General features: G+C 43.8%; 2 protein-coding genes, 2 long non-coding RNA genes and 1 pseudogene across 7 annotated transcripts; 2 read left to right on the top strand and 3 right to left on the bottom strand.

The window, feature by feature from the left end:
• Nucleotides 1–26,905: 26,905 nt before the first annotated feature.
• LOC121499325 lies at nt 26,906–60,191 on the bottom strand. The gene is made up of 3 exons (XR_005990094.1): nt 60,084–60,191; nt 52,652–52,712; nt 26,906–27,252 (listed from the first exon to the last, which is right to left on the bottom strand). It is a non-coding gene; the product is annotated as an uncharacterized LOC121499325 (long non-coding RNA).
• On the top strand, nt 49,322–55,974 carry LOC121499324. Its single transcript, XR_005990093.1, has 3 exons — nt 49,322–49,443; nt 51,393–51,660; nt 54,776–55,974. It is a non-coding gene; the product is annotated as an uncharacterized LOC121499324 (long non-coding RNA).
• A 94-nt stretch (nt 60,192–60,285) lies between the features above and the next one.
• DTNBP1 (dystrobrevin binding protein 1) lies at nt 60,286–189,075 on the top strand. 2 transcript variants are annotated; one of them, XM_041770265.1, is made up of 10 exons: nt 60,286–60,487; nt 70,940–70,993; nt 71,946–71,996; nt 80,740–80,800; nt 93,555–93,687; nt 106,513–106,645; nt 129,051–129,073; nt 180,633–180,788; nt 187,587–187,730; nt 188,718–189,075. In XM_041770265.1, the coding sequence occupies exons 1-10, from the start codon at nt 60,432–60,434 to the stop codon at nt 188,930–188,932; spliced, it is 1,026 nt and encodes a 341-aa protein (XP_041626199.1). In that variant the 5' UTR covers nt 60,286–60,431; the 3' UTR covers nt 188,933–189,075. The 2 variants fall into 2 exon arrangements, with proteins under 2 accessions (XP_041626199.1, XP_041626200.1); XM_041770266.1 differs by lacking the exons at nt 60,286–60,487; nt 80,740–80,800.
• Nucleotides 189,076–189,573: 498 nt separating this feature from the next.
• JARID2 (jumonji and AT-rich interaction domain containing 2) lies at nt 189,574–447,923 on the bottom strand. Of its 3 annotated transcripts, XM_041770261.1 has the most exons (18): nt 447,342–447,923; nt 325,754–325,889; nt 292,553–292,694; nt 254,206–254,375; nt 238,162–238,338; nt 217,150–217,385; nt 210,330–211,404; nt 206,915–207,417; nt 203,787–203,879; nt 202,016–202,134; nt 201,858–201,928; nt 200,398–200,512; nt 198,128–198,233; nt 197,154–197,336; nt 196,612–196,742; nt 196,134–196,317; nt 194,418–194,525; nt 189,574–191,530 (listed from the first exon to the last, which is right to left on the bottom strand). In XM_041770261.1, exons 1-18 carry the CDS (start codon nt 447,384–447,386, stop codon nt 191,348–191,350), a joined length of 3,777 nt encoding a protein of 1,258 aa, XP_041626195.1. In that variant the 5' UTR covers nt 447,387–447,923; the 3' UTR covers nt 189,574–191,347. The 3 variants fall into 3 exon arrangements, with proteins under 3 accessions (XP_041626195.1, XP_041626196.1, XP_041626197.1); XM_041770262.1 differs by lacking the exons at nt 325,754–325,889; nt 447,342–447,923 and adding an exon at nt 301,826–302,014; XM_041770263.1 differs by lacking the exons at nt 292,553–292,694; nt 447,342–447,923 and having other exon boundaries at nt 325,754–325,878.
• A 72,594-nt stretch (nt 447,924–520,517) lies between these two features.
• LOC121501096 lies at nt 520,518–520,742 on the bottom strand (annotated as a pseudogene).
• Between the last annotated feature and the right edge of the window lie 55,974 nt (nt 520,743–576,716).

Below are 576,716 nucleotides of genomic sequence, written 5' to 3' on the forward strand. Positions count from 1 at the left end.
GCAGTATCACAAGATATCCCTATTTCCCACCACCCACTGCACCTCTAAGAGCTCTCAGCCATTGGAAAAGGTGAAAATGCATTGGGACATCATAGCATGGCACTGAAATCACCTCCTGGAAGAGTCTGAGAGTTTCATTACTTAACTTTCTGGATTTATTAGTTGTTTTCCTTTTGTCATTTCATTGCTCTAAGCTTTGCTCTGCCAGTTTATTTCCAATGAATTACTCCCAACTTGGGTCATGTGGCAGACCCACTGGTGTAAGGAGACAACTGATCAACAGTGGGTCTTGGGGCTGGACTACAAGTACACCAAGCTTAAAGTGCCCCTTATTTTGGATTCCTAAAGGGGACCTTGAAGAATACTCTCTTACAATGAAGAAAATACTTCGTTGTAATTAGTTGGTTCGTTACTGTGTTCCCCAAAGATGTAGTGACAAATATCAGGATATTTAATCTGAATTAAACCCCATTGTTTTAATTGGCCCAGCAGAATTGGCCTATTTTGTCAACTTATTCATCCGACAATTCCTTCTCTCAGTCTTCAAATTAAGACCCCCCGCTTGACAAGCAATTGCTTGCCAAGCCTTCTGCCTTTTACATGTGTGACTTACAGCTTATATGTCTGTTTAGCTTAATACTAACTGTACCAGGTATTGAACTAAAAACTTGACATGTTCCTCTTTGCCACATCCCTAGTTACTGTTATTATCCTGACTTAACAAATGAGGAATCTGCACTCAGCCCAAGGACATGCAATTTAAGAAGCACAGTTGGGATTTAAATCCGGGCATAACATCATGGTTCGGGGGCTTTCAACTTGTAGGGCTTCTGAAACTTTTTTGAGACTACCTCTCTGGTAGTCTGATGAAACATATGGACCCCTTCTCAGAATAATGTTTTTAAACTTAAAAAAGAGAAAGGAAGAGACAGATTTTAAAGGAAGCCATACTGAACTATAATTATCAAAATAAAATATTTTTCATACAGTAATTTTATTTTTTTTACAGTAATTTTATTAACACATTAAATAGCAACATGTAGAGGCAGATTTAATTACTTAAATTGTGCAATGATCACGGGTGTGAACAATATTTTGAGATAGCTGCAACAACCATAATGTGTTATAAAAGTATCACAGATTTCTATTGGTGACAAGTACTCCAAAAACTCCTGAGGATTGTTTCCTATACTCACAACTGAAGGAAATGCTAAATGTTTCCTTAGAGGCTACTTAAAATAAAGATGTCATTTTCTTTCTTTTTTAAAAAGATTTTATTTATTTATTCATGAGAGACACACAGAGAGAGGCAGAGACACAGGCAGAGGGAGAAGCAGGCTCCTTGCAGAGAGCCCAATGGGACTCCATCTCAGTACTCCAGGATCACACCCTAGGCCGAAGGCAGATGCTCAACCGCTGAGCCACTCAGGCTTCCCAAAGATGTCATTTTTCCTCACTTTAAGTCTGTGGGCTCCCTGAAATCTCTCCATAGACCACACTGGAGTCTGTGGATTCCAAGTTAGGAACTCATAGAAATAGGCTGACTCTTAAAAATAATTTAACACCTTTGTCTCTGCATTATCTTCCATTCATTCAATATACATTTGTTGAGCACCTAGTATATACGAGGCATTGTGCTAAGTACTGGGTATACAAGCTTTGAATAAGATATTGTGCCTATCCCTATTCCCTACTAAGATAAACTGTGTTAAACTGACAATACACATAACAATATGGTACCAAGATGTAAACAAATTATTGTGGATGTGCTTGTTTGGGATTTCTAAGTATAAACTATAGTCTGTTCTTTCCCTCTGGCTAAGCAGTCTAAAATAGACTTTGACAATTATGTTACTTTTCTCTCTCATTTCTCATAAATACCTTCCACTATGCACCCTTGCTAAATTTGGGGATTTTCCAATTAGTTGCTCTATTAGGGTCTGATTACCTAAAAACAGAAGATATTTCATGTGGGGAATTGGTCATGCAGATTATGGAAAAATTGAAAAGACAATAGAGAATAGTGAGGCAACTGAGAGATTAGAGAAGGTAACCCTTAACTCTGTGTTGGCTGGAGGAACAAAGGAAGGAGGTCATGTTACCAGAGCCCAGAGACTGGCATAGCCCACAGTCTATCTATAGCTCTCGCTGTACAGATAAAAGTTGGGGAAAAGCAAGGGATGGTCCAAAGGCAAACATGCCCAAGATCATCATAGTTGCATTTGTTCTGACAGGGAGTGCCTGGAAGTATCCAGTCCCTTCTCCTAGATATATGACTTTTGTTAAATTGACTGAGACCTATATTCAGAGGTCTCCATAAGTATTAGCAAAGCACCAGACTGTGGCTTTTCTTCTTTGGATCTATAAGAGGATTTCTGAAGCTTGTCAGTGCCTGTGAATTCTCCTTTTACTCTAGAACCTTAGCTACTACTACCTTTTTTGAATATCTGAAATAACCCACTATGGGGCAAGGTTCTCTTATGTTCTATACCTAAAGGATGTGTTCTCAACAGGGGTGATCTCACTCCCACGAGGGCAAAATCTGATTCTTGGAGGAAGGCAAAGGAATGGGTGAAAAACCTTAGATTTTACAATGCTTTTGGATCCTCCAAAGTTCAACTCCACCTGACAACATCTTATTCCTTAGCATTTAATTTCTCTTATCAAGGAGAAATTTAATTTTAAACATTCGATCATTGATTTTTTTTTCTTCTCAGAGGGCAATAATGAAAAGCAGGGGAGGATAGCAAAACATTGCCCCAAAAGAGGAAGAGTACTAGGATGGAGCCCAGTGTCTGGCTCCTTGCTCAGCAGGGAGTCTGCTTCACCCTCCCTCTCCATAAGCCGCTCCCTCTCCTTATGCTCTCCCACCCTCCCCCCTTCTCTTTCTCAAATAATAGATAAATTATTTTTTTTAATAGAAGAAACTAGAAAGAAATAATGAAGGAATTAAAGGGGGGGAAGAAGTTTATGAAAATAAAAATCAAACGCAAAACCCAAGTAAATCCAAAAGTTAGTTCTTTGAAAAGAATGACAAACACTTCTAAAACTGTAGATAAAAGAGAAATAATTTATAAGTGAATACTACATACAACTCTATGGCAAACATTTTAAAACCTGGAAAAAATAAATAATTTTCTAGCAAATTTGGGAAACTTAAGAAGAAGAAAGCTTGAATAAACCAGTTACTATAACAGATATTGGAAAGTAATTAGAGTCTACCGCTGGACAAAATACCAGAACCAGATGGCTTCACAGCTGAGTTTTATCTAACCTCTAAAGAACAAATTATTCCAATGTTATTTAAAATATTCCAATCATTGGAAAAAGATGAAACTCCAATTTACTTTATAAAGATAGGATAACTTTCATACCAAATCCAGAATAAAATTTTGGATCAATCTCAGATGTTATAGAAATTTATAAGTTCTGAATAAAACTTAAACAAAATCCAGCAACATGTCAAAGAAATAATGCATTATAAAAAAGCAGAGCAAATTTTTTAAAAACTTGAGAATAATAAAGCAGAACTTACATAAAGTGCAAATGAGTTCCAGGAATATTGCTAATATAATCTATTAAATGAGCAACTGGGGGGGGGGGATCAGATGTTAAAGGTCTCCTGATGAAATCTATTGCTTAACCTTTATTAAAAAATCAAAGTAAGATTTCTCTGCCTGCTAGAGCCTGGCACCTCTGCCTGTAGGATTAAAAGCAGCCAAAATGCAAGACAAAAACTATTAATTTGCCAGTCTCTTTTTGAAAGGGGTGGCACTCATGAACAGTTCTGATGGTACATTGGGGTAAAGGCTAATAATTCTTTGTTAATTCATAGATCATTTACTAAAAACCTAATGTGTGCTAAATGCAGAGCTAGGTACTAAGGAAACAAAGATAAAAAATATGACCACAAAAAAAGTAAGACTGAAATAGAAGGAAATGACTTACATATAATAAAGACTAACAAAAAATAAAACTGAAGACTATTATAAACAACAAAACACTGTAGCAATTTCTATTAAAGTCAGAAACTAGACTGCTATATCATTGCCATTTTTATTTAACATTGTCTTGGAAGTTTTAACAGTTGAAATAAGAGTAAAAAGTGAAATAACTGATGTAAACGTTGCAAAAGAAGAGGTAGAAGTAGAATATCCAAGAGATCCTGTTACAAAAGTAAAAATTATTTGACTTAAGAGCTCTAGGCAAAGTGGCTGAATAAAAGATAGGTGTACAAAGAAATAATTGTATCCCATAAATAAGCCTAAAAATGAATATGAAAGAAGTTCCTTTCACAATAGTGATAAATGTTACAAAATGCTTAGGAATAAATAGTAATTTTAAAAAGCAGAGCATAGGAAATTACAAATGTCTTAATGAAGGATACAAACTAAAATCTTCACAAACGGAATATTTGGATATAAACACAAATCATGAGTTTGGATAGAAAAGAATGTAATATCACAAAAATCTCAATCCCCCTAAACTAATATATAAATTTAATGAAACTCCATTCCACTGAGAGTTCTTTCATGGCACAAGGAAGAAGACGATAAAAGGAGAACTGAACAAATGATTTTAGAGTTTATACCAGTGGGTAAGTATCCAAGAATAACCAAGAAAAGTATGAAAAATAAGATTAACGAAGGGCACCAGGGAGACATGCTTCAACAGTTAAAATAACACACCATTATGTGCTTTGATAAAATGTTATTGGCATAGGATAGACATCAAAATGCAATAGCATAGACAATCCAGTTACATATGAGAATCATTTTATTATAAAGATAGTATTTTCATGTAAGTGGGCAAAGAGTGAGTTACTTTATTAAGTGATATAGTTATAGATATGGTGGTGATATAGTTATCTGACTGAAAGAAAATAAAATTGGACCTTCATCTTATACAATATATAGAAAGAAATTCCAGGTGACTAAAAGACTAAAATGTCTTTAATTAAGAAAAGAATACATAAAAATATTTGAGAGACAACATGGGGACAAGACTAGAAAAATAGACATGAACAAAATAGACATTTTATCATATATAAATTTAAAAGTTTTATAGCTAAAAATATAAAGTCAATAATAAGTTTGGAAAAATAATTGCAATGCAGACAACATATAGGTGTTAATATACAAAAATCTCTTTCAAGTTGATAGAAATTTTAAAAATTAGGCAAAGGATACAAAAGACCATTCATAAGAAGGTAAATTCAAATGGTCAACATTTGAAAGATGTTCCAACATATGGAAAGATGAAACTCACTAACTATTGAGAAAATGCAAATTAAAGTAATAGTAAGATTTCATTTTACACCAAACAGAATGACAAATATTTTCAAGTATTATGACACCAATTGCTGGCAAAAATGCCATGAAAAGTGTGAACTTTTGAAATGTTTCAACCTTTTGAGAAAGCATCTGACAATATCTATTGCATTTAAATACACAGAAGCACACCCCTTTGAATATTTAAAGAGGAGAAAACAGAAAACCACATATTTAACGATAAAACACTGAGAGGATTCTCTTTGATATTAAGAAAAAATGAGAAGAATTTCTAATAATACTTGTTTAACTTAGCATTATAATAGGTCCTAGCCGAAGTAGTAAGACATGTAAAATAAGAAAAAGTTAGAATTGTCAGAGAAGATTGACATTATTTATAGATAACAAAATTGTAGGTCTAGAAAAGTTGAAAGAATCCACAGAGAAATTACAGAAATTAGGGAGTTTATATCCTTGATACAAGGCAAATATATAATCACATTTCTAAATACAAGCCACCAAATAGAAAATAAACAATTTTTATTGTATTTATAATAGCATCAAAAATACCAGATGTCAAGGAATAATCTATCAGAAAATATGCAAGATCATTATGGAGAAAACTATAAAAATATTGAGAGAACTTAAAAATTGCACAAATGAAAAAAAAAATTGCACAAATGGAGAGACATACTATTTTCATGGATTAGAATACTCATGCCAATTTTCTCCTGTTCAATAGATTTAGTGTGATTGCCATCAAAATTCCAAAAAATATTTTTTTCATGGAACTTGGCAAGTTGGTTCTAAAATTTATTTTAAATACAAGAATAGTATAATAGTATTTGGCAAGAGTAATTAAAACCCTCCTGAAGAACAGGGTGAGAGCTCTACCAGATATTATAAATTTTTATAAACTCATAAATACTGAGAGATTATAGTACTGGCATAGAGATAGATAGACTAGTGGAATAGAAGAGAGAGCCTGGAAACAGGCTTATGCACTATAACTCATTATTAAGTTATAAGTTTTTTCCTCAAAAGAAGAATTGTTATTTGTCTAGAGGGATGTGACTTTGTTTAAAACCCAAGGGTCTTGGGATCCCTGGGTGGCGCAGCGGTTTGGCGCCTGCCTTTGGCCCAGGGCGCGATCCTGGAGACCCGGGATCGAATCCCACATCAGGCTCCCGGTGCATGGAGCCTGCTTCTCCCTCCGCCTGTGTCTCTGCCTCTCTCTCTCTCTCTCTGTGACTATCATAAATAAGTAAAAATTAAAAAATAAATAAATAAATAAATAAATAAATAAAACCCAAGGGTCCTCCACAGTAATTCTCCTAACAGATTTTCCAAAAAATCCGTCCAAAAAACCCATAACTATATTTTCCACCACAAGCACCTTGAGCATCACTGGATCTTCTAGTCATAAGGGTCAAAGGAGAAAATTGCCTGTAACGATGTCTAGACAGGTTGGAGAAATTTGTTCTGGACCTCAGTCAAAGCCACTGCCTTTCCAGTCACCCAATAAATGAGTCAGACAGCACATTTCATCAGTTAGACATTGTATTAGGGATAAGAAATCAAACCCCAATAACCAATTAGGGTTATTTTTGTCACATGCCAAGAAGTATGGAGGTAAACAGCCCAGGGCTTGTGCAGTGGCTACCTAATATCAAGGGTATTACAGGATCCTTTGATATTTTTGCCCACCATCCTTCATTTGTGATTTGTGCACATTTTTATTGCCTTATGGTAGCAGTCACAGATTGTCTACCAAAGCTCCAGATAGGAAGAAGGAAGGAAAGAGAAAGGGGTGGTATTTTCCTGAGAAATCTTGAGCTTATACCACACTAGCCACACTCTGAGACTTGGTGACTTCTAGCTACAAGTTGTCTGAATATTTTTAACTGAACACATTAGAGTTCTATTAAAAAGAAGAAATCCATATTGGTAGACAATTATTAGTGTCTGCCTCAGCATCCAAATGTGGTACATATGATTTCCAAAATTAAAAAAACGTATAAAGCCTTGTACCTCTCTTTCTTAATGGTAAGAATAGCAATGCACAGATACCTGTCTTTGATTTTGTGGGAAAATATCCCAACATTCCCCAGTTCCCCAACCCTCTCTGTTTCACACACACACATGCACACACCTGGAACTTTATAAGATAAGCCCATAATTATATGTGATTTATTCTTCACCTTCAGACACATGATTTACCAAGGCATCGATGCTGCATGCTATTCCTGGAAACAGGTTCCAACTTTATCAGTATGATGTCGTTACTATAGTGAGCCAGTTCCATATTCTGTGGACAAACCCAGAGAATTGGCATGACCCTGAGGCACTGTGGTGATGAAAGAGCATTGCTGACCCCAACAAATGAAAACACTCCTTCTGATGGCTCTTTCTTACAGGCCTGGGGGGGCGGGGGGAAAGCAAGATACTCAGTGGGAATTCAAGATTCAGGATAATCTGAGTAAACCAGGTTAGACTACAACTGCTGGTCTTGGGCTCAACACAGCCTGGGTGGCTCAGTGGTTTAGCGCCTGCCTTCAGCCCAGGGCATGATCCTGGAGACCTGGGATTGAGTCCCATGTCAGGCTCCCGGCATGGAGCCTGCTTCTCCCTCTGCCTGTGTCTCTGCTTCTCTCTCTCTGTGTGTGTATGTGTATTTGTGTGTGTGTGTGTGTGTGTGTGTGTGTGTATCGTGAATAAATAAATAAAATCTTTAAAAAAAAAAAAACCTAATGAGAATGACTATTCATTCAGATGTAGCTTCAACTCTTTGAACTTGGTTTAATTATTAAACAGTAAACAATAGTGTAAAAGAAGAAAATAAATGTTTGTCAAGTTATATGTATGTATACCAAGACAACTTCAATAGTCCTCATGGATAAGGATTCTGATCTGCCATCTTATACTGCTTTTGTTCTTGAAGAGGCATAGAGGAATCTGTCAGTATTCAAGGGTCCTTCACATCACTATGTAAGGAAATTCTTATATTCAACAATTAGGTAATTGGGTTTTCTCAAGAGTTCAATGCAGCAGAAGTGCCTGGGTGGATAAGTCGGTTAATCATCCGACTCTTGATTTATGGCTCAGGTCATGATCTCAGGGTCATAAGATGGAGCCCCAAGTGAGGCTCCACACTTAACCTGGAGTCTGTTTGTCCCTCTCCCCCAAAATCCCTGCTTGCATGTGTACTCTCTCTCTCTCAAATAAATAAATAAAATCTTAAAAAAAATGCTCAATGCAACATACCTTGGCCATGGTCTCAATGAATCATCTAAATCTTCCCACTGAAATTCTTCATGCCCACTCCCCCCCAGTCAATGTTAGCTTTCTCTTAAGAAACCAGCTTCAGGGATGGCTGGATGATTCAACCGATTATGTATCTGCCTTCAGCTCAGGTCATGATCTCAGGGTCCTGGGATCAAGCCTCGCATTGAGCTCCCTGTTCAGTGGGGAGTCTGCTTCTCCCCCTCCCTCTGCAGCTCTCCCTGCTTGTGCTCTCTCTCACTCTCACAAATAAAATCTTTAAAAAAAGAAAAGGAAAAAGAAACTAGCATAGGGTTTGAAGTTAACTCTTCTTTTTCTTTTTTACACCTTCATTTTTCCCCCGTGCTTTTATTTAAGCTCCAACTGGTTAACATACAGTGCAATATTCATTTCAGGTGTAGAATTTAGTGACTCATCACTTCCATACAACACCCAGTGCTCATCTCAAGTGCTCTCCTTAATACTCATCACCTATTTAACCCAACCCTCTGTCTACCTCCCCTCCAGTAACCCTTCAGTTTGTTCTCTATAGTGAATTCAACTCTTTTTAGTTCAATAATTTTCAGGGTGAACTGTACGTTTGATATTTGGCTTTATGCATACTTAAGCAGCAAGTGATAAGAAATTCTTTTAACAAAGGCACAGAAGCCTCAGGTTTTCAGCATGTGCTTTGAACTGAGAATTTGGGAATTTGAGCATGTCTTTCTTTTTATTTAAGCTATAAATTATCATTAGAAGAAGCCATCTCATCCCATAGTCCTTGAATTCCCTGTGACCTTCACACTATTCAATAGTATTGATCTCTCAGTTCCCTGAAGCTTTGCCTTCGATGGCAATTCAGTCCAGATACACACAGATGATGATCTGATTAACTGCTTCACCAGATCACGACAAGAACCCTTAACAACACCAGCTGGATTTTCACTGCCTTCAGCCTCAACCAAGCCAGATGACACTTCCATATTTCCACATGCATCCCATATTTCTCTAGGGCTGTGTGGTTTGCAGCCTCTCCCTTCCAATTTCTGGCTCATTCACAGTTCTTAGTTGCAAAGGCTAGAAACCAACTCTGTCAGATTGAAAGAGAAAATGAATTTATTAAAGGGTATTATGTGGCTTACAGAACTTCTGGGAAGGCTGCCGAGTTAAGTTTGTGGTGAGGGAGCCAGGAAGAGTACTCTGAGAAGGGACACGGTGACTTACAGAGGCAAATAGGACCTGGGGCCCCACTACCCCTTCTAGCACTGTTTCCCCAGAAGCTTGATCATTCTACCATCTCTGACCCTGAGACACACTAGAGTTTGTTATGACTTCATCTCAGGCTAGTTCTCATACCTGACTCTAGAAGGAGAGACCCAGAAAGCAAATATCTGGCATTTTAATTTCTATAGTGGAAAGTCTGCTCTTTCATGGACACAGGTGGGCACATCTAAACATAGGAAAGGGTTTCAGATACTGAACAACCAAAAAGAAGAACAAATGTTCACTTTACCTTCTAATCAACCAAAAGAGGGAGGATTATTCCAGCCTCTTGCTCTTCTTCATAGGGGAGACAAGATCATGGCCAGCAAGAAGACAAATATGGCACACGACCTGGAGGGCACTGAAGCACGTTTGTAACTGTGCCTATTTCCTGAGTCTCACAATGAATTATATCTTGAAGTCCCCCTCTCCCCCACCCCAGTTGGTGTCAGTAGCGAAATCACCTCCCTTCTTCACTAGGGATTTGTCATGACACCAGAGCTTGCTTGGCTGCTTTCCTCCCTTTGGGTTCCATCCAGTGCTGACCTACTAACTATTAGCTTTCACATTGATTTTTTTTTTTACCACCACCTTGTTTTCTCTATATTCACAAGGACATAAAGATTCACATTCTGTGAGGAAGGAACCTAGCAAGAAAGGGTGATTGGTGATTAGAAAAATGTAACTGCTCAGAGCCTTGACAGAAATATCCAATGCTTAAAGCACCTGAAAAAAAAAAAACTAAGCAAAAAACCCCCAAAACTCCAAGGAACTCCCCTTGCACTTGGAATAAGCCCAGACTCCTAGCCATGCTGGGTCTATGGGGCCCTACAAGATTGGGTCCCACCTTTCACACTGACCTCATCTTCTACTACATGTCTACACTTGCTATGATCCACCCCTTTCAACCTTCTTTCTGTTCCTTGAACAGGCCAAGTTCACTCCCCCCTAAGTGTTTGCACTTGATGTTCCCTATTCTTCATAGTCTTCTCCATGGCTGGCTTCTCATAGAGGGTATCCCTAAGCACTCTGTGTGAAATAGGCACTCCCTTTCCAGTTACTCCATCTGATCACTCATATTTCCACCATGTTGTGTACTTACCACACCTCTCTCCCCGAAGAGCACATGCTGTCAGAGCAAGGACCTTGTCAATCTTGTCCATTGCTCTGTCCCCAGCAGACCACAGAGTGCCTGCACATGGTAAGCTGTCAGGAAAGGTTGAATGTATGAATTGAAGCACAAACAAAGGAATGGCAAAGCCCAAATTGATAGCAAGAGCAACTGTGGGCACATCAGTGGATCAGGGTATTTAGTCCAGATCTCCAAGGTATGCTAGGACATCCGAGATTTTCACATTTTCTACAGATCTTTCTCCCCCTTTATGAGTCTTGTCAGAAAGTAGAAAGGAAAAATGAAGCGTCTTGAGTCCTGCCCAGAAGCATCACATCGACATTATGGCATTTAGAACTGGGACACCCGGGTTTGGCCATCGTTTAAAAAGACAGTCTTTTCCAGTAGGAGGAAAGCACTTGCCTCCTCTGTAACCTCATTACAAAGGGAGGTAACTCGGGACAGTCTCATTCTGGCCTTCCCTATGTAGTCAGAGATGACAGGATCTGCCCTCCTATCTGGTTGTGTGAAAACAACAATGTGCTCGGTCTCACTACACTTCAGGACTAGCAGCAAATAGGACGAGCTACAAATCAGCTGCTTCTCTTGTCAATGCAGCAATAGCATTGGCAACTTTCACTTTATCTCAGTACTCTGAAGCTATTTATACACTGGCATAGGAAAACATATTATTTGCAGAAATGCCTCCCAGATCCTATGTCATTTATACAGAGACAGAAGATGTTTGCAAAGAACCATATTTCTGTAGTATTTTTGCGACAAAGACTGTACAGCACACTGATCTGCCAGGTTGTGTGGGTGTAAAAACAGCCCCCATTAACTAATCTTCAGTTCTACTTTGGCTGTTTAAATATCTATTCAAGTTTTTCAGTCTGCCCATATTTAGATTTTGGGTTTGACTCATGATCAATTTGCAAGCTTCAAGAGTACAATAGAGTGCCTAGGGGTTCCTGTCTCCATCCTCTCTTCCTCTCTAAGGGTTTTATTGGAATTGCACCAACGTCAGTGCTTTTTGGAGGTCCTTACTCTGGATAATCTGGAAGCGTGCAACTGGTTTCGTTGCCATAGGCTCCTGTGTTCGTTCAGGTCCTTCTAGAAGCAGATGCCAAGACAGGATTTGAGGTGCAAGACATTTATCAAGGGAAATGCCAATAAGGGGGGAAGGGGAAGGGGCTGTAGGCAGTGGAGGGAGCTAGGAATGATGAGACCGGAGTAGTAAATGGGCCTGGGTAGACAATCTCAGTCTACAGCCCTGTTCTAAGAATTTATTAGCCAGGTTGACAGAAAGAAAGTCTTTGAGCCAGAGTCGCCTATCACAGGAGTCCCCCATCTTGCAGGAATAGGTCTGCATAAGCAACCCAGTCGTATTCAGTCACTGGCCGGTGGCAGCCCCTGGGGAGCTTGGACTCACACAAGTGTCCAAGGAAACTGCCATCTATCTACACTCTGCTCCCTGCAGCAAGAGATCTGAGTGATGCATTCTCATGCCCACCACAGCTCCCATCCAGTGTTCTTTTAAAAAGTGAAAGGCAATGGCTTTTTTTTATTTTTATAAATTTATTTTTTATTGGTGTTCAATTTGCCAATATATATAGAATAACACCCAGTGCTCATCCTGTCAAGTGCCCACCTCAGTGCCTGTCACCCAGTCACCCCCATCCCCCGCCCACCTCCCCTTCCACCACCCCTAATTCATTTCCCAGAGTTAGGAGTGAAATAAGTTAATTGGAGAAGGACAAACATTATATGGTCTCATTCATTTGGGGAATATAAAAAATAGTGAAAGGGAATAAAGGGGAAAGGAGAAAAAAATAAGTGGGAAATATCAGAAAGGGAGACAGAACATGAAAGACTCTTAACTCTGGCAATGGCTTTTAAATTGTTTTCTTTTAAAGCTCTGGGGTCCTAAAGTGGGCCATCAGTCCACACGGGGAGGAAGAACAGAGGCCAAGAATCACTGTAGAGACCCTTCACCTTCTTCATCCAGAGAGGCACTTTTTTTTTTTAAGATTTCTTTATTGGGGGGCCTGGGTGGCTCAGTGGTTGAGAGTCTGCCTTTAGCTCGGGTTGTGATCCCGGGATCGAGTCCCACATCGGGCTCCCCGCAGGGAGCCTGCCTCTCCCTCTAGGTCTCTGCCTTTCTCTGTGTGTCTCTCATGAATAAATAAATACAATCTTTTAAAAAGAAAAGATTTATTTATTTGAAAGGGAGAGCACAAGTAGAAGGAACAGAGGGAAAAGGAAAGTCACACAGACTCCAAACTGAACACAGAGCCTGACATGTGGCTCCATCTCACAACCCTGACATCAGGACCTGAGCCAAAACCAAGAGTCAGAGGCTTAACTGACTAAGCCACCCAGGTGGCCCCAGAGAGGCTTCTTCACTGTTGTGGTTACATTGAGGGTTCTGCATCAGACTTCTTTTAGGGGTAAAATCGTTCAACTGTCTTCTGAATAGTTGCAGAATAGTTAAAGGAAAACCACTGGTGGAGAGATTCTTTTTAGAACGCAAACCCTTCATTTGTGGGTCACTAGAGGGAAAAAAAGATATTTTCTGACTGATGCTTATTTTTCCCTGCACAACTGTGGCTTTCTGAATGCTGTTCCATGTGCCTGCCATGCCTCACTCCCTCTTATATACCTAGAAAAGTCCTTGTCCTTCATCACCGCTCTCAGGCTTTCCCTGACATCCGCAGGCACACAAAGCCGTTCCTGCCACTGTGTCCCCATGGTGCTTTGTATCTTGATTACAGCATTTGTCACATTTTTATAATTTGTTTACATGTTTGTATCCTCCAAATTGTAAGATCTTTGTATTTTATTCTTTCTCTAAAGAAAAAACATTGGCATTATTCCATAAAAGTACATGTCGGTAAATTCTCCTATTTAACAACCGTGACTAATACTCCTAGCTGGTTAAGAAAAAGCCATGTACTTCCTAAATAACTTTGAATTTCCACTATATGCTTTTAGAAGGAATAAAACTCTGACCAAAGCAAAGCAGCAAACCAAAAGTTGGCCTTCAAAGGGTGGCTCTAAGCTAATTATCAACATGGGGTCATTTGCATTACATCTTTGTGAGAGCCACGAAAAGCAAATACAAGAAAATTTTACCTGTAATTCATTTATCCATTCATTCCACAAATAGTGACTGAGAACCCATTGTGTGCCAGGCAATGCTCCAGGTGCCTGGGTGACTCATTGGTTGAGCATCTGCCTTTGGCTCAGGTCATGACCCTGGGATCCTGGGATAGAGTCCCACATGGGGTTCCCCACAGAAAGCCTGCTTCTTCCTCTGCCTGTGTCTCTGTATCTCTATGTGTCTCTCATGAATAAATAAAATTTAAAAATCTTTATAAAAAACAAAACAGTGAAGTAATAGGGAGTGACAGAGAGGTACTCAAGGTTGAGTGATCAGGAAAGGAGCTTTCCATAATTTGTTAGGACCTGGAAGACATGCAAAGCTCTAGAGCTGTGGCATCTCTGGCAGAGAACAGCTAGCAGGAAGGCCTCAAGATGGAAACACACCAAAGCCAGAGCAGTAAGACTTTGGTGAGCAGGGCAAGGAATGGTAGAAATTGTCAGAGAGGCAGGCAGGAGTGTCAGTTATGCAGAGCTTTGTAGAACAGCATAAGGATTTTAGATTTTTTTTCCCCATAGGTAAAAGGAAGTCATTGGAAGATTATAAGCAGGCAAATGGTATAATCTGATTTATATTTTTAAACAATCACTGTGGATGCTGTGTATACAATGGATTGTAGTGGGTTAGGAATAGAAATTAGACTAGCCGGGAGTGATTAAAGTCCAGACAGGAGTAATAGGGATTTGGATTAGAGTATAGCAGTACAGTGCAATGTTAAAATATACAAGTAAATACTCTATATGGACACAAGTGCACACGCAGAAAAACATACACATCATAGTTAAAGCAAAAAAAAAAAAAAAAGTTAATTCTGTGACCTCAGAACTCTGTGCTGTCATCCCAATTATGCTCTTGCAAGAAACAAGCAAAGCACAGCTTGTAAACCTATTGCTAGCCCTGCTCTCTGCTCTCTCTTCTCTAATTATTAAGGGAAATGATTAAACTGAGCAGAAAGGGTAGGAATTTCTGTTTGAGGGTCTGGAAGGATACAGGTTCTAGAAACACCGAGTCTGATCTGTAAGGCTGCTTTTCATTTTTTATTGTCCAGGTCTGCATTCGTGAATTCAAGGTGATATATAGTTGAAACCCCTGAGCAAATGCACCAGTTATAATATTCTGACTGGATTAATAAGGGGGAGGGGCCTTGGCATTTAATTATTTGACCATCTGTTCTACTAAATCATCTCTTACCTTGATGAGGCACAGGTTCTTAATTGAGCTCCCTCTCTCCAGTGTAAACCATATTGTCTCCAGAGTGCTTAGAGCTAACAGACAACTCCGTGTTGCTCCCCTGATCTATAAAACCTTCCAGAGCTCTCACCACCCACAGAATGAAGTCTCAGCCCCTTCCATGCATCGAGGGCCATCTGTATCTCTTGCTTTCTAAGCTCTGGCCCCTGTGCTCACTGCACCTCCTGCTTGACCAACACTGAGGAAGGGAGACCTGCTCTTCACATGTGGTGACTTTGCTTGTGATGTTTCTGTGTCTACACAGTCAACCCTTTCTTCTTCTTCTTCTTCTTCTTCTTCTTCTTCTTCTTCTTCTTCTTCTTCTTCTTCTTCTTCTTCTTCTTCTTCTTCTTCTTTTTTAAGGTTTTATTTATTTATTTGACAGAGAGAGTGAGAGAGCACTAGCAAGGGGAGCGGCAGGCACAGGGAGAGGGAGAAGCAAACTCCCCACTGAGCAGGGAGCCTAATGCGGGCCTCAATCCCAAGAGCCCAGGATCATGACCTGAGCCAAAGGCAGACACTTAACCAACTGAGCCACCCAGGTGCCCACAGTCAACCTTTCCTTACATATGTGTCCACTGAGCCTCAGCTCAGGCTTCACCCTCTTAACAAAGTCTCCTGGCATCCTTCTGGGCTGTAGTAAATGCTCCTTTGTATCCTTAAAGCAATGGTTCTTAAAGTGTGGCCCATGGAACCCTAGAGGAGGGGGAGTTCCCTAAATTATCATGGGGGAAGCTACAAGGTCAAAACAAACTTCATAATTATACTACGATGTTATTTGCCTTTTCTACTGTGTTGACATCATTGCAAAAACAATGATGAATAAAACTGCCAGCATCTTAACACACATCAAAGCAATGACACCAAATTATACTAGTAGTCACTCTTCTAGTGTGGGGTCACTCTTCCTCACACATACTGACAAAAACAAGAAAGAAAGTCATGGAATCAAGCCTCACATCAGGCTCCCTGCTCAGCGGGCAGCCTGCTTCTCCCTCTGCCTCTGCCCCTCCCCACTGCTTGTGCTTTCTCTCTCTCGCTCTATCTCTCAGTCAGATAAATAAATAAAATATTTAAAAAGGGGACGAGGCACCTGGGTGGCTCAGTGGTTGAGCGTCTCTTCAGCTTAGGTCATGATCCTGGGGTCCTGGGATCGAGTCCCACATGAGGCCCCTGCGTGGAGCCTACTTCTCCCTCTGCCTGTGTCTCTGCCCCTCTCCTTGTGTCTCTCATGAATAAATACATAAAATCTTTAAAAAAAAAAAAAAGAGGAAGAAAGAAAAAAGAAAAGACCAGTGCCCTTAATGATGTCCTTGGTGAAGCAGTAAAAATTAACTAATTTTATTAAATGTTGGGCACCTGAGTGGCTCAGTGGTTGAGTGTCTGCCTTCGGCCCAGGGCATGATCCTGGAGTCCCAGGATCAAGTCCCACATCTGGCTCCCTGCATAGAGCCTGCTTCCCCCTCTGTCTGTGGCTCTGCCTCTCTCTCTCTCTCTCTCTCTCTCTCTGTCTCCCATGAATAAATAAGTAAAATATTTTTTTAAAAAGGTCAATTCTTAAATACACAATTTTTTTATATTCTACATGATGAAATGAGAAATACAAATAAAGCACTTTGGCTGCATACCAAGCTACAGTGGTTGTTACAAGAATCACCTAAACTTGAGTTGCAAGCTGAGCTAGCCGGGTTTCTTTCTGTTGTTGTTTTTTTTTGTTTTGTTTTGTTTTGTTTTTTTAATAGAACACCATTTTTATCTGAAAAAGTGACTGACAGACAAACTGGGATAATTCAAGCTTGGGCATTTGGCAGACACTTTTTGAAAAAGGAACCAAGTGAGCATGTCACTTCAAGGAAAACAACTGGAAGTATTTGTTGCCAGTGATAAAATTTGAGCTTTCCAGCAAAAATGAGGATTTTTGGAAAGCTTGTATCTGCCACTGTAAACTTGACAGCTTCCCAGTACTTAGAGACATTTCTGAGATTGGTGCAGATATTAATGAATGTGTTTTTAAAATATATTGTATAATAAAGTGTGGAAACATTTGGAAGATCTGCATGATTCAGTGAACCAATATTTTCCAAATGACCAATGCATGATGTTATAAAGTCATGTGTGGGTTAAATCCATCCACACTATTAAATAATCAATGTGTTTTAATGTAACAAAATATAAAATGTTTATTGCTATCATCCAAAATTGAATTATAGAATCAGTGCAATCCCGATCAAAATCCCGACAGGCTTTATTTTCTTTAAAAAACTTGGCAGGCTAATTCTAAAATGTATATGGAAATGCAAAGAAACCAGAGTAGCCAAAGCAATTTGGCAAAGAAGTTGAAAAAATTTCTACCTGACTTCAAGACTTACTATTTATCTACACTAATCAAGAGAATTTGGTAGTGGTACAGAAACAGACATACAGAACAATACAACAGAGATGCTAGAAATAATTCTACACAATGTGGCCAATATACTTTTTATAAAAATGCCAAGACAATTCAATGGGGGTAAAGGTAACCTCTTCTGCAGATGATTCTAGAACAAATGGATAGTCATTTTAAAAAGAGGCAGGGAGGCTCAATCTTTATCTCATAATATATACAAAAATTAACTCAAACTGCATCATTGTCTTAAATATAGGAGTAAAAACTATAAAACTTTTAAAGGAATGCATAGAATTTAGTGACTCTGGGTTTGGCAAAGATTTCTTTTAAAAAGCACAGACTAGGGATCCCTGGGTGGCGCAACGGTTTGGAGCCTGCTTTTGGCCCAGGGCGCGATCCTGGAGACCCGGGATCGAATCCCACGTCGGGCTCCCGGTGCATGAAGCCTGCTTCTCCCTCTGCCTGTGTCTCTGCTTCTCTCTCTGTCTCTCTCTCTCTCTCTCTCTGACTAAGCTACAGCCAATCAATTAAAAAAAAAAAAAAGCACAGACTATATACACACTGGAATATTACTCAGCCATCAAAAAGAATAAAATCTCACTATTTGCAATGACATGGATGAAACTAGAGTGTATTATGCCAAGCAAAATAAGTCAGTCAGAGAAAGACAAATACCATATGATTTCACTCATACGTGGAATTTAACAAACAAAACAGATGAACATAGGAGAAGGAAAGGAAAAATAAAATGAAATAAAAAACAGACAGGGAGACAAACCATAAAAGATTCTTAACTATAGGAAACAAACTGAGGGTTGCTGGAGAGGAGATGGGTGGTGTATGGGGTAACTGGGTGATGGGCATTAAGGAGGGCATGTGACACAATGAGCATTGGATATTATATGCAACTGATGAATCACTAAATTCTATCTCTGAAACTAGTAATACACTAATGTTAATTAAATTGAATTGAAATTAAAAAATAAAGCATTCACATTATGAAAAAAGCACAAACTATAAAAAATCAATAAATCAAAATTTAAAACTTTTGCTCTCAAATGCCAAGAATATGGAAAGTAAGCCATAGCTTGCGAGAAAATATTTGCAAAACATGTATTTGACAAGGCTGATATTTAGAATTGATAAATAGCTCTTACAACAATAAAAAGACAAGTTACCGAATAAATAAAGGGGGGGCAAATGACTTGCACAGACACATCACCAAAAAAGATCCATGAAAGGGAAATAATACATGAAAAGATGCTCAACATAATTGGTCATTACAGAAATGAAAATTAAAACCACAATGAGATATCACTACACATCCAGTAGAATGGCCAAAATTTAAAAGTCAACAATACCACTCATTGGAACTCTCAGAAATGCTGATGGAGATGTTAAAAGGTACAGCCACTGTGGCAAACAGTTTGACAGTTTTATAAAAAGTTTAACATATACTGTATGACCCAGCCATCCCACTTCTAGGTATTTTCCCAAGAGAAATGAAAGTGTATGTCCACTTGAACTTACATCTTCATAGCAGACTTACTTATAATAGCCAAAATCTTATGGTGGGAAGGGTGAACAATTATATGCCTATCAACTGTCCTATCAATTGATTTCAAACCTTCAGAAATAGAAGCTGGAGTAGTTCAGTTGAAAATCCTAAAATTTTACAGTTGAAAATCCTAAATTCAAGATTTTTTCAGAAGCAGAGATTGATGTTCACCTTGTTGCTCTAGCAGAAAGAGACTAAATATTGTAGTTAGTTTGCCAAATCCATGACTCCACTTGTGGGTGTGTTTAGTAACAACAGACTAACATCATGGAGGCCCCTGGATTGAAAAAGGAAACTCTCCCACTCCTCCTGCCACTGTGAAGTGGTTAGTACTCTGTATAAATAAAAACAGTGCTTTTGGGGGGGAAAAGGGATAAACAAATCGTATCATATTCAAACGATGAAATGCTATTCAGAAATAAAAAAGAACAAACTCTTGATACATTATAAAAAATGGGCACATTTCAAACATAATTATGTGAGTAAAAGAAGCAAGTCAAAAAAGAATATGTACTTTATAATTCCATTTAGATACAATTTTAGACTTGCACTGTCAAATGTCTAGCCACTAACCACATATGGCTATTGAGTACTTAAAATGGGATTAGTTCAGGGATGCCTGGGTGGCTCAGTGGTTGAGCGTCTGTCTTTAACTCAGGCCCTGATCCCAGGGTCCTGGGCTCAAGTCCTACATCAGGCTCCCTATAAGGAGCCAGCTTCTCCCTCTGCCTGTGTCTCTGCCCCTCTCTATGTGTCTACCTCTATGTGTCTCTTATGAATAGATAAATAAAATATTTTTTAAAAAAAGAAATGTGATTAGTTCAAATTGAGTGGGATGCTGCAAGTGTAAAATACATACCAGATTTTGAAGACTTAATATGAAAAAAGAGAATGTAAGATATCTGTCCTAGTCCATTTGGGCTGCCTAATAAAAATACCAACCACAGACTGGGTGGATTATAAATAATAGGAATTTATTTCTCACACTTCTAAAAACTAGTAAGTCCAGGATCAGGGTGGCAGCAGATTTGGTGTCTGGAGAAGGCCTGTGTCCTGGCTCATAGACGATCATCTTCTCATACCTGAATGTATCCATATGTCAAAACCCATTAAATTGTACATTACAAATATGTGTGACTTATTATTATATGTCAGTTATATCTTAACATATCTGTAAAAAAATAAGTTTATTGCTATGTTTTCAGATTGAACATTACAAACAAGAAAGTATCACTTTAAAAAAATTATCTTTTCAGATTGAACATTACAAACAAGAAAGTATCACTTTAAAAAATTATCTTTTCCTGAGTTTTTATGTAATAGTAAAGAAGAATATCCACAATTATTTGAAAAATGTTAAAATACTCTACCCATTTCAAATTATATATCTATACATAAATGTGGAGGGGAGTAAAAATTGGGTACCTTTAAAATGGGCTCAAACATAAGCCACCATCAAATGAATACAGAGTGTCATACACATAAAATATTATGTGTGAACCTAATGGTAACCACAAATCAAATAAATAACCTAAACATACACCTAGAGGAGCTAGAACAAGAAAAATCAACAAAGCCCAAAGCCATAGAAGGAAAGAAGTAATAAAGATTAGAGGAGAAATAAATGAAATAGAGACTAAAACAACAATAGAAAAGATCAATGAAACCAAGAGCTGGTTCTTTGAAGAAATCAATAAAATGGATAAACCTAATTTAGCCAGATTTATCAAGAAAGAAAGAGAGATGACTCAAATAAATAAAACAGAAATAAAGGAGCAGAAATAACAACACCATAGAAATACAAAGGATTGGGGATCCCCGGGTGGCTCAGCGGTTTAGCGCCTGCCTTCGGCCCAGGGCATGATCCTGGGAGCCCAGGATCCCAGGATCGAGTCCCATGTCGGGCTCCCTGCATGGAACCTGCTTCTCCCTCTGCCTGTGTCTCTGCCTCTCTCTCTCTCTTTCTGTGTCTCTCAGGAATAAATAAATAAAATCTTTAAAAAAAGAAATACAAAGAATTATAAGAGCATATTATGAAAAATGATATGCCAATAAATTGAACAACCTAGAAGAAACAGATAGACTGATGTAACCTTCTAAACATGTAACCTTCTAAAACTGAATTAGGAAGAAATAGAAAATTTGAGCAGACTGATTGCTAGCAATAAAATTGAATCAGTAATCAAAAAACTCCCAACAGAAAGAAGGCTTGGATCAAATAGCTTCACCGGTGAATTCTACCAAACAGTTAAAGAAGGGTTAGGACCTATTCTTCTCAAATAATTCCAAAAAATAGAAGAGGAAAGATAGCTTCCCAATTCATTCTACAAGGTCAGCGTTACCCTGATACCAAAACCAGACAAAGACACTACAAAAAAATGAAAGCTACAGGGCAGTATCTCTGATGAACACGGATGCAAATCATCAACAAAATATTAGCAAATGACATACAACAATACACCAGAAAATCATTCACCGTGATCAAATGGAATTTATTCCAGGGACACAAGGGTAGTTCAATATTCACAAATCAACATGCTACATCATGTTAACAAGAGAAAGGATAAAAACCATATATCATTGCAATAGATGCAGAAAAAGCATTCGACAAAGTACAACTGCCATTCACTTTTAAAAGAACCCAAAACTCTGCAACAGTGTAGGTTTAGATGGAACATACATCAGCATAACAAGGTCATGAAAAACCCACAGCTAATATCATACTTAATGACAAAAAAAAGACAACTTTTCCTCTTAGATCAGGAACAAGACAAAGGTGTCCACTCTCACCACTTTTATTCAACATACAATTAATTGGGAGTCCTAGCCACAGCAGTCAGACAAGAAAAAGAAATAAAAGGCATCCAAATTGGTAAGAAGAAAATAAAACTTTCCTATTTGCAGATGATGTGATATTATATATAGAAAACCCTAAATACTCCACCAAAAAACTACTAGAGCTGACAAACGAATTCAGTAAAGTCACAGGGTACAAAATTAATATACCACAATCTGTTGCATTTCCATGTATTAAAAATGAAATAGCAGAAAGAGAAATTAACAAAACAATCCCATTTACAATTGCAACAAAAAGAATAGAATACCTAGGGATAAACTTAACTAAGGAGGTGAAAGACCTGCATTCTGGAAACTATAAAACATTGCTGAACGAAATTGAACATGACACAAACCAATGGAAAGATATTCCATGCTCACAGGTTAGAAAGAACCAATGTTGTTTAAAAAGTCTATAGTACCAAAAGAAATCTACAGGTTTCATGCAATCCCTATTAAAATACCAACGACATTTTTCACAGAACTAGAACAAATAGTCCTAAAATTTGTATAGAACCATAAAAGATGCCAAATGGTCAAAGCAATCTTGGGAAAGAAGAACAAAGCTAGACGTATCACAATCCCAGATTTCAACATATACCAAAAAGCTGTAGTAATCAAAATAGTATGGTACTGACTCAAAATAAATATATAGATCAACAGAACAGAATAGAGGGCCCAGAAATAAACCCACACGTATATTATCAAGTAATCTATGACAAAGGAGGCAAGAATATATATAATGAGAAAAGAAACAATCTCTTAAACAAATTGTCCTGGGAAAACTGGACAGCTACACGCAAAAAGAATGAAACGAACACTTTCTTACACCATACACAAAAGTAAACTCAAAATGGATTAAAGACCTAAATGTGAGACCTCAAACCATAAAACCTTTTCTGAAATACATAAGCGATAGTTTCTTTAACATCAGCCATGGAAACATTTTTCTAGATATGTCTCCACTGGCAAAAGAAACAAAAGCAAAAATAAATTATTGGACTATACCAAAATAAAAAGCTTCTGCATAGCAAACGAAACCATCAACAGAATGGTAAGGCAACCTACTGAGAGGAAGAAGATATTTGCAAATTATATATCTGTTAAAGGGCTAATATCCAAAATACATAAACAATTATACAACTCAACACACAAAACCCCACAAATAATCTGATTAAAAATGGGCAGAGAACCTGAACATTTTTTTCCAGAGAAGACACATAAATGGCCGACAGACACATGAAAAGATGCTTAACATCACCAATCATCAGGGAATTGCAAATTAAAACCACAGTGAGATATCACTGTACACCTGTCAGAATGGCTAAAATCAAAAAGACAAGAAATGACAAGTATTGGGAAGGATGTGGAGAAAAAGAAACCCTTGTGTACTGTTGATGAGAATGCAAATTGGTGCAGCTACTGTGGAAAACAGTATGAATGTGCCTCAGAAAATTAAAAATAAGACTACCATATGATCCCATAATTCCACTATTGAATATTTACCCAAAGAAAGCAAAAACACTAATTCAAAAAGATATATTCCCCCTATGTTTATTGCAGCATTATTTGCAATAGCAAGATATGGAAGCAACCCCAGTTCCATTGATAAATGAATGGATAAAGAAGATATAGTATATATTTACAATGGAATATTACTCAGCTGTAAAAAGAATGAGATGTTGCCGTTTGCAACAATGTGCATAGACCTAGAAGGTATAATGGTAAGTGAAATAACTCAGTTAGAGAAAGACAAATACCATATGACTTCAGTCATATGCGGGGTTTAAGAAACAAAAAGAAGAAAAAAAAGATACGAACAAATAAAACCAAATTTAAATACAGAGAACAAACTGAGGGTTACTGGAGGAGAGGTGGGTAGGGGGATGGGTGAAAGAGGTGAAGGGAGTTAAGAATGTACTTATTGTGATGAACACTGAGTAATATATAGATAACACTGTTGAATTGTTATACATCTGAAATTAATATAACATTGTGTTAGTTTTTTTAAAGATTTTATTTATTCACAAGAGACACAAAGACATAGGCAGAGGGAGAAGCAGGCTCCCTGTGGGGAGCCCCATGTGGGACTCGATCCTAGGACCCCAGGATCACACCCTGAGCCAAAGGCAGATGCTCAACCACTCAGCCACCCAGGCACTCCAACACTGTGTTAATTTTACTTCAAGTTATATATATTAGAAAAATGCTATTCCCACTTTAAACTATATATCTATGTGAGACTATTTTTTCATATACTTCACAAAAACAACATATCTCACCAGATTGAATGTGAGCCATATATGAGAATCCATCTGTCTTCTATTAAGCCAGGTATTGAAAAGATTTGCAAAATTTTAAAATTTTGCCACTCTTCTAATAAATATTTTACATTTTGGAAAATATAGTCAGTTATTTTTTTAATATTTTATTTACATTAACACATAATAGGTTTATTATTGCTTTGCATTGACTTAATAGATGCTCAAAATTTTTTCTGTTTAACTCTGTCTTAAAGATGGAGCCAATGAGACACAAACATAGTTTTTTTCAACATGCCATTGGAATCTTACAGAATGTTTGGATGCATTACATGATTTATAGGAATGGGAATTTCTAAAAGTTCTTTTGAAACCGAGAACTGAGCAACTCGAGAAAAAAAAAGTCAGAATTATTTAAACTTGGAGAATGGGTCTCACCAATGGGAGTTCAAACCTCAGAGGAGGGGCAGCTAAACAGATGATGCAGGTCCCTCAGTAACTTGGGAGAAGGTCCCCAGGGAGCTGGGAACCAGACGTGTGAGGAAGGGGGGCAGAGGGTCCCTGCTCATGGAGGCCAAGTGTATGACAACACTTAGAAAATTGGTAAACTGGAATCAATTGCTGCTGTGGTGAAGTAGCAGGCCCAAGGTGATCTGACAAAAAGCCAGGAAGCAAACAGGAAAGCAAGCCTCTCTTCCTTCTCTACCCTTGTAGTCTCCCTCTGGTGCCTCATAGGCAGAACCTAAAGGATCCAGCTGGGAAAGCAGAAAGTGGTTTGCAGCCACAGCATCATGGAGCAGAATAGATCAGAAGCATGAGTTTGAAGCTAAGAGACACCAGCTCACTACGTAACATAGTGCAAGCACTTGAATTCCAACGTTTTCATAAAATACTTCCCCTGATAAGCAGAAACTCACTTACATACAGATATATAGGTGATAGTAACATATATATTTCGTGGCTGCATCTGGCCTCCTCTCATGTTTATCCAAAAACATGATCCTTGCTTTACGTTTATGCTCCAAGTCCTTTGGAATCCCTCTCAGGGAGCATATTTGTCAAATAAACGCTTCATTAAATAAAAACAGCAAAGAATTGCATGCTGTTAGATTCAAACTTTAAAGTTTAGCAGAGCAAAATCTTGTCTGAAGAATTGACAGAAGTGTGGGTTATCTTTTCAGAAGGAATTTTAAGATGTTCACTCTTGGGGGTCCAAATTTAATGGTAGCTTAAAAATGATGATTATTGTGGGCCGTGATGTAAGATACAAGTGATTGATTCTGAAATGATCTTTTACCAATACTTGGGAAGAGAGCCCATGAACCCCATTATTCCATTATTCCATTTGAGTTTTATGTAAAGGAACAAGGAACAAAAAACTAATAGGGTCTGCACGTAGTTGATTTGATTAATCTCCAAATAAAACGCTCCAGAGGAGTAAAAATACAAGATGGGGCTTTTCCCTTCTCTAGACTCAGTAAGAATGTTAGACTACACTACAAATATGAATGTATCAATGCCAAAACTCAATAAGGTCATCATTTACTTAATGTGAGAGAGCCCTATTCTAGCTAAAAAGGCAAATACAGAGCCCCCTTGAAGCCCAAACAGAGCCCTGCCTGTGAAGGGTTCTCTGAGGGGGAGGCATGGTGCAAGCGTTTCCAGACCTCAGCCTGCAAGTCCCACCTCATACCTTTATATTAGGCTATGGACTTCCTGCTTTACCCTCTCCTTACCACAAAATTCTTAACAGAGAGAGAGAGACAGAGAGACAGAGAGAGAGAGAGAGAGAGAGAGAACGAGAGAGAGATCAATACCCAAATTCAGAAATTTAGAGCTCTTAAGGAATATAAATTCATCAATTAATGTTCTGTAAACATCTTCCTTTCTCAGTAAATTTACTTCAAAATAACGATGCTCTACTCAATGGCTATCACCAGAAAATGTCAGAGGGTTTGAAACACTTGGCTTCTCCTCCCTCTGTAATCAGCCAACTTCATTATGCTTTCTGCTTAATAATTATAGATCTTATTAACAGAGATGGGTTCAACAACATAAAAATAATAGGCATCACAAATTGCATGCTCTCCCAAGCGACTAGAGATTTGTACCATTTCATATACCAATATGAAAACGTGCCTTTTGTTTAACCCATGTGCTAGGGTTCCCTAAATATAGTGAAGTGATATGATTTAACAATAATGTAAGCTGCACAAATCCTCTTAGAGAAAATGCCTTTTTATCCCCGCTTAGGAACTGAAAATGATATACCCTACCTGTGCCCTGAGACTTCTTTCTCTTTGTACATGAGTCAATTAAAGTATAACAAATACAAAAATATGCCAACACCATGAAATTTTTAAAATATCTTTCTTTTTTTTTAGTATAATGACAATAGTGCTCATTGTAGAAAATCTGGAAAATAGAGAAAGGCATAAAAAGAAAACAAAAATCACTTACAATCCCACAATCTAAAAATTACCACTTATTAGTTTTTTGGTTTATTTATTCCAATATTTTTATAGATACAGATTTTACATCATTGAGATCATTTTGTACCACTTCATACTGCTTTCTTCATTTGTACCACTTCATACTGCTATCTTCATTTTACATAATTTCCTCTCATTTAACATAATGTTAACATAACATAAATGTGAGCATTTTTTCTTTTCATAGACATCTTAGTCAACATGCTTTTTATGGGTTTATCCTTCATAATATGACTGCACAATAATTTACCTTGTCATCCCCCTGTTGATCCACGTTTAGATAACTTGCTTTTTCAGCATTATCAGAAATACTTGATAAATACACATGCATATTTATTCTTAGACCCAGGCCTCTGAGGACGGGAAGATGGAGGCCCCTGTTGATTGAGGCCATGTCTCTGAGAGTCTTGAAGGAAACAGTCCTAGTAGAATTATAAGGTCAAAAAATATAAACATATTTAGAGCTCTTAACACATTCCAACAAACTGCTCTCCAGAAGATAGTCCCAATTTACACCCCACTAGAAGAGTTCCCACTTCACTGTATCTTTGGCAGCATTGGGTATTAACATTTTTTAAGGTGAAATGGTTTATCAATGGATTTTTGGTGAATTTGGACATTTTACTCCCAAGGCACTTTAACTCAATGCAAGAAGCATAAAAATAAATTTTTGTAGAATATTTCCTGCTAAACTGATAGAGCAAGTCCTCCTTTCAGTCAATGCTGAATACTTAAAAGAAAAATATTTCAGTTACCATTCTAAATTTGAAGGTTCTCTTCCTCTGGTTAAATAAATGAACTGTTTACTTAAAATTAAATCATGGCTTAAGGAAAAAACCTTTAGTTAAGGACAGTTGGGGTTTTTAAAAACTAGAAAGGGGGATCCCTAGGTGGCTCAGCGGTTTAGCGCCTCCCTTTGGCCCAGGGCATGATCCTGGAGTCCCGGGATCGAGTCCCACATCGGGCTCCCAGCATGGAGCCTGCTTCTCTCTCTGCCTGTGTCTCTGCCTCTCTCTCTCTCTATGGCTATCATAAATAAATAAATAAATAAATCTTAAAAAAAAATAAAAAATAAAAACTAGAAAGACTTCAATATATTAGGGTGTGTGGAAGTATACAACTGGAAATTTAAAAAGCAATTCAGAATTTTGCCAAAAATGTATTTCTCCACCCAGAGGAATAATTTTAATATCAGGGGTAAGACTACTGAGAATATACAATTAAGAAAAATACTTTGCTTTATGTATGTCCAGGGCAAATGATTGCCTGGTCCAATTGGAAGACTTTTCCTCATTGATCTGTGTGTCTCCCGTGCTCTGAGGCTAGTACTTAACATTAGCAGGGAATTGACGTTTTAACTGTTCTAGTTACAAACATCCTCTCCTGCACTCACAAATCTACTTCTTAAAGGGCTTTGGTTCCTTTCTTCAGAAGTATTTCAACCTCCAACATTATGAAAGTGTCAAGCCATGTCTTCAGAACTGAAAAACACGCTAATGAAAGAGAATTTAGGTAAGAACACAACAGCCAACAGAAGGTAACGTGGTTTCTGACCAAAGTTTACCCAGTGGGAACCCTGGCACACTCTTCTGGTTTCCACCCCACATGAACCTGAACAAATGAAATTTCCCAAGAACGTGCTACTGTTTGCTCTGTGCTCTCTACATATGTTATTTCTGAACCACACAACAATGCTGCCAATGTATTAATAAGGATTATTATTCCCATTCTATAGATGAAGAAACAAAAGGTGAGCTGGGGGGGCATCTGGGTTGCTCAGTAGTTGAGCGTCTGCCTTTGGCTCACGGTCGTGATCCCAGGGTCCTGGGATTGAGTCCTACATCAGGCTCCTAGAGAGAGCCTGCTTCTCCCACTGCCTATGTCCTGTTTCTCTCTCTGTGTCTCCTGTGAATAAATAAAATATTTAAAAATAAATTTAAAAAATAAAGGTAGCTGGGCTAAAGTAGGATGAGAACCTATGCCTCTGTCATTCCAGAATCTAGGCTAGCCTTTGTTTTATTTTTAATAATATATAGCATACGTATGAAGAGCTCATAGAAACATATGACACCAAAAAAAATAAAATAACCACCCTTGCACCACTGTCAGTTTACCTCTACCTAAGAAGCCCCTTTATCCCACTTCTCAGGATATCTCCCCCACCTCTCCTGAACTTGCTTTCTTTTCTTTATAATTTTCTTTATATGTTTGAATCCCTAAACACTGTATTTTTAAGTTTTGCCTGTTTTGTATTAAATCTGTATGGAAATCATGAATAATGTCTAAGAAAAATTTCTTTGTCATGGATTAATCACAGACCTCTCACTATAGTCCTAGACTTTTAAAACTAAAGTAGAGGAACACCTGGTGGCTCAGTGGTTGACTGTCTGCCTTCTGCTCAGGTCGTGATCCCGGGATCCTGGGTTCGAGTCCCACATCAGGTTCCCTGCGAGGAGGCTGCTTCTCCCTCCACCTATGTCTCTGCCTCTGTGTGTGTGTGTCTCATGAATAAGTAAATTTTAAAATCTTTAAAATAAAATGAAATAAAACCAAAGTAGAAGGCCTAAATTCATAGTTTTAAGGTAGGCTTGCCAGATTTAGCCAATAAAGGTATAAATAACATTTCATCATGTATATCCTATACAATTCTGGTGACACACTTAATACTTAAAAAACATTTGTGCTTTATCTGAAGTTCAAATGTAACTGGGCATCTTGTATCCTATCTGACAACTCTTTTAAGGAGACTTATTACATCAATCTCCGTACCTGAATGCCAAGCGCTGGCCCTGGAGGGTAATCCGTGTGCTTCGAGTGACCCCCACAACACAGTGATGGAAACTACATGGATTCTAAACTTGGAAGATGCAGGTTCTAATTTCTGTTAGCTCTTGGTTATGTGGTCTTGGACAAGTAGCTTAAACTTCCTGAGCTTTGGTTTGCTCATCTTCAAAATAGGGATCACCAGAGACTTCCTCGAAAAAGCTAAATCGATTGCTGACGACTAGACTTAGAAACCAAAAAATAATAGTACATGAACTTTCCTTAGACATAGGCGGGGACAAATACAAATCCCTGACAATCCAAATGTTTGCCTCTGAGTTGCAGAACCAGAGACAGAGTGTGGGAAGGGGTAGAGCAGGAAATGCTCCTTTTTAAGATAAGCTCTCTAGTGGCATTTCATGTTTTCCACATCAATTTACTTTGGAAAATGTTCAATTGTTAAAATAGATTTTGAATGAGGAGCCTTCCTCCCCAACCCTGAGATTGAGTTTTAAAATAAATAAAATGGGGACAGATAGTCATAATGCCTCCCTCACAGAGCTAAGGGTAAAATGAGAACATGCAGAAAAGAATTCTAAGGAGGGGCACCTGCCTTTAGCTCCTAGGACCCTGGGATCATGACCCGCATCAGGCTCCCCGCATGGAGCCCGCTTCTCCCTCTGCCTTTGTCTCTGCCTCTCTCTGTGTGTGCTCATGAATAAATAAATAAAATCTTTTTAAAAAAAAAACTTAAAAAAATTCTAAGGAAATGCCCAAGTGCACATGATGCTCATCATTCTAGGTAAGCAAAGCACATGGTATCACCGTGCTGTTGTCTCTGACAAAATTGACAGCAGGAAAGTTTCCCGCAGCATTTTTCAGTGGGTCACCCAACCTTGACGAGCCAGCGTCTGCTTAGTCTTTTCTAGTTCAACGCTCCTAAAGGACTTTATAATTTTCATGCCAATGATGAATTCAAGTGACACAATTTGATCCCCAAAAAGGAAAACCCTTCCCGGGCTCCCGGTGCAGGGTGGCGTCTCGGAAAGGACAAGGTGCCCCTCCCCGGGCTTGTCTCTGAAGTAAGGTGGATGGGGGCAGCCGGGTGGCTCAGCGGTTAGCGCCGCCTGCAGCCCGGGCCGTGACCCTGGAGACCCAGGATCGAGGCCCGCGTCGGGCTCCCTGCGTGCAGCCTGCTTCTCCCTCTGCCTGTGTCTCTGCCTCTCTGTGTGCGTCTCTCATGAATAAATAAATGAAATATTTTTTAAAAAGAAATGAAATAAGGTGGATGTGCGCCCCCCTGCGCCCCCCTCCGGGGCGGACCGGACTGCAGGAGCCCCGCGCCGAGCGCAGCCGCTGCGGGCCCGCGGGGAGCTGGGCGAGGGCCCGGCGCGCGGCCGGGAGAGCGCGGCCCAGGCTCCGCGCTGCCCTCTAGCGGCCGCGGGCGCTAGTGACGCTTGGCCCACGCTCGTTGCCCGCGGACCCAGAACCTGGAGGCCCGAATCCAGAGAGCACCCTCTAGGGACAGAGACACCTGAGAAACAGCGCAGGTGGCACGTGCTGTTGAGATGCGGGTCAGAGCCTGGCTTCCCAGCTGAAGGCGGCGCTGAGCCACCGGGCCTGCCCAGCATCTGCCTTCGGCTCAGGTCATGATGTCCCGGGGTGCCAGGATGTGCCACTCATGAATAAATAAATAAAATATTTTAAAAAAATAAGAGGGCAGCCCGGTGGCTCAGCGGTTTAGCGCCACCTTCAGCCCAGGGCGTGATCCTGGGGACTGGGGATCAAGTCCCACGTCGGGCTCCCTGCATGGAGCCTGCTTCTCCTTCTACCTGTGTCTCTGCCTCTCTCTCTCTCTCTCATGATTTAATAAATAAAATCTTTGAAAATAAAAAATAAAAAAATAAATAAGAAGCCGACTTTCATTCAGAGACTCGTTGTTGTTGTTGTTCTACCAAAATTTGGGGGCTTTATGAAATGCTGATAACACTAAATGGTGAATTTCTTTTAACATCCGAGGTCAACTCTCAAATGCCTTAGAAATTTTTACCCATCTGTTACATCTCTCCTTCTAGGCATCGCTGCCTTTCAAATCATAATCACAGTTATTTTCAATTAGAGTGGATGTCTAAAGTCATCCAGTCTTGAGGAAAAGAAGGTATGTTACCAATTTGAGACCTAGGCAGGGTAAGCAGTCTGGCAATTCAGTACCTTGTGCATAGCAGGAAGTCAGAGGGGAATGCTGAAAAGAATGAAGGTCATGGGTGGCAGGATAGGACCTGGAATCCAGGTGTTCAGTCATTGAATACAATGTCCTTTACACCACACCAGGATTACAAGATTTCTGATAAGATACATGAGGATCTGCTTGATTGAAGAGCTGCTAGGTTTTCCTAGGAAAGGGTTGGGCTGGGGCATGGAATAGCAGAACAGCCCAATGGGGACAGTGTTTGTCATGCTAAGCAAGCCTTGGGAGTCTCTTTAGAGAAGATCAGACCGGACCAGGGGGAGTTTGGGACGGTTGTTGGTGCTCTCACTGGCTTTCCCACCTGGCTGGCATATGACTGAGATGAGGGGGTGGGGAGGAAGGCTTGTGTGCTGCAGAGAGAAAACAGGGAAATAAAAGCCTATGACAGAATGGAAGGTTCTATACCATAGAGGGACCTAGGGAGGGAGCCTTGAAACTAGCTGTGAAGTCAAACACATGAGGCTCCCAGAGTAAACAGATGCCCAGAGAACAGGGAAGTACTGGATAATCCAGCATCGCTAATGCAAAATCCAAGCAATGTGTCAAAATGACCTTTTAAAAGTTCTGCAAGGGACCCCTGGGTGGCTCAGTGGTTGAGCATCTGCCTTTGGCTCAGGGCGTGATTCTGGGGTCCTAGGATTGAGTCCTGCATCAGGCTTTCCATAGGGAGCCTGCTTCACCCTCTGCCTGTGTCTCTGCTTCTCTCTCTCTGTGTCTCTCATGAATTAAAAAATTAAAAAATAATTCTGTAAATTTAAACTTTGATGACCTCTGTTTTAGGGTTCCAGAAAAACTGTTTTCAAAAATGTATTTAATGATGTTGATGAGGACATGGAGAAATTGGACCCCTCCTGCATTGCAGATTGGAATATAAATGATGCAGTCCCCATGGAGATTAATGTATCAGTTCCTCAAAAAGTTAAATATAGCATCACTACATAATTTAGCAATTCCACTCGGAGGTATCTACCCCAAAGAATTGAAGAACAATACTCCTAGCAGCACAATAGCCAAAAGAAACAACTCAAATGTCTGCCAACGGATAAACGGATAAACACACTGTGGTATATCCATGTAATGGAATATTAGCCCTAAAAAGAAATGAAGTACTGACCCATGCTACATTGCGGATGAACCTCAAAACTACTATGCTAAGTGAAAGAAGCCAGACACAAGGTCATATATCACGTGATTCCACTTATATGAAAGAGCCAAAATAAGTAAAATCCTTAGCAACAGAGAGCAGATTAGTGGTTGCTAGGGGCTGGGGACAATGGAAAATGGGGAGGAGACTGCTTCACAGATACAAGCTATGCATTTAGGGTGATGATGATGTTTTAGGACCAGATGTCATGGTTGCACAACATTGTGAATGTACTTAATGCTATCGAATTGTGCCTAATGGTAAATGGTAAATTTTATGTGACTTTTACCTCAATGAAAAATGAGATTAAAAAAAAAAGAAGTTTAAAAATACATTTAATGACCAGTCACTTTAGTTACTAGTGAAGGAGTGAAAGAGATGATGAGAAGAATATTGCAATGTACATAACTGCCGTGTGTTCCTCTTGAGATTAAATAATCAAATTTTAAAGGGTTCTTTTTTTTTTCAACTGGTTGTATTTAAATCACTACCCAATGTTAATAATTTTGTGATCACTTCTGCAGTTCACTTTCATGAGATGACTATCATTGTGCAAATAACATTAGGATGAAAGCAAATGAGGATTTCTTGACTCCATGTGCTATAGTTGAGTTACCATAGTTAATAAAATTTACTGACTCCACAATAGTAGAGAGAAAGAAGTTAGAATTGGTTAAAAATGAAAATCATTAAGCTCTTCAGAAATGAGTGTGTCATTGAACTTTTTATTTCACTGATTCTAAGATGCATTTTTTTTTCACAGCTGAAACTGAGCTGCCTCTTACTGTGCCTGAAGCCAGGTGGCTGTCATCATGTAGCTGTCATTGCCTCCACTTGTATAGCAAAAATTGCTAACAGGGCCTCAGAACATTCTTTTTTTAATTATTTTTCAGGTTTTATTTTTTTTATTCAAGTATAATTAATGTACAGTGTTATATTAGTTTCAGGTGTACAATATAATGATATAACAATTCTATGCATTTCTCGGTGCTCATCACAATAAGTGTACCCTTAATCCCTTTGATCTATTTCACCCATCCACCCCAAACTCCCCTCTGGCAACCATCAGTTTATTCTCTGTATTTAAGAGTCTGATTTGTTTGTCTCTTTTTTCTTTGTTTCTTTTGTTTCTTAAATTCTACATATGAGGGAAATCATATGGTATTTGCCTTTCTCTGACTGGCTTGTTTCACTTAGCCTAATACTCCCTAGGTCCATCCATGTTGTTGCAAATGGCAACATCTCATTCCATCTTATGGCTGAATAAATTGCACTGTAAATATACACCACATCTTCTCTATCCGTTCATTTATTGATGGACACTTGGGCTGTTTGCATATCTTGGCTATTGTATTGTAAATAAAGTGCAAAAAACATATCATTTGCAAATATCTTCTCCCATTCAGTAGGTTGCCTTGTCATTTTGTTGAAGGTTTCCCTCACTATGGTAAAGCTTTTTATTTTGGCATAGTCCCAAGAGTTTATTTTTGCTTGTGTTTCTCTTGCCAGTGGAGACATATCTAGAAAAATGTTTCCAGGACTGATGTCAAAGAAATTACTGCCTATGCTTTCTTCTAGGACTCTTATGGTTTCAGGTCTCATATTAGGTCTTTAATCCATTTTGAGTTTACTTTTGTGCATGGTGTAAGAAAGTGAACCAGTTTCATTCTTTTGTGTGTATTCTTTTCCCAGCACCATTTATTGAAGAGACAGTCTTTTTTCCATTGTATATCTTTGCCTCCTTGGTTGAAGATTAACTGACCATATAAGAGTGGGTTTATTTCTAGGCTTTCTATTCTGTTCTATTGATCTACATGTCTTATTTTTTGTGCCAGTACCATACTGTTTTGATTATTACAGCTTTTTGGTATATCTTGAAATCTGGGATTGTGATACCTCCATCTTTGTTCTTCTTTCCCAAGATTGCTTTGGCTAGGTCTTCTGTGGTTCCACACAAATTTTAGGAATCTTTGTTCTACTTCTGTGAAAATTGTTGCTGGTATTTTGATAGAGATTGCATTAAATCTGTAGGATGCTTTTGGTACTATGGACATTTTATCAGTATTGGTTCTTATATTTTCTATCTCTTTGTTGAAAGTCTCACTAAAATCCTCCACTCTTTTCTGAGGTCCAGTAAGCATTACATTGAATTCTTTGTGACCATTACTTTGAATTCTTTATCAGGCATATTGCTTATCTCCATTTCATTTAGCTCTTTTGCTGTTGTTTTTTCCTATTCTTTCATCTCAAACATATCCCTCTGTCTCCTGATTTTGTCTAACTCTCTGTGTTTGTCTATGTATTAGGAGTCATTTACATCTCCTGATCTTGAAAGTAGGGCCCCATGAAGAAGGGATCTGTGATGCTTTGTATAGCACAATGTCTCCTGTTCGCCAGAACTGGGGGTTTCAAGGGTGTCTTCTGTGTGGCTACTGCACTCTGCTATTGTGGCTGAGCTGTTTGCCTTTAGCCCAGTCAGCTTCAATGGCCCACTTTGTCTGTTATGGGCCCGATTTGGTCCATGGCTGTTAAGGAGCCAGTCTGGGGCCCCCATGGGCTTGTCATTGGGTAGTGTTGGCAGATGTCTGACCTCAGCCATGGGCCAGAACTGAAGTTTTCCCTATCTGCTGCGTGCTGTCCCTGCCTTGTCCTCTGAGAGGCTTTTGTTGGTGGGTGGGGACTTCAATCAGACCAGATGCCCTGCCCTTGGTCTATCTGCTGGGGCTGCAGTCACAAAGGTCAGCAGAGGGTCACCTGGATAGCTCAGCAGTTGAGCGTCTGCCTTCAGCCCAGGGCATGATCCTGCTTCCTGCATAGAGCCTGCTTTTCCCTCTGCCTCTGCATATGTCTCTGCCTCTCTCTCTCTCTCTCTCTCTCATGAATAAATAAATAAAATCTTTTTAAAAAAAAAAAAACAATGGTCAGCAGAGCACTGACAGAGGGTTTGGCTGCTGGAGCTGCAGTCAACGTGTGTGTGTGTGTGTGTGTGTGTGCGTGTGTGTCTGTTTGTGTGTGTTTGTTTTCCCCTATCCCCAGAGCAGAAGTCACTTTGTAGTGGCACACAGTTCCTTCTGGGGCTGCTTACAGGATGAGAGGTGATTTCAAACTGCTGCTGCTATGCTGTATCTATGTGGGGTTGTTCATTATGCTATCCTTTTAAGGGTGGGGACTCAGTTTCCTATGACCCTATGGCTCTCCCAGAGCCAAGCCCCTGATTTTTGAAGTAGCCAGAGTTAAGCCCTGCCAGTTGTAAAAAAACTTACAAAATTAAGCTCCACTGGTTTTTGAAGCCAAATGTGATGGGGACTCATCTTCTCGAGACGGGTCCTCCAGTCTGGGGTGTCTGCTGTGGGCTCTGTTCCTCTGCTTCTCCATGCCTGTGGTGTCCCTCCATTTGTAGTTAGCCTCACCAAAAGTTTGGTTCCCAACTGTGTCTCTACCCTTCCTGCCCTTTTATTGATGTGACCTTCTCTCATGATTAACTCTGGAGATTCTGATGCACCTGCTATCTCGGGATCCTCCTAGTCTACCATCTTCAGAACATTCTTGATCAAAAGCATGGATATTAATGATTCAGTATCAAAAAATGATTCCAAAGAGTTGAATTCTGAATATGAAAAATTTTTAGAAATGCTTAACCAATTCATTCCAATTCTGTTTTCCTTTTCATATTGTACAGACATGCCACAAAATATCTTTGTTGAATAAGTTTTTAAAAGTTCTTGCAATGAGTGTAAAATAAAACTTTTAAGTGATAAAAAAGCACTTTGTTACCATTTGACAGAATTTTTTCTGCCTCCATAGAGCATAAAATAATGATGTGTTATATATTCAGTGATAATTAAATGTGATAATCAGTTTATATAAAAATCTTAAACATGTACATTATTTTAGAAAATTATCCATAGCTCCAAATATTAACACTAGTGAACCTTCCTTTTTTTTTCTCTTTTTTTAGAGAGAGGAGAAGAGATGAGGAGAGATAATCCTAAGTAGGCTCCATGTCCAGTGCAGAGCACAACACAGGGCTCAATCTCACAACCCTGAGATCATACCTGAGCTGAAATCAAGAGTCAGATACTTAACTGACTGAGCTACCCAGGTGCCCCTACTGCACTTTATTATTTACAACTAAACATATTTTAATTCAGTATAATTTACCTTCTTCAATAAATGTTAACTGAAAATCTGGAGAAAAAAAAACTCTATTAGGTACAATGTAGAGTATCAAGATAAATGAGATGGCCCCAGTCTCCAAAGAATTTACAATCTAGTGGATAATGGATATTACCACTTTGGTATGTTTCATTCATTTATTCATTCAAAAATATTTACCAAGGCATCTACCTTGCCTGGCTTTCTATCCTCTGCTGTCTTGCATCTCCCTCTACCATACCCATCCGACTTGGGAGCACCTCTTTAATGAATCATTTGCACATGAATCCTTGCCTCAGGGTCTGCTGCTGGGGCATCCAACCTAAGACAAACACAGAAATGGTATTTGAAGCTAGAAGTCTAGATAAGCAATAAGATACCAAGAGACCAGGTGCTCATGATTACTGTCTATATTTAATGTTTTAAAGATTCAAGTGTTACTTTGTTTTTGGAACCAAGGCAATTCTGAATGTTTCCAAATGCATTTGACTCTGAACAACATGGTTTTGAACTGCAAAGATCCACTTATACACAGATATTTTATGTATATAAATATAATACAGTTGTGTAAATATATTTTCCTTATTGTCTTTTTCTTTAAGATTTTATTAATTTATTTATTTGAGAGAGAAAGAGAGAGTACGACCTGGGAGAGGTGCAGAGGGAGAAGCAGAGTCCCCACTGAGCAAGAAGCCCAATGTGGGGCTGAATCCCAGGACCCCAAGCCTGACCTGAACCAAAGATAGACACTTAACCAACTGAGCCACACAGCTACTCCATCTCTTCCTTATTTTCTTAGTAACATTTTATTGTCTCTATTTACTTTAAGAATATAGTATATGATACATATAATATACAAAATATTTATTAATTGACTGTCTATGTTCCTGGTAAGGCTTCTGTCAACAGTAGACTATTAGTAGAAAGTTTTGGGGGAAGTTATATGTGGATTTTTGACTACATGGGTGTTGATACCAAAACCTCTGCATTGTTCCAAGGTCAACCATATAAAGTCTACCCTTACATTGCTGAATTTATATAAGAAAAATTCAAGACTCAGCTGGAATAGGATTTCCTAACTAGGTCATCCCCTTGATATGACTACTGGATACAAATATAAAAATGAATAGAGTAGGGGCGCCTAACTGGCTCAGTTGGTAGAGCGTGGGACTCTTGATCTCAGGGTTGTGAGTTCATGCCCCATGTGGAGCCTACTTAAAAAATAATAATAAAATAAAGTCCTGAGTGCTCCCTTTGTATCAGAAAGGTATTTTGTGTCAGAATGGATTTTGTCCTCGCTGTACCTGGAGGTCATCGGCTCATCTCTCAAGATCAGCTCGATCTACCTCCTCTTGGAATCCTTGGCTGACCCCAAGAAAAGTCAGACACTCCTGCCACCGTGTGCCCTGTGCATTCCTGGCACATGATAGGTACTTGTAAAATATTCATTAGATATTCAGTGAATGACTATGATAGCACCTTATTCAATAACCTTTTTTTTTTTTTTTTACATGTTTAGCCCCCTCTCCAGACTCTGAACTCCCTGGAAGCAGAGGTTGTGTCTTGCTCTTCCAGCCAATGCTTGATCTGTGGCACTTTTTAAAAGTTTGTTGAATGAATGTATGAGGTTAGGGAACAGGATGGTGATGACAGAAAGCTAAGAGATGAAGTTTTGACATAAATTGAGGTCAAATCATAGAAGGTCTTAAATATCATTTGAAGGAGTTTGGACTTGTGTGGACATGGGGAGGCACTGAGAGTGAACGAGAAATTGATCTGTCTAGAGCTGTGTTTTATGAAGATAACTCCATCAGCAGAGCACACAATAGGCAGAAGTGGGGAGAGACGGGAAGCAAGGGGACTAGATAGAAAGTTTGCCTAAATGAGTGGTAGTAGAAAGGGATGAAGAAGGAGATGACTGGAAGGGAGAACCAGCTGTATCAGTTCTGACTTCCCATGGGAGATTCATTTGCCACCGGAGGCTGGGACATTTGCCACCGGAGGCTGCAATTTGCATAAACTCTCTCTAATGTTTCCTAAGAATTCTCCAGAGGCACATGAGTTTCCTAGTTAGGTAATTAAGAAATAGTTACATTCTCCAGAGAATAGCTAAATGCCCTAGATACTTTCTCCAATTCTGATTTAGTGAAAGGGTAAGATAGCTGTGCCAAAATTCCTTTTTGGTTAATTCTCACTAGTTTCAAAATAAATAACCATTGAACAACCACCCAATAACATCAATAACCTAAGCTTTTTCTAGAAATTTCACTCTATCAGCTCCTAGATTCTGGGCTTCCCCCTGCAGCTTTAATTACCAATACAATAGACAATGCTATGGGTTTATTTGTTCACTCAAAGTAAACAAAATGAAAAAAAAAAGAGAGAGAGAGAAAGAGGAACATATAAAAAGCTTAGACTGTATTACAAATTTTATACCAGAAGTCAGGAAATAGAGAACTTAAGATTCTCAAGGCACATGAATGTTAATTTATCTGTCCTGCATATGTTTTACAAGATGTTTCAAATTTAATCCTGAATCCAAACTAATCATCTGTAATGTGGGTGGGTTAGCACTAGTGTAATTTATCTTTTGATTTTTTTAAATTTCATGAACAATATTTATGAGTGACTGTTCTGTGTACTTCTAAACATTTATGAGGGCCCATTATATGCCAAGAACTATATTTTATATCCTTATGTACCTAAAACTTTAATCTTTGCAAAACTCCTGCAAGATGTCATATTATTATATCTTATTATATCTCTTTAATAGTTGAAGGAACAGACACAGAGTAGCTCAGTGACTTGCCTGAGGTCACACAGCTCATAGGCAATGGAGCCTGTTGGGAATTCAAATCTACTTGCCTCCAAGCCTCAGCACCATGCTGCTTGTCTCCAAGATTGAACCACACTGCAGATCAGCTCTAACATAGCAAAACAGTTCAAGGAAAACTTTGAAAACCTTCCTAAAATAGGCAAGTAGAATGAAAGCTGTCTTTCATGTGGCCTGTGGTCAAAGCAGAGAATAAGCCCCAGTACGGATAACAGTGGCAATGAACAAAAGAAACTGATTCCCAGCAAGAAAGAGTGTAGCAACTGCAAGGTATACACCAGCTTTAAAATCATTTTCTCTTTCTAATGTACTGCTTTCCCAGAAGGTTGTGGCCCTGTGTCAAATGTCACTGGATAATACAACTGTAACAATACTGCAGGCTGCTAGGCGCAGACTGTTCCTTTGGAAGTCTCATGCTTTATGAGTGTTTTCCCTCTGTGTGTCATGATACTTATTATTGTGTGGAACAATTTTCCAAAGCACTTAAAGGTAATTGATTGGTTATTAATATTTACAACAGCCCTACCAGTGGTTTGAAACTGAGTGCTGCCGTTTGTCTATCTGTCTCTGTCTCTTTTCTGATGCATAGAAAAGTCAAGGAGTCCCAAATGGATGCTGAAATTAAAAGCTGGTCTCTGGCTCCAAATATCATGTGATTTGTACACTTGAAGATTATCACTTAACTGGTTAATGTGAAAAAATAATAAGGATAGACGCCTTCCTTAAGACTGCAAAATAAAGATACTACCTGTATTTTTTTCTACCCCTGAAACTACGGAGGAAAGAATTGGTGGCTTCTTGTCCCATTATTATGTATGCCGGTGTGCCAGAGGGAGTGTCCCTCGTTGTGTCATTTGAACCTTCACGTGTGGTCAGTATTAGTACCTCCATCTCACAGGCAGTGAAACAGGATCTTAGATACATTAAAGAAATTGCCTAAAGTCGCTCATCTGGCAAACAATGGATCCAAGTTTCAAACCCAAGTTAAACGAGGCCCATGCTTGTCCCACCCTCTCAGCACGACATCTCTTACTTCTTTATTTTTAAATACTGATATCTGTCAGAAAAGTTTAGAGACAGGCATGAAAAAACACAAATAGTTAAAATTCACAGTTAGCTGCCAATTCTTATTTTAGTGTTTCTGTCAGAACTTTAATTAGAAAATCAGGATTGCTATGTAGTCAAATTGGCTGTTATGAAATCCTATGCTTCACCCTGGTGTAAGCTCTGCCGGAGGTGAATGCTGCCAAAAGGTGACCCTGACAACACACCAGGAATCCATTTCCATGCAATCAGGATTTACTTTTATATATGGACTCCTGTTTGAAGAATAAATTCAGATAATTATAATTTTACATTTTAAATAGTAAATTCACAATATCACTAAGAAGCAACATCAATGTGTGTTTTGTTTTTGTTTTTGTTTTTGGTCATGCAAGTTCAGGATGAATGTTTTGAATCATCATAACAGACTAAAGCTTCTCATTTCTTTCTCAAAGCATACTTTCATTATAATACAAATGTGACAGGAAAATGCTAAATGTCCCTTTTTAAAGGGAAATATATACACAGCTGATAAGGAAAGGTTAGTGAGTAACTACATATAAAAAAGGTAGGGAAAGGACATCCCCACCCCCCATAAGCCTCCTCCAGCCCTGGCCATCCTACTAAGGTGGCCCGATGCAGTTGCACCCTGGGACCCCATGCCCACTCCTACTCTAGCTCTAGCTAGCCTGTCAAAGCCACCAGGCACACACAGTCTAAACACGGGATGGTCTTATACAAGGCAATTCCTTCAAGACCATAAGTAGCTATTCTGCCTAATTCATAGAAACAAACACAGAAAGTCAAACAAAATGAAGAAACAGAGGAATATGTTCCAAACAAAAGAACAAGATAAAACCCCAGGAAAAAAAAAACCCTAATGAAATGGAGAGAACTAATTTAACTAATAAAGAGTTTAAAGTAATGGTCATAAAGATACTCAATGAATTCAGGAGAAAAATGGAGGAACATAGTGCAAACTTCAACAGAGTGCTAGAAAACCAAAGGAAAGAAACAACCAGGGCTAAAGAATACAATACCTGCAATGAAAAATACACTAGAGGGAATTAGCAGCAGATTAGAAGATGCAGAAGAACAGATGAGTGATCTGGAAGACAGGATAGTAGAAATCACCTAATCGGAAGAGCAAAAAGAAAAAAGAATAAAAAATATAAGGATAGTATAAAGGACCTCTGGGACAACATCAAGCATACTACCATTTGCATATATGGTCCCAAAAGGAGAAGAGAGGGGTGGGGCAGAAAATGTATTTAAATAAATATTGGCTGAAAAATTCCCTGACCTGGGGAAGAAAACAGACACCCATGTCTGGGAAACATAGAATGTCCCAAACAAGATGAATCAAAGAGATCCACACCAACACATATTATAATTAAAAGGGCAATCATTGGGGATCTCTGGGTGGCTCAGCGGTTCAGCACCTGCCTTTGGCCCAGGGCGTGATCCTGGAGTCCCAGGATCAAGTCCCGCCTCCTGGCATGGAGCCTGCTTCTCCCTCTGCCTGTGTCTCTGCCTCTCTCTCTCTCTATATATATATAGATATAGATATAGATATAGATAGATAGTTATAGATATAGATAGATATCATGAATAAAATCTTTTAAAAATAAGTAAATAATAAAAATTAAAAAGGGCAAACATTAAAGATAAAGAAAGAATTGTAAAGGCAGCAAGAGAAAAATGTGTGGAAAAGACCATAAGATTACCAACTGAGTTTTCAGCAAAAATTATCATTCAGAATTGAAGAAGAGAGAGAGTTTCCCAGACTACCAAAAACTAAAGGAGTTCATCACTACTAAACCAGACTTAGAAGAAATGTTAAAGAATCTTCTATAAGCAAAAATGAAAAGGCCATAACTGGAAATAAGAAAACATATCAAAGAAACAAAACTCACTGGTAAAAGCAAATGTACAGTACAGTAAAAGCAGTGGATGAGCCACTTAAAAAGCTAGTATAAAGGTTAAAAGACAAAAATACTAAAATCAACCATAACCACAATAAGTAGTTTAGGGATATATAAAATAAAAAGATATAAAATATGGCATCAAAAACATAGAACGTGGTAGGAGGAGGTGGAGTAAAAATGTAGTGGTTTTAGAATGCATTTAAACTTAAGCAACTATCAGCTTAGAATAAATTGCTATATACATAAAGCAATTTATGTGAACCCAGTGGTAACCATAAACCAAAAACCTACAGTAGATATATAAACAAATAAAAAGAAAGGAACCACAGAAACAACCAGAAAACAATTAGCAAAATGGCAATAAGTACATATCTATCAAAAATTACTTTATTTGTAAATGCCCCAAATGTTTCCATCAGAAGACATAGGGCGGTTAAATGAATAAATATACAAGACTCGCTTATATGCTGCCTACACGAAACTCACTTCAGGTCTGAATACACACCCAGACTAAAGTGAAGAGATGGAAAAAGATATTCCATACAAATGGAAGCAAAGAAAAGTTGGAATAATAATACCTGTATCAGACAAAAAAGACTTTAAAGCAGTAACTGTAAAAAAAAAAAAAAAAAAAGACAAAGAATGGCATTACAAAATGATAAAGGGATCGATCCAACAAGAGGAGTTAACAGTATTAAATATTTATGCACTCAACATAGGAGCACCTGAATATATAAAGCAAATATTGACAGAAATAAAGGGACAAATTGACAGTAATACAACAATAGTAAAGGACTTTAATACCTCACTTCTATCAACTAATAGGTCATCCAGACAGAAAACCAATAAGGAAACATTGGTCTTAAACAACCAAATAGATCAAATGGACTTAATAGATATATACAAAACAATGCATCCAAAAACTGCAGAAGACACATTTTTTTCTGAAGTGCGCATAGGACATTCTCCAGGATAGATCACATGTAAGGCTGTGACACAAGTTTCAATAAATTTAGGAAGACTGAAATCATTTGAAGCATGTTTTCTGACCACAATGGTATAAAACTTGAGATCAATTACAAGAAAAATGCTAAATACACATGAACACACAAACATGGAACCTAAATAACATGTCACTGAGCAACCAATGGGTCAGTGAAGAAATCAAAGAGAAAATTCAGAAAAATACCTTGAGACAAATGAAAATGGAAACACAACTTTCTAAAATCTATATATGGCAGTTCTAGGAGGGAACTCCAAAGCAATACAGAACCGGCCCGAGGAACATTAAAATACCAAATCCCAAATTTCTTGTCCCAAATAAACAATCTATCCTAATACCTAAAGAAACTAGAAAAAGAAGAGAAAATGAAGCCCAAAGTTAATAGAAGGAAGTAGATTGAAGACCACACAAATAAATGGGAAAGATCTGCTGTGCTCACAGATTGGAAGAATTGATACTGTTAAAATGTCCATACTATCCAAAGCAACCTACAGATTCAGCATAATCCCCATCAGCATACCAATGGCATTTAGTTATTGAGAAAGAAGAACAAAGCTGGCGGTATCAAGCTCAAGATCCCCAGTGACACTGCCATGATGTGAGGTAAAGTGGCTTCAGGAGCAGAAGGATGGACGATATTACAAAGTTAGTGTCAGGGAGCTGACTCTAGAAGGCTGAGGTGGAAAATCATGGACTTTGGAGTCAACAGACTGTATTTAAAGATCAGCTTTACGGCTTACTAATGTATGACCCTAAACAAGCTAGGTAACCTTTCTGAGTTTTAGTTCCTGGACCTATGAAACAAGGACAATAATCCATGCCTCCTGAGATTGTTGAGAGTATGAAATGAGATGATACACATTGTAACCCTAATTGAAGCCATAATGCATGTGGTCCAGTTTTGGAGGAGTGCCACAGTTAAAGCAACACACCAAATTTATGGGCTAAGTATCAATGAAGAGATATTCCAATTTTATTTGAGGTTCTCAACATTAAAAAGAATCCAATTCATAAACAATTAGAGTATTTCTCAGAGCTGTTTGTTTCCTTTATCATACCACCAAAGAATATTCTACATCCTTCCTCACTTTTTCTGTCATTCCCACCTTGCCCCCCACCTACCAGGTCCATCTCTCTCCCAGTCTTTGTTGCAAAGACTCTCTCTTCAACTCTAGTCTCCCCAATTCTCAGTTTCTCTGGCTAATGTGCATCACAAGCTTAGACTGTTCTGAGAAGGAAAGGCCAGTGATTTGTTTTAGGAGGTGGAGGTTGGCAGATAAGGAGGTTTAAATTGAACTGGAAATTACAATCTTTTTCCTTGTCAATATGGAAGGGTGATGTAGCAGAAAATCTGCCAACATTCCATGTTGATATTTTTCACCTCATGATATATGTTAAGACAATAGCACAGGGTCTGGCACAAAGTGAAATCTCAATATTTGTCAGTCCCTCTTTTTTTTTTTAAGATTTTATTTATTTATTCATGAGAGACACAGAGAGAGAGAGAGAGGCAGAGAGAGACACAGGCAGAGGGAGAAGCAGGCTCCATGGAGGGAGCCCGATGTGGGACTCGATCCTGGGACTCCAGGATCACTCTCCGGGCTGAAGGCAGCGCTAAACTGCTGAGCCACCTGGGCTGCCCAGTCCCAAGCAGGCTCCATGCCCAGCACGGAGGCCAACACAGGGCTCGATCTCATGACTGTGAGACCATGACCTGAGCCAAAATCGAGGATGGGATGCTAAACCAACTGAGCCATCCAGGCACCCCTAAAAAAATAATTTTTATCTCTCATGGTTCTGTGGTTAATTGAGCTCATGTGACCAGTCCTTACTTGGGATCTCTCATGTGATTGCAGTCACATGGCACCTGAGTCTGACATCATTTGAATGGACTGGTGTCTCAGCTGGGATGAGTTAAAGAGCTAACAGCAGGCTGGGTAACACAGACACTCTCCCTCTCCCTCTTTCTCTCCATATGGTCTATGTAACTGGCTTCCTCCTGGTATGGCAGTCTCAGGGTGGTCAGACCTCTTACACTGTGTCTGGCTTTTTCAGAGTGACAATTGAAGAGGCTTGGGTAGAAGCTTCAAGACTCCTTATGAAGTAGCCTCAGAATTTACAGCGGTAGCACTTCTGCAAGTTAAAAGCAGGTCCAAGGGGGCACCTGGGTGGCTCAGTTGAGTGTCTGCCTTTGGCTCAGGGCATGACCCTGGGGTCCTGGGATTGAGTCTCACATCAGGCTCCTCACAGGGAGCCTGCTTCTCCCTCTGCCTATATCTCTGCCTCTCTCTTTCTCTCTCTCTCATGAATAAATAAATAAAATCTTTCAAAAATATAAAATAATAACATAAAATAAAATAAAATAAAATAAAATAAAATAAAATAAAATAAAATAAAAGCAAGTCCAAGGACCAGCCCAGATTCAAGGGAGAAAACACATAAGGACATGAAAATAGGGATACGTAGTTGATTGGAGGCCATCTTTGGAGACCACCCATCATATAGCTCACCCATCTCATTCAAAACCATTCTCTCCCCATTTTGGAAATTTAGAATTTTTTAAAAAATAATTTATAGTTAATTTTTTAAAAACATTCATTTTTTATTAAGCATATTTATTTAAATAATCTCTACCACCCACTGGGGCTTGAACTCACGACTCCAAGATCAAGAGTCATATGTTCTTCTGACTGAGCCAGCTAGGTGCCCCTAATTTATAGTTAATTTTGGTGAAGAATGGAGAATTCGGGTCTGACAGCCTCCTACATTAAGCCAACAAAGTTGAGGATGAAAGCATCCAGTCTCTTCCTTCCTGGAGAGGCAGGGTAACCCTATAATCAGACTGCCTGAATGTGGCTCTTGACACTACTATCTCTTAGAGCTTGAGTCAGTTTGCACCCAGCATTTCCAAGAGAATCGTGTATCCCAGCATCAGCCTGTAACTGCAACAAGACACACCTGGCCAGAAATACCTTTGGCTTGCTCAGAAATTCCAGGCAGTTGACTGTAGTTTCAAAAGGTCCAAGTAATGTGCTTTGTAATGTGAATATACTGAATAAAGGGCAGGTTACTGGAAAGCCTGCATATAGACAGAGACTAATGAAACTTGCACTTACTCGGATTTGTGTCATCCCCAAAGCATCTTGTCTTTAGCTTCATGGGGAAATGATGCAAAACAGAACCTTATGTGGCCTTAACTTTTTCAGTTTCTTTTATTATACTGGTAGGAATTGAACTAACAGTGGATTCATTTGGGTGAACAAATAAAACCAAAGTTTTGCAAACAAATGCAATAAAATCTGATGAGTAATTCCAGGAAGCATGGCTGGCTGGAAATGGGTAGAATGTGAAGATACTGATTGCAAGATGGGTGGGAGAGGAGGGAAGACAGTCCTCATCGTTCATGGGGAAGAAGGCAAATTAGGCTTCACTGATCTTCTAACAAACACTTAGAAACCAAACAGAAGCACCATAAAGGCCCAAAGCCTTTCTAGGTTTGACTGTGGGATTGGGGTACTAGGATAAGTTTTGGGGTAGGAGTGAGCTCCTTCAGTGGAATCAGAAGTATGTTCTCCTTTTGAGATCTTGTCCTCGCTTTCCTGGTACAGATAGAGCAAGGGAGGGAGGCCAGAGCTGTCATCATGCAGGAGATTTTTTTGCCAGGCAACAGAAACCCATTTTGGCTATTCATCTGGAGGGATATTGGGGTATAGAAGGATTAATGGAGAAAGGCAGTTTCCAAATGGACAAGGCTCAGGCATCTCCAAAGACCTCAGTAGCAGGAATTACTAAAGGGTTTTATCTGGACATCCCCACTGGAAAGGATGAACCATTCCAGTCTTTTCATCACTAAGTTTAAAGAGGAAGATAGCAGTTAGCCTGGCAGGGGTGGTTTGCTGAGCCATTGGCTAGAGACAGGATGATCACCATGATTGAAAATCCCATTCAATACATCTAATAAGAGAGAGGTTGTCCTCCAAATGAGTGCTTTCACCCCAGGAAAGCTAAAGGATGATAGACTGCCCAAAGCAACATATATCTATTACAAAAGTCAGCATCAACATGCAAGAATCATGCCCCCAGTGGTGAAATGAATGGTCCTGGCTCAGTGAGATGGAATAATCAAGCACAGGGGGTAGAGGTGGACAGTTGTGTGCTGCTGTATTGCCAGAGGTGGCTTGTTTTGTCTCAAGAGGCTAGAAGTTGAAAAAGAAGGACAATTATAGTCTGAGGTAACCTTTCAGGAAAACAGATCTATTATTATCTTGTGCCCCATGTGACCCTCCAAACTCCAATAGCCAGTTGAAATCCCAAACACAGAAGCATTCTTTTACAAAGACCTAAGCATGTATGGGAAGGAAAAGGCTTCTAGAAAATCAAATGTTAGTTTGGACTAATTAATTGTTCACTTTTCTGTTAATCTTAGTGAGGGATCGGGGTTTGAGTAAAGAAGAGGAGAAGGAGGGGATCCCTGGGTGGCTCAGTGGTTGGGTGCCTGCCTTTGGCCCAGGGTGCAGTCCTGGAGTCCCAGGATCGAGTCGTGTGCCAGGCTTCCGGCATGGAGCCTGCTTCTCTCTCTGCCTGTGTCTCTGCCTCTCTATCTATCATGAATAAATTTTTAAAAATCTAAAAAAAAAAAAATCACACAGTGGTAAGCAAAAGTAAAAAGAGGAGGAGAAGGAGGTTTGGGTGCCTTTAAAGACGTTGGGGCTGACCCAGGTGAAGTGTACGGGTTTAGGGCAAATGAAGGTTCAGATCTCTAAGGGGGATCTGCAGTGGGGAAGGGCAATCAGGACTGGTGTTGGACCCCAGAAAGGGGGAAGGGCACTTCTTTCTCTCCCTCTGCATAGAGGATGTGGTTCCCATTCCTAGACTTAGAACTCAGGCGCCTGTTGCCCTGTGGCCATATTAAGGGTTAAACCACCTTCTGTGGAAAAGGCTTTGCTGCAAAGTCTCCACTTAGGACCTTGTAATTGAGGAAGAAATGCATCTTGGATTTCTAAGCACTGACTTACAAACTTTCTGAGCTCAGCTTTTTTCATAGATTGGGTGCTGGTCTCTAACATGTCATTTATACTCTGTGATTTTGTTGGTGGGATTTACTCTGAGCCATCCAGCCTGGGGAGTTCCATCATCGAGCAAACATTTATCTCTCACGCATGTAATTTGGCTAAGCCCTTAATGATGCACAATGGCTTTTATCATGTCTGCCTCGTGTCTTTATTTAGTCTGACTGATTAACTGGCTCAAATCCTGTCCCTGTGCGGAGTACAGATAAACAAGGGTTTAACAAACTCAAGGGTACCTTAGAGTCTCCTGGGAGGGCAATGAGAGACTTGGGGAGCTTTCTCAGAGTGCTGTGCAGAGGCAGGAGCACATCAGTGACCTTGACCAGAGGCTACAGGGGGAAAGAGAGGAGTCAGATTACCCAGATTGAACAGCAGAGGCGGGAGGGGGACCTCAGGCTCTCTGCAGAGGATTACACCCGTGTCCAGGTAAGTGGAATTTCTTTTCCCTTTCTCTTGGTCTGTCCTCCCACTCCCTGGCCTGCCCAGGAGAACCTAGTCCCACAAGAAGGAGGAAGAGCGAGATCGAGAACACAGATCAGTCCTCATCTCATCCATCTTCCTCTATAGGAGGGTCCACTGAGCCTAGGCCAGCCCTGCACTCCAGGAGGGCAGGAGTGGGGATGAAGCTTTACAGTGGACCGACCTGTGTGTGTGTGTGTGTGTGTGCCTGTGTGTGGGTGTGTGGATGTAGATTAAGAGTGCTGGAAATTGCAGTTTTGTGAAAAAATAAATACAAGACTGAGGTATTATTTTAACTGCTGGAACTTGAGTTTTCATTTCAGCAGGATATATTTAGCATAAATCATTGTAGTTTTGCATTTCTACTAAAAGTTGATAAGGCACATTATATGGAGATTGTTGGCAGGGAGCCTTTAATTAATACTTGTTTTCTTTTCCAAAAATAATGTTCCAAGGACACTTGCATCAGGTCAACTTTCCAAGGGAAAGTTGGCTAATTTTCCAGAACTTTTCAAAGGGTGAATAGAGCCCCCAGAGAGATTGTGCTATTCAGTGTTCACTAATCTGGGCAGTGAACACTGATGGGGAAGAGCAGTGGACTGGACACACACCCACCCCCCACGGTAGACATGAAGCCAAAGCATGGGTAGGATAAAGGCAAATTTATTGGCATTTAACCAAATTCTGATTGATTGAAATCACAGCTGACACCGTTCTTCACTTCCACTCCTATTTCAGCCCCTAGCTATTTTTAGGGCAAAGAACTCAAGACTTTACATCAGAGGTTAAATTTAGTGATGGATGTGAAATTGGGAGTTAATGGAAACTCTCTTCCCACTCGAACACATCATCAGGTTCGGGTCAAATGCACTTACCTCAAATGCAAAAAGCCATAAAGAAATGACAATAAAGAGAGGGGGGAAAAAAGGGCCAGTTTGAAGGCTGGATCTGATCCTTGGCTGAATTCCATTTGGCCTGTGGGATGAGCTCCCAGATCCGATTTGATTTAGGGCTGCAGTCGTGAAAATGCAATAAGGTATTACAAACATTTAGTGGTGATGCTGTCTATTGAAAGATGAAGACAGGATGGTTTATGGTCCCCTAAGAGTAGATAAGACACTTTAAAAAGAGAGAAGATAATCAGTATGGCCCATGTTTCCCAGATTGTGCCCCATAGGAGTACAAACTAGGAAGGGATGGGGACAGTAACACGTCCTGACCTACCACTCCCTCAAGGCTAGACTCCAAGATGCCAGGGTTCCCTGCTTCACCAGCCTGGAGTAAAATTATTATAGAAGTCAGCCTCCAGACTCACCTATCACTTGAATGGCCTTCTCTCTTGGTAGGGGCCCCTCTCCCATAATAAAACAAAGAACTCGGAGATTGTTCAAGGAGCTAGATCTGCTTTATCTTGGTGAAAGTCAAAATTCAGTTTCACCCCCACAAGGCTACAGGATGACTACTACTGGATACAGTTGGTTCCATGCTAAAAATCATTTGTGGGCTCCCAGTGAGATCATCTCTGACACTCAGGTCTCTGTTACACACACACTCACAGGCACAACCATCTCCCACCCACCCCTCCCCCTAAATTTTGCTGTGTCCAAAGTAGCCCTTTGCCAATAGAATTGGGGCCATGCTGTGGGCTCAAGTGACCAGCACAAACCTCTCTTCCCCAGCCTCCTCCCTCTCCCTTTCCAGCAGGATGATTTCCCCCTGGGTACCTCTAGGCTGCAGTCTTTTGCCACCTGACCTCCGTGAGACCACCTGACCCATTTGAGATATTTTATAATGTTGAATGACTCCCAAAGGGAAGAGATTAGGGTGCATCTGTCCTTTCAGGAGTCTGCATGGGCTCGATGCAAATCTGTGCACCTCTTCACCTATCCAAATGTCATATTCCACCCCCTTCTTAGGAGCAACTGATGCCTGTTTGCACGGATCTGCATAACTGTAAGGAGCTGCACTAATGATGCTTCCTGGAACACCTGCTCCTCGATGGCTTGCTGTCCCCACTATTTGGACCCTGCTCTGTACTTCTCCTAGTAAAACGATTACAAGATCCTTCAGAAGGGTAATCAACTCTTGAAAATCCTTTCTCAGAGAGTGTGAGCCAGGTGAAAGCCAGATGGGCTTTGGGACTATTTCCTGAGGCTGAGCGCTCCAGAAATGTTATTTCTACGGGTAAATATCAGCTCCATGTGACTACCCAGATCCCAATGCCATGTAGGTGACTCAGAATGCTGGTTGTCCCCCTGCAGCCATGTAGGCAGTGCCTTCATCCTCTGAGTTTGAGGAAGGGAAGCCGGTAATGACCTGGCGGTGACCTACTGTCTGTGACTAAAGGAGAAGCAGGGCATTTTGGTTTGGCCAATAGGATGGACAGATCCCCCAGCCTGAGCCTACCACCTCTCTTTCTTCACCTCTAGAGTCAAGGCTCAACACCCACCCACTCAGATCTTTGATTCACATTTACACTGGGAAGCCTCTTGTTCCCTTCAGGGAAGTCTCCTCCCACTGACCCTGAATCTCTGCAGCAGGATCCCAGACGGGGACCCTGTAACCCTCTCTGGCTCCCTTCCAAATGGCAGAGTGCAAAGGTACCTGGCATGGGCACGGTCTACCCCTCTGCTGTTCTGCTCCTATCACTGGTGGGCTCTCTGTCTTCTCTATTCCCTCTCTCTAGGGTCTTGCCAGTCTGGGAGGGGTTCCTCTGCATAACCAGAGCTAGCCTGGCTCAGCTCCCTCTCATGAGACCCTTAGCTCCATATAACCAGGTGCTTTTTAATCTTTTTTTTAAAAGATTTTATTTATTCATGAGAGACATAGGCAGAGGGAAGCAGGCTCCCTGTGGGGAGCCCAATGTGGGACTTGATCCCAGGGCCCTGGGATCACGCCCTGAACCAAAGGCAGATGCTCAACCACTGAGCCACCCAGGTGCCCCTAACCAGGTGCTATTTGTCAGGAGCTGGCCCTGGAAGACTGGGCCAAAAGTCCAGCCTCCCTAACCAAACACAAGCACCTTCCAGGAGTCTGTGGTGATGTACTTGCAATTAAACATCCCAGATGGGGCCCGATGATAGGCCTCGTTCTGTGACTTTTCCAAAGCAGAGTCTCAGCTGGTCATCCTTTGTCGGGGCTGTTACAGCCATATATAAAACACCAATCCCCTCACCTCTAGACAAGGAGCTCTTCATGGGTTGGTTGTTGCCTTCCTGTCCCTTATTTCCTCATCTCTAAAATGGCCAAAAAAAAAAAAAAAAAAAATTTGTGTAAAGTACTTAGAACCCTACCTGACACAAGTGAGCTCCCATTAAATAACAGCCATCATCATCAATAATAATAATTTAAGATAGTATCAGTACCATTACTAGGTCCTGGGCATGTAGCAGAATACCAACATAGGTGTGACCCCAACAGTTATTTGTTGAGTAGACAATGTTGCAGAAAACCATGAGGACATAGGGCTTCCTGGATGGAGGGATGAATTTTAGGGTGCCATGGGGAATTGGTAGATGGAATGTCCTCTTGTACTACCTCCCTGCCAGACCATCTTACTCTCTGCAACAACCCAGTGTTTCCCCTTCACTGCAGCCTCTGGGAGGGGAGTGGGGATGGGGCTCCTGCTCTGGTTTTTCCTCCTGTGATATTTCCTGTATTGAAGTTTCATGAAAAGTCCTTCATTGGCTTTCATTTTTTTCCTCAAAGCCGTGCTTCCGCACCAGGTACCACCAGGTAATGAGCGGCGCCTAGTTAGGAGTGGATAAGCATGGTCTCCTAAAAGGGGACTATGAGGGCGCTGTTTCTTAGACCTATTCAAGGGGGAAATAAGTCTATAATAGTTAAATTAGAGGCAATGTATCCAGTGTGTACCTGGTAATGTCTTTGCTCGTGTTGCTTCTATTCAGAGGTTTATATGCAGTAGACAAAGTTTTCAAACATTGCTTTTGTGACTGGGAATCTTTAAAATGGAGGGAAATAAAGTTCTCACGCACAAAAGTACTGGATTCCTCTGTTGTAACTCACGTATTATACAAATGGAAGTGAAAGATATATTTGTCACCTTAATAAACCATTTTAGGGGCACTTGGGTGGCTCAGATGGCTAAATGTCTGACTCTTGATTTTGGCTCAGGAGGTGATCTCAGGGTCTTGAGATCAGGCCTCATGTTAGGCTCTGAGCTCAGCAGGGAGTCTGCTTGGGATTCTCTCTCACTCTGCCCCTCCCCACACACGTGTGTGCCTGCATAATCCCTTTCTCTCTAAAAATGAATAAATAGGGACACCTGGGCAGCTTGGTTAAGCATCTGCCTTTGTCTCAGGTCATGATCCTGGGGTCCTAGGATGCAGCCCTGTGTTGGGCTCCCTGCTCAACAAGGAGTCTGCATCTCCCTCTCTATCTGCCTCTCCCCAGCTCATTCTCTCATGTCCTCAAATAAATAAAATCGGGGATCCCTGGGTGGTGCAGCGGTTTGGCGCCTGCCTTTGGCCCGGGGCGCCATCCTGGAGACCCGGGATTGAATCCCACATCGGTGCATGGAGCCTGCTTCTCCCTCTGCCTGTGTCTCTGCCTCTCTTTCTCTCTCTCTCTGTGACTATCATAAAAAAATAAATAAATAAAATCTTTTAAAAATAAAATAAAAAATTAAAATGAATAAATCTTTTTTTTAAAGATGTTATTCATCACCTAGAAAGCTTTTTAAACAGCACAAATGAGGACATGGAGCCTCAGACTGATGAAATCGGAGGGTTGAGATTGGGCCCGCGGAATAGCTATTTTTTAAATGCTCCTCCAGTGATTCTAAAGTGCAGCCAGGATTGAGAACCATCCATTTCGCTGCACTTAAAAGACTCTTTCTAGTTTCCTACTAGACTAAGTATCAGTTTCCACTGACATGGACAATTCCTGTGGATTGAGAGGAACTCTTTGCTCAGTAGAATCTGATATTTGCTTTTCTCTCCAATCCTTTTCAATTATTAGAACCTCCCCCACCCACCAGCCCTGGCTACAGTAAGCTGATCGTTAACCACAGGGAATAATTGTCTCAATCATTTTGTGTGTGTGCTCCTAATGCTTATTAAAGTTTCAATATGAATTAAATTCTCCCACCTGAAGAGACTTCTACTCTACCATGGCACAGAAGATATAATTTCTGAGAAATACTTTTTCTGGGGAAAACCATTTATTTATAGGAGGAGAGCATGTGGTCTCCTGTACTCTTGTAGAGTCCCTCCTCTTTGATGAATGGCTTCACTTGGTTGTTTAAGAATATTTCCTTCCTTTTTTTTTTTTTTTTTAGATTTTATTTATCTATTCATGAGAGACACAGGCAGAGGGAGAAGCTGGCTCTCTGCGGAGAGCCCGACGCGGGACTCGACCCCAGGACCCCAGAATCATGCCCTGAGCCAAAGGCAGATGCTCAACCACTGAGCCACCCGGTGATCCCAGATCCAAACACAGATGAACAAAAAAGAAGAGGTTTCCTACTCAAATGCACTATGCAGTATCTTTTTTTTTTTTTTCATCTGAGCAAAAAGATGAGATTGGGTGCCTGATTACATTGTATTACAGTGATACATTTTTGAAACATAAATAGATACAGCTGAGCTGCCTCTCCCCATTCCTTCATTTTGGTTCATGTTGAAAATATTCTTTCTGGCCCAACTTTGCCATACTGCATATCTCTCCAGACAGTACTTGCCTTCTTGGTCTCTTAGCTTCAGGCTTTCATGTCCTCCCTGTACCTAGTTTTTAAAATTCTTCAACGAGGATCTAACCTTTGCTTCTGCACGTTAGAATTTGCCTCCTCCACCTGTCTGGTTCCCGTCTCTGCTTTCATTTTCAAAATGCCAGGCTGATGTTACCTTTCCAGCTTCCCCACTTCACAAGAAACAGTTAAAGCTTTTCTTTCTTTCTTTTTTTTTTTTTAAAGATTTTATTTATTTATTCATGAAAGAGAGAGAGAGGCAGAGACACAGGCAGAGGGAGAAGCAGGCTGCATGCAAGGAGCCCAATGTGGGACTTGAACCTGGGAATCCAGGATCACACCCTGAGCCAAAGGCAGGCGCTCAACTGCTGAGCCACCCAGGCGTCCCCAGTTAAAGCTTTTCAATGATGTCTTCTGGAATCTTTATTTTTAAATATTTTTTAAAGATTTTATTTATTTATGAGAGAGAGAGAGAGGCAGAGACACAGGCAGAGGGAGAAACAGGCTCCATGCAGGGAGCCTGATGCGGGACTCGATCCCGGGACTCTAGGATCAGGCTCTGGGCCGAAGGCAGGCACTAAACCGCTGAGCCACCCAGGGATCCCTCTTCTGGCATCTTTAAACTCTTAAAGATGTCAAAAAGATTTACATCTCAGTTTGTAAAACAATTACAAATAAGTCAATATCAGCGCACTGTAGATGCCTTTATGAACCTAAGATTCCTGTAACCCACACGGCAATAGTGCCTTCAGTCGTTCAAAAGACCTCTGCCAATAAAGTGATATGAAATATTTTGGGTTCTATAGCTTCTTCTTTTTATAGCACCTTTCTCTTTGGTTCCAATTCCACCAGATTCTCATTTCTCACTGTCTAGGGTAAGAATCCATTGAGACAAGGAACCCCTTTCCTTGGCCAGTGTCCTTGAGCGCTGCTTCTCGCACATTAATATCCATCACCTGGGGATCTTGTTAAACTTTCAGACTCTGATTCAGTAGGTCTGGGTGGAGTTTAAGACTCTGCATTTGTTGCAAGCTTCCAGTTGTTGCTGATCCAGGGAAGCAATAGTCTAGGGGCCTTCCTTTTTTTTTTTTTAAGATTTATTTATTTATTTGTTCATAATAGACAGAGAGAGAGAGAGAGAGAGGCAGAGACACAGGCAGAGGGGGAGAAGCAGGTTCCATGCCAGGAGCCTGACGTGGGACTCGATTCCAGGACTCCAGGATTGTGCCCTGAGCCAAAGGCAGGTGCTAAACCGCTGAGCCACCCAGGGATCCTAGGGGCCTTCTTAAGCAGCTTTGGTGCCTGTCCCAAATGTTGATCACCAGAGCTTTCTCTGTGCTTTGCTGGTACCAAATCAACTCTCGACCAATTGCTGGATTAAGATTAGGCTGATAGGGCAGCTGGGGTTGCTCAGGGGTTTAGCACTGCCTTCAGCCCAGGGCGTGATCCTGGGGTCCTGGGATTGAGTCTCACATCGGGCTCCCTACATGTAGCTTGCTTCTCCCTCTGCCTGTGTCTCTGCCTCTCTCTCTGTGTCTCACATGAATAAATAAAATCTTTAAAAAATATTTTAAAAAGCTTTGTGGTAGTTGTTTTCATTTTGCCCATCAATCTTGTAGTTTCTGGCTAATTACCCTTACTTAGATCAACACAATGTATCATATGCTGTGAATCTCGGTCCTTAATCATCCCTACAAAGCGACTTGTGTGACAATAGTCATTTTCTCCCTACGTTCATTTCCTAAAATTTACTTTTTTTTCTTTATAACTGGCTTTTCTTACTAGCCCTTTTAAAACTTCCACTGATTTTGGATTTACCAGACATGATGGGATTAAAAAATGTTCATAAAACACCTCAAAGTGAGACACAAACATGCCACAGACCAAAAATGCAACGCTCAAAACAATAACGGTTGGGGACAACAAGTAAAGCTATTTCCTAGTGACCCGCAGAGTCTTTTGTTCTGATTTGGTGCTTTGTAGGAACCCATGAAACAATAAATAGATAATTTACGAGCAGAGGTATTTAATTGATTAAAATTTAAAAAGATTGATCGTTTCTCAGTAACTGTGGTTTCCAAATCTACCGGATACTGAGGCATCTGTCTCCATAGACCTGATCATTGGATCACTTACTCTGTACCAGGTACTATTTCTGGAAGGTTGGCAGAGGGCTCAGTGACAGCACCCCTCTCTCTTACTTGTCTGAACCAACCAAGAAATAAGGAAAGAGTATCAGCAAAAAGTGCCCAGAATATCACTTTCATTTCTGGTAAGGATGATGAAGCACACGGCTTATACAATATTTATGGGTAAGCAAAATTCCTGTTACTGAACCTCTGATTAAGATTTGCCTATGCAGTCACAGAAAGCACTGGGTCACCCCAGCCTCCTCACCTGGCAGCCAGTCCTTGGGAAATAGAGTGTTCTCTGCTGGAAATTTGCAGCCAAGATAAAGAAGAGAGGACGGGGCCAGGCTCCTTTGTCCCTAGCTCACTAACCAACATAGTCACTTCTCCTCTTCCAGGAAAGGCCTGGAGTGTTGTACTGTGGAGGAGCTTTCTCCACATGGGAGAAATTATGAAGAGGGGGAAGAGGTGTTCCTTCCCAGCCATAGGCCTCATGCTTTGTCTTATTTGATTCCTACAACAAAACAATCAGTATTGACTGAGTGTCGACTTTTGGTATTTTGTCCATCACATATCTTTGTACATGAATTTTGAATTTTTTAAATATTGCATCAAAATACTACTCATCTTGAATACTGAGCTTTTTGGGTCCTCTTAAATTTTGTACCTGAAGTGAATAAATACCTTGCCTGGCTCACCCCAGTCCCAACCCTGAATTTAAAATAAATGGTGTAAAAAACCAAATTACTAAACATCTTTTTCTTAATGAAACAATTATTAAATTATCATATAGTGATGTGTACTAAGTTGAGAAACAGGAAGTGATTTGTGGGTTACTTGAATAATCTGGGAAGACCTACTTAAGGGGATGATATTTAAGCTGAGATCTGAATGCCATGAAGAAGCCAGTAATGGGACATTTTGGAGAAAAGCCTGTGAAAAGGCCTCAAGGTGTAAGCGAACTTGGAATTTTCAAAGAACACACACATACAAGGTTACTAAGGCTTAAATGTCAAAGTCATGATAGGTGAGTAGTACAGTTGACCCTTGAACAACGGGTTGGGGGTACTGATTCCCTCAGTCAAAAATCTGCATATAACTTCTGACTTCTCCAAAATTTGGTGGATTAAATAATAGTAGATTAACACATATTTTGTATATGTATTATATACTGTATTCTTACAATACTACCTAATTTTTCTTTTTTTTTAAATTCTTTTTGGTATTTCTATGCTATGTGGTTCCTCTTCAAGTTTTTTCTAATCATTTCACATCTCCAAAATTTTTTCCAATGTATTTATTGAAAAAAAATCTGCACATAAGTGAATCCACATGTTGTTCAAGGGTCATCTGTACTTACTTTGGATAGGATATCAGGACGGGGTGAAATTTTAGGACTTTGTAAGCCAAGTAAGGAGTTTGAATTTTATTTTGAGGGCACAGGAAGCAAATGAAGGGTTTAAAAGTAGGAGAGCAACATGAGCTGATTGCTCTTTTAGATAATTCTCTGGCTGCCATGTCAAGGATAGATTGATTACAAGGGTGTAGATGCCAAGAGTAGAATCAGGGGACCTGTCGGTGTTCCTAGTGAAAGATGACAGTGCCTTAGACCAGGGTGATTATAGCGAAGACAGAGAAAGGGGAGCAGGTTCCAGGAATACTTTAGAAGCAGAGTGGTTTGGACCTGATGAGTTACTATAGGGATGAAGAAGAGAGGAAACAGGTGATTTCAGGTGGCTTAACTGGAGCAGCTTGGTGGATGGTGGGGGCCATTAACTGAAATGGAAAAAGACTGGGAGATGAGCAGGTCAGGAGATGAATACGCAATCAAGACTTCAATTTTGGGTATGTTGGCTTTAAGATGCCTACAGGTTACATGTTAAGCAAGCAACCGGTCTGAATTGAAGGGGCAAGCAGGAGGACAGGACTGAAGATAAGAGAGTTGGGCATCTGTGCCTTGATGGAATTTCCAGCAGAGAAGAGCACACGTGGAGAAGAGCGGGAGGCAGGCGACGGAGCCTTGGGAGCAGCTGCTGAAACAGGAGAGTGGAAAGAAAAGGAGAAGTATGATGTCCCTGAAGGCAAGAGAAGAACGTGTCTTAAAAGTGGTACAGGGTATGGCTTCCAGAGCCACTGAGAGATCAAGAAAAAAATCAGGGCAGATAAGTAACAAATGGCACTGCACCATGGAGGGCACTGGTGACCTGACCAAGGCGGCCTCCTTTGGTGTAAAGGGCATGGAAAGACTTACCGAGGTTGAAGTGGAAAGTGACGATGTTCAAATAGTTGATTATCATCCCCATTTTTTTTTTAAGATTTTATTTATTCATGAGAGACACAGAGAGAGGCAGAAACAGAGGCAGAGGGAGAAGCAGGCTCCCTGGGGGGCGCTGACTGCATCCCAGAAGGCGGGGACACGACCTGAGCCAAAGGCAGATGCTTACCCCTGAGCCACCCAGGCGCCCCATCCATCCCCACGTTGTGAATGAAGACCCCGAGGCTTGGGACGGTTAAGTGTCTCCTCCAGGGCAAAGCCGGTGGGGGCAGATCCCGGATGCCCTCCGTGAAACCGTTTGCTACACAGATGTGCAGGCCGCGCAAGGAATTTACCCAATTCTCTCGCAAACCCTGAAAACCGGTGCTGCCCTCGAAGAAGCCCCCCGCTGAAAGCCCTCGTTCACAATGGCCCTGCAGGTTTTCTAAATCATTATTATTTTTTTAGATCTTAAATTCAATTTGCCAACATGCATCTCCTAACACCCGGAGCTCACCTCAGCCGGTGCACTTTCGGCGTTAGAGAGAAAGCCAGAGCGACCCCGGCCGGGCCGGCGCAGCTGGAAGGGCCGCCCCCTTCCCGCCCCTTTCGCGCCCCTTTCCCGCCGCCGCCGCCGCCGCCGGGGCCCACTGCGGCTGCGCAGGCCTGGGCGCGGCGGGGGCGGGGCGCGGCGGGAACGCGGAAGGCGCTGCGGCGGCGGCGGGGGGCGCGGACGGGGAGGGGGCGGGGCCCGCCTTGAGTGAGCGGGGCGCGCGGGTGACAGGTGTCGGGCGGCCGAGGGCGACCCGGGGCCGCGGCGGGGGCGGCCTGAAGCCTCAGGGGACGAGACGCGGCGGCGGCGGCGATGCTGGAGACCCTGCGCGAGCGGCTGCTGAGCGTGCAGCAGGATTTCACCTCCGGGTGGGTATACGGGGGGGGGACACGGAAGGGACCCGGGGGCCGGGCCGGGCCCCCCGGACGCCGCCCCCCTCCTCCCTCCTCCCTCCTCCCTCCTCCCCGCACCTCGGTCCCGTCGCGGCCGAGGAGAGGAGCGAACTTTCCGGCTCTGAGGAACTTAGGTCCCGGCCTGGCCGCGCCGCCCGGTGCGCGGGGGACGCGCGGGCCCCTGTCCCGGCGGGGGGCGGCCGCGGGGGAGCGCGGGTCACGTGGCGGGCGGGCGCGCCCCCGACTTCCTGCGGCCGCGGAGCACCTGCCGGCGGGGCCCGGGGTCCTGCGGGGGGGGGGGCGGGGGCCGGGGGCCGCAGGTCGTGGGCCCGCGCGGACGGCCCCGCTCCCCCTCCCCACCCCTCCCGCTCTGCCCGGGGTTCGGCGCTTCGGTGGAGAAACTCTCGGGCCGGGCGAGCGGCCGAGCCCCAGCGACACTGCCGCGCCTGCCGGCGGCCCCACGCTCGGCTTGGAATCACCCGGGAGTCGTGGGCGACCCGCAGCCCCGGCTGCAGCCCCGGCCCGCGTAATCCGCCCGGGGCTGGAGCTCTTCCAGGAGGGCCGCAGCCCCGCGCCCGTCACCGCGCCGCCTGGGACTCCAGCGAGCCCGCGACCTGGGGCCCGCAGGCGGAGCGATGCGAGCGCCGGGGGTGGGGGGTGGGGTGGGTGGGGGTGGGGCGGGGGGTCTCATCTCCACCCCCAGCGACTGTGTTGTTTTGCAAGTTAGCTGCACGGTCTCGCCTCGGTTTCCACGACTGTACAGAGATGATAAAGATGGTACTTGCAGGGTTTGGAGGTTAATGCGTGAGCGCGTCAAATAACCCGCAGAACAGCAAGCGCGGTCGGTGTCCTCTGTTGTTACTACTTAGTGCTTAATTCGTTTGCATTTTCTTATTCATTTCTTTAGAAAAAGTGTCCCCTTCATAAAGAGTGCGTTAGCTTGTCATACAAATCCTTTGGAGAATTTTCTGAGTAAGGACATCTCCGTCAAACATCAAAGGGCTTTTTTTTTTTTTTTCTTTTCAGATTTTATTTATTCATTCATGAGAGACACACAGAGGGAGAGACACAGGCAGAGGGAGAAGCAGGCTCCATGCAGGGAGCCCAGTGGGGGGGGGGGGGGGAATTCCATCCCAGGACCTGGGATCATGACCTGCAGATGCTCAACCGCTGAGCCACCCAGGTGCCACTAGGGTTTTAAATTTTCAATGAGAAAGATGCTGGCTAAGATTTTATGGGACAAAAATGTTCACATGCATTGCCTTCTGAGTGCTGAGTATTTGGAGCAAATACTTGAGCGCTTACCACGTGTAAATCATTTTTGATACTTTCAGTTTGGAGTTCTTAAGGATAACTCTAGATGCTCCAGGAGTGCTTCATTTATGGGTTGTATGGGTTGGTTTTTGGTTTTGTTTGCATGCTTGCAATTTTTTTTTTTCCATTTAAATTGAAAAAGGAACTTCTGGGCAGCCCGGGTGGCTCGGCAGTTTAGCCCTGCCTTCAGTCCAGGGCATGATCCTGCACCCCCCCCCACTGCACCCCGCCCCCCCCAGATCGAGTCCCACATAGGGCTCCCTGCATGGAGCCTGCTTCTCTCTCTGCCTCTCTCTCTCTCTCTCTCTCTCTCTCATGAATAAATAAATAAAATCTTAAAAAGAAAAGAAAAAGGAAGTTCTTTTCAGGGTGTAAATTATTTAAGAATTTGGGTGGTATACTGGAATGGTTTGCCTGGAGCATGAGAGTAGTGGTATTAGGTAAACCCCCCCGGGTACACCCCTGTTATCATTACTTTCAACGAGTTGATGACCTAACAGCCTGGCTTCTGGTAGTTACTGTAACTCTAGGTTGTATGGGTGCTGCAGAAGCTGTTCATTCTCATGACTTTTGCTAAGGTTAAACTTAGCTAGGAATGTGAACTCTGGACTCAAACCATCATGGGAGATCTGGGTAACCTGAGTTTAGGGTTTAGTTAGGAAGGGGGTTAGAGGGATTAGGAAGGGGGTTTAGTTAGAACCCCTCGGGGAAATGACTAATTGACAGTGTGGTAGACTGGAGCCACTTGGGGATTAGACATCTTGAGAGGGCTTGCATTCCATTTAGGCACTTGTTTGGCTTCCTCCTGGAGGGATCACACTCAGCTGACTAGCTACTACTCTCCATCCAGATGGTCTCTTGTGCAGCTAACTGGAGGCTCGAAACTCTGCTACTCACTTTTGTCCAGTTCACAAATTCCTGTGTGACTCTTAACCAAGAAAGAATCCTCTTAATTCATTTTAGTAAACTCTTCCATATTCAGCTTGAGATCAACCTATTTGAACATTTTGTCCTGATGAGGCAAGATGAAATTAAGCACAGCGTCTGTGTATGTTGCATGAGGGCAGGGAGGGATTCAGAGGTGAAAATGATATGGCCCTCACCTCCCAAAACTATCAAATTGTACTTGACATACCTTTAGAATACTTGGTTTTCGTGCCTATAGAAACTGGAGCAACTGGTTTCTGAAATACTTCAGGAGCTTCCAGTGTTGGGTTGCCCAGGGGAATCAGTTAGAAGGAAGGCCTACTGGATCTCTGTGTTCCTCAGTGTTGCTCTTCACAGTCACCCAGAGCACCAGCATCTCAGAGCTTTTCTGCTCATTTTCAACTAATGAAAATTCACGTAACTGGACTTTCTTTTTTTTTAATATTTTTATTTATTTATTCATAGAGACAGGCAGAGACACAGGCAGAGGGAGAAGCAGGATCCATGCAGGGAACCCGATGTGGGACTCGATCCCAGGTCTCCAGGATCACACCCTGGGCTATAGGCAACGCTAAACCGCTGAGCCACCGGGGCTGCCCATAACTGGACTTTCAACACAGACTGATTTATTTATTTTTTATAGTAAAAGAGGATTAGTTTGATCAGTTCCCCAAGAAAATGTCACATCAGTGATAAAAGCATGTCTGATGAACACAATGAATTTCCTTCCACTTTCCACTCAGAAAACATGCTTCTTAAGATCACTTAAGGACAGTGGCCAGAGATGCTGGTGGTGTAAGTGGAAGGGGACTCTTAAGTTCTCCATGGACCTGGGGTCTCTTATAAATTTTTTTGAACAATTTATTTGAGAGCACAAGTGCATGAGGGGCTACAGAGGGAGAGGGACAAACAGACTTGCTGAGCAGGGAGCCCTGCTGAGATCATGACTTGAGCTGAAGGCAGGTGCTTAACAGGCTGACCCACCCCGGTGTCCCTTTGTAAATTTTTATTCATTATAACAGTTATGTCAAAATTGAGATAAACCTGGAAATTATATCATCTGACATAAGTGGGTAGCTGGCTGGCCCAAAGGACACAGGAGTGAGGTTCTGGGCCTCACTCTTCTCCCCTCACCTAAGTGAGGCCTAATTTCACTTAACTTACTCAAAACTGTTGGAGCCTTTTGGGAAGTTGACATAGAACATGCACTTTTTAGGGACAGACTTGAACTCTGAGGGAAACTTTGGGATATACTGAAGCACATACTTCAAATCCACTCTGGTCCTTTTGAGCGGTTCAGACCAAAAGCCTCAGGAATGAAGCAATGAGGCATGCAAAGCCTGCAGGGAATTGAAAATCAGATTTACTGAAGGTTTATAGCCTGCCTGTCACCGACTGGTGTTTCCTGTTTGTAATGCTCCGGGGTCTTGTGGGTAGGGATAGAAAACTTGTATTGTTGCAGCTAGGCAGTGGGTGTTTCTCCCCAGAGGCCACCACTGTCCCCAGCTTCACCCCTGCCCAGCAGACTCATTTCCTCTGCTGCCCTCCTTTAGTATCAAAACCTGGTCAAAGGAGAGGATCGAATAATCTAATTCATAGTATGGCAAAATGCCGACATTTTGCCTAAAATTTTGACCCTTCCATGATTACTCGCCTGTTTAATAAGCAGGAAAAAAAACCCTCAATATTCAACCCGACTTAATAACTATTTACTGAGTTCCTACTAAGTGTCAGACACCAGATGATGCGCTCAGAAAGTGCCCTTTTTCACGGAAGCTTTTTTTCATTTTATTAAAATGCAAACAGATTTAAGAGGCTTCTCCCTCAGTTTCCTTTACTAATTGGTGTCTATATCTTGAGCTGGATCCTGGGGCTGCAGAGTCATGGGCAATGGAAAGGGAAGTAGAGGGAACTGAACAGTAAAGATACAGATAGGTGATCTGTGTGTCTGTGAGCCCAGAGGGAGGCGTCCTTAATTCAGATGCATTTACAGAAGGCTGAAGGCTTCAAAGAGGAGGTGGCTTCTGTACTGGGCCTCCAAGAATGAGGAGGGATTGTAGCAGATTTGGGTGAGGACGTTTCCAAGACAAGCAGTTGTGGGAGCGGAAGCTGGAAGGGAAGTTTCGTGACTAAGAAGATCTTTAGTGCTTTGCTGAATGAATTCATTTGTCAAAATACTTAGCACTTTGTGACAAGTGCCATCCCAGGAGCCAGGATGTAGCAGAGAACCCGGCGGGCAGCAAATAGCGTCCCTGGGCTCTTTCTAGTGGCAGGAAGCAGAAGACCTCGAAGGTCAAAAAAACTGTCACCAACAGTACAGCAGGTTAAGGGAGTTGTGGGGGGGATGAGATGATTGCTACTTGATACAGAGAGGTCCTGGCTTATTTTTATGTTGACTGAGTCTTTGAAGGTTTTTGTGGAGGGAGCAGCGTGAGCCTGCCTGTATTTCTGGAAGAAATTTGAGAGGCCGTGTGATGGGAGGGCTGGAGATGTGGAATAGGGACGTTATTTGGGAGGCTCTAATTATGGGCCAGGGGAGAGATGATAAGACCGTGCTGGTGGTAGCCGTGTCACAAGGGAGTGGATGTGACAGGCGTGGGGTGGATTTGTAAACAGTTCGATGTAGGAAGGGAAAAAGGTGGAGAACTTAAGAATGTAGGAAGGGAAAAAGGTGGAGAAGTTAAGGATGTTGACTTTGAAGTATCTCAGATGATGTCATTTACAAACAAAAGCATTTCAGAATAGTTTTTTTTTTTTAATTTTTATTTATTTATGATAGTCACAGAGAGAGAGAGAGAGAGGCAGAGACACAGGCAGAGGGAGAAGCAGGCTCCATGCACCGAGAGCCCGACATGGGACTCGATCCCGGGTCTCCAGGATCGCGCCCTGGGCCAAAGGCAGGCGCCAAACCGCTGCGCCACCCAGGGATCCCTCAGAATAGTTTTGAAAGAGAAGCAGTTGACAGCGAATTTGTTGTACGAGGTGAACTTATGGCTTGACCTCCAAGAAGCAGTTGGAAATACAGGAAACTCTCTGGAGACAGGTCAGAACCAGTACGGTGTAGTTGTGGTTAATTAGGATAGAGGTAATCTAAATTCTTCTCCGTTTCCTGACTTTTTGCAACTTTGGTGTGACTCAGGCTCCACAGCTGAGGGTCATGTGTGCTTTGTTGTTTTTTTAAAAAGATTTATTTATTTATTTTAGAGTACCAGTGAGCTAGCGAGTACAGGGCGAGAGGGAGAAGGAGAATCTCAAGCAGGCTCTGCACTCAGCGGGGCTCTAGCTCATGACCCTGAGATCATGACCTGAGCCGAAATCAAGAGTCAGATGCTTAACTGAGTGCCCCCCCTAACCCTGCACCCTGGCGCCCGAGCCATGTGTACTTTTAAGTGTGAGGATGCTTTGTTTCCATGGTCTTGTTTTTAAAGAGAGGGGAAAAAATGATAAACTTTCATGGACAATAAATGGGATTTGGATTTGTAAGCAGAATTTAAGGTCAGAACAGGGAGACATGAGCACGGTTAAAAGAATTGAACCTTAATGACAAAATATGCTCTTTAATATGTTTTTGTGGTGTTTACAACAGTCATCGTGAGCTTTCATAATAGCTGATGAAGTTAGCTGAGTAGGAAATTGAAGCGCAAATGAATGCCATTAAGGTCACCCCGTGAGGTTGAGTCAGCTAGAGAAAGCACATTTTCTGCTTCTCATTCATTATAGTGCTCCGTATTATCATTCTGTTTATCTGCTTCTTTTTAAACTTGTTGTGGAGGCTGTTTTTGCTAATCACCTCCTTGTCTTAGGAGATTCTTCCATTTTAATATTCTCTCCAAGACCTAAAAAAATGTTATCATTTTTTGTTGTGCTTGTATCAAATCAAGGTAAGTCTTGGGAACAGTCTAAAAATAAACTTTTTTTGTGCTTGTATCAAATCAAGGTAAGTCTTTGGAACAATCTAAAAATAAACTGTTGAGGTGTTAGGACAAATTTGAGTTTTACTGTTTTGAACTTCAGTGTGTGTATTTGTTGATTTTGGTAGGTGATAACTGTCAGGTGCTCATCTGAGTCTAAATTGATACAGTCACACACAGCAGTCCTAATGTCTTCCTGGGGTTGTGTGGGAAGAAAACTGGGAACTGGGGAAGGAAGCCTTTTCCAGGAACTATGTACATAGTTTCTTAATTTTCTTGGTGGAGGTAATTCTTATACATTTGATGTGCATTAGCTGTGTTTACAGAATGCTGCCAAAGTCGTATTTGGAATTTTATTTAATTCCTGTGGCAAATAATTACGGTCAGTTTAATACCACCATTTTATGTTTGAGGAAACTGGGATATTACACCCAGATCAGTATTGCCTTCTTAGTGAGTCTTGACATTGTGGGATATTTTTTTAATTTTTTTATTTATTTATGATAGGCACACAGTGAGAGAGAGAGAAGCAGAGACATAGGCAGAGGGAGAAGCAGGCTCCATGCACCGGGAGCCCGACGTGGGATTCGATCCCGGGTCTCCAGGATCGCGCCCCGGGCCAAAGGCAGGCGCCAAACCGCTGCGCCACCCAGGGATCCCGACATTGTGGGATATTAAATGGCTTTTATTAGCGAGCTGTTTCCAGCACAGAATCACTGTGAGAAGTTTTAAGTAGAATTAGAACACGATAAAAACAGTATGCTACTTTTAGTTGAAATCCTAGGGATTTTGTTTTTGTTTTTGTTTATGTTTAAGATTTTATTAATTTACCCATGAGAAACAGAGAGAGGCAGAGACACAGGCAGAGGGAGAAGCAGGCTCCATGCAGGGAGCCTGATGTAGGACCTGATCCTGGGTTTCCAGGATCAGGCCCTGGGCTGAAGGTTACGCTAAACCGCTGAGCCCCCTGGGGTGCCCAAAATCCTAGATTTTGAATATGTATTTCAGCAAGGAACTTTTTTTTTTTTAAGATTTTAAAAATTTATTTATTCATAGAGACACACAAAGAGAGGCAGAGACCCAGGCAGAGGGAGAAGCAGGCTCCATGCAGGGAGCCTGACGTGGGACTTGATCCTGGGTCTCCAGGATCACACCCGGGGCTGCAGGCGGTGCTAAACTGCTGAGCCACCTGGGCTGCCCAACTTTTTGGGTTTTTTGTTACTTGTATACACACACACACACACACCTGATCTTATTTTTGTTTTCCAACTCAAAGTAAGAATAATAGTCCTTGTGACCCATTCTATGTTGCTCTCCTCAACCTTCTTCACTGTTTCTCGCCTCCTTCCAGCTACTTTGCTTTCTCCATCGGTTTCTGTTCTGAATTTTGGCACACGGATGATTTATGTGGAGAAGGTGTGATGAGAAAAGATGAAGTGCTGAAAGGCTGCGTTTATTACAAAAGTGTTTTTACAAAGCAAATATAAAAAATAGAATCACACAGCGAACCCCATATATTCATTATTCTGATTCAACAGTTGTCAACCATTGCCACATTTGCTTTGCCTCTCCCATAGGTATAAATCTCAGATCTATTATATCTCTCCTACATCAGTTTGCACTCCTAAAAAAAAAAAAAAAAAAAGAGAGACTTTACATAAATGCAATGCCAACATCATACTTAACAGAAGTAACACTGACTCTTTGATATTATCAGTTATCTAGTCCATAATCAAATTTCGTGGTTCCTAGAAATGTCTTTTTACAGTTGATTTGTTCAAATCCAGATCAAATAAGTTCCACACATTACATTTGGTTAAGGACCAAACTGAAAGCAGATGGTTATTAAGGAGCTGCATGGAGAAGCTCCCATTGACTGACCTTTCCAACAATTTTATTTTTAGCTGCCTCTGACATTCCTTCTTGCTCTTTTATTCTGAACTAATTTTTTCTTTTTCGGGGACGAGTTGTGGAGGAGCATAACAGATTTTATATATTACAATTGAGAAAGTAAAAGTTTATTTCAGAAATAAGTATTTAATGGGGCACCAGGGTGGCTCAGTCGGTTGAATGTCTGCCTTCATCTCCGGTCGTGAACCCCAGGGTCCCAGTACAAGTGCCCCACATCGGGCTCCCTGCTCAGTGGAGAGCGGGCTTCTCCCTCTCCTCTGCCTCTCTCCCGGTTCATGCTCCCACTTTTGCTCATTCTCTCTCAAATAAATAAATAAAATCTTAAAAAAAAAAAGTATTTGAAATACTAACCTCCATATTTGGCAGACCATATAATAAGAATGGTCCATAAAGAATCTTTTTTTTTTTTAAATTTATTTGTTTATGATAGTCACACAGAGAGAGAGAGAGAGAGAGGCAGAGACACAGGCAGAGGGAGAAGCAGGCTCCATGCACCGGGAGCCCGACATGGGATTCGATCCCGGGTCTCCAGGATCGTGCCCTGGGCCAAAGGCAGGCGCTAAACCACTGCACCACCCAGGGATCCCTCCATAAAGAATCTTAACAGTTCCCTTGCAGTATCCTTGTACACGTAACTATATGGAATTGTCCAGAGTCACTAAAAATAGTACTAAAATCAGTTTGAGTGTAACGTACTGCTGGGTATAACCAACCTAGTATAATTCTACCTGGATGTTACAACTAAGGGCCTTTCTCGACTTTTGGAGTGGAAGTGATAGAGCCTGATTGTTGAAATAACTTTTCCTAGTTGTTGTGTACTCTTAATTTAGACCAGATTTACTAGTTGCCAAGGTGAAGCTTGGAAATTTATATTGTTTCTCTAGGACAGTTCAGACTCTGTTAATACAACTCCCTTGACTCATCTGGAGAGAGATACACAAATGGGTCTTGTATTAAAGAAATTTCAGAGTCTTTTGAACAATGCAGAGAAGTTTATCACATTAGTATTTTTGTTTTTAAAAAACAACAGAGTAAAGATTTTTGTATGAAACTCATTCCAGTTTTGTTTTGTTTTGTTTTGTTTTTTATAAAAAGTCTCTTTTTGGTAGTGAGCCAGGCATTATGCACAAAAAAGATGGAGTCCTCTGCCCAGGCTTGCACATAGAGGTGCAGGCTTGGGGGTGTTCAAGGAGAGTCACCTGGTATTTTAGGCAGTTTCTGGCTGATAGCAGTCAAGCACCTTAAGGAAGGGCCCCCTATTTCTCCTTTTATCAAAGGCTTGTTAGAGGTGGTGGTGGTACAGTGGCCTATGTTTCAGACGCTATTTGGAAATGAAGATTTGTTAAAGTAACCACGTGAAGAACATTTACAGTGATATCTTATTTTACATGATAATGTCTCACAATATAGCACTCACTTTTTTGGCAACTTCTTATAATAGACTACCATATAATTAATTGGTACAGAGTCGACAGCCAAAAGAAGGTGAAAATGGGCCAGTGAAGTAAAAATAGATTAAACAAATCTATGAACTTCATATGATATATGTAGTGGAGCCTATTTAATTTTATTTTTCTGTGTATCTCTAGGCCATTTCTGTTTCTAGCCCAGTAATTTTAAAAAGCCAATAATAGGGAGTAGGCTGCTGTAGTTAAGTAGCTAGAAGCAGTAAGTTATCCCTGATAATCAAAACACCAGTGGTGTGGAGATGGGGAATTTACATTTAGAAAAGAATAGAAACAGGATCCCAAACAAACTCAAGTGACCATAGATTGATTTCAAGTTGGTAAATGAAAAGACATTCCTAGCTCAAAACGTCTGAGGAGATGATTATTTGGCCACAAAATTTAATCAGTGGTATTATTCATAAGAATGACCTGGAGTGAGCAGAAAATGTTCGATAGAATATAGCAAGTCCTCTTTAATGAAAAAGGTTTGTGATATATTTTAAGAAGCTTTTGATCAGTGCTAAAATTTCACAAAACGTTGGTAAAGAGCTTTGAGTGCCTGCTATCATTTCTATTTAATAAAATGTGGTGCTTAGATGTCTTTGTTATCTACCAAATTCACCTGTATGGACCACTTCTTTTTCTAATGATGCCAGGTAAATGACATTTCTCTAGTCCAATCTGATTTAGGAATTGTTTCTAAGGGATTGAGGCAAGAAAAAATATAAAGATGTTTTCTACAAATGTTTGGGGTATGTGATGTACAGTAAACACTCAATACTTGTCTGGAGAGGTGCTTAATTCTTGCTAAAATAATTAGCCCATCCAATCTAAAATTTTAAGAACTATGGAATTCATGATTGGAAAAAATCTCTTAAGCTGTAAAAATATGATATTTTATACTTGTTTAATTATAGGCTGAAGACTTTAAGTGACAAGTCAAGAGAAGCTAAAGTAAAAAGCAAACCAAGGTAAGCCTGTGCTAAGATTTAATTTACTGTGACTTAAATTTTATACAGCTTTCGGCTCTAGTTATAAAAGTACGGTTACTTTAGTGGATTTTACATCCGTTGAGTGCATTGACAAAACAATCTGATTATTTCTAAATTGTGTAACACTGGAAGATTTTCTGATAAAATTGTGAAATGGCTGAAGACATGGTGAGGTGTAGTTTTTTTCTAGGACAACCAGTGGTTATTATTTGATCACAGTTAATCATTTTGTATATTAAGCACAAAGTAAAAGTCCTGCATTATTGAGAAGCAGATTAATAATGAAATAGTACTTGGCGAGTGAGCCTGTGGAGCTGTGTTACATGTTTTATATAAAAACACCAGTGGTCGTTGTACAACTTTTTCTTTTCTTTCTTTCTTTTTTTTTTGAAGGAAAGCACGACCAAATTTCACTTTAAGCCTAGAGATTATGAGTTTTTTTTTTAAATATATTTTATTTATTTATTCATGACAGACACAGAGAGAGAGAGAGGCAGAGACACAGGCAGAGGGAGAAGCAGGCCTCATATAGGGAGCCCGATGTGGGACTTGATCCTGGGTCTCTCCAGGATCACACCCCCGACTGAAGGCGTCGCAGTGGCGCTAAACTGCTGGGCCACCGGGGCTGCCCGGGATTATGAGTTTTTAAAAACAATTCTTATTATCTAGCATTTTATCAAGGTATTCATCGTATTAAGTGCTAAAAATAATCTATAAGGCAGAGTGATGGATGACAGTAGTTTGCAGTATTTTCGTTGTGAAATAAAATAAGACATTTCTCTAAAAGTTTAGGTGAATTGTCATTAGTAACTTAAAAGTATTCCACATTACAACTGACAGTGTCAAAATTCTCATATTTTTTTTTTTTTTTAGTTGGCCTAAAGTGGAAGCAATTTTAATAAAATAAGTTTCTGTTTTTGTTTTTTGGCAGGACTGTTCCATGTTTGCCAAAGTACTCTGCTGGTCTAGAATTACTTAGCAGGTAAATGTTTGCATTTAAATAAAAAATTATGCTTCTGACTATTGTCTAAAAATATTTTATACTTTTATAGATAGAAACCTTAAAACAACTAAATTTTACCTAAACATAGTGACTAGAAATGATTAACTTCTTCATTTTCCTGAGGGGTTTTTACATTTCATTGATGAATGCAAAGGCTATTCATATTCAGACTTTGAGCAGATTGATCACTCTTGTATTTGCTAGTCAATACTTTATTATGTGTATTTATGTTTATGGTTTTTCTGTTGCAAGAAAATTGATTTTGGATTTAAGTCTTTGAATTCTCTTTGATTTTTAATTTTATACTGTTTTTTCTCTACTCCCCTCCTATTGGCATGCAGATCAATATTAAAATACATGATTTTCTTACATATGGCACCAAAAGCATAAGAAACAAAAGAAAAAAATAAATTGGACTTTATCAAAATTAAAAACCTCTGTATTTCATAGAACCCATCAAGAAAGTGAAACAGCAATCCACAGAATAGGAGAAAATATTTGCAAATCATTTACCTGCTGAGGGACTTGAATCTAAAATATATAAAGAACTTTTATAACTCAACAATAGAAAGACAACCCAATGAAGAATAGGCAAAGGATTTGAATAGATATTTCTCTAAAGAAGATATAAATAGCCAATAGTCAGATGAAAAGATGTTCACCATTTGTGGATGCTAATCAAGACCACAATTGAGATACCACTTCACACCCACTAGCATGGCAGTGATCAAAAAGACAGAAATAACAAGCATTGTTGAGGATGGGGAGAAATAGAGCCTTTTGCACACTGCTGGTAGGAATGTAAAATGGTGCAGCTGCTGTGGAAAACAGTTTGATAGTTTCTTAAAAAATTAAACATAGACCATGTAACCTGGCAGTTTCACACCAAGAGAAATGAAAACTTATGTCCACATAGAAACTTATGCACAAATGTGCATAGCAGTTTATCCATAAAGCAGAATTATTCATAATGGCCAAAAAGTGGAAACAACACAAATATTCATCTACCAATGAGCATATATTTTAGTGGCGGAAAGGAACAGAGTGCTGGGACATACTGTTCTCCATGTAGATGAAACCTAAAAACCAACACGAAGGTTATGTATTACATGATTCCTTTTACGTGAAATGTCCAGAATAGGCAAGTCCCTAGAGACAGATTAGTGGTTGCCAAGGATTGAGAGGGGAATGGGTATGGGTTTCTGTTTGGGGTGATGGAAATGATTTGGAATTAGATAGTAGCGATAGTTGTCCAACTCTGTGAGTGTACTAAAAACTGCTGAATTGTACACTTTAAAAGGGTGTGAATTACCTCAATATAGCTGTTATAAAAATATATAGTTTAAGTGTATGTTATATGTGCTTCTGAAGTTAATAATATGTTCATTCTTCTGAGCTGCATTTATGATGACAAAGTCACCTATGCCTACATTTTACTTTTTCTTTTTTAGCTCTTTACTGGATTTCTTTTTATGGTTGCTAAATCTGGAGATATTTTTTCTTGTTTGTAATGGAAAGTACTTAATTTGATACCAATTTCCTGCTTGGTTTTGTTGAGTGAAGAGCATAAGTGAACATGAAAGAAGGTATATAGTAAAAGTCGGTGGTGTACTGTTTACATTTTATCTCTTAAATAAATCTAGTGATTTAGTTGAATGAACTTCATTGAAAGATTTATATTAGATGTGTAGACTTTCACGTATGGTAGTTTTTTGAGACAGGATGCCTTGTGGGACATGAAAATTTACAACCATAGGAAGATGTCCATAGTATGCCATTCATTGCCTTGAAAAACTGTTTTTTCTTTTTGGAACTAATAGCAAGTGGAGGAAAGACCATTTTAAATACCAGATCTCTATATTATAATTTTTTTAATTGTTAAAAATTGTGATAAAATATCCATAACATGAAATTTACCATCTTAACCATTTTTAAGTGCAATTTAGTAGTGTTAAATACATTCACGTTGTTATGCAATCTCCAAAACTTTTCATCTTGCAAAAATGAAACTCTGTACCTATTAAACAACAACTTCTTCCCTACCTCTGGTGAACATCATTTCATTTTCTCTTTCTGTGAATTTGATTAGTCTAGGTGCCGCATATAAGTGAACTCAGAGGGATCCCTGGGTGGCGCAGTGGTTTGGCGCCTGCCTTTGGCCCAGGGCGCGATCCTGGAGACCCGGGATCGAATCCCACATCGGGCTCCCGGTGCATGGAGCCTGCTTCTCCCTCCGCCTGTGTCTCTGCCTCTCTCTCTCTCTCTGTGACTATCATAAATAAATAAAAATTAAAAAAAAAAAAATAAGTGAACTCAGATAGTATTTGTCTTTTTGTGACTGGCTTGTTTCACTTAGCATACTTTTTTTAATTCTAATGTAAACTTTTCTGTCCAAGCATATGTCAGAATTTTCTTTTTAAGGCTGATGAATGTTCCATTATAACTATCTACCACATTTTCCTTATCCTTTCATCTATCAGTGAATGCTTAGGTTGCTTCCACCTTTTGGCTTTTGTGAGTGATGCTACAGTGAACACGAGTGTGCAAATCTCTCTTCAGGACTCTCCTTTCAAATTTTTTGGATATGTACTCAGAATTGCTGGATCATATGATCATTATATTTTTAATTTTTTGAAGAACCCCTGTAGTATTTTACAGAGCAGCCACACCATTTTACATTTCCACCAACAGTGCGTGGCGATTCCCATTTATCCATATCCTCACCAAAAGGATTTTTTTTTAATAGCCATTCTAACTGATTTGAAGTAGTATCTCATTGTGGTTTTGATTTGTATTTCCTTAATTACTGATGGTGGTGAGCATCTTTGCATTTACTTTTATATATCTTTTAGAAAGAAGTCCTTTGCCCATTTTTGGATAGGGTAATTTTTTGTTGGTTGTTGACTATCCTTTCCCCATTGCATGGTCTTGGCACCCTTGTTGAAAATTATTTGACCATGTATGTGAGTATTTATTCTTGGGCTATTTCATTGGTCCATATATCTGCTTTTATTACAATAGCACACTGTTTTGATTATGATAGCTTTTTAGTAAGTTTTAAAATCAGAAAGTCTGAGTCCTCCAACTTTGTTTTTATCAGGGTGGTTTTGGCTATTCAGGGTCTCTTGAGATTTCCATATGAATTTTAGGATGGATTTTTCTTCTACAAAAAATGCCATTGGAATTTTGCCTAATTGCTCTGGCTAGATCTTCTAGTACTGTGTTGAATAGAATTAGCAAAAGCAGGCATCTTTGTCTTGTTTCTGATTCTTAGAGAAGTATGATGTTGGTTGTGGGTTTTTCCATATGTAGTTTTTATTATGTAGACATCATTTCCTTTTTTTTAAAAAAAGATTTTATTCATGAGAGACAGAGAGAGAGAGGGAGAGAGAGAGAGAGAGAGAGAGAGAGAGAGGCAGAGGCATAGGCAGAGGGAGAAGCAGGCTCCAAGCAGGGAGCCTGATGTGGGACTCAATCCCAAGACCTCGGGATCACGCCCTGGGCCGAAGGCAGGCGCTAAACCACTGAGCCACCCAGGCATCCCAACATAATTTCCTTTTATTCCTTGTTTTTTGAGTTTTTATCATAAGAGTGTGTTGACTTTTATTATGCTTTTTCAGCGTCATTTGAAATTATATATTTTTCCCCTTCATTTTGTTAATGTGGCATATTACATTGATTGGTTTTCATATCTAAAACCAATATTGAATTGTAGGGAAAAAATCCCAATAGGTCATGGTGTATAATCCTTTCAATATGCTGCTGAATTCAGTTTGCTAGTATTTTATTGAGGATATTTACATGAGTGTTCATAAAGGATATTGATTTGTAGTTTCTTGTAGTGTCTTTGGCTTATGTATCAGGGCAGTGCTGGCCTAGAATGAATTAGGGAGTATTCCTTCCTCTTCAGTTTTTTGGAAGAGTTTGAGATGGTTGTTTTTTGTTTGTTTGTTTTTTTGTTTTTTTTTTAATGTTTGGCAGAATCCATCAGGATCCAGGCTTTTCTTTTTGGGGAGGTTTTTTTGTTTGTTTGTTTTAAAGATTTTTATTCATTCATGAGAGACACAGGGAGGGAGAGAGGGAGAGGGAGAGAGAGAGAGAGAGAGAGAGAGGCAGAGACACAGGCTCCATGCAGGGAGCCTGACATGGGACTCCATCCCGGGTCTCAGGATCATGCCCTGGGCCAAAGGCGGTGCTAAACTGCTGAGCCACCTGGGCTGCCCCGGGGAGGTTTTGAGGTTTTTTGGTTTTTTTTTTTTGTTTTTTTTTTTTTAAATGTTTTACCAGTTTTATCTAGATATAATTGAGATATGTCATGGTATAAGTGTAAAATGTACTGTATAGTTGCTTGATTTACATGTGTTGTGAAATGATCACAATGAGCTAAATTAGCATCTATCATCTCATAGAGATAAAACAGAGCAAAAACAAATATTTCTTCCTGTGATGGTAATTCTTAACAGCTTTCATGTATGTCATACAGCAATGTTACTAAAGTCATCATGTTGTACAATACATTCCAAGTACTGATCTGGGAGTTTATACCTTTTCACCACCTTCCTCTAGCACCTTCTCCCTCTACTCTTTACCTTGATGACCACAGATCTGATCTCTTTTTCTGAGTTTGGATATATATATTTTTTTATTCCACATAAAAGTGAGATCACACAGTATTTATCTTTCTCTTTCTGATGTATTTCACCTAGCATAATACCCTTAGAGTCCATCCATATTGTCACAAATGGCAAGATTTCCTCATTATTTATGGTTGAATAATATTTCATTGTGTATGTTATATATCTATACACCATTCATTCATTAGTGGATACCTTGGTGGTTTCCATGTCTTGACTATTGTAAATAATGCTGCTATAAACATCAGGGTGCAGATATCTTTTTGAGTTAGTATTTTTCTTTTCCTGTTGAATACCTAGAAGTGGAATTGCTGGATTCTCCACTCTGTTTTCCATAGTGGCTATACCTTTTTATAGTCCCACCAGCAGTGCACTGAGGATTCCTTTTTCTCAACTCACCAGCCTTTGTTATATCTTTTTGATGATTGCCAATCTAACAAGTTGGAGGTGGTCGTTCATTGTAGTTTTGATTTGTATTTCCATGATAATTAGTAATGTTGAGCATTTTTTCATATACCTGTTAGCCATTCATGTATCTTTGGGAAAATATCTAGTGAGGTATCTTGCACATTTTAAAAATTGGATTATTTGGGAGTTTTTTTGGTATTGAGGTATATATGTTCCCTATATATTTTGGATATTAACCTTTTGTCAGATACATGGTTTGCAAATATTTTTTCCTATTCTGTAGGCTGTTTGTTCATTTTGCTATTTCTTTTGTGCTGCAGAAGCTTTTTAATTTGATGTAGTCCTACTACTTTTTGTTGCTTTTTCTTTAGGTGTCATATCCAAAAAATCATTGCCAAGATCCATGTCATGGAACTTTTTATCTATGTTTTCTTCTAGGAGTTTCATTGTTTCAGGTCTTACATTTAAGTCTTAATCCATTTGGACTTAATTTTTGTGAGAGGTGTAAGAAAGGGGTATAGTTCCATTATTTTGCATGTGAATATCCCTTTTCCCAGGACCATTTATTGAAGAGATTATCTTTTCCATTGAGTATTCTTGACTCCCTTATCAAATATTAGTTGACCACATATGCTTGGGGTTCTTTCTGGACTTTCTGTTCTGTTTCATTGATCTATTTGCTTTTATGCCAGTCCCATACTGTTCTGATTATTGTATCTCTATAGTGTAGCATGAGATCAGGAAATGTGATGCTTCACTCTTTGTTCTTGTTTCTTAGGATTGCTTTGGCTATTTGTGGACTATTTGTGGGTCTCTGGATGGCTATTTATACTTCTGTTAAAAAAAAAAAGCCTCTGGAATCTTGATAGGGATTGTGTTGAATCTATGGATAGTTTTTGGTAGTATTGACATTTTAACAATATTTTTAGTCCATGAACGTGGGATACCTTTCCATTTATTTTTGTCTTTGATTTCTTATATCATTGTCTTACAGCTTTCAGAGTAGAGATCTTTCCCCTTCTTGATTAAAGTGATTCCCGACTATCTTACTATTTTTGATGCTATTGTAAATGGGATCGTTTTGTTTTTTGGATAATTTATTGTTACTTTATAGAAATGTTACTGATTTTTGTATGTTAATTTTGTATCCTGCAACTTTATTGCTTTTGATTAGTTCCAATGGTTTTTTTTTTTTTTTTGGCAGAGTCTTTAGGATTTTCTATGTATAAAATTATGTCATGTGTAAGTAAAGACAATTCTACTTCTTCCTTTCCATTTCTGATGCCTTTTTTTTTTAAGTGTAGTGACTTCTTTTTTTTTTTATTTTTATTTATTTATGATAGTCACACAGAGAGAGAGAGAGAGGCAGAGACACAGGCAGAGGGAGAAGCAGGCTCCATGCACCGGGAGCCCGACGTGGGATTCGATCCCGGGTCTCCAGGATCACACCCTGGGCAAAGGCAGGCGCCAAACCACTGCGCCACCCAGGGATCCCCTCTGATGCCTTTTATTTCATTTTCTTGTCTAATTGTGCTGGCAAGGACTTCTGGTACCATGTTGAATAGGAGTGGTCAGATTGGACACCAGGAAAACTTTCAGCCTTTCACCATTGAGTATGGTGTTTGCTGTAAGTTTATATAGTAAGGCTTTTATTATGCTGAGTTATGTTCCATTTGTACTTAATTTGTTAAGATTTTTTTATCATGAGCAGATGTTGAATTTTGTCAGATGGCTTTTCTGCATCTATGGAGATGATCATCTGTTTTTTTTTTTTTCTATTAATGTGGTGTATCACATTGATTTGCAGGTGTTGAACGATCCTTTCATCCCAGATGTAAAGCCCACTTGATCATGGTGAATGATTCTTTTAATGTGCTGAATTCAACCTGCTAGTATTTTATTGAGAGTTTATGTATCCGTATTCATCATGAATATTGACCTTTAGTTTTCTTTTCTGATACTATCCTTTTCTGGCTTTGATTTTAGGGTACTGCTAGCCTCCTAAAATGAGTTTGGGAGTATTCCTTTCCCTTCAATTTTTTGAAAGAGTTTGAGAAGGATTGGTGTTATAATTCTTCTTGAAATGTTTAGTAAAATTCACCAGTGAAGCCATCTCATCCTGGGCTTTCCTTCATTGGGAGATTTTTTATTATTGATTCAATCTCCTTACTAGTAATTGCTATTCAGATTTTTCTGTTTCTTCCTAATTCCATTTTGGTAATCTAAATGTTTCTAAGAATTTTTCCATTTCTTCTAGTTGTCTAGTTTGTTGGTGTATAGTTGTTATAGTAGCTTTTTATGGCCTTTTGTATTTTTGTGGTGTCAATTATAATGTCTTCTTTTTCATTTACAATTTTCTGATTTGGGTCCTCTTTTTTTCTGTGATTAGTCTAGCTAAAGTTTTGTCAATCATGTTTATCTTCAAAGAATCAAATCTTAGTTTGGTTAATCTTTTTTGTTGTTTTCCTATTCTCTGTTTCATTTATTTCTTCTCCAATCTTTAGTATTTCCTTTCTTCTGCTAACTTTGACCTCAGGTTTTCTTTTTCTAGTTGTGTAAAGGTTGTTTATTTTGGATCTTTATTCTTAATGTAGGCATTTTTTTGAACTTCCTTTTTTAAAACTGTATTCTAAAAGTTTTGGTATGTTGTATTTCCATTTTCATTTGTTTCAAGATACATTTTTATTTCCTGTTTATTTTTATTTATTTATTTTTATTTTTATTTTTTTTAATTTCCTTTTTAATTTCTTCTTTGATTCACTGATTGTTCAGAAGTGAGATTTCAAACACTGCTCCGTAACCTACAGGCTTCATTCAGATTTCATCAGCTTTCCCACTAATGCCTTTATTTCCTGGGACCAGAATTCAGTGCAAAATCATAGGTTATATTTAGCCACTGTACTGCCTTCATCTCCATTAATCTAGAACAGTTCCTGAGTCTTTGTTTTTCATAACCTCAACACTTTTGAAGAGTACTATTATCTTGCAAAATGCCCCTCAATTTGGATTTACGTGCTATTTTTTCATGATTAAATTCAAGTCACTGTTTTTTTTCCCCCAAGAATACCAGAAGGGCAATGTTGTGTCCTTCTCAGACACATATTTATATGTTTCATTACTGTGGATCATGTGGAGGGAAGTGTCTGCTGCATTTCTACACTGTTATACTGTCTCCCCTTTTAATTTATGGGTATGTTGTGGGAAGATACTTCAAAACTGTGTAATAAACATGCTGTTTCTCTTCATCATTTCTCTCACTAATTTTAGCAATCATTAGAATTCTTGCCTGAAACAATTATTGTTGTGCTTACCAAGTGGTGATTTTTTATGTTTGTCATTTTTTTTTTTTTTTGCAATAATTAATTGGAATTCTACTACAGGAGAATTTCTCCTCTCCCTCCATTTATTTGTTCAATTGTTTATTTAAATCGCTGTGAGCTTGTGGATGTTTGTTTTATCCCCTGAGTTATAACCCTGTCACTACCATTATTTGTTGCTCAGGTTGTCCCAGGTTGAGCCACTGGAAACCCCTTCAGGTTTCTTCTGTGTCCTTGCGATGTGTCCCCATTATATTTGAGTTGTCTTTCTCTTAAGGCACCAGAGGATGTTCCAAGTTAATCTTTAGATGGTATTTTTTTTAATGTGTGGTTTGCATTTTGAATTATTTTTGCATATTTTAGGTATGAAGATACATGGGCTGCACTTCACAGAAGAGCCAAGGAATGTGCAAGTGCTGGAGAGGTAAAGAATTAGCTCATCTTAAACTTGTGGGAAGAATATCTTTTTGTGATGTTAAATGTTAGTATTTTGTTTTGTTTAGATTTTTATTTATTTGAGAGAGAGAGAGAGATGAGCAGGGGGGAAGGACAGAGGGAGAAGCATACTCCCCACTGAGCAGGGCATCCAATGCAAGGCTCCATCCCAGGATCCTGGTATCATGACCTGAGCTGAAGGCAGTGGCTCTACCAATTGAGCCACCCAGGTGCTCCAAATGCTGTTTTGTAAGGAATTACATTTGGGATTACATTAAAATGTTTTAAAGGATATCTGAAATTTAATTTAGTAGTTGATTATAAAACTCCCTAAATTACATTTTGGTAATTTCTCTAAGCCTAAGTTTAGTTAGGCTAAGAGACTTTGTGACTTTTATTCTCAAGTCATAAGTAAATATTTGGTTCATCTAGGTATAATGTTTTGAATTCGCGTCTGTTGCCTAAAGTCATTAATTTGCTTAACAAATAAATGTAAATGTTTCAGATGTCATCATCACTTCTCTTAGAAGAACAAATTATTTTCTAGCACTACATGAAGAGTGTATAATGAATAAAAGTGACCGGTAATTAAAAGTAGTTGGTACATGTACTGAAAGCTTTATTAGCTAAGATCAAATACTCTGTGCTATTGATGTCAATCAAACTTCTTTCTGAAAACATTTCTGTGATTCTTTTAATTAATTTAGACTGACTTTAGTTATCACTTACCTAAATTAGTGAAGGTGTAGCAGTTACACAGAACAGAGTAGTACATGTGATGAAAGTTAGACATTAGTGTTTCTCTTAGAAGTTACTGAAGAGGGAGAATGTAGGTTTCTGATTGTAAGGCAGATCAGGTACTTTGAAAAGCCTTGTAGCTACAGAACAGTTAAATGCTGGATAGATTTTTTAAAAATTATTTAATGCATTGGGTTCACAAAAACTAAGGGAGACCCTAAAGGGGGGAAAAAAGGAAGAAGAAGAAAACAAAAAAAGAACAGGGAACTGAAATCAGAGTAGCTTAAAAAAAAAAAGAAAAAAGAAAAAAACACAACCCATAGAAGCTGGGGTAAAATACTAAAATAAAAGCTTTCAAGATTTATGGAGAAAGGAGACTTTGTGGGGAACTGGATCTGAGACTTCTGCACAGAGCTCTTGGATCTCTGAAGTGGCTGCATCCCTCAGTGAAAGGTTAGAGTAGAAAAGAAAAGCTACCTGTCTGCAAAAGGAGGCGACATGAAAACTTCTCTGCCTTCAGAGAAGTTTTAGAATAAATGCAGCTTAGAATAAATGCAGTCCTCTTTCTGGATTTGTTACTATCGCCTTGGCCTCCTTTCAGTGTGGGGCTCCAATTTCTACTTCCTGCACGATCGAGGAACCACTGAAGTAAAAGTGAAAGGATCACGGGTGACTGTTCCTTGACACCCAACAGAAACAAACACAGCTTCTACATGGAGGGAACCGGATAAACCTGGGCCCCTTAGTGTTTCTGCAGACTAAGGATGTGAGATATTGCAGACTATTAAATAGGTATATGAAAAGTTTTTGAAAGCTTTTATAGAGATAAAAGATGGATTGAAAAATAAGTAAGGAATAAGACTTTATCAAACACGACTTTAGAAAGTCACATTAAAAACCCAAAGGGTGGGGATCCCTGGGTGGCGCAGCAGTTTAGCGTCTGCCTTTGGCCCAGGGCGCAATCCTGGAGACCCGGGATTGAATCCCACGTCGGGCTCCCAGGGCATGGAGCCTGCTTCTCCTCTGCCTGTGTCTCTGCCTCTCTCTCTCTCTCTCTGTGACTATCATAAATAAATTTTAAAAAAATTAAAAAAAAAAAACCAAAGGGTGTGCTTCAATAACACTTACATACAAACGAAGAAAGAATATAGTGTTGTAGAGGTCACTTAGAAGGGATCTCAGGTAAGAAAGTGGAAAATATGAAAGATGAGTTAATAGAGAATAGTTACAGAAGATCCTGAGGTTGAACCAAATGAAATTACCAGTATTAGACTAATTTTGATCTGGAAAGTTAGAGTTTCATATGGATCAACTTAACTAATAAACATTATGGGGGCACCTGAGTGGCTCAGTTTGTTAAGCATCTGCCTTTGGCGCAGGTCATCATCTTCAGGTCCTGGGATCAAGCCTCTGCTGAGCGGGGAGCCTCCTTCTCCCTCTCTCTGATCCTTCTCCCCACTTAGGACTGTCCTTGTGCATGCTCTGTCTCAAATAAATAAATAAAATCTTTAAAAAAAGAAACATTCTAGAAAATGAGGGAAAGACAATGTAGAAGATACATATGAAAGACAAAAATTATAAGGAAAAAAAACAATAAATCCATAATCAAAATGGGAGAGTTTTAATATATTCCTCTTAATTGAGAGGAAAAAAACAGATAAAATAAGTATGGATATAGGAAATTTAAATAATGTGATTAACAAAGTTGATTGGATGGACAAATGCAGACTACTCTCCCGACAAATATTGAAGCATATTTGGAACATGTAAACATTGACCATGTACTGAGGCATAAAGCAATCCTCACCAAGTTTCATATAAATGAAGTCATACAGAATATTCTCTGATCTCACTGCAAATGAAGCTGTAAGTAAGAGAAAACAATTTTGAAAATTCCATATGTTTGGAAGTAAAAAATATTATGAGTATTTATGATTCAAAGAAGGAAAGCATTGAAAATTTAAAATATACATATGAACTGTTGAATTTTCTCAAGTCACTTAGAGGGACTTAGAGGGACGTTTTATAGAGGAAAAAGATGGAGAGTGAGCTAATCTAACAAGTATTTGGAAAGAGAACAGAATAAACCTTAAAGAATGAAAGATGATAAAGATAAGTAAATGAAATAGAATATAAAATTACAGTAGAAGCTAAACAAAGTGAAGTATTCTGGGTTTTTAAAGTTTTATTTATTTTTTAGTAATCTCTATGCCTACCATGGGGCTTGAACTCACACCCCAAGATCAAGAGTTACATGCTCTCCCAACTGAGCCATACTCATTAATGAACATACTCATTAAACAGGTCTTAGAGAAGACTAATACAGTAGCTAAGTCTCTGGTGATATTGATCAAGAAACAATTTTAAGAATAGAAGGGAATAAAAAAAAGGGGGAATATAACCAGTTATTGCAGAGATTGAGAAGCTTAAGAGTTTATAAACAATTCTGACAAACTTGAAAAGTTAGATGAAATGCAAAAATCCTAGAAATTTTTCCCAAAATCAATTTTAGAAGCAGTTCTAATCCTAAGTAGTATTAAGGTCATTAAATAAATTGTGTTAGTGATTAAAAATTCTGCTAAGGAAGCAACGGCCCGCAGAGTTAGATTACTATCAAACTTCTGGAATCTACCATTTCAGTGTTAGACAAATTCTGGCAGCAAATGAAAAAAGTGGAAACTGTGAGGAGCTTATTTTATGAGATTAGGGGAGCTTTGATACTGAAACCCAACAAGGGAAGTATGAGAAAGTGACATTGAAGTCTAGTCTCATTCATGAATATAAATATAGAAATTATAAACAAAATAAAATCATCATCTCTCACTTAACTTCAGTTTCTGGAAATCAGATGTTCTATGCAAAAACTCGATCAAGGAGCCTGTTTCCCATATTCGAAATTGGAAAAGTTATAACGTGTTACATGTCAACCCCAAACCTTCAACCAGCTTGCTTAAATATATTTAAAACCAGCAAAATGTCTACACGAGGTTAGCAATCTGTTCAGATGTAAAGTGCTTAAGGCATAGTTTTCTGATTACCAAACCATGAACATACTCATTAAACAGTTGCTTATGTACAGTAATATGCACTGGCAATACACAAGGCCTGCATCTCCTTTATGGGTGTACTCCTCACGCTGTCTTGTGATTGTGATATGCTGACAATTGTTATAATATAATTTAAGAATCTTCTCACACATTGCTTTAGAATGTGTATCAATCTTAAATATAAAGTTTTCTTATTATAAGTGGTAGCCAGAACTTTGTATTGTTACGTATATGTCCTGTGAGTGCTAGAAGACAGAAGGCATTCCTCAGTGTGTGGTTGTGTGGCAAACCAAACACAGCAGCACATGAAAAACAAAATACTATATACCAGGTTTATTCCAGGAATAAAAGACTGACATTAGAGATCTTTTTTTTTTCCCCCTTGAGAGAGAGAAAAAGAGAGTAGTGGAGAAGAGGGGCAGAGGGAGGGAAGGAGTCTTAGGCTCCACACCCAGCATGGAGCCTGACTTGGGACTCAATCTCACTACCATGAGATCATGACCTGAGCCAAAATCAAGAGTTGGACACTACGCTGTGACTGAGCTGCCCCAACATTAGAGCTCTTTTAAATGCAGTTGACCACGTTTATGTATTAAAGGAGAAAAATATATGATCATCAGATGCAGAAAATACAATGAATGATTGTACAATATAATACAATCAAATGTAAAATTCAATAAAATTAAGCATCTAGTAAGGGTAAAATGATTTAGCAGGTTTTTGTAGAAGACCTGTTTGTCCTGATATCTGTCAAAACCTGCAGTATTTGACTTGTAGTGCATTGATTGCATATTCAAACATCTTGCTAAGTCCTCTTTTCTAATAACTTGTATTTGGGCATGGGAATTCATTTGTGTAAATGGTAGGATTTGTTTCTTTCCTCCTAATGTGTACAACTTCCATTTTTTTGTATCTTTTTACACTGGGTAGAACTTTCAGTATAATGTTGAGTAACAGATAAAGACCTTCATTCAAATTTTGGCTCCATCAGAGTTGAATGTGAAAGAGAAATTACATCTTTTGGGAAACAGTGGAAGACCTTTAAGACCTGAGGGTAGAGAAAGATTTACGGAAGGTATAAAAAGCACCAATCAAAAATGCTAACAGTTGTTTTCAGAGCTTGTTTGTTAAAACCATGAAAAAGTTAAGCAGTTAATAAAACAGAGGACACAAATGTTCAGAAAATCTGAACAGCATATACAAACCAATAAAAAGAGGGCAATAACTTACCCGATAACCCGATATGAAAGTGAGCAAAAGATATGGCCAGGCATTTTATAGAAGAAAATACAGGAGTGGCCAATAAGCATATGAAAGTGTGTTTCAAGGTGATTAATAATCAAAGAAATACAAGTTGAAACCACAAATTTATACTTGTTGGATTATCAGAAACTTAAGCCTCAAGCTTCTATGCAGATGGTCGTTATGAGCAGAGGACAATTTTGGTTTTTTCCTTGGAAGAAATGTGATGAGGAGCAGCTAGAACCAGGGAACATAAGGCCATTTCCACAATCGCATTAGAAAACGCACACTGGCATTATGCAGGTGTTGAGGTTGAAATCTCTCTCCAACAGTTCTCCTCCTGCGGCTGTCTCTAGAGCGTTGCATCTCAGGCTTTCCTCTGATAATGCTGGTGTGGCACATATTTCCTCTGATAATGCCGGCATGGTACTTATTACATAGTAAATAGATGAGGCTACTTGAAGTCAGAGGTAGCTAGGCTGGGGGAGGTCTGACTACCCCAAGTCCTATTGAGCCATTCTGAGATGAGAGCGGTACCTCAGATGCACCTGTAACTCATTTGTGAAACTTACACGTGTGCACCAGGAGATTTGTCCCAGAATGTTTGAGCAGGTTTTTTGAAACTTTAGGCAGTCACACAGTCCATCTACAGAATAAATTCATAAAATCAGATACCATACAGCAGTGAAAATTACTGAACTGCATCTATGTGAATCAGCATCGTGAGTCCCACGGTGTTCAGTAAAGACCGTATCCTGTAGAGGAGCTTTCACAAATAATTCTTTTGTTTGTAAGAAGTATTCTATAATCTATAGGAGAATTTCCTATAAGATATGTTGTTGGATTTATGCTACTTGGGGAGCTTAAATTTATTCATAGTTATTTTAAGACCCACATCTGATCAGAAGTGCCTCTGTTGCTTTCCAGAAATACAGTACTCAACTTTAAAAATGAAAATTTAGGTATACCTGGGTGGCACAGTTCGTTAAGTGTCCGACTCTTGGTTTTGGCTCAGGTTGTGATCTCAGGGTCCTGATGTCCAGCCCTGCCTTGGGCTCCACACACAGCATGAAATCTACTTAAGACTCTCTCCTCCTTCTGCCCCTCTCCCCCGCACGCATGTGGTGGCTTGAGCATGCTCATGCACTTACTTACACTCTCTCTTGCAAATCTTATCTTTTATTTTTATTTTTTAATTTAAATTCAATTAACATATAGTGTACTGTTAGTTTTAGAGGTAGAGTGAAGCGATTCATCAGCTGATTCATCAGGTGTATATAACACCCAGTGCTCATTACATCATGTGCCCTCATTGCCCATATCCAGTTACCCCATCCCCCCAACACCTCCAGTGACCCTCAGTTTGTTTCCTATGATTAAGAGTCTCTAATGGTTGGTCTCCTTCTCTCTGATTTCGTTGTATTTTTTCCTCCCTTCTCCTCTGCTCCTGTATTTTGTTTCCTAAACTCCACATATGAGTGAAATTGTGTGATAATTGTCTTTCTCTGATTTATTTCACTTAGTATGATACCCTCTAGTTCTATTCACCTCGTTGTAAATGGCAAGATTTCTTTTTTTTGATGGCTGAATAATATTCCATTTGTGTGTGTGTGTGTGTGTGTGTGTGTGTGTGTGTGTGTACCACATCTTCTTTATCCATTCATTTATCAGTGGACATCTGGGCTCTTTCCATAGTTTGGCTATTGTGGACATTGCTGCTATAAACATTGGGGTGCAGGTGCCCCTTTGGATCACTACATTTGTATGTATGGGGTAAATACCTAGTAGTGCAATTACTGGATCATAGGGTAGCTCTATTTTTGAGGAACCCCCATACTGTTTTACAGAGTGACTGTACCAGCCTGCATTCCTACCAACAATGTAAGAGGGTTCCCCTTTCTCCATATCCTTTCTGATAGCTGTCGTTTCCTGACTTGTTAATTTTAGCCATTTTGACCAGCGTGAGGTGGTATCTCATTGTGGTTTTGATTTGTATTTCTCTGATACTGAGTGATGAGCATCTTTTCATGTGTCTGTTTGCCATGTGTGGGCCTTTGGAGAAATGTCTGTTTATGTCTTCTGCCCATTTCTTGATTGGATTATTCTTTGGGTGTCAAGTTTGATAAGTTCTTTATAGATTTTGGATACTAGCCCTTTATCTGATTTATCATTTACAAATATCTTCTCCTGTTCTGTTGGTTGTCTTTTGGTTTTATCAACTGTTTCCTTTGCTGTGCAGAAACTTTTTATCTTGATGAAGTCCCAGTAATTCATTCTTGCCTTTGTTTTCTTTTTGGAGATGTGTTTGGCAAGAAGTTGCTGCAGCCGAGGTCACAGAGGCTGCTGCCTGTGTTCTCCTCTAGGATTTTGATGGATTCCTGTCTCAATGTGTAGGTCTTTCATCCGTTTTGAGTTTATCTTTGTGTATGATGTAAGAAAATAGTCCAGTTTCATTCTTCTGTATGTGGCTGTCCCATTTTCCCAACACCATTTGTTGAAAAGATTATCTTTTTTTCCATTGGATTTCTTTCCTATTTTGTCGATGATTAGTTGGCATAAGGTTGAGCGTCCATTTCTGGGTTCTGCATTCTGATCCATTGATCTGTGTGTCATCAAGTACCATACTGTCTTGATGATCACCGCTTTATAATAGAGCTTGAAGTCCGGCATTGTGATGCCACCAGCTTTGGTTTTCTTTTTCAATATTCCTTTGGTTATTTGGGGTCTTTTCTGGTACACATTTTAGGGTTATTTGTTCCAGTTCTGTGAAAAATGTTGATGGTATTTTGATAGGGATTGCATTAAATGTATAGATTGCTCTAGGTAGCATGGACATTTTAGTAATTTGTTTTTCCAATCCATGAACGTGGAACATTTTTTTCATTTTGTGTCTTTCTCAATTTTTTTCATGAGTGTTCTGTAATTTTCAGAGATCCTTTGCCTCTTTGGTTAGGTTTATCCCTAGGTATCTTATGGTTTTTGGTGTGATTGTAAGTGGGTTTAATTCCTTAATTTCTCTTTTTTCTTTCTCATTGTTAGTATGTAGAAATGCAGTTGATTTCACATTCTGCCACTTTGGTGAATTCCTGTATGAGTTTTAGGAATTTGGGGGTGGAATCTTTTGGGTTTCCACTTAGAATATCATGTCATCTGGGAAGAGTGAGCATTTGACTCCTTTGCTGATTTGGATGCCTTTTATTTCTTTTTGTTGTCTGATTGCTGAGGCTAGGACTTGTAGTGCAGTGTTGAACAACAGTGGTGAGAGTGGACATTCCTGTCATGTTCCTGACCTTAGGGGAAAAGCTCTGTTTTTTTTCCCTGTTGAAAATGATTATTTGCTGTGGGCTTTTCATATATGGCTTTCATGATATTGAGGTATGTTCCCTCTATCCCTACACTATGGAGAATTTTAATCAAGAAAGGATGCTATGCTTTGTCCAATGCTTTTTCTGGATCTATTGAGAGGATCATATGGTTCTCGTCTTTTCTTTTATTAACGTAGTGAATCACATTGGTTGATTTGCGGATGTTGAACCACCCTTGCAACCCAGGGATAAATTCCACTTGGTTGTGGTGAATAATCTTTTTAATATGCTATTGGATTCTATTGGCTAGTATCTTTAGAATTTTTGCATCCATATTCACCAAGGATTTTGGTCTGTAATTCTCCTTTTTGGTGGGGAGGTCTTTGCCTGGTTTGGGGATCAAGATAATGCTGGCCTCATAGAAAGAGTTTGGAAGTTTTCCTTCCATTTTTTAAAACAACTTCAGAAGAATAGGTATTAATTCTTTTTTAAATGTTTGGTAGAGCTCCTTTGGGAAGCCATCTGCCTGGACTCTTGTTTGTTGGGAGATTTTTGATTACTGTTTCAATTTCCTTGCTGGTTATGGATCTGTTTTTTTCTATTTCTATTTTAGTTTTGGTAGTTTATATATTTCTAGGAATGCATCCATTTCTTCCAGAGTCTCACAAATCTTTAAAAAAATGAAAATTTATTTTAAAGTGTTCTGATGTATTATTGAGATATACATAAATATTTAAAATGTATGTCTTTAAAAAAAAATAAAATGTATGTCTTTAATATACATAGTGTTAAATCTGTGGTGAATTAATTTTGTCAGACTGTGCTCGTGTTGTCTTTGGTGGCCTTTAACCAAACAACCTGCCAGGGCAAATATACTTAAGAACCTTTTGTTCTTTTTTGACAAATTATTTTATACTCATCTACTTTAAAGCTAAGTCTTACTACCTAGTCTTAAAATTCAGATGGTATTTTAGAAAATGAACAGTTGTGATCAATAGTAACTTTTAAGCTTTTTCTACAATTTTTTTTATAAGTTCTTTGATTTTTTTTTCTCCTCCCTAGCAACATATAAACAAATAGTTAATAATGACTTTAGGGGTTAGACTCTGAAGGCAGGTTTTTTGTTTTGTTTTTAAGATTTTATTTATTCATGAGAGACACAGAGAGAGAGAGGCAGAGACACAGGCAGAGGGAGAAACAGGCTCCATCCCGGGAGCCTAACTGGGATTCGATCCCCGGTTTCCAGGATCATGCCCTGGGCCAAACCTGGCGCTAAACCGCTGAGCCACCCGGGCTGCCCAACTGAGAACAGTTTTTAAAAGTTAGGCTTCCAGTACATTATTTGCTTTAATTACTATTATTGTGAAATATTTGCTTGCCTTTGAATTGAACTCTTAAGATTCATGGGTTAATACTTTGAAGTGTAAACTGGTTAAATGAGACATGCTTCACTGTTTTTCTGTTCCACCATTGCTCTCCTCTGGCTGTGGTAGAAAGTTCACTGAACTGTGTGTTGGAAATCCTAGTTTCTGCACTAGTACATTTGACCTTGGGCATGTACTTTATTTTCTCTGTTGTTAGTCATCTCATCTGTAAAATGCCATAACACCACTTACCCTGCTTACCAAATGAAATTGTTTGGACATCGCATGAAGTTATGTACCCTCAAAGCACTGACGTGTTGAGTTTCATATACAGTAGGGTCCCATTATTAGCTGTCTTATAAGTCATTGGTATCCTCCTTGTGTCTTCATGCCCCTAATTCAGTGTCCACCAGAAGGAATTTTGGTCTGAAGCACTGTGGGTTTGTCTTACTGCTTAAAAATGAAATAATGGTGTTTGACCCGGCTTTATTCAGAATTATTTATTTAGAGGCAGAAAAATTGGCCTTCTTGTGATAGATTGTTTCTTATTAAGTAAAGTTTAAATACAGTTTTTTAGAGTGTTTTCTTCTGCTAGCTTTTTATTTCTTCCTTTCATACACCCCTATAGCACAGTCCCTAGAACATGATCGAGGGCCTGGGCTCGAGTGTCAAATTCATGGGATCCATCTCAAGTCTGCTGTGGCCCTTGGGAAAGCGACATAACTTCATTACACCATAGAGTCTTCATCTGTAGAATAGAAGTGGTAAAAGTGTTTAGTTTATAAGGTTGCTCTGTGGCCTAAATGAGATAATACACATAAATTGCTTAGCACAGGGCTTGGCACATAGAAAATGCTCAAAATGTTTTTAGTAGTATTGCCTAATCATTGATAACAATTTCTGAGAATCCATTCAATCTCTCATTCTTTTAAAATGGCATTTTAGTATATTCTTATATTTTTTCTACATATGCTGCTTCTATCCTGTATTGAGAATATAATTTTCAATTTTGTGGAAGTCATGAACTAGATTGTAGGTTTAATATTTATGTTGCACTTTAGTTTTCAGTAAAAAATGGTTAAATAAAAAACTCGATTTTTCAAATTAACCTAATTAGGGTAGTTAAGATTTAACAGACTATAAAAAAACATATACCAGGAAAAATATATTATCCTCACGTCAGCCCTGTGATATAGGAATTATCTTTTCTAGAGTTTAAAAACAGAAGCTAAGAGAATTTGGGAGACCTGCTGCCAGGATATAAGCACCAAGTGGGCAAGATGTGTTTTGTTTCAGTCACCATTCCATCTCCATAGCATGAACAATGCCTGGCAGACAGGGTGGGGTGGTCAGTAGAAGTTTGTACAGATGAATTTTATGAATATAGATCCTTGTTTCAAACCTTAGTTTCCTTATTATTCATCACAACTAGATAAATTAGCATTGCTAAGCATTCTTAAAACTACTCCTAGGGATCTTTATAAAACTTGGTTGGCCATAGACATTTTTAAGCATACAAAATTAATGAGCAGTGCAGCTTGAGTAAAGCTTGGTGTCACCTCTCCAGCTCAGTGGAGACTTGTCCAGGAGAGATGATATGGTCTTCTCTCCAGGGTGGGCTGGAAAGCAGTGGGGACAAGGTAAGGAATCCAGGTGGCTTTTAACCTCTCTATCAGAGCTTAGTTCTTTTGTTTCTGTGTTGGGAATTTCTAGATTGTAAAAATGTAGAAACCAAAGCAGTCTAGTACCACATACAAATCATTTTACATCTATTTTTTTATATTTTTATTTCTCTAAAGTTCTTTGTCACTTTAGTGAGATGCAGTGCAAATTTGTGGTATTCAGGGGCCCCTGCGTACCTCAGTTGGTGACACATCTGACTCTTGATTTCAGCTCAGATCAGGATCTCAGGGTCCTGGGATCAAGCCCTGTGTGGGCTCTCTGCACGCAGCAGGGAGTCTGCTTATCCCTCTGCCTGCCCCCCATTCTTGCATGTACATGTGCATTGTCTCTCACACACTCCTCTCTCTCTCATAAATGAAATCTTTTTAAAAAAAAGTCTTAAAGAATTCGTCATATTCATGTTCTAACTCCTGAAAAATCTTAATCTTGAGATTAAGATTGCCTTTTTCTTAACTGCAAACTCTCATTTACAGCTAACATTCAAATGCAGTTTCTTCTGTTATATAATAAACTTTACAGTCTTTGTATTTACTGTACCACAGTGGTTATCTTTCACAATTCTTGCTTATCTTTGGTGGTGTTTTCAAAAGCTGACCTCTCCATGCTCCTTCTAAATCTTATTCTAAGACTTTTCCCTCCCACCGTGTTAAGACCCAAACAGAATTGTCTGGGAGAATCTGGTGTCTGTCTTTTTCTTCACAGTCTGCAGTGAAAGAAGTTAGAATTCTTTCAGGCCAGTCCAGTATGCCACAGCCCTGCTATGAGGAGCCCTTTACATCTGAATTCCTTCTTTGTGAACATAAATGCTTTTCTCCTGTTTTCTGGAATCCATCACTTGCTTCAAGTCCTTCCCATACAAGTACTATTTACCTTCCTTTATGCAGTGTGTTCCTGTTTATAAATTGAATCATATATATTCTAAATGCAGTCAGTAACTTTTCTGTTAAAAAAAATTCCTTTTGTAAAGCAAGTAATTACCTGGTAATTGTGGTTTGGGTTGTTTTTGTTTTCTTTTTGGTTGTTCATGTTGGGTTTTTGATGTATTTTTTCTAGATTTGGGTTTTCAAACACATGGTTTACTTAGAAACAGGGTATACTTAGAAGTGATTTCTAAGGTCATCTCTGAACTTTCTCCTCCCTGGGGTTAAGATGCAGAGACAAGCAGTAATTTGAGGTTTTCTGCACTGACTGTTAAGTTGGTGATTTTCTAAGAAAGAAGACAGTTCCAGTTTTCTTTAGAGGGTCCTGTTGTGGATACTCAGTAGAGGAGTTTAAAAGATAACAGTGAGTAACTCACATTATGCTGACTGTCATTTCCTCACGCCTGAAGTCTTTTACTTTACCCTTGCTCCTCTGTGTTGCAGCTGGTGGACAGCGAGGTGGTTATGCTTTCAGCACACTGGGAGAAGAAGAGGACAAGCCTAGTCGAGTTACAGGAGCAGCTCCAACAGCTTCCAGGCTTATTAGCAGATTTAGAATCCATGACAGCAAATCTGAGTAAGTTTTATCCGTACATTATTTTTAGGAATGAGAATAATTTTGGACAGGACTGGATAGAAATTGAAAGCCCTTTAAGAATACATTAAATTCTTGGTTAATATGATTTTTTGGGAAAGAGTGACTTAGGGTTAATTTCATGTTCTGATTAATAGAGGATTGGACAGGAAATAGTTTTAAAGTGTAGAAATTATTTCTAAAATATACCACTAACTGTTTCAGCTCAGGAAACATAATTTGTTGATTCTTAGAGTGACTCAGGGTTATGCGTATGACATTAGATCTCAGTTTAAAAGTATAAATATATAGGGGCGCCTGGGTGGCTAAGTCTGTTAAGCATCCGACTCTTGTTTTCAGCCGAGGTCTTGATCTCAGGGTTGTGAGTCTACTTTAAGAAAAAAAAAAAATGGTACAAATAAATAAAAAGGGGTTATAGTGACTTTGTTCTGGTTGTAGAATGTACTCTGGAAGTTAATTGCTTTAAAAATTAGGTTTGCTTAGAGCTTCATATCTTAAATTGGGGTTTTTTTCCCTTCCTTGAACTCTTGAGAGATGAAACAAATCCAGGTAAATGAGTGCCTGTTTGGCTAAATTTATAACTGTGGAAGTTCATATATATATATATATTTTTTAAGATTTCATTTATTTACTCATGAGAGACAGAGACAGACAGAGAGGCAGAGACACAGGCAGAAGGAGAAGCAAGGCTCCATGCAGGGAGCCCAACCAAGGGACTTGATCCCGGGTCTCCAGGATCATGCCCTGGACTGAAGGTGGCGCTAAACTGCTGAGCCACCTGCGCTGTGCTGCCCTATTATTGTTGTTTAATTGGATTGAATTATGCTGATATTCTTTATTTCTTGGGTTTATAGTCAAAAGATTACCTTTTATGTTTGATAGCACCACATGAGAGGACAATATTGTGGCTCACTCTTTTCTGACTAAACTTAAGATCTTACTTAAGTGTAAGTGGTAAGAGATACATGGGAGATAAACTTTCTGGGCTGGTAAACTGATCCAGTCATATAGGTAAGAAGCTATGGATCCCCTATCATCTCTTCTTATTTTTTAATACTACCCTTTTTAAGCAAAACAAAAATGATTTATAAAGCCAGTAATTAGTAAATCATAAAACATTTTTTTTGTGTGTAGATGAAATGGACCTGAGAGGTATTTGGAATGCTGTTGGTGATAACCGTAGCTAACATTTAAAACACGTCTTATATGTCAGAGACTGTCAGGTGCTTTACAAACATTATCTTTAATCCTCAAAAATCATCTTTAATCCTTTAATCCTTTAAAAGTAGCTATTATTATCCCATTTTACAGCTAAGGAAAGTAAGGCTTGGAGAGACTATGATTTGCTCAGGGTCACACAGTTAATAAGATGTGGATCCAGGATCCCAGTCTCAGTGGGGGATGAGACAGGATGACAGCTATATGCTCTTTTTTTAAAAAAATTTATTTTATTATTTATTTGAAAGAGGGAGCATGCCTGAGCAGGAGAGGTAGAGGCAGATTGATACTCTGTGCTGAGCTGGGAGCCCAATGTAGGGCTCGAACTCATGACCCTGAGATCACCACCCAAGCCAAAACCCAGTGTCAGACGTTTAACCAACTGTGCCACCCAGGCTCTCCTTGTGTATTCTTTTTTTTTAAAAAAAAAATATATTTTTTAAAGATTTATTTTATTTATTTATGATAGACATAGAGAGAAAGAGAGGCAGAGACACAGGAGGAGGGAGAAGCAGGCTCCATGCCAGGAGCCCGACGTGGGACTCGATCCCGGGACTCCAGGATCGCGCCCTGGGCCAAAGGCAGGCGCTAAACCACTGAGCCACCCAGGGATCCCCTAAAAAAATATTTTTAAAATTTATTTTAGAGCACGAGTGGAAGGGGCAGAGGGAGAGGGAGAGGGCCTCTCAAGCAGACTCCACACTGAGTGTGGAGCCTGACACAGGCCTCCATCTTAGGACACTGAGATCATGACCTGAGCCTAAATCAAGAGTCGGACACTTAACTGACTGAGCCCTCCAGGAGCCCCTCATGAACCATATTCTTAAAGCCCTGCCTATTAAAAGCATCTTCTGGTGTTGGTATTTTGTTATTCTGGAGGGTGGGGCATGAAAAAGAGATTCTGGGAGATTCTGGATGTTAAGAGAAATGTGAAATAGCTGTGGTTGCCCTCTGCCTCACCTTCCCTTTTGTGGGCATACTAATGATCTTTTCAAGCCTTTGATAGCTAACAAGAGAGCCTCTAAGACCTTTGGGATTTTCATTTAGCCACTTTCTTTTGGCTTACCTTCCTGCATCTGTGAGTCATTTGCTTTAAATTGGTTGTGTATCTTTCTTTCTTTTTTTTTTTTTTTAAGATTTTATTTATTTATGAGAGAGAGAGAGAGAGAGAGGAGACACAGGCAGAGGGAGAAGCAGGCTCCATGGAGGGAGCCTGATGTGGGACTCGATCCTGGGTCTCCAGGATCAGGCCCTGGGCTGAAGGTGGTGTTTAACGGCTGAACCACCCAGGCTGCCGGTTATGTATTTCTTTGCAGATAGGAAAACCTCCCTTTTTTCCCTAGCTGGGAGTAAACTTTGTTGATGGGTGTTCTTTGATACCACTTTACTGATCAAATGCATTTTGCTACAATTCTAATTATTCTCATGGTTAATTCTGCTTGGGAAATGCAGTTTATATAAGTCTTTCTTAAAATAGAATATACAAAAAAAAAAAAAAAGACATACAGGCATACCTCAGATACTGTGGATTTGGTTCTAGACCACTGTAATAAAACAGGTATTGCAGTAAAGTGAGTCAAATGAATTTTTTGGTTTCCCAGTGCATATAAAAGCTATGTTTACATTATACTGTAATCTATTAAGTGTGGCATATGTAGTAGTAGCATATGTCTAAAAAATAATGTATATCTTAATTAAAAATTACTTCATTGTTGGGGCACCCGAGTGGCACAGTCAGTTGGGTATTTGACTCTTGGTTTCAGCTCAGGTCAGGATCTCAGGGTCATGGGATTGAGTCCCGAGTTAGGCCCACTCTCGGTATGGAGTCTACTTGAGATTTTCTCTCCCATTCCCTCTGCCCTTCCTTCTAGTACTCTCACACTCATTATCTCTCTAACATAAATGAATCAATCTTTTAAAAAAAAGACTTCATTGCTAAACAGTGCTGTCATCTGAGCTTCCAGGGAGTTGCAGTCTTTCTGCTGGTGGAGGGTGTTGCCTCCGTTGTTGCTGGCTGCTGACGGGTCAGAGTGGCGATTGCTGAAGGTGGGGTGGCTGTGGCAAGCCCTTAAAATAAGAATGAGGTTTGCCTAATCAACTGACTGACTTTTATGGATGATTACTCTGTAGCTTGTGATGCTGTTTGATAACATTTTATCCATAGTAGAACTTCTTTCAGAATTGGAGTCAGTCCTCTCAAACCCTGCTGCTATTTGGTCAACTAAGTTTATATAATATTCTAAATCCTTCATTGTCATTCCAACAGTCTTCATGGGTCATCACCAGGAGAAGCTCCCATCTCAGGAAACCACTTTCTTTGCTCATCCATAACAAGCATCTCCTCCTGAGGTTTGATCATGGGATGGCAGCCATTCTGTCCCATCTTCAGGCTCTACTTCTAACTCTGATTTTCCAGCTCTTTCCACCACATCTGCAGTGACTTCCTCCACTGACGTCTTCAACCCCTCAAAGTCATCCATGAGGGTGGGAATCAACTTCTCCCAAACTCCTGTTCACATTACTATTTTGACCTGTTCCCATGAATCAGAAATGTTCTTAATGGAATCTAGAATGGTGAGTTCTTTCTGCAAGATTTGTAATCTGCTTTTCCCAGATGCACCAGAGGAATCAGTGTCTGTGGTAGCTATAGCCTTACGAAATGAATTTCATAAATAATAAGACTTGAAAGTTAAAATGACTGCTTGATCCATGGGCTACAAAATGGATGTTGTGTTAGCAGGCATGCAAACAGCATTCATCTCGGTGTTCTTCTCCATCAGAGCTCTTAGGTGACCAGGTGCATGGTCAGTGAGCAGTAGGTCTCAACACTGGGCTTAAAATATTCAGTCAGCCATGTTGTAACAGTTGTGTTGTCATCCAGGCTTTGTTTTGCATTTACAGAGCACAGGCAAGGTAGATCTAGCATCATTCTTAAGGGCTCTAGGATTTTCAGAATGGTAAATGAGCATTGGCTTCAACTTCAAGTCAGCAGCTGCATTAGCCCCTAACAAGAGCATCAGCCTGTGGCACAGTCAGTTGGGTATTGACTTCTCCTCTCCAGCTCTCAAAGTCCTGGATGGCATATTCTTCCAATAGAAGGCTGATTCATATGCATTGAAAATCTGTTGTTTAGTGCATCCACCTTGGTTAATCTTTTAGCTAGATCTTCTGGAGAATTTGCTCCTTCACCTTGTACTTTGTGCTGCAGAGATGGTTACTTTCCTTAAACCACATGAACTAACCTTTGCCAGCTTCAGACTTTTTCTGCTGTGGCTTCCTCACCTCTCAGCCTTCACAGAACTGAAGAGAGTCATGGCCTGGCTCTGGTTTAGGCTTTGGCTTGAGGAATGCTGTGGCTGGTTTGATTTTCTGTCCAGAACACTCAAACTTACTCCATGTTGGCAATAGGCCTGTTCTGTTTTATTGTCATTCATGGGTTCATTACAGTAGCACTTTTCATTTCCTTCAAGAACTTTCTCTTTACATTCACAACTTGGCTAACTACTTGGTGCAAGAGGCCTAGCTTTCAACCTGTCTCAGCTTTCAACATGTCTTCTCACCGAGCTTAATCATTTCTGGCTTTTGATTTAAAGTGAGAGATGTGTGACTCTTCCTTTCACTTAAACAGTTGGAGACCATTGTATATTATTAATTGGCCTCATTTCAATATTGTGTTTCTGGGGCTAGGGAGGCTCCAGGAGAGGGAGAGAGATGGGGGAATGGCCAGTTGGTATTGCAGTCAGAACACATACAGTATTCATCAGTTAAGCTCACTTTTACTGGTGTCGTTCATGGCATCCCAGAATGGTGACAATAGTAACATCAAAGATTACTGATCACTGTAGTAATAATAATAATAGTATTATAGTAATAGTAAGATAGTATAGTAATAAGATTGCTGTAGTGATAATAAAGTTTGAAATATTGCAAGAATTACCAAAATGTTGGGGCTCCTGGTGGCTCCGTTGGTTAAGCTTCTGCCTTTGGCTCAGGTCATGATCTCAGGGCCCTGGGATCGAGCCTTGCATCGGGCTCCCTACTCTGTGGGGAGTCTGCTTCTCCCTCTCCCTCTGCCTCTCCCTGCCCCTGGTCTTGCTCCCTCTCCCCCCAGTTAAATAAATATAGATGGATAGATAGATAGATAGATAAATATCTTTTTTAGAAAAAGGAATTACCAAAATGTGACACAGAGACCTCCACTGAGCCAAATGCTGTTGGGAAAAATGTCACCAATAAACTTGCTCCGTGCAGACTGGCCACAAACTTTGAATCTGTAAAAACCATATCTGCAAAGCACAATAAAACAAGGTATGCTTGTATTGAGCTCTTTTGAAGAGTTAATTCTGTTTGCTTAGAAGATACCTCTAAAGTCTAGGTGGTTTGCTTTTATATATATTTCCAGTCTGAATGGCCATTATCATTTGAAATATATGCTGCCTTTGATTTTAACTATATTGCTGTTATTAGTCTGATATTTATATTTAGTAATGAATAACTGTAGAAGAGATAGCTAGTCAGAACTGGAAATCCAAAGGCCTAGTATTTGTTGGCTTAGAGTAAGCCCCATAGAGAGGTGTTTTAAAATTGAGACTTCTAGATAAGCAACTTAAACACCTTGGAATGGATACTGATATTCTTTACAATAAGAAAATATTTTAAAGCCAATTTTGGTGGGGTAGGTTATAGGTTATATAAACATATATATCTATATCATTAAAGTATTTTCTGAATTCATTTTAAGGAGTTTATGTATCATTCCAAATGTTGGAACCAGTGTTTTTAAATGTTTGCTCATATACTACTGGATTCTTTTATTATTTAGTAGCCTCAAAATATCTCTTATGCCTGAATACTTTGATGTAACACACAAGATTTAAATAGTCAAGCAATAATTAGAAAAATCTTAAAAACTAGGAAGGTAGTACCTGACTTGTATATAGTCACAGGATTCCCTTAACTTCCTTGAACTTTGTGTGCTTTCCCTGTCAAATCTAATATCATATCCAATCAGTTCTTCCATCTTTTGGGCTGTGAGTTACTTTTAGTCTTGCTCTGCCCTCTGGAGTGTCTGCCCTTATTAAAGAGTAAAGGACTTACACGATGTGAGCGATTTGAACCTTTGATGATGCTTTTAGCTGCCTTATCCTGTGGCTTAATAAATATGACTCCTAATTACACGATCCCTCAGGAATTGTGAAGTAAGACTGGATAATCCCTACATTTTTTTTTTCAAATGGAGCAATCCATTCATCTTATATACGCCTGTGTAATAGATAATTACTGGTAGTTTAAAAAAGAAATGATGGAGATACGCTGGGAACTGGAGAAGTCTCACATCTGGGTTTGGATCCCAGTTCCACAACTTCCTGTGAGACCCCATACAGGCTTCTTGACTGCTCCAAGCTTTTTTTTTTATAGAAAGAGAATGAGAGTTCCTGCCTCAGAGGGTAGTTGGAGGGTTGAGATGACAAATTTAAGGATAGCACTCAGCTCAGTGCTTAGTACCTAATGAGACATCTGCTGTGTGCCATAGCCCTACAGGCACTATAGACTCTGGCACTGAACAAGACCTGATACCTGCCATCAAGATGCTGGTATTTTAGTGGAAGTCTCTCTAACCTTTGCAGATTTATTAAACCACTGTTCTGGGATCCCTGGGTGGCGCAGCGGTTTGGCACCTGCCTTTGGCCCAGGGCGCGATCCTGGAGACCCAGGATCGGGTCCCACATCAGGCTCCCGGTGCATGGAGCCTGCTTCTCCCTCTGCCTGTGTCTCTGCCTCTCTCTCTCTGTGACTATCATAAATAAATAAAAAAAAAATTAAACTAAACCACTGTTCTTTGACAGAAGGGTTTGGGTGGATGTTACACAATTTAGCTTGTCCTGTAAAAATCTGTAGAATGCAAAGCTACAACAGTAGATGAACAATGTAGTATTATGAACTTTCATAGATTGTGTATAAGGAGAAAAAAAATGGAATGTTGTCAACTGGATTCTGTACACATCCTTCTGAAATAACCATGCATTTTATCGTAAAACTGGTAAAATGTTCATTGAATTCTCTTGAACTTCCACTAGAGGGTAGCCTAACCCTATTCCTTTACTGGAGTTTAAACCGTCAAGGGCTCCTCAGTTTTTGCTCTTGCTTTAGTTTATTTTAAGTGACCTACTTTGAAAAGACTGTTCTCTTCACCCAGAACAGAAGAATCTGAATTCTTAGATAACAAAGTGCTGTTTAAGAGAGTGACAGCCATCTACTGGGTTTGTATCTTTCTTTTGATCTGACCTAACCTGATACATTGTTGTTTTGCTTTCTTTAAGAAATTTGAGAGAGCCCCTAGCTGACTGCCACAGCTACAAGTGTTTCATGAACTAGATTATTTTATTGTTTAGGTTACTTTCTGAGATTAAACCTTTGAGGCACATTAACTCTCTTTAGACACCTTTTCATGTGCCACACAGATCTTGTGTGTTCTATACTGGCATTTGCAAGTTAATGTACTTCTTAGAGTTCCTTATTACCACACCATCATTGCTATATTATCTTATTACACGGAAGGATAATGTAAGCATTTGAAGAATCTTTCAAGTCTTGTAGTACCTGGCCTCTGTGACCTCTAGATCTGCAACCAAAGATTTCTTTCTTCCTCGAGGCTAATTGTTGTGTTAGAAAAGCACTCATTAAGTATGAATAATTTTAGTGTGTTACTCCATTCTTCAAATGTGAGTGGTTACACCACAGACAATATGTATTTGAACCAAATGGCACAAAGAAAAATTCCAAACAGAATCGGTCTTCCTCTGGGATGGTCTTCTCACAAAGATTTGTGAATCTCTTCCTGCACAGCTGTCAGGCATTCCCACATGGCTTTTCACAATAAAATTCCACCTATCCTTCTCACTGATCACTAAATAAGACATGTGCTGTTGTTACAGCAAGCAAAATAGTCAAGTTTAAGCTTCTTGTGAAGGTACGTTTGTGTCCACAGAGGCCTGCTGGGATTTTACGTATGAGTGTTCTAAGTTTGGTTACCAGCTTACTCGTTTTGCAATTCATTTTGTAATGGGAAATGAGCAGGTTGTGACAGGGGCATTCAATTTCTGCCATTTAAATGCAATATAAAATATTCAGAGTATACGTCATATATATATATGCACATATATATACTTGTAATTATTTAAAGAGGTTTTTAAATAAAAAAGGGAAGAATATTTTTGTCAGTATAGGTCTTCTATATTTGATTACTGATTTCAAGCCAGTTAAGAGTTAAAATGGAAAATTTCCGTTGCTTCTAGTGCTGTAAAGGGGGCCCCACTGAAAAGGAGGCCTGGTCTGACATACTATCATGTCGCCTAATGTTTTCTAAGTTCTTTGCCCTTGTTCAATTTATCCTTTCACTAATTTTAACATAACCTCCCAGTATTAAAGTTAGATGAACATGAATCCTGCATTCACTTTTTTGGTTATTATTTGATGTTTTAGTGGGATGGAACCATTCTTAGTTGAATTCAGTAGACTAGGTGTTAGGGGATACAAAGATGCAAACATATAGTTACCCTTAAGACCCTTACTGATTGCTAAGAGAAAGGACAGTACACAAGATAGTTGTATATCAGTCAGAGTATAAGGTCTGTGTGAGGTTCAAAGGCGTGTGGATGCAGAGATGAGGAGGGAAGGCAGGCAAGCAGAGGCATTCCAGTGAGATTAAAAAAGTAGGTTGTGGCCCTGGGGTGAAGAGGTGAGATTTGTGAATAGTAAATTAAGGTGTTAAACTGGATTTTTAAAAAAGATTGGACTTAGTTGAAAGACAGTGCAAATCGGGTGAAAGGGCGGAGGGCAAGAGAATCAAGCAGACTCCCCACTGAGAGCCCGATGCAGGACTCAGTCTCAGGACCCTGAGATCATCACCTGAGTTGAAGGCAGATAGACGTTTAACCGACTGGGCCGCCCAGGCACTACCTAAACTGGTTTCTTAAAGTACTCAGGAGCCTTCAACTTTCTTTTTTCTTAAAGATTTTTATTTGTTCATGAGAGACACAGAGAGAGGCAGAGACATAGGCAGAGGGAGAAGCAGGTTCCATGCAGGGAGCCTGATGTGGGACTCAATCCCAGAACTCCAGGATCATGCGCCGAGTCAAAGGCAGACACTCAACCACTGAACCACCCAGGCGTCCCAGCCTTCAACTTTCTAAAGGAAGAGAACATAAATACAAATTTAGTGGTAGCAATAAAATGGCCACTTCCAAGCATTTTAGATCTGGATTTGCCACTCAGAAACACAACATGGTGCTGTCAGTCAATTTAGAAGGATGTACAGTTTGTTTCTTAATAATAGTTCCAGGTTGGTACTAAACCAGCCACATGTTTCACTTGGTCGCCATTTTATTAACACAAGAGTGAACTAGGGTGGCAAGTTTACTATGTATCTAGAAGAGAATTTCTCCCCATGAGACATTAATTGGCCTGCCTAGGTATCAAGTCACTTCATTCAAGTTCCTGGCCTCATTAGCTTTCTAGTCAACCAACAGAGCTAGTCTCTACATAGAGATTGCCCTCCAAATAAAAGTTAAAAAGGTAAATATAGATATATTTTATATGTATATGTATTCAAATATAGAACAATTGTTGATTCCATTACTTATTTTCTTTATAGCAGAATCATTTGAAATTTAATCCCCCTTACCTCTAAGGGATCTTTTTTTTTTTTTTTTAAGATTTTATTTATTCATTAGAGAGAGAGGCGCAGGTACACAGGCAGAGGGAGAAGCAGGCTCCATGCAGGGAGCCCAATGCAGGACTTGATCCTGGGTCTCCAGGATCAGGCCCTGGTCTGAAGGTGGCGCTAAACTGCTGAGCCACCCCGGCTGCCCTCCTATAAGGGATCTTAAGTCTAAGAACGTAGTTTTGAGTATAATGTATAGGTATATAAGTCTGCTAGAAAAAATGAAAATTTTATTGATATTTTGGTCTGTTAGATCCATAGGTATTTACAACATGATCATTTCTGGTCTGCAAAATTATTAGTTTTAAATGACTTATATATAGGCCACCAGGGTGGCTCAGTCGGTTGAGAGTCCAAGTCTTGGTTTTGGCCCAGATCACGATCTCAGAGTTGTGAGATTGAACTCTACACCAGACTCCGTGCTCAGTGGGGAGTCTACTTTCGATTCACTCCCTCTACCTCTCCATCTGCCTGACCCCATCCTCACTTGTGTGTGTGCCTCTCTCTCTCAAATAAATAAAATCTTTAAATAAGTAAATGACTTATGGAACTTAACTAATTTTTATACAGTTTTTTCCTCTGCATTTTTAATAGTCAATTATAAATTACTGTCAAGTGTTAAGTTAGGTGTATTTAGTATTTATACTTACATATACTTTGCCTTAGTGACCCTTTTGACAGCTTCACGAGATGTGAAGTTAGCCTTTTTTTTCACTGGCGAGATGTCTCACCTTATTGTAAGGGGCAGAGCTGGGTTTCCAAGCTTGTTCTTCAAAGCCCTCCTCCTAACCAGTCCCTGGTATGCTCAGGATAACAATGTAACACGCATGATAGTGCAGGAACCAAGTAGCTTAGAGTTAAATGGATTCCATATTAAATTTAATTATTCTAGTTCTTATCACTAATCAAAGTGAAATAGCCTTTTAAATAATCCTATTAGCTATGATCGCCTTTTAAGACCCTGTCAAGCTAGTTATAACAGAATGAGCTGAATATTGCTTCTTTAGGGCCAGTAGTAATAGTAGCTCCAAGACCGAGGCTCCTACTCGTTTTTCCATTTAATGTAATAACAAAACAAATAACGTAAACAGCAATGAATATAGTAACATCACATTACCTGTTTCCCCCACATAAACTCTTGGTGTACCATTCATGTCATTATTAAAAATCTTGGATTTCATTCTTCATGGACTGAAATTTGGATTTTGCTTCATGTTGGGCTTTCTGTAATCATATATATTAACAATTTTTTGTGGCTCTGAAGATAGGGTCATAACTCTTATAAACTGCATTGTCATCAACCCTTTACAGCCCTCTTGCTGGTTTACAGTGACCTATCAGTATATGTGAGTACCTGGAATGTCTTTGAAGAGGAGCGCCAAACTGTCATCACATTTTTACTTCTCAGTAAAATTTTACTTTCCCCCCAAATCCATGTCTGTAAGTCCTGGGGCCTACAAAATAGAAGAGGGAGCTTTTATAGATAGCATAGATTTTTAGTCAGATCTTTGGATCGAAGATTACCAACAGGCCAAAATTCGGATTTTAATAAACCTAAAACTGCAAGTTGAAATTTGAGGAATTTACTTCTCATCCAGATGCTACATAAGCTAATTTGGAGTCATGTGGAAATCTAGTGGGCACATGAAGGAATTAGACGTGCTGTAATTGTATTTAGCTATTTATGTGAAACCAGGACTGGAAAGCTCCAAAGGTAGTGTGCTCCTACTCTGCTGCCCCTTCCTTTCCCCACTGGGCAGCTGAGACTTCTAGATTTCGGGGTCAGTCTCTTACTGGACCTTTCCTTCATTTCCCTCGTCTTTGTTAGCTACCACTCATGAGTTTCCTGAGCACTGCATTCCTCACTTCGCCAGGCTGTGTTGTTAATTGAAATACATTTCTCCTCTACCTTAGGCTCTTTGAACCCAAGGACTGTCTTTTTCATCTTTGTATCCCAGTGTCTGGTACAGGTGGGATTTGGTAAATGGCCACAGTGCTGTTTGAGTCCTTTAAAATCTTTGATCTCTAAAACTTCTCAGTTGTTGGAGGAAACAACCAATCCTCACTTCTACAACTATTAAGTCTTGGTTCACTAGCACCCTACCAATTCAGAATTACCATAGTGTCAGAAGAACTGTTTTACTGATTCCCAACTGCCCTTCAGTACCTAGGTGACCCTTGACAAAGCACAGAATTAATTTCTGCAGGCTTTGGTCTTGAATCTTTCAAATAGAAGATTTGGCTGCATGATCTCCATGTTGCGGTAAAGCTGCCAAGCTCTGTGGTCTAGAGGCAAGTGCAGACCACAGTGGCATGGTGGGTAGTGCTGAGTCTCTTCCCCACCACCTCCAGTAACCTGTGCTTTCTGAGTATCTGTAGAGCTCTGCAGTGACTTCTGAAGACTGATGGTATCATTTGCCAAGGCAAAGTTTAGGCTCTGCTCAAGTACCTTGGAATCTCAAATTTTAAATTATATTTGGTATAATTTGTATTAATTCTCATTTGCTGTATTCTCATTTGAAAATTGATTATTCACGTGGTATATGGGATCATCAGGATATCCCATTAGATTAATCATGATGCTCTGTTTTTCATCATCCTGGTTAATAGAGTATTGAAAGTATTTTGGAAAATTACATCTTATAAATGTTTGAAATATAAAAATAAACTCAAGATCGTTTGAAGTACATTTTAAAGTTGGTCAGTGTATTTTATTTTGCCTCACGAAAGCTTAATAAAGAATATTAAATGCAAAATAGTTTCAACAGTTTAAACTTTTAACTTTCAGACTCTTTCTTTTCTCCATGGTCTAGAATTCTGATTTTCTGTTTGTTTGTTTGTATTTTTTGGACCTTATGTACATTCAGCTCATTTAGAGGCTAGCTTTGAGGAAGTGGAAAACCACCTGCTGAATTTGGAGGACTTATGTGGACAGTGTGAATTAGAAAGATACAAACATATGCAGTCCCAACAATTGGAAACTTACAAGAAAAATAAGAGGTAAGTTTGAAAAACTGGTCAACAGTATTCATTTTCCATGTCATTCTTTATAAGTTTGGGCCGATAAAAGTCAAAAGGTTGCAACATATAAAGCTCATTCATAAGCTTTCCAGAACATGACCATTATATACATATATATTTTGGTGCCACTGTCTGTTGCCGTTTCATGGAGATGAGTTCTGTAAAGCTGAGGCTAGGATAAAAGGTGGAAGGGAGCGAAACAACAGGCCAAGCTTTCCCAGAAAGCAGGAGCCCTGACCTAATTTTCTCCAGGTGGCATATCCTGAGCTGCTTTTTTGCCTCCTTTATCACTAGAGCAGGAAGAAAAGGAACCTGAGCCCAGGCTGGGGAAAGAGGCTCATGGGGTTCAAATCTCAATTTTGTCACATACTGGCTATGAGGCTTTAAGCAAGTTACTTGATCTCTCTTAGCCTCAATGTGTCTTGCTGATATGATAGTGAGGATAATAATATACTACCCATTTCATAGAGCTCTTGTGAGGATTAAATGAGATAAGAGTTATCAAGTGCAATAAGTGCTCTCCAAGTATCAGTCATAATCATGACTATTGTCATGGGGTGGATATGAACTGGACGCAGAAGAGAAGCCCAAGGGTGCCGGCTTGTGAAACCGACTGCAACATCCCAGCTCATGCAATGCCACCTCAGCAGGCTTGGAAGGTCCATGGGGGCCCATGGTAGCTGATGAGAGTGCCTGAGACAGTCTATTATCTGCTCCATGGAGAAGCAGGGAGTGGAGCTGTGAAGGGGGGTTATGATAGGTGTAAGAAAATGGAAGTCATGGGATTGGAGTCAAGCGTAATGCCTAAGAACAGATTTGGAGGGAGAGGAAGAAAGATTGGTTGGGCTGAGTACCCTATTGATTTTAAGATTATTGCTAAATTGAGTCGCTCTGGATCTCGGTTGTGGCAGTATAGGAGTGGGTTGTTGACATGGACAGGAAGTGCTGATCCCTGGCATACAGAAGGTAAAAAAAGGTGAGTATTGTACATTATCACATTGATGTCATAGTTTTCTAGAATAATGCCAAGGGATGGGGCGGAGATGAAACTGAGTATTAGGAAATTTTCAGTCAGATCTATGTGTTCCAAGGGCTGGGTCTTAAATGTTAATGAGCCATAAGAATCACATAGGTAGTGTTTAAAATGCAGACTCCTGAGCTCCATCATTGGACAGCCCCAAATCCCAAGTTAATTCTGATGGTTTTGCCATAGACAGGCATTCCAGGTGAGTCTGACATGGGCAGTTCAGGGAGAGACATTTTAAGAGAAGGCTGGTTGGGGGATGGGGGGTGTGGGTTGTGTGCAGGCTCTACATGGAAGAGCTTCAAAAGGAGCCCCAAGGGGGCTGAGGATAAAATTGTTCGCAGAAGTTTGTAAGTATATGAATTTTTCTGGAGGTGCGTTCTGTAAATTACATTTGCCTACAGAGATTACAGGAGGTTTGTGTGGCAGCATTAAGAATGGAGTTCTTTGTTTCCCAGGGTCAGGAGTTTCTCATGGTTTGTCTTTCTAACTCCTGACCCTGGGAAACAAAGGGTTGTAGAAGGGGAGGTGGGTGGGGGATAGAGTAACTGGGTTAACTGGCATTAAGGAGGGCATGTGATGTGATGAGCACCGGGTATTATACTATATGTTGGCACATTGAATTAAAAAAAAAAAAAAAAAGAATGGAGTCCTTGTCAAAGAAAGGACTTTTGAATGAGTGGATGAGCACTGGGACCCAGGGACTTTCAGACTGAATCAAGGAGTATGAGTGATGAAGAACTTTGCCTGGAACAAGAAGCAGAGTTAGAGATGGTTCAGCAGGTCTGCAATTTTAAATGAAAAAAATAGCTAGGTGTTATATGTTGGCAAACTGAATTTAAATTAAAAAAATATTTTGAAAAGGTAGGGAAATACTGTTGTGGAGGTGTTAATCATGTAAATAAGTTTGTTTATAATACAGTAAATTACAGGGAGCCTAGTAGGAGGGCTTAGAATTTTAAAGGAAATTTTTAAAGGAAATTAGGCAGCAAAAGTACAGGTCATGTGAACCCTAGAAGTTACACGGTTTCCTCATCTGTGAAATGGGGATAATAATAGGACCTTATAGAGTTATTTTAAGGATTCAGTTGGTAAAATGCTTAGAATAATGCTCAGCACACAGTGAATGCTTTGTCAAGTGGCCAGCAGTATGATTACTTATATAACTGAATCGATAGGTATACTATATTTGACCAGTTATGTTTTTTAGCTAAATACAAGAATTTATATGAATGTTGTGGTTTTTCTATCCATATACGTTAATATTGATTATTTGAAACATGGTATCAGATACTGTAGTATATAAAATTAAATTTCGGGTTTTCAAAAGCTAAGATGAACAGAGAGAAAAAAATAAAGATTTGGAACTATGAGGTTTTATATCATTCTTCATTTTCACCCAGTGACCTAAATAAATTTTAATTAATGCATTATAATTTATATGTCATAAAATGAAAATTAATTTTAGTGTTTGGAGAGCAGCATTGCCTGCAATTTAAGTTAAAGCCAAAATATACTGACAGGTCTTAATATGTTCCACATAATTGAATTGACAGAGTATTTGTCTTCTGAGAAGTAGAATTGTGTCATAGGAAAGACTGTATCCTTGGGGTCAGAAGACCCATGTCCTGGCTCTGTTGGTTACTAACTTGGGTGCAAGCCATTCATTTTCCTTTGTGTGTTATCCTGTTGTAAAGCTTTCCTTAATCTAGAACCTTCTTGACTAGCATTTGAAAGATTTCTCAACAAAAATTACTTTTTAAAAATAAACTGAGATGTGATAAACTTACTTGTTGGTAAGTGCTTGTTACTCTGAAATACATAAGAAAAAATAGCATGCGGATTGAGGACTCCAGTGTATATAATCAGTAGCTTGAAATCTATAGGTAAAACAATAGTAAATATTTCATTCTTTAACAGGCCAAATTTTTAAAAATTATAAAATTTACTTTCTATTTCTCAAGGACACTCTCAAGTTAATGTAAAATGTCATAACAGTTTTAAACTTAAGTGTTTTTGGTGAGAAATTTTAAAGGTGAGACATTTACCTTGTACTTTGATTGAATTTCCAAATCATCTACAAAAAAGAATTATGTATATGTAGATATGTGTTTGTTAATACTTAGAGCATCTTTATAAAATAAATCTTTATCGATAAATGCTGAAGTATTTTGCATCTACTTATCTAGTGAGATATTAGCCTTGTGATTTAAAGCCTTTTTTAAAAATCCTGAAATGATTATTATGGCTTTCATTCAAAATTATTAACAAACACAGTTTATTTTGGCTATTGTGGTAAGTCCTTGAAAACCTTAGCTTTCCCTTTTTGCCATTTTCTGCTTGTATGACCTTTTGCAAATGACCAGTCTTTGGCTTTCCTATCTGTAAAGTAGATATAATGGTACTTCCTTACAGGGTTATGGAAAATAAAAACGATTGTATTTTGTTTTTAAGGGTCAGATAAAAGCCAGGTATATTTAGCTCACAGAATCACTCATAATTCTCAGTTTTACTTAACTTCCTCAACAAAATAGTGAAAATATTGAATATGAAACATTGCCTAATACTATTTATAAGCTGTAATCTTTCTGAAGATTTTTAACCTGTTTTATTCGGCACAAAAAAAGATGAAGTCCTTTTTTTAAAGAAATCTTTTTGAAGCAATTTATGTAGCCAGGCTGTACTTACACACACATACACATGTATACATAAATATGGTTGGTTAATACTTCGTTATAGTATAAATAATTTGGATTGACAACATTGAGAAAGTGGTACACTTTTATTCAGTCAAATGTAAATTGAACAAAATTATCTTTAAAAAACCATGTATAGGTCGGACCCAGTGGCTCAGCAGTTGAGCGCCACCTTCAGTCCAGGGCATGATCCTGGAGTCCTGGGATCGAGTCCCACGTCAGGCTCCCTGTACGGGGCCAGATCCTCCCTCTGCCTGTGTCTCTGCCTCTCTCTCACTCTATCTCTCTGTCTCTCTCATGAATAAATAAATAAAATGTTTAAAAAATAAAAAAAAATAATTTAAGAAAGGCGTATAACATTATTCAGTAATGTTTTATTTACATTTTAAATTCTTTCTTGGTTACTTCTATTCAGTCTTAAGGTATCAAAATTGGTAACATGATAAAGGCTCATGTAATGGCGCCAAAATTGTTTTGATTGATATGAAAATTCCATATAACACAATGGGTTGAACACAGCCACTTACTTTCACTGTAACTCTATGAAAATGATAATAAAATACTTGTTTTTAAAGTTATAATTCAAAAGAACAGAAAGACCATAAGAGGAAATGGTAGTAGATAAGAGATGTTACCAACATTTTGGAGGTGTAAGATAGATGATGGGGGTATCCCTGGGTGGCGCAGTGGTTTGGCGCCTGCCTTTGGCCCAGGGCGCGATCCTGGAGACTCGGGATCGAATCCCACGTCGGGCTCCCGGTGCATGGAGCCTGCTTCTCCCTCTGCCTGTGTCTCTGCCTCTCTCTCTCTCTCTCACTGTGTGCCTATCATAAATAAATTAAATTAAAAAAAAAAAAAAGATAGATGATGGGTGGTAGCTGACAGCTGGGCAGAGAAGGTTGGAGAGGGGATCATACTTAGAGTCTACACACAGTTGAGGCCAGGTGGAGGTGCTGCCACCCTTGACCCTTTTGTTTTTTTCTTTTAAAGGTTTTATTTATTCATGAGACACAGAGAGAGGCAGAGACACAGGCAGAGGGAGAAGTAGGCTCCCTGCAGGGAGCCAATGTGAGACTAGATCCTAAAACTCTGGGATCTCTCCCTGAGCCGAGGGCAGATGCTCAACCACTCAGCGGCCCGGGCATCCCCATACTTGACCCTTAAACAGCATGGTGGTCAGGAGCACCAAACCCTACATAGTTGGAAACCTGTATATAACTTCCGACTCTTCCAGAATTTCTCCCAAGGCCTGCTGTTGACCCAGAAGCCTTACTGATAACATAAACAGTTGATTAACCATATTTTTGTATATGTATTATATGCTATATCCTTACAATAAAGTAGACTACAGAAAAATGTTACTAAGAAAATCATGAGAAAATAATTTACAGTACTATATTTATTGAAAAAAAAGTGCATGTAAGTGGATCCATGCCATTCAAACCTATGTTGTTTAATGGTTAACTGAATATTGAAAATGGGGGATGTTAAGTGAAAGTCGGCATATCAGACAGTAGGGCTGTTGCGGCCTCTTTCCTCACTGGCTCCCAGAACTCTAGCAGCCAGATGTACATCCCCTGTGCAGAATACTGGAAGGCTCATCTGAGAAATTCACCAGCCCAAGATAAAAGACCTGCCATATGGATGTTTGGGGGCATGGTCTGATGAAAAGCAGGTCTGCATCTTAGCACCCCCATGCTGAGCTCCACACTATATACGTGACTTCTAATCAGCTTTGTGGTGCTTGACTCTTAAATATGAATGGACAGCTGAGGAATAATATCCAATTGAAGAAAGCTTCCAAAGTGAAAGTGACCAAAATAAACAGAAAATATACAAATTAATAATTTTTTAAAAACACAGGAAGGAGAGACTGAGGGGAGAAGAAGCACAAAGAGACACTGTAATGAATAACCCCATATATACAAGGCCACCTCATAAGAGACCATTTTGCATTTATGAGACATGAACTGGATGCTGTGGAAAAGAATGAGACAAGAATGAGCTCTTAGAAATAAAATATATGATAGCAGAAGTAGTAAACTTCAACTGAAGCATTGGGAGATCATGTTTGGCCTCTATATAAGGAGCACAGAGATAAGGAAAGCTAAGAATGTTGAGAAAATTAGGGAATTCATTCCTAAGTCCCACATCGGACCATGAGAAGCTTCAGAAAGAGGGAAAAAAAGAGCAAATTTATTAAAGAACTAATACCAAATAAGTGTTCAGAACTGAATAATATGAACAGGTTTGAAAGGGCCCACCAAGTATCTGACAAAGTGAGTGGGGAAAGATCCATTGTCAATGCATAGTTTTAAAAATTTCACCACACTAGATATAGAGATCATAAAAGTCTTCAGAAAAATCTTAAGGATCAGGAATCAAAAGGAGCTTGAGCTTTTCAGCAGCACCTAGAACTAGAAAATGATTCTCGCTTTACATTTATGTAGCAGCATTTTCATCAAGTGGGAGGAAATTGTAATTTCCAGGCGTCCAGGGGCTCAGATTCTGTTCATGTGCACGTGTATCAGGAAACTGCAGGAGGATATACTCCACCGACAAGGGAGTAAACCAAGGAGAAGGAAGAACAGACACAGAAGAGACGTGAATTGCAGTGAGGATCCATCCAGTTTAGAAGAGAGACAACGGGAATGCCCAGGGGGATGCCAAAGAGAAGTTTGTAACAGGTCTGGTGAGGAATCAGAGTGAAGAAGGAAGTCCTTCTGGAGGATTCCTAGAGCAACGTTTCCAAGGAAAAAAAGTGAAACTAAGAGGTTGTCATACACTTGATCACACTGAAAGTTTTATAACCTCCAATGGCAGGTCTGATGATGAATTAGTGATAGGTGTGATGTTTTAAAAATGGGGTAAACAAGGCAACTGTTAACACTAAGGGAAAACATAGTTTTACAAGAAAATAAAACACCATATGACTCAGTCATAAACAGCATTAATATAACTCGGTAATAGCTAATGTGGCGTTAGGCCAGAATTGTGATATAGATGGTGGAGAAGCATGCTGTATTGCCAGGTATGAGGGAGGGATTTAAGGAAACTAATCCTGTGCTTCTACAGCAGATCAATATGTGGCATTTAAAATAGAAGAAAACGAGTAATTATCAGTGTTGGCATATTACTTGGAAATAATGGAGGTAACTACCAGAAGAAAAGCTGAAAGAATGGAGTGTGGCTTCTTGTGAGAAGCAGGACAGAAAGGTGCAGAGATCTCTGATCTTCATCATAAATAAACCCTGTGGGTACCATTTGACTTAAGGAATGCACATGCATTATTTTGATAAATACAAAAACCAAATTAAAAAACACTCTAGACTGAGAAGATTGCCACTGACAAAACATTCCATGATCAAATAAGTTCTAGAAACACTGTCCTGTGTTTACCTCACAGAGCTTTGTAGTACATGTCAGTGCAAAGTTCTGGGAATTCCTGTAGTAAAGGAATTTGACTCAGCATCTCATAGCTAGCTTGCTCACAAACCAATTTGTGTGTAATACACATTAAAATTCTGTAACTTGGTATTTTCTGTATTATATAACGCTGAGAAATTTTCACATATTGGTCCATCCCCCAAATTAAACTTATTATCTGATTCATGGGGAAGAGTTTCTTAAAAATAAACCTTCGTTAAACTATATAAACCTTCGTTTTTAACTAGATGCCCTACAATCTAAACTGATGGCTTTTCTTGCTCCTAAAGAAGATAATGCGTGGTAATAAAAGATTAGCTATATGGGGGAAAAGGTATTGAAAATGTCTACATGCTGGAGCGCCTGGCTGGCTCAGTTGGTTAAGTGTCTGATTTTTCTTTTTAATATATATTTATTTACGAGAGAGAGAGAACACAAGTGGGGAGAGGGAGAAGCAGACTCTGCTGAGCAGGGAGCTGGACACAGGGCTCTCAGTCCCAGAACCTTGGGATCATGACCTGAGCTGAAGGCAGATTACTTAAGCAACTGAGCCACCGAGGCACCCGTAGCACCCAACTCCTGATTTCAGCTCAGGTCATGGTCTCAAGGTTGTGCGATCAGGCCTCATGTCAGACTCTCCTTGGGATTTTCTGTCCCTCTTTCTCTGCCCCTCTCCCAGTGTACATGTATGCATGCACTCTTTCTCTCCAAAAAAAAAAAAAAAAATTATAAAAAATAAGTGTGCTATGTAACCTCCAACCTCCTTTATTTTATTTAAAAAATAAAAAAAAAAACAGGGATCCCTGGGTGGCGCAGCGGTTTGGCGCCTGCCTTTGGCCCAGGGCGTGATCCTGGAGACCCAGGATCGAATCCCACGTCGGGCTCCCGGTGCATGGAGCCTGCTTCTCCCTCTGTCTGTGTCTCTGCCTCTCTCTCTCTCTCTCTCTCTCTGTGACTATCATAAATAAATAAAAATTAAAAAAAAAAATAAAATAAAATAAAAAAATAAAAAAAAACTAAATGCATGCTCTGCAGATTTCCAGAAAATCTGGAGTAGACAGCTGGATGGGATGGGGAGAGTAAGGGATGAAGGGTAAAATTCTTATGTACCTCTTGTGCTAACAGTCTCTACAATAGGCTCCGAGGCATTTTCTAACTTAGCCTGTGGAGTGCAGGGCAGCGATGATTGGAGTTAAGGAGGAAACTGAGGAGCAGGAAATGACCTGTGTGGAGCCCAGCATCAGAGACAAGATCCCGGGATCCCTGGGTGGCGCAACGGTTTGGCGCCTGCCTTTGGCCCAGGGCGCGATCCTGGAGACCCGGGATCGAGTCCCACGTCGGGCTCCCGGTGCATGGAGCCTGCTTCTCCCTCTGCCTGTGTCTCTGCCTCTCTCTCTCTCTCTCTCTCTCTCTCTCTCTCTCTCTCTCTCTGTGACTATCATAAATAAATAAAAATTAAAAAAAATTTAAAAAAAAAAAAAAAAAGAGACAAGATCCCCAGTCTCCTCAAACTTGTCTTTTTTTTTTTTTTTCTTTTAAGGTAGAACAGAATCAGTCTAGGTGTTGATACCAATGCATCTGTAGTTGAGAATGGATATATGATATTTTGTCATACATCTGATGTGCGTTTCTAACACAGAAAATAGCTTCCTGCCCTCTATAAAAGAACAGGGCCTGTTCCCAGCAGTAATGGTGGTTTACTGTGGCAGTGATTCTCACCATGGGGAGAGAGAAACACACCACTTCAGAACATTCCTAGGGAAGATCCCCAGAGCTCTTATCTGCCCTTGAAAGATATTTGAATGAATCCAACCCAGGTATTTCTGCAATGAAGAAGGGCATCTAATGGGAGTTAATGAAAGTGACATTCAAGGAACTATATAGTTGTAGAGAGAAAACACCCATAAATAGCTTTTCTATCTAATAACTTCTGCATATAAAGTGATGTAACTATTACTGATACCTTTTATAGGCAGGGACAGACCTTGCCATGGTAAATAGTAAAACATCATATTGTGGACAGAATGTGGTTATAGGCAGAAGACAGGTATTGATACCAGTGCTAAGTTGTCAGATAATTAGCCATACACATCTAACTCATGGATTCCTTGCAGTAGGAAATAAACAGGTCGTCAGGTAAGAAGAGTTGAAGAGTTAATATTTTGTTTTTGTTTTCTTTTGTTTTTTATTTGGACATAATTGACAAGAGTTAGTATTTTGTACGGGAGCCAAAATAAAGAACTTAAAACCAATTACACATGTTTGTCTAACTAGCAGCTAAAAAAATGGACTTGGCAGTCAATTTACATCTTTAGTTATAGTGCTTGGGGAGTAATAGGTGACAAATGTGGAACAAAGTATAATTTTTTTTTTTAAAGATTTGTTTATTTTAGAACGAGCAGGAGGAGCAGAGGGAGAGAGGATCTCAAGCAGACTTTGCACTGAACACGGAGCCCTACATGGGGCCTGATCTCACCACCTGAGATCACGATCTGAGCTGAAACCCAAGAGTCGGACACCTAACCGAATGTGCCACCCAGGCACCCTTATAATAAAGCATAATTTTTTTTTATTAAAGATTTATTTATCCCTGAGAGAGACAGGGTGAGAGAGGCAGAGACCAAGGCAGGAGGAGAAGCAGGCTCCCTGCAGGGAGCCCATTGTGGGACTCAGTCCCAAATCCCGGGATCATGACCTGAGCCAAAGGCAGGCACCCAACTGCTGAGCCATCCAAGTATCCCTAAAGCATAATTTCTGATGATTATGTAGGATTTGAAGAAAATAAGACAGGGTAATGTTCTCATGGTGAGGCAGAGGGTAGCTACTGTGGCCAGGATGAGCAGGGAATGCTCTTCTGAGAAGGCACCCGAGAACTAGGACCTGAATTGGGAGTGAGGGCAGCTATGTAAGGATCTATGATTACACAGTTCTAAGCAGAAAGAACAATAGGGACAAAAACCCTGACCCCTGAGCTCTAGCTAAGTTTAAGAGAATAAAGATTCAGAGCTAAAAAGAACTGTAGGATCTCAGACTTCGAATGTTTTAATCTTTCCAGGGCCACCATTATGTTCCTTAGAATGCTTACTAAAACTCTTTCACAATAATTATCCTCAAAATCATACATAAGTGTGTATGTACCTTTATTAAAGTATCTCTTATTTCCAAATTTCTGGATCCTTTGTTTTCTTTAGCATGCAGCAGAGTGTCAGAATTTCTCTGAAAATAGCTCCATCTTGAAGAAGCAAGTGATTTTAGTACACTTAATTATAAATGACTCATAATTTTAACAATCTTCTGTCGGGCTTGTCTGCTCAGGGGTATACTAAACTCTAGAAACATTTTTCACTGATTCAGACTTTGAAACTTGGGTGTTATCTCCTAGAGACTCTGTTTTGTAGGTGGTTGTGTGGGGGTCACTGCTTCTGTTGGGATTTAGTGATTGTGCATAATTCAAGAAAGTTACTCCTTTTACTTTCTGTATTACATCTGATGCTAAGGAACTATGCTCTTCTGTTTGTGTTTTTTTGGTAACCTGTAGACTAAGTTTAAAAAATCTTTCAAGCTAAGTGTCAGAGATATATTTGAGACATGATAACACACCTGTAGTAGTATTTGACCAGTTTGCATTCTAGAGAATAATCTGCCAAGCTCCTGAGCTTCCGGAAATGACTGTCCAAACTAACCCAGACATGTAGAGGGCCATTGCATAGGTCTGGCCTGTACTTTCTGGAAATGGGGGATGCTAGTGGTGGGAGGCTTGGCAGGAGTGTAGCACACAGGCCGGGCCTTGCTGAGAATAGAACAGAGGAATCCATTGGCATTCTACAGGGTGAGGATGGTTCTGGAACCAGAAGAGAGGGTCCAGAGTACCTCATCCAAAGGAGATGTGCAGAAAGTCAATAACTAGCTTCTGAGGTTTTGCAGTGGAGTCTGGTTTGGATGCTGAATGGAAAGTGGATCAGGAGAACTTTTTCCTTAGGCATTGCTTTGACAAAAAGGGAGTGGATTTTGTATTTACCCAAGATGGAGTAACATGGTCCAGATTTACTTTCCCATCTGATAAAACAGAAAACCAAACAAAACAGTGCTTTTTAAGACCCTGGACAACAGGCAAAGAAGAGAAGTCTGTCCTTGAAGGACAGCAAACATGTGCGGTGACACAGTCCCAGAGAGGACTGCACAGAGAGAATCCCGGAAATCTGCCTAGGGTGCCCCTTGAATATCCAGCAGAGCACTGATAATGCATGTGAATAAACTCCTGGAGGCAGGAGGGAAAAAAACCCACAAAGGACTAGCTAACAGTTCCTGCTGTTAACACAGGGCCTGTTCTCAACAGCCAGACTGGAAAAACTTGTGATTCATGTGGCATTGGGAAGAGCACTCAGAAGTCTTCTCTCAGTAGGGGGTATAATTAGCCCCCAAATGTGTCCTGCTCCAGAGCTGTTTAACAAATCATGAAAGTAGGCATCGAAAGGACCAGATTGTTTCCAAGGAAATTAACTGTATCCCAAAACAAAGCTCAAGAACATTCGTAAAGAAACACAAATATCTAGCACCCAGTAAGGTAAATCACGATGTGTAGCATCTAATTAAAGATTACTCAGCAAACATGGAGATAACCAATCAAAAGCAGTTCAGAACTGATATGGATGTTAGAATTAGCAGGCAAGGGCATTAAAATAGCCAGTTATTGTAACAATTTACTTGGTAAGTTCCGAACTTGGTTATCTCCATGTTTGCTGAGTAATCTTTAATTAGAATATTTAGAGGCATGGAAGATGAAAAAAAGGCCCAGACCTGTCTCTCCATTTTTCTCCTTATTCTTCCTACTTCCCTATTAGATGCCAGTTTTAGATGGTTCCCAGGTGGTTAATTGATAGTAAATTATTGTATTTATTACACTATAATCATCACACCTGCTGAGCCAGTGACCTCTTGCTAGCAAGCTATGATTTTATGGGGTTCATGAATTTGTAATCAAATCTTACATTTTCTTTGAAAATGAAACCTAAGCTTATGAGTTGGCAAGGAATTCAACAAATTCTTATTCTGAAGTGTCAGAGAATAAATCTTGACAGTTTTAGACTTTATACATAGTCACAAGAACAGATGTAGCTAGAATATTTTAACAGGTTATTAGATACTTGGGTTGACAGTAAATATAGTTCAGGACTGATATTTAAGTTCTTCAAGCTTTATTTTGAACAACGAGTATCTGTTTGCCATCAACATTAAAAGCTCATGTTCTGTCTTGATTCTTTAAAAATAATATTTCTCTAATTGGTTTACAGTATTCTTTTCCTGAACTTTTTCTCCCAGTTGTACAAATGCAATTCTATATGTTGGAGCTTGTAAAGATGTTTTAAGAGAGATAATAAAAACTTAAATTTTATATTTGCAGTTGAGAGTGGTCAAGACTAAAAATACAGCAACCTTGAGAAAGGGTTTACTGAAATTCAGACAAATATGATTATCCTGGGTTTATGAAAAAAAAAAGGTAATCCTTTTTCTGATTGGTTGTAGCTTTTGCACTGTAACTTACAGAGTCTGTAATAACTTTCAGTGTTCTAGAATCAGTTTGCTAAATTCACAGTAATAATTTACATCTTATATGGCCCAGTACCACTTTGGAGTTTGTTATGTCTCCTCATCGGTTACTCTTTTTCAGAGATGTTTTCAAAAGTAGGAAACCGGTTATTTTAGTCTTCAGGTGATTGTGGCTAAAAGGGCCCTTTGCTTCTCTTACTTTTCTCGAGTTCTTGATGGATTATAGAGGTGGGACAAGCAGACACGTGCTTAGGAGCCTCCCCTATCTGCTCATTCTGTGGTCAGTGGCCAGAAAAATCAGGGCAAAGGCAGCAACCAGAAAGGGAGTGTTCCTCTTCTCTTCTGTACCCAAACCCTCTTGGGCTGTGCTCTCACATGGTTATATTGGCCCCATTTCTCTGTGATCTCTCTACCTGCCTTCTATCATTTCTAGTTTTCTTTCTGGCTCAGAGAATTGGCACTGCCGTCGTTTCAAAGGGCATTCAGTCATTAACTACTGGATTTCAAAGAGGTACATTCTCTTCCAAAGTGAGCAGTGTTTTCCTTATTCTCTGGAAGTTTCATGCCATGTTTTGTTTATGACAAACTCTTCTCCTTATGCTGATACCAGACAAGTGCATTACTGTCATATAAAATAACATATTACTTCAAGGAGGAGAAAATAGAACCTGATATTATAGCTCTCAAATATGAACTCAGATGAGAACTTATCATTTGATAGCAAGATTCTGTGCTTTTACATGGATTTAAAAAACAATGTATCCCCTAAAATTATAAACACTGGACTGACTTCAAGGAAAGTTAAAACACTATTTTACCTCATAAGCAAACTTTTAAAAAGATTTATTTATTCATTCAAATGAATGGACAAGATGCTTGGCATACTGGTTAAAGTATTAATAAAGAAGATTATATAAAGATTGTGTGACATGAAGATATTAATAGAGATACAACCCATGATGTACTTTGAATATTTTATTTGTATCTTTTTTTCCTTAGTTTCTTAGGAAGCCGCGTCCATTGACAAATCCTTATTAACCTGACTTATTAGAACTGTCCATTCTTGACTTCTACAACACTATCATCCCAAGTTTGCTTCTCTATCCTAGATTAGTTTTCAGTTTCAGGTGTTTAATGTTGGTATTCCCTGTTCTTGTTTATTGCCTCTTCCCATTCTGTATACCTTCCCCAGGTAGTCCCTCCAGCTCCTTGGTTCATCTACCATCTACGTGGTGACCGCAATCAAATCACTGTCTTCAGTTTAGATCTCTCTCTCTCTCTCTCTTTTTTTTTTTTTTTTTAAGATTTTATTTACTTATGAAAGAGAGAGAGGCACAGAGACACAGGCAGAGGGAGAAGCAGGCTCCATGCAGGGAGCCTGACGTGGGACTTAATCCTGGGTCTCCAGGATCAGGCCCCGGGCTGAAGGCGGTGCTAAACTGCTGAGCCACCTGAGCTGCCCTAGATCTCTCTTCTTGTCCACAGAATCAGCTGCCATCTGGACATCTCAACAGACATCTCAGGAGCAGCCTGTCCCAAATTATATTCCACTGAAGCACTTGACCTTTTCTTACCTCAACAAGGCATCGCCATCTACAGGTCTACCCACTGCACAGGCATGGGAGTTGTCATGATTTCTTTCCCCCTCTCCTGCCATCTTTCCTCAGTAGCCAGTCCAGTATTTCTTGAATCTGTTCTTGCCTTTCTGTTTTCGCTGATCCTTTCCAGCCCACATTTTGTGCAGCCTCAGGTATAGTGACAGGTTCCTCTTTAGTCTTCCTGTCTAAAATCGTGTCCCTCAGACCATTTATATTTCCATCATTTTTTTCTAATATACAGATTATACATACATACATTACATGTATGATACATGTAGTCATACAGATATGATTAAGACTTATCACCATCTTCAAGATAAAAACTAAGTTATGATGATTGTGTTAAGTAGGTAACAGGAGCATTTAATTAGCATTTACTATGTACCAGGCACTGTGCTTAAAAACTGTAGTCTGAATTAACTCAGAGAATTCTCATAATGATGAGGAGGTCTACTCTCCTTTTTATCAGCAAGGAAAATCAGACTATGGGAGTTGTAGAGCCAGGGAGTGGCAAAACTACACCAGACCAATGTCTCTCATGCTTTTAAGTCTGTTCATATTCTTTATATTAGCTCCACACAAAACTGTCCATACTCTGGGGTTGGATGCTGTGGAGTATGAAAACAATCTTGCTTCTCTCAGAGCTTTGATCACTTCAGCTCTCGTGACTGCTAATTATAAAAATGAGCAAGCAAGGCTTTTCTGTAGTGGTACCACGGGATCACAGATACGTTTGGACGTAGGATACATGATTTTCTTCCTTTAATCCACCTTCTACCTTATCAGCCATAGACTCCCTGTGCCTGTGGGGACATACAGTTTCAGGTGGTGTGGCATGGCTGTACAATGCCGAGAAACAACAGACCACTGCCTTGGCAATGATGGATGATAGATAGTTTGTTTAAGGAAACTGGAGGGCAGCCCCGGTGGCTCAGCCGTTTAGCGCCGCCTCCAGGCCAGGGCGTGATCCTGGAGACCGGGGATCGAGTCCCACGTGATCCTGGAGACCCAGGATCGAGTCCCACATCAGGCTCCCTGCATGAAGCCTGCTTCTCCCTCTGCCTGTGTCTCTGCCTCTCTCTTTCTCTCTCTGTGTCTCTAATAAATAAAATCTTTAAAAAAAAGTGTATAAAAAAAATAAGGAAACTGGATGGGCAATTTAAAAAATTGAATTAAAGAAATTAGTAATATGAAGGTATTAGAATTCTTGCACTTATTTTATAATTTAAAAATCAATTAGTTATCATGGGTTAGTCACTGAATACTTTTCAGTACATCCATGAGAATAAAGGTGTTTAACAGACTTTGAAACTGACAAGGTATTTTCAAGGGCATCCTGGGTCTTCACTTATTGTTCACATTAGTGATGGTGGCATTCGATTTTAGTTTCATGTTTCCTAAAAAGGAATGTGCTTTCATAGAGCTAAGTGGCTTTAGATGTTGCCCAACAATTTGGGAGTGTCTCTTTGACTATATATACACGTGACTTGTATCCAGTAGACTTGGTGGTTTACTTAGGTACTTTCTGGGGGGGCTGCAATATCTCAGGCCAGCCACGACTTGTATTTATGGAGGCTCTGTGCCCTTGAACTGCATTCTGGATGCCACAGATTGCACAGGCTTGGAGTCCGAGAGAGGCACAGATTTTATTCCCAGGCCTATCCCTTATTAACTGTGTAGCCTTTGATCCTCAAGCTCTGTTTTCTTCATTGTATATGTGTTACATAGTAAAAACTCAGTAAACATTCCTTATTCCTATCTCATCCTCCTTTATCCTGCTTCTTCAACCACCGCATCTCTCTTAAACTCCAATATATTTGCATGGAAAACAGTCCTAGGAAAGTAATTGTCTTGCAAGTTTTGGGGTAATTTAATCCATATGTAACTTAGTGCTGACACCAATCAGCTGATTTCCTAGACCTTCATTATCTTTTAGGGGGGCATTCTTTTTATTCCAAATATTTATTACCATATCATTCAGATTCTTTTCAACTTTAAATGCCAATATTCTGGGATCCTGTCATTTTATTACTTTTTAGGCCGTGCTTTCCCAAAGTAGATAAATAAATAAAATTGTGTTAATAGCATGGTGTATAAAGACTTCGTGCAGTTTTTACAATGAACTAGCTGCTTTTCAAGAGGTTTCGTTTTACAGGTAATGTTAAAAATATTCTGCAGCACATCCCCTGGGCAGGATCTATGTAAGGAATAAATAACAACAGGGATTTCTAATTCTTCCCAATCCACCCCAAACCCACCAAGCCTGTAAGGATACACATTTTCATGACTATAGGATGCTGAGAACAACAGACTTGATGATAATGAGTGGTAGGTGGGCCCTTTTGAAAGAGGTCTTGTGAGATCTTTCCTGTGAACAGGCCATCATGGTGACATTCTGTCTATCAGGCATAACAAAGGGACACCCTTCGAGTCTGTTCTAATCAAAAAGCACTGCTGAAAAAAAAATCCCCTAAATATTTTCAAATGTGAAGAAAAATGTTAGAGTTGACATTGTAGTTGGCATTTTGAATGTGGTAGCTTGCCACACAGAATTGTTGTGTTAGCTTTCTGTCATGGATTTGTCCTAGGGGATGCAGTTTAATATTTAGAGTGTGCTTCCATCTGTGAGATGATTGTATTTATGGAGATATTTATCCAGTGGTTCCAATCTGTTAAGTTTGCATCTGTGAGTCTGATTTAGTTGGTTTCTATACATATACAGATTTAATACATTTCCTGGATCATTCCACAGATTTATTAGTATGATGTTTTTGTTCTTTTTATTCTGCCCTTGTAACTCAACCCCTGTAGAGAAAATGATTAAATAGCACTTTCACCCTTTGGAAATATTATTAGATTTTGAGTCTGGTGTTATTTGTTGAATGTTTTAGTTTCAGGCTTCGTTATGCTGAATTTTGTAAAGGCATTTGCTGAACCGAGTAAATTTGAAAATATGGTAAAGCCTAAAAGAGTATTTCAGTTCTTTCCACTTATTTGATTGTAAGAAAATACAATTAAACCATGAAAAAGAAGAGACTCAAAATTTTGGAAATGAAAATGGCAAACAAGTTTTTATCAAATGAAATACTATGTGATCAGACTTTTTAATAAAGACTAAAGTTCTTTATGGGGATCCCTGGGTGGCGCAGCGGTTTAGCGCCTGCCTTTGGCCCAGGGCGCGATCCTGGAGACCCGGGATTGAGTCCCACGTCGGGCTCCCGGTGCATGGAGCCTGCTTCTCCCTCTGCCTGTGTCTCTGCCTCTCTCTCTCTCCCTCTCTCTGTATGACTATCATAAAAAAAAAAAAAAATTAAAAAAAAAAAAAGACTAAAGTTCTTTATAGTGACAGGAAGGGCTTTCTGGAAGAAGCACATCTTAGTCATTCCTTGATTTTCTGAATGTTGGTTGGGTCTGACTCTGCCCGTGTATGATCACGGTGGATGAGACATGATCTGTGCATGTCAGGAGCTCAGCAGTGTAATTGTAGAGGTGATGTCTGCGCAGAAATAACCACATCACAAGGCAAGCACATGAGGGTTTATAATAGTGATGGAGTTAAGCGTTACAGGAGTTTAGATGAGGGGAAACTGCCAGTTGAGTGTCAGGGATATCTTCATGGAAAAGATGAACTTGAAAATTGTTTTACACTGATCATTGTCATTTCCATTTCTAATAGGATCTGGAACATGACCAGAACTTAAAACACCTGCTGAACCTGTGCCTTTCATTTGGTTAGCTGAGAGTGACATAATGGTTAAGAGTAGAACATCTACCATGTCCTCAGGAAGTGCTACCCGTCATCCTTCAAAACTCAGTCCTGTCCTTGCTCCTCCAGAAAGCCTTTGTTACAAACCAAAGTGTCTGAGTTGCTCCCTCTTCTTTAGTCTTAGAGAAGCCTCACCCTATCATTGTCAGAGCATTCATTTGCAAGATCGATTTCTAATTGTCACTTTACTCCTCTGTCTCTCCTGCTGGAGTCCCTTGAGGTTAGGGGACATGCATATTCCACACCTAGCGTTATTCCTAGTGTGTAAGGCTCAGTAAATTTTTGTTAAATGAATGATTGGATACAACAAAGATTACATTCAGTATAAGAAAATGGATACAAGGTTGATAACAGTGATGATGGAGAGAAATGGATGAATTCAGGATATGTTTTGAGGTAGAAATGACAGGGTTTCTTGGTGTATTGGATATGAAGAATGAAGGAATGGATAAACCAAACTTGAGGAAGTTGGTAATGCTGTTAATTGACGTGCAGGGGACTGGAGGAAGAATAAGCTGTCTTGCAAATGCTGCTTGAGAAGCCTCCGCTGCTTGAGTAGAGCTATCAAACAGGCAGTTGCATGTGTGTGTTAGAGCTCAGAGAAGAGATCAAAATAGGAAATATAAATTGAGAAGGCAGCATATAGTTGGTATTTTAGGTTATGTAGCTGGATGAAATTGCTTTGTGAGAGAATGTAAGCAAAGGAGAGAGAGAGCGAGCCCCAAACCAGTCTTACCATGAGTGCTCCAGCCCAGTAGTCTGGAAGAGTTGGAGGGGCTAGCAAAAGAATCCAAGAAAGTAGGAAAAACTAGAGGAACTTTCTCAAGGAGTTGCCAGTTGGATCAAATGCTGCTGAGGGGGATCCCTGGGTGGCGCAGCAGTTTGGAGCCTGCCTTTGGCCCAGGGCGCGATCCTGGAGACCCGGGATCGAATCCCACGTCGGGCTCCCGGTGCATGGAGCCTGCTTCTCCCTCTGCCTGTGTGTCTGCCTCTTTCTCTCTCTGTGTGACTATCATAAATAAATAAATAAAAATAAAAAAAAATGCTGCTGAGGGATTCAGATGAAAAGTGAGAAGTGACTATTGCATTTGGCAACATGTGATTGTTGGTGACCTTGACTCTGCAGGGGTAGGGTCTGGAAGCCAAGTTGGAATCCCTTCCAGACTGCCTGGGAAGTCAGGAGTAGGAATCTGTAGGAGCTAGATTTTTAAGTAGCCTACGCAGGGGGTGGGCATCATGTCTTTCAGCATCACCAGATTATCTCATCAATTTCCATCCTGAACTCACGCACTGTTCCTCTTTCTGAGTGTTCTGTTATTAACAGACTAGCCTTCCTCCAGGGGTCCAGACTGGAACCTTCACAGTGAATGTACTCCTCTCTTTCCTCCGCTTATGCCCATGGGATCAGTTGCCAGGACTATCGAGAGTCTTCTCTGTGGCATTTTGCAAACTGGACTCCTGTTCATCGCCCTTGCCACTTATGTTGCTCTTCCCAGGCACTAATTAGCTCTTGTTCAAACTCCTCTGTAGTTTCCTGAGTACTCCTTGCTTTTATTCTCTCCCTTGTCAGTAGATCTATCCATCACAGCTAGAATGTTCTTCCTAAAGCACAGCTTTGCTCCTGCTGTTCTGCTAAAAATAAAACCAGATCCTTTTAGCCTGGCACTCAGAACCCTCTACCTTTTTAACCTTATCTCCCACACCTTTCTCTTCGTTCAGCCCACAGTTCTCAAGTGTTTGCTCTCTTGCCTCAATACATAACCTGCATCATCTGGCCTCCGTGCTTTCAGGCTCACTGTCGTGTCTGCTTGGCATGCCTGGCTATCTCTTCTCTTACGTCATGTGTACCTCCAGATGCTTATGACCCCTAATAAATGTGCAGTCCACCCTAGAAACTAGGGCTTTCAGTGCCACTGCTTTACTGTATCCATTCTCTCGAAGTTCCCTAACACTGATTTTCCTTTCAACCACAATTTTCCTTCCCTTCACTACCTCAGCCCATCTTCTTTTTTAGGAAGTGGGGACAGGAATGATTTCCTGTCAGGAAGGAAGTTTCTCAGAGATTTTATTAACAGTGTGGGTCATGATACTCTGTAAACAGAGGATGCAGACACCGAGTGCGTGGCGAGGCTTCTTCCTGTTTCCCGGTGGGCACCTTCCCACTGAGGTGACAGGGCAGCTTGGAGGTCGAGAGGTGAGCGTGCACCTCCTGATGAAAGGCAGCTTTCCTACATCAGGCAGCCACCTGGTGACAAAACAGACACTGGATGATTTGTCTGGCTTTTAGTTGTGGGGATTTAGGGGTGGGAGTGGGGCAAACGCCTCTGAAATTGTTACTCTCGAGTTCCAGCTTTTTAAAACACAAGGTGTCTTTTGGGAATTTTGCTAACTGTTACACATTCTTTTTTTTTTTTTAATTTTTTTTTTTTTTTTATGATAGTCACAGAGAGAGAGAGAGAGGGGCAGAGACATAGGCAGAGGGAGAAGCAGGCTCCATGCACGGGGAGCCCGACGTGGGATTCGATTCCGGGTCTCCAGGATCGCGCCCTGGGCCAAAGGCAGGCGCTAAACCACCGCGCCACCCAGGGATCCCAACTGTTACACATTCTAAAAGACAGGAAGCCAACCGCACTCTAGAGCTTCTAATCAGAAAAGAATCGCCCATTAGAATATGAAACAGAGGGCTCTATCTCTTTCACCCTTCTGGGGGCTTGGGGACTTGCTCACGTGAGGGCATCAGTAGGAAGCAAATGGAAGGTATCTTTGTAAGGTGTTCTCTTATGATCCATGTTGCCTCTCAGGTATTTCCAGTTTCACCCATTATTGGAGAATAAAGATTTAGGCATGTTTAACTTGTACCTAATTAATCTTTCAAGAATGAGGTGGAGACTGTTGGCTGAAGGGAAACAATTGCCTTTATTTTTATTTTTTTTTTTAAATATGGGATTGAAAATAACATTCTTTGTCTCAGTTAATGAACTACATTGCTGGAGCGTTGTAATGAGGAGTTGGTATTTCCAGAAAAGAGGAGTGAGGTGACCATCTGATTTTAGAGCCTTCCCTTGGCTGTGACAAGAGGATTACGTGTCTGGCCTTCCAGCGGGCAGCTTGCCCATCCCCTCCACCAGCTGTTAATTATAGTCAACTATTTTGGAACGTGAGGGGGTATTGTAATTAGTAGTGTGGAATACTGACTCTTGAATTCAAAATAGCCCTAGATCTTTAGTAAAACCTAGAGTGCAAATAAGAGATAAATGTCTCCTATTTTGAGTGGGATAACAAGCTTTTACTAAATAAATTGACCTCCTCAACATTACTTTTTATGAGTACTGATAATGAGGGGAAAATCAAGTTAGAAAATTAAGAAGGAAGACCTGAAAACAACTTGCTTTGACTTCTTTGTCAAAAATGTTTTGTTTTCTGATTGTTCATCTGTTTTCTGCTGCTCTACATTTCCCCCAGGAAACTGGGTATTTCAGGATCCTTAATTGACACTGACAAAATTACAAACCAGAGCATGTCCTGGAGGCTTGGCCCTTTTGTGTCAGGATGAGCTGTGGACCTCAGTCCTTTGATATGAGTTTCCTCTTTCACTTAAAAAAGGAAATAACTGTTTGTATTCTAGGTGATTTTTAACCAAAGATCTTAAAAATCTATTACTTAATGTTGAACAAATTGTTACGTGCTTTTATAAACTGATTCTTATATATACAGGATGGTTCGTTGCTGATATTAAAATGCTTTTTGGTTTTTTATAAGTGTTTCAATATTTTAATTGTTTAATTCTGGTAGAATTTTTTAAAAAACCATTAATAAAGTAATAGAAAAACTGAAAATAGTTTCTGTATACTAATTGTATTGGTAATTTCAGTAAAACATAAGTGAACATCCAGAAACACCACTCTGGGCTTTTAAAGTATATGCATTTTTATTATAATATAATCTAAGAGCACTTTCCATTGGGAATAGAGTATTTTAAAATTTGCATTTTCTTAACAGACAAAAAAAAAAAATCCCAGACCCTTAAATAGAATAACAAACCTGTGGTTGCCAGAGGGCAGAGGAGGGGGGGTGGGGGAAATAAAGGGGATGAAGACGTATAAATTTCTAGTTATAAAATAAATAAGTCATGGAGATGGAAAGTACTGCATAGGGAATATAGTCAATAATATTGTAATAATGTTGTTTGGTGACAGATGGTGATGACATTTATCATGATGAGCACTGAGCAATGTATAGAATTGTTGAATCGTGCACACCTGAATCTAATATAACACTGTATGTAATTATAACTCAAATAAATTTACATTTTCTCTTTTTTCTACAGGAAGGAACTCGAAACCTTCAAAGGTAATTTCATGTTTAATTCACTTTAAAGTAAATGATAGTTAATCAATGTCAGATGTTCTTCTCTCAATGATGAACTCATTCCTTTTTCTTTAAATCAGTTTACAGCAAAAAAAAAAAAGTTTGCTTAGTACTGTTTTTGTAAGTTTTATTTAATCAAGTGCTTTTGATAGCCTCAGTGTAACACATACACTGAGAGTTTCTGCTGATGAACATTATGAGTATGTTAGGGTGGCATAGTCCTAACTTTGAGGTTGTTGCGAATCCTAGTTTGAGAAGATTCTGGTTTCTCTTGTGCAAAGGCTGGGCCACATGGAGAGGACATGGTGACCAAGATAGAGATGTAACCCTGCAGTTGAGCCAGTGGTCACCTGAACTTCCAGAAGGTGTTCAGTGCTGGGTCCTGTCCTGCCACTGTGTTGTAACTTTGGAAAAGTCTCTTGCCTTTTCAGGCTCCATCTCTCCATCTATAACATGAGAAGCATTGTAAACTATATTCTGAGATCTCAAAGCACCCCACATTGCCTATTCATTTTAGGGAACTTCTGAAGGTGAGGCACTAGAAAAATAACTCGGGGTCATGCTGACCCTTATTGGCCATGGAGAAGCACTAGTGAAAAATAGAGAAAACCACAGACTTCCAGCAGTTCAAAGCCCGTCCAGCATGCTAGTTTTCAATTACTGATGAGCAATTAGCTAGTGAAGTCACTGTTCTCAGACTCATTTCAGTAACTAGGAAGGCTTTGAATTATTGCCTTTTATATTACACATTAAACTAGTTTTATGCTTCTTGTATTTCACATACAAGCTAGTATTGAGTAAGATTTACTGAGTAAAGATTTTCCAGTTTATCGTTTACAGTTGAATTGTTTAAGTGTATGGTCTCTTTGGATGTTTTAGAAAGATGACTAACCTAGATAAAAGGTATAAAGGCTATTCCTGCTGTGACTCTAATTGAACAGACTTATTTTGGCTGGATTTCTGTTTTAGTGACTACAGTTACAGTAAATGAGTGAGTTCGTGGCCAGTTTGTTGAGGGTAATGTTAAGTGATCACGTGATATAATGTGTTATTATTCCTGATCAATTTGTGCACCAGTATTCATGTACATTGTTTTCTGTCAGTGGTCGAAAGTAAGATTTGAAATGCTCATCCTGTTCTTTCCCCTCATTCTTTCTTTTCATTGGCTAGCAGCATCTTATATAACATTAGGAGAAGAAAAAAAGCAATCAAGTTAATACTGAGAGACAGGCAGGGACACAGATGATGCAAAATGTCAACTTCACTTCCATCTCAGTACTGAGGCCTTTTTTTTTTTTTCTTATTCTTTTTTCTTTTTTTTTGTATGACAGTATTCACAGCAAAAGAAAAGTTCAGCCATTTGCAAAAGGTTAGGTAGTGTTACATATTACCCAAGAGAATAATTCAATTTATGCCAACATATCTAATTTATACACACATGCCTAATTATGGTACAGCGTGTAACAACCCACCCATAGGCCAAGTAGAGCTCTCAAATTTGAACAAATTCTAAATTATTGCATCATATCAAAATTTTTAGTGCCAATATTCATTAAAAATTTTTTCCTCTTGAGTGTTTTGCTGATATTTCAAAAGTGTGAGTAGTAGCACATAATAGAGAACTCTTATGTGTAACTCTTCCTCTTCTTCATGAAGGAAAAAGGAAAGAAAGAAATCCTACAAATTGTAACAGTTTTTTACTGTTTGAAAGTTATCTTTGGTTTTCTCTTATAGATTACAGGAAAGCAAAAGATGTTATATCATCTAATTGTTTTAACTTAATTTTAAAAATATTCCACATATAAATCTAAAAATCACTCTTAAGATTTTTAAAATATAAGTCTAGAAATATGGTTGCCACTGGATTGGATATTGTTCTTACTTCCTTAATTCCTTACTTAACATTTAACATGGCTTTACTATGCAGACTCGTTCTTCTACCTTCACTTAAGTGCCTCACCAAATTAACTATCATTTTCATAAAATGTACTGACTGATACCCAGAGCATGCTAAGAACCCACGGCTGATAGGCTACTCACCAATACATCCAAATCCTTTGATTTCCCCTAGTTGCATTGAATGCTTATCCAGGGTGAGTTGTTTGCTCTTGGACACATTTATACTTAAACTTGTTATTATAATCTGCAGTTTAATTTAATATCAGAGAAAACAGTGAAACTTAAGTATTAATGAGAACTGCTTGTAAGAAAATTGAGTTGACAGCTTTGGAAGATTTGGTATATGTAAATAGATTCTAAAAATTGCTGCAAAACTTAAAATTTGGAATTAGAAAAGAATTGGGGAAAAATGATAAAAATCCTGAAAAGTTCTGTACATGGATTGTTTCACACATTTTAAATTCCTGTTCTGCTTTTAAAAATAGACTGGAAATTTTATTCATTCTAGAATGGGTAGCTTATGCAAGAATTTTCAGTGGACTTAATGCTAAAAAAGTTCATGAATAAAAGTATGGTTATATTTTATATTAAAGTGTATATGTGTTTTTAATGGATTCCTATATTAAGTGCTTTTTAAAAAATTAAAAGGATGCCTGGGTGGCTCAGTGGTTGAGCATCTGCCTTCAGCTCAGGTCGTGATCGCGGGGTCCTGGGATTGAATCCCATCTTAGGCTCCCCATGGGGAGCCTGCTTCTCCCTCTGCCTTTGTCTCTGCCTCTGTTTGTATTTCATCAATCAATAAATAAAGTCTTAAACAAAAATTAAATGCTGGGGGACCTGGGTGGTGCAATCAGTTAAGTATCTGATTCTTGGTTTTGGCTCAGGTTGTGATCTCAGGGTCATGAGTTTGAGCCCCACGTTGGACTCTGTGGTCAGTGTGGAGTCTGCTTGAGATTCTTTCTCCCTCTCCTTCTCTCCCTCCCACTCTGCTCTCTTTCTCTCTCTCTTAAATACATAAACAAATATTTTAAAAAATTAAGTGACCGACATGGGATCCAACTGTATTATATAAGAGGATGTCTCTTATAACTTCCTTAATGTAAAATTACCCAGCCATGTTAGAAATGTGACTGACCATGTGAAGACATGCCAGGATTTAGGAGTTATCTATCACAGTTGTGTAAAAGCAGCTAAGGCCAGCCTGATATGATGTGATTGTAATTATGGCTTAGCTCTGAAAGGCAAAGCCAATGAAGGACATCGGACCAGAGTCAAATGGAAGACCAAGACAATTTAGTGATAAGGAAGGACAGATGGGAGAAAATTTAAAGGAGTAGTTATCAGTGATAAAAGTAATGCTCAGAAGTTGAGCAGAATGGGGAAATCCCATTGGATTTGACATGAATAGATTGTCAAATTGGTGATCAGAAAGAGCTATTTGTAAAGGGAGAATCCAGATTGCAAATCAGAAGTGTATGAAAAATTAGCATACAGGGATGCCTGAGTGTCTCAGCAGTTGAGCATCTGCCTTTGGCTCAGGGCGTGATCTCGGGATCCAGGATCGAGTCCCGCGTTGGGCTCCCTGTGGGGAGCCTGCTTCTCCCTCTGCCTGTGTCTCTGCCTCTCTCTCTCTGTGTATCTCATGAATGAATAAATAAATCTTGAAAGAAAGAAAGAAAGAAAGAAAGAAAGAAAGAAAGAAAGAAAGAAAGAAAGAAAGAAAGAAAGAAAGAAAGAAAGAAAGAAAGAAAGAAAGAAAGAAAGAAAGAAAAAGAAATTAGCATGCAAAGGTGATGTGAACTCAGTATTTTTTCATGAATGAAAGGAAAGAAAGGAAAAAGTAACTTGAGATAGAATCAGGGTCAAGATCAGGTGAAAGGGTGAAATTGAGGATATTAACAAGTTGAGTAAGATCCTGGAGAAGATGGAAAGCAGTGTTATCCAGATGGATTATCCTTGGAAAGGATCCAGGGACATCTCTTTCCCTGAAATCTTAGAGAAGGGAAGATGCCTGGTAATACGGGAAAAAGTTGACATTGAGGGAAGAAACAATTTTTTTGAGAATCCATTTAGAATAAGATGGTCTGAATTTTTCAGGGCTGGGCTCAGAAGTAGAAATAAAAACTGAAACAAATATGCTTTAGTTAACACAGAGTTGGGAATTGGGAGGATGCTTAGAGTGGATCAGCAGTTTGGTCATCTTGGAAGCTAATGAGAGCATGGTTAAAATGCCTGGCCATGGAATTCAGGCTGGCAGGGAAGAGGCCCGACTAGACCAGTAAAATAAACAAGATAGGAGGCATGGGGGATGGTGTGTTACCGTAAAGATGGAGAACACGTGGTTGAGGTAGATCTTGTGGTCAAAGAAGGAATTTCAGTTTGAGATCTTAGAGGTGGAACAGTTCCCAATGGTGACGATGGCTAAATTTGAGTAAAAATAGAGGTTATCTGAATCAGAGAGTTCTGACACCATTGGAAGTCTCACTTGTTTGGATGACTATTGGATATGAACTATACATACTTCTGGCTTGGCGGCCCTTAGCATGCTATAAATCTGGATGTATGATAGATGGTAAACTTAGGTAGAGTTTGTTGACTCAAGACTTGGCTTAAGTCTTCAGCTGCCATTTGGCAGTACTTAAGGGATGGAGACTCAGGTAGGATCGTATAACTGCCCTCTGTCTTCAAGAAGCCAGAGCCCTGGGTAAAGCTTGTAGGATAAAAAGGCCAATACATACATTTGATATAATGTAAAATATATTATAAGAGAAATAAGCACAGTAAGGCAGGAATAATGGACTATTTAGAGAGAGCCAGTGGCAGTTGAGCTGGATCTAAATGAAGAGTGCTTACCAGGTCTAAAAGGGCAATAAGGACATTCCAAAAAGAGGAAAGAACAATTACAAAGATTCAGAGATATTTATTTTGAGAATACAAGTTAAGATTTAACTTCTTGTTCAACGAGGGAACTACAAATAATTTGCTAAAGCATATGGTGTGTGGGGCTGAAGTAGTGAGGGATGCAGTTGAGATGTAGGCAGGGAACTAATGATACACAGCCTCAAATGTCACACAAAGGAGTTTAGACTTTTTCTTTTGGGCCAGTGATCTCCAAGGAGGGATTGATTCTGCAGAATGACAGGAGTGGATAAGAAAACTGGAGCTTCCATTTGTTTCTTTTTTATGTCATCCTTTTAAATTTCAGTTTTGGAAAAAAAATTGAATTTTTATGTAGATTACATAATAAACTGTCACAAGAATTCATGTATATGATATATAAATATACAAATTTGGGTTACATGTTAAAGGTTTTTAACTCATGGTGGAGGTACCTGGTAAGGGAGTGTAGAGGAGGGCACGCTTGTAGCTGGTGGACACAGGTTATAGGAGTAGGAGAACACAAAGGGTCTTCATTAGGGTTGTAGAGTCAGATTTGCATTTTTTTTAATTTTTAATTTTTCAAAAGATTTTATTTATTCAAGAGAGACACAGAGAGAGGCAGAGACATAGGCAGAGGGTGAAACAGGCTCCACCCAGGGAGCCCAATGTGGGACTCGATCCCGGGACCCCAGGATTACGCCGTGGGCCGAAGCAGGCACTCAACTGAAGATTTAAATTGAAGGCAGTGATAGATTAGAGAGAAAGATACAGGAGCAAGGCTTTTATAACACGTGGGGTTTGTCTTCGACTTCTGGCTAGGACGTTTGCATAGGTTGTTTTGTTTTTTTTTTTTTCTCCACCAAGAAATGTGATATAGGTCAAAGCAGATTTGGGAGGGAATGGTAGTGAATTCGGCTGTTTTTTGGGAGGGAAGTGATGATAAAAAGTATCAGTTCTACAGGCAAGTTGCCCATAAGCTCACAAAAGTTTTCTGGTATCCAATAGATTAAGAAATGATTTTTGAAAACAATTTTATTGAGTCTGGATTTGTATACAATAAGGTTCATTCACCTTAAGTGTACAATCCAGTGATTTTTACTAAATTGATAGAATTGTACAGCCATCACCAAATCGAGTTTTACAGCATTTCCATCACACACAGTGATTCCTTTCTGCCGGTTTGTATTCAGTACTTGGCTTACCTCCTCAGTCCCAGGGCCATCAGTAATCAGTGTGTGTCTCTGTCAGTTGACCTTTTCCGGACATTTCATATAAATGCAGTCATACAATTTGTAGTCTTCTTGCATCTGGATTCTTTCACTTAGTTTAAAATTTTTGAGCTTCATCATGTTGTAATATTATTCTTTTTTAATGACTATCTTTTCCCCCATTGATTGCTTTGGTACATTTGCAGGAAAACAGTGGCCATAAATGTAAGAATTTATTTCTGGATTCTCCATTTTGTCCTTTTTGCCGGTACCACACTACCTTGATTACTGTAGCTTTGTGGTAAGTTTTGAAATTGGGAAGCATAAGATTTGCAACTTTGAACTTTTAAAAAATTGTTTAGGCTATTTTAGGTCAAAGTTCCATCTAAATTTTAGGATCATTTTGTCAGTTTCTTTTAAAAAAGGGTGCTGGGATTTGAATAGGGATTGTGTTGAATTTTTAGGTCAATTTGGTGAGAATTGTGGTCTTAATATTGGGTCTTCCAATCCAGGAACACGAACTGTGTCCCTATTTCTTTAGATTTTTTCCAATTCTTTTCTCAGCAGTGTTTTATTTTCCATATGTAAGTCTTGGGCTTTGTTAAATACAGCCCTAAATATTTGATTCTTGTTGAGTGAATTCTGTCCTGATCATATTAAATTTGAGGTGTCTTTGAGACATTACAGGTAGAAGTGTCCACTGTGCCATTGGACCTTAGGAGAAAGATCTGAGCTATATTTAAGAGTAGTCAGCCATAGGTGGGAGAGGAAGGCTTGGGTTTGGATGAAGTTGCTCACAGAGAAAAGCAGAATCCAGAAAAAGATGACCATGGATAGAAATCTAGGAAGCACTACCACTCACTGCATAGGCATAAGAAGAGGACTTCAGTTGACCCTTGGACAGCACAGGTGATAGGGGTGCTGACCCCCTGCAGGCTTGAACATCTGTGGAAAACTTTCAACTCCCCCCAAAACGTAACTACTGATAGCCTACTGTTGACCAGAAGCCTTACCAATAGCATAAATAGGCGATTAATACATACTTTGTAGGGTATGTGTATTATATATTGCTAAAGTAAGCTAGACAAAAGAAAATATTAAGAAAGTTATAAGGAAAATACATTTATAGTACTGTGCTAGAGTTATTGAAAAAAATCCACGCATAAGTGGATCCATGCCACTTCAAACCCATGTGGTTCAAGGGTCAGCTATAGTTGCTTATACTAGAGGCTGAGGACAGTCAGCCACAGACCTGAGGAGAAGACTGAACAGAGCATTTCCAGGAAACGTCAAGAAGTCGCATTGTACTGTCGCGGAGAGAGCGCAGAGAAAAGGGTCACTTGATACGGCCATTGGAAACTGGTTGGTGATGTTACTGGGAACTCTGTCAGCAGCAGCATGGGCCTTCCTATGTGAGGGCGGGAGTGGAAACTGGGCGGTGGAGGATCAGGGAACGCAGGAATGCTGTGCCTTGCTCACTGCTGTCACCTGGCACATGGCTTGGCACATTGGTAGCTACTGAATACCTGAATGAGTGAGAAGTAAATATGGTGCTTTCAAAAGTGAAAGCTCAGGAGGAAAGAAGAGAGGGTAGAGGAGAGGGTTAGGTTCAAAGGAGGAACCCTTTTTTAATTTGTGAGAAACTTGAATCTATGTGTATGAAAAAGGAAAAGAGGCTGGAGAGAGAGGGGGCTGCAGAGCTGTGACTCAAGCAGACCTGAGGGAGTGGGCTTCAGAGCATACGATTCTGAGGCAGGAAAAGACTGTTGGCAAGTGTTTGTCACTATTGGAATTGTGATGATTTAAGATACTTATTAAAAACACACAGCACAGTCTAAGCCACTGTTTAGTGTTGCTGAATTTGAAGGAAGCTTTAGGCTAAATTTATGTTAAAAATGAAGTGGGGGAAATTTAAAGTTACATGATATTTATGAAATGAACTATATTCTTAATCTTCATTTTTTTTTACTTTCCGATAGAGAGGTTTCTACTCTCTTTTGGTGTGTCATAAACACATCTTTGTGTCTAAGTGACAAAATCACAGGAATTTAGTATATTTTCACCCTCCACCCCCATTTTGAGCAGCATTTGGTATGGCCCCAGATCTGTGCATACATCTTTGCACACCAGAGCCCTGAGAGCTTGCATTTGGCTTTTATAGAGGCAGTAGATTCCGATACATGTCTGCTTAAACCATCAGCAGAAAACTAACAGGCTTCATACAGGCTCTTTGGAAAAACCTGCTTCTGGCTTCAGCCTTACTCCCTTTGTTCTACATCTCAGAAGATGCACATCAGGGGAGCTGCCTGGTAACTGGAGCTTTCACTTGACCAGCACTGAGCTTCTGTTTACTTGTTCACTTTTCACATCCATGTCATCTCCAGGACTCACCGAAAATAGTCAGAGGAATCCCTGTAGGTGGAACTTTATTATGTTTTTCCTTCACTGCTTTTCTTTATAATTTTTACCTCCATGCTTGAGTACATTGCAGTGTTTGCATGGTATACAGATGATATATTATTAAAAAGCAGAAATTAAATTTCAGTTTGATTTGAATCTTCAAGCAGTACATGCTAATGAAAGCGTTATTAGTTTCTTTATATTACCAAGTAATAATTACCAAACTAATACCTAAAACAAATAAATAAAAAAATGTTGCATGGAAATCTAGGACTTTGGATTTTAGAATATTGTGTCTCATCATCCATCAGGCGAAATGCACCAGACAGTCATCTAAATGGGGCAGCGTTTGTATTAAAAGATAAATATAAAATTCCAGGAAAGTAATGCCAGCTATTAGAATAATGAGTCCAGTTCTTATGGTACAGCTCCATAAAACTAATTCAGCATCCCTTGCTTCTAGTATGTTCATTTTCCAAGAAGCAGTTAATATAGTTAAATATGTGGGCCATAGCCAACTATGTAAAGTTAAAATTCATCCCATGCTACTATATAGATTTATCTAAAATGGCTGATTTTCCAAATGGATTTTGAAAATGTCATAATACTTCATACAGATTTTAAAAATTTGTATCATTTTCCTGATTATACAGAACTTCAGCGCACCTTGTACCACTTGTTGGCTAGAGGCCATGGTTTTAGTGATGTCTATAGGTGGCATTTTTATAAATATATATACAAAGATATTAAACTTGTGGAGTTTACTCTAAAAAATTCTACCTTAAAATTAATTGGTGGCTTTTTTTGATTGAGAAATCTATCCATGGAGAAAACCGACTAATTTTTAATAATTCTTGCATTTTTTAAAACTCCAAAATTATGGCTTTTAGGTGGCACCTCTTACGCCATGTTAATATATCATGCCTTGTCAGACAGCAGCCCACTTGTTTTCAAGGGGACAAAAATAAAAGAAGTATGTTTTGTCCCAGATATCTTACTCTATCATGAATTTTATATTTTTAGATTACAAATAAGGTACATCAGACTTGAGTTAAATGGAAAGTCCTTTCTTTTTCTCCCTCTCTCCTGTCCATGTTGTGTGCAGTATACCAAAACCCTTCAGGCTTTTTCAGCTTGGATAGAAATATTAACTGAAGCAAAATGGTAGCTCAAGAATTCATTATAAAATTGGAGCATTCATGGAATGAAATTCTAACGAGGTATTACCACATTCTTGTTTGTTATTTAACTGTTTAGGAATAAACTGGTAGGAAGGGGGGAAGTGAGAACTTTAGTGTTTATTTTTAAAGTATTTATTTATACAGACTCTGTAATAAATGGCATTTTCTTCCCTGAGTCATACTATCTTAATATAGTGGTTTTAAGAGTAAAGCTTTGAATATAGATATAATCTGGTGTTTAATTTTAAAACTTCAAATTATTCATTTAAGAAATTACTCTCTGAAAATCTTGACTTGTTGATGAATACTGGCAAGATTTTTAAGTATCTGCTCTTCCTTTTTTTCCCCCAAAACGTCAGTATGTTGAAATGTATAATCATTTTTAAAAACCAGGTTTATACCCTGTAACTTAGTATTTAAATAAAGTTACTATCTATGTCCTGTAGTTCAGAAATATTTATATCCTGTCTGCTAATTTTGGTTCTTAGTTTATTTTTTAAGACCTAGTTGATTCTTTATTGTAATCCCTTATCGTAAACTGCTGTACTGTGGCATAACCTAGGACTCTCGAAGATGATGTTTATATTCAAGGGGAACTGGAGTTCTAATAGCTTGTTTGAGTATTAAACTACACAAAAGTAGAGCCTTGAGTTTAGGTTGTGATGCTTAAATGTTACCTTTCTTAAATGTTACTTATACTGATTATATACCACTGTTATATAACCAATAATTATAGCAATAGTGTATTTTAGAACTGCATCAGGACAACTTTTTGTTGTATATCACATATGCTTGGTATCATGAATGACTACAGCTGTTCTGTTTCATTACCTTTCTACTGGAACACAGTATAAACTTGACAGCAAAAATTACACCTTTCAGAGAAGTAAATTCCAGTACCACACACAAAAAAAAGAGTTCTATGAAAATGTTACCTGTCAGGCTCAAAAAGAGATTTTACATGGAGCTGCATGATTCCATGTCAGTTTTTTGGAGGTTTGTGCCAAAAAACAATGCGTAGGCTCTTGTAGTAGAAACTGTTTCAAGGGATCCCTGGGTGGCGCAGCGGTTTGGCGCCTGCCTTTGGCCCAGGGCGCGATCCTGGAGACCCGGGATCAAATCCCACGTCAGGCTCCCACTGCATGGAGCCTGCTTCTCCCTCTGCCTGTGTCTCTGCCTCTCTCTCTCTCTCTCTACGTCAGGCTCCCACTGCATGGAGCCTGCTTCTCCCTCTGCCTGTGTCTCTGCCTCTCTCTCTGTATGACTATCAAAAATAAATTAAAAAAAAAAAAAAAAAAAAGAAACTGTTTCAAGTACCTTCTCAGAAGACTGGTAGCTGCCTAGTGTGACTTTTATAGACTTCGGGGCAGGGGAGAAGTCAGATGGCCCTCAGAGCCCTAAGGTTGTAATAAATAATAAATTAATAAATAAATAATAAATAAGCTCTAATAAATAAATAATTTATTTTAAATTAAAAAATCTCTCCTCCTTAGATATTCATCTGGCTTTTCTTGGGCAGATGTACCCATCCCATGAATAAAAGTCTATGAAATTTGGTCAGTGTGACTACTACATTGGGGAATAAAAGTGTTTACCCTAAGATAAAGGAAGTAACTTCAGAAACACTGTAACAATACCAAGGTGCTCACTTCACATTTCTCTTGTTCTGAAGGATGGAAGCCTAAGGATAAGAGAACAAAGAGGAGCCTAAGGTCCATTGGCAGGCTGGGTGCTCACTTTCAAGTCTCTAATTATAGTCTGGAAAACTATGAAAGAAGTAGATACAATGAAATTAAATGTCAGAAACTTACTAGGTGAGATTCACTCATAGTTCTGTTTACATTTAGTTTTAATTGAAAGTAAAAGCACTTGTAATGAAAATTGTCTCAGTAATTTCAAAAAATGGAAAAAAAAAAAGGAAATAGTATTTGAATATATGAGCCTGACATCAGAATTTGTTATGTTTTCATTTAATAAAATTAATGTGATACAGAATACCAGTTGTACTATTATAGGTTTAAGGGTATAATCCTATTATTTCTATTAAAATTATAGTAAAGAGAAGGAAATGATCAAGTATGCTAGCTTATCATAATATCACAGTAGCCCAATTAGTATGATAGTAACTAACCCATAAGATGAGAAAATGGAGACTCAGGTTGAACAAGTCACCCGACCAGTGAGCATCTCAGCAGGGATTTAAATCCAGGAATGTCTGTCCTCAAAACTGGTGTTTTTCTAACTTTACCACGATGATTCATGGGAAGCATAGAAAAGCAGACGGTAAAAATGAGACTAATTTTCTGTCCTATGGTTTCTTTCTTTATGTATTGTATTTATAGCTTGTCCTTTTGTCCCACTCTTTTTCTGTACCAGATCAACTTAAATTTACACACTTTAATAGCTAAGTAGCTTATGGATATTTCATCTTTAACTTCATTTTAACTGCTTATTGGTCTTGCTGAGTTGCTCTCCTTCAGTTATGCCTGTTTATTTTTATTTGTTTAAATCTTGTTTTGTTAACATAGAGTGCCATAATGGTTTCAGGAGTTGAATACAGTGATTCGTCACTTACACTCAACACCCAGTGCTCATCATTACAACTGCCCTCCTTAATGCCCACACCCAGCTACCCCATCTGCCACTTCCCTCCCTCCGTCAACCCTCAGTTCGTTCTCCATCTTTAAAAGTTTCATGTGGTTTGTTTCCCTCTCTCTTTTCTTTTCCCCTTTCCTGTATGTTCATGTTTTCTTTCTTAAATTCCACATGAGTGAGATCATATGGTATTTGTCTTTCTCTAACTGATTTCACTTAGAATGATACTCTGTAGCTCCATCCATATTCTTGCAGATGGCAAGATTTTCTTTTTGATGGCTGAGTAATATTTCATTGTGTATCTATACATCACATCTTCTTTATCCATTCATCAGTTGATGGACATCTGGGTCTCTCCATAGTTTATGCCTGACTGTTTTATTTATTTTTTAAAGATGTATTTGTTTATTTATTCATGATAGACACAGAGAAAGAGAGAGGCAGAGACACAGGCAGAGGGAGAAGCAGGCCCCATGCCAGGAGCCCGATGCAGGACCTGATCCTGAGACTCCAGGATCACTCCCTGGGCCAAAGGCAGGCGCTAAACTGCTGAGCCTCCCAGGGATCCATGCCTGACCATTTTAAAGACAAATACAAACAAAAGCCCAGTATAAGAAAGGGCGGGGGGCAGGGGGGCAAGCTGATGGATGCTACAGAACCCTGGAAAGATTCCTCTGAATTTGATTATGGATTGATGCTGAAAACAGCACTGAAAGAAAGACTTGTGAAGGCCTCCCAGTCCCTTCCTCACACTATACCTGGGTCTGATGTGAAAAATTGAGCTCTTCTTAAAAAATAGTCTTTGTACTTCAAATACTGATTTCTACCAAATAGTGTTAAAGGAATTTCAGACAGTGTCCCCTTTCTCTACTTCCGGAATCCTATCTTAGAAAAACTTTTTCAGGGGCAGCTGGGTCACTCCATTGGTTATCGTCTGCCTTCAGCTCACACCATGATCACGTCTTGGGATCGAGCCCTCACTGTGCTCCCTGCTCAGCAGGGAATCTGCTTCTCTCCCTCCCTCTCTCTCTTTTAAATAAATAAATAAAATCTTAAAGAAAAAAAAAAGAAAAAAACTTTTTTAGTCCTGTAATCCAGCATCCTATCTTGTGTAGAGTACCTTATTTTGGCAGTTCTGAGGATGTTTATCTAGAGTTGGTTGAGCCATCCTTATTCTCCATTGACTTTCCTGAGTTTCAGACTCATAGTTCCTTTACCTTTTTTCCGTAATGCCTGGTTGGAGATGCTGTGTTCTCCTGGTCACCCTTTTCCACACACACTGTGGTTTTCCATACCCCTTACAAAAATGGCATGTGAAACTGCCATCTTCCAGAAATGGTGACTAGTAACACAGCATTCACTTTTTCACCTGGTCAGTTCATGTTTAACCACAATGCCCATGTCTTTTTTTTTAGCAGTAAAGTGTCCCCATATTTTTATTTTTTTGAATGACTATAAAAACAAAATGCCAGGGATCCCTGGGTGGCGCAGCGGTTTGGCGCCTGCCTTTGGCCCAGGGCGCGATCCTGGAGACCCGGGATCGAATCCCACGTCGGGCTCCCGGTGCATGGAGCCTGCTTCTCCCTCTGCCTGTGTCTCTGCCTCTCTCTCTCTCTCTGTGACTATCATAAATAAATAAAAATTAAAAAAAATGCCTCTATTGTAGACAATTCACAAAAAGCCACCAAGAAAAAAATTGAATCACTAGTCAGGAGCAATCTCAAAAATTTTGGAGGACACACACACCCCTTCCTTGACTTATGTTGAGGGTTATGTCCTGACAAACCCATTGCAAATTAAAAATGTATTAATATTCCTAACCTACTAGATGTCATAGCTCAGTCTAGTCTACCTCAGACATGCTTAGAGCACTTATACTAGCCTACCTTTGGGCAGAAGCATCTAACCCAAAACCTCTGTGATACTAAAGTGTTGCATGTCTCATGTAGTTTACTGAATACTGCAGTGATTATGAACACAGAATGGTTGTACAGGTGCAGAGTGGTTGTCAGTGTGTGAGTTGTTCCTCCATGATTGTGTGGAGGGGATCATTTCATAGATCACTGGCTTGGGAAAAAAGTTAACATCGAGAACTCAAAGTATGGCTTCTACTGAATGCGTATCACTTTTGCAGCATCATAAGATTGAAAAGTTGTAAGTCAAACCATCACAAGTCGGGGACTGTGTACAGACACAGACATGTGCATATACATAGCTATATCCAACGTTGAGATGCCATATAAGCAATTTTGTTCCTTTTTCACATTATGAATATTGCTTCTTACCATTATGAGTTTTTAAAAAATAACCGTTTTCCTGTTGTTGGAAATTTAGGTAGTTGTCAATTTTATGCTGTATTTAGCACTGCTATGTATACATATATTTTTTTAAGATCTCATTTATTTATTCATGAGAGACACACAGAGAGAGACAGAGACACAGGCAGAGGGAGAAGCAGGCTCCATGCACGAAGCCTGATGTGGGACTCGATCTCAGGACCCCGGATCACGCCCTGAGCCAAAGGCAGATGCTCAACAGCTGAGCCACTCAGGTGACCCTATATTTTTTTCTTAGTCACATTTTTTTCAAGTCTAAAGGTATTACATTTTTTCAGTTCTTGGTGTCTGTTGACCGTTAGCTTTTTAGAAGGATTGTGCCAGTTTACAGTTTCATTAATAGTGTGTGTGACTGTACTGCTTCAAATACCCTCACTTGAGAATTTTTTTCTTTTTAATACAAGAAAAGTAATATGTGATTATTGATTGAAGTGCAGTGGTGAGATGAAATTTGATTTATTGGCCTTTCATTGTGAACTGTTTTGTTCATGTTTTTGGTCCCTTTCATGTGAGGTTCCTCATGTATTGATGTGAATGAGACTGTTACATGTTAAGGGTATCACATCGTTGTCCTGTTTATCGCAAACATCTTTCCCAGCGGGTTATTTGCCCTTTAGTTTTGTTTACTTCATTAATTATACACAGAAGTTTAGTTTTTTAATGTATTCAATAAATGAATGTTTTAAAATTGTGTTCTGCATTGCATTTATGCCTAAAAAGTTCTCTCCCAATCGTAATAAGTTATAAATTGTAATTTCTTCTAGTTTAAAAAAACTTTTTTTTTCTTCTAGTTTCTATCTAGCTAATTTTTATTTGCTAATTTTACTACTTAACCTGGAACATATTTTGATGGACAGCATGAAGCCCTCAGTTTTTTGCCCATTAAGGTCATTACTTTTTCTAGTCCTGGGGAATAATTCTGTGCAGTTCTCTACCCCTATAGTGGGCAGATCTTAATTGGTTAAATTAAACTCTGCCTGCGTGGTGCCTGAACCTGAGCAGCTGAATGTAGCTGGGGAAAAAAAAAAAAACAAAAACCCAGCCACCTCTCCCTGAGGCTGCACGTAGCACCCTGAGCACCTTGTGCATAGACTGGCCGTTCCTCACGCTCCTCTCTCAGACTGCTGACCTCTCATTTCTCCTCCTCACTCCTGATTGCTTTCTTCTGGTTTCATGGAGTAAGTAGAAGCCATGAGAAGGGCATTCAGGTGTGTTCCCTCCACTGGCCCTCCAGACCACCTGTGTCTGCTCACCTTCTGTCCCAACCCCACCCCACACCCCCTACGCCTGGGGACTGTCCCTGCTTCCAGAGCCACCCTCTCCTTTTGTGCACTACATCCTCTCTGCTCTCTCCTCCTTCAGGACTTTGGCAGTTTTCCCCCTCTCCTCCTGCATCATTAGTTTTTCCCTCCTGCTGAATCATTCCCAGTGATTATTCTCATTTCTCCGTAGTTTGCCATCTTGTTCTGTCTCCTTTGCCCTCAGCGTCCTTTCTGCCCACCCCTGCCATGGTGGAGTGCCCCTGGGCTCCGTCCTTGGACCTTTCTCTGGCCTCCTGTGGCCCCAGGGCTAGAAATGCCATCTAATGCTAATGACTTCCCAAGTAAATGCTCCTCTCCTGACCTCCCTGCTCAGTTATCCTCTGCGCCTGCAGCTCCCAGCTGGGGATCCCTAGGGCTGTGCTGGCAGGAGGCAGCTTACCCACAGCAGCTCCTCAGCCTACCACCCCCTCCCACCCCATGTCAGAAAATCATCCTGCCTTTTGTCCCAGGACCTAGGCCAGATGCAGCCAGAAAGTGCTGCTGGATTCCTCTCCTGCTGGCACACCTCACACGCAGTCCTCAGCCGTGCAGTCAGCTCTGCCCTTGCACTAGACTCCCTCTTCCTGTCTCGGCCACAGCCCCTGGTCCAGGCCACTCCCTGCTCCTGTTTCCACTGCTGCGGTGACCTCCTCAGCCACCCCCTGCTTCCACTTCACCCACCATCCAGGAGTTCACCTCCTCACCCAAGACATGCTCCTGGCTTCCTGTCACACCGAGAGTGCCATCTGAGCCCTTCTCAGGGTTTGCAAGGCCCTCCCCATACAGCCCCTAGCCTGCTTTCTGACCTCTTCTGCCTCCGCAGCCTGGGCTTCTCTTGCGGCCCACACTGCCCTTCCTCCAGGCAGCTGCTTGGCTCTTCCTTCCAGCTGCCTCCTCAAGGATCTCCTCTTAAATTGTGCAGTCTTCTCTCTCTCCCTTTACCTGGCTTCATTTTATTTATGACATATTATTATTAATTTTTTTATTTCAGTCGAAGTACAAACCTGACATACATTTCTCTGGCTTTTCTCTGCTTTAGCATGTCTGTAACAGTAATGGGTGCGGCACTGACCCCGTGTTTGTGGGCTGCATGGAGAACTGTGACAGCATTTTGCCTCCTTGTTTTCTGGCTCGGATGCCTTTCAGCTCTGTCTTCCAGACATTTCTGCAGCCCCCTCTCTGAAACTTCCCATCTTCCCCTGCCGCGAAGCCTTGGGTTCCCTGATCCCCAGTCACTCGAGCGTCATTTCCACAGTTTTACCAGCCCATGCAGAGTCAGTACTGTTATTAACTGATTTTCTTTAAATCATTTGGAAATTGTATTTTAAAAAATACAGTTGTTATAAATGGAAAATTAGTGTCTCTTGACACAAACAGAAAGTAATTGGAAAAGTAAATACATAACTGTTAACACCGTCCTATCCCGAGATGGTCTTGTCTACAACATTTTGGAAAACTGAGCCTCAGGATCACAGCTCCTTAACATGGTGGACAAAATTCTTCTTGAGAGCCCTGCTTGCCTCTCTAGCTTCATCACGTGTTCCTCTGTGTCTTGTACTTCTCGGTCCAGAAACATGTCATCATCTACTTCAGCCTTTGGTCGGGCTCTTCTCTGATCCATCTCTTCCCCCTCATGCCCTCATCTGACCGTTACACATTCATCTCTAGGTGGTGCTCAGTGCCACCTCCTCTGAGAAGGCCTCCTTGGAAGCAGCTTAGGTTGGTGCCCTTCCAGGGCACCCTTTCTGCTCCCATCGCACCCTTAGCTGCCCCTCGTCTAATTTACATTAAACTGTAGTGTTCAGCAGTGTTTTTCCCTGCAGGAGTAGACTGTGAAGTCCTTAAGCACAGGATCCTGTCACACCCATCCACATAGGCCCCACCCTTAGCCAGTGCCTGTCCATGAGGAAATGGCAAGTGGATGAACCCACCCCTGATGGGTGAGCCGTAAATGCAAATAGGACAGAATGGTAGGGCTTTTGGGGTTCCAAGTTTCAGAAGGAAGATTGGCCTGTTTCAGAAGATCCTGGAATGTTTTGCCCAGTGGAAGTAGACCAGGAAAGGAGGCAGGAGGCCGAGAGGCCGCCTGTCTGGAGTAGCTGCTGGAGAGAAGCGCCCAGCAAGGTGGCCGGTGCCTTAGTCCCATGTCAAAGCGCTGACTTGACTTCTGCAGACACTGTGTCCCTGCGGGTAGGAAGAGCAAGGTCTGGGCTCATAAAAGGGCATCCCTAGGGGGAGTATTACAATTAGCAGAAATGGGAGGTGTTAAATAGAGAAAGGGTGGGGAGAAGCGTGCACGGGAAGGGAAGACACTGGATTTGTGCCTGCAGGGAGCCGTGGAGATAGAAAAGACAGAGATGGGAGAGGACAGGGAAGAATTTGGAGAGAGGGCAGTGGTGCTGCGAAGCAAGCCTCCTGTGTATGTGTTAGTCACCCGGCCAAGTTGAAAATGACTTGCTTTTGCATTGAAGTTTTTGGGTGTAAGTTTCCCAAGTATCTGCAATGTACAGGACTGGAAGGGAAAAAAATTTTTTTTTAAAGTACTCCCCTAGGAAGCATGGGGCTTGCCTAAGAAAACGGGGTTGCCAAAAATTTTTTCCGCAGTGAAAAATTTAAAGGTATAGTACCTGCTGAGTTTATCTTGCACCAGACAGTTTTTTGAGAAGTGTTTCTCTCCTTAATCTGTGATAAAGTTCAAGAAAGCTTAAGTCACACTAAAGGCTGTTTTGCCAACAGGTCCCATAGCCTTGGTGGCGACTGTTCCCTCTCCTTCCCTCCCAGGGGCACTTTTTTAGCAGTGGCATTTTTGCCGCCAATTCTGCCGACTCTGATCTTTGTGTCTTTGCGAGACTGAATACCAGAAGCCAGTTACAACGTGAAATATTACCAGGAAATTAATGCGACACTGTGTGGTCTCTTGCCCGAGAGTAGTGACAAACATGTAGGGGATGAGTGGGTTATTTGGTTTTCTTTCCTTCCCTTTTCGTTTGCCTCATATGCAGCCTTTTCTGATTGCCTTCAGAGGAGTCTGTATTGTAGTATGTTCTAAAGAACAAGTGTGTTTTGTTTTTCCAGAACTGGGTAAGAAGGTTTATATTATTGTGTATTTTTTTTCAAATATTACACTGGAACAGCACAAAAAAGTATTTTAAAAAAGAGTTTGCATGAAAAACCGGAAGAAGATATACCTTTAAGTGGCAGTTTTGTGTAGAAAAAGAGTGAAAACATTACTATTTTCTGAAGTGACACTTACGCTAGACTGGCAAATACGACGTGCCTTGCATTCAGAGAACAGCAAAAAAAAAAAAAAAAGAGCAGAAAATTGTGATTATGTTTACGGAATAAATCTGTTTTCAGTTCTCTGTTAAAAATTAGTACATATTGGGGCAGCCGGGTGGCTCAGCGGTTGAGCACCACCTTCAGCCCAGGATGTGATCCTGAAGACCTGGAATTGAGTCCCATGTTGGGCTCCCTGCAGGAGCCTGCTTCTCCCTCTTCCTGTATCTCTGCCTCTCTCTCTCTCTCTCTCTCTCTCTCTCTCTCTCTCTGTGTCTCATGAATAAATAAATAAAATCATAAAAAACAATAGTACATACCATGCCATGGTGGAAAGCATAATGTTCAGATCAGAGTCCTCTTGCTCCTCTTTTAAGGTTGTATTGAACACTGTTAGGAAACTTGGTGACGCTTCATTGTGGGAGAGAAATATCACAGGTTCTTACCACTAACTAATAAATTGATTTGTGCTCTGTCATGCCCAGGTAATTCTTCAAAGAATCTCTTCCTTTGAATGGTTAAACACTTCTTTACCCTTCTCCTCCCCGCCGCAAACATTTGAGCATTTGGGTGGTGCTCTGGGTGCTGGAAGGTATTTATTTCCACGTGCATTGGAGAGTGACAGTAGATGGACGTCTAATAATTTTTGGTGAAAACCATATACTCAGAATGTACTGCAATTAATATATACAAGACTTTCCAAATCGTATGGATAATATACCCTGAGTCTTCCCTTTGGGTCTCAGAACCTTGACAGCTACTTCATGGTTGTACATCCTTCTCGTTAGAGTGCGTGGACTCTCTGCTTCAGTTACTTAACTTTCTCTGTCAAAGGGAGCTGCATTTTCTCCAGCACTCCCTCCCCCCACCTCCCCATGGCCGCCTTGGCTGAAATGGATCCATTTAGGAAATGCCTATGTTTACTTTTGTTGCATGCACTCTGTGGGATGCTAAGGGAGCAAAGATGACTATGGAAGAGCCATTAGTGCCTGTATCTCCAGCAGCTGCTGCAGCATCTGGCACACAGATAGCCTCAGTGACTGTTGAGGAAGGGACAGAGGGAATAAGTCATCCATTTATGCATCTACATTTCCTCCTTGTCACACTTTTTAAAATTTGTGATGATGCTGAGAATCTGCATGGGATTCCTGTTCTGTATATGTGCTCAGATTCTGGAGACGTGGGTGTCAGAAACAAGGTATCTTTGTATCTTTGCAATACTTAACCATCTGGATTTGTTGTCTTTCTGATAAAGACCTTTAGCAGTAGGTGCAGAGACTCTCCTTTATGTTTTAGCATAGTGCTAACAATCTATATTAACTACATGCAGCAGAAAAAATAAAGTTGACAGAGCGGCCTTTCTGTTTTTTCATTTTTAAGGATTTTCTAGAATATGGGGTGCCTGGGTGGCTCAGTTGGTTAAGCATCTGCCTTTGGCGCAGGTCATGATCCCAGTATCCTGGGATCTGGCCCTGTATCAAGGGTCCCAGCTCAGTGAGGAGCCTGTTTCTCCCTCTGCCCACTCATTCTCTCTCTCTCTCAAATAAATAATAAAATCTATTTTAAAAAATAGAGTTTTCCAGAGTTGACTCTTTACAATGGTTTATATAATAAGTTCATTAGAGTTGACTAGCCCCAGAAATTATATCGATTGGATAAATCATATTCCTGAGGTTATAAAATGACCTTTGGTTTAGTTTTGTTAATAAATATTATGCCTCACAAGTTTTCTGTATAATGATAAAGACGGAAAATAACAGCATCTACTTTTGTAAATTAATGTTGACTGTTTTAATTTTCCTAAATATGATATTAAAGACCAGACTATACAAATCACAGATGGGAAAAACAGGGTAGGTGTAAATAGTAACCTCGCTCCTATTTTAGGGGGTATACGAGACCTAATCCTTAAACCATCCCTTTTGGGTTAACCCAAGTATATGTGTGCCTCTTTGGCTGGTTAGCAGGTGAGTAAGAGCATGGAATCTGGACCAGACTAGGAATGCTGAAACCTTTGCTTGTCTACTCTCTGGGTATGTTGTGTAACCTGGCCGTGAGCCCCAGTTTCTTCTCCATTAAAATGAAGATGGTAATGGGACCGATATTCCTTGTATTGCTGTAAGGATTAACTGGTTGATAGGAGTAAAGGATTTGTAACCGTGCTCAGCATTTACATAAAAGTGCTGTATGTAAGAGTTAGCTGCTATTACTATAGAGATAGAGTGAACAGGTTAAGTGACTTAATGTGAGACATAAAGATACAGGAACAACAGAAAAATCAAGCCTAAACCTTCCTACGGTACAGAGCTGTTTCCTGTATATAATAAATATGGGTTAACAGGTGTCTGCCTGCTACAGTGATCAGAAGGAGAGCATCAGCAGTTCAGCACCCAGGCTGAGTTTAAATGGTCTGCATGTCCTTGGGCAAATGCCATAATCCTTGAATCTATCTGCTCATCTATAAAATAGGGATAATCGTAGTACCTACCTCATTGAGCTTTTGTGAGAACAAATGAAATAATAGCAATGCCAACCATATAATAAATACAGACCACCTAGTCAGCCCTTTGTGATTATGAATTCACACTATAATTCTTATTGATGGTACTCCTGACACTTCACTTTTTGATTAGCCATAGGCTGTCTCTTTCCTTAATGAAAACAGTGGTAAAATTCTGTAAATTAAGGCAGTATTCACATAAAAAGTTAATGGGCTGTTTTTATCATAAATATATCTTCAGGACTCAAACTTTAGTTTCAGAAATAGTTTATTAATGAACATTCAGTAGTAAGATTAAAGTAGGATATTAAAATAATTTTTGGGAAAATGTCTTAAAATTACAATATGTAAAATCTCAAAATATTTAGAATTTAAGAATGAGGTACAAACATTGAGATTTACAGATTGATTCTCTTTCTTCATTTATTTTGTACTAGCTCAGTCTAAGCAGAGGATGTAAAGTTGAGCAAGGCTGTCTTTCACATCTTGAAGCTCACAGTGCTGTTGGGAGACCATCAGTGAGTATGGTGTTAGAGGACCATAGGGTTGGCGTGAGCCAGTTCAGGCCAGTGAAGGGGGGGCGCCCAGAGAAAAGGTGTCAGGCATCCTTGCAATCATGTCACTAATCGTGTGGAATTCTGTGCGCCTGTCTTAAGTGAGTGTACAAGTCTCTTGAAAAAGATCCTGTGTGGCTATTGAGGCCACAGGAGCTGTGGTTACAATGAAACTAAGTGAGAGGGAGGGAGAATTCTTCATGGATCAGTGATTTTCACTCTTTACAGAGATTGTGGTGAGGTTTAATATGACAGGTAATACACCCTTCCAGTCTTTTAATTTAGATTGACAGTTCTTTGAATAAATATGAACTATGACTAGCTGAAATCTTTTCTTTGATCAGATAGGCAGTTAAAAGAATTATTCTGCTTCCTCTTCCCTGTGTGTTACAGAAGTTTTCAAACATGTACGAAAACAGAATGTGATGGAAGTCCGTGTCTCTACCCCCCAGTTTCAACAACCAGCATATGGCTGGTCTTGTTCCATCCCTTACCCCTGCCTGTTCCCTCCCTCACTCCATTTTTAAAGGCAAATGCCATGAAATATACTGTCTTCTATAAATATCTCAGTATGTACCTCTAAAAGATAAGATTTTTAAATATACCACCAGTGCCATTATTATATCTAAAATAATATAAATCCTTAATACCATTAAGATAGAAAGCTACTGTGATACTAGGTTTCTTAGATTAGATGAATTAGACATTAAGCCATTTGCCATATTTTTGTAATACCTAGTTTACTAATTTGTATTTTACTAAGTTTTTTGAATTGCTCTTTATTTTTGTATAATCCTGGTGGAAAACCTTGCCCTTTCTCCCTTCTAGATTCTTTGGCTGATCTAATAGTTACATTGACATAAGACAGATTATAGGAGAAAAACAAATTTGATCTTGTTACACATGGGAGCCCCATAAAAACACAAGACCCAAAGGTAGCGAGGCTGTTGAGGCTCAGGTGCCATCGGAACTAAGGAATGGGGTAGGGGCCTGGGGCTTCAAAGACGAAGGGGTTTACAGGGAGATAAAAAGGACACATGCTTAGTAACCAGTTGTAGGTGGATCTTTTCAGATATAAAAAATTACCTCTGGGGATGTCTGGGGTGTCAGTGGTTGAGCGTCTGCCTTTGGCTCAGGGCCTGATCCCAGGGTCCTGGGATCAATTCCTGCATCGGGCTCCCCAAGGGAACCTGCTTCTCCCTCTGCCTATGTTTCTGAGTCTCTCATGAATAAATAAATACAATCTTTAAAAAAATAATTACTTCTGGTGATAGGTCTTTGCTAGGCCAGGCCCCCTATCTGAATTCTCGTAGGCAGTTAAGGAACAGGGAAAAGCTTTTCCTGAGTCGTCGAGGTCTTGACTGCTTTCAGGTCAAAAGAGTCCACATGCCAAAGTGGCATATTTTAGGGTGGTATCTTCTGTCCCCTTCAGTATTGTCTAGTATGCAGTTAGCAAACTGCCTTAGTTCATGTTCCAGTGTTATTATTTTTTCAGAAACTGTTACCTTCTTAAAATGGAAGTCTATAAAAAGTTGTGAATTAGTTGGCTTATTTAAAGCACTCCCTGAAAGAACTAAGCCATCACCTCAGAAAGCAAAAGTGTTGCCCTTCCCAGGATGGTGTCCAGAGGCATTGAGGGTTTGACATATTGTCGTCCCAGGCCAACCTCTAACAAAACCGGGCAGCCCTGAACCTCTGCTAATAGAATTGTTCACCTTTATACCATGAAGGTTAGGAAATGCACCAAAACTGCCACGTGGCATGTGCACGAGGAGTTCGTGCTCTGAGCCTGAAGTTCCTACGAGAATGTCTAAAACAAAACATGTCGTTCGTTGGGGCCTGTGGTAGCCCCATGTGTGCCAAATGTGACCGTAACAGGATCAAGCATGCTTTCCTTGTGGAGCAGAAAATTGCTGTGAAAGTGTCGTAGGCACAGGCAGAGAGTCAGAAACCTAAATTTAAAAAAGGAAGCTTTTCTGAGTAATAATAAAAAAAAGTGTTTACTCCACAAACAGAGCCGCGTGTCTTATAGTTCTGCAAGAAGAGAAAAGAATTTAACTTTTGATTGCCAGTGAATACCCTGACTTAGAAGGTAGAGCTTCTCGGGCTTGCTCAGAAAGTCAGGAAGTTAGCAGGTATAAAAATAGGGCATTGTTACTGTACTTAGTTCATCGTCCTTACATACACTGACAAAATAACCATGCACTTCCAGGTTCCTGTTCTTTATCCTTCTTTTGTTCTCTCGGGCATTGAGGTTAGGCTGTTTCTGCAATTTCTATAACAGCTTTTCAAAAGTAGGCCATATATGTCCCATAAAAATTCTAGTAGAATCCCATTTGTTGTTTCAGGTTGCTTTAATGTGTTCCACTGTGAAGTACAGCCAAACACATGTTCGTCTTTGCATAGCAGACTGGTAATAACAACCTCTCTTTTCCACCTTAACTTTTTCAGCCTCTCTTGGCACAAATATGTTGTTGATTTTGTTTTAATTAATGTATTTTAGTTTATCTTAATTTGTTTCTGCTAACACTATGATTTTATTCTTCCCTCAGTGTTGCACTGAGTCTTCCTGTGAGAGTACAGGATGGAAACAAAGCAATTTAATCAGCCAGGCTTCTCAGACTAAGACAGACTTACGAAATTTGCAGGAGGGGAAAAACAGCCTTAATGTGAGTTCACACGTAAAATGGTGGAGGAATTGGATGGCCGTTGTAATCAGTTCAGAAAGTTTTGCAGGATTATGTTAAAACACATGCATTTCAGCAGCACTGCAGAGTTCTAGTCTGTGGGCTTCTGGTCAGGGCACAGAACTGCTTAGAGGGTTCTTCCAGAATGTCAGTAGGATGTGGGTGGCGTCAAGGGGAAGGGGCATTTTTTAATAGTGTCTGTAGCATGTCAAAGAAAAACATGAAACAGCCTGAAGAGAGCATCCTGTACAACACAATATATTCTTGAATAGAGCCCGTTCTTTTGCAGAGCAGTGATTTAAATCCTCTAGATTGTTCATTTAGTCTTTGAAAATAGGAAGTCTGTTTTCATAGGAGAGTCTTCTGGCAGAGTGTGAGTGTTAGGGGTGATGGTGCTTTGTTTCTTTTTAGCTCCTCCTGTATCAATTTCAGATTTTTAGTTTATTCTAAAAAATCATTAGTAAATAAGGAATGGATTCAGTAGGTCTCTAGGCCTGAGGAGATCACGATGCTAAAATGTGGTTTGATGAAACCGTGGGAAGGGTATAGGCATGTGAGTTTTATGTTCAGATTTTTAAATTAAGGGTTTAATTATTCAGATTTGAGTTATATATATGTTGTAAGTGTATTTGATGGAAAGTGAAAGTAGGGTCTTTGGAGATGACTGGGTGATTTGGCTTTCTGTTTCTATGTAAAGCCTCAAAGTAAAACCAGGCTATTTGCATACTGGTATCTGTAAAGGTTGCCTAGAGAAAACACAAGGTATTTATTTATTTATTTATTTCAAGGCTTTTAAAAGCGAATTTTTGCCATAATCACTGTTAATTCAACAAAGATTTGTGTTTGTCTAAGCCTTAGGGATTCAAAGTTGAAAAGATTCTTACCTTCAGGGAGCTGACAGTTTAGGAGGAAGAGAGAAAAAAATATAACGAAGTGTGGTGACTTTGATAAGAGCACAGCCGGGTGCTTTTGGAACCGAGGGAGTTTCCATATCATCTTGGGGCGGTCTGATGAAAGGAGCTTGGAAGACTTGAGGTGAATGGTCATTTTGTTTTGTAAACTTTAACAGAGGTTCATTTGTTGATTGCCCCACTGTGTGCCAGGCACTCAGCCAGTGAGTAGATGTACTTGTTAAAGAACAAAAATTCACTGGGACACCTGGGTGGCTCAGCGGTTGAGTGTAGGCCTTTGGCTCAGGGGGTGATCCCTGGGTCCAGGATCGAGTCCCACATCAGGCTCCCTGCATGGAGCCTGCTTCTCCCTGTGCCTGATGTGGGACTCGATCCCAGGACTCCAGGATCACACCCTGGGCCAAGGCAGGTGTCAAACCGCTGAGCCACCCAGGGATCCCTAAATAAATAAAATCTTAAAAAAATAATAAATTTCAATGGGTAAGCTTGAAGATCTAATTGGCTTTGTTAAGCGATTCAGGAATTGGGTAGCATCCCATCTAGCAAGTAAGGGAGGAACTCCAAAGAGTTTTACGAAATGGAAGGTTTTTATGAGAGGGAATGGAAGTTATTAGCAAAGGAAAAGAACGAATTGTTCAGACCAGGTCACTTCCATTCAGGGGGAAGGGCAGGAGAGCCTGTATAGATGACCTCATCTCCCTTTGGCAGATGGGGAGGGCTCACTTACAGATGACTTCATTGCTGCTGACTAGATAGTACCTGAGTGACCAGCGAGGAGGTTGAAACTACAATTAGATTGGGTATGAAGCCCCTGTTTGGGAACTCCATCTAAGTGACCCCGTTTGGGCCTGTGGTTTTCCTTTTTTTTTTTTTTTAAACAAATGGAAGGCAACAAAAGATTTTAAGTAGTGTATGGGAGGGGTGACATCTGATTTGTAACTTGAACAAATCACCCAAGTTGGGTATGTGGAAAAGGGACTGTTTTTGGTCTTTCGTCAGATATGTGGAAAACAGATGGGGAAAAAGGTGGGTAGAAGGCAGTATTACAGGGAATGTGACTTTGGACGAAGACAGCAGTGATGGAAAGAGGTAAACGTGGACTTGGGAGATATTCTGGAAGCAAAATCGATAGGGTTGAGAGTGATTAGATATTGGAGAGTGCTGCGCTTTGTCATCTTCACAGAAATGTGGAGACTCATTTCTGTTCTTTGGAACTGGCAACAAACATGTAAACTGTCAATGAACTTGAGAAGAGCATCTTCAGTGGATTGAAGGGGACGAAAACCATACCATACCTACCAGTCCTCACAGTGACCATAGTTTCCTTGTCCCTAGTGTATTGAATTTGAAAGATTTTAAATAATATTCCAAAATTACCCAGCAAGGAGGTGGTGAAGCAATGTTTGAACATTATCTTCTTGACTTCGGAGCCAGTGCTCTTTCTACCATGTAAGGCTGCCTCTTACACAAGAAGCAGAGTGCTTTAAGAGGACTCTGTATCTCCCCTCTTGGTGCCCAGTGTGCTGGACACTTGAGAGCAGGTGCTGGAGGGGAGCTGCATGTTCACTTGAAGTCTTGAGGTGTTTTTTTTTAAACATGTTAAGGTGTAATTTATATACGATAAAATTGGCCTTTTTTAAGTGTATAGTTCGATTTTTAGTAAATTTACAGAGTTGTGCAGCAGTCATCACTGATGTAGGAAATGTTGGGGTTCCGGAGCCAATGGCCAAGAAAGAATTATTGAGACAGTGCAAAAAGATAGTTTTATTAAAGCACAGAGACAGGACCCGTGGGCAGGGAGAGCTGCCCTGGGGTTTGGAGGGGTGACTAATTATGTATTTTGGGGTTGGGGACTGTTAAAGACAAAGGGAAGTTTACAAAAGGACTTTCAGAAGTTAGAAAAGACTGACAGGATCCTGGAGGCCTAACTTTTGTCCGGCTATGGTGGTTTTTCCCTCTAGCAAAGCATCAGCCGTAAGTCAGCTGGAAATTTCCAGAGGAATGCCGGACTCTGCCCACCTCATGTATTTGTCAGTGGGCTGTGGGTTATAAGGACATTTAATTTTACCTACATTTCCTTCTGCCTTTGTTCCCCACATCAATCACCACATCCAATTTTAGGACATTTCCATCAGCCCCAAAAGATCCCTTTCTGTCCATTGGCAGTCAGTGCCAGCTCCCAGCCCCAGACAACCACAAGCCGGTTTTCTGTCTCTTTATGGACAGTCCGTAAAATGGAATAACAATGAGCGTAGCCTTTTGTATTGAGCTTCTTTCACTTAATACAATGTCTTTGAGTTTCATCTGTGTTGTAGCGTGTATCAGTGCTTGCTGAATGGTATTTACGAATACACTGCATTTTTGCTCATCCATTCCCCAGTTGAAGGACAGTTGGATTGTTTTCAGTTTGGGGCTGTTATGAATAATAGTGCTGTAAACATTCATTTGCAAGTGTTTCTGTGGATACAGGTTTTCAGTTCTCTTGGGAAGGATGAGTCCTAGGAGTGGAATTGCTGAGTGGTATGATAAGTTTCCATTTAATTTTGTAAAAAAAACTATCTAGCTGTTTTCCATAGTGGCTTTCTCATTTTACACTCCCCTCAGTCATGGTGGGTTCTGGTTTTCCCTCATCCTTGCCAGCACTTCTGATCATCGGTCTATCTGAACAGAGCTGTTGCGGTGGCGGGTGGTGCAGTGGTGTCTCCTGCGATTTCAGTTTGGACCTGTCCACTGACTGATGATTTTGAGCATCTTTCCATGTATTTATTAGCTATTCGTGTATCTTCTTTGGTCAATTGACTATTGAAATATTTTGCTCATTTCTTAATTGGGATGTTGATTGAGTTGAAAGAGGTCTTTATATATTTTGGATACAAGTTCTTTATCGGATATATGATTTGCCAGTATTCGAGTTTTTAGTTTTTCATTTTCTTAAATGTTTAAGACATGAAAGATTTTAATTTTGATGAAGTCCGTTTGAACAACAACAACAACAAAATTTAATGAATTCTGCTTTTGTTGCCATATCCCAAGTACCTTTACCTAACCCAGGGCTGTGAGGCTTTTCTCCTAGAAGTTTCCTATTGAGGTTTTTTTTTTTGTTTTTTGTTTTGTTTTGTTTTTTAAAGATTTTATTTATTTATTCATAAGAGTCATAGAGAGGCAGAGACACAGGCAGAGGGAGAAGCAGGCTCCACGCAGGGAGCCCGACATGGGACTCTATCCCAGGTCTCCAGGATCACATCCTGGCCGAAGGCGGCGCTAAACGGCTGAGCCATCCGGGCTGCCCCCTATTGAGTTTTGTAATAGGTTTGGTGTCACTTAGTTATGGAGGGCCGAGAGTTCTGTGAGGAAGTTGTGCTTAAGCTGAGCTCTGAAAGCTGAAAAGGAGGCCAGAGGGGCAGAAAGAGATTCCCGCTAGAGGGGACAGCGAGTGCACAGCTCAAGGCTGCTGGGATTGTGTCAAGGCTGCTAAATAGAAGGAGGCCCTGAGAGCAGGGTGGAGTTGGTGCCGGTGGTGGTATCTGACTGGAGAGCTGACAGGATTTTGTAGGCTCCGGGAGGCGGTCCTCCTGTTGTAGAAAACCTACCTCCCTGCTTCAGAGCCAAAATGTAGCTCGAAGGCAGAGTCTGGAGTAAAGAGGAACAGTAGCTTTACTGCTTTGGTGGGCAGAGGGGGCTGCAGCCCTGTGGTCTTAACAATCTGCAGGTTCTCCCCCAGGAAGGCCTGAGGGGTTTTCTTAGGGAAATATAGGATCTAACCAGTTTTGTTAGAAATTGTATTCCTTCTACCATATATTTAGGGTGGTTCTGGGTTCCTGAAACAAAAGACTAAGAAGGGGAGGGAGGTTTGTGGAAGAGAGAGAAAAGGTGACCTTCAAATGGAGTTTTGCTGAAGCATTAAGGGAAGCCATTTTGATTTGTTCAACTTTAGACTTTTAAGTGGTTTCGCTCCCAGGAGCTGTTGGGTCATAGAGGGGGTGACATGATCAGATTTGCTTTGCAGGACGGTCACTCTGGCTGCTGTGCAGAAATGAATTGGGAAAGTGGCCAGTGTGGGTTTGCATTGACCAGGGCAGCTATTGACCTGTTAGTGAGAGATAATGGCGGCATGGACCCAGTGGGCAGGTGAGATGAGAGCGCCCCCTGGTGTTTGGGAGCCTGCCTGCCTCGAATTCTACTGTGTCTCACACTTCCCAGCCCAGAGCTTGTAACAGGGGGATGAGCCAGTGCCTGTGGCTGCACTCCCTTCCCAAGCACGCACCTCCTTTTGGTTGTGCTTACTGGATTTCCTTTTTCCAGGAGGAGATAGAGTTTGCTCCCAGCAGTTTCATTTAAACACCTTCACTGCTTTCCTCCCTCATGAGGCTTTGGGGAAAATTGAAAGCAAGTTACTCGTTCGTTCATGCATCCGTTCACAAAAAAAAAAAAAAAAAAGTACATGCTATATGCTAAACTCTGCTACACACATAGAACGGCAAGTCTCTTTATTGTGGGAAGGAATATGCTGGGTAAGTGTGGTTCATAATCTGGGGTAGCATAGGATTGACCCACCTGTCTTGTCAATCCGGGAAGTCATGGGGGAAAGGTAACCGAGTCTGGTGAATACAAGAGAACAAAAAAAGCAGCACAAACTGTGAGTTTGTAATCCACTAATTCAACAAAGGATGATTGCAAAACATTTTCAATGGCTACGGTATCAAGTTTAAATGCTGAGCTTTTGTTTTAGTTTTGAAACACAAAATGTGGAAGGAGCTTTTCTGTGATTTTTCTCTGAGTGTCCTCTGATTGACTCAGTGAATTAATAGAAGCAAATTACTATTTCTCAGAGGGATTATAGTAAATCTAATTCATTTTATCTTTCAAAACACAACAGAGAGAGCACTGGGATTTCTAGGCCAAGGGTGGTAAGTGTCTTGCTCAGAAAACTAGAATGTATTATTTTTACTGAGTGCTTTCCATTCTGTCTGTGAAATGGATACCTGAGAACATATTATTGCCCTTTTAATAGTTTTCTAAAGTATACAGAGAGAAAGGTTTCCCTTGATTGAAGTTACAGAGAAAAATAGGTAATGAAATGTTGCTCTGAAGAAAAGAAAATAGAACATGATGTTGAAATCCCTTTGCTGGGTCATTTTACTTTGTAATGTTCAAAATGGTAAATGCAGGTAAATTTTGAGTGTCGGGAGATTCTAGTAAATTGGAAAATATTTCATCTCTTGTGGCATACCCATAATCATAAATGGAAGAAATTAGGTTTAGGAAAGGAAGTGAGGGGAATGAAAAAGACAGAAGAAATTAATCAGACCTGTGAGCCTTTTTCTAAGGAACCTACATGCGTTTTTATAAGTAAATTTAAAAAACAGTAAAGTTGTCTAAGCCAAAAAGGGAAAGCTTACCTGTTGTCAGGAGCCTCGTCATTAGTCATTAATTACCTTGTGCACAAAGAATAAACAGAGTCGTTGGTGTGCAGCCAGGGGAAGATGGATAAAGGACACCAAAAGCCCTGACACTCTTCCCCCAGATGACTGACCAAATCACTTCTCTGGGCAATACTGTGCGCTTTCAGCTCCCCTGAGGTCGTTAAAACTGTGTATGTTGTATCATTCTCACATGATATGAAGTTTGTGTTTTAAGTGCTTTAAAATCTTGTCTCTCTATCCAGGGTCTTACTTTATATGTTAACATACTTAAAGGACACGCAAATATACGAAGGTCCCCATGGGTTAGTCTCCTAGAGTAAACTCAACTTGCTTTACTAGAATTTTTAGGCAGATTTTTTCATACAATGACAAGAGTGTGTGTGTGGGGTGGGGGGAGCTTTTTTCGTTTGCATGTTTGGTTTTTCTCTCCTGCTTATGATTATATACAAAAAGGGACAGTGATGACATGAAAATAATTGTGTTTTGGCTTAGACTAAACCTCTCTCTCGAGTGGGTGTTTCCTGAAGGCCGTGCCTTCTCTCACCCGTCTCATAATGAGTCATCTGTTCACTCATTTCACGATCACTGTTGAGCTCCTGCTTTGTGTCTACAATGGTAGAAGACCATGGAACACCCCAGGAAAACAGCTTATTTCTGTGGATTGGTGATGTGGGAAACAAAGGCAGAAGAAAAATTATTAAATTTCCTTCCTATTTACAGCCCATTGACAAGTCCTTGAAGCAGGCAGTGACTTTCCTCTGGGAGCTCAGCTGCCTCAATCAATGTTGACCCTTTGCTGAGGGCAAGAGGCAATCTTAGCCTGACCCCCAGGATCCTGTGGGTCTACTTAAAACATATAGAAATTCCTTTGGAAGTTCCATTTATCTCCACCCTCATCCCAAGATACATATTGGCAATCATCCCCAAGCATATGGCCCACAGATAGACATTTGAAGAGTCTCATGACTGAGTTTTTACTAAACAATAATAAATGACCTTTTCCTAACATTAGCTGGCCCCCTTAGGATCCTGGAAACCTCGTTTCCAAAATATCTGGGAGATTTGTTCTACCCCTAATCCCTTCCAATTTAAAAGTATAGAATCGCTACCACTCCCAACCCCGGCGCAGCTCTTTCTGCCCAAGGCTCCTGTCCCTGTGCTTTAATAAAAATGTCTTTCTGCCTCGAAGACATCACAAGAATTCTTTCTTGGTCCTCAGCTCCAGACCTCACCAGCATTCTAAAAACTACATCATGGGTTGGTGTGGGCAGGCCTTCATTCTAAGGAGTATTGACATTTTTGGAGCATTCGTGAAAAGGACATTGTCACATTACAGTTTTCAAAACACTGTGAATCTTATTTTAGGATTGTTAGCTCAGCTTATGCTATACTTTTCTTAAAACAAAAGGATCTTGTATATGAATTGCTGCCGTTTTAGTTGAGTACATACAAGGGGTTCCCATAATCTCTTGCATGTGTTGAACTTTTCACTGGATGGATAAATATCCTACAGGTTCAGTGCTGTTCTGAACGCTCCTTCCATCTCTCTGCTTACTTTCACTTGTCATCCTGAAGGAAAAGTTTATTGCTTCATTTTGTAAATAAGTATTTTTAGGGAGTGATTCACAGGCTGTATTTTGTTGATCATTTGGAAGTGATTTATTATTTTTTGGAATGCTATTTTTAATGCCTCCCAGATTTCTCAGCCGATCCCTCCCTCGTCCCTGGGTAATGGCATTTTTGTGTTACAGTGAATCTTGTTAAGCTCAGGTGTCTCTGGAAATGTACTGCACGGATTATATGGACCAGTTTGATGTCATTTCCTCTGCCCCCAGGCTCACTGTAGCCATCCATACTCCCACGTGTAGCCTTGAAGATTATGCATGTTTGTTCTTGACCCATATAGTGGCATGCCTGCATTTCCTGGCAGCCATGCTTTGTTTCCTGAGCTGCTGTGTGCTCTTTCTCCTCTGCATCACTGCATCTGGAACATCTGGCCTGCTGTGCCTACCTTAGGCAGCTTTGTGGTCAAGCCACCAGTTGAAAGCCTGCTACCTAGATCCGCTTGTGCAGCTGGTGTTCCCCTGCCCCTGGACATTTGGCATTTGGTGACTGATACCAGTTCACTTGTCAGACTTATGCTCGATAGGTTAGAGGTACAAAGCAGCCAATCCCAAAGTATAATGGAGGAAAAGCTTTATTCTCTACCCCTTAGGTTTAGTGCTTAGGGTGCTGGATAATAAACTGACAAAAGACAGTTTAACGGTAGAAGAAGCATAAGAATTTTATTTGATGTTAATAATTTAATTCTTTCAGGCACACAGTGGCCCTCCTAGAAAAGGAAGACCCGCAGCAGCCGTCAGACCTATGGGCTTATGTACCATTTTAACAGAGGGTGATAGTAAAGACCCAGACAAAGAGGGAGAGTTTGGGCGCCTGGGGGTGGTAAATTACAGGAAGGTCCGTAGGTGGGGGAGCCTAGCAGAAGGCGAAGGGTCCTTGGTAAGGTTTGCTACGCAGAGGCAAGTTGGTGCCTTCTCTGATGCTGAGTCATCCCCAGGGATTAGGACTCTTCCTCTTCCTGGTATGGGAGAAGGAAACACTTCACAAAGGAAAATGTATATCCTGGTTTCAGACAGAAAGGGGAAGGTTAAAGAGTTTTCCCTTTACATCTGCTGTTTCTCAGCTGTTCAGCTGAAAGTAATCTTGATGCCAAAGGGGCATGTTTCAGGGTGGGATATCATGATCCCCTTTAAAAGGCATAGTGTCTGCCCTCCAGGAACTTAGCATCTGGCCGAGTGACAGAGGGCATGCGTATGGTACAAGTAAAGAGGGATCTGTTACTGTGGGAGCCTGGAGGAAAGAGAGCCTGCGTCTTGCTGTGTGTGTCAGGGGATGGAGCCCCACAGGGTTGCTGGGTGCAGGGCTCTGAGCAAAGGGCAAGCGCAGTCAGGAAGCAGGGACAGAAGAAGGGAGCATGATTTGTTAGGAGTACCCCGGTTGGTCAGAAGCCATTTGTAATCGGGAAAGCAGTTTCTTAGGGATACTTCCTGAAGGATGCTTGAGTTTCTGAGCTGTTCTTACAGAAGTCGTCACTGCCCACAATGGAGTTGAAGAGCCAGGAGAAAACAGGAAGACAGAGGCTAAAATAATCTCTGAACACCGTTTCCAGTCAGGAGTAGCACATCCCTGACATTTCATATTTGTCTCTTTCATTTTCCGGCTCCTCTTTCTACTAGGCATTTACACCTTTGTGGCCAGAAGTCCCTTCCGAGGCCCCAAAGTGGCTCCCCTCTCCCCGTCCCTGTCTCCCTTTCTTCACATTCCTCTCTCTTTGTGCCTATGTCTCCCTCATCTATACAGCAGTTCATCTAAGGAGTATTAGGGAGAAAGCAACATGTGAAAATCTAATTCATGTTAACTTTTGGATGTCAGAATTTTCTCAAAGCTCCCAAACACCATACTCTACTTACTTAGAAGAGGTATGTTAAAACATAAATCTCAAATTGGTGAAATTTCAGGAAGGAGTACTAAGGGGGTGAGAGAATTGAGACTACACAGCAGGCTGCCCCCACATGTTGATAGCTCCCTTGCTAGTCCCTTCCTCATGCAACTTCTTCCTCTGCTTCTGGACTCATGGATCTACTCAGGGGCCATGTCCTGCCATCCTTGCTGGCTGCACCACCAGCCCTTTTGGGAAGCACACAAACCATCTCTCATCCCTGTCTTATTAGCTGGCAGTGAGGGCTCATGGCAGCCATTTATAAACTAATTTATTCATAAGTCACTCGCTCATAAGTTTTCAACAGCTTGCCATCAAAAGCGATAAATCCCCATCTCTAAAATGTTTTCTGGAAGTAGTCATATTTCCAACAGATATGATCAGCTTTCAGGCATTCTCAGATTTGACGGCTGCTGAACCTTTTAGAAGCAGAACATTTCCAACCTGGGGCTTGAGGACATTTATAAAGAGAGGCCCTTGCATCCAGAAGCATCTTGAGTTTTGTGTCCCGTGTGATAAAAAAGTATTTGTATTGAAAATATATGCAGTATTGTGTTTCCAATACGTGAAACTGTTGTGGGAAATACGATTCAGAGTCATTTTAAAAGTGCTGAGGAGTGCCTGGGTGGCTCAGTTGGTTAAGGATCCAATTCTTGATTTTGAGATCAGGTCATAATCCCAGGGTCATGAGATCAAGGTCCAGGTCAACGGGGAGCCTCCTTAATTAATATTGTTTCTCTCCTACTGCCCCTACCCCACTCCTGTACACACATGCACGTGCCTTCTCTCTTTAAAAAAAAAAAAGTACTACTGAATTCATAATAGATTTTTGTTGTCATGAATTTTCTCAGGGAGTTGTCAGTAAAAGAACACCTGCTCTTAAACTTGAAAAGGTTTGAAACCATTATTCTAGATTGCAATTTTTCGACTACTTAATTTGAAATTAGGCAATATGAATAAAAACATGTCTAAAGGTGATTGTTTCAAATATCACTGAGTATTGTTCAGTGATATTTAAAGTCTAAAGTGAGGCAGAATCAAGATGGTGGAGTAGGAAAATTCTCTGCTCACCGCCTGCCTCAGACACACCAGAATAACTACATGTGAACGACTTTGGCTGAGAATGACCTGAAAACTGGCAGAGCAGAGTTACAACTGAGGATGTAAAGAAAAAGCCACATCGAGACAGGTAGGAGAGACGGAGACACAGTCTAGTCAAGAACAGCACCTTGAACCCAGTGGCCCACAAGCAGGGAGTAACCCTCCTACAACCCCACAACTACAGAGGCCCTCCCTGAGGAATAGGGGGCCCAAGCCCCACACTAGGTTTCCCAGCCCAGGGGGTCCACCCACACAGCTGGGAAGACAAGTCCACACAACATCTGGCTTTGAAAATCAGCAGGGCTTACCTCTGGGAGAGATGGAGGCCTATGGGAAACTGAGACTTTAATCCTAAAGGCAGTGTGTTCAGTCTCCCTCACTTGAAGACCCAGTACAGAGGCGGCATTTTAAAATTTGCCTAGGTTACACGTGAAAGAGATTCATTGACTAGTTTTAGGGCATGTTCAGGAGGGGCAGAGATCTTTGGAACTTTCTCCAGGGATGGAAGTGCTGGCAGGTGCCATTATTCTTTTCACTCCCCTTGTATATGGCTGGACAGGTGCTTGTGCACACCATTTCTGACACTCTCCATCTACTGTGCTAGTGCTACATGCCCTGCCCTGGTGCTCCCCTATGGACTTTCCCTTCCCAGCCTGCCCACCTGGCCAGCACACCTCCCAAGGAGTTCTTGCCGCACCACACCGGTGGGTGGCTTCAGCTACCACCAACAGCCCACCCAAGTGGACGCCCTATACCACCACACCCCAGCAAGCAGCCTAATCCGTCCCAATCGGCCCCCACCCCAGGGGGCCAGCCACACACACTGAAAATTTGCAGCAGTTGCAGCTGACCTTGCAGAGACCGCACCAAGGGCCGCCTCCACATCCCAGCACACCCAGGCTTTGCAGACAGCTATGCCGGGAGACAGCATGCACATCAGCATATCTGTACCAATTGTAGCTTCACCACAACAGGTGTGGGCAAATGCAGCCCACACAGAGGACACGCCTGGAGCACCCAGGAGTGCAGATGACTGGTTGTACTACCAGGCTTCTCAGGACTCCTTCTACATAAAGCCATCCTTCTCGACTGAGAGACATAACTGACATACCTAACATGTAAAAACAAGCACAGAGAGGCAAAAGGAGGAAGACAGAGGAATGTGTTCCAAATGAAAGAACACGATGAAACCTCAAAAAAAGAGGTAAATTAAACACAGATAAGCAACCTACCATGTAAAGAGTTAAAAGTAATGGTCATAAAAATGCTCATCAAACTCAGGAGAAGAATGGATGAGCACAGTGTAAACTTCAACAAAGAGGTAAAAATTTTAAAAAGTACCATTCATGAATGCCTGGGTGGCTCAGTGGCTGAGTGCCAGCCTTCAGCTCAGAGCATGATCTCAGGGTCCTGGGATCGAGTCCTGAATTGGGCTCCCCACAGGGAGCCTGCTTCTTCCTCTGTGTGTGTCTCTGCCTCTCTCTCTTTCTCATGAATTTAAAAAAAAAAAAAAAAAGTACCATTCAGAGCTAAAGAACACAGTAAGTGAAATGAAAAATACACTATGAGAATCAACGGCAGAGCAGATGATACAGAAGAACAGGTCAGTGATTTGGAAGACACAGTAGTGGAAATCAACCAATTGGGACAGCAAAAATTAAGAATGAAAAATAGGATAGTTTAAGAGACCTCTGGGACAGCATCGTCCACATTAACACTTACATTATAGGGGTCCCAGAAGGAGGAGAGAGAGAGAGAGAAAGGGACAAAAAACCTGTTTGTAGAAGTAATAACTGAAACTATTTCCTATCTTGGTGAAGGAAACAGACACTCATGTCCAGGAAGTACAGAGAGTCCCAAATAAGATGAATCCAAAGACACTCATAGGAAGACATAATCAAAATGGCAAAAGTAAAAGGTGAGGAGAGAAATTTAAAACCAACAGAAGAGGGATACCTAGACGGCTCAATTGATTAAGCCTCCAATCTTGAACTCAGCTCAGGTCTTGATCTCAGAGTTGTGAGTGCAAGCCCCATGCTGGGCTCCACACTGGAGCCTACTTTAAAAAAAAGAAAAAACAAGAGGAAAAAATGATTGTTGCGTGTAAGGGAATCTAGCCACACAGCTATGAAGACAGATAATGATGAGCTGATTTCCAACAGAATTTTTGCAGGCATGAAGAGAATAGCATAATATATTCAAAGTGCTGAAAGAAAAAAACTTACAACCAAAATAACTCTACATGGCAAGGTTATCACTGGTATTTGAAGGAGAGATGGGGGTTTCCCAGACAAGCAAGACCTAAGGAATTCATCACCATTAAACTGGCCTTGCAACAAAGCTTAAAGGAACTTTATTTTTAATTTTTTATTTAAATTCCACTTAGTTAATATACAGTGTAATGTTAGTTTAGGTGTAAAATAGAGTGATTCACTTCCCTACATCACCTGGTACTCATCACAACAAATGCCCTCCTGAGTTTACCCCACCACCTTTTTAGTGTATTCCCCCACTCACCTCCCTTCTGGTAACCATCAGTTTGGTTTATAGTTCAGAGTCTATTTCTTGGTTTGCCTCTCTCTATTTTCCCTTTGCTTGTTTGTTTCGTTTCTTGAATTCTGCATATGAGTGAAATCATATGATGGTATTTGTCTTTTTCTGACTTATTTTGCTTAGTATAGTGCTGTCTAGCTCCATCCATGTTGTTGGAAATGGCAAGCATTCATTCTTTTTTTATGGCTGAGTAGTATTCCATTGTTTGTGTATATCCCATTTATAATTGCATCAAAAAGAATAAAATACCTAGGAATAATTAACCAAGGAGTGAAAAACCTGCTCTGAAAACTATAAGATATTAATGAAAGAAACTGAAAATAATACAAATAGATGGAGAGGTATACCATATTCATGGATTGGAAGATTTAATATTGTTAAAATGTTTGTACTACCCAAAGCCATCTAAAGAATCAGTGTGATCCTTAAGAAATACCAGTGGCATTTTTCACAGAATTATAACAGATAATCCTAAGATTTGTATGGAACCACAAAAGATGCCCAGTAGCCAAAGAGGTAGCTTAAGAAAGATCTAGCCACAACTGGGGTGCAATCCATATTTCTGCTAGCCAAATTGATGACAGTGAAGGTTGAAACAACAAAGGCTCTTTATGGACCAGGATCCCTTATGACAGATACTCCATAGAGCTGACACAGACAGACAAAGAATGATGCTGGTTATCAGTTGCTGTTTGGCTGTACCACACTGGTACATGTGTCTCTGGTTGGCAGAGATCTGAGTAAATATTCTCACTGGTCATAAAGTCAAGCTCCAGAGGCATAGAACAAGACAAAAGGAAAACTCCATCCAGTTCTTCTTAGATGCACATTAAGAGCTTTAGCGAAGCCTTAGGTCTCTCAGAACAAATACTGATTCCTAAGAAGGATGTGCCACTGGGTTGGGGACTGTGTGGTATTGTTGCAGTGCATGGAAATCTTTAGGTTGGTGGGTGGCCTAAGGGGCAAAAAAAAAAAAAAAAAAAAAAATTTTGTGACCAACTTACTCTATCACCAGAGTTTTTGAGTTAGGTAGTGAGCACTGTAATAGCTTTTAAGTGCTCAACTCATGCCCACCAGTTTTACAGCCTTGGCTTCTAAGATGTCCCTTAGCAACAGCCTTTACCTCATGTACACATTAACCCACAGCAATATTTGTCTGGATAGACACCAGCCTGGTGAGAACTATTAACTCACTGGTCTGTGAGGCCAGCTAGAACAACAGGCTTGTAGAGTCCTTGCCTGCATTCTACCCTATGGTTTTCCTCCTTGTGACAAACAACACAACAGATAGAGATAGACAGTGACCATCTCTGGGAGGAAAAGGATCAATAAAAACCAAGAGTATTTGTGATGAATCTTGACTAGAGTTGCTGTACGCAAGGATCCAGTTCTACACGTATTTTCTTCTGCTAATCCAAATTTAGGAAAGAAAGGGGTAGGGTGGAGAGGCTCTCACTTGCACCAGGCTCTGTAGGCAAAAACCCAGGAGACTGATGCAGTAAGAATTCTTACCTTTTGTTATACTTGTCAGGAGTCCCAGAATCTCTCAGCTGCCAGCAGCCTCGGAGCAAGCCGTGGCCAGCCAGTGAAGTTGGTGCTTTCATGGTCACCCTGTAGAGGTTGAACATTTTTCCTTATACCCACGAGATTCTTTGGTTACTCTAGACAGATTAATAGGAGAAAAACAAATTTAACTTTATACTACAGAGCCCCATAAAAATACAAGACCCAGAAAGCAAGTCAGACAGTTCGATCTTCTATGCCATGCTTAGCTAAGGATTGGTCTAGGGACCTGGTGTGCAAAAGGGGAGCAGGGCAGTTCACAGGACCTTTAGAGGAACAGATGTTTGGGACAGATGTTTGCCCTGCTAGTAAGGTTGAAGTGTTGGCATTCTGCTCGGTGTGTCCCTTTGTTTTGGAAATAAGAATGCTCCCTCCTTCCAGGTCTGGGTGAGGCGTCTGTGACCTGCAGTAGGGGAGTCACAGGAAAGGTCAGCGTGAAAGTCCTGCTGGTGCCATTTTCTCAGACTCCTTCAGCTTAAAATACTCAGGGTGCCAGGATGCTGTATTTTGCTGTAACATGTCTTGAACCCCATTGTTAGTCCCATATTTTTATGTCTCTTCTGCATCTTTGGCATACCTATCCTCTCTTGTGTCTCACTTTGCATATATGTATTTGTTCTTCTCAGTTTTATTTGGTTGAGTTTTGTCAATTAGTTTTAAAATGAACTGTGAATTTATATTGTTCACATGGATATCTCAATGGAGCTGATTGGAAAATCTCTCCATGTTCTTTCTGTTGTCTCTGAAAATGGAGACACCATAACTCACCCTGGGTTAGTTAGGTCTGGGGTTCAGGACCGAGAAGTGATCTAGTCACAGCATTTTTGTTTCCTGTGGTAGGAAGCCGCCAAGCCTCTGAACAGGGACTGGTAAGGGACTCCACCAAATAAGATTGGGGTGCTGCAGAGGGACTCCTGCCCCGAAGGTACTTGTCTCTCACTGATAAAGATGACCATAGGCCTTGCTTGTTTATGATTTTACATCTCGGCTGCTGCTGGGGATTTTCCTTTTTAGATGATACTCCAGGTAGTTTGAAGAGCATCAAGGAGAGGACGTTCCTGTCATTTCCATGAGGTGTGCCAGCTTCCCCATCTTATATTTTTTTTCTTTTCCATTAGATAAATGTTTGTACAAAGGAAAAATTTGAACAAAGTGGAGGTACAGATACAGTTCAGCTAAAGCAGTGTTTCTCAAAAGCCTTGTCCTAGGACCAGCAGCATCAGCATCTGGGAATTGGTTAGAAATGCAAATTCTCTGGCCCACCAATTACTGAATCTCAAGCTGTGGGCACAGGGCCCAGCGATCTCTGTGTTCACCAGCCCTCAAGTTGATTTTGATGCCACTAAAGGTTGAGAACCCCTGGCCTACTATCTTCATAACTCATTTGAATGAGCTCTGTAATAGTTGATTTTCACACTTAGATGCAAGCAGCTGGCTTATACGTCTTCTTTTTTGTTTTTTAAGGATTTTATTTATTTATTCATGAGAGACACAGAGAGAGAGAGAAGCAGAGACACAGGCAGAGGGAGAAGCAGCCTCCATGCAGGGAACCCGATGCGGGCCTCAGTCCTGGAATTCCAGGATCACGACCTGAGCTGAAGGCAGATGCTCAACTGCTGAGCCTCCCAGGCGCCCCTGGCTTATACTTCTTTTTATAGAGTTTTTCATGTAGTAACAAAAAAATGCCTTTAGAATTTGAAGGGATTCCTCTAAAGATCTAAGTTTCCCTCCTCCGCCCCAATAATTATTATCAAGTAGGTCAGTACCCTAAGTAAAATTAGGGAAATATCAGATTTGACTTAAAAATTCTAGGAAATGAGGGTATCATCCAAATTTTTATAACATAGAACTTTGACCCTGTGTGTGGTTTTTTTTTTTTTTCAGTCTTAGAAGAAAAAAAATTGGAAATCATCTAAAGAATTAGGGTATCATGATGTAAGCTTGATATTTTATCATTTTTATGTATTGTTTTTGTAAAAGGTAGCTTTTGTCAACAGATCACAGAATGATAGCACTTTCAAATGGCGTTGAACCACTCCCATAAACCGTGACTCATCTTATCCATTTAGTTGTTTATGGATTCCCCGCAGGAAGTACTGCAGGCTTGATGCTCCCTGCACCCATTTCAGGCCACAGTGCTCTCCCGGCATCCTTCCACCCTGAGCACATGAAGTTTGGACAGGTTAATAACTCACAGAGCCTCTGGCCACAGACTGACTGCTCTTCTCACTTCTCTCATTTATCTTAAGCTTTTTGGTCCTAATCATTGTTTAAGTAACAAAATGACAAAGAAAATGAATGCAAAAATACCACCAGGTTTTTGCTAATAGTTGAAGCTAATTTTCTTGAAATGTCATTGTCTTAAGTGAAAAGGTTCCAGATTTCTTATTGCCAATCTGGTTTTCACATAATTTTACCGAGAAGTACAGAAGATTTAGGATTACCGCTTCCCGCCCTAGTCAAAAGCAAGTAAAAATAGAACCATGGTATTCAAGAACTGGTGTAGCCTCCTTTTGGGTATGATCCAGCCCTGCCACCCCCCCCCTCCCCTGCCCCCTTTTTCACTGCTAGGAAGGCCCAGGCCCGGAGGGGGATGGATGGCGAGGCTTCCGGGCCCCCAGTAGTTGTGCAGAGGTCTTGGGAGCTGCCTTGTGCCTCCCAGAAAAGACTGAACAGCTGAGCATTTCTGCCTCACTGTTTTCAGCAAACCTTGTGCACTGTTTTGCTAATACTCTGGGTAGTGGTCATTTCCTTCAGGGCGGTTGATAGAAATTTTCAAATGTTCCAGAAGTTTAGATAGCAGACTAGTGTTTGTTTCCTGTGACATGGGTTTAGGAAACAGCTGCTCCAGGAGCTGCCCCGAAGGACCCAACTTTGGAAAGTCTCCTCAGGGGTTGCCGTGAGTGATTCGTTGTCCGAAAGAGTTGCTTTTTCTGGCGGTCTGCACAGCCTGCCATTATTTGAAACTACTATATTTTAGGTAAGGGGCATCCTTTCTTAACTGCATGTAAAAAAAAAAAGGACCATTTGGTTCTTGATAAATGTGTGTAAGGGGTGTGTGTGTGCATGTGTGTGTGGTGAGGAAAAGTTCTGTTAAAAAGTCATTTAACTTTCTTTAAAAATTTTCTTGACTTTACCATGCATGGAAAATTTTTTAAAAATACCAATTCTGAATAAGGAATAAGGTTTCTATACTGTAGAATTTTCATAGAAATAATGTATGGTTTATATTACTTATAAGTCTGTCTTGGCAACTAATTGTTGATGAAGGCTAGAAGAAAACTATTTAAAAAAAAAAAAACTATAGAAATGTGAGGTACAGAAGTTGAAATTTTTAAAAGGCACGTAAAAAAGCCCCAGTTCTGGGAAACCAGTAATTAAAGGTCTGTTTTTGTCTAAGACAATCTGTATTCATTTTTTTTTAAGGTGGGGGCAGGAGGTTAGGAGACTTTTAAACATGCCTTATTTTGAAAACTAATTCAAACTAGTGTGAGTATGCCTTATTTTGAAAAATAATTTACTGCTGACTAGTAAAAGAATTAGATGGGAGGATCCCTGGGTGGCGCTGCCTTTGGCCCAGGGCGTGATCCTGGAGACCCGGGATCGAATCCCACGTCGGGCTCCTGGTGCATGGAGCCTGCTTCTCCCTCTGCCTGTGTCTCTGCCCCCACCCTCTCTCTCTCTCTCTATGACTATCATAAAAAAAAAAAAAAAAAAAAGAATTAGATGGGATTTAAAACTGGAAAGAAGTCTTGTCTATTTCATCCTCATATAAGCCCTGAGTTTCTGAACAGAATTTTTCCAAAATTAAATATTACGTATTAACTCCAAATGTACAGAAGGATAAGTAGGGTAGGGGGGAGGAGGGAAAGAAGTATCTCAAGTAACTAAAAGTACCTTTAAAAAAATAACAATTATTAAAAATCAGAGGAAGTCCAGAGTTGTGCCTAACAGAAACATACTCTGTGGAGAAGGAGGAGGAAAGGACAGATTGCATGTATCACAGTCAGGTCTCACCATGCTGGTGCGAGGATGTGGAGGGATGAGGTCACTGATACGCTGATGGCGGGGCCACAATATAGAACCAGCCACTCTAGAGGAGAGTTTGAAAAAAAAAAAAAAAAGCACATACCTTATGACCCAGCAATTGTGTTCTTGGGCATTAATTTCAGAAACTACCTATTTTCATCCAAGAACTGGTACACAAATGTTCATAGCAGCTCTATTATACTAGTCAAATTTGGAAACAACAAACAATGAGTGGATGGTCAAACCGTGGTGCATCCATACCATGAAATTCTACTCAGCAATAGAAAGGAACAAAATATCCACACCTGCAACGGCTGGATGAATCCCAAGGAAATTATGCTGAGTGAAAAAAGCCAGTCCTCAAAGGATATATACTGTATGATTCCATTTGTGAAGTAATATAATTCATTTAGAGACCAGATTTCTGGTTGTGGGGAGGCAGGGAAGAAGGATGTGGTCACAGGAGGGTAACAAGAGGGGGCCTTGGGGGCTTGGTACAGCTGAGTACTTGATTTTGACTTGTTGCCCAAGACCATACATGGCATAAGACTGCATAGAGCTCCTCCCACAGCACATGCTCACATGCTCTAGTGGGGCTCGTACCAATGGAATTTATTTTGGGTTTGATGTAACACCATAATTGTGTGAGATGTTAGTTTAGGGTGGGTGTATGGGGTTGCCCTGTATGTTTCTTGATAATATCCCATGAACCTGTGACTATTTCAAAGTAAAAACTTCAACAACAACCATGTAAGTGATACCAAAAAAAAAGGACCTGATGTTGTAATTTTGTATAGTTCAGCCTAATAGGACATAAGAAAATCTGATGAATATACACCAAATGGTACCAGAGATCATCTATTCATGGTGACTTATGAGGGATTTTCAGCTTATTATTTGTGCCTTTTTTAGAATTAAAATCTATCCACAATGTACATGCATTATTCATGTACCCAGAAAGATTAAATAAATGCAGATAGTTAGAACCATGAAAAAAAAAAATAGTCCTAGTGTTTAAATTCTATCACATGGATGGAATTTAGTGTGGTCTTTTAGTGACCATGTGGTTTGACAGTCTGTCAACAGTTAAGTTTTTATCAAAAACCTGCTGGAAAGGCATTTGTTTTACTTTTTTTTTTTTTTTAAAGTAGGCTTCATGCCTAGTGTGGAGCCCAGTGCGGAGCCCCGTGCAGGGCTTGCATTCACAACCCTGAGATCATGACCTGAGCTGAGATCAGGAGACAGGTGCTTAACCAACTGAGCCTCCAGGCCCCCCTGCTTACCTGTTTGTGTTTAGAAGTGTACAGAGATTTCACACGGTCTGCCTGGATCTGGTCACAGGCACTTTACTATCACAGAATTCTTCCTCTCCAACCATGTAAAAACATCTGAATTGTAAATATCTTCTGGATTTTAAATTTATTCTTATTTTTGGATATTTAGCTTGAATGAAAAATGTTCTCTATCTTCAGTGTTCTATAGAGATTACCAGAATTTTTCTTATCTCTCATATGAAATTCCACTGTTTCTCCTCTAACATTTTTAGATTCGAGAGATTATCGTCAGCTCTACCAGGGACGTTTAGCCCGGTTTTCCTCACATCATCATGTCTTTCAACTCTTGAAGTCTTGGGGGCCATTTGCAGCTCTTCACACCTGACGGTCTCTGTACTCGCCAGCTCTGATAGGAGGCGCAGTTGGGGAGTGGTTTGAAACTGTTCCTAAAGTGAGCTTGATGGATTTTTTTTTTTTTTGTATGTGTATTTCATATGTCCTGTGCCACTCTTATGGCCCGTTAAAACATAAAATTGAGAACTGATTATACCATCTTCACTGGTCATGGGACCTTTTGTTGTTGTGAGAAATTATCCATTTGGAGTTAGTGGCGGCCAGCATGGAGCATGGACAAGACCAGGGTGCTGCAGACCAGGGTGGTAATGGAATGAAATGATCATTCCTGCCTTCTGGCCTCAAAGCTAGTGTGACTTTTTCAGGTTGGTCTTATCTTTTTTTCTTTTCTTTTCTTTTCTTTTCTTTTCTTTTCTTTTCTTTTCTTTTCTTTTCTTTTCTTCTTTTCTTTTCTTTTTTTTCTTTTCTTTCTTTCTTTTTTTCTTTTTTCTTTTCTTTCATTTCTTTTTCTTTTTTTATTTTCTTTCTTTTTTCTTCTTTCTTTTTCTTTTTTCTTTTTCTTTTCTTTCTTCCTTTTCTTTTTTCTTTTCTTTCTTTTTCTTTTTTCTTTCTTTTCTTTCTTTCTTTCTTTCTTTCTTTCTTTCTTTCTTTCTCTCTCTCTCTCTCTCTCTCTCTCTCTCTCTCTCCCTCTCTCTCCCCTTCCCTCCCTCTCCCTCCCTCCCTCCCTCCCTCATTCCTTCCTTCCTTCCTTCCTTCCTTCCTTCCTTCCTTCCTTCCTTCCTTCCTTCCTTCTTTCCCAGTTATATGTTGAAGCTCTTTATTGTTTATTTGTTTGAGAGAGAATGAGCAAGTGGGGAAAAGGGAGAAGCAGACTCCTTACTGAGCAGGGAGCCAATGTGGGGCTCCATCTCAGGACCCCGGGATCACAACCTGAGCAGAAGACACATGCTTAGCCAAATGAGCCACCCAGGGACCCTTGTTGAAGCTCTTTAAATCTTGTCTTGCTTTTCCAAGCATAATAAATGATGTCTTAAGTATGAACAAGGGGTCATTTTTCCTTGTAGAAAGTGTTCTGTAATTTATATTTTTCTGGAGTCATTCTAAACTTTGGACACTACTAAACCTCTGGATTTGAAATACTCCCTCCCATGGCCTTCCACCATTGCACCAGCCCCAGATGCAGCTGTTTCATGGGAAGAACTGACCTGACAATAGGATGAGCCACAACACTAGAACCTCAGGCCCGGGGGTGGGGGTGGGGGGGTGGGTAGGTTCGCCTTCTCTGCTGCTGAGCAGCACAGCTCTTAACATCTGCCCTATGCTGTTTCAGCATCACCCTGAGCTCAGGGCTGGTGAGGGTGGCCCTACTGCTGCTCCGTGTTTCTCGAGAAGCGGCCAGCTCGGGCACTGCAGCCCCTCTGAAGCTGACATAGGGCAGTCACAAGAATTTCCAGTAACTGCTGCATAACATGCTTTAAACTAACAACAGTGATTTTCTTCTTCTTCTTTAAGTCATCTTAAATTCCTTGACCTACCCCCCGCTTTTTTTTTGTTTTGTTCTGTTTTTTTTTGTTTTTTTTCCCCCCGCTTTTGTGAGGATTGAGACACGATTAGATTTAATTCCAATATAGAAAACCTAAGATAAAAAACCATAGGACTGCTAATTCGAAATAGGAGAGCATTGAAGCAGAAGTCTTGAGAAGAATGAAAGTTTTAAACTATACAACTATATCTATAGACGATCTTAATTCGGTTAAAACAGGTATTCTTTAGTGAAAACCCCTTTGATAATTTCTACCTTGATCTCTGTTTTTGAGCTACTTATTCTGGGATTATTTTTTTTTCAAAGATTAATTGAACTTCGCTTGAAATGTGTGAAGCATATTTAATCTGTTTTAGGGTTGACTTATTCTAATGCACTTGGCAGCCAGAAAGCATTTGAGCAGAGAGGTTGATGGCTGAAGTGAAACAAATGAGGAGACATCCTCTTCAGTCCCCTTCCTCCCCTCTTATGGGTCCACTCGATCCCATGCGGATTTAGTAAGGGCACTGAAAGGTGACTAATTCTGAAGTGCCTGAGTGGGGCTGAGAGAGCTGGGCTAATGCTCAGTGTCGTACGTGTCCTGGCTGGTGGTAATGTTTCACATTTCCTTGTTCATCATGCTCCTTTTCAAGAGTCCATTATTTCAAATAACGCTGGTAGGAGCCGTCAGCTCTTGGCCAGGGCTGTGTGCCTGGTGATTCACATCTATTACCTCATGGACTCCTGCCAACAGCTTTATGGAATAGGTGATTTTACCTTTCTCGTAGGAGAGGAGGGGGTTGACGCTCAGAGAGGTTAAGTGATGGCTAGTCCTAGATATGCCAGCGTGGTTTCTCTGGAAGTGGAGCCTGGGATGAGGATCATGCAGGTAGTTTCTGTGGGAGGCAATCCCAGAGAGCAGGAGTAAGGATGCAGAGAGTGAGCACAGGAGGAAAAGCCAAGACACGTATGTGTTACTAAGTCCGTGCTATAGCTGTGGTTCCCCCAGGAACCCCGAGAAGTGTTCAGAATGCCTCCTAGTGTTGTCCAACCACGGGATGGGAGACTGGAACATTGATACTCCGACGTCTGTCACCTGTTGGTTGAGAGCTGTGTGAATTCCCCAGAACTTCTGGGCTCTGCAGCTTGAGGTCCCCTGAGACCAAGACTGATTCCAAAACCTGCGCTCCTCCCAGACCATCTCCCTTTCAGCAAATCTATGAGACGAAGTAAGTCAGGGTGACATGGAAATGTAGAGAATGCCTGTAGTAATTATAATAACATGAATAGAAGGCACGTCATAAGTATGATATCTGTAATTATATGAATTTGGGAAGATTTCTGTTGGTGTAGTGTGGTTAATGCTAGTTTGCATTCCTTGCATGGATATAGTTTAGAATATGGGAAGAATGCCCAGAATATTCTAAGTACTGGAGACTATAACTGATTTGGGATTAAAAACGTACCCCATTATTGAGTTTTTAAGGTACATCATGCATACGGGATTATGCTGTTCTTGGTACTTGTGAAGTGTAGTGTTGGATAATGGAGGAGGTGGTGAGGACTAAGGCAGAGCACACTGGGCCTCAGACCATCGTTCAGGATAAGTTCCATGTATCTTTTGTTGTTAAAAATCACTTGAGAGGCCCCCCTGGGTGGCTCAGTTGGTTGGGCATCTAACTCTTGATCTCAGCTCACATCTTGATCTCAGGGTCGTGAGTTCCACACCAGGTGTGGAGCTTACTTTTTAAAAAAATTATTTGATAACACCCTAAGGGTTTTTTATTGATACGTAATTGACCTATAGCATTGTGGAAGTTTAATGAACATGAATTGCTGTACATGTTGGCTTGATGCAAGTATATATTGCAGTGTGGTTACACTGTAGCAGTTGGCAACACCTCCATCACCTCACAAAATTACATTTCTTTTTTTGTGGTGAGAACATTTAGGATCTAGTTTCTTAGCAACTTTGAAGTAAATAACATAGTACTGTTGGCTCTGACCACAGTATTTTACATTAGCTCTCTTCTAACTACAAGTTTGTACCCTCTGACCCACGTCTCCCATTTCCCCTACCACCCATCTCCGGTAACCACCATTCTACTTTCTGTTTCTACAAGTTTGGCTTTTTAAGATTCCACATCTAATAGCATATGGTATTTGTCTTTCTCTGTCTGACTTGTCTTGCTTAGCATTATGCCCTCGAGGCCTATCCATGTTGTCGCAAATAGCAGGATTTCCTTCTTCCTTATGAATGTGTCATATTCCATTGTTATGTGTATGCACACACACATGCACACGCACACCATATCCATTCATTCTTTCACAGACACCTAGGTTAGTCCCATATCTTGGTAATCATGAATAATGCTTGAGTGCAGAGATCCTTTCGATCTGCTGTTTTTGTTTTATTCATTTTATAACCCAGAAGTGAGAGTGCAGGATCATAGGGTAGCTCTACTTTTAATTTTTTGAGGAGCCTCCATCCTGGTCTCCACAGTGGCTGCACCAGTTTGCATCCCCACCACCAGTGCATGAGGGCCCCCTCTCTCCAAGTCCTTACCAGCACCTTTTATCTCCTATTTTCTCAGTGATGGCCACTCTTACAGGTGTGAGGTGGCCTCTCACATGGTTCTGACTTGCATGGCCCTGATGCCGAGTGATGTGGAGCATCTTTTCATGTGTCTGTTGATCATTTTGTGAATCTTATTTGGAAAAAAATCTTGATTCAGATTCTCTGTCCATTTTTTAATTGGATTTTTTTTTTTTAATTACTGAGTTACATGAGTTCTAATGTCCCAAAGATGTGCATTCTCCAGAGGTAAACTGTGGGGAATGATGTCTTTGGTGAAAGTATTTCTTAGGGCTTGGGGCCCTCAGTGTACTCCGACAGCGAAGTAGCCGAAGCATTCTGTTGTGCCAGACTCAGCCTCACGTGGGGTCTGCCACAGGATAGTTGTTGCAAACTGTCTACTTAAGGGAAAGAACTCAAGTTGTCATGTTTTGATTCTTCAGCCAGGCAGATTTGGGCAGGGGCTGGCAGTGGTGCGATTGATTTGGAATATTCCCATATTGCTGCTTAAGGGAGCAGCTCACACTTAGTGGTGTAAACAAACAGCGCGATGTATCAGGTCCAGTCTGTAGGTCAGACGTCAAGGCCCTGTGCCTCACAGGGCACATTGCTTTCTGGAGAGCCCAGAGAAGAACCCACTTCCAAGCACATTGAGGTTGTTGGTGGGGTCCTAGCCCCTGCACCTGTAGGACGAAGGCCCCAGGTTTCTGGCTGGTGGTCCATCTGGGACTGTTCTCAGTTCCTGGACACTGTGTTCCATGCCATGTGGCCCTTGCATCTTCAGAGCCAGCATGGGAGGATGGCCCTGTGTCACCTCCCTCTCGCTTCCCATCTCTTTCTCCAGAAGTACAGGCGCCTTTAAGAGCCTGGTCAGGTCAGGCTTGCCCAGATGACCTCTCCGCTTCAAGTCAGCTGTGCCACAGGGCATAACCTAATCATGGCAGTAAAATCAGTCCTGTTAACAGTGCGAGGTTTGCACAGGGTGTGTGTACCGGGAAGCCGGGGATCCTGGAGCCACCTTAGAAGTCGTCCCCCACCATGTGAAGTAGAGAAGACTCGAGAATTCATACCCCATGGCCCACATACATGGTGAAAGCTGGCACACACCTGAGCCAGATTGCATTGTCTGTATTCTCCATGCGTGCACTGAGGATGGCTAAGTCACTAGAAAGTGTTTATAGAATGGCAGATGTGGGGTTCTTGGCATGACAAGGCTGAGGCTGATTATCCCCGTTGTTCTTTCCTGGTATCACTGACTCAGCCCAAACTTGAAGCGACCTTGCTCACTTTAATCATAAAGTTCCTTCAACATCATTTCATTGACATTGCACATCAGGATTGGGTGAATATTTCTGTCCCAAATTCAGATGGGTAATGGGAGGCTCCAGGAGGCTGATGGACTTTAGCCAGGTTGCATGGCTGATGAGCCGCAGAGCCAAGGCCACACTCCTCGGATGCACCACAAGGGCTGCACGCGGGCGGGCTCTGAGCCTGCAGAGGTCAGAAAGCATCCTCTGTGGGTGCCGCCTGCCAGAAAGCCGGGGGCGGCAGCTACTCTGCTGTACCGTGTAAGCTGCAAAAGTCTCATCGCAGGGATGTGTAGGCCTCAGGACGAAGCACCGGGTTCCACTCGAGTTAGGGGACAGGTCAGCGGAGAGGCTGGTGTTGGCAGATGAACAGCTGTTCTGTACAGAGTGGGAGATGTGGGAAGTCAGTCCAGGCAGGGGGACCAGCATAGACAGGCACGGCGTGCCGGTGACAGGAAGAAGTGCCCCTCGCTGAGAGAGGGCAGGTTGCCTGCGGCCCAGTCGGGGCACGGGCACACGGGACACACTGGGCTTGGGGGGTACGTATTTATTCCCGTTTTCTGTCTGCGTCCCATTTCAAACCCTGACCCAGAGTGTTGTATTTCCTCAGCTGAACTCGATGCAGAGCACACCCAGAAAGCCCTGGAAATGGAGCACACCCAGCAAGCGAAGTTGAAAGAGCGGCAGAAGTTTTTTGAAGAAGCCTTTCAGCAAGACATGGAGCAGTACCTGTCCACAGGTTACCTGCAGATAGCGGAGAGGAGAGGCAAGTGGGGGCAACCGTGGCTGGCCGGGGGGGCGCAGTCCTCAGGAGTCCATTCTCGTCTCGGTCCCCAAAACTTGAAGTGGGTGCATCTTGCCACATTTGTCTTGTCAGGGTTTTTGCACCTTCCTGTAGTTGAGGTACTTAGAAAACCTAAAATATGTGTTTTTGTTTTTGTTTTTTAAGGGTAAAAAAAAAAAAAAAGAAAATGCAGCATTACCTTTAATTCTACAGAATAATGTCCGTTACTATGTTAGGGTGGTTCTTTCCAGTCTGAGGGTCTGTGGACCTAATTGGCATCACATGTACATACTTCTGGCTTGGTGTCTAGCTTAATGCCGCACGGGGATCCTTCCCAGGGTCCGTAAACATGCTTTTGAAGGGCAACGTCTTCAGCGCTGCATCCTCACCGTCAGGAGGTACACGGTGCTCCATTTAACCAGTTCCCTAGTTGGACAGGTCGATCCTTTACCTTTATAAGTGGTTGTGTGGTGAACATCTAGGTGCGTAACTGTTTGCATCTTGATGGTTCCTGAGAACAAAGGGAGCAGGGTCGGGGCCCCTCAGAAGGAGCACTCGGGGTGGCAGCTTCCATTCCCCTTGGGCAGGAGCAGCAGGTGGCTCAGGGTGCCCGGGGCGGGACAGAGAAGTGCCCAGGCCTTCCCTGCTCACCCGCATCCCTAAGACCCCCTTGTCCCCGGATGTGCCAGTACTCAGCCTTCATTCTCTCCCCAGGCCTGGGGTCCTCTGCCCCTCGCCACGGCCCCGATGTCCTTCCTGGTCCTTCCGTCCTGTGGCTTCCCCCAGGAGAGGTTAAAGAAATCAAAAAGTGAGAAAGGAAAATAATATAGAGAATACAGATTAGAAGTGGTATCTGAATGCCCCAGAATGCACCAGAGGATGCTGTGTGGCCAATGCTGCTTTTCTTACGGCGGCCGGACAGATTTGAACAACTGTCTCTGTGGACTTGGCTCTTTCCCTTTTGTACGCCAGTGACCCGAAGTCTGTCTTCATCTGGAAAAGTTGGGCTGCATACATGTGATATTCATTTTCCCCAGTGTTTGCTGCTGGTTATGCACTGAGTGACCCGTTTGCTGTGAGGATTTGGGTCCTGTCCTGGGCAGGGGTAAGGAGCTCGAGCTGCTGTGACAGGCCACACACGGGGCAGCTTAACCTGCAGGCTCTGGAGGCTCAAGTCCAAGATCACGGTACTGGCAGGTTTGGCTCACAGGGGAGCCCTCTTCCTGGCTTGCAGCTCACTGTGTCCCCACCTGGGCCATGAGAGGCACCCCCCCCACACACACACCGGGCCTGTCTTTCTAGAGGGGCTAATCCCAGTGGGGGGGCCCAGCCCTCCCCACCTCATCTCAGCCTGTTTGCTTCCCAGGGGCCCCACCACCAGACACTGTCACACTGGGGTCAGGGCTTCAGCAGGAATCAGGGGGACACAGACATTCAGGCCATAAGGGACATGCACATCCTGGCACAGTCGCACTTAATGAGCCACTGTAGCAGGAGAGCCTGTGTGTTGGGGGCAGCAAAGGGAGCAGGTCCCTCTCCGCATCTGTTCAGTAGGCGTTCCCTGGGCACCTGTGAGCACGCTGCACATTTTTAGGCCCAGAGGAACAAAGAGAAAAATGAAAGTGCCTCTTAAGTCGCCCTTGTTCTCATGGGGGGTGGGGGGAGGCGGGGGGTGAGCATGAAGACTCACTGAGCAGCGTGATGGGTGGAAGGAGCAGGATAGGTTCAGAGGTACCTCCTCCTGAGGACAGTAATCCCCTCGGGACAGGGACCCTCTGTGGCTAGCACAGGGACATGCACAGACAACTCCTATTGGGTAGAGGTCAATTAAATATTAAGGAATTGGATTTTTATGGTTTTGGACACCTGAAAAATAACCTCCCTTCAAATTTCAAAGAAGGGCTCATTTTTTTTTTAAGGTTAAAGAAAATGGAATCAGGCACACGTTGCCAATTTGTGTGGTTTTTGAAAGCACTGAAGAAGAAAATTGGAAGATTTGGGCTTTTTAGCTTTTCTGCTTCAGCTAGAGCTGGAAAGCCCTTCACAGATAACAAGTAGGCATCTCTCCACAGGGCTGTTCAGAGCCGGCCCGGGACTTCCCGGCCTGGCGAGCCCCACGTGACTTTTGCTGAGTATTCATCTCCAAGGATGAACACGGGGATGTTTAATGTAGAAAAATCAGTCAAAATAAAATCTCCATAGTGAACATGGTATTTTGGACTCCCTCCACGAAATCAGAAATAGCATTCTGAATTATTCTCACTGTCCAAAGCGTCATTTTTAATTAAGACAAAGGCATGGAAAGTTTTATCCAGAAAAGGGTAAAGGGACATCTGTGGCCACCCTGGATCAGGGTGAGGATGGAGAACCCATAGAGCACGGAGTGTCATGTGCTTGGAGGGGCATAAAGTCACCGCCAGATGTGCCAAGCAGCAGAGTGGGCCCGGGAGCCACCACGCGCCCAGCAGCGGTGAGGGGGGTGTCAGGGCAGGGGGGCCCGGTGCAGCCCTGACCCGGCTCCGTCTCCTGCCCGACACCATTAGGGCAGTTAGCAATGAGCAGATCACCAAGGAGATGCCCTGCTCCTTATCCCCATGTTCCCACAGGGTTCTCAGGCTGGGGGTGGGGGGCTGTCCTGGTGAACTAGCAGCTCAGCGAAGTCCAATCCTGGAGCCGGGGGCGCCCCCCCTGTGCCCTGAGACGCCCTCACTCAGCCCTTGGATGTTCCAGGATGGACCCAGTGCCGGGAAAGAGGAGGAGGTGCTGGGTGGGCTGGTGGTAAGATCAGCAAAGTTAGAAAAGATAGAATTAATAGATAAAAATACACCAAACTAAAATTTATAGAGTGTCCCCCCAGTGTGTGATCTTGAATGGAGTAGTAGTAGCTCAAAGTACCATCGCCAGCTTATGGGTGTGACTTTTAAAAACCCCAGTGAGAGTTTTATTTAGAACTTTGCAATTTACTATGACCCGTTACTGGCTTTCATTGAATTAGGAAGTATTTTAAAGAATCCAAAAAAAAGAACTGAAAATGTTTCCAGATTTAACATTTTAATATTTTACCATATTTGCTTCAGATATTGTAAAAAAAATGTCATGAAATATTCCAAACATACACAAAGGTATAAGGAATAATAGAAACACCCGTGTATACCGACCAGCCAGCTCAGGAACTGCGCACACCCCCCCGGCCCCCTGCACGCCGGATGGGCTCCCCCGCGGTGCCTGCGGTCCCAGCGGGCCTCCCGACCGTTGTCCGCGCCGGCACCTTTCAGCCTCAACTGTTCATTTTCACTCTTAAATAGATCGATTCAGTGAATATACTGAAATTTCTTCACTGTGTTGATGGGGGTTTTAATGGTTTCGCATTCTTTCTCATTAAAAACCCCACCGTAAGGGCGTTCTCGTGCGTCTCGGGGCTGCTCACACGCCGGCCCGGCCCGGGGGTTCCCATCCAGCAGGGCCACGGTGGGCCTGACGTGGCCTTGCCAAGCCGCTGCGGCCGCAGGGGCTCGGGCTCTGGCGGGCCGCCCCTGGAGGACCGCTTCCTCGGGGGGTCACAAGGACAGCGACCCCCGGGCCACTGGACGCGCTTCTCGTTCATCTGCTGGTTCTGTCCAGCTCCCGGCCCAGACGCCCGCGGGCGGTGGCCCAGCAGTGCGCGTGTTGTGACCCCGCCTCACCTCTGCCCACGCGGGAGAGCCCGAGCTCGCGCTTTGCCCATGGGGGTGACGCGAGCTCTTATTTCGGTTCTGATCAGCGTTTCCTTGACGCTCGGGGCCCTCCACCCGGGGCATTGGCCCTGCTGACGGGGAGCGAGGCGGTCCCCTCCACCCGCTCCTCGGCTCTGCCATCCTGGAGTGGCCTCGCTCGGTGCGTTTATTCTGTTGAGACCAGCGCGTCCTGTTGTGGCTCGTCCTGTGTCACCAGGGCTCCCTCCCTCCCTCCCTCCAAGGACGGAGCAGCTAAGCAGAGCGTAGCTACAACTGCGACTTACACGTCCTGCTGTGCTTCCTTCGGAAGCTTGCCGTGGGCTCCACTTCACACTTGGCTCTTAAATCCACCGCAGGTTCGCTTTTCTGCGGCTCGTGAGGGAGGCCCCCGCGTTCTTCCCCGCGGCCCCCCGCGTCTCGCTGCAGCCCCGGCGCGGCTCTCCGGGGCCTCTGCTCTGTCCCGTCCCCGTGCGTCCAGCCTGGAGCCCGGCGGCACCTGTGGCAGGGCCGCACGCCGGCAGGTTCCCTGGGTGGTTCACAGGGTTTGGGGTCTAACTTGACCATTTGGGCTCCGGGTCTCAGGATTCTTGTCTGAATAAGGCAGCCAAGGCGACGAACGGCTCGGGAGGGTAAAGTTCACTGTTAACAGAATGTTACAGGCTTTGACAAGTAATAGGTTTCTTGGGTTTTTCCAGTTTTCCATTACAATTTATTTGACTTGTAAACTGTTTAGAAGTGTTTTTAAATAACACGTGAAGGTGTTTGTAGCTACCCTTTGTTACTTTTTTGTGGTTTTGGAGAATGGGATTTTTTAAATTCAAGACAGAGTTCATCTTTCATGCGTACTTGAGAGCAAGATTCTAAACGTTAGGGTTCTGTGTGGACTCCCGGCACCTCAATAGCCCTTCTCACTAAATTTCATTATTTGATGATGTGATTGTCACAGAGGTACCTTAAGCCCTCGGTCCCCTCACGAGTATGGATTTGTTAGATCTTGTCTTTCTGCCGTTCGTTAAACAGCCACCAGGTAGGTGGTCTCGGGGACATTCTGGGTTGTCCTGGCAAACTGAGCCTCAGCACCACGCTCTACCTCAGGGGTTTTTGCCTTCTCATAAAGTCTGTTTTGTTTGTTTCTCATGTTTGTTTCTTGTCCATATGTTCCAGGAGCGTCTCCTACAAACAGAAAACAGCTAGATTTTTATCCCGTTAATTCAGTGTTATAACCTGGTACACCTGGCAAATCTGATTCATTCACATTTACGGAGAGGACTGGCGTCCCCGGCTTCATTACCGTCGTACTTGGTGCTAGTCCGACACTTTGAATCCAGTTTTCCCGTCTCACCTGTCCCACTCCTGCTGAGAATGGGACAGACAGGACAGGGGGCCTTCAAACCTGCAGTGAGAGCCAGGCCAGCAGCGGGAAAGGCCCCGCTGCCAGGCCTCCTCGTCCATAGAGCAGAACTCACTGGTTTCCCACCTCCTGGCACCTCCACGGGCGCCCGTGTGGCCTGGGGGTGCTGTGGCACGGTGACGCCGCAGGGTCCATACCCTGGCCCAGCCCGCGCTCACCGCATGGCTGCAGGGGGCCACCAAGGCTCTAGAAGCTTCCCCAGCTCATGGACAGAAAGGACATGGTGTCCTTGCACATGTCCGTGCCGGTGGGCCACGGTGCTACCCCCTTGGTGACCGGGCCCTCTCTCGCCATCCCCACTCCATCCCCGCCATCCCCGCTCCTTTCCCCGCTCCTTTCCCCCAGGCTCCCAGGACCCTCCCAGGACCCTCCGTGGGCCTGCCCTCCAGAGCCTGGTACCTGGGGCCCTGTGTCCCGAAGGCTGCAGCTCTGTGAGCGGCTGCTGGATGCTCAGTCTTAAATCCATTTAATGTCCTAAAACTTTAGAGATGACGTTTATCGCCTCGGTTTATCGCCTCTTAGAGCTGAGCTGCGGAGAGCTGAGCTGCCTAGGGCACCGTCTCCAGGCTTCTATTGTTACTGAAACGCTGCAGGCCTAGTGACTTCCTCCCTGCCTCCTCTGCCCTCCTCACCCCTCAGAGGGTCACTGCCCCCCCCTTCTCATCTTGGAGCCGTGACGTTGCGTTTTCCAGCTCTTTCTGTGCAGCCTGCTCGGTGTAGCTTGCGCACTTGAGCAGCCCTCACTGATCTTCAGATTAACTCCTGCCCCGAGTTCTGGAGTTTGGTGATGGAAATATTCACGTCTGGAAGTTTATTTGGTTTCTTCTCAAGTATTTGTTTTCAACCTGTTGTTTTTTGATTCCATCTTTTAAGTCCATTAAAATAGCCTTGGGGAGGGGGTGTTACACTGAGCGTGTTTCTGCTGACACCCCCCCACACACACTCCGTGAGCGAGCCCTGGACCAGCTCCATTGCTGTGTTTACGTTACTGGCATTACTGGAGAGTTACTGGGAGCCCCAGGGCTAAGGGTGTTTTGCATCCAGAATTAACGTGCTTCTGCTGGGCACCATCACGCCTGGGGTGATGAAGTCAATTGGCCTGTGGTTTTGGGGACCACAGAGAGGCTGGGGTAGAGGCTCCAGATGCAGGAGGCACCGCCCACCCCAGACCCAGGCTGACCCCCTCAAGGGGGTTGATTTTGGCCTGTGGCTGGTCGTTTTCTCTAACCTGTGCTTTAGCTGCAGGGACCCGGTGGTGCCACCCAGCTAGCCTGCAGCTGCCCAAACCTTGGCTGCTGTTTAGACCGAGAGGCCCCGAGGGCAAGGACAGTATCGACCATGACGATGGAGCCTGGGGCCCTCTGTGGGCAGGGAGGTCACGGACCACATGGCTGTGTGCAACGGCCCCTCCCAGCCACACCTGTCAGCACGCGGCTGGCAGTGAGCAGGGAAACTGCTACAAGGGTCCGAATGACACGGCCACCAGGGCTGGTGGTGTCAGAGTGCTGGACCGGGAGGGGTCCCTGTCCTGTTTTAGGAGGTTTCGAGGGGACGTACCTTACACACAGGGCGGACTGTGCTGGCCTGGCGCACCTGAAGCTCACCTTTTAGCGGCTTCTTGAAGTGTCCTTTCCTCTCCCACCCGTGTCTTCCCAGAGCCCATGGGCAGCATGTCGTCCATGGAGGTCAACATCGACATGCTGGAGCAGATGGACCTGATGGACATCTCTGACCAGGAGGCCCTGGACGTCTTCCTGAACTCTGGCGCTGAAGACAACACGGTGCCGTCTCTGGTCTCAGGTGGGGAGGACAGCTTGCACCAGCTCTACCACACCCCCCGCGTCCCTGCGGAGGGAAGATCTCCGAGGCCTGTGACTAGGCCGTGCGGGTCTTGCCGCTGCCGCGTTGCCGCACCCACGGGGCATCATGAGGCGGGCGCGCGGGAGGCTCGGTCACCAGGGCCCAGGCGGCTGCATTCAGGTTGTGAGCACCTCTTCCAGCTGGTTAGTCCCTGGGGCAGGGGCTCCCGCGTGGTTCGCCCTCCATCCCCCCCCCGCCCCCCAGCAGGTGTTACCTGGGCTCTGGCTCAGCCTGGGCTCCTAGTTCCAGAAATAGCTGCAGCCCTGTGGGCAGCTGGCCGCCACTCTCTGCCTTCCCCTCATTGGGCTTCCTGGCTGTGTCCCTCCTGAGCCCCACCCCTTACCTGGGTCAGGTGGGAGAGCCTGCCTGCCCCTCCACGTACAAACAACGGGGGGAGCCCTCTGGCAGCGCACTGCCCCCCCCACCAGCCATGGGGCCCCACCCCCGCAGTCGGACTCCAGCTTTCTTGCCTCCTTGAGGCAGTGCTCCCCTCTTGTCCCGGGGGTGCCGAGGCCCATGCACAGAAGGTGGGGACACGGGGAGCGGCACGAGCCCCTTCCCCAGAGGCAGGGACAGGCGCACAGTGACCCCACCATCTACAGGACTCAGACCTCCTTCTGGTTCCCATGACCTTGGAGAACTGCTAAAAGACCAGGGAGTTCTCTTAGGATTCCTCCCGAGGATCTAAAAGGATTCCTCCCGAGGATCTAAATATGTCCAGGTAGCCGAGGGGACACGGGACGTGCCCCTGAGAAATGCAGCATGTGCTTCGACACCGTGTGTCTGTCCCTGGCCCCCGTCGGGAGGTTTCTGGACCCGTCCCAGGGGCGGAGGGTCCGCGTGGGCCCCAGCTCCTCACTCTTGGAGGGACATCTTCAAGGGCGGTTCTCCGCTGTGGGACCCCATGGCATGGTCTTCACTCCGCAGGGCCCGGCTCGGGGGACAGTCGGCAGGAAATCACGCTCCGGGTTCCAGATCCCGCCGAATCGCAAGCTGAGCCACCTCCCTCGCCGTGTGCTTGCCCTGAGCTGGCCGCCCCGGCCCCTGGCGAGGGTGAGGCCCCCGTGGTCCAGTCTGACGAGGAGGGAGTCGAGGTGGACACTGCCCTCGCCACGCTACACAGCGACGACAGCGACTCGTAGGTCTGCGTGTCCGGGCAGGTGCGGCCGCATGGAATGTCACCGAGGAGGCAGGTGCTTTTGTGACAGGAGGCTCTTGGCTTTTACTCAGTTGCCAATAATGTGTGAGAAACTAAGACAGCCGACAATAAAGCTTGAGGACTTCATACTGAGCGAGTGCGAGGCCAGTTTGTGCGGAAGGGCTCCTAGATCGGCCCACTGGGCCGTGGGCCACACCGGAGCCCGTGTCAGGAGGCTCAGTGTGGCCTCCCTGCCTCGGCTCGGGGGATGGAAGCCCTTTGCAGACAGTAGATTGTGCTTCATCTAGAACACAGCCCGGTCAGCTTGGGTTTCCAGCTGCGGAGGTTGGAGTCCACAGTCCCCCAGGCGCCCCGACTCTCGGAGCGCACCCCCCGGGCCCAAGGAAGGAGCACTGGGCCCAGAGGGCGGGCGGCCCCTGGAGAAGTGCTTGGTGGACGGTGGCCATGAGGCTCTGCACCCGGGGCTGTGGCTGGGGGTCCAGACCACTGCCAGCGGCAGACGGGGAGCCAACTCCCGACGTGCCAGGAGTGGGGCTGTGGGGCCTGGCTGTGGGCTGGGAGCTTGGCCCGGTTATCAGAAAAGAAAGTTTGTCTCATTCACTCATCTTCCACAAGACAGACAAATAGCCAAAAAACTTTGTTTTTATTATTAAACCTTGTAGTACAAACCTGAAAAGTAAACAAAAAACTGGCAATAAACAACATGAAGTCTTCCCTCCCGCGGGAGGAGTGCAGAGCAGCGCTAATAAATTAAATGTCAAACTGTAAGCCATAGGCAGAAGTTTACTGTCAAAAAGAGGGAAAGTACACAGCAAGGCCATAAAAACCGGACAACCACATTGGAAAACACTTGACTCTGTTTATGTAATTGTTAAATATTCCAAAAACAGTTCAGTCTTCTGCAACAACAACCAACAAAGTGTATCACAGGACGCTCCTGACAGTCCCACTGGCAAGCTCAGTGCAACAGGGGTAGCTACGGGCTCGGTGGATCCAATTACGAAACAAAGAACAGCTTGTGAAAACAGTTCCCTTTTTTATTCCACACGTACTGTACACACAACCGGAGAAGGGCAACAGCTACTCCATTATTATTTTTGTTGTTGTTGTTCAGTGATGTAAGCAGCACTTATAAATGTTACAAGAAAAACCCTGTAAGCATCCAATCCACCCGATGAAGAAACGGAAACGTAAGGCTTTTTCTTCATCTTGTCTTCGCGCCCTCCCCACCCCCCACCAAGAAAAAGGCTCAAGTATTTAAAACAATTTACAGGCGTATGTACAAAAGGGATGGGATTCTTTTTTTTTTCTTTTTTTTCTTTTTGTTACAACATGGAGAGAAAAAATAGACAAGATGAGCGCAAATGCATTTTCACATTCAAAAAAGAACTGCAGACCTCCTAGTGGCTCTAAGTGTGACCGTCAACGAAACGAATTTAAAAGAAAGAAAGATTAATGCTGACTTGTGAAGGTGTAAAACAAGCGGTGAGATGGAGACGGAATGTTAGAAAGATTGCACATCTATGACAAAGAAGCACTTACGGCTTCGATCACTTTTTTTTTCCTTTTTTGTTTTTTTTTTTTTTCTCTTAAGGATGCTATTGAAGGGTTTTTGATAAAGTAGCCAACAGCACCAAAAAATAACAGAATGGATTTCCTAATGAAATCAGGCACAGGTGTCCCTCACGTGACCCCTCCAAGGCAGGCAGTCGTCTTCTCCCGCTCTCCTCTTTTCCAAAAACAGATGCATAGTGATGTGCTGGTAAAGAGAACCTCGGCGCTCCTCTTCCGCGTTTTGCCTCGGCTCTGCCTTCAGCTGCCGTGACCGCCCCAAGACACAGAATGGGGGTTCTCCGGTTTTTAAAATTACAAACTCGTTTTGCACATGACAGAAGAAAAGACAGCCAAAGTAAAGCCATTTCTTTTCAAGTTTTGTGGTGTGTGTGTGTCTCCTATCCCTTTTCCTCTCTAGAAAAATCTGCTCACATGACTTGATGGTTTTTAAAATTTGTTCTCCAAACTTCACCCTCTTCAAAAATGGGTTAAAAAGCCTTTTTTCCCCCAAGTTACCAAAGAAAACAAAACAAAAACAAAACAAAAAAAACCGAAAAGGCTTTTTTTCAGCCACAGGGGCGATACAAATTAATACAGCCCCTCAAGGGTTTTTAAAACAGTGAATATACGGCAGTTTCAAAAATCTGACTGCAGTATCTAGGTATTCTAAGTACAAAAAAAAGTTCAACAGTTTAATGCTAAAACAAAATTAGTTCTCTAAAACCAGAAGAAAATCTTCTTTAGAGCTAGTGCAAAGACAGCTTGTATCCTACAGCAAGTACTCCAAACTAGAATATAATAATTACAAAAAAATATATATCAATCGACACGGGTGTTGGCATCTTCACGACGAGCTCGAAGCACTTTTGGATGAACTGGAGGATGAAAGCCGGGATGGCGGCACGTCCACGGTCGCTCTCTTGCGGGGCCCTCTTTTTGGTGTAGGTTTACTGAGACAGTTCTCGATGCTGCCGTTCTTGCCAGATACTTTGCCACAGATCTGATTGACCAGACTGATGATCTGCTCCTGTTTCGGGTCAAAAGGAAGACCGTGAATCACCCGGATCAGCACCGTCCCAGGAGCACCCAAGGGAAGGCTTTGCAGGGGACCCGCTGGCGGCCTGCAGAGGTCCCCTCACTCACACCCCAAGTCGAAGGCTCTCGTCTCCCAGAGAAACGCCCGCAAGTCCGCACCTCCCCATGGCACCTCTGCGCCCCCACCCGTGGCTGCAGGAAGCCCTGAACTCCAGGAGGTGGGGGAGCCGCACACTCCACTCCCCGAGCCAGAGCCTGGAGCCAGAGCCAGCCAGGCGGGTCACCGCCCACAGCCCTTTCCCAGCACCCACCCCCACACCCCATGCCCCCACCCCATCCCCCCACCAGGGCCTGGCTCAGCACCAGGGCCTGGCTCAGCGCAGAGATGGAGCTCAGCTCCCCCCCCCCCCCCCCCCGCACCAGGTGTCTCGGAGGGAGACCCGGGGTTTGGGCTCTGGCCACTTGCTGCCCGCACGGTGACCAGCGCCTGAAGCTGTTGCAGCCCAGCCACCACCCTGACGCTGGAGCCTCCCCCTTCACCGGGTCGTGCCCAGCAACACACTCGTCTGCTCAGAAATACTTCCGGTGCTCCCTCCTCCTCGGCGTTGGGAGATGGCTCTCAAACATTCTCAAAATTCGGTCAAGGGAACCCTCAGCCACTGGCATCAAGGATGTTTTTGTAACGTCAACACAACTCTGAACCACCGAGTTTTACAAGAAACCACGGGGCAAAATCCCAAATTGGCACGTGGCCTGACCTGCACCTCATGAGCACCTCCCCTGGACGAGGGATGGAGGGGCCGTGGGGACTCGGGATAGGAGTGGCCAGCGCTGTACTCAAAGGCCCGGGCCTGCGGAGTCCCAGGTGGCCCCTCCAGCAACAGGGGTGGAGGTGTTAGAGGTGAAGGACGGAAGCATCTGGAGGAACAGGGTGGCACATTTATGAAGGCGCCGCCGCGCCACAGGCAAACTGCTTCCGGTCAGCCTGCTGCTGGAGGGCGAACAGCTGCTTAGCACCCACTGCAAGCGGCTGGTGCCCCCTGCCGCCCCCCTCTGTCCCCCCGGCTCCCTGGGATCCCCACACACGGACTCCCCACGACCTGTGGGCCTCACAAGCCATTTCAGAAACCCAAGCCAGAGTCAGCGAGTCCCTGGGTCACACACACTCGCTGTCAACCGGAGGGAGCGGTTCCGGATTCATTCACTAACATGAGGCCCGCGGCCAAGGAGGCGGCTTCTTGCGCCCTCCTCTTACCAAAACCGACTTGAGGTTAAGCGTCAGACGGCCCTATGGACTGGGTTCCGCCCAGTATTCCGGTGGCCCAGGACACCTGCCCACGCGCAGGTCCAGGCGGCTGGAGACCGAAGGACCCGTGTTGGAGCGCCTCCAAGTCCTGCGGGCCGAGCCCCCGTGCTGGCCGCTGAGCTCCACAACACCCCCCCCCGCCCCCCGCCACGCCGGGCTGTCCTGACTCTAGTTTGTCCGAACAGGTCAGGGATTCGCGGTTGAAGTGAAGCAGCAGGGAGGACAGTGCTAACCGGCCCTCACCCAACACGCGTGCATCTCTTTCTGCCAAAGGCTCACCTGCTCTGAGCCACAGCCTGAACCCCGGGAAGCAGGGCCCCCTGGTCCACCCCCCGGTTCTGCCAGGCCTCAGATGCGGGACAGCAGAGCAGTCCCCTCCCCCAGGACCAGCCACTGGGGACGTGGGGGGTGGAGGGGCTCGGGGCGCACGTGGCCTGCGGAAGGAGGACTGGTCTTCCAGGAGACAGCAGGAGGGCCTGGGGCCGGGAATGGTGAGCTGGGCCCTCAAGGGGCAGGGCCTTGCACTCCAGGAGGCCGCTGCGTGGAAGGTGGGTGCATGCGCCACGCACGGCAACCCAGCGGGTCACAAGCAACTGGCCCCAGAGGGCAGAGCCCCGGGGATCAAAGGAAGCCCCGTCCCCCGGGGGTCTGACCTGCTGTCCACAGGAGCGGCACAGGGCTGGCTTGGGATGGAGGCGGTGGCTTTCCCACAAGACACACGTGAGGCGCAGAACCAGGGGAAGGGACAAGGGTGTTTGTGTGGGGGGGAGACCATGAGAGGGGATTACAGGGGGCACGAGGGTGCAGGAGCGGCGAGAGCCGGCCGGCCCCGGCACTGGGCCCTGTGGAGTCAAATGCTGAAAGAGGCCTCCGGGCTTCTGCTCAGAAGCCTGCGTGAGGACAAGCAGGGCCTGGTCTCGTGTGCCCCGGGGACAGGGAGGCCCTCCGGGTGCTGGTGGCACCCATGCCCAGGCGCCCACAGAGCCCACCCCAACCTGGAGCCGGCCGGCACAGGGGCCCCAGATGTCAGCCCGGGTGCGGGAGTCTCACCGCACCCCCAGCCTCGGCTGGGGACCGGGGAAGGGCTGATTCATCTCCTGTCTCAGAGGCCCCGCGGGGCTTCAGGGGGAAGGTGCTCTGGCCCCAGCCCCGTCCCCCCACAGCAGGCGGCTCTGAGGCCCTACCCCCCAGCGCAGTCATGGCTGCTCGCGGACGGGCCAGGACCCGAGGGAGGGAGACGAGGCCCGGCTGTCCCCCAGGTCCGTCTGTCCCGTGGTGGGGGCGCAGGTCGGCACCCAGCCCTGGCGGCACCATCCCTTGTTTCCCAGGCCAGCCCCCGGGCCCTGGACACAGGTCCCTGGGACGCGGAGCCAGGGCGGCCACGGAAGCGGGGGCTGGGCTGCCGTGAACAGGAAGAGGAAACCCCCCATGACACAAGGTCCATCGAAGTAAAAGGCTTTTCTGGTCGGGGTTCGTGGGCTCCTCCAGCTCCGGCGGACACAGGCTGCCCCAGGCTCCGGCCGCAGCAGGCCCGCCGCACCGATGCAGGGCCTGGGGCGCGCCGCGGACTGACCTCGTCGTAGCGGTACATCAGCTTCAGGCCTCGGCAGGACTTCTGCTTCTCCACGTGGCGCAGGGCGCACTCCAGACAGAACACCACGTTCTCGTTCTCCTGCACGACCTGCGGGGACAGCGGGCCTGAGGGCCAGGGCAGAACACCCGCCAGGCGGGGGCCTCACGCCCCTGCGAGGTCCTGGGCTCCCGGGCCGAGGGGCGGCAGGCGGGCCGGGCTGTGCAGGGCCGCTGGTTTGCGGGGGGCCCTCGCCCCGCCCCCCAGTCCTGGCCTCCAGAGAAGGGAAGGCGCTGCCTCCACATGCGTCTCCAGACGCATGGGGTTGACGTGCGCGTCCAGAAAGACGTGGGGGCAACACCTGGCTGCCCCAACAAGCTGTAGGAGTGAGGAGCCAACACCGACGGGAGGAAACCCATCACCTTTTAAGGACACTCGGCTCTCACAGAAAGACACAAAACCCAGGAAACTAACAAAAATACCAGCCTGTTACTCATCCCAGCAACAGAAATCATAACATAACATCTGTTTTCTACCTGCAAGTTCAGGATGGGGATGGCTTGTGCCTTCTCACGACCGGTCAGGCTGGCGGGAAACGCCTGGGGACAGCTGCAGCCCCTGCCCCCCCCCCCCCCCCCCCCGTCTCCAGGACAGCCGAGAACAAGCCCCAGGAACAGGCCAGTGCCCCGCACAGGGTCGTGACCGCGCCTTCCAGACTCACGGTCCCCGCGGAGGGTCCCCATCCCGACACAGGCCTGCGGGGGCTTTTGCCAGTGCCGCTCACAGAACAGCTCTAAGATCGGGGGACATGCTAGTGACCTCCTTGCCTAGGAACGTGGCTCTCGATTTACCTTTTTAAAACTACCTCGGAAAACACACGCCGGGCAGAAGCAGCCACAGGCCGTCCTGGACTCGAGATTACATCATGAGGGGCCACAGGGCTCGAAACACCCTCGGGCTGAGATGCAGGGAACGTACCCACCTCCGCATCACGGCATCACCACGGCTCGGGCTCCACGCCCACAGCTGGGCCTAGGCACCCAGCACAACGCCTGTGTGGGCAGAGGGCGCCCACCGGCTCCCGCCCTGCCCTGACCGATGTGCTGAGGGGGAGGACGCGGAGCGCGGGGCGGCCGGCAGCTGCGGCCCCCACAGTGCCCGCTGCACAGAGAACGAGGCGGGGACGAAAAATAGACATTTGAGCCCAGGCTCTACTGAGTGCAGAGCAGAGACCTCAAGAGTCCCCATCTGTGTGCACGATGGGACCCCCGTGCCCCGCCCCGCTCACAGGTCCTCACCCCAGAATGTCAGAAGGGGGCCACATCTGGAGACAGGGCCTTTGGAGAGGCCACTGAGGTACACGGCGGCCCCAGGGCAGGCCTCGTCCCATCAGGACGCCGTCCTCACAAGAAGTCACGACAGCGGCACACGTGCCAGTCGAGGACGGAGCCTCTGAGAGCACCGCAGGCCAGCCCCGGCCCGGCCCCCAGGGCGGAGAGCCCCCTGCCGCCCGAGCTCCGGGTATGGACTTGGCCACAGCGTTGGCGGACGAACGCGGGTTCCCCCTCCTGCCGGCCTTCGGGCTTGACGGGCAGCAGCCACAGCAGCTGGGCCGGCCGGGCATGGGTGGAGGCGCCGCGCGAGCCCCGAGCCCCGACCCGTGGCCGCACCTGCTACGGGAGCACACGTGCCCCGCCAAGGCCCAGCCCCCAGGCTCACCATGGATAGGTAGCACAGGTGCTGGCAGACCTGACACCTCCTCTCCGACGTCTCCAACTGCAGCCACTTTCGAGGCTTTTTCTTGCCATCCGCCATGGCGCCATTGCTGTCGTGGCTGCCGTAGCGGGCGGACGAGTGGAGGCCGGCCTCGAACAGCTGCCGCCGCTGCCGCAGCTCCGTATCCCTGCGCACAGAGCGGGGCGGGTGTCGGGGCGGGACCGGGACATCGTGCGAGGCGGCGCTACAGCCCATCCACCCTGGGGCTCCTCCGACGCCCCGCACTCAGCCGACCCAGGGACGGGTGGCAGCAGGGGGGCGGCACCGCAGCGCCCGGAGACCGCCGCCCTCCTTCCCTCTGGAGGCTGCCCTCCTGCCTCCTCCCTGCAGGTCAGCACTTCTGACCTGGAGCCTCAGGCCTCCGGAGGGAGAGGGAAGGGGAGCCAAGCCCTTGCTCCCCCCAGAGGGGACCCCGTATTACCTGAGCTCATCCAGAAGGGCGGAGATGGTACTGAGAGTGGGGCCATTCTCCTTCTTCGCTTCCGCTTGTGCAATCTGGTAGAGTAACTTCTCCATGGAGAATGGCTTGGCTATATGGCGACGCTTCATTTCCTGGAAGGGGTGGTCGCGGGGCCTTATTAGGGCGGCTGTCTGCCCTCGTTTGGATGGTCGGGGCGGCGGGCTCCCTGAATTCCCAAACCCTGAATTCCACGTGGGTCCAAAGCAACTGAAAACCCTACAACCGTCCTGTCTGCCCGCTGGGAGGTCGGCACCAACAGCAGGAAAGCCCTCTGGAGTGGGCACACGCTTCCTGCCAGGGCACATTCCCCTTAACTCCTCGTGTGATGCCTTCCTGCTGCCGGGTACAGGTCACAGAACCCAGAACCTGTCAGATACTGACTCTCCCCTTCCCTAGAGAGACCCCTGCTGCCCGGGAGAGCCCTCGAAGGAGGTCCTGAAACTCCACGTTCCCTCCAAGCAGACCGGTGAGAGCTGCACTGGCATGCGCTGGCCCAGCCCTACCTTGGCCGTCTCGAAGCCCATACTTGTCCACTGGGTGGTGGCGAAGTGCACAGTCTCGGAGACGCTGTAGCCGCAGCACACTTTGGACACAAAGGAGCCCGGGAAGCAGACGACAAACTGGCCACTCTGCTGCACGGTCCTGTGCACCTTGATCCCTTCCTTGCACAGCACCTCCGGGGAGATCTAGGGGCACAGGCTGGGCTCAGGAGCACCCCTGGCTGTCGCCCCCTGACCACCGCCCACGGAGCCCCCCCCACCTCTGGGACAGCCCTGCGGCCACCCCAGGACACAGCCCATCCCCGGCAGGTGTGTCTGCACACACACCTGTTCTCCAGGGGGACCTTCAGGGCTTAAGAAGGGGCGTGCGTGCCAGGACCTAAATTTAATGTAAAGGTCTGGTTCTCCTTTAGGAAAGACACGTAATTCCCAAAAGAAGAACAAGGCTCTAAGTTGATCCTGGTGCAAGAGAGTCACAGTCACTGTGACTACACAGCCCGGTGCCCACATGGCACGGCAGGGTTGGCACGGGGTAAGTTCACCCCAACCAGGGGGCCACAGGGTGGCCTCAGAGCGCAGAACACAGCCCAAGGCCAGACTCCCAGGGACTTAGCAGGCCCAGGACTTCCCGCGAACAGTCAGAAGCCTTCACGTTCGCTCCTGTGGTGCTGAGCGCTCCCGGCCAGTGGGCCGGCCAGCCCGGCTCCCCACAGCTGGGTGCCCCAGGACACCCCATCCTCCACGTACAACACAGCAGGCCCTAAACGGAGGCCAAGGCCCCCAGGACGAGCCTTGAACCCTGTCATCTGAGGAGAGAGCTTCCCCAGTTTGACTTTCAGGACAGAGGACATTTCCCAGTGTCCTCTTTGCCTCTGAAGGGCAGGTGGGCACAGAGAGTGACTTTCTCCAACAGCCCCGAGTCCCGGCTCCACCCAGACGCTTGCCCCCGGGTCCGCAGCCGCAGCAGCAGGCCCTACCATGACGTTGCTCTCCAGCATCTGCAGCCCTGGGGTACCGTTGGCCTGCAGCAGCGTGTGCACCACGTCTTCGAGCTTGTTCTCCTCCTCAGCAGGAATGCAATACCTGGGACGTTGGGAAACACAGGCAGAGCAGAGCCTTGACAAGGACCCTCTGCCCAGGGAGCTTGTGCTGGGCGCCCCACACCCTCCCCCCAGGGAGACGACCAAGCCCAGGCCTGCAACTGCATCCCCCTGCGTGGTCCAATGGCAGCGGCAGCGGGCGACTCGCTCCTCTTGTGCAGAGCTGACCTACGTGCGAGCCAAAAACACCTTCACACCCAAACCAGACGTTTAGAGCGCCCAATGAATCAGAGGCACACACACACGTGCAAACTCCGCCAGCCTCTGCTAAGGGCTCTAAACCTGCGGGGACGTGCGGGTCCAGGCAGCTGATCCCCCTGGAGGGGCCTCACAGGACTCGGTGCACCCAGGACACGCAGGCCCCGGTGCACCGAGGGAGCCGTGGCCAGAGCCCAGCACCGTGAAGTGGGACGGGGCCAGGCCAAGGTGGGGACAGCGAGGAGCCTTCTGGCTGCACCGAGGAGCCGGCAGGGATGACGAGGGGAGGCTGGCGCTGTGGGCAGACCGTAGGAGGAGAGCCTGGGCCCGGCCCGTGTCGCGGGGAGCGCGGAGCTGTCGCCAGTGGCCCACGAGGGCCACACTCCTGGAGCGGCCTGACCAGGCCACAGGCCGACGAGGACATTGACCTCCAGTAAAAATCGAAGCCGCATGACAGCCAGGAGGCTCGTGTCACCAGTCACTGCCCACCCACAAAACCAGCTGCAAACTTCCACCTTCCCACAGGCCATCGGCGCGGTCGGCGGCAGGGAGATCGATACTCAGAGGCCAGACACTGGCCTCAGCTGCCGAGTACAGGGGCGGCCCGGCACCATAGTCACATTTCCTACACATGCTTATGTCACTTCAATGCCAGTGTATCCTGTCCTGATCTGTGCCCTAAATCCGGGGTTTCTAACCTAAAGGACAGGTTTCCAGAAAAACCACACGCCAAGTTGTCTGATCAGATCTCTTACTCATCAGTGGGGTTTCCAGGGATGTCTTCCAAAGGCTGACGTTTCCCCACCTCTAACTCAGGGTCGGGCAGGCGGGATGGACGCATGAGCCCGGCAGCTCACCCCCCACCCTGTGGAGTGGGGCTGGTGTGGAACTCCATGGAACCCCGTGGAACCCCAGGCCGTGCCAGGTGTTGCCACAGAAGCTTGTCCGCTGGGAACAGCAGGCCTGGCACGGCCCCAGGCCACCTGCTCAGCCTTCCTGGCCCAGCAGCCACTCACAGTCTCCTCCTTGATGCTAAGGACCCCCCTTCCTAGGTGGGGCAGCCCCCACGGGGGTCCCTCAGCCCTGGACCAGGCCTCTGCACTGAGCCCACATATGGCCCGAGGGCAGGGAAGTCATGATGCCCAGGCTGCTGCAGACACGGCCCCTCAACGGACAACATAAGTCGTAAGACTGTTGTTCTTTAATAACGGCTGCTCGCCCTGTCAGGACAGCAAATGCAGTTATGGGGGACGGATGAGGTGTTCCTGTCCCATCAGATGACAGGGCAGCCTGCTATCTGCTGTCATGTCCTATCTGCCACCAGGAAGGAAGGGCTGGGGGAGCCAGCTGCAGCCCAGGATGCACAAGGGCTGCCAGGTGAGGGTCCGAGGTGAGCACCCAGGCAGTAGCAGGAAAAACCCGGGTCTCTCCACAGCAGAGCCCCCCTCCCAGTGGCACCCAGTCTGCAGCATGGTGGGTCAGAGGACTGACTACATGGGACGCTGAAAATAATCCCACACGAGGCCCGAGAGGGACTGTTTACGCTGGGGGGGAGGGGGGATGGGGACACAGTGAGTACTACTGGCCACCTCTCTGCAACAACCTAAGGGTTCTCACCCTGACATGGTACAAAGTCCTAAGCCACCACCACCAAGTGATGCCCTAAAGGAAAAACCAAGGGTAAGCAGGCAGCTGGCAGAAGGAACAGAAACAGCGAGAAGCACCTGAGAAGATGCTCAACCCGGCTCACCGTGCCAACGCTGCAAGCCTCATACACCTCGCCACCTCCGGCGCTTCCCACAGAGCTAAGAAATCCTGGGAGCCCTGGGCCAAGCCATGTGGGCAAGGCCTGAGGGCGTTCCGCTGCCAAGGGAGGGGCGGCCTCAGGAACTCTCCAGAATCTTCGCCCACCTGTCCGCCCCCAGGCGCCCCGCGGCCAGTGTACTCACCAAATGCAGTCAGCACCAGTGTGTAAGTAGTCAATATAGGGAAGGTGGTTTTGGTCTCGAGACCAGCATGAGGTAGAAAAGACCATGCCAATGTTTAGCCAGGGAATTGTCACTCCTGCAGGGGGAGAGAAAGGCATTAGGAGGACGGCACCAGGGTGTGTGGGTGGGGGCGACGGGAAATCACTGCCTGCTTCCCACGCGGGGAGGACAGACGGACACAGGACTCGAGATCAGGGGACACAGGTGAGAAGACAGTACTGGCTCCCCCCTGCCTGCTTTGCAGGTAGGAAACCAAGGTTCCAAAAGAGTGCTGAACACCTCTCAGGGGCGCCTGGGGGCTGCAGCGTCTGCCTTCAGCTCAGGTCCTGATCCCGGGGTACTGGGATCGAGCCCCATGTTGGGCTCCTGCTCAGCAGAGAGCCTGCTGGAGATCCTCTCCCTCTGCTGCTCCCCCGAGCATAAATAAATAAATAAGATCTTTAAAAAAAAAAAAGACGCCCCTTAATCTGAGTTAAGTTGGGAAGCAAGATGGCACCAGGAGCAGGACCACGATGATCGCTATCAGCCACCAGCCCACGCCATAGCCGCTAAACCTCAGGACAGAGAACGGACCCGCCAACCTGGACCCGGGCGTGCGCTGGCCGAGGAAGCACAAAACCCTGCCGCGTGTGGGAGCCTTGGGGACTCAGCCGCCCCCATCGTGTGCAGGGCCCAGACCACCTTTCCCAGGGGACCAGCCCTCGGGGACCACGACGCCCAGAACACCTGCTATCCCTACCATCCTCCACAATCAAATGCCCTATGGCGTCGGGACATTAGCTTTGAAAACCAATTCAAGATGAGAAGCTGGCACCGAGCATCTCCCAGCACCTAGACTCTACCGTCTGGTTCGCCTTTCCACATGTTCACGGACGTCAACCGACCCAGATCTCGCTTTTTCTAAAGACCAATGTTTCCAATACACATGCTCTACACCATACCCTGTCCCGTCTAGTCACGTGGGCTGGTGCCTGCTGGGCCAGCTGCCCAAGGCACAGCCTCAGGACCCCAGAGACCGCAGCCACATCGGGGCACTAGGGCGCCATCAGTTGAGCATCCACCTCTCAGTTTCAGCTCAGGTCACGATCTCAGGGTCGTGGGATCAACCCCCATGTTGGACTCTGCACTCAGCAGGGAGTCTGCTTGGGGTTCTCTCCCCACCGACTCTGCTCCTCTTCTTTCTCTTAAAAACAAGAACAAACGGGCATTCCGGATGGCTCGGCGGTTTAGTGCCGCCTTCGGCCCAGGGCGTGATCCTGGGGAGCCAGGATCGAGTCTCACGTCGGGCTCCCTGCATGAAGCCTGCTTCTCCCTCTGCCTCGGTCTGTGCCTCTTTGTGTGTGCGTGTTTCTCATGAATAAATAAATAAAAATCTTTAAAAAAAAAAAAAAAGAACAAGACGGCGGCCAGAGCAGGCTTACCAGGTACAGCACCGAGGTGACGCAGGATGGATCCTGTGTTATTGGGGAGGACGGTGAGGTTCCATCCGTGCCTGCAGAGGAAAGCAGACGGGCATCACAGACTGGGAGGAAGGGCCCCATCTGGTCCCCAGAACGCAGACAAGAGCGTCCCACGTTACCTTGAAAACGGTTCTGACTTCCCCACAGGGAACCCGCTGCCGTGCGTATTCGTGTCGACCTTGCCGCAGTGCACGGCCACGTGGCAGTCCTTCTCTTCCACTAACCTCCAGTACTCTTGCTGTGGGGAGAGGAGACGCCCAGTTAGCAGCCACGCCGCACACATGCCACGGGGGTGCCCACATGCCATGGAGGGGCCCACCACACGACAGCCGCCGAGAGCCCCCAGCAGAGCACAGGGCAGGATGGCAAGGATCAGTCCCCTCGGGGGTCCGTCCCCAGAACCGAGGAGGGGCTCGAGCGGATTTCTGTACGCCTTGTTCACAGCAGCCCTGCTCACGAAAGCCACACATGAGAGCAGCCAGGGTTCTTGGGTGAACAAGATCCATACGACAGGGGGCCCAGCCTTCCAATGGAACAATGTTATTCACTCGTGCTTTTGCCCACGGACAAACCCTGAAGGCCTCACTCTCTGGGAAATAAGCCAATCACACAACAGGACAAGTGCCACATGGTTGCACGTATGTCAGCAGAGTCAGAGGGAACAAACGCTGGCAGTGGGGGGGTTAGTGTTCAACGGGCACAGGGAACAAGCTATATGTCCTTCGTGCCACACACGGGAGCAAGCCCAGTGGCCCCGGGCGACCCCACGGCACACTCCCTCCACCTCTTCACCCCACGGAGTCCCATCCCTTTCTGCTATCTCCCACAAAAGCCACAAGCACTCTGGAAGCCACGGTGACAGCCACATGTGTCCCAGATTCGGGGCCCAGTGGACAATGTGGCTGATGGGACATGGCTGGGGTGGGGACAGTGCAAAGCTGGGGCAGGGCAGGGGTCAGGCCATGGTGTGGTATTCAAAGGGGGCGCCCAGGGTAGGGAGCTGGGGAAGCCTGTGCAGATCAGAGACCTAAAGCCTAAGGGAAGCAGGACACTGGAGGCCAAAATGAGACAAGGCGTCCCCCTAATTGGGAAGCCTGAGCAGCAGGGTAGCCGCTCCTGCCCTGGGCTTGGAATGGGTGCGGCCCGAGGTGTGGCTCCACATGGCTGCGGGGAAGACGGGCGTCCTGGTTTGACCTGGCCTGTCCAGGGACTGTGCGCACGGCCCACCCCAGGAAGCAGCGCCCTCGTGGTCAGCACAGGCGAATCCAGGAGAGGTGGCACACGCTCCACGACCCGGAGCCACGGTGGGAATCCTGTCTGCCGGTGGCTGCCCAGGCCCGGCCACAGGAGCTCGGCTTCCCTCCCTGGCAGCTGGAAGCGCACCCGGGCCCAGCGGGGCACTGGCCGGTGGAGGCAAGCAACAGATCGGGTCCCTGTGCTGCAGCGGCCCTCCCAGAAACCCCCTCGTTGGTCTGGGCACAGAAGTGCTCCCTGTCCTTCCAACCTCACACGAACTCCGAGAACACAGTTGGCAGAAACACAAAAATGGCAATCTGCCAACCCCATTAAAAAATAGAGGAGAAAATGCACAACTGTGGTTTCCAGGGATTCCAAACATTCTCTTGCATAACACACGGACAGGGTGAGGAGTGGCCACTGGCAGGGGACGTGCCGGGAGCTCACTCCCGACTCTGCAGCTTGGGGACCCCGGCTCGGCCCCCAGGGGAGGCCGGGGAGGCGCGCCCTCCCCAGTATGTGCCCTCCGCCTCCGAACGAGTTCAGGTTTGGGCATAGCTGGTCCGCTGGGTGTCAGCCACCAACGACGACCCTGACCCCTCGGACCCAGCGCAGTGCCCTTCCCGCCCGGGGGCGTGGCCCCGACACACTCACCTCGATTTCAGCCGGGGCAGGCTCCTTGCTAAAGCACATGTTCATGATATTTCTTGCTGTTCGATAAAAAGTCGTTAAAGAAACAGACCTTCCCTGAAAAGAAAACAAAGACAAGAGAGTAAAGCGAAAGAAACCGAGCTGTGCCCCAACCCCAAACGAGGCCGCACCCTGTCTCTGCGCTTCCCCAGGACCATGGGCTGCTCTGCATCCTGAACTGACGTGAGCACAGAAGGCAGGAAAACGCTCTGGGGAGGCTCCTCGGTGCCGACCGAAGGACCCGCCGCCCTTGCAGCACCAGCAGCAGATGGGCCCGATCCAGCAGAAACGGGGCACACCCGGCTTTACGGGGAAGTGGGCAGAGACCCTTGGTTTTTACCCCACGTGCGCAGCAGGAGGGACGGAGGCAGGGGACAAAGCAACAGCATCCACACGGGTGGGGGCCCAGGCAGAGCCGGGGGCGTGCAGGTCAGAGCGTGGGCCCTCCACACCCCAAGTCCCCGGCCACCGGAAAGCCAGCCGGATGCGCAGCCTCCTCTGGTGGAGGGAAACCCACGCACTGGCCCGTCAGCCCTGCACACCTGGAGGGACAACACCCAGCACCCCGCCCTCCGCCTAGGGTATCTGCGACGACGTGCTCACACGATCCAACAGCTACCTTCTACTCTGGGAATTCCAGCTTTGGTCCCCGTTTTCACCTACCACTGAGGGGAGCTTTCATTTCACAGAGGTAAGCCCCATGATACTTGGGCTGTGCTTGGCCAAGCGCATCTGCCCCTTGATGGCAGAGATGTCCACTGAGCACCTACTGTATACCAGGCCTGGTTCTAGCGGCTGGACATGGAGCACTGCTCAAGCAGACAGTGTCTCTGGCCTGTGCAACGCAGCCCGGAGGCAGTTAGTGAGGGCCGTGAGCCAGAAGCAGAGTGACAGGAGCGGCAGCAGAGGGTGGCTTTCACCGGAGGCAGTCAGGGAACGTTGTCCTCATGAGGTGACCCTGGAGCACCCCCATAAAAAGTAATGGGCTTAGACCAGGTGGCGTGTCCTCCTTGCGTTTGGAAGGGCAGTCAAAGCAATCGGCACAGAATTTCTGGCATCTACTTTTGCTTCTCAGCACTGAAAGTGACCGCTTGGGGTTCTAACTAAGTGAAAGAGCTTCCACACATGGCCAAACTTCTCGACACATTGTTCGTTACACGGTAAGAACCTAACCACCAGAAGGGGCATGACTGACTCTGCCATCAACTAAAAGCAGAGCGCCTGGAATTCGGGAAGACACCCGGCACACGAGGGCCAATGCCCCCAAGGCCTGAAGGACCTCCAGAACCGCAAGCTCCCCTCCCAGGCCCTTGGCGTGCACACGCTGCTGCTGACCTCACCACAGCCAGGCTGCCGCCAGGGCCGAGCGCCACCAGGTTGTGATGAACCCGAATATGATCAATTACAGGACACGTTTCCACAAAAACTCTACTCAGATTTGCCTCATTCTCATAGAATTGTCCTTAAATAAAAAGCAACAGGGATGCCTGGGTGGCTCAGTGGTTGAGCATCTGCCTTCAGCTCAGGGCGTGATCCCCGGGTCCTGGGATCGAGTCCTACATCAGGCTCCTTGTGGGGACCCTGCTTCTCCCTCTGCCTGTGTCACTGCCCCTGTGTGTGTGTGTGTGTGTGTGTGTGTCTCATAAATAAACAAAATCTTAAAAATAAAGTTAGAGAAGTGAAAACTGTATTTCTTGAGTTGGCAGCTATTCAGTCACCGGACTTATCGAAGGCCTTCAATAGAAAAGAGCTTCTCGTGCAAGCATCCAGGAAACACTCAACACATGCTCCTGAATTTACTCTTTGCACCTTCTTTTCCCTTATCATAAAATACTGAGGTATATAAAGGTGCTGGCAGCCACTGCCCAGCCCCAGGGTCCCTGAGGGGCAGTGCCAGGCCATGACAACAGGGGACAGAGCACAGGAGATGGAGCCCTGCTGGGTCTAGCAGGGGAAGACCCTTTGTCTAAGCAAGCGGGCTTAGATCCTTCTAGAAAGGAGCACAGGAAATAGAGCCAAGAAGAAAAATAAGCGTGGCCAAGGGCAGCCGGAGCTGTGACTTCCCGTGTGCTCAGAAAGAGAGGACCGGGACCCAGAGGCAAGTCCAATTTCCCAGGCTTCTGTGTGGGAACGAGGCCCAGGTCAACTCCTCCAGGCAGGGACGGGGCCAGCGCTGGCCTGGAGGTGGTGACAGGGATGCGGGCAGTGTTGTGGGGGGGGGGAGCCTAACCCACGGCAGGCTGTGTACTGCCCCATGCGCTGCTGCCAGGCCAGGCTCCAGGTGGATGCGGCTCGCTGGGTGCAGGTCCTCCAAGGACACCCCCTCCCGGTAATCCCACTCCGGGGTCACTGGGGTGATTTCTGCAGACACCTCTAGCGAGGGTCACAGCAGGGCTCTGCTCACCATGCCGGGTGTCCTGCTCCCCCTGGGGGGTGGGCTGCCCCGAGGCAGGAGCTTCTGAGGACCAGGAGCACTGCACTGTGCCGTGGCAGTGCTGGGGAAGACCGTAGCCACGTTCCTGTGTCCCGCCTCCCCGCAGCCACACACTGGGGACACCCGCACCCATCACCGTGTCAGAAAGGACCGGGCACAGCCAGGCGCTGGGAAGCTGCTCAAACCCGGGCAAGGAGGCCAAGGAGGCAAGTGTTCCAAGCCCAGAGGATCTGGCTGCACTGGGCAGCTCCCTCTACCGGGACGGGCTGGGGTGCTCGGAGGGCCAGGCTCGGCCCAGGGGTACCTTGCACCCAAGCCAGTGCGTGCCTGCACGTGGGCACACACGCACCCAGGCACACACAGTTCGTCTCGTGCAAAGGAAGCCTGAGGCCTAGAGCCGGCCAGCGGCTCAGTGCAGTCACTGCTGGAAGGGGGCAGAGCTGCTGGACTGCCGCCATCAGGGGCCCCTGGCCTCCCGCCTGCCCAACAGCGACCCAGGAGACGGCTGCTCCCTGTTCAGGGCCGCAGACCTGGTGCTTCCAGCCAGGGAGCTCCACCCAGCGGCCAGCCCCCCCCACCCTGCCCCACCTAACAAACCCCCACCCCACCCCACCCTGCCCAGGGGCCAGCCTCCCTCCTGCCCCTATGGGGAACCCACCTTGTATATGCACTTGTGGAAGTCACTGAGGACGCCTTTGTCCTCCTCCTCCTCTCGCGCCACTTCCTTTTCCTGAGCAAAGAGTCGCCGCCGGCCTGTCTTGAGCTGGGCCGGGCCCACCTCTTTGAGCTTGGTGCGGAAGCCGTTCCTGTGGGCCACGCCGTTGATGAGGCCATTCTTGGGCTCGAAGCGGGGCAGGGGGTGGAACTTGTTGTAGTCGTGCTCCGTGTGGCCCTCCAGGGGCCCCTTCCGCTTCTCCAGGATCTCCTTCTCCATCAGCACCTCCTTCTCCAGCCGGCGGTGCTCCTCAGGAGACAGGGAGTCGTAGGAGAGCAGGTACTGGCAGTAGGCTTCCTGGAGCTTGGCCAGCCGGTCCTGGGCGGTTTTGGGGATGCGCAGCATGTCTGCTAGTTTGTTCCATTTTTTGAGGTCAGTCACTTGCTGCATGCCGCCCATCTCGTTAATCAGCCGGAAAAAGCAGGCCAGGTCGAGCTCGCAGCCTCCTGGGATGGTGAGGGGACAAAGCACAGGGACAGTCAGCCAAATGGACCACCAACGAGACCTCCCTCGTCTGACCGGCAAGTCCAGGGATGCCCACTGTGTGCCAGGTGGCTTCGGGCCCTCGAGGAGCTCAGCCTGCAGAGATGGGATGGGGACAGGCCAGGGCGCTAGGGAGGCAAAAGCCGGCAGTGGGACAGCGGAGCCACAGGGCCTGCCACCTAGGGTGGGACTCAGAGAAAGCGTCCCCAGGGAGTGGAGGTGTGAGTAGAGGCCACAACGGAAAAGGGGGAGGCCTTGCAGATCTGTGGGGATGGGCATCCCAGGGATCCCCCCAACCCCAAAAGGGGCAGCACAGACATGTGGTGCACCCCCACACACACCCCAGGAGGTGGGGGGAGCCAGAGGAGAGGCAGGGGCTCACCCCTGGAGATGGAGGCAGGGCCTGAGTGGTGCTGCCCCCTGCGAAAGCTATGACGTCAGAAACCAGATGTGTGCAGTATGTGACGTCTGTTCCCATCCTCCCCTACACACACACACACACACACACACACACACACACACACACACACACACAATAACTGGTTTTCAATCCCAGTGGATTTCCAGGGCAGGAGGCAGTACTGGAGAGGGCAAGCAGTCTGTCCCTCACCTGCCACCGCCCGCGCACACCAATGGGCCACTTACCTCAGAAGCTAGTGTTCCCCACACCCCTCGGTTAAATCAGAAAACTGTACTAACGCCCCTCCAAGTCACACACATCCAAACGCTCACAGAGTGACTCTACGTGGGCCTGGAGAGCAACCTCCCTCTACACAAGAAAAGGAAGAGCAAAATCTTCCAGAATAGCCGTCCACTGGCTACCAGGCAGTAGACACGTAACAACATGCGAGGGGGGTTAGGTCTTGCAGGGGGTGGGGACAGATGTATTCCCAAAGTGCGGGCAGCCGAGCCCTGGCGGCCTCTGATGGCCACCTGATAACAGCGTCACAGCACAGGGCGGGCTAGACACCACGGGCAGGACCCCGAGGGGTCTCAGGAGACCAGGGACACAGGTGCGGCAGCTTGATGGCATTAGCTCTGCTCGGTGAAACACCCTGGAGAGGAAGTTCACCTGCCCTGGGCCAGGAAAGGCCAAAGGTCGAGATCCCCTCACTCCCTCCAGGCCTCCAGCTCAAAAACCCAGATATCCGAGGTGGAAGGCCCATTGCCGCACTCGCAGAGGTGGACAGGGAGGCGAGTTGCCCCCGCCAGCCACAGCAGCTCCTGTCACAGGTGGATCAGGAAAGAGGCGATCCAGAGTTTTGTCTTTTTTCTTTGTAGCACCTGGATTGTGTAAGATGTACACTGCCTGGAAGCGCATCATGTTGTGGGCTCCTGCCCTGCACCCACTGGCCCATTCGCAGGGCTGCCAGGCTGCCAAGTGACGAACTGCCTCCCGCACCCCCTGCTCCCCAAGGGGCTGGGAGCAGACGCAGAGGCAGCCTCCGTCCTGGCAGATTCTGGAAAGCTGCTTCGGAGTGGTTAAGCCCCTTGCTCTGAGGAGCCCAAGCTCAGACCCACGGCCGGAGGCCTCTTCAGTCACAGGCTGGTCCAGCAAACCCCTCCCACTTCTACAGGTGATGACAAACAAGGCCTCACACTTCCGGCAGCAGGAGGAGTGTGAACACACACAGCATGGGGACACGTCCACGCAGCCTCCGGTGTTGCGTGAGAGGGTGCAGGTTAAGACAACCTACTCTGAAGAACAGTTACTGGCTCTCGCTGTGACGTCACCTGATTACCTCACCTGTCCCCAGAAGACCCACGGTCCTCTGGCAGGGTGGGTGGCAGCACCCAGACATCTCACCACAGCGGGGAGGGCCTGGTGCGGCTCCAGGCACACCCAGGGCACAGCCCACACACCTGCTCACAGCCCAGGTCCCACAGCCCCAAGCCATTCCTGACTGTGGACCCCAAACCAAGGGTTCTTTAAAATTAAGGGATTCCCACCCAGGTGTGAGTGTGGCAGGCACCTGCCGACAGAACAGACCTCCATCTTGCAGGGAGCCCAACCTTACTGCCAACTCCTGACACTTGGATGGCAGAAATGGCTCATCCCCCGCCTCTGCAAAGTCTGGGGCCTCTGAAATGCCCGTTTCACAGGCCTGGAGCTGAAACACGGAGCTGTGTGACCTTACCCAGCCATCCCCCAAGGAAGCCTGCACTCTGCAGGTCCCGCTCCTCCCGGACAGAGCCTGTGAGTCCTTGGGAAGCAGCAGCAGCAGCAGCAGCAGCAGGGGAAGAAGAGGGACACGGGAGCCTAGGAGGGCCTGTGTGTGGACTCTGCCTGCGGCCTGGCCCCCACATCTACAGGGATGTTCACTCACACGCCCAGATCCCCACCCCACCCCCCACCCCCGACGTGAGCTCTGCAGTGCTCCCCACACTCAGGAGAAAATTAAGCCCATCCCCTGATCTGTGGTCTCCGAAAGGGCCCCGTTGGTCACCAGAGAAAGTGACACGCAAGGAAAAATGAGGACACAGAAAGAAAACAGGTTGGCCTGTGTCACCCACATGTTCGAGTGCTGAAACCCTAAATCCCAGGGCCCCAGGCGGGGACTGTATCTGGAGGCAGGGTCTTTAAAAAGAAGATGTTAAAATGAAGGGTCAGGGTGGGTCCTCATGCAGTAGGACGGTCATTCTATGACAAGAGGAAGGAACACCAGGAGGGAAGCTCACGTGGGGCCAATAGGGCAGAGACCGGCACCCACACCCCAAGGCCCATAGGCCTCCAGAGAAACCACCCGCTCCAGGCTAGAAGCCGCCAACTAACCTCCCTTGCACCCCGCTTCCCATGGCCTCCTGCATGGGGCCACCCGGGGCCACGGCCCCATCATCCCTCGGGGCCCAAGGACAAGAGCGGCAAGAGCCTCACCTATGAGCGGGAGCTCGTCCATGGTGATGCCCTGAGATCTGAGGTGCTTCTTGATGCAGGCCAGCCGCTGCACGTTGGGGCCCCAGCGCCGGCCCAGCTTGTGGATGTGCTGAATCTGCGTGACAAACCGCATCTCGTCGTTGAGCTTGCACTCGGGCCGCCAGTCTGGAGGGGGGATCACCCTGCACATGCCGTACTTCTCCACCTGAGCGCGGACCGACTCGATGTAGACGAGCGGGTCGTGGAACTCCTTGGCGGACGGCCTGAGCACGGGGATCTCGTCCATGGCCGCCCAGCCGGCCCGGCCGCCCCCCTTCTCAGGCTTGGCGGCCGCCGCTGCCGCCGCCGCCGCCGCCGCCTCGTGGGGCTTGTGCAAGGGCTCCGATTGCGAGGTAGAACGATTTTCACAGGAGGCGCTGTCCGCCTTGCCGTGTGCTTGTCTGCCCGGCGCGTTCTTGCCGGCCGTGGCCCGCTTCGGCCGGTTCCTTTCCAGGCTCCGCTCGGGCACGTCCTTCTTCACGTGCCCGTTGAGCAGGGCCTTCTCCACCGGGGCGGGCGCCATCGGGGGGGCCGCTGCCGCCTTCCTGCCGGGCGCTTCGGCAGGGCCGGCCGTCCCTTTCATCTTCTTGGGTGGGGACTGCGGCTTCTCTGCCTGCTGTGCCTCTTCCAGTCTCCTCTTGGAGTTCCGCAGCCCCTCCCTCAGCTGCCGCCCCCCCACCTCCTTAGTGCATGACTTTGGGTTCAACCTGCCACTGACCTTGAGGCCATTGACGGCGTGCCCGGTGGACTTGGACGCCCCCCCGAGGGATAGCACCTGTTTGCGGGTTTTTGCATTGCTACTTTCAGTTTTCCCTGAGATTGTGTGGTTGACAGCGGAACTGGGCTTGTGGTGATTGGGTTTGGTTTCCTTGACCAGTTCTCTCTTGGCTTTGGTGTATGTGACAGTCCCCTTAGTCACCGTAGCAGTGTACTTCACAGTTTTGGACGGTGAAGGTCTGACTTCGCGCATCTTTTTGGCACTGGTTGCACTTGTACCCAGAGATGACATTCGAGTGACTCCATTTACCTTCGAAACCTGGGAGGCAGCAGGACAAGCAGAGGGAGGGACAAGAGAAGAATTAGTAGGACTTATGGGGAAGCAAACCGAGCCGGTCGCCTGCCCTCGCATAGAGGAGTCCCCGCCGAGAACTGAAGCCCGACAGACTCAGGTCTCAGAACCTTTGTGCAAGCACATGCCGCCCGCCCCCTATGCCCACAGCACAGTTTCCTTAGCATTCCTGTTAAAAGGCTCTTCCAGAAAATCAATGTTTCACGATGACGACCTGTCCACTCACCTGCCAGTCACCTGTCACAGGTTAAGGACATTTACAGTAGCAAACCGCTGCCCATTTAGGAGAAGCAAGGGGGATGCACACACATCCTCTGCCCTCCAAGAAAAGACAGGTCTGCCATTCTGTGTGCTCCACAGAACAGCATGCTCTGCCTGCAGAATTTTTAAATCCATGGGCTAAATAAGGAAGGCAACCAAAATACCATAGAAAGAAAAGAACAAGAGCACTCATGTGGCCCAGCTCCCATGCAGGTCACAGGGCAAGCCCGGGCACGTGGCTGCCAGCGGCTGGCATCTGCATATCCCATGGTCTTTGAGATTGGGCCCCGTGGAGCAGGGATGCATCCCTAGTTCTGCAGCCAAGCAAAATATGCCCTCCCTCTCCTGCACGAACGGTTCCTGTGTTCCCACCCTCCACAAACTCCACATTCAGCACTCCGGGAACAGTGTGAACCAAGCAGCCTCTCCGCACAGCTGGACTCGGTGGAAATTCTGTGACACACACGTCACCTGTGTCAGAGCGAAAGCAGAGACTGAGGGGCGGACACCAGAAATGTGTAATTTCCAGAAGACAAGGAAGGGCCCAGCCAGGAGCTGCTGCTGGGTGTCCTGCTCTAGGTGGACATCACGTCACAGCTCTGCCTGTGGTGGCCTCTGACAGGTTCTTCACAAGTTGGGCTTCAATTTCTCATCTGTGACATGAGCTCAAAACAGGGGACCACCACCTCCAAAAGACACCAAGTGGAACTTACACAATCCCAGGGTAAGGAATGATCGTGGCCACCTCTTCACCAGTAAACCCCACGAAGATGTGACTAGGAAGGAGAAGCATGTGCTCCCACATCAGGGAAGCTGACCGACCAGCTGCAGTCACACAAGGGTGCCTCATCCTGCCAGGCTGGGAGAGCGGAACCTAAAGCCAGCGCTCCCAGGCCCCCCCAGCGCTCCCATGGGCCTTGCCGCTGCGTCACCAGAGGAGTCAGGTTCCCCAGGACAGGGCCTGAGTCTGAGTGACCTGTGTACTACACTGAGGCCCAGCCCAGGAAAATGCTCTTGACCCGAATGGGGGGAAAACAAAAACAAAACCAGAACTTTCCCATCAGTATCCAAACCAGTACCCTCAGAACCCGCTGGAGGGCTTGTCAAAACAGATCACTGGGCCCCACCCCCTGGGGGTTTCTCATCCACTAGCTCTGGGATGGATCGAGACCTTGAGTTTCTAACAAGGCCCCCAGGTGATGCGGAGGCCGACTCAGGAACAGACTTTGGGAACCACTGAAGCAAACTATCGGTAGGAGATTCTGGAAATGGAGAAAGAAGTGTATTTCTTTAGGGATACCTGGGTGGCTCAGTGGTTGAGCATCTGCCTTTTATTTAGCTCAGGGCGCGTTCTGGGGGACCTGGGATTGAGTCGTGCATCAGGCTCCCTGCATGGAGCCTCCTCCCTCTGCCTGTGTCTCTGCCTCTATCTCTCATGAACAAATAAATATTTTTTTAAAAAACTGTATTTCTTTGATGCCACCAATCACATACAGTCCAATCAAAGCCCTAACTTTCTGGCACAAGGCACTGTTCCAGAAGCCAACCCCAGGGCGCCCAGGGAACCAGGTTTCCTTCCTGTGCGCCAGCCTGGAGGCCTGGCCTCAGTGAGGTGTCGGGCTCCACTGGGGGGCTGTAGGGCAGGACCAGGGGTTACAGCCAGATCCATCACTGCTCGACACCCCTACAGAGAAGCAGGACTGACCACACTGGCTAGGGGAGAGAGGTATCTGGAATAAAGAAAGGGAAATCGAAGCAAATCAACCAGCAGCCTGGCAACAATAAGTAAAAAATAGTCATACAACCTGGGGGTGGGGCAGACAAACTTCCCCCAGAGAGTACACTGATCTCAAATAGGAGGTAAAACGTGGGAAACACAGAGATCTCTAATGTTTCTTTTCTTTTTTTTCCCCAAATGCCTCCATTAACTAAACACAAAATGAACCATTTAGAAAAATAAAAATTGGGAAATCCTGATGTTGCTCAGAGAGATTTTTCCATCAAGACACAGAGGCCTCAGCGATCCAGGATCTTGAAAGCGGAAGACATGCACCCTTTAGGTCTCCCGGCCTTTGAGAGGGCAGCCTGTTCCTATCTCTTCACCCAGCCCAAATACTGCCGATTCCGCAGCCTGACCCCGCACCGCAGATTCTCATCTAGCTGGTGAAGGTGGGAGAATATTCTAACACTTCTGATGCCTCACTGCGCAGCCTCAGAGCACCCAGGGGAGACCAGAGAGCCAGAGAGAGATCTCTCAGACTCTCCCTCAATGAAGAAAGAGCGCAGGGCCCCTCAGTCCATCCATTCTGCCTTCTTGGGGGCACCTGGCGACCTCTCCCCCATGCTATGTCACAGGGAGGTAAACTTCAGCATGATGGAACTCTAAAGGACTATCACTGCCTTCAATGGCAAAAAAGAATCCCCCTTCTTGTTGGGTGCACCTGGGTGGCTCAGGGGTTGAGCATCTGCCTTTGGCCCAGGGCGTGATCCTGGGTCCTGGGATCAAGCCCCGCATCGGGCTCCCTGGAGGCAGCCTGCTTCTCCCTCTGCCTGTGTCTCTGCCTCTCTCTGTGTCTCATGTGAATGAAGGAACGAATGAATAAAATCCCCTTCTTGTTTACATATTTTCATAAACTTTAATACTGGTGGTTACTGCCAAGATGCACAGCCAACTGCCCGGCTCTACAAAAGAGTTAGTCTATTCCCTTCCTTCCTCACCATCCTTACAGTCCTCTTTGAGAGCAGCTGGCTACCCGAATTTTATGCACACACATCCACATCACAGGCTCAGAGACTAAATGCATCTCTCTTGGGACTCACCAGAACCATGAACTTGATTTCGAGAAGTAAATTGCAGAGACTAGAAAGGGCACATTTCACGCACTGAATTCCTTCTTCCCACCCCGTGCAGCCCATCTAGTACATGCCTGTGTCCTGCCTGCCAGCAGAGGTCATGATGCAACTGACCCGGCAGCCCAGCCCGGGAACCCATCTGTCCCACCAGCTGTGCCACGTGTCCTAAGGTAGGGACAAGACAGGATCAGGGACCTAGGGCCCATCTGTCTGCACACACAGTTGTCTTCAGCGGTCCGGTGCTCAACTGGTACCAAAGAAAACCAAGGAATGGAGGGAGGGTGTCGGTTTGCCTTGCCGCCAGAGATTCTCTGTCCCCTCAACCCACCACCTTATCAAAAAGGAGCAAATACTGAGTTTCAGCATAACAGAACGCCCAGGTCCCTCAGCCAGCTCCCAGGGCGGCGGGTCTGACATCATAGGGCCAGGCCCCGGGAAGTACTTACCCAGGGCATGTCACAGGTCACTTACTTCACTGGACGACTAACACGAAGGTAGCGAGGGGCAGATTCCCTGCTGTGCAATGCGCTTAAGCTGAGGAACTACAGCTCTGCAAGCTGTTCCTTCTCTCGGCTCTGACAGGGTTTTTTGCCTTTTCCTCCCCCACAACACACCTAGCTCTGGAGGGCCAGAGGGTGGGGTGGGCATCTGCAGCATGATCTTTGCCCACTGCCACCTATTCATCTGTAACTCTGGCTCCCCTGGGCACATGGCCACGAGGTGGTGGTTGGTGGCAGAGAAGCTCCTGGCTTCACAACCAGAAAGCCCACCGTCAGGCTCTGGGTTCCCACCAGAGGGAGCTGCTGAGCTGGGAGCCTGGGCCCATTCCTTCAGACCCCAGGAGAGCTGGGCTGGGGGTGCTCAGGAGAAACACTTGCTGAGCTGGGGAGAGCTCACCTAAACTCTAAAACTTGGATTGAAAAACAAAGAGCCTGGGATGAACAGAGCTGCACCAGGTAGACAGTGAACTATAGGAGGGAAGGCCTTCGTCAGAGAAAGGGGAAGACCCAAGTTAATAAGCACAGGATGCTCCCAACAAAAAAGGGAAAACGGGAGGGGGGCGGGGGAAGGAGTCCTCAACCTCTGAAAGCACCTGCTCCCACTACAGGCCACACCGCCAACACCTACAATCCCACCTACAAACAAGCACACAGCCCAGCACTGACCAATTCCCAAATAATGTGAAGTTGTGCTCTCTAGGAAAACGATGAGGTCTGTGTTTCAGGAAGAGTGTGCAATGTGTAAAATAGGCTGCAACTACTTGCTCGGTATCTCAAGAGAGCAAAGGATGAAGAAGTAGGATGTGAGGTTCCTGGAAACACCACTCTGAAGATGCTTGCCTCGTTTGCCCCACCCACCCAAAGAGCTGAATCGCTTTTAAAAGTTAAGGTTATGACTAATAATATATGTGTACACACACACCACCCTCCTGTGTGTATGCATACGAATACACACGTTCAGGGAGAAATCCCTGTCATCAAAAAAAAAGGCTGTTATGTAAAGAGCAGCTCCACAAAGGGAGGAAACCCACCAGGTTCCCACCATCTCATAGTTATTCTAAATAACACTGCCGCTCAGGAAAGCTCCTCAAATACTCACCTTGACTCAGTCTTTAAAGATTAGGGTCTCTGGTCTACTCTGGAGAAATCTTAGCTCTGGGTCATAACGCCCAGTGAGGAGAGCTCATCCAGGATCCCCGCGGCTCACTGACTTTAAAATGCATTGAGCACAGGAGCAGCGGGAGCAGCGGGATCCGCGGAATGGCACCGGCCCGGGGTACCCAACCCTTGACTGACTGCGTGCCAACAGGCACCTGCCTTTCTCCGCCCGCATCCACCGGGGGAGAAATCACGGTCTCAGGATACTAACAACACCAGCAGCTGACCCTGAGGCCATTCCTGAGCATTTTCCAAGAGGATCTGTGCTGTCTCCTGGGGATGGTGGTAGGAGCCGGGGCTGGAGAGCCAGGAACGCCTGACCTCAGGTGATCCTGAGGGCCAGGCTGCAATGTGATCTGCTAAGTGCCCCCCACCGCACCCCAGCACAGGGGCACTGCTTAGCAGTGCGGGTGCCCACACACATCTGCTTGTGAGTCCTGGCGGAGAGGCAAACCTGTCACATTAAGAACAGAGCAGTCTAGGACCGTCCCCAGACAGCACTAGGCAGCTTACGGGCCTGGTTTCAGGGTGAAGCTGCTCTGGGCTCAACCAGAGAAAACAACAGGTTGAGCCTCTAACTCATATAGTGCCCCAGACATGGGGGTGGAAGAGGCATAGTGAAGGAGGCAAGTTCTCTTTGCCCGGCTCCAATACATCCCCACACATGAGACCCTGGGGCATGCTCCAGGGATGCACCCAACCGCACCAACACACCAGCTGACCCAAGAGACCAGCTGACAGATGTTCACACACACGAACCCCTCTGTGCAAAGACAAGGTTCCCTCAGCATCCTACCTGTGAGCATCACCCTCCTGCTCTGTGAGCCCTCACATTATGGATTTCTTGAGGCTCCTACTCACACATCCCCTTCTGTTACGTTGGTGACAGGGGAGGTGGCATCTGGCAGGCGGGCACCATGTGGACCAGGGCGGGCTTTACCTGTTTCCGTAACTCCTGAGCCGACCGATGCAGAGGGGGGTGGTGGTGGTTAGCAGCGAGCCCCTTGGCCGAGGAACCCGTGGACGGGGCCGCTGGGGGGTGGGCCGCTGAAGCCTGTTCCCTCCGGCTGTCAGCCCGGTGATCGCTGTGCTTCTCCTTCCCCGGAGTGGCCTCTTTGCTTTTATGTTTCTGAACAGGTTCTTTCTCCCGTGATGACCTGCTGGAACCATTGAAAACTAGAAAGGAAGAAGAAAGAATGAGGTTATGACACTAGGTATGTTACCATAGAGCGCCTGATTATCTTCTGATGTCAAAGAAAAAGAAAACGTTCTGGACAGTCTTTGAGTCCCACACACGCTTAGAACAAACCCCAAGACAAAACACCACCTCCCTCCCGCCATAAAAACCAGGAATAAATCCAGGCCCAGAGATTTAAAAACAAACAAACAAACAAACAAACAAAAGAAGCCCCCGAAAAAACATTATAAGCATGTCCAAGTAGTTATTTGCTTTAAAACAGTTGAAAAATCTATTTTTAAAAATCGCTACCAAAACAAAACCAAAAAAACCCAGCAGCCCTCAGAATATCAATTATCATACCTTAAATAAAAAGAGAAATTAAAATGAAGACATGAACACAAACGGTTGCCATCCTGAGAACAGAACCACCCCACGTAGGAAGATACAGAAGATCTCAGATAAGATCATAGATGCTCAGATTTAAAGTTACGCATTCTGAGACTGAATATGTGCTGTCAGGAACACAGCTGTGGTCCCAGCCCCATTGGAGACCAGAGAAGCGAGAGAGAGAGAGAGACAGAGACAGAGACACAACACAGAGAGACAGAGACAGAGTGCACATCTGAGCTGGAGTCACCCTTCTATTCCAGAAGCCCTAACAGCACTAACAGCCATCACATTACATTGTCGACCACAAGCCAGGGGAGCCAGCTACAGCGGTGAAGCACACTCAGCCTTTGAATCCAAAGGGACAGGCTGGACGTGATCATCACACCCATTTTACAGATGAAGCCAGCAGGGTGGAGGAGGAGAGTGCTTGCCAGAGTCCTACTTGCCGGTGACCGTAGCACTGGCAGGCTGGCCTTGGCCTGCCTCCCAAGCCCACCGCCCCGGGCCCCCAGGTACAACGGGGACCAAGTACACGCCTGGTGCCAGCTACCTAGGCAATTCAGAAGAGGAGAGCAAGGCTCGCATTTGTGTCATCCACTTCAACTCTGTTCCTGTCGTGAGTTCCAACTTCTATGCAACAGCTGGGGCTTGCCATGCCAGACCCGTGGGTCCAGACCCCTCCACGGAATCCCTGAGCCTTCTACTGCCCCTGTGCCACAGGTCTCCCCTGCCCTCAAACCATCCCAGCGATGGTGGCAGGAAGTGAACCCTTGCATTTGTCCTTTGAGAAGGGCTCCTGGGGCATCTGCTGACAACGGGGAGTCTTACAGGCCAGTGCGATCACCAGTCACTGCCCTCCCTCTCCGGCTGGGCCTGCCCTGGCTGGGCTGTGCGGATTTCCAGGAGGATTTCCAGGAGGTGAATGCACCACTGGCCAGCAGCAGGAAGTCATTGCCTCCTCTGAGTGGAGGCCTCAAGCTGCTGGGGGAGGAAGCCACGCTCCCCTCCACCCACGGCCCGCTTCAGAGGGCTCAGAAACAAGAAGCCTCTCTTCTGAGGACAGCCACCTCCAGACATAAGCCCACACCTCCATCACCTCCGTCATGTCCTTTAAATTACTGTGATGCCTTGGAGGTTGCAAATATTTTCCTGTTATCTGTCATTTGCTTTTCCATCTGTTATGATGCTAAATCTGCTAACCCATTTTAACCCTTTAATTTTATGCTTAGAAAGCTCACCTGGTATTTTCAAATGCTAAGAGAGTCCTCTGCATTTCCTCCTGATTATCTTACACTGGCTTCTTCTGACCACTTGTTACTATGAGGTATGTGATATGAGAAGGATTTATATTTACATTTGCCTCGCCTGGAATGGCTGCAAACCTTGATCTCAGAAATTTCCTCCCAGGACCACTGACTACCTAGTTTTTTTGTTTGTTTGTTTGTTTGTGTTTGTTTTTTTAGTTTTGTTTTTTAAAGATTGTATTTATTAATGAGCGACAGAGAGAGAAGCAGGACACAGGCAGAGGGAGAAGCAGGCTCCCTATGGGGCGCCTGATGCAGGACTCAATCCCAGGACCCCGAGATCATGACCTGAGCCCAAGGCAGACATTCAACCACCAAGCCACCCAGGCGTTCCAGTGACTACCTCTTCTAAACAGATTTTCAATCCTGCGCAGTGAAAGACCAAAATATGGTGTGTGATCCGCCATGGTGTGACGTTCTGCTGGATACTCTTAGTTACAGGGAGAATGGAGAGCTTCAACTGGTTGGCATTTATTCTAAGTGTAAGTAACTGTGCTTTGTCAGAGCCCATCAATCACACCAAAGCTGGCAGTATCTGTGCTCACTTTCAAGACAAAAGCAGCATCCGTAAGAAGTCATACTTCAGGGTGATTAAAACTCAAGCTAAGGAACATGAATCTGGGCAATTCCTGACCACTCACCAATTTCCTAGAGAAGTGAGCACCACTCCCTTTATTGAAACAGCATGGAAGTTGGCTTCTTTGAGGTTTATTGTTTTGGCTTTGGGGAGGTGGGGGTAATCTCAATCAAATATTCCTTCCTGGGCAGCCCTGGTGGCTCAGCAGTTTAGCACCACCTTCAGCCCAGGGCCTGATCCTGGAGACCCAGGATCAAGTCCCACGTCAGGCTCCCTGCATGGAGCCTGCTTTTCCCTCTGCTTGTGTCTCTGCCTCCCTCTCTCTCTCTCTTTCATTAATAAATAAAATCGTTTAAAAAAAAAAACCCCACAAATATTCCTTCCTCCTCTGTGCTGTCACTGCCACAAAAGTACCACCAATTCTGTAATCACTTCCCTTCATTTGGTTAGAAAGATTTTGTCTTCAATGGGCCTGTCCCCTTGTGTATTGACAGTGTGTTACATAGCAGCTCAATTCCCAGCACTGTCTTTTTTTTCAACAGCATTGGTGTATCTGGTCCTCAGTGTTCTCGTCTGTAGCCTGGGGATAACGCACGTTTCCGCACCGAGGTTTGGGAGGCCTCCTGAGCGCACATTCAGAAGGATCAGCTCAGATTACTAAGGCATCAGACTATGTGGGCAAGACCTCTTCTTGCTTTCTATCTTCCCTACCCAGAGCAGCAAGAAGGGCTTCCATATGGGCAAGTGGCTGGCCTAAGCTGAAACCGGTTTCGTGGTAAAAAAAAAGATGTGCTGGGTAGCCTGGGTGGCTCAGCAGTTTAATGCCGCCTTCAGTCCAGGGTGTGATCCTGGAGACCTGGGATCAAGTCCCACATCAGGCTCCCTGCATGGAGCCTGCTCCCTCTGTCTCTGTCTCTCTCATGAAGAAATAAATAAAATCTTAAAAAAAAAAAAAAAAAGGTGCTGTGGATGCCCTGCCTGAGCAAGAAGAAACAAGCGCTGAAGACACACTTCGTATTCTCTACTGGTTTAATGAATGACCTGACCCCCGGGGGAACCAGAGACCCTTTCAGGGGGTCCCCTAGGTCAAAACTATTTTTGTAATTAGACCAAGATACTTATATGCCTTTCTCACTTAATGATATGAAAAGAAGATGGATGAGCATCAGTGAAAAGCTAATCAAAACCACCAAGAGACACCAACTACTTCACAACCACTAGGATGGCCCCCCTCATAGGACAGATAATGGGGAGTGTTGGTGAGGACTTGGGAGATATTCTAACCCTCATTTGTTGCTGGTGGGAATGTGTAAGATGTCGTGGCCACTTTGGGAAATGGGCCAGATTTTTGTCCAAAAGTGAAGCAGTTACCATATGACCCAGAAATTCCACTCCCTTGTATGTACACAAAAGAAATAAAAAATACGTCCACATTGGGGCACCTGGGTAGTTCCGTGGGTTGAGTGTTCAACTCTTGGTTTCTGCTCAGGTCATGATCTCAGGGTCATGAGATCTAGCACACTGTGGAGCTCTGTACTGGGCGTGGGGTCTGCTTAAGATTCTTTCTCTGCCTCTGCCCCCTCTACCTTCACCTGCTTTTTTTTTTTTTTTTTAAAGATTTTATTTATTTATTCAGGGGGGAGGGGGCAGAGACACAGGCAGAGGGAGAAGGGAGCCTGACGTGGAACTCAATCCCGGGTCCCCAGGATCCCGCCATGGGTGGCAAGCGGCGCTAAACCGCTGCGCCACTGGGGCTGCCCTCACCTGCTCTCTCTTAAAAACAAATGGGGCACCTGGGTGGCTCAGTTGTTGAATGTCTGCCTTCAGCTCTGGTCGTGATCCCAGGATCCTGGGATCAAGTCCCACATCAGCTGCCTTTTCCCTCAACCTCGTCTCTGCCTCTCTGTTTGTATCACTCATGAATAAATAAATTAAATATTTAAAAAACAAACACAAAAACCAGGGGGCAGGTGCCTTCAGTGCAGAAGCAGCAAACTATACTCCTAAGTAGTAGATACATCATTACCAATTATTAGCAGATAAAAAGGATGAACGAAGGAAAGAAAAGCCAGCTTTCATCTCAGGGATTGAGATAAAGCAGTACAAATTGTTAAAGGTACTAAATCCCAACCCTTGGGTGCACATGCTTTGTGTGACAAAATGCAGGTACACAGGAAGTACTTCTCCTGCATATCAAAGTAGATCATTTCTAGGGAAAGGCAACTTGTATGACGGTTTAGTTTGTAAAGCTAGCTGTTTTCTTCATGGAACACTGTTTTTATTTGAAAGAAGAACTGATGTAGTGATTTGTCCACTGTTTCCTCAAAGATGAATCCAGTCATCCTGTCGTGAAAAAGAACTAATAGTCTTTCCTGCCAGTGATGAAATTCGTGACTTCAGGCAAAAATTACAATTGTAGAAGAGCTTCATCTGCCACCCTCAGTTCCAGAGCCTCCCTCACGCTGGAAGCCTTCTCTGGTGAGGCCAGGAGATGCAGGATTGTTTCAAAGTGTTTAGTGAAAGGTGGTGACAACTGGAAGAGGTACTTGGTGAAACATTATTTTCAAATGATTGACACAAAATGTTACAAAGCTGTGCACAGGTAAGAGATCCATACAAAACCCAAGGTGAACTGATGGATTTTTTTTTTTAAGATTTTGTTAATTTATTCATGAGAGACACACAGAGAGAGGCAGAGACATAGGCAGAGGGAGAAACAGGCTCCCTGCAGGGGAGCCTGATGCAGAACTCAATCTCAGGACCCCTCTCCTCGCCCCCCTCCCGAAATCACACCCTGAGCTGAAGGCAGATGCTCAACCACTGACTCCCCCCATGCATCCCCAATTGATAATGTAACAGAGCGGGAAAACGTCACTGGACCAGTTCAGAGGGCTGTACCAACAGACCTTCAGGAAACTACCACTGCTTGAGTTTGAGTGTGATACCAAAGAGTAAAATCATCCACAAAAATTCCTCCCTTTTCCAACTATATTTTATCCTGAGACCGATTTTCTTCATATATGTCACTTGCAACTATGTACTGAAAGAGACAGCATACGAAAACAGACAGTAGGGCAGCCTAGGTGGCTCAGTGGTTTAGTGCCGCCTTGGGCCCAGGGTGTGATGCTGGAGACCCGGGATGGAGTCCCACATAGGGCTCCCTGCAGGAGCCTGCTTCTCCCTCTGCCTGTGTCTCTGCCTCTCTCTCTGTCACTCACGAATAAATAAAATCTTAAAAAAAAAACAAAAAAAAAAACCAAAAAACAGATAGTAGAGGAGTGCTGGGTGGCTCAGGGGATTAAGTGTCAGCGTTTGGCTCAGCGGTCCTGGGACTGAGCCCCACAGCCTGACTCCATGCTCAGCAAGGAGTCTACTTCTCCCTCTCCCTCAGCTCATGTACTCTGTTGAGAGGAGGGGAGGGGAGGGGAGGGGAGGGGAGGGGAGGAAAGAGGAGCAGCCTGACATCACTAGGCTGGAGCAGCTTTTCCATGGTTAGCTCTATCACAGTTCCCAGAGATTTGGCAGACTCTGCACTTACATCTCTATTCACGAACCCCCAAAATTCTCTGGCTCTGAGAAGAAGCTACCTATATAGGAGTCCAGAAATCATTTGCTATTTGAACTTGGGCTAGCCCCTGCACAAGCCTTTGTTCCCTATTTCCTACTTCATGGGGTTGCTTTGAGGAATCAATGAGAAAAGATTCACCTAGAAAGAGGCTAGTGGGCCATGAAGCACGCACTGGCCAAGTGTTGGCATGTACGGATCACCATACTCCTTCTGACAGAGTCGATGTCAGAGATGTAGCAGGACACCAGTGCTCACAGTTTCATACTACTCCTTTCCAAACAAACCATGGGGCAAGGCCAGTTACTAAAATGGGACTTCAAGGAAATCTGTTAAGAGCAGCACGGAGGTGAGCCAGTGAGAGCTTCCAGAGATCTGGAAAAAACCAGATCCTCCATCAACATTACCTGCACCTGGCCCAGCTCAGGTGCTAGCCTGATGCCCAGGAAGAGCTTTGGCCTCTGCCAGCATGGAACCCACTCCTCAGGGAAACCACGATGGAAGCCGTGGGGTACCACGATCACAAGGGGGAAAGCATGTACTATTATCATCAGCCAAACCGGTGCCTCGTGAACCACAGCACTGCTTTCTACCACAGACTGTTTTGATCCGATCGTCGGAAGAAGAGAAAGCTCTCAAAAATATAAAAATTAAAAACTGAATAAAATTAACATTGAATTGCAAACAAAGAGATAGCTTTCAAATGAATCCACTTTCTGTAACCACCTCGCTATTTTACAGCAGTGGTATACCCAAATGGCAAACACAGCCAAAAAGTCAAATCATGTGTTAAATGGGAAGAAAGGGGAGAAGGGGTGGGGAGGGTGGGGGTGTGATGGAGCCAGAGACAAGGTATATTTTGTCCTCAACAGCTCATTAATTTTAAGTGTCGTGGGAACCTGCCAGTTTTACCCTTCCAAGTAATTATCTTTTGTCTTAATTTGTAAGATTCTCGAGAAGGAGAAAGGAAAAAAAACATTCACTCTCACAGGGAAAGACTAAACCCTGTGAACATAAGAAACAGAGAGACACACACACACACACACACACACAGAGAGAGAGAGAGAGAGAGAGAGGAGGATGGAGGATGGAGGACTCTGCATGCTCTCTCCAATTAAAAGGAATAATTGGACCCGTTTCTTCAAGGAGAGAAAAAAAGCATTTATCACGGTGAACTGTATTAGGAAATTGTATTGTACTCAGATACAAATAGCTTTACATTAATGAACAGAGACAAATATATTGATTTGTATACACATACTCCGAAGGTTAAATGGCCTATAGACAAGTGTTTTCACACCACGGGAAGTAAAATCTTTACATCTAAAGGCTGATATTTTGATTTAGGGTCGCTTCGTGCCTGAGAAGCTCAGAGTTGCTCCCAAAAAGGGATGAAAAGGAAACTGGGCAAGGCAAGTTATTTTAGAAAACTCTCTCTGGCAATCCCACCATCGTCAATAAGGTGGAAAGAGCCACATTTTCCCAAGGAGGAGTTCGCGTTTATAGCTCCAGGGAGCTGGAACCTAAAGCCCTGCCCCGTAGAAGCTCAGCGCACACATCGGATGGTAAGGAGGTTCCTGGGGGAGGTCCATGAGACAGCCCATGAAAACCCTCCCCACATCTCTCTCTCTCATAGGGATGTGCTTTGCTTGGTTTTGATTTTTACTTCCCAGATCACCAAACACATCTGAGCCTCAATTCCCTGAACTACAAAACTAGCTGCCCCCTCTTATCTGCCCTCCAGGAATCGCTCAAGTATTTAAAATAAAGAATATAAACTGCTATGTGTACTTCAGAGGAAGGAGTCAGGCAGAGGAGGAGGCTGATCTTCAAAGCTCCTACTGTAAAGGTGATGCCCAGGAGCTGCATTTGAAGGCAGCAATGTCCATTGAACAGAGCGGGCAAGACCACCCGTGTGTCCACTCTGGCCCATCTCCATGCCTTCCCATAACCAGATGCCCCGACCTTGCTAGTGACTGTGTGCTAATGAAGGCACCTGAGCAGAACACCAGGCCACCATCCTGATGTTTTTCATGAGGGTACTAGGAGACAGAAGTCCCCACGTGGAGTCGGACAGAAGTTGTGGGATAGCATGAGCTGCCTTGGAGTCTGACCTAAACCAAGAGGGTTCTGAAGCCTTTGCTTTACTTGAGAGAGAGAGACGAACAACAGCCATCATGGGAAGCTGGGCTGCAACGTCTGCTGGCAGAGGCACCGACCCAGCAAAGGCGCTGGACCTACCCCAAAATTACGTAAAATGAGACCTGCTCCCTGTCCCACCCCCCAAAACAAATCAAAGAGACAAAAAGAGAATCACTGTAAATAAAGAAGAGTGTGTGACGGAGGGGAAAAGAGAAGCACGCCAAGCTTCTGATCTGGAGCCAGATATTTAAATGTAAGCTTCGTGTCATTACCAGGCGTCCCGACTTGGGGAAGACAGACTCCATCAATTGGCTGGCATTAAATCCTTGTTACTGTACAAAAGCTGCGCTTGCTCCCTGGAGCCAGTTCAACTTTGAGTCACTATTGTCTGAAAACAATGGAATGTCTGCCAACCTTGTGCCAACAGTTCAGGAGGGTTTTAATGCAGCATGTGTGCGTGCTGTAACCCCATTTGCCCTGGGCAGAAAGGGCTCCTTTAGCTTAGTGGCTGCAGTCACATGCTCCACCAGGGCAAGCAGAGGAGGTCAGCACATGTGCCATTAGAATCTCATGGCCACAGCTCACTCATGCCAGGAGCCAAGGCCAGGCCAGAAGAGCAGACAGGAAACCCACAGTGGGCTCTGGGCACCCAGAACCCCAGCATCACTGGAAACTTCCATGGGTTTACGTGGTGTTTGTGAAATTCCTACCACTTTGATTTTCATATATATGTATATATGAGGAGCATATGTATATATGAGGAGCATCTGCCTTTGGCTCAGATCAAGGTCCTGGGGTCCTGGGGTTCTGGGGTCCTAGGATCGAGCCCCGTATCCCCAGGTCCCTGCACTGGGCTCCACTTCTCCCTCTCCTTCTGCTACTCCCCCCCTCCTATAGCACTCTCTCACTCTCTCAAATAAATAAAATCTTTAAATAAATATATATGCATATTATATCTAACAGGAAAAAATTGATTAAAAAGGATTTTTAAGGCAAATTAAATTTTCTGTGTGAACTTACAAATTAAAGTCATAGAATATTTTTCTATAATCAAAACTTGGTTGCCACTGGTCCCAGGATCTAAACCTGTAAATAGTTATAAGCAACGATGTAAAGTAAGGGGGTCGGACAGATTTGCCATGTAAACGTGTTTCCTGCATATGCTGCTAGTAACTCCTGGTACTGAAGTTTAAACTGGCATAGGACCTTTATGAGAATATAAAGACCAGGGCAACAAAAAAAGACCATAAATCAGGATGAGTGGGTTCTGTCATTGAAAAATGGTTTCTTGCCCCGCTCGGCCCCCAAAGGAGCTGAGGACAGGATGAGACTAAGTACAACGATGACCGGCCTATGCCCACATCAGAGGGGCTCTGAGACATTTGCATTCCTGAATGTGCCAAAGCAGGGCCTGGGGAGGGACATCTGGGCAAACAGGCCTTATGGGATGGCAGGCAGTGGGTGGAGAGGGATTCCAGGCTTTATCACTCTCCAGAAAGAAGACAAGGAACGCAGAACAAATGAGTGCAGTGTTTTGAAGTCTGAGGTTTCAAAACAATTCTGCATTTAAGAGGATGAATTCTGAAAAGCTGACCACATCTGAAGTAAATTATAAGATTTCTGGCCCACCTCTGGATCTGAACAAGGATCTGAATACTCTGTTGAGTATTCACAGCACACTAGGAGAAACACACCCAGGAAATGTGCACAGGAGTTCATTTGGAAGGCTCTACCTCCCTGCCCACCCCCCTATACAAGCAGCTACACTAGCTATAGAACTGGTAGTTTTCAGAATAAAAAGATCACTACAAAAAAACTAAATATAGGAATATCTGCATTGTGATAAGGATTGCTTTCAAGGGTCTTCAAATAACTACCGAGGATCTGCTCCTACTGTGTCACAAACACCTCCACCCACCCTCCAGCCAGGAAACAAAGGACTGTCAAGAATCCTATGTGCACATTTTACAGCCTCTGGGAACAGCCCATCTTCCTGAATGAAGACTCCCCTAAAGAGAGGCCAGATGAAATTAAGTGAAAATATTAAATCCTGAGCAGTTTGGTGAAGAGCTCACCAATTCAATTTACAGTGTGTATGATATAAACACATCCCAGTCAATTTTGGACAACAAAGCTGATTAAAGATTCTGAAAATCTAATACAATATATTCATTTTTTCAGAACCACAGGGTGTTCCAATTCTTTAGAAGAGTCATGGGGTATGACGCCAGGAAGAGGACTGTGGCCAGCATCCACTTTTTAAGAACTCACCAAGCATCAGGCACGGTGCTAAGTGCATCTGTCACTCATTTGGTCATAACAGATTTTTGTTTATCTTTAATAAGCTATAATTCGCATATCGTGTAATTTGCCCATTTAAAGCATACCGACCAATCCAATGGATTTTTGTATATTCAGAGCCCTGCACTCCAATACCACAACACGAGTTTAAAATGTTGTCATCACCCCAAATTGAAACCCTACGCCCATCAGTGGCCACATCCCAACCTCCCCCTCTCCGACTCCAATTGAAAAAGCCACGTGTTATCAGCTATTTACAAATGGGAAAAGGGAGATTTTCAGGGGGTTAAATACCTGGCCCTCTGACAGCCAGTTAGGGAGGCATCTGAGCCAGAAGCTTGAGCCCTTCGGCTGTCACTGAAATCTGTAGAAGCCCTTCACCCTAGAGCGGAGCAGCTCTGCCATTACCAGGAAGAGGCGTCTCCACGCTAAGATAGGAGAGGCACCAGCCCACTGTCCTAAGTGTGTATGGGTCCCTGAGATCCTGCATGGAACACTGCACTTTTTCACCAGACACACACACACACACACACACACACCTCACAAAAATCTTTGAAAAAGGCACTCCTATTCTTCTTTAGAGATAAGAAAACAAAAACAAAGAAAGGTTGCAGCCCTATTGGGAGACAAGAGCCAGCAGGATGCTTGCAAACCACTATGCCAAGTGGCCCTAAATACAGAAGTGGACGGTGGTGAGCAACACATCCTTCAGCACACGTACCACTGCTCTTTAAAATACACTCTCAGCCCATTGTCCAACTTTTGGGGAAACTCACTTGCCTCCGACAGGAGGAAGGGGAAAAAAAATGAAGCTGCCAGAGGTGAAAAAGAGGTGAAGAGGATACCCCATGAAGAAAGCAGCATTTGTAGGTGGCAGAGCATCTCCTCCCTGCCCGCGGCTATGGTGAGAACCTGGGCCCCGCCTGCACACCCCCCGCCCTGCAGCGCCCAGACACCAAGAGGGTGGAATACACCTCCGAGGCAGAAATGTGGTAAACTCGTCCAAATGACTGCTTTTTGGCCCTCACACAACATGCCCCCGGTGTGAATCCAAAAGCAATTAAACCATTCCAGCTGGGAGTCCAATGACACGTTGTTTAAAAAGTCTTCTGAGAAATGTCCCTGTTCAGAAAGAGACAAGCGCGAAGAGGAATGATGCTCCGTGCTGTTCCTCCCGTTTTTCAAAAGGGCAAAAAAGCATGTGAAAAACATACCCTACGTGGCTCATGTGAGCAATGAACTTTCCCCAAGTTCCCCTCTGCAAAGGAGAAGGAGAACGCCTGGCCACAGTGACAGCGGGAGGAAAACTGACGCCAAATTCATTCCAAACGCATGTATTCATGCCTCTAGCCTACAGGGCTCATCCTGCTGGAAGAAAAATGACCAGTTAGGAGAACTTTTCAAAAACTAAACCATTTCAAGTATCAACTTGTAACATAAATATCCCCAGAGCAGTGTTTTGATGGTGTTGTTTTGTTTCCAGATAGGGATTACCTAAGGGCTCTCTGCTTAGGATCATGTGAGGTTCTGTATATGGAAGAGGATTCTGGACACTCTGAAGAGTTGGTGAACCAAAAGATGCCGAAGGCATCGTTACTGTGACCTGGAGTGTTAACCCAGGGCTGCAAACGCGCGTTATGCTGTCTGTCACTTCAGATGATGCATTTTAATAAACAAACGCATTGTCCATGAGGATGCTCAGCGGATTAGAAACGAGAACATGAGAGTTTGGGGTCATGTCTGCAAAACTGAACATCTGCCTAGGGACACCAGGCCCTTGCAGGAGACTGCTGGGGTCATGGCTATGTGCCCACGGAGGAGGGGCGTGGTCACAGGCCCAATCAGACACCAACAGCAGGATGGTGGTGTGTGGGGCCAGGTGTCATACCTTGCTTCCATGCCCTGAGCCACATGCCTGCTCCACAGGAAACCCCTTCTGCTTCACTCAGAGTCTGGGGGCAGCAGGGAGACAGTGTCCAACTTTTGGTGAGAAACAAGATAAAGCAGGACACTATCAGGAGTTTGGATTCTGGTTTCTTTGAACTTATGCAGCCCAAATAAAACTGTTCTCCTGGACACGTGGTCTAATCAGGGCTTTCGGCCAAACTACTTTAATAATAAAGTGCTAACATTCCACATTTTGTTTTCCATGCATTTACTTCCTCATGTGTGAGTGATGGTTATCCTCCTTGGGAAGGAAACCGGTGTTCCCAGACTTCCCACAGACCTCGACATCTCTGGCGCACAAAGGCAGGGAGACGCACCACTCTGACAACAGTACCCAGTCATGGAGAAGCAGGAACACGCAGCTTGCTTTCCACTTTTCTCATGTGAAAATAACGGTTTTGAGGACCTGCTTGACCACACAATAATGATGCCCTCATCCAGGCCCAAATTTGAGTTAGGGATCGTCACCAAGCTAAAGAGGTGATATCTTGGAAATGTCCATCCACCTGAACACATGGCAATGCCCACCAGCCATTATAAGAGATCCCAACGGTGACTATCCCTAGACATGAGACAGGTACACTACATTGTTCTTAATGCTGGGATAGAAATGAACAAACGAATGCTAACCTACTCTATCCTACTCATTTCATGGAAGAGGAAATTAAGAATTAGAGAAGTTAAATGTCTCCCTCAGGAACTCATTCTTGTAAAGAGGCACAACATGAAGCTCCTGGTGACTATTTGATGCTGATTGAGACCTTTGTAGGAACTGAACAGGAGAAAAAAAAAGAACAAACACATGATGGGCAATCTGCTTTTACAATATAATTCCAATTATGTAGAAATGGCTGGGTAAACTGTGCAATGCTGAATATTCCATTTTCAACGACCACTACATTTTACTTGGAACGCTTTTGGGTGAAGCTGGTGATGAGCTTCTAGTATTGCGAACTCCTTTCTCTACTGTGGAAAATTGTGCCTGCAGGAATATCTTCATATTCTCCTGCCTGAGGACAGACTCCCAATCATCACCAGGACTTGCTTTAATAAACTGCTGATGGCAGTTGGTTTCCTTATCACCTGCCTCCTTAATATGAGAGAGGATGGAGAATGGATAGGGTGAGGCAGCTCACCTAACCAGGTAATGAGAGAAAGGGAGGAGAGAGAGAGAGAGAGAGAGAAAGCCCCATGTTCCTCTACAACATTGGCTGAAACTGGCCTTCTCCAAAGAGGACTTCTCTTTTTTTTTTTCTTTTTACTTGTGGGCTCTTTCGACTTTTCTTTTTTTCAACAAAACCATTCATCTTCCTCTGGGTCACCTGAAATTAGAGGAGCATTGCTAACAGCACGTACCGTTCTGAGGCTGGCTTCAACTTCCTCCCTTTCACTGGCCTCACAGAAAAGCACTGCCACCCTTTAAGTTTTAATCATTTGGCTGCCAACGACATGAAAGCCAACTGAGCGGCAGCACGGGTGGAGACCAGAGCAGAGCTGTGTACCTCAGACAGCAGCTGGTGGGGCTGGCATTCAGATACTGCCTAACAGACAGGAGTCACCTCCATCATCACAACACAGACTGTGCATCACATAACATCAATGTTCCCCTCTCCCTGATGCAGAATCCTGTAGGGGGCTGGCAGCATTTCCAAAACCTCGACTCTTGGCTGTAATCTGCCTGCCACCTATGATGATAGTGTTAGGACCTCAGAACTTCCATGTCCTCTACCGTAAGCAAGACCACTCCCCGCCCCAACCCCTTCACAAGGATGCATGTACAGGAGATGGAGATAATGTAGGCAAACACGTCCTGGAACCTCTATAGTCTTCTTGTCATGCCTGGGAAACAGCCCTCAAATCACATCTTTACACAGAAATGCAGATGTGTGAGACCACCTACCAAAATGAGTCAGAGAAATCACCCACTAACTATGAACGTGGCTACATACACAGCTAACGAAGAACCTCCAGACCTCACTTGCTCCCCCTCTTCCAGATGAGGGCTCTGAGGCTAAAAAATGGTGAAGAAACTTGCTCAAAGAGAGGCAGCTAGCAAATGTTGCTGGCAGACCTGAAAGCCGAGCAGGTCACAGGCTGAAGCCTGGGCTTGGGAGCACTGTGCTTTCTCTCCTTCTGCTGCACCTACCACATCAACATGAAAGGTCAAAGGCTGACTTAACTCAGCTGGCATAAGTCAGGGTGACTCCAGAGTAGGAACTCAAGCTAATCCACTCACAGCCCTTCCCCAGGAGGATGCCCCATGGAGCATCACAGGCGGACAGCAAACGTACCTGCACACATTTCCGAATGCATCCATACTTCCACTGACAACAGGCCAGCTATCCCCTATCCCCGTGTGTCAACCATTTGCCTAATGCAACCTTTCCATTTCGATCCTGCGGCACCTAGATGAAAACCTCAGGCTCACATAAGCACTAGGTGAGCAATCTCTCAACGGGTCTCTTTTTATTTCTGCCTCCAAGCTGTGCACGACCTGTCCCTCAAAACGCTGTCCTGGTTTATCTTTCCAAACTTCAAATGTGATCACTGAATACCTGTGCCAAGGAAAGTGCTTAATTTCAGGAAGGTTGGGAAAGAGAGAGGCAGGGGGAGAAAGAAGGCCCGGCTGTCTGCATTAGAGGGCTCCCTGATGCTAAATCTCTGGTTCTGTTGTCTTTCTGTGTGACCTTACAAAAGATTTGGTGCTCAGATGCCAAGAAGGGAAAACAAAATTCACAAACCCCGTCAAACATATACCAGAAACTACAGAACATTACTTTGTAATAGAGTCCAAAGACTTGAGTACCTTGGCTGCTGGTACTGAACGGCCCCTTTCTATGGAGGATGTTTGAACCTGAATGTGAGGAAGGCATCTCAAAGTCATAATATAGATGGCACGGCCCAATAGGGAGACACCAGAAGAAACAGCAAAGGAGTGAGAAACACTAAGTGACAGGGAGGAGGGCATAGACAGACCAGACATTAAGCCTGTGTGATCAGAAAAACACACGCAGAAGAGCCTGAAATGTCGTAGTTTCTGATGGATTCTCCAAGGAGTGTCCCATACCATCAGCTCCTTGGGGGAAAGGTCCAGATTCCTTTTTCATCTCGGTTATCTTCCAAAAGCAAGGTCTTCTGCATGTTTTCTATGTGCGCGTAAGTTAAACTTATGTATGACACAAAAATTAACTCCATAAAATTCTGTAAGTGGTTAGTTAATAAGGCAAGATCTTGCCCTCAATAAGGCTAAGATTGTGTTTCAACATTTCCCCCGTGAAATGATTTCCAGAGCTCCCTTCCAAATCCTCCACAAATACAACATTTTCAGAAATAAGCAAACAAGATCTTTCTCTAACACTCACAGGCGTTCACATTTGCCAACAACTCACACCTAATTTTGCAGGAGATGTTACAGTGGAGATGATATAGTGGTACCTCTGGTTTGATGTGTCTGGCCTTCTGAACACCTCACCGTAGAATAACTTTGCTAACAACCATGTTTGTTTAGAATATAAAGGGTGTGGAAGGTGTCCAAGCCCATGGCAACAACAGTACCAACTCAGACACAATACAAATTCCTACTTTTCTATGGGGCTACCGAAGAGCAAGAGAACTGAGTTCCAGAGGGAAATGCCCACAGAGGATGAGTGACTGCTGTGGAAATGAGCACATCCCATACTGAGAGACCCCATGAATGAGGCCAGGGCTTCACACAACACTATGGCCCTGCAGGAGGGACTGCCATCTGGCAGACACCTACACACAAGGACAGATCACCTGGGCCCACAGTTCTCTCTCCAACATCTCTCCCCCATTGTTAGGTGGGTACAGAGCCTCATGGGTTCTCACTACAATGGGCTCTGGGACTCTACTGGAGTTGAAACCAAAGGCAAACCTTTGAAACTGCAGCTGATCCCTTCCCAGCTCAAAAACTGACATAATCACAAAGACAAAGGACTGGAGGTTGGGGGGACAAGTTGATCACGGAGGAAACTCAATCTAATGAACGCTGTAAGCCAACCACTTTGGGAGACTTCACAGTGGGGGCCCTTTGTCTTAATTGTCCTCCTCCCAAAAGAAACTTCATTCCCTAGAAAATATATATGTATGTACATGTATATATATATATATATATATGTATATATATATATATATATATATACTGTAGATTATAGTACACAGTCACACACACTATATGAAATACAATTTTAAGAAGAGAGAGATGTACGTAGGATCCATAATGAAGAAAACTGTCATCAGAAGTAGATGCACAGGAACCAGCGTTTATTAGAATTAATGCAGAGAAGAAATCATGGGCCTTGCACCTTTGGTTTCTACAAGTGTCATCAAGGAAAGTGTGGGATGTGTGTCTTTAGGTATGGGCGCAGTTGGCACCCTAGTGAAGCCCAGCTGGTTTGGGCAGGCTCCTTGTTGCTCCTCTATCTTGCACTGTATCTCCAGAGAAGCCAGCACAGTTGGGGAAGAAGGAAGAGAACGCAAGAGCACAAGCAGAAAAGACAGTAAGGGGTGTGTGGGTGCTCAGTTCAGGCACCCCCTCCACTACATCAAAAGACACACACTGTTCCCCCCACAGCCCCCTATCCAAGAGACTTAAAATTCCCTATACAAAAAGAACCCCAGATTATTTCAACACATGAATCTCCAAAGTGAACCTTAAAACCCTTTTACAGTGGCCACAATGTAATTTTCACTCACACGTTAACTATTTAAAACAGAACAATCTCCTGACTTTTAAAAAAAATCAGAAGTCTACTCTGTGTATATATGCAGATATGTGTATCTATAGATAAGTGTACATTTCTTTCCTTGACTCCTAATGGCAGTGACCGTGGTCATTACCTGCTTCCCTCAGAAAAGGTCACTCAATTCCCACACCTCATCTTCAACCTTCATGAAACATTACAATGCAACCATGTATCTGCTGCCCCTTCAACACTCTGCAGCTCACGTGAAAAAAGAATTCCAGGGGGCTCAGCGGTTGAGCATCTGCCTTCGGCTCAGGTTATGATCCCAGGGTCCAGGGATCAAGTCCCACATCAGGCTCCCTGCAGGGAGCCTGCTTCTCCCTCTGCCTGTCTCTGCTTCTCTGTCTCTCGTGAATAAATAAAATCTTGAAAAAAGAAATTACAGTAAGCTCAGTGCACAGTGAATGAGGGTAACTTTTGACACTGGAAGGTGAATCATTGAGAAAAATGCCTAGTGAACCAGCAAGTTCAAACAAGCTGAAAAGAAGGAAGTGAGGACCCAACTGCAAGTGGAAAAGCAGACATGGGATTAATTCACCAGACTTGACTGCAATGGTGTGATTTATAAGAAATCTATATTTGGTCATTAAGATATGTATTGGAAGGGCACACCTGGGTGGCTTAGTCTGTCAAGCGTCCGACCCTTGGTTTCGGCTCAGGTCCTGATCTCAGGGGTCATGAGATCAAGCTTCATACTGGGCTCCCCACTCAGAGTCTACTTGGCTATTCTTTCCATTTACCCCTTCCCCAACTCATGCTCTCTTCTCTATCTCAAATAAATAAATGAAATCTTTAAAAAAAAAAAAATTTAGCTCTCACTCATGATTCCTGACTCATAGCTCCCCAAACCCCGGAATTTCCTAAGCATTGAGAGTGATACTGAGGTCTTCTATTATTTTTAGTGAGGGGACCCTTTGGAAAGTACCAGCAAAACCAACCATGTGAGCAATGGACTAGAACTTTCAGCCCCAACCCCCTGACCTCTGAGAAGGTGAGAAGGGCTGGACGAGGATCAGCCAATGGCCAATGACTTGGTCAATCATGACTTTATGATGTCATCTGCATAGAACCCCAATAGGGTTCTAAGAGCTTCGGGCCTAGGAGACCACGGAGATGCAGAGAGTGGTGGGCATGGGGAGGGCGTGGAAGCTCTGTGCCCTATCCCCATACCTCAGCCTCCAAATGGCCTTTGACCTGTATCCTTTATCATATCCTTTATCAAACTAGTGAAGGTAAGTGTCTCCCTGAGTTCTGTGAGCCACACTAACACAATCAAACCTGAGGGGAGGTTGCTAGAACCTCCAGTGTGTAGCTGGTGGATCAGAAGTCCATGTAACATCGTGGTGTATCTGAGGGGGGATGAGGGGCAGTCTTCCAGGCCTTAGCCCTTCACCTGTGGAATCTGATGCAATCTCTGTACAGGCAGTGTTGGAGTGGAGTTTAATTCTCAGGACCCTGACGATGACCAAGAACTGCTGGTATGTTTTGGAGAAAAGGGGAAACTCACCTGCCCATGCTGGAACTGGGTCCAGAAACCCTAAAAGATGGATGAATTCACCCACCCCAACACAGTGAGAGAATATAAAATAGCATCAAGGAACCACTCTGATATCCTATCTTAATGAAATATATTTCTATCATATGGACACAGAGACCAACCGAGAGGAGTCTTGTTCATTTACTCTCGACTCCTATTAAATCAAAAGTAAAAACAGAAAATACCATCTCAAGAATTCAAACAACAACAAAAAAAATTCTCAGAGGTCTGCTTTCCGGCTCCATTCTACCTCAGAAAGCTCACCCCCCTCTGACTCCACCAGCCAGGAGCACCAGGATGATACATTTCCAGTATGTTCTCTGGAGTTCTCTCTCTCACCATCACTGCAAACTAGGTAGATAATAAAGTTCTTAACTACTGCCAAATCACCTCCCTTCCTAATTCCTTTTCTATTACCTCCAGCCCTAGCTCTCCAGGCAGCAGTGAAAAGCTGCTCACCTTTGCTTCCAATCGCCCTTGTGCTCATGTGAACCACTGTCTGTCTGTTCCCTACGTCTAGCCCCTCCTCCACCCCCAAAGGTGATTTCCTTGAACACCCTTCAACATCTCTCTTTTCATTTCAGACAGCTCGGCTACTGAAGGAATCATTCTGAACTTGATCTAATTTTATCTCATTTCCACATCTAAGACCATCTACCGGTTCCCATTCTCCACACTGGAACTGTTCCTCCTGACCAGCAGGGCATGCTATCAACTCCATTCAGCCACTCCCTCTGACTCTGTAGAATAATATCCTGTCCTAATGTCCCAACACACAGGTGGGACAAGCATCCCACAACCAGGCCACATGCCATGGTTCATGAATGGCCATGGCCAAGTTCATCTCTATACCTACACCTGTATTCCAACCTATATCCATAGCTCTCTTCCAACTATCAAGACTTCCTGAGGATCACAGCTGCAGGGGGGAACCTTGTTCAAAGGTTAGACAAAGTGAGGTCATCATTTTGTATTCTATACTGAAAGTATTAACCTCATCTCCCCAACTTTAAATTCTTAAAAAGAGGGTCACATCCTCTACTATACCTGCAGGCCTCCTAAACACAGTCCTAATCAAGAGGCAGGACAAATAATTGTTACAATGACAAAGTAGATATGCTCAACAACGGTGAAAACCAGACACATCCCTATCACATCTAGCCTGTGCTTGGCCGGAACCTCTATTGCCCATGAAATCCAAAACCACAATGGGAGCTCAGTGCACGGCCCTGGAGGAGAGAAGGAGACATCTTCCTTTGCCTCCATCACTTACTGACAGCACTAGTGACGGGCTGGCTACCTCAAGGGGTCTCTGAGCCCTAAATGAATGGGACACCTTGCATCCTAACAGGAAATGGCCATAATACCTCCTGGTCCCAAACTCCATGCCTGACTCTCCTCTCCTGGCCTATTTTTCTTGCCTACTTTCCCAGTGGGTCCAAGTCCTCCTACCAGCCCTACTCCTGCCACATTTCTCTCCCACCCACTCATTCTCCCAGCTATAATGCCATGAGGAACTCCCGATACCTTGTTACCTCTGGCCAGGCCATGATCTAAAATTCCAGCCTTCTCATATGCTCCCCACTTCCTCAGGTACCTTCACTTTATGTAATCCTCACAATTGATACCAGCTCTATCTTTTCAGAGCACAACCCCAATTAAGTCACTTTCTTGTTGAAAAGCCACTGAACATTTTCAACGGCTAACTGACTTAAGTGGATTCCTCACTGATACTCATTCCTGTCCTCCTCCCACACACTGTAGCACTCAAGGGGGGAAAAATCAGCCTGGTTTATAACATATGTGCATTTACTTGATTCCACATGCTCAGTCATGGTTTTCTTTTTACGTGACCTCCACCCACTAAAATTGCAGTAATTTTAAGGTGATGACAAAAGATTTTCCAAGAGATCTTCTTGGCCATCCCTGTTTGGATGTGATCTCTTCCTCTTCCAAATCCCATTATCTGCAGCTCTTACAGGACTGATCATCGCCTCCACAATGCAAGAATATCCACATCCATGTCTTAACCATCTGTTCATCTAGAACATACTCAGCTGCACTGGATTGTACTCACCTCTTTGCCCTGCTAGTGCCTGGCATCTACAGAAATGTCCAGAACCCATCAACCAGCTACGCAGCCTTCATCTTCATTTTCTATCTCAACGGATGACCTATTCCAGCTCTCTTGGTCCAAGCTGTAGATGCTAGCATTTTTTACCCCAAATCAAGAATGGACCTACCATGCCCGTTGTGAACATGCTTGTGGGTTTTTCCTTTCCTGGGGGTTGACTGGCATGAAGATGAAGCATTGTTGGTGGCTGTTTTGACGTCTTCCGTCTCATCGTCTTCCTCCTCGACGTCCTCCTCGTCCTGAGAGCTTCCGAAATATACCATGCTGTTGGGCAGCGCAGGAGAACCTGGTGGGTTGAAGAAGACAGCTTGTGAGCACAGGCCTGGGTCCTCAGCATTACACGTAGAGACATTTATTAAGGTACAAACCTAAATCCTCATGCCTGAGCAGATAAAACAAAGCTGTTCATTTCTACTGCCACTTTTATTTTTCAAAATCCCCCAGGAAATAAAACTCCATCTGTGTCCTTTCAATGAATTTCAAGCAAAAATCCCCCCAGTAGGAGGATGATGCCATCCACCAAACACAACAATTCAAAAATTTTAAATCTCATATGAATCACTTGGGGGGGGGGGGTAGATTTGACAACCACCAAGAAGTGAATTAAGCAAGGGAGGAGGAAAAATCAGTAATATTAAAAACACCTACTTACAACGTCAAGGAAGAGAGAACGGGACTATTCTGAGGCATGCATTTTACCTACTAGATTCCATGAATTTAAGCAAATGAATTCAAAAATGAAAGACACACCAGGTGGAATAACAGAATATGACATTTCCTTTATAAGGTAACGGTCTTGTATTCACATTGAGGAGAATAAGAGATGTGGATCACCAAAAATCACAGTACATTTCGAAGCTACTTTGATATCATTATCAGGTTAATAGCATGTAAAATTATTAAAATAAATTCCAACACAAGACTAACTAAACATGGATTTAAAAACAAAATAAAAAACCTCCTAAGAGAAAAACCTCACATCCCTGTCCTTTTATACCTTAATCTTCTGCTCATGCCCCCAAATGTTTCACTTCTGAATTTAAGATAAAGCAGCAACACCAGAAGATAAGGCTCAATGTTACAGAGATGCACAGCATAGCCCTTCTTTATCAAACAGTGACAATTTAGAAGATCCCTCAACTCACTGGTTATTGTTTAGGACTAGGGGCTGCTTAAAATTCCAGAGAAAATCCCCCAAATTAATTTCCAGCAACGTCAATCTTTTTAAGCATGAAGTATTTTGGGGAGAGCTACAACCAAGTAGAACTATTAAGTGTGAAATTCATTTCTCTTATGGCCTGCTTTCCTGCGAATGAGCGCACACTCCTGTGTATCAACAAAGACACAAGTCATCAATCCGCTCTCTTCCCCAAAGGAGATCTCTAACTTCAGGCACAAAGGTTGAAACCATCCTGGTCCAACTTCTGAGCCACACAATTAAACAATGACCCGGGAATGAGTAGGCGTGTATCAGGGAGCAGAAGTGGCAAATCCAATACCCATCTTGCAGAAATGCAAAGACCACACAGGCACCACCAAGCCCCCTTCTTTCTATTGCTGTCACGACCTTTTCTGAGTTTTAAGAACCTCGAAAATTATGTGGGTCACACCACTGGGTAGAAACGAAACTCCAAAAGGATGTAAATGGCAGAACAGAGTTGGCTATGGTCTGACAAAAGCCCTTGGTCTCCTCCCCTTTGATCATTTCCAATTAGAAGCAGGTTTCCAATGGAAGGAAGGTTCTTATAAACCAGGAGCTACAGACAAAGAAAAAAAGAAAAAAGAAAAAAAATAGCCATATTTTCCCTGGAACAACATACCTATACTTGTTCTAAAGTGGTTTCATGGCTAGAACAAGAGTGACGAGGAAAAGAGGGGACCGTGCCCTTCCCAGTCCCCAACACAGAGTCGGCAATTAGGATTCACCACTCACCGCTGTGTACATGGTGGGTGCCTCCGTAGTCAACCAATCCTGGTAGATCTTTTGTTACCAAATCTAATTGTATAAGTACTTTAGACAAAGCAGGACAAACTATACCTTAGCATTCATGAGACAGACAAACGTTTGTTTGCCAGGCTCCTACTCATCCTAGCATATAACATGTTACATGCTGTTTGGACAGACCTAGCAAGGACCTTTAATTCTTGGAAGCTCCAGACTCAATCATTAAACTTCCCTCTTCAGCAAAATGAGAGGGAACAAGTGAATCAGCTCTTCAAGTTCCTTCCATATTAAATTACCCATGTCTGATTTCTTGTGAAGAAGAGCTCTATCGTGGATACTCTGACCAGCCTGTGAACAGCCTGAGTGTGGAGAGCCTGCAGCCCCCCGTGGACTCCACCACCCACCAGGGGCCAGCAGGGGAAGGAATATGCTGGTGGGGCTGTTCAGCCAGTCCCTCCAGCCCTCCAGGGTCTCCTCTCCCAGCAGGAAATGCAGCAAACTCTGCAGCCAAGACCATAGAGGAGTCACGTTGGGGGGGGGGGGGGGGGTGTCGCGGGATTGGGGGTGGTGAAGTAACATGGATAAACATGGTCTAGGTTTCAGGGAGAATCAGCTAAATATCCAAGTGCAACATATGAAAAACAAAGCGTTAACTTCCGCTTAACAGAATCTGTTGAGGATGTTTTAAGACCCAAACCTTGGATGAGTAGCATGAACCAATTATCCCATTTCCTCCTACTCAAGATTTTGAAAGAACGGGGTGAACGTAGTTATGTTCCAAATAACTAAAATGGAGAAGGTGTCTAGAAGCATCTAAGTTTCGTTAATATTCCTAAAAGCAGGCACATAGGGTCATTTCTTCCACGAGGGCAGCAAATAACCAATCTTTTGAATCCATCTGTTCTGGCAGCTTCTCAGCAAATACAAATCAACTGCTCTAACCTCCCAGGTATTCTAGAAGAAAGAGACTAACACAAGACACAGGTTAAGATGTGAAGAATTCGAGGACGGGGTGTCTCTGAGGAGCATCCTCACACTGAAACTCCAACCACCACCAAGTCCTGGGGAAGCTGGCTCTGCAGTCAGGTGGGGAAGGAGTCCACCTGCCCTAAGTTCGGGGACTCAGCGATACACGCAGAGGGGTGTGTGCTTCTCATCAGGACAGCTGACCTGCTGATCTGGACCCAGAGGCTAAGCATCATCGAAGAGAAGGTAACAATGGGTTCTCAAACCAGATGAGGAACAGAGGAGAGGCCAATATGAGAAAGGAAGAAATACTTTTGAGAGAAGTGGTAAGCGGAAGGTAAAGGCTCAATACTCAGTAATAATGAACCTAGGGGTGGGGGGTGGGGGAGGGGGGACATGTCAGCCAATTACTCCAAGGCAAAATGATGCCTGTAGATCACATCCTCAGCTTGTACCAAGGCTCCCCCCTGCAGGTGCCACTCATCACAACCCAGCTCCTCCTGGGTATAGCCTTACCATCCTTTAGGTGGCCTGTGTTCACAAGGCCACTGCCAACCAGTAACCTGTCCACTGGGAGCAGCCTTGTGAACCATTTGCTTTTGCCCGTGAAGAACAGACCTCCCGAATGTTCTTGGGTACCCTCGTGCCCTTCCATTTCACTAAACTTCATAGTCTAACCGAAGTAAGTAGAAAACACTAAACCCAACAGAGCTGGTACTCTGTCACTATGTGGCTACTGTATGGAATCCTTCCAAGACCCTGCTGGCATGTCCATTTGCAAAGCTAGCATTCAGATCAGGACAAACCAAGGGGAATTGGCCAAGAGCAAAAGGAGCTTTCATTCTCATGGAGATAAAACTGGTAAATTATCCTGTTATTTCATGTCATGGTAAAAATAATCAAGGTGACAGAAATACTGTTATATGCTAATACTTGGAGAATAACCATATAACAACTTTACATATATAAGCAAGGGAAGCAAAAAGGAACCACAACTGGTTAAAGGTGTTTGCATAGGACACATTTGTTCTTAGCCTAGATTCAAGCTCGATTATCTAATTTACTGATTAAAGAAAGAGGAACCTGCTAGACACAAAAAAAGATGAAGGAAGGGCATTTTAAAATCCCTAACACAGTCTGAGTTATTTATCACTAGTGAAAATTATCCAACATTCGCCAGGTTAAGAGGGGTGAATGTATTACATAATCATATTGACGCAGAGTCCACAGAAAGCTAAGTCAGCATTTGAAAAAAGAGTACATATGCTTTCAATGTTTTCATCGAAAACAGTAATGCAACTTATAGATCCTGGCACACAAGAAGTATGCTTCATCTCTAGGCAATTTATTAGGGAAAATTCTCTACTCCAAACGTCCCTTGAGACAGACACTGGGAAAGCTCACTGTGGGTGTAGTGCTCAGGAAAACAGGACTGGAGCCACCGGGATGAAGACAGGGAAGAGGGGGCTGGGTGGTTTGACAACACGAAAAAGCTTTCCCAGAGATCTTCCCTTTCCACAACAGGGCCCACCAACCACCTGCCATACACCACCAGCAAAGACCGGGAAACCAGAGGTCTCTGAGAGCACTCAGCAGCCCTCCATTCTGAGCTCTGCCCTGCTGTTCTCAGGGTGGTCTCACCACACTAAGAGACAAGTGTCATCCCGTGATGTTAATTAACAACAGAGTAAGGCTAGTTTACCACGCAGAATTATACAGCCTGTCTCCCTTACAAACTATAGTCCTAGAGATGGAATTCTTGGAAGGTGAAGGTTTCCAAAGATTTAAGGAATGTGCAGGATATTTGGGGAGAGGAGAGGGAGTTTTTATACCCAATACATCATAAATGTGTATTGAGCATATACAGTTTTCTCTTAAAATTACAGGCAGATTTTTCTCTTCTGATTATTCAAGTGCATTAGCAAATGTGGAAAAAAAATCTGAACTTGGATCAGATAAGTGGAATCGGGAGTACAGAATGCATGTGCGCTTTGCCAAAGCCGTATTTCATTACTTTTCAGAATTAGCTGGCAATGTCTCCACAATATTTACTGAAGTGAAAACCAAATGTTTTCATCTGGACAAAAATCAAACTGTGGTATGTTACAACCACAACAGAAATCATTTTAATCCAAAAGCTTGCTTTCTCTAATTTGGGCTGTGGTTTCTATAAAATTGGATTCTTCTCCATGAATCATAATCATGTACACATACAAGCCCTCCTTCCCATTATCTTCCCTCCCCCGACCAGTTCTTTATCTTAACAAGCTAAACATAGCTCAGTTCTATTTTGGAAAGACCCTACAGGGATTCCCTGAACGCAGTCATTTAGCTAGAGAATCAAATTCCGTAGCTTGACCTAATAAACCTGGCTGGCCCACTGGGTTGGCATTTCCTCGACTGATCTTTTGGGGATACATACACAATGAAAAGCAGCCGGGCCCCACTACCATATGAAATTTTACAGCAAAAACTTCAGTGTGAACTAGAAGGGGCTGAGTAGGGGGAAGGACAGAGGGATAGTTATTTACTGATTTCCTGAGGTAGAGGAAAGTTCGAATCGCCTACGTGGGAGAGTCAGAAAAAACTGCGGTTGCAGTTACCTGGGGTCATTCACCTCACCACGTACACAGCAGGCGCCAGGCTAGGAGCCAGTGACCCGGACAGATCAGAGGTCTCCGATCCTGCATACTCCGGTTCCCCCTGCAGGGAACACCAAGCACCCCGAAAAGGCTGTGGGACAACCAGAACACACCGAATGGCAGTGTGTCTTTGGTCTCCTCCAGGTCGGCCTTTAGAATTTACCAGGTGGGAAGAATTCACAGCACGAGTTCCCAAACTTCACACTTCTGGGTGCCCTAAGATTATCTGCCATACCCAGCTTTCCCACGTGCTGTTTTCTGGAAAGTGACCCAACGTTCATCCCTATATTCTATCAGTAGAAAACGAGTACCACTTGTGTTAAAGGAAGGGTAATTAAAATTACAATAAAATTTTAAACCGTTGAGCTAAAGCCATTTCTGGCACCAGCAGGGACACGTGCAGTAGGGCAGCGGGGAGAGCCCACTGGGCCAAAGGCCCAATTCAAAAGGCACCCCTAATTCCTCACGGGATAAGGAGCTGCCTATGCAGTGGGGCTCCGTCCTGAGATGGCTGTTCTTATTATGTGCAAATCCGAATCACTGAAGAAGACCCTCCATGGAATCCAAAATTCTAGAATGAAGTCAGGAGTCATGTGCCCATTCATTGTGAGACTCCGGTTTGTGTGTCTGCACAGTGAGGATGAGGTCCTCAGCTATACCAACTGTCATGGTATATGGTCATATCAAAGGATATGAGGTCATGTACGCAAAAGCACTGATATGACATCAGGCTCAATTCTCGACTTCACTGACAGAAACTTCAGAATTATAAAATCAGTCTGTCAGGTAAGTTCACATAGGAACAAAAGCAACTTATTTCCCATCTGCTTTCCAAAACGGGGAAAGCAAGCAGATTGAAAACAAGAATCTACAGGAATAGAGAATATAACCAACCAAGTGAACTAACTCAACAGTTAAGATTTCTGGAACTGGCAGTGAGTGAGTAAATGCCAAGTAAGAGCTGGAAACCTTCAGCCACATGAAGATCTTGTAAGAACAGGGAGGAAGTGGTGACCACCTCACCACCGGGCCAGTCTTTCCCATGCATTCCTCCTCCGTTTTCTCCGGTGTGTTCCTCTGGGTACAGGCCTAGGCACATGTACAGCCAGTTGTGCCGATCGGATCCCACAGCTAGGAACTTCCCCAAGGTGAGGGCACGTGTCCTACCTGCCTGAGCCCTAACCCTACGGACTCAGCAGCGAGAACCACTCCCCCCCCCCCCATTGTCAACTCCCACTGATCTGCCTGTAGCAGCAGGAGACAGGATCTTTTAATTGACAGCTGGAACCCTCTCTTTAAAGTATTTCCCAGGTTATCTATACAACATGGCTTCAAACATACATAAATACATATCCAACCAAACACAAGGAGGGCTTGTGTCCATCTGGCTCTGTCTCAGATGGACACACAGAACACGCCATACAGCAGAACCTAACCTACCCCTAACCCACCCATCAGATTTGGTAGCGGAAGCAAGTTAGAAAGTAGCTTTATCATGGTCACACAGCCACTCTGAATACCAACATCTTTTCTCTCTTCATCATGCAGAGCGTCCACAAATCCTAACAGACACTGAACACTGAAAAGGGTCACCTTGCCTGGGGGATGACATGCATACTGTGAAAATTAATAAAAGGAGACCTGATTAGAGTGGAGAGGCTAGGGGGTAACCGGGTACACCATCCATGTAAATTACAGTAACAAGTGTCCATTTTCAGGCCCCAACAGAAAACAGACTCCCACAGGGACAGATGTTTACTGTATCGCCTGTAAGAAATCCACCATCCCTGCTGCTCAGCCCCTGAGAAATGGTCACCACTGTGAACTCTTGTTCTTCCCCAAAGGACTTTCATGCAAAGTAACCCCTTCCCACTTCCGCCTCCACAAAATGTTCTTCTTTGTTGGGTTTGCTTGATGGTAGGCTGTGGTTTGTATGCCTGATTTACAATTTCCTGCTACCCCCAAGTAAGTCCATTTCTGCTGGTAAAATAATTGAGTTTTAAGGTTAACAATACTGAGGACATTAGTGGTCTTAGAATAATGATGTGCACATCAGCAAACAGAACTGTCCTGACTTAAAAGTTGTCCCCCCATCTACCTTCTCTAAATGGATTGGGAAAAAGACAGGAGATACTAAGAGAACCTCTAGAAATTAAGAAGACCAGAGACAACTGTGAGGAATACCACTAAATCCGTGCCAGGAGCCACTGGTGGGGAAAAGGGAGCCTGCTTTATCTTCAGGGAGGGCACAGCCTGGTCAGAGGCCAGCTGGCCTAGAGCAGGGCCAGTTCTGCAAGCAAAATGTCTTGAAATCTTACCAACGGATCAAGGTCACAGTGCAATTAAAAGGGATCCATCCTTCCCCTCCTCAGTGCTAAAGAACTCCATGGTTTCCATATTTCTTCCTAACTAGCCTGATAAACTATCCTGGCAAATAAATTGCTTGCTCAGCAGAGCTCAGCCATGTAACACAGACTCAACTGGAAAAGGAAGAATAGAAGGCGGGTCTGATCTGCAGAATAGAGAGGGGGCCCACACTTTAGCCCTTGGGGTGGTGAGAATACCATTCTGGATCCTACCTCTCTCCGTGACCTAGCTCAGAAGGAACCATCAAAAAAAGTTGTGTACCACTGCGACAATGTACCTTCCTCCCCAAAGATCTCATATAATGTAAAAGCATTCCCATTTTGCTCAACGAAGTTCATTATGAGCGCCGAAGTGTTCCTTGCAATTGGAGGATTACTTAATTGCTTTCTAGCAGGTTAATCCCCTTTCATTCTGTGACCTCTAAACCACCCCAGGCTTTCTGCTTTTGCCCTACTTACAATTTATAGTCTTCAATACCCAAAGCCAGTACTCTATCCACATATGTGCTCCTTGTCAATAAGGCCAGCAATTGTCTTTAGAAAAAAACTTGCTGGGCGGGCTACCTGCGATCTTGTCTATTGTCTATTCTGCTGGTCTTCCAGAAGATTCCTTCCTAACTAAATCTCAAATCCCAGTTTACCTCCTGGGGAAACTCCATGTATTGGGATGACCACCACTGTCATCGGCTGGGCCTATTTAACACCCGGTAATTTTAGGATGACTCCACAGCAACAGGGAGCCAGACACCACCTACCCACTTTATAAATGAGGAAACAGGCTTATAGCAGATTAAGTCACCTGTCAGAGATGGAAGATTGCTTGGTCATGGATGCTTCAACAACCGCCCCCATCCCCCCCAACCCCCCCAGGGGAAGAACTTTCTGCAGCCTCAAGCCATTTCCCAGGATTACTTTCTGAAAGGCCCAGGTGTGGTAAATCACTTTGTCAGATGCCCAGCCCCAGTGAGACCCAAGTACCTAGCCCAAGGCCTGCAGAAGTGGACACAGCTCACTTCCCTGCATTAACTTGAGGCCTCCCAAGCAACAAACCCCAACACCAATCCATGCCTCAGCAGGGGCCGACCCCACTCCCCTCCCACAAAGCCAGCTCAAGTGTTCCTTCTTTTGCACAGCCTTCCCAAGGCAGCCCTGCTCAGAGGGCCATTTACCTCTGGCTTGTACATGGTACACACCTCTGCCCAGGCATCTTCCACTTGTTTACTGTGAGCATCTATGCTTTCCCAATTTCTCATCTGTTTTCTAGGTGTCTAGCATATAAAAAGAGTTCAACAGAGGCTTTCTGAATTAATTAGCAGTTGAATGACAGCTGATCACTGAAGATTCTCTAAGACTCTGGGAACAAAAGGCAGGCAAGTCCCTAAACAGAAAGCACTGCTTCACAAAGACTGACAGTGCTGTTCCTTTACCAAGAATACCTGTCCCACCCCCCACTTAGGAGCTCTCCACCCTGCAGGTCTGTGATGCTCCTCTGTGACAGCCCACGATCAGGAGAACCAACCTTGGGGTGGGGGTGGGGGGTTGTCAAGAATCCCCTTTGGGAATCTCCCTTGTTTGCAGTGCCCCATAAAGAGAAAAATGTAAATAAGAGAATCATTTAACCTGCCACTACTCTACTGTGTTAAGCTTTTTAATCTGTTAATAATCATAGTCACCAAACAAAGAAAAGACGACCCAACTCATTAAGAGCGGTGAGCAGTGACAGGTAACGGGCTATGGCCTGAATTGCTAGGCGCTGCACACCACACACGGCCCCTTCCACGAGGGTACCAGGCGAAGATACTAATTATGCCTCTGGCAGGAGACATGTGGACCCCCTTCAAAGCAGCTACTTAAGGATAAATACACTGCAGGGCAAACACTTCAGGCCCCACTGCACTATTCATCCCATGTTCCATTCTTTTAGAAATTTTAGGTGTTGATGTTAAATAGGAAAGGAGAGAGAGCCTTGCTAAGCTTAGCTGAAAGTCTCTGAGGGCCTGGAAGCAGCTTTTTTTAAATCACTAAGGCTTTTTAACTCTGAAAGACTGGCTGGTATGTTTACACATCTACATGCTAATCCCGGTGTTATTAATGGTATGGAGATTCCCCCCACCCACCCAGGTTTTCGTTGAAAACACCTGATGGAGGTGAGGGCATGCTCTAAGGCTGGCTGGAGACTGTGCACAGATAATCAACGATCCCTCAAGACCTCCATTCGCCATCTCTTCTTCAAGCTTGGGATTTATTCTCTTCCACATTCCAAATTAGCACCAGCAGGATCACAGGTAATACTGGGGGCCCTGTACTCCTCGGCAACAAACACTTCCAGGTCTTTGATTCTTTCATTACTTCTGCAGCCAGACTCTTCTCCATCTAAATAAAGAGCTTATGAAAGGCTGTTTTTTACACCCAACAGTGTCCGTCAATTCCCCCAAGGCTGATGGAGCCAACAGGGCTCCTTATGGGGAACCTAGAGTTTGGGGCTCTGACTAGCTCTCTGCACAATGGAATCAGCAACCCAAGAAGAAAGCCCTAAATGCAGGTATGAGGGTGTTAGCCACGTTCCTAGCTGCTAACTTCAGGAAGACAAGGCAAAGCCCTAACTGTGGATGCACGACATTAGCTGCTGAAACTGAAAGTCAGAAATACATCTAAGTGTAAACAAGAATCTGATCAATGATGACAGACTCCAAAAAATGGAACAGGTACTAATGGGATACTGTTAGGCAGCAAAAGCAGACTATGCAAATGAAAACGAAATGCAGTTCCTCTGGCAGAGAAGTCAGGTTCACGGGGGGGGGGGGGGGGGGGGGGACACATATTTCACACACACACGGAAGGCTCAGTAATATTTTCATCACAGAGGTGGTTAACAGTGGCTGTCTTCTGGGAGAGCCAAGGGAGAGTATTTTGGATTTATTATTTTGCCTACTTCCCCATCTTTTCTGCTGATGTTCCCTAGGAAAACATGAAATACTTTCCTGATGGGGAAAAAAGAAAATGCTAACACTATCTTTCTTAATTTCAAATATTAATAAAATTACTCAAGTACCACTGCAGCAGGGATCTGTTTAACCCTTGTCCACATCAAAGTAGGAGTTTTAATTAGCTCAAGCAATCACACTGCTCAAGATCCACACCATTTCCAGGACTGGGAAGGTACCATAGAGGAATCACCTATCATTTGGGGCTTCTGGAGCCATATCAGATTAAGTACTCCTGACCTCACAAAAACATGATTTAAAAAAAAAGCTAAAGAGGATTCAAACTTTTTAAAAATATTTTTATTTTTTTAAAAAAAGATTTTATTTATTCATGAGAGACAGAGAGAGGCAGAGACACAGGCAGAGGGAGAAGCAGGCTCCATGCAGAGAGCCTGAAGCGGGACTCGATCCTGAGTCTCCAGGATCAGGCCCTGGGCTGAAGGTGGCGCTAAACCGATGAGCCACCCGGGCTGCCCAGGACTCAAACTTTAATACCTCCATATAGTAGAGTACAGTATTGTGTGTCAAATCCTTCCTGTTTATCAACTAAAACCAAATATTAAAACCTATTTTATTACCTGGCTGATAAACATAGAACTACATTTCCAAAGCTCAGAGCATTTTTACATAATTGTTTTAAACACCACCTAGACTTCACTTCCTGAAATCTGTTCCATCTGACAACACAACGTAAATTGTGGCTACCATGTGACATGCTTCTCTTTTACCTGGAACCCTGAAACGTCTAAGCCAGGACTGGGTAACGTTTTTCCCTGGATGCCATCTACCTGAGCAAACAGAATGCCTCGCTAAGATCCTTCTCCAGGGGATCCCTGGGTGGCTCGGCGGTTTGGCGCCTGCCTTTGGCCCAGGGCATGATCCTGGACTCCCGGGATCGAGTCCCACGTTGGGCTCCCAGCAGAGGAGCCTGCTTCTCCTCTCTGCCTGTGTCTCTGCCTCTCTCTGTCTATCATAAATGAATAACATCTTTTAAAAAAAAAAAAGATCCTTCTCCAAATCTGCCAAACCACAGAGGCATTCTTAAAAATAATGCATACACAGGTATGCACAGCACAAATCCCTCTCTAAAAAACGAGCTGCACCCACTCCACAGTAAAAAGTTTCCTAACTAAATTCAGTTCTCAACAGCCAATTTTCTGACATCCTGAAGGAACACGATCATGGACCCCTTCCCTAAAGAAAAGGACATAGGAAATCACAGCCCCAAGTTAAATCTGGCTCCAACTGCAATAAGATGCCACAATGACACAGAGGCAGTTTCACCACCAGTGAACAATATTTACCTGAACCACCTGCTGCTGCTGACATAGTTAACCCTTTCAGAGACTCCTTTGGCTCAGATTCCTTGCTCTGAGCACCTGGGCCCACATGGGCTCTCCATTAGAGAGGACAGCATGGCTTACTGCTCAGGCTCCTCTCTTTCCTTCACAGCCAACTCAGGATGCAAGCCTCTCACGCTGGTTTCACACGTTCCCCCCCAACCCTCAACCCCCTGGGATCACTAGAGTCTCGGCAGGGAGCTCTTTAAAACCTAAAGTAGATGAGCCACCTACCTCATTTCCCTTTGGTCCAGGCCAAGGGATCTCTGGCTGCTAGACAATTTCTAAGTGAAACTATTCTCCTTTGTGTCTCAAGAGTCTGAAAACTTTCAATAGCCTATATTGTCCAAAGTGAATGTTAACTCTTCATTTTCCCATCTTTAACGAGTGATTTTTTTTTTTAAGAATTTATTTACTTATTCATGAGAGAGGCAGAGACACAGGCAGAGGCAGAAGTAGACTCCCTGCAGGGAGCCTGATGTGGGACTCGATCCCAGGACCCTGGGATCATGACCTGAGCCAAAGGTAAGTCTGAGCCAAAGGCCAACAAACACTCAACCACTGAGCAACCCAGGAATCCCTAATGAGTAATTCCTAAAGCAAATCGCTGGGAGAGAGACCAGGGAGGGAGGAGTAACCATGGTGGCCCAGGTGGGGTGTCAGAGCCAGAGAAGGAGGAGGGTGTTCACAAGTGGGGCAGCCAAATAAGGAGTGTCAGAGCCAGGAATGTGTAGAAGTGTTCCATGTGGTGGAGGAAGGGGTGGCAGCAGAGATTGGAGGGGGCAGGGGGTCCACGCTGGAAAAACACTGACCAAATGAACAAGTACAGTATGGATAACAAAAACCAGGTCTCTGTCTTTACCGTGGAAAGGAAGAAAACCGGAATGACCCATTGGTGTTAAACTGAAATCAGAGGTATTGATGTTAATTCATAGTATTCAATAGACACAGAGACGCGGATCTACATCTAGATACACTAAATGAGCAAATGTGTGTACACACACACACACACACTGCACACATTCACAGAGCACCTAAGAGAAATGACACTCCAGATGAGAGCACACTGCAGGCCCAGATTGTGGCATCCCAAGAGCAGCTGCCACTTAAAACCAGGCTCCCTGGAGAAGTGGGTGGTTCCAACGCTGAGGAAGAGAACAGACAAGAATAGCCTGGAGCACGGATGGACCAAGCAGCCAGGCTGGGAAGAGGACAGCGAGCAAGCAAAGAGGCCAAAGAAGCCAGCATGTAGGGGTTTCACTGAAGAGATCTGGGACAAGCTAAACAACGAAATATAGCAATAAAGGGGCACCTGGCTGGTTCAGTTGGTAAAACACACAACTCATTCATGGAGTTGGGAGCTCCACGGGGTGGGGGACAGATTGTATTTAAAAAAAAAATCTTTCAATGAAGATTGGAAAACAAATTTATATATATATATTTTTTAAATATATATTTATAAAATACATATATGTGACCAATACACACACACATATATACACACTTAAATTTGTAATTGGCTCCATGCCAAACACGGAGTCTGATGTGGGTTTTGAACCCACAATGGTGAGATCAAGAGTCACACGCTTAATGGACTGAGCCCCCAGGCACCCCAAAATAGTTTAAAGAATAAATGGATTATGACCCTTTGAATGAAATGAGCCCATACAGATTTTCAAAAATGAATAGTGTTTAACGAGAACTGGAAAATGGGAGATTCAGAGAACCTCTCAAACAAAACACTTCTAAATTACAAGGGATGAAAAAGAGAACTTCATACTGGAAAAGCCTGACAGACCCTCCTTAATGAGTGATTGATAAAAGGATAGCTTGAAATTGTGTACCCCTTGAAAGGACGCAATGAGAAGAATCACTTTTATGCTAGTCCTACCAAAACTGCAAAACATGAATCTGATGAGGAGAAAACAACCGGAATGGAAGGTCCTTCTACAAAACAACTGGCCTGTAACCTCCAAGAGTCAAGATCACGAAAGACAAAGGCTGAGGAGGACCTGCTCTGGAACAGGACAATTAAAAACGCCCAACTGGGCCCTGGATCCTCCCACTCCAAACTGGAGCCTCTCTAGGGCAATGGAAGCCAATCTGAGATGAGAATTTGTAAGTAGTAGTAATGGATCACTGTCAATGTCCTACTTTGCATCATTGTAAGAGAATGTCATTTTTTTAAAAGATTTTTTTGGAGAGGGCAGCCCCAGTAGTGCAGTGGTTTAGCGCTGCCTGCAGTCCAGGGTGTGATCCTGGAGTCCCGGGATTGAGTCCCGCGTCGGGCTCCCTGCATGGAGCCTGCTTCTCCCTCTGCCTGTGTCTCTGCCTCTCTCTATCTCTCTCTCTGTGTCTCAAATAAATAAATAAATAAATAAATAAATAAATAAATAAATAAATCTTTAAAGAAAAAAAAAGTTTTTTTTTTGTTTTTGGAGAGAGAGAAGAGCATGAGCAGGGGAGGGAGCAAAGGGAGAGGGAGAAGCAGACTCCCCACTGAGCAGGGGGCCGATATGGAGCTCCATCCCAGGACCCTGAGGATCATGACCTAAACCAAAGGCAGATGCTCGACCAACTGAGCCACCCAGACCCCCGAGAATGTGCTTACTTTAAGAAAAAACATAAAAATACTAATTTAACTAAATAAATCTAAAGAAAAAACGTTTTTTTTTTGTTTTTCGGAGAGAGAGAAGAGCATGAGCAGGGGAGGGAGCAAAGGGATGCTCAACAAGTGTTACAAACTTAGTTCCTGTAAATAACCACTTTCGCAAGTAAGATCATGCAAATCTAAACTCAACTTTTATTATGAAATTTTATCCTTGACCTTGCAACTCTGTGAATCAGTCCTGTCTATGTATATAGACCACTATTTTCACCATTTACATACAGTTGGCCCTTGAACAATATGGAGGTGAGTTAGGGGTATTGGAATCCATGTGTACCTTATGACACCCCAAAATTTAACTACTAATAGCATACTGTTAACCAAAAGACTTACCTATAATATAAGCAAGTGATTAACAAGTATTATGTATGCCATATGGATTATAGACTATATTCTTACAATAAAGTAAGCTAGAGAAATGAAAATGCTATGAAGAAAATCGTAAAGGGGATGCCTGGGTGGCTCACTGGTTGAGCGTCTGCCTTGGCTCAGGGTGTGATCCCGGGGTCCTGGGATTGTGTCCTGCATCACGTTCCCCTCAGGGAGCCTGCTTCCCCCTCTGCCTATGTCTCTGCAACTCTCTCTGTGTCTCTCATGAATAATTAAATCTTTAAAAGAAAAAAAAAATCTAAGGAAGAGAAAATACACACGCTACTGTATTTAATGCAAAACAAAACAAACTCAAGTAGAAGTGGGCCTGTGCTATTCAAACTCATGTTGTCCAAGGGTCAACTGTACTTGGAAAGTACTGCTTGAATTCTTCCCAAAGTAGTACAGGGCAGAGTGTGAGCTTAGTCAATGTGGCTTCTGACAGACTTTACAAAATTTGAGCCAAGAAAACAATCTCCACTCATGACACCCCAAGAAAACAAAAAAGTCACAAAACAAAACACAGCGTCAATAAAGCACATGTGTGGTGGTGGTGATGGCGGGGTGGTGAGGTTCAGGAAAAGTCAGGCTGTAACATTAAAGCTCTAGAAACTACAATCTGCGAGGCGGCTTTGAAAAGCCAAGAATGGGGATTGAAGAGTCAAATGAGAACAGACAGAAAATTATGGGGACTCCAACAGCCCCCCACCTCCATGGCACTGGTCACTTCAAGCTCAATCCCTGAGATTAGGCTGAGAAATTGAAAGACGTCTGAAACACCGACCACAGCTCACGTCTACTCCTGAGAATAAGGTCTTCCTTTTTCCTGGAACTAGGGTCCTCCTTCCCAAGTGATGGGGAACACATTCTTACCTCGAAGGCAGAGAAAAGTCAGAAAATCTTCTGTCTTGGGCTTCCTTTTAGAGAGGTCAGAAATTTGAGTAGCTGGAGGAGGCAGCAAAGGCTCCACTATCTTCACTGGAGTTGTGCTGGGGCTGTTGGGCTGAGACTGAGCAAACTTCCTTTGTGCTTGCAGCCTGGGCCTGCAAAAGTGAAGGGAAATTGAAAATGAATGAGGCAGAGACTGGAGGATAGAGATCTACGTGCAGCAATAAAGTCAGGACAGGAAAGGGGGGAAAAAGACTAATTCGAGCAAACTCTTTCTAATTAAGGTGCTGTATCTCTCACACTCTTGTAAACCATAGGCCTACTTGCAAAGGGCAATAAATTGGGTTAAAAGGCTATATTTTAACAGACATAAAAATGGGTGACACAAACGTGCCTGCAAGAGCGCAGGCCTCTGCACAAACCACATGGGGGCCTGGGCATTTCAAACACTGCATGTGGCATGTGAGGGCATGGGATTAGTGAATGGTTTCTGTAGTTTTAAATTAAGTCCAGAGTAATGACAAAAACGCAATTCATCCTGCCACATGTGGCCAGCACTGTATGCTTCAACGTCATAGTGTCAAAAACACATACATGATCTCCCTCTTGTTGTGCTCTTACACCCAGCGCCCTCCCTGGGCTGCACATCAATGATCTCGGCGGCAACACCCCCAGAGGCAGCAGTCTCTCCACCTCCAATCTTTTCCGACCCCAATCCAGCCACACAAACTCATGACGTTAATAAAAGCTTATAATGCAGGCAAAATCTATTTCCTTAGTCCATCTGAAATACAAATTCTGGATATCCTTTACCTATAGGCCAAGTCCAAACTTCTCAGTCAGGGATTCAAAAAACCGGCCTGACTCCACCTGTCAGGCCTCTTCCCCAACCCAATCCTAAAGAGACAATGATTCCTCGTTTCTCCATGGTGTCTACAAGTCACAACACATAGGTCCTTAAGCTGGGCTCTTTCATTTATAAAATCTTACATGCAAGACACTCCTTCCTATCATCTGAATCCTGAGGAGTCTTAGAAACCTTCTTTACTTTCCCCCAAACACTACAGCCACCAGTGGTTACTTTTCCTGCCTCCACGTAAGAATACTACTGTATTTTTGTTTTATGTGTAACTAACCTGAAAGTTATCGTGAATGACCTCCTATCAGCTCTTTCTTCAGCTGTAAGGATCACAATTCACAGTGGAGTGAAAGGTTCATCGGAGGGCAAGAACCTGTAGTGGTCCTGCTTAGACCATCTAGCCAGCCCTGCCCACAGAGACACTCAACAAATAGGATTTGAGGGTCAGGAAAAACAAACCTGAAGAAACCAAAAGCAGCCGGAGGGCACAGGGACAGGTCTGAATCCAAATCAAAATCCACCACTGTGTGCAACTGATAATGCACCCCCCCCCCAACTGCTTGGAGTAATAAACTATAAAAATAAACCAGACAGATAGGTAAAGCCCAAATAAGTCTTCCTTTAACTATGGCTGAATTAAATAAAACAGTAACATCAACTTGAACTGTTGATGACCACAATACCTTCATGTGTTAAATCAACATTCTGGTATTTAACAAAAAAAATATACACACACACACAGGCACATGCACACAACATGGGTTTCTACTTTGTAAAAAACTTCTTAAAAAAGATTTTATTTATTTGAGAGAGAGCACAAGCAGCGGGAGCAGCAGACTCCCTGTACAGCGAGGAGTCCAAGGTAGGACTCCATCCTAGGACTCTGGGAAGTAACCAGAACGAAGCAGCCACGTTATGAACCTATACACCTAAAACCAAACAAGTTTAAGGAAAACTCCCAAATATTAAAACAGTTAAGAGAAAAAGGCAACACCGCTGTCCCCTAGCTATGGAGAATGGAGAGTTTTGTAACCAACCGGCTATCTGCCTGTAAGAGGAGACACATGGCAAGTGGTGTACTGAGGAAGCCACTAAGTCCAGAGGAGGGACCCTCCACGGGGAGAAACTGACGGATCAGATGGGGATGGAGCTGGGAATAAGACATCACAGTCCTGCCTCTCAAACTATCTGTGAGGAGGATCAAAGTGGGGAGTTTGGTTATTTGGCCCCCTTTTTATTATTTATTGGTTGCAAATGGGTATTTTTAATTTTTATTTTATTTTTCAAATATTTTATTTATTCATGAGAGACACACAGAGAGAGGCAGAGACATAGGCAGAGGGAAAAGCAGGCTTCCCTCAGGGAGCCCAATGTGAAATTCGATCCCAGGACCCTGGGATCACGCCCTGAGCCAAAGGCAGATGCTCAACCACTGAGCCACCCAGGTGCCCCGCAAATGGGTATTTTTAGAAGAGGATGAAACTGGGAGGAAAAAAAAATGGAAAAAGGGCCAAGCTATGCTCAAATTTATTATTAGATTCTACAGACACACAAGCAGTTTGTTAAGTTTCTAACCGCTCATTCTCAATTTCTGCGTTCAATTCCAGCAGTGCCCACGGCAGCACCCATCCTGGGCAGCAAGCACGTCCAGAGAAGGTCCAGAGAAGGTCCGGAGAAGGGCCATGCTGCACACGACAACCGTGCCCCAGCCAGAACCCCACAATGCAATGCCACCAACATCAGGGTGGACAGTCCGCACTGAACTACCCAGCTCTTCCAGCAACGGCCCCCTCCCTGGGAAAAGACACACTCAGGTCATCTGATTCCATCTGAAAAGCTTTTTTATTTTTTTAAATTGGCAATTCACTATATTCACATGAAACCATCTTCATCAAAAGGGACCCAACCTTCACTGAGCATTAAAGGAACTGGACAGGGAGACCTAGCCTTTGGCTCAGGTCATGACCCTAGGGTCCTGGGATTGAGTCTCCATGCAGGGAGCCTGCTTCTTCCTCTGCCCATGTCTCTGCCTCTCTCTCTTTCTCTCTCATGAATAAATAAATAAAATCTTTAAAAAAAAAAAAAGAAAAAAACTGGACAGAAATGCTGCCTCAGGTGACTGGGCTGCTGTTCATTGCTTCTGAAAAGCCCACAATAGCACAAGACGCCAGAAGGTAGCACAGCCCAAACAGAAGTCCAGCACGTAAACCCGGACGAGGCACACTGCAGCAGAGCCAAACAGGGTAAAATTCTCTATACTTTCGGGACCTTAAAGATGAACCGCTCCCACCACTGTTCAAACAAACAGCACTTTTTGCCTGATGACTTTCTTGGTGAGACCATGAAAAATAAAGCAGTTAACAGATTAAAAAATGGTAGGCAAGTAAATTAGCCCTAAGAGGACTAAGCCAAACTCCCCAGTGATTAAGTATTTGTGAGACCCAGATGAAAGCAGGGACTGAGCAATGAGGCAAACCAGTATCTTTTTTTTTTTTTTAAACGACAGCCAGAAGATTATTTTGAAACTAAAAAAGTGCAGGTCTGTGGTTTGGCATCTCATCCTGCAGAGTCCCGGGAGGATGACAGAGGTGTTTGCTGGCGTGGCTGTGCTGGCCCCCCACAACAAAAGAGTTAGGTTGACACAATTTAGAGGCCAAATCCATGGGGGTAAGCATGCCCAGCTGTGCGGGTAACGCTTGAGGTACAGGTGATTCATTCTAGAATGCCGCCTACAAGGAAATGAGTGCATGTTATTTTAAATCTGTAAAGATAAGAGGTGGGAGGCTCCCAGATGTGCTGAAGGTCTGGGGAGGAGGGTGCTGTGTGGAGCTGAGGGGCAGGCCACAGGGGACACCTACTATCAGCTGAAGAGGGAGGCAGAGGGACTGCACTCTACTGGTCTCTGGCAACAGCAAGCTGGCGTACCTACCAACTGAGGCATTTACTTCACCCACTCGTTTCCATCGACTGACATTTTACCCAGAACCACATGCACCGCTCCTTTCCATTCCTAGAGCGAAGATGCACAAAAATGAAAATACTGTTTGGACTCTAAAATGGTTCAGAGTCATCATGGGGGTGGAGAGAGCATGGAGTCCCTGGGGTCAAGCAGGAAACAGTCTGTGGGGCCCTGGGTTTAGTCAGGATGGCCCTACACTGCCTGCTGGTGACCCACAGAAATGCCAGCCTACAGCAAGTATAGAGGGTGTGTGTTCCTCATCCAAACCACAGAAAGATCAACTAGAGCATGATGCGCTTCCATGTTTGTTTTATTAACTAATCAAGGAAGGGAGTTTCCTTCACAGAAGGCTTCATTCTAGAACCCTGGGTACATCCTTAGGTCAAGAAAATGAATTAAATCCAACTCTCCCAGCCGGCCAAGTTACACAGATCAAAGCAACTTAAACCAGTGGAGGAAGACATGAATAAAGATATTTATAGATGAATAAATACATGGTGGGTTCCATTTTATTTACCATGTTTTGTTAAAATCAAGAGTGGGGGCCGTGGGGTGAGGGAAGAGAAATGATCTCAGGTCAAACCACTCAATGTGTGAATATGTTGTGTGTGCGCACCAAGTAAAAAATGAAAAAACTCAAACAGCAAGCTCAGAGGATATAGTTACAGGCTGCTGCGTGTTTGGTGTTTGAGACAAATGTTAAAGCCCAAGGCTTTCATTTTTTGAAGGATCTTACAAAGATCACCCACTACACAGATCATCCAGTTGACTGGGGGAGACCTGCCTAAGGCCACTCACAGCTTGGGTGGCTAGATAAACAAGACCAAAAGGCAAATGCTGGGTGCTCAGGTCAGAGTTTTCTCTGTCACACTATGTGGGGTCCAAGTGGGAGGTGAGGTTCAATCTTGTCATAGGCAAGGCCATCTGGTATGCCTCTTCTCTAGAAGTTCCAGGGTCTGGGAGCCCCATGCCAATTCAGTCATGAAAACACTCAGCCCTGCTGGGGTAGATCCCATTTAAGCTAAAGTGTCCCAAAAGGAGGGGGGGAAATGTGCTGAGATGAAAGTCAACTTACTAATGTGATCCCCGGGTATCATCCTGTGTAGAAATAATAGAAATAAAAGCCTGAAGACAGAGGCAAATATTCCAAGGAATCTTGCTTACTTGAAACTGCTCTCAACCATCTGGAATGCTCTTCTCCTTTATCTTACCATGGGTGACTTTTCATCATTCAATTATAAGAACACTCCAGGCCTGTTCCTTTTTGATGGAGGTCACTTCTTCCCTGTCTCTGCACAGAAGTCCCCATTTCAGAGATGCCCGGGACCTACAGATCAAGCCTGATTCCATCCCCCTGCCCTTCTGCGGGGGCCTGCAGACGATGTTCTACTGTGGTCTCCCCTGTATAAAGGGGTCACCAGGTACAGAAGACAAGCCCTCCATCAACGCTGGGAGGGCACAGCATTCTTGCTGTACTGCTGTACCACTGATTAACACTCACCATCCATTCGTGAGGACTCACACAGTTAAACACAGTAATGTTTTCTGAGCAGACTGAATGCTATCCAGAGGTGACAGGGAGAGAGCTGGGTGGACCTGAAAGAGACCCAACAGGAATGGGAGAGGAAGAGGCATGTGGTTTTGCCCCCGGGAAAGTTACTGGCCATTCCTCTGTAAGTCTACTCAATGGTCAACCAGGATTCTGTTTTCATTACGAATCCATTTCATAGCAATCTACACACATCTACCACATAGTCACCATTTCTACCATTTCCAGGTAATACTTAGGTAAAAATGCACTGAGCCACTTGCCCACCATCAATATCATCAAATAAAAGCCAAGTGAGGTCTGGGTTCTGGCTCTCGACCACCAGGCCACACAAGATGCCACCCCACCACAAGGCATGATGCCCTTGTGGTCAATGTGTCACACAACTACCCATGGGCCACAATCCACTGAACACAGAGGATGGTCTTGCCACAGCCCAGAGACTGGGTGAACTGCAGAATCCAGCTGCATAAGCTCCCAGGGGAAGGCCCATCCTCCTCCATCTCCCTTCCACTCCCTGAGCTACACAAAAGGTGGAATTATTTTTCTCCGGAGCCTGCTCTCATTTGGGGTTTAGATGTCATGGCTAGCAGCCAAAAGAATATTTTGCTTGATCACTTAAAATTTTGCCCAAATAAATATTCAAGTATGTTTCCTATTTAGGTTATATTTAAAAAAAAAAAAAATACAGTACCTTTCAAAGAACAAAGACACACACCAAAAGAAAGACTTGTACTGTTTTTAAAGTTAAATAAATTGCAAGACACCACCTGTAAAGAAATTCCACTGATGAGCCAACTAGGTTCTTTTTTTTTTTCTTTTAAGATTTTTGTTTATTCATCTGAGAGAGAGAGCACCAGCGGAGGGGAGGGGCAGGGGAAGCAGCAGACTCCACACTGAGCAGGGAGCCTGACACAGGGCTCAATCCCAGGACCCTGAGATCATGACCTGAGCTGAAGGCAGGTGCTTAACCATCTGAGCCACCCAGGAGCCCCAGAGCCAACTAAGTTCTAAACCAAATATTTTTTGTTTTGTAATAACTTCCCTGTGCCCCCTCCTGCCCTCCTCTAAGCGTGCATTCGTATGCTTCCCAGGTAGCCTGCCGTTGTCAAGAAGACTCACAAGAGGGTGGCACTGGTAGTCCTGGTTTCCTCTGGCATTATCTACAGGATAGAGTTAACCAGCTTACTGCTATCTGTGCATTCAATCTCCAGGGCAGCCCCTAAATATAGCACAACAGCAATTTCTAGGTTAATTAAATTCCATTTCCGTCCAGGATTTCTGATAGTTTACAAACCCAAGGAGGACACAGTGTGTGTGTACAGTTTGGCTGGAGAAGGCAGTAGAGCAAGGGCACGAGGCAATTTAAAGAAATGCCCAGCAGGTCCCTTGTGTGTGTGTGTGTGTGGGGGGGGGGGGGGGGTGTCCTGCCAAAACACCATTTTATTAACTCAATCTTCCAATATTAAAAACGTAAACTGGTAAATCCAATTACTTAGATTACATCTCAATCCTAAACAAAGAGCGAGGAATGGGTGGGAGGGGATGGTCTGTCCGTTCAAAAAAAAAAAAGACACGTTATGTATGGCAAATGCAAAATGACCAGCATGGCTGCACTCTTTGGCGGGTGTGGGAAAAGGGCCTGAAGCTCTGCCAACTTGCTGAAAGACCTATTCAAAAAAAAAAAAAAATTTCCTGCGTTTCCATCCCTAAAATAATTACCCGCTCTATTCTACCCCCAGACACACACACACACTACAAATCTGGCAGCTACTCAAAGAAATAAGAAGTGTATGTGTGTGCACGGGTGCATGTGTGTGCTGGAGATTGTGGGGGGTCGCGCAGGGGATACCCCCCGCCCAGGGCAAGCTGCCCACCAAATTCAAATGCAAGTGCAGTTGTGGGCAAACCACACAGGAGGGCTGTAAACATCCTGTATAGTAAAGAGAAAATAAACACATCCTCAAGTGAACCCAGAGTCGGGCAGAGACCAACTCCCCCCAAACTGCAGGAGAAGCACTGCCAATGACAATGCCCTTGTCCTGCCCTTCTTCACTCCCCTCCCACCCAGCTCCACCCTTCCCATCAGCATTTCTTTTACCAGGTTGTGAGGACGTCACAAAACAAAAAAGGGAGGTCAGCTGGCTCCCAGAGAAGAAGAGTTGCACTACAGAGAGAATGCTCATTTATGTGGTTCCTGGAGCTCTTGCCGTCCTAGTTCACAGGTTTCTTGCTTTACTCATGAACCAATGGTAGAGTTTGTTTATGCTGCAAACCACAGGACAGGAAACATCCATAGCATTTGTCTTAATTAAGTTACATAGTCAGCTATTTAGAATCAAGTTTGGGATCAAACAGATTGACCTAAAGGAACTGCTGTTCACTGAATCTGCTCATCAAATCTGGCCTGGTCAGAGTAGTACAAAGGAAAGAACAGGGGTATGGAAACCCGGGCTTTAGTTCAACTAAGTTGCGATCTAGTGCAAGTTGGCCTTCTATTTACTCATGGGGGGAGGGGGCGGGGGCACAGCAATACACTACTATGAAAAGGAGATTACTGAGGTCCCTTCTAGCTCCATCTTATCTGACTTCATCTAAAAAACTTGAATACAGGGGGTGCCTGGGTGGTTCAGTTGTTTAAGCATCTGCCTTTGGCTCAGTTCATGATCCTGCGGTCCGGTCCTGGAATAGAGTCCTAAGTCGGGCTCCCTGTTCAGTGGGGAGTCTGCTTCCACCTCTCCCTCTGCCCCTCATCCACTCATGTGCGCTCTCTCTCTCTCATTCAAATAAAATATCATCTTTTTAAAAATAAAACTAAACTTGAATACAGTAATTGCTATAATAAATTCTCTTAAATCCATGACTTCATTATTCTACATGAACAATACCAATCTTTTTCCCTGTGCCCAGTGGCAAGTTAGAACCTCAATCTTCCAGATGCTTCTGTTGCTAGGCTGAAGATACCTAGTACCAAGTCTCTAACTACAGGTTGTCGTGAAAAACAGCAAACAGGATAACTTTTTGATTCTGAGACAAAAATCCTGCCTAGCACCACAACAGGAGGTAGGAGTAGAAAAATTTTAAAAATAACCATTTTTAAATGGCACAATTCCAAAAGTTGTTCTACAATTCCTTTGTACTCTCTGACACTCTCAAGATTTAATCTTTCCGATTACAAATAAATCCCTTATTTAGGGTAATGTACCAACTTCCTTCAGAAACCAGACGTCTCCAGAAATCGCAACATAACACAAACATATTTGTTCATCAAGCCCCCTACCCATCGCAACATGGGTCTAACGAGGAGGCAGCCTGACTGCTCATGAACACCACACACTCCCTCAGAACACAGGCTCTAGAAAACAGAAGAGAAAGAGGTGTTGGGATTCCTGGGGGTCTCAGTCAGTTAAGTGTCTGACTCGATCTCAGCTTATGTCTTGATCTGAGGGTAATGAGTTCAAGACATGGAGCTTACTTCAAAAAAAAAAAAAAAGTGGGCCTCTGCTTTCTTTTACTCAGAGGAAAGGGCTAGGGAAAAGGAAGGAGACTATCAAAATGTAGTAACAGCACTAAACACCAATACGCTAATGCAGCACAGCATCTTCCTAAGAAAAACAGTATTTGGGTGCATAAATCTCAGGTTGGATGGGGACATCCCACACAAATGGCATGCAGGGTAACATGCAGTAATGCTTTGATTCAATTAGTTAAAAATTATGCAATTATGCTTTTAAAAAAAATCTGTGGCACCCTGAAATGTCAAAGAACCAAGGACAGCCTGGAAATCATGACTCTTGTCATGATCAAGGAAATATTTGACACTGACTTCTTTTGTGCTCTAGAAAGCAACCATGTCAAATTTGAGAGGGATCATCATTAATCAACAATTAAAGCAGCAACAAAGCCCTTTTGTTCTGTCACTCACAAATGTCACATGTGTTGTGGTTTACCACCTATGGAAGACTGCCTGTTCCCCCCACGCCAGGCACCATAACCTTCTTTTTAACACAGACCCAGACTCAAACCCAGGATCCAAGAGCCGCAAATGCTCTTTCTCTACAAAGACAGTTTCAGGGCAATGCTGAGCAAAATCTCTATCTGACAACAGAAGCAAAAAAAAAAAAAAAAAAAGGTAAGAGCCCTAGGATACCACATGGAAGTTAGGAATCTAGCCAGGACCTGGCCAAAGAAATTCCTAATACATTATGGTAGTTACAAGGTGTGAACAAATTATCTAAAGTACATTCAGTTTTAAAAGCCTCAAAGAGCCAGTTAAAATGTTAATCTGCCTTTCCACTCTGTCTGGAGGTGGCATTGCTGATTTTGTTTTTAAGACATTTCAACAAGAATCCAGGCATTTTCTCAATTTTAGGTTACTGATAGCCAATTACAAATGACCAGAAATTTCCCCTGAATCCTGGTTAAGGTAATGATTGGGGAGGGATAGTGAATCACTCTGTGAGGCAAGAATCATGTCTTACTTTCTCCTTTCCCTCAAGGAAAAACATACCAAGAAATGACATCTTACAATGCTTCACAGCTCAGTCATTAAAAAAACAAAATCCAGGGGAATCCTTCTAAGGGTATAACTGGAGTTAATCCTGTAGGAACTTCCCACCAGAAACACAGTTTAAAAAAAAAAAAAATATATATATATATATATATATATATATATATATATATGACAGAAAGAGCACAAGTAGGGGGAGCAGCAGGCAGAGGGAAAGGAAGAAACAGGCTTCCCATGGAGGGGAGAGCTGCATGTAGGGCTCAATCCCAGGACCCTGAGCTGAAGGCAGACGCTGAACCAACTGAGCCACCCAAGTGTCCCCAGAAACATTCTTGATGGGAGTCATGTGATGGTAAGATTTCAAACTCCACCAGCATGTGATACAGCAAGGCACAAAGGCAGTGCTCAGAATGCCCAACTAGTCCTGGGACGATCCAGGGTAGCCTTCGGCTTCTCACATCCTCTGCCTTTCAGACAGTAAGCCAGCTAACAGAGATCTTGCTTTATTTCCCCGGTAACAAATAGAGAAGGGATCCTGTACAATTTCCCCGCCCACTGGAAAGCCCATGAAGTAGCTGACAAGCACCAAGAGATGGCAGTAGAGAGTCTTCAGATGTTTGAGCTGGGAACCTCTCTGCAAAGAAGGGGTTCTGATTTTCATGGATTTATGACAAGCCCTGACACGAACCAATTTTTAGGACCTGAGCTAATGATGGAGCTAATGATGCTTGCTAAGAAACCAGTACTAAGTAGCTGGATGAACACTACCAATGCTAGCTCTTTACAACTCAAATTCCTTGCTTATACGGAAAATACACAGAAAACTCACAATCTGGCATATTATATAGGTAGTAAAAATCTGCCAGGGCTAGAAATCCTCAGTAGTGTCTTCAGAAACACGCACTTCCCCACAAAATGATATTTAGCACGAAGAAAAGACAAAGCAAAACTAATGGACCATGATCCTAAATGTTTCCTTCCCTAAGGAGCCCAAAATATTCACATCTTGGGCTCTGACAAATATTCACACAGTAGGGCGAAACATAACCATGTGCAATTTTTGAAGTATGGGGTGTCCCTAAAGCCCTCACCAACGAAAATGCCGAGTGAAGTCTGTTCTGTAATAAAAGGATTCACTACAGGTCACACCTTCTCTCTTCTTGAACATTTATAAAAGAGGTCTAGGCTCTTATGACAAATGCCTAAAGATGAGGAACCATGATGATAATTAAAGAATCTGCTAGTGGCTAATGAACATAAGAACAGCAAGCATCCCCCTTTTTATTGTTTGTGCTTTGTGATCCTATAGTCATGGCACGCAATCTGGACACTGGCAAACAGGAGCTTATGTAGAATCCCAGACTCGGCCACTCATCTCAGGCTCCGAAGTACCAAGCTGGCATCAAGCTGCCATGATGAATCTAGGAAGATATGTCAGTGGCACAGAAATTTACATAAAACAACCAAGTGTGTCAATCCAAAGAAGGCAAAAGACCGTGGATGGACAAACGGATAAAGAAAACATGGTGATATATGGAATGGAACATATTCAGCTATAAAAAAGAATGAAATCTTGCCATTTGCAACAACATGGATGGAGCCAGAGATAACACTAAGTGAAATAAGTCCGTGAGAGAAAGACAAATACCGTATGATTTCACTCATATTTGGAAGTTAAGAAACAAAACAAACAATCATGGGGGGGGGGGGGGGCTGGGGCGCAAAACAAGAAACAGACTCTTCTTATTAAAAAGATTGAGAGCAAGGGGGGGAGGAGGAGGGGGAGCAGAGAGAGAGAGAGAATCTCAAGCAAACTCCCGACTCAGCATGAGCAGGGCCATGGGTCTGATTCCAGAACCCTGAGATCATGACCTGAGCCAAAATCAAAAGCCAGACACTCAACCAACTAAGGCTCCCGGGCATCCCAAGAAACACTTAACAGTAGAGAACAAAGGGTGTGTGTGTGTGTGTGTGTGTGTGTGTGTGTGTGTGTGTGTGAGAGAGAGAAATCAGTGATTGGGATGAAGGAATGCGCTTGCTGTGGTGAGCACTGGGTGATGTAAGGAAGTGTTGAATCAGTAAAATTGTATTGTATACCTAAAATTAATGCTGTGTGTTTATACTGGAATTTTTAAAAATTAAAAAAAAAATTTTAAAAACACAAAAAAGGCAAAGAGAGTCAAAGCCAAGGACATCACTCCCTAACAATGCCTAGAATATCATCCAAGCAATGCTGAAAGCTCTACCTATATTCAAGGCCATACAGGGCAACTGTCGGTCAGGCCAGGAAGCAGAAACATCTTTCCAAATGGCATTTGCTGACTCAAACCAAACTAAGTGGCCTCTAAAACCAGCTAAGTAAAGGGGAATGAGGTGCACTCATCACGTCTTATAACCCACTGACGATACTCTACCTCATTATGTTTTCAATAACCATCCGTGACCTCAGGTCAGGTGTCTCTCCAGTATAAATGTCCTCCGAGCTCCTCCCCTGTGGCCACCTAGCAGGCCCCATCTGCTTCTGCAGGTATGAACCCTCGGGGACTTTACCTGATGCTATGACCGTGGTGAGTGGAAAGAGGTCCCACCTGTGGATGGCAGCAAACAACCAGTGGACGGTGACCAGATGGTATATACACGTCCACCATAACTGTGCACAGCTAAAATGAATCTTCAGAAGGGTCTGCTGAGAAGGTCTTCTGACCAGACCTCACTTACATCACCAAATGAAAGTTTCTCCAGGAGAGGAATGTCATTCAGACCCACAGGGGAGCACGTCAAACATGTTTATCTCTCTTACAGCCACTTCACCAACAAACCCCTGCTATTACTAGGATGAGTGACTTATCACTCCTTTCCAGAGATCTCGTGTGTGTGTTTGCTGGGATACTGCAAAAATAGCTCGGTGGACTTTTCCATGATCTGAGCAAAGCCTACAGCAGAACACTCCAGGCAATGAGACTGGAAGTGCACAGAAACCCCAACAAGCCCTCCCCTTCACCCATGCTGTTGCCTGTAGCCAACACACAAGTCGGCTTCCCTCTGAGTATCTCAAGTCCCTGACAATTTCCGACCCCCATTCAATTCCAGGAAACAAGCGGAAGTCCAACCTCTTAGAGGAGACTCAAGATGTAAACACCAGACTGCAGGCACCACTTCACCAAACCCGGAGGCCTGAAAGACTTCCTGTTCCATTAAACCCTCCGCTAATCCCAAAAGCTCCGGCCCCTTCTCCTAGTCTGCCAGCAGGAAGTGATCAAGCCCTGGGGTCTTCGGCCCTCCCACAGGTTCTCCCTACCAGAGGGGGCCCGCAGCCAGACACCGGGCACTAGGCTTCAGGATGTCCAGGTTCCCTGCATTTCCCCTGTAGGACAGGGCCAAAGAGAGGGAAGGAGGATCAAGAGCCACAGAATAGGGGGGAATCCAAAGGCTCTACAAGATCTAATAGAATGCGAAAACAATGAGGGAGGGAGCAAACCTCCAACAAGGGACCGGATCAGAGATGTCTATGAGCCAGAAGTTTAAAAGTGACCAACCTCCAAAAATCTTATTTTTTTAAAGATTTTATTTATTCATTCGCAAGACAAAGAGATAGCAGCAGAGACATAGGCAGAGAGAGAAGCAGGCTCCCTGTGGGGAGCCTGATGCAGGACTTGACCCCAGGACCATGACCTGAGCCTAAGGCAGAAGCTCAACCACTGAGCCACCCAGGCGTCCCTCTGATTATTTTTTTTTAACCCACACTCTCAGTCCTAGCTTCCACGCTAAGAATAATTTTTGTGATGGGTCATGTAAACGCATTGTTTGTCCTGGGTCCGTTCTCTCCCCCTGCTCTGCCTAAGTGACTGCAGTTGAGTGGGCGAAGCACTCTGTAAAGGGAACTTTCTCCATGGTTCTTTTCAGACAATGCTACACCCATGCTGCACCTCAGCCACAAGGCAGGGAATAGGGAGAGTCAGAGGGACACTGTAAGGAAGGATAGGGACAGGGGACACACCATGCAGGAGGGGGTGGCACAGTGCAGGGAAACGGTCCCATCTTCTCGAATGTTCAGAAACAACAGTACATGCTTGGAATCCTGGAAATGAACGCCATCCTCCTCTCCCCTGCAATCCACTGATTACCGCAGAGAAGCAGAAGCTAAGTAAGCGTGCAGCTTCCTCACAGCTGGCTTCAGCAAAATGCTATGCCAGCAAACAGGGCAAATCAGAGTCGTGTTCTTCAAGACGTGGGCAGCAGGCACCGAGGCCCAGGGGGTGCAGAGCCACTCACTTTATAATGAGCCTCTTCAGCTCCCCAGGCCAAAGCATGCCCTCATGGTCTCCCTTTGATCAAAGACGCATCCATCTTTAACTGTGTCAATACACTGCCAAACGCCACACTCCCGGCCCTACATCAGCCCCCGGAAGGGGGGCTGGGGCTCCACCTCCAGCAATTTGTCAATGAGCCTGGTCTGAGCACATTTCCAGCTGGACACATATGCCTTCCTGGCCCCCACCCCCGACCCCCATCCATCCAAACTATCCTCTGAGAGCAGCTCTAACTAACATCACACCGAGAAAAGGACCCAAGACCCTGGCCCTAACCGCTTTACGAGACAGCAGGTATTCACTTTCCCAGCCGCTTCTTTCGACCGTTCCCTCCCAAGATTGCCTCTCTCTGGCCTACTTTACACAATTCCAGGTATCCCAGATATCACCTAGTGCTTCCTGAAATGGGACATTTTGTAGGAGGGGTGCAGTACGGTAGTCCAGCGTCACAGGGTTTGGTTTTGCTTCTTCCAAACAAAATAAGTGTTTTCTCTTTTTGGGTCCTACCCTTTTAAAAAGCAGAACAGGTGATACAAATCGGTCCCTCAAACTAACCGGGCTGCATCACGGGAGGCCACCCGGTGCCACCAGGAAAGTTAGGCCTTCTTGTCCTTGGCTACCACAGTCTCTCAGCTCCAGGATTCTAAAGACAGCAACAAATTTAAAGCTAGGACTCACAAAATGAAACCCGGCTCAGTGGCAGCATTGATAAGCAATGAAGCTGTAAATGAGCTCAGATTAGCCACGTTGTCCTCATATGGCTTCCTCTCAGAGAAAGGAGGCAGGAAGGACAAGCTGGGTAACTAATCAGTCCAAGGGAGGACCCCCCAACCACATCCGCGCACGCGTGCGCACACACACACACAAGCACAAGTGTGTGCGCATTGGAAAAGGAAACTGGTAAAGAGAGATTCCATGGTATGACAGGGCTGGACAGCAAGAAATGGAACAAATGAAGGAGACAAGCATGGCCTTCCAGGTCCGAGTGTGAGGGCTGGTCTACCCACAGCATGACAATGTCATACGCTACCCACCTGAGCTCCACCAGGGAGTCGGCCGGCCTGCCGGCACTTTGCTAACTAACTCCCTGCCAGCCCCTGAAACAGCTGCCCTCTGAGATAGAAATAGGTTTGGAAATGCACTCACTCACCACAAAAGAACTTTCCAGGAAGAAAGGTACAATTTATTCCTTCCTGGCCTCCTCTCCTGAAAGCAAACAACAGACAAAGACAATCTCACACCCCTGAGCTTCCATGCTGATTAGCTCAACAATAAACCCATAAACCCGCCTCCACTGGAGAGGAGGGGTGTGGCTCCCCTGGGGGACCCAGAGCTGCTGGACCTGGCAGGCCCAACCTTAAAGCCAAGGCTGAAGAAGAAAGCACACCACACCAGAGGAGGTACCAGGGGCCTAGGGAGGGCCAGCTGGCAGAGCCCTGGTCTCCTGAGAACAAACTCATTTCAAACGAATGTGAAAACACAGAATATAAACATCAGACAGGAAAAACGGACACTGAGAAAGACCTAAGTGCCGGCCAGGCCATGGAGAAAAGAACCCAGGGGACTGGTGGTGGGAACAGAAATTGGTGCAGCTGTTGTGGGAGCTGGGAGCTTCCTCAAAAAATTAAAACAAGAGCTACCGTACCATCGAGCAATTCCACTTCAGCTATATATCGAAGGAGATGAAAAGACTATCCCAAGGACACGCCTGCAATCTCATGTTCACGGCAGCATTATCTACAATGAGAGCCAAGCCACAGAAAGGAGCTAAGAGACCGCCAAGTCCGAAGGTATAAAGAACACGCGGTACGTTGATTATACAATGGAATATCGTTCAGCCATAAAAAAGGAAGAAATCCTGCTGTGGAGGACGTGGATAATCCTTGAGGGATTAGAAGTGAAGTAAATCACAGAAAAAGAAAGCGTGATTTCACTTATATGTGGAATCTAGGAAAACTCAAAGTCCTAGAACAGAGCAAAATGGTGGTTGTGTGCATGCATGCCCGAGTAAGTGTGAGCGCACAAGTGTACAAGTGTGTGAGTGTAGGGGGGTGGACAAGGTACAAATTTGCAGTAGATGAGCAAATTCCGGGGTGTAATGTACAGCATGGGGTCTATGGCTATTTCTGTTTTGTTTACTTAAAAGGCACCAAGTGAAAATCTTAAAATCATTCACCACCATCCCCACCACACATAGGGAACTATGTGAGCTGATGGGTGTGTTAATTAGCCTTATTACAGCAATCATCTCACCATATGTACGTACACCAAATCATGAGGTCGTACGCCTTAAACGTTACACGATGTTCTATGTCAATAAAGCTAAAGCTGTGGGGGAGACACACACATCATCCAGGAAATCTAAAACGAGCCAGAATTCAAGATTCTACTTGGTGGTAACAAAAAGCATCTGCTATTAAAAACAAATGTAGGGGGCGGGCCTCAGTGGGTTAAGTGTCCGACTTGATTATAGCTCAGGTCATGATCTCTGGGTCGTGAGATTGAGCCCCAACGTTGGGCCCTGAACTGGAAGTGGAGTCGGCTTGCAATTCTCTCTCCCTCTGTACCCCCGTCGTCACTGAAATAATCTTTAAAAATAAACAATAACAAAAAAATAAATCCAGATCTATTTATGAAGTAGGAAGTAAAAATTTCATGAATTAAGACGATCCACAAGAATTTAAAGAAATGTCCCAGCACAGGAAGACTCCTTCTAGGTCCTAGACAGAAAACAAGCTGAAAAATCCTATTCTAGAGACGCCTGCGTGGTTCAGTGGTTGAGCCTCTGCCTTGGGCTCAGGTGTGATTCTGGGATCGAATCTCACATTGGACTTCCCACAGGGACCCTGCTTCTCCCTCTGCCTTTCTCTGTGTGTCTCACGAATAAGTAAATAAATCTTAAAGAAAAAAAAAATCCTATTCTAACGTTAAGCATCTTCTCATCCCTCCCCTCTCTCCGTTCCCTCCCCCATGAGACATGAGACATGAGACATGAGGGAAACAGTGCCTCAAAAAAGATTATCTGATGACCTGAGCAGCATTAGGCTACTACTGAATACTATCAGAGAACATATGACGCCATTCTACCAAAATACTGCCACGGACACTGCATGGAATTCACACAATGGAATTCTCAGTGACTTGGATAAATGAATGGGTTCATTTCCTGTCATAGGACACCCTGCCGGGGGAGGGGTTAGCAACTGTTGCCATGGCAATGGTAAACCAATACATTCCCATCCACTCCTGACAGTGGTTCAAATAAACACAGATGAGAGCTGACCCTATCTGCCCTTGCGAGAATCTGTGAAAATCTCTCTCCCCAGCATCTCTTAAGGGAATGGGCTCCATCAGCACCCCTGTGCAACACTCTCTGGGAAAAACCACAACCCCTTTAAAAACCCCATAGGCAAAAAATACAACAAATTCCTTTTTATAAAATAGGCCACTGAGAAAATGTTGATCAGTATACACAATTGCCCTTCACAGCAAGCATGACTAGAAGCATGAATTCTGTGCACTGAGGGACAGCCAGAGTGTTATTCAGTGGCCTCTCTCCTTTTCTTGGGCTAAAATGCCACCTGATTTGTAAAACATGGAAGCTTTAGGCACAGAGAGAAAGGTGGAGACAGACTTACAGAGGTAGGTGTTTAATGGGTGGATTCCCCCGCTGGGTATAAATTAAATCTGGTGCAAGGTGAACCGTGTGAAGTCAAGGAAGGAATGAGGGGTGCACTAGGACACATGTACATACATATCCTCACCTCCATTCCACCTCTGCTCCACACACACCCCTTCCACACCCACAGACACAGGCACACTCTGGAAAGGACTATGGGAAAAACTCTCAGGCCTAGAAGAATCCTAAAACCGGGGATGTGATGGATATCGCATTGTCTGGCTGTCAGCCCGAATGCCGTCCGTGAATACTAAGTAGAAAGCGAAGAAGTAGTAACTTGCATGTAGCACTGTTTCCACGTTTGCTTCCCTGTGGCCCAGAGGTAGTGGAAATCATCCTAGACCTATACTGTGCCAATGATGTGGGTGCAGTTAGTTGTGAGTGCATCTACCTGGCCAAATGGGAACATCACCTACTAGAACCTACGTGTGAGCTGGGAACCATCTTATAGATAGGAAATTCAGGCCACATTATGACACTTCTTTGCAAAGGTAATCAAAGATTAAATCACATTGTCTGCATCAATGAGTTGGTTGCAGCAGGAAAATCCTTGCACACTCAGATGGCATGTGCTTAGGTCGGGTGTACAACACACAAGCGAAGATCTGAAGTGAAATTACACCAGAGAAGGGGGAGAGGCATGCAGCCAGTGACTGATCTATAAATAATTTCAAATAAACCGCAAGGGAAGGAAAGACATTATTACTCTTATGTTTCTGCACAAGGCAGATGAACAAGCAGGAAGGAAACATTTGGGGACACAGAAAAATATCTCAAAAAGGCATGGTCTCCAGTACTCACGAGAGGATCTACCTAGACCTAACAACTCAATGAAGGAAGAAGAGGGAGGGGCAGAAAGATTTGAAGTCACACCACACTTCACACATGAGTCTGAGCAAAGAGGGTTTGCACGAAGAACCCAAAACAGAAGACAACAAAAAGATCACAGAAGGGGTGCCTGGCTGGCTCAGTCAGTAGTAGAGCACACCACTCCTGGTCATGAGTTCAAGCCCACTTTGGGCATGGAGCCTACTTTAAAAACAAATAAATAAAAAATGATCAAAGAGCACACACCAAAGCGGGGGGATCAATTGAACGTATTTACATTATTACCTAGAGGAGTCAAACTGCCAAGTAGAAATAAGAGAATACTCTGGTTGAGATCAAGCATTTGGGGAACAAAGCTATATCTACTTGATGGATCAAGGCAGACTACCTGCCCCAAGAATTCTTAACCACAGGGATATTCCACTGTCCGTTTACACCATGACTATATATAGAATGGAGAGGTCTATTTATTGGCAGACAGTAATATGCCAGCTGCTTTAAATCATATGTGGCATTTAGTCCTTAGAGCAGTGGTTACCAAGTGTGATCCTCCAACCCACAGTATCAAAACCGCTTGGAAATCTAGTAGAAATGCAAATTCTCAGGCTTCACTTCAGACGTACTGAATCAGAAACTCTGGGGTGGGACCCAGGAAGCTGCATTTTAGCAAGCACACCAGATGGTTCTCATGCATTCTGAGGCTGGAGAACCACTGGCTGAGAGTATCACCGTTACCATTTATAAGACAATAGAATGGATGCTCAGACTTTAAGCAGCTGTCAAGAACACAGATGCGAAGCAAAAATCTGCCTTATTCCAAGGCCTGTGCTCTCTGTTTTGCACACCACATTCTAGGGGGATTCCATCTGGACAAGAAGGCTGGCTGAAATGGTGAGGGATGGTAAAAGATCTCCCTTATATTTTAAGTTAAGAAGCACAGACTCAATCTGAAGGGATTTTAATTCTGGATTTGTCCTCTTGTTTTTGGACAAGTTCTGCTTTCAAAAGAAGCACCATAAACGGGGCTGTATTATTAGTGACATATGTACTGTTGGTCCCAGTTTGCTTAGCAAAAATATATGGGCCACTCCTCGGCAGGGCCAGCCTGCTTACCTAGCCAAGCATGCCTGGGAACAGACTCCCCGTTGGTTTCATTTCAGTAACACAAGTGGGCCCCTTCCCACTGGCATCCTTTTGGTAGTTACTAGTTTAAGGGCACTTCAGAAAAAGCAGTATCGGGGATCCCTGGGTGGCTCAGGGGTTTAGTGCCTGCCTTCGGCCCAGGGCGTGTTCCTGGAGATCCCAGATCAAGTCCCACGTCGGGCTCCCTGCGTGGAGCCTGCTTCTCCCTCTGCCTTATGTATCTGCCTCTCTCTGTGTCTCTCATGAATAAATAAAATCTTAAAAAAAAAAAAAAAAAAGGCAGTACCAATGTTCCTAGATGAAAAGTTAACACTGGAGATATACCTGCTCTAGAAAAATCCACAGTGTCACAATCCAAACTGACATCTGTTCAATATATTCATTTCTTAAGTTGCTTCTTTGAAAACTAAAATTACATTGACTCACTGTAATTTCTTAAATCTTTCCTCATATACTCATTTTTTTTTTATAGTAGGAATTTAATAGTACCTATCTGAGCAAACGTGGGACACTGGTAAAAGATGAGCTTTTGTGACCATGGGCCAGAGAGGGCAAATATATGCTCTCAAATAGGGAAGTCTGTCCTGCTCAGCTGAAACTTCAGCCAAAAAAAATCTAAAGAACATGGAAATGCACTTGTTTACACCCAAGGCAGTGGTAGTAGAGGGAGTAACCCAAAAGGTTTGTGCGAACAAGCCATCCCAGCCCAGACCTCCCAACCAGTAGGTCTCCAGGAGAAGCGGAAGGCTGTGTCAGCCACACCCTCTCCTCTGGTTTCTAAGAGCCCAACAATCACAGCCTGATGGCATCTTTCACACACTGGTTTGGCTGTAAGGAAAGGATCAATATACATTTCGGTTCCTAAATTTTTCAAACATTAGGAGCCAGTCTCTTTGTGAGAACCCAGGGATCCACAAAGCTCCCTGCCACCCCCTTTCCTTTCCCTGTCCCCTCATCTTTGGAAGAGGTGCTCTCCCTTCCAGATGATCTCCAACAGTTCTGTCTGTTCCAGCCCTGCTCAAGGAGACTGGAGTACAGGGGAGATGGGAGCACAGGAGACATGAGAAATGAGAACCAGGAGAGAAATTATGGCTCGAATCCCCGCAAAGGGGAATAACTACAAGCTCCAGAAAGGCCAAGTGCCAGTCCATTATTACACAATGGCATTTGCCCAAACAAGAAGCAGATTACGGCCTCACAATGTACCCAGAGTCTCTGCAGGCTGTCACAGTGAACGCAAACATATTTCTTGGGGGCAGAGTAACAGGCTGAACAAATCTGTAACTTATGTTCCAGAGAAAGAATGACTCTGAAAAAAATACATATATTTAAAAACCAAGAGAATCCATCCTGTAGAGTGAGTCCCAAATTGACGGAACCTGAAAATTTTTCTTAAAGAGTATAAATTAATGAACATATCAACGGCTAATCACAAAGAACCAACACCGCGCCCCCCCCCAAAAAAAAAAAAAACATTGGGCTGAATCATGCTCATGATTACTTGGAAGCATTCCCATTCATTCTCTCAAAGTTTGCAAGGAGCCAGTAAGGTGGTCTCTGGCCTGGAGAGAATGGCCCGCCAACCCCACAAGCCCTAGCTAAGTGGGCACTGACAAAAACAGCCTTTCCCTCAAGCTAATAACCAATAACCACCACATGGATTTATATCCTACTCCATCAGAGCCAATGCGAGCTTTGTGTATTTTTTTAATTATAATTTCAGAGAACAACTTACTTGATTCGGTAAAGCACCTAGACTCTCATATGGTTATATGCGCAACAGAAGAGTACTTCATGTGAAAGAAGCAACACCTCAAACAGTCTCCATTCATTTCAGAATAGGTCTGAAACCAAATATGAACATCAGGGCAAAAACTCATTTTTTAAAAAAGATTTAATTTTTCTATTCATGAGAGACACCGAGAGAGGAAGAAGCAGGCTCCCTGCAAAGAGCCTGACACAGGGCTGGATGCCAGGACCCCAGGATCACAACCTGAGCGAAAGGCAGATAGGTGCTCAACTACTGAGCCACCCAGGTGCCCCCCTAAAACTCATTTTAATAGGACCTAGGGCTTTTGTTTCCTTTCTCAATGTGTTCGTTCTTTCATTTTATATAGGGTAGACAATAGCAATTCATATTAATTCTACATAATTTCCATCAACTCATCATATATGCTATCTAAAGTTTACACAGATTTTGTACAAAAATGTAACTCCAATAACACAAAAAGCTACGTCCTCTGGGGAAAAGCAAAATCTGTGAGTATGAGATAACAGGAGAAAATGCCAGACAGGTTTATCACCATCATTATCAAAGAATATTTATTATCACGAATTAGATGATCAGCAGGCTAAATATTTAAAAATTTTAAAGACACCAGAAAAATGTGGTCAACCTTAGGTTAGCACCACAGGGGCTTTCGGGCAAGAAGGCATTTTTTCCCTTCTCTTGGCATCAAGGATTAATCACAGTGAATGGAAATTCAGTGACCTTATACTATATTAGTTTGAGGCCCCTGGAACCTGCTGTGAAATGAGAAACAGGCACTTCCTTCTATCCTAAAACCATGTTTGATCCCAGGGAGCATTTACAGAACCAAAGAGTAGAGCGAAGAAGGACGGAGAAACAGAGAAGGGGGAAAGAGACAAGAAAATTATATTGCTGCCAAAACAGTTTGCTCTTTCCTAACCCTTTAGAGCAAAACAAGTAACTAGGGGTGATATTTCGAAAACACACAACACACATACACAGGCACCTACCTTCCAGTATGATAAAGCAGATGTGAGAGATCTGGATGGCTCTTTTTTTTTTTTTTTAAGATTATTTATTTATCCATGAGAGACACAGAGAGGCAGAAACACAGGCAGAGGGAGAAGCAGGTTCCCTGTGGGGAGCCCGATGTGGGACTCGGTCCCAGGACCCCAGGATAATGCCCTGAGCCAAAGGCACTCAACCACTGAGCCACCCAGGTGCCCCTGGAGGATTCTAAATAGGAAAATATGATTCTCAAATGTAACCTCCAGGAAGGTTTCCATTCCTGACACTTCATTTGACTACTGGTACAACTGCTTTACGTCAACAAAAACATACAAATATTTATCGCATACTACATACTCTGCCAGCCATTGAGGATACACTGATAAACAAGGACGATCCCATCTGAGGAAACTGGGAGCCAAACCCCTTGGGAAGCTTGAAAGGCAAGTGAGCACAACTAGACAATGAGATCACGCCATTCCTTCCCCACACTCCTGACGTTGACTCGACACCCATTCTCTGAAACAGTCTAAGCTAAGGGGACAGATCAATCAAGGTAATTGTATAGGAGGATGACACTCTTGTGCAAATCAAAGTAACTGAGCCCAAAGCACAAGAGAAAATATTCTTGCCGGATATTTACCTTATTCCAAAGATGTGGGGTGAGGTAGGAACCCACTTTTGATTACCATCTCTCCTTTACATTTCTAATAGCACAACTGGATCAAAGTATCTTCTCTAACAGTCTTTCAGGATGCTGCCTTGCTTCTTTAGCCTGTACTTGAGAATCTCTCCAGCCGACTCTCCATCCCTGGGCCTAGCTCTAAAAATGAGATGGAGGGAGGGAAGAAGAGAGAAGGAGAGAGACAGAGAAGGAAGAAGGAAGAAGAGGAGGGTGGGCTGGTGCTCAAGGCAAGAACATTCTCTTCCCATCCAAGTGGGAACAATCTACACTGCTTTTTTAAAAATATTTTATTTATTTATTCATGAGAGACACAGAGAGGGGGAGAGGCAGAGACACAGGCAGAGGGAGAAGCAGGCTCCATGCAGGGAGCCCGACATGGGACTCAATCCCAGGTCTCCAGGATCACGCCCTGGGCTGAAGGTGGTGCTAAACCGCTGGGCCACTGGGGCTGCCCTACACTGCTTTTAATTGAGCTGTAAAACAAGCCAAGGGAGGTACTGACATCAAGGAACATTCTGCATAAAGAGCCACATCTAACAACCTGGGCTCCTGGAAGGTTTTCTATTCAGCACTCACGTGTGAACCCCAAGTGACGCTCATGGCTGTCACCCCTTGGCAGACAAGGTGCCTTCAAACCCCTACGAACCCGCGGCCAGTGCCTTGCAGGTGAGCAAGCCCACTGGAACCCCTCCCTCTCAATTTCATCAAGGAGAACTCTCCAACTGATAAGATGTTTCCGGGGGGGGGGGGGGGGGGGTCAGATACTGTCTTAGAGATCAGAGACAGGCTTACACACTTGGCCTTGGGGGTGCAGTGGGGGAAAGAGGGCAGAAACATGTGGTCCTGGCCTTGGTGTTCAGATTTAAGAGACTAAAAGCCTGGATGCAGGAAGAAGGCAAGAAAGAGCCTGGTCCCCAGTTTCCGTGGCAACTAGCATGCTAGACCAGAATTTGCATGGGAGGTGGAAGTGATATCCTTGCAATCAGATCTCCGAGGTAACGGAAAAAGGAAATGGTCACGGCAGTCATGAAACTGCCTCAGATGAAGTTCACAGACCATTTTCCTGAAATAAGAAAACGTGGCAAGAAGCCCACATGCTTACCAGGAACCCTAAGCAAATTTTGGGGGCAGCTGCCCACTCCCACAAATGTCTATAAATTTGGCCTCACCAATGCCTACTGGCCAATGAGATCAGCGGAATCCGACCAACCCCTAACCCCGCAGAGGAGACACCTGGGCCACGGTGGGGTGGGAGACAACACGACACGCTCCCCACTCCTTCCTTCCTCCAAAGTCCCATGTGGCATCAGTCTCTGGGGACGGGGGGGTGCATATCTGCCCAGGAGAACCAAGTACCTACAAAGACGTCTCCAGATAGATTCCCGCACCTGGCAAAACTTAAGAGGAGTCCAGTTTCACCCCCCACCCACAAAAAAGGCTTATTAATTACTACCCAATTCCAGAGTTAAGTATGAACAGTGAATTTAAGTTGTACAAGAGCAGAAGGCCACGTCTCTGCCTGCATTAAATGCCTATGCAGTGTGATAGGCCCTATACATACATCTCAGTACCAGCCCCACCCCAAATGACCCAGGCTAGATATGCAGTGCTTTAACACACAATTAAAAATTGAAATTCCAGGCTACGTTAGAAACTTAAGACAGGATGGAGCCAATGTAAATGTATACTTGGAGCCTTCGGATCAAAAGCAGAAAACAGCGGAGCTTTCAACTAGTACAGAGCTTCCCCGCCCCCCCGCCGGCATCCACCCTGTTCCCACACACACACTCCCTCTTTTAATTAGCCAAGGACCTCGTTTAAGTCAGCTCTTCCTCTGGAAGGAAAAAAAAAAAAAGGAAAAAGAAATCAAGATTGGGGTTTGTCTTTCATTTTCTAAAGGTGAAGATAGGGAGTCTGTCTATCCCCTCCTATAATCGAAAGAAGCTAAAAAATAGACCCAGTGCCTGTAAGTACATCTTGGTTGAGATGGTTTGGCGACTAAATGGTAAAGCTAAAAGCCAGATGCTAAAAGCATATCAGGTTCTTACGCAGGGCTGAGCTATGTTACTTCATTTAATTCTAAGAACCACCTGGGTTGCTGGTTATTGCTAGCCTGCCTAGATAGCTGGTCCACCTCGTAGAACATATGGTTCCCAGCACATAGCACAGGTACCCCTGTTGGTGTGTCCTTTCTATACCCAGTAAGGGGTGATGATGTGGGATGTATGCCCTGCTCTCACAACGGGCCACTTCTTAAATCAACTACAAGAATACGAGCTCAATAACTAGACTGGGACCTCATCCTCCCCCTACCCACCTCCAAACCACCATATGTGTCTTTTCAAAATATCAAGGAACCCTCTGGTCTCAAGCTCACCATACTGGGAAAGAAATAAACCCTTCCCTCTCCCATTCCTCTTGTGATGTCAGTCAGATAAAGCACGACAGTACACAAGGCCCTCCAGGAAAAGCCTGCTACAAACCTTTAGGGACCACTTCCAGTGTCAAGGTCCAGCCCCACTCAAGGACAAGCCAGAGGCTCAAGGCATGGAGTGCTGGCTCTTTCTGCTCAGCAGGTCTCTTCCCATGGCCAAGCAGCACATGAGGCATTGGTCGGGTTATTAATGTAGCTCCAACTGCATACAGCTGCCAGGTCAATGGAGCCCTGGGCACTGAGCTGGTCTCTCTCTCTCTCCATTATATAATTTGGCCGAGACACCTGCACAGGTTTATAACATACTACCAGGAAGTTACGAGATGAGCTCTACCACGGGTTCTAGAACATACTCTCCATAGAAGGAAAAAACTCAACGCACATGTCACCTTACTGATGATGTTCTAATGTCCCTCTCAGACATGCCCTAGTCAACTCCAGCCTGTGTCCACAGATGCCACATCTATAGCACTCTCTACAATGCATCTGAAATGACCTGTTCTCTTTCCTCTCCCTGGAATGGGGATCTCTGGTACCACAACAACAGGCTTAATGAATCCTCCTTTAGATCTGTCCCAGGACTTGGCAAACAACTTGAACTCTGAAGAATAAATTGGCACCCCTGGACACTTCTTCATCCAGGGTCACAATGCTCTGAGAGTTCAAACAGGATCACTTTTCCAAGATTGCAGAATTCTCGGGACACTCAAAAAACTTTTGAAAACACAACTCTCTCTCCATCTCCACAGTGGCTCTTCATTAATTTATTCAAGGTGGACAGGAACCATTTAGAGTCCCCTGACAATGTGCCAGGAGCTCTACTTCTAGCACAGTGTACTCCTCTGTGATCAAAGCTCTATACCACAGAGTTTACTATGAAGAATTAAATGGGCAAATATATGTAAAGAATCTAAAGTAGTGGTTGGCACTTCACTGTGTACGTATATAACCACCGTATGTGTATGAGTGCTAGATTAAGTGCTCATCATCGCTGCCCTGCAAAGGGGGTATTGGACTCTCGCACAGAGTCAATTGGGATTCACACCCAATCTATAAGATTCTAAAATTTCAATTTTTTCTTTCCTCCAATTTCTAATCAAGGGCCTCATTATAAGACTGTGCCAGGAAAACATTCTACTTTAAATCATCACATTCTGAAGATCACTCAGGGAGAAGTGTCTCACCTTGATATCACTTGCCTTAAGATCAGAAGATTGTCAGGCATGGATACAAATAGTCTACACGTGCTGGGCGGGGGGGTGGGGTGTGTGTGTGTGTGTGTGTGCAATGATCCAAGAGTTTAAAACACCTCTTGTACACCATGGCCTTGGAAGGCAGTCCCAGGAAGGGTGGCCTCATGGAACGTGAGGAAGCCAGGAAGCCACACATGCTCAGAGGCAGTTTTCTCCTCCTGTAAGGCCAGGTGGCTGGGAAGGCCCCACCCGCCCAAGTCCTGGTTCTGGGGATATACCTAGTAACCAATGCCAGGCAAGAAGTGAAGTCAGGAACATGGACTCAGAAAGCTAACCAACATATCCCAGCCATATGGCCTAAACGAAGGAGGGGAAGCAGACTGATTCACTAGGAAAGGAACATGAAACAGCAGAAAGGTGCTCCAAAGACAGGAAGGGCCTTGAGGACACAGATAAGGAGATGCACCGAACAAACAGGGAACCCCGAGACAGCAATACCAACAGAGCAAGCATATGTGGTCAACAGCCCTGGAGCACTCCCCTTCACAGCCTACTTTCCAGCTCATCTCTACCATTCCTTAGGATGACAGAAGGAACTGGAGACAGCAGGAGTCAAGTGACAACCATGCCCCAGCTCCAGCCTTCGAGATACCCGATCCAGGATGAAACGCAGGCACTCAGCTCAGGATGAAGTCAAGCAACACAGAGGGCACCCCTCAGCTTCTGTATCCTGGCTGCATGCTAACAGTGCGCCTTTGCTTCAGCTAGACACAGGGTAGAAGGATGGTAGAGAAAGAACAATCCAGTGAGAATCTGCGATCCATTATGCCATTTAAACCAAACTAATTTACCCATGCACCTGCCATCAAGATAACTCCAAAACACCAGCTTGAATTTGCGCAGTCATCTGAGAGCCTCCTGTGCCACTTTGTTCCATGTTCTTCTACAATGTCAAACTCCAACCTAACTTTAATCTTTTGGATTTCCTGCTAACAACCAAAAACCACACCTCAAAAGCCACACCCAAAAAGTCCACCCAGATCTCCACTGTCTTTTCCTTTGAAAGATGACCAGGTTGCACCTCTGGGGCTCCATAAAGGAGGCACCTGGTACCCAGACACTATTCATGCACACAGAGAGTCGAGCAGGCCCAGTGCATGTGAGGAGGAAGACAAGGATGAACCCAAGATGCTTCCTTCATGAGAGTGAAGAACACGAAAGATTGTTTGGTAACCCCCAGGTCATGCCACCTAAGTAATAATCTGCCAAGTAGTGAAAACTCTAGGATAGGAAGGGGGAATGGGGAATTGCATGAAGTTCCTGTAAATGAATTCATGTACAAAACCAGTCAGACCTTATGTTTGTTACAGCAGCTTCCTTTGTTCTGCATATGGGGCCACAGCCAGGCTCTAACTCACCACAGGGAACAGGACAGAGGGGGATTTCACTTTAATAGAGACAAGCCTGCCTAGTGCTGTAGGGAGGGCAGAGGAGAGAACTCATGAGAGTTATCAGAGAGATCTGAACAGAAGCCCAGGGATTTGGCTCTAGGGAAAGAACCTAACCACTGAGGACGTGGGTGAGCAGCATGTGCCATCCTGCAGTAAACAGAAAGTGTGCATGCTTCAGCCAGTGAGAATCTCTGGCTCAATCAGAAATGGTCTCCTAGCTCTCTGGTACTCGAAATAAGACATCTGACCCTCAGCTTCGCCTTGGTGACCCTTTTATCTGGGAAAATGCTGAAGATCAAGGTTAAGATATGAAGAGCTGACAGATACAAATCTCCCTCCCAAATCTGAACTGTACAAAAGGGGAAGTACACCCATAAGTAGACACCACGAGGGGAGCCCATATTTTAACTCTTGCCCCCTTGGAGCCCACCAACTCCAGACAAACTCAAAAAAAGTCCCACAAAAGAATATTCACCCAGAGAACATGGACACAAACCCACTAGAGTCACAAAGTTAATCACAGAGCTGTCTGCAGCAGCTACCTGAAAGGAACAGTAAACTAGGTCCTACATGTTCTCGTATTTAGGATGGTCCTCTCCCCGGTGCCCTCAGGCATGAAAAGCATGACCTCCACCCTTTCATGTTGGAGAGGATTTCAAAAGCAAAATGTGTTTTACTCAAGATAAGCTAAAGCTCTTCCTTCCCCTTTCTATTTACAGCTTGGTTTACAATGCAGAAATAAATCTTCATGTATTTCATTAAAGAAGGAATGCAAACACTTGGCAGAGATGAGAACATGGACCAGGTCCTATGATGTGAGGGGCCACAGGAGTGCGCACTGTCCAAAGGTGGGCCCAGCTGAGGAGGGTAAGTGAGGCTGTGATCCAGCCATGGTTGGGTTACCCCACCAGGTGCTGCTGGCCCAAAAGGAGTGTCCTTCTGGAATTTGTCTATCCTGGAGGTACCTGAAACAATCAAGAGCTACGTTTTCTGCCCCCAACAGAAAGGGACATAGTGTAGTGGGAAAGTCCAGGCATTAGAGATATGAAGACTTGGATTCAAATCCTGACTTTAAAAATCATGTGTCACTCACTACTTAGGTATTTTCAACATTTGTTGACTCAGCTATTAAGCAGGGTGGCTCAGTCAGTTGGGCATCCCACTCTTGGGTTTCAGCTCAGGTCACGATCTACAGGAAGTGAGATGGAGCCCTGCATTGGGCTCCATGCTGAGGAAGGAGCCTACTTAAATCTCTCTCTCTCTCTCTCTCTCTACCCCTCCCTGCCCCTCTCCACCTGCTTGCTCTCTTCTCTAAAAAAATTTAAGTTTAAAAAAAAAAAAACCTTCTACGTGTTTCATTAGGATTAAGGTAAGATTTATTAGCACAATATGTTCTATTCACTACACGGTACTTCTTCCTTTTTTAGAAACAGAGGTTCTGGAACTTCAAAGAGTCTGAGACATTTCTAACAGTCACACGCTTTCTTGTGGAGTGGGACTTTCTATTTATAGGTCAATTGCTTCTTTATTTCAAGATTCTTTTACATTGCGTCAGGGTTTACTTAGTCATTAAAAGAAGAAAAAAGTGAACTGCATAACAAGACTAAATGGAAACGTTAGGGCCGTGGCTAAGATAAAGTGCAAACACGGTAGTTATGATTCCTGGTGGTAGCCTTCTCCCTCTAATTCAGCATTCAAAGAAAAGAGTCATAGGGGCAGGACTTACTTCCTGCCTCAAAGGAACTGAAAATCCACACAAGACAATGGACATCACACCACAAAGCACTGTGATCCCTGAGAGCTGGGAAAAGACTGGCCAGCTCACAGCCCAAGGAGAGGAAATTCAAGCAGAGTTTAGAAGAATCTAAATTAAGGAACAGGAGCTGAGAGTTTGGGGAGGCCAAGGTATTGAACAGAATCCAAAGCAGAGTACTGGGAAGGGGGTGGGCCACCCAGAAAATTCTGGAAACTCCTCACATATTCACTGGGTAGTAGCAGCCACTAGTGAGGAAAGGACTGGAGGTAAAAGCCGCCAAATCCCACACAAGGCCACATACAGTGCGTGGATCTACCAGCCTAAATGGTAAACATCGTAATTCACAGGGCAGCAAGTACTCATCCAGGTTTCGCCGGAGCAGTGGGAAAAACTTAACCCTTCAGCAAACACTTCTCTGGCTCTAATCTACTAAACAAAGCTGAAAAGCCGAGATCCAGAAGGACCCAACTGTTTCCTACAAACTTATTCACATCTTAGAACAATGCTCAAGAACAGGCAGAGAAATACAAACACATCCAGAACCCAAAGGAAAATGTACAAGACCTGCCATTCAATAAAAAATTATCAAGCAAGGGACACCATACTGGGGTGGCTCAGTGGTTGAGCATGTGGCTCAGGTGGCAATCCTGGGGTCCTAGAATTGAGTCCCACATCACTTCTTCTTCTTCTGCCTATGTCTCTGCCTCTCTCTGTCTCTCTCATGAATAAATAAAACCTTAACAACAACAACAAAATTATCAGGCAAGTACCAGAGCAGGAAAATAGGACCTCCAATGAGGAGGAACATTAGTTGGTCCAAAACTAACCCATAAATAACACAGGTGAAAGATTTAGCAGACGAGCATATTGAAACCTCTATTCTAACTCTCTTTCATGTGTTCAAGGTTGGCAAAGACTCAGCACCTCAGGAGAGGCACTGAAGATTATACAGACCAAATTCTAAACTTCTAGAGATAAAAACAGCAATCTCTGAGGTTAGAAAGGAAAAAAAAAAATACACCTCTGTAGATTTTGGATAGAAACTACCTAAAATAAAAACAGAAAAGGGGTGAGGGAGGAGGTACTAGGATAAAATAGAGCATGAAGGAGCTGTCGGTCAATATCAAGCAGCCAAATATACATGCAATTGAAATCCCAACAGGGGAAAAACCAGTGCACACACTAAAAAATATTTGCAGAAATACTGTCTTCAATTTTTCCAAAACTGATGAAATCTGTACTGAAGAAGTTCGGTGAACTGCAAACACAAGAAACATAAACCACACAAGGGGACATGGTACTACTGATGAAAAGAAAATCTTAAAAAGTAGGCTGGGGCGGGGAGTACCTGGGTGGCTCAGTTGGTTAAACATCTGCCTTCAGCTCAGGTCATGATCTCAGGGTCCTGGGATTCAAACCTGTTTTGGGCTCCGTGCTAAGCAGGGAACCTACTTCTCCCTCTCCCTCTGCCCCTCCCTGTGCTTATGCTCTGTCAAGTAAATAAATAAAAACTTTAAAGGGGGGCGGGGGCACCTGGATGGCTCAGTCTGTTGAACGTTGGAATCTTAGTTCTGACACAGGTTAGGCTTAAATCATGATCTCTGGATCATGAGATCAAGCCCAGCATTGGGCTCCACACTCAGCGGGGAGTCTACGGCTTCCTCTCCCTCTGCCCCTACACCCCCTCTTCAACCTCTGAAATAAATAAATCTTAAAAAAAAAAAAGTAGACTAGGGGAAAGGATGCATCTTGGAGAGTTAAGTGACAGCAGTTCTTACTGGAAACAATGCACAGCAGGGGACACTTGAATGCTATTCCCCTCCCATTTAACAACATTTTAAAGGCAATATCCCAAAATTCTATAACGGGCAAAAAATAAAACAAGGTAAATTTCTTACAACTGCAGGCTATCCTTCAATTCTTGTAAATTTTTAAGTATTTTAAATGAGGGAGAAATAAAGACCTTGAAGACATACAGAAGCCAAGAGATTCATCCAACCCTAGCAAACCTATAATTAGAAGTATTTTTTTTAGAGTATTAAAGTCCTTTCAGGCAAAAATGAAAATGAGGGGCAGCCCAGGTGGCTCAGGGGTTTAGCGGCGCCTTCAGCCCAGGGCCTGATCCTGGAGACCCGGGATTGAGTCCCTGCATGGAGCCTGCTTCTCCTTCTGCCTGTGTCTCTGCGTGCGTGTGTGCGTGCGTGTGTGTGTGTGTGTGTGTGTGTGTGTCATGAACTTAAAAAAAAAAAAAAAAACTAAACTAAAACAAATGAAAATGACCCTCAAAAAGAGAGATCTAGAAGAAGTAAAGAAAAGCACCGGAGATGGCAAGCATTTAGGTAAATAAAGCAGATAGGCCTGATACATCTACATACACATTATATTCAGTTCCACAATTATCTTCTGTGGTTACTAAAGGTTCCACATAATATTCCATCCTGCCTTTTTGCCCCTTCCTTACTGCCTAGAAGTAGAGTTTATATTTCAGTCAAGAGACATATAGAATTAAAAATTAGAACAATTCTAAAGTCAGATTGGTAAAATAGTCTTCAAGGTTGTAACAACAAAACAATCTTTAACACTTTGGTCAGTGTAGATGCCTAAATCTAAACCAAAACCTAAGACAAATAAATCTAAGGCTGGGTTACTATTACTGCCCAGATTCAAAGCAAAACCACGAAGTACCTTTAACACCATACTTGACTACTAATGCATTTGGTTAAAGGGAAACAAACATGTAGGTCTTCAAAATTCTAATTCTTAAGGAAGTTCAGAATAAGGAGCACCTGCGTGCAGAAAACTAAGTGTCTGCCTTTGGCTCAGGTCATGATCTCAGGGTCCTACGATGGAGCTCCTACCACACCCCCAGGCTGGGGGGGGGGGGGGCAGTAAAGGCAGGGATCTGCTTCTCCCTCTGCCCCTCCCCCCACTTGTGCCATGTTCTCTGTGTCTCTCTCTCTCAAATAAATGAATAAATAAAATCTTAGAAAAAGGATGTTCAAAAAAAAAAAAAAGGATGTTCACAGTGAATAACTCCAACATCTAACAGTGCCAAACAAGAACCCTATGCATTTGGACCTATCTTCCTTCCAAACATGGAGGTAGAAAAGTATCACCTATCAACAAAGTATCTGAGAACAGAAATAAGGAAAACATCAATACTGACCATTCAGCTATGAAAGGAATACCTATCAAAGCCCAGAATTCCCATGATGTTCAACACATATTCAAAACCAGAAACTAAAATATACTAAGTCATAGCATCCTCACCCTTAAGCTGATGCTCTGTATTCAAAAACCCAATCCACTGGAATGGGATCATCTTTACACTCAGACTTCTATCAATGGCCTAAGACACAGCAGATTTTAACAAGAAAACATGTAGGATCCTACAGAGACATAGTCTAAACTTTTGTACTAGGTCACTAGATTCCCTTAAAGGTTTTTTCCCCCCAGAATAAGGCAGGGATTTTAGCAAGAAATACTAGCAAAAGAGCCCCCCTCCCCGCCCCCGACCCGGTAAAATGACAACGAATATGTGCACGGCTGAGACAGAACCTACTCATCAACAGCCCATCCTCACAAACTTGAACCTCATCTCACTCATGACTGCTCCACACAAGCAAATAACCTGGTTACATCAACCTTTGTGAGGGATTCACAAGTGTGCGCCACAGGGTCCTTCCTGTGACTCAGTAACTTCACAAGAGGGACACACGCCTACATTTTTCCATCTGCCTACAGATGGTGGTGACAGTGTCACCACAGAGGACAAATACATCATTTGTATAAATCAAAATTCCTCTAAAGCATGTTTGAGAAGTCCCCAATAAATATGCATACTCACACACAGCAGTTCATGTGTCACACACGGTGAGGACAACTAATAATAGTATCTATGATGCGGTATTCAGGATGCACCTGTGGGTTCTTCATCAATCACTTGTTCAGTCCAGAAAACCACCATGCGGTGCTCACTACTGTTACAGACATTTTAACAAACAAGGAAACTGAGGCACAGTTTTATGAATTAGAGTTTAGAATTGTTCTAATTTTTAATTCTATAGCTCTCTTGACTGATGCTAGAGAACCTGCCCAAGGCATCCAGGAGATGTGAAGGGTGAGTGAGAATAAGCTGCTTCTGTCTAGCTCCAGTCCATATTGTTAAACCACTAATGCCAAATACAAGTTCCCCTTAACACACCCCTAACATTGCATTACATCCCTACCAGTCATTACATTTTTCTTGTTTATTTCCTCCACCCCAAAATAAAATAAAATATATACACACAGTTAATTTTGCTTGTAATTGAATGGTTAAGTGACCCCTTTTGAAACATGCATTTTTGATCTTCCATTTAAAAGTACACTGGGGGGCGGGGGGGGGGGGGGGGGTTGGGGGGGGGCTCAGTTAGTTAGGCATCTGACTTTTGATTTCAGCTCAGGTCATGATCTCAAACCAGGCTATAGGCTCCCTGCTGAGCATGGAGCCTCCTTAAAATTCTCTCTCTACCCCTCTGCCCCTCACCCCAACCCTGCTCACACACACCTGCTCTAAATAATAAAAGTACACAATCACACCCAAGTTTTTTGTACACCATGTTCCTTTCCACCAGCCAAACAGGTAACAATCCATATTCCCATGACCATTATTCTGGAGTTTGTCTATCCATACCTGACTGACAGCATTTGTCCACTGCGGTTTCTGAAAACACTTCAATACTTCCTGAAGAAAACACAAGTTTTACAAGAGCCAAGTGTAACCAGATGGGCAATGTCTGGTCACCTAACAGGATGATGAGGGTAAGGAGCTTGGTGTGGCCATCATCAAATTCACAAGGAGCTGATCATAGACTCAAAGTCTATAATGTCTCCATTTGAACACTGAGATTACATTGATGTAGATTTTTTTTTTTAGTCATTTACCTCAATGATCAAAAGAAAAGGAAAATTAACGAACTCCCAGCAGTACAGAGTCCTCCAAACCTCCAGCAGCTGAGATGTTCTGTCCACCAAACAGGCTGAGTTTCTAGAAAGTATGCCTTTTCCATTCACAAAGAGTGGACAAAGATTTTAGAGGACTATCTTTTAATGGCTAGGTAAGAAGATATCGTTCATTTTTGCCTCAACAACAATAAATAAATATATAAATGCTACAGAACTCTGGATTCTACTGCTGTGTGCCAAAAAAAATCCCTGACGTCAAATAAAACCAATGATGGCAAGCACATACGGCCATACATAGCTCAGGGGGGTTTCTCATAGAAAAATAACACTTTGCAAAAACACAAGATGTTTGGACTAAAGACTTACAAAACACATGACAGGCATCATCAGAAAATGGAATCACTCTGACTTCCAGGTTTGAAACGCAAGGCAAGGATCTGAGACTTGTAACCATCTATACCTCATAATTGAATATTTCCTACAGAAGTCCAACACAAGCTCTCGGTTTCCTCCACTCCCAAAACAAAAGGCATATTAACTGGTGATTCTAAAAACTATGTGTTTAAGGAAGAGCAATTAACTGTACAAGAATGGCTAGCAAATCTTAAAGAATATAGAATGCTTTGTCCAGAGCAAAGACAAAAACCATGGCCCTGGAATTTTTAGGATTCAGTGTTTTGTCCCTACTGAGAACACAAGGGTTCAATCACAAGATCCGCTCCTTTCCAGTATATAGACACCAGAAACTGTAGATACAAGGTTAAAAGGAGCATCTAGGCAAAAATGCTAAAAGTGATGTTTTGAAATAACCACTTAAGGTTTATTCTGGGTTTGACCTTGTCATCAGCAGGGACAGCACAGCCCATCACCTTATTAGAAAAGGTCTAATACATGTGAGATGAAGGCAGGCTGAGTACCGAGTCCGGGAAGGCAATGACAAAGCCCCAGGATTGGAGATGTCAGTTCTAACAACCTAACTTAGAAGGCAAGGTTCATTTCAAATGATTTATCCTAATATCAATGAAGAATCAAAACAAATGAGCAACTTAAGAGCCAGAAAGTATTAGAAGTTATTATTTTAGGGGCACCTGGGTGGCTCAGTCAGTGAAGTGTCCAACCCTGGATTAGGGCTCAGGTCATGAGCCTGCTTAATATTCTCTCTCTCCCTCTCCCTCTGTCCCTTAAAAAAAAAGTTTGTTTAAAAAGTTACTCTTTTGTATTTGCTATGTACCCTACATAGCAAGCATAAACACTGCAAGAAATTTAAGCCCTAACCTCCCTACCGATTTGGAACCTGCAAAGCCTTCCTCCTGTAAAATCCAGGCCACTTCAGATGAGCCCTAAATCCAGCCTCACCTGTCAAACAGTAACCCTGATGGACTTTACCAGTAAAGTGTGATTATAACCAAATAAAATGCTACCATGAATCTTTAATTCGGGAAAACAAGGTACTTGGCACATTAATTAAAGCAGATTAGAAATGGTTACATTTTCTTTAGATTCATATTGAACAAAATTTCTCTTTTCTCCTGTCCTGGAAACCGAAGTTAAAGGACTGATTTGCACACAGCAGCCACACCCCAACACAGCACTGTGCAGGGAGGAAAGAAAGAAGCCAGTAGCACTATCAACTAAGGCAGGACAAGGACTCCAAGACGAAGGGCCAGCACCCCCTTCTCCCCAAGAGAATGAAGCTTTATAGATCCTGGTCATCATATCTGCCTCCCATGCTGGCAGGATCATTGGGTGCATGAATGTGTGTGTATCAGCTTCGCCGCTAAAGGACCAGGGGCTAATAACACCCTGACCACATTCAGAGTTTTGCTCCCCAAACAAAGATGAGAGATGATACTAGATGCATGACCATGCATGCATGGACATGGTTTAGAAGCATGGACAACATCATTACAGGTTCCAACATAGTTACTGATGGGAGTCATAACACACATCCTTGACCTCTCTCCCTTCTCTTTTGATGACACATTTCTCAAACTGGGCTAGAGTGTTTGTGGCAAACATCTGACACATAAGAAACTTGTCACTGAGACATTCACCCAAGGCTCTTTAAAAAGAGTGACCTACAAGGCCCAGGACCCTGGCAAGGAAGAACTTCTTCAGTATGCTTCCTGATTGTACTAACACCAAATCTAAGACCTCTTCTGAGACACAGCACTGTAAATTAAGAGAAAATTGTATCAAGGGTTTTCTAAATGAAGACATGGCATGATAGAGGAAAACTAAGACTGAGCTATCACCTCAAATTTCAGACCCAAGTACAATTCTGTTAAGGATCTTAAAATACCTAACACATGGTCAATCCAATCCGTTCCTCTTAATTTCCACTATACCCCGTACTTCATTAGATACATGCAATCTAGACAATTTCCAAAGGTAACTAGAATACTGGAGAAAGAGTAAATAGCAGCAACCAGGCTGCTGGAAATTTTTTTTCTTTTTCCAAACCTCTCAAACTACCAGGTTCTAAGAAAAAGTCATGAATCTAGTCATTCAGGAAAACCTCGAGTGTAAGAACAGGGAGGGAGGGGGAAAAAAAACAGAAATGGAATATAATTTCTATGGGGGGGGGGGGAGTTAGAGGTGGGGGGCACAACACGAGGTATGAAATAAGGCAGATGACCAGCAAGGGTTTTTTTTAAACACCCCACTAACACAGCATTACATAATGTCACTGGCACTGTTTGTGAAACCACAAACTTACCAAATTCCCATGGCCAACTTCCCTATCAAAGGCTCAAGCTTATTTAGGAAAGTTACTTAAACAAATAAACAAAATGGTAAATTAAAAGTTTTATGAACGATTTCACCACTGCTACCTGGGTTTAACACCAAGTGGTTCTGTTTTTCTGAGGAAGGAAATTTTTCAGAAAAACACATTTAATTCTTCAGGTTTAAAAACAGCTCTCTTCGGAAATGGCCAAATCCCATCGAATGGACTCCAGAAAGTGACGAGAATTGCTTAAAATGATCATAGCAGATGAATTATAGGGTGGCACCCCTTTGGCCAATTCTCAGGGCAGGAACAAGCTCTATTTGGCCGACAGCATTTTCTGGTGTGTTTGTTCTTAATCACAATGAGTGGACAACATTGAGAAACCAGGACACATAATACAGAACATCCAGAACCCTGGCTCCGCTATGGAAACCAGGAGGCTGGTGTGTGGGCCCGAGTCTGTTCCCCTGTGGGAAGAACTGGCGCCTGGTTTGAAGTCCCTGGTTTAAGGTGCCAGCATGTTCAGCCTTGGGTACTAACCTTTTCCTCGACGGCCCTTCTTCAAAATCTGATGAACTAACATCGTTGCTAGTAGAGGACACTTGGGAGGCATCGTCCTTCTCATTTTCTGACTGTTCTGATGCTGGTCCTAATCCCTTAGACTGGCCATGACCAAGGAGCCCTACAGGTGAGAGAAGGGGACAAACAAACACATGACATCAGGAAGTCGCACTTTACCACAGTCACCCTGACACACTGGCCAATGAAGACAGACCAGGGTTGGGAAAGAAGAGGATTAGAAGGTACATAGTCCGCTCTGGAGTGGGACACCTCATCCTACGTTAGGCCTAGGAACTCATTCGACAGGAAGAAACTCAGGCAGGATTTTGTCACCACAAGATACTTGTAGGGTTCTTTTTGAAATACATAAACACTGGGGCGCCTAGGGGGCTCAGCTGGTGAAGCATCTGCCTTGGGCTAGGTCATGATCCCAGGGTCCTGGGATCAAGCCCCATGTCAGGCTCCCTTGCTCAGCGGGAAGCCGGTTTCTCCCTCTCCCTGCCACTCCCCCTGCTTGTGCTCCCTCTCTCTCTGTGTGTCAAATAAAATAAATTAAATATTTAAAAACAAAAAAGAAATACATAAACATCTTTCAGGGGTGGGGGAAAGGGAGTGGAAAGGAAGAAAGACACTTCCTGTATTACTTATTCGAACTAGTTAAATTTCAAAGGCTAAAGATGTATGCTAGAAATAATTACTGAAATCCTGGGGTGTCTGGCTGGCTGGCTCAGTTGAGGAGTGCATGACTCTTGATCTTGGGGTTGTGAGTTCAAGTCTCATGTTGGGTATAAAGATTACTTTAAAATAAATCTTAAAAAAAAAAGAACCACTGAAATCCTTTTTGGAACTGCCTTCAGAAACCAGATGAGAAAAGCGTATTATTTTGCAGCCACAGCTTAACTTATTAACTAGAAATCCTACTACACAACTTCCTCTTCTTCATTCTTCATTACATTCCATTTGCCTTTGATAGTTTCAAAGGATAAGGCCTCACCAGGACTGCATATATGGCACCATGCAGAAGATGGAGCCCTGGGGTTCCAGGGAAGGGCCTGTGCCAAGGGATATTGGAAGTACCATAATAAATACTAAGACCACATTAATGGGTGACAGCTGAAGAAAAGCCTGGCCAGTCTTCTAGCACTCAGATATCCCTGCATTGAGGGTTCTAGAAACAATTTAAGTCCTACCAATGGGAAGCTTGCCCCCATAGAATTGTCTGCAGCGACTGGCCCCCAATTCCACAGTCTTGTCACCAGCCTCATGGGCATCAGAAGCTGGGGGTCAGCAGGAATGCCAGCACAGCTGTACAGCTTGGCTTTAAGCAAAGCCAAAGGTACTTTGTTCTTCCAACCCTTCCACCAACTCTATAAGCACTTAATTCCCCGTATTAAATTCCTTTTTGGTTCAAACACTTAAGATTGGTTCCTACTAGTCGCACTGAACACTGTATAGGAAACAAGACTCTATGTTATCTGGTATGCCGTCTGAAAGAACATGGTACGTTGCAACCAAGCCCTGAGACTTGACCTATTTGTGCATGTGCTCCCCTGCTCGTGTACTTTCATATCATTTTCCAAGGATGAGTAACACTGTACAGTTGGAAATCTACCGCGATGCAAACATAAAAAGCCCATGGCTACCACTTAGACATGCAGCTTTTGGGAGTCAGGACTGCAACACAGAAGTGAAATCATACTTCCCCAATAAAGAGGAAATGTGAGGAGTTTACACCATAAGGCCAAAAGGAGACATTAATTTTATGGAAGTCAGAGTCTCCAGGTAGATGTACGATCCGTGCTATGTACTACTATGGCCAGTAGTCACATGCACCTTTTTTTTTTTTAATGTGTTTGGGGGGCAGGCAGAGAGCAGAGGCAGAGGTAGAGAGAGAATCTTAAGCAGGCTCCATGTCCAGTGCAGAACCAGAGCCCAATATGGGACTCAACCTCAGGACCCCAAGATCATGACCTGAGCCAAAACAAAGAGTTGGAGGCTTAACTGCCTGAGCCCCCCAGGTGCCCCAATCACATGCAGCTACCGAGCATCTGAAATACAGTTACCTAGTGTGGAGAAGGAAATGATTTATTTTTAATTTTAATCAATTGATAACAACATTTGATTATTTTATATTGATTAATTTTTAAACACTCTGGATGTATCCTTGGGGTTGAGTCAATTATATGAAAATTAATCTTCCCTGTCTTGAGATTATTTAACGAAGCTCTAGACAATTAAACCTATATAATACATAGGTATTAACTACATAAAACGACAAAGAGCACTTTAGTCATGTCACAGGGTGGAGACAAAGCCTCCGGAAAATAGGATGGGTACAAAGGAGATACTCAGAGATTAAAGAACTGGGCCAGGGATAAAAGTCATAAATGTAGAGAGGAGATGGGTGAGTGGCCACACTTGAAAAAGATGAGCAATTCAAAATAAAAACTCTGATTACAGAACCAGATGTAAAACTAGTAAGCGAGAAAAAGAGAACATCATAAGCATAAGCTGACTCTTGGTCAAGTTCACATTTTTCCAATAATCTGTAAATACAAAATAGAGAATAAAGAAAGAGAAGAGGGAGGAAGTGGGAGTTCATCCATGCTTTTGTTTTTTTTTTATAATTTTTAAGTTTTTATCATCTGTTCATTTTCTTAACACCTACCATATATGTCAGCACCCTGGGGAGAGAGGCATCTTCAAACAAAACCTAAATTCCAGTGATAAGGTAGATCGACAGGCATACATGGGTGGATCAGTTGGTATATGTGTAAAGAAGAAATCTCGCCCTTGGAGGGCAAGGGGAAAAAAGGGGGGTGGGGGGTGGGGCGGAGAGACAGTGATTGTGACTCAATGAAGCCAGCTAGCACACTGGCAATAACCAAGAATTGCGAAGTTGGAATTTGCAATATACCTACAAGTCAAAACCAAAACCAGGGGTGGTGGTAGTGAAGGAGGAGGAGGAAGAGGAAGAGGAAGAGGAGGCGGCAGCTGTATTTGGATCAAGGAGGTAACAAGCAAGGACCATGTGCTGTTAGGCAAAGCCCAGGCAGAAACACTGCTGTACCATTCAGTACATAACAAGATCTTCTGTATTTGCTGAAAGAGTAAGGAGTGAGTGAGTGAATGAGTGAGTGAGTGAGTGAGTTAGCAGAGAAGAGTGAAGCTATTCAGTGACAAGCAAGCTATACTCCTGCCCTTCTGACAAGAATAACTTCAGCAGATTATAGAGCAATGATTCTTAAATTTGAGCATGAATCAGAATCACCTGTCCAAACACAGTACCCTAGGCCTCAACACCCCCAGTCTGTCCTCTTTCTAACAGGTTCTCACATGATGCTGGTGCTCATTTGGCTGGTCCAGGAAACCACATTTTGAGAACCATGACTGTACTACGGCAAAGCCAGGTCCAAGCCCATAGAAGACATAGTGCCCTGAGACACCAGGATGCTCCAGGCAAGTGTGAAATTAGAGGTGAGGAAACCAAGTCTAATCGCACAATCTGTTACGACCTGAAATGAAAATAAGGCATCTAACCTCAAAATTCTGTTGGAGCATTCTTCCTCCTTTTAGCAGGGATTTTGTGAAGGCAAAGAAGATTACTGACACAATTCATCACAAAGCTCCCAGGACAAATTCAGAGGAAAAAAATAACATGCTGGTGGATGGGGGTGGTGGAGCATTCATATCTAAGAGGCATCAATGTTAAAAAGTACAGGATGTTGTTCTCCTCCCAAAGTCAACTGTCCAAAGTGCAAATTCAGGGAAACCAGATTATGAAATTTTACAAGGAAACAGGGAACCTGAATGGACTATATGTGAGCTTGTTGAAGCTCACTGGTCAAAGAGAAGTGAGCTGAATGCTCTATTAAGCCACATCAAGGCAGGGCTGAGCTACAAGAAAATGACTGAAGTAGTGTAGGTCCATTGTCCCAAGCCCTCGCCAAACTAATAACATCTTCAGAGGACTCCAAAGTCTCCCCCATTCCAAGGATAAGCGAGAAGGGCTACAGGACTTGAAGAGAGAAATCGGATTCCCTTTCCACATTAGGAAAATAAGGGTCTGTACAGAGGGAAATGATTGCTTGTCAATGCAAATTGAAGGAGCTCAGCTTTCACTACTGCCTTTATGAGAGGCAAGACCCATTTGTTCTGCATGCAATCCACTCTTGTGATTTTGAGTACTTCTATCCTGTACAGAGAACGCTCACGCTCAGTTTTGTTAGGCAGTCCACACAGCTGGACAGAAATGTGGGTTTCTTCCTTTTCTTGTTTTTTTTTTTTTTCTGCCCACCTCCACCGGCTCCTCCTCCCCTGCCTCCACCCACTCTCACATCTCTAGTGTACTAGCTACCCCATTTCATCTTGAACGTTTTAATCCAAATCATACTGCCTGCCCAATCCAGAGGAGCCAGGTCAGCAAGATGGAATATGATGCCACAGGGCAGAATGGCAATTATCAGAACATTAGACAAGCTAATGTGTGTTGCCTTTTCTTCTCCCTAACAAAGCCCTGCCATCCATTTTTTTCTGGATTATTATTTTTAGTCGATGAGAAATAACGGAACAGCGTACCCTCCTCCAAACACCCAGGCTGATTTTATTTTCCCAAACCCCTCCCCCAATCAACGAGGAACCTTCACTGGGAGAGGAGGTGAAATGGAGAAAATTGAATGGCCCAGAGAGCCCCTTCTCGCCACATGAGCATTTGTTCCTCTCTATTAATATTCAATAGGTTGAACTTAAATTAAACCACGTCTATTGTCTTTCACAAAAGCAGTAAATATGAGTTGAAAATTCCAAACCACTGCGGGGGAAGGCAGCGTGCTGGCCAGCCAACAGCAGTGGACAGGCATGGACAGGAGTGGCAGGGCACTGTCACTCTCAGGCCTGAGACCACTGGGCCACGGCGGGCAGCAGTGCCCATGCACCCAGACTGAGAACCCCCAAAGAATCCAGTACCGCAGAACCGAGCCCTTTGGCCCATTTCCCAAATTAGCAAGAGATGAAAACGCTTTCAATTCAAAGCAACACACCAAAACTGGTTTCATTTCTAAGCCTGGAAGAGCAAGGCAGTGAGTAAGAAGAATTTCTGTCCTGAAGACTGAAGATGCAGGAGCATGATCTCCCTCTTGCTTTCACAGAGACGGGGAAATGGGGGGCTGGGAAAATCAAAACACAAACAAGGCCAAGGATCCCGGTTTAGCTCAAGAACTCCAGCTTAAGCATCGATGAGAGCTACAGATTTCAGAACACCGGTGTAGAGAGAGGAGGGAATCCTTTTCTAACATTGTCACACACACACACACACACACACACACACACACACACACACAGAACGTGCAGCCCTTATAATTTCATATTTTACACACAAAGAAGTTTCACCAGCCCTCCCATTAGCTACACGTACATCACAGAATATAAAACCAAAGGGGAAAAAATTGAACGCTGCTGTTTCACAAAAAGCAGTGTCTAAAGACGGGTTAAAGAGAAGGGGGGAAAAAAATAAGGAGACCTTTGAAGCTATTCCCCAGCTTCCAAAACATCTGGAGCACACCAAACATATTAGCATATCAGGGAGAGTTGATGTATTTGGCTTTGTTGTGGAAGAGATGCACAAAAGGTAATTCTCTATTATACAGCCACTGCCCGTCTGTCACCCCGTCATTGTGAGACAAGGTATCACATTACATATTAAACAGTCAAGCATCCAAAGAGAGCTTTCATTTTCAGCTGCAGTGTGTGTGTGTGTGTGTGTGTGTGTGTGTGTGTGTGTGTGTTGGGGGATGGGGAGGGCTGTCACACTTTGAGTTGAGAGAAAAATTGTAACAACAGCCCCGTTGGCTAAGGTAGGACCCTCTCAGTGATATTCGGAATGCACAGTCTGCTGCCATTGCTAGTGAAAAAGAAACTCTATTTTTCACCCAAAATTTTTAGAGAAAAATCTGTGGAGCGCTTGTTTTGCTCTGGGATGCCAGGGGAAATCTGGCTCTGGCCAGTCTCGCAGGTTCAACACGAAGACGGAGTCTGAACCCAATGTACACACTTGGGTCAGTAGCTAAGCTTTATGGATCGATCCTGGGGTTCCAGGGAAGGGGGTAAGCAGTGCAGAGAGGTCTGTGAAGCCAAGCCCCAGGCTGGTCCACGGACATGCTCCCCACATCAAAATGCTGAGGTGGACGAGAACAAATGACAGTCGTGGGGCATGATGTCACTGCCACACTCGTGGTCAATGAAGCACAAATGGAAGTGGTTTAGGTTTAATACCTCGGCTTATGGGAAATAATTATCCCTTCCCTCTGGACGGCCCCTGAGCAGATAGGGCTCCCCTTTGTCTCCTCTCAATCAGCTATGGGGATTTGCCACTGCAACCAAGGAAGGGGAATCCAAGAATAACCCCAACGATCCCTCAAGAAGAGCCCCAAGATAGACAACACAGGTTTTTGTTAGCTTAACACTCAACAAGTAAACCGACAGATCATCCCCCAGGAGCTCTTCCCACCACCAATCTTTCCCCCACAAAACCTCCCTGGTTCTGAACCTGCCTTGCAGGCTTGAGTTTTTGAAAAAAGGTGTTCCCTGAAAAAAAACTGACACAGTACTAATTAATTACCAGGGAAAAGTTGGGCCCACTGGGTGGGCAAGGAAAAGATCTGATTCTATTCTTTTCTTCTGATTATTTCAGTAACAAGCACGTGGCTACACTGGAGACAGACCAGACAGGACCCTTGAGCCCAGAAAGGATTTCCTCACCTTGAGGCAGAAAGGAATGAGCCAGCAGACAGGACACGATTAAACACAGGAAAGGTGACCACACTGCTGCTAGTGCTGAAACGGGCCTGGTTCTGGAGGTCTAAATCCCAAAGGAGACAGCACTACCCAAAGACAAAAGACCTCTCCTTCCCACATCCTGACCAGGAGTCACAAGAAGAAAGAAAGCAATCCTCATGAAGAGACTCCAACAACCACCACCAAAGAGCCACAGTTGTGGCTTCATTTGATACAAAAACCACTCAGTGGGAAGGACCCAGGATCTCTAGTTTCTGGACCAGCCCTGGCAGCTACTGGAACCTGATGATCATAATGGTGGGCAAAACCTACAGTGTATTTTGCAGTGACTCTTTTACTCCTTTAGGGTAATGGGCTCTTCCCTACTTAGATTCTCCCTCCTTTCACTAGTTCTTTGGCCACACTGTGAATTTTAAAACATCACAACACATAGAGTACCTTGAATAATAATGATAATAGTAATAGTAATTGCTGCAATAGAAACATCCACATTGCTCCACAGTGAGGAGCTCCCTCCACTTTTGCATACCATCATTAATTACTCCTCCATCCCAAGCCTTATTAACTCCTCCGGGCCCAAACCACTTTCCAATACCTTATTGATTTTATGCTGGCAAACCAGTCAAAAGCATGCCCACCATGGAACCTAGTTATAAGTGCTCATCTAAAGCACGAATCCTTGGAGTCCCCCAAGGACACGCAACTCAAGCTTGTATCAGGTAAGTAAAAAGGTTCCACTGTACAAATGGCCCAGTACTGAACACTCCAGAGGTCAAAAACCACATTCCACCTTCAGAAGAAAAGGGATGAAAGGCGATGCTGGATTTCGGCCGGTGTGGAGACGGAGCTGCAGAACAATGCCATCACACATGGTAGAGGTAAACACAGGGCATTTTCAGACATTCCCTTAGATAAATGAAACCAACCCATCCCAAGTTTTACCTCCAAATAACTGGATGCACCAAAAATCAGATTTTTCCCCCTAATCATGGAATTTGCACTTCTCAAAGAGAGATTTCCATATAATAAGCAGCAAGTTCTCAGAGAGCTAGGGAAAGTCTACCTTTCAGTGATCACCACATGCATGTGTATTTATCTTTAAAGCTCCATATCATCACTACAATTACCCCACAGACGAGTTACCCAAAGACACAGGCGCTCAAATATTAGCAAGTCTCTACAAAGTTAAGCAAAGCTGGCTTCAACTCAAATCAACAAACTCCATAAAGTTATGAGTCTGGGTACTAGTCTGTGCTGATAAACAGGCACAACGCCAAATACTGTGTCCTGACTAACATCACAATTTGTGGGTAAGAGCCACACCCTTAACCCTAAAGCCTTTCTGGCAGCTTTTATTCCCTAATACAATAAAAATGGACCCCACATAAGTTCTGGATTCTGTTGTGCTTGTAGCATGACTGGCAGGCACAGAAGTCTCCGAGGGCTCTCATTATTACCTCACCTGCACAAATCACACTGCACACCCACTTTTCAGATGAATAGATTAAGAAAGAATTAAGTGGACTCTTAGAGGGTATAAAGAAAAAAAAAAACAGAAAGAAAGAAACAGAAAGCTACTGACAGACAACAAGCAAGTGCAGAGAGGCCTACTACCTCTCAGAGCAACATTCTTTCTCGTACTGAAATCTAATGGAAGCAACACAAAAAGCAGAACTCTAGGAACGCGGCCACAGATTCTGCAAAGATCTAAAATTGATAGCTCCTAAAATTCATTTGTGTTTACATCTGGTAATGCAAACACAGATTAATGCGTGAGGGGTGGGAGAAAAATCCAGAGCACTCGGAGTTTCAAGCTCTCAGGGCTGACCTAGAATCACCTAGTATCCACGTCCGTGCCTCAGTTTCCTCCATCTATCGAGGAAGGAAGACAAGACATAGGAAGTATTAAAGGAAAGGAAGCCATGCATGCTGCTGATAAAGGAAACCAGAGCTGTGTTGAGGATGAACTAATTAACTTTAATCAAACATCTATTTTTAAATGCTGGGAAATGATCACATAAACTGGCAATAAAATAAAGGGACCAGCCATAGCTGGATGGCATTCAGTCCCCAGAGAAATCTCTAAATTCATACAAGCCTGGCTAAAACTGCAGATTTGGCCAAAATGGTCAACAGAGCTGAATGCTTTAAGAACGACATTAATTCTCTCTTGTAAATTTCCACAGTGCCTTTGCAGGAGCCACCACTGCCCCCAGGGAGGGTACCAAAGCTGAAAGAATATTAATATTAAGCAATTGCAACACTTTTTTTTTTTTTACAGAGAGAGAGAGAGAGAGAGAGAGATCTATCTAGCACCTTGCCATCCATAATGGATTTAATCAGGACCCCAGCAGGAGGAAAAAAAACCACAAAAGGCCTATTTCTCCCCAACAAAAGCCATAGCAGCCTGAAACAAACCTAGAGCTATTTGTTTTTTTTATTTTATTTATAGGAACAGACCTTCTATCCCAGGTTCCTCAAGATAAGCCACCAAAAACTGCACCTGACAGACCCGTGGAGCAGCCATCCTCAGAGCCGGATCATTGCAGAGAGAGAGACAGAGAGGAAGAAGGGACACAGGGAGGGAGGGAGGGAGGAGGGAGGGCGAGTGCGGCGAGGCAGGCTCCAGAGCACTTGTCAACAATCCTCCCCTGTACGTAATAAGCAGGCGGCGGGGCTGCAGATTCCGGCGGTGCAGATTCCGCGCGGCAATAGGACGGCCGCAGCCCCGGGCCCAGGGGGAGGGGAGGCGCCAAGGAGGGGAGGTTATTTATGTGCAGGGGAGGGAACCCAACCCCAAAGAGGAGGGGTCGGGGGGCGCTCTTCCTCCCTCCTGATGGGGGGGGGGGGGGGTCGCAAAAGAGCGACTGGCTTTTCTCTATCCAGGCAAGGCAATTCCAATTCCCCCCAATCTGCAATGCAGGCGAATCCTTGTTTGAGAATTTCTGAGGGGGAGGGGGGTTGTGGAGGGGAAAGACAGGACACCTCTGATGGGGGCAGTCAGTTTGATGGTCCACACGTCTGCCAGACTGCCCCCCCTCCATGAACACATTCCACCCCTACACAAGGCAAGGAATGGGGGTCGGTGGCACATTTTCAATGGCATCCCTTTTTAATATCATAATCTGTGTCATTCAGCACTTGCCTTTTATTTATTTTTATTTGTTTTTTTGGCTGGGAGACCTGGGCAGTGATCCAGACAGACTGCAGAAATTTCGCTCCACAGGCTCCTCCTCCAGCCCTCCCCTTCCTTTCCTCCCTCTCCTCCCCTTCATCCCCTCCCTTCTTTCCCCTCCTCTCCTTCCAATCCTGGCTACCAGGGTGCTTTATTACTCCTGTGATGACCGCCAGGGCCACCGCCGCCCTCCCTGCCCCCAGCACACGGACGGCCCTCCCCCACACACGTAAATTCATCTCATCTAATAACACAGAAACTGTTTCTCCTCATTGTTTCTGGAGGATCTGTCACAGAACAGGCTCTGTGGCCTGGCAGCTGCTGGGGGGGGGGGGGGGGGGGGTGGAGGCAAGAATCCAACAAGGCTGGCCAGCTCCCTGGCCCCGATTGCTGGAGCATGCATCTCCCTTCATTTGTCATAAAGCTATTTGATTTTAAAAGTCAATTCTTTCAAAGCTTTTGAACTTCAGCTGGCAATTATAATGTCCAAAACACATGCTCTGAACACCATCCCACACTCTACTCTTTATGCTTTTCCAATGAGGGGGGAGTGGTGGCATGCCATCAAAGAACCCACATGCTAAATTTAAAGTTTTACCTCAGATGCATCCAAGGAAGCTGGGAAAAGAATGCCCCTTACTATTACTTTTGGTTACTTGTTGTTTAACCACTGAATGAGCCACTCCTAAGTTTTAACTTACTTAGACCTCATAAAAACCCTCAAAGCTGAGGCCAGCTTTGCTCACGGCATCTAACAGCTACCCAGTGCTGGTAATTATGCTTTCCACGATGACAGTCTTCTGTCGCCTGAATCACAGAGCATATCTACCTGCCTCACTTTAAAATGGGGGGAAAAATAAAAAAATAAAAGAATAAAATATATATATATATATCACAAGGTTGGTGATGGTCTTTTGTGACTTGTCCTTGCTCTCCACCATTTGAAAATCAATTACAGGCAGGGCCTTAGAGACAATCTAGTAAAATATCCCCCACTTTACAAATGTGCAAACTGAGGCTTATGCAGGTATGGCTTTTAACCAAGATCAGAGCTCCTTATAAGGTCTCAACAGAAGGTCATCCAAGAATCCTGAGGTTATTTGGGGATGGGGTAAGCTAACCTACCAGAACCACCTCATGATACAATTCCCAGCCGAAGTCTCAGGGATAGAAAATCCCTGTCCAATTCCATCATGCTCCGTATGAGCCCACAGAGCAGACCCTCATTCAGCTGTCTCCGGTGTGGTATATTCCTATAATGTTGAACAACAGTTTGGCATGTACCCCACCACAGCATAAGTCATGCACAGTCAATTAAAGGACATTTAAGGGATGAGTATTTGGCTTTTTTCCTCTTCTTTCTACTGGGACTTGTCTTTTGGCGCCTTCACTAATCAAAAGCACCCAATGTAGAACTGGAAAAATGGTATGGTAATTCTGAGAAAAGGTAAGGACGAAAGCAGGAACCACAAGACCTAAAATAACTGGCCAGAAACACAGCTTGATGGACCACATTTGGATACTGGCCATCCCTGACATCCCCGGCTCTGATGCCTCCAACATGAGAGCATACACAGCGATCATCAGCCCATCCCAGGTAAGCGGTGTCTGCTTTATTCTTCATCTCTACTCTCCCTGACTTCCCTGTTTCTTCCTCTTCCCATTGTCTGAAAAATAATGAGGTACTTAAATTTAAAAAGAGAAGACCTCGAAGGAACCTGGGTGTCTCAGTAGTTGACCGTCTGCCTTTGGCTCAGGGCATGATCCCAGGGGTCTAGGGATGGAGTCCCAAGTCAGGATCCCCAAAGGGAGCCTGCTTCTTCCTCTGCCTATGTCTCTGCCTTTCTCTGTCTCTCATGAATAAATAAATAAAATCTTAAGAAAAAAAGAGAGAGAGAGAGAGAATCTAAAGGAGTGCTGGCCCAGACTGCTTTTTCTTCCAAGACCACCTTCAGGATCTGATCACGCATTCCATATTCCCTAAAATACATGCTCCATTAGACTTGTGTGTCCACTGTGACCTGTGCTCTGCTGCTGGGTCATGAAAAGAGCTGAAAAACTTGCCTGTTGGCTTCAGCAGGTGCAGGTTTTGGACTGTTTGGACAAAATGCTGATTTACCAAAGAGGAAACCCATCAAAAGTACCAGATAGATGGATTAACAGCAGCTTTGGAAGGACATGCAATAGTTGAAAACTGTGTCCTGTTTCTGAATAAAATGACAAGGTTCAATCCTGAAATTCTGAGCAAGAGGGTAGTGAGCGGCAGGGGGAGAAAGGTTTCCCTTCATTACAAGGTGGTGTGACGGACGGTACTATCAACTCAGTTTCAACCTTCAAGGATCAGAGCAAGTTCCAAGTTTTAAATGAAGACACCCTCCGCCAAATGTCATCCACATCAGTCTTCCTGTTTTAGTTTAATATAAAGAATACCTATAAGCCAAACAGCCAAAACCAGTTACTAAAACACTGTCTATATGCTTCTACCTACCCTACTTCATTATTTTTTAACTTAAGCATATCTATCTGTGCTTTATTATGGACTTATTGCTGTGGTGGGGCAGCGGCAGGAGGAGGTGAGGGGCTCAGTGAGTTAAGCATCCCAAACCTTGGTTGTGCCTTAGGTCATGAACTCAGGGTCCTGGAATCTGACCCTGCGTGGGACTCAGTGCTCAATGGGGAGACTGCTTCAGATTCTCTGCCTCTCCCCCTCTGACCTGCTCCCCACCTGCACTAGCACTCTCATTAATTAATTAATTAATTAATTAATTTTTAAAGGGTATAGCTCAGTGTTAAGTCTCAGGGGATTTGTTTTCCCCCAAACTCAACATTGGGTTACTAAGATCATGAATCATCGTTTTTGCTTATTCTTTGCTTATTTTCACTGTTGTTCATCACACTCCACTGTATGAATATTCCACATTCTAATGATCTCATCCAAGGGCATCTAAGCATTGCCAGCTTGTTGCTATCACAAACCATGGTGCAGACTTCTGCTTGCCCCCCTGGAAAGCATGCACTGGAGTTTCTCTGGGATACATACCTAGAAGTGGAACTGTTAGAAATCCTTGAATATGCAAACACAAATTTACAAGTTAACAGCAAAATGGTTTCCAAAGCAGCCATCAATTTTGGCGTTTGCACCAGCAATGCATCATTGTAATCTCCAAATGCTTAAATATAAAGATCTAGGACTCTAGAGAAAAAGGTACACCAATTGCTATTTCAGGAAGGGTCTCCTATCCTAAGAAACACTGTGTAGCCAGCCAGCTACCATAGCCACCATCCACCTAATTATCACCTAAACACCAGGACATCTGAGGACATATTTTGCTTCTGAGAGCTTCAGAACTAAGGACCTACCTGCGTGTACAACCTTTTCATGACCTCCAAGTTGGCAAAGTCCAGCAGCCCACCAGCTGCACTCAACATTTTAAAAAAATAAAGGAATAGAGCAAACCCCAATCTAGGATTTGGATAAAATGTGAGAGAGCAATTCACTTGCACATCTTCATCAAATTTGGGTATCTAATAGTGTTGTGCAGATTAATTAAAGAATCTGCTTCATAAGCATTAAGGCTTGTTTTATTCATGTATCCAATCAAGGAAGTCAGCTCACCTTGAGAGCCGGGACCTAACTCATAAAAGGAAAGACAAGCCTTAACAAAGTAGGGACAAATCACCAAATACTCCTTAACTCCCATGATCTGCTTCCAAAAGCTCCCCAATTTCCTGCCACCTATGTAAATTATTGCATACAAAAAGTGGCACCTTATCAATCCAAATAAAAAAAAATTTCTTACAAAGGAGGAGTAGGGTGGAGTGGGTTGCCATGTGTGAGACAAGGTGTACAAGATTATAGAATCTGAGAATTTCATACAGGAAATAGTGAGTTTTCATGATCACACTGAATTCACCATGTACTCCTAAAGTACGTATGTTATTTGGGCTGAATAATATTGATCATATCACCTATGTTATGATAAGCCAATGCAAAAAGGTGATCCACAGTGCTAATATTTGATTTTCGAAAATATCATCTAAGTGCAGGCCTTCTGCAGCAGCCAACATAGTAATAAACATTACTTGTCAGCATTCTATTTAAATAAAAGTTAATACACTAGCAATACACCAAGCAGAAGTAGTACACACAGAGCCTGACTTGGACTCTTTCCAAGAGGGCTTGGTAATTCCTGAAGCACCAACAGTGTTCAACTGTATAATACATGTGGCTGGCCCTATAGCCAATGTGACTTCAAAGCCACGCTGTACAATTATAAAATAATACCAATAATTACAAGAACACAATACAGAGATTGAGGCAGGGTGACTGTATATCAACTAGTGAAAGTCAGTTGCTACGGATTTAGTCATTAATACCAATGAAATGGGACTACAATTAAACCAGAAGTTCAAATTAATAACTTACTAGAAAGGACAATATTCCAACAGGTTTTGGTTTTTTAATTAAAAAAAAAAAAAGATTTGGTCAACATCTAGCACTAAGAACCTTGATGACTCATAACACACACAGCACACTTTGGACAAGGCTGCCTGGTTCTAATCCTACTCTTCATTAAGTGTCTGAACTTCAGGGGAGAACTGAGGAAAGTCCTGTGTCCTCCCTCTGTTAATTACATGTAAGGACAATAGTTGGTTAAATTAAGGCATTAAATTAATTATATATGTAAAAGGGTTGGTGGTATATAGTAAGCAATTCATAAGAGCTACCTCTATGCCTTAATAAACTCTGTGCTAATGAATTACAGAAATTTTTGTCAAATATATACTTTTAATTATTTGGTTGTAAAAAAGACACAAGATAAAATATGCTTCGGCTTTATTCAATATATTTTTTAAATGACTTGGGTAGGTGTGCCTGGGTGGCTCAGGCAGTTAAGCATCTGCTTCCAGCTCAGGTAATGATCCTGGGGTCCTGGGATCAAGTCCCACATCAGGCTCCCTGCTCAGCAGGAGTCTGCTTCTCCCTCTTCCTCTGACCCTGCTCGTGTGTGCTCTCTCTCACTCACTCAGTCTCTCAAATAAATAAACAAAATCTTTTTTTTTTTTTTTAATGATTTGGGTAATGCATTTATAAAAAGGTAAACACAGAAATGATGCCAAGTTGGAGAATATTAACAGTGTTGACACTATTCTGAAAACACGACCTGCAGAAGCATCCAAAATTCAACCAGAATTACAACCTGGTCATTTGACCTACTTAAGAACACTGAATAATGGAAAACTAGGTTTAAGAAGAACTAAAGAGCTGACTCAGGTCACAACTGAAGCATCGTCAATCTCCTCAAATCTGATTCTGACAAAACCCACACTCCCTTAAGCTGCTATGTGGGAACGAACTGAAAAAATATTTCTAGAGAGTAACTTGGTGATAAATGCCAACTCTTAAAAGTTTGTAATTCAGCAAGCTCCCTTCTAGAAAGTGATACTAGGGTATTAATCAGAGAAAACATTTATGTGCAAAGATTTCAACATACTTTAACAATTTTTTTGCTCCTTTTACTGGTTCAAATTCTATTTACACCCAATTAAAAAAAATAAGTGGCACCCAGCTGGCTCAGTAGGTGAAGCATGTAACTCTTGATCTCAGGGTTGTGAGTTTGAGACCCATGTTGGATGTAGAGACTACTTAAAAATAAAATCTGAAAAGAAAAGAAAAGAAAAGAAAAGAAAAGAAAAGAAAAGAAAAGAAAAGAAAAGAAAAGAAAAGAAAAGAAAAGAAAAGAAAAGAAAAGGTTAGTTTTTACATCAGCTTCCTAAGACATACAGTAGACTAACTAACAGTGCTTTGGTTTTCCAACCTGATGGCACCCCATGATGGTGCATAAAGGCCCAGAGGTAACTTGCTCCTGTGTATATGGCAACTGATATATTGTCTTAACTTGATCCATCAAGCCTGACTTTGTACATGCTGTTACATGTATTTTGGAATAGTCTCTCCTCTTTGTCTTCCTAGAAAGCCCCTGCTCCTCCTCCTGGCAGACTTCAGGGGACACCCACCTTCTGCTCTGCAGGTGCTAATACCCAGTGATGAGCAAACATCTACCCAACTGCCATTTTCTCTGACCAAAAGGATTTAGTCTTGGGGTGCCTGGCTGGCTCAGTTCGAGGAGTATATGACTCTTGATCTCAGGACTGTGGGTATGGAGAAAACATAAATCTGTGGGTTTTTTGCTGTTTAAAAAAGGGCGGGGGGCGCACCTGGTGGCTTAGTAGTTGAGCATCTGCCTTCAGCTCAGGTCGTGATCCCAGTGTTCTGGGATCAAGTCCCACATCAGGCTCCCCTCTGTGTATGTCTCTGCCTCCTCTGTGTCTCTCTAATGAATAAATAAATAACATCTTTAAAAAAAGAGGATTTAGTCTTGCTTATCTTAAGAACCCTCAAAGTACCCTCTAGCATGGGCCTAGAGAAAATAGCTGAGACCCAATATTGTTCAAAGAAGGCATTTCGGGCCTCCATAGCCTGACACTCTCTCACTTTGGAGGCCCCGTTTCACAACCTCCAAGCATTGAATCACACCCCTTTCTTCCCAAAGAAGAGTTGTCAAGAATTATCTCTTTGTATTTACAAGTATTTGGCTAAGAACATATCATGTAATTTATAATACACTGCTTTTTCAGCATGCACTGATTTAAAGAAAAAATCCTAATTTTGAAGACTTTAAGGAGAGAATATGTTTGAGTGTGTAGGGAGGGACAGAGGAGAGAAAGAATCTCTGGCAGACTCCCCATGGAACATGGAGCCTGACACGGGGCTCAATCTCATGATTCTGAGATCACGACTTGAGCAGAAATCACGACGAGCAGAAATCAACAGTCAGATGCTTAACCAACTATGCCACTCCAGCGCCCCATGAATTTTTCCCTTGGGAAAAAGATCTAACCTTCAAATTTTCAGGCGAAAGAATTTTATGAACACTATTTAACACTCAATAACCTTTACACTGTTTTCTCTTGACTTTAATCCCTTTATTAATTTCAATATTAAAGTCCTTTGCTTTAGAGTCAGTGACTTCTTCCAGTCTATAAAACTCTTGAGTCTTCCTCAAAGATTTGCCTTTTATACCCTGCTAACTTAGATGAATTCATTTCTTTACTACCATGTTCATATAACAGCCAAAATTTTACTGTAATCCTTCCACCTTCTTCACAAAGCGGAACTACATGGGACACCTGGGTGGCTCAGTGGTTGAGCCTTTGGCTCAGGGAGTGATCTGGGGGTGCTAGGATCGAGACCCACATGCCTATGTCTCTGCCTCTCTCTCTCTCTCTCTCTCTCTCTGTGTGTCTCTCATGAATAAATACATAAAATCCTTAAAAAAAAAAAAAAAAAAAAGGAACTACATTGATCACGTTAACAATTCTGTCTGTGTTCTCCATGGCATTTTCCTTCAAGGTTTCATGTGCCATACTGACAACTAATGCTGCATATGGAACATAATTTAAGCTTTACACGTTTTAAAGAGGAAAAACAAAAATCACATTCTCCAAATCTTGGTAACATGAGGAAAAGACTCACAATGCTTTAAATTGCAGAGATTCTACTGCATGAAACATTCAATGGAGTTTTAAAATATGTAAGTGTAAAGAAATTAGACCAGAGGAGATAAAACAAGCTGGAGAGAGGAAAGGAAAAAGGAAAAGGAAAAGAAAGAAAAAAATGTAAAGAATGTAGACCAGAGGAGATTAAACAAACTGGAAAAGAAAAGGAAAAAAGAAGAGAAGAGAAGAGAAGAGAAGAGAAGAGAAGAGAAGAGAAGAGAAGAGAAGAGAAGAGAGAAGAGAAAGAAGAGGAGAAGAGAAGAGAAGAGAAGAGAAGAGAAGAGAAGAGAAGAGAAGAGAAGAAAAAGAGAAAGAAAAAAGAGATAGAATTCTCTCCAGTGGCAATCTTCCTAGTTTTCTGAAATTTCCACATTTTCTACAATTAATGTTAATAATACAGTGAAAAAGGAATCTTAACAACTACTTAAACGGTACCACAGGAAGGTGGGTGTGTTGCTGGAAAGAAGTAGTACTGATCACAAAAAATAGTACTCGATGAAAGAAGTCATATAGGGCACCTGGGTGGATCATTCAGTGAGGCGTCGGACTATTGTATCAGCTCAAGTCTTGATCTCAGGGGCAGGAGTTCAAGCCCCGCGATGGACTCCACATGGGGTGTGGAGCCTACTTAAAAAAATTTTATATGAAACGTGGACTCACATGGAGCTAACAAAAAACAAGGATCAAGTAAAGAACAGCAGACAATGACAACGTTGACACTAGTAATACATTGCTGTACTGAAGCCAGGGATAATGTGAATACCGTGATATTGATACCACAGGCCACAAGTGTTTTCAAATTGCCCAACACAGGAAGGCCTGGGTGGCTCAGTGGCTGTCTGCCTTCAGCTCAGGTTATGATCCCAGGATCTCTGCTCCCCCCCCCATATGAATAATATTTTTTTTAATTGCCCAACACACTCAAAGGCATGTGAACTAAACAGGCATGTGTTTTCACTCAGTTGCCACTGCCTCTATAAATGACATACCATTAAAGAAGCTAAAAGAATGCTTCTAAATTGAACTACACTGGCTACCTAGAACCACCTCCTGCCCAAAACAACAACAAAAGATAGAGCTTGAGAACAAAAGGCTAAGAATGTGACCGCTATGCTCATCCTGTCTCTGTAGCTACACTTGTTCTTGTGGTAGGTAGCCTGTAGCCTCGTATGTTTTGTTTGGTTTGGTTTTTAAACTCAATCTAATCAGACCAGCTAGGTATCAAGGACTCATGGACTCCTAAACGGCTAGGCTAGTGGCTACCGTAATGACAATGCAGATACAGAGCATTCCCATCATTGTGCAAAGTTCTACATCTACAGGTTCTCAAGTCACCAGGACCATGTCTGTGGGCAGCAGCAGTCTATGTCTCTCTGCTGTCCTCCACCCAAGCTCAGACCCAGTAACCAAGGCAAGTCAGACAGACCCGGACATCTTCCCAGGCAGCGGGGTGAAAAGAAGAGGGGAGCAAATGGAACAGCAAGCTGACAAACCCCCTCCAGTTCAGCAGCAGATGGCTCCTGGTGTAATCAGTCTAGCTTTCAGACGTGGGGAAAAGGGAAAATCACAGGTTAGAACCATTTATAAAAAAGCCACGAGCTTATTCAGTAAACCAGAAACTATAGAGAAAACTCTTTGCAAAGCAATTACCCCAAAAGGTGGTTTTTATCATCAAGGATTTTAGGCAATCTTGATATAGCTCAATGGTAAAAGACCAGCAATCACCAATTAATCCTCACGAACAAGCCACATGGAATTTTTCAGAGTTAGACGTGCATGTTGCCACTCCCCAGGTTAGAGGCACACAAAAAAGGTGTAAACCCACACACAGATGATTCTGGGCTCACTGCTAGCTCCTACAAACACACACACACCCTGAGGAGACATCCAGAAAGAAACTATCACCCTGAATTCATTACTATATGCAGGTGAGCTTCGAGGAGTCACAGAGGAGGCCTGTCCATTTGTTTATCTTTTCACATTCCCCCTTTTCACACACCCCCCCAAGTTATACAAAAGGATCCAAATGTTTCCTACCCCAACCGCACAGGATAGGATCTGGCCAATTAGGAAGAAAACCTGAAACAGGCCATAAACATGAGCTGATCACTCATCACTGAAACAGAACCAAATGGGACAAAGGGAGGTCTCAAGTGTTCCATTTGACCTAAGTAACCTGCTCCCATTGGGACCCAGTTACTTGTACAGCTAGAGCTACAATGACGTCAATGCTCACAACAATATATCAATTTTTTGTGATGCATCCAATATTGCTTTAAGTGGCTAAAATCCAGGAATTGTGGTTTAATGATTTGACAGGTTCTGATGTGAGTGGTTACGTAACATAGCTTCCATCGCTTCTCAGAACCTGCTGTAAATATAGAAGCCCTAGAACCTTCTTCCCTAGACCCTAACCTGATGTTGCACTGCCATGCTAATGTGTTCCCATAGTCACTTTCTCCCTTTGCCTGCCTCCCAGCCTCTCGCCCTCCAATCCAGCTGGCCCAGATCCATCTTCTTCCACAGACCACGAGCCAGCTCAGAAACCTCAGAGACAACACAAATCATGAGCTCTGCGTACCAGCCGGGGCACCCCACATACGCAAACCTAACTCCTGCTATTGCTATAAGTAGGAGAGGTCTTCCCAACACCACTGAGAAATGACCTAGTGAGGACAACCACACAGGGTTCATACTTCCTCCTCGCTCAGTCAGAGTTTCTGTGCTCCATGTCTTAATTACAGGATGATGGCATCCAGGCCCAGGGAATGGGGGCACGCGGATTTTTTAATACAGTCCCTGATGCATGCACTTTTAGCACATGGCTACCGCTCTTAGGGGAAGTAGTTAGGTAACGTGTATCTAGAACCTCAATCACAATTACCCTTTGAATGCTTGCTCCCTGCCAGATATTAAGGATTTTAAATAAATCATCTCATTAATCCTAAGAATATAGCCTCTGAGAAAGAAATTATTACTCCATTTACAGAGCTGGGAAACAAGGAACAGGAGCCAAACGGAATGTCCAAGTCATGTGTGCAAGCGCTCTTCTCCCTTGGTGGGACCACAATGCCATCCTTTCGGGGATGACAGCACAATCCTCCCTGCCAATTTCCCGGAGCGGAGCTGGAGGGCAGTGGCCTCCTGGGGCTGGAGCTGGCGGGAGGCTGAATACATGGCAGTTCTCCCCAGCAAGCCTAGATCATCTGTGCTCACAGCTCCAGGGCCCTGAGCTCAGGCCACTGCAAGTGAGCCTGCTCCGGAGTCCACGACCCACAGAAAGGTGCGGTTCGGGTTCATAGAAGAGCCTGTCCTTGAAAATGTACAAGATAGTAATGCTCTGAGCTCTCTGGGGCTACCCCAGCGATCAAGTCCTCAGGCACAGCAGGCTTGAGCTTGCGGATTTTTCACAAAGGAGCTAAGAATCTGGAGCAGAAGGTCTGTGGAGTCGGCCAGCGCCAAGGGCCAGGATCCTCCCATCCACTACCAAGAGCAGCCACTTGATGGCAATCTTAACCTATTCCCTTGGAAGTTGTCCATAAAGAGCGACCCCAGGAGGGTAGGAGCAGCAAGAATAGGCTGCAGAATGTGCAAAGTGCTAGCAAAGGCGCCTTTGCATGGCCTGAGGAGGCTGAGGCCAGGGAGCAGAAGGAAGGATGAAAAGACGATGCCGGCATTATGCTCATGTCCACATACCTCTCTGGGGGCTTTGGGTGGAAGTGATGGTACAGGTTTGGCAGTCAGACAACTCAGGAAGGTGGAAATTTCTCAGACCCCACAACACAATCACAGTGGGCTCTCCATCAACAGACTGAAGTGTGAGGCACAGAGACAGTAACGAACATGATAATAAATCAATGTCAAGCTCCTGCTTCTGATCTCAGCATCTTGTCCCCTGAAACCATAGGGAAAAAAAAGCCAAAAAATGGGGCGCGGGAGGGGGAACCAAGTTTCCTTCATGGCTGGTGCTACACCTGTTGAATAAAGCAGCCCAGCACCTGTCTTATTTAAATTGTAAAGAAGGGAGAGGGGCATAAAAGCCATGTGCAGATGTACATCTTCTAGAGAGAAGGCTGTCCAGGAAAAAAAAGAAAAAAAAGGAATACACCATAAATTACATTCACTGCATACTTCTATTTCAGTGGCAGGAAGATTAACATCACAAGCCCGGGGCGGTGGGCGGGGGGGTGCAGTATTATCAGAAAAAACCTTCTGTGGTCTTAGCAAGGATAATGACACGTTCCCTCACACGGCTGAATCGGACCCTTTGTGACAGCTTCGTAACTCTTGGCTTCTCGATTTATAAGAAGAGTTCAGGCAGAGAGTGGAGAGTTTGCCAATATTTTCCTCTGAGGGATTCAGAAAGTGCCAGCTGAGAGCCTTCCAGCTCACCCTTTAAAACTCTGTAACACTTTCCAACTGAGTAAACTGGAAAGGCCCTTTTCAAATAACACTGGTCTGAAGTTGGGTAAAAACTGCTGAGTGAGGACAGGGTAAAGCCTCTCTGATACAGGCTAAGCAATCTGCAATACAGATCCCACCAGAAATTACAGGCCTCCTGCACCCCAAGACAATAAATGTGCACTATTTCCACTGGTGTGTCACCTGCCCTAGCTGTGTGTCTCTGGAGGATTCGCTGACCTTCTATAACAACACTCTAAATGGGGAGTGATGCTATAACCCACTAACCCCATAAATGTGGGTTCAAACTCCTTCATGAATACGCCCAAGCCCATCAGAAGGAAGGCAGCTGAATTAAGACAGGTAAAAGTTTCTGAAGTGAGACTCTGAGCTGCACTGGAAGACAAAATAAACTGTTCAAAGCCACTGGAACATTGGAAGGGAACTGCTACTTGGGGCATCACCAGAAGTTGGCAGGGGAAGTCTCAAACACAGATGTCTTTCCTTGTCACCAAGACCAGGAGCCACACATGACCAGGATGCCCACCTACCTGCCAAATGGAAACATGGACCCCCTTTAGGAACACACCCAGAAGATCCTGGTGGGGCAAGACACACGGGAAGAGGCCCTGTGTGCAGCAAGAGCTGAAATCATCACTGCCACAGTATGAACGAACCAACACCACTAGTGAAAGGTCAGGGAAAAGGAGAGAGGAGGAATGGGGTGTCCCAGACATGGAGCATGAGCAGCTCTGAAGCTCCAGAAAGAACCCGTAAAGCTCTCCTAGCACAACACGGTGACAGCCTAGTGGAGAGGCTGGGCTGACACTGGCGACACTCTGGTCCTTAACAGGCAGACCTAAGGTTATAAAATAGCTCTTATTTCCCTCACTGACCCCAAACCTCCTCATATGAGACACCTGCACTGCTTTATGACCTTTCATAAAGAAATCATGAGGAAGCTAGTTTGGGACTCTGCAGAAATCCCCTAAAGACTAAAGAGAAAGCTAGAAGGACAGAGGACATTTGGCAGCAGGTGAGCTTAAGTAATAAATTGTAAATTAAGGGATTTATGGGCCACAGGGTAATTTCCCAAAAGCACACCCAGTTATCACCCTTCTGGCTTTAAAGATATGCCATACAAGACACTAAACATTTAATGTGGCTCACATAATAACATGTTATTTCCAAAAGCTACGTAAAAGGTCCTCTAAATGTGGGAGAAATGGGATCTAAGAAATTCACAAGCAAAGCAAAATTGCACTAGGCCATCGCAGTAGATCTGGTAATAATTAAAGCCCCGTAAAAACACACATCACAGAATTCAAATCATGACATGGCGGGGATTGAGAAAGCATCAGGATCTCCAGGTAGGAGGGAATGGGGGTGGGGGGGGGGGAATGTTACCACTGAGGAGAGTGAACACAGATAAACTCCAAGCCTGAACAAGTCACCTCTGCCTGAGGGCAGCCCTATCTGGGGACTCCAAGGCTCTTCCCTACCTGTACACATTGAGACGTAGAACTGGTTGGAAAGCATTGCCCTAAATTACACTTACAGCATATAAAAATAAATCAAATTTGTGTAGAAAATACAAATAAAATGAATTTGTGTATAACACATAGGATTATTCAACCTTGAATAATGTCATGAGTTTTATGACATGGACAAGAGAAACACCTCTCCAGGGCCATCTTGATTACCACTCCCTCTCCTGACCCCTGGAGCCTCTGAAAAACCCAATCTGCTCCTTCCTTAGGGCTCTTGGCCTACAGCAGCATCCCAGCCCAAGTCTTGTTTCAATCCCCACTGAAGTAAGGGATTTAGATAAACCCGAGAGGCCTCAAAAAGGGGGATGGGGGTGCGGGGCACGGCACTCAATAAAAACCCAAGCTTAATTCTACCCAGTTGGGATGAACAATAACTTCCCCAAAGTCAAACAAGTTCTTGAGGGCTAGAGACATACCAGGAAATTGTTCTAGTACCATAGCAGCACAAAAGGAAACATGGTACAGATTAACATGAAAATTAACTTAATCGAAAATTAAAGTGAAATAAAATTGTTACCATCTCAGAGCCCTCCTGGAGTGCTAGTATTGGTAGTAGTACTGTTTGGCCCACCCAAAATTCCTAATGTTGAAGCTCCAATACCCTATGTGACTATCTGGACAGAGCTTGCAAGGAGGTGATAAAAGTAAATGAGGTCATAATGGGATGAAGGACAATAATCTCCAAGGGCCAGTGTCCTCATGAAGAAGAGGAAGAGACGCCTGTGCACACCCCCTCCTCCTACCACCACCACCCCTAGTGAGGATATGGCCACAGAGCAATCCCTCACCAGGAACAGGGCTGGATCTGGGACTTCTAGCCTACAGAACAATGAGAAATTTATTTCTATTTTTTAAACCACCCCAACCAGTCTACGGTATTTTCTTACGGCAGCACGAGCTGACTAATACACAAGACTTTCACCAAAGCAGTAAGAAAATGGACAGAAATTAGCAATCTTACAATGCCACCCTATGTGTTTGCATCCTCAAGGCCATGGGGCAGCTCTCAGGCTCTGGATCAGAATCACTGCAATAAAAAACACATGCATTGGCAGAAAAGGGATATGCCCTAGGAATGCCTCTTTAGTGCGCCTCTGGGGAAAAGCCATGTCTGGAACCCCAGTTCTGAGAATTCTTGAATTCTCACACCATGGTTGCGATTTCTTAACACACAACAGCACCACCAGGGAAATGGGACACCAGAGGAGGAGAGGCAGAGCTGTTCAAAAACCATTTGGTCTGTACTCCACGCAGCTCAGAACCAAAACCATAGCACCAGCTCAAGACAGAGAATCTGTCTTCACAAAGGCCACCATGAGATGGCAAAGGTCATTCATGGCCATGTCCAGTGGTAGGGATCTTATTCATGCCTTCCTAAAGCCAGGGCTTCTAAGAGCTGCATACTGGGCATAAGAGATACACTGGCTTCCAGGCCCCTTCAAGTCTTGACACTCTTGGGCATCTGGTACATTCTGGGAAAATACCACAAACCCATGTGTCACTGTAAAAGCTCCTTTAAAAAAAAAAAAAAAAAATCAAGACAACCATGGTAACAAACCCCCAAATGAACATACTTTCATTTGGAAAGGGGGAAGAATAGAGCAACATTTCTGGGCTGATGGAAGAGTATGACATCTACAGTGGAGTGCTGGTCACATGGGTTATATGAGCATTTACAAATCCATGGAATTGTACAAGTGAGATGTGTGGTTTCACAGAGCCTAAAGTTCACCTCAATTTAAAAAATAAAATAAATTAAAAAAAAAAAAAAAGTAAGATCTGAGCGAGGAGTCCTAGGGTCAGATCCTGATTTGATCTCTTAGTTATGCAGCCTCGTACAAGCTGCGTTAACATCTGAGACCCACTGTACAAACCCTCAAAATTTGGATAGATTACAAATAAATGTTATGATATTAGAAGTAGTCACTTCTTAAAAGCCCAATTTTAAATTATCTGACAATGTACCCTGTACCTGAACAGACAATCCAGAAACATGGTAGAGAAAAAGGTGCAAGGGTGATCCAATTCCAAGAATCTTTATGATGGTAAGACCAAAGAATGTTTTAACTATGAATAAACATGTGCCTTTAGAGACAGGGGAAACAGCATAGGCTGTGATCTGGGGGTAGGGTGTCAGGCTGTGCGCATTTCCGAAACAAAACCAGGAGTCATATGTGGGACACTCGACCCCCTGAACAGAGGGGATGTGTCTACAGCACAGCAGAAGGTGCTGGAAGGGGGAGTGAGGAGCAGTCTGTGGGCAGAGAGTGATCTGCACCCTGCTTCACACACCACATGCTCTGCAGAGTGCCCAGGAGTCCACTGAGCAGCCTGCTTGAGATCTCTCTCACTCTCCCCATGCTCATGATCTCAAAACATAGTTAAAACACACACACACACACACACACACACACACACACACACACACACGAATTCGGGTGCATTTGGAACACCAAGGCGGACAGACTAGTAGGGGAGGTGGTGGTGAGGAGACCTGACAGACACTGTGGCCCATGCCAAGTGGTCAGGGTAAGGATGAGCTGAGCATCTACTAAGCTAAGAGGCAGGAAGACACACAGCAGGACCGAGCATGTGCTGAGGCCTGTTCTGACTGCTGCCTAGAGACGGAAAAAGGCAGAAGCTGAGATTAAAGAGCATTAGGGGGTTCCAGCCCAAGCTAGAGATTTCAGACTAGTGGCATTAGTGCAAATTCAGATGCAAAAGATGTGAATTCAGAATAAACAGCTTTTGCTAAAGGATGGAATGCAAAGTAAGGAAAAATCAGAGAAGTACAGATAACTCCAAGGTTTAGGGTGAAGCAACTAGAAGAATGGAACTGGCATTTATGGACAACGGGAAGACAGGCAGAGCACAGGAGATAGAGTAGGAACAGTTGGCTTTGGGACACCTCATATTCATGAGGCCTTCCACGAAATCACTGAAGGCAAGTGGTAAGTGGAATTCAGGACAGGTTCAGTCACTGTCAAATGCTGCCAAAGGGGCAAATAAGGTGACACTGACTGGAAACTTGATTTGGCATTCAAGGTCATTATCAAGCCTTAATCATGGCCTGATTCTAGGGGTTCAAAGAAAAATGAGAGGGGAAAGGATATTAACACAAATAGAAGTAGTAGAGGGGACAGACTGTGTAGACATGTTCTCTCACAGAACTCTGCAGTGAGGAGAGAAATGAACAGCAGGAGGGAGATACAAGATCAGTAGAGGGATTATTTTATTATGGGAGCAACTACAATATGTTTTGTTTACTGATAGCAATCATGGAGGAGACAAGTAAATAATGAGGAGGGATAAGTTCCAGGGTGATGTCCCAGTAGTTGACAGGAGAAAGGAGATCATAGACTTTCATCCTCTTGTCCTCAGGACCCCTCAAAGCCGGGCTTCTCTAGGGACTGTGACAGGGAGGAGAGAAAGCACGTGCACACATGCGCTCTCTCACACAAATTAAACACACACTCTCTCACACGCATACACACTCTCCCACCCACACACCTCTACCTGTTGTAGGCTCCTTCTCTTAAAGCAGACCAAGATTTGACGGGATGAGGAGGACAGAAGCTGGGCACAGCTGACAGAGGAAGCAGCAGCCTGAGAGAACTGGAGGGGGAGGGAGAGGACCTCAAGCACAAAGTGACAGGAAAGAAGAGCCATGGGAGTTGTTTTCTTATTCACAAAACCGTGTTCTAAAGATGCAATCAAGTATCAACCAAAGGGAAGGGTTATCAAGAAATGCCCGGAACGCATGACTTAGGTCCAAGACTGACCACGAGAAAGACATCAAGCCTCTCTGACCCAATCATTTTCCAGGATAAAAATGTAGCTTTGTGTTGTTGTTGTTTTTTAAAACAAAGAATGCATTTAAGTTGTTTAGTGAAGTGTATTTAACCCTCAATTTCGCCCAGCTCTTTTCACATGGAGTGTTGTCTCACACATCATGGGGGGCACAGAAGAAGAGTCTGAGGTTGGAATGTTCCAGAAAACCCAAGCTGCAGCCACTACTCAAGGGCAGCCTGAGCTGGCAGTGCCGACAGCTTACAGAGGATGCAGGCACTTAAGACATTAGCAGTTCCATTTGGGCAAAGCGTTGGGGTATAAGGCACTTTCTCCAGGAGGAAAAACAAAAAAACAAAAAACTGGGACACCTAGGTGGCTCAGCGGTTTAGCGCCTGCCTTCGGCCCAGGGTGGAGACCCGGGATCGAGTCCTGCATCGGGCTCTGCGCAGGAAGCCTGCTTCTCCTTCTGGCCTGTGTCTCTGCCCCTCTCTCTCTCTCTCTCTCTCTCTCTCTCTTTGGGTGTCTCTCATGAATAAATAAATAAAATCTTTAAAACAAACAAACAAAAACCAACAGCTAGACATGAACACTTCAGGCCCAAAACAGAAGGGAGAGGTTTGTGTCTCTCTTCTCCCGCCCAGCCCCGATGACAGAAGGCAACCCATACAACCAGGACAGTCTTTTCAAATATAGCTGCGTGATTAAACTTCCATTCGTGGGATGAAGTGCTGGGACTTCTCATTTGGACTCAGAAGAAATTTTCTATTTTATGCAGTGGATGCTGAATTTGCAGGAGTTGGGGCCATGTTTCATTTCACAGTCAAAACATCAGGAATCTTTGAGAAAGACTTTCAAAGAATTGAAAATTTTACTCCTTAAAGAAAACAAGGTGGCCGGGGAGGGAGGGTGGGGAGTTCCCCTGTGTCTGCACTTCCAACTGTGGCCCTTGATATCAATTGGCAGTTGTTGCCAGAAAGGCCCATCCCTCACCAACGAGGTGACAAGGCCTTACTGGACTGCCAACCCGGTGGTTCAAGATGAACCTTAAAAATACAATTCTCTACCTCTAGGCGAAGAGAGAAAACAAATATATCCGTGCGCCTGTGACAGGCCTAAGGCAGGTACCCTAGCAGAAGGGGTGCCATCTTTTGATTCCCTCTATCAATTACAAGCTCTAATAAAGCCCAGAAGCATGCCCACATTCATACTCACACTGTCTCCCCCACCCCACCCCCCTAAAGTGTCCTCCCCTAACGGAAGATCTCCCATTATTCTCCTTCCAAAGAAACGCCTATTAGAAAAAGTGTCCTCCTACAAATTCTTATTTTTAGAATGCTATCTTTACAGAGCGTTCCAAAATTACTTGTATCTAAGAGTTGGTTGAAAGCAAGGGAGCGCTGATGCAGAAAGCCGGGGTTTTAAAGTCTGGCTGCCAAGGACTACTTGTGTAAGCAAACGGCTAATCCACCCTGGTGTATCACTTCCTCATCTACAAAATGGTTTGTTCTGAAGATTAAAATGAGTGAAATGCAGATAAAGTGCTAGAATCAAAAGTGCATCGATAGTGAATGCTCAATACAGACTGGCCATCACAACTACTGTAAGGTTCCAAGGAAAAGGATCCAGGGTCTCTTAAATCTACTCAAGGGTCTCTGGCTGGCCAGAGGGCTTGCTTGATCTCAGATGACATTTATAGGAAGCAAATGAAACTCAAAATACAGCTAATAGCTCCCCTCTCTTACTGTGTAATTATGTGTACTCATTTGTGTAGCATGTTATTATTTAAATGTCCCTAATTTCAGCCCCAGTGGGCCAAGGGCCCTCAAAGAGTGGCCGAGGCCTCAGCCTCTGCCAGCCCTTCCCTAGGCTTTTGTCAAATTTATTACAGCCAGAAGAAGCGGCATTATCTACAGCAGGAAGCAGACAGACGGCTCTCACAATCAGCAAAAATCCGAGCGCTGCCTCCCCCACACCGGCTATAACCCAACAGGCTATAATGAGGATTTCAATCCCTACACAGACAGGCTGCCAGGCTGTTCAGGACTCACATTCGCTACCTCTCCTAGGAGAAAACAAAAACCCTTGTTCCTTGTCAATTTAGAACCACAAAAGCAAGATTGATGGCAAACATGGATTTGGTGACATAAAATATGAAGTCTCCCTACAATCTTCTGTCTGCTTGGGTTATTATGACGACACAAGACCCACAGAAATGGGGCAGCAGAGCTCAGCCACTCAGATACAAGATGCCTTCTTTCTGTGTGCTGTTCAGACACCAGACACCACCCGCCTCACACAAGAAGGATGGAAGCATCATCCTAGCACGCCAACGATTCAGTGGAAATGATGTCAATTCATTCTCAAATTAGATAAAAAGTCACCTCAAGCTCCTTCTCTTGGGGAAGGCAAGGTAGTATTTGTTTTCCCCCAGAAAACCCTGGCAGGATCAATAACCTAGAGACAACTTCTGAAAAGTGATCCGGGGAGGGGAATGGACCCCAAACATCTTGCTTTCCACACTACTCCTTCAAAGATTCGGTGTGATTTTCACCCCTTCTGCCTTTCCCAAATAAATGCTAGGTTCAAAGTTGTAAGACATGAGTTGTAATTTCAGTTCTGCTACTGCACAGAGGACAGATATGTGACCTTGGGGAAAAATCACCACCCAGAGCACTCACCAAGCCCCACAAGGACATTTTATTCGGCTTACAGATGAAAACACCAGGGGCCTCAGAGGCAGGTCAATACCCAGGTCCCCAAGCTGCAAAGCATGAAAATGGAGGCATGGGGGGGGGGGGGGGGTGTGCGTGCCACAGGGACAGCAGCTATGCACCTCCGAACCTGGGCCCAGGCCCTCACTCTGATCGCTGTCCTCACAAGGGATGTGATCCAGGCACAGCTTCAAAACTCTACCACCAGACTCGTTTCTGTGATAATTCACTCTGGACCAATGGATATCACTTTTTATAAGAGAACTTCAAGAGGTTCTGTGACTAACCAAAACAAAGCAAAAAGCCAAAACTTTTCACCTTGCAGAGCTGTGAAAACCACTCTCCCCCACTAACCCAGTCTTCATTTGCCCCACAGTGAAGAACCCCAAGATCGGGTGCTGTGATGTAAATACAGCCCAGGTCAAGGTCCTTCTACCACTCAGTATGTGAATGAGGACCACGAAGCGTCCACTATACAAGGAACATGCCTATGGGCACACAGAGAACACTGCTGGCAATCATCCCATCCCCCCCATCTCCCCCCACCCCGCCAAAAACGTCTGGGATGCTCCACTGCTTTCCGCCTTCCCTGGACCATGCCCTCTAAGAGAACACTGCTGAGGACCAGGGACATACATAGGACTTACTCCCCAGTCAATGACTCTGGTTTCCTGATCTCTCCAGTAGGCCCCCAATGAGAAAGCACACTTTGACCTGGTGGCTGCCTCTCAAAACAGGGAGATAGGTTCCCCTAGAAGTGCTATGGACATCCAGGATACACAGTAACAAGCATGTGGATGTGCACTGTCGGCTTGCACAAGCACCAGCAAGACCACAAACGGGGATCTCCAGAGAGTCCTCCGTGTCTCAGTTATTTAAAAAGATACAAGAGGGCAGCCTGGGTGGCTCAGCAGTTTAGTGCCGCCTTCAGCCCAGGGTGTGATCCTGGAGAGACCCAGGATCGAGTCCCACGTCAGGCTCCCTGCATAGAGCCTGCTTCTTCCTCTGCCTGTGTCTCTGCCTCTCTCTCTCTTTCTCTGTGTCTCTCATGAATAAATAAATAAAATTATAAATAAATAGATAAATGAATGAATGAATGATACAAGAGGGCAAGGCTCCTGGGCGGCTCAATCGGTTAAGCATCTGCCTTCAGTTCAGGTCATGATCTCGGGGTCCTAGGATCCTGTCCTGTGTTGGGCTCCCTGCTCAGCGGGGAGTTCTCCTCCTTCCTCTCCCTCTGCGGTTCCCCCTGTTCATGCTTGCACAAACTCTCTCTCTTAAATAAAATCTTTTTTAAAAATTAAAAAAAAAAAAAACACCCCAAGAAGACAAATCAGTCTGTATCAGCATGAAATAACAACTACCACAACAAAACCCCCCTTTTCTTTATGAAACTGGTACTAGAACTCTTTAAAGTTTTCAATGATCCCCACACCCACAGAGGGGTCTTTGGTCTTTGCCAGTGTTCGCAGAATTCCTTAGCATTGTCAAACCTTTGACAAAGCCAATTAAAAACGAGAGCTACCTTTGGCCGAGAGGCTGGCAGTACCTGTTACCTCTTGAAGGTCTTCAGGTTTTGTTCTTTTACCTAAATTCCACCTTCATTTAAATCCTGGACACCTGGCTAAGGTGTCCTAAAAAGCTGGGGTTTTTTTCTCAGATGGATTGGTGTTTTGGTTTTTGTTTTGTTTTGGTTAAGAGATTCTAAAACCTCTAAGGCATTACTGCTCCTACACAGCAGAACAAGCGCGTGCCTTATCCGCACAGTAAAATCTAAACTCACAGCAGGGACACCTGCCCAATAGTAATGTCAGGATGCAGGGATATTCTCTCCCCACCCCACCCGCACCCCGCACCACCACCCCGCCCCCGTACTCCCTGTCCCTGTCAGGTTCCCCTAAAAAACATAAAGCCAAACACTATGTTCAATGTGAAGCAATGACAAGAACAATTACATCACACAGGGGTCCGAATTCTAGGCTTCTGGCAACAAATTTTACTAATTTTGCTTTTCTGTTTGTGAAAGATTGAAAAGAGGGAGGACTATGCCCATATGTGTGGATTCAGAGTTCAGGGGCTTCTTGTTTCAAGTCACACAGAAGAAGAGAGGGCCTGGGGTGGGTGGCAGGACAAACCATGGTGGCGTTCAGGGAGGGCATCCCTGAAAACCCTGCCATGGCTCAATGCACTTCCCGCCTGACAGCAGCAGTCCCAATAGGAGGCTCCCAGACAACCAACCTTACAACGAAGCAGCCTGGAAAGACCATGGAAGGCCTCAGTGAGCCTGTCCTTCTGCACCCTGGCAAGCTATCAAGTACCCCCATATGTCATGACTCTCACCCCACGACCAGAGCAGAGGCTCAAAACAAAACAAAAAAACACCACAACCTCCTCTCCCTTATCTCCTTGGTTCCAAGCAAGTACAAACTAGAACGTGGTCAAATATTCACATTTATCCAGAAATTCTAAAGGACTAATAAGTACAAGACAGACTATGGAATGCCATCAGGGCCACATCCCCTGAAATAAAATACAGCCTGTAACCAAATACGTGTTCTGAAACGGTTACCACTGGATGATTTCAGCCCCATCACCCTAAACCTGTGAAAAAGAGACAGCAGAAGAAACTCAGAGAAGAGTTAAGTTTCCTTCCAGGCTTCAAGGAGACATCTGATAACTGTACAGCTGCGCTCTCAAATGCACAGGAATTCTGTGCCACTGGATCCCTGTGGCCAGGTAACCACCTGCCTGGCCTGATCCACAAGGACGGAAGCAGGTACTTAGGAGGTTGCTGAACCAGACAGCAGGAAGGGCGGGAGGCACACGGGACTCAAGCTACTTTCTATACAAACAGGGGAGAACCAGAAGCTCCACGGTACAGCGAGATCCAAGTCGAAAGATGGATATCCACAGAAAAACCCATCAGACTCACTCTACCTTCAACCCAGGACCTGGTAGAAAATCAGATCACAGCCTGGTCTGATCTATAGGGAAGAGACTAATTAAGGCACCTCGCCAATTATATTACACAGACATAAAAGGAGCATAAAAATGAATCTATAAACCCAGTAGGATGTCCAAAATAACTACCATTTGGGGCCTAGCCTGAGAAGCACCAGCCGCCCGAAACACATCTCCGGTTCAGAAACAAGGCCGTGCCCAAATATACCATCCAATTCCAACAAAAGAGGCAACTCACCATTCACTGTTTTCAGGCTCCCAGCCAGGCCTTCCCCGTGCTGCCTCTTCTGGGCATTCTTGAATTCTTTCAGAGACAAATAAAGGACTTTACGTACCACCCTTTCTTCTGACCACGGAATCCCATCACTGTCATCCTGGAGAAACAGAAGAAAGAGAGAAGAGAAATCACTTTAAAAAAAAAAAAGGGAGGGGGTGTAAGTAAATAAGAGAATAAACCTTGAAACAAAAAAAAATCCAAACAAGTACCACACGCCTGAGACCAGGTCAGAATTCCATCCTGTGGTCCCATCCTGCTGAGGCCTGCTGATCTCCCAGCAAAAAGCTCACTCACAGACCTTACAGAAAGGGAGTGGAAGGAAGACAACCACCTGGCTTCCCTTATAAGCCCCAGGCCCCAATACCCTCATTAACCAGTAATAAGTGAAATTTCATATTCCTGGCAAAATGGAGAAAGAGGAGTCAAGCACACCCACCAACAGAGATGTAATGAAGCACTGTGCTGGAGTTTCACTGAGTAATGTCAGAATGTGTCCTGCCTTACAAGAATGTGCTGTGCTCTTCTAGAAACTGCTGCTGGTGTCACATGGGGGGAGGGGGGTGTGGTGGTGCTGCCTTCAAAGAATTTACAATTCGGTCAGAAGAAATGAAACTGGATTTGTACTGACCACTTATAGAAGTCCTAAATGAAAGAGAGCACTGTGGGGGAGAAAAGACAATGAATCCTGGGAGAGTAGAGAATAGGGGAGGGGGAGGGGTAGGACGTTTGGGAGGGAAGGGGTGATTTAAACGGGGGGGGGGGGGGGGGGGGGGGATACACACAGGTTAATAACAGGTCTTGAAGCTCTAATTTGAGTGGCTCCCTGATGTCTGTGGTATCAAATGCAATGCAAGCTCTTGAAAAGAGAGGAAGGGATGAAGGCCCGGTTCCGCAGCTGGGGATTGGGGAAATCCAGAGAGGAGCCACCATCTCAAGCCACCATCTCAAGCCACTCAGGCAGTAACCACAGGGGGACAGAGCAAAGGCAAGCAGCAGCAAGAGCAGGAGCGGAGGGAGCCGCCTAGCAAGGAACTCAGAAGAGGGGCCAAGTCTGGAAATGCGGAGATAGTGGATCCGGACATTAGGCGGAGGTTAAGGGTTTCGGGGAATCAGCAAGAAGGTGTGCCTAAGGCTGGAAGTGCCGCCTCGCACACAGCAAGGACACAGCAGAGGACGGTCGCAGGTTCTCTCCTATGGGTACCTGCCTGCAGTCTCCTAATTGAAGAAGTCCTCACGTTCACACACTGACTTCAAGACTAAAGCATTTTATAACTATTCACCTTAGAAAGATCAGAGCTTCCAGATATTTTGGGCCTTAGGAGAATAAGGAAAACATTAATATCCTCAGCTAAAAGCAGGAGGGGGGGGTGAATATACTTGGGTTCCTTTTGCTCAAACAGGAGGACTTCCACCTCAAGAGGCTGTTGTCCTGCATGTCCGACAGAATTGGTTTTTCCTCCCTAACACCCAGGTCCTGGAATACCTCTGTGGAACTAGGTAAGGGGGCTAGATGACCTGAGGGCTTTCCCAGCTCTAGAATTCCTAAATTCTGCATAAACGCAAACTACATCTTAGAAACCCAACCACATGGAGACTCTAAGCCCTAAATAACTTTAAGCTGCACTCCGGTTAAGCTGCCAGGATTTTCCCAGAAGGAGAGTAATTCTCCATCTTCTATAATAAGGGGAAGAGAACCTTGGGAAAGAAGAGCTAAAGATTTCCACCTCCCCCCCCACACACCCCCGACATCCTTCAACTCCTGCAGACCTTGCCAAGCTGAGATTTCCATTCGCTCCAGAGGAAGAAGGCAAATCCTGTCTTCCTGGGGGCGCTCCCAAAAAAGGCAGAGAGCATCTACAAGGTCAGAGTTGGTTAGGCAAGGGTTGGTGGGTCTGAGGCTGCAAGAAGTCAACAAATGGCCACAACCCTGAGGGAGAAGCATGCATGACTTCTTAACTGCTACTACATACAAGTCACGCTCTACCCCTAACACAACCCACAAAAGGTACACAAAAGAAGGTGAAGTCACTGTCCCGCCAGCTTCCTGAGCAGATTACTTGCATCTGGATGATTAATCATTAGCTCCTCTTGAAGTGAAAGACAGGCTGAAATCCCAGCTTCTCACAGCATCCAGAGAAGCCTGCCCTGCAGAATGCTCTGCGTCAGAACCAGATTCCTGTTCTCATCACTGACTGCTAATGTGATTCTAAACTAATATTTCCTACATGCCCAGAGTTTATAAATTATAAACCCCAAAGTCACTTTCAATGTAAAGTTCCTGCAGTGATTTACTGCATCGTGTTCAGACTGGTGCCTTCATGACGACTTCGAGCCTCCACACAGGAGAATTATATCCCTACAACTAATGTCTCATTAAAACATAAACCACCTGCAAAAGCAAATGCATTTAAGGTTCGCACAGACACAAGCAGCTTCGTGAAACCTATAAAGTACTTTAAATACAGGAGAAGCAAATCCATGACCCAGATTATGGGCTTTCAAATTCTAGTCATTTAAAAACTTTGTCCTGAAACCCAGGAGTTCCTTTCTATAAGGTACATTGCCAGTCAAGCCTTGTCACCTCCCTCGATGCTGGCGCAGGACACAAACCCAGTAGGTAAAGAAGTGGACTCTGTTCTGTTTCCAAGAGCTCAACAGGTGGGTAATAATTCTGAAATTAAAACTTAAGCTGTTCTGCACAGCCGTGGGGTTAATATGAATCACCCTACTCTGAGCTAGGAGGCTTGCACTCCTCCCCCCTAGGAGGATGCCAGATGCAGAAAGCACAGGTGTGCCTGCACCACGTGTGGTGGTCACACAGGGCTGGCCAGGAGGGGGTCACAGCAGGCCTGCAAGAAGGTACCTCAGTCCAACACTTACTCTGCTGTAGCCTTACCTGTCATTCAGAGCAGCCAAGGGCAGAGAGCCCTACAAAAAGCCTAGGCAGACTATTGTTACAGGTCAGGTGAAATCAAAATACAGACACTTAAGAGTTTATTACCTTTTATTCCCCCCTCTTCAATAGCGGTCTCATTTTTTTTTTAAATTTGACAGAGGGAGAGTGCGTGCACAAGAGAACACAAGCAGGGGGAGTGGGAAATGGAAACAAGGGAGAAAGAGACTCCCTGCTGAGCAGGGACCCAAACATGAGCCTCCATCTCAGGACCCCAGGATCATGACCAGGGCCTTAGGCAGATGCTTAACCACTGAACCCCCAGGTGCTCCTAATAGTGGCCTCATTTAATCAACCATTTAAATAATGTCTGCATGGGGTCGGGAAGTACTGGTCACCACGGATATCCCAAGCCTGCCAGACAGAGTAAGAGATCAATTAAAATTTCTGGGAACAGGGATCCCTGGGTGGTGCAGCGGTTTGGCGCCTGCCTTTGGCCCAGGGCACGATCCTGAAGACTCCGGATCAAGTCCCACGTCGTGCTCCCGGTGCATGGAGCCTGCTTCTCCCTCTGTGTCTCTGCCTCTCTCTCTCTGTGACTATCATAAATAAATAAAAAATTAAAAAAAAAATTCCGGGAACAACAAAGACTCAAGTTGAAGCTCACTCTTCCCACTACTTTTACCCCCACTTGACCTGCCTGCTGGCCCCTAACCTTTACAAACATTCAGGATGTTTTAAGTGGAGTGCTTGAAATCCTACAATTTTCTTGACTCAAATCACCTGCTATCCCCTATCCTCCATAAAACACTTCCCGCAGTGGTAATCCAAACGGACTGGCTACCTCATCCTCCAACTACCCAGTTCCCAGCAAGAAAATGGCACCCATCTAGATATCCACATGGTCTCATACGGCCCAAACTTGATGACCCATTCACAGTCCCTTACCTTCAGCTAAATACTGACCAATTCATTCACAAAACACCTGGACACTTGCTTTTCCTCCACCACGACATCCACATAGGCTCCCTTTCCTCTCTAATCCTCCAGGATTCTCACATTCTCTTTACCCTGCACCCTCTACATTCAATTACGCGTTCCCAAATCACTATTTTCAAAACCATCTGATAGTCCACTCATGCCTCAGTGTTCAGAATTCCTAATTATCCCCCCTTTGACCTTCCCGAGACTCCTTCGGGCCACAGGACTCTCCCTTCTCATCAGGGATCCTACCTGATTTGACAGCGCGGCACTGAACAGGGAGAGATTCTTTCTTGGCTTCCTGGGCCACTTCCCCAGAACCAAGTACCCAGTCCATTCTGGCTTACTGGTCAGTTTAACAGAGGAAGGCACAGGAGGTGCTGTAGCCACAGATAAGAGGAACCCAGAAGCTTCATTCTGATGCAAATTCAGTTGCCCAGAGTGTGTGTCAGTTCTTTTTATGCATTTCCTTAAAGACTTTTTTTTTAAATCTATGGCTATTGCGACATCAGTAAGATCTCTAAGTTTTTACATTTTCACCAAATTATTGGGGAAGTGCGATGCAAGCCCCAGACAACGTACAACCTTCCCTTACTCCCATCCCCTGATTTCTTAACCTGAATTTCCCCAATTCCAAAACAAACACTTTGCAAATACTGCCATAGTAAGAATATCTGGTGCACTAACAAGATTTTTTTTTTAAGGGAAGTAAAAAAGGAAAAACACCATCCAGATCTAGATTTACTTTGCTATTCTGACCGCTAAAAAAAAAAAAAAAAAATCACTTTCTTTGGCAAATGGAAAATTGAGTATTTAAGCCTTTAAAAGTTAAGTGACAGGGTTTTCTTTTCATTTGAAAAACGTCTGCCATTCTTTGAAATAACTGGAGAATCTCTTATCAAAAATGGCAGCTGGTCAGGAATTAAACTTGAATGCTTATGGTCATAATCTTTTTTATTAAGAGAAAAGGGCACAGCATAACCCTTTGGCTGCTCCATTTTGTAACAGACATGCGAGAAAATAGAGTGCTGGGCCAGCACAGGAAAACACTGCACTCCTTGTTGGCGTACAGCACCAACGAACAAACCTCCAGAACTCACAGCCAGGTTAGAGATTATAAAGCTTACCACCAACTCCTTTCAGCTTAAAATAGGGTGGAAAAGGAAGTAATCACAAAACTCTTTATTTAAAAAAAAGATGAGTTTCAAGGTCTTGCCCAAAGGTCAAAAAGCTAGAGAGAACCCAAAGCTGGCATGTGTGGTCAGTGGGGTCCACACTACACGGCAGGTGCACCAAGAGAAGTTCAAAACTCAGAAATTCAATTCTTAAAGGGAAAATGTCAAACACGTAATTCACGTGAACTCCTACTAAATGAAAGCAAAATTAAAATTATTTATTTCAAGAGGTAAATGAAAATATTATATGAAAAAAAATAAACACAAACCTAGAACCATTCATGAGTACTAGCTGGAGATTAGTAAAAGAACAGGAGGGAGAGGGATTTTCTCTCATTAATTTCTGCAGTTACTTCGTCTCACTGGGACGAACACGGGTTCTAAGGTCATCTCTCAAGACATCCTCATGTAATCTGTCCATGTCTCGGTGTTTCTTATGGTTTTAAATTCAGGCCACCTTGTTTGAGGAGGGGGAAAACGAGGATGGAAATGCATGGGTTGGAGGGATATGTTTCTGGTTTTAAAAAAACAAAAACAAAAAGAGAACCCAAAACTTTTTCTGACAATTACAATTATTTAAAAATGAAATACGGCCCATCCAAAGGAAGATACCTAACGTCCTCTCACTTGTGAGCAAACTATGTAAGAGACTCATGCATCACAGGTAGAATGATAATCATACCAACCAATGGCATCGTTAATGATGATATAGGACAACTGGTGCAAACCAGGACACAGGTCAACCAACCAATTCACCAGGTCCCTCCTGGCATATACGAATCCAATTAAGAAGAAAAGGTCTAATACCCAACAGATAATTTTTAACCACATCACCAAAGAAAAATAAAGCCAACACCCAAGACATACTAGGAATGCAGTGTGATACACGCTTGCGCTTTAAACTGAAATTCAAAACCTCCCCTTTGAGGTTTTAAAGGTCAACCTGCTGGTGGGGGGAAGAGGGTTCCCCTTTGGACTGGCACAGTTAAAGATGGCATTACATCCCAAAGAAAACACTCCTGCTTCCACAGAGAAAGGGCATAGGAAATCCAATGTTCTTCACAGCCTCTTGCAAGCACAACAAGCAGATATGGAAAGGGTGGGGGGCAGGGGATTGCGAGGGAAGAGAATTCAAAGCTAGGAAGACCTCCTAACATGAAACCTCTGTATTACAGGCTTACACACGTGCTAAGACAAATGGTTATGTGTCTGGATCACAAGGAGCCACTGGAGAAGTGAACCAATACCACCACTATGGCCATACAGCCTCTCTTTATGTGCCTTGCCAAGGCTCTGGGAAGCCAGGAACTTGAAACTTTCTACCCCTTTTAAAATGAAAAGGGCATGCCATGGCTCAATCCCAATGTTCAACCCTACCCTAAATTGGATTAGCAAGAAAAAAGCACCTTGTGGAAGGGAAGAGAATTGGCGGGGGGGGGGGGGGGGGGGGGGGGGGGTCCTGACTGGTGCAGAGCCCAGTCAGTTTCGAGACAAGATTTGGAAGACTTGGGGCCCCTGGGTGGCTCAGTGGTTCAGTGTCTGCTTTTGGCTCAGGTCGTGACCCCAAGGTCCCAGGATCGAGTACCCCATGGGGCTTCCTGCAGGGACCCTGCCTATGTCTCTGCCTCTGTCTTTCATGAATAAATAAAATCTTTAAAAAAAAAAAAAAAAAGATTTGAAAGACTGGGTTTTTGTGGGAGATGGGGAAGGAAGAACAAATAGTGCTTTTCCTCATTCCAGGGAAAAATGACCAGAAACCTCTACATGAATGCCTTTTCAGGACAAATTCTGCATACACCTGTTAAGTCATCCTACGTAATCAAATTTGTTGCTATTTGAAATGCCAGCCTCTTCCATGAAGTTTGAGAACAATGAAAGCAATCCCCCCCCCCAAAAAAAAACCCGGGGGGTTGGGGACCTTGCGTTGATTCTTGGCACAGATTCCACATAAACAAGGATTTACAGAGCCAAAAACAAATGAGAAAGTATTGAAAAATGTGAGAACTTAGGCTAAAACTCATATTTCTTCCCTTTCAACAAAATAATCATGTCTTCTCCATTACAAATCTCCATTTCTCAAATCAACTAGCTAATCCATTTTTTTAATTCTGTGAAATGGATCAACCATCAATACTGACAGTATCAGAGAAAATTCAGGGGAATATTCACATCTAGAAAGATGACAAGCGGTCAGGAAACCACGGACTTAACTGAACTTTGTGAATGATGTTGCTCTGCCTGGACTTTAAATTAAAAGCACTTCCAGCAACAAATTTTCCTCAGACAGATACGCTTCCTGGGATAAAGTAAACGGCCTGAAAATGCTTATGCTAGGAGAGTTTTACTTCTTCCAAACTCCCATTAAATAATGTGTACTTATCTTTGATTACTGCCTATTTAAAAAAAAAAAAAAGCCACAGCTGAAATTGGATTAAGAACTTCTGCTGAAAACGATTTATTGCATAACACACAACTCTGACAGCCTGATTCTCCGGCCACCAACTGAGCCTTTATAAAAATCTGCTGGGCAGCTGCCAAGTCAGCTCTTTTGCGTCTGAGCATGTCACATTGCTGTTGTCAAGACAGCGGCAGCAAGGGCTTCAAAATCCTCTCATTCGTGGTTAAATGGTGCAGTCAGGGAATGGCACCAGGGCTGGCGACACAGCCTTCCAGCTTCCCCGAGCACTTCATCTGACAGTTTGTTTTTTAGACATCATCAGAAAGACCCAAAATCTACAGCAGGATTACCTCCAAGAATCCAGCAGATATCTAGGTTGACCATCTACCTTCAAGTGTAGAGAAATGGGGAAAGCGAGAAAATCAAGTTACAGAGAAATGCTTGACCAGTGTCTTCGGAAAAACCCAGCAGAATGAAGGACGACTTGGCATCAGCAGTGCCAAGGGGGTGAGTATACAAGGACTTCATCTGGGACTAAGTTATGAACAAGAAAGTTCCCAAAGGAATTCTAACCAAATTGGATCTTTTCACCATTAAATCCTTTTTATGTGAAGAATGCATCCCTCTCCGCCCCAAATTCCCCAAGGAACACTAACCACTGGCTACATGTGGCCATTTACAATTAACTTAATTACAATGAAAAATTAAGTTCCAGGGGCACCTGGGTGGCTCAGTGGTTGAGCATCTGCCTTTGGCTCAGGTCATGATCCTGGGGCCCTGGGATTGAGTCCCACGTTGGGCTCTCATAGGGAGCCTACTCCTCCCTCTGCCTATGTCTCTGCCTCTCTTTGTGTGTCTCTCATGAATGAACAAATAATAAAGTTTTGTTTTTTTTTTTTAAGTTAAGTTCCAAGTTGTACTAGATACATTTCAAGTGTCTCCCAAAATGAACAACACAGCTACGGAATTTTTCCATCATCATTGGAAGCTCCCATGACTAACACTGTTCTAGAGCATCCATTTCCCTTTCATTGGATATGGTTTCAAGGACTGTGTGCTACCTCCTACTGCATTTCCATAATGTCCCTGAGATTCTTCAACATATGTACCTTTATGCTCTGCTTAGCAGAAAAATTCCAGAATATTAAATAGTTTGCACAAGAATCCAAGTCTAAGGATTGAGGAACCATTTGAATTACAGATTCCCACCCATACAATGCTCAGGGAAATGGCTGCAATCCTCTCTGCTGCATGGGGGCTTCCAGGTTTGCAGGGGACGGATATGAATTCTGAGGATGGACTGCAACACTTTCAATCTACAAGGAGGCCCTAAAGACACACCTCTTTACCCCTTTTTTGCCTTCAAATCATTTTCTAAGGAATTTCCTACAAAATGAGTCCTCCAGGAGAGGCCTGAGTGGCTCAGTTGGTTGAGCTTCCCACTCTGGACTTCGGCTCAGGTTGTGATCTCAGAGTCCTGGGATCCAGCCACACATGGGGCATCGGGCTCAGCTTGGGGATTCTCCCCCCACCCCCCACCCCCGCTTCCCCCTTACTCCCACTCACTCGGGTGCTCACTCTCTTAAAAGAATAAATAAATCCTTAAAATAATCCTCCAGGATTGAAACTAGACAAAGGCAGCCCTCACCAGCCAGTTTCCAAGCACCAACAGAGCGGCCCAAACCATGAAGAATGATTGGTGCCCCACCCCTCTCCTCTGCCAGGACAAGTCAAGGTTATGGGCCTCTAAGCCATGGTGAGGGGGTCAGGGCAATTTTTACACTTCTGTTTCTTCCCTTAGGTCCCAGGACACTGATGGTGACATTTTAGGAGTTGAATCATTAACTGACTTATTTGCTGGCTTTTTTGGCTCAGCAGTGCCCCCATCCAGGAAGTAAGTATAAGTGTACGTTCCTGCCCAGGAGACAAACTACATTTGAGAAGCAATTCAGTTACAAGCCATTACGTTTATTTTGGGGCTTTTTATGGGAACTTTTCAAACTATCATAAAGCACACAAATAAACATGCCCTCGGACTGAAGGTAAATTAACACTGTGCTGCATTTGTTCCAATACATTTTATCCCCTTTTTTTCATACCCTCCAGCCCTCTGCTGAGGGCACAACCACTCTGCAACTGCCCCGTCATTTATAGGTACCTGTCTCCACAAACAATTTAACATCCGTATCCCTCCCCATTAGCACTTAGCACTAATGATAAATGTAGACCACTATGTGGCAGGCCATATACCACGGGTTTCTTGCACATACTCTCCTCCCCATTTTACAACTGGCCAGTGAAGTATTATCATACAAACATTTGCAAATGACTGACCTTAGACACTAAGGTATTAAGATGGATTCCCCCCATCCTAATTAGTTTGACTCCAGAGAACCTGCCCTGGGCCCTCTCCATCTTTGTGCTCCCAACACGTGGCAAGAAGTTCAGCACACACTATGTATTCAAAACCATTTCTTGCGAGTGAGCACTTATAAACAGATGGAAAACAGAACAGTAGCCTCAAGGTAAGAGGGACCTGGACTCCAATTCTAGAACTCTGGTTGCCTCATAGGTAGAACAAAATGACCAAGAGAGCGATCGCCAACTTGACATCCATGAGAAACCTGAAAACTGCCCCCCCCCTTGCACTGCGGGCCCCATCTTCAGTTTCTCCCAGGTGATGCTGCGGGCCGTGGGATAGAGCGGACTCCCACCCTGCCTAGGAAAACTGTTCTCACTGCCATGAAAAGCACGGTAATTACCAAATCTAATGCAAACTTTCTACTGGTACCTGATCCTCCACTGGCTTTCCGGTTTCCTCTCCCCCGACCATTTTTAACTAGGATTTTTCTGCCCTTCCCAATCTGTAATGATCTTAATATCCGCGACTACTAATGCATTTTCTTGACAATCTTTTCCTCTCCCCTGCCCCTACCACCTTGTGAGATTTCTACCTCAATGATCCCTCCTACTGCCTTCCTGGCTACCCATAATTTGGAATCTTAAGCAGGACTTGGCACCTTCTCATTCACCTCCACTCCCTAAATCAGATATAATGCTATTTAGCTTTCCACTTCTCGGCTACAGACATAAAACATGCTCTCCTCTCGGGTCTTACAGAAGAGACCTTTAAAAATGACTGCCACCAACCAATCCCTAGTCCACCCATCCTTCCCATACAGTTTTTCTCTACAAAACACAGCTGCATGATTTGTTTTCTGAAACATCAATCTGGAGCACCTGGGTGGCTCAGGGATTGAGTGTCTGCCTTGGGCTCAGGTCGTGATCCCGGGGTCCTGGGATTGAGTCTTGCATCGGGCTCCCCACACAGACCCTGCTTCTCCCTCTGCCTATGTCTCTGCCTCTCTCTCTCTCTCTCTCTGTGTGTGTGTGTGTGTGTGTGTGTCTAATGAATAAGTGAATAAAATCTTACAAATAAATAAATAAATACAACTGTCAATCTACATCATTCCTTCCCCTACACAAAGGCCTTCCATGGCTCCCACTGGCTACCACAGGAGAGATTTACAAATTTCTCAAAATGGCCTACAAAAACTCTTTTATAAATCACCCCAATTTACCTCCTAGGCTGTAATTGCCCAACTCTCAATGCCCACTCCCCAACCCCCCCACACACACAAACTGAACAAGAGGTGACAGCTCTCTCATCTTGCATCTGCCTCTCAAAACGAATACCAGGAAATCAGAGTACTGGTGTTTATTAACTAAATATTCACCGTGACTTCAGTAATTCCACAGAAGATAAAGAACAGACTTTCTAAATGTACCAGTAAGACTCCATTCTCAATTCATTTTCATATCAATACTTTGGTACCAAGAAGCACAGTCAATTAGGCTCAAGAGTCAATCAGACCCAATTTACCACCTATGTCTGTTTCAGTATTTACCCACAGCTTGGTTTTATATCGCATAGAATGCATGATTCTATGTGACCAGGACCCTCTGCAGAAGAGGATAATAATTTTCAAACTGATGGACTTCCTACAAGTTAATCTAGTCCTAGTCCAATGACAAGGATTTAACTCCATCACTATTTCACAGTGGTTTGCAAAAGTCATCATTATTTCTGCCACCTAAACAGAACTGGAAACCTTCCTTGGTTCCTGCATCCAAACCATCTCTAAGAATTCCCCTTTCATGCAGGACAAGATTTCCTGCAGTTATTTCTCTCTATAAAATCTGATGTACTGGTGTGCAGGTTCAATGAAGAGTCCCATGTTTACCTATACGTTCACAAAGTGCCCCCCAAAGTCACGAGGGCTGACCCTCGACAAAGGTGACACTGCATGCATACAAACTCACTTTAAAGCAAAGCTGTTAGGGAAAGCAAATATGGCTATCTGGAAGCAAAGTCATGATTCTTCCTCTGCTGACATTTCACAGTGATAAGGGAAAACTCGTGTTATAAGCAAAGTGGATGTAAGTAGCAGCTTAACCATTTACACTTCAGGCGGTATGTGTGAAAGAATAAAGCAGAAGCAGGCAGAGGACAATTCCACGCCAAATAGGAAACCACTGGAGAGTTTTGAGCAAAGAAATAATGATTTGATCTACATTTTTTAAGTTGCCCACAGGCTGCTCTATTGAGAACAAACCACGGCAGGGTGGGCTGGTGAAGTAGGGAAGCAGGGAAGGGAGGCCTCAAGACAACTGCCCATAGGAGAGGGGAAGACCACGGTGGGACAAGCGGCTGCCACTGCGGGTCACATTCCAGCAACATTCAGAAGGTGGGAGTCAACTTGGTGCTTATCTGGAATGTGCGAAAAAGGGGGAGCTGGGGCAGCTCAGTGGGTGATGCATCTGCCTCCAGCTCAAGTCATGATCCTGGGGTCCTAGGATACAGCCCCTGGGTCAAGGTCCCTGCTCAGCGGGGAGTCTGCTTCTCCCTCCCCTCCCCCCTGCTTGTGCTCATTCTCTCTCTCAAATATTTTTTTAAAAAATAAAGAAAAAAGGGAGAGAGTCAAAGATAAACTCAAAAATCTTTCAACTCAGGAAATGGAGTTACCTCTGGGCAAAGGGAAGGCACTTCTGAGAAGAGTACTCTGGAACAGAGAGAAGGGAAGAACCAGAGTTTAGTTTTTAGGCATCCTAGTCTGAGTTACTATTTGAGTAACTTATTATTATTACTGAGTTGCCCTTAGGAGAGGTCAGAGTTCAGGCCTTGGATCAGATCAGGACTAGAGATCTCAACATAACCACAGTAGTTTAAAAAAAGCATATTTTTGTATACCATAATTTATAAAAGGGCAGAAAACACAGTTTACCGGTCCATGTGAAAGTTAGGAACGAAGTCCAATAAAGGACTGGCTGACCTGGACAAGTCATTTTATGGTGAAGAAGGTTTTTGGGGCCTTAGGGAAAATGATGCTTTAAAATAGTGAGTGAAGGCAGAGGGGTGACCACAGGAGAAGAAATTAGAGGTCTCACTAGAGTCATTCTATAAAAATCCATTTGACACCACAGCCCTAATTCACCAGTGATGGCAGGTCAATAAGGTGGCAGTGGTCAACACAGGTGACACTGGGGTTCATGAGCAGCTGATGGTAAGAAAATCCTATTCAGCTCTGTGAAGTCCTAATAAAATCAATCACTCCATGGGGGGGGGGGGGGGGGGTGCTGGCATCCCTTCCTCTCTTGAGGCTTCACAGGCAAATAAGGAAAATGACAAACATCCACCCCAAACAGAGAGAGGTAACCAAGAAGACAGGGGGCTGAGGCCTTTGCTCACAGGTAGTCAAAATATGGTCACAAGATGGCCCAGAGAGGACTATGCAGTGAAGTTTTCAAGAGGTCACAAAACAAACATTTGTGTGGAGTTACCAACTATACCCTGTTCTCTCTCAGGTGGGTCCAGGAAGGTTCCAGAGTAGCTCCTTCTGGATGCCAGCAACTGGGGGGACCCATAGACACAAAGGCTGTTGGGGACAAAAGAGCAGAACACTACAAAATCCAAAGGAATAAACCCTAAGACCTGGAGAGAGGAAAGAGAAAAACACCTTTATGTGACCCGCTGCCATGAGTCACACCCCACTGCTCCAACTATGCTGTGCTTCTTCTTTGCAGATTCCTCCTTCAGTAAACCTGGAGCACCTGAAGCGAAGATTCTCACCTTCAAAATTCTCTTCACTGGTTTACCAAAAACAAAAACCCCCATATTCTTATCTTCCTAATAAAAATAAGTCTTTTTCTCATCGTCCCAATCAGAGGACATGTGTTCAGATTTGAGCAGCCCCAGAAGCTCTTGTCTAGAATGCTACTGGTGGGTCAAGGTTGACTGCCCTGGAAACCCCCATGAGGAGCTTTATCAAGTACAGACCTCACCTCCCTTCTGACTTTGCTGACTGGGATTGTGGCATGTGCCCCGAGATTTTTAATAAGCCCAGAATCACACCTCTAGGACACAGTCCTGGAACCACCCACCTATAGACACTCCCACCCTCGGTGAAAGGCAGTCTCACAGCATTAATAGGATCTATATTCTGACAATCCCCCAACATTGACTCATGTATACATTAGGAGCTTCAGTAATGGTTGAGCAAATGAAGCTAAGAAAACAAAGAAACTCACATTAACTACGGAAAGAGCTATTGAAATAGCCCCAGAACATCCTAATACACTGCTGACTGTTTTTACAGAAATTCTCTAAGATCAAGCATTCTGTATTCTCTGAAATAGGGGGGGGGGGGGGGGGGGGGCGCGGCGCTTTAGCAGATACTCAAGCTTTTGTTCCTTGAAACATAAACCAAACACCTACTAGCTTGAAGGAAGTGAATCGAACAGCTATAAACTACTCAAAGTTTCCAGAGGTCCCAATGAATGAGGGATACCCTGCATGTCTGAGTCAGAGAATGGTTCTGATTTGCCAATAATAAATACAAAAATAACATCTCAGTACAAGTATCATGAGGGACGCCTGGGTGGCTCAGTGGTTGAACGTCTGCCTTTGGCTCAGGATCCTGAGGTCCTGGGATCAAGTCATGCCTCAGAATTCCCACAGGGAGCCTGCTTCTCCCTCTGCCTATGTCTCTGCCTCTCTCTGTGTCTCTGATGAATAAAGTTTTTTTTTTTAATTTACAAGTATTAAGAAACCAGGTTAAGACTGCTACAGATTTAATTCCATCAGGAGGGGACAGATTTGAATTGTATATACTCTCTGACCCAATATCCCATCATAAGGAACAAAACTAAATTGGGGTCAACTTCCTGGAGGGGGGGGAGCCTCCATACATTGAGTTTTTCTTCTCATTTACCCAAATCTCAAGCTACTGCCAAATAATACTAGATCCCAAGTTACTACCTGAAGGACACAGCTGAAGCACCTACTCCTCTTCTTGTACAGTCAGAGCAGGGAGATGGTGAGGCTATACATTCTGGGAAACGTCCTGCTCACCAGTAACATATAATTCCACTTTTGTCTCCAGAGAGACTGAGTGGCCTGCAGGCTCTCTTTTTGTTCCTAACATTCCCCAGTTATCAGGGTAGCTTTCAAAAAGACCTTCTCTAACCCCACACACAAGAGAAAAAAGATCTTGTCCTCCTAACAGGATAGTAAGGGATGGATTTTATCCTTAAAATTGATGTAAAACTGGCAGGGGGGGGGGGGGCGGGGGGCGGGGTAGCCAAATAGAAAACACACACGAATTTTTAATGGCCAGTTGGGGTTCGACAAACTTTTTCAGCCCATTTTACAAAAGCCCTGACCTCAAAGAAAACACTTTCCAAGCCTAACATACATGCCCACACAAAGAAACACAGCAGGCACTCCCCAAGGGCCAAAATAAAATGCTCTCTAGTAATTACCATAAATAGAAAAGGAGACCAGCTTCCTGAGTCAGAGTAAAGAGTACAAGAAAAACCACCAGCAACAAAAACATCATAAACAAAATTACATGGCCAGCAATAAACCAGGAGGAAAGCAGAATTGCTTCTCAGTGAGATGCAAAGGAACACATCTGGAAGAGGCTTCCACAAGAGGACAGGTCCATGAGCCTGCAGAGAGGACTGTGAGGGTGTAACGTGCTGGTACCTTCCTTAACTAGGTGGAATGCAATGACCATTCCTTTTCTTTGGTACAAACAGAAAAGTTTCTGAAAAACACAACAAATAAACTACAGCTTAGTATTTGAGAAAAGAGGTCTCATTAATCCGGGCATTTATTATTTCCCCTAAATTTGATATAACTTCCCAATTTCCTTTTGATTTTTTTTTTTTTTTAAAATCAATGAAGAGGGCCACCTGGGTGGCTCAGTGGTTGAGTGTCTGCCTTTGGCTTAGGTCCTGATCTCCAGGTCCTGGGATCTAGTCCCATATCAGGCTCCCCATAGGGAGCCTGCTTCTCCCTCTGCCTATGTCTTTGCCTCTCTCTGTTTCTCACGAATAAATAGGTAAGTCTTATTTAAAAAATCAATGTAGGAAATTAGAGATCCTCCCTTAAAAAACAGCCTGAGAACCTTACAAATGAGGACATGTGTGTATGTGAAGCAGCTGCCCATCAGATCAACCACACTAGCTCTCACTGTGATTATGAGGTTATCAGCTTGAAATTATGATTTAAGTTCATGGACATGTACTGTATAAATCACATCCAAAATGAACCTGTGATTAAAGAGAAGCAACACAGACAATACTAATGAATGAAGAGCATAAAAATAAGTCTGCACAGATGCCTCATAATCCTCACTAGCCTGTAAACGGTATTCACCTGACCAGGAATTGTTCTTTTATGAAAACAGCATCCTTAATCACTGCAAAATCCAGTGTTATCTCTACTTAGGGCTGTTTACCATATATTCTGGGCAGCCTTTTATATTTTTTTTAAAGCTTTATTTATTAGAGAGAGATTCCCCAGAGGACTCTGCACTAAGCCCAGGGCCTGACAAGGGCCTCAATCTCATGACCCTGAGATCATGACATGAGCTGGTCACTTAACCAACCGAGCCACCCAGGAACATTCTCCTTCTGGGGAGCCTCCTGAGACTCAGGTGAAATAATGCACTGCTGAGGTAATAAGCAGGTTGGCGCTGCAGCAGCCAACCTGCTGCCTCGCTCCAACAAACCTACCTCAGGACATTCTAGGTCGTTCTCCCTAGTGATGATCTTTTACATTGTTCAAAGCCTTTCTGCTCAGTGCAAACTGGAGTCTGGAGCTTTCTCTCTTTTCTTAACCTCTAGAAAGAAACTCTGAAAACCTCAAAATCATTAAAATGGTGAATTTTCTATCAGATGAATTTTACCTCAACAACAACAAAAGAACTTAGGATGTTAAATTTGCTGATCTCAAAACAAATTCTACTTAAAATTACATTGAGATCCTCAGCATAAATAACAACATTACTAGTATTTTATTCCATGTGGAAGTTCTAGAAATAATGTTACTGGCAGATGGGGCTGGAGTTTAAAAAGGCTTGTAAAGGGGCACCTGGGTAGCTCAGCAGTTGAGCATCTGCCTTTGGCTCAGGTGGTGATCTCAGGGTCCCAGGATAGAGTCCCACATCAGGTTCCCCACAGGGAGCCTGCTTTCCTTCTGCCTATGTCTCTGCGTCTCTCTGTGTCTCTCATGAGTAAATAAAATCTTTTTAAAAAATAAGAATTAAAAAATTAAAAGGCTCAGAAAATCATCTGTCAGTATTCAAAACAAAACCATCGTCACTTTTTACCAAGTAAAAATTTAATTTCTCAATACAAAGTAGGCGATTAATATTGCAGCCCAAGTGAACTGAAATATGAACGTGCTTATTTTGGTTTTATGTTCAACAGAAACTTCTACCTATGTATTATCGAAATAAAGTAAAAAAAGGTCAATAGAATATACAACGAGGCAGTTCCTTTATGGTTCATACTACTTGTGGAGACCCTCAGACTTCCTCACCACAAAGGGCAGACAGGGCTGTGTGGGATTCACTCCCCTACAGAACCAGAGCCTTTGCCTGGCAAACAGAACCAACCGGGACCACAAGAAGGGAAGGAGCAAGATACCTGTCACTCACTGATAGAGTGGTCTCAATATTCTTGACTTTCACTATATCTTGGCATCCCTGCTGTGGTCTGCAAAGGTTTGGAACCCATTTCCTAAATATTCTTCAGCACTTGTTTCTTCCATAATTCTTGACCTCCGGGTCTTCCCTTATCACAATATTTCTCAAAAAGCATCTTTTTAAAAAAATTTAAAACTTGAATGTATTTGAGAGAGAGCATGCAAGCAGAGGACTGCAGAGGAGAGAAAGAAGCAGGCTCCCTGCTGAGCAGGGAGCCCCACATGGGGCTGGATCGCAGGACCCCAGGATCATGACCTGAGCTTAACCAACGGGAGCCACCTAGGTGCCCCTCAACTGTCACCTTTTAAACAATGTCTTCTCAGACCATCCTACCACACAATCTAAATAACTGCTACCACTTCCTTCCCAGCACTTATCACTTCATAAAATTCTCATTTGTCAGAATATGTAGTATATGGTTTTCTAAATCACTGGCTGAATGCCCTTCATAATGTAGCGAAGTCTGGGGTTAGCATCCAGTATGCAGTTGACCTCTGAACAACATGGGTTTCTTCAACAGCATGGGTCCATTTACACATGGACATTTGCAATAAACACACTCCAGGGCTATAAATGTGTTTTCCCTTAGTATTTTCTCTTCCCTGGCTTATTTTATTTATTGTAAGGACACAGTATAGTAACATACAAAATACAGGCTAGTTTACTTTGTTACCAGTAAGGCTTCCAGTCCGTAAACTACTAGAAATTACATTTTGAGGGAGTCAAGAATCATACACAGATTTTCAACAGCTCGGGGCCGGTGCCCCTAACCTCTAAATTGTTTGAGGATCCACTGTATTCAAAACTTGACTTTCTAAAGCCAAAGTTTTTGGGTTTTGTTTTTTTTTTTTTTAAACCATAAAAAAACAAGGGCATAAGTTAACTCCTGTAACTACCACATCCAAGCGTGAATCCCCATCTCCCTATAAAAATCATAAACCCTGGAGCCACTCACTCACAAGTATGCCTGGATAATGCCAACTGTGTGCTGTCACAGAACATGGCTGGCACACAGAGGGTGATTGGTGAGGGTCTGTCCCCCTCTGGTAGTGAGGCACGAAGGAACAAACAGAACACTTGGCCTGGTTTTCTCCTGCTACTGTTAAATTACCACAAACCAGTGTCTGAAAACACAAACTGATTTGCTTACAAGTTCTGGAGGTCCAAAGTTCAAAACCAGTTTCACAGGCTTCTAACGGAGGAGCTGGCAGGGCTGGCTTCCCTTGCGAGCTCTGAGGGGAGAATCCACTTTTGCCTTGTTTCAGCTTCTGGTGGCTTGCCTGTACTCTCTTGGTGGCTTGTGGCCCCTTCCCCCATCTTCAGAGGGACCTGCCAGCATCCCCACCTCTCAGCTCCATCACATCCCTTCCTCCCTGCCTTTGAGCCTGTTACCTCTGCTTTTGTAAGGAGCCTCGGTTTGTTTTTTGGGGTCTTTAGATTTTACTTATTTGACAGAGAACGCACAAGCAGGGGGGACAGCAGAGCAGAGGGAGAAGCAGGCTCTCCACTGAGCAGTGAGTCGGACATGGGGCTCCATTCCAGGACCCTGGGATCATGACCTGAGCCAAAGCCAGACATTTAACTGACTGAGCCACCCAGGCACTGCTTATAAGGACCCCAGTGACGATACTGGGTCTACCTGGATAACCCAAGATAGTATCTCCAACTGAAGATCCCCAACGTAATCACACTGGCAAGGTACCTCTTATACCACGTAAGAGGCCAGGTCCCAGGGATTAGGGCTGAGATATAGCAGGAGGCCTTCATGCAGTCTACCAGAAAGTGCATGCTAGTATCTTTGTATCTGAGGAACAAGCAGTTGCTGCAGACAAAACACTTCACCGCCGGGCACTGCCACGCACACACTGGGATATGTTGGGACAGAGAAGAATGCCACCTAAAGTGCTCTTGGAGGACCTTCCAGGAACACACCTAGCACAACTTTTCCCCATTTGTTTTTCCTTTTAAATATAGATATACAATCAGCTCCTAATAAAGCAACAACACCTGAATGGGCCAACAATAAAGGGTGGAACTCTCAGGCTCATCCAGAACTACCATCTCTCAAAGCTTACACTCTGTGTTTCCCTAGAAACAGCAAAGTAATTGAGTGTTTCAATTGAAAAGACTTTTTTCCCCCTGCATTGAAATCATGGCGCGTAGGGGAGTAGTGAACTGGTTGAAGGGTTTTACTATTGTTCTGACTTCTCAATAAAGGGGAACATGGAATGCACATTAAGAGCTGGATCATTTAATGTTGCAGGGTCTTTCCTTCTAAGTCTGCAAATGACTGCTAGAATTTTGCTAATTTACTTGTATCAAATGCCAGTATATTTGGAGATTAAAAATTTATATTTTTTGTTTTACTATTCAAAAAGAGCCCTTCCTGGGCACCTGGGTGGCTCAGTTGGTTAAGCACCTGCCTTCAGCTAGGGTCATGATCTCAGGGTCCTGGGATGGAGTTCTGCACCTGGCTCTGCTCAGCAGAGAGTCTGCTTCTGTCTCTTCCTCTGCCCCTCCCCACTGTTCATGCTCAATATCTCAAATAAATAGATATTTCTTTAAAAATTTTTTTAAGATTTTATTTATTCTTTCATGAGAGACAGAGAGAAAGAGGCAGAGACATAGGCAGAGGGAGAAGCAGGCTCCACGCAGGGAGCCCAATGCGGGACTCGATCCTGGAACTCCAGGATCACACCCTGGGCCAAAGGTAGGCACTAAACCACGGAGCCACCAAGGGATCCCCTAAATAAATAAAATCTTAAAAAAGAACATGAACGTGTTGGAAATTTCTCAGAAATATTTAGAAAATAGAAAATTTCTCAAATAAAATGATGGGAATTAACCTCAAGATTTCTATTCTAAGATACATAAATGGATAAGCATAAAAAAAGCTTTGACAGTATTAGTCATGAGGGAATTCCAGCTCAAACCCGCAATGAGATACCACTTCATACCCAGTAGAATGGCTATAATCAGACAGACAATTTTAAGTGTTGACAGGAATGCGGAGAAATTCAATCCCTCCCTACATTGCGGTGGTAATGAAAATTGGTGCAGTGATTTAGAAAAACAGTCTGGCTCAGTCCTCAAAAGGTTCAAGAGTCACCATATGACCCCGCAATTCTACTGCTAGGACAAGTGACCGAAATGTCCACACAAAATCCTGCCCCTAATGTTCACAGCAGCGTTATTCATGATGGCCCACATGTGGAGACAACTCAAGCATCGGCCAACTAATGGATGGATAAAATGGGACATGCATCCACGAATGGAATTGCTGGCCAGTAAAAAGGAAGAAGTATTGCTCTATCTCAATAAAGGTGCCCTTTTTGAAGAGCCTCTGCTCTGCTGTACTATATTAACTCAGAATGCTTACTCTCTTTGCATATCTAATGAGTGTTTCCTCCACAGTAAATCTAGACTCATAAGCATGCCTGGAAAGGAAAACGTTGGAGCTGCATGCTACCTTTCAACTGCTCTGCCAGCTGGAAACACGCTGTTCCTTACATGATAGGACCGCCAAGTAGACTACTTAATAGACATTCAAACAACCTCATGTTCACAGCAGGTTAAGAGAGAGAAAGGAGAAAACTAAGGAGGGGTAAGGAAGGAGGCAGAGCAGTCTCCTCCATATGGCCAACACAGGCTGCCCCACCACCACCACCATTTCACCCATTTGAGAACATGCACAGAGGCAGGTGTGTGACTCCTCGGGGCTGCTTCTTTGGGAGTCTACATCTGAGCCAAGGGAAGAAAACTGTTCATCTACAATGACAGTGCACGTGTTATTAGGAAACAATGCACACACAAGGGACAATGTGACATGAATGTGGGGGAAGGGTGTAAGGAGGAGAATCTAAAGAGAGTTTCTGTCAATGACTCAAAGCTCTGTACTTGCTAAAACCTACAGCCTCACAGGAATCTCAGCTAAGCATGATTGCTCAGATTCACAGCAGCCTTTAATGTGTTTTGTTATAAAGAATTACATGTCAATAAATTAATTAAAGTGTAAGAAACAAACAGGATTTCAGGCGAAGACCAGCCAGCAATGAGGACAAGGCTTTGAGGGAAGGAAGGCACCTGGCCTGGCCTCTAAAGAGCCAGTGGGCAGAGCTAAGTTTCTCTGCTGCATCTGAGAGACATCAGGCAAACTACTCATGGGGGGAAAAAAAAAAGATATTAATTAAAAAAAAAAAAATCAACACAGACTGCAAATGCCTTGTGGCCTGAGATTCGACACCAAAATTCTCCTTTAAATGAGCACAGATACAGGAGTCCAGGCCCCCTCTGACCAACTCTCCAGCCAAGCCCCAAAGGAGCTTGTAGAGAGCAATCTCCAGAGATGTGACCAGCAGAGGGAAGTGGGGTTAAGGGTGCGGAGAGGAAGCCTGGAAGAAGCACCAGGGAAAGTGACTCAGGCTGTCTCTCTCCCTGCCAAACGAAGCCACTACTGATGCCAACACATCCTATTTATAATGCTGCACAAAAGCGTGTGCACAGAGGGACCACACAGCGACTTTGCAGAAGCCTAGAATAACTTCCAAGTTTAACCCATAAGGTGGTCACTTCTTTTTAAAAAAAATCGGCAGATACAGAAGTCACGATGAATAGGACTGCCCCCAGAAAAGAGCTGCTTCGCAGAGGCTATGGTATACCAAGCTTGGTATACCAGGACACAATAGCACCTCCTTCTATTGCCAGAACTCTGCACACTTGCACCGAAATTTACATATGAGGACAGTGTGGCCCAGGAAGCCCAAGTGATAGTCGGGAAGCTTGTCTGCACTCTCCTGGGTTTTTCTCTGGCTGTTTCACACAACTATTCCCACAAGGTGGGTGGCTAGCCTGGGGAGCAAACCAGGGGCTCTTCCCCAAACTCTATTGGCCGTTCCCCTGTTCCCCTGATTAACTCAGATCTACCTTTCAAGTATTGAATGAAAAGGTCTCTCTTTGCCTCAGAAAAGTTCTTCTCAAACTGTTAGAATATTAGCATGCCGTTCACCTCGTAGAGCAAAATGCTCACTCAGACATCTTCAAAATTGATTTGCTCCTCATAGACATGAAGCTCCCTGAGGCCCCTAAGTCATGCTGAGCAAAACCCTCACCCTTCACCAGAAAGGTAACTACCTTTAAGTGATAGTGTCAGCAAATACGAAATTCAGCATTATTATTTATGCCTAACGCTAAACACATTCCTGTCAATCACGTGCAACAGAGTCGCTTAGCTTTATTTGCTTTCCATTTTCTTTGGGTTCAATTTCTCCTACCTCCAGGTGCCCTGGAATAGGCCATCCTAGTGGATCTAAGAGAATTTCATCTACTGGGGGGGCCGCCTTTCTTTTCTAAGGTCCTGTAAAACACTTGGTGATTGTTTTGCATGAAAACATAAAATTTTGGGTCACAACAAATACTTGTTTCGTTAATATGAACTTTGCAGACCACTGCCTTCACTTCTCTGCCTTTATTTGCTCAAAGTAACTTTACAGTATGATCTGGCATGGAGATGGAGTCTTTTCGAATGTTGTTTAAATTGGAGTTAGCTGCAATCATGTGAAGACCCAACAATGCCTTGTGATTTGACGGAAGGAATGGCATCGTGAACCACTGTGACCAAACTCACTCATACTCAGGCTATGGAAGCCATGTCGCAGATACCACCCGGGGTATTTTAGGCTTTGTAAAAACATGGAAAGCCAGTACATCTTAGAATCAACAAAGTATGATAATTACTGAACACCACTGGTCAGCAGGACCAATATTCCCCAACTGGCCATATGGTCTCCATGTTATTAATCAGGGAATCTCTGTTAGGCAGACAATTATTAAATAACACATTTAATAAAAGCCTCCAGATAGAAATGATGAGAAACTGAGTGAGGTAGACCAGAAAACCTGTGGTCTGCCTTCAACATGAATACAGCAAAACTCAGAGTGCTTACCTTCTGGGGCCTGGTTATATACAAAACAGAAAAGGCAATGACCTATCATGGCCTCTCCAGCCCATTCTGCAGTCTTAGGGATACGTACCTCAACTCATGCCTACAGTTTGCTCCATCTCCCCCCAAATTCTGGCCCTGAGTCCAAACAGATGCTGTGTACCCACACACTGGGAAAAGTTAAGTCCAGAAGTCTTACCCAACACTTAGCTCTCAAATATAGTGGGCCCAGTAACCTTACCTCCAAACCGATCTTTAACTTTCATTGTGTCATGCATAGATGATAGACAGTTACTAAAATTAACAGTGACCATAGGTGACATCTATGACAAGAGATCAGGGGTCAAAGTATGAAAAGAAACTTCACCACTGAAAACAGTTAAATAATGTTTGCCTTGTCTCCAAAACATAAGAGGCAAGGATTTTAACTAGAAAAGATGCCAGTAGGCGTCAAGATAAAGGGCAGAATGAGAAATTGCTGTTGGAGATCCATAGGCTCTCCCTCACTGCTGCTGCTGCTGGAGATAATGCAGCCTGTGGAATGTTGGGGATCTGCAGGGATTGGTGTTTCCTATCATGTAGACCCTCCCTTTCCGGTATCCCTTCCCTCTCGCTTCCATGCTTCTCACATCCCTGAGCCAGACCCCACCACAGGATCTTTTGCCAAAAGGGCAATTATCAGGTTGCCAGTGCCAAAACCCAATCCCACTTCTAAAACGGTGCTCTTTAATTTGTGCTCTACGTCCAGACTGAGCGACCCTGGAAATAGAAGTGAGAATTTTCCAACCTGGAAATAGTTCTGAGTGAAACCTCCTTTCTACCCATTTCTCTTTGGAATAACCCCGTTGGGCCTGCTTTACTCACATGCACCTAATTAGGGCACATCGTGTGGTTGTGGCAGTGGAGGAGACACTAAAAATTCACCCACCCACAAAATTCCATTCTCAGATGGAACATTTTTGTTCAGCATCTTCCATCACCAAAAGGAAGTCACCATCTCGGATTAGAGAACAAAAGTTAGGGCAGCCCGGGGTGGCTCAGCGGTTTAGCACTGCCTTCAGCCCAGGGCCTGACCCTGGAGACCCAGGATTGAGTCCCAGGTCAGGCTCCCTGCATGGAGCCTGCTTCTTCCTCTGCCTCTCTCTGTGTCTCTCATGAATAAATAAATAAAATCTTGAGAGAGAGAGAGAGAGAGAGAGAGAGAGAGAGAGAACGAACAAAAGTTAAAATACCAATTAGGTCCTTCAGAACTAACCAGTACAAATATACCACATCACCCAAAGATGAGCTACAATCTTGTGGATGGGATTTTTCTTTTCTTTTTCTTTTTTAAAGGAAAGTGGGAAGTCAACAAGGGGAGTTCACATTACAATGTGGTCTAAGGAATCTCACTGAAAATGTTTTCCATCTCTAATGTGCACACTGTTAACTTAGGAGAAACCATTTCAACTGTATTCCGAGTTCCTTTCGTGGCCTTAATTAAGGCGTCTTCAACTTCTACCCTGTGTGCTTGCGATGGTATACTACTGTCCTTTGTCTTCCGTGGAAATAAATTAATTTTTATCCATTTATTTGGCTTGACTCCCCCCCACAACTACCCACCCAAAGAGGCAGTAAACAAGTAAATGCTGAAAACCTCAGCAGCAAAGCATATTCTGGTGAGCTCTTCCCACCACGACCCTCCTGGTACAGCTGCTTCTCATCTAGCTGTATGCTGTTCCTGTCTGCAAATGCTTGCTTTCTACCCTCTAATGGTTTCAATGAAGAATAAAGGTTAACTTTGACTTTGACATTTTTATACTTGAGAAGAAAGCAAGAACAGTTCTTTCTGCCCTTTCAAGTATAACTAAAAAGAAAAAGAAAATCCACTACTTAACATCTGGAACAAAATATTAAATCAAATTAAAACGTTCAAGTCATTTCTGTGAGCTTATGAAAAGTTGGAAACAGTTAATGGAAGTTTCCAAAATACATTTTAGAAAACACCACGAGAGTTCCACGCAGCCACCACCACCACCACCACCCCCAGCCCCAGCCAATAATCAGCTATAATGAAGATTCAGAGAAAACAGCATACTTAAGAGAAAAAATGAAATCTCCTTGTCCTGTAAAGCAGATTTCAAGATACTCCACCAACACATACAGCGTCAATTGTCAAGCCCCAAACAGAATTATATTTTTTTTTTACAAAGTCGATGTAATTGGTGACAAACATCCCATGCTTCATCTCATTTTCGCCCACATCTTCAAACATAAAATATTACGCAACATGCCCGGGGATCTACAACACATATAATGGGAACTGAACCACTTCCCATAAATGTTCACCAGCCACATGAGTGAAGGCAAAATGGATTCTGAAAGCTCAGAAGGGTGAAAATACTTAGAAGAATGCTTGCTAGCTTAAAGTAAAATCACCATTTTTCTTATGAGCAAGCACCTGCTCTTCTTGGTTTCTCTCCACACACCCCTCCCCTATTTTCATTAAAAACCTTGCACTCTATCAACATATTCCCTTTCGTTCTACCCGGAAAAGACTAAGGATAACTTACTTGCCCTAGATTCTATTTTCCCCATATCTTCATTCTACACATAATTATAGCAAAATTCTCAGCCCCGAATCCTTAAATACATCAGCTATGAATGTTTAGCTGCATAACATGCAGCCCCAAGTACTCAGATTACTTAACCACCTAATGGCTCAGGTTAGGAGAGTCAAACAATGTTTCAAGAAAATCACTCCACCTGGCTTTTTCCTGATACAAAATAGTTCAATGCCCTAACTTTGACCACTGTATTCAAATTCTATTTGGAATTACAAACATCCAAATGCTCAAGTCCATGGTTACATTCAGGACAAATGTAACCAAGTAACCCAAGTTTCTTTAAATGGTGGTTCCATAAACCCTCTCCCCAGAGAAAGGATGAGAAATTCTTTGCTTGGTTATATACACAGGTGCATCAACTAAAGGCAGAAAAGCAGGAAGGAAGGAGGAAAAAAAGCCACACCAAAGCTGACTAATCTGCCCTACAAACCAGAGAACCATCAGCATGTTAATTGATTCCAGAATCCGGGAAAGCCAAGAAAACTTAAAAGGGGTGCAAACATTTATAACAAGAGGAGGAGACTCATGGATTTAATTACTTCCACTATAGATGACAATTAAGAATAAATGGTGGAAAACCACAAGAGAGCAGACAGTGAAGAAAAAAAGTTAAATGTTGATCGCCATTAGTGTTAACAACAGGAGTTTCTAACACCTGCTATAAGCTACTGTGTAATAAAAAATGGATTACTCTTCCTAGAAAATAAATGAATACATTAATGTAAGCCAGGTTCTCTGGAAAGCACATTTCAAATCATTTAAGCCAACCACCCACCCACCCTCCCCCAAAAAAAAAAATCACATTCACCACCAAATAGAAGCTTCAAAACAGGATGGAAAGAGCCTGAACCTCTTCAAAGCTCCCAGTCTACATACGACAACAAAACACAGAATGGAGTATTACCAGACAGGAAATTCATTTAATAAGACATTATTTCAAATATAAACAGCTCAACAACAACAAAGACAGTAAACATTTACTGAATACACTGTACTTGTATCATCACAACCCAGGCTCAGAACCACCTCATGTGGGGGCGCCTGGTGGACTCAGGTGGTTAAGCCTCTGACTCGTTTCGGCTCACATGACAATCTCAGGATCCGGGGATCGAGCCCCGAGGCGGGCTACACACTCAGCATGGAGTCTGCATGGGATTCTCTCCTTCTGCTCTTCTCCCTGCTCTCTCTCTTTCTCTTTCTCTTTTTCTCTTTTTTTCTTTCTCTTTCTTTCAAATAAATAAATCTTTAATTAAAAAAAGAAAACAGGGATGCCTGGGTGGCTCAGCAGTTTAAGTGTCTGTCTTCAGCTCAGGGCATGATCCTGGAGTCCCACATCAGGCTTCCTGCCTACGTCTCTGCCTCTCTCTCTCATGCATAAAATCTTTTTTTAATAAAATACAAAGATAAAATAAAAGATAAAAGATAAAATAAAAAATAAGAAAAAGTAAAAAGGAAACCACCTCATGCAGGAAAGGTGAACTTGACCCACACGGCACAGTTCAGTCAACAGCAAAGGAGAGGCTCAACCTCAAGGCAGTTCCCTTCCAAAGCACATCCCAAAGTGAGCCACAGCTCAGCCTTCTGGCCTACCCAAGACTCTGTGACCCCAAAACAGAACAAAACAAGCTCCAAGCTATATTGAACCAGAACCCTACCCATGCTACCCTAAGAAAACATAAGTGGAAATCCTCTTCAGAAACTTTCCATCTAAAGGGAGTCAAGTTAAAATTTTTATTTTAAGGGTTTAAGTAAATTTACAAAAGCAGTAAAATTGATATAAAGCACAGATGGGTTTTATTTCATTCCCAACAGCACAACAAATTGTCAGCTATATTTAATTATAAACACAATTTTGGTTGAATCACACTCCCCCCACCCCCAGGACTTGAACTACTTTTCCATACACATAAAATTCGTATCAAAAGCTCTTTCTCCATTACATAGGCAAAAGACAGGAAGACGGCAACTAGTCCAAGATAAATTGATAACCCTGACCTTCAGACTTTCAGCCCAAAGATAAACCAATCTACTAGGATGGTTTTCAAATTGGGGTGCAGCTCCAACCATCATAGCAGGCCTCCACTCTGGTTACTCCAAACCACTTGCTGGGGATAGAAACTCTCAGTGGTGGATTTACATGGTTCCACAAGGGATTCAGATGCACATCGCTGGTTAGGAATATTAAACCACACTGCATTCCTGAACCTACTCTAAACCCTCTTGGGGGGAAAAAAATTCTGAAAAAGCAGCTATACAGAGAGAATCACTTCTAATGCACATTTTATGATTATACAGCAGCAGCAAATTTACTTTTGTAATTAAATTAGCTTTGGAAAAAAAATAAGATGTAACTTCGACTATCCTTGTTTACAATGATCATCCAAAACTTTAAAAAAAGGATAATCCAAAATAGTAAATAATCCAAATCCTCAAACATGTATGATGATATCAGCAGCATTTTACAGCTTAAGTTATTAATAAAATTATGTATATATGGATATCCTGAGCATTACAATAGTTAGGGAATTAAAGCTATTTTAGCTCATGAAGAGGTGACTGTTAGAGAAAACCTGAGATCAGGAAAAGGCAGATAAACTGGGATTAAAATTGTTCTGCAGGGTATGTATAAAGTAATATAAAAAGCTACGTAACTAGGTAGGAGAGAACCTATCAAAATAACTCCAGCACTGAATGATTTATACTCATGGAAAGAAACAGATATTTTACTTCTAAAATCAGAGAAACTGTGGGCTGGGAATATTCTGAAATTAGATTATGATGGTTAGTCTACAACCTTGAGAGTTCACTAAAAATAAATGAATTATACTTTTAAATGAGTGGATTGGAGGGCAGGTAACTTAACTTATACCTCAATAAAGCTGTTTAAGAAACACCAAAGAGCACATCAGACTTCCTTGTGAACTTCTTTCAAAAATTTCTATTTTTCGTGACAGCAGATCAATCAGCCAGAGCTACACATATAAGTCAGTATGTTCACTCTTGGTCACATGAAATATGAGAGAATGCCAGAGAAGTTATATGCCCAAGCTTAAAAAACAAAACAAAACAAAAAAAAAACAAAACAAAAACAAACCCACAAAATCAGTGAACATCTCCCTCTTTCATCTACTTCCAAAACTGCTTTAGGGTTGACCACTACTTCACAGTCTACTATGAAAGTGAATTTAACAGCTGCCATTGGAAGCTATAAAATCACCACTTACTCCCAAGTGTGACAGGAGATCATATGCTCCCCCTTAAAACTCAAGCAAACTTTGCATTTGATCTGTAATACAGATGCATTAAGTTAATATTAAGTAAGCATGAAATAAAACTGAAGCCAAACAATGAGGTGTCACACAATAGCAAAAACAACCAAATGGCTAGCTGTCCCCATGATCTCTCTCCCAAGGTCTGAAAAGGATAGCCCACACTAACTCTGATGCCCAGATCAGCAAGGTCAGCAGCATGTAGCTTAAATACTCTAAAGCTATTTAAAAGGTCTTCCCAGGTAAATCTAAAAGCAGCATTCATCAGAATGAATGACTATATATGAGTCAAGGACACCAAAGTCATTCTGCAATTATTAATTGCTTTGTTTTTTAATTTAACAACCCACCACCAGCACTTCGTTGTCTAGTAGGCTTATGGGCTTCTGCTTACTATGCCAAGATCAACGTGCATTAGTCTAAACAATCTGATCTTAACCAGACCCTGCTTCTGTCAAAGATAACTGAAGGGCAACATTAACTCACAGAACATCTGCTAACTGTTGGAGGGCACAGTGACAGGATGTCAAGCCGCCCTTCCCCCGCTGCAAAGACATTGATGGAACCATACTTAGCACAGACCTCTTTGATGTGCGATAGCCTAATTTTACACCAAGAGGTGATCGTATTCTCAGTACACATCCAATTCTTTAATGTAACCTCAACCCAGCTTTGGGGGAGTTTTTAAATATGATATTCACTGTCTTTGAATTCCACCAGCAATAATGATGCCCACTGAAATTGTAAGACTGATTTGGTTGCATTTGATAACTTAATGACACCCTGACTTTGAAGTGGAAAAATCCCATAAATCATCACAAAACCAAATTACGAAAAGCATTCATAACGGCGTTTTTTAAAATCCTGAACTAGGACTGCGTAAGTAAAGCAACTTTTCACACAACTATGCTCACTATTTTACCTACTAGGACTTACATCCATCTTCAAGTGTGGACGTAAAGAAACGCTAAAATCAAAGCATCTAAATAATGGTTGAATAATTTGGTACTACTACTAAATGCCTAAGTAACGAATAAACAAGGATACAAATTCAGTATCCTGGTGGAGAAAGGTCAGTCACAATACATAGTAATGTTCATTCTAAAGTAAGACCAGTTATCCGAAAAATCCCAAGAAAAACACTTTAGAAATAAAAACCATCTCCTAGGGATCCCTGGGTGGCTCAGCGGTTTAGCACCTGCCTTCCACCTTCCACCAAGGGCATGATCCTGGAGTCCCAGGATCTAGTCGCACATCAAGCTCCCTGCATGAGGCCTGCTTGCTTCTCCCTCTGCCTATGTCTGCCTCTCTCTCTCTTTCTCTCTCTCTCTCTCTCTCTCTGTGTCTCATGAACAAATAAATAAAATCTTAAAAAAAAAAAATCTCCTTTTTCTATAATTTTAAGAAAGTTGGAAACTTCACTGGACATGTCCATGAATTTTAAGAGTTATGTAAAATATAAGACTTAACAAGACTTTTTTTTTTTAAGATTTTGTTTATTTAATTAGAGAGAGAGAGAGAGAGAGAGACAGAGAGAGAGAGAGAGAGAGAGAGAAAGAGAAAATCTTAGCAGAATCCGCCCTGGGCGCAGCGCCCCACAGGGGCTCAATCCCAGGATCCTGAGATCAAGACCTGAGCTGAATCAAAAACGCATGCTTAACCGACTGAGCCACCCAGATGCCCCCAAGACATTTAAAAACAGAAACAAAAACCAAAAAAAAAAAAAAAGTATATTTGAACGAAGTAATGCCCTCCTTTTTTTATCCTAAGGTGATAATTATGAAAATGCACTAAAGTCTGAGGACATTCAGTATTTTACCAGAAAGCTGGGTGTTGTAAATTCTAGCAGGCAGCATGGCACAGTGGATGGGTGGCTCACTCAAGATCTGGGGTCAGACCCCCCTGGGTGTATGTCTGCTTTCCTTTGGTTCCCTCACCCATGCCTGTCCTTTGAGGCTGTTCCAGAGCTTCAACAGGTCCGAATAAAGAGTAAGGAGTGTCACATTGCCCAGTGCCCAGGGGAGGAACCTTCCAAAGATTCAAGTCACTGCACTGGAAAACCCTATACGCCCCATCACACGGAAAAAAGATGCAAAAAATGATCTTTAAGACAAGACTTGAAATAAGAGGAGCAGCATGTGCAATGTGCTTTGGGAACTGTTTTGTTTCTAAATCTTTCAGCCTACTAAAAGAAAAACTGATAAACATAAAATGTTAATAATTATCAGAGTGGCACAAATGTCACTGGGTTTTTTTCCGTTAATTTTTTAAGTAGAGTTTCTAAATGCTTTAAGATTAAAACAAATTACTCATATACTATAAAAGGCTACTTGAAAATGAACCATATACAAAACAGAGTACCAAACTATACCAAATTATATTCTTCCTCTCTCGTAGTTCCTAACATTTAGACAGTCTCAGCCGCTGCCCACTCTCTTGATAATATTTAATTATGTACTTTCACTTGCTACAACATTTACTGAGTATCCATCAATGAAGGTACTATGAGGAGACTGGGCACTACTCCCAACCCAGCCTTTCATCAGTGCGATTTCTCATCTCCACTGACTAAAGAAATAATGGCTAATCCAGCTATCAATGGCAAAATTAATGGGCCTCCCCTCAGTGATTCCTAGAGTACATTCTTGCCCAAAAAAGAAATTTTCTATGTAAATATAAACTCTGATGACAAAATAGAAGATCCAGCCAATGGAACGCGGGAGGTCTTGTGTACCGAGCCCCTTCACTGTGGTGGGCCCACGGAAACCAGGCAGCATTTCTGGCAAATGCCTATGTGAGGTCTGAGGCTGGGACCTGTCCCAGACTTGACCACTTCCCTATCTGCTGTACAGAAACTGAAAGCCCACGTGCTGAAGGAAACCTTATACCTTACATCTCCATATACCTTACATCTGCTGTTTCAAAGTAAAAAGAATCATAATTCCAAGTAAGAATCATTTTTTAAATTTCCCACTCAAAATGTGGATGAGTAGGAAAGAACATTGGGTGGAGGGAAGACAAGCACTCCTGTAAACAGTACTAGTTCTGCTTAAATATTTCCTACTTTTCCACGAACGAGGAAATGTCTCAAAACTGCACAGAAGAAAAACCAGAAGAACTTTTACATAACAGTGAATACAACGCTTTTTCTAACATGACACAGGCAGGAAGGATAGCGTAGGTATAGAAGAAAATACTTCCTTTTGAAAAGTCTTTTTTTTTTTTTTTTAAAGAGATAAAGGTCATTGGGTTTATATGATGTTCATTAGTGCTGCAAGCCTGACATCTGCCTCAAGATGGTTAGGACTTTGGCAGAGTTTCTATCACCATGGAGAGACAGGCAGGTCCCAACACTCAGCTTAGAAGCAAAATTTGGTTCATATGCCACAGGTGGGGGTGCCTGGTTGGCTCAGCCAGTTACGCATCTGCCTTCAGCTCAGGTCATGAGCTCAGGGTGCTGGGATCAAGCCCTGTGTCAGGCTCCCTGCTCAGTGGGGAGTCTGCTTCTCCCTCTTCCTCTCCCTCTCTCCCTCCCAAATAAATAAAAACAAATCTTAAAAAAAGTAATATCCCCACAGGTGTCTTCAGGACTAGACAAGTCACAAGATCATCTGAGATCTAGGAGTGTTATCTAACAACTACCTCACATTCACACTCATGTCTTTTCCCCACTGGAGAGGAAATCAAGACTCCTTTCTGACCTGTAAGAAACTAAGAAGGAATAGAATAAAGACTGTGACATCAACACCAAAAATCTACCTTCCTGGTTACAGCCATTAATTGTAATGAATATACAGAGCACCAGCAAGTCAAAAGAAGGGAAGTCTGCCTGAGATACAAATCAGACTGTTTCCAACATGTCAATTCAGTAGCTCTTCCAATATTCATCCACTTTTTAAAAACCATTCAAAGCAAGATGGGAAGTAGACTTCAGCACATCCACGCCAAGAAATCAAAACTAGCACAGGACCGCATGCTCTTAACTACTGCCTTGAAGCAGGGGACTGCATGCCTGGCTAATGAAAAGCACAGGATTAAAGGCACCTCCTTGTGTTACATAAGCCTCAGAATCAAAATTAGCCCCAAACCCCAGTCCTTGATGTTTGGTGCTCTGTGACCTCACTGGGCATCAGCTTCCTCCACTTGAGAAGAAGTGAGAAGGCACATGCAAACAGGAAGGAGCATGTATGCCAGGCGCTTCACAGACATGTAAGCCCAGCATCTGTATTCACAGAGATAACCCTACAGTCTGCAACACACTGAAGAAAGGTGATCAAAAGTAACAGAAATTGATTTGTATGTGTGACCTGCTGAACTGCTCTCAATACTGGAAAATAAGTTAACCTCGGCCGGGCAAAAGGAATTTGCTCAATGTCCAGTGCAAGTTCCTGATCCAGATGGGATCAGAGTTCACCTGGACAGCATGGCAAAATACAGAAGAACCCTGGTTATGTGTTATGATGCATTAACACACTTAAAATGTTTACTTTTCATTTTAAAAAAACGACGACAACCACAAACATTACCCTCTGTTTTACTCGTGAGCGATGCTGGAACAGAAACGGCAAGGGGCGCATTTTTAACAAACTCCAGAGCGCCGGTTTTCAACATTTGGGAACGAGTACAACATTCTTCTCCCAAGCAAAATGGTTGCTTTAGTCTTAGTATCTACTGTTGTACACGGGAATTTACAAATGTTATTTGAAAAGTATGCTTAAAATGTATCTTACAGTTCTAAACTAAATGTTAGCGATTATTCAATTTTGTGGTTGACAAAAGTAGTTCATTCCAAAACTTGACAAGCCAAAATATCTAATCCTTGGATTCTTATTTTTAACACACTGAAATTTTAGAAATAGTGTCATAAAACACTTAAGTGAAAAAGTTAGACTTGACATGCTTTTCCTTCCCTCGCAGAGGCAAACTACCACTGCTCCCCTGCCCCACCTCCACAATTTTTGGAATTTCAGTCATAGAAGCCCCACCAACCTGACCACGGTGATCAGTGAACAGTCTCCTCAGGGGTGATGAAGGGGCCATGCTCTGGACAGCCACATCTAGCAAAAGGTGGAGGAGGACAGAGACAGCTCCTTGTTACTGCTGGTCAAGAGAAACAGTGAGCAGTCACCTAGGAAGGGCTGAGGCTGTGGGGAGAGGGATAGAGAATCTGGGGCTCTTCTGCACACTCCACATAGGACACTGGACATCTCAATAGCTCAAGACAGGGAAGCCTGGGTAGCTCAGTGTTGAGCATCTGCCTTTGGCTCAGGGCATGATCCCCAGAGTCCTGGGATTGAGTCCCCCACTGGGCTCCCTGCAGGGAGCCTGCCTCTCCCTCTGCCTATGTCTCTGCCCCTCTGTGTCTCTCATGAATAAATAAATAAAATCTTAAAAAAAAAAAAATAGCTCAGAACAAGCAGCAAAAGAGGAACAAATAGAGAATGGTTCAGAAACAGGAAGAGAACAAAGAAAGGGAATAATAGGACCCAGGGAAAGGGGAGAGAATTTGTAGGGGGAAGTAGCCAAATGCACCAAAGGCAGAGTAATGGATATTACTACAGAAGAGAAAGCACCCTGCCCTCGGACATCTATCTGGGTCAGACCACTGCCATAAGCGAGGTGACCCTGATGTCTCTAACACTGCCCACTATAAAACAAGGGGTGTCTGATGGAGTAATTCCTACCCCCCCCCCCAGTTCTGTGGAGCTAAGATGTACTGACTTTTGGTGACCATTTAGAGAAGAAAGACTGGGCAGTGTTCAGCAGTCTGCATCAAGAAGAAATTAAATATGCCCCATTAATACCATTAATTTTTGAAATTAATACCATTAATTTTTGAAAAAATTAATTAATACCATTAATACCATTAATGCATCAAAATTTGGCTTAATACCATTAATTTTTGAAAATTGAGCCAATGAAAATAAATTAATTGCAACACTCATGAGCCTAGGTCACTTTGTAGGCTATCACATTCCAGTTCTTCTTGAGCTGGCAGTAAGAGTCAGTTATGAACTGGAACTAGGATCTTCCCAGTCCCACATTAGCCCCTATTTTATTATTATTTCATGAAGTTTCAAGAAGACCTTCTGGTTTTATAGGTATACACTATCTCAAATATTATGGTATTAAGAACCTAAGAAAGGAACATACAGAACATGGTATAACGTCTTCCAGATGCTCTTTGGGAACACCAGCCAATACCTGCTTGACCCATCTGGTAGTCAGCAGGCTCCAAACGCCAAGTGACGGAGGGGAAACAGAGCAAGTGCTCTGCCCAATGATTGCAAAACTGAAGTCAAGTAAAGCCCAGACCCGCCTGAAAATTAAGAGGGGGTCAGAGAATTGAGGGCTGTGGAAATAAACAGTGAATGAATGAAAAACTCTACTCTGTTCTATGTATATAAAAAGTCCTCACGTTTAAAGTACATGTCCATATAAAGCACGTCTTCATATAAACAGAGTTATCAGGACACATTCTCTAAGATCTGAGATAATCCGAAGTAACTCAAGTGGGGCTCACATTCCTCTTGGTGACAAGAGCCATCACCTCACAGGAAGCCCCGCGATTACAAGGTCAAATTTTGTTCCATTATGTAGCACACTGACAATGCCTCTTCGGAGACATGATCTGTTAATGTATGATTTATTGTAATTAAGCAACACAGTTTAATGTCATCAAGAGGCTTTAATTAGAAAAGGCTGCCGTGTCTTCACGCTGTCAGATCAATTGCTGTTTGCACATCCATACGGACTTACACATGCTCGGAGAACACTTGTGTGCGTATCGAACCAGTCTTCCATTGGGGCTGTGGACTCCCACTGTAAAATGTTTTATTTTCAAGGTTTCCCTCTCTAAATGGGTTTTGTGTGTTCATCCATCGCAATAACCACAGACTTAAAAAAACAACAATAAAAAAAAAAAAAAAATACACTCACTCCTCTCTTCTCCAGAATGCCATGCATGATGACGAATTCCCTTTGGTATTTGTTTAAGCTCTGCATTACCACCTGAGTGCTATGCTTCTGTTGGTCCAGGATTCCCTGATCATTCACATGTTAGGGCACCAACTACGGATCTCACTTAACTCAACCTCCATTTCCTTTCTCCTTCACCTACACATTCCTGAACAAATTTCGATGCTTAACTAGCTATAATCCTTCCTGCTAATTCCAAAATTCATTCAGATGGATTGAGACGGGAGGGAGGCGGCAAATAACATAACCTTTATTTCTATGACAATAGGATAGAAACTACTTGCAAAAAACATGTATTAAACATGTATCAAAAAAAATAAACATGTATCCAGAACAGGAGCCGAACTTACAACAGTAAAATAAAAGAGCAAACAACCCAGGGTACCTGGGTGGCTCGGTCAACCGGCGTCTGACTCTTGATTTCAGCTCAGGTCATGATCTCAGGGTCCTAGGACTAAGCTCCCCCGCTCAGCAGGGAGTCCCCTTGAGTTTCTCTCTCTCCCAGTTCTTTTGCCCCTCCCTCCACCTACCTGTACTCTAAAATAAATAAATAAGTCTTAAAAAAAAAAAAAAGGCAAGGGCACCTGGGTGGGCTCAGGGGCGGAGCATCTGCCTTCAGCTCAGGTCTTGATCTTGGGGTCCTTGGATCGAGTCCCACATCCTGCTTCTCCCTCTGCCTGTGTCTCTGCCCCTCTCTCTGTGTCTCTCGTGAATAAATAAAAACAAAATCTTAAATTAAATTAAATTAAAATTGAAATGTATAAAAAATAGGCAAACAACTCAATGTACAAATGGGCAAAAAGGATGTGAACAGATGTGTAAAATACATATGTAATTACCATGACCCATCAGTTCCACTCCTAGATTATCTACCCAAGAAAATTAAAACCCTATGCCCAGACAAAATCTTGGACACAGAAGCTCATGGCAGCATTATTTATAACAAACAACAAATGAAAATAAGTGATGAATGGATAAGTAAAATGTGGCATATCCATACAATAGAGTATTACTGGCAATAAGAATGAATGAACTATTGAAAATTAACAGTGGTTGCTGGTTGCACAACATTGTGAATACAGTCCATGCTGCTGAACTGCATTCCTAAGCCTGGTTAACGTGGGGGATTTTGTTATGTACATTTTATCAAAATTTTATTAAATGTAAAGTGGGAGTAAGGAATAAAGTACTAGTTTATGGTATGACATGGATAAACCTCGAATAAATTATAACAGGTCAATGAAACCAGACACAAAGACCACATATTTTAGGATTCCATTTTTGCAAAATGTCCAGAAGAAGCAATCCACAGCAACAGAAAGGACATTAGAGTTTGCCAGGACCTAGAGGGAGGACAGGAGGGTGGGGAAGAGGCAGTAACTGCTAACGGGTATAGGGTTCTTTTTCAGGAGTGATGATTATGTTCTGAAACCAGATAGAGGTGATGGTTTGCATAATTCTGGGAGTATGCTAAAAACCACTGAATTGTATACTTTATAAAGATGAATTTCATGGTATATGGATTATATCCCAATAAAGCTATTTTTAAAAGACAGTGGGAAGAAGCTTAAGAAATAAAAGTGTGTGTGTGTGTGTGTGTGTGTGTGTGTGTGTAAAAAGAAAAGACTAGATGTCTATTTCCCCAATTTGGATTTGTCTTTCAGGGAAAATCTACTCAAAGAATTGTCTATGTCCCATCTTGGCAAAGTCTCAATAACTGAATCCCTCCAATCTGGCTCCAACAGAGAAGGCCTAATAGACTGGCGGAAGACCAAGGGGCACCCACCTGAGCTGCAAGCCAAATCCTTTTCCTGAACACCCTGGTCTCTCCTGGCACTCAAGTACAGGCCACTGTAATAATACTACTTTAGAAGTAGAGGCAAGTTATGAGCAATTGATAAAGGGGTTTCAAATTTTGCTCCTTCCATGTAAGAAAACTGTTTCTAGGACGCCTGGGTGGCTCAGTGCGTAATCCCAGGGTCCTGGGATGGAGTCCCGCATCAGGCTCCCCACAGGGAGCCTGCTTCTCTCTCTGCCTGTGTTTCTGCCTCTCTCTGTGTCTCTCATGATGAACAAACTCTTGAATGAAAAGAAAAAAAGAAAAGAAAAAAAGGAAAAGAAAAGGAAAGAAAAGAAAAGAAAAGAAAAGAAAAGAAAAGAAAAGAAAAGAAAAGAAAAGAAAAGAAAAGAAAACTGTTTCTACACAGTGCTGCCCTAAAACACCTGCCAGTTTAATGAAATGAAAATAAAATATTTGGTTTTAACTCAGTGAGTCTTTTATGTCAACACCACTCCCCAATATATGTTAGTTCATGAACAAAAGAACCATGAGGCATGTCTGAGTTCCAATTACTATTCAGATGGATCTTAAAAATTAAATTATGAGGCAAATTGCTCATTTGTTTTTCTGAAATAACCATTTGACCCCCCCCTCCTGTAAAATATCACATTATTGATGAAGTCATTTTTACATGAATATTGCTCATCATTCTTCATAGGCATTCTTCCCTAGCCCTTTTTAATCCTCCCACCTTCTTCCTCCTACTACATGCTGATGTATGCCTAAGTGAGAGCTACTGGGTTTGAGTTTGGCCGTACTTTTTACCAGCCTTTCCAAATTTTTTGGTCATGACCTGACTCTGGCTCCTATGCCAGAGCATACATTTGTAATGGATTACCTTAGCGAGTATTCCCAAATCCCTGGGATATTTCATAGTCTTGCTCAAATGGACAGCTTTAAGTAAAGTCCTCTGGCGTGGGGAGTGGGGGATATTCTGTGTTGCTTTCCCAAATATTAGCCCACATGTTTTTTGTTTTGCTTTTTAAATGAGGAGTGAGGAGGACAGGAATTTCACAGGACAATGAATACGTAAGCTTCACTGCCTATTGTAAATAATATGTAAGCACTCACCAGGCATCTTAAGAAACAATTACTTAATTACCACACCTAACAATATTTCACAGAACTTGAATCAAGTCCCCTTCTAAAAACAATTCCAAGCAGGAAAGTGGAGAACAAGAGGACTTTAAAATTTTAAAAAAAAATTTTAAGAAATCTTTTGATGTCACTTTCCTAGTATTAAACAATACCTCTTAAAAAAAATACCTCTTTGCAATGCTTGCATCTTTTGGCTGATTCACTAAAAATCATGACTGAACAGAGAAGTTTCTGACTACGCTATTTCCATTATTCATGCTGTGGAGAATGTTCAAAACTTAAGTGTTTTGAATACTTCATCTTACCAATTTTTGAAATACACATTGTCCCTTTCATAACACAATGTGCTGATCTAAGATTGTCAACTTAAGTCATTTATAATCATATTTCTGTTGGACGAAAAATGCACTTAATTAACATTATTGGAGATTTTTTTTAAAAAAAAAGAAAAGAAAGAAAAAGAAAGGGGGGAAAACCCACACACTGACACCACATTTCCTCTGGTAATTTTAAGTCGTGACCACTGTGTTGTATCAGGCATTGGCCACACAAGTGGATGGACTTAACCATTCCGATGCTGGCGCAGGATGTGGACGCCATGCTATTAGTGAGAATGCACGCTTATAGTATAACCTCACCAGACCAAATAACCTCCTGGCCACACAAGTAGAAAATAATTAAAACAAGCACGATTCCAATTTAGCTTTGTAACCAGATGGTGAATGAAACAGCAGACAAAGACTCATTTTGTGAATAACCTGGGGAACAGCTCCTACGGTTTCTTTTAAAGTTACAGCCTGACTTGTGAAATAAAAATTAAAAAAAAAAAGAAAGAAAGAAACGGGGGGGATGATTTAGAGGGGGGAGAATACAAAGGTTCTCACCAGAATTCACTCCCAGAGTACACACATGTCATTTTCCCTGGGTCGTGACCAAAGAAAGCACAACTCATTCCTTAAATGAATGCCAAGTTTAATTACTGTAAAACCCAAAAAAACTCAGTAAAAATTAAGTGAAAGCAAGATGCTGCTCACACCGTATCTCACCGATCAGTGCTGAGCTGTACATCGACACTGTTACAAGGTAAGTTTTTCCAATCATCAGGACTATGGAACAGTACAAACGTCCACTAACAGGCTACAGCAGATTTTTCCAGAAAAACAAAGAGACAGACAACATTTGCAACCTAGTGTGGGACTCATGTTCTTTGCAGACCTCTCCCAAGTAAAAGAAAGGTATTTCACACGTGGGTAAAAGAAGACATCTTAAAACAGAACCCACTGACTTTGCCAACACTGCATGACAACCGTCGCAGTCTGGAAACGTGAAGACAAAATCCAAATGGCTGCCTGACCCTCACAAGCTGGACAGAGTGTGAGTGGTTGGGCCTGCATGCTAAAGATGGATGTTCCTGCTCGTAAAGCGAGAGGCTAACAAATCCATGCACCCTCAGTGAGAGGGGGAGCTGCAACAGTGGCCATCATCTTATGTCCTGCCTACACACACGCGCGCGCGCGCGCACACACGCACACACACACACACACACACCCCTACACCTGGTTTAGAGCAAGCCTGCAATGAAGGAAGAGGCAAGGACCATTCATGTTATCACCACAATCACGCTCAAGTATCTGTTAGATCCTGGGAGGTTGTCACCTTGCCCTAGGCTCCCTAGCCATGGTGGGCCATGGACTGTTGGCAGCAGCTGACTCCCCAGGCCCACCCCTCTGGCCTCTGCCCCTGCCAGGAACTAATAATAAGGACAGAGCACAGGCAGCCCAGGCCAGTAACCCCAAGGGATAAGATGATGGTTAAGGAGGGAAGCACAGGTCTAAGGGGATGACAAAATCTTGCAAGCAAACGTATTAAAAGGACATTTTTGCCCCTACCTCATTAAATACATGCACCAACACATGGATGGTTTCTCTGGGTTCCTGAAACCTCTTTTTTCTGACCTAGTTGGCCTTCCTAGATACAATGGGGGTACAGACACTCTTTCTGGTCCCAAAGGAAATATGAGAACTTAGCCGCCCCCCCCCAAAAGAAAAAGCTGTTTGAAGGGCATTATATTGGGAGGCCTACCACTCACCGCCCTGGCTTCCACAGCTGGTCACCAGGCACCCACTGTGGGAATGAGGCATGTGGCCCCGGCGCATCCTTCCAAGGCTTGGGCCTCCAAAGCTATAGATCTCATGGACCAGTGTTGTAACTGAAGTCACTACCGATCTTAAACAGGGGAAGGGGTGTCTGGACAACCAGCACCTCCAGCTCTGAGGTCTCAGGGTCAAGCACAGTCTCATCACTGTATGTGTGCTCTGAAGTGTGGAGTAAGGCAGACTCTGGGCTTGGCTTTAGCACTTTAATGGTTAGTTAATATGACACTGGACAATGTGGATGAATTTTATTTTTAAGATTTTATTTTTAGGGGCACCTGGGTGGCTCAGCGGTTAAGCATCTGCCTTTGGCTCAGGGCATGATCCCCGAGTCCTAGGATCGAGTCCCACATTGGGCTCCCTGCATGGAGTCTGCGTCTCCCTCTGTCTGTGTCTCTGCCTCTCTGTATGATTCTCATGAATCAATAAATAAAATCTTAAAAAATAATAAGATTGTATTTTTAAGTAATCTCAATGTGGGGCTAGAACCTACAAACCCAAAATGAAGAGTCGCATGCAGGCTCCACCAACTGAGTCAGCCAGGTGTGCCCCTGGATCAACATTTTTATGCTTTATGTCTCTTCCATAAAAACAGGAGTAAGCACTCAAAAAGGTTTAGCTACGGCCTAAGCACTCTACAGGTATAATTGTTTAATCCTTCCAATGACACAAAATAATAATAGATTTTGCCAGTATCTTGGGTTTGTAGCATTTCTTCAAGGACCTTGCCCAGTTCCTAAGAAAGATGACAGCAGAGAGAGAAGCCGCAACCAGCAAGCAGAACTGAACTGAAAATAACACGTGACACCCATCTCACAAGAGTGCCTGGTACATAGTAGGTGCTCAGAAAGCAGGAGCTACCGAGGTATGACGACTGATGATTTCTGGTTAAGTTTGGAGATCCTGGTCCTACACAGAGAAACTAGCAGAGAAGGACAAACAGCACCTGTAGGCATAAGTGAACTGGAAATAATGAAGCCTATCTCACAGAGTGCCTGGCACACAGTAGGTGTTCAACAACCAGTGGTAACCAAGCTATGATCACTCAAGATTTCTGGTGAGTTCTAAGGCCTTCTGATTCCACGCAGGGGCCTCTGCGGGAGCTTTCTCTGCTTCCTGAGCATTCAGAACACTGTGAGGTTAGTGTGCTCCAACCTTTCCATCAGGACCTACACAAGGGCCCACATGAGGCCAAAAAGCCGTCCCTGGGGCGTTGCAGAAGGATGACCCCTACCTCACCTCTTGGTATTTCCTTCCGTGAACTCCCATTCAGGGTGATTCTTTCATTCATCCAGCATTATTGAACCGCTACCCAAGCCCCGCGTGCGGTAAATATTCACCAGCAATTCACTAACAAGATGGATCAAAGGGGTCCAAGGGCAGCACAAGGGGAAAGGCACCTCTGAAAACAAACAATTCAAGTCCTGTGTGATTGGCGTTGTGACAGAAATAGGAACAAGGTAACAACAGAGCCACAGAGAGGTGGAGGTTTCCCAAAGGAAATGATACTGAATCCTGAGGGATAGAAATGCAAACACTTAGGAGGATAGAGACCTCCTCTTAGGCTGCTTTCCTCTCCAGGTACATTGATCTGGTTTTTGTAAAAAAAACTGCCAGTGAATGAAATTTCTCCAGTCCTGTGGGGACCTGTTCACACATGATCCATCCACTGGCTTCATGACTGCTGGGTCCTCTCCCTCCCACCTGGTCCTCTTCTCTCCTCACAAACACCCCGATGCACCACCATCCACCAGCATCCAGAGTGGAAGGGGCAGCAGCTGCATTCAGCTCCACTCCCACTACCACTTACCTAAGACCCCTCTGTCAGATCTCCCCCTTGGCTTCACTAAATGTGCATTCTGAGGCCATCAGGGCTTCACATTCCCAGGCTCTCCATCACGTCATTAACCATGCACAATGGTAGAAATTTCCAGATGCTGACTGAACATGACATACCAAAGTTCTGTGTCCCTGAAAATGTGCAGATGAGGCTTAAAATATGAAAAATGTGCAGGGGATATAGTTGGAGGCCAGGCAAAAGGGCCTACTTTTATGGAAAACATGAAGGATGGCCAATCCTCAAAACAAAATCGTATCAACAATCAACTTCAGATTCGCCCCAAACACTCCTGGTAAATTAGCCCACACACCTGCACATCTAAAACTTGTGCCGCTTGGGGACAACCCACTCTGTTTCCTCAACAAATTACCAAGTGCAGAGCTGAGGGTCACAGTACGGTATTAGATTAGTAATAAACTTATGTTTTTAATCAACCAATCTAAATGTGTGGACCTAATCTTTTTAAAAAAGATTTTATTTATTTATTCATTTGAGACACACAGAGAAAGGCAGAGACATAGGCAGAGGGAGAAGCAGGCTCCCTGCACAGAGCCTGATGCAGAACTCAATCCCAGGACCCCAGGATCATGACCTGAGCCAAAGGCAGATGCTCAACCACTGAGCCACCCAGGTGCCCCAGGACCTCATTTTAAAGCAACCTTCACAAACAAGATGAGAGACAGACAGCAGAGGACATGTGAACACTGATTAGTTATTTGGGATTAACTATGATTTATATCACCCGTATCCTCATCTTTTAAAGAATAATAGTGAAATGTCTGCAAAGCATTTGACATCTGCTATACTACAATCCAAATAGCAGAAACATAAATGAAACCCAAAGTGGACCATGAGACGGATACAGCTGGAACTAAGAGATGAGTAATGTGGTAGCTTATCAAATTATTTTCACCACTTTAGCAGATATTTGCAATATCCTGTAATAAAAAGTTTTAATTTTTAATTTTTTTTAATTAGTTAATTTATTTCACTTTAGAGAGGAAGAAGGGGGAGGAGCAGAGGAAGAGAGAGAGAGAGAATCTTAAGCAGCCTCCAAACCTGTTCAGTGAGGAGTTGGATGCTCAGGAGTTGGGGGGCTCAGAGCCACCCAGGTGCCTCAATCAAAAGTTTCTTAAAAGGTGGGAGACGTTTACTCCTCCAGGAAAAAAGGGTTTTTTTTTTAAAGCCACGTGACATATAACTGGAGCAGTAATTAGCACACTGCTGGGTCTCAGGACCTCTTTGAACTCTGAAAAATTACTGAGAACCAAGAGAGCTGTTGTTTATGAAAGATATAGATGTATAGATGTCGATAAACTGAGATGGAAGGAAGCTCTGTGAGTAAAGGCAGCATTTCCTTAACACCAGGCCTGACAAGAAGCTTCTACTCCTTTTAAACTGTGAAGTAAAATGAGACACCGAATTTAAGTGCCCAGAGTTGGCAAGAAGAGTTCCCTCCCAGGCACAGCATCGTGAAGAGGAAGGGCCTCCATGCAGTGATGCCTGGTACTAAGCACCTTTAAACATTCATGTCCAGGGCTCCTGGGTAGCTCTGTTGGTTCAGCGCCTGCCTTCGCTAAGGTTATCATCTCTGGGTCTTGGGATCAAGCCTCGAATTAGGGTTCCTACTCAGGCAGGAGTTTGCTCCCCAGCCCCCTGCTTGTTCTCGTTCTCTCCACCCCCCTCAAATAAATAAAATCTTTAAAAAAAAAAAAAAAGAATTTAAACATTTACATCCAATAAATCCAAGACAAGCTGTGAATATCCCTCATAGGAATCAATATGCAAGGCTCCAAACAAGAATTTTTCTTTTAAATTAAACAGAAAAAAACTGGACAGGTCAAAGTATCATGAATAGATAGAAATAATTTATTCATAACGCAAAACTTCATGAGACACATTTCAGTTATGTGTGCACATGCAAATAGTGGGTGTCGATTCAAAATTTTAATATAGATAAAAGTAAAGTTTACAAAAGGGTTATTTTCCTCCTTACACAAGTGTCCTTTTATTTTGGGGGTTTCTTTTCTTCTGGTTTTTTTTTTAAGATTTTATTTTTAAGCCATCTCTACACTCAACATGGGGCTCAAACTTACAACTCTGAGATCAAGAGTTGGGGGGCTCCATTTTAATTTTTTTTTTTATTTTTTAAGATTTATTTATTCATGGGAGATGCAGAGAGAGAGAGAGAGGCAGAGACACAGGCAGAGGGAGAAGCAGGCTCCATGCAGGGAGCCTGATGTGGGACTCAATACCAGGACTCCAGGATCACACCCTGGGCCGAAGGCAGCGCTTTATAAACCGCTGAGCCACCCAGGGATCCCCAAAACCACTCAATTTTAAAAGGGGCAAAGAAAACAGGAAAATACACACTTAACATCTGTCGGTCACTAGAGAAATGCAAATTAAAACCCTGGTGAGATTCTACTATGTATCTTTTAAAATGGGTAGAATTTAAAAATCAACAGCACCAAATACAAATGAAGCCTCAAGAGCAAACTAAACCCTCCTGCACTGCTTGTGGAAGGCAAGGGTACATCCACGCTGGAAAGACGGGTATAAAGGTAACGCACAAGCAAGGAATACCACGTGATGAAAACCATAACCGCACAAAAACCTATCTACAGCAGCAAAACCCATTAAGTGACAAGGAGGGGAAACGACCACATGTCTGTGAAAGGATGAAGACACAGACAAAACTGTGGGACGTCCAGACTACAGGATACCACTCGGAAGTGAAAAGAAAGGCCTTTCTAACACCAACACAGATGAATCTCAAATAAACTAAGATTCTACTTAAAACAATCTAGAAGGGATGCCTGGGTGGCTCAGTTGGTTAAGTGTCTGGCTGCAGCTCTGGTCATGATCTCAGGGTCCGGGCATCAAGCCCCACGTCAGGCTCCCTGCTCTGAGGGGAGACTGCTTCTCCCTCTCCCTTTGCTCTTCACTAGCGCTCATGCTCACTTGCTCTATGTCACTCTGCTCCCTCTCAAATAAATAAAATCTTAAAAAAAAAAAAAAAAAGACATTCTAGAAAAGTCAGAAAACCTAGTAAAGAGATCAGCTTTATAGAGAGGATTCACTGCAAAGTAGCACTTTTGACTGTGATGGATTATATGACAAAGTGCATCTAACACACTTCACAGAACTATTTACCTAAAACAGATAAGCATTACTGCATGCTAATCATACCTCAATACAAATCAACTTTACCTAGGGCAAACGCCACAGGTGTGCCCCCCCACCCCTAATTCCTGCACAGAACACACCAGTGCTGTCCAACAGAAACAGAGCACCATGTAAAATTATCAGCCAGGGGCGTTTGCCTTGGGCTCAGGTCATGATCCCGGGGTCCTGGGATCGAGTCCTGAATCAGGCTCCCCACAAGAAGCCTGCTTCTCCCTCTCCCTCTGTCTCTGCCTCTCTCTCTCTCATGAATAAACAAAATCTTTAAAAAAATAAAATAAAATAACCCCATTAAAATTGTTAAAATGGGTGACAATTTTAACTCAAATACATCTCAAATATTATCCTTTAAACATGCACTCAAAATAAAAAGCAAATTATTTAACTCCATTTTCATATTACAAAGTTCTAGAAAGTCCCTGTGTATTTTACACTGATGGGCACATAACAACGGAGACCAGGCCTGTTTCCCATACTTTCACATCTGAAGTAACTGTGAGCACTTAACAACAGGACTAGACAGGATCCCAAGGAAAAAAAACAAAAGGAGGGGGCGGAAAACAGCAAGGTGCTTGCTGGAGAACCCTGCTCTGGTTTGACTCTTCACCGGTAGTCAAGTGTCACCCAGATGTGTGAAAGCTCCAGCAGAGCCAGCAGCACGGGGTTTCTCCCATGCTGTGGCACACCCAAGCTAGGCTAAGCCAAGTCACTCCCACGCACCCCCCAACCCCCCACCCCAGTTCATTCCTGTGATGTAAGAAAGGAAAAAGCAAAGCACAAAAGGTAGCTTACTCCTACACCATTCAGATATGCTTCAATGGAGGCAGAAAGGGGAGCAGGAGAAATGCATTTGGAAAACCAGGCTGCTGAGCCTGCCTGCCTAGCAGGCAAAAGCCCACCACCCACACAGATCTAAGAGGTTCCTCACCAAAGCTCTGGGGGAGCAGAAAGGCAAAAACCAGAATGATTCTGTTGGGAAACCTATAATCACTATGCTGAAGTAACCTCCAGTCCTGGTGCTTGCTACCCTGGCACTCCACTGAACTGCATTTCTAGAGTGAGCCTTGCCACCAGGACCAAATCAGAGAGTCCAATCTCAAATGAACCAGATAATTCAGAACAGCTTGGAATTTTTTTTTCCTTTGGCTTAAAGAGTATGCTGTTGTGTTTATGTTATGGTTACGTCTGATATTCTGGAATTCAGGAGGGGGGGGGGGGCTTTACTTTAAGATATAATCTGGAAGTGGCTAAGGAATCATCTATCCTTCTCTATCCTGCAACCTCCTCCTCCTGCCAACACCCACTCCCGCAACGTTACAGATGCCTTGTACAAAAGCGCCCCCAAGAATAATGATTTTTTTTTTTTTAAGCTGAAAGACTAAGAAAGTCTGATTTAGCCAGTGGCTTAATGCAGATGGCTCCCTGACTGCTGGCTGAAAACACCGCCCGGGGTTTGTGTTTAGACAAATCCCAGAAACAGTTCTTGAACCCTTACAACATATGCCAGGCACTATTCTGGGCATTGCTCCTGTGATTCATGCTGGCTCAAAACTGACAAGGTAGGTGCTATTATTGAGTATTCTCCCATTGTGCAGGAAAAGAAAGGACTCAGGGAAAATGCTAGTCAAAGTACATACCCAGGCATTCAAGTAGACCTTCTTAGGCCAGGGGAGAGACACTGAATGATAAAACATATTGTAGCCCGTTGCAAATCAACACAAAATTAGTCTAGAGAATAACAGGAATGCTCTTAGGATTTGACCACCCTGTTCATTTTTTTTTTTTTTTTTTAAGATTTACTTATTTGAGAGGAGAGCTGGGGGGAAGAGGGAGAGAGGGAGAGAGAGAATTTCAAGCAGACTCCATGCTGAACATGGAGCCCAACGCGGGGCTTGATCCCACAACCCTGAGATCGTGACCTGAGCGGAAATCAACAGTCAGCGGCCTAACAAACTGAGCTACCCAGGCGCCCCAAGCACCCTCTTCTTTAACCAAGTACAGGATCAGACCGCAGGTACCCAGACACATTCTCTTTGTTCTTCTTGCTGTCCTTCAAAAACGGAAGTCCAATGAGCAGACCTTATTCCATGTATTGCTTAGTATGTGTGAAATTACTTTTATGTGCTTTTCATTGTACTAATCAGGACTTCTAAAGATTTCTCACCCTCTCATCAATCCCCAGACACCAATTCTAATAGTAGAGAACTTTTCCCATTATAAAACTAGAATGTGATTCTAATTCATGCTCTATTATTGACCAACTTTCCAGTATCTTCAAGGAAAGTCTTGTTATTGTTTCTCTATTAACTAGTAACACCCAGAGTGCAGCAGTTAGTTTGCCAATATATGGGACAGTTTACGAGATGCTAAAGAAATGGTGTTTTCTGCTGACAACTTTTGAAACAGCTAAGTCCCTGGACGCCGTCAGTCTTTGGTTCCGAACAGACAGCTTGGTTTCACTGCCACCGATTCTTGAACATTGAAACAGAGCAGAAATAACAAAGCTACAAAACAAATGTCTCACAACCCAACCAAAAGGATTTTCAGACTTGTTAAATATTTCCTGGTCAAACCTCATGTGAACTGCATTGCTCTAATTCCTAATCCTTATGTAAGTGTGCACTTTCACGTCAACAAAATGTGTTCTATAACCAGGATTCAGAACACTCACATGGGCATGGTTAGTCTCCGTTATTTTACAGGGTAGACACCTAACAAATAACTATTAGTAACTAATTGTAGGGGCACCTGGGTGGCTCAGTCAGTGAAGCGTATGCCTTCCGCTAAGGTCCTGATCTCAGGGTCCTGGGATGGAGCACCCCTACTTAGCGGGGAGTCTGCTTCTCCCGCTCCTGCCTCTCCCCCACAAATCATTCTGTCTCTCTCAAAGAAATAAGTTAAATCTTTTAAAAAAATAATGAAGGGGTGTCTGGGTGGTTCCGTTGTTTAAGCATCTGCCTTTGGCTCAGGTCATGATTCCAGGGTCCTGGGATCAATCCTTACATCAGACTCCCTCCTCGGCTGGGAGTCTGCTTCTCCCTCTCTCTCTGCGTGCCCACACCTCCCTACCCTCTCCCCGCCACCGCTTGTGTGCTGTCAAATAAATAAAATCTTTTTTAAATTAAAAAATAAAAAATAATTGTATGAGTTTTACCTTGAGTAAAAAACTGGCATGTCCCTTATATCCCTATAACAAGAAGTGCCTGGTTATGATATTAAAACTCAATGTAATATATATTGACTCATCCCCAGGTCTTCCTTAATTGGTAAGGTTCAAGAATCAAACTCAAATTTTTGAAGATATCTTAAGTTATATTCTCCCCTAAAATTCTTTTGTAAGCTTCTGGTGCATTTCCAGCCTGCTAACGCCCCCAAATACTGCCTTATACAATCAAATACAGATTTCTTCAGTGAATGTTATTCATTATGATACACTGCCTCCCCTCCCCAAATTAAAATACAATTTCACAAAACTCCACAAACGAAATGGGCAAATGCACCAATAACATAAAATTACAGTATTCCAAACGGCAGATCATATTTCATATGCAGATTAAAATAACAAACAGTATAATATTCTTGTGTGCCACTGGCTAGAAGCACTATAGACTGACTGCTCTTTATTGGCTTTATTTCCATTTGCAATGTATGCAAAGTTCGAGGCCATATGGTTAATTCCACAAATGAAATATGGTTAGTAATTATTTTTTATATTATCCATTCTGAATAACATCTAATCTAGCTACTCTGAGAAAGATTCCTGATTAGATAAGGAGGAAACATTTTATGTCATTAGCTCTACACAGTTTCATCTTGTTTAGGAACTGCAATTGTAATGAATACCAGATACAAAACAACCTCTAGGAACTAAGAGTCAGTCAACATTTCACCTTCCATTTCAACCCACTCACAGGAAAGATGCTGCTCCAAGACACCTCTTACCCAGCACCAAATCCGATCACGGAGTTCCATAAAGTCCATTTTTTCTATGTTTGCCCACATACTCTAAGTACTGCCTAACTAAAATTCAAAAGTTTTTCTCGTTCCTTGTATATCAGTCGTAGTGGAAACAGAACAGGGTTAACCTACCCTGGATTGCTAAATGCAACCAAGACTCTACACCTGTGTCCATTTTTTCTTAAGATTTTATTTATTTATTTGTTTGTTTGTTTATTCATGAGAGACACAGAAAGAGAGGTAGAGACATAGGCAGAGGGAGAAGCAGGTTCCCTGTGGGGAGCCTGATGCAGGACTCGACCCCAGGACCCCAGGATCATGACCTGAGCCAAAGGCAGGTTTTCAATCACTGAGCCACCCAGGCATCCCTACACCTGTGTCCTAATGAAATTTGAAGGACCGTGGAATGGGGGGGTCGAGCGGGGTGAACAGGGATTAAAACAGCACTGTGGCTTCGGTCCTCTGCACCAGCGCCCCTAGCCGTGGTCTGGGTTCTTGCCATCAGCCTTCCCTGCACACAGAGCCAAGCAGGGTCAGAAGCTCCCAGCAAACCATACCCAAAAGGCCAGGACGGCATTTTTAAGTTTTGAGACATATGGAAAAACACATCGAGGATAGAGAAGCTGGTGAGTGAGCTGAAATTAACCGAGCTCTAATAATTTAGTTGCGTCTGTCTGAAATTAGCAGCTTGTATTTACATAGATCCCCTCCCAGGCTAGGGTGTGACCCGAGTATCTCTGCACCCTGCTCTAGTTCATATAAGGAAAAAAGTCATGGGGCTGAACTTCTCTGAAATCAAAAGGTAAATGAGACAGTGGAGCAAGATGCTTGATTATTGCATCAAATTTACATAATTTGCAACCGCTGATTAGGTGGTTTTTCCTCATAAGAAGTTAAAGGGCCATCCTCAGGTAAAATCCTCATGCTCCTCCCAAATACAGACCCCTGTTTCCCAATTCTGTTCCAGGAACCCAAGACAAGTCGTCCATCTCACTCACACAGGGAATGGCCAGCACAGAACCACATCCAGAAAAGGTTACACAAGACACAGTGACCATCAGAGCCATCTTTTTAAAATCACGTTGAAGGCGGCAGCCCTTCATTGGTCCCAGCTCTCCAAACAGGATGAAACATGTTTGTGTATCCTGAATCCCTTTGATGATTTATACCATTCCATATATCTCTCTCCCCTCCCCCAAGAAAGTGAATAAGCCATAAAGCCAGTCAGCCTTCCTCTGAAATCACCAAAGGCCTGGTTCAGCCCCACCCCACCCCATTCCCCCAAACCGGCTTAGCTCAGAAAACTGATTGGAACTGAATGTCTAGGCTGCTTCCTTATGCCCTTTTAATAAAGCCAACCACAGCAAAGAAAACAGAAATTAGTGGCAAGTACAGAGCTTTTTGCCACTGGGATTCAGAGCAGCCTTTGGACAAGCCATTATGGCTGTCTGGCTCCAGCTCTCTTCTCAGTAACCACCACCCCCTTGCTGGCCTGCCCCACACCACCCTCCACGATCAAAGGGAGCACTTACTGTTTATAACATCCTGAGCAATCTGGGAATCCCAAGAGGTGTTTGTTACCTTTCCCGTCCCTCATTGTCTCTGCTCCAAAACACATTTTCTAATGAGGCAGGCCAGCCCTGGCACAGCCATACCAGTGAATCAGGCCTGTCCCAAACGACGCTTAACAAGAGGGTGTGGGGGTGCCTCGGGGTGAGTGTCAGGACAAGCTCTTCAAGAGTGTGTGGTTCTCAGATTCTATTTCCGGCTAGAGGGCTGCATGCCAAGCCTCTCATTATAGATAGGTAGCAACAACAACAACCCCCCACCCCCAAAAAAAAACCCCAAGAAACACCCAAAAGTTCTTGCTATGCATGTCAAATACCCCAGGTATCCTATGATGGAATCCTGAGTGTTCAGCAGATGTCAATGTGCTGCTTCTGTGGGAATCCCCCCGAATGACTGCAGAGAGCAACCCCCACCCCCCCACCCCCGACCCAAGCAGCAGCGCCAGAGCAAAGCTCCTTGCTCCTTGCACTTTTCCTTTCCCATTCACCTTTTAAACCCCAAATCCCCACTAAAGCCACATGTCCCTCCAGCCTAGCCCTGGGCTTCAGCTTTTTCCATGCAGTGCAGCCACAATGGCAGATCTGTTTGTGTGATCACTCTCCTGACCACTGTCATGGTCCTTTCTGGGGTGTGCTCAGCAAACCTTCTCAGCGCCAGAGCACTCACCTTTGACTCTGCCTCCAGTGTGCTCTTCACCTCACCTGCTGAAGCTTGGTGCTGAGGCCCAGCCAGCAGTAAACAGGCCGGGAGAAGGGAGGCGCGAACACTCCAGCTCTGTGGGACAGGACTGGTGTTGAAAAGAAACAACTACCAGGGATCATCACCTCTCTTGGCCAGCTAAGCGCACCTCAGCTCTGTGTGGTGCCTTGGAGGAAATAAATGCCTCCACAGGCACACTCACCTGAGGCATGGGTAGGAAGGCCTAGAACAAATACCTAGGCAGCCTCTGCATCTCCTCAGATCAGAAACTCAACAGGAAGAACTCAAAACTGAAACCCGAGAAATGCATTCCAAGCCAACATCTCAGAGAGGACAACGTTCCAGTGAGGATTCTGGGTTCACTGGTCACATGATAAGCAATCAGGTAGGTAGGTTCCCAAGAACTCACCTTGTGAGCAGGCCAAAATTAAAGTGCAAAGAGGCAAAACTCCAGGTTTACTAAGGTAAAAGGTAAAAATTTCCTAGGGAGTTTTGGGGGAAATTACTCTTGAGGTGATGTTTGCAGATATCAAACAAAAGTCTACTTTACCCACAAATCTGTCCTTCAACCTTTAAATGACTCCCAAAGTTACACCAAACCTTAAATAATCACCTCAGAAGCCCAACTATTATCCTAGATGATACTTATACATTCTCAAGTACGAGAGAAAAAAACTGATGCGTTCTTACAGTTTCTATGTTTTAGAGACATTATTTCTGAGTTGTTTCTAAGAGCTGTTTCTTCCCCCTTTCTGGGGGGGGGGGGGGGGGTGTCACAGGCAGGAAGAAATCATCTCTGACTGAAAAAATTCTGTTGCTTAAAAAAAATTTTTTTCCTGTTGCTAAGTTGATACAATCAAGTTAAAAATTTTGCACCAACATTCCACTTTTAATCATTAAGTAACCGGCAACAAAAGGATGTATAAAATCACAACTGCTAATACAGGGACTCATTTTGCACCAGACGTACACTCATTTAAACTGTACATCAAAGGCGTTGCTATGATTCCCTTTTCACTGAGGAGGAAACAGAGGCGCACACAGGATACACGACTTGCCCACAGTCCAAGCAGTGTCACAGCAGAGCTTCAAACCCAAGGCATCTGGCTCAAGTGATCCTTTTAACTAAATCACAGTTTCCAAGGTCCGCTAAAAAATGAAAAAAAAGCTGAGCCCTTTAAAGAGATAGAAAACATTAAGTGTGATAGAGAGAGAAATAGGAAGGATAATATTCACAGTGAGAGGATTTTAGTGATACCACTACTGTTACTGCCAAGAATGGTCCAAAATGTTTTTGTTTTTAATTAGACCCTTACAAAAAAAAAAAGATTTATTTAGAGGTGCTTAGGTAGCTCACTCAGCTAAGCTGACTCTTGATTTCAGCTCAGGTCCTGATCTCAGGGTTATAGGATCAAGCCCCACATCAGGCTCTGCTTAGGATTCTCTCTGCCTCTCCTCCTTGTGTGCTAACACTTGCTCTCTCTAAGAAATAAATATTTAAAAATAAAAATGTATTTGAAAGAGTGCAGGGGAGGGAGGAAAGGGGGGAGAGAGACACATTGAATCTCAGACTCCAAGCTGAATGCAGAGCCCAACACGGGGCTTGATCTCATGACTCTGAGATGAGGACCTGAGCTAAACTCTCACCCAGGCACCCCAAAACATCCCCACTTTTAAGCAGTATAAAGCATTAAAATTGCTACCGTCCTTGGCAACAAACCCTGACATTATTAAAAAGGCAATCTTTATTATAAAATATTCCTAACAGAACAGCAGAAACTATATTTCTTATAGTTATAGTGGAGATTTTAAGGAGGATGCTCCCTTTCTAGAATCAAACATGTAAAGGACCCTACTGTAGTTGTACCTGTGGTAATAGCTGAGAAAATCCTTTACCAAATGACACTCATGGAACAGAACCAAAAGCAAGCGGGAACCAAATGTGAATTACCCATGCTCTAATCCTGGCTCCAGCTTAGGTCCTCAGCCTCTAGGAAATCCATCTGAACAAAGAAGATTAATTTAAATTCATCACTTCCTTCTTTCACAGATTTGGGAACCACTTTAAAAAAAATCCTATTTCAAAAGTCGGTAATAATAGCTGGTACTAAAAGAGATGGCCAGCACACTGGGTCCAGTAGACTTAAGTTTCCTTTTTTTTTTTTTTTTAAAGATTTATTTATTTATTTAGAGCATGCAAGTAAGGGGAGGGGCAGAGGGAGAAGGAGAGAGAGATTCTCAGGTGGACTCCAAGCTGAGTGTGGAGCCAAATGCATGGGCTCCGTTTCTCAACCCTGAGATCATGACCTTAGCTGAAATCAAGAGTTGGATGCCCAATTCACTGAGCCCCCCCAGGCACCCCAGGACTTGCTTCTTTAAAGGCCTGTCCTAATTCCCTCTACAGTATTAGACTGAAAACTCCAATCAGACATGAAGAAAGAACTGGACACAAATCCCCCTCGTTCCTACAGGTAACTCAGAACCACCACAGCTAAAGGGGACCTGCAGCCCACGAGTCGCCAGAAGCAGCTCAAGAGCCTCCCCTCATTTGGCCACACCACATCCCAATAATGAAGTTTTACTAACTGCACCCTAGACACACTGGCACTCCTAAATGGTGGTGCTGGTCAAAACACTGGATTCCATGCTTCACTCTGGACTTTACCTGCTCCACTCTGCGTCCCATGCTGAAGATCAATCTGAATCGACCAGAATTACAGTCTGAAACTGTAATTCTTCATGATGAGGCAACAAGTCCCATCTTGATTCTCCACCACCCTGGGAAGAAGCTAGCTGATATCACTGGGGGGGGGGGGGGGGGGGGGGTTAAGGCTTCACTCTGCAAGCTGCCCACACTGAAGTTAAACATACAAAATTCCCAGGGACTGACACAGTTTCTGTCCCTCTGTGGTCCTACAGATTGTCCACCAGCCCTTGTCTTAAAGAAGCGACATTTGTAATAAAAACATTTCTAGGGATGCCTGGGTGGCTCATTACATTGTGCATCTACCTTTAGCTCTGGTCATGATCGGAGGTTCTGGGATAGAGCCCGGCATCAGGCTCCATGCTCAGCAGCAGAGAGGTGGGGTAGTCTGCTTCTACCTCTCCCTCTGCCCCTCCCCCTGTGGTCTTTTCTCTCACTCTCAAATGAATAAATAAAACCAAAAAATCTTTTTTAAAAAATGTCTAAACTCTTCTAACAGAATCAATATGTTTAAGAACAATGATAATTCTCGGACAAGCATGCTACTCTCCTATTTCCTGCGAAACACTTTCACAGTAGCAGCAAGGACCAAAGGAGGCCAGGTACCCAGGTGTGTACTTGAGGGTTTTTTTGTTTCTTTTTTTTGGGGGGGTTTTGCTTTATCGTAAAAGACTGATAATAATTCACAAATTATTACTGCAGTCTACTTCACAGTCGCCAAAACTTTTCTTCCAAGATCCACTTCCGGACATGTGTTCCATGGATTCCCATTACCACTTTGCAAATCCAAGCTCCCTCTTTCCTGACCCTACAATAGGCCTCAATCTGCATTTCCAGGCTTCTGTCAGCCTCAACACACAAGTCCTGAACTACAGGTATTTTAGCTACCGCATGGTGTTTATTCCCAGTATCATCTATTGAATCGAAGCCCTGCCCGTGACAAATCTGACACAGCAAGTCACAATCTGAACCACAGCAAATTTCCAAGTACTATTTACTCAATGCTTCTTTTGACAACCTCAGGAAGTATGAAGTGCCAGACACTGTTTTAGGGGCTAGAGATAAATCTGTGAGCAAGAAGAAAGAGATTCCTGCTCTCGGGGGAGTTTATATGCTGTGGAGAAAACCAAGACCAGGTAAATAACAAATAAGGTTATCTGAGAGGTGGTGGTTAATGGCTATAGGAACAAAAGAGCAAAGGGATAGACTACCGAGGCAGGAGGGCAGTGTGGGGCCCTTCAGAACAGGTCAGCACTGGAATTCCAGTCTGACCCTGCCACTCACTACCTGAGTTAAACTTCACTAGGCTCCTTGACCTCCGGAAGCCTCACAGGTTCCTCACCTGGGAACAGAATCACCTGAGTAACAACGATCCAGAATCAGAGTGACTTGTCCCAGCTAGACCTTGGGGCCCAGATGCAGTCTACTTGCCCCCAAACGAGAAAAGGTACAGAAAATGCAAAAAGGGTGCCCTCGGGATGGCTTGCAGGGCAGCCTGGGGTCATTTATGGCTTCTTTAAGGGAGAGAGCCAAAGGTAATTACCAAACCCACCCTACGAGGCCCAGGGCAGGGTCAGCTGCCTTTAGGAGAAAGGCTTAGATGATGAATGTACTTCAGGTGCTTCTTTTCTTCAAAGCGCCAAGTGGGAAGAAAACTTTCTAATCATCTGTTCCCAAACAAGTTCCTATACATATGACAGCCAAGGAATGCTGCCACCTAGCCTGGTTTCAGACTGGCTGTTCTCCAGATCTGCAAAAGCAAAAATACTAGCGCCACCGGGGAACACACAACATCTCGGGGAGCTCGAGCATCACCCCACAACTCAAACAGGCCTGGTTCTCCACAATGTGCCTGTACACACATTCTGCTAAAGCACCAACGGCCCGCAGGCTTCGATGTGATCGGCAAATAGGGGTCATTTCAGTGGGGATGGCGGATTTCTCAGAACTGGCCCTCTTCAAACCACGAAGTCAAACAGTGAAGAGAACAGTGTCCCAGCTGCTTGGGTCTGAGCAGAGCATCCCCAGGGCAGGAGGGGCTGGCACACAGCGATTCCAAGTCCAAGCCACCCAGCCCACCATCTCTGATGAGATACTTGCTCTCAACATAGCACTTTCCTCACCCGAGAAAAAAATAAATGAGATGATACAGGGTGTATGCACCAACCGAGCACCAAGATCCAACAGAACAGGGCTTTCTCATCAACTAAAACTCCATCAGCAGAGACTATTAAGACGTTTTCCTGTTACTGAAGGTTCCATGGGTCCTCACTGTTTGGAAGAAGGAGGCACACTTTTCCATTCTTCTGGAAAGAAGGAATGTCAAGAGGTAGCTGACAGTTGCCTACATGCTGAACTCAGATATTCAGCACTGAACCCTTTTCCAAGGGTCTAAGTTTCAAAACAAGCCACACAATCACACAAAAAGCTCACCTACTCTGTGGAATTGGAGGCTGGCATCCTGGTTGAAGGGGAAGACGCTGACCTAGAGTCCAAATTCTAGCCTTCAGACCCAGCTGATACTCGAGAACAAGACGGTTTTTTTACCCTCTTCTGCAAGAGTGAGGGTGGATCTCTCTCCAGTCGTACAGCTTTTTCAGTTTGTGTTAAAGGTTGCTTTAACGCCCAGTTGAGAACCGACTCTACACAGAATAATGGAAGAACCGCCATTCCCGAGGAGAAAAGAGAAAGCAAGCCACAGAAAAGCAAAGAAAGGTAAAGACAGAAAGGCATACAAAGAAAAAAGAAAGCTTATTCGGCCATAAAAGGAAGGAACGAACTATTGGTATACCCAGCATGGATGAATCTCAAAGAAACATTGCAGTGAAGGAATCCAACATGAGTGTTTCCATTTATAAGAAATTTTATAACAGTGCTAGAAATCAGGTCAGCGTTCATCCGGGGCTGGGGGGTGGGGGACACTGGCTGCACGCTGCACGGGGGCATGAGGGAACCTTCTGAGAAGACAGAAGTGTTCTATCACCTTGATGGGATAGTAACACCCAGGGGTATACGGCTGTCAAAGCTTCTCCAACTGTACACTGGAAACAGCTGTGCTGTAAATCATGGTTTGATGAACTGGACTTTTTAAGAAAGTTCTGAACAGATTTACAATTGTTTGAAAACAAAAGAGGACTGGGGTGTGGAGGTAGAAGGAGTTGTGACAACTCATTAGGTTCAACTAATTTTTCTGGAAAGTAGCCACCCAGATTAAATACAAGTCAACGCCAACAGCCACACCTTTGGTGATACAGTTGATGGACCTGGCCCAATTGTACACAATTCCTCCAAGTTTCATGCTGTTAAAAGTAACTTATTAAAGAAATATTTACAATACAAACCCTTTCAAGACTTGAGACATTTAAAGGAAAAGTAGATTTTATATTTTAAAACAAAACAAAAGGGCGCCTGGGTGGCTCAGTCAGTGAACCGTCTGCTTCTGGCTCCAGTCATGATCCTAGGGTCCTGCAATAGAGCCCCACACTGAGCTCCCTGAGCAGCAGAGAGTCTGCTTCTCCCTCTCTGCCTCCTCCTCCTCCTCCTCACTCATGCTCTGTCACTCTCTCCCAAATAAATAAATAAAATCTTTTTTTTAAAAAAAAAAAAAGGAGAAGAAGAGAAGAGAAAACTAAAGTCACCTCTGCAAAATGAATCAGTGTGCCACGTGTGGTTTGTGTTAAGGGATTTGTTTCTGGGTTGTGCAGAAAAGCAAATACAATACTAACCTGTGAAGAAAAAAAGATGTGCTCACAAGTTTTCATACTTTTTCAAACCCAGAAATGTATATACTCCCACCTCTGAGGGAGGCTCCCCCACACTCAAGCTTCATTCTAGCTAGAAGGAAGCAAGCTATCAGTGCTCCTGGAGCGGTTACTGGATTTGGGGTGGGGGTGATAGGAATCTCGTGCCCAGTCTCTACTCCACACAGAAGAGTCTTGTTACAGAAATACTCCAGCACTATCCCAGCACGGTACAAAAAATAGCTGTGGTAAAGAACCACGGCACTGGAACTCAAAACTTGGCATACCAAAGGAGCCAGTCCTTGCACTGACAATGCCACGAATTCCACAGAGGGCTCCCCAAAGGGGATAGTGGGCAGGCAGCCCTCAGAGACACAGAAAATCAGAACCTATTCTCGGGGCTGGAACCAACAGGCCACAAGCCAAAGTCAGCTCACGCCTGGCACAAAACAATTCACAAGTCATTCTGACAGAGGTCATATCCAAAATCTATTTTACGTCAATAATCTTGGTTTCAATCTCAACTTCTAGAATGGGGACACCCCAAGAGGTCAAAGGGTGTGGATTTTCGAAGTTGAAATCCCATCTCATAGAAAAAATTGGTCAAAGTCCTAGGCCCATTCCCTTTTAGTACCTGCAAAATACTTCCACCCATAGGTGGGGGTATCCCTGTGTCTCCACAATACAGCCTGGCATGAAAATGTAGAGAGCATGGGTCACAAACAGGAGTGGGGGTTAGGATGCAGTGAAAGCATGACTTGTGCCATCTTGAGAATCCCTATGCTAGAATTCAGGGCCATCTTTCATTCAGCTTGTGTTTTGCTATGGAAATCATGTTTCAGTTTTGGTTGGGGTCATATGGGAGGGGAGACTTATTAATGCTATCTACAAATGGTAAGTTCAACAGACAGGTTTTTTCCACTGTGACTAGTCATTTGTAAAGAATACTGATTTTCTTAATTTTATTCTGCACACTGGCTATGGCAGGAAGCGTCACTTTTACGCTGTTCTGCAGGGCAATGATAAAAACTAATATTCACGTATTTTTACATAAATCACATGCTTGTTTTGCTCTAACCAGTAGTAGGAGGCAAAGGCATTTAAGCAGCACTTCTAGAAATTAAATTAATTATCTGCTGTTCATCTGTTTCACTAGAGACGCCCAGCCCAGCCAGCAAGCCAGTCTGGGAAAACCTCCCTTGCCTCAATCCACAGCTGGATTGGCTGCTTTTCCTTAAGAAGACATGGCACCTTCTGTGTTCCCACTGCTTCCCTGACTCTTCTTTTGAAGAGGAAGATTCTAGATCTTCTTTAATTGCATTGTAACACGTGTTTCCTGGAGAAAGTACAACTAAACTTTATCTCTTGAGCATCCCCTCCTCCTCTTCAAGCCCTGCATGCTCTTTCCCACCTCAGAACCCTCCTTATCTGGAGCACACCACTCTCCACCCCAATCTTCACCTGGTTAAATGCTCCCTCCAAGTCCCTATACACCATGACACCCAGAAAGCCTTCTTTCATTGTTCTATGTGTATGAGCTGTTCCTCCAAAGTGTGCTATCCTGTGCCCACAGTACCCCGGATGCTTGGTTTACCAGTGCATTTGTCCATCCCTGTATAATAATGTAAGATCCACCCAATGGGTGCCTAATGCTCAGCACAGGCCCAGCCTATGGCACGAGGTCAATAAATGTCACTCAGATAAACGAAAATAAAACAATGTTTTGACCACGCAGATATAAAAGCACTGTTGATGTGGTTATATGACCTTTTACAGTATGTTTCCTGAACAAATATTTACTGAAATTATTTTATCCCAAAAAAAGATTAACCTGTACAAACTTATTTTTCACTTGTTTCTTTCATTTACGACATCATGACATCAAATACTCTCACTACGGTATCATTCTAATGATTGCAAGGAACAGATGTTCCCTAATTTAACCAATCCCCTATTGGTTACCATTTTTCAGTGTGATACACAGTGAAATACACTTGATACACATCCCTGTGGCCAAATCTAAATAAATTTCTAGAAGCAGAGTAGCTGAAGCAAATGGAATGCAAATTTCACTAGTTCTAATGCACCAAAAGCCTCAAACATGGGTTATGAGTGTTTTGAGGACAATGATGGGGTCTCCACAACCAGAGTAAAGGAGGCACCTGAAAACTGCATTAGAAAAATGGAAGATAAGGAAGTCTGGGTGGCTCAGCAGTTGAGCATCTGCCTTCAGCTCAGGGCATGATGCCGAGGTCCTGGAATCGAGTCCCACATCAGGCTCCTGCTTCTCCCTCTGCCTGTGTCTCTGTCTCTCTGTTTCTCTCTGTGTGTGTCTCTCATGAATAAATAAAATCTTAAAAAAAAAAAAAGAAAAAGGAAAACGGAAGATGAACAATGAGTCTGTTGGATGGGAGATAATGTTTAATTCCATCTGGGGACAAAACCAGACTCAGCTAAAAGAGATGGCCAGAGATACTCCGTTCAAATTGGAAAGGATGGAATGTTCCCCAAGAGCTATCCAACAGGGACACTGCAATTGCTGGTAAGTATTCAGGCCCAGGCAGGCCAGAATCCTGATGAGGGGGAAGACACCAGGCCAGCATCCCCATGAGGTCACCTCCCCCCACCAAAGAGGTCACCCGTGTCCTCTTTTCAACCTTCCAGAGGGCCCCCCACGGCATTCTTCAGGTGAACCTGGAACAGAGCCAGAGTGAAACTTCCCTAACGTTAACCTAAGCACTATCGCAGCTCACGGCACATTTACTGCACACAGAGTGATAGAGAGAGACCCAGCATGGGACCACGTCTCACAGAGGCTTCACGTCTTCTCCAAGTGGGGAGGCTCGGACTTTGCTTCACAGCTTATGGTCCTCACTGTTAACAGGTGTAATAAGAATAAATGACTCTCATGATAACGTTAATGCAATTGCCTAATCTCCCCAGTTTGTTTGTTTTTTTTAAAGGAAAGCCTTCAACAGATCAACTGTCACTATTTAACCACAAAGTGGGGAGTAGGGGGATAGGATTATCTCTTCCTCAATTTTCACCAAAGTTCATATGTAAATGAAGTAAGTTTCTCAAAGATACCGTTTGTTGCTTTTTTTGTTTTTTAAATAAGGAAAGTAAAAGAAGGAGCAAAACCGCCATTGCCTTTCCACTTCTATCCAAGTCTAGCTTCTCTAGAAAGGCAGGGTTAGGATCAACAAAACGACAAAGGATGCCAATGTCAAGTCTTCGGTGGCTGAGAAAGATCCAGGAGCCAGACAGCCTGTGAGGTGGGGTCTGACATGTGGTTAACAGTACCTGCTGACATGGGTGGTGGACGGATCAAGTGAGTTAATATATGTAAAATGCTTACGACAACTGCCCGGCACACAGCAAGTGCCACAGAACTGTCAGACACATTTTCACCCTCGTTGTCATTTCCATGTGTACCCAGAGGGATGAGAATCATGAGAATAATGAAGGACCATAAATAAGTAAGAAGGGTTGGCAAAGAGGTTTATTTGTAAAAGATGAGCAGAGGGGCAGCACCTGGGTGGCACAGTCGGTTAGGTGTCTGATGCAGATTTTGGTCTGAGTCTTAATCTCAGGTTCATGAATTTGAGCCCCATATTGGGCTCAACACTGGGCATGGACCCACTTTAAAAAATAACTAAATATAAATGTAAATGTAAACAAATAAATAAATAAATATGCAAGCAGAATCCACCTCAAACAGTCCACCTTCTAGGGGGTCTGGGTGGCTCAGCGGTTGAGCATTTGCCTTCGGCTCGGGGCATGATCCTGGAGTCCCAGGATTGAGTTCTGCATTAGGCTCCCTGCGTGGATGGAGCCTGCTTCTCTATGTCTCTGCCCCCCCCCCCATCTCTGTCTCTCATGAATAAATAAATAAAATCTTAAAAAAAAAAAAAAAGCCCACCTTCTAAATTCTTGTTTATTAACCAGCCATTAAAACACAGAACATGGGGTGGAGCGCCTGAGTGGTTCAGGTCATGATCCCAGAGTACTGGAATCAAGTCCCACATCAGGCTCCCTGCTCAGCAGGGAGGGAGCTACCTCTCCCTCTATACCTCCACCTGCCCCTGCTCGCGCATGCTCCCTCTCTCTCAAATAAATAAAATCTTTTTAAAAACTTTTCAAAATTAAAAAAAATATAGAGCATGGGGCATATAAGGTGGCACAGTTAAGCATCTAATTCTTTGATTTCGACTCAGATCACAGGCTCCAGGTTTGCGAGATCAAGCCCTGAGTGGAGCTCTGCACTCATGGCAGAGTCCGCTTGATACTTTCTCTCCCTCTGCCTCTCTTCCTGCATCCTCTTCCCCTCTCTCTAAAATAAATGAATGGGGACACCTGGGTGGCTCAATGGTTAAGCGTCTGCCTCCAGTTCTGGCCATGATCCTGGGGTCCTGGGATCAAGTCCTGCATCAAGCTCCCCACAGGGAGCCTGCTTCTCCCTCTGCCCATGTCTCTGCCTCTGTGTCTCTCATGAATAAATAAAAATAAAAAATAATAAAAAATAAAATGAATGAATGAATGAAAATTAGTGAATTAAAAACGCAAAACAGGTTTCATCACAGGAAGGAGGTTTTCAAATGGTAGCTGCATTACTAAACCAACACAAAGGAGTTCAACAAAACTTGCTAGGATAATAATGTCAAAAGAGGGAAAAGATTTCGATGACTAAAACCAACCTTCTAAGGGACATTATGGGGAACAAAACAGAATTATCTGCACAGATCCAAGAGACTGGAAAAATTCAATGAAAGTGACATCACTACCATGCTGCAGCATGAACGTGAGAATGGAAACTCAGGTTTGCATGAGAAAAACCAACTCAGGGTTTATAGTTTAGCGAGTGCTTGTTTTAGCTGTCACTGACTGGCTCCAAAGAAAATAATTAAGTTTTAAGCTACACTGGCTAGGAGTCTGGATTTCTTGGACCTGATGAATTATGCACTATAATGAACTCTGCAAATTAACCGAAAGCAGACTCTGCTATCCTAGCAAATTTGGGCAATGAATATGTATTTCTCATTGGCTACTAGCAAGAAGTCTGAAATTAAATTAATCACATAATTAAAGGGAGGAACTAAAGTACAGAAATATCAAAAGTCACCCTCTCCCCACTCCAAACAAAAGTGTTCTTGATTTATGGAAGTGCATCACCAGAAAAGGGGAAAAACCTCCAAAGCAACATCCAAAGCTTTAAATACTATATATAATGAAATTCAAAAATGGACCGGTCAAATTTCCTGGTGGGTGAGATACCGGTCTTTTTATAGAAGCCACAACTGTTCCTCAAAACAGAGCTCCAAGGAATTTTAAAGTTTGAATGTAAATGTTAATTGCAATCTACTGAAAACAGAACCAAAAATATGTGTGTGTGTGTGTGTGTGTGTATATATATTTTAAACTTATAAGTCTAAGAAAGAGGACAGAAGAAAAGACAAGCTGCCAATCCTCTCCCCACCTTCCACTGGTTCCTCCATTCCACCTGGGCCTCGTACTTTTCTTCCCATATGCCCTGTACCCTGTGCTGCCTTCCTCTGTGAAAGGACTTCCCACGCCTGTTTAAAAAGTCCAAACAATTCCAAACTGAACTAGGGTGTCAAAAACAGCTTCTAAGGAGGAGCTGATAAGATTGTTTCTTGACCTAGGTGCTGCTTGAACAACGTTAAGTTTGTGGAAACTCCAAATGTACATTATGATTTGGCAACTTGTCTAACATGTGTTACTTCAATAGAAAGTTTAAAGATTTGGTGGGGGGTCCCTGGCTGGCTCCGTGGGTGGAGCATGCGACTCTTGACCGTGGGTTTTGAGTTCATGCTCCACGTTGAGTACAGAAAATAATTTAAGATTTTATTTATTTACTTGAAAGAGAGACAGAAAAAGTGGGGGGGGGGGGGGGAGAGCAAGGGAGGAAGGGAAGCAAACTCCCCACTGAGCGCAGAACCCAATGCAGGACCTCTATCCCAGGACCCTGAGGATCATGACCAGATCTGAAGTCAGACACTTAACAGACTGAGCTATCCAGGCACCTTGGGTGCGGAAACTACTTAAAAAAATAAAATCTAGGGAAAAATAAGTTTAAAGATTTTTTTAAAGCACCTGAATATGAGGTAAAGAAAACCATATTCTTCTCATTTCCCCAGAACATGGACAACATGGCATGATCCCCCAGGGAAAATATTGCCAACACAACAATTCCTGCGGCACTGGATCAAGAGAAAGGAGGCTGGTGGGTGGATAAGTAGGAAACCATGACAGACTTTGTGCTGCTGCTGCCAGCTGGGGATGATGTGCTTACCTCCTAGGTAGGGACACTCAGGACACACCACAGGACTCTCCTCCACCTCCTCAAACTTAACCACCAGATGGCAAAGCACTTAAAGTATCAGTTATTTGTGATCTCCAAGTATGAAATGTGAAGTTACTTGCCAGCAGAAACCCAGGAGCACGGTAAGCCCTGTGAAACTGCTGGTACAACTTCAAAACACCGGACATTTAGAAAAAAGGCCTGATCTGGTCCCACAGGCAGGCCTTTAAGAAATGTAAACTGAGTAATTCTCCGCATTTTAAAAACCGTGGCTAAAACCACAGTGGTGAGTGCCAGTAAATTCTTTCCTTCAAAAAGCTGAGAATAACATATATATGTGTATAATGTGGTGTGTGTAGCACAAATACTCTCGAGATGGTGAGATCCCTGGTCAACATTTAGATGCTGGCCCCACAATTCCTAAGACTTCATTTGAGCTGGTGAGTTCACCTCTAACACTCAGAATATAAGGTACTAGAGGGAGAACCCAGAAGGACGGGAAAAAAACCAAGGCCAAAATCTTTCTAAGATCCCCCTGAACTCTGTTTTATTCTTGGTCAACAAGGACATCAGCTTCTGCCTATCATCCAACTACAGGTCACAGTCCACAGAGAAGTAAGCTGCTTTACTCACACAGAAGAACCCTATTTCCAGCTTGAACCTCAACTCATCTGCAGATGAAAAGAGCAAGAGAAACACTACCAGAGAATGAAACCAATTTTAACTCGAAGCAGGACTATGTTCCAGGAAAAGACAATGGTGCAGAAGAATGGAACCAAACGTGGTCAAAAAACTGTAAGTCAGCGAGTAAAGGCAGCTACAGGGAGTGAGGCCCCTGCCCTCCCCAGAGCTAGCCTATGTCTGGACTCTGGTGGCAAGAAGGGCAGGAGAGGAGCCCAGATCCCAAATGCTCTCAGCCCCTCCCATCAGAATATACCTAGCAAGGGGTCCTGCTCGAGCTGGTCAGCCCACATTAGTCTCTGGTAGACATTTGTTAAATCCTCCCCTCCTGGCTGCTGTGGCTGTGCTAGCAACATGGCTAGCCTCCCGAAGACAGAAGGCCCTGCAAGGGGGAGCTGCAGGTTTTCCAGCTGGGCTTTACAGGCAATAAACCCCATCCAGGGATCCCTGGGTGGCGCAGCGGTTTAGCGCCTGCCTTTGGCCCAGGGCGCCATCCTGGAAACCCGGGATCGAATCCCACGTTGGGCTCCCAGGGCATGGAACCTGCTTCTCCCTCTGCCTATGTCTCTGCCTCTCTCTCTCTCTCTCTCTCTCTCTCTCTGTGTGTGACTACCATAAATAAATAAAAATTTAAAAAAAAAATTAAAAAAAAAAAACCCATCCAACAAAACCCCAGGCTTGTGGTTCCTCCCCATTGGTGACGCTCCTCCCAGAAGCTGAGAAGACTGTGGGGACCCCAAAACAGGTTTCAGATGTCCCAGCACAACTGAAAAAGGCAAATAAAAAGGATGAAACAGGGAGATGCGTGCCTGGCCTCATGCAAACACCCTCACACCACCATGCATGAGGCTGCCCCACCACAAACCTGGAACCCAACTCTTCTCTGCCAGCACATGCTCTGCACACAAACAGCAACTCCAAGGACAACACCCAGATTGCTCAGCCCCTTGCAGTCATCTGAGAAAAATACCTAAGAAAGTGGCCAGCATTACCATGTACTCCCTGGGTGACAGCAGGATTTGGGGCAGAAATCCACAGAACCCCTGGGCCCATAAAAAGTGATTAAATGGTTCGAGAGACAAAGGACTATAGTTAAGGTCAAAAGTAAGGCATCAGTCATCTAGTAATGTGCTGATGGGCCAGATGATGATGGTCTGGCCACTGCAGAAAGGGCTAGACCCCTAACAAGCCTGCTTCTCCCTGGTGTCTACAACCTGACCAACTGGAGAAGGCTGCCAAGAGAAGAGACTGTGAATCCTCCTGCTTTAGAGTTCTCTTGGAAAATGAATTATCACCTCTCCAGGAGGTGAGCAGAAAGTGCTGGTTAATCTACCCAAATTATAGTGTGGAATCAGTAAACCATATCCACTCTCTACCACCAACTCCAGGAGGGAGAAAATAGGAGGTGGGATGGGAAAAGACCAGGACGCGGGAGGCTGAGAAGCTCGCGGCAGAAAGAGGCTGGATGATGGCTGTTATCATGGCTGATTATCGAGGGGTAGTCACAACTACCACCTGAGCTCATTCGACGAATGCCTACAAGCCCCTGACATCTACTACCTCCCATAAGGCACTTCTATGGCCACCCAACTGGGAACATACCCACCGTGATTATCTCAGTTGAAGAAACTGAGGCAGAGAACATGCAAGCAACATGCCCAAAGTCACACAGCTTAAACAAATGGCAGAGTGAGGATGTGAACCCATTGCTCTTAGCCATAAATTACACATGATTACCTCTTACTAAATCTGCAGCCAGGATACATCTCAGATGAACTAAAAAGAAGGCACCAAACACTAATGATTAGAAACAGAGTAAATTCTGTACCTGAAATACCACTGAAAACTTAAAACTTACATTCCCTTCAATGACTGCCCTTTTCGACCAGCTTCCCTTCTGTATTGGCAACTGGGGTTGCGGTTTTTCTAGGGGACAGGATGTTGAGGACAGTATTAAACATATTACCAAATGATGTTACTCACAGGGGAAAAAAAACGGCAAATCTCACATCAGGGTCTTACATGTGAGCAAAGAGGGCGACAAGCATTTTAAATAGTGCTTATAGTAAATTAATAAAAAAGATACAAAACTGCTGAGCTTTAAGAAGATCAAGCCCTGAGGATAAAAAGCATTCTAAAGAAGACAGGCCCAGAGCAACCGGTCCAAGTACACTTAGTAGACTTAGAAGTGGGCCAATGGGCCAATGGGCTACTGCCACACTACCCTCCCCCCACTGCTTAGGACCAGCCTGTCTGAATGCATCATCACAGGTCTGCCTGCCCCAGACAACTGAACCACGACAGGCATTTCCACAAGATCCCTGGGTGATTCCTAGCAATTCTCGGAAGTGCTGCCCCATGGGATTTATGCAGTAAGACACAACCAGACCTACCAGGAAGCCAAGTGAAGGCAGAAAGGTAAAGGAACCCACTGCCGGCAAGGCTGTCAAAATGAGCCCCCAATTTCTATAACTTTCCTCAATGACCACACGTTAGAATTGCCATTTTATTCTAATTCCTGCCATCAAGCATGAACAGGAGGAAATTTACTGAAAACTCTTTGTAATTCATAACCTACACCAATTTTGAAAATTAACCACCAGAAGTCTTGTGACCACAATAAATGTATTATTAAATGAGATTATCTGTTATTCTTTGTGTTAAAATGGTCTTCCTTAGGCAGTGGGAAGGAAGCTCTGTTTTAGATATAGAAAAAACTCCCAGTTACTAAAAAGTGCATCATTATAAAATCTACGAAGAGGGGGATCCCTGGGTGGCTCAGTGGTTTAGCGCCTGTCTTTGGCCCAGGGCGTGATCCTGAGGTCCCAGGGTCGAGTCCCACATCGGGCTCCCTCCATGGAGCCTGCTTCTCCCTCTGCCTGTGTCTCTACCTCTCTCTTTCTCTCTGTGTCTCTCATGAATAAATAAATAAAATCTTAAAAAAAAAATACAAAATAAAAAAAATAAAATCTACGAAGCTAGCAAAATGAAAGAATTTGGAGAAGAATATAAAGAAGCGTCAGTACATTTAATCAATATCAAGTATGTACATAACCCATTCTGAATATCATCAGAGCAAAAGCAGAACTTGCACCACTAGGTTTCTAGCTACTAAAGCTGCAGTGAGCGGCTTTCTTCATCCTTCTTGAAGTTAACACATTTATAATAATTGTAAAATGAAGGATTTGGATGTCATAAATCATTAATACCTTTCACGCAGAAAGATCAAAAGGTATCACCTTCCTCTCCTCTGTAAGGAGTTACAAACCAATTTTACCCCATCAGAGATATACTTTTTCCATGTTGGCAGTGACCCCCCCAAAACACGAGAACATACAACTCAGCAACGCAGACAATCCATGTTAATCACAATTTTTAGTACTCCAGAAAACCAAGGAGCTCTCTTGATATTTATTAAACCAGACATTTCGGGCAGCCCTGGTGGCGCAGCGATTTGGCGCCGCCTACAGCCTGGGGTGTGATCCTGGAGACCCGGGATCGAGTCCCACATCAGGCTCCCTGCGTGGAGCCTGCTTCTCCCTCTGCCTGTGTCTCTGCCTCTCTCTCTGTGTCTATGAATAAATAAATAAAATCTTTAAAAAATAAAAAAATAAAAAAAAAAATAAACCAGACATTTCTTTCACAGGCTAAGAGTAAAACCAGCACCCTCATTTCCTGATGTGAATATGATACTTAAAGACCCAAGCAAGTGTCTCTTAGGTTTCAAATATACAAGACAACAATCGTTCTGCATTCATTCTTTCCCATCAAAGCATGGGGGGAAAGAGCACAGAATCATCCCACATAAACCACCTTTAAAGACTTACAGGCTGCAGAGTTACTTCTATAAAGTAAAGAAAACGTGGGGTGCTCGGGTGGCTCAGGCAATAGTGTGACCAACTCTTGGTTTCAGCTCAGGTCATGTTCTCAGGGTTGTGAGGTCAGCAGGGAGTGTGCTTGAGATTTTCCCTCTCCCTACTACCAAGCTCCATCTCTCTCTCTCTCTAAATGAATATTTTAAAAGAAAGAAACCGTGCCCCACAGTGGAGATGGGTTGCGATTATCCATTAGTGTAAAAGTCACTTCCACCATCAATGAACAAATGTCAATGCCACTCACGCAGGTGATACCGGGTGAGAGGCTAGAAAGAAATCAAGATATAAACGAGATGTTCTGTAAACATCTATGGTGTACACTGATGACTGATTTCAAGCCCAAATGTCTAGAACTCGTGACAAAAAGTGAAAAGCTCGTGATGAATGTGGTCTCTCTTCTAGATGTATTCATGTTATGCTAACCTGCTCGCCCATCTCTGACAAGAGAAAACATTTTAAGTGAATAAAAGAGAGAGCTCAAGGTCCAATTTGCTAACTCGAGTAACACCCTATCATTTTGTAGCTTTCCTCCAAACATGGCCCTGCTGTTCCTTTGGAATTTTTAAAGACCTAGGATTTTGGTAATTATAACCATTTCAGAAATAGTTACTGAAAATCTAGTCACCTACATGCATGTACGTTGCTTCAAATGTTTGCCTGCAAGTCTTGGGTTTGTAAAGAGACTGCATACAGAATCTTACTTTTATACCCAGGATCTTCTCACCCCGAAATATTCTACTTCCTGGCTACCAAAACTCCCCCTCTCTCAAGAGCTACTTATGATTGACACATCATCACCCTGATCTGGTCTGAGGAATCCTAACTCTTCTTTTATAAAGGTTTCAAGGGGCACCTGGGGGGCTCAGTGGTTGAGCATCTATCTGCCTTTTGGTCAGGTCATAATCCCCAGGTCCTGGGATCAAGTCCCACATCGGGCTCCCCACAGGGAGCCTGCTTCTCCCTCTGCCTGTGTCTCTGCCTCTCTCTGTGTGTCTCATGAATAAGTAAATAAAATCTTCTAAAAAAAATAAATAAGGTTTCGAATTAACAATGTAAGCTTTGGGAAATGCAGGGTGGGGGGGAAAGCCTGCTCCCTTTCTCTACCCCCCCCCTTACACACACACACACACACACACACACACACACACACACACACACGAGCAGCAGTAACAACATGGGACACTTGCTTGGTCTTTGCAAACAGGCTCCACCATCCAGTCAGTAATTGGCTCATAAATTTCATTCATAACTTGAAACAGAAAAGGCCCAAAATGAGCGATCTGTAATTTTAAATGTTGTCATTATTCTCCTGGCTGCAAGCGGTTAAAGGCGGCTTGCAAGCTCATGAATTACGGGTGCAGTTTATTGCTCTGAATAAGCTCTGAACAGGCACAGTATTTCAGGAAGCTGGAGATGAGGGGAGAGGTCGTTCGCAAAGCCCAGATGCTTCCATGGAATGAAGCTTAAATGTCAACTGTCCAATACTAGGAGTGATCCTTTCTGCTCCCAGGCCCCCAGCTTTTCCTCAATGCCCAGGGCACACCTCTAAGGTGGAGTTTTACACATGTAATATTGTGCATTTTTCCTTAAAATGTATTTCAGATCGCCTTCATCTTTTAGCAGAGGGTTTTGTTTTTGTTTTGTTTTTAAGATTTTGAGAGAGAGAGAGAGCAGGGGAGGGGCAGAGGGAGAAGCTGACTCCACTCACGCTGAGCAGGGAGCCAGGTAGGGAGCCAGACATGGGATGTGATCCTGGAATTCCAGAATCATGACCTGAGCCAAAGGCAGACCCTTAACCGACTGAGACACCCATGTGCCCCCCAAAGTAGACGTTTTTAAATGCTTTGGAAAAGAAAGGTAAAGCAAGTCAGAGAACTAGAAAAACCACATCCAGTCTTCACTGCTAAAAGATTTTCCAATAGATTTCAGTTCATGTATCCTAGTTCTACACCATCCCCACCCCAAATGAAGAGTTAAACAAACACACTCTGGAATTAGTGATTTATTCCTCCAAACACTGGACTGATGAGAAAAAACGTTTTGTGTTTATCTGGAAGTCCAGGGATGGGAAACATCAGAAACTCTGGGTTGAGGGGAGACTTGGTAGGTAGTTCAACAGTTCTTCAGAAGCCCACAGCCACAGAGCCTGAGCTCTTGCCCTTGGCTAGATGGATGTACAAGTTTTTAAGGGACAGTAGGAAAGTGATAATCAAGAGAAGACCAAGTGATCATCCTCAAGGCAGGCAAGTCAGACCAACAGAAAAAATGATTCAATTCCACGTATCTTATCTCATTCACCCACGCCCACGCCCACCCCTTTGAAGTAAGGAAACAGGCAGGGTTGCCTCAGTAACTTCCGGCCAATTGAGGATTGCTCTGGAAACTGCAGGAGGCCATCTGGGTGGCCCCGAGCTATGGTACGGTGGGAATAAAAGGAACAGAGACAAAGACCATAGGTCTTGGCAGAGCTGGGCAGCCTTATTTCCTCTGGCAGGCCGGACTGAGCGGGAAACCAGTAGTTCTGAATGCAAGACAACCTGGGTTTGGATTCCAGCTCCACCCCCTCTCCTAAGTTTAAATTCCTTGCTGGGGGGCAGGGGGGTACTGGAGAACACCAACTTTGAGAGCTGATGTTATTTTTAGCTTAATGATATAAGAGAATATGGCCAGAAGCTGGGACTCAACAAATATTTTGGTTTCCCCTACCCCTTTCCAAAGAAGGGGTCCCATTAGTGTGCAGACACTCTCCCCAGAGATAGATGCCACGTCTTCCCTGGGTCAAACACACCTGGAATGCTGTTGGGGAGAAACTGGAAAATTTCGTGACCCTACTGATGCCTTCATTTTTACAAAATGGTTATTGACAGAGGACACGTAAGTACAACACAGTCAATATTCTTCACACAACTCTGGTCTTTCCTGAAGGGGATTCCAGGGAACCCTAGGCTGGCAGGTATTATCAAAACTGGGGTTCACTGATTAACTGGGTTTGAGAAATGTCAGGCTAAGCAGACTTCCTTCTCTTAGGTTTGTTCGTGTGCACTGTGATTTCTCTAAGAAAGAGTCCTAGGACCCTTGAATCACCTGCCCACTGAAGCTTCTTCCCTCCCTTGCATAATGTATTTCTCAGAACACACTTGCAATATACCTACCACACAACCTTGTCTCGTTCAATGTTGTTGGGATTGATTCAGGTCTTTGAGGGGAGGGAGCTTTCCTAAGTAATAAATAAATGAATGCTCACTGTAAAAAGTAAATGAAACTGAGTGTATCAGGGAAAAAAACAGTTCATTTTCTACAGCTCAGAGAAACTGAAAAAGGCAATTATCCTAATCCTTTGAGATTTCCACCGTACAAATAACAAAGTTATTAACAAAACATAGCTACAAACACTCATGAAATTGCAAGTTCTCACTGTCGTTATGAACTCAGAACCCTTCACAACACTAGGACTTCATTATAAATTGTCTAGCAAAAACTAGCAGTCCCTTGTTCAGAAAATACTTTATTTTTACAATCTATAAAAGTGTAAGAAAATAGAGAGGAGTCCTGAGAAACTATCTAATAAATTAACAAACTGAAAACAAAATGACTTGAGCTACAATTCAAACGTAGTTTTGGATTACATCAATTTCTATTGCCATATACGAAGTTGGATAAACTCCCCAAAATGTCTTGGTTACTAAATTTCTGCTGACGAGGCACCTGGCTGGCCCAGTCAGTAGAGCACGGAACTCTGACCTTGGGTTCACGAGTGGGAGCCCCATGTTGGAGATAGAGATGGCTTTAAATAATAATAGGGGTGTCTAGGTGGTTCAGTTGCTTAAGCACCTGACTTCAGCTCAGATCATGATAGCAGGATCCTGGGATTGAGCCCCATGTCCAGGGTCAGCCCCACCACGCCAGGATCAGTGCTCCATATTCATGGGGCACTTGCTTCTCCCTCTCCCTCTGCCTCTCCCCCACACTCATGCTCTCTCTGTCTCTCTCTCAAATTAATAAATAAAATATTTAAATAATAACAAATTTTTGCTAAAGCATTCCCAGGGAGATTCCCTTAAGGAACATGCATCACACTGTAAATGTGATGTAACAGTCTTAGATCTCTTTGTGCACAGACTTGAATTACTATAAGAGCAAGAAAAAATTTATTTCCCCAGTCTTTTCCTTGCTCTACTTTCTGAATTTTCTCTACTCCTTTCAAAAGGAAAAACATTAACGTGTTATGTTTGAAGACAAAATAGAGGGTTCACTAAATCATCTAATATTTGATTTTTTTTTTCCCATTCCCCTGCCTGTAGTAAAATGTTAGTATGGCTACCACAAGTATCATGTAGAAAAGATTCCAAAAAGATTCAAAGAGGCTAGGACCTGCCACAGGCCATGGTCTAGAAGTAAAGCAGAGAAGAATGAATGGAACTTAGCAACCCTGGTGAGTAAGGAAGCAAATATCCCTAGCAAGACTCATATGCGGTCTGGGAAAGGATGGGACTTATAAAAGCTAAGCACATAAGTAGTAGACAAAAGCGAGCCGAAGAAAAATAGTTAAAAACACCAAATTCAAACAACACCTATGAAGATGGCTTGGTTTAGGAATTCTGCGACTTGCGATGCCTACCCCAACGGGAGTGGACACTTAACAACGGAGGCCCACGGAGGATGTAAGCAGGAAGCTACACTATAGACAGAAGCCACCCCTGAGGTGCTGTGAATACTGTAGCATAAACCAAAATGGAAAATGAAATTGAAGATTAAAAAAAAAATTTTTTTTTTCGTTAACGGCATCAAAGACCATAAGACAGTCAAGACAGAGAAGGGGCTGGGAAGGCATAAGATGAGCCTGGGACATCCAGCTGGGTAGGAAAGTAAGGGAATGTCCAAAGAACCAAAGGGCCAGGTTACAGGGACACAGCCAAGGTCTCAAAGGGCCCCTCAATATTAATCTCCTCGCTGATTAAACTATGGTTTTTATATGAGGACATTCTCATTTTTTTAAGAAATTCACACATGGGTATCTGGGGAAAAGGGGGGTTAAGCCTGCAACTTACCCCTCAACGGTTCAGATTTTACTAAGTATGTGCTGGAAGAGGAACACAGAGACAGGAGAGGAAAGAACACAAACACAATGAAAGGTTAAAAAATGACAGCAATCCTTTGTACTATTTTCACAACTTTTCCTTTAAAAGTAAAGTTGAAAACACACCATAAATTGAGGAGGGAAAGGGAAAAAAGAAAAAGCATGAAGGACAGAAATCACCAGGAGTTGAAAGATGGACAGGGTATCAGTGTCGCTGCTTTAAGAAGAGTTGCGGCCAGTGACTTCTCTAGCAAAGCCCACAAGCTTGAGGGCACCTGGGTGGCTCAGGGGTTGAGCGTCCATCTTTGGCTCAGGTCCTGATCTCGGAGTCCTGGGATCAAGTCCCTCATCGGGCTTCCAGCAGGGAGCCTGCTTCTCCCTCTGCCTATGTCTGTCTCTCTCTGTGTCTCTCGTGAATAAATAAATAAAATCTTTAAAAAGAGAGAGAGAGTAAAAACACAAACATAAGTTAAAAAAAAAAAAAACAAGCTCAAATACCCCAAAACGGATGCCATTCGAAGGCACTACAAATGCCCAACTGCAGTCACGTCTGCCAAGAATCATGCCAAGACTAATAAAAAGTAGCATTTACTTCAGACTAATAAAAATGTTACTGACAAAGCCACTTATAAAAAATTGGTACTGACAGAGGCATTTCTTTTCGTAAGTTATTCAAAAGATAAAAGGAAACTTAGCTTTTTTGGACTGAAAAGAAGCAGGATCAGAAAATGAAGTAGGAGGGGGTGGCAGATGGGGAATCACCTTTCCATATGCACTTCTAGATTCAAACCACAGGCCTAGCATGGTGCCTCTCTTTTGCATGTTTATGTGAGACCTGAAATGTTTTTCCAAATATAGAACCAGAAGAGGCAAAGAATAAAGACCTGCTCAGTAATGAAATATACATTTCTTCAACTCTACCTCATTGTACAGTGAACAGCCACGACTTCCAGCAATACCAACAGGATTTTCACAACACAACGAAGCAAGTACACCAAACACTGTTCAACTACACACGCGGAGAAGGTCATCAAATTCCATGTCTCAAAAGCAAATAAATGAATGAATGAATACATTTATAAATACAAAAATAAATATATTTAAATATATAATAATATATAATATATAAATAAATATATTTAAATATAAATATATAAAATAAATATATTCATTCATTCATGCATTTCCGTGTCTCTGGTGTCCCACACCTCCAGTCAGTTGAGTTAGGGCACACACTCCACATAAGGGCCAGAGTAAAACAGCTGATCAATTAAAAAGATCTTTTCCTTGGGGCACCTGGGTGGTGTGCTTCATTAAGTGCCTAACTCTTGGTTTCGGCTCAGGTCATGCTCCCAGGTCAAGGAATCGAGCCCTGCATCAGGCTCCATGTCAGCGGGGAGTCTGCTTGAGTTTCCCTCTCCCTCTGCCCCTCTCCGCTCCTGCACATGCACGCGTGCTCTCTCTAATACATAAATCTTTTAAAGGGGAGTGAGGGAGGGACACCTGAGTGGCTCAGTTGTTTGGGTATCTGCCTTTGGCCCAGGTCATCATCTTAGGGTCCTGGGATCAAGCCTGCATCAGGCTCCATGCTCTGCAGGGAGTAGGCTTCTCCCTCTGCCCCTCCCCCTGCACCTGCTTTCTCTCACTCTCTCTCTCTCTCAAAGTAAAATCTTTAAAAAGAGAGAGATTAATTTTCTTTTCCTCAGGGGCGCCTGGCTGACTCAGTGAGTAAAGCATGCAACTTATCGTCTTGGGGTTGTGGATTTAGGCCCCATGCAGGATGTAGAGATTACTAAAATTTTTTTAAATCTTTAAAAAAACTAAAAGGGGAATCCCTGGGTGGCTCAGCGGTTTAGCGCCTGCCTTTGGCCCAGGGCGCGATCCTGTAGTCCCAGGATCAAATGTCGCATCAGCCTCCGGGCATGGAGCATGCTTCTCCCTCTGCCTGTGTCTCTGCCTCTCTCTCCCTCTCTATCATGAATGAATAAATAAAATCTTTTAAAAAAAAAAATCTTTAAAAAAACGAAAAGGTCAGTTAAAATGGCCCTGATGCTAACTGCTTCACACTTCTTGAAATCTTAACTTATTACATTAACATCAGAAATGATGCATCTGGTCACACCAATAGTCCACATAATGTGATGGACGTTGGTTCTGTAACAGGGAGTTACCACGCGGTAGACAAATTCTAGTTACCTGTTATACTGTGTTCAGGTTATCTAAATCCTGGAAGTGATAAGCAGATTTCCTCATTTAAGAAATTTTATTACTGCCCCACCAAAAAGAAACGGTTCTCTAAGCATTACCTTCTCTTCTAAAACAACCTCTGTTCTAAGATCCTCCCTCTGTCCCCAGCTCCCAGGTACTTCCCAGGTGACAAAAACCTTCCCCTGCATCTCTTCTCCATTAGGAAACAGTCAGGTAGAGAGGTCCTAACACTGAAGCCAGCCCTCATCAGAGCTGAGGCTGTATAGCCCCACCACCCCAGCTTAAAAAACCTTTGTTTATGATTCATTGATTCTTGATTACCAATAGGAAAAATTTCTACTTCTCCAGCCTCATCCCCTCTCCATGCCCTGTACCGACCTCTCCACCTCAGCAAATATACACACTAATATATACAGTCACACATGCATATACACACACCACACACACACTCTGCTCCGGGCCCTGTGCTTTCACATATCTCCCCAAGGCCAGCAATGTTCTTTGGACCTGTGTCTATCACCACTCCAGCCCCAGCCTTTTATCTAACTTCTTCTACTTACCCTTAATAAGAGACTGGCTTCCTCCAGGAAGCTCTCTCTTATTTACCCATCTCACTCCAAATGGGCTTACCCACCTAACTCCAAGACTACCTCCTTTCTGGAAGCTTCCTACTTCCATGGCCTACTCATGACACCCAGTTCACTGACATATATTATAAGCATCAATCTATGAACCTGTCTCCCCTGCTGAACAGTGAGATCTTTAAGATAAGGAACACCCTTACTGGAAGATACTAAGATACAATCCATGTTTACTACACAAATAAAAGAACACTGAACTAGACCCAGGCTCAGGCATTTACCGTGTCCATTCAAAACTAATGCCCACTAATTCGTTTGTTTGCAAAATACCTGTCCCTTCAAAGAAGGAGACTGCTTTAACACTGAATTTCAAAATAGCTTATTAGTAGAACGTTTAACAGGTATCAACAGGTATCACAATTTAGGTAAGAAAGAGGAAAGAAGTTGTATGTGAAGATGGCCTAATTCCCTTACCACCATGAATTCATAATGTTTCACAAGATCTACCATTTCTACAGATGGGCTCAAGATGGGTATAGGGGGAGAAAAATGTGAGTAGACCTAAATCCAAATAAAAATCACCAATTACAAAGGTTAACCACACTCTGGCACATTCCAGAGTTCAGGAACTCTCCCCCGTCATGCCCCCTAGAGAAGTAGGACAGGTTCAAAGGCATCAACAAGCATCAGGCCCTGCAAGTGAAAGTCATCTCCTCTCTGTGAGGGCCCCCGACACCCCATGCATCTGGAGGTAGAAAAAAAAGAAAAAAAGTTAATAACTTACAGTTAGCTAGGTAATAACCTTCCTTTAATTGGTCTTACACATTTTAGGGATACATAGCTTTCCAAAGGCAAACAGTTCTCAAAGCTTGAAGGCAAACAACGGTCCTGAGTGCATTCTTGCCAACTGAACATGAAAATCTTTCTAGAACGGTATCCCTTCTTTTTTTTTTTTTCTTCCCATCTTGAATTAAGAAAAAACTAGGGCAGCCTGGTTGGCTCAGCGGTTTAGCGCCACCTTCAGCCCAGGGTGTGATCCTGGAGACCCGGGATGGAGTCCCACGTCAGGCTCCTTGCATGGAGCCTGCTTCTCCCTCTGCCTGTGTGTCTCTGCCTCTCTCTCTGTGTCTCTCATGAACAAATAAAATCCTTAAAATAAAATAAAATTTTAAAAAAAGAAAAGAAAAAACTAGAGGGGCACATGGGTACCTCAATGGTTGAGCGTCTGCCTTTGGCTCAGGATGTGCTGGGATCACGTCCAGCATGGAGCTCTGCACAGGGACCCTGCTTCTCCATCTGCCTCTGTCTCTGCCTCTCTCTCTGTCTCTCATGAATAAATAAATAAAATCTTAAAAAAAAAAAGATAAAAAAATATTACAACTAAACTTTCAGGTAACTCTGGATTTCATAGTTTCAAGATTTTATTCTTTTTTTTTTTTTTTTGTAGTTTCAAGATTTAAATATTCCAGCGGGCTTTAGGGTGCCATAATGATCCACACACCCTCACTGAGCCTTTCTGGGGAAAAGCGCTATTGTATTTCTGGTGAATCATTAAATATAACAAGAGGCTTTAAGATACCCACTTCCGGGACGCCTGGGTGGCTCAGTGGTTGAGCATCTGCCTTTGGCCCAGGGTGTGATCCTAGGGTCCCAGGATCGAGTCCCACGTCGGGCTCCCTGCATGGAGCCTGCTTCTAACCTTTGCCTGTGTCTCTGCCTCTCCCTCTCTGTGTCTCTCATGAATAAATAAAAAAAATATTAAAAGAAAAAAAAAGATATCCACTTCCACTAGCCCGGACAGTCTGTACTTGGTAATCTACCCTAAAGGAAACAAAAGGCTTAATATACAAAAGATGGTCATACTTGTGTAGCAACACCAAAATTCAAAACAATTTAAAATCTTTAAATATAGAATGATTTTTAAAAATACACACACACCTGGGCTGTACTTTCACTGAATAAATGCATGCCCATTACCATTGTTATTATGGAAAAAGAACAAATACAAAAAAGAAGCTGCATCGCACAGGACTGGGAAATGGAGGGAAGACCTAGTAAGATTCACTTATTATGAAAATCTAAAGTGAAGGGGTTGTTTCAGAAAAGGCATAGATGGCAATCAGGTGGGGGTAGAAAAAAATGGTTATCATGGAAAATAGGTAATAACAAACCTAGTGGAAAAAAGAGAAAAACAAAATTCGCATAAGGGCATTAAAAACATTACCTGCATGGGGGGCTGGAACAGCTGTAGAAAGAAAAATAAAATGTTTACAGGGGTTGTGTGGGGTCTTGGAGTGAGGAATCCCTTCTTCTCTGCCTTTTCCTGTGGTTTCTGTATTACTACTTGAGAAAAAAAGTGTTACTTTAAAATATGCGTGTGTGAATTAGGCAGGAAGGCAGCATTCCACCCCTGAGCTGGGAGGTCTGGCTGCCTATTCGGTAGACTGCCACACAGCACTGTGATTTGGGATGTCATGGACTCGGCTACTTCCCTTCACCTGATGGTCAGAGCTCCCTCCTCCTATAGTCCAAGAAATTCCCCTTCTTGACTTAACTTTTACTTCAAGTCTGATGCAGGCTGAGAAACCAGATCATTTAAGTCACTTAGAACTAGCAGGGGAAATACCAGATTGTGCCCGAAACAGCTCCTTTGCTTCACTTGATGCAGACATAACACATGTGAAAGGTGAGGATTTTTTTTTTTTTTTTTTTTTTTTTTTTGGTGGGAAGAGTCAAAACTTCAAGAAGATGAATAAAGGCACACTTCCAACCCAAGAGAAGAAAAACACCTTTACCAGGATGTCACTCAGTAACTCTACAAGCTCAATCAAATGTGAATTTCTTCAAACCTCTTTCAGCCTCTTTGAAAATCAACTGTTCATCACATAAACCTAACTCTGGCCCAGACAGTAATGCTGCTACCCGTTTCAGGAAAGTGCTAACGATTAGCCATATTCAAGCTGACAGGGACATGGAGCAGCTGGAATGTTCCGGGGTACAAGATGGTGCGGGCACTTTATACAACTGGGGGCGGCGATTGTATAACGTGAAACCTACACTTGCTCCCTGACCCAAGGACACACCTCAGGATATACCCCTGAGAAATTAACACCTTTGACAATTTGAAGCCTTGAACTCAAAACGCAAGCAGCCACTCAAGCCAAACACGGGAAATGATCCAAAGCCCATCAACCAGCAGGTACACTAACTGTGTGGTGTCCACACAGTGCAAAATTATTCAGCAATAAAAAGCAACTCATACATGCAAGACCACAAATAAACCTGAAGAGATCAAGCTGTGGAGAAGAGGCAATACTTATCTTTGGTGACAGAAATCAAAGCAGTGGCTGGAAGGAGATCTAACAACTACAAAGGGTGTAAGAGAATACTTGCAGAATGATGAAAATCTATTATAACTTGGTGAGAGGTACATGAAGGGATATAGGACTACCAAAACTCAAAGAACTATATACTTGGAATCAGTGTTGGTATGTAAATACACCCCAACAGATGTTTGCAAATGCAGCTATAGGCAAAGCTATTATTTTTATTAGTTAAAATTAGGATTAACATTAAAAAATTAAGAATCTTCTCCCTCCCTTCTTCCATTATGATAAGTAGTTCACTGGCTTATAGATTTACCTGGGTTCCCCCCTCCCCCCCACAACTAATGCAGTCCATTCAGTCTGTTGTCCTGTTTAAGTCAAGTTTTTAAAGTATGCAAGAGAGGGAGCGTGGCTGGCTCAGCCAGAAGAGCATGTGACTCGATCTCAGGGCTGTCAGTTCAAACCCCACGCTGGGTGTAGAGATTATTTAAATAAAACTTTTAAATAAAATAAGTAGGATTAGAAAAAAATTAGCATTAACACAAACTAAAATATATTCTTCCTAGACCATTCCGCTCCCAAGAAGCACACGATTAGGCTTCCTAGAGAAGCCAGGCACAAATCCACTCCTTCTTCTTCTGGTTCACTGAATCCCTCCCTCAGACTCAGCCTGCTGCAAGAAGAAATTATAATCACTTCTTAGAGGCCCACCTCAATGCCACCTCATGGGTCTGAATCGTTAACTTTCACCAACCTGTCAGGATGGTTTCTTCGTCTGTGCAACCAAGTGTCCACCAACAAGAACTTCCTCAGTGACATCTCTCTTTGGCCCTTAGCCCCTCTCCATGACTTGGGACCATCAACCCCTGCTCTGTGTGTCCCAGCCTCTCAGCCTGACCACTATCAACTAGTACAGGCTCTGCTGCTCCGCAATAAGAAAAGGTAACCTCATGATAAGATCAGAGGCCTGGGGCCCAGGGCAGTTAGCATCCAATGGCTCTGAGGGCCTTCTCCTTTCCTTCCCTCCATTCTTCCCTTCTCCCCGCCCCAGTACACCAGGCAAAATCCAAATATTCACCTTTATAACCCCAGAGGGCCTACTTAATGCCTTATGATACATTCTCTAGCTGCAGGGAGAAAAATAACCTCAGGGAGAATCTAGAAGGGGCCTTATCAGGATCCCCCCCCTCATGTTTGCAAATGAACAAGCTACAGTCCAAAACAAGTCACTCTTTCATACATCTAAGAGAAACTGAGCACCTAAAAGGTACCAGGCAGTGTGAGGCAGAGGGACCAATGTCATGTGTTCGTAAAACACATATGAACATACACACATACACATCTAAGTTTTTATGAAAATTTATGTATAGCGGGGGTGAGAGGGTGGGAAGGAGCACCTGGGTGGCTCAGTCAGCTAAGTTATCTGCCTTTGGCTCAGGTCATGATCTTGGGGTCCTGGGATTGAGTCCCTGCATCAGGCTCCCTGCTCCGTGAGGAGTCTGCTTCTCCCTCTCCCTTGATCATGCTCTCTCAACTCTTAAATAGGGATCCCTGGGTGGCACAGCGGTTTGGCGCCTGCCTTTGGCCCAGGGCGCAATCCTGGAGACCCGGGATCGAATCCCACATCGGGCTCTCGGTGCATGGAGCCTGCTTCTCCCTCTGCCTGTGTCGCTGCCTCTCTCTCTCTCTCTCTCTGACTATCATGAATAAATAAATAAAATATTTTTAAAATTAAAAAAAAACTCTTAAATAAATAAATGAAAGAAAGAAAGAAAAGAAAAAGAAAGAAAAAAAGGAAAGGAAAGGAAAGGAAAGGAAAGGAAAGGAAAGGAAAGGAAAGGAAGAAAAAAGAAAAGAAAAGAAAGAAAAGAGAAAAGGAAAGGAAAGGAACGAAACGAAAAGAAACGAAAAGAAAAAAGAAACAAAAAGAAAAGAAAAATTAATTTACGTGTACAGGTAGGTGGGGCTTATATCCCACTCCAAGGGAGGGACTGAGACAACTCTGCATTCCTATGTTCTACTTCATCTCTCACCCTATCCACCCACAGGCCTCACTCACAGCCCCTGGAGCCACAGCCTAGAATTTTCACACTTCCTGAGCTTTTCTCACGTGGTTTGGTCCCCCTGCTTATGGTGCTATCTATGTCATCAAAGATGTCAGCATTTCACAAGTGCCTATGACATTGCACTAGACACCAGGGATGGATCGGGGGACAGTCACCGCACCCCCAACACTCACACAGCCACAGAGCTCCCCCCATGGGAAGCAGGAATCCTACAAAGCATCTCATAAATGCCCACTATTCAAAGGGCTGCAGCTACGGACAGGGCGCCGTGGCGGCATGTATATCACAGGCTCCTGACCTAGAAAGCCCGCTCTGAGGACATTTAAGCTGAGTCCAGGGAGCAGTGGGACAAAGAAAGCTCCAGGCTCAGGAAACAGCTGCGGGGCGGTGGGAAGGAAAGGAGGGTCCAGGGGGTTCCAAGAGAGGATTCACAGAGCTCTGAAGTCTGCACTAAACCTGGCTGAGCAGTTACATCTTCATTTTCATTAACCTCTTACTGAAACTTAGCATTTCCTTCAACTATGAACCTAGGCAATCAACCAGAGATTAAAAGTACCTGTGAGGGACGCCTGGGTGGCTCAGCAGTTGAGCATCTGCCTTTGACTCAGGGCATGATCCTGGAGTTCCAGGATCAAGTCCCACATCAGGCTCCCAGTGAGGAGCCTGCTTCTCCCTCTGCCTGTGTCTCTGCCTTTTCTCTGTGTCTCTCATGAATAAATAAATAAATTTAAAAAAAAAAAGTAAAAGTACCTGTGAGTTTATATATTAAAAAAATCGTCAGAATTCTTATGTCACATTACATGGCTGCAGAGAGCACGAAATGCCGTCTGCTATCATGGCTCTGGAATTACAATTATTAGACTCCACCCACCCCACAATGAGGGCTTGTTATTTAGTAGGGGATTCCAAAGCCTGTATTGCCAATATCATAAACTGGTTTTTTAGTATTCTGATGGCTGTATTTCAAGGTAATGTGTTCCCTCTGTCATCTTGAGTCTTTTAAACATTTGTAAACATTGTTAAGAAAGGGGTCAACAGGGGACCCCTGGGTGGCTCAGTGGTTTAGCGTCTGCCTTTGACTCAGGGCGTGATCCTCAGTACCAGGATCGGGTTCCCTGCGAGGAAACTGCGTCTCCCTCTGCCTGTGTCTCTGTCTTTTTCTGTGTCTCTCATGAATAAATAAATAAAATCTTTAAAAAAAAAAGAGGTCAACAGATTTCACCAGACTGCAAAAGGTTAAAGCACCTTTGGGATAAAGAAAAAGACATGTTGGAGGGGGTGCCTAGGTGGCTCAGTGGGTGGGCGTCTGCCTTTGGCTCAGGTCGTGATCCCAGGGACCTGGGATTGAATCCTGCATCGGGCTCCTGTTCCTAGGTCTCTGCCCCTCTCTCTCTCTGTGTCTCTCATGAAAAAATAAAATAAGGAAGAAAAACAAACATATGGAGCAGAGAACAAACAAGAATGGTTCAAGAAGATTTTCTGGAAGGGAAGGGGAAAGGAAGGTAGTACAAGGGCTGGAGCAGGTGCAGTCAACAGAACCCAGTAGGCATGGGCCAGAATGGAGACCCTGGGAGAGTTTGAAGGCTCTGGGAGGTTTTGAAAGCTCTAACAGGATCACTCTCCCTGCTGTCTGGAAAAGGGGTGAAGGACAAAGGGACATGCAGCAAAGATAAGGCAGGGGAGTGAGCTGGGACACTGGAGCTTCCCAGTGTGAGACTACAGTGCGCTGTGCTAGGGAGGAAACACTTTTAGGAAAAGTAGCATCACCAAACTTAGCATAACCAATATACAAAGAATAATCCTAGCTCTCTCCTTTGGAAGCTGCTGGTTGCTGAGTCAAGCCGCGTAAATCTGCTGTGCTTTCATCAAGTGGGTTTTAATATAGAAGTCTGATACATAATGCATGTTTATGCCTGCAAAAATTCCTTTACAAGAGATTCCAAAGGCTTTTCAAATTGTTCCAGTGCAACATGAATTTTATGGAGGCAAAAGGTTAGGAAACAAAAGACACTGCCTTCTTTTCTAGAATCCAGTTACCCTCTGACCTCACTTATTAGGGAATATGGTTAGAGAAATAGAAAATAAACAAAAGGTCTATGAGGCATCAGAAAGCAATTTCAGAGTTCATGCACAAAGGCAGTGACAGCTTACTTATCACAGAGGCCCAGTCCCATAATCAGAGATTTTTTTTAAACTCTACAGTAAAAGCCTAGTTAACTGGTTCCCACATTATAATTAATTACAACACAAACACAGATTTATGGAGACATTTACCGTGCCAACGGTTAAGTAGCAAGTGTCAAAAGAGGAAAAAAAAAAAATCAGGAAAAACTCCAGTTAAGGAAAGAAAAAAAAAACACACACAAGTCTAAAGCAGTTGTTCTAGAAGGCTTATAAAGCAGTTCTGCCCATCAAAATAAAACTTGTGGATGGTAAATACAAACAACAGAGGCAAACTGCATTGACTGCAGACCAGGCACGGGGCTCGGGGCTTAGGGCTCAGAGGCTCAGGGCCCATCTTCGAAGGGTCTAACCAACCCAAATCTGAATGAAAGCAAGGAGAGCTTCTATGATAGAAGTCGGCTTCTACTTCTGTGTTACTTTTCTGTTTCCTACCTTCCATGTATGTGACACAGTAGTATCCACTGTGCTCTTTTTCAAGACCATAAGACTAATAAACAGAATTTATGTACGTTTTTAATAAATTTACGTGGATTTTTGAATCCAGAAATTCTGACACACAGGCCAGAACTGTTTTCTCATATATCCAATGGGAACATTAATACATTATTTAGTACAGGATAATGGTGGCCATTATTAGGGGTGCCCGGTTGGCTGGCTCAGTAGATAAAGCATTAGATTGGGGGGGGGGGTTCAAGCCCCACCTTGGGTGTGAAGACTACTTAAAAATCAAATAAGGGACACCTGGATGGTTCAGTTCATTAAGCATCTACCTTCAGATTGGGTCATGATCCCAGGGTCCTGGGACCAAGTCCCACATCAGGCTCCCTGCTCAGTGGGGAGTCTGCTTGTCCCTCTCCCTCTATACCTGCCCCCCCTTGTGCTCACTCTCTAATATTTTTTTAAAAATCAAATAAAATATAAAGTAAATAAATAAATAAATAAGCTAACAGTACATTTTAAGCCTTATGGTACATAGATGGGGATCAACCCTAAGGTATCCATAACACGTGGCTGTTAAAGTCATTACCAGAAGATTCCAGAGAGCTGAGGTTTCATACCATTTTAGTTGTCGATATGGAGTACAGAGAGGATTAATAAACTGGAAGGTGGTATTTAAAAAGATGGGAAGTAATGAAGAGAAAAAATTTCTTAGAAAATATTCTTGTATTCTTGAGATCAGAAAAACATTCCTAAGCAGGACACAAAACTCATAAAGGAAAACCAAATTGGACTACAGAAAAATTTTAAACTTTCTGTAAGAGGAAAAACATTTTCAATACAGCAAAATGATAAAAGGCAGAGTAGAAGAAAATATTTATAAATGGATTTAATAAACATCCAGAACATAAAGAGCTCTGACAAGAAAAAGAAAATGACAAACCAATAAAAAATGGGCAAAGGTCAGAGCGCCTGAGTGGCTCAGTCGGTTGACAATAGACTCTTGATTTCAGCTCAGGTCATGATCTCAGGGTCCCAGGATTGAGAGGTGGGCTCTGCACTCAGCAGGAAGTCTGCTTGGGGTTCTCTCTCTCTCTCCCCCTCTCCCTTTGCCACCTCCCACCCATCTCTCTCTCTCTCTCTCTCTAATAAATAAAATATTTTCTTTTAATGGGCAAAGGTCATGAACAAAAGAAATATGGAAAGCCAACAGACCAACGAAGAACATGCAATACAGACAAATGAAAATTATACATGTTTATTTGTGAAGCACAAACTGAAGAAGCTTTAGAATACCACATGTTGGCAAGAAGGGAGGGAAATACTCTCCTACACACTGCTGGTGGGGACATAAACTGGTTAAACCTTTTTGGATGGAAAAAGCTCTTCCTGCTATAAAAACTGAGCACATACCATTGGACTTGGTAGCTCCAATTCAATCCTACGCCAACGTGCCCACATGTGTGAAAAATGTCCGGAAAGAAATTTGTTTCTAAGTAAACAAAACAGTGGAAACAACCTAAATGTCTATGGAGCGGCCCCTAAATGCCAGCAGGCACTCTACGAGGAAGGCAATCAGAAGGAAGCAAGCAGTTAGTTAAGTAACAGGCCACGGGTCCTGTCAGACGCAACAAAGCTTTAACAAAAGTGGCATGGAAAGATCTTGAAGGCACAGTCACATGAGAAAAGGCTAAAATCACACACCATGACCCATTTCATTTATACAAGCCAAGCAAAAGAAAAAAGGAAAGACAGACTATGTGCACAATAAATATGCACATAAATATACAGATAAAACTGAACAGGAGTAAAGGGAACGCAGAGGGATTTCCTATTCTCTGAAGGTTTTGGAATTGGATCCTGACATTTTTTTCAAAATTCAAAATTAAATTGAAATCTGTATACCACCATGTACTCTCACGTTCTTTTTCTTTTAAACACAAAGTTGTACCTTAACAGCAGCGTGTAAATCAAAAGGCAGTGAAGAGTCAAAGATCATCTGGGGCAAGCCCAAAATAGATTATCGGTCACCCAGCCAAACCATCACTTACTGTACAAGGGGCTTGCAGCCCACCTGCCCCACAGTCCTCTGGGCAGGCTGACCAGAACCCGCTGCCCAAAGGTACACGATATAGGGCCCTCTCACACTCACAAAAATTAAACTGTGGGATGCCTGGGTGGGTCAGCGGTTGAGCATCTGCCTTCAGCCCAGGGCGTGATCCTAGAGACCCACGGACAAACACAAAATCCAGGGACAGCAAGGAACCCGGTCAGCTTTTACTTTCAACATTTCTTCGAAGGCAGCCCCGGTGGCTCAGCGGTTTAGTGCCACCTTCAGCCCAGGGTGTGATCCTGGGACTCAGCCGGGCTCCCTGGATGGAGCCTGCTTCTCCCTCTGCCTGTATCTCTGCCTCTCTCTTTTTCTCTGTGTGTCTCTCATGAATAAATAAATAAAATCTTAAAAAAAAAAAAATACATTTCTTCGAGAGTAGGGACGGAAGCGGAAGGAATGTTTCTGGTTATGGGCCTTGCCATCACAAATAAATATCTATTAACACAAGCAGTTTAAAAAAACAAAACAAACATGGGGCGCCAAGGTGGCTCAGTGGATGAGGGTCTACATTCGGCTCAGGCTGTGATCCTGGGGTCCTGGGATCAAGTTCCACATCGGGCTACCTGCATGGAGCCTGCTTCTCTCTCTGCCTATGTCTCTGCCTCTCTCTCTCTCTCATGAATAAATAAATAAAATCTTAAAAAAAAAAAATTAAACCGTGACACACCTAAAACTCTCTAACATACCCCCCAAATCACTTACCAGCTACCAGCTAATGCATAAGGGCACTAGTTAACACATACACAGTGGCATTCCTTGACGTGCTTGGATTTCCAGGCTAGTAATAAACTTGTTGCAGAAAAAACAAAAATCACAGGTTAAAAATCAAAAGGTTTCCTTACTATCTTATGGTTCAGAAGAAACATACTAGGTTACCTTCAATATAGGTTGCAACACTCTATTTGAAGATCATCACCAACAACCACCTCCTATTAAAAAAAAAAACATCAAAATCAGACCTCTCTGCTCCTTCCACTGACAACTTAGCCAGTTCTTCATCATCTTCTTTAATGCAGAAGGAGAAGAGAATCGGGATGAGGATTATAGGAACAAGAGTATCCAAAAATCTAATTTTTTTTCTAAATTGGAAGAGAAAAAACCGAGAAACTAATTTCTCAACTTGGCCCTGCTTTAGTATAACTCGAACAAATTGAGAGAAGCTACATTACTACAGCTGAAAGAGAGCCAACGTTTACTTTGGCAGAAAAAAGCCAAAGTCATTGAAATTATTTTTTTTTTTATTACCACTAAAGTGCCGCAACAGGAGCAACAGCATGTTTATTTCTATCCTTTCTTAATGGATAACCAAGAGCACCATTCCAAATTTTCCAAAATCAGATTTGAGGGGGTAAGAAAGCAGACACTGGGTGATATACCCACACACAACAAGACTGTTAATCTTGGGAGTCTAAGCCATGAGTGTCCAGGTGTACATCAAAACACTCTTTCAGGGGATCCCTGGGTGGCTCAGCGGTTGAGCATCTGCCTTCGGCCCAGGGGGTGATCCTGGAGTCCCAGGACAGAGTCCCACATTGGGCTCCCTGCATGGAGCCTGCTTCTCCCTCTGCCTGGGTCTCTGCCTTTCTCTCTCTCTGTGTCTCTCATGAATAAATAAAAGTCTTAAAAAAAAAAAAAAAACACTCTTTCAGGGGTATCTGGGTGGCTGAGGGGTTGAGGGTCTGCCTTTGGCTCAGGTCAGAGTCCTGGGATCGAGTCCCGCATCAGGCTCCCTGCAGGGAGCCCACTTCTCCCTCTGCCTATACCTCTGCCTCTCTCACGAATAAATAGAAATAAAATCTTTAAAAACAAAAACAACCCTCCTTCAGCCACTTGACGTGAAATTCTTCATAATATAAAACATCAGGGCAAGGGACTTAAAATTAATCTGGATGAGCCTCAAGTTAATATGAAAACAGGGTAACAACATTTACTGACTGCCTGCCAAGTGCCGGGAGACCCAAAAATGAACCATACAGGTATTTGTCGACACAACCCTGTGCCCTTGTTCATACTATCTTCCCAGAAAAAGGCCAAGTGCCCAGCACACGGTGGACGCTCACTAGTGATACCAACAATATACAGTAAGCGTCCAGAGCTCACTAATGCTGAAACTTTAAGGCAGAGGCAGAGGTTTACTGGTGGTGAACTGGAACGGGGAAATGGGCCATAGAGCCACAGTCCTAAAGGACCATGACGTTGACGGCAAAGAGAGAGAAAACCATCTCCAACAGTAAGGAGATTGGAGGGTAGTGTTTCAGCAACGTGACCCATCAACCCAAGTTCGAGGAAATAATGGAGTCATATCAAGACCAAGACAGCCGGGCTGGGAGAGCTAAGGGAAGTGACAACAAGAGTTGCAAAGAAGTGGTGCTGGTAAAGGCTTTTATAAATTAGCAAGAAGAGAGATGAAGAGCAATACACTGGGACACATTCGTGACCACAGAACATCACTGAAAATATAAAGTATGCTGTACCATGATGTTCACCACATGGATTTATACACATTAAGTCAGACACACAAAATTAAGAGGAAAAAAAAACTGAGGGCACTTGGGTGGCTCAATGGTTGAGGTCTGCCTTTGGCTCCGGTTACGATCCCAGAGTCCTGGGACCAATCCTATATCACGCTCCCCGCAGGGACCCTGCTTCTCCCTCTGCCTAGGTCTCTGCCTCTCTCTCTCTCTGTCTCTCACGAACAAATAAAATCTTTTTTAAAAATAAAAATAAATAACAAAAAGCACCCACAGGACTAGGTTCTAATACCAGCTGTGTCCTCTTCTAACGCTAGATAGGACCAGCATCTCTTGGTGGGCCTGGGTGATTCTTCCCCACACTCAAAAGTTTTGTGGACCAAAGGTGTTATCTCTTTTTCTTAATTCTGGAATCATTTTTTATTCTAATTAAAAATCCAACTTTATCCTCTGTGAGAGGAATACTTTCCAGCTCTTTTAACTGGGAAACATTCACATTCAATCCCTCCCCCTCCCCCTCTTCCCTCCACTGTCCTCTTAATCCCCTCACCAACTCGAACAAACAAGGGTTCAGTCCCACCAAACTGAAAATCCCAGATAAAATAAGGTGTTCAACAGCCAGGGTGGGGCCAGGCCCAGGGTGGATTTCCCCATGGCCACCAGCAGCTACCCAAGAGCAGGCTCACCCCTACAGCTGGGGAACCTCTCCCCCACCCATTCCTCCTACAATCAATTCCCTCAGGCAGCAGCTGGGACAGACAGGAGGCTGTGGAAGGGGTGGGCCCCTTCTCCTCCTGAACTACACCTTAATTATCATTATTCAGTCAAAATAATCTGAGTTCATATTCCTTACTAGAGTTAATTTTTTTTCCTTCCTTTTTTTTTTATGGCTTGTTCCAACAGTGTCCTCTCTGCCCCAGAACAGGAGCTTTTACTGCTTTCTCTCCATTTATCCATATTGTTCTTGCTAACGTTCCCCTGAAATATCCCCAAGCCTCTCTAACTAGATGGAATTCTCGATTGGTTTTTTTTTCCCCCAAACTCGGTTATCTATGAATAAGTTATATAGTAGAGAGAAATTTCTCGTTTCTTCTTAAAGTATTTTTGAAAATGTAATTACTGTAATGCTTTAGCAATAGCTGTTCAATTAATAAAAATCATCATGCTACCTTATTAAGTTATTATTTCCAACAACTACCTTAAAATGCAAAATGAGGCCCACTGATTAAAGATTCCTGTTTAGGGACACCTGGGTGGCTCTCAATAGCTGACTGTCTGCCTTTGGCTCAGGGGGTGATCACAGGGTCCTGGGATCAGAGTCCTAGCATCTGGCTCCCTGAGCCTGCTTCTCCCTCTGCCTATGTCTCTGCCTCTCTCTCCGTGTCTCTCATGAATAAAGTAAAACCTTTTTAAAAAGTAAAAATAAAATCAGCACAATGGAGTGAAGTATCTTTAATAAAGCTGCATACAGTTTGGCTTGGAAAATAAATGATTAAATAAAATCAGCAAAATGGAGAAAACAGATTCTCACCTCTGGTCCCACCCACCCCCACACGGCATACTGCTTTAGGCCATTTATCCCTCAAAAGCCAAGTCTGTTCATCAGTAAAAATAAAAAAATAAATCTTGCTTTGCACAAGTGTGTGAGTATATATATAGTGTATCTACTTGAATGCTTAATGCTGTTCTAACAGGCAAAGCACTCACACGTGGTAGTTAGCGGAGTTAGAACACTAACTCACAAGGAATTGAAAATCTAAAGGGAACTGTAACTTTCCAATGAAATACATGATGACAACGTTTTGCTTTATAGGATGTGTTTCCTTTTCCTTACGGTATACCTAGGGTTTCTCTGTTGATGGCCCTGTAACTTGGGGAGACGTCCAAAAAGCAACCAAATTGTGCCAGGCCTACGACCAAGAAACAACCTTAGCAATTCTGTGAACAGCCTTTGGAAATCCTAGGGGGCACGGATGACACACAGAAGGACCAGGCTCTAAAGACAATAGTCCAGCCTGTCTCTCCGTCAAGGCCAGTCTCTGTGCCAGTCCCTGACACATCCATGAGCCAACAAAACCTCCTGCCTCCTTCTGTGAGGCCCCCGAACCTCTGACCCAGTGAAGAATAAGTACAGAAGAAAGACGGGTTCTCTGGTCAAGGGGCTGCCAATGAGTTCTAGACCCTTCAAAACAAGCTCTAGGAAGACAGAAAAACAGAAGGACTAGGCTGGATGAACTATTTACCTGTTACAGTGGTCACCTTCCACCCCCCAACCAGCCATCCAACCCTAGAACTCCTCCTTTGGCTCTCCCCAAGGCTCAGTATTGGACAGCACCAAATCATGCAGGACACACAGGATTCCCTAAATGCACTGACCAGTATTATGCTTTCCCTCTCCAGGGACACTTTAAACTCCTTTTGAACAAAGCTCAGATCTCCTACATCCTTTTAAATTTCCTAGATCACGTAGAATGCTTACGTATTCTAATAGGCATGTCTGCACTGCGTGGTGTGTTTTGTTTTTTTTTTTTGCAAGTCAGCCAAAATTGGACACTCAAGGGGAGGAGAGAGACTAACACAAAATTAAATTAACTAGAACATTTGTCAAGTCAAACTTTAGTGAGTTAGGTACCATCAATAGGGGAAGGAAGGGAGGAAACATCCATTTATCTCCTTCCCTCCAGCTCTGCCTCTTTTCCTCATTAGCATCAGGGAGAGAGCAAGGAAAGGCAATCTCCTTTTTTTTCCTTCTGAAAATTAAGATCGTCAGTTCCCTGCAAGCTGCTGGAACATTCTCTATACAGAAGCACTAAATAGCCTCCCCCTAGCACTTGCTAACTTTTTTTCTTCTAAGAAAATTTCCCCACTGCCCCAAAGCCCCACTATTCATGGCTTAATTTGCAAACCCCATTAGACAAAAAGTAGCAGAAAATTGCTGGTCCCATTTCATGCAGCACCTTCCCTGTAGCAGTGACACACAACCAATTAGGCTAATACGCCTGTGTCCCAAGAGGGGGAAAGGGGACAAAAGTCTCAACTTTTCTAAATGGAATGAAATCTTCCCCCACGACAGAAGCAAGCTTCAGAGGCTGAGAAAGGGGAATTGGCAATGCAGCTAAATTCACTATTTAATAATACAAGACCATAATCAACTGCAAGTCCTTGAACTTATATTATGCCTTTCTGCTGGGATGCTCATGTAATTTCAAATGTATTACTGTAAAATCCTGGTCATCAGGAGAGGCAAGAGAACAGGGGGGTGGGGGGTGAAGATGGATAAAATGGACTTTAATTAAAATATGAATAATCCAAGTCCAGCTAATTCAAAGCATCTGATTCAAACACCTCGTCAGCTGGGAAACAGCAGCTGCTTCCAATTACAAGCGATTTTGAATTAACCGGTATCAGTATCTAATGAAGAAGCTGTGTGTGTAGGAAATGTTCCAATTCAGCTGTGCACATGGCTTTTTAAAGCGAGGAAACGCCAAACATCCAAAGGCCTGTCTACAGAACCTCCTTCCAGGTAAGGACAAGGTTTCCCAGCTTGTTCTTGTCTGGCCTCTGACCCAAGGGCCTGCCTCTTTTCTACAGACCCTACACTGTATTTCTCCTTCTCTGGTCTTGGATCCTCAGCCCAGACACTTTGCAAGAGAGATCCAATGTCTCTTCCCTTCTGCTGCACACCTCCTGGGGCAACTCTAGGCGGGAGCGTGAGACCCCAAGTCAAAGAGACCCAGGTAACAGGGATGCACCTCTTTGGCCTCTCCAAAGATCACAAAACTAAAGAGCTACCTAACCAAAACCTACTTCAGACCAGACACTTGTACTGGCCTCCTATGGAAAGAACATTCCAGAAGGATGACCAGCTTCTAACTGCAGGTGGAGCTTTACACCATCACATTGTCAATAGCTTTCTCAGGGTCCCACTGACACAATCAAGGCATAGCAGAGTAGGTAGGGCAGAATACAGCAAAGAGGACATAGAAACCTCCAGAACCTCCTTCTCAGACCCAACAAAGACTAAAGGTGCCAAGGATCAACAACGATAGAAAAATCCAAAATCAAAAGTCAGCCAACAGAACTGTTGGCTCTCATCTAAATTACCCCCTTCACACCCAAACACTTAAGTTCTCAATCACCCTCTTACTTCCTGGACTACTCTATAATAAACCACTCTGGAAACATCAGTTACTAGGCTGTGTTAAATTATCTGAACTAAGGCAGATGAATTTGGATCTGGGAACCCAACATGCTGAATGCCCTTTCCCCACACACTTCCTGTTTTATGAATAGAATGTGTTTCTCCAGAACAAAATGCTAGATAATACTACATAGGAACCTTTAGCGTTTCTAAGAAAACAGAATCACGTAACTCCCTAGTTAACGGGCAAAAATGTACCAGGTTCTCCACACACCTCTAAAAAAAAACAAAAAACAAAACAAAACAAAAAAACATGCAAAAGCAGTAATATCCCCCAAAATTCTCATAAAATGCAAAGTAAAATATTCCTTAACGTCCAAAAAAACTTTTCTTAAAAACATTTACTTACGTATGTATGTGAGACACACACACAGGCAGAGACATAGGAAGAGGAGCCAGATGATGTGGAACTTAATCCCAGGACCCAAGGATCACAAACTGAGCCAGAGGCAGATGCTCAACCACTGAGCCACCCAGGTGTCCCAAACCTATTTGTTTAAAGCCAGAAAAGGAGGAATATAGAAAAAGAAAATCTGGGATGCCAGGATGTCTGAGTGATTCAGTGATTCAGTGTCTGCCTTTGGATCAGGGCATGAATCTGGATTCCCGGGTTCGGGTCCCACATTGAGCTCCTTGCATAGAGCCTGCTTCTCCTCCCTCTGCCTGTGTCTCTGCCTCTCTCTCTGTGTGTCTCTCAGGAATAAATAAATAAAATCTTAAAAAAAAAAATAGAAAAACTTGTAAGAGATACAGAAGGAAAATGGCAAAAAAATGAAAGAGCATGTTCTTCAGGGAGTATCCCCACAAGAATGAAATTAATTGATCTTTGGGGGACTCAAAACCAGGATAACATACATTATGTCTAAAAGACAGTCCTCTGAAAAGCAGCCTTAAAAATAGTTTTTTTTAAGATTTTCTTTATTATGTATTTACGTATTTATTTAAAGTAGTCTCCATACCAAGTGTGGAAGAGCCCAATGCGGGACTTGAACTCACAAAGATCCAGACCAGAGCTGAAATCAGAGTCAGTAACCAACTGGGCCACCCAGGTGCCCCTTAAGATTTTATTTTTAAGTAACCTCCATACCCCACATGGGGCTCAAACTCAGAAGCCTGAGATCGAGAGTCGCATGCTCCACCGACTGAACCAGCCAGGCACCCCCAAGAACAGTTTTCCAAAGAGTACCAGCATTTGAAGATCACTTCCTCACTTTTATAAATAAGAGCATGTCCCACAGGGGACACTGCTGGGGACGACTGTAGGAGGACATTATAAATGCACATCCCATTTAAAAATCTTTAATCATTTGGCCATTCACTGTGTTTACAGAAAACCCACTATGTGTATTCAATATGGTTAACAAATGAAAAATATTCTTAAAAATAGTCTCAAGGCAGCAGTGCCCATTAGTGTGGGGAAGACCAGGACAGGCAGTTGCTCTGATTTTAAGGAAGCTGCAGTGTTTCCAGGCAGAAGGAATTCCCCCCCCCCGCACCCCCCCCCCCCCCCCCCCCCGCACACTGGGAAATGAAGTGAGTAAACTATGAAGCCCTGCAAAAATCTGGTGGGCACCAATTCTGAAGCGTCCGATTTCCTACTCCATAAATAGCCACTCACCGGGTTTTATTTTGTTATGTTGCTAACAAGACCTAAATATAATCTCCTAATCCAGAATCATACCTTTAACCTGAAAGAAAAATCTATCAAGATTCTGCTCTCCACGCTAGGACAATGGGTTTTAAAAAGCATTCCTGGGGGTTTTGAGGGGAGGGGCTGTTTGGGAGGGGGAATTAGTTCTATACATTCACGGACAGTATGGCAATCGTAATAAAATTACAGAATTAAAAATAAAATGTATGGGAAGTCGGCAGATGTTCAAAATTAAATGACATGAATCCTATTCTTAGGACCCCCCCCCCCCCCCATTTTACAGATCATCTGTGTCTCAGTTTCTGTGAGCTAGGAGATTAAATAAAATGACCAGGGACAGGACTGAAACCCAGGGCTCTGGCTGTGTGACCTCTAGGCAGCAGGATTCAAACCTCACCTGGGAGGACGCGGAGGGAGGACGCAGAGGGGAGTCCAACCCTGGCCCCTCTTCCCAGCTTTGTCTCCTCACCTCCAAGTTGGGGAAGGCGGCTCCTTCACAGGGTTGCGGTAATAAAATAGTACGTTTATGTAGGTATGCATTCACTCAATGGTAGTAGCTATTATCCAATAGAGAACTTTTCTTCTTTTTAAATTACATAAAAGCTTTACAAGATGAGTTCTGGATAGAAACCAGCAAAACAGCAAGGACTCTATACAGAAATCCCTGAGACTGCTCTGTGTTTACCAAATGAGACATGACAGAGTTTTGGGAAATGCATAACACTATACAGACAGTGCATTATAACTAGTTGTCTGTAAGGAAACACCAGGCTTCCTTCCAGAATAAAAACTGAAGAACAGTCCTCAGAAAGGAGAGCACACAGGACACATTAGGCCAAAAACTGGCTTTTCCAAGCAATGTTTATTAGGCTTTACAATCCCATAAGTGCTTTTAAACATCTTTTGACTATGGGAGAATGACCACCATGGCCTTCCATTCCTGCTGGTTCAGAAAGCAGGTTGCCCTAAAATGAGTTTTCAAGCTTTTCTTGGTAGTGGAGATCTTATGAGAACTCCCCAGTGAGTAAGAAGCTGCTATGATAGGAACAGAGATATGAGAAGTGAGAACTACCCCACAAAGTTACTCCTAAATCCCAGCGAAGAGGTAGGACCATCTCCTGAGAATGTTAGAAAGGCAGACATGCTGAATGAGAAGCTCCCTTTAACAAGATCCCCATGTGATGGGACGCCTGGGTTGCTCAGTGGTTGAGCATCTGCCTTTGGCTCAGGTCATGATCCCAGGGTCCTGGGATCCAGTTCTGCCATCTCTCCGTATCTCTCATGAATAAATAAATAAATAAAGTATTAGAAAAAAAAAATCCTCATGTGATGACTTCCCACTGGCCCCAAATCCTCCTGAACTTCAACTGGTCTCAATCCTGGATTCCTTTCCCACATCCTTCCACACCCCAAGAGTAAAAATACATAATCAAAGAACATCAAGTAGGGGGTAGCCCTGGTGGCGCAGCCGTTTAGCGCCGCCTGCAGCCCGGGGTGTGATCCTGGGGACCCGGTGTGATCCTGGGGACCCGGGATAGAGTCGGGTTCCCTGCATGGGGCCTGCTTCTGTTTCTGCCTCTCTCTCTCTCTATGTTTCTATGAATAAATAAATAAAATCTTTAAGAAAAAAAAATCAAGTAGGTCACAAATATTTGTGGTAATAAAACTGAATAAAGTGAAGCAAAGTGGACCTACAAAGGTATAGAAGATGAAAATCACAACATTCTGGAGGGAAACACTGTTCCAATTGTATCCTATGACTTTGCAACAAAGGAGACTCCACTGTATAAAGTCCCACGGCTTCTTCAAGGTAGAGCAAAAACCTAACCCAGAGCCCAACACCTCTAGAACACAGTCAGTGTAGCGCCAAGGGTCAGGTTTCAAGTTCTAGTTATATTACGTATTAGCCTGGAAGGACTCAAAACCATTAAGCTTCTTAAAAATCTCTAATTCCATACCTAAGAGATGAAAGGAGGAGATTGTCAGACTACCTACAACAAATGGGTTAGGGTCAAATACACAAATACCCAAGAATGATCTGAATAAAGCATCTTATCTGAAAAAAAGAAGTGCTAAGTTCTACAGAAGTAGTGAGGAAAGACTCTGTTCCCTACAGATCTATCCCAGGTGTAAAAACACAAATCACATACAATTTCTACATAACTATTCAGGAAAGAAATTTAAAAGTTGAGGTGAAGCTAAACCATCTCCCAGCAAACCTCAATTTAAGGCCACATCAAATATTAAATTTACCTATCTTTTCAATCTATGAGAAAAAATTGTAGTAAGTGTCCTTCCTGGGGACTGTTCAGGTCCAGCTAGATGGGCTCTGGTCTGTAGAACCAGTGAGAGCACTTCAGGCACCCATAAATACTGCCTGAATAATGAGAGTGTTCTCCTACAGAGCTAATGTAGTTGTTTATGAACATGTGTTTAAAAAAAAAAAAAAAAACACATTAGGGGCACCTGGCTGGCTCAGCTGGTGGAGCACATGCGTCCTGATCAAGGGGTGTAAGTTCAAGCCCCACACTGGGCACAGAGCTTACTTTAAAAATCATGATTAAAAAGTTGTTTTAGGGATGCCTGTTTAGGGAACAGAGCTTACTTTAAATATTATGTAAAAGGAAAAATTGTTTTAGGCTCCATGGCTGAGTGTCTGCCTTCAGCCCAGGGCATGATCCTGGAGACCTGGGATCGAGTCCCATGTTGGGCTCCCTGCATGGAGCCTGCTTCTCCCTCTGCCTGTGTCTCTGCCTCTTCCTCTCTGTTGTCTCTCATGAAGAATTAAATAAAATCTTTAAAAAGACTGTTTCAATGAAAATTTTAGAAATAATAAAAAGCCAATGTTAGAAGGTAGTGGTCAAGTCAGCAACTTCACTTTTTATTGAAGAAGTGTGGCGGCCCAGTGGCCTGATCAGGGACTGGAGGCGGAGTCGGAGTGAGGCTTGCAGGTCAGGTTGGGAGGGGATAGAAAGCTTAGGCGACTCCTCTGGCTCTGGCTCTGGCTCCTCCTCCAAGGAGGAGTGGCATCGGTTTGGAAACCGCCACCACCACGAGGTGACAGGCTTGGCACCTCCTCGGCTCTCCAAAGCCCCGGGGATACCCCCAGAGTACAACCCAAACAGGGAGGCCTTCCATTTCCTCACGGGAACAGCCGCTGGCATCTCCCACCTTGCCTGCTGCTGGCATGTGCCTGACTTCCAGATATTTAACAAAAAGAGTTATAGTCTCCAACTTCCTGGAGTTTAATTAAACTTGGCTTCCACTTCTGAACAACCCTCAAGTTTTTATTTTGTAGCCCCACTAATGCTTTTAAATGAGAGATGTTGTGAAGGGGGGGAGGAGGAGGAGGGAGATTCTCTGCAGCTGCGCGTGAGCACTCTGCCAAATGAGACACAGGAAGAAGTCTCCCGTGTTAAAAATTTCCAACCGGGAGATTTACAAAACAGCAGGGGAGAATGGATGCCGGGGGAGGAAGACGTGTGCATGGGAAAGATTCTGCCAAAAGCGCCCTTTTATTTGTTGAGAAGTGCCTGGGGCCTCTGGAGGCCGGTCATGCTTCAGCGACCCTAGCTCCCTCCCATTTTACCCCCATTCTCAGGCCACCATCCTTTCGGATCGGAGGCAGAACCACTTCTGAGCAGCTCCTTTCTCTGACCTCCAGCTACCAGCACCCCGCCTCCCAAAACAACAGTCCTCCTGCCTCAACTGGATAATGGCAAGAGGCTTAACGGGGCGGGGGCGGCGCACCACCCTTTGCCTCGGACTAAATTAAGTCTCAGAGTAACACTGCACTCCCCTAGGAAGGAAATAACAATCTTTGGGCAAATGAACTTTTGAGTTTAGTTTTTCTATCCTATTAGCAGCAGCCAGTTAACCCCTGTCAACAGTAAAAGCTCAAAGACGCAGATTTTCGGTTGTGTGGTGAGTGCTTAACACAGGAAAATCTAGCTCTGCCCTTAAGGAAAGGCTAACTCTGGTCACACAGGCCATCTGAGGGTTCAGAGGTTTTGTTTTAAATTTCTGGGTCAAGGGGCACCTAGGTGGCTCAGTGGTTGAGCATCTGCCTTTGGCTCAGGTCGTGATCCAGCATCGGGTTCCCTGCAGGAAGCCTGCTTCTCCCTCTGCCTATCTTACTGTCTCTCTCTGTGCGTCTCTCTCATGAATAAATAAATAAAATCTTTATAATAAAATAAAAATAAAATAAAATAAAATAAAATAAAATAAAATAAAATAAAATAAAATAAAATAAATTTGGGGTCAAGCGATAGGCATGTGGGCCTTCCAGAGCAAGAACAAAGCAGAGGCTGCCACCCCTTATTACCATTTCCAGTAAGCGGAGAGAGTGGAGCAAAGGTTTCATTACTGTCCACCACGCATCAGCCCCCACAGAGTGGGGAGGGGTTCCTGCTTCACATATGCTCACTGTGGCCAGACAGTATAAAAGACTAATTCCCCCTCCACAACTCGGGGGTGAAGACCTTAGAGATTCTGACCCAGCAGCGTTCTGGAAATGTATGTCACTGTGCAGTCCAAGGAACCAACTTTCCCCGTGCTGAACCCTCAGGTGAATGGTCCCAGGTAACACAGCAAGACCCTAAGGAATGTAGGTAAAATACACGGCCCTCTGGGGATCAGCATGCACCTGGCCCAGTCACCTCCCATCTCATCCAGATGAATGTAGTGACCAAGGGCTGTCAGGAGAGTGGCCAGGAGGCCCTGTGAAGTCCTCTGTGACAAGACCAAGGTGAAATCCTATTCTACAACCCACCCGACTAAGTTTTGCACAACAGCTAAGGCTCTCTCCTCCCACTGTTTCAACAGCATGGGCTGACACCAGTCAACCAGAAAACTCAGAGAGCCAGCAGAGTCCACTCCCAGGGCATTCTGAGTCTGCCTACGTGTCACCATCAACCTGGCGCAAAGCCCCCCCCCCTCCCACCGTTCTACTGGACTATTTCACAAGCAACGCCCTTCCCGGGGGGCAGCGGTGTCCAGTCTGGCACCCACCACCACTCACAGCTGACTGGTTAGGATTCGGGTGCTCCTTCCCCAGCTACTGGCATCCCCAGACCTTTTGTTTCCCCTCTCGAGCTGATCTCTGAGCCACCTCTGGGTGGGAAAAGTGGAGGCACTCAGCTCTACACTGGGTGCTAGTGACCTGCTAGCCTGAGATTTTTGGGGGGAATGCGTGGAAGACGCGGAGGTCAGAATGATACTCCAGGAAGTTCAGGCTCTCTCTGGACACATTTTTTACGTTCAGAGCAGTGAGCTCACCATCTCTCCCTCCCAACAGCCCAGAGAACAACTTAACTAATAGTCTACCAAGCAGCAGGCTGCAGCATGTCACGGTCTAAGCGACACTGGTGTGTGGGTGTGCAAGGGAACGCCTGCCATGTGAGGCGGCACACACACTAAAGCACCTACTCTTTGCTCAGGGAGGCACATGCACCCCATTGTATAGTGGAGAACACGGAGGCTGGCTTTAAGTTGAGGCCCAGTGAGTTTCTGGGCCAGCTGGCTGGTTAAGTGGCAGGGAGGACTTTCAGTGGTCCACCAACACCCCACTTAGAGCAGTGAATTATCTAGGAGGCAGGCGACTGAGGGTCCCTAGGGGTCACAAGGGGACATTCACTTGAATCAACAAACACACACAATCACTTGGCTGTGTATGCAACAGAACTGTTAAAAACACAAACGCAATTCTTTCAAAACAAACTAAAGAACACGCTGTTGCCCCAGGACGACTCCAGAAAAGCAGAAGGGCTTTGATCAAAGATTCCATAAGCTGGAAATCTACGACAAGCACCCCAGCCAGGAAGAAACAGGCTGGGCACGTGACGTTTCCCCAAGTGCAACCAAGCCCAGCTACTGCAGAACAATGACCGTGACACTGCTGCTTCCTTCTGAGGCCCTACAAATTAGCCTCTCCCCCAGGGGGAGGGGATGCTGAGCACACTGCCTGCTACTACTTCCCTTTTCACTCACGGCTACTGTTCCAGGGTGTGTGTGTGTGACATGAAGACAGTTAAAAATCTGAACTGATATTTGCATTTGCTCTCTGTTGATGTTCATGAGAAGTAAGAGTTAAATTATACTTGCCCAACCTCTCCCCTCAAAAGAGCTCTTTCAAAAGTGAGGCCATACAAGGACCCCCCCCAAACTCTGCTTAATCAGCACAAATACCACATGGGATTCATCAGGCCCACATGTCCTCTTGTGCTCCAGACAATCCGTAGAGTAAAATGTGGAGACATAAAGGAATTAAGAAGAGTGTGTGTGACAGTGAGTTGAGGTCTGCAGCTGGTCAGTACTGACCTTTTATTTGGAGACGCTGGTTCTCATGCCATCCTTTATATGACTATGCGAGAGCACTTTGGGACATTTCCAGCCAGGAGAAAGGAAGCACCATTATTTACCACCGCTGGCTGAAGAGACCTGACAAGCTCTGCTTTAAAAACCTATACAGACTGGCCGCCACCACTTCCACCGCCCTCCAGATTTCCAAGAAGCAGGACTTTTGGAAAAACCCATGAGGGAATAAAGAGGCTAGAAATAAATCAGGGGAAGCTGGGACATCGCCACACAGTCCTGTGAAAGATCACGTATGCATGTTTATTTTTTTTTAAGATTTTATTTATTTATTCATAGAGACAGAGAGAGAGAGAGAGGCAGAGACACAGGCAGAGGGAGAAGCAGGCTCCATGCAGGGAGCCCGATGTGGGACTCCATCCCAGGTCTCCAGGATCACACCCCAGGCTGCAGGCAGCGCTGCGCTACTGGGGCTGCCCACATATGCATGTTTAGTTCCCAAACACACGCTTGCCCAGCCCAAAGGGAACTGGACATGCTGCTGTGGCTACACCAAGTCTCTGCAGGAAGGGGTCAGCAGATACTGCAGGACCCTGGGTGGGGAACACTCCCTAATTGGCTGGACAAGGAGTTGTCCAGTGGGTCGCTCTGCAGCCAAGAAGTAGCCTTAACTTCTGTACCCATGGGGAGAAATGAGGGCAGTTCCCAAGCATTATCCCTTGGCAAAATAAATCCCACAGACCAGAATCTAGAACGTTACTGCACAGATATCTCATGTCCCAGCTGCCAACCCCATACCATACCTAGCTGGGGCTGGGAAGTTGATTAAGGCCTTAAGATTCAATTACGATTAAAATTACTCTAAATAACAGACTAAAAACAAACGAATGCAAACCTAAGCTTAGGGTGGGGGACCTACAGGGACAAGAAATTCAGTGCCCTCCCCACTCCCACCCCAGACCTTGTCCAAAAGAAGGTCAGTCCCACAGCACAGACCGGAGCAGTGGCTGAGCTGGATCCGACCAACATGACAAGGACAACCAACTGGTCCTGTTCCTTGGTCTTGTGCTTCTAAAGGGCAGTCAATGTGCCAACTATTTTAAAGCTCCAACACACTAATTCTGTAAACAATAATGGCTGCAGCCTGCACGCTGCACACTGCAATGGATTCCTCAACTTGGCCTCATCACTTATGCAGCTGATGAAACAAACACTGACAGCTTTTTTGCATTTGTAAAGGCCCCACAGCAGCTGTGGTGATCCCACCACAGAGCAATGAATTAAGCCTGAAACCCAGCTGGGTCTGAACAGAAGCCCTTTCTGCACAATACAGCAAGACTATCATTGTTAACCTAGGCATTATTGGGAAATATTCTGCATTACATTATAGGGCAGTTCTAACTCAATTCTTAAAATTAGCTCTAATAAGCAATTTTAGGAGGAGGGATGTGGCGTTTCTTTTGAAACCACACAAGTATGTGTATAGGTCGTAGGTACACCACACAAAGGCAGCTGGGCAGAACAGGACACAGATTTCCAGTTAAACAATGCAAAGTCTAAAATAGTAACTCCTTCTTAGATATTCATACACACGCACACACACTCACTCATGCTCACACCTACCTTCTAAATTGAGGGAGGTATCTTAACCTTGCCAATTCTAGGCAGTTTGGCCACTACAGAGAAACTCCCCATTGGCTGAGCCGAAGCAATGACCTGAGCACCTGAGCACAAGAGTCAATCTGGGACAAAGGGCCATACCAGAAAAACTGGTGTGAAAAAAAACAGGATTAATACCATGAGTCAGGGGCAGCCTGGGGCTCAGCGGTTTAGCGCCGCCTTCAGGCCGGGGTGTGATCCTGGAGACCAGGCTCCCTGCGTGGAAGCCTGCTTCTCCCTCTGTCTGTGTCTCTGCCTGTCTCTCTCATGAATAAATAAATAAAATCTTTAAAAAAAAAAAAACTATCAGGAGTCAGGAATGCTTCTGGCTTAAACTGAACTTAAACACTATGCAATAAATAAGATTCCAAAGGCCTAGACACACTGGTCCTCTGGCTTCCAATCATAACAAGGAACTTCAACGTAAGGCACAGACGCTGGCTCCTCCAGTGAGGAAAGGCTTGGAACACACTCGGGCTACGAGACTTTTTCAGGAACCCCCACACCCCACCCCCACCATTCCACCCCTCTTCTCTTGCCTCACAATTTCTCTGAATGCTTAAGAATCAGCAAAAAAAATGTTCCCATCTCAAAGAAGAGACCAAGATCATTGCAACAATTCACATCAACGTGGATAAAATATATCTGGTACAAATCAAAGACATCAAAAGGAAACATGGCACTACCCCCTCCTCCTTAAAACAACTCCCATTTCTTAAAGGAGTTCATGATGAAGAACCTTGGAAGCACGTTTTTTATTGAGGCAAAGCAGGCTTGGAAAGGCCCAAAAAAATCGGGGAGAACTTGTAGGTAGACAGTGGTTCTATGCTCCAAGGTGTTTTACCAAGATTAAAAAAAAAAAAAAAAAAAAGTTAAAACATAACCACAAGAAAGTCAAAACTGAATGTAAGGCCCGGCACCAGTTCCTCCTAGTCCTTCCTCTCCCAGAAAGAGGTTTTTATCTACCCCTTCCAAAACTCTATGTGGATCTGAAAGATCCACAAGTACAACCAAACACACCTAAGCACCCCCATAAAGTAAAATTTGAAGTCCCACTTGTTTTCTCACATCTAAGTGGAACATACATGGTTCTAGCTTAAACTTGTGTGCACGGTGTTTACACTTTGCAAAGGAGGAGAGAAAGACAGACCCTTACACACGAGGTAAAGGGTGGCAATCAGGAAAATGAGAACCCCAGTCCCCAAAGGCAAGGCAGAGCCCAAGACAGGGAGAGCCCTTTTCAGATGAAAAGAATAAACAGGGACTCAGGGACAGAAGCTAAGGGAATTGCTTAGTGGGTTAACTAAATAAAGAGTAGTAAATCAATTTAGTCATGAATGGGTTTGATGTGCAACGTGTTCTAACTTATTTCCAGAGAAATGCAAACATCACCACGTCCCACAAAAACCTGCACACAGATGTTCACAGCAGCATTATTCAAAATAGCCGAAAGGAAGAAAACCCACACACACACAAATGTCCCATCAGCTAATGGATGGATTCGCAAAATGTGGTATGCCCATACAGTGAAATACTATCCAGTCATAAAAAGGAATGGGAGTACTGATTCATGCTACAGCATGCATGAACCTTGAAAATGTACACTAAGTGAAAGAAGTCTGTCATGAAAGGCCACATAGTGTATGATTCCATTTATATGAAAAGTCCAGACAGTGGATTTGTGGCTGCCAGAGACCACAGAACCTGGGATGGTATGTGGGGTGACTGTCAGTGGATATGAAGTTTCTTTTTGGAGGTGATGAAAATGTTCTAAAACTGATCATGGTGATGCTTGCACAACTCTGAATATACTAAAAAAAAAAAAAAAAAAAAAAAAACCACTAGATTGTTAAGGGGGGGGAAATCACATTCACATCCAAAATCACTCAGGGAAAAGACTGAGATGCTTAAAATGCCTTCCATCTTGAACTACCACTGAAACGCCAAAAGAAAAATAGTTGATGAACTGCCAAACAAACTGGAATAAGTTGGAGATGTGAGAGAGTTTTAAAAAAAGAAAGGCTAAAATGGGCTGACACTTTGCTAAAGATACAGCAGCAAAGGACAACAATGTGTGCCAAGAATATATATATATTTTTATACATATATATATATATATATGTAAAACGTTGTAGTTTAAACTTAAAAGTGCACTGAGGGGTAACCTGAATCTCCCCAAAAAATAACAACTGCAAATTTAGGCTTCCTATTCCCTCCCTCCCCTCTCCCCCTACAACCCCAAGCTATGCTACGGGCTTTAATTAAGAGCATGAGAGTCTACCATTTAAATATATTTACTCAATGCCAGTGCCTACTCAGACAAGTCCTTTCAAGGACTTTTAAAGCCATCTTTGGATTCATAAGTTGGGTAGGAAGCAGAGAGGAGGGGACTCCAGAAGTAAATTAGGCATTATTTATCAGCTTTACAGGTCTTTCAACACAGGCAGGGAGGATTATTTGCTGTTGATGATAGGAAAAAAAAAAAGCAACCATGAACCACCATCTAAGGCCCTCCCTGGCTCGTATATAATGCCTGTCCTGAGGAACAAGCACTTATGCCTGGGCAAGGTGGTTCTGTTCGTTATTGAGATGACCTCCATGTACAAATAGAATAAAAGGACTCCTCTTACAATAGGTACCACGAAGGGTCTTCATTTGTATTAACAACTGTAAGCAAACAATGTTCGGCTGTAAAAGCTTTTGCAAGTCAAAGATAATGGCCTTCCTTGGTAAACTGACTGTTCTTTATAATCATCATTATTTATACTCCCAAGAGGCTTTGCCTACTGCTCCAATAAATTCTGGAAAAGAAATAGCATGACAACTTCAGCAAGTCTCATAGAAGGAGGAAAAGAGAAAAGGCGGGTTGGGTAGATGATGTGTCTCATTTTGGGCCATGTCAGCCCTTGGGGCAGGGATCTCATCGCTTAATCAGAGCGTGCAGCAGAATTAGGAGAGAGACAAGACGACCACTTTTTAGCTTCAGATATCCCCCCCATCCCCAAAGTCCAGATCTATGCTCCCTGCCTCCCAATGCTTTCCTGCACACCAGGGCCAGAAGAGAACCTGTTTAATAGCATCATTAGAGTTTTGATTTATCACAAGTACAAAAGAGTGTGTTTCTCATCTAGACAAGAACGTGGTGTAACATGAAGCTTTGCAAGTCCGTATCTGTAGCAAGAGTTTCTGCAGGACTAATTGATGGTGTTTAGACAGTGCTGGGGAGGGGGGGGTGGTATGGACGGGCCAGTGGATTGAAACAAGTCTTCCCCAACCTCTCCTCCAACCAGGAATACTTGGCCGGTGGCTCAGATACGCCCAGAGCTCAGACTCTCCAACAATCAGGCAAGCCAAATGTGTTCCTTATTTAAAGGAGGTTTCCTTTCACTCTGTCAGCCACCTTTCAGATTCCAGCTAAGTTTAAACCACAATGGTTTGGAATCCTAACAGTAGTTTTGAGGATTACGATACAGAACGGGTATTTGAAAACATTTTTAAAGACACAGGACGTTGAAATCATGAGCTAACATCTACAGATCACTCCTCCCACCACCCTCCCCGGTCCCAAAGAAGGTCATTATTAAATCCAGACCCTCCCTGGCCCCCTGCACTGTGGGAAAAAAAAGTGATAAACCGTACTGGCGTTTAAACAGAAACCTGATCTCTGCCACTCAAGGATGTTACCACCGCTGGGGATTACTTTCATGCATCTTTAAAATTCTTCCAGATTAAGAGTTCTGTCAAGGTGTCAATACCAATATTACTTAACAAAACTCGCCTTTAATTAAAAGTTTTAGCTCAAGTTTTCAAAGCGAAAACAAAAAGCCACTGGGCCTTAACACTGCTGGGTCCAGAGAGGGAAATGCTCGCGGCCCATGTTTTAACCTGGTTTTCGCTCTTTTACATTTGGAAAGCGAACTTTTGTCGGATCAAAGCAAAAATTATTTTTGCTCCCAGGATGACTGCTCATTATGGCCTTAAATCCTTTTTGGAATGAGGTGTGGGATATATAAGTAAATATATAAAATAAACATCCTTCAAAAAAAGGGCAACCTACTGGGAGTCTAAGCCAAAAGGCCGCGGGGCTGGTAAAACTGAATGTTATAACCAGGCTAAAATAATCAGGCTCAGTTTTCCTGTCCCCCACCCAGCTCCTCCAGCCTCATTCCTAAATCAATGCACAGGAATGGCTCTGTAGAGGGCCCCACCAAACATTTCAGGCTTTTCAAATGTCCACTGTTCATCTGTCATCAAAGGCAGTTGGCCTTTGCCACTGGAAATGATCGCTACGAAGAGGAGTCACGTGGCAAGTGCAGGGGACCGCATTTTGTGGTGCGGTGGCAGACACAGTTCCAACAAGCCAGCACAACCAAAGCCCTTCAAGGCACGTGAAAACCATGTGCTACCAATTTAACTGGGACTCCAGGCCCCGACTCCTTATGCAATGCCTTCCTTCCATCCCCGTTGGCTCTTTCATCCTCCAACATCAAGATGTTATTACAAGCCGAAAATAGAGCCCACGGAGCTTTAATGCTCTGGGCGGCCTGAGAATGGAAGAGGGGGCAATTTGGGTAAAACCAGTATACCACGTCTCTAAAGGGACATCTTGACTAAGGAATTATAAAGGAAGGAAAAGAGATTTATCCACAAGTGCTCTTTTAAACACCACAAAAAGTAACGCTGCTTCTTAGCAGCCCTTTGACACCACCTCATTCGCTGGGGTAAAGAGGGGGAAATGCGTCATCCCAGCCACCAAGAAGTGTGTCCAGTGTAGCGCTCAGGGTGCATTTTTTTTTTCCCGTAAATTAGGAAGAAAAACCAAGTCATAAAAGGAAAGTTCTGAGCACCTGTTTTATTTTTATTTTTTTTTCTTGAAGATTTATTTATTATTCGAAAAAGAGAGCATGTGCACACACATGGGGAAAGGGCAGAGGGAGAAGGGAGGAGAGAGAATCTCCAGCAGACTCCCCATTGACCAGGGAGCCCCAATGCGGGGCTGGATTCCAGGACCCTGGGATCATGACCTGAACCAAAGAAACCAAGAGTCAGACACTTAACCCAATGAGCCACCTAGGTGCTCCTTATTTGCATTTCTATCCTCTTCCTCAAACAACCAGACATGCAATAATAAGCAAACAAGAAAATGCAGAAACACTACGTTCCCTCTTCAACCTTGAGGCTGAAGAATGACAGCCACAAAGACCTGTGGGACTCAGAACAATAACACGATCTAGATCACAGTGTATAAAGCACTTGACCTGGATTCTCTTTTTTACGATTTTATTTATTTATTCATGAAAGACACAGAGAGAGAGAGAGGGGCAGAGACACAGGCAGAGGGAGAAGCAGGCTCCATGTAGGGAGCCTGACGTGGGACTCGATCCTGGGTCTCCAGGATCACACCCCTGGGCCGAAGGTGGCGCTAAACCACTGGGCCACCTGAGCTGCCCAGAGCCACCAGGGCTGCCCACTTCACATGGGTTCTACCTCTTCCACAGTGACCCTGAGATCAGAGGTGTAATTCCCCCCATTTTATAGATGAAGAAATGAAGACTCAGGTAAAGGGACTTGCCCAAGGCCACCTGCTCTCTTCCCCGTATTTTGCAGCCCTGCTGTCAACTGACATATAAATTTTCCCAGGACGAGGACGATAACCTTTTCCCCAACACCTAAACACCTAACACGGTGCCAGAGCATAGCAAGCAACCAGAACATACCAGCTGTATTTAACTGGACCGTCTGCCAAGCCAGAGCCCAACGGGGCCTTTGCAACTGCAAAGCCCACCCCACGAACAAGACAGAAATCACATGTGAAAACAATGAGATTCCAGGTCATCTTCCAGCATGTCAATCCTCACAAAAAGGCATTTCATAAACAGAAAATACGTGATTGTACCAGTATACATCCTCCTCTCCTCACCCTTCACGGCCACAGTCATTCTAACATTGTGTTGTGTTCTTAGTGCAATTTTGTTCTACAAAGTGATTTCACCCATCTTATTTCGTTTGGTTTGAAAGCCCTGAGAGAAGACAAGGAAAGAAAATAGAAACTTAAACAAAACCCATCTGACATCTTTACTACTCATTACAAGGGCCTGGATTGGTTTTTAAAAGCCAACAAGGGATCCCTGTGTGGCGCAGCGGTTTGGCGCTTGCCTTTGGCCCGGGGCACGGTCCTGGAGACCCGGGATCGAATCCCGCATCGGGCTCCCGGTGCATGGAGCCTGCTTCTCTCTCTGCCTCTCTCTCTGTGTGTGTGTGTGTGACTATCATAAAATAATAAAAAAATTAAAAAAAAAAAAAAAGCCAACAAAACAACCAACCCGCTGGCTTCACGTGCACTACCTGTGGGACTGTAATTTAGTACAGGCTTTCTCCACGAAAACAATGTAGGAACAGGGTTCTCAGGGTAAACAGGAGACACTTCTGGGGCGCCTGGGTAGCTCAGTCAATTCAATGCCCAACTTGACCAAGGCTCAATTTTGATCTCAGGGTCGTGAGTTCAAGCCCCACTTTAGGCTCCACACGGGCCTTGTAGCCTAATAAAGCAAAAAAAAAAAAAAAAAAAAAAAAAACCATGGGCACTTCTGAGCCAGTAATTCCACTTTGAAGAATTTGAAGTGAAAAGATAGAGAAAACATCCTGGGCATGGCATTTTGCACAACAGGCACCACCAAAGCAAAAAGGCCACCCAGAACAGGCAGGTCGAGTAAACTGTTAGAGACCAACCAAGTACCCCGCAGCCATTAAAAATAATGATGTAGAATTGTATTTTGATAATCGAGATAAGATATAAATGCAAAAGGCACATAACAATGTCACACAGGAGCATGCGCCCACACACATCAAACTACATATCTATCTCTGCAAGTGCAGGAATGCCCGGTATGCAATTGCAATGGTTCTTATCATTTGTAGTCCTTCAGCTGAAGGTCTTATAAAGCAAAAAAGTCATTTTCAAAATGGGACAATTGCTACTGGCATATAGGTATGGGGCTGACTTGGAGAGCTTAATTTCCGCTGAAAATGAATCAGGTATGGCAGTTACCACGAATAACTGAGAAGCTACCTGGAAGGAGGATCTCTGAAACACGTGTCCAAGAAGAATAACAGCCTTCTACTGTACCGGGGGGCTGGATTTCACGCCCTGGCTGGGTCAGTCACTGACAAAATGTGAGACCCCAGGCAAGTCACTTAACAGAGTTAGATATCTCTGCTTCCTCAGCTATGCAATTTCTGCTTAGTTCATCTCCTTCCACTAGATCCATACAAATCCCCTCCCATAACTAGGGGATATCTGACATACTCCAAAAGCCTCATTCAACTCAACAATTGACTTCCTCAGCTGCACACTCCCATAAGATCCGGCCCCTCCCCTTCAGGGGCTAAGAGAAAAGGAACAGGTAAACAAAGATTCCAGTGCCTAGAAGTAGATGTAAGGAGTCAGGCCGACAGAGAGAAGGGGCCGCCTGGCTGGAGGAAGGGGTGGCCGGCTGTCCAGCAAGGCCTCAGAAGGGCCAGGTAGGGCTCTTCGGGCAACCCACTCGAGGAACCAGGATGTGCAAAGGCTAAGGGCTGGGTTCCGCTAAACCAGAACAGGTGGCCGGATAGGCCCAGGGCCCAGCAAGAAGGGCTTGTCATGCTGTCCTGACACACTTGGTTTAGATTTATTCCAAAAGCCACAGGGAGCCCATGAAGGATCACGACCAGATTTTCAATTTCAAGGATTATTGCTCCAAGATCCCAGTTTAAACATCTTTGGTGAAACATCTTTGAGCACAGATCCGGGGCCACTCCAGTCTCAGGGTCAAATCTGTGCCTCCAGTTCACCACCCAGACGTGTTTGGATGACACAGAGTGCTTCATCAAACAGAGTGGGGGTGGGAAGAGATTACATCAAAATGGACTTATTCTAAAGCTACTCATTTGGTTTATTAAGAGGCCAAGTATAGAATTCATTTGACTCATTTATTTCTGAGTCAGCTAGGAAGGCTGCCGGCAGGCCCGATGTCTCCAGGTTGGTGATTTCCAACTGTGTAATGATACCTTGACCATTTGTGCAGGCGTATGCAATTTACAAAGTGCTTTCACATCAAAAATCTCACTGACTCTCCCAGTAACAAGCCCAAGAGGTGGATGAAACAAGTTTTCCAGATGAGGAAGCAGCTCGGTGAGGTTACGTGGTGTTCCCAAGGGTCAGATGCCCAGTGTAGCACAGGACCCAACCTTGAACTCAGCTCGCATCCCCAATCCTGTCCATTACCACGGCTTATCTGTTATATTCATGACTGAGCCTAAGCCTGTGAATCAAATCTAAGGCACTGCGTTACTGCGGCCCACGTACTAATACAAAGGCATATACACAAAGCACAAGACGCTCCAGGTTTTAATCATGTCCGTATCCGAGTGCTGCTTCACAGAATGAGCATACATTCAGTAGCCCTCATTCTGCAAACCTATGGAAGGAATAAATGCAAGAAACATATGCTCAGCCCTAATCCCTGCTCATTTCCTCCTGGCACCTGTTTCTGCCCCCACAGGCACCAAACACTTTAACAGCTGGCAGAAATAAGAACCAAGAGATAACCACTGTAGATCAAGTCCTCACCAAAATTGTGCTTAGGAAATAACAGAGAAAGAACCACCCAGATTTTTAAAAAGAGCAATAAAAGAGGGCACCAAAAGGTCTCCCACACTCTCCTGGATCATTCATTCACAGCAAACCAGAGGGTCTCCTGATGGAAAACAGACACAGACACACACATCACACACACCCCACCCGTCTTGCTGCCCCTCACCCCCCAAAAACAATAGTGCTGGGAAAGGAAGTCCTGTTCCTACTGCAGAAAACAGGTGTGTGAGGAAAGAGCTGCACTGGAAGGATAAAGGAGCAAAACTGGCTATTTTGTTAAACCTTCTAGGATTCCTGGTAACCAAACAGTGCCGCTGATGACATTTCGATGCTCACTGGCCTTCCTCTTCATGGGTGGTGGGGCTTGACAGACTTACAAAATTAGAACTTAAAATCCAATTTAGGCCTCTGAGGCAGCACCAGCCCTCAAAAACAGCTCTCAAGAACTTCAACCAGTAGGGTTCCCCTTTCTAACACCCTCATACATCCTATGAATACGAGTAATTATGTATAATGTTCCCATTACTCATGCTGCCTCATTAACATATCTGGGCAGCTTTTGTTTACCACAGGGCCCGGACCTTGGTGAGGATGAGGGCCAATGATTGCCCCAGTGCCGCCCCCCCACCCCCACCCCACCACAGTCCCATAAGCAGCAAAGTCAAGGGCAACAATACAAGGAGGGAAAAAAAGAGAGAGAGGATCCAATTTGTGACAGCCCCTGCAAAGAAAGCAGGTTCCTGCAGGTTCTCAGAAGCCTGGAGAGCTAATGTGGCCTGGCGGGCCCTGGCCCTAAGGTATCACCGAGACAGTGGGTGGGGACACTCACAAAAATATAGAGTACAAACCAGTCAGTCCCAAAGGGTACTGGGATCTCAGCTCTTTTTTCCAATGAGAACTCAAGGAGACAGCCAGCTGGGGAAAGAGGGTAGCTCCACCAACTGGTGTTTAAAAAAACAACAAACACAAACATGTACTTGAGACGGATGCACTCCTTCTGTTCCAGGGACGCTGACAACCTGCCTTAACTTCCCCAACTTGCTTAAGCAAAAAACCTCTCTGAAGCCTGCCAAGAGCCCTTGTTGTGATCTTTTCTTCCCCCTTTTTGGGGTTACGGTCATCATTTCATTTTACCTCTTTCACCTGGACCAAAAAGTAGGAAAGAGATATGCAGTCTTTAACGTCCTGGCCAGTGTCTAGCTGCCTTGATTTTCTCTTCTGTAAAATGGACTCAAAAGCCTTTTTCTGCTGCGAACTCACTATGGAAACAAACGTGGGCGGTTATTTCCGAAGTGACTGGGCCTTCTCTTCACAATGCTTTCAGGAGGAGTGGGTGTTGTGTGGCCCATCTATGGTGTTTTCTACAATCCAAGCTCTTCCGGCACATTTCTTTAAACTTCAAAGAGAAACCCAGGAGAAATAGGCACCATTCTCACAAGATTAGCATAACCTGTTGTGAAACAGTGTGGAAGTGGAAAGAAATCCAGACAGATACCCGAGAGGCCCAGGATGTACTCCAACAGCTCCACTCAGGCGGGACCTAGACCTCACCCTATGGGATCTACTTCTGTAAAACACAGACCCTTTCTGATCCCAGATGTCCTCAGAGAACAAGAGATACAAGCCACCTGCAAGCACTGACAGGAACAGAAGTCCCGGAAGCAGGCAGGTTTACCTGACCATGAGCCAAGGGGTATCCGGCCAGCACTGCCACTTCCTCCAAGATTCAGCTCTACTTTTTAGTGACTGTATTCTGAATCGGCAATGAATGAAAAATGCCTTATTACAAAGTGTGAGGCTGGGGCACCTGGGTGGCTCAGTCAGTTAAGCATCTGCCTTCGGCTCAGGTCATGGTCTTGGGCTCTTAGGACAGAGCCCCGTATCAGGCTCTCTGCTCAGCAGGGAGTCTGCTTCTCCCTCTCATCTCTTGCAGTTGTGCACATGCTCTAATAAGTAAAATTTTTAAAATTTTTAAAAAATAAAAAGTGTGAAGCTGCCAGAAGGTATGGTATTAGCTGAAATCCCAAGAAAGATTTAAAGGATAAGGAAAAAACCTCACTCCGATGGTCTACAAAAAAGCAGACAAACAGCAGTACCAAAGTCATCAGAGCTCCCACCTCCTGGGATGAAGGAAGCCTGCAATCATAAGGCAGGTCAGGAAAAGGTGTTGGGGCCAAAAGGAACCAGAAAAAGAGAGCTTGGAGACTGGCTGAAAAAATACCTGAGAATTTGGGGGTTCTGGAAGGAGGCAGGTATCAGAAGTTACCTCCTGGAGATGGAAAGAAACAAAAGATAATTGATTCAAACTAAGAAACTGAGATTCAACTGGTCTCCTTTCCGTTAAGGGGTGGGTTTAAGGATTTGAAATGGAACAAACCTTCAGCAATATCTCCTAAGTGAGACAATAATTAAGGTTGCTGGACTACAAGATACAAGTTTCTGAACTCCAAATAAATTAGGTGTAAAATCCCTAATCTTTCTGCCCCCTACCATCCAGTGAATGACACAACTGTTTTTGTTTTTTTTAATTCTAAAAGTCATACAAGTTGCCTCAGTAGGGCCTCTCTAAACTGAGCCACATGTCACCTATGCTGCCCGCATGAACTAGATAGGGAGTCTGCTCTAATACCTGGGGATTAGGTCTAAACACAATGGAAATGCTCTTAATCAGAGGCCATAGGGACCAGAAAAAAGCTGGTTAGCTCATGTAAAGTCTGTCAGCTGGGAAACCTTAAAATCCATATAGATTTTGACATTCTGACCTAAACACCTAAATGTATTTTTAAAAACAGATTTGTTGAGAATCCCAGTGTTTCATGTTATGCTTTTTTGGTGTTTGTTAGGAAGGGAGTTTGGGCAGGAATGAAGTTCGGTTCTCAAAAGGTAATCACTAGCAAAGCAATGCATGTACACAAATCCTTAAGATTTTTCCCCTAGTCTTTTAAGCGACAGGCCCACATCTAATTTAACAGCCTGATTTTTTTTTTATTAATTCACTTGATTTATCAAGTGTTCCCCAAAACCGCCAACTTAAAAGTTTTCATAGAGACCAACTCTCAAAAGAAAAAAAAAGAGAGAAACCAACTCTTTCCACATTTGTTCAAAGGTTTACATAATATTCAGCTGTAATTGCAATAATAAGTCTAACTGGAATAACCTGATTTGGAAACAAACAACTGACACTTGGCAAGCCTTCAATGGGTGGGAGCCAAAGGGGACAGAGGCACACGCACCGCAGGGCTACCCACGGGCCAGACATCTTATTGGGGTATTATAGCCAGGATATTCCGCAGCCAACAGAGCAAGTAGGTTGGATAGGTAGAAACTGGCTCTTAGTAGAGCGGTTATGTAATCCCGAGAGAGACTCAGAGACGGACCACTGACAGTAGGATTAGAACACTGCAACAGGGGCACCTCGCTACTCTATCAGGGAGCACACGACTCAATCTCCTGGTCAGGAGTTTGAGTCCCACCTCTCGTAGAGATTACTTATAAATAAATTCTTGGGACACCTGGGTGGTGCACTCGGTTAAGCATCTGACTCTTGGTTTGGCTCAAGTCATGATCTCAGGGTCAGGAGATCAAGCCCCGCCATTAGGCTCGCACTCAGCAAGGAGTTCTGCTCAAGGTTCTCTCTCCCTCTCGCTGTGCCCCCCTCTCTCCCGCACTCTCGCGCTCTCTCAGATAAATAAATCTTTGAAAAATAAGTTATTTTTGAAAAAGAACAATGGAACTCAAAGTCTAAAAATGAAATTTCTTACACTGCAAAACTTTTTAACCATTTAGATAAAAATGTCAGAAACCTGGGTCTTAAGAACCTCATGATCAAGGGCAAACCTTAAAAATACTCCAGCGTGGCCTTTACCAAGTATTTTAAAGTACTAAGGGCTTCATATAGAACTTATGTGTGTCGTCTTTGAAGGGACAAAAATAGCTCCATTTGAACCAACAGACACGAGTTATGTACTCCTTCAGAAGATTTTCTCTTTCTGAAGGAGAAAAGTTTAAACAACCTTTGGAGCAGGGTATATATTAACACTGGAGTTATTTCCAAGGCACTTGGAAGTGCGTCAGTAGCCCCCAGCTCAGCAACAGTAACTGGTGTGACCTACTATAAGAAAAGAAAACAGCCATTATACCATCTGAATTCCAATTAATTTCAGGTGGCTATTTGGGCCAATGAGACTATGGAAGACCTGCAAGTCAGATGAAGTAATCACAGATTAATTATTACAGTGAAGTAATAATCACACAGGTTAACAGTAACTCAAATTGATTATTTGGGGACATAACTTTCTTCATTTTAAATTTATATGACACAGTTTGGACTCTTGACAGTCTCCCTCCAAAATCTCTCCATACATTAATAGCTGCTCAAGGGATGCCTGGGTGGCTCGGTGGTTGAGCATCTGTCCTTGCTCAGGTCGTCATCCTGGGGTCCTGGGATCAAGTCCCGCATCAGGCTCCCCACAGGGAGCCTCTGCCTATGTTTCTGCCTCTTTCTCTGTTTCTCTCATGAGTAAGTAAATAAAATCTTAAGAAAAAAACAAAGTTAGAAAAAAAAAAAATAGCTGCTTAAGTGCCCCTGCCCTACACTCACATAACAAAGAATCAAGTTTTCCACTACTAGACAGAAAGACGGCCAAGTAAATAGAGCAGGAAAGGAAAAACATAGCAATTAAATGTCACGTACAAGGCTTTTTTTTTTTTTCCCCTCAGAACTGTGAAATAGCCCAATTGGGTATAAAAGGGGGGGGGGTAGGAAGAGGAGTTCATAAATCCTACCACCGTATTTTGCTGCACTTCTACTTTTTTCTTTATAATTTCACGTAACTGTAATTATAGTAAAGCCTACTTTTGAACGTTATAACATGAACTTTTCCCAGTTTTGTTTGATCACGCTGCAACTTTTACATCAGACAATTAAATACTGAGAACTTTACAGCCTAGTGGTACAAACTCCCTGAGCTGACCTGGAAATCAAACTGGCAATTTGTTTTTCTGCTCCATGCACGACTGGTATGGTCGTGTGGCAGAGATTTTTTATTTCAGACTCCTAGGTTTAAAGCCTCAAAGATCAAACGGTTTTGAAGCCTGCATATTATATTCGTTATTCTCCCTAAGAATAACCCATCCGAGTGCAGTGACGGACAGAAATGGCAGAAAGCATCCATGGAGCCAGGACATGCAACGGTTTTCATCATCCAAGTGGATTGGGGCTTTGGAAGCAAATGCTTCCAGTTGTTACTCAAGGTATTGTGGTGGGAGTTGTGCCCAGCACAATTAAGACGGGATTATATAACAATTTATGAGTTTCTCAAGGATGCCACTGAATATGAAATATAACCACCATGTGCCCCAAAGCCTGCCATCCACAATCCCACCCCCAAACTGCTTTGCGTAGGCAATAAACTGAATGGCAACGCGGCAGGCATCTGAGGCTTCTGAGACCAATTGTGGAATATGTGCTGCCTTCCACCAGCTCGAGGAGTCATACCCCTGAAAGAGAAAGAAGATCTTTCACGCACATTCTCTCACGCACAGGATCCTTGCAGATAAAAGTGAGGGGCAGAGGCAGGTGTGTTACCTTTCCCATTTTCCAGAGGACTAAACACACTCAGATTGTGAGTCTCCTGTTCTAAGCGTTCAGAAGTACTAAGTCCAGAACACCCTGAGATTTAGTTCTCTCCCGCTCTTTCAAGAATATGTAACCATGACAAGTCTTCCCTGGTCCATCCCTCCCACCCTTCAAAAAAGATAAAAGCACAGAGCTGGCCCAGCGAAGGAGGAGCCAACGGTGGTTGCAAGGCTCCCAGAACGAGGGCCAGTTGCCGGTGAGCAGCATCACCCAGAAAGGCATCCCCCAGAGACACCCCAAATACGACTTGCATCGACAAGGTGGCCAAATCCACAGCACAGCCCCTTGCAAAGCGAAGCTTTCCCTGAGTAAAGTTTCCTTGCTTTTCTTCCAAGAGGACAACGACCACCGCAGCAATGCCACACCGTCGGCAGACCTGCAAACAGAGGCGGCGAAACCCGTTTCTGCAGAAAGGAGGCGTCTCCTCCGCACTCACCACCCCCTCCCAGGAACCCGAGAGGGGTCGGCGGCGCCCGCGGTCGCCGGTCCGAGGCTCCCCGCCAGCGCTCACCTGCAGGGCAGCGCCGCGTCCCAGGGCGGAAGGCGGAGGCCGGTCGCCGCCGCCTCCTCCTCCTCGTCCTCCTCCCACGCCGCGGCCTCCGCGCGCTCCCTCCGCCCCCGGCCGCCCCGCCGCGTGGAACCTCCCGCCCGACTTCTGACGTCACGGAGGAGGAGGAGGAGGAGGTTCCACCGGGCCGTCCCTTTGTGACGTCACAATGACAACAGACCGGGCCGGGAGCGTCCGGGAACCCGGAGCAGCGCGGGGGGGGAGGCGGGGGAGAGCCGGGGGGCGGGGAGGGGGCGCGCTGACGTCTCTCGGCTTAACCTGTTGCTCTCGAGACGGCGCGGGAGCCGGCGGGCGGGCGGGGCCGCGGGGAGGCAGGCGGGCGGGCGGGGCCGCGGGGGGCCGGCCGGGCGGGCAGGGGAGGGCCGCGGGGAGGCGGCCGGCCGGGCGGGAGCGCGGGGAGGCGGCAGGCAGGCAGGCAGGCAGGCAGGCCGCCGCCATGCTCGGCCGTGCGCGCGGCGGGGGGCGCCCGCTGCAGCTGTGCGCCGCCCCCGCCCCCGCCCCTCCCCGCCCCGCCCCTCCCCGGGCCCCGCAGGCCGCGCCGCCCCCGCGCCCCACCCACCCGCCTGCCAGCCCGCGGGCCGGCCCGCGCGGAGCCCGGGGCCCCGAGCCGCAGCCGCAGCCGCGGCCGCACCGCCCGGAGCCGGAGCCCGAGCCCGAGCCCGAGCCCGAGCCCGCAGCCCGCCCCCTACAGGCCGCGCGCGCGCCCGCCCGGCCCGGCCCGGCCCAGCCCGCCGCGACCCCCGCGCGCCCTCCCCTCCCCTCCCCTCCTCCCCCCCCCCCCCCAGCCGCCCGCTCGAGCACGTCGGGCACTCGGGCTCCGCTCCGCTCCGCTCCCCCGGCGGCCGCAACTCGTGCTCTGCCTCCCGCGGCCGCCGCCTCCAGCCCCGGGCTCTGCGGCCGGACGCCGGGACACGACACAATCCCCTGACCGCCGGCGACAAAAAGATCCCACCCCACGGCGCTCCCCAGTTCCGCGAGGTCTGGGATGGGGTCGGGGGGGGCGGCGGGGGCGGTTCTCGTCCAAGTTCTACCCCCTCGGCTTTGTGGCTGCACCCGGGGCGGACGAGCCCCGGAAAGGCGTCCGCGCTCCGGGGCGAGCTGGTCTCCATGCACTTCCTACAGCCCGACTTTAAACTAGTCCTTTGCATTCTACCCAGCCCTCTGCAATGCGGATGTATTTTAATTCTTAAATTCTTTAGGGAACAGCTTTTTAAGTTGGGCTTGATTATTTAACCTTGCATTTCTTTCATACTTGAAGTTTACGTGCCTAGATTAGAATCAGCCCTCGAGAAGAGGCATTCGGCTTTTTCATTAAATGTATTTTTTTTTTTTTTTTACAAAAACCAGTGCCCCGAAGGTCATCTCCCATTACACACATCACACTGCTCAAAAAAGGGAAGATATGAACCACCAATTTGTCCACTCGAGTTAAATGAAACTTTCTTATAACGTTGCATTATTCCCAGCGTAGGTTTATTTGGGCTTTAAAAAAAAAAATGGGTTCTTTGATTTAAAGCATGCAGCTAATCACCGATCGCTCGAGTGCATATTTGGTTAATCCTCCGTCCCCCTCTACCCACCCTCCCCCCAAACTTAAAAAAAAAAAAAAGCCATACACAAAACAAAAACACTCCCCATGCCAATCAAAACGTAGCTGTACTATGCACAAAACAAATTTAACTATCCCAAGCCATTTAAATCTCTGAATAATCACCCAATTTCAGAAGCCCGGTTAGCAGGGAGAATGTATTTGTAGTCACTTACACATGCATTCACATACCTACTTAAAAACATTACCTATATTGTAGGTCTTTCCCCCTTCCCCCCCAAAAAAACTGGAAACCATGAATTTTTAAACAAAACCAGTCCCATTATTAAAGTCAATCCCAACAAATGCATTCGCTGTAACATGATTCCCAACTGGTTTACGCTGCGAACCAAATAAGCCAAAAACGACCACATATATTAAATTTGATGTGCCAGTGCAAGGAACAAGATCGCCATAATCGGACCCTCGATTGCAACTTAAAGGGTTTCCAACACACACTCGTTACACGATTTCCCCAAATAACATTAATAATAATAACACAAGCTCATTTGCATGCAAAGTGCAATATGAGGCCAAATCCGCCCGAGAATGCAGTTTAGTTACATTACCGCAGCCCCCATAACCCCCCTCCCACTCCAAGCTCCACCAAAATCCCTAGCCTTTCATCTAAAACTAGATTATGGTTGTGTCATTCGAGGTCAATTTATTCACTTGAGGTATCGCTACACCAATCTGTTTTTTCATCCAAACTAGGCAGACACGACTTTGCCTGAAAAGCCCTTCTTCTGAAAAGAAAGAAGCAGCCTTATCGGACGCTGTGTTTAAAACCCTTCAGCTGCAGAATTATCTATAAACTTGACATTCACAGCCATTGCTTAAAACTGCAAGTCAAAGGATGTGTTGTTAAGAGCACTTACGTATTTCTTCTGAATGATATTCCTCTTGGGTCTTTCCTTGCTCATTCTGAGATCCAAATGCTGATTGCAAAAGGGGACAATTGCTTCATGAATTTAAAGCCGTCAGAAATTTGCAAAAAAAATATCCTGGTGGTTTTTTATTGTTGTTGGTGGTGGTGGTGGATCTTGTAATCCGACTTTTCTTCCTCTTCCCCCAAAGCCCGATTCGCCTTGAAATAAATCCGAAATTGGGAAGGAGGAGAAAAAAAAAAAAGGAGCCAAAGACGAACGAAGCAAACAAAAAACAAAACAAAAAAAATTCACTTTAGTAAAACACTCATAATGGAAAATTTCCCCCGAAAACACACACACACACACACAAAAAAAAAAAAAAAAAAAAACCGACGCCCTTCACTCCCCCCCTTTTTTCCTCCAAAAACTACATCAGCGAAACGTGAAGGTCCTTAGTGTCTGATCTGTAGTTACATCTTGGAAAAGAAAAGGGAAAGATAAATTAAAAAAAAAAAAATGTTGGAAGTCACGTTTGTGCTGCAGCAGCAGTGCGAGCAGAAGAGTCAACTCCGGCGGCGGCGGCGGCGGCGGCGGCACCACAGCGAGGGCTCGCCGAGTCTCTTTTTTCCAAGCCCCCGAACCAATGAGAGACGGGCTAGCCAGCCCAACTTTAAATGGACTCTGCTTTTATACAAGTTAGGGCTCCTCGGGCAATTCCCCGACGGACGCCAGCCGAAAACTCCCACAGCTGAGCCGCCGGGCGCCCGCCTCCTCCGGCGCCGACCGACCCCGGCCCAGCCCGGGCGACCCCCGCTGCCCCGTCGACTAGACGCCCGCGGAGCTTCGACGAACCCTTCTCGGGCGACCCCTCAGGCGTCGCTCCCACGCCGAGCCTGGGAGTGGAATTGAGAGAGGCTCCCTAAGCCCAATGCATGGCACGCTCGGTCGCTCCACCTCACCCCCTTTTCCCCAGCTTGCCGCTCGCCCTACGGCCGCCGCACGCCAGCCCCCGCCCCTGCCGTCGCGTCTACCTGCAGCCGGGCTGCTGGATACGAGTGCCCCAGGACGCCCGGCCCCGGGGAGAGCCGCCTATTCCCGGGGCACCTTAGAATGGTCCCCTTGATCTTCTGGAAGTTGTAGTCCCCCGACTACAAAATGGCTATGGCCACGGGAGCGGAGAACTACAATTCCCAGCCTGCCCCGCGAACCTGTCACTCAACTCCCCTCCCTCCTCCCCGCCCCCTCCCCCTCACCGGCCCTGCCAACAAACGCTTGGATGTGTCCCGCGTGTGACACTGCTAGAGGCTGGCTCGGGATTGGCCCGCAGAGCGTGTGGTCCGCGAGCGAGGAACTCCCCACGCCGGCCCGCCCCCGCCCCCGCCCCCCCCGGGCCCCGGCCCCCCCGCCCGCGGCGCCCCGCCCCCACCCGCGGCGCGAACTGCCTGTGGAATCGAGGAATCGCGCGCGCGCCGGCCGGAGCCGAGCGGCGGGGGAGGGACGCGAGGCTTCCTGGGGTGGGGGGCGGCGGCGGCGAGGGCTTGGAGCGCGTCCTGAGGAGAACTGGGCCACGCACCAAGAGGAATCCTCGGTGCGAACTAGTTGATCGGCGGCGCCTGCTGCCTGCGCCGCGCAGCCGGTGTCAGCTCAGGACACCGCCTCGCGGCTCCGCACGCGGCTGCTGCGGCCGCCCGGGGTAGGCTGAGGTCACCGCGGCCGGCGCCCCGCACCCGCACCCGCACCCGCACGCGCGGCAAGGGCCACCCCCCGGCGCAGCACGCGGCACGGAGCCGGCCCTCCCCGCGAGGCTGACCCCGGAGCCCCGGAGCCCCGGAGCCGGGGAGGGGGGCCGCCTCCTACCTGCCTCTGCCCCCCTGCTGGGTTATCTCCTCCCGACGTGCAGCGAGCAGCAGGCCCCGCGCGGTCTCCTCGGGCCTCTCGGGCTCCTACGCAAGTTCCCACGTCGTCCGCGGCCATTGGGCCCCAGAAATGCCCTCGCTTTAGGAGTGCCCGGGGGTCGGTCGGTTGGGCGTCTCCCTTCCCCTGGGGTTGGGATCCTGGGATCGAGCCCCGTACGGGCCTCCCTGCTTCACGAGGAGCCTGCTTCTCCCTCTGCCTCTGTCTCTGATGAATAAATCAATAAAATCTTTCTTAAAAATACATGAATGTCCTTGATTTAACTGTGGCTGCAGAGAAGTAATGTTTTAAAGGCTCCTCTCGGGCTTCCCTCTGGGTAAATGAGAAGTGGGGTCGCTCACACTGCCTTATGCTGGTGGCTCTACGTCTTATTCTCCTTCCCATCGCGTGTGACTCTCCTTACCTGGAAGGTAGAATAACTCGGGTTAACACAGTTAAAGGTTAGCTGCAGCAGTGTTTTCAGGAGGCAACCACGGTCCACAAAGGTCTCTGACACTGGCGGTGAGAGACCTGGATTCAAATAATACTTTAGCCCTTGCTCAAAGGCAGCAGGTGGCTTCCGTGGGTTTGTCGCGAGCCTCGTCCACAGATTCAGGATGGCCAGGCCTTATGGAGAAGATTTTATTTATTTATTACTCAGAGAGACACACAGAGACAGACAGGCTCCCTGCAGGGAGCCGGGTATGGGAGTGGATTCCAGGACCCGGAATCATGCCATGAGCGGAAGGCAGACACAACCACTGAGCCACCCAGGTGCCAGGGAGGATTATACAATAATATTAACCTAACTAAAAACCAGCCACGTTATAGGAAGCTCTCAGTCAACAAAATAAAATGCTTTTTTTCCCAAAGGCTTTTTAATCATTACCCTACCTTTTTAAAAACTCTGAATGCCTTCTGAAAAAATAACTTTGTCCTACGTTCATTCCACAATCGGAAAAATAAATGGCCTTCTGTGCCTTAAGATTGCAAAACTTGTTTGCTGGTGCATTTGCTGGGGAGGACTGAACAGAACAGACTCGGCTTTTCAGGGTTGACCACCCAAGTGACTTTATGGTTAGGTTACAACAAGGTGTTTTCAGAAGATTTTCTGATCATTACGACCTGTACATTGGAGGTCTGCACTCCTCCACAGTGTTATGGTTTTAACCAGTTTTCTAGAGGTTTAATGTCGGATCTGTCATTCCCCAGGCAAAATATTAAAGAACAAAGGTGGGTTTCTTGGTTCCCTGAACTAGCCTGGAGGCTGGGCTTCTCTGTCCAAGGCATGCAAACCCCCCTGCTGGGCAACCAACTCCAGATCACCACATACACAGACTAAAAAACCTTCCTGGTTTAGGCTGAAGGGCAGGGGAAAGGAAGGAACTTGCTCATTTCCAAAAGATTTGGATAACATTAGTGTTGTTTTCCCTGAAAAGGAAAATCAGATTGGCCTTGTGGAAGGCACTGTCTCCTGATGGACATCCTTTCCCCTGCTACCGTGGCAAAGTCGTATGTTACCTTTCTTTTTCCTTCTCCTTTTTTGTTTTCAATAAATCTAATTCACCCTTTCTCCTGATGATCTTAACTCCTCACAGCACTTCTCTTGTCGCCTTTAAGTCGGGCAGTGGGGAGTAAGCAGGATGGAGGGAAGACCTCACTAGGTGCACTCCTTTCTATAGAACCTGCCAGCACTGTCCTCATCCCTGACAACACAGAGAGAAGCCTTAAAATCCTTTGTTAAGAAACACTGAGCTGAGTACAAAAGGCAGACTTAACAGTCGATTGTGATACCTCTAAAAAGTGCTAATTAGCAACATGGAAAAATGTACTAAAGGGAACACATGAGAGAGGTGACCAGGAACTAAGGAGTTTTGAAGGATGAATAGGGGTTCAGTAGTTTGAAGTAAGCCAAGAAAATCTCCAGCATGGAAAAAAAATCATGATAACCCCAAAAACCAAAACACTACATTTATGGATAGGAACCAGTTTTTGTTTGGGAGTGACTAAAGATGAGATACTGAGAGGTAAGCAAGAGCCAGGCCCAGAAAAGGCTCTCTGTGTGCCAGGCAAAGGAGTTTGGACTTTGCCTGGAAACTTACAAGGATTTTCACTAGAGGTATAAAGCATAATTTGCATTTTGGAAAGTAATTCTGCCCATATGACAGATGAAATTAAGGATTGGAGAAAAGAAAGAGACCTGAGGCAGGCAGACCTAGAAACAAGTTGCAATGTTACTGCACAAATGAACTGCGAAATGGTTATGATCTGACCCCAGTGACAGAGGAAATACCATAGAGAGCAGAGAACAGGTTGAGAAATATTTAGAATGTCAAAAGTCCAACGGACTGGGGAACTGGTTAGCTGGAGAGAAGGCTGGCTAACAGGGTAGAGTCTAAAAGATTAAGATTCCTTAATCTTATACCTTTTGTGCTCTTTTAGACTTAGATCAAATAGCTGCCTTAAGAAGAATGGGAACATGAAGGAGGTGAAAGAGGAAGAGGTAGCAAATCATCAGATACAAGTAAGAGCAGACACTCACTATTCTGAGTTCAAATGTGGACAGGAAATCATATTTACTTAGGCATTCTAGCCCACTGTCCGGTTTACACTAAGAAAAGACAGGTAGGGCAGCCCGGGTTTAGCGCCACCTTCAGCCCAGGGCCTGATCCTGAGGACCCCGGATCGAGTGCCATGTTGGGCTCCCTTCATGGAGCCTGCTTCTCCCTCTGCCTGTGTCTCTGCCTCTCTCTCTCTCTCTCTCTGTGTCTCTCATGAATAAATAAATAAAAATCTTCAAAAAAAAGAAAAGACAGGGAAAGGATTGTAAGTTAATAAAGACCAAGTACAGAGCAATAATCCATACTCCTATATTATATGCATATTGAAATTTCCCTCATCCTGTGCAGGGGATGGCCCAGGTTATCCCACATGCTTCCAAAAACCAATCACAAACAACAAGACTCATCCTCTCCAGAAATCGTTCCTTAACAGTACATATTTCACTCCTTTATATTGTATACTTACTTGCTCACTTTCTCCAATTTTGTCTTATGTTCCCATCTCTTCTCTCCAAATAAAAAATAAGCTTTCCAAAGTCAGAGACCATGTTACCTACCTCTCATATCCTCCCCAAAGCTCCAGAGACTTAATAAGATTTGGAAGTGTCCAATGAATGTTTACTGTTGAATACTGCACCAAAACTGTAATGCTTGCTTATTTCGACTTTTGCCAGCCATTTAGTATTACTGTCATCTCCAATTCCATTCTGGAACACTACTATTTTTCCTCTTGCAGTATCCAGATCCAACATAGTGTTATACATGCTTCCTCAGCTACAGTCCTATCTCCAATTCAAGCCTGGCTGTTTGTCTTATTCGTTTCTGCATTCTCTGTCCCTGTTACTTCAGCCGCATTTTTTTTTTAATTTTTTTTTTAAGATTTTATTTATTTACTCATGACAGGCACAGAATGAGAGAGAGAGAGGCAGAGACACAGGCAGAGGGAGAAGCAGGCTCCATGCAAGGACCCCGACATGGGACTTGATCCTGGGTCTCCAGGATCACACCCTGGGCTGAAGGCAGTGCTAAACTGCTGGGCCACTGGGGCTGCCCGTATATTTTTTTATCAGAGTTCAATTTGCCAACATATAGTATAACATCCAGTGCTCATCCCATCAAGTGCCCCCCTCAGTGCCCATCACCCAGTCACCCCATCCCCCCGCCCACCTTCCTTTCCACTACCCACATTTTTTTTTAAGACTTATTTATTTATCTGAGAGAGAGAGATCGCTCAGAAGGAGAGGCAGAGAATCTCCAGCAGACTCCCACTGAGCACAGAGCCACCCACAGGGCTTGATCCCTCAACCCTAAAATTACGATCTGATCCAAAATCAAAAGTCACACATTTAATGGACTGAACCACCCTTGCACCCCAGCCACACTTTTTTAAGAATAAAAATTGAGGGCAGCCCCAGTGGTGCAGCGGTTCAGTGCTGCCTGCAGCCCAGGGCGTGATCCTGGAGACCCTGGATCGAGTCCCACGTCAGGCTCTCTGCATGGAGGCTGCTTCTCCCTCTGCCTGTGTCTCTGCCTCTCTCTCTCTCTCTGTGTCTCTATGAATAAATAAAATCTTTAAAAAATAAAATAAAAATTGAATATGTCTAAGGTGTACAATGTGATTTTTTTTAAGATTTTATTTATTTATTCATGAGAGACACACACACAGAGAGAGAGAGGCAGAGACACAGGCAGAGGGAGAAGCAGGCTCCATGCAGGCAGCCAGATGGGACTCGATCCCAGGACTCCAGGACCACACCCTGGGCCAAAGGCAGGGGCTAAACCGCTGAGCCACCCAGGGATCCCACAATGTGATATTTTGATGTGTGAATTCATTTTGAAATGACTACTACAGTCAAACTAATTAACATATCGCCTCACATAGTTACAATCAGCCACATTTTTGGATCTTTGAAATTCTGTTCCATGTTGTGGTGTTTTCTGATGATGTCATTTGTATATCTTGTCTCTCCTAATTAGATTGAAAACTTCATGGGGCCATGATTTGTCTCATGCTGAAGACAGCCCTCGGCAATGAGTCCAATCTCTGGATGGGAATCAGATGTTTCTAATATTAACTTTTCTGAGTGACCTGAAGCCATTCATTTGACCCTCTGGACCTCAGTGTCATCATCTATAAAATTAGAGGGTTAAATTCAATTATCACCAAAGACATTTCTGGATCCAACGTGCTCTAATCTTACTTTGACCTTTGTCCTGGACTTCCTTGCTCCCCTCTCAGTCCTGGCCCCTATGTAGACTTAAACAATCCTTGAGTAAGAACTGCTGGGATAACTTTCTTTATACCTGTACATTATTAATTTTTTAAATTTATTTATTTATCCATGAGAGACACAGAGAGATGCAGAGAGAGAGGCAGAGACACAGGCAGAGGGAGAAGCAGGCTCCATGCAGGGAGCCCGATGTGGGACTCGATCCCGGGTCTCTAGGATCATGCCCTAGGCAGAAGGCAGGCGCTAAACCGCTGAGCCACCCAGGCTGCCCTATTAATTTTTAAATATAATCTTATATTTCTCTGGGACCCCTAATGATACCTTTTTATAGTCTTTAAAGCATCATCAACAATATCATTTAACCCATAAAACAGTCTGGATCAAGATAGCTATTATCATCCTCACTCTTCCAGTGTGAAAGTAAATATAAAGAGGTCGTGATTTGCTCAAGGTCATACACAGAGTAGGGTGACAGAGCCAAGAGTCAAATCCAGTGCTCTCCGTTCCACTTCCCTTGTGTAGGTAGCTACCTCCCTGGTTTTCCAAAATGTGATCCAGGACACATTATTCCATGAAATGTTCCTAAATATGGCTGGAAAGAAAGTGATGCTTTGACAAAACAGATTTGGAAATTTCTAACTCACACAAAGAGAACTTGATTACCGTAGGATTTTTTCAATCTCAAAGGCTTACAGTTTTCCAAAATTATTTGGCCACAGAGGCCTTTTCTCTTTTTCTTTTCTTTTCTTTTCTTTTTTTTTTTTTTTTTTTAAGAAAGATCTTGTAGGGGTGCCTAAGTGGCTCAGTTGGTTAAGCATCTGACTCTTGATTTCAGTTCAGGTGATGATCTCAGGATAGTGAGACTAAGCCCCACACCACGCTCCATGTAGAGTCGGTTTAAGATTCTCTCTCCCTCTCACTTGGCCCCTCCACTACTCATACTTGATGAGCACTGCACACAATCTCTCTCCCTCTCAAATACATAAATTAATCTTTTTAAAAAATATTTTATTTACTTATTCATAAGAGAGAGAGAGAGGCAGAGACATAGGCAGAAGGAGAAGCAGACTCCTTGCAGGGAACCTGATGCAGGACTTGATCCCAGGACTCCAGGATCACATCCTGAGCCAAAGGTGGATGCTCAACCATTGACCCACCCAGGTGTCCCAAAATAAAATAAATATTTTTTAGAAAGGAGTAGGGCAGCCCAGGTGGCTCAGCGGTTTAGCGCTGCCTTCAGCCCAGGGTATGATCCTGGAGACCTGGGATCCAGTCCCACATCGGGCTCCCTGCATGAAGCCTGTGTTTCTGCCTCTGTGTGTGTGTGTGTGTGTGTGTGTGTGTGTGTGTGTCATGAATAAATAAATAAAATCTTTAAAAATATATATTAAAAAAATAAAATAAAATAAAATAAAAAATTTAAAAAGGAGTAGCTTGTATCCATGAACAGTGTTAGAGACATGCTTCACCCAACATGTTTCATAAATGATGCTGACAGTAATTCTCACCTGAGTGACTGAACACTTTATGTGAAGTTTCTAATTTTGCATAGATCTGTCTTCATATGTGTGGGGGGGAAGGGAGTAATGAGAAGGGATGTAAGGAATAATCTTTGAGTGACATCAGGTTTATAAATAACTATGAGCCAGGGTGCTGAGAAGTTGGGGGCTTCTATTGAGAGAAGGTAGAGCAGCTATTTCTAGCTGACCGAGATTTGCAAGAGTATTTTAAAACACACTAGGAGGTAAACTCAGAAGTAAACAGCCTTCTTCAGAGTGAGTGATGTCAAGGAGACATTAGTTCTTTTTTGTTATTCACTGCGTCCTGTTCCCTGAATTTACAGTCTTATTTGTCAAGCCTCACTAAAACGCCACAGTGTGAACCAGATACAATAAAATGATGTTTTTAAAATCTACTGGTTGTCAGTGGACCTCATTTATACAAGTCGCTGAAAGTCCCTAGTTATTTGGATAATTTGAAATTTTTGGACTGTCATTACGATTCTGCTTAGATCGTGTCTCGTGTTATTGAAAGAGAGCTGGCCCTGATTCAGAAACTCTGGCAAAGGAGCCAAGACGGGAAACCTGTAGTTCCTAAGAATAGAAGTTACTGTTTATAATAGTACTGTACTCTGTTTTGGGGGAAGAAAATCTTAGGAGTGCTCAACTAATCCCCAGGAAACCATTAGGAGGACACTGAGTCACAGAGGCTACAGGGCTCCCCTAAGTTGGCAGGAATACAGGGGGAGAAGCTATATTAATCAGGACACTTTCTCTTGCAAGTGAAGGAAGCCCAAATGAAAATAAATGGCTAGCGGCACCTGGGTGGCTCAGTGGTTGAGCGTCTGCTTTTGGCTCAGGGAATGATTCTGGGGTCCTGGTATTGAGTTCCACATGGGGCTCCCCGCAGGGAGCCTGCTTCTCCCTCTGCCTATGTCTCTGCCTCTCTCTCTGCATCTCTCGTGAATAAATAAAATCTTTTTTTAAAAAAAGAAAGAGAGGGATCCCTGGGTGGCGCAGCGGTTTGGCGCCTGCCTTTGACCCAGGGCGCGATCCTGGAGACCTGGGATCGAATCCCACGTCAGGCTCCCGGTGCATGGAGCCTGCTTCTCCCTCTGCCTGTGTCTCTGCCTGTCTCTCTCTCTCTCTCTGTGTGACTATCATAAATAAAAAAATAAAATAAAAAAAATAAAATAAAATAAACATTTAAAAAAAAAAAAAGAAAGAAAGAGAAAGAAAAGAAAGAGAAGGGCAGCCCCAGTGGCTCAGCGGTTTAGCGCTGCTTGCAGCCCAGGGTGTGATCCTGGAGACCAGGGATCAAGCCCCATGTTGGGCTTCCTGCATGGAGCCTGCTTCTCCCTCTGCCTGTGTCTCTGCCTCTCTCTCTCTCTCTATCTCTCTCTCTGCCTCTCATGAATAAATAAAGTCTTTTTTTTTAATAAATAAATAAATAATAAAAAGAAAGAAAATAAATAGCTATCAGAAAAATCAGGGGAAGAGGGTTTTGGTTCACCTAGCTGGGAAACCCAGGGTAGTAGTTTCAAACTACTACTACAAGAGCTACAAACAAATAATGTCTGTCTTCCTACCCTCCCTCCTTCCTTCTCTTTCTCTCTTTGCATTTCCTTCACAGCCTCTCTGTGAAGATAGCCCTAAAGAAAACCCTCCTTCCCCACCATGAACCTGAGGGTAGGGCAGAGGTGCTTAGCAGGAGTGGAAGAGAAACAATCTGGGCTGCAAAAAAAAAGCAACAGTGATCACACCCACCACAGAATAATTACTAGTTCTTCAATCTGTCAGGGCCATGCTAGTGGTCCGGTAGGAGAAGAGTACCCTCTCCCCAATCAAGAGCCTAAGAATGCTTCATTTCCTCACCTGGAGCTACACTCATTCAAACCCACTTCCACAGTTTACATTTTCTGCAGACATGATGCACACCAAGATGCTGGTTGATCTTCCTATCAGACACTTCCACCCACAGCTCCTATGCATCCATGTGCTGCTCAACAAAAACACAGCCTATCTCTTGCAAAACTGTAACATCTGCCAAGCTCATATCTTTTCTTTCTTTCTTTCTTTCTTTCTTTCTTTCTTTCTTTCTTTCTTTCTTTCTTTCTTTTTTTTTCTTGCAAAACCTTAATGTCTCTAAAACTCCAGATTCCCCTACGTCTTCACAGAAACTCAGCACCATCTCCCTTTCTGATCCTCCACACACAGGAAAATACAAAAACATTCAGACATCAGCAGTTACCCTGTCACCGAAACTTAGTGGATTATTAGTTTCCAGATGTTTGTCTTCCTCATTGTCAAACCTTCATTGAAAAAAAAAATTGTTGAACATTTATTAAGGATGCAAAATTAAACACAGACCTTGTCCTCAAAGCATGCATGTTGGGCAAAGCACTAAGAATTTTGTCCCTTGTGAAAGAAATGTCAAAGAAGATACATACACACACATTAGCAGGTAGAAAGGGGGGATCCCCAGGCTCTACTCAACTGAGGGTTGGCCAGGAACTGCTCTGGTCTTGAGCCTGACAGCAAGTTGCAGACACAGCCCCAAATTCTTTTGCTCCAAACCCTGTCTTACCCATCCCTCAGCCCTGATGCTCACAGGTGCCAAGGACCCAGAAAGTCAGCCCCCTCACCTTTTTTTCCCCTTCCCTTCTAACTTTCATTTGTTTGTTCTTCCATTGGTTCATTTATTCATCCATAGAGTACTTATAGTGCTCCCCTCTCTCTGCACTCTCCATTCCATGAATCCTTGCAGGCCTCCTGAGCTAGCAATGTAGAGCTTCTTTTGCCTTGAGCCCAACAGTCCTCACATAGGAAAAGCAGGACAGGGCGCAGGAGGTGGGGTGGGGGGACTGACGGTAAGGGAAATCCAGAAAACTTGAGACAAGGCAAAGGAAGCCGGATTACCAGGCTCTGGCCTCTGTTATTACAAAATGCTGTCATTTTGTGTGCATGTGCATAAGATAAGGGAGTAAGGGCTTCCAAACAGTGTCTAGTATCTAGAGAATTTGGGGCATTTATGATTCTAGATAAATACAGATACAAAGAGAAAAATTATAAAACTAGTGTGATTGTTTAACACAGGATGGCTTAATGGCAAGGTTATGCTGGGAATCCGAAGGCATGAGGTTTAGTTTCAGCTTTTTGTGACCTTGGACCAGTCACTTGGATAGGCCTCACTTCTTTTGTGAAAAAAAGGAACTGACCTAGATGTGCCCGAAAGACCCTTCCAAATTTAACATTCTATGATTATATACCAAACAATATTAATCTTGTTAATCTGCAATCATGCCAATTTTATACATGGTTAATGTCGTTGTAAATTTTTAGCACAGCAGTAAATTCTTAGTGCATAAACTACGGACATGGTTTATGCAGTGTTCTTAGACTCATAGTATATAAACAGACACCCTTACCAGAAACCTAGAGAGGGAGAGAGGAAGGAGACAAACCATAGTCACAGCTTATGCTATGGACCCTCTGTGTGGATCAGTATCTTTGAAGATGAGACTAGGGTCCCAGTCGCTGGGACTCTCAAGCAACCTAGGATCCAAACTGAGTCCCCTGGGATTCTCTCAAACCAGGAGGAAGGAACGGGGCTTTCTGAAGTTACTACAGAGTCAATCCTTAGAGATTTCTCAGCCACGTCTACATGCCTGCAGCTGTGCCAGACTTTCCCAGGTGTCAGACATGGATGATCAGAATCACATTCCTTACACTTACAAAGTACCTAGCACTTACCTAGCAAAGTATCTATCACATAGTAGAGAAATTGCTTCTTAAATAAATGAATGGAATTTGGCACTGTGCCAATTATCATTTTGTTCACAAATAATTCTCTGCATCTGGAGTGCTCTTTCAAATAGGTCAGCTCCCACCAAGTATTTGCAATTACAGAGGAAGTGAAACTGTTTGACAAGTGGCATTTAAAAGATCTCCATTTTGCTTTCCAGCCAGCACTTGTCTTACAAAATGTCCAAAGAAGAGAGGACGCAATGAGAAATTACTGAAATACTTCAGTAATGGAACATGCCCAGACATTTTCATATGATAAGCCTAAAACTCAAGACCAGTATAGATACATTCACCTGACAAACAGTATTTGTCTGCTGCTATTATGGACTGAATGGTGTCCCCCCTCCTCCTAAAAATTAAAGTGTCGAAGCACCACCCCCCCAGTACTTCAGAATGTGTTTGTACTTGGAAGTAGGGTCTTGAAAGACATAACTAAATTAAAATGAGGTCATTGGGGTGAGCCCTAATCCAATATTACTGGGATCCTTATAAAAGAGGAAATTTGGACAAAAACACAAAAGAGGGAAGACCATGAGGGGAAGGAGAGAAGGCAGCCATCTTACAAGCCAACAAGAGGTTTCTGAAGATACCAAATCTGCTGACACCGTGGTCTTGGACTTTTTTTTTTTTTTTTTTAAGATTTTATTCATTAGAGAGAGGGAGAGTGAATAATAGTGGAAGAAAGAGGCAGAGGGAGAGGGAGAAGCAGACTCCCTGCTGAACATGCTACGAGGCTTGATCCCAGGACCCTGAGATGAACTGAGTTGAACTGAAGGCAGATGCTTAACCATCTGAGCCACCCAGATGCCCCTGGTCTTGGAGTTTAAGCTTCCAGAATCATGGTGAAATAAATTTCTGTTGTTTAAGTACCAGGTCTTTGCTACTTTGTAATGGCAGTACCAGCAAACTAGTATTGTTGCAAATTAAACTTTTGATATAGGAAATAAAACTGGCCAGTGGCCATAAGGATCTGATATTGAGCTGTTTTTCTAGTAACAGGGATAGGTTAACCACGTGGATTTATTCTCATCCACTTCCCATGAGACATGAATGAGCAAAATTGTCTTTCTGGGGGACATGAGTATGGGGAGTGCGGTAGGGGAGGGCTAAGAGATGAAGCTTCTCACTTTTCAGTATTGTGGCCCAAAGACGGGTCCAATATTTACAGCCAGAACAAGGACTTAAGAAAACTACATTGTTCCTCTCCAGCTTTCATGCTAGGTTTCTACTTTTCATCCTAAGAACTAGCACCATCCCTTGGCTTTTGTAGGGGTTTTTTCTCTGCTAAAGAATAGGAAATAAGAGTTTCAAAAGACAGAATTACTTTCTCTGCCTAAAAATGCCAATTTTTCCTATGCCAATTTTTAAGTGAAGAAACAGCCAAAATATTTTATTTTGCTGGTTTAGTAAATGGGTTTATACTGTAATAGAATATTATTTAAGCACAATTTAAATCTTTATAATAGTTGACATAATTTGCAAAGCCCAATGTGTATGGCCTTCACATCCCCCAAAGTAACTGTTATTTATCCACAGCCCAAATTATTATCTAGGTGAAGAGAGGCACTTAATAAAATATCTCCTTTCTCAAACCTGTGGTCAAGGTTGATCACAGATCATTTCCTGCCCTTTAGGTAGTTAACTGGCTTGCATAGTTAGAGTTCTACTATTAGAATATCATTCTTGAAAAGGAAAGAAAATTTATCCCTTTGGGACAGGCACTCCAAGATCTAGGGATCTATTTTTAAATGAAAGTTCTACGAAAGAGTTTTAAAACCATTATTAATCATTAATACATTAGCATGAATTAAGTATTTAGAGATTAGCAAGCCAGACTTCTAGCAAGGTCTAAGGAAACAAAATGAGGAAGTGTCGATAATGTATGTAAGGCTCTTACCTTTAGAATAGGCAAGAATCTTTAGGGCACTTGCTTGAAATACAGATTCCTGGCCACTAGCCTGGAATTCTTCTTTAGTAGGTACAGAGTGGGGTTTAGGAATTTACCTTTGAACAAGCACTCTGGGTGTTTCTTCTGTTGTAAAGATTGTTCTGTACAGTTTTGAGAAATACTGGCTTACATGATGCCCCTCTGGCCCTCTGTCATGCATCATCCAGAGCTTTCAAAGATGGGTTTCCTCATTTAGTCCCCTAGAAAGATCCCTGGCTTTTAATGTCCCCAGGATCACAATTATTCCCTATGGACCAGGCATAATAAAGTGACCAGAAATGTGTTGCTTACTGACATCTGACAGCATCTGGTTCTCTATGAACTAGCATCTAAATTCTAGAACCTCTTGTACTCTGGTTAGACTCAATGTCAAGAGGGTAGTCTGTACCAGATACAGAGTCAAAGTCAGGTTCTGCCTGGGAAAGCTTAGCCCAACGTTAGCTATTTGGGGAAAGAAACAAGTGTTTGCAGAAGTAGGGATTTAAGGAACCCAGAAAGAGAAGGTAAATGAATGCCAGCAATTTCTTTTAGGTGAGTCCTGCTTTATAGACAGTTTTTGTTCTTTCTACTTATACTTTTCTGGAAGGTACACTGTATTAAAAATAACTTTTATGGGATGCCTGGGTGGCTCAGCGGTTTAGCGCCTGCCTTCAGTCCAGGGTGTAATCCTGGGGTCCCAGGATGGAGTCCCATATTGGGCTCCCCCTGCAGGGAGCCTGCTTCTCCCTCTGCCTGTGCCTCTGCCTCTCTCTCTCTCTCCCTGTGTCTCTCATGAATAAATAAATAAAATCTTAAAAAAAAAATACCTTTTATATATCAGCTTACATTTCAATAAAATGAAGAAGGTATCACATGCTCTAGTATGGAATTTGATGGGGGAAAAATATTGGAAGTATAAAAACCAATGGAAAGGAAAGCAGTAAAGAAACACAGGTATTAAAAAAAGAAAGAAAGAAACACAGGTATTATTGTAGATGATATCCTTTAACAGGTGATACAGATACATTCCTGAAATTTTGACTATGAAACAGATTCTGCACAATTATCTTTTCCTAACTTCTCATTAGAAAACTTTAAATGTGTTCTTTTGAAAACTTTAAATGTGTTCTTTTTGACTTTAGTAGAAACTTTTACAAATAGACTCCTCATATCTAACATCTAAGTAACCCAGCCACCATTCTACACATTATGGTCTGCTATCCTAAAATACACACAACCATTCCTTTCCTCAAAACCTGAGATTGTGCCCTAAGTCATTAAAAATGTGTATAATGACCCACAAGACTCTCACTAGGCCTGGCATCAAGTAAGCAGAACAGGTGCTTTGCCACCCTTCTGTCAATGCCTTCACGCTAAAGACCAGCCCAAGGGACTCTTCGTTTGCCATTCCTATACTCTGATTTCCTCAGCTAGAAATTCACCAACTCCAAACTACCACTTTCTTCACATTTCCTCTTTGCTTCGTGCTACTTCGAAAGTGATTTAAAAATAAAACACTTTGCGGGCACCTGGCTCAGTTGGTGAAACATGTGACTCTGATCTCAGTGTTGTGAGTTTAAGCCCCACATTGGGTGTAGAGATTACTTTTTAAAAATCTTTTTTTTTTTTCTAAGATTTTACTTATTTATTCATGAGAGACACTGAGAGAAAGGCAGAGACACAGGCAGAGGGAGAAGCAGGCTCCATGCAGGGAGCCCGACATGGGACTGGATCACCGGTTTCCAGGATCATGCGCTGGGCTGAAGGCGGCGCTAAACTGCTGAGCCACCCGGGCTGCCCTGTTTTTATTTCTTTTATGTTATTTTTAAAATATTTTTAAAAAGTAGGGACGCCTGGGTGGCTCAGTGGTTTGGTGTCTGCCTTTGGCCCAGGGCGTGATCCTGGAGTCCTGGGATCAAGTCCCACATTGGGCTCCCTGCATGGAGCCTGCTTCTCCCTCTGCCTATGTTTCTACCTCTCCCTCTCTGTCTCATGAATAAATAAATAAAATCTTTTAAAAAAATGCTTTTAATCCCCTTACTGTCCTTCCTACAAAAGCTACTCTACGACAGAGCTGTTAATCAAGAGTACAGCTCTCCCTCCTTCTAAACACCAGCTTTTGTGGTTTCTATCTAACTTTTCTCTCAACATCTCATATTTCCAGAGCACAAAGCCATATGTGGCTACCACTAGTGGCTACCATTTTCAACAGCGCAACTCAGTAGATTGAAGCATGAAGGGGTTCTGGAGCCAAAATTCATGTATGATAGCCATGACCAGGAAATGTGGGATCCAGGTAAGAGTCCACCTTTCGGTTTGTCCAAGACTTTCCTGATATTAACACAGAGTCCACATGCTGGAAAATCCTTCAGTGCTACACAGACCATCAAGGCTGGTCGACCCAGCTTAGAAGGACATTCAAGAATGAAAGTTACATGAAGGCAAAGCTCTTATCCCATTCTCTCTCTCTCTCTCTCTCTCTCTCTCTCTTTAAGCTTTATTTATTTATTTAGTCATGAGAGACACAGAGAGGCAGAGACATAGGCAGAGGGAGATGCAGGACTTGATCCCAGGACCCCAGGATCACAACCTGAGCCAAAGGCAGATTCTCCAACACTGAGCCACCCAGGTGCCCCCCACCTTGCTACATTCTTTTTTTTTTTTTAATTAAAGATTTTGTTTATTTATTCATAGAGACACACAGAGAGAGAGGGAAAGAGGCAGAGACATAGGCAGAGGGAGAAGCAGGCTCCATGCAGGGAACCTGATGTGGGACTTGATCCCGGGTCTCCAGGATCACACCCCAGGCTGCAGGCCCTGCTAAACCACTCTGCCACCAGGGCTGCCCCACCTTGTTACATTCTTGACTGCATATCCAAATGAAGGGCAGAACAAACCCTCAATGAAAATTTCCAGAATGACATCCCATGAATGTCTATGGACCAGAGACTGTTCTCCTTGTACCCATTCCTCTGAATGCGGAAGAGGGAAGACAGGACATAAATCCCAGACGCCAGCAGCCACCATCATATGTGGGGGCTCTCTCTGGTCCACAAAGGAGTCTTTTTTCCAATTGACTTACCTTTCCAAGGACTCCCAGGAAATTCTTCCAGTTCTTGCCAGTCTCGGCCAAAAGCACGAGTCTCGGTGCTTTGGCTGACATGGAGACATGGAGGCCAAATCTCTCCAGGCTGTGATTTTAAAGCCAGCTGCAGTGGAGAATCATGGGAGTGGCACAACTTCCAAAATCCAAGGTTAATAGGCTGTGAATTGCTACTTTCTCCGCACATTGTCTGTGCTTCAGCAGTTTCTTTAACCTACTGTCATTCAAGTCAGGAAGGAGAAGATTGTGGGACTAGCACCAGCTGCCAGGGGGCAGCTGACAACAATACCCTCTCTTACCGAATGCCCCTCCCCTCCCACCCCACTGGCCCCCCAAAAGCGCCAGGCATTCAAGTTATACAGTAGATATTTATATAGCCTCCACGATGCAAATTCAAATTTATTTCCAAGTCATTAGGGCCAATTACTCACCTTTGGGTCCTGTAATATCATTTGTTCCCTGCCAAACTGATTGCTTTTCCTGTCACAAATATGATAAATCCTGCGTGGTGCTGCTCAATCATGTTTACACTGATACAGATTGTTGCGGGGTTGGGATGAATGAATGAATGAATGGACTGAGTCATGAGGTGTAGCTCTCACGGATGATTCTTCCCATTTGAAAATCATCCAGTCCCACTTAGGGAAACATTTACTTGGGAGGTACTAGGATGAATCCTGGGAATATTTATTTCCTTTAATTTAGCCAAGACTTGAAAGAATGTAAATATTTTCTTTTGCATTCAAGACTTGAAAGAATGCAAATATTTTCTTTTGATTTTTGTCTATTAAGGATCTGGTTTTCCTTCCTCCCCCAAACTTCCATAGATGTATCGATTTATAGTCAGGGTATAACACTGTGCTACGATTTGAGGAAGTTCAAAAAACAATGATGAAATAGTCCCTGCCCTGTGGTAGATTGCAGTCTGCTGGGAAAAAAAAAAAAAAAAAAAAGACAGGCACACAGGGGAAAAGTACCAAAGGACAATGTTCAGTTGTGTCCGCAATTAGGTTCCAAAATGGCCCAGTGCAGGGGTTCTCCATGTGCTCTTTCCTGGACCAGCAGCGTCAGAATCAGCTGCAATCAGACTGACCAGAAATTGGGGGGCGGTGCCCAGCTTTGCAGCTATCCCTCTAGGGAATCCTGATGCTCAGCCAGGTTTGAGAACCTCTGGTCTGGATTGTTTTGGTCAGAAGAGGTTGGGAGAGTGATGCGGAAAATAGAAAGGCACAGGAACAGACTTTGGCCTGCCAGCTCCAATCTGGACTTAGATTTCCCAGATAAGCAAGTAAATCTCTGTATAAATAACTCTCTTTACAACTCTTGTTTTTGGGTTGTTTTGTTTTAAGATTTTATTTACTTATTTGTGAGAGACACAGAGAGAGGCAGAGACATAGGCAGAGGGAGGAGCAGGCTCCCCACAGGGAGCCCGATGCAGGACTCAATCCCAGGACCCCAGGATCACAACCTGAGCTGAAGGCAGACCCTCAACCACTGAGCTACCCGGGTGCCCCATGTTTGTTTTCTTTTTTTTTTTTTAAGATTTATTTTTATTTATTTATGAGAGAGAGAGAGAGAGAGAGAGAGAGAGAGAGGCAGAGGGAGAAGCAGGCTCCATGCCAGGAACCTGACGCGGCACTCGATCCCGGGACTCCAGGATTGCACCCTGGGCCAAAGGCAGGTGCGAAACTGCTGAGCTACCCAGGGATCCCCTTCTTTTTAAAACTGCTTGTGTTAATAGATATTTATTTGTGATGGTCTTAGCTCCTTTCATTAGGATGCAAGCCCCATAACCAGAAACCTTGCTTCCACTTCCGTCCCTACTCTCGAAGATATGTTAAAGTAAAAGCTGACCACATTCCTTGTGGTCCCTGGATTTTGTATTTCTCCATGATTTGTTAAATATATATTAAGGGCCTGTAATGTGTCTGATATTGATATGGAAGGGAATAAAAAGTCACGTAAGAAATTACCTTTGCTCCTAAGAATCTACTTGGAATAAAAATATGTCCTCCAGAAAAAATTAAATAACAGCACAAGGTGGCCCATGGTTAAGTATAAAGAAAGATGTAGATTTGATTAATAAATGCCAGAGGATTTGGAACAGAGGGAGAGATCCTGCCGGTTCAGAGGGGCAGGGCTCAAGCAGGAATTTCCAAAAGGCGTGAGAGATGTGGAAAGAGGAGGGTAGAACAAAGGGACTGGGTGGCCTGTAGCTCTGATCTATAAATTCCTAAGTATTCCGAGAGTCTGGGGTCCAAGAGCCCTGCTACAGAGAAGCCTCCAAAGGGGGAAATGGGTGGAGTAGAGAATGGGGTGTATGTTAGCATCTGCAGAGCCATGCCTGCCAGCTTCACTCAGAACTTTCCCCCTAAGTGTTGCTTTGTTTTGTTTTGTTGCTTTGAGGCCAGGGCAGATAATGAATAGAGTAGACGGAGATCCTTGTGCAGAAGGAATTGGAGGCGTGAAGGAAAACAAAAATGCTTGAGGGGCTCTTGCAACAGACTCAGACATCCAAATCAATTTATGGGTGCTCACTCTGATATCCTGTGACAGGGAGAGGGCTCTTCCCTGAAGGAGCTCACTGTCTGGTGATGGGAGACAGACTATTCTAACACAGTGCCCATGCATACTAACCATGGAAGAGTTGGGGATGCCCAGGCTGAGCTATCAGGGAAGGCTTCCAGGAGGCGGGGACACCTGATAGTCCAAGTTGAAGGACTAAGTGGAGTTAGCCAGCTGCAGAAGCCACTGCAGAGCATGCAGTGGGCGTTGCAGGAACTGCAAACAGATTGGTAAGCGTTTGCAGTAGTGGACAGTAGCACCTGACCCAAGGTAAGTCCTGCGGAAATGGGCAGGAGCTTGATCTTTAGTGATTTAGAGAAGGGAAGCTTAGGGCTTATTTAGAAGCTGTAAGGGGGGCGCCTGGCTGGCTCAGTCGGTAGAGCAGGTGACTCAATCTCCATGCTGTGAGTTCAAGCCCCATGTTGGGTGTGGAGCCTACTTAAAAATAAATAGATAAATAAAAAGATAAACATTTAGGAGTTTGTAGCAGCAATGTCCACAATAGTCAAACTATGGAAAGAGCCCAGGTGTCCATCAACAGATGAATGGATAAAGAAGATAAAGTGGTATACATATACAGTGGACTACTACTCAGCCATAAAAAAAAAAATCTTGCCATTTGCAATGATGTGGGTAGAACTAGAAGGTATTATGCTAAGTGAAATAAATTAATCAGAGAAAGACAATTATCATGTGATCTCATTCATATGTAAAATTTAAGAAAATAAAACAGAGGATCATAGGGGAAGAGAGGAAAAAATGAAACAAGACAAAATCAGAGAGGGAGACAAATCATAAGAGACTTAATCATAGGAAACAAACTAAGGGTTGCTGGAGGGGAGAGGGGTGGGGGGATGGGGTAACTGGGTGACAGGCATGAAGGAGGGTATGTGATGAAATGAGCACTGGGTGTGATATAAGATTGATGAGGGATGCCTGGGCGGCTCAGTGGTTGAGCGTGTCTGCCTTGGCTCAGGTCGTGATCCTGGGGATCTGGGATTGAGTCTGCTTCTCCCTCTGCCTATGTCTCTGCCTCTCTCTCTGTGTCTCTCATGAATAAGTAAAATCTTAAAAAAAAAAAAAAAAAAAAAAAAGACTGGGCAGCCCGGGTGGTTCAGCGGTTTAGGGTGCCTGCAGCCCAAGGTGTGATCCTGGAGACCCGGGATTGAGTCCCACATCAGGCTCCCTGCATGGAGCCTACTTCTCCCTCTGCCTGTGTCTCTGCCTCTCTCTCTCTCTCCCCTCTCAGTGTCTCTCATGAATAAATAAATACAAAATCTTAAAAAAAAAAAAAAAAAGACTGATGAATTGCTGACCTCTATGTCTGAAACCAATAATATATTATATGTTAATTAACTGAATTTAAATAAAATTTAAAAACAAGAAATGAAGTACTGATATATGCTGCCACCTGTATGAACCTTGAAAACATTAAACTAAATGAGACAAGCCAGTCACAAAGGCCACCTGTCACATGATCCCACTTACATGAAATGTCCAGAGATAGATAAATCCCTAGAGAAAGAAATAGATTAGTGGTTGCTGGGGGATGGGGAGAATGGAAACGGATAGTGACTGCCATGTAGGGATATTAAAAATGTTCTGGAATTAGATATTGGTGATGATTGTAAAATTCTGTGAATATACTAAAATTCATGGAATTGTACTCTCTGAATCGTCTGGTATGTAAGTTATAACTCAATAAAACAATAAAGAAAAGAAAAAAGTTTAGGAGTAGGAGGAAATCTTTGGGGTGCCTGGTTGGCTCAGTCAGTAGAGCACATGATTCATGATCTCAGGGTGATGAGTTGGAGCCTTGCATTGGGTGTAGAGATTACTTAAAAGTAAGATATTATAAAAAGAGAGAGAGAAAGTTAGAAGCTGTTAGAGAGGGGCACTGGGTGGTTCAGTTGGTTGAGTGTCAACCTTCGGCTCAGGTCATGATCTTGGGGTCCTGGGATTTGAGTCCCACATTGGGATCCTTGCTCAGCGGGGAGCCTGCTTCTCCCCCTCCTTCTCCCTGCAGTTCTGCTTATGTTCTCTCTCCCAGTCAAATAAAGAAATAAAATCCTAAAAGAAGAAGAAGAAGAAGAAGAAGAAGAAGAAGAAGAAGCAGCAGCAGCAGCAGCTGTTAGAGAGTGTGACACACCAGGACAGCAGTTTGAAGGGGGCACTCTGATGGGGGTTGAGAGGAGGGAATGTAGAGGGGTGAAGGGTGAAAGGCTAGACCCTGGGGAGGAGAGGAAACCTATGGCAATGACACAAAGTTTTGGAGTAGACAAGCAAGACTTGGTGACAATGGTTCTATGGACAATGGACAGGGAATGGTCAAGATAAAAAACAAACGGGCATCTGGCCAGCTCCGTCAGAAGAGCATGCAACTCTTGATCTCGGGGTTGTTTGAGCCCCACACTGGGTATAGACATTACTTTTAAAAAAGAGATAAACAAACACACCTCAGTTTTTTAAGCTTGGGCAGCACAGAGAGTGCTGTTACTGTTGGGAGAAAAAGGAAGTTAGGAGGGGAAACCGGTTTTTGGAGGGGAAATTAGGGGTGGGGAAAAGATGATTATTTCAGTTTGGGGACACGTTAAGTTTTCTCTCTCCAGCTGCCCTGTTTGGTTTCTGTAGTTGTTCCTTTTTCCCTTAAAACTTAGTTTCAGTGCTTAGAGAGAGAAAAAAAGAGCCCAGTTTTGTATCTTGCACAAGATCTAGGTGCATCTATTTTTATAACCTCAAACTACCCAAGAGCCTCAGGAATCAATAGACAACTGAGTTGCTCCAGATTTTAAGTGCCTAGAGCCAAGGTGAGGAGGTGCATGGAGAGAGGCTGTTTCATTCTTGTTATCTCTGGCCGCAGGTAAAGGGAGGCTTGGGAACCTCGATTGGCTAGAGTTTTGTTTTTCTGAGAAGTCCTTACTCCAAGAATCGGGGCTTCCCAATGGACCTGTCTGACTAGAATCACAGGTCTCTCATCCTGGACCATCCTGGCTCAGCATCCTAAAGAAAAAGCTTTCAAAACAGACACAGATTCTTCCTCTCTCCAGGGACAGGAGGCTTTCCACAGCCTCCTAGACATTCACTTACCTCAAGTATTTCAGAATCCTACTCCGACTGGTGGCTGACGCTACCTGTCAGACAGAAATAGGTCAGCCTGACTCTCCTGATCGCTGAAGTGGAGAAAGCCCCAAGGTGTGGGGTCAAGGCAGGACAGAACAGCCTGACTGACCCTGGCTTCTCTCCATTCTTGGGTGGTGCGGGGGACGTGTGTGTGTGTGTGTGTGTGTGTGTGTGTGTGTGTGGCTAGAGCAGAGCCAGCTAGAGTGGGGCCAGCTGACCTATCTGCCTCCCGAAAAAATCTTTCAAGCTACCAGCTGTGCTGCCTCTTAGACTCTCACAAATATGCAGAGTATCCCTGACTAGCCTCTTCATACACAATACATTTAACTGTGATTTCTTTTTTTTTTAATTTTATTTATTTATTCATGAGAGACACAGGGAGAGGCAGAGACACAGGCAGAGGGAGAAGCAGGCTCCATGCAGAGAGCCCGACATGGGACTCGATCCCGGGATCACACCCTGAGCCCAAGGCAGATGCTCAACCACTGAGCCACCCAGGTGCCCCTCTATTTTTTTTTTTAATGATTTTATTTAATTTGACAGAGACAGAGAGAGAGAGAGAGCATGCACAGCAGGCAAAGGGAGAAGGAGAAGCAGGTTCCCGGCTGTGTAGGGAGCCCTTACAGGACTTCAGGATCATGACCTGAGCCAAAGGCAGACGCTCAACTGACTGAGCCACCCAGGTGCCTCTTAACTTTAATTTCTTGAAGTCAAAATAATCCTACCCGAGTGACTTCCTTAGCAGGAACGGAGCTCTGCTGAGAGGAAGCTTTCTAGGAATCAGAACGACTTCCTTAAGCTGGATTGTGACAGGGGTAAGGGGAGCTACTCTGAGATCAGCAAAGAGCCCTGGTGTTATTCTTTTTTTTTTTTTTTTTTTAAGATTTATTTACTTATTTTGAGAGAGAGTGTCCAAGGGGTCAAGACAGGCAGGGACAGAATCTCAAGCCGACTTTGTGCTAAGTGCGGAGCCTATCTCAGGGCTTAATCTCATAACCTTGAGATCATGCCCTGAGCCAAAACCAAAAGCCAGATGCTTGACCAACTGTGCCACCCAGGTGATCCTCTGGTGTTATTCTTAACTCCTCTCTTCATTCTTCCCTTGTAGAGCCCCCTTCACTTCTCTCCATCTTTACCTCTAGCCTAGCCCTTCAGTTCTCACCTATTCCTCCATGACACCCTCCAAACTGGCCTTCCTACCCTCATTTCTGCCTCACTCCAGGCCATTCTCTGCAGTGAAGAGAGATTGGTCCTCCCAATGGGCAAACATGGTTCTGCCCTGAGGTGGGCTGTCTGCAAAGGTGGCCGCCAGCAGTTACTTTAATCCTCATATGAATGGAAATCTCATAGAGGTGGAATCTACTTCCCCTTCTCTTAAATCTGGGCCTTATAATTTGCTTTTACCAACAGAATGTACTAGAAGTGATATTGAATGTGAATTGAATGTGGTAGAAGTGATATTCTGGGATTTCTAAGCCTGCTGGGTAAGAGCCCAGCTTCTGATTTCCTTCCACATCAGCTGCTGTGGACAGAAGTTTGGGCCAGGTTACCAGATGATAAGGGACTAGATAAAGAGATAGAGGACCAGTTGCCCTCCTACTGCATATCTGCAGCACCAAATATGCAACAAACGCCATGGGAACGTTCTAGCCCTAGGGATGGTGGATTCTCCAGTCCACCCTGGAGACACCACCCTGGCCTGCACCACAGGGAGGAAAGGAGATCCATCCCTGTCAAGCCCTGTCCAAATCTCAGAATCAGAAGCAGATAAATAAATGAGTGGTGTTGTTTCAAGCCACTAAGGTTTGGCATGGTTACATAGCAGTAGGTAGCTAAAACGTGTCCTGCTCTTCAGATAAAGTCAACTTCCTTTAAAACAGTGCTGACCCACTCCTTACATCTTCAGCTTACTGGTCATCACCCCATCTAGTCTTCTAGAGGCCTTTGCACGCTTATACCACATCTCCTTCCTCCTTCTTAAGCTTACCCTGTCATCCATCAGCTTCCTTCTCCCAGGAAATACCACTTCATCCAGGGAGTCTTTGATTCCAGGAGACCACGTTGAGGGGCTTATTGGGCTTTCTGCTGCTTTCTATCACACCAAGTAAAAGTACTTTGGGGACTCATGGATAGGGCTACCGATTGGCAGTAGTGGTAGTTTGCCCCACCTCACTGCCCAACTCACCTCCCCACAGAGGCCAGAGGGGCTCCTTGTTTGGAACCAAAGACTATCCATTTAACCAAAGAGCTCAGCTCTGGAGCTTGGATTAGAGCCTCTGATAGTTTGATTAATCAATTAACTTTTTAAAACATTTTTTAAAAAATTTATTTGAGAGAGAGAGAGAGAGAGGGAGAACACAGGAGAGGGAGAGGGACAAGCAGACTCGCTGCTGAGTAGAGAGCCCAATGTGGGGATCAGGATCATGACCAGAGCAGAAAGCAGATGCTCAGCCAACTGAGCCACCCAGGCACCCCATTGTTTTTTGTTCTGTTTTGTTTTTTAAATCAGCCTAGGCACCTAAAATGTGGGAGGCACTTGTTCTAGGGCCTGGGTTTATAGCAATCCACCTGGAAGACAAGGACTCTACAGTTGTAGAGCTTATATGCTGGGGAAGAAGACCAACAATAAGATATGGCTTCAATGAAGAAAATGAAGAGAGTAATGTGTGAGAATTGGGATAGAGTCAGAGAAAGTCTTCCCAAGAAAGCGACACTTTGGCCAAGACCTGAAGGAAGGTCCCAGGTATGGGAAATCAGAAAAGCTGGTCCTAGGAGTGGCAAGTGCAAATACAGACACTTGGCCCACTACAGGCAGAAAGGAGGTTCAGACAACTGGAGTTTACCAGCAAGGGAGAAGGGAGGAAGAGGTAAAGTTGTAGCTTAAATATGTTAGGGAACAAAAATTCAACTGAGTACATCTTAAAGATCTTATTGGCTTGATTCAGCAATCCATGAATCTGGCCATAATCAATCTAGCAGATATGAAGGAACTCCAAGGAGTTGTACAATTGGAGAGGGCTTTTTAGATCAAAATGAGCAGAAATAAGGAATAATACTCGGGATTGGCTGATTGGTTAAAGCAAGGTTGTTTTCCTTATAGAGAGCAAAAGGAAGTCTTGGAGCTGGGTGAGGTCACTCGTACAGAGCAGACAAGCACTGATTGACCCAGGTCTTCCTTTTCTGGGAGCCATGCATAGGAACAGTTAAGTTTTGGTTTGCTGATGTGTAGTAGGCGCAACTTCATCTTGGGCCCAATCTGGTTACTTTAACAAATGCTCTGGGAAGTCATGGGAAAATTGTACTCAGAGGATTAACATCATCTGACCTATGTTTTTAAAAGACCACTTCGACCATCCGACCATCCGTCAAAAACTGGATGAAAGGGAAAAGTACCAGCAGGGAATTTGGTAACCAGGCCAAAGGGGATGGTAGCTTACACGGGGACAATAACAACAGGAATGGCAAGAAGTGCACAGATTATGAGTCAGAGTGTATTCTGGTGGCTGAGACAACTGGACCCAACAATGGATTGGCTGTTGGGGGACTGAGAGAAAAGAGGAATCAAAGATGACTCATTGGAATGCCTGGGTGGCTCAGTCGGTTAAGCATCCAACTCTTGGTTTCTGCTCAAGTCAAGATCTCAGGGTCCTGGGATGAGGCCTGAGTGGGACTCCATGCTCAGCAGGGCATCTGCTTCTCCCTCTGACTCTCCCCCTCCTCCTGCTCTCTCTCCACCTTTTACCTGAAGGGTGGAACAGAGAGGCAAGGAGTACAGAGATGACACTTGTCAACAGTAGAAACATTTCAAGAAGGATAGTTCATTTCAGTCTTGGAAACAGTCCTATGAAGAATTAAAAACACAGCAGGACAGAAATTAGAGCCTAAGGGTGGGGCAGGGAAGGAGGTGACTTCTTTGGGAAGGTTGAGGATGACAAGAATAGTTTAGAATTTAGGTAACTATTGTTTTTTCTTTCCTTAATTATTTTATTTTTATTATTTATTTTTTTTTAGTAGGCTCCACACTGGTGCAAAGCTTGAACTCACATCCTGACTGAGATCAGACTCAAGCTGAGATCTAACATCAGGTACTTAACCAACTGAGCTTCCCAAGTGCCATGATAACCATTGTTTTTTTCTGAAAACAGTCCCAGGGCTCTACCTGTGGGCAAAAGGAGAAAACCTACAAGAGAGAAAGGAGGAAGAAGGGAAAAAATGGGGGTTGGGAATATTTTTGTTTTTGTTTTTTAAGATTTTATTTATTTATTCATGAGAGACACAGAGAGAGGCAGAGACATAGGCAGAGGGAAAAGCAGGCTCCATGCAGGGAGCCTGATGCAGGATCCGATCCTCCAGGATCACAGGCTGAGCCGAAGGCAGACCCCCAACCACTGAGCCTCCCAGGCATTCCGATATTTTTCTTTTTGGATAATGTGCTGCTTCTCATGAAACTAGGTATTTTGGAGGGTTTTTTGTTGTATTTGTGTGTGTGTGTATGTGTGTGCACAACAAAGTTTATTTCCTCTGTCACAGATTGTGCTACTTTCTTCCATCTTTTTTTTATGGAAGCATAATTGACCCACAATAATGTCCTGTGTGCAGCACAGTGATTTGATGCTTGCAGACACTGCAAACTGATGTTTACTGTATTTTGTTTATTGTTTATTTACCTTTGCTAATCTTGGAGATTTCCCCTTCCTTTGGGTTTATATTGTCAGGATATTTGGGGGGGGGGGGGATTTTAAGAACTTCCCCTTCCTGGCACCAATTCTTTAAGTTTCTCCTTCAGATGCAAATAAAATCATTTACCATTTGAAAATGTTGTAATTAAACCTAAAAGAGACTTCCTTTATTCTGTGTTGGGGGGCGGGGGCTCAGAGTCATTTACAGACGTGGAAAAGACCCCTTGAGGAAAGGTGGGCAAAGGAGGGTGGGGGGTGGGATGCTAAATTCTGCAGCAGAACAGAACTGAAGCTGGATCAAATCATCAGACATCAAATCACACCCGATTGACAAGAGACAACTTTTTATGGTAAAATGTTAAGTACTTAATATTTTACTTTCATTGTGGTTCATCCCGCTTCATACCCCAGAGCTATTTGTTCTCAGAATAAATGTGCATATGCTTATTAGCTTTTAACAACCCACTGCTTACAGTTAGCAGAGAGGTCAAGCTAAACCTGCCTACCGAATTGAAAAACCCTCATTTGCACTTGTGGTGACAAAAACATTAGTTCTCAAACCGAGAGGAAGAGAGGGGGGCTGAAGGGATGATAAGTGAGTGATGCGGACTCAATCCATTTGTTCTTTCATATACTTTAGATTCCTGTGCCCCTGCGAGTATGGACTCTCTTCCCCCAAGTGTTTAGATTTGAGACTGTATTATGACCTAAGAAGTAATCAAGATAGTTTCAGAACTTAAGCCAAAGTGAAAAGCTAGTTGCCACCAAGCCTCCCTTCTGTATCTACCTCTCTCTGGAAATGGTTTTTATTGAGTATTTGGTGGTGTAAGGTCCCAGGAGGTGAAATAACTTAGCCAAGAATTAGTGTTATTTTATTCGTTCTGCTGATACTTGTCTGTTCGAAAGGAAATTTGATTTCTTTTCCTAGACAAGTTACTAATTTTTAGATTCCCTCTTTAAAAAAAAAAAAAGGATGGTTTTTTGGGGGCCAACAGCTGAATCATGCGTTTGTAGGAGGTGGACCAGCCAACGCAAGTTGACTAGCTGGGCTGTGCTTCTTTTGCGCTTCCAACCACCTTCCAACAACCTTTCTCTGGGGATGTGCGGGTGAAAGTCTGAGGCTGAGGCTCGTTTCCAGTTGATGAAATGCTTCGTCATTGCTGTCATCATCAGCCAGGCAGGGGAAGACGCATCTTCAGTAATAAGGCATGACTGTAATTCCTCACCCTCTGGCTATTATTAATCATGATTCATTTCATGAAAGAGGGCATAATAGCCTCTGTAGACCCAAAGCACATCTACACTAGGAGGATTTCAGGTTTGGGCATGTGAGGCCTTTCTGTGTATAAAGGGGGAAATGAGTGTATTCTAAGGGAGAGAGGTCTGGCTGCAGCCGATGAGATAGCCAGATCCAGGCTCTTGCCTGGAAAAAGCCTTCTAATCATGAAAAAATAAACTCCCCCTTTATGACTCTCCATTAACAATCTGAATTGATTTGATATTCTGCAGTGATGTTATTTGCCCTTTTTTCACTCCTTAAAGAACTTTTGTTTTTTAAGGAGTGAAAAAAGGCACTTGGGCTATATGCCTTGTCCTGATTTAGCCTGGAATTGTTTGGGGCTTTTTCACCCTCTCTAACGAATAACTCCTAAGACTACATAGCTGGAAGAATCTTAGAGATCATCTTGCTTATCCCCTCAGTTCAAAGATAAGGGGAAAAAACAAGATTGATAAGATTTATGGAGACCTGCTCAGGAACACTCCTACCTGACTACAGAATTGAGGCTCACACCTAGGGCTTTTGGCTTTTAGGCCTGTGTTCTTTCTATTGCAACAGAACTCAAGCTGAGTGTGGGCTCTGGAGGGTTCCCAAGTTCACCAGTCCCGCTGGTGCTCAGTGAGAGGGGTGTCTAAGTACAAATAGAGGACCACCTGGCACATGGGCAAGAGGTTGTGTGCTTAGAGATCAGACTTTGGGGATTCAGAGGACCTGGGTTCAAATAAAGACCATGCCACTGCTTGACTGCACAGTCTTAGGCAAACTGCTTACCTTTAGTGAAACTAAAAACTAGAAAACCGTAAGTTTGTCATCTGTAAAATGGGTCCAATAACATTACCAATGAGCCGTGGCTGCTGTGAAAATTAAGACAACCCATGTCAAGTGCTAAGCCCTGGGTAAGCATAGGTTTGTATTGCTCTTGTCATTAATAAAACGGTTTTCTTACTGAGGGTAACAGAAGACCAGACAGTAAAGAGTTGGCTATTCTCCCACCATGTCTTGGCAGGACATGCTTTCCTTCCTTTCTGATAGGTTGGCTTTTTTTTTTTCTTTTTTTCTTCTTCTTTTTTTTTTTTTTTTTTGCAATGAAGGCCCTCTGACTTCACCATTCCCAGTTGAGCAGCCATGAGGATGTGCTTGGTGGTAGTTCACCCACTCTTGGGGGAGAGTGTGATGTCAGTTCTTAGGGATCCACCATCCCCGTAGCTCATATCAGGCCCATCTTCAGAGAAGTGCGGTTCCCAGGGTTCCTCTCCTCAGCCCTTCTGGTTCCCCTCTTGTCATCTGTTCCTCCTGTTCTTCCTCTTTCTCCTCTTCTTCCTCTGTCTTCCCCTCATGAGTTGCTACCATTCATCTAGGAAAAACTCCAATGTCTTTGTTTGTCTAGAGTTTCATAAAAAGAATTTTCTAGGGGCGCCTGGGTGGCTCAGCAGTTGAGCGTCTGCCTTTAGCTCAGGTTGTGATCCCGGGGGTCCTAGGATAGAGTCCTGCATTGGGCTCCCTGCAGGGAGCCTGCTCTCCCTCTGCCTAAGTCTCTGCCTCTCTCTGTGTGTCTCTCATGAATATATAAAATCTTTTTTAAAAAATTAAAAAATAAAATAAAAAATAAAAAGAATTTTCTAGTGTGTTTTTATTTTTTTAAATATTTTATTTATCCATTCATGAGAGACACAGAGAGAGAGACAGAGACATAGGCAGAGGGAAAAGCAGGCTCCATGCAGGAAGCGTGACCCCAGGATCACGCCCTGAGCCAAAGACAGATGCTCAACCACTGAGCCACCCAGGCATCCCTCTAGTGTGTTAAAAATAAGTTTTTGGTTTTTTTTCAGAGGCACGACAGGCCAGAGATGTATCTTAAAGAAAGCCCTGGCCGAGGGCTGAGTACCACCCCCACTGGCTAGCTCTTCCAGCGTCCACGACAGCTGCAGGTTGACCTCTCGGGGCAGCCCGTTATTGACAGTATGCTGGTGCTCTGAGGGATTGGTTCTCTGGAGGCGTTCATGGCTCCTGCACTCCCTTGGGTTGACAGAGATTTTGTCACATTTTCGTTCTAGCTACTCCTGTTGCTGTCCCTTCCCTCCCTCTTTCCTTCCCTCCCTCCCTTTTTTCCTTCCAGGTAGGCTCCCCGCCCAACGTGGGGCTTGAACTCACATCCCTGAGATCAAAGGTCACATGCTCCACCAAATGAGCCAGTCAGGTGCCAACCCCCTACCTCTCATTTTCTTTCCACGTGAAACTTCCTCCCAGTTTCTGCTCCCAGGAACACAGGAATATATGCTAACTGGTGTCCCACCCCTAGGCCTGGGCGGGGGGGGGGGGGGGGGGGGGGGGGCGGCGGCACATCTGTGCTGCAGAGGGGAGCAGATGACATCCAGGGTAAGGGCTTAGAAGGGAAGAAATATCTGAGCGCCAACTACATGCTGGGCACTGACCCAGGCCTTACAGATGTGATTTAATGTAGCCTTCACAACGAAACTGTGATGTAGGTTTTATTACTTCCATTTACTGGCGAAGACTCTAAGGCTCTGGAAGGTTAAGAAACTTGCCTGAGGTCACTGGGTACCTCAAGAGCAGAGCCACAAATGGCACCCATGCAGTGTGAGTCCAGGGCTCAGGATCCTTCTGTGGCTGTGCCCAGCATTAGCACATGGTAAGGCAGCACAAGGGACCCTGATCCCTTCCCTTAGCCGCAGAAGCCAGAGGCATCTTTACCGATGCTCTGGAATTCTAGCAGAGCAATCAAAGCAAGGAGAATCCTTCAGTGTGGTGTGCAGGAGACAGAAATTAGAATCCTTCATTCCACTCCACAGACTGCTTCTGAATCTCCTACCCTGATCAACTCCTCTCCCCACATCCAGTTTCAGCCAAAGAACTAAGCCAAATAAAGGTGAAACTCATAATTATTATTGTAAAGTAATAATTATTATTACAAAGTAATAACAAGATAAAGTTAGCTTGCCCTGGGAGCTCTGGTGATATGTAACTTTTCAGCCGCATACATGTACACGTTTTCTTGCTTAATATTTGTTCTTCTGTCTGCCTTGCAAAGATCTATCTCCCCTTCTGAGTGTTCTTGTGGGTCTGTCCTCCTGCTGACCCTGAATTTCAAGGAGAAGGCAGATGCTCAGCTGCTGCTCAGCCCTCTGGCTATACTTTGAGCCTCAGAGAGACAAGCAGGTACAGGATTTTCTGCGGAGTTACAAACAGGGAAACAAGAAGTAACTGGGGTTGTATGGGTTCTGCAGCATGGCTATATGGGGTTTGGCTGTCTTCCTGCGCTTTGGCTCAGAGGAAATTATAAATGTTATTAAGCATTTGCTCTGTACACTATCTCTTAAGAATTTCATTTAGACCCTTGATATATAAATGCTCTATCTGGCGTGCAGGAAGGACGTTAGTCTCACTTATTGATGATTTACTATGTGCCAGGCACCATAATAGGCACTTTACATGCATCTATTTCGCAGCTTTCAAGGTAGCCATGATCGTCCCATTTAACTTAGGAGCAAACAGATTCAGAGAGGTTAAGCAACTGGCTTAAGATCACACAGTAGGCACCATGCTATATAGCTCTGGGAAGAAATGGACTTTTAATACCCTGAACCTTAATGTTTTAAGATAGATATCAAAGTTATTTAATATATGTTTCCTCAAAACAATTTAGTGACACAGATGACAGTAGTTTCCATCCTAAAACATCCCTCCCTTTTAATTCCTTTTTCTTTTTTATTTTTTTTAAGATTTTATTTATTCATAAGAAATACAGAGAGAGGCAGAGACATAGGCAGAGGGAGAAGCAGGCTCCCTGTGGGGAACCCAATGTGGGACTCCATCCCAGGACCCCAGGATCATGCCCTGAGCTGAAGGCAGGCTCTCAACCACTGAGCCACCCAAGCATCCCTATTCCTTTTTCTCCTCTCTCAACTACCCCTTTCAAGACAAACTTTTTTTTTTAAAAGATTTTATTTATTTATTCACAAGAGATAGAGAGAGGCAGAGACACAGGCAGAGGGGAAACAGGCTCCATGCAGGAAGCCTGATGTGGGACTTGATCCCGGGTCTCCAGGACCATGCCCTGGGCTGAAGGCAGCGCTAAACCCCTGAGCCACCTAAGCTGCCCAAAACTTTTTTTTTTTAAAGATTTTTTCTTTGTTTATTCATGAGAGAGAGAGAGAGAGAGAGAGAGAGAGGCAGAGACAGAGGCAGAGGCAGAGGGAGAAGCAGGCTCTATGCAAGGAGCCCAATGTGGGACTCAATCCTGGGACTCCAGGATCACGCCCTAAGCTGAAGGCAAGTGCTTAACCACTGGGCCACCCAGGTATCCCTCAAGGCAAAACTTCTAAAATTAGTGCCCATTCCCTCACATCCCATTCTCTCCATAGCATACTTCTATTGGGCTTCCATGCCCATCTGGTCACAGAACCTGCTCCTGTCATTGTCCCCAGTGACCTCCATGTTGCTAGATCCAGTGCATCTTCCTCCTTACCTCATCTTTGTCAGGTTTTTAAGGAATACTTGATCCATTTGATCCATCCCTTCTCTTGAAAGAATCTCCTTTGGTTTTTGGGACACCACACACTCTCCTTGTTTTCCTTCTACCTCCTTTGTCACTGCTCAGTCTCCTTCATGGGTCTTTCTTTCTTTTCTTTTCTTTTTTTTTTTTTAAATTATTTATTTATGTAGTCATACAGAGAGAGAGAGAGAGAGGCAGAGACATAGGCAGAGGGAGAAGCAGGCTCCATGCACCGGGAGCCTGACGTGGGATTCGATCCCGGTCTCCAGGATCGCGCCCTGGGCCAAAGGCAGGTGCCAAACCGCTGCGCCACCCAGGGATCCCTTCTTTTTTTTTTTTTTTTTTTTAAAGATTTATTTATTTATTTATTTATGATAGACAGAAAGTGCGGCAGAGACACAGGAGGAGGGAGAAGCAGGCTCCATGCCGGGAGCCCAACGTGGGACTCGATCCCAGGACTCCAGGATCACACCCTGGGCCAAAGGCAGGCGCCGAACCGCTGAGCCACCCAGGGATCCCTCATGGGTCTTTCTTATCTGCTGGTGGCACATATTACCAGCTGTTTATGCAATAGCCATTCTCACCTTCTACTGTACGAATAAAACCCCTAGTGTTATTCAGGGCAGCAAAATACATAGCTAAAAATACTTACTTTTCTGGACTCACTTGGTGTTAGAGGTAGATATGTGTCATCGTTTTGGCCAACGAAGAAGTCGACTGAGTAATGGCTTCAGAGACAGCTTTCATTTCTTGAGAAAAAAGGGGCCGATGTGCCCCATGCCACTCCTCCTTTCTACCTGAACTGTGGCTGCATGCCCAAAGGTGCAACTACCATCTTATGACCATGAAGCCAAGCTCAAGGATGGAGACCTATAGGTAAAGATGGCAGAAGAGGAAGATAAAAGAACTTGGGTCCCCCAAAGTATAACTAATCAGCTGTACCATCCTTGGGTTGCTCAGCTCCAGACTCCATGTTATGTAAGAATGCACCTGTGTCTGTTTTAGATACTCTACCAGTATTTTTCTGCTGTTTGCCACTAAATACATTCCGACTTGACATGATACCTGTCCTCTGAATATTGGAAACACCCAGGATTTGTTGTTGGAGCCTCTTCTTTTATCTTTCTAATGATATATAGACACTGGGAGATGGAAGCTCTCAGTAGGCAACTTTACTGCATTCCATCAGCTTTAAATGATAATTGTGTCCTAATGATACCCAAATTTATGCCTTTAGCCCAACCTTTTCTTAGTGAGATTTCTAGGTGTTGTTGATTCTTCTATGCGTCTCACATGTCTGATACAACAAGAAGCCCTGTATTTCCTGCCTCTTAAATATATTCAGAATCTATTTACTTCTTTCCATCCTCAGGGCTATCTCTTTGGAACAAGACTTAAAGAAGGGAAAGCATTTACCCTCATACAGAAATATCCCAAGGACATGACTCCCAGAGATGTCCAGGTGAATAAAATTTTACTCTTCCAGGAGATACCTGCCCAGGCAAATAGCTTCATTGTTTCTTACAGGAACTTCCAGAAAGATCCATCAAAACTTCAATATAAAGCATTAACAGACATTTTATGCCTCAAAGTTCTTTGAACTCTTTGCCTTAAAATTCAGCACCTGGCTGGCTCAGTCGATAGAGAGTGTGACTCTTGATCTCACGGTTTTGAGTCCCAGGTTGGATGTGGAGATTAGTTAAAAATAAAATCTTAAAACAACAACAACAACAACAACAACAACAACAAAACCCTCCTCTTGCTAGTTCCAACAATCCTAAACTGTTATATCATGATTTTTATCTTTATCTGATTTTTTAAAAAATATTTTATTTATTTTTTCATGAGAGACACAGAGAGAGAGGCAGAGACATAGGCACAAGGAGAAGCTGGCTCCCCACAGGGAGTCCAATGCAGGACTCAATCCTGGGACTCCAGGATTATGCCCTGAGCCAAAGGCAGACATTCAACCACTGAGCCACTCATTGAGCCACTTTATCTGATTTTTTTTTTTTTTTTTTTTACTTTATGAGATTCTAATCAAGCCCCTACACTTAAAAACCTCCCCTTAAGCAAACTTCAAATTCTCAATGAAGTTCTATTTGCCTTTTTCCATCCAAGACACTGCCAACATTTTGTTCTGCTTTACTGGAGAAGGTAATAAACTCAGTTTTGCCTTGTCAACAGATAATGTTAGGAAGTCAGCTTTTGATGATACCATCACCTTCTCACCAGGACCACCCCAATAGTTTCTTTGTTGGTCTCCATTGCCTTCCTTGCCATCCTCAAACCTAGTCTCCAAGTTGCAGCCAGAATGATCTTATTAAAATACAATTGGACCTCCTTATTGCTCTGCCTAAAACTCTGTATCAGATGCATCCTCACTTCTTAGTCACTTCTGAGTTAAGCTGTGGCTGGGGTGGACAGCCCCAGGTGGGCTTCAAGGCCATTCATCACACAGCAGCCACCTGCTGTGCACATCTGGGTTTAGGGGATCTTTGCTTCCAGCCTGGGGACTCCTCCACCTTTGCAGACACCATAAAACCTGAGGCCAGGATTAAACAGTCTCACCCATAGTCCATCAGGTCAAGAATTCTGAGAGGCTTCCTTTATACTTCTCAGGAAGCAGAGGATGAAGCCCTACTGCTTCCTTTGTAAGTGCAAACCTTACACATTGCTTTTTCCTCCTCCCCTGTCTTGATCTCTTGATCTCTCCTCTTTCCTGAGATCATTCCAAATAAACTACTTGCGCATATGTTTTTAACTCAGGCTCTGCTTTTTCAGGGAACCTAAGCTAAGGGATCCTATACTGGCTTTCCCTTTCAGTTGGAGTAATCCACACTCTGCCAATAAATCACTGCTTAACTTTGACCCCATCTCATTCCACTCTTCCCTCTTGTATACTGTAAGCCTTTTGGTCCCCTCCTACTTTCTTGAATATACGAAAATAAAAATGCCAGTGAAGGGCACCAGAATATGCTACCTCAAAATATGCCTTTTTGGCGAAAGGGTTACTTTAAGCTGATTATTTTTGAGAAAAAGCAGAAATAGGAGATATTCTAAAAATAGTAGAATTTCCCTTTTATGAGAGAAATTTACATTTATTTTGTTATTTTTTAAGATTTTATTTATTTATTCATGAGAGACACAGAGAGAGAGAGAGATATGCAGAGACACATGCAGAGAGAGAAGTAAGCTCCATGCAGGGAGCCTGATGTGGGACTTGATCCTGGGCCAAAGGCTGGGGCTCAACTGCTGAGCCACCCAGGTGTCCCTAAAAATTTACATTTATAAGGGAAATCTCCACTGGTAGACTCCCTGTCTGTACCAGGAAGAGAAGAATGATGCCAAATTACAAGAAACTCTCATCAATGGAGAATGGGCCAGACTTAAATCTGTAGAACCTTACTATCCTCCTCCTGCTAACCTCTATTAAAAAGGAAACAACAGGGCAGTCCAGCTGGCTCAGAGGTTTAGCCCCACTTTTGGCCCAGGGCCTGATCCTGGAGACCTGGGATCGAGTCCCACATTGGGCTCCCTGCATGGAGTCTGCTTCTCCCTCTGCCTGTGTCTCTGCCTATCTCTCTCTCTGTCTCTCATTAATAAATAAAACCCTAAAAAAAAAAAAAAAAAAAAAAAGGAAACAACAGGGACGCTGAGTGGCTCAGTGGTTGAGCATCTGCCTTTGGCTCAGGGCGTGATTCTGGAGTCCTGGGATCAAGTCCTGCATTGGACTTCCCACGTGGAGCCTGCTTCTCCCTCTATCTATGTCTCTGCCTCTCTCTCTCTGTGTCTTTCATGAATAAATAAAATTTTAAAAAGAAGAAAGAAAGGAAGGAAGGAAAGAAAAGAAAAGAAAAGAAAAGAAAAGAAAAGAAAAGAAAAGATTCAAAATGGAGTCACTTGTGCTAAACCCCACATCAGCAAACCAAGACTTGATACCTGTCCTAATTGCAGTTTCTCCCTTTCCTGGGAACATGACCTTTAACCAGTCAATCCGGAATTACCAAGTCACCTCTAGAGAGGTAATCTGCATTTTAGATCTCCTGCATTCTCCCAAAGGATGATGATCTTGCTTGAAACTATCTACTTTCACGTCGGGCTCCCGGTGCATGGAGCCTGCTTCTCCCTCTGCCTATGTCTCTGCCTCTCTCTCTCTGTGACTATCATAAATAAATAAAAATTAAAAAAAAAAAAGAAACTATCTACTTTGCTAGATAATGTCCTTGACTTTCTTCCTTCTGCCTATACAGATCTTCCTCAACTAAGATGGGGTTACTCCAGATAAACCTATCATAAATTAAAAATATTGTGATTCAAAAATCCATTTAATACACTTAAACCGCTAAACATCATTGCTCAGCCTAGCTTATTTTAAATGTGCTCAGAACACTTACATCAGCCTACAGTTGGGCAAAACCATGTAACACAAGGCCTACTTTATAATAAAGTGTTGAATGTCTCATGTAATTTATTGAATGCTGTACTGAAAGTGAAAAACAGAACACTTGTATAGGTGCAGAATGGTGATCAGTGGATGGGTTGTTCATCCTTGTGATCATGTGGCTGACTGGGGGCTGAAGCTAGTTGGTGCTGCCCAGGACCACAGGAGATTATCATTTCACAAACTGTTAACCTAGGAAAAGATCCAAATTAAAAATTTTAAGTACGGTTCCTAGTGAATGAATATAGTTTTCATTCCATTGTAAAATGAAAAACTCCCAAGTTGAACCATCACAAATCAGGGACTATCCATGAAAGTTTACATTTTGGACAGCTCAGAGCTCCTTTCTTTCTGCTAACATGGGATGTTGCCCAATTAGTGAGTCATTAAATAAAAACCAATTAGATCTTTAAATTTACTTGGTTGAGGGATCCCTGGGTGGCGCAGCGGTTTGGCGCCTGCCTTTGGCCCAGGGCGCGATCCTGGAGACCCAGGATCGAATCCCACGTCGGGCTCCCGGTGCATGGAGCCTGCTTCTCCCTCTGCCTGTGTCTCTGCCTCTCTCTCGCTCTCTGTGTGACTATCATAAATAAATAAAAAAAATTTAAATAAATAAATAAATAAATAAATTTACTTGGTTGAATTTTTTTTTTAAGATTTTATTTATTTATTCATGAGAGACACAGAGAGAAAAGCAGAGACATAGGCAGAGGGAGAAGCAGACTCTCCACAGGGAACCTGATGCGGGACTTGATCCCAGGACCCCAGGATCACAACCTGAGCCAAAGGCAGATGCTCAACCACTGAGCCACCCAGATGCCCCTGACTTTTTTTTTTTTTTAAAGATTGGGTGGCATCAGTGGGACCAAAGGAGACTTCTGGTGGCTCAGGGACAATGAGAAGCACAGTTGTGGTACTAGCAAACCCTTTGAGTTCTGTCCTCCCCACCATTTCTAAAGGCCATGGGTATATTCCTCTTCACTTTGAGCTGCACTCTCTTGTGTCAGGCTTCCAGTTGAACTGACTTTCCAGTCCAGAGCAGGTCCGCTTGAGCTAGCAGATGGTTCCTTGTGAAATGCAAACCCCTAGATCTTGGTTCAGTCTACATTTCCCGTATTTGAGTGAAATCCTCCCAGCCCTTGGTTTTGTCCCCAGATACCATGTGAGAAGTTGGTGGTTTCGACTTCAGTTTTCCATTTGTTTGGAATCAGTCTGCAGTCCTCATTTTTTGGCATCTGCTGGTTCAATCTTTTCTCCTGTCTCAGGATCCACACTGACATATTTTGGTAGTGTGAGGAGTGCATTTTCTTGGTCAGGCCATAGTAATAGCTTTTGGTCACATCTGGTGAATTAAGGTGCACATGTTTGTTTGTCTTGTTTTGTGTAGATAGAGGCTATGTGAGTAAGGATCTCAGAAGCCAAAAAGCTGCAAAAATTGGTGGGCATGGGTTGAACACTTAAAACCTAGTTGAGGACTCTCCACTTCATTCTAACACTCTCATGTTAGGATAAGTTGGTCATGGAATGGGTTAGCTTGACACTAGATCACCTGCCAACCTCAGGAAAATGTGCATGCAATGAGGTACACTGTAAAACCCAATCTCCAACCCAATAACACATCCCTGTTTAGGAATTAGTTTGGCTCCAAGAGACCTAAGGGCTTAGCTAATAAAGAATAGGAAATGTTAAGTTCTAAAGAGTTAAGGGCACCACCTTCACAACCCCCCCCCCCCCCACTACCTATTTTATATCCAAGAGCTATGGTCCCGGAAGCTATAAATATCTACAAAAATGGTAAAGAAAAAAAAAATAAAGACACAAAAGTTATCTAGAACAATATGTAGGCCTCCCCCATTACACCTTCCTAGGGGTCTATCAACAAAATGCTAACCCAGGGACTGATGTCTCAATTGTAATCAAGTGGGATGTTGGAAAAGACATTGTCCTCAAAGACTACACAAATTCTTCAACATCAATGTCGAATGCCTTTCTATCTCCCACAAAGAATAGTCCCACATAGGCTTCTCTTGGAGTTAGAGACTTTGAGGGATTTTCTGGTAAACTGCTACATTATTGCCATAAACAGCCATGGGAAACCATAATTAAAATTAATGATTCCCAATTCTGGGACATATTAAAGGCTGCAGAGGAGATCCTGGGAAAACTGGCAGAAGCCAGTGAAGAATGAGAATTATTATGAGAGTTAGCTCTTCAATCTCTGTCTGTAGTGGCCAGTTGAGAGAGGAAATTAAAATTTCATATTGTTAGGGCACTTGGCTGGCTCAGTTGGTAGAGCATGTGACTCTTGATCTTGGGGTCATGAGTCCAAGCCCTATGTTGGGTGTGCAGCTTACTTTAAAAAAAATTCACATTGTTCCTTCCTTTCCAAATACAGACTCACTAATCCTTTTTCTCTCAGGTATATCAATTAACTTCATGTTTGTTTCATTTTGTGTCCTAAGAACTTGCTTTGGCTTTCTGCCTGCCTGGGACATGTACGTTGACAGTTCTTTCTTTTGGTTATCTTTGGGAGTGACTTTGGATTGTGGGAAGGTAGTATCCTTTGCACTCTCTTTGGGGACCCACCCTTCTTTTTTTAAGATTTTATTTATCCATTAGAGACAGACAGAGAAAGAGAGAGAGAGAGGGGCAAAGACACAGGCAGAGGGAGAAGCAGGCTCCACGCAGGGAGCCTGACGTGGGACTTGATCCCAGGTCTCCAGGATCACACCCTGGGCTGCAGGCAGTGCTAAACCGCTGCGCCACCAGGGCTGCCCGTGGGCCCACCCTTCTTAGATACAAGAGGGTTGTTCAACACTCCCTGAAAACTGACAAGCTCTTTCACCTCCCCTACACTAAAATAAAACTATGTACCCCAAAGGAAAGACAAGCCCTCTAAAGATTTTGTGGAGGGATTCCACATTCCAAAGACATTCTAAACATAAGACATACTGAAACAGTCCAAAAAAGCAGCTCTAAATCCAGAACATAGAAATCTTTTGATTTCTATCTTAGTTGGAATCTCCCTAATATACAAAGTGAACTGAAGGCAAGAAAGTTCAATGTGTAGATCAACCCACGATGTCATTTAAGTCACAAGCCGATTCTATAAGGAATTAGAAGCAACAGACTTGATCCTACAAATCTTTGAAAGATCAGAAATGCAGTTCTGGAAACAATTCAAAGTCCACCTCTCCTTTTTAACAATTAACCTCGTTTATTCATCTCAAAAGGCTTGTAGGTGTGGTAGAAATTCTAGCCTAGAAAACAAAAGTTCTTCTGGAAGAAACCGGCATTCTTTTCCTATAGCTTAGAGATGTAAATGTTCTACATGGTTTTCTCTAGGAACTCTATCTTCTCTTCCAGGCTATCTCCTTGAAATACAAACTTCAGGGAGGTAATTTTTAGCTGAAGAAAAACAAAAGGGTCAAAGGTGATTTGAAGTTTAGGAGAATGAAAAACCTTAAGTGTCTTCTCCACAAATATTGGTAAAAAGCCTTAACTTATTCCATCTGTCAGAAACAGAGTTTGGATACATTTTATATATATATATATATATAACTAGTGAGTTTTGGGACATCTGGTTGGCCCAGTCGTTGGATGTCTGCCTTCTGCTCAGGTCGTGATCCCAGAAACCCAAGATCAAGTCCCACACTGGGCTCCCTGCATGGAGCCTGCTTCTCCCTCTGCCTATGTCTCTGCTTCTGTGTGTGTGTCTCTCTCATGAATAAATAAAATCCTTAAAAAAAAATAACTAGTGAGTTTTATATTATTGTATTTGATTCATGGCTTAAATTTTGAAACAGAAGGAATAAAATCTCTGTGTCTGTATATTCATGTGTCCATGTATATATGTTATAGATAGATGATAATTTTCTGCCTCTGGATGGTATTGCTAAAATTAATTTGTAAAAGAGCACTATTTAACTGGCATAAAGAAAAGTAAATGCTTATATGAATTTAATATTCCTAAAATTCTCAGAAATATAATAGAAACTAACCCAAATGTTTTTCAAGTGCATGTGATCTTACATAATCTTTGGTAAAAAGAAAGCCCAGTTTAAATTTAGATTACTTAAAATGGTAAGTCTAGGATGCCTGGGTGGCTCAGTTGGTTGAGCATCTGCCTTCAGCTCAGGTCATGATCCCAGAATCATCAGGGAGTCTGCTTTTCCCTCTCCAACCCCCCCTCAACCCCCCATTCTCTCTCCTGCTCTCTTTTAAATAAATAAAATAAAATAGAGAAAATAAAATGGGTAAGTCTTCAGAATTGTCACCATCAAAAGTAATGTCGATGTATATCATTTATTCTATTTTGTTTTACTAGTTGAATAATTGCATGGTAGCCCTGTTTCAAAATTTGTCAGTAAGAAAAATTTCATATGATGAAAATTTCATAAATAATCTAAACATAATTGTTGAGAACAAGTTAATTTAAGGGGGATAAAAATTTGAAAGTAAACTTCTTTATTTTTCCCAAATTGTTTTTTGACCTGAAACTTTAAAGTTTTGTTATGTAAAATAAAATGATGGATAAGTCATTAAATATCTAAATCTTTTTTTTTTCTAGATCTTTTTCAAATAAGATAAAATACTGAAACATTAGCAAAAATAGGTTTATTCACTTTTGGCTTTCTTTATAGAGGGACCAAGGATATATGGATCTATTGTTAAACATGTTTCATGGCACAATGGAAAATTTATTATGAGGAAAATATGCTTTTAGGAATTATGAAGTGTATTCATAACCTTGTCAATAACAGATGACTCACAATTGTTTAAGGCTAGTAGAAATAATAAGGGAAACATCTCTGTATGCAAGGAATGTAGGATGTATCTTTTCAGTAAAAGGTCATGAGGAGTGGAGGTGCATTTTGCTACGAGAAGAAAGTAATTTTTTGTCTTAAAATGTGATAGGTTAGGGGCACCTTGGTAGCTCAGACTGTTAAGTATCTGCCTTCAGGTCAGGTCATGATCCTAGGGTCCTAGGATGGAGCCCTGAGTCAAGCTCCCTGCTCAGCAAGGAGCCTGCTTCTCCCTCTCTCTTTGCTGCTCCCCCTGCTTGTGCTTCTCTCTCTCTCTGTCAAATAAATAAATAAAAATATTTTTTAAAGTGAGACAAGTGATTTCAGAATGGGAAAGAGGAAAAACAGAGGACCAATTCTGATTGGGGAAAAAAAAAAGCCATACAAAGTTTGTGAAAGAGGAATCTTGGGAAAATAATTTTATGTGTAGTCAAGATGGTTGTAATTAAAATGAATTTGAGTAAAAAAAGTATTGGGATGCCTGGATGGTTTGGTGGTTGAGTGCTGCCTTTGGCTCAGGGCGTGATCCTAGAGTCCCAGGATTGAGTCCCAAATAGGGCTCCATGCATGGAGCTTGCTTCTCCCTCTGCCTGTGTCTCTGCCTCTCTGTGTCTCTCATGAATAAATAAATAAAATAAAAATCTTTTAAAAAATGAGTATTTGTTTTTTAAAGATTTATTTATTTATTCACGACAGAGAGAAAGAGAGGTAGAGACACAGTCAGTGGGAGAAGCAGGCTCCATGCAAGGAGCCTGATGTGGGACTTGATCCCGTGACTCCAGGATCATGCCCTGAGTCGAAGGCAGACACTCAACCACTGAGCCACCCAGGCATCCCAAAAAATGAGTATTAATATCAAAAGTAAAATGGTCAAAATTAGGAATTAGGAATTGGTTTTCTTTCTGTTAAAAGGAAAGTTTTCTTGGACCATTGGTCTGCTCTTAGTAAGATATTGTGAAAGGTTTTTCTTTACCTTTAAAGTAATCTGCCTAGAAAGCAAAGATCTTGTGTCTTATCCAAATATTTCCTGTGTTTTGTGTTATCTTTACCATCAGGTCTTTGATTACTTATGAGAACTGAGTCTTCTCAATATTAAAAGCTAAGTATTGTTCACAATTCTGTAACCTTCTATATTTGCCTTTGAAATCTCTCATTACCATTTTGGTCAAATAGATAATTAAGTATTATTTTATAATCTGTGGCCTTATTTAATCAAGTGTCTAAGCCTTTTGATTTTTTTTTAAACATTTTCTTTCTTTATTCATGAGAGACATACAGAGAGGCAGAGACATAGGCAGAGGGAGAAGCAGGCTCCCTGTGGGGATCCCAATGTGGGACTCAGTCCCAGGACCCTGGGATCATGACCTGAGCCAAAGGCAGATGCTCAACCACTGAGCCACCCAGGCACCCTTGTTATTTTTTAAAAACTTCTCAAATTCAAATTCTAAATGAAGTGTTTTTGACCTTGAACTAACATTGGGATTTACCAGAGGGTCCCTGAAACATCTGAAAAGATTTGTACTCTCCCCTTTATAAAAGGAGAGATACTAAATGAAGGCTTATTTGCTAAATTAAATTACATGGGAAATATTTTCAAATAAGAGTACTAAGTCTTTTGTTGCATTTGTATAGGAATATAAATGTTCCACTGCTTTATTTTTTTTTATGATTTTATTTACTTATTAATGAGTGACAAAGAGGCAGAGACACAGGCAGAGGGAGAAGCAGGCTCCCCATCGGGAGCCCAATGTGGGATTCAATTCCAGGACCCCGGGATCACAACCTGAGCCAAAGGCAGACACTCAACCACTGAGCCACCCAGGTGCCCCTGTTCTGCTGCTTTATAATGAACTCTCATCAGGTCTTAACCATGGCCAATTCCAACTTTTGTTTCTTGGGGTGTGTGTGTATGTGTGTGTGTGTGTGTGTGTTTCCATTTACAGTTATTGTTTTACTCATATTCTTTTTCCAAATGTTCTGGCAAAAATGCTTCATCTTTTGGAGATTCATGGAAAGGACTTTGACAAGCACAGGATTCTGATAGATTATAACACTTAATTGGGTAAGGGTTTCCAGAACTAATAATAAGAACTGGATTCAAGCAGAACAAGTATTAATTGCATGGGCCTAAATGAACTGAGGCTGATTATAATTTTTTTTTAAGATTTTATTTATTTATTCATGAGAGACACAGAGAGGGAGAGGCAGAGACACAAGTAGAGGGAGAAGCAGGCTCCAGGTAGGGAGCCCGATGTGGGACTCGATCCTGGGACTCCAGGGTCATATCCTGAGCTGAAGGCAGGCACTTAACTGCTGAGCCACCCAGGCGTCCCGATGATTATAATTCCTTGTGACCTTTTGTTTGAAACATTGCTGGTTCCTCAATGTTTTGTTTTCCCAGATTTAAGGAAATCTTTTCTCTTAAGCTATTTATGACTTAGAGCAGTTTGGTAAAGTATACATTTGTGAACAAAAATGTAACATTTACCTTTTTTTCCTACTTGATCCCTCCAGAATTCAAACTCTTAAGTATTCTTTTCATGGAACTATAGTTATTTACACAAGTTCAATAAAAATCTGTTCTCTTTGTAACAGGATACCACTGGAAACATTGGCTCTACCAAAAGGCTTTGACTAGAAAGTCGTATTTGAGAGAGATATATATACATAGACTCAGATATTACCAGGCACTTTAAAGGAACCTGGATTCCTCCTGAAAATTTCCAGCAAAGTAATCTTTTTTAAAAAATTTATTTTTAATCTATTTTTTCTCAGCAAAGTAATCTTAAATGAGCTTATATGGGGGGCACCTGGTGGCTCAGTTGGTTACGCACTGGGCTCTTGATTTAAGCTCAGGTCATGATCTCAGGGTTGTGAGATTGAGCCCTGTGTTGAGCTCTGTGTTCAGCAGGGAGTCTGCCTCTCTCTCCTCTCCCTCTGTCCCTCTCTTCTCTGTCTCTCTTTAAATAAATAATTTTTTTTTTTTTTTTTTACAAAAGAGCTTAGGGGCACCTGGGTGGCTCAGTTGGTTAAGCATCTGCTTTTGGCTCAGGTCACGATCCCAGGGTCCTGGAATCAAGTCCTGCAACAGGCTCCTTGCTCAATGGGGAGCCTGCTTCTCTTTCTGCCTGCCCTTCTCCCTCCTTGTGCTCCCTCTCCTTCTCTCTGACAAATAAGTAAATAAAATCTTTCTAAAAGATCATTATTCATGCTATACTTATGTAAATAATCAAGCCAAATTTAATGTAAACAAATTAGTTTTACTGTGATTATCTTTGGAACAAATAGTGGAGGTAATTGTATCTTTTTTTTTTAATATTTTATTTATTTATTTATGACAGACACAGAGAGAAAGAGAGGCAGAGACACAGGCAGAGGGAGAAGCGGGCTCCACGCAGGGAGCCTGAAGTGGAACTTGATCCCGGGTCTCCAGGATCACACCCGGATCCAAAGGTGGCACTAAACTACTGGGCCACAGGGGCTGCCCTGTACCTTTAGATAGTAGATTCTAATCCTGTTAATTGTCTTTAAGGTTTTGTTATATACATGTAAACCGACTAGATCTGGAATTATAGTTTCCTCAAATATCTGGCTATGACTTTCCAAACTATTACTTCCAGTTTACTCTCACCCTTCTGATTTTTTTTCTTTTTGATTTTGATTTTTCACTAAGAACAAAGACTATCCTCAAATATCCTTGGAAGCGACTATCCCATGTCCTCCTCACTACCCATATTGCAGTTGACCTCTGAATCAAACTGATGAGGAAGAGTAGCTGACATTGATGTAGACTGCTTCCACCCAAGACACTGAATCAAGAATTCCTACTTTAAATAGACAGGATACCTTTTTTTTTTTTTCCTTTCTATTCTATTCTGCCATTGGCCTGGAAAGATTACACCATCATCTGCATCTCCCAGACCATTGGAAGGTAGGGAGGAGGGTAACCTTTCAGACTTTTGGCGTTGTCATCAAAAACTCCCAATCTGTCCATTAACCATTAGCAGGCACTTAGCAGAAGTGGTTTGTGCCTGAACAGAATTTACTTTTGTCTGTGGGGGTTATCATCCTCCTTGGGCCTTTGATGCCTAAATGGCTAGTGCACCAAATAGTACTTCTTAGGTTATTTAGCTTTGCGCCTAATTTTTACACCTTTATTGGCTGACTCCCCTGAATTTATATTGTCAGATTGCACAGGAGGCTTTCATGATTCAGGATTCACTTCCTTTGGCAGGGCCCTACTTTCCAAGTAAGGAGTAAATGTAAATGAGGCTATAATTAGAAATCTCTCCTTAACTATTGAAAATATCATAGAGACTGCTGTTAAAGCAACAGCTGCCCAGGAAAAGTTCTTAGATACTCAGGCATAGCTCTTGACTATCTCTGTCTCTCTTTATTTTTTTAGAAAGATCTAATTTTTAAGTAATCTCTACACTCAACATAGGGCTTGAACTCACAACCCTGAGATCAAGAGTCACATGCTCCACCAACTGAGCCACCCAGACACCCTGCCCTTCATTAGCTTTTAGCTAAGCAAGGAAGTGTCTTGTGCTGTGGCCAACACCATTTGCTACACCTGGATTAACACTCTGGGGAAGTTGAATCTGTTACTTATGATCATTGAACAAGCCACTCAGCTTAAAAAGGTGACTCTTTCAACAGGGTCTTTTAACTTATTTGATTTTGATTGGCTTGGGTCTTGGGGACCATGAAGTACACTCCAAACATTGGGAATTATTCTGCTTATAATAATCAGAGTAGTCCCCTGTTGTACTGTATTCTCTCAAAAGCTTTAAATGTATGTTTGTAGCTGCCAACCACCAAGCAAATGATCTCCCTAAGACTGGAATGTCAGGAAAGGAAGGAGAGAATAATTGGCTTACAAAATGTGAACCCTGAGTGCCTGGATGGCTCAGTCAGTTTAAGTGTCTGCCTTCAGTTCAGGTCACGATTCTAGGGTCCTGGGACTGGGCACCACATTGGGCTCCCTGCTCAGCAAGAAGTCTACTTCTCCTTCTGTCCCTCCACCTCCCCCTGCTCATGCTTGTGCTCTCTCTCTCTCTCTGAAATAAATGAAATCTTAAAAAAACAAAAACAAAAACAAAACCAAAAAAAACGTGATCCCAAGGTTGTGACTTGTGAATATTACACAGATTTGGCAAAAAATGTCATGGTCTGTGAATACCAAACAGATCAGCAAAAGCTGTGAGATTTCAGAGTAGTATCTGGGACTAGTGCTAATGCCTCCAATTTTTATCACATCTTTCAGTTAAGCTGAGAGACTGATCAAAAGTTTGGGGGTGGGAGGTTTAAAAAAAGAAAAAAAGGCCCCAAATGGAGTCCTGTATGCTAAGCCCCACATCAGGAAAGTGAGACTTAATACCTAACCTAGTTGCAGTTTCACTCTCTCCCAAGAATGTGACCTGACAGACACCTCTGTCTTCCCCATAAAGGGTGGTGACCTTGCCTGAAACAACTGACTCTGCTAGAATAACTTTTTGCCCTGCCTTCTGCCTTTGAAAGTCTTCTGTTTTGTATAGCTCCTTGAAGAACTTTCTATCTGCTAATACGGGATCCTGCCTGATTCATGAATCTTGAAGAAAGCCAATTAGATCTTTAAATCGACAGCTGAATTTTGTTTTCTAACACTTCCATCACTAACCACCATTTCCAAATATCTTTCTTTTGCCTTTAGCTGAAGATGGTATTTAAGGTGGTGGCTTTGGCCATTTTTCGAGTTTTATTTAGTTTTCCTGGGCATGTCCCACGTATACACTGTTTTTCTCTTGTTAATCTGTTTATTATGGTGGGGGGAGGGGCTTCTTAGCCAATGAACTTAGAACGGTAGAAGGGGAATTATGTTCCCTCCTTTTTTTTTGTTTGTTTGGGTTTTTTGGTTTTGTTTTTTTTGTTTTTTGTTTTTTGTTTTTTGTTGTTGTTGTTGTTGTTCCCTCCTTTATACCAGTTTGTGGATTTTTTTTTTTTTTTTAAGATTTTATTTACTTCACAGAGAGAGAGAGCGAGCACAAGCAAGGGAAGCAGGAAAAGGAGAAGCAGACTCCCCATGGAGCAGGGAGTCCAATGTGGGACCCAATCCCATGATCTTGGGATCATGGCCTGAGTCAAAGGGAGATGCTCAACCGATTGAGCCACTCAGGCACCCTAGTTTATGGATTTTAGCTGGAATTTATCCTGGCCAGAGAACGAAGTTATCTATCTCCAGAATAAGCAGGTGGATCCAGGCTCAGTTCTGGAGAGTGCCTAGAGACCAGGGAATGAGAGCAAAGAGAAGAACAACCAGACCCTTTAGAGGGAGGTTTTAGTAATATCCAACCCATTGGAATTGGATCTCTCCTTTAAATACCAGGCTGACACGATCAACAAGGGTGTTACTGGCGTTCCTTTCTGTGGGAGCTGTGCAAAATCCCTTGCCCTTTTTTACTAAGGGGTTCCTCCCCACTTGCATTCAGTCACAACTTTGCCTCAGATATATTACAATTAATCACATCATAACTTGGAAATAGCCTATATATTCTCATATATTTCATGTGGGTTGAGACACATCCTAGTCTACCTGGTGAAGCCTGTAGGTAGGTTTCCTGGTTTCATCAGCAATGTATTTTCTTCTCCTAATTAGTTTTTGTAATTTTAATTGCTTGTTGTCAAATTAATACAGCGCTTTGTGAAATATCTGGAAAACACAGAAAGGTGTAAAGAAGCAAACATCCCATAATTCCACTAGAAATAAAAGTTTGGTATCTGATCATAGACTTTTTCTATGTATGATTTTTGTGTACATAAAGCCACCAACATGCTTTTAAACTCTACTGGTGTGTGGGTCACTTGCACAGGTGACTGCTATCATTCTGACCCCTAGGAGACACTCAGGTCTCCCTGTCACTCTAGCAATGGGGACTGGCACATGACTGAAGCAAATCTGATTGGAGTTCTCCCCTGGGAATGGTATGTGGACTCTGGGAGAAGAAGGCTTTCTTTCTCTACTAGAACTGTATCAGGGCCAGAACTTGGAATTACTGGCAGTATCAGTGGACATTGTTCTTAGGATAGAAGCCTATTGCAGAGAAAGAATGAAACCAATACAAAGGGATGCCCAGGTGGCTTAGCAGTTGAGCGTCTGCCTTCAGCTCAGGGTGTGATCCCAGAGTCCTGGAATCAAGTCCCACATCTGGCTCCCTGCATGGAGTCTGCTTCTCCTTCTGCCTATGTCTTTGCCTCTCTCTCTGTCTCTCATGAATAAATAAATAAAATCTTTTAAAAAAATGCAATTTACATAAATAGCCAAGAGGGACGCCTGCATGGCTCAGTGGTTGAGCGTCTGCCTTTGGCTCAGGGTGTGATCCTGGTCCAGGGATTGAGTCCCACATCAGGCTCTCTGTGAGGAGCCTGTTTCTCCCTCTATGTCTCTGCCTCTCTTTCTGTGCCTCATGAATAAATAACTAAAATCTTAAAAAAAAAAAAAAAAAAAAAAAAAAAAAAAAAGAGTAAATAGCCAAGAAAAGAAGAGAGAAAGAACAAGATTTTTTTTTTTTTTAAATTTACTTCAGAGAGAGAAAGAGCATGAGTAGGGGAAGGGGGAGAGGGAGAAACAGACTCTGCACTGAGCCTAATGTGGGGCTGGATACCAGGAACCTGAGATCATGACCTGAGTCAAAGCCAGAAGCTAACCAACTGAGCCACCCAGGTGCCCCTAGAGCAAGAACTGTTGATCACACAAAGCACATGCATCTTTTCAAGGCAGTCATATCCATGGACTTCCCAATTTGTAAGAGACAATAAACCCCTTTTTTTAAAAAAATTAATTTTAATTGGGTTTCTAATATTTGAACCAGGGAATCACAATTAGTATAGTGCTTGTGAATTTCATCTCATTTAATTCTTCAAAAGTTCTGCGAACTGGATTTGGACATGTTTTGTAGATAAGGAGCCTAAAATTTGGGGAGATTAAATATTTGCTTATAATCCCTTGAGCAGAATTTATCTAACTCTAAATCTGGACTCCTATTCTTGCTATGTTAGAGTTCCACTTTCTAAGATTGTTTTAGAAGTTTTAGTTTGGTTGCCTAAATATGTTTGCTGTTGCTTAATTCAGGATGTTAACCAGTCTTGCACCTAATACCTCATTTTTACTTATCAAAGGGTGCCAAGGATGGGATGAGACAGCAACCTCTCTGGGCAGGAAACAATTGGCCATTAAACCCAAAGAGGGCCAGTGGAGTTAGACTTTCATGGAAGGAGCCTGCTCTAGGTATTCTCCTTTCCTCCCTTTAGCCCTACCACAGATACCATATGCTTACACATACCAGGTAAAGCACAATCTGGTCTGTGTCCTTTCATCAGGGAGGATGTTTTCAAGGTGAATTGAGCTCATGAATGTTACTTTCTCATTATAATTAGTGACTTATGGCCGCCAAAATGCGGATAGGGTTGGGAGATTGGCTTGTGCACTTTGAAAAATCTTTGAGTGTGATCCAGAAACACATCTCTGAAGAGGCAGTCTCCTCCATCTCTCCCAACCTTAAGAATCTGCCTCTCCTTCTGGAACCCTCTGACATTGCGTTCTTCATATTCTTCTCTTAGACTACAGTGATAGCATAGCAGTAGTATGATTTTCCAAGGGCTGTTGTAATAAAATACCACAAAGTGGCTTAAAAACGATGGAAATTTGTTCTGCCACAGTTCTGGAAGCTAGACATCCAAAATCAAGGTGACAGCAAGGTCATGCTTCCTCTGAAGGCTATAGCGAAGAATCTTTCCTTGTTTTTTTTCCAGCTTCTGGTGGCCATAGGTATTCTTTGGCCTATCGTAGCATAACTCCAGTCGTTGCCTCTGTCTACACATGGACTTCTTCCTCTGTCTCTGTCACAGTTTCAATTTTATTATTAAGATACCCATTTTTAAAAAATTTTTATTTATTTATGATAGTCACACAGAGACAGAGAGAGAGAGAGAGAGAGAGAGAGAGAGGCAGAGACATAGGCAGAGGGAGAAGCAGGCTCCATGCACCGGGAGCCTGATGTGGGATTCGATCCTGGGTCTCCAGGATCGCGCCCTGGGCCAAAGGCAGGCACTAAACCGCTGCGCCACCTAGGGATCCCACGATACCCATTTTTTTTCCCTGTAGAAGGCATGGCTTGAATATAGGAACTAGAAGATGGAAAAGAAGCCTTTTTCCTCTACTGTCTTAGGCCTAGTACTTACAGCATGTGAATGAAACGGACAAAAGTTTAAAATGAAAATAAGTCTGTTTATGCACACAACACACATACATATGGGAAGACTCAGTGGTGAGTCACTCAAAGGGTGATTAGAATATGGGGCTTATATACCATCTTAACAAAGAGTGATACATTTATGGGGAAGTGACAAGACAAAGGAAGAGCTCCTTTGGGTTCCTACGGGTGGTAAATATGTGGCAGAAACTAATAAAGGGGTTATTTTAGTGTTTGAACAGACCCATCTCCCTACTGACTTTCTGTCTCTAGTTGTTTTCCTCCTGCTGGTATGGGAAAGAAAAGGGGGACACTTTCACAAAGGGAAATTTATAACCTGCTTTTAGGCAATTGGGGGAGCGCAAAGAGCTTTCTCTGTGTTTGCTACTGCTTAAATGACTGGAGCTCAAAACCTTTATGCCAATGTCACTTATTTTGAGGTGGTATATTCTCAACTCCTTCAAAGTAAATCACTTGATGAAGCCCAAGAATCATGAGTATGCTTCTTTTTATAGAATTATAAACTTCTGAGATGCCTGGGTGGCTCATTCGGTTAAACATCTGCCTTTGGCTCAGGTTGTGATCCCAGTGTTGAGCCGTGCATCAGGTGCCCTGCTCAGAAGGGATCCTGCTTCTCCCTCTCCTCCCTGCTCGTGCTCTCTCACTCTCTCTTTCTCTCAAATAAAGAAATAAAAACAACAACAACAACAAAAAAAAACCCCAAAAAAAACAATTACAAATTCTCGGTATGAGAGTACTTGAAAAATTCCTACATACTTTAAAATTTGCTACTTGGGGCACCTGGTAGATCCAATTGGTAGAGCATGTGACTCTTGATATTGGGGTTGTAAGTTCGAGCCCCATGTTGGGTGTAGATATTAATTAAAAAGAAAATCATTAAAAAAAAAAAAAACAACCCAAAAACAAAATTTGCTACTTATTTGTTCCTTGTCTCATATACTTCACGGCTCCTCCTTACCTCACACAGAATAAACTCTAAACATGGTGTACAGGTTCTTCAGGTTCCATCAACCTTTCCAAACTCATTTCCTACCTATCCACTCCTTTCTTTTGTTGCTTTTGTAATAGCAAGCTCCTGTAATCCCTTCTGTGAATATCACATTATTTCATGTCTTGTTGGCACTGGCCATGCAAGTTCCCTCCCGAGGAATCCTTATTCAGGCTTCAGCTTCCAGAATCTGTCTCCAAAACCCCAGGTTGCTCTAAATACCCACCACCTTGCCTTCACAAAACTGTGCAGCCACTCCATGTAGCCACATTCATTTCTATGACCCCAGGCCTGGCATACCATATGGCACATCTCAGACAGTCCTCCAATGTTTAGTAAATTATACTGAATGCTTTGATTCTTGTATTAATGGAACAACCAGGATAGTTATGGTGCTTTATCTACTCCATCATACTGCAGGTTTAAAAATGTATACTTTTAAAGATTTTATTTATTTATTCGTGAGACATACAGAGAGAGAGGCAGAGACACAGGCAGAGAGAGAAGCAGGCTCTTTGTGGGGGCCTGATGCAGGATTTGATTCCAGGACTCCAGAATCACAACCTGAGCCAAAGGCAGATGCTCAACCCCTGAGCCTCCCAGGTGCCCTTCTGGCCATTTCTAATTGACTTATAACACAGTTCAGTCCTACAGAGCACACACCAAGATGAGGAACATCACAAATTAGTGAAAGCATTTCACTATTTTTAGTTATTATTATGAGGATATTATTTCTTCTAATATTTCTTGGAAAGTTGTGGTTTAGAGCAGGGAGATCTTATTACAAAATCCCCCTTCTTTTCTCTCTACTCTATGAATAGCTAAGAGAAGCTAAAACATAAGTGGTGAACTTACTCTAACTACTGACAGAAAAGCACCTAAAATCCCTTCTCAAATACCATCCTGCTATCACTTTCTAGAAAATGCTTACCATTCTGGGACGGCAGAACTATGGCAGCAAGAACACATAAAATAAGCACATGGTCCGAATGCCAATAAAATATTGAAATCTTAGTTTAATTTCAAGTATTTAGATTTTGTTCATATTTTAAGATAACTGCTATTGAAATGCAATAACAAATTAAAAATAAGGGGGGGTTGCCTGGCTGGCTCAGTCTGTAGAGCATGCAACTCTTGATCTTGGGATTGTGAATTTGAGCCCCACATTTGGTGTAGAAATAACTTAAAATCTTAAAAAAAAAAAAAAAGAGGGGGTAAGATATCTCTAATTTCAAGTAAAAACAGAGAAAATGCAATGAAATGGAATCTAGAAATTACAATGTTTGTTATTCCTACATACAGAGGGTAGCAAAAACCCTTTCCCTAACTTAGAACACTCAGAAATTATTCAAAAGGGATGATTTATCACTATCTTACTTTTAACCATCAATATTAATTCAAATGGGTAAAAAATACTTTAAAAGTGACACGGGAAAGTTCTTTAAATTATGGATGATTGAAAAATAATTTTACAATGAAGAACATTATTCTAAATATGTCACAAAGGTTCACGCATATTCAGAAAATTTTTTGCTAAGTATGTGACACACACCAAGTTGATATTAAAACACAAAGAACTCTTTACATATCAACAAGATACAAAATATTTAAAAATGGAAAGGCATGTAAGCAGGAAACTCACAAAAGAATAAAAAGAAAAAACCAGTAATAATTACATTTTTATACTTATTAGTGAAAGGACTTAAATAATTAAATAATGCAAATTAAATGACATTTCTAGCATACTGTCAAAGATGAAAAACTGAGAGAAGAATGGCAAAGAAGTAGAGAAATAAATATAATCATGTATTTACTGACTGTGCTTGAAAGTCTCCCCCTGCTTTCTGGTTCCCAATTGTACAATATGGAACAAAATTTAAAATATGCATTTTCATTGACCCCCCAAATCCCTTTTTTTGTAAGTTATTTTATCACAAGTGCAAAGATATGCACAGGAATGTTTATTATATTGTTTTAATTTTTCTTTTGCTTTTAAAATCAAAATTATACATGCACATAATTTTAAGAGTGAAATAGTTCCCCAAGGCTTGTTACTATAAATATCCACCCCTGCTCATCCCTACCCATTTCCTGTTTCCCAGACACTTCGAACACTTTTAGTTGATTATTGCAGTATTCGACTTCATAATTTTAAGTTATATGTTTACTTCTTGAGTTTTTAGTTTTAGGAATTATCAGTTGATTTCCCAAGATGGGGGGAGACTATAGGTCTCTTTTTCAGCCTATCCCAGGACATACCTCTGCCTCTTGCTCTTTTTCTACCGATCCGGTTTTTGGGGTTTTTGAAAAAAGATTCTATTTTATTATTTATTTGACAGAGAAAGAGAGAGAGCAAGTAGGGGGAGCTGTAGAGGGAAAGGGCTCTTCACTGAGCGGGGAGCCCCACATGAGGCTTGATCCTAGGACCCACGGATCGCAATCTGAGCTGAAGGCAGAGGGTTAACCACTGGGCCACCCAGGTGCCCCCTAATCGGGTTTTTAGCCATCATTTAGTTTGGATCAATACTAAGTATGATTATTAGTAGTATATAAATCATGACTTAGCCACAGGATATGTGATTAGCTTTCATTCCTTGCACAAAATTTGCTTTCTCTGCTAATAACTGCCTTTTCTTCCCCTCTTCATTTTCTGAGTACTCAGCCACATCTCAGTGTAGACTTCCCCTCATTTGTGTACATCAGCAGCTTGAGGGAACCTCACCTGAACCTGTGGGGGGAAATTGGGCAGTATCCTGAATATGCTGTTGCAGATACTGATCACATAGTAAGGTTCTCTCAGAGAAAGAGCCGTGCTGCTGGAGTCCTAGTTCCTAGTCCTCTCCTTTCCAGCTGTGAGCCTTGATTTCTATCATCTGATAGCAGCACTACCTACAAGGTCATTTTACTGTACAGTCTTGATGCTGAAATGAGTAGCAGTGATCAGCATGAAGTAAATACTTATTAAGGACTGTTATTTTAATTATTCTATGAGAGCAAAAGTAGTAGGGATTTAGAAGACTAATTTCCATCTAGAAATTTATTAGTTTATACCATACTTCTCCTGATTAAGCAATACATATTCATCAACAGAAAATTTGAAAAGTATACTAAAGAGTCAAGCAGCACAAAAGAAAACTTTTTACAATTCCACTACACAAAGGCAACTGTGGTTAGCCTGCTGGCATATTTCATACCTCTGGTTTTTTTCTTTGTAATTCATGTGCTTAGTTATCTAGCTTCTAGCATTTTGAGTTCTGCTTTTGTTGAGGTATTGCTTAATGTCAAAAACACTTCTCGTATTATTTAAAATCTTTATTAGTGTATTTTATTTTATTTTATTAATTTTTTATTTTATTTATGATAGGCACACAGTGAGAGAGAGAGAGAGAGGGGCAGAGACACAGGCAGAGGGAGAAGCAGGCTCCATGCACTGGGAGCCCGACGTGGGATTCGATCCCGGGTCTCCAGGATTGCGCCCTGGGCCAAAGGCAGGCGCTAAACCACTGCGCCACCCAGGGATCCCTATTAGTATATTTTAAATGAAAGTTCCATAGTATTTCACTGTTTTGCTACAGGGTAACCAATTTCTCCCATTAGTCCATGTCTGAGAGGATTCCCAAGGACACAGGACTTTTATCACCCAGTCCATGGCAAACCAGGATTGGGTCAATTATCCTCCCTTTACACACCCTTTCACATGGATAATTAGGGTTTGTTTGTTTTTTTTTTTTTCCATTTTAAGAATCTTTATAAATAGCACTGATGTGAATTTTGATAGCATTTACTAGTCTTTCAAATTGTTTTTCTAATAACTTCCTTAGTGCAAAAGATGCTGTCTTTTGGCCTAGATTTTTGTTTAACCTATAGGGCCTGGAACAGTTACATAAATGCTCAACAAACCATTGAGCAACCAACTGACTGTCTAGTTTTGTTGTAGGTTGAATCAAAAGATATGTTGAAGCCCTGGGGCACCTGGGTGGCACAGGTGGTTAAGTGTCTGACTCTTAATTCAGCTCAGGTCATGATCTCAGGGTTGTGGGATCAAGTCCCACATCCAGCTCCCTGCTCATTGAGAAGCCTGCTTTTCTCTCTCCTTCTGCTTGTGCTCCCGCTGCTGGTGCTGTCTCGGTGTGTAATAAATACAATCTGTTTTTTTTTTTTTTTTGTATATTTTTTTATTGGAGTTCAATTTGCCAACATATAGTGTAACACCCAGTGCTCATCCCATCAAGCGCCCCCCTCAGTGCCCGTCACCCAGTCACCCCATCCCCCCAACCTCCCCTTCCATTACCCCTTGTTCCTTTCCCAGAGTTAGGAGTCTCTCCCGTTCTGTCACCCTCTCTGATAGTTCCCACTCATTTTCTCTCCTTTCCCCTTTAATCCCTCTCACTATTTTTTATATTCCCTGAATGAGTAAAACCATATGATGTTTGTCCTTCTCTGACTTACTTCACTCAATCTGTAAAAAGAAAAGAAAAATGGAAGACAGTAATGTTATAAGCCCAGCAAAATGCATGTGACTGTGTCTAAGCAGGATGCTTCCACGTTAGTTGGTGTCTTTGTCTCGGCTGCTATAACAGAATACCGCAGGCTGGGTAGCTTATAAACAACATGAATTTATTTCTCACAGTTCTGAGGGTTGGGAAGTCCAAGGTCAAGGTACCTGCAGACTCCATGTCTGATAGGGTCCTACTTCTTGTTTCTTACCACTGTGTTCTCCTCACAATGTGGAAGGGGTGAGGAAGCTCTCTGAGGTCTCTTTTACCAGAACACTCATCCCATTCATGAGGGTTCCACCTTGGTGACCCAATCACCTCCCAAAAGCCCCACTTCCTAAAACCAACACATTGAGGGGAATAGGTTTAGGTTTTAACACATGAATGGGGGGTGTGGACACACACATTCAATCTATAGGAGTTGGTATTTTCCATTCCACCTTTGCTCTAAGAGGTGCTTCATGTAAGCCCTCATTTCTGAAGTGCCTTTCCCTGAGATGAGGACAAAAGCTAATCAGTTTCCCTTCTCAGACTTTGTTAATATTCCAAAATGATTTCTGGCTTTTTTTTCCTCTGGATGTTTCCTTATGTTAGTTATGAAGATTCCCTAAATATTGCTAGTCTTATGGTTTTATATTTTGGACTGGCCATAAACTTATGGGTCCTGTGGGTACTGGTCCTATTCTGGAAGCTTTGCTCAAGGTAGCAGTGACAGATGCTTCTATTCAGGTAAATTCTGTCAGCATCCTCTTGCTTTCCCTGAGCACATCTAAGATTCCTCATGCTCATATCTTGTATATGGAGCTTTCTTAAACAGAAGACAGTATGTTGGGCCTATCTTTAAGACCTCAGTGAAACCACGTTATTGAAGCAGACAACAGAGGGCTGTTTTTCCTCATGCTTGCTTCCCAATTAATCACCAGTAAAAGTCCTGCCCTTCCCTCACCCCACTCTCAGGCTTGGAGACCACCTAAGTCATTCATTTTGATATTTTAATCTGGCTATTTCTCTGTTTACTTATATAGAAATACCACAAAAACACAACTTGACCTCACTTTTGTTGTCTGCCTGAATTTTTTAAGAATATTAATGCTAGAAGGTGTTTTAAGAGGTATGGCCAAGACCTTTGCTTCAGGGGTGCCTGGCTGGCCCAGTTAAGAAGAATATGTGACTCTAGATCTTGGAGTCAAAAGTTTGAGTCCCAGGTTGTTTGTAGAGACTACTTAAAAGTGAATAAACTTTAAAATAAAAAAAAACAAAAACAAAAGGACCTTTGCTCCAGAACATCTGAGAATATAAATCATGTGGGACTCCATCCTATTTATTTTTGTGCTAAGGATGGATGGAGAGTATAGAACTTTCCTTAGTTGTCTATTCTACTGTTTATTGACCAATATAGTCAGTAGATCTTCATCGAGTCTTTTTATCATCTTTATTGAATTTTAAATTGGGGGGTTATATTTGTTGCTATATTTAAAAAATACCGTTTTGTAACTTTGGAATAGCATAGCTGGTTATTAAAGTATGGGGAGAAGTCAGAAGAAACAAAAATACTCAGGAGATATATTAGTTAGGTTTTCCGTTTCTAGAGGACATAATAGATTAGTGCTCCAATTGTTTAAGAATTCTTGCCATTCTTCGAAACAGCGCATGTTAAACATAAATGATTCTTAGGGACAAAGAAAACATTGTAGGAGGACTGGATGCCAAGAGTACATGGCCTTCTCTGGCAAGGTCAATTATGTTTTATATGCAACAGAATATTTTGTAACATACATTCTTCCAACGTACTCCCTGGTAATCAGAGCTAATCCAGGATGTGCAATGAGAATTTTTTTCAAAACAGCTGTATTACCATTTGCCAGCAAATGGGTTATGTAAAGTCTTTCATCCAATCGGCCTTGTTGGGAAGATGCCTTAGTCCATGCTGATCAAAATAATAACACCAACCAATAGTATTTTATGTGATGATTAAGATACTACTTCTTTTCCAGGAAGAGCAGATAAGCAGCTCCTCTATACATAGACTGATACTATCCTCTAAGCTGAACTCAAAGGTTAAGATCATCTCTATGTCCTGAAGACATAATACTTCTCCCACTGGTTCCATCCAATACTTTAGCTTGCATATTCTTCCTTTAATTTTCTTTTTTTTAAATATCTTATTTATTTATTCATGAGAGACACACACAGACAGGCAGAGACATAGGCAGAGGGAAAAGCAGGCTCTCTGCAGGGAGCCCAATGTGGGACTCCATCCCAGGACCCCAGGGTCATGCCCTGAGCCAAAGGCAGATGCTCAACTGCTGAGCCACCCAGGTGCTCCCTTTTCTTTTTTTAAGTAGGCTCCACACCCAGGGCGGAGCCCAAGGTGGTACTTGAACTCATGACACTGAGATTGAGACCTGAGCTGAAACCAAGAGTTGGACATTCAACCGACTATACCACCAAGGTATCTTGATGATGAATCTTTCTGTAAACACCTTTACTTTTCCTGAAAAAGGTTTAGAAATAAAAGCACGAATGTGGGCTGGATTTAACATGCTGGATTCTAGGCCTTGTCCTGCCACTAATTATCTGCACAAGGTCAACAAAGTGAGTTTGTTCTCTTAAACCTCATGTCATTGCCTGTAAAAGCTGTGTGGTATGATACGAACATATGAGCTTGAAGACCCACTTTTGGTCTCGGTTCTGCACTAATCATGTGCCCTTGAGCACATACCTTGTTTTCCCATTTATTTGAATTGATCTGAAAAATTTGCCTTGAGTGCTTATCAAGGGCCTGTGTGACTAAGACAGAACTGTCCTCACAGAGCTCTAAATATCATTCACACACATAGTCCTATCAATGAGTCATTAATTTCAGTTCTGATAACTACCCTAAGAGCAGTGCTATATTGACAGAAAATACCAGGCAGACCACATCAGATGGGGGCTGCAGGGAGTGAAGGGAAGGGAGGCAAAAATACTACGTGGGCTCCTCTGATGGAAGTCACTTTTAGGTTAAGATAAGAAGGATGAACGGAAGTTGGAGAGGTATGTATGGAAGAGTTTTTCATCTTCGAGAATCAGTTTTTTTTCCTTTCTTTTTTTTTTTTTCAATTTAGAAAAAGTAAAACATATGTGACAAAGATTGCTATGGATCCCCCAGCAGATGCTATTTCCTTCCTCCTTGTCACCGATTGCCACTGTCACAGTGACATTTCCAGCAACTTTTGCTGTTCCTTGTGGCCATGTGATTAATTCTGGTCTTTGGAAGTGCCACTTCTGGGATGTATTCTTACAACAAGGTGATAAGCCTCTTCTCACCTTTCTCTACCTATGGCTTGCAACAAGGACTTGGTAGCGAGCCGCCTTTGGTCATATGAGCAGGGCAACATCTAGGGGTGCAGAATGCAAGTGCGTCCACTCCACCATCCCTAATTGCCTCTAGGTGTATTTTTATCTGAGAGAGAAATAAACTGTTGTCTTGTTTCAGCCATTTTGGACCAGAGGGGGTGTGCTATATTGCTGTTATATGTAGTTAAACTTAAATCCTAAGCAATATAGTGTGTCTATAAATAGACTGAATAAAAGAGAATATAATGAAAATTAATTCTCATCATCCACATGCCTCACAGTTGCATTTAAGACATCATAGCTAGGGTAGCCCGGGTGGCTCAATGGTTTAGTGCTGTCTTCAGCCTAGGGCGTGATCCTAGAGACCCAGGATCAAGTCCCCTGCATGGAGCCTGCTTCTCCCTCTGCCTGTGTCTCTGCCTCTGTGTGTGTGTGTGTCTCATTAATAAATAAATAAAATCTTAAAAAAAAAAAAATAAGACATCATAACTAGAGCTGAATAGAAGAATTCAAGTGTAAAGTGACTGTCCTTAAAAGATTAGGACCAGACTGTTCTTTTCCATGAACATTCCAGCTTCACCAATGTATTTGGGAAACATCACTCACTCGTGGGCTGCCAGTTCATATTGATGACATTTTGTGTTGCTCTACAACATCTAAGGTCACTTCAAACTCCACCTCTGTTGATTGAACCACGCTGCAGGATTTCAGAACCAGAGCCCTGGTTTTATAGCATTTTTGGATCTGTGAACCATCTTATGAAGCAACATAACCAGTGACCTAGACCACATATCCCCACCTACCATATGCTCTCTTCACCACTGCAACCACACACAAACCAAACTTACATTGGGTGAATGACTTTTGTTGAGAAATCAATACAGTGGTTCTTGATTTTTACTATTACTTTATATTATAAACAAAAAGATCAACATGAATACCAGAAAAGTTAAACAACCTGAAGAACACAGACATTATTTATGGATCCTCTTGTGAGAACAACTTGGCCATTAATTGTGCTCATGTTCATTAGCATTTTAAGAAATACCCAAATGGCACCAGCACGTTAAAGTAACACATAAACAGCATACTATCTATTTCTCTAGAATGTAACTGGGTTCACATGGGATTTTTTTTTTCCATATGGGATTAAGACTCTTTATACAGGGGCAGCTGGCTGGCTGAGTCTGTAGAGCATGGGATTTGATCTTGGGGGTGTGAGTTAAAGCTCCATATTGGATATAGTTAACTTAAAAAAAAAAAAAAAGACTCTCTATAGTAATGAATAGACTATGGGCTGCACTGTCATAAAATCATTCATATCTGGTTGGGGCCCAAGTTTACCTGGCATAGTTTTTACCACAACTGAAGGCATTCATCCTGTGTTACCAAGAAAGCAAGGTAGGGAATTGAATGTAGAATCTCATAATTTGATCTGTGCTCTGGTTTAGTTGATTCTGAAAAGAATTCAAATCAATAAAATTCAATCAAATCACATTAGAAAATACATTTTGAGCAAAAGACTTTACCAAATAGCCTATATCTATTGACCATAGAGTTAGTCTACTAAGCAGTCCATTACTGTAGAGTGAGGGGGACAACTATGCAGGGAGCATAAGACTGGGGTCACCACCATGTGTGTACATTCTCTAGTGGTCATTTCCACTAGGGTCTGAACTCTTCTCTATAAAGATATTGCTTTTGAATATTTGCTTAAAATTAATAGCAGTGGACTCTTTAATAGCAGTGGAGGGGGTTGTTGCTGTTGTTGTTTCTTTAAAGATTTTATTTATTTACTTATGACAGATACACAGAGAGAGGCAGAGACGTAGGCAGAGGGAGAAGCAGGCAACTGGGGGAGAGCATGCTGCAGGACTCCATCCCAGGACCCTGGGATCATGACTTGAGCCAAAGGCAGATGCTAAACCACTGAAGCACTCCTGAAAAGAGAGATTTTATCTGAGTTCACTGTTAGCCCTCATTGTCCATTTCCCATGGGATGGGAGGCCCTTGGAGCTTTAGCCCCTGCCTCCTTCCCTTGCTTCATATCTATCTCACCATTTGCCTCCTCCCTACTCTCCAGCCCTATTGAACAATATAGCTCTCTGTCTTTGTATAAGTTGCTGTTCTTGGAATGCTGGTCCTTTCCATTTTGCCTTAATTTGTTTTCATTCTCCAAGACTCAACATGGTATATACCATAAAGAATTGAAAGCAGAATCTCAAAGAGATATAAGTTACACTCATGTTCATTGCAGCACTATTTACAACAGGCAAAAGGTAGAAGAAACCCAAGTGTCCATTGGCAGTGAATGGACAAAATGTGGTAGATTTTGGAATGGAATATTACTCAGCCATAAAAAGGCTGACATGTTATAACATGGAAACCTTGAGGACACTATGCTAAGTAAAATATACCAGCCACAAAAAGACAAATGTGGTATCATTCTGCCTGTATGAGGTAGTTAGGGTAGTCAATTCATGCAGTCAGAAAGTAGAATGGTGGTTGCTATAGGCTAGGGGAAGAGAAAATAGGGTGTTACGGTTTAAATGGGTACCAACTTTCAATTTGGGATGATGAAAATATTCTGGAGATGGGGTGCCTGGCTGGTTCAGTTGGTAGAGCATGTGACTCTTGATCTCCAGGTTGGGAGTTTAAGCTTCTTGTTGGGCACAGAGATTGCTTAATAAAAATTTTTTTAAACCATTACTTGTAGTATAATCTTTCTGACTAATCTGTTTTTGTTTTTTAACACTTCATGAAGTGTCTCATCTCCATTTGGAAAGCTGCTAGTCTGTCTCTTTAGATCATAAGCTCCTTGAAGAGAAGAGCTCTTTTACCTGTATGTCTTCATAGCCTAGTAAGGTTATCTGGAAAATGGGCTTATCAGGAAATAAAATGAAAGTGAAGGGGATTTCTTGGAGCTCCAGAATAGGAAAGAAATTTTGGAGCCTAAGAACATTTGTTGACCCTTTCAATAATTGAGATCACGTATATAAAGTGCATTGCACAATTCCTGCACTTAATAGGCAGTCAATAAATGTTAGCTTCTTTCCTCATTTTACAGAGAAGGGAGTTGATCCCCACAGAGGTGAAGTAATGGGCTAGAGTTAAACACTTAGTAATGGAAGAGACAAGCGCTGCATCTTCTGGTCCAGTGAATCCTTTTTTTGCTGTAACATTAGAAACACGGATGTAGGAATGACCCTTGACCCCAACAGTAATAGGTTTACAAGTAACTATTATTCAAATGTACACAAAAGTAGGGAGAATTATGAACCCTATGAACCCATCACTCAGCTACAACAATTACCTACTCTGGCAACCTTTTTTCATGTTTCAGCCTCTCTGATGGAGTATTTTAAAGCTAATCCTAAACACTTTATCAAATTCTAACTATATATATATTTTAAAGATTTTATTTGACAGAGAGAGTGCAAGCATAAACAGGGGGAACTACAGAGGGATGGGGACATGCAGCTCCCTGCTTCATGGATGGACCCTGCTCCCCAGGGACCCTGGGATCATGATCTGAGCTGAAGGCAGATGCTTGATTGACTGAGCCACCCAGGTGCCCCAAATTCTAACTATATTTTTCATAAAACTCTTTTCCATGTGTTTAATTACCAAAAAGGCTCAACTCCATTGGAAAAAATATCAATAAGGTGAAACTCAATTCTTCTATTAAATGATACTGAAAATCATATCCTTGAAACACCTGTGACATTTGCAGACCTGTATTTTTTTTAAGATTTATTTATTTGAGAGAGAAAGAGTGAGCACAAGTGGGAGGGGCACAGAAAGAAAGAGAATCCTCAAGCAGATTATTGAGCATGGGGCCCAAGATGGGGCTCAATTTCAGGACCTGAGCCACTATCAAGAGTTGGATGCCTGACTGAGCCATGCAGGCACCCCGACATTTGCAGACCTTTAGAATCTTCCCAAAGTGTACATGTCAAAACATAAATAACATGATGTGCCTCCATCTCTGGAGATCAGATTTCCCCCAACTATCATCTCTCTGCTCAGTTTTCATGTCTCTATAGTGCCTTACCATTCCCAACCACTCTAAATCATCCTCTGTATCCACCACCTAATAGCAACCTTTGTGATTTCTTTGTATAGTTTCAATTCCTTAAATGCCATCTTTCTTCCAAAATCAATCTTCAAGACCTGTTTCAAGAATGTTATCCTACCTAAAACCTTTTTGGATGATCTCACCTAGGGAAGGAGTTGGTGTTTATAGCCACAGCACAGTTTTGCACTCAATTTTTTTTTTTTTTTTAAGATTTATTAGGAAGAGAGAGAGAGAGAGAGAGAGCAAGAGAGCCACAAGCAGGGGGAGCAGCAGGCAGAAGCAGAGGGAGAAGCAGACACCCTACTGAGCAGGGAGCCTGATGTGGGGCTTGATCCCAGGACCGACTGAACTGCTCAGGTACCCTCACTTAGTTCTTATTTAATTGTTTCATGTGTATCAGTTTTGCCTCCTTAACAAGACTAGGTTCCTTGATGGGGAGGATTCTGTCAAAATACTTTTTTTGTATTTCCTCTCAATACTCCCTTCCCTTACCCCTCCCTGCCAAGACTCATGACAGTGGAGAGCTCATGCTAGGCTAATCATCATAGTTTATTGATTAATCTTTGCATACTCACAATATGGGTCAATCACATACTCTTCTTCCAGTGGTATAGCTGAGCCTATGCAATGGTCTTGCCAAAGACATCAAACTGAAATCTGATCTGCTCTCTTGATCCAACTCCTGATTTTCAAGAAAACAATGAAGTGAGGACTCCACAAGAATGCAAAGAGCAAAATCTGGACTGTGGAAGACTTCACCAGAAATGCTTCTTCAATGGGTAAATTGCAACGGGGAAGAAAACAGATGGAGGCAAACATATCTGACAACCAACAATAGTACATGGGCCTTATGTGGATTCTGATCCAAGCAAACTGAACAAAATTTATGACACCTGCAAGATAAACACTCTGAACAGTTTGATGTGATAGGCTTTAAAATTTACCATTTAAGGGACACCTGGGTGGCTCAGTGGTTGAGGGTCTGCTTTTGGTTCAGGTCATGATCCAGAGGTCCTGGGATCGAGTCCTGCATTAGGCTCCCTGCAGGGAGCCTACTTCTCCCTCTGCCTACATCTCTGCCTCTCTCTGTGTGTCTCTCATGAATAAATAAATAAAATTTATAAGTAAATAAAATAAAATTTACCATTTAAAAAATTTTTGGCAAACTACATATACTTAACATAAAATTTACTCTCTTAATCATTTTTTAAGTGTACGGTTCAGTGTTACTGAATACATTCACATTGTTGTGTTACTGTCACCATCATCCAACCACAGAACTCCATTCATTTTGCAAAATTGAGACCATACCCATTAAGCAATAATCCCCATGCCCTCCTTCCCCTGGTCCCTGGCAACGACCATTCCACTTTTTGTCTATGGCTTTAGTACTCTAGGAACCTCATATAAGTGGAATCCTACAGTGTTTGTCCTTTTGTGACTGGCTTATTTCATTCAGCAGAATGTCCTCAAGGTTCATTCATGAAGTTACATGTGTCAAAAAGGTTTGTTTTTGTTTATGTTTTGTTTTGTATTTTAGAGATAGTATTTGTTTTGCATTTTGCTAAAAATAAAAACAGCCCTTATCTATTAGAGATACACAACCGAAATATTTACAAATCAAATGATAGAAAGTCTGGGATTTGCTTCAAGACATCATGGTAGGGAGGGAGTGGATGCGACTAAAGTTTGAAAGAAGATTGTGAAATAAAACCACACTTGTGGTGCAGGAGGGGATGACTTCTGTTCTCCGTCAGGACCGGAGTCTGTGTGGAACAGTTTATACTGGCACTTTGTGCCCGGTGATACACTGCTAACGTTGCATATAAATCAAGTATCCCTTAGCCACTTGTGTTGGTAGATGGATCTGGCTGCACTGTTAGAATCCGGGTAGGTGTTTAGAATCCAGACACACAAAGTCAAGGGATTTGTCCTTGCGCTTGTTCCTTGCACGTACAGATTTATCCAGCATTACCCAGCCGGCCTCAGGCCTGGTGGGGCATACACGAGGAATGAGAGGTTACTCTCCCAGGGTACCCCATCTTGGGCTTGTCAACTGGCAGGCAGCTTTCAGCCTGGAGAGGAGAGGGAGGTCCAGTAAAAAAAAAAAAAAAAACCAGCCTCATTGTATTAAGCTCAGTAAGAGTCTGGCTCATCCTTCTGGGGAATAGAAAGTAAATTGCTTTCCTTTAGGAGTTGAATTAACCCTTCCAGGGCCAATAGAGTTAGTTCAGTAATGACTATCCCGTTGCCTTAGGATTTCCCCAAATGGTATTTTTAATGAGCCGTGTCTACCCATTGCTACCAACACCACAATTTAACGGAATTGAGCGGTGAACTCAGCCAACAACAGGTTTGACTAATTTTTTTCTCAGAATAGACCAGGTGTTCTCGTGAAGGGATCAATTGACTGTTTGTTTCAGAACTCAGAAGGCACAACCTCAGTGGAGGCTGCCAGTAGAGCCCTCTAATCCTTATTCATTTTCAGAGCTAGGATTGTAGTTTCCCTGCAAACCAGCCCATCAGCCGCTCTTTTGTTTTGCTATCAAGTCTTAGTTCCTTGTTTCCAATTTGCTACATAATTTCTCCTCAGGCTTGGAGCTTCAGAGAAAAGGGGTAACAGTAAGCAAGTTTTAACTGACAGGTTTTGAAATCTGAAAGTTAAACATCTAGACAGGTTAGCAGTTGCATTGAAAACGCTTTAAAGAAGATCGCAGTTGAATTGATTTCCAAGTTTGCAGGTGGCAGTGTTTATAATTGAACAGCTCTGAAATTCGAAGAAAAAGTCGACTTTTATTTGCAAAATATCTCATTTCCCCTGGCAGCATAGGAGGTTGGAGAAATAAGAAAAATAAGGATTAGTATTTTTTTTTAATTAAAAGCAATCTGGGGAGGTTTTAAGAACTTCTCACTTTAAGTAGAAAAGTAGTGATCTTGCCTGCAACTGGCCTTTTAAAGAAAAGCTTCCTGAGACAGAAGAATTGATGCCTGAAATAGATTAGTCAATGGCTCCCATTTGAGAGATAAATTTACTCTGTGAGACTCCTGGAATGCCATTTACTATCTTGGAAGAGATAATTAAACCAAATATTATCCTGGCTTCATGAAAGGGTTAACTCATCTCTCAAAGCCCACGTGGTTTATTTCTAGAGGGTGAGTTATTTGCTTGGCCACCTCCCCTCACCCCAGGATGGAGGCTTTGTCCCCAACTCCTCCTCCCAGCCTGGGCTGGGTGGCTGGATGCAGCTTGCAGGACTTTCCAAAGAATTCAGTGACTTCAGAATCAGGCTCTCTGAAAAACTCCCCCAAGGAATCTATAGTCTGTTGGATGTTAGTACACAGATTTGTCATTTGCATGGCTGCTGTGTGTTGGTTAATTCTTAATAAAAGCATATATCCAGAAATCCAGAAGAGTACCGCAGAGTCCTCAAAGCATCGGCTTTGGAATCCTCAGGCATGGTCAGGACTGGATCTTGACCCTAACTCTTATCAGCTTGGTGACCTGGGGCATGTGATTTAGCAACTCTAAACTTCAGTGTCTTGCTCTATAAAATGTAATTGATAGAACTACAAACCTCCCAGGGTGCTAGGGCTTTCCAAGGAGGAAGACTCAGTGAGTGCTCGTAGCTCAGAGCCGGGTCCTGAGTTAAGTTCTCAACTGGTCTCAGGGATTGCGGTTATTATTCCAAGGTTCCTCCCACTCCAGGCCCTGCCTCCTGCCCACCCCATGATGAAATCCTCCCTACCCCTACCACCTTCCCATCACAGTTTGTAGGTGGCGTTGTTATGACCCTGACCACACTGTATTCAACCTACTGGTTTACCCTACCTTGATAGATGGAGGAATTAGAGTAACGTGTGTGCCTGGCACAGAGGAGGTAATCAATGAAGTGTAGCATCACCTTACTTATTAAGTGTTGTCTCAGTAGGCACAATTTTATCCAACAAACGCTCACTGAATGTCTCCTGTAAGCAATTATCTCATGTAACCCTTACAACAATCTTAGGAGGTAAAGACTATTACCTCCCCCATTTTACAATCAAGAAGAAGCAGGCTTGGAGTGGCCAACTAAAAGGGATGGGGGCTGGGACCTCAAGCCATTGATCTTTGCATTCGCAGCACCTAGCAGTTCCTAACACCTGGTGGTAAACGCTTCATAAATACTGAAGAGATACAGTGAGGTCAGCTGTCACTCCTGGTCTCACCAAGGTAGAGCAGTCCCCGGTGAGTCTGACTCAGTTCTGCTTCTGTGCAGAACTATTTGTTCTGGCTGTTTGTTCTCAGATCCAGTCCTCAAACTTCCCCCGTTCTGCCGTGGGCCACGCACAAGGGGCCAATGTGCAAATGGCATTACCCAGATGCCTTTGCCAAATGGCTTCCAGCTAGGTTCAGCCAGAGGAAAGCTGCAAGCATGGAAGAGGTGCCCCCCTAGCCAATGATGCTGCCAAAACCAGAGATGAATGAAGGGGCAGAAGTACTCTAACTTCTCCTTTCTCTCCCGCCCTTCCTCCCACATCTGTCCCACGTCTCCCACTGACTGAATACAGCTGGATGCCAGTTGGGAAGGGAGGCTGAGAAATGGAATTTGCACAGGTCGGTTGCCCTCTGATGCAGAACAGAAGGGCAGTGAATGGATCTGAAAGCAATCAGGCAAACTTTTCTTTTTTTTTTTTTTTTAAGATTTTATTTATTTATTCATGAGAGATACAGAGAGAAACAGAGAGGCAGAGACACAGGCAGAGGGAGAAGCAGGCTCCATGCAGAGAGCCTGATGTGGGACTCCATCAGGGGGCCCCAAGATCACGCCCTGGGCTGAAGGCGGCACTAAACCACTGAACCACTGGAGTTGCCCCAGGCAAACTTTTCTAGGTAGAAGTTTCTTCCAACCAGGAGCTTTGCTCCATACCAAAGGTCCTGAACTGGGAGAGGCTCTCTGGGAAAGGAGATGGGGGGGGTGGGGGGGAAGAGCTGGGGAGCAGTAAAACTCTCTTTCTGGGGTTCTGTTATTGGCATACTTAACTTTTATTAGTTGATTTGGGCTTGCCTGGCAAGCCGTAGCCTATCCTGATACGTGTTAACTTGTGCATTAAAAAAAAAATATGCCTGGGCAGCCCTGGTGGTTCAGCGGTTTAGCGTTGCCTTCAGCCCAGGGCCTGATCCTGGAGACCTGGGATGAGTCCCGCGTTGGGCTCCCTGCATGGAACCTGCTTCTCCCTCTGCCTGCGTCTCTGCCTCTCTCTCTCTGTCTTTCATGAATAAATAAATGAAATCTTAAAAAAAAAAAAAAAACTAAAATAAATTTTAAAATATGCCCATTTACTCTGAAAAAATGACCACTTATCCTGAAGATGTTGTATTCACTTAAGAATCCCACTAGAGTGGCCACAGGAACATTGTTCATGAATTTGTGGCAGAATGAGACTCGTCAATAGCTCACTTAATAAATATAGATTAAAAGGATATCCAATATCTGCCTTAAACCCACAAAGGAATATAAATTTGCAGCAAGAGATTGAGACTCTAATGAAGGCAGCAGAGGAAGGCTTTAAAGACAATTCCCTGTTGCAACTTGATGATGAAAATCAGTCTTAACTGTGCATTTAATTTCTTTCGTGGGTTCAAAGCACATCCCTAAAGTTTTATTCGGGGAAGGTTAATCATGGTAGTCTTCGGTGCCTATAAAGCTTCTAATATTGGGTAGAGTTAGTAAAAGATATTTGTGTTTATAATAATGTCTTGTCTATTTTAAGTGAAGTGTTACAGAAAAAAATAAATAAAGGAACCTGAAAAAAATACCACCTTCATAGAAATCCCTTGAAGAAACCAATGTGGGAAAAGATAGGAGATGCATAAATACACAGCAATTTGTTAGTAAAAAAAAAAAAAAAAAACCTAAGTGTCCAAAAACCCTTATTTCCTTCGCAAAAGTCTGTGTATTGGGCAGCCCGGGCGGCTCAGCGGTTTAGCCCCGCCTTCAGCCCAGGGCGTGACCCCGGCGTCCCGGGATCGAGTTCCACGTCGGGCTCCCTGCATGGAGCCTGCTTCTCCCTCTGCCTGTGTCTCTCATGAATAAATAAATAAAACCTTAAAGAAAAAAAATCTGTGCATTGCCTAGGGAAAGGAATCTTTTTATATGGAAAGGTAAGGAGAAAGGAAGGAAGAGGCAAGGGGCTGCCAGGCCCCATCTGCCTCCGGCTTCCACAGTGTTTGGCGGGAACACACACCCAGGGAGGCCCAGCCTCCGGCCACCCTGCAACCTCTTTTGGTTGCATTTTGGAACCATTTTGGTTCCTTTTTTTTTTTTTTTTTAAAGACCTTATTTATTTATTCATACGAGAGACACACACACAGAGAGGCAGACACAGGCCGAGGGAGCCTGACGTGGGACTCGATCCGGGGTCTCCAGGGTCACGCCCTGGGCCGAAGGCGGCGCTAACCGCTGAGCCCCGGGACGGCCCACCGTTTTGGTTGCGAGCTTAGCTCCTCCCTGCCCGCCCTCCGCGCGCTCCCAGGTTCCTCAGAGCTCGCCCGCGCTGGGAGGGCCGTCTCTCCCCGCCGCGTCACCCTGAGGGACTCCGGCACCCACCTCTCTCAGGGCTCCTGTGTCCACCGTGGCTGCTGCCTGGCAAGGTGGCCAAAGAGAAGCGCGAGGGCGCCCAGCGTCTCTTGAAGACGCAAACCCAGCTCGGGGCTGCGCCCCTCTTCCAGGCCGAGCGGCGGGCGCCCCACGGTGAGGAGGCGACGCCCGGCCTCCCCAGAGGCCGCCATGGTCCTGGAGCGGCGCCTCAAGCTGACCCCCCGACCCCACCCCCACGACTTCCGGGAGGATCACTTCCGGGGCGGGCAGGTGGAGGGCGGCAAGGAGATGGGGCGCCCCCAGCGAGCTCGGCCCACGGCCTTGCAGGGGCGTCTCTCCTCACCCCCGGGGAGCCCCGTCCCAAGCCACGGGCCAAGTGGACACAACGGGGCTTCTTGAAGGAAAGCAAGAGAGAAAGAGGAAGGGAGGGAGGAAGGGCAACCGGGGAAGTCCTTTCTGGAGCGGGTGGCACAGACCTGCGCGACGCATGCGGCGTTGAGAGAGGCCGGTGGCAGGTCCATAAAACTTGTGCTCGCTTTCTTTTTTCCTCATTGATTTTCCTTTTTGGCCTTCTCTGTGCCTTGTGCGACTGGCTTAAAATGTCAGCTGGGTCATGCTTTACGAGTGTTCACGTTTGATTCCACACAAACCCTGCCTCTCTGCCTCCTCTGTCGCTGTCTCTCGTGAATGAATGAATTTTTAAAAATTTTAAAAATTAAAAAAAAGAAATTAGATTCTTGGACCCCAGGTACCCAGGACTCGTATAATGATTCTCCGTTAAGGCCCAGGAATGTTGAGCTTTATGGAACACCTAAGTACTCCTATGCTGTTGGGTTATGGGATAAAGACATGACCTTTTACTAGGGTATTTTCATTTTTTTCTTTATTTAAAGACCTTATTTATTTACTCATGAGAGACACAGAGAGAGAGGCAGAGACACAGGCAGAGGGAGAAGCAGGCTCCACGCAGGAAGCCCGACGTGGGACTCGATCCCAGGACTCCAGGATCACACCCTGAGCGGAAGGCAGGGGCTAAACCACTGAGCCACCCAGGCTGCCCGTCTTCATCACTTCTGAAACACGAATTGAGGGGGATCACTTCTGGTTTAAAAAATGAATCCCCCACCATCTGTCAAGGGAGCTGAAATTCTACCATTACAAATAATGGCCTTTGGGCCCTGGACCACTTTGGGCCTCAAAGTCTGGCTATTACAATGCACATACTTGGAGGTCAATATCATCCTAAATAGGAGTCAGCATGTTGACTTCAACTCTGTTAGTTGAAGATGATTGGAATTAGGGTGAAAAAGAAGGGAGAGGGCAGAGTGCCTGGGTGGCTCAGCAGTTGAGCGTCTGCCTTTGGCTCAGGTCATGATCCCAGAGTCCCAGGGTGGAGTCCCACATCGGGCTCCCTATGGGGAGTCTCCTTCTCCTCTGCCTGTGTGTGTGTGTGTGTGTGTGTGTCTCTCTCTCTCATGAATAAATAAATAACATCTGAAAGAAAGAAAAGAAAAGAAAGAAAGAAAGAAAGAAAGAAAGAAAGAAAGAAAGAAAGAAAGGAGAGGGCACCTGGCTGGCTCAGTCAGTGGAGCAGGGGACTCGATCTTGAGGTTGTGAGTTCAAGCCCCAGGAAGGGTGTAGAGATCACTTAAAAAGAACATATTTAAAAAGTAATCGTAAAGATTGGTGACCTTGCCCCAAGGTGAAAGGGGAGTTTTGCCTGAGGCTGATTATCCTCTCATGTGAGGAAAGCATCATAGTTTTTTCTTCTCTTACTTCAATCACTCATAAGCAAATAAGAGAATTTAAATTGAAGGAAAAAACAACAACACAGTAACCCCAAACCAAGTAGGAGTGGCTCTTTGGATGAATTCCAACCACACTGAAATAATTCCTATAATATTGCACATCAACTTTCTTTTTTTTTTTTTTTTTTTAATTTATTTATGATAGTCACAGAGAGAGAGAGAGAGGCAGAGACACAGGCAGAGGAAGAAGCAGGCTCCATGCACCGGGAGCCTGACGTGGGATTCGATCCCCGGTCTCCAGGATCGCGCCCTGGGCCAAAGGCAGGCGCCAAACCGCTGCGCCACCCAGGGATCCCGCACATCAACTTTCTAAAATCTGAATATATTGAGTAGTAAAAATGTATTTTTACTGTATATTTTTTATTTTTATTTTTTTTTAAAGATTTATTTGAATAGATAAGAATAGATACTGCACTTGATCTCAGCCCAAAAGGCCAAAAAGCGATGATTTATTTGAGAGAGAAAAACAGTTGGGAGGGGTGTAAAAGGAAGGGAGAGAAGCAGACTCCCCACTGAGCACAGAGCCACCCGGGCCCTATCCTGGGACCCTGAGATTATGACCTGAGCTGAAATCAAGAGTCGGATGCTTAACTGACTGAGCCACCCAGGTGCCCCTACTCTATATATTTTTGGTATCGATATATAATAAAGTAACAATATACTTGGTTTTGTGTGACATAATACATATTGAAACCAATTTGCAATGCCGCTTTAAAATACCCAAGGGCACTCTACTAAGTTTGAAACATTAAGTGAAAGCATTCAATATAATTTTCAATTCTGAATATTAGAGGGGGAAACTTTCAGGATAGAAGTATGTATTTGAGTTATACAATTTGTATTAAACAATGCTAAAGCTTTATAAGACTCTGCAACATGGGGGCGCCTGGGTGGCTGAAGCATCTGACTTTGGCTCACTCAGGTCATGAGCTCAGGGTCCCAGGATCAAGCCCTGTGTTGGGCTCCCTGCTCAGCAGGGAGTCTGCTTGTCTCTCTGTCCACCCCCTTGTGTTCTGTCTCTCTCAAGTAAATAAAATTTTTAAAAGAAAAAAAGACTCTGCAACATGGTCTTCTTTTGAATAGTTGTAGAAATAACTTTTTAAGAGAGCCATAGATGAGCCTTCACTTTTCTGTTTATTCTCTTTCTGTCTTATTTCGCCATTTACCCTAGTCAGTACATTTTCTACAAAAGTTGCTCCTTGCATGTGAGCATACAAAGTTGATCTCTGAGCTGGGAACGTAAGACCAGCTTTTGGATGAGCTTGTCCTCTGGAGGCCCTAGGCAGCATGCCCGTTGAAGGGCTCTCTTTTCTGGTGGTGGCTCAGAGTAAGCTTATGACCTTGGCAAGTTATCTTTGGATACCTTGATTTCCTCAATTATAAAGTGGAGATAACAATGCTCTTATTCAAAAAGGATTCATAAGATACCATCTATGAACTTTTCTGAAGTGTGGGATAAGAGCATCCTTGTAAGTGCTGGGGGTTCTGTTCTCATTAGCATTATTGTAGTTACACCAGGTGACTTTATCTTTATTTGGTTATTTATTTAAGAAAGATTTTATTTATTTATTTTTATTTATTTATTTATTTTTTTTTTTAGATTTTATTTATTTATCCATGACACACATAAAGAGAGAGAGAGAGAGAGAGAGGCAGAGACACCAGCAGAGGCAGGAGCAGGCTCCATGCAGGGCGCCTGATGTGGGACTGGATCCTGGGATTCCAGGATCAAGCCCTGGGCCAAAGGCAGGTGCTGAACCACTGAGCCACCCAGGTGTCCCAACACAGGTGACTTTACTTGGGTTTAACACTAGTATGCAGCAATTTTGCAAGAAGTGGTTGTTTTTAACATTTACTCTGAAACAAAGGGGAAGAGAAGGAGTGATCCCCCACCCCCAATCAAAAGACCTCTTTTATAGCAGAGTAAAATGTTCTGTTAATGTGGTTATCTTCAACTTTAGTACCAGAATCCCAGGTTTTGGTAGTCAAACATTTCGTGTATCCTTTTAGACTCCACTTTCTAGCACTTGTTTTATATCAAAAGTTGCTAAACTGTGAAGAATTCTGGTAAGATATGTTGTAGCCATTGAAATGCGAACAATTCTTACTCAAGGAACTAAGGCTGTAACAATTTGAGCCAAGCATGTTGTGTCTAATCAGATGGGGTTCTTCCCCCACCCCAAGACAATTTAGGGAGGTTGCTTTCTCATTGTTTAGGCTCTAAATTATGGCAATAGTAAGTGCAAACAAGTGTTCAGCTCTGTATGTTTTTGATACTCTATCCAAGTCACCAAGTGTGTGCCTTTTGCTTGGAGAATTGCACACTTTGCAGCAGGCACTTGCACGTTTATACCCGTGCATAGACTTAATGGGAAACATTTGAGTCTGGTTGCAAAGATTTGCTCAGTGTGAAATCTGTTCCTAACACAATGGTCAGATTGAAAGGAGTTTCATTACATGGCTGGGCATTTCTTCTTTCTTTGGGGAATATAAAAGGTGAATGCAATACTTTCCAGTTTAAAGTTACCACAAAACTTCATAATCTTAACCTCAAAATCTACCCCTAACTATATACAGAGAACCAGAGGCCTTAAGCAGGCTACAACTGCCTATTTGACCTTGGTCAAGTTCCAAAAAGCCAGGGAGAGTTCAAAGCAGGGCCAGGGGCAACTCCATGCTGTAACCCATGCTCTCCTTTTCCTTCCCTCTCTCTCTCTCTCTCTCTCTCTCCATTCTCTGGTATGAACTACAGTATATATCCATTTCAATAACCCTGGACACCGTAGATTCTAGAACAATGAGGAAAGCGTCTTTCCTTATTGATACTGACAGGCCCTTTGGTCAGAAAATGTCCCTCAACAGATGTTAGAGAATGTGGTCATAAACCAGAAAGATATCTGTTACAACTTTTAAGACTGCTTTATTTCTAGCTCTCTAAATTCCACTGGATAAGGTTTAATTTTATTTTTTTTCCTTTAGAAACCCCCTTTGAGGGTTTAGGATACAGGAAAAGTAGTTGTGGTTTAAGATAAGTTGCCGACTTTGCTTTTTCCATTCACCACCCCTCCCCCAGCTTCCCAAAAAGAAATAAAGAGAGAATAGAAAGGATAATTATGAAGCAATATCAATAATAAAACAAGAATGAACTCTTTAAATTTATTATTCAAGGTACTGTATTTGGAAATTGAGTAATGCCATCTTTTTTTCAATCTAAGCACTCCAGATGTTATTTCAGTCTGATCATATTATTGGAAGAGGGTTTTAGATGATTTTAACTATAGGCTAATGAATACATTCATTGGTATTAAAAAGAATTGAATTGCACTCTGACATTGGGACCTACAAGTGAGTTACTACTTTAGTACTGAATGAGTCTGATATTCTACTTTCTCTCAAATGGACCACCCAGTACAAATGAATTCGGCTTAAAATCCTTTTTTTTTTTTTTTTTTTAAGATTTTATTTATTCATTCATGAGACACACAGAGAGGGGCAGAGACATAGAAAGAAAGAAAAGCAGGCTCCATGTAGGGAGCCCGATGTGGGACTTGATCCCAGCATCCTGGGATCATGCCCTGAGCCAAAGGCGGACACTCAACCACTGAGCCACCCAGGCATCCCTTAAAATCCTTTAAAAATTAAAAAAAAAAAAAAGATTTTTAAGGTAAACTCTACCCCCAGTGCAGGGCTCGAACTCACAACCCTGAGATCAAGCATCTCAGGCTCCACTGACTGGGCCAGCCAGGCACTCCCAGCTTAAAATTCTTAATGATATCACAAGCATTGTCCATAAGTAAATAAAACGAGTTTTAGGGACACCTGGGATCAAGTCCCCTATAAGGCTCCCTGCATGGAGCCTGCTTCTCCATCTGCCTATGTCTCTGCCTCTCTCTCTGTGTCTCTCATGAATAAATAAATAAAATCTTAAAAAAAAAAAAAAAACACTGGAGTTTTAACACTATAGTAATGTCTTCTTTTTTTCCCAAGATGATTTATTCTCTATAACATAAACCAAACAAGCATGACAAAAAAATGAAAAAGAGATGGGAAAGGGCCAGAAATGGTATGCAGACAGATGATGGAGAGGACAGTTGAATGTGGCTCTGCTCCCAAGTCACACTGAGCCCAAGGGAGTCCTCTGCTTGCTGAGACACACACTCCCCTTGCTCCCCCAACTCTGTGTTAGGGCAGGAATGGGAAGACATGTTCTTGTCTTCATGTTTTCATTACAGAGCTCCTGAACATTGCACAAAGGATATGAAGGTCACAGTGGGGGTATCTGGTAATGTGAACTTGAGGGAAGGTTTCAAGGGTTATGGCAGATGGTCTTTCCTTTTTTTTTTTTTTTAATATTTTATTTTTAAGTCATCTCTACACCCACTGTGGAGCTTGAACTCACAACCCTGAGATCAAATGTTGCATACACTACTGACTGAGCCAGCCAGGCACCACCAGATGCCCAGATGGTATTTTCCAAGCGTGTGTGTGTGTGTGTGTGTGTGTGTGACCCCACATTATCTTTTTGCAAATGCAATGTTGACATTCCTCCCTTGAGAAGTTATGTTCTGTGCATTTGTACTTGGGAGCATCTCTGTGACTACTTTGACAAATGGAATGTAGTGGAAGGAATATGGTGTTGTCTCTGAGACTAGGTCACCAAAGGCAATATGGCTTCTGTCTGGCTCCCTCTCTCTGTCTGGATGCTCCCCCTTGGAACTGGCCACCGTGCTCTGAGGAAACCCTGGCCACCACAGGTGTTCCCCATCCACAGCCTTAGCTATGAGATTATCCTGTGTTTGGAGATGCTGGGAAAGACGCGAAAGAGGGGAATAGGAGAGGACAGATGACTATGCCCTTCAGTAACTGACTGAATACTATTGCATTTCCTTCTGTACTGGGCGCTGTTCTAGAAGCTGGCATACAGCTATGAGGGAAAATAGACAAAAATAGCCCCCTTCTTAGCTCCTTCTGCAGTTCTGTAAATTTAACTTACTGAGCCTTGTACAACTGGGAGAACCAAGCTCAGGTTTTATATAATCTTGACCACGTTTTATTATTTCAGTGAACACATTTCACAGGAATTAATTTGTTCTTTAAAACAGAATTCCTCTTTCTTATAGATGAAAGCCCAGGGAAGTTGATGGTGACCACCCACCCCCCGCCCCTTCGTATAATTATTGGGGATGGCAGCTAAATCATCTTTGCCCCTGTGTTTTACTTTTTCCATAAAAATATCCAGGAGTCAGGGTGCCTGGGTGGCTCAGTTGGTTAAGTGTCTGCCTTCAGCTTAGGTCATGGTCTTGGGATCCTGAGATTAAGCCCTGAGTTGGGCTCTCTGCTCCTCGGGGAATCTGCTTCTTGCTTACCCTCACTTGAGCACATTCATTCTCTCTCAAATAACTAAATAAAATCTTAAAAAAAAAAAAAAATCACCAGGCATAGAGGTGATAGGCAGCAGGTTAGGCTTAATTAGTTATATGGCAGACACACCTGTGGGAAGATATGAAGGTCCCTCTCCAACTCGGGGAGATACCCTCCTCTATCCCTCAGCCCCTCCTGCTCTCTTCTCTCAGAGCACTTCCTGCTGTGCTTCTGCCTTGGCTCCCGAATGAATGTCCTTCAAGGGTAGGGACATGGGAGCTTGTCTCTGAATCCACAGTGCCCAGGTTAAGTGCTCAGTGAATGTTTGGGGAATGTTGAAGGAATTTGTGCTTGGGTGGCACCATCCCTTTCCTGAATCCATTCCCCTTTAGTATAGCATGTTCTGTTCTCTTGGCCACCACTGCTTTGGGAAAGACACAAGTGTACGTGCTGGCTCTTCCTTCAAGAAGAGACTCGCTGTCCAGCTGCAGGGAGGGTGGGCAGCAAATGGCCTCCAGCTGTCAGCTCCTTGGGGGCTGCTTTGCTTTATTTTATTATTATTATTATTTTAAGATTTTATTTATTTATTCATGAAAGTCACAGAGAGAGAGAGGCAATGACAGGCAGCGAGAGAAGCAGGCTCCATGCAGGAAGCCTGATGTGGAACTCGATCCCGGGACTCCAGGATCATGCTCTGGGCCAAAGGCAGGTACTCAACCATTGAGCCACCCAGGCGTCCCCCTATTTTATTATTATTTATTTTATTTATTTTTTTATTTTTTTATTTTTTAAAAGATTTTATTTATTCATGGGAGACACACAGAGACAGAGGCAGAGACACAGACAGAGGGAGAAGCAGGCTTCCCTGTGGGGACCCTGATGCAGGACTTGATCCCAGGACCCCAGGATCAGGAACTGAGCCAAAGGCAGCTGCTCAACAACTGAGCTACCCAGGCGCCCCCTCAGGGGCTGCTTTAGCTGAGAGCCACCCTGCCCAAGGCCATGTCCCAGCAGGGCACACTGAATGCCAGGACTGACTGCTGGGAGCTTTGGCCCCAGAAGGGCCCAACTCAGATGGGTAATACTACCAGCTTACCTGGACATGCTGGAAAGTGGCTGAGCCCACATCCCACTTCCACTTCCACCTCTGGCCATTCTTCCTGTCATCCCTTCTTAGGTGGTGGTCCTTAAAAATTTTATTCTCCCAAACTCCATCTCAGCATCTGTATCTGGGAAACCCAACCTGCAACAACTTCCTTATGCCTCTGGTTCATTTGTAGGGCTTCACCTTCAGTTACCTGATTATTCACCAGGGTAGTTTACAATGTTTATTTTGTGAAGGCTTTAAAATAGTCAATTCTGGTTGTGGTCCAGAAGAAAACTGACAACTCAAAATGAAGGCCAGGCATAGTATCGTTGGAGTGCTCTCACTTAGAAAGCTTGGTAGTACCTTTCTCATAGCTACTAGGAATATATATTTGGCTGAAATTAGACTTGTTTTTATGAAATCCCTATATCAACTGATAATGCATAGATTACTGGTTTTTCTTTTTTCTTCACCACTGTTTTGAATCATCAAATGCCCCAAAAAGAAAAACTACTTTAGCTGGCAAGACCAGGGTTGCACCTAACATTTCCTTCTTTCTGGGATTTTGCCCCTTTGGGTCCTAGATGCTTTGGTACTTCTCTGATGCCCTTAAACAGACTCTTTACCTCCCATCTCCACTTTTTTTCCTGTTGTTCCTCAGGGGAGTGTTGGTCTGTTACAAATTAATCTGCCACAGCTGGAGGCAGAATTGTCCAGGATCACCTTCCCTTGAACTCATTAATCTTACCCAGCAGAAGTGATTTGAGAAAGTAGATGTTATCTTTCAGTAAAGAAGAAGAGGAAAATTAAAAGATTTTTAAAGATTAAAAGATTATCAGAGGGAAAAAATAGAAGACTGAGCAGGTTCTGGGGAAGTATGTGTTGCTTTTTCAACCAATATTATATTCCTTAATTCATCCTTAATTAGAAAACATGACTTTTACTTATCCATAAACTCATCCAGATTTTAATTCTTCCTGTTATTTTTGTTTCCTTTTCTAAGTTTTTAAAATTCTATCACTTTGGGGCTGCCTGGGTGGCTCAGTGGGTTAAGCATCTGCCTTCAGCTCAGGTCATGATCCCAGGGTCCTGGGATAGAGCCTCCTGTCAGGCTCCCTACTCACTGGGGAGTCTGCTTCTTTCTCTACCCCCTCCCTTGTTTGTGCACACGGGTGCTCTCTCTCTCAAATAAATGAATAAATAAAATCTTTTAAAAAATGAAATCTTTAAAAAAAATTAAAAATTAAAAAAAAACTTTAAAAATAAATAAATTCAGGGATCCCTGGATGGCTCAGCGGGTTAGAGCCTGCCTTTGGCCCAGGGCGTGATCCTGGAGTCCCTGGATTGAGTCCCACATCAGGCTCCCTGCATGGAGCCTGCTTCTGCTCTCTCTCTCTCTCTGTGTCTCTCATGGATAAATAAATAAAGTCTTTAAAATAATAATAATAAATTCCAACACTTTAACCACACTTAATTAAAAGGACATTGATCATAAGTTAAATTTTTAAGAATTTAAGAACTTATATTTTTATCTTGAAAAAACTGTAAGTCTCCACTTAATTCAATTATTTACAGGAAAATGTAGGGAGATTTTTGTATTCATAATTGAATTCAATGAATAATCGAAAAATTTTATCTTTGGCTTCAAATGCAGGTCATATTTTGCTGGTTAAAGATTTGTCTTCTGATTATATTTTACTTAAACAAACATATTGACTTTTAAATCTGTCTTTCTTGGGTGAGTGATGTTTCGCTTTTACTGCATGTGTCAGAGTTCACATGTGCTTTTAAGATTATATTTATCCTTCATCCGTCCGGTAGCATTCCGTGGTCTTCCATAAGGTGCCCCGCAACAATTAATTATGCTAATCTGAGTCCTTTGTAAATATTGATGTTTTTAGCTGTGTACAGGTCATACTTTTGCATCTCCGTTGTTTGTTTGTTTCATATTTTTGAGGAATTTCAGAGTCCCAGTGCCAAACCCCTGACAGGAGAGCCCATGAAGATCTCTCCTACCAAGATGAAAGAGATGAGGCAATGCTTAAAAGAAAAACAACAGAAAACAGAGAATGCCTCTCTGGGCAGCTGAGAGTAGAATCCAGGGCTATTGACAAATGCTGCTAGGAAGGACCTTCTGGCACACGCCTGCTGGGAGTCAGTGCCTGGGAGAAACAATTAGAACAAAAGTGATTAAGTTAGGTATTTCTCTTAGGGAGAGTCTCCCTGCAGCTGGGTGGGATAGAGAAGAGCTTAGCTGGTCAAGCAAGGCAGCTTGACTGACTACATCCAACTCTTGATAGGGCCTTTATTTTTCCAAAGTGAAGACACTTTGATTTTCTAGCTGCTTCTCAATTTATGTCTGGTTGGTTCATTTACTCACTATTTCATTTATTCAGGGATTTATTTCAGACCTACTCTGTGTAGACACCACCCAGGTACCAATGCCCCACTGTATACCACGTACAGCATCTAACCTTTTTTTTTTTTTTTTTTAAGATTTTATTTATTTATTCATGAGAGACACACAGAGAGAGCCGGAGACACAGGCAGAGGGAGAAGCAGGCTCCCTGCGGATGCCCGGACCCTGGGATCATGACCTGAGTGGAAGGCAGATGCTCAACCACTGAGCCTCCCAGGTGCCCCAGCATCTAACCTTTTAAGACCCCCACTTTCCTGCCTTCCTTCTCCCCCTCCTCCCTTGGCCAGTCCTACATCCACTCACTGGCACCATATCAGATCCAGGGCCAAAGGCTAATGCTGACTCAGGAAAGGAAAGGGAAGGGTCACTGGAAGCTACTGTCTGACTCTTGGTTCACCAACTGGATTTTTAGTCTGCAGTCCAGGCTTCTCCAGCTTTTCTGTTGAAAGACCCAGGATGTATGATCTAATTTTCTTTGAAATATAGATGAGTCATATTTTGCATCTTTAATGTAGCTGAGCTTACCTTTACTATCTCCATTTGGCCTTGTCATTCCACAGAGAAGAGGAAAGAGGAGTGAATAAAAAGGAGTTGGAGGGAAAAAATAACAAAGCAGTTGGAGGAGAAAATGTTTTTGTTCTTCACTTTTTTAAAAAGCTTTTTAAATATATTTCTAAGTCATCTCTACACTCAACGTGGGGCTTGAACTCACGACCCGGAGATCAAGAGTCAGATGCTCCACTGACCCAGCCACACAGGCGCCCCTTGTTCTCCATTTCTCGTTGCTATAAGCAGTAGAGAAAGATCTTTGGAAAACTTCTAAAGGACTCTACACCTCAGAGACAGGAGGGCAGGGGACAAGGGAATGGACTGTATCGTATCCTGCAGCAGGCCAGGGAAGAGAGAGACGTGGGTCATAAGGAACAGATGGCAGTGATGGGATAGGAGGTCTAGGCTAATCCTGGGACCATCAGAAGAAAATAAAAGGCTTATGGAGTACCATCTGTACCAGCTCACACACGCACACTCTAATTCAGTGTTTCCAAATGTCTTCCTTGGAACACTGGTCCCAGGAGGTGTTCTGCAAGAAAAGGGGCCTGGGTTTCAATATGTTTGGGAAAAGTTACATATCGCATTCCTGTCTTGAAAAAATCCTGTGATGAGAAATCGGCTTAATCTCTCCCTCCCATCTCATTAGCAGGATTGCTGTGTCAAAGGGTGTGTGCCTTTAAAATGTTGGTAAATACTGCAGATTTGCATGCGTTTCTCCATATACCAGTGACCCAGCATTTCCCATTTTGGTAACACCTATTAATATTCTAGAGAGCTTGTGTTCCAGAAAACACAGGTTTGGTATACAGGTCAATTTTTGACCTTCCTCCACCTTTGCACAGGGTATATTATTGTCCTCTTTCTGTGGAGGAGCTGGGGCTCTGAAACTTGATGACTTCTTATAGGGTTGACTATTTTTACTGCCAAACTACTGGCTGTGACCTTACCTGGGCACAGAGGCCAGCAGAGGATGTACTTGGAGAAGCATTTGCTCATACTGCTGAGGGGTAAACTCGGATATGTTCCTTTAGAAATGTAAATTATTAGTAAATACATATGATGGCTGGGTTTCTGTGGTCTTTTAAGCACATTTCTTTATTTTTGGTAGATTTCAGGTTATTAACTATAACCTATAGTTATTAACTATAACAGGCGGTATCCCCCTGTGATTCTAACTGCCATATACAGCAGGGTTTTCATGATAATGATGATAATAATAAATAATAATAATAATAGCTATCATTTATTGAGCACCTATTGTATGCTGGGCCCTTGAGAGACATCATTATTTGTCACAACAGCTTGGAGAGGTTGTTATTTGCCCATGCTTACATGGAACCAAGGATTCACTTGGTCTTCTCTGACTTCTCTGAATCAAATAAAGGTGGTAACCTTTATTTGAAACCGTGTTTTGAGCCCTGAGCAGCAACGAATGTTTGGGACACACCTTGTTGCATAATTCGAGACTGCACTAATCCCAAATCTCACTGACAGCAACTGGCTGCTTCTGTCTCCAGATACGATTCTTGTCATCACCCTACCCATTGATTAAGATCTGCTTTGGCTTAAATAGAGTTAAACTATGAGATTACTGATAGTTTCTCATTCCTTCCCCACCCCCGCCCCAACCCCAGCATTTTCTCTTTATTCTTTCCCTCTCCTTTTTTTCTTGTCTCGCTTTTCTTCTCTTTCTTCTTACCCTTTTTAACAAGACTGGTGAGGTTTTTGTCTTTTCTCAGAATGTAACATCTTTGCCTTCTGCCCCACTGGGGCATCAAACAATAGACCTTGTGAAATAAATCAGATAGGAGGAAAAGTCAGTGATTCCCAATGTTTCTATCCTGCAACCCTCCTCCCCCCTCCTCTGCCCTCATTAATTCCATAGTCCAGCGTTCCTCCATCTTCCTTCCCAGGTCTCCATCCCCCCAGATAGGGAGGTGTTCCTTTGAAGGGGCAGGGGCCAGGGGAGGATCATAAAGGGACAGAGCAGACAGGGGCGGGAGGGTAGGGGACACTGCAGCAAGGCACAAGGATGGAAGCGAGAGGAAAGGTCTTGACATTACAGAGAGGGCTGAGAATGTGCAGCTGAAAGCTCCAGAAGTGGCAATGAAGCAGAGGAAAGAGCAACAGAAAGAGGAAGCAGAGATCAGAAGGCTGGAAGGAGGCTGTAGGAGAGGTAAAGCTGCAGGGCAAGGAAGACAAGGTGGAGGCAGGTGACAGCACAGACATTTTGGAGAACAGAAGGGCGTTCAGGGAGGAGAGCCAAGGCCACATAGGGTCGACTGTTTTTTTTTTTTTTTTTTTTAAGGATTAAGGATGAATCACTGTTTTCATAAGCATCACTGCACACGCCATATGTTAGGTGTTGCTAGAGTGGAAAACACGTTACATTGACTTAGAACAAGCCCGGCAGCCTCACACTCTGCTCTGTCGGAGGCTTGGGGAGGGAGCCCCGTGGGTTTAGATTCCCCCAGAGATGAGGTAATGCTTCTCTGGAGTCTCTTGGTGCATGACCCTCACCCCTCCCTCCTATAAAGTGAAACCCAAACCAATATAAACCCTGTAAACATTCCTTGACTGCTCAAGGGTTAGGAGAGAAGTGGGGGTTAGCTGCACCCCTAATGACAGATTCCATGGTAAAGGCTCAATAAACACTTGGTAATTAATTACAGAGAAAAGAGGAACAGGATACTAATTTAGGTCATAGATTCCTTTGAAAATCTGATGAAAGCTATAGACCCTCTCCCCAGAAAAAAAGCACATGTGTGTCTACACACCCAATTTTACTGATAATATCATGATGTTCACTAAAATCTAGAGGCCCAGGCCAAGGGAGTGGGGTGGAGGAGTTGGGTCCATGAGCCCTGGGTAAGAAGCCCTGACTTGAAGTATATGAAATACTTTTATATCCACACAGCATTTTATCAGACCAACACCCTGGAGGTAGGGCGGAAGCTGCCAGCACCAGACAAATGAGGAGGCCTACATGCAGAGGCGGGTGATTTGCTCCTACCTCTGCTCAGAGGCGATGTGGCACTAACGTTTAGAGCTCCAACTCCTGAAGCCACTCTTGTTCCACTGCCCACTGGAAATTTAGAACCTGCTGTCAGAAAGACAGTACTTTTGGGGCAGGAAGGGAGGGAAGTGGGGGAAGAAAGAAAGAATTTTTATTTTAATTAAAAAACTTTTTTTTTTGGTAGTTATCAGGGCCTTTCGAAAAGGAAGAAATTAGATTGCATTTCTTCCTTATCTTTTGAGTCATTAGCATGTTTTCCAGCTCTTCTCTCTTGTGTTCTCAACACAGAACATGGGGAAAATCCAATGGATTTGAGGTCCAGTGAGAAATGACCACATGTTGAAAGATACTATTAATGATAATAATAATAATTATACATATTACAGCTGCTGCATTGTCCCCTTTGTCAGGAAACCCTACTTCCTGTGGGGTCCATTTATGATTGGATGACATATATTACAGGGAGTTAACAGCGATCCTGAAATGTAGTTGGAATGTGCTAACTTCTGATGCAATCTTCTTCTTTTAAGATTTTTAATTTATTTATTCCTAAGAGACATAGAGAGAGAGGCAGAGACATAGGCAGAGGAAGAAGCAGGCTCCCTGTGGGGAGCCCGATGTGGGACTCCATCTCGATCCTGGGACTCCAGGATCATACACTGAGCTGAAGGCAGACGCTCAACCACTGAGCCACCCAGGTGTCCCTCTGGTGCAATCTTCTTTTTTTTTTTTTTTTTTTTTTTTCTGGTGCAATCTTCTAACCAATGCACACACCAGGCAGTACTCCAGTCGCTTGCCAGCCTGAAATTCTTCTTGTCAAGCAAGCTGTTCTTCTCCTTCAGGGTTTAATAATGGAACGATGTATACCGATAACCATGAGTCACAGAAAATGAGTATAATACTGAATAGAAGTTTCATTTCATGAGATGATGAGCTAGTCTGTTTATATATATTTTTTGTTGGGATTTTAGTAGGGTTTTGTTTTGTTTGGTTTGGTTTGGCTTTGGAATATCCCTATGATAGCATTTTATATACTCAAGTCTCAAGAATTTCTGACTGGAGTACAAGGTTTCAATGTATGATGGGCATAAAACTCACTCAGGGAACTTGGTAAAAATTCCTAGGCTCTAGGCACCTGGGTGGTTCAGTGGCGGAGCATCTGCCTTTGGCTCAGGGAGTGATCCTAGGGTCCTGGTATTGAGTCCCACATCAGGGACTGATGTCTCTGCCTCTGCCTATGTCTCTGCCTCTCTCTGTCTCTTATGAATAAATAAATAAAATCTTTATAAAGCAAACAAACAAACTCATAAGCTCCAAGCACTGGACTAAATGCTTGATTCTATGGGTCGGGCATGGGGTTAGGGGATCTGCGGTATAAGAAGTCCTAAGACCAAGTTTGTTCCAGAAAGTCTGAGGATGTGGTTTGAGAAACTGATCTAGAGATGAGAGAGGCACCTATGCTATACCTCTGGTATACAGATTCTCATACTGTAGGTCCTGCTTCATTCTTCTATTTCTTCTGTGAGTCAAGGATGATGAGCTCCTTGAGGGCAGAGACATACTTATGTTCCTGGATGCTGTTGCAATTACTGGTTATTGACTGAGTGAAAGAACAGGAATAGTAGTCGAAATATCAGAGGACAATTTTATTTTTATTTTTTTATTTATGATAGTCACAGAGAGAGAGAGAGAGAAAGAGAGAGAGAGAGAGATAATGGCAGAGACACAGGCAGAGGGAGAAGCAGGCTCCATGCACTGGGAGCCCAATGTGGGATTCGATCCCGGGTCTCCAGGATCGTGCCCTGGGCCAAAGGCAGGCGCCAAACCGCTGCGCCACCCAGGGATCCCCGAGGACAAATGTTAATATGATGAGGCATTTGATTTAACATGACAATCATGAAAAAGGAATCTTTATTTAAACAATAGAAATCCCATATGCCATAAAATTCTAAAATGAAGGAGTCTTAACTACACACATGTCAGTGTTCAGGGTAATTCACTGCTTTCCTACCTTTCACCCTGCTTTCTGGGTCTTCTTCTTTCTTCTTCTTTCTTCTTTCTTCTTCTTCTCTCTTCTTCTTCTTCTTCTTCTTCTTCTTCTTCTTCTTCTTCTTCTTCTTCTTCTTCTTCTTCTTCTTCTTCTTCTTCTTCTTCTTCTTCTTCTTCTTCTCCTTCTTCTTCTCCTTCTTCTTCTCCTTCTTCTTCTCCTTCTTCTTCTTCTTCTTCTTCTTCTTCTTCTTCTCCTTCTCCTTCTCCTTCTCCTTCTCCTTCTCCTTCTCCTTCTCCTTCTCCTTCTTCTTCTTCTTCTTCTTCTTCTTCTTCTTCTTCTTCTTCTTCTTCAGATTTATTCATGAGAGACACAGAGAGAGAGAGGCAGAGACTCAGGCAGAGGGAGAAGCAGGCTCCCTGTGGGGAGGCCAACATGAGACTCAATCCCAGGACCCAGGATCAAGCCCTGAGCTGAAGCCAGATGCTCAACCGTTGATCCACCCAGGTGCCCATGGGTGTACATCTTCCTGAAGGAAGACATTTCTGCTGTTTTGGAAAACATATTTGGAAAACAGCAACAGTATATAAGCAGATACTTTTCTATGTAGGTCCCGTGGCAGGTAAAAGAACTAAAGGTCTGTTTCCTGCCTTCTAAGAGATTAGGTAGGAGAAATATGATGTGTACAAGTACATGGGTATCTATAAGACAAGGCAACAAGATCAGTGAATGTCAGGAAGGGGAGGGCAGTTGCCAGTTAGAATCATCTGGGAGTGGAAGAGGTCATTTTGGGTTTAAGCAAAAGCAGAAATGTGAGTTTATAAATGTTTGTTCATTTTTTGTCAGTCTAGCATTGTTTTTGCCTTTTCTGGGGACAGCACCCCCTTTGCTTTAGAGGACTCTCTGTCTTTGCTGCATGTGGTCTAAGACGTGTTGGCTTTTCTCTGGACAAGGAGTGGCATCCATTTAGACTAAGCAGACTGTTTCCCTGGAATTTGCATGTGAATCCAGAATTTCTAAGATAGGAAACCACTAGATCTGACTTATGCTGTTGATGGGATTCTAAACAGGCTACTTTTGCGTTCCTGCTGCCTAGATTCAGGTGTCTGCCCTTGCTAGGGCCTGACTCCACCTTTCCCTTCAGTTCTTCCTAGCAGATTCCTTGTTTGCTTAAGGGAACAAGCGTAGAAGTCTGTTTCGTGAAGCCAAAGAACGCTAACTAATGGATGCAGAGAGCGAGAACGTGCAAGTCTAATTCAGGGTACATGCAGAGCCTGTAGTTTGGCTGACGTGCAATGTTCTGGCACAGGAAAAGATGAAGATAAGGCCGCATACGTAATTTGGGACCAGACTTGAGGAACTTAAGCATTTAGGGAGATAGTGGGCTTCTTGTGACTAGAGGTATTTTGGTCTTAGCTGGATGACCACTTGGTAGGGATGATACTTACATGATTCAAGCATTATATGAAATGACCTTGAACTTCACCTTCAACCTAAAATTCTCAAACACTCACTAGTCATTGACAGTCAGTGATGAGCCCCAAAACCCACATCCCAGTAGCCTGGGACGATCATAGCACATAGCAGTGGAGAGTGCACAGATACCCGTTGTCCTGGGACTGTCTGTGATATGTTCAAAAGGCACCTCGGCTGTTAGAGAATCTCCACTCTCAATGTATAAACCACCCCATAGCATTTGGTCAAGTGCACATCTACTTGGAGACACAATTTTGCTTTTCCTACATGAGGCAATAATTTGTAAGCCATATGCATTAGGATTGACTTTTAAAGCAGCAGTTGCTGTAATAAAAAATTCAACTTATGGGAAATTTCAACCATCCCTCTGCATAGTTCTTTCATTCTCAGTGGGGTTTGGCTGGGGCCTTGAGAAAGGAGGAAATTTTCATAGTGGTAGTCATTTCAAACCAAGCTGTTAGAGCATAGTTGTGAATGAAGTTGGGGTGAGAAGCAGGAAATGAGATGAATTTATGATTTATTTCAATGCCTTCAATTCCCAAAGTGTGTTTTAAATTTTTTTTTTCCTGGGATATCAGCTTCCCTACCCACAAAGCTTGTTGTTGTATGCTCCTGGACTGGGAAAGAAAAACATTGTGTAAGGGTCTATTTTGGATTATTAAGCCTCCTAGTGATGGGTTACAAATCAGCCTTTACATTTACTCTCTGCAATTTACAATCACCTGGCAAAGATGATCAGGAGCAGATCATTTTCTATTTCAGCGTATCTGTGAGGGCATACGGAAATACATAATCTCTTAAATTTCTCTGTCAAGATTGGTCTGTCATTCAGCAAGCACATAGGCATTTGATGTTTGCTAAATGTGGCACACATTAAAATCTGGTGGGATGTCTTATAAACCAAATGGCTTCTTCTGGAACCTACTAAACATATAAAAATGACCAAGAGCACAGGGCTAGTGTCAATTTTTTTTCCCCCAAGATTTTATTTATTTATTTTAGAGAAAGAGAGAGAGGAAAGAGCATGAGCAGGGGGAGGAGCAAAAGGGGGAAAGAATCTCAAACAGACTTCTAGCTGATTGCAGAGCCCCACTCAGGAGTCCATCTCACAACTTGAGATTATGACCTGAGTTCTGATTTTGGAGTTATAACTCCAAAATCAAAGCTAGAACTTAAGTGACTGATACCCCATTAGTATCAATCTTTATTCAACAAGCATTTATTGAGCATATATCATATGCCGGATGATGAAGAAATGTGGTCCCTATTGTTGAACACTCAATGCTGGAGAGACTAAGGCATATAAACAAGTAATTTCGACTAAAGGTGTTTAGGAATACATATGTAGAGTCTGATAAGCAAGCTATATCTTTTTGCTTAGTGCTAAAATAGGTGCTCTGATGATTTCTACACATGAACTGAAATCATGTAGAATTCGCAGAGAGAAGGTGAAAAAAGAGTTTTATAAGCACAGGGAATAATATGACCAAAGGTTTAAAGATATGACCATGTGTGACTTCTTTAGGGGAAAATGGTAATCTAGAGCCTTGCTATTCAAAGTGTAGTCCCCAGACAAGCAGTGTGTTCATTATCTGAGGATTTTGTTAAGAGGAAGGTCATCTAGGGAGGGGCTCAAGATTCTGCATTTTTAAAAAAAGATTGTATTTATTTATTCATGAGAGATACACAGAGAGAGAGAGGCAGAGACACAGGCAGACGGAGAAGCAGGCTCGCTGCGGGGCACCTGATGTGGGACTCTATCCTGGGACCCCGGGATCCTGGGACTCCGGGATCACACCCTGAGCCGGAGGCAGAGGCTCAACTACTGAGTTACCCAGGCATCCCAAATTCTACATTTTTAACAAGTTCCACATGATGCTGATGCTGACAGCTCATACACATACTCTGAGTAGCCAAGAACTAGAGCATCTGAGCATAGGTGTCTTGACATGAAATGACATCAAGGCTACAAAGGTTGTCCGTGCCATTCTAAGGCATGTGGAGCTGATCCTGTAGCAATGTCTTTGGGGGTGAGGACACTTGAGTTTCTATTTTACCTTTGCAATTCTCTCCCCTCATCCACAGATATCAGTTCATAGGATGGCTAACACTGTCACTGCTCATGAACTACTGTGATTTCTCTGGCTAAGCAGTATTATGGAACTACTACAAGCATGAGGGTGCTTGGGAGTGTGGGAAGGAGCTAATAGAAACGATTAAAGCAAATACCGTGTGGTGTCAAGATACAAAGCAGATGGCCTGTGTCCTAGCACACTTGACACAGTGCCCAAACCTGCTGGCACAATTGTTCATGTATTCACTCATTCAACCCTGTGCCCAGCTCTTCACGCTCAGTCCTGGGGTCCTCAGGAATGGGGTAATGGTGAGTTAGGTAAGGAAGGGGAAAGGGATAATTTTGACCTGGGTTTGAACTTAGACTTGGTAAATAGTTGTCTTTAGCCAGATAACTCTGACACACAGCAAAAGGAAAAGCAGGATCTGGGTTATAACGTAGGATTTGAGTACTTGTAGGATAGGAGTTCAATACAGAGGACTGATGTAGTATCCCTGAATTGTGGATCGATGATGTATATGGTTGTGGGCAAACCACAGGCTAAACGTGTACTTTCTGAGTAGTTTTCAAAGTGCTACAAGGGATCATCTAGAGAAGACCTAATGTGATCAAGACACAACCCAGCACACCATCTGAGAAGAATGGCAGAATTTTAGGGCAACCCCAGTGGCTCAGCAGTTTAGCAACGCCTTTGGCTCAGGGTATGATCCTGGAGTCCCAGGATCGAGTCCCACATCGGGCTCCCTGCGTGGAGCCTGCTTCTCCCTCTGCCTGTGTCTCTGCCTCTCTCTCTCTCTCTCTCTCTCTCTGTCTCTCATGAATAAATAAATAAAATCTTAAAAAAAAAAGAAAAAGAATTTTAGCTTGACCCATCCTTGGCCCGATTTACAATCTTAGAAACATTATTGGTACCTAGATGGATAAGATTTCTTTTTTTGATGATTATATTTTGGCTTTCAGCCTTACAAGATGGAAAGGACCTGAAGGTTAGCCAGAAAATGGATTGCTAGCTGATGGGAAGAGAAATACAGAAGGGATTGGGATTTCCCCCTACCCATCACTCCACTCAGACAAAATGGAACTGAATATGAAAGTAATAAAGACTAAAGTCCTCTCCCTTGTGAGTAGCTTCTCATTCATTTTACTGCATAGCAACTTTGGGCTAGGTACTTTTCATGGGATACCCTTTTAATTCTCAAGCCACCTTATGATCAACTACCATGACTAATATTTTACAGTTAAGTAAGTTGGGACTCTTGTCTTGAAAGATGTGTGATCCAAAAATATCGATTTTAGGAGCAAGTCAGGGTCCCTGTGCTTATGCACCTTGTGAAATCAACTCTTTAAAAAATGAGGGACATTCTCATCATTGGAAAATCTCTTACTGAGAAGGATGAATGGCATCTGGATACACTACTGATGGTAAAATTGGTAGTGCCCACAGTGTCTTAAACTCTAAGGAAACTATGTTCAGCCCTCTAGAATAGAGAATTCTCTGTTGGAGAAGCTTTTCTGAATGCATTGGAGATGTCTCATGAAGTTCTCATTAGAAATCTGGAAAATTAAAATGAATCAAGGATCAGACATATTCTTGAGCCTTTAGACTGCAGTCTTCCCTTTTCTGGGAAGGCTCCAAATGGATTTTAATAGAAGGGTGGATTAAACCCCTGACACAATATCCTCCTATTTTGTTTGGAAAAGGTATGATGGCTCATTGGGAAGTAGAGCCTGGAGCAGATGCTTGTGGACCAGGCAACTCTGAGATAATGTGTTCTTGTAGAAACAAAACAACACACAAAACAGCTATGAAGTGAATGGACCGCAGTTTATAATTTTGTTCAACCACTTGGTAGCAACTGAATTTGAACAAGTTATTTGGACTCTCTGAGAAGCAATTTCCCCAGCTGTAAAAAATGACTAACGATACCTACCTTTCATGGTGGGTAAATGATATGATGTATATGTAACAATGAAATTGTTGTTTCATTGTTGAAACCATGAAATTATGAAATGGTTCTAAATGCATTTTAAATTTTGTTTATTTAATTAATTTATTTTTGAGGAGCATCTGGGTGGCTCAGTGGTTGGGCATCTGCCTTTGGCTTGGGTCGTGATCCTGGCATCCCAGGATTGAGTTCCACATTGGGTTCCCTGCATGGAGCCTGCTTCTCCCTCTGCCTGTGTCTCGGCCTCTCTCTCTGCGTGTCTCATGAATAAATAAATAAAGTCTTAAAGATTAATTTATTTTTGAGAGAGCAAGTGAGATAGTAAGTGCTAGTGAGCAGGAGGAGGGCAGAGGGAGAGGGAGAGAGAGACTCTTAAGCAGGCTCCACACCCAGGGATGGAACTTGAGCTCATGACCCTGAGATCATGACCTGAGCTGAAATCAAGAATTGGATGCTTAACTGATTGAGCCACCCAGGTGCCCCCTAAAAGTGGTTTTTAAAAAAGATTTTATTTATTCATGAGAGACAGAGAGAGAGAGAGAGAGGCAGAGACACTGGCAGAGGGAGAAGCAGGCTCGATGCAGGGAGCTGGATGTGGGACTTGATCTTGGGACTCCAGGATCACGTCCTGGGCCAAAGGCAGATGCTCAACCACTGAGCCACCCAGGCATCCCATCCTAAAAGCATTTTTAAAAAGATCATCTGTGGGATGCCTGGGCAGTTTAGTCAGCTAAGCATCTGCTTTGGACTGCGGTCATGATCCCAAGGTCCCAGATCAGGCTCCCTGCTCAGTAGAGTGTCAGCTTCTCCCTCTCCCTCTGCCCTTCCCTCTGCTCCTGTTCTCTCAAATTAATTAATTAATTAATTAATTAATTTTTTTAAAAGGCTTTATTTATTTATTTGACAGAGAGAGAGAGAGAGAGAGAGCGCGCATAAGTACGGGGAGCAGCAGAGGCAGAAGGATAAGCAGACTCCCTACTGAACAGGGTTCCCGATGCAGGGTCTGATCCCAGGACCTTGGGATCATGATCTAAGCAAAGGCAGACCTTTAACTGACTGAACCTCCAGGCACCCCAATAAATAAAATCTTTAAAAAAATTTTTTTTAAAAAGATCATCCATTAGAAAAATAAAAACACACACACACACACACAAAATAAATAAAGAGAAAAAGAAAGAAAAGAAAACCACTGTCCTAACAGAAGAACCATTTGTTAAGATCTTTGGCTGCATGATGATGAGATGAGGAAGGCCCGATCTGTCACCTTGGATGACACAGGGATGTCATGGAGGTGCTGTGGGAGCTCAAGTCCTGTGCTGGTCCTTCCCGACTAATTTATTTTGATGGGTAACAGCTGTTTTAAAGCTCTAACTTGTCGTGGGCAAGCATGTATCACAAGAGATGAGTTTGAATTTGCTCTGCGGCCCTTGGATGCCGGAAATTTCACTTATTTAATTTTTCTAAATTTAATTGAATTTAGCTCCTTGGGAGCCACCTCCCAGGGCTGGTAATTTGACCAACATTAGTTGTCCACGGTGGGCTTCTCCACAGCTCTAGTTTGTTTTATTTTGTCGTCCCCCACGCCCCACTGGAGCCCCCCATCCTAGGTTTCTATAAGACCTCTCCCTGTTCTGGATTGAATATTGTGCGTGTCTCCCTCCCCCCACCATTCATAGGCTGAAATCCTGTCCCCCAAGGTGATAGTATCTGGACCTGGGGCCTTTGGCAGGTGATTAGCTCATGAAGGTGGAGCCCTCATGAATGAGATGAGTGTCCTTATAAAAGAGACCTCAGAGAGCTTCCTCACCCCTTCCACATTGTGAGGAAGACCCATTGTGAAGAAACAAGAAGCATGACCCTATCAGACACTGAGTCTGCTGTACCTTGACCTTGAACTTCCCAACCCCCATAATTGTGAGAAATAAATTCCTGTTTATAAGCCACCGTCAGTCATAATTCTGTTATAGCAGCCCAGACAGACTAAGAAACCTACTTCAAAGCATGGTCCTCAGAAGCTTAAAATAAAGCATTTTGGGTCCCACCCCAGACTTCTGAATCAGAATTTGCATTTTAACAAGACTCAGGTGATTCATGCAGGCATTACAGTTTGGGAAGAACTGATGGGAGGGACTTGGAGGCAAACCTAAGGAAGGGCCAGTGGTCTTCAGAACTTCACGATCATTGCTAAGATATGTTTATCCAATCTTTGGAGGTTGGTAGGAAGGCAGGTATTTCTGTTTGTTCTGGGCTTCTATTATTCTATCAGAGATCCTGCTACTCCTGGGCACCTGGGTGGGCAGGTCCTCACTACACTCTAAACACCAGCATTGATTCCCTAGTCTCCCTAGATCCATCACATCCCAGACACTTGGGCCCAACCATCTCTTCTTGCGTCATTGTTGCTGCTTTTAAGGAGGGCAGAGGCGGTTCGTGCTGTGGAGAGTGTGGAGAGGCTCCACACAGGCTCAGCAACCTGCAAGCCACATTGTCTTTTCCACGAGATTCTAAGAAATGAGTCTCAGGTGTGACTGGCCAGTGATTCCTTTCAGGAAGAAGGATACCTGGTTCTAGCAGTGAACCGGAACCAGTGGCCAGCAGCTAATCTACAATGTGGGGAAACACTTGGGGAAGCCAGTCCTAATTCAGGTGCAGGCTGGACCAGCCAGTCTGGGATTTGGGTGTGTTTCTGTCCTATGAAATGAGCCAGGTATTGAGTGGGCCACTACAACTCTTTCTCAAGGCCTGTGCAATGACTGTTTCCCAAATCAACATCAGGCTATGCCATCTAATTTAGGGTTTCAGTGACATGGGATGCTTCCCCTCTCCTAGAATAAACAAACAACTATGAATTTCCAGGATGTTTTAATTACTTATTGTGAAATGGCAACAGAAAATTTGTAATTGAGGCTGATTCAGAAAATCCAAAATCTGAGCCTTTTTTCGGGTAGGTAATTGATGTTTTGGGAAAAATAATTTGATTAGAACCCTTAATCCACTTTTATTGTCATTGCAAATAACAAAACAGATGCTGTCACTGTAGTGTTTAACTGACTGAGCTTTTGAGAATTCATTTATCCTTACAAGGTAGCACATCTTAAAAGAAAAGAAAATATCACTACAAAAACTTAGCATGAAATAAGTTTCGGTATAAATATTCATTAGTTCCAGGTTTTGTCTCCCACCTCTCTTTCTTTCTTCTTTCTTTTCTTTCTTTCTTTCTTTCTTTCTTTCTTTCTTTCTTTCTTTCTTTCTTTCTTTCTTTCTTTTCTTTCTTTCTTTCTTTCTTCCTTCCTTCCTTCCTTCCTTCTTTTCTTTTTCTTCTTTCTTTCTTTCTTTCTTTCTTTCTTTCTTTCTTTCTTCCTTTCTTTCTTCTTTCTTTTCTTTCCTTCTTTCCTTTTCTTTCTTTAAGTAAAGATAAGATCTTAAAAACCAGCTTGAGCCAAATCTCATGCGAATTGTGCCCAATCTCCTTGGTCTGATCTCTATTGACCTTTTGTTCCTATAATTAGAATCACTGCCTACATCACTATTAGTTAAGGAGACTTAATATTTAGATAGATCTGTTTTTAAATTGCTATTAAATTGGGTGCAATCAGGTTCCCATGTGAGCTCACCAGTCTTCAGACCCAGGGTGAAGGCTGTTTCTCATTTAAACATTGTCAAACTAAGAAGAATGATTCGTTTGCTCCTGAATTTTGCATATGTCAGCATAGTAGAAGCTTAGTCATGCAAATCCCTATTACTTAGCATGTCTCTAGCCCAGAAATGCAGAGCTGTGTTTCCATATTTTATCTGTGTTTGTAGTTGAAAGCATGCTTTCTATTGTGCTTTTAAAGAACAGATGTCAGGACAATGTTTAAAGCACATAACCCGAGTATTGAAAAATGTTTTTTTCTACTTTAAAGGGGGGAAAAAAGAAAGAATCCACAATAATGAATTCAGTCTGCCAGTTTGTATTTTCAAGGAATATTTTAACTGTTGAGGGACTCCCCAGCTCCTACCCTTGAAATATTGCCCTCACACAGCCAAGGAAGGCCAAAGCCATTCCCAACCCACTGTTGCTATTGTAAGCTCACCCAGACAGCGATATATGTGGGTCTTTCAAGCATTCAGACTTCCTTGGAACTTCAGGGCTCTGTGTTCTCATTGATTGAGCAAATAGCACATGAGGGCAGCAGTAATGGACACATTTCCTTTGAAGGCCTCAGTGAGGATGAAGCAGAGAGGCAAGTCAGCACTCAGGAAGAATCAGTTGTAAGGGCAGTGGGTTGGAAGAGACGTGAAGGCAGAGGATGCACCATCTCCCTGGGGGAAATGTAGGTGAATTGGCAGGAACCTGAGGACTAGTGGGAGGAACAGATGGTCCAGGGTCAGGAATCGGGTTCAATTCTGCGTAGGGTGGTGATGAAGGGTACTCAAACAGGGAAACAAAACAGTGGGCTGATACACCCAAAGGGACGATGTATCAAGGTCACAAGCCCGTTTGCCCACACCTGGCAACCATTTGCAGCATTTGTCTGAATGCTGCTTGTGGTAAGATTGGAACAGTTCCCAGCCAGGAGAGGTGAGCTTCCTCACCTTATCTCACAAGAGAGAGTTTATGGGGGGAAAGAGGATAGCAGGAAGGTAAGCCACAGGCAAAAGCATGGAGCTGGAAAAGACTTTTGGGATGGATTAGAGCAGCTCCCTCTTTTCTTTTTCTTTTTTTAAAAAGTATTTTATTTATTTATTCATGAGAGACACAGAGAGAGGCAGAGGGAGAAGGAGGCTCCCTGCAGGGAGCTTGATGCAGGACTCAATCCCAGGATCCCGGGATCACACCCTGAGCCAATGGCAGACACTCAACCACTAAGCCACCCAGGTGTCCCAAGCAGCTCCCTCTTTGCAGAGGTGAGGGACTGGAGACTCCTTTACAAGGTAGGTAATGTAATGTCCCAGGGCCTCTGCTTGTCATCTGTCTATCAAAAGCATGCATTGTCATGTTACTAATGCAGTGGCAGGACCCAAGGTCAAACCCAGATGTCTCCATGTCACTATAGCCACATTTACCACACTTAGAACTGTTTTGCAAATTAGTACTGGCCCATGACCGGACCCTGGAAGAGAGACAAGATGTGGTCTTAAAGGCATGATTTTGGGGCGCCTGGGTGGCTCAGTGGTTGAGTGTCTGCCTTCAGCTCAGGGCGTGATCCTGGGGTCCTGGGATTGAGTTCCGTATCGGGCTCCTCGCAGGGAGCCTGCTTCTCCCCCTGCCTATGTCTCTGCCTCTCTCTCTGTGTCTCTCATGAATAAATAAATGAAATCTTTAAAAAAAAAAAAAAGGCATGATGTTATGAAGAACCATCCTGTGAACAATATTTTTTAAAAGATTTATTCATTTATTAGAGAGAGAGCGAGCAGGAGGAGGGGCAGAGGGAGAGAAATGTTCAAGTAGACTCCCCACGGGGCAGGGATCCTGGTGTGGGGCTCCACCCCAAGACCCAAGAGCATGACCCAAGTGGAAATCAAGAGTGGGCCGCTCAACTGTCTGAGCCACCCAGGCTCCCCCTCCTGCGATTTTAGAGACTCCGGACACCTGGGTGGCTCAGCAGTTAAGTGCCTGCCTTCGGCCCAGGGCGTGATCCTGGAGTCCCAGGATCGAGTCCCACATCGGGCTCCTCACAGGGAGCCTGCTTCTCCCCCTGCCTCTTTCTTTCTCTGTGTCTCATGAATGAGCAAATAAAATCTTAAAAAAAAAAAAAAAAAGAGAGAGAGAGAGAGAGAGACTCCACTTTCTAATTTATCTGGGTAATGAGTGGGTGTCAGGTTTGGGCAAAAAGTTTTAAGAAGGAAAAACACAGGTTGGCATTGGGGCCATGAATCTGCGCCCTTATCCTTCTTCAATGGGCAGCAAGTGTGGGATACACGTGAGCGAGAGTACACCTGTGGGACTCCTCTGCCCAGAAAACCAAAGCAGCAAGATCCCCAGGCCCTCCCCACGGCTCCTCATGAATAACCCCCTCTGTTTCTGTCGACGGTAGAGGCCGGCGAGAGATCCCAGGGGTGTCTCAGTGAATCACAGACCCGGGTAGAGACTTGTTTGGAGATCCAGCCTCGTGGGGGCAGGAGGTACGCAGGCCAAGGACCCAAGGGGCAGGAAGAGAGGCGTGTGGCTGAGAGCACAAGCATCTTTGGCGATGTCTTCTCTAGACCTTCACTCCTTCGTAAGAAAGCCGAAGGCATCTGCTCCGTGTTCAGGGCTTCATGGCTCTGCTGCAAGCGACAGGGGACATTGGGGGTCCGTCCCTGCCCTTAAGAAACTTACGCTCTATGAAGGATTCAGAGCATGTTTGAAGCGCTTGGGAAATAATTATAAGGTTAACTCACAATTCCTCCTCCTTTGAGGTAAAAGATCAAAAGGGCTGTGTTACAACGGATCATCATGTTGGTGCCTGTCTGAACTGCCCACGGCCTCTGGAGGCATTTGGATTGGAGGTGAGGAGAGGCCAGGACTAGGTTTTACTGCCTCTTGACTTTCCCACCCTCTCCTCTGGATCTGTTGCCTCACCGGGAGCCTGGGAATTCTAGTGCTGGCTCTCTGACTCACCAGGATGTTGTAAAGATGGGCGAGACACGGTCTGTCCTGCACCTCCTGCCCTTTGACAGAGAAAGGCACCTCTAGAGCTGAATACAGGGCGTTAATGCTGATGATAGCAGTTTCGATTTGCATTTCCATATGCTAGACAACCTAATCCACCCTGTCTAAACATGGAAATCCCATAACTCTGCCCAACTCATCACTCCATTAATCCACTTAACCCCTGGCCAACACATAATCTAAATATTTAATCTTGTCTATTTGTTATCTGTGTTTATTCCATGTTAATTCATGGTCTGAATCTCCTCTCTGTTTATCCATGTTAGTGGAATTTAACTTTAAGCAGGAGTATCCCAAGGAGGGGAGGGAGATTGCCTTGTCCATTTTTTTTCTGCCACCTAGTCTTGAACTCGGCACATAGTAGGTGCTTGCCTATTGTTTGATGTTACAGGGCAAGAAGCTCTCATACTACTACTACTATTATTACTAATTTTTTGGCATCTACAGAGAGGTAGATCTTTTATTATAGCCATGGAAAACTCTTACTGTTTTGAATGCTCACCCCAATGTCTGGTGTATAGTGAGTATTTGAGTATTTATTTATTTTATTTTTAAAAAATATTTTATTTATTTATTCATGAGAGACACAGAGAGAGAGAGAGAGAGAGAGAGAGAGAGGCAGAGACACAGGCAGAAGGAGAAGCAGGCTCCTGGGGAGCCCAATGTGGGACTCGATCCTGGGACTTCAGGATCACGCCCTGGGCTGAAGGCAGGTGCTAAATCGCGAGCCACTGGATCCCCAGTATTTGAGTATTTAATGAAAAGTTGGATGAACGATTTTTGGTCATACCATGGAAGCAGCCAAATATAAAACTGGAGGACTGGTCTAGAAAGCAGGAGACTTGGTGTTGCAATAAGTTGGTATATGAGGTAGGTCAAGTCCTTTGAAGCTTCTAGGCCTCCCTTTTCTCATCTGTCACATGGACAGATGGGGTTAGGTGAATGCCAAAGCTGTTTCGACTCTGATGCTTTGTCTTGGTCTGGAAGTCATAGTACAGGGAGAAGCCCAAGGAGAGTCACCAGATATTGGAATGAGCATGTCATCCCACCACTGGCACTCAGGGATCTGGGGAATGGGCAAGAAAATGGGGTGCCTGTTCCCCTCCAGGCCTCCCACTCACTCTCACTGTCTGTCCCTCTCAGCCTGGGCTCGGGACTCCAGACATCTGCTCATTCCATCTGCATCAGCTCATGTTTATCCAGTGCCCCTGGACGCCTGGGCCCCAAGTCACCTGGGGGAGGGCATGTGTAGAGAGGGTGGGGAGTGGGTCTTGATTGCGCCAAAACCTCCATATGGACTGTATTTTTCCCGTGCAAAACTCAGGCATGTGGGAGGTAGAAGGAGACTGAAGGAGATCCTAATTTATTGCTCAGTCATGTTTATTTTCACTCTTGGCTGGTTTAGGGCATTTTTCCTTAATGTATTAGGGTCACAATTTTATCGGCTTCGAGGATGCTTGAAAGCTGCGTGCGTGAGAGAAAGAGAGAGAGAGAGAGAGAGAGAGAAAGTCTGTGTTAAGATAACTTGGCTCCTTTCTTTTTTATTCTCATGATTTTTTTTCCAACAAAATTTTGATTTTTAGGGGCACGTGGCTGGCTCAGTGGGTAGAGCACACGACTCCCGATTTCAAGGTTGTGAGCTCAAGCCTGTGTTGGGTATAGAGATCACTTGAAAAAAAAAACAAACCCCAAAAACCTGTTATTCTTATTTTTAATCTGACTAATGAACCATCCTAGCTAAATATGATTCCCTTCTCACAGATCACTACACCTATAACAACTGCATCATGATTTGTGTAATTTGCCCAGATCAAAAATTTGGACCTGAGTTAGCCATGTTAAAAGAGGCTCCCTCCCTCAGCTTCTATTTTTCTTCATGAATCTACACTGCTGGCTTCCTCTTTGGTAACACTACTGGCTACTCTTTATTAAGCACGACAGTAGGCCCCACGTTAAGAAGATTACATGAGGATGTAGGAAATACCTCCATTTTACAGATGAGGAAATTAAGGTTCAGAGAAATTAATGAGGCTTAAAGCACAGATTTCCTGGGTTTGTTCATTCCCTGCAAATCAAAGCCTGAGAAAATAGATTTTAAAGCATGTTTTAGAGCACCAAAGGCGGCAAGAAAATGTGCCTGAGCTGAGAGTGGCCAAATTGGCAGGGAAAATGAGGGCTCTGTGCTTTAGAGAGAAAGGCAGCAAAAAGGAGGAGACGGTTGCATGCTAAGAAGGGATTTTTAACACTCTGGTGTTTTCCCCAGGCTCACCCTCATGACCAACAGAGCTGCCTTCAGGTCTTGGGAAACAATTGGCATCACTGTCGCTCCCTGTTACATCTTTCAATGTTGGAAAATTTACCCTCCAGAGGGTGCAACTTTTGATAGTGTTTTAGTTCTTTTATCCACAATGATAGGCTCTGTGCTAAGGAACGGGACGCCTGTACGGCTCAATGGTCGAGCATCTGCCTTCGGCTCAGGTCGTGATCCCCTGGTCTTGGGATCGAGTCCCCCATCGGGCTCCCTGCAAGGAGCCTCCTTCTCCCTCTGCCTGTGTCTCTGCCTCTGTGTGTGTGTCTCTCATGAATAAATAAATAGAATCTTAAAAAAAAAGAATATGTGTCCCATTCAGTGGTCATTCAGTAGTAACTTGTTCTGACAGCTCACGACAATGTTTCCTGTGTTAAATTTATGCTCTTGTGAAAAGAACAGTGTTTTTCCAAATTATCAATGTGTTTCCAGAGTGGTACTTAACTTTTAAAAATCACTTTTGATGGTTGTGGAAAAGATGTCAAAGTTTCTTAAATCTTGAGCTGTTTTCCTGTTTGTCTTCTTATTTATTTTTTATTATTTTTATTTTTTTGTCATTATTATTATTTTTGTGTGTGTTTGCTCCTGACCTTTTCCCTCTGACTTCTTGGAAATAGCAGAAGAGGAAAAGAATGTTAGGATAGCAAGTTTAGGCTGATAGGGATGTGGCTATATGCACAACCACGGGATGTATTAGGCACTTAAATTAGAAATGGTTCTGAAACATTGGCCAAAATATTTATTTGTAATAACATCGTTTATTTTTTTCTCAGTTAAATTTCATCAAGAAAGGTGAGAATGATTTAACTTTTGGTTAACGAGAATTTATATAAGGGATATTGTTTCATTATTCCTACATAGAAGCATGCAGAGAATGGTCCCCTATGGGTGGTATTAAAACTGGTTCTCGGACATTGGGTGGGAAATTTATTTGGACTATATTTAGATGCTTATTTTGGTTATGTGTATATGTGGATAGCTCTGGGGAAGTCATGGCCACAGGAAACTGACCCATATTTTCTCCTGCACAGAGCATGCTAGGAGATAGTGCAGAAACTTCTCTGTACCAAGAAAGGGGCACACGGCCTGATGAAAGCAGGGACCTAGGGTTCAATTAAGACATATTGACTAAGGAGCTGAGTGTACCAGACACAGTAGGTTCTTGACATATTATTAAATAATTGTTTGGTCTAATGACACATTTTCCTTCTGTGCTTCCAATCCATCCATCAATGAGAGGTGAAACAGAACTAAGTCAGTGATCAGTTTCTGTGAATAACAGTTACACTGTGCTTTTTTTTTTAAGGATTTTATTCATTTATTTTTAAAAGATTTTATTTATTTATTCATGAGAGACACACACACACACACAGAGACATAGAGGGAAAAGCAGGCTCCATGCAGGGAGTCCGATGGGGGACTTGATCTTGGCACCTTGGAATCACGCCCTGAGTCAAAGGCAAACGCTCAACCACTGAGCTGCCCAGGTGTCCTGACTTTAACCATTTATTTTTAGAGAGAAAATGCATGACCAGGGGGAGGGGCTGAGGCAGAGGGAGGAGAGAGAGAACCTCAAGTAGGCTCCACACTGAGCGTGGACCCTGATGCAAGGCTTGATCTCACAACCCTGAGATCATGACCTGAGCTGACATCAAGAGTTGGATGATTAACCACCCAAGCGCCCCTCACACTGTACTTTTTAGATCGATGGACCCGTTTCAAGAATGCTGAATCTCATGTTGGGAAACAAAAAATATGCAGATACATGTCAAAGCCTTAACCTCTAGCATACCCTTCCATTCAAATTTTGTTTCTAGAATTTGCTCTGAGGCAATAGTTGTAGCTGTATCCAAAGTTTCAGCTGTATGGATGTCTAGCTCAGCATTGTTTATAAGAACGAAATTTGGAAACTACTTACATGCCCAGCCGTAAAGGGTTGGTTAAATAACACATGTTAAATCCAAATATATCATTTAAAGTGGTGCTGAAGAAGAACATTTGGCGGCATGGAAAAATGTTGACAATATACCGTTAAGGAGAAAAAGATTTAAAAAATGATATGCATATGACTGTATTGTCAATAAAGAATATATATTCATGCCTAGAAAAAAGACTTAATTATGTGGCAAAATGTTAATGATTATCTTTGGTTGGTGAGATTATGAGTTATAAGTTATCTTACTTTTGAATGTTTATAACGATCACATTTCTTTTGCAGCGGAAAAAAGATACTACTTTAAAAAACTGCATAGAAAGACATTAAAGAAGAATCTCCTTTGAAATGAAAGCTCAGATAGATGAGTGGTTCTATAGTAACCTCCAGCAGCTCAACATGATTGCACCTGAAATGGTGATCATGTAAGTAGAGGGAAGATGTTTGACCTTGAGGCCTCTGCGTTTTCCAAAATTTAGAGTTTTGTGTTGATTAAAAAAAAAAGTTACCTAGAAATAATGCTTCCTCCTTTACAACTCTGAAATATACCCAGGAATTAACTCAGTTCCAATCAGGCAGGCAAATGGTCATGCATGCAACTGTCATGATTATAGCAAGTGCAAATATGGCGTATGGTGTCTAACAAATGCTATCGGAAGGGGAGAGAAGGGTACTTTTGTTGTAATGAATGTGCGATTTTATTTCCCTCGTTTTCAAGACACAAAATAGCAATCCTTGCAAGAACTGCTAAACAGAGAGCTTTTTTGAGTCTACCATATGATTCTTGATGTTGGATTTTCTTGAAAAAATAATTTGGCAAGTGTCAACTGCTAAGCCAGCTTTAACAGACTTGTGATACAGGACCTAGGGTCTCTTTTGGTAGGGGGGCTGCTTTTGTGTGCTCTCTCTGGAGGCTGCTGATGGTAAGAGAGGAGTAGAAGCTGACAGATATTTCTGGTGGGGCTGAGGATGATTATACCCCACTGTGCACACCTCATCCTAATTAACATTATTGTGGCTATTGACTAGCTAGTGGGACCAGAAGAGTAATAGGCTGCACATTAATGCAGTAGCTAATATATCCACAACATTTTTGCTTCCACAGACATTATTATATTCAGTCCTTTTCACAACCTTGTGAATATTACTATTTAGAAATGAGGAATGTGACCTAACCTATTATAGAAATCTGAGATTTGAACCTGAGTCTCTGACACCAAATCCTATTCCTTTCCACAATCTTCTGCTCCTGGAAGTCTCATTAGGGATAAAGTACTACTTAATATTTGGCCAACAATTTCCTGGATCAAGTTGACATAATTAGCTTTTATGGGTTGGAAAACAATATAATAGATATCTCTTTTACATGGCACATACATACTTTTAAAGATTCTGTTTACATGTATTTTTAAAATATTTTATTTATTTGAGAGAGAGAGAGAGTGAGAGAGAGCATGAGCAGAGGGAGGGGTAGAGGGAGAAGCAGAGGGCTTAGCAGGGAGCCCGATGCAGGGCTCTATCCCAGGATCCTGGGATCATGACCCAGGCAGAAAGCAGCTGCTTACCCATCTGAGCCACCCAGGTGCTCCTCTATTTATGTATTTGAGAGAGAGAGCACAAGGTGGGGGAGTGGCAGGAAGAGGGAGAGAGAGTTGCAGGCTCCCCATGGAGCAGAGAGCCTGACACAGGGCTTGATCTCAGAACCCTGAGATCATGACCTGAGCTGAAGGCAGACACTTAACTCACTGAGCCACCCAGGTGCCCCTACATGGTTTGAAATAGATATTTGAAATAGATATTTCTAGATCTTTTTCAATTACTTACTTTACATTGGCTTTGAATATTAATGTGATATTATTATTTTTTCAAGATTTTATTTATTTATTCATGAGAGACACACAGAGAGAGAGAGAGAGAGACACAGGCAGAGGGAGAAGCAAGCTCCATGCAGGGAGCCTGACGTGGGACTCGATCCAGGGTCTCCAGGATCACACCCTGGGCCCAAGGCAGCGGTGCTAAACCGCTGAGCCACCTGGGCTGCCCGATATTATTTTATAATATGAATAAAGTTTAAAATTGATGGCATCCCCCAAAAAATTTGCAAGCAATCTCAGTGCATTGAATTGTTGATCCCTTTGCAACTCGAGAATCCGAGATTGGATAAATTGGTCAGACTCTAACAGCAGACAACGGAAACAGAAAACATGAATCTTGAGTACCTGATTCTGTGTGAGAGATTATCTGTCCGGCAGAGCTGCAATATATTTTCTGTGATTAGATAATTGGGTTGGAGTCAGATTTAGCAAGTGGCACATTCGGGGTTATATTTGGAGATCTTGGGAAAATTTGACATCATTATGGGTGTCTCTAAGGGATTGACACGTATTACTTTACGACTCCCCAAATTACCTTTGAGGGCTAGATATTCCATTTGTGTCGTTTACTGCCATCGTTATGACTAATTGACAATGTTAAGGAGAAACTGAGGTCCTGAGCTAAGAAGTGATGTGTCCGGGGCGACTTGGGTAGAGAAGGCTCGTGGTGCGTCCTCTGAATGGGAGCATAACTTACGCACTAAAGTCTTAGGAGTCAAAGGCAGATCAGAGTAATGGCCCTCAAACTTTATGAGGGTGAGGACCCCTTGTTAATATCAAAGAATTTAATGAGCCTATGTGGTAGTCGTTATACTTTTAATTATCTCCCTGCTGGAAACTACTTGGCATGGGCATGGATTTGCAACCCCCTTGTAATTACTCCCTAGGGACCCGTGGCCTACAAGGTAGGAGTCACTGGAGAGCATTCTGGTGCCTTACCCGGAAACTAACACCCCAAATATTCTTGCTTTCAACTGCCTCTGAATTTCTCAGCTCCTCTGCTCTGAGCACCTGGAGTGGGGACAGTGAGAGTGGGTTCTCGGAGCAAAGCTCTTCTTTTCTACATCTGAATCTAGCCTCCAAGAAAACCCCAACGGGGTGCATCACACCAAGTCCTCTTGCTTTTGGTTAAGTTCTTGGTGGGAGACTTTTCCACTAATGAATTTTTCTGTATTCGTGAACTTTGAGGTCATCACCGGGGAGCCATAACTCGCCAGTTAGTCTTTTGAAATAAATTTTGCAGGGCAGCCCAGGTGGCTCAGCAGTTTAGCGCCGCCTTCAGCCCAGGGTATGATCCTGGAGACCCGGGATCGAGTCCCATGTCAGGCTCCCTGCATGTAGCCTGCTTCTCCTTCTGCCTGTGTGTGTCTCTCATGAATAAATAAATAAAATCTTAAAAAAAAATTTTTTTTTGAAATAAATTTTGCAGAAGATAGAAATGAGTTTCTAGATCTGGTAACACGTTTCCCCCACCCCCTCCTCCTTAGGTGTGTTTTCTAAATTTTCCGTGATCATTTGTAGTCTTTGTATAAACAAAATGAGTTTGATAGTCCACCAACTGTAATTTCTCCACATGGGACGACTCTGTGTTTTTTTTCTTTTTTCTTTCTGCCATTCTTATTCTTCTTTGCTGATGCTAATAGCAGCCAGCACGCTACTTACTAATTATGTTTGTGTAAGACCACAGTGGCCTGGAGAAGGATCCCGTGCCCTTAGGGCACGCTCGCATGTAGCAGGGGTAAGACTGGAGAACATATTTGTGGGTTGGTGGATGTTTTGGAAACTGTCTACCAAATTGATCTGTATTGTGTATAAAAACAATAATTTTCCGGGCAGAGCTTTTTGTTGTTGTTACTTTTATTGTCTGTCAAGCTCAGTAGCGGCTCAGCATGAGCTCTGTGATGATAAGAGCAGTTGACAATTGGGATAGAGGAAAGAATGGCTCACCTCTGATATGCTGGCTCTGTGGGAGGCTGGGGGTTTGTGTGGTACTAACATGATAATCAGAAGTGAAATTTTGCCCATGTGATACTCTGCTCGGGCTTGGCTGGTTTCTCTCTTTGTAGGGTAAATTAAGCTGTTTATTCTCGTGCTGTTTATTAGCTCTGACCTGATTTCCATCACCTGGAATCTGAAAACTTAGTGACCTGAGTTCTCTGGCTAAGGAGTCACCATGTCCTGAAATAAACATCATTTCACACGAGTGTCACTTTCTCTGATTTGCAGCACTTGAGAGCAGAGTGTGTAGGAGAGGGGATTGGCAGTGAACTTACTCCTTTGGCCAAGTCCTGCCTACCCTGTGCTTTTCCCGACGGCTCATGGGTTGGATTGTCCAGCTGCCCAGTTTCTTGAGGAAAAATGCTTCTCATCTCAAGAAGCTAAAGCCAGAGAATGTGTCCAAGTATCTGACACCATTATCTAAGCTAAGTCACAGTTAGTGATTCGCTCGTTATCTAGCCCGAACATTGCAGATCCAGGTCTTGGTGGTTTGTGGGCCTAGAAGAAATTCTTGTGACTCAGTTGCCTTCCCTTGTCTCAGGGCCAAGTGTGTCCCTCACCTGTGCTATACCAGGAGGCGGCAACTGGAAATACCATGGGACATTGCCATGCTCTATACTCCTCAGTCTCTGGTTGGGTCTAGACTATATGGCATGCTCGAGGGAAGGCAGGATGGTGTGGTGGTTGGACGCATGACCCTGTTTTAGTCTCACCTCTGCGACTTACTGGCTGTGTGACTTTGGGCACTTCGCTCTGTGTTTGTTTCGTCATCTGTAAAATGGGGAGAGTGCTGGTACGTTTACGTCCAGGGGTTGTTGTGAGGATTGAATGAGTCAGTGGAGGTCCGCCACGTAGAAGAGTGCTTGGCACATGGCACATGTTTGAGACATGTTAACAGCGATCATTCTGCTCTATGCATGGTATCGACCACTTTGTTCTTCAGTCCTGGGTTCCTAGTGATCCTTTCTGTCCCATCAGTAAAGGAATAAACTTTCCTTTGCCTTTCTTTATTTTTTTGTTTTTGAAAAGATTTTATCTGCTTATTCATGAGAGACACACACAGAGAGAGGCAGAGACACAGGCAGAGAGAGAAGCAGGCTCCCTGCGGGAAGCTGGATGTGGGACTCGATCCCAGGACCCCAGGATCATGCCCCGAGCCGAAGGCAGACAGACACACTCAACCACTGAGCCACCCAGGCGTCCCTACTTTCCCTTTCTTTGGAGACCTCCTACAGCAGAGCGGCCAGGGCCCAGACGATGAGGCCCTGTTAGCTTTTGCCCCTCTAGGTCAGCACTGTTCAGGACAGTCACCACCACAGCCTAGGGCTGTGGAGCTCTTGAAATGTGGCTCGTCTGATAGGAGATGTGCTAAAACCATAAAAATGCACTTTGGAATGTAAAGACGTAGATGTGAAAAAAGAGCTTACGACACCTTACCAAGAATTATGTTGATTTCATGCTGAAATGACAGTTTTGAATACATTGGGTCAAAGGAAATAAATTACCAAATGAATTTCTCATATCTTTTAAACTTTTGTTTATTTTTAAAATTTTAAAAAGATTTCATTTATTTATTTGAGAGAGAGAGAGAGAGAGAAAAAGAGCATGAGCAGGGGGCAGGGGACAGAAGGGGGAGGAGCAGAGGGAGAAGAAGAAACAGGCTCCCCGCTGAGCTGTGCAGGATGCTGGACTGGATCCTGGGACCCTGGGATCACCACCTGAGCTGAAGGCAGACGCTTAACTGACTGAGCCACCCAGGTGCCCCTAAACTTTTGTGTTTAAATATAGCTACTAGAAAAAATTTTTTTAGTGTCATGAAATCTATATAAGATAAATTTACCATTTTAATTATTTTTAGGGGAACCATTCCAGGGTATTAAGTCTGCTCATGTTTTATGTAGCCACCACTGCCACCTGCAGAACTTCCTCGCCTTTCCAAACTCAATCTCTGGGCCTGTTAAGCACGAACACCTCCATCTCTGTCCCCCCACTCCCTGGTAACCGCTACCACTCGACTTCCTGTCTCCATTAGTTTGATTATTCTAGGTGCCTCATATAAGTGGACTCATACAATCTATTTACCTTTTCGTGACTGGCTTACTTAGGACATTGTCTTCAACATTCACTGGACTCTGGCTTGTTCCCACCTCTTGGCTGATGCGAATAATGTGGAAAATTTTAATCACATATATGGCATATGTTATATTTCTATCAGAGCGTGCTGTGCCAGGGTGTTGATAAATTTCTAAAGGCTGGTGTGGGCGTGGCATCTAATAAGTGCTTGGAAACACTGCCCTCGTTTGCCTCTCAAGCCTGTGGCTAACCCAGTCTGCAGGCCGCGTGCCTTCCTCGTTGCTGTCCCTGGGGTCCTGCCATTCTCTCTGCTGTGCTGCTTTTCTTCGTCTGTTCCCTATGTTTGCTTTCATCTGCCCTCAACTGTGGGAATTCTCAAGAAACCCTGGGTCTAGAGGCATCTGTGTGGCTCAAGTTGGTTAAGCATCAGGTCACAATCCCAGGGTCCTGGGATTGAGCCCCACAGGGGGCTCCTTGCTCAGTGGGGAGCCTGCTTCTTCCTCTCCCACTCCCCCTGCTTGTATACTCTTTCTTTCTGTCAAATAAAGAAATGAAATCTTTTTAAAAAAAAAAAAAAAAAGGAAACCCTGGGTTTCAATAGATGTTCCTACAGGTCACCGGATTGGACCATGGGGCAGATGAGAAGGATTTTATCTTCTCCCCCAGAGTCAGGGACTCTGGCCTTGAGTCTCATCTGACTGGGGACAGGCTTGTGTTTGGGCTGTGGGGTAAGGGGGGCAGACAGAGGCTTATCTTCATTTCATGGATAAGGAGATACAGTCACTGGGAGAATGGGGCTTTCACAAAGGCATTCATCTGGGACACAAAGCTGCCATCCTCTGACTCCAGAACTAAAGTAAGAGCTTTTCAGAAGCCAGTTCACCCAAAGAAACTTACATTATTATTATTATTATTATTAAATAATATTATTGTTTTTTACACTGCTTTGGGCTAAGGTTCTTTGGTTTCTGAAAATGCTTCATAGCATGCTTTGGTCACAACTAAATGTGGTTAGAACTACGTGGGGAGCATAACATCATTTCTAACTGTTGTGTGGATGAGCACTGAAATAATTATTCACCCTGACAGGTCCCTTTTGGTTTCAGGGACTTCAATGATTCCTTTCAGATAAATGTGTGCTGCACTCTCCCCCAAAATATTTCAATCTCTCTCAAGAGATTTTTTTCAATTATTTCAATTTATTATTATTTATTTCAATCTCTCTCAAGAGATTTATTTGAGAGAGAGAGAGAGAGAGAGAGCGCACGTGTGAGAGAGCACTTGCACTGGAAGGGCAGAGGGACAGAGAGAGGGAGGTAAGCAGACTCCACTGAGTGTGGACTCCATTGTGGAGCTTGATTCCAGGACCCTGAAATCCTGACCTGAGCCAAAATCAAGAGTTGGATGCTCAACCAGCTGAGCCACCCAGGCAGCTTCTTCTCTTTCTTCTTAAAGATTTATTCATTTATTTTAGAGAGAGAGTGTGCAAGTGGGAGGGGCAGAGGGGGAAGGTGAGGGGGAGAGAATTTCAAACAGACTCTGTGCTGAGTGTGGAGCCCTATTAAGGACTCGATCTCATGACCCTGAGATCACAGTCTGAGCCAAAAACAACATTTGGGTGCCCAACTGAATGAGCCACCCAGGTGTCCCTCTGCCAGAACATTTCTCATACAAATGAGGAAGTGGGTCTGACCTAACTACACCTCTCTCTTGCTATGTAAGTATGTCTCATTCGTTTTTTGAACACTTTAAGTATTTTTGCTCTACGATTTCCTTGCTCGGCCTCAGCAGATCATTTTACACACATTGGGTTCTGCAGGTATCTTACTTTGGAGACTGCTGCATGATTTTTAAACCAGAAGGGTACAAAGTCCCAAGGCTGTAAGTAATTTGTTCTGCTCTTATTAATGCTAGGGAAGAATTATTACTACAGCTGAAACTATCAATTTACTTAAACCAAAACCTACAACAAAGTATTAGGAATTGTGTATAGGAATTATCCAAAGCTGTTTTTTTTTTCTCCAGATGAGTATGACCTTGGCAAAGTGACAAGATGTTGAAAACGTACATTATTTTCATTGTATTTCTCAATGTATATGCTCGTTTATAATTGTTAGCAATCATTACTGTATGAAAACTTCCAGGCTGGCAATATTACGAATAGTAAGACATGGAAGCTCTTCTTTCAGACTCTATTTGATGGCAAATGGACAAATCATGTGCCAACCTGGTGGAATCAAGGCATGGGAGTTACTTGCAACGCATTGGACACATAATCCCCACGTGAAAGAAAAATATTCCAATATTCTATGTGTATCTACCTGATATTAATTATCTGTGCTTAAAAAAAATGACTCATCTAGGAACTTTTCCAGATTTTAGGAGTTTCTAGATGCAGCCCTCAGCAGGGAGACCTCCTCAGACCTGCACAGGGTCTGCTTAGATATTACGCGTCTGGAGGTGGCCTTTCTCCCCCAGTCATGTTGGGAGGATTAGTGTAATTAGAGCCTGTGCTTGTACAGCACTTTGACATTCTCAGATGAAAAGTGCTAGATGAGCGTAAAATTTTATAACTGTAATGGAATCCAAGCAAATAGCATTGTAATAAATGGGTCTTGCTGCTGATCCTGCATTTAAGAGTCCCCTCTTTATTATCTCATGTTTACTATATGTGATGAACCGAGGTGATTAATAACAATGTTAATAATTACTCCTACAGCATTTTATGCTTTCAAAGGGCTTTACAACTTGTTCATTATGTAATCTTTAATCTTCACAGTTGCTACTGTGCTAAGTCAGTATTGGTTTTTTATTGTTGTTTGTTTCTTTAAAACAATTTTCATAGAAAGGGAGACATTTGAGGAACAGAGAGGGGCCAAAGCTCACGCAGCAAGGCAATGTGGACCTGCTAGGTTTCCATTCAGAGAGCGAAGGTGTCTAACGAACTGGAAGAGAGGATGAGATGGGATGAGGAGAAGAGGTAACAGTGGACGCTATCAGGGGCTGGGGGGCAGATCACTATGCTCCGGGGTTGAGGACCTAAAGCAGGGGCATTCCGTAAGCTGATGCAAAGGACAGCTTGATTCAGAATGAGGCCTATGCTGGCTCACTCACCACCCCCAACCCCCTCTGGTAGGGCCGGGATGTTCCAGCAGAGTTTCTGTGGTGGCCTGTGTTCATTCAGCTGGTACTTAACACCTGGTCAAGGTTGATCAAGAGGAGTAGGGCTTTATGTGGCAGCTAATTGGGTGCTATAAGGAACAGACCTCCAAACTGTGGTGTCAGCAACTGTGCATTGCATAATCAGCTGCTTCGAATGCCCACCGGGGGATTAGATGGAGATAAGCGAGTGCTGTAGGTATCTGTAAGACAAGCAGTGTGTCAATTACCCTGTGGATGGCCAGATTTATGTGCTTTTTGGCAGTGCCGCCGAGCTATTAATCATGTCTCATGGAACAGGCCCCATGTAAACCAAAAGCAAATGGCACATCTCGAGGATTGCCCCAGCAAAAAAAAAAAAAAAAAAAAAAAATCACGTTTCCCCCTGTACCTTCTGCTGATGTCTAAGGCACTAAAAATTAGAATGGACACAACAGACACAGGAAGCAGTAATCAAGTATGATCTACCCATTTCTTCCTTTTTCTTTTCTCTTTTTAAAAGGGAAGACCTCACTGTGTTTTCTGAGCCGGGGAGACCGGATTCCTAGTCAGCATCTGGAAATGGCATATTTCACATAAAAATGCACCCGTTACAACATTTTCTTTTAATGACAAAGTGAAGGTTTCATGGCTTTCCTTTACTTTTATTACAATGTCGTCTAGATGGGCCATACATGTAGATTTCTTATTACTTGCTAAGCTACATATCTCATGAAGTGCAATACATCTAATGTCATAATTAAATGTCGTCAGGCTAATGTGTATGAGTGTTTTGAGCTTTATCACTAATTGCTGTGTTCGCATGAATTAGACAGTGAAGTAATTAGAAGCCGAAATGCATCTGTGTCATGTGGTGCAGTTGGGGGGGGGGGAGGCTGTGTGTTTGCGTACGTGTGAGTGAGCGCCTGCCTGTGCCAGCCGACCGATGCCTCCCTCTTCCCCCTTCTCGATCCCTCCAAAGTGCTTGCTGGCCCCTCCTGTCTGTGCAGGAATCTCTGATATGATGTCCAGCATGGAAGCCACTGTCTGTAAGAGGGATTGCATGTTGCTTTAGTTATTTATTTTAAAAAAGATTTTATTTATTTATTTGACAAAGAGAGAGAGAGAGAGGGCACAAGCAGAGGCAGAGGGAGAGGGAGAAGCAGACTCCCCACTGAGCGGAGAGCCATCCCATGACCCCGAGATCATGACCTGAGCCCAAGTCAGGCCCTGCAAGGACTGAGCCACCCAGGCGCCCCCACGTTGCTTTAAATAAGCAATTTTCTATAATCACTCAGCAGGGAAAGCTTCACTCTGAAAACCAGAATTAATGCAAGACAGGTCTTAGGGTTTAAAGAACGTATGTTTATCTTCAGGACAGATTAGTTAGGATCCAGGCGTGCGTGAGTGTATGAGAGGCGCTGGGAGTTGTATGAAGGAGAAAATAGGAAGACATTTGTTTTCAGCTTGAGATCCTTGCTGGTCTTTCCACATTCGTCAAAGCCTCAAGGACCCATCCTGCTGACCATGTGACAATCGAACTTTCCCTCTCCCTTGTCCCCCTCTGCCCCCACTCCTTCTTGGTTTGGTACCAAACAGGAGTCAGAGGAAAGACTTATAAAAATCATGTTCTGGCTTCCAGCTCCTGCACCCTCCTCTGGGCAAGTTCAAGACACAAGGCGAGGCCTTCCTCATGGAGGCCCTGAGTCTAGGAGAGCCCTTGCTCTTGCCCTGGACTCCTCCAGCACAGGGCTCCCTTGCAACATTCCCCAGTCAATGGATAACCACCCCCTCCCCCACCTTTTTTTTTGTTAGGGTGTGACTATATCCATAGTGCAGCTGATTTTAATCCACCATGGAGCTGAGGAACACAATGTGACAGCCTCAGGGAAAAATCTATCCTCCAATAACTTTTATCTGCCAGTGAGGCTATTACCACCTGCTTGATTTCTCAGGCAATGTTAATTCATTGCCGCCTGGCAATGGGGAATCTAAGAGAGTGAGTCCTTCACTCTACTGAGTTACCCCATGGGCTCTTCCCACAGCTCCAAGATACGCTGTGTGCTTGGCCTGTACCTGTTTTATTCATCCAGATATTTTTTTTTTATATGATGGATTTATGCGTCAGCGCCACTAATGTCTGAGCAGCTTTTCACTGTGGTTTTAGCTCTTGTCCTGGAAGGATTGGCATAGCCCACGGAGTTGTTCCCTTGCTATGGTAGGAACAGAAGAATGAGAAGGACCCTGCTGCTGTCTGACAGTTTTGACAAGCCTTGTCAAATTCCCATTCCCAGAGGTGCCTCTTGCCCATTAGGAGGCTGATTGCTTACGGGGGAGTCTCCTGCATTCCAACAGAGACAAGATCAAGGTCTAATGCACCTCCCGAATATGAGGCCTCCGTCTCCTTGACCAACAAATTCTGACAGAATGGCTTGTCAACAAATAGGCCTGGGGTAGGAAGATAAAGAGTTGTCATTTAGAAATAAATGCAGTTATTTCTCTTCACAATTTGTAACCTTTTTTTTTTTCAACTCTTTCCCTCCCTGTCCCCCGCTCCTCCCCTAGCCCTGCATCTTGCTTACTAGCAAAATGCTCCCACAGCTGCATAGGGATGAACCTCACACTTGTCAGGTGTGCACTCATGCTGGCTCCTATGAGGGGGTTTGCTTCTCGCTCCTTACCTTCCTATGTGGCCCCCTTTCTGCTTTTAAAAAAATGCCAAGACAGTGTGAAAGCATGTCAAAGGCAGATCACAAAACCCACCCTGTGCATCTCTAAGATGAGCAAAAGGTATGTTTAATTTGTCCCTGTTTGCTTGGCAGGGGATGCTCACTATTCCTTGCATATTTAGCGATTTCTAATTTAAATCACTTATATTTAATACAATAGCATGACCTCTTCTTCACTTGGCTATTCGTCTGTCAAGTCTCATATGTTGAGGATTTTGTATTATCTCTTCTCCCCCCACCAGAGTGCTCACCACCATGTGCTGCTTTTGGCTGTTTTCTTGTCTGTATTGCACATGAAACTGCAGGCTTCACGAGGGCAGGGATGATGTCTGTCTTATTCATAATAGTGTGCCATCCTTAGCATCAAACTCGCTATACAAATGATGTCGAAATGTTAGTTGACTGACTGCATGAGTGAATGTGTGCTTTGCTATGCATAAGACACTGTGCCAAGTTACTGTAGGACTGATCCTGATCTTTAAAAACATATTATGTGGGGTGTGCAGGTAAGCAGGTATGTGACTCTTGAATTCAGCTCAGGTCATGATCTCAGGATTGTGAGATAGAGCCCCAGGTCAGGCTCTGCACTCATCATAGAGTCTGCTTTGGATTCTCTCCCTCGCTCTCTCTGCCCCTCCCCCACTTGTGCTCACTCTAAATAAATAAAATCTTTTTTTTTTAAAGATTTATTTGAGAAAGAGAGTGGGTGAGAGAGAGTGCACAAGCTGGAGGAGAGACAAAGGAAGGAACAATTCCCTGCTGAGCAGGGAGCCTGACTCAGGGCTTGATCCCAGGATCCCCAGTTGAAGGCAGACATTTAACTGACTGAGACACTCAGCTGCCCCATAAATAAAAATCTTAAAAAAAAAAAAAAGAAACAAAAATTAAAAAGGCGATAATACAAAATGCTGGAGGGTGTGTGGAATAGTTGGAACTTTCATAGTCTCATACCTTTTTTTGGAAATACAAAATGGTACAACTGTCTTGGAAACTTGTTGAATGTGTGTGTATATATATATATATATATATATTATATATATATTTCTAGTTATTCTTCTCTCAGGTAACCAAATGTCCATCAACAGGTAAATGGATAAATGGAACAAGGATGCTCATACCTTGGAATACTATTTAGCAAATAACAAAGACTCCAACAATTGGAACACTCTTAAACACTCTTTTGTGTTAAAGAAACTACATACAAAATAATATGCACTTGATCCCATTTACATGAAGTTCAAGAACAGACAAAACTAATTTAAGAAGATTGAAATCAGAATAATGGTTGCCTCTGGGCAGAGAGGGAGATTGATAAGGTAAGACCACTGGAGGACTTGCTTGGGTTCTTGGTATATATATATACTTGTCAAAACTCATTGACTATACGCTTAAGATCGGTGCACTTTATTGCCGGTAAATGGTACATCAATTTTTAAAAGCCAGAAAATTTACAAGAAGTTAAAAGAAGAAAAAATTTTTACTAGTTCTACCACCCAAAGAAATCACTACATACATTGTAGCACTGTTCCTTCTAATATTTTAATTTTTGTTTGCTTAATTAAGAGTTATAATCATATTTATATTTAATATTTTGTTCTTTTTCAATTAGTGTAACATTATAGGCATTTCCTATGTTATAATATGGATCTCAATATATCTCATGGCTACGTGTTTGCATGAGTGGCTGTACCATGGCTCACTTCATCACCATCTCTTGCCTACAGCCGTGTCCTAACTGAATGATGTTTCCATTTCTGGCTTCAGCCACTGGATTACTGCTTATGACACATTCCCAGAAACAGAATAGGTCAGAGAATGAACACTTTGATGTTTCTTGATATGCATGTAGTTTAAACATTAGTTTTTAGTGTCTTAGGAAGATTCAAGCCCACATGTCCAGAGCAAAAACAGCTAACTGCAATCCATTTTGTAATTTGTTTTCTTTTTCTAAAAGATTTTATTTTATTTATTTATTTATTTACGAGAAAGAGAGAGAGAGAGAGAGAGAGAGAGAAAGAGAGAGCACAAGCAGGGGGAGAGGGAGAAGCAGCTTCACCGTTGAGCAGGGAGCCTGATGAGCGGCTTGATCCCAGGGCCCTGGGATCATGACCTGAGCCAAAGGAGCTACCTGGGTGCTCCCATTCTGTTGTTTTATTTTTTTTTTTAAAGATTTTATTTATTTATTCATGAGAGACGCAGAGAGAGAGAGAGAGGCAGAGACACAGGCAGAGGGAGAAGCAGGCTCCATGGAGGGAGCCCGACTTGGGACTCGATCCCGGGTCTCCAGGGTCATGCCCTGGGCCAAAGGTGGCGCTAAACCACTGAGCCACCTGGGCTGACCCCATTCTGGGGTTTTAAAATGGGTATTCTATATAAGCCACAAATTCAAATTCACTTCTGGATCTCTGGTTTGCTTTGTTATCTATACTAGAGCCAAAGGGATGCAGATCCATCACGAAGTGAATTATGCATTGGCGTGTCTGGGTCTAACTCAAATGCTCACATGATGCTGTCAATCTCATTTTAATTTGTGAAATAAAAAAAAAAAAGTACATGTCAAAGCTGTTAGATTAGCATTCAGGGATCATCAGGTGACTTAGAGCTTAGTGTTCAGCTCGACTTCTCTCTTCCTGAACTGTGTCACCTCTGCTCACAAACCCACTCTGGGGAAAGCCTGCGACCTGGACCTGGGCCTTTTCTTGTCTGGGATTCTTGCCTGCTCACCTTCCCAGGGTCAATTCTTCCAAATCCTGGGACTCCTCACTCCATATCATCTGTGAGGAAGGTTCATGGCCAAAGCCAGATTGGGAAGGATTGCCCCTGTATTCGGTGTCACCCGCTTTATGTAGATTTCCTGATTTACTCACCGCAGCTGCCCCTTGAGGTGAATGTTGGGATTTCTATCTTACCAAAGAAGAAACTGAGGCCCAGAGAGTGAGATAAGCTGGTTTATTGTAGAAAGTTTTGTTCAAATAATAGATGTTTCTGGTCTGGAGATAAAGCAGCAAGTCAGATCTTGTGCGGCAGCCCCTCCCTGGAGAGGCCCCGGGGCTCTGTGCAGCCGGAGATAAGATGCCCCAGCTTCCAACAGACCTGAGTTAGCAAGAGCCACGGCACACGTCAGTGTGTCTACTGGGTGGGGGTTTGAGAACAAATATTTGTGGGGCAGGCTGTGACTTAGGCCACGTCTACACTAGTTGCTCATCGTGGCACCCTTGGTCAGACCACGGTTCCATGAAGACGGCTGCATTTCCACAAAGTTACTTTTATTTTTTTAAAAGATTTTATTTATTTATTCATGAGAGACACAGAGAAAGAGAGGGAGAGACACAGGCAGAGGGAAAAGCAGGCTCCATGCAGGGATCCCGATGCGGGACTCGATCCCGGGTCTCCAGGATCATGCCCTGAGCAAAAGGCAGATGCTCAACCACTGAGCCACCCAGGTGCCCCTCCACGAAGTTACTTTAACACAAAATGAAAACAGCCATCTCTCTGAGCAGCCAAAGAAAGCTACCAGGAAGTTCTCCATTGAGCTGCCCCTTCACAATTGAATGATTTTTTTCTAACAGAAACTGGAGATTAGAAGGCTGTAGAGTGTCAGGACCAACTCAGAGAGAGGAGGGACATGCAGAGAGTTTAGTGACAATACCAAAGTCTAGATTTTGGATTTTCTATTCCACATTCTTCCCAGAAGAGGATCAAGTATCATTGACCTCTTTGGAGACCTTGTGTATTTTGGGGAGTGTCCTAAGTGATGCCTCTATTACATCATGTTCTTGGCCAACACTTGCTTCCCCATTGGAGACGAGCAGAGCTTCCTAATGTGGAGGGACACATTGGAAGTGATGACATTGGTAAGGGCTACTGTTGGCTGGAGGTGACAGACCCCAGGACCCTTGCCACCCTAGCTCTGCCTGGCTGCCCTGAAGTCTGAGGGCATCACTACCCTCACTGTGATCTATGCTTTTGGCACACTGGTTGGAAATTCTGTGTAGAGTACCAGCAGTGGGGCAAAGTGGCACTTGGCTGGCTCAATTGGTAGAGAAGGAGACTTCTTTTTTAAAGATTTTAGTTATTTACTTGAGAAAGAGAGAGAGCACAAGCAGGAGGAAGAGGAGCAGAGGGCAAAGCATACTCCTTGCTGAATGTGGAGCCTGATGCAGGGCTTGATCCCAGGAGCCCAGAATCATGACCCGAGCAGAAATCAAGAGTTGGGATGCTTAACCAACTGAGCCACCCAGGTGCCCTGAGCGTGAGACTCTTGATCTCAGGATTATAAGTTTGAGTCCTATGCTGGGTGGAAATATTACTTAAAAAAAAAAAAAAAGTACCAGCAGAAACATTGCACACATTACCTTAGCCTTAGGGTAAATGGTTTTCTGTACAAAAGCCAAGGATAAACTCCTGAGGTTAAGAGAGATGTATTTGCAATCTCCTTCTCTCCTTCATGCATTGAATAGAAAAGAAGTTCGAACTAACATCCTGGATTTACAAGCTGATCTTTATATTGATGGGAATACTACTGAGTGGGGGAGGGGAGAGGGATAGAAAGAGACAAAAGCAGAAAGAGGAAGACAGATGGAGGGAGAAATTGCATTTCACTAGTAATATTCAGAATCGCTCATCCATGGACCATAAACTATTGAAAAACTTCCTTGGAATTGTCCGGCTTTAAATAACGTTCTGGGTACTATTAACACAAACCCAGTATCTAAGTCAATTATGACAATAGGTGACAATGTAAAACAATGTGTGTAAAGAAGGGACATTGGAGTCAGGGAGATCTGGGTCTGAATCTCAGCTATGTTACCTGTTGGGTCTAGGACCAGGAGATGTTGAAACTTTCTGCCAAATGGGGATGATAATACCCACCTTTTGAGGCTGTTCTATTAACTGAGTGAGAGAAGGTTTGTGAAAGTAATAAGTTTATTTATTTAAAAGATTTTATTTACTCATGAGAGACACAGAGAGGCAGAGACATAGGCAGAGGGAGAAGCAGGCTCCCTGTGGGGAGCCCGATGCAGGACTGGATCCCAGGACCCCGGGATCACAGCCAGCCAAAGGCAGATGCTCAACCACTAAGCTACCTAGGTGCCCTTAAGTACATTATTTAATTGGATGTTCAATCCACATAATTCTCTGCATTGTTGCTTTATTCTAAGATGGTCTTGTGCAGTGGGACTAATGTGTGTGTGTGTGTGTGGTTTTTGTTTTGTTTTGTTTTAGAGAGAGAGAGAGAGAGGGAGGGGGAGAGAATCTTTTTTTAAAAAAATATTTTATTTATTTATTTAGAGAGAGCACATGTGAGTGGAGGGAGTGAGTGGCAGAGGGAGAGAGAGAATCTCAAGTAGACTCTGCACAGAGCATGGAGCCTGATGCCGGGCTTGATCTCATGACCCTGAGATCATGACCTGAGCCAAATTAAGACTCAAACACTTAACCAAATGCACCACCCAGGCGCTCCGCAGCAGTAAGCTTAACAGTGAGTTTCTCTTGGCACTTTCGTAATTGCTATAGTCTTTAAAATGGTGTCCAGAGGAGACCTAACTCACCATAAATTTTACGGTTTAACAGTGAATGTTTCAATAAGGTAACTTGACAGTGTGGACAGTGGAGGTGTCATATTTGTAAACACAGGCAAAATAGGCTGCTCCCATGACTGTATCCGTTCACTTCATGTATTCATTCTATAAATGAAAAGGACTCTCCATGAATTATTGAGTCTCACCACAGTCCTGTGAAGTAGCTATCATTAGTCTTGTGGTACAGAGAGAGAAACTGAGTCTGGGAAAATAAGTAGAGCATCCCAGGTGACTCTGCTAGTAAGTGGAAGAGCCAGGATCCCAAGTCAGTTCTTTCTGATACCAGAGCTTCCTCATTTTTCAGGCTTATGGACACACACTTTGAACCCAACACAATAATATAGGTGTTCCTTACATCTTATTGTAAAACATGACACTGCCCTGAAGTCAGGTGATGGCTTCTCTTCTGCATGCCCTTTAGGCACAATACATAGCTTGAAAGTTGAGCACCTGATACATCTCTCTGGTCTACGTTAACATGGAGCCTTGGTGCAAGAAGGAGGAATGAGGTTCGTAATGTCACCTGAATATCGCCACTGTTGACATTTTGGCTCACACACATTTTTCTTTCTTTCTTTCTTTCTTTCTTTCTTTCTTTCTTTCTTTCTTTCTTTCTTTCTTTCTTTCTTTTTTCTTCTTTCTCTTTCTTAGATTTTATTTATTTACTCATGAGAGACAGAGAGAGAGAGGCAGAGACACAGGCAGAGGGAGAAGCAGGGAGCCCCATGTGGGACTCGATCTGGGGTCTCCAGGATCAGGCCCTGGGCTGAAGGCGGCGCTAAACCACTAAGCCACCTGGGCTGCCCACGTTTTTATTTTTCAAACATTTATTTTGTTTTGTCATTTAGAGGTTGTTTTTTTTTTTTTCTTACCATTTATTACCAAGGGGGAAATGGGACAATCCTGATGCCAGAATCTTAGAAGCTTCTTACTTCGTGCTCCATTCCCAGACGGTGATTGAAAATCTTTCCAGTGCTTTTATTCCTGCATGGTTTTCACCTAGCCACCAGCCCTCAACCCTTCTGACCCACCTTCTGGCCTGCGGTCCCTGGAGTGGGTCCCTCTTCCCCACACTGGCAGGAAGCTGCCCTCTGGGCTCAGATGCTGACCCCTTCCTAGGTGTCTCTGAGGACCTGCAGGCTGGAATTCCTGCCTGTCCAGAAGAAAGGCATTTCCTTGCATTTTCTCTTTTGTAAGCCACAGAACCATACCATACATTTTCAGAAAATTCTATCCCAAACTAGTTATAAATGTAAAAAGATTTGGCTTTAAAGAGATGGGTTTTGGATATGAGAAGTTTACTTATGTGGAATATCTCAGGCCCATGAGAAGAGAATTCACTCGTGAATGTGAAGAACAACCCGAGCTTTGTGATTCCCTGGAGGGTTTTGGAAACTTAGAGACCTGGGTTTGGAATCCTGGATAGGCCAGGACATACTATGAGGCATGTCCCTTAACCACTGGGTCCCTCCATCTTCCAAATGGGAGATTGGTATGGATCTCAGAGGTGTTGCAAGGAGTAAGTGAAATGGTGAATGCTCACCGGTTCCTATAGCTTCAGGCCCCAGCAAGGGCTCAAAAGACAGTCCCTTATATAAACAGAGCAAGTAATTGCAAGGCCCAGTCGGGCCATGTTCTCCTGCTCAGGAAGACCTGGGTCCAAGAGCTTGAAATGATAATCCTTCATTATTTAGCTCTTCCTGGAGCACCGTCCAGCTGTGTCGACTCTTGCATTCGCTCTGCAGAAAGGACACACAAGAGTTAAATGGGGATACAGTCTTTATGCTGTTTTGGAGTTTGGAGTTTGTTCTTCTTTGTTCAACATCAAAGTGGGTCCGCAGTCCATTTTGCCAGTTTATACATATTGTTGCACTCAGAGAGGAGCTGAGCTGGCTGCCTGATTAGCTGTGACTCCCTTGCAAGCTGGCTGAGGCCAAATGGATTTTACCCCTGTAATGTTTTAATGATAAGGGGCAGGGGAGGGGGGAAGCTCCCTCACTTTCCGAATGAGACTTTGTGGAGGCCCCGCTAATAAATCATTTGTTCCCTCTAAATGCACTCTTGCATTCACAGAGGCACATACTCAGATGGTTCCCACTTGAGATTGCTCATCAAGGGCAAATAGCTCCCAGCCCCGATGGCCGAGCTCCTGTCCAGCCTCCTCCGATGACGCGGCTCCAGCTTGTGACCAGCCCCGTGCCGCACTGGGAAACCGAGTCACAGGCCCGCTTTGTCTCCACCTCCCACCCCGCCCCGTCGTGCTCCGGCTCTGAACTGCACGAGGGAAGAAAACCAGCCACATGGAGCCTTTGGAAGCGGCCGGCTGGCCCGCTCGTCCCTGCAGCTGCCCTTCCGCTCACCCCCAGGCTTGCCCTCGCCCAGGGAAGGCTGCAGCCCGGCCCGGCGCCTCAGCACGTTTGCCCAGCTCTGAAGGAAGCTGCTCGGGCTCCAGAAAAAAAAAAAAAAAAAAAAAGGAGCTGGAAAATGTCCCTTGGCTGGAGAGCTGGGGACTGCACTCACCTGCCTGAATCGAAGGGTCCTCCTCCTCCAGCTGGCCTGGGGGAGCCACGTGGCCACTGCGGGGTCAGGCTCCCCTGGGCCTGGCCGGGTGCCTCCGTCCGGCCCAGGGATGCAGCCTGCCCGCTGCCCCAGCTGGAGTCACTTGGAGCCGCCAGGTTCTCCTTTCCGTACAGGTGTGCAGCTGGGATAACCGATGATTAATGCATGTGTCTGGCCGGGCCTTCAGGGTAATTCGATTTGCTTGATATCCAGAGTGATCCCCCCCTTTCCGTCCCCCCCCCTTTTTCCCTGAGTTTGTGGCAGTGTTTACCTTAGTTGGTGTTTTCAGCTGATGAATGACACTTGTTTCTGACGTTCGTTTCAGCCCAAGTTGTAATTAAATTTCACACGAGGCTTCGGTAATTATGGATCTGGGCCTCCCTCCCCCATTGGACCTCTCAAAAGTTCTGCAGCAGCCTTCAGAACTTTCCCCAGCGTTCCTCTCCGTCCTCCTTGCCCGCAAACCCCGGTGCTGCTGGGCCGGCAGGAGGCTCCCGTCTCTGTGGCCATTACCTCTGGGTTTTATGGTTTCTGATGGCAAAAGCCACATCCTGCTCCTGATGGGATCCATTAGGCTAGAGGGATGAACCGACTCCCGGAAAGATGAGCTAGTCTGCTGGAGGAGAGCTGTGCTGGGCCCCAGGTAAGGGGACATTTGCAAAATGACCCCTCCAGGGAGATGCCCGCCCACCTGGCCCTCCAGGAGGGCTTCTGTCTCTCTAGAGGGTGAGGCCAGGCTGTGTTTTCTTCTTTCTTTTCAAGAGTTCTGTGGAGGAGGAAGCAGCCTGTGTATGTTCCAACTGAAAGAATGCCCACATGGCCGAGCCAGCAAGAGCAATGAATTCATGGTCCAGGAGATGGATGAACGAAACCAACCCAGGTTACTATCTGTCTGCAAAGTTGAGATAAAATTAGAGCAAATATGTCTGGTTCAGTTTATGCCGGGTCCACGTTGAGAGCCAAGAAGTAAACTGAACATGCTTCTGGGGTTGCAAAAATTGGCGAAATTTCTTCAACTATATTATCCCGCTGCTTTTGTTTTGGTTTGCCTAATTCCCTCTTAGGAGGCTCACGAGGAAGATATTCTGCATTGAGAGAGGAGAGAATTTTATCCTTAAGAAACCGTTAAGAGAAATTTGAGGCCCATGCGGATAAGGGGAGGGATGGCCTAGAAATACCTTTATTAAGGTGGACTTGTTAAGACCGTTCTGGGTTTGTGAGGATGCAGATGACAAGGGGTGTGGCCCTTGCCTGCCCTGGCATAGCTTCAGACCCTGTTGGGGAGAATAGAGATGACCTGGCACTGTGAGGAGAGAAGGAGCTGGTGCCCAGACGTGGGTTCTCTTCCCTCCTCCGCTGCTAATGAGTGCTGGGACCTTGGGCAAGTCATCGCTCAGGCTCAGTGTCCTGGTTCCAAATTAAGGGAGGAGAATGAAATAATCTCCTAAAGTTCCTGAGAGCCTTAATCTTCTGAATCTAATTACTACTGCCAGTAGATCTGTTGTATAACCAAGCCATAAAGGGAACGATGCAGAGAAAGGATCCTGTGAGAAGTGTTCAGAAAGTGCTGTGTCAGGGCACCTGGGTGGCGCATTCGGGTAAGTGTCCATCTCTTGGTTTTGGCTCAGGTTCTGATCTCAGGGTCCTGAGATGGAGCCCCATGTCTGGCTCCATGGGGAGTCTGCTTGAGATTCTCTTTCCTTCCTCTGCCCTTCGTGCTCCTGCTTTCACTCTTTCTCTCAAATGAATAAATAAATCTTTTTTTTTTTTTTTTAAGAAAGTGCTGCATTGCTCAGCACAGCTGGAGGAGGGACCACTGAGGAGCTGGGGTTCACGTTGGACTGTGAAGTGGGCAGGAGATCCAGTAGAGAGAAAGCGCAGGAGTGTTTGGAGAACTGGGAGGAGGAGTGTGGAGGAGGGTATTGAGAGAGAGCTTGGAAGGTTGGACCAGATGGGGAGGGCATTGACCTCTGGCCTGTGTTTTAGAATCTGTGTGTGGGCAAAAGGCAGCTCTTGAAGGTGTGATGTAACAGAGGGAAGACTGGACAAGGTATGTTTGGGCAATAGTGTGGAAACAGACCCAGCCTTCATTTCGTTAGCATGAGTACTGGCCTGGCAGTTGTGATAGAAACTTCACCTTGCCATACTCCGTGTGTTCTGGGGACAAGGCTCTTCCCCGGCTCAGTGCTGCTCAATCAGTTGGTAATAGAGGATTAGGTCAGAAGATGGGGTGGAAGCCAAGTAATAGCCCATGAAAAGTGGTAATCTCATTAAAAAATGGTTTTATTTGGCAGAATGTACGTACCATAAAATTTACCATTTTAGCCACTTCTAGGTATATAATTCGGTGGTATTAAGTTTAATTACGTTGTTGTGCAACCATCACCATCATCCATGTCTAGAACTTTCTCATCTTCCCAAACAGAAACTCTATACCCTTGTCCTTGTTCTTCCCTCCTGCTAGCCCCTGGGAGCTACTATTCTAGTTTCCGTTTCCATAAATTGGCCATTTTTGGTACCTCACCTAAGTGGAATCATATAATATTTGTCCTTTTGTGTCTGGCTTCATTTTTTAAAAAAGATTTTATTTATCTATTCCTGATAGACACACACACAGAGAGGCAGAGACCCAGGCAGAGGGAGAAGCAGGCTCCCACAGGAAGCCCAATGCAGACTCGATCCCGGAACTTGGGGATCATATCCTGAGCCAAAGGCAGATACCGAATCCCTGAGCCACCCAGGCATCCCTGGCTTCATTTTTTTTTTTTTTTAAAGATTTTATTTATTTATTTGAGAGAGGGAGAGAAAGAGGGTGGGAGATGCACCAGTTGGGAGGATGTATGGAGAGAGAGGGAGAAGCAGGCTCTCCGCTGATCAGGGAGCCTGACACAGGGCTCAATCCCAGGACCCTGAGATCATGGCCTGAGCCGAAGTTGAAAACTTAACCAACTGAGCTGCCCAGGCACCCCTTGTCTGGCTTATTTCATCTAGTATGATGTCCTGAAAGTTCATCTGTGTGGTGACATGTATCAGAACTTCATTCCTTATTAAGGCGGACTTGCAATCTGTTCTATGTGTAGACCACATTTTGTTTATCTGTTCATCTGCTGATGTTCACTTGGGTTGTTTCCACCTTTTGGGTATTGTGAATAATATGGCATTTAAAATTTAAAATTTGGCTGAGAAGAATTTCATTCTCTATAAGGTATGCTATGCACTGAAAAACATTTTTCTCTGGAGAGCTTAGAGCAACCAAGATATTCCTAGATGAGCAGGGTGGTTGGATGACTAGGAGAGCAGGACCTGAGAGCTGCAGGGGGTGTACAATTAGAATGACTTTTTGGACGGCTACTCAAAACTCTCACTACGATCATTAGAGAAGGTGTTGGCAGAGGAAAGGAAGCCTTCCTGGAAGCCTCCTCTGGAAGGAAGTATGCTCTTCCATAACTCCTTATATTTAAAAAATATTTTATTTATCCATTTATTTATTAGAAAGAGGATGAGTAAGGAGTGGGAAGAGCAGCGGGAGAGGGACAAGCAGACTCTGTGGTGAGTGCAGAGCCTGACATAGGGCTCAATCCCACCACCCTGAGATTACAACGCCAGTGGAAATCCAGAGCCAGTCACTCAATTGACTGAGCCACCCAGGTGCCCCTGTTCTCCCAAACTCTTACAACAGATTATCTTTTTGTTTAAGTAGCCAGAAATAGTTTCTGTTGTTTACAACTAAAGGATCTCAACTGATATACAGGGATGAAAACCTAAACTGTAACTAGTCATTATTTAAATCCAAAAGATCTATTAAATCCTATTAAGTTCTGTTAAGATAGACGTTGTATAAAGTTTGAACTTTAAGCTAAAAACACAAGTAAAAAAATATAACTCATACACTTTATTTATTTATTTATTTAAAAGATTTTATTTATTCATGAGAGACACAGAGAGAGAGGCAAAGACACAGGCAGGGGGAGAAGCAGGTTCCCTGCGGGGAGCCCGATGTGGGACTCGATCCCAGGACTCAGCTTAACTGCTGAGCTACCCAGGTGTCCCTCACACACATTTTTTAATGTGCACGTGGGGGTAAGAGAATCTTCTGCCCTCAGTACGTATCCCTCTGTCTCTTCTTGGTTTTCTCTCCTACCCCTTACCCAAACCCACCATGAAGAAGGATTCTTTGCCAGAATAAGCACTAACTGACCTGAAACCAATCTGTTATTTTTCCAAGAGGTATTTGCATTTTCAATTTCATCTCTTAGGGAATAAGATTAGATTTTTTTAATTGTCAAAAGGATCCCAGCATATGACACTCAGGTGGAAGAGTTGTGGGAAGTCTTTCCAGACCTCCTACCTTGCTATAAATCTCGCTTAGGTGCCCTTCCTCTTGTGTCCATTTGGGCTTGACGAAGAAGGTACTGGTTCTTGTGGAAAGACTTTATCCTCACGGGGAAATGGGAGAAGGAATTCGAAACCCAAAGGATGGGAGAAGCATCCCCTTGCTTTTCAACTTCTTATCCCCACCTTTGCTAGAGAGAATCCAGGCATTGTCCCAAGGGTCTGTGCAGAACTATGAAATTTCTAGACTTTTCTGAGATGGGGCAGTTGAAGGGGTGACTCCCTTTCTTTGGGACTACCTGGAGGTTTTAGCATTGGGGAAACTCCCTTTAATTGGTTTCATGAAGCACGACTGACCTGCCTAGATTAGGGCCACCCTGGTTGTTTGCACGCACAACTGCAAGTGATTCAACTTCCATAAATACTCTGTACACTGGTACAACCCTCTGGTAATGAGAGTCACCTCAGGGCTCCCACTCTGTCTCCGTACGTCCACGCCCTGAGACCCAGAGAAAGCTTGTGTTATCCCAGGTGACCTCACAAAGATGTGTCAACAGAGTTGGGTTTTTGTGCTTTAGCAGGGTGACAGAAAAAGAAAAGTGCTGGCGGAGCAAGCAGCCACCGTGGCAGGGTGTGTTCAGGGAATTGGCGAATGGTTCCTTCTCTTTGGATACCTAATAAGGAGGACAAAGGTTGTTGTATGGCTATCAAGTATTCAGTCAGCCAACTAGTCAAAAAAACATTTATTGAGTACTTCTTATGTACTGGGCGTAGGGGCTAAAGAGGTAAGGGAAAGGTCTGTTTTCTGTGTGCACACAGTCCAGTTGAAGGGAAAGGCAAGCTCAAAATTATAAGGCAGAGAGTGGAAGATTTGTTTCCCCCAAATGGCCATAAGTAATAAAAATTAAAATAATTATAATATAGAATATTACTAAAATTTTTGATATATAGGAAGGTTGACAGATTAGGAGACATTTATTATGGAAAAGACAGTTGATTGTACTCCTAGATTCCAGGAGAAAGGGGCCATGCCATGGCATAAAGGGCTTATCTGGAGAAGCATGAGGATCAGTCAGGAGGCAGCGAGGAGGAAAAAACTAGGCGGGAGTCTCTATGGTGGTTTCATAGGGAAGGCACTGGTGAGGCAGGGTAAGTAGGCTGAGATTTGGCTACTTGAGTAACTTCAGTGGGCTCTGAGGCATAGGGACTGTCCCTAGTTGTCTGGGACCTGGTCCTGGGGTGACGATGGCAGGAGGATAGTAGCTCAGAGTATAACAGACCAACAAAGATGTTGGTATGTGTGGGCTCTGGATTGGTTGATTTGTATTTGAAAAGTGTG

This window comes from Vulpes lagopus, chromosome 10 (genome assembly GCF_018345385.1).
Source record: "Vulpes lagopus strain Blue_001 chromosome 10, ASM1834538v1, whole genome shotgun sequence".
Lineage (NCBI taxonomy): Eukaryota > Metazoa > Chordata > Mammalia > Carnivora > Canidae > Vulpes > Vulpes lagopus.

Bases quoted from the DNA above. Each gene is read 5' to 3' on its own strand.
- DTNBP1 (XM_041770265.1), top strand. From the start codon at position 60,432: ATGCTGGAGACCCTGCGCGAGCGGCTGCTGAGCGTGCAGCAGGATTTC. The intron at 71,997-80,739 runs GTAAATGTTTGC...TGCATATTTTAG, and splicing joins GGTCTAGAATTACTTAGCAG to GTATGAAGATACATGGGCTG. The intron at 187,731-188,717 runs GTGGGGAGGACA...TTCACTCCGCAG, and splicing joins GGTGCCGTCTCTGGTCTCAG to GGCCCGGCTCGGGGGACAGT.
- JARID2 (XM_041770261.1), bottom strand. From the start codon at position 447,386: ATGAGCAAGGAAAGACCCAAGAGGAATATCATTCAGAAGAAATAC. The intron at 217,386-238,161 runs GTAGGTCCATTC...CTTCCTTTCTAG, and splicing joins GCATGTTCACAACGGGCATG to TTTTCAATGGTTCCAGCAGG. The intron at 207,418-210,329 runs GTGAGGCTCTTG...TCACCATCCCAG, and splicing joins GGACGAGCTCCCGCTCATAG to GAGGCTGCGAGCTCGACCTG.